Raw genomic sequence first — 576,716 nt, 5'->3', positions numbered from 1 at the left:
GGCATTTTTTCGATTTTTTTTTAGTTTTTTTTTTTTTTTGGTAATTATTTTGTTTATTTGTTGGTGTTTCACCATCTTTAATACGTAGGAAGATATAAAAACCACAAAAACACTCATATTTTGATGAAAAATAGTTAAAAAACTCAAAAGTTTAACTTTGACCTTGAATTTCTCTGCAACTACCAGACCGAACTTGCCGCTCATAATTCGTCTGAAAGCTGATTGTGTTATCTGTCTAACAAAAAAAAAAAGAATTGTGAATATATCTCTATCCGCTCAAAAGTTACAGAATTTTAACCAGGAAAAAACGATTCTGAACCACTGTGCGGCGTGTCTTAAGACACCACTTGTGGAGAAGTTTTCCATGTCTGAAATACTCAGGATATACTACAATAATGTACAATAACCTCCAATTCGGTCGATATTCACACATAATTAGGGTATAAGTGGCAATTAGTCCGGGCAATCAATGGTAATATGCGAATTGAGGATTAACTTTAATTAACTCATATTTTTGTCATAATAACAAGTTAGAAAGTATTATTCAACTGTGCTGACGGAGATATACCCTCAGCCACTGACAAAAAAACAAACACAAGATTGCTTTAAAATCATTGACATACACGCAGTATTTTTCGCTTTTGTTGGAACAAAAATATCTGTTTTGGTTCCAAAAATGTATTTGTTTTGTTCCATCCATCTTTCCATCTTTTGTTCCAAAAATAGAAAACAAAAACAACTTTCGAATTTCCGCAATATTGTAAAAATCGTTAACAATACCGATTGTAGGAACTATCATAATCTAATTTTGTTTACAAAACGTATTGTCAACCCAGAAAACCAGCCCAGAAATTTTTGATTTGAGTGTATATACTTCTCATATACGCTTTTCACATAACTTGGATATAAATGTCGCGTATAATATTGCAATCATTGAAGAACACAATACATGGTTTGCTGCATTGGCTGACAACAAAGACAAACAAAAAGCCACAAGCACCCACCACAACATAGGGAATAATTAAACACCATAACAAACTCCGGTATAAAACCAAACCTCAAAGCACAATGAAGATAGAAGAATGAAACAAAACAGGAACAAATAAAAACAAGAGTCTCATTGTTGATATACATACACACAAAAACAAAGATAAAGGCATCATGTCATACAAACAAAACTCACCATAATTGTTTTTTTTCAAAACGGCATCGAATAGCTAGAGAAGAGAAAAAATTGTCGAAGAAAAGAGAGAATTATTATTTAGTTGACAAAAACTATTTTTGGATTTAACAAAACCCAATTGTTGGAATCACAATACTACATTTGGAATTTAACAATATCTTTACAATACATATTTTGCTCTTCGAATATTGTTGGATCAATCATATTTTTTTCTCTGCGTGTATACCAAACATTCTTATTAAGGGGTAGTTTACACTATATGTAAATGTCATATGACATGAAATTATATAGTCGCTAATATGTACAATATTGGGGATTTTCCTTACGCCATTTACTTTGTGCGTCCACACCAGCAAAAATTTTATAAAATTACGTCTCCACATTGCCTGCGTGGGTAGATATGGAATGTTTTTATTTCGTGTCATATGACATTTACATATAGTGTTAACTACCCCTAACCAAACTTTTTCAAAAAGGACTCGAAATATTAATTTACGTTAAACTATGTTTGAAAAAAAAAAATAAAAAGTTTTATAGTTATATTGCACAATAGCCATTTTAGTATGTGCCGGGAGGGTTTTGGTGCTTCGGCAATTATCTCAGGAAGTATTGACTTACTCCGGAGAAAGATTGCACCGTTGAAAATGAGGCCGCTAGAACAACCTATTGAAAAAAATCAAAACGATGCGCAAGGAGCTCTTAGACTAAAATTTTTGTTTGTTTTTTATTTTTGTGGCAGGTACACGATATAGCCCAGACTCCAGCCTGATACATGACTGGATAAAATAATATGATGTGCAAAGTCTGCACCAATCAGAAACTCCCGCGAGAATTATCTTGCGGACTTGCCATTTTGGTTGGTGCCGTCAGGGTTTCTTTGAACATTACGGCCAATATCTCAGGAAGTATGGACTTGCGCAAGAAAAAAAATTGTACCGTCATAAAGGGAGTCGCAAGGACAACCTGCTGAAAAAAATTCAAGACGACCCGAGAGGAGCTCTTAAACTTCACTTTTTTCGAATTTTGCGTGGAAGGTACCCGAAGAAGTGGTCCGATATAGCCCATATTCCAACCTGATACATGACTAGATGAATATAATGTGCAGAGTCTGCACCAATCAGAAACTCCCTGCGAGAATTACTTGCGGATTTTCCATTTTGGTTGTTGCCGTCAGGGTTTTTTAGAACTTTTAAGCCAATATCTCAGGAAGTATGGACTTGCGCAAGAAAAAAATGTACCGTCGTAAAGGGAGCCGCAAGGACAACTTACTGAAACAAATTTCAAATCAATCCGAGAGGAGCTGTTAAACATCACTTTAACAGAATTTTGTGTGGGATGTACCCGAAGGAGTGGACCAATATACTATCTATATCTAGAAGGATTAATATAGCCAATATTACAACCTGATACATGATTGGATGAAATAATATGATGTGCAGAGTCTGCACCAATCAGAACCTCCCTGCGAGAATTACTTGCGGATTTGCCATTTTGGTTGGTGCCGTCAGGGTTTCTTAGAAGTTTTAAGTCAATATCTCAGGAAATATGGACTTGCGCAAGAAAAAAAGTACCGTCGTAAAGGGAGCCGCAAGGACTACTTACTGAAACAAATTTCAAATCAATCAAAGAGGAGCTCTTAAACTTCACTATAACCGAATTTTGTGTGGGAGGTACCCGACGTAGTAGACCAATATACTCCATATTCGAACCCGATCTATATCTAGAAGGAATAATACGATGTGCAAAGTTTGGACCGAATCGATTGCTCCATTCGAGAGTTATCGTTCACAACATTTTAAAGACCAATTTTGAACTTTTGTGAAGAAGGTACCCGAAGGAGTGGACCGACATTGCCCATCTTAACTAAGTATGGACAAAATTTTACTATATCCAAAATTTGGTTCGAATCAGTTGATCCGTTCAAGAGTTATCGTGCGCACCAGCCAGACAGACAGACGGAAATTGCTAAATCGACTCCAAATGGTCTGAAACGAATTTCGTCCAAACATTTTTGGTCGTATCAAAGTGGATATACCCTTTCTAGCCTAAAGGCTGAGGGTATAAAAATTGTTCCACATACATCACAGAAGGGACAAGGGAGACTTCTCTCATATCAATTAATGCACTAGAGTTGTGTAATTCCGGAACGAACTAGTACCAAGGCTGGAGCGCACCATAACTCTCGAACGGATCAACCGATTATGTCCAAAATTTGGCTTTCGTCCAAACTTAGTTTAAGTTCGAAGATGGTTTATATCGATCCACTCCTTCCGGTACCTCCCACACAAAACTTATGAAATGTTCGGAAAATTTGTGCGCACGATAACTCTTGAAGAGATTTGGTCCATACTTTGCACATCGTGAAATTTCTAACAGACTTAGGTGAGGTTTCAATATGGACTCAATCGGTCCACTGCTACGGGTACCTCACACACAAAATTTCGGAAAAGTTCAGTATAGGACCTGCTCTCGAATCGCTTTGATTTTTGTTGTAACAACTTGTATTCACTCTCCCCATACGACGGTACAAATTTAATCAGGGGCAAATCCATACTTCTTGAAAAAATAGCCCTAAAGGTGCAAAAAACCCCTATGACATCGTGTGTACTGGTTGGAGCGCGAGATAATTCCCGAACGGATCTGCCGATTCGCTCCAAAATATGGCCTTCGTAATATTTTGTTCAAACTTAGCTTAAGTTGGAAGAAAAGTCACATCGGTCCACTCCTTAAGGTACCTCCCCCACAAAAGTTCAAAAATGTTCGGGAAAACTGTGCGAACGATAACTCTTGAAGGGAGTGACCGATATAGATCAGGTTTAAATATGGACTATATTAGTCCACTCCTTCGGGTACCTCCCACACAAAATTTCGGTTAAATTCACTTTAAGACCTGCTCTCGAATCAATTTGATTTTTGTTGAAGCACCTTGCATTCGCTGCCTTAATTACGACAGTAAAAGTTTTTTCAGGGGCAAGTCCATACTTCTTGGGAAAACAGCCTGAAACGTGTAAAAATCCCTACACCACCGTATGCAGTGCCTGGAGAGCTCGAACCGAATACTGCGTTCGTCCTCACTTTGGATATCGTAACATTTCTTCGAATATTCGAAGGTGGTGCTTATAGGTCCACTCCTTCCGGTACCTCCCCCACAAAAGGAAAATATTCCCTAAAATGGTAAGCGCGATACATACGTTTTTTTTTTTTTTTTGGGAAAAATTGTTTCACTTCACACAGGCTGTGAGGGTATATATCAGGAACTATATTGCCCAACTCTAGAGTGTGCCCCGATTTATATTAGCTCAATGACATAGTATCTACTGTTTATCGCCGAAATCAAAAGACGTGTCTTACGACACCACTTGTAGAGAAGTTTTACATAGCTGAAATACTCATGAAATATCGCCAATATTACTGAGGAGTATTTTGCCACCGTGTGTTTTTCAAATTTGTTTTCTGTTTTGAAACAAAAGCAAGGGTAAAAATATTTCGAAAACTAAAGTTTGGGCGTGTTTCGCACACATTTTCTTGTCGACCCTTAGCGAAGACTAAATACCAAATTTCAGTTATTCCAGTTGAATAATGTGGCTAAAACGTTCAAAATAACAAACCGTTCTATGGAGGCTGTAGAAAACGTTGACCTGTACCGAATTATTCCTGGAGGAAAAGTTTGCAACTCCAAAGAAGACCAGCGTACGTAAAAATACTTTAAATAACATTTCCAATCGTTTCATATTTTCCATAGGAACAATACAAAACGAAACATAGCCCACGCTGGCGGAGTTCGCAGTTTAGTTTAGTTTGGTTTTGTTTACATTCGTGAGTGCGAACAAAACGAAAAGCGAAAAGTACTCAACTCCACAAGAGTATATAGAAAACTAAATAGTACTAAACACATGCGAATAAATCAAAAACGTTTGGTGGTTGATAAAATTCACTGTGGTATGTTGATGTTAGTTTATAGGGTTGTTTAGCAATCACATGTGGCTAAAACTTTAAAAATACCGAAAATCGGGAGGTACCATCCTATGGGGGCTATATGAAGACGTGGACTATTGTAGTAATTCTCTTTTGAAATATTTTATACCCCATGGAAGACCTCATACCAAACTTCAGCCATTTCGGTGTGGTATTGAGATCACAACCTTCAAAATATCGAAAATCGGAAGGTACCCTTCTGTGGGGGCTACATATATGAGAACATTGATCTATTATGAGTATTTCTTTCAATATAGGTTTTGCAGAATACGATTTTTTCAAGGCGCTATATCTCTGAAACCTTTGGTCAAAAAAATCTGAAAATATACTTAAAAATGTTTTGCTGATGAACAGTTTCACCACAGCAAAAAATAAAGGAAATCAAAGAACTCATTTTGAAAAGGTGTCCGGTATCACTCAGAAATCCCCATATGTATGTTGTATATAAGAGCAGGCAATGCCGGGAATTACCGGGAAAAGAAAACCCCTAATCTGGTAGCACTCACCTATGCTCCCCCAAAGTATTAAAGCTTAAACAGAATATATAGAAACATGTATAATTTGTACGGATTCCCTACTCACATTGAGCTTAAATTGTGCTACCGATAATACGAAAATAATGTTTAGCTTGGAAATCTTTAATACAGCCTAAAGGAAATATAAATGTTGTTCTAGGAAGGAATAAACTGTGTTTATAGTATGGTCTTTACCGCCATTAATATACGAGTATACCGGTTGAATGTCTGCCTGCCTTACAACCTCGTTAAAATAAAGTTGTCCACATATACACACATACATACATACATACATACATTGCATTAGTTTGGGACATGTGAAACAATCGATTGTATAATGTTTGTGTTTTTAAGAGTTTTCTTTAACATGGGTGGTTTAAAGTTTGCAATATGTTGTAATAAAGTCATAATGAGAAGCCAAATGGAATAAGTGACTTACATGTATAAATGTTACAGCTACAATACACAACTTGTTTCATTAAAGTTGGAAACATATAGTTGCTAAATAAAATTCTCATATTCTTCCAGAAATCCTACTCTTAATGCCTTTTGCATTTGATTCACAACAAATGTATTCACAGTTAACGCCTTTGTGGTTCATTGCCACCGTTGGTCGGTAGCTTTGGATGTGTAGCAAAATACCTTTCATTGAATTGATGATGCTTTCATCTTGCAACCAGCCAGAGGAAATAGGAAAGCAGTATGTAGTGAAGAATTTTTATTTCAGGTTCATTGGAACATTGGAAAAAACATCCAAAATAGAAACACATAAAAAATATATTATGAAAGTTCATTTCCCTTTAATGTTTGTTTGCTTTATGTTTAGTTTAACATACATAGTTTAAAATCGTTCACATGAATCACCAAAAAGTTAAACAATCGTCATCTAAATTGGGTAAAAAAATTTAACAAAAATTTGTATTGATTTAAATCTTAGAATTATTTAAATTTAAATCAATGTCAAATATAAAATATTTTGAGGAGAAAGAAAATGACACGAGACCAATTGACAACGCAATAAAAATTGAATTATGCCAATATATATTAAATTAGTAAATAAAGTACTAAATTCGAAAAAAGGCAAATAGTATTTAATATAACTTTAACTCTGTTGTTTCTTAGACCGAACTCAAAATGTTTGTTTTATACTTTTTTTGTTAAAAAAATAACATTTTTATTGGGCATCACCACTTTAGTTTAAACACGTAACATACGAATGTTTATAATTTTGATAATGTTGATGTGTTGCCTTTGTTTTGTGGAAGTTATATTTATTTATACGTTTCAGCACAATTTCTTTATGCTCACATATAGTTTGGGGATTATGTACGTGCCAGCATTCACCGAAAAATTAGCTGAACAGAACAAAAGAACGCAGCATTAAGCAATCGTTCTTAAATGTCTATTATTCAACAAAATATACTCCATACTTGTTTTTATTTTGCTCTTCACGTTGAAAGAAATAACTAAGAAAACTCTTCTTCTTTCAGCAGCTTTGTAAACATTGTCTTACATTAAGTTGTTGTCAATGCTTAAAAATTCATAGCGAAAGAAAATGCTCACGTTCTGCAATACCCATATTTTTTATTTTAGTTTTTTTTTTTTTTTTTATTTTCTCTTTATTTATGTATTTGACTCTTTTTACATAATATTGCAAGTTACACCACGTGCTTTGTTTTCTTTTTGCAGAGTTGTTGGTGAATATTGAGTTAAAAATGTGGTCCGCAATTAAGGTAAATATATTACTTTTTTATTTAGTATATTAAAATTTTATTTATTTAAAAAATCTTTATTGAAGCCTCTCAGTTTTTTAATATTTGGCCTACAAATTAGAATGTTGCTTTTATCATTAAATAATGCTAATAACAAAATTAATAAATACATTATTCAAAATTTTGTCATGACATCTATGCAAATGCATCGGTTTATATTCTATTCAAGAATTTTAATTGGGATCCCAGCAAAAATTTGGTAAGCACATGTCATTACTTCTTGCATTACCGGGTAATGAGTGCTCATTATACTCCACATTATCAGGCAGTATATATAACAGTTTACACATAACTAGTTACTTCCTTACTTACTACTTACGTACTAAGTAATGAGTATGGTGGCACAGAGCTAGTGTGTCCGACTACAAATTCCAGAATTGTGTGTTCAAAGCTCAGCGTCGGCATGGGTGTTTTTTGTTTACAAAATTACAAAAACATGTTGATGTACATGGATGAGTTAAACCAACCCTTGTTGTTCGTGCCAGTGGCCTAGTGTGTAGTGTGCTTGGCTACAAATCAGAAGTTCGTGTGTTCAAAATTAGCAGGTATCGAATGAAGAAGAAAAAAACAAAAAAATGTGTAGTGTTGAATTTGAATATAATTTCACCTCAATTTTTTCCTAAAATAGGACTATGCTTTTTAGCTTCTTTTCGACTGCCGGTTTGTGGTTATGTATGTACTTAAAAACATATTTAAGGAAGTACTTCCTTCCTATGGCATCCCCATGTAAAAATAATGACTTTTAGGTATATTTGTAAGTAGTTACTACTGCCAAATTTTACTGAATAAATTACTTAGTAATGACGTTTTTGCTGGGATGTTACGGTAGATATTCGGCATGTAGATTTGAGCCTCTTTCTTTCATGGTGAAATTCATTTCAAACGCCCCTGTGTGATCGTTGGATCAAAAAACGGATTCTTTCTGATTCGAAGAACAATGTACTAAAGTTTGAAGTTTTGGAAGTTTCTAGCGTACACTTTAGGCGTTTGAGAGGTACGTATCATGCATATACAGTGGGCCTAATCATTCCACTGACAGAGCTAATCAACGGAGTGTACAAAAAAACCTTTACATTTATTAATGTCTTCTAAAATACTTTATGGTCAATATTAAACTATCCAAAGCTGTATTAAAGATATCGAAGTCCAACACCAAACTTATGGATTAGGTGCCATTCCTTTCGGTAGTTATCATGTCAATCTACCATTTACTTAGTGCTCTTGTTTCATTACGCCTGGAAGAATGGATCTGCATATAAAACTAGCAGGTCTTCTCATAGAGAATGAGTAAATCTTTTCACAGAGGACTAGAAGGTCTTTTGAAAGAGGACCAGTATATCTTCTCATAAAGAAATAATTCGCCTTGTGATAGGGGAAGATCAAGCGTTCTCATAAAGGACCAATAGGTTTTCTCATAGATAACCAATAGGTCGCCTTATTGAGGGTATTATATATTTCTTAATGACGACCGATAGGTCTTATCGTAATAGTCAGTAGACCTTCTCCTAGTGGATCAGTAGGTCTCCTATAGGTCTTCTAAAAACGTATTCTCATTGATAACCAAGAAGTCTTCTTTTTGAGGGTCGGCCTGTTTTCTCATAGAGGACCAGTAGCTCTTCTTTAAGAAAATAATTTGGTTCTCCTATTCCTTTCGATGTATTCATAGAGGAAAAAGTAAAAAAGTATCGGTCGGCTTTGACGACAGAGATATACCCTTAGCCTATGTGAATTGGAACTTTCATCTACGGACAGATCGAATGTATTTAAGGTCTCTTCAGAATTTTGTGGCCCTTTTTGGACATTTGAACGAAGATAGGACCTCAGTCACGTTTGGTGACGTTACGTTGGAGTATCTCACTAAAGTTCTTAACCTGTCGCTAGCCCCCTTCATTGTTTGTACCCGAAGTCTGGAAATTGGGCTGGGTGGTCCCAACTACAAAAGCCAGGCAAGGATGCCAACAAAAGTGAATCATACAGGCCGATTTCGTTTTTGTCGCCCGTAGCAAAGACTCTTGAGGCCTTAGTCCTCCCCATCGCCAGAAATAGCTATCCAGTTGCCGATCATTAGCATTGGTTTCATAAACAACACAGCACCACTACAGCGCTGTACCCCATCTCCATACATATAAGTCGAGGACTCAACCAGAGCAAGCCATTTGATTGAGTAGTGATGGTAGTGATGGCCTTTTATACCGTCGAGCACCCCGCTCTGTTTGAGGACATTGAGCAAACAACCCTCCGGCCAAGTCTGAAACGTTGGATAATCAATGATGTGTGTGGAAGCCAGTCGTATGTGGAATTCAGTAACAACAAGTCCAAACTCCGTAGAATGAAACAGGGAGTTCTCCAATTTTTAATCTCTACCTCTCCTGTATTTCGTACTCTCCAGACGCCATCGAGATCGTAACGTAGGCGGATGATTTTACGATCCTGGCGTCAGGTACCTTCCCTGGTGACATTTGTGAAAGACTGAACTCCTATTTGTCCGATCTTACCGCCTTTTTCGACGCGATGAATATGTTCACCAGATGGACGGCGCTGGTGAGAGGAGAGTTGACCACGACCACGACTATGGTATCCGAATTCCGACCACAAACTACCCCAAAGATCTAGGGGTCACTTTCGACAGCACGTTTTCGTCCTCCGCGCATGCCGCAGCTATCTGCGACAAACTGAAATGTAGGAACAAGCCGGCAGAACTTGAAGGACAGATACAGACACCTTTTTGACCACATTAAGCGAGATAAATCGGTCTGTGGTAGGCTATGCGACGCCAGGTTGATCCGTGAGTGTAAGTGGAACGCAATGGAAAAAGATTCAAACTTGTCATAATGCCGCCCTGAGAACAGCAACAGGGTGCCAACTCATGTCTTCAGTCGACCATATACATAAGGAGACAAAAATTCTTCCAGTACAGCAACAAGAAGACATGCTTTCGTTGCTGTACTTGCTGGGGTGTTACCGTGAGACCCATTCTCAATCACCATCTGGTGGGTAGTCCCGACACACTCAGGCACATCAAGAAGAATCATCACAATCTAGAGAGAGAGAGAGTTCCAACGATACAGGAGAGAACCACTAGATCAACTAGCGTATCAAGCCGGTTTGAATAGCATTCATATGGACGCAGTTGCTAAGGCCATAAGCAACTATAGCGTGTATAAAGTCCTTGGAGTACACCCCCATCTATCGTAGCTGAGGAGCGTCAGCTGCCGCGACAAACCATAGTAGTTTTGGATCAAATACGCTCGGGTCATAGCAGTAGCCTAAATTCTTATTTGACAAAGATCGATGGCACAGTGCAAAACAACTGCCCAGTAACGGCCTGCACGATACACTGCACCTAATTAACTGACCTGACAAACCTACTCATCTAACTCCTGTGGATATTTGGTTACATCACATCGAAGTAGCCGCTGCCGCGACAAACCAGAGTGTTTTAGATCAAATACGCTCGGGACATTGCAGTCGCCTAAATTCTTATATAAAAAATATCGATGGCACCGTACAAAACATCTGCCCAGCATACGGTCCGCACGGCCCACTGCACCTATTCAACTGCCCTGCCAATCATACTCATCTAACTCCTGTGGATCTGTGGTTACATCACTTTGAATTAGCCGAATTCCTGGAACTGGAGATAGACCAGAGCAGAAGAACGAACACACAAACATACAATAATAACAATAACAACAACTGAACCAGTGATCAGCCCATAAGTAAGAAATGAATGAACAGATTTTAAGCAATCTGTACCGGGTTTCAGGCATCAGAATAAACGCAACAAGATCTACAATGGCACAAGATTTTCACCGTGCATTGCAAATTTTTGGGATCTGCTTAAACTTAAGAAAAGGGGTCTTAATCCTCTCAGTGAAGTGACGGAAGAAAAAATTCATATGGTCTATGCTGTCGCCTCTGGAGATTGCTTGAGCTTTTCCATCTTTTAATTGGAGCGCAGGCAATTTAATTTCTTTTGATTTAATCTGGAGACCAAGACCTGTTATTCAAAGCTCACTCACAGTGAATGCTTCACTTTCCCCAGGATTTCCTTTATCAGCAGCTTCCTTATAGATACCCTTATTGATTCCTGACAGACATGGGGTTGGTATTTCAATGCCCTCGGTGTTAAGCTTTGCTGCTTTGGGCCGATAGCTTTGAACGTATAACAAAGCGTATTGCAATGCCTATTGGGCTATGCCTCCTTTTGCTCGTGGATGCTACAATCTCATCCTACCAAGGACTTTCTGTACTGCTGTCGGATGAAGTCGTGCTATGTTCGGAAAAATCAGGTCTAGCTGTGGTGGTAAGCGTAGACATAGTCGCTTTCGTTGCACTATTTCGCTTGGGTTGGTGGATGGATTGTATTGGCATTCACAGGTTTGCCGCTGGAGTAAACAATGCTTTGCACATCCATTGGCCCTTTATCTTGGCGATGTCAAACAGTTTCTTCAATGAAGGTTTGTTAGATTTGCTCAAATTGGTTAATCAGATATATGCGACAAGTTCAAAGTTTTGTTTCGTTAGCTTCGTTTTTGCTGTTGTTCAGGCACATCGATGTCTTAAAATCCATGAGGACCTTTTTTCTATGTAAACGATTGCTTGTCAATGTCACAAATTGTCTGAAAATGTATTTAAATATTCTGTTAAATTTCTTTGGACTTTAGGGGATGGAATCGGGCACAATTTCTTTAGGAAGGAGATATATTTGTCCTTGACACTTTTTATATCGTGTGATAAACTATAAATTATTATTCCTAATTAATATTTTTTCCAACAAACTTATAGTACAACAAGATTTTGTCCACGAAAATCATTACAGCAAACAAAAGAAAATATGTTGTCTTTTTATTTTCTCAATTGTTTGCAAAACTATTGCGGTATCATATAAAGCGGCCTTATCATAGAGGCGCCAAAGAGACGCGTCTTTGTGGCATCATTTTATGCCCACTTGGCATAAAAGAATGGAAGAGGCATAGAGAAAAAAGAAACATTTGGCAACAAAAAAAAATCAAATAGTCATACCCATGGTAGGCGCAAGCCATACACAGAGCTATGCTGTGTACAACAAAGAGGAGAGAGAACAAATAATAAGGACTCAACTTAAAAAGCCCACTCTGATACTGCAGCTATAAAGCAATGATAAATCTATTCTTGCCATAATTTTTTCTCGCTTGGCTTTCTCATATTACCAGTGGTCCGGTATTAGAATTAAATAAAGCAAATCACCATAAATTTATTATGAAACATTATATATTAATACAACAACTACAACAAGAAGAATAAAACTATTTAATTTTATTACCCAAAGCAAGCATTAGCCAGCCATTCATTTTTGTTCAGCCATTTTTGGCACAACTTATGGGAAATTATGGTCCGGCCGGAGAGATTTGGTTGGAGGTCATCAGCCTTGTTAATTGGCAATAAGAATTCATTGCAGCATTTCGGCAATATTGAATACAAAAACCAATTGAAAATGGTCATTTTTATGATTGTGTTGTAGAAGGATAATTATGGCTAAAACTAAAACAGAGATACAAGTTTATGTATCGATAGAAAATTAGTCGGGCTAATTAGGGCATGTTAATAAATGAAATTGTGTAGAAAAAAATCTGTAAGGATTTGGAGTTGTTTAAGGACGTGTACAGGACAAGAACAACCAAAGTCCAAAAAGGTTACAGTGTTAGAAAGTTTGTTGTGGACGAAAGCCTATTCTGTTATGAAATATATACCAAAAACAAAGAACTTCTAACACATTTTGTTCCCAACCATACAGAATAAACATAAATTTTTAATTGACAGACAGAACACTCGGATTTCTATCGTATTTCAAAAGAGCGTTATATCTGGTTATAAAGGGGGAAACATGGTGTTAAACACAAAAACCATTACTAATTTAAGCTTATTACCAAATCGCCCAGAAATCATTCCACCCAAATCGCTTAGCAAATTGTACGTCTGATTGAAGTGAATGTGAAATTCTCTTCTGGCCATTTACGAAATTCATAGAGGGTTATATCGAATCGAATGCGGTGGGGGTGGAAGAGTAATTAAAAGCAATACAAAGTTCTCTAACCAGGGGGTTGCTGGTTTAATGTGTTGTAAATATTGAATCATACAGTCTAATGATGATAATGTTGATGAAGTGTAGAGAGTTAATGGGTATGAATAAAGTACTTAAGTAGTGAAACTTGTTGCCGTTATTTTGAAACTTTTCAATTTGCCAATTGGAAATTGTGAAAGCATAAGTTGTGCTGAGAACATAGTAATAAATAAACACTAAAGATGCGGAAAGTTGCGGAACATTTCGAAAAAACGATTTGTCGAATGAAGAAGTTATAAGAATAATTCCTTTGTGAAACAATTGAAGTAAATATGCAGCGCATATTGTCTTGATCGCCGAGATGTGGATTCACGTTGAAGACGGATTGTAGAAATGTTGTCGGACAGATTTGTCAGGAGGTTGTTGCTACCAGGTTTCAAAAATGATTAATCATAAACCGTGGCACGTACATATTCCGTTGTTGTTGTAACAGTGTTTAGTATTGCATGTTTGTGTTTTCGTTCTTATGCTCAATTTGGATCTGTGTCTATGTCCAGTTTTAGGAAAGGAGTTTGGCAGGGCAGTTGAAAAGGTGCAGTATGTTGTGCGGTCAATGCCGCATGCTGGACAAATGTTTTGCGCGGTGCGATCGATCTTTGCCCTATAAGAATTTAGGCGCTGCAATATCCCGAGAGTATTTGAGCAAAAACTACTCTGGTTTGTAGTGGCAGCTGACGCTTCTCCGAGGACTTTATGCACTCTATATTTGGTTGGGGCCTTAGCAACTGTATTCGTGTGTATGCTATTCAAATCTGCTTGATATGACTGTTGATTTAGGGAGTCTCTCCGGTAATGTTGGACATCTTCCTCTAGAACGTTGTTATCCTCCTTGCTGTGTCTGGGTGTTTCGGGCCTATCAGATGGTAATGGTCATGGTAACACCCGATCAGATCAAGTACTGCATCGAAACCATCTAAGTGCGTTGCTATACTGGAAGAATCTTTGCCCCCTTACGTAGATGGTCCACTGAAGACATGAGGAGGCTCCCTCTTGCTGGTCTCGGGCGGCATTCTGACAAGTTTGAATCTTAATCCATTGGCTATCACATAAAGTCGGGGACCAAACTGGCGCCGCATAGATTACCACAGACCGACCTATTGCTGCCGTCTAGGGACTTGAAGACATTTTCTCACATTTCAGTTTTCCGCAGATAGCTGCGGCATGCGTGGATGACGTGAACGTAGTGTCGAATGTAACCTCTAGATTGTTTGGGCAGTTTGAGGTCGGAATTCTGATACCGACGACCAAGACATTCTTCCAAACTTCGCCGTCCATGTAGTGAACAGGTTGTCCATAGATTCAGTGGGGATATCTGCATATTCCTCGCGTGGAAAAAGGTGATAAAATCGGTTCAATATGAGTTCAGTCTTTCACAGGTGTCATAGGAGATGGTACCTGATCCCAGGATCATGCATTCATCCGCAGTCTGGAAGGAATACAGGAGACGTAGAATTTAAACAGTTCCTGAGATATCACCCCACCTTGGGGAACTCCCTGTTCCACTCTACGGGGTTTGGGCTTCTTGTTCCTGAATTCCACGTAGGACTGGCCACTGGTCCACACATATAATTGATTATCCCACGTTTTAAGCTTGGCCGGAGGGTTGTCTGTTTAATGTCCTTAAAAAGTGTGGAGTGCCTGACAGTATCAAAGGCTTTTGATAAATCAAGTTATCATCGCTGTTCTATTACACGGCGGTCTCTGGTTGAGTCCTTGACAAATATGTGTGGAGATGGCGTCCGGCGCTGTTGTCGTGATGTGCTGCTTATTTCTGACGCTAGGGAGGACTAACGCCTTAAGCGTCTTTGCTACGGGCGATTCACTTTTGTTGGCATTTGTTGGCCATTCTGCCCATTTACCAGACTTCGTGAACAATGAGGGTGGCTAGCAACATGTTGAGAATTTTAGTGAGATACACCATTCGCGGCTTATCGAACTTTTTCAGCATTACCATGGAGATTCCATCAGGGCCCAACGCGTTGGATGATTTAGCGTTCCAGATGGCAACATCATCCATTGTAAACTGTGGTGGTTCATTCTGGGCAGGAAGAGATCTAATGCGACGTAATACTCTCATCTTCGCCGTGTCACCTCAGGGGTGCTCGAAAAACTGTCGATTAAAATAACTTGCCCACCTCTTTGGGTTAGTCAACGTAACGTCGGCAAACGTGACTGAGGCCCTATCTTCATTCTTTCCAGGGTTCGATGTTGCAACTCTTCAGATGATTTAGCCATTTGTTCCGCTTATGCTCCCCGACCAACTTCCAGTGTAAGGTCCCTGACCCTGGGGTCACTGGTTTGGCACGACGAAGCTCATCGCGCTAACTTGCTAATCCCGTCGTCTTTGCTGGGAAGTTTGGTTTCACTTCGGGTATTCAACCACCAGCTATATGGCGAGCGGCTGCAGCCGTGATGATGTCTCGAAACGTCCTTTCCGCTAACCGAACATCAGAAGGATTGGACAGATCTCTGAAGCAGTGATTGGTGAACTCTCTGAAACTCGGCCAATCAGCTTTCCAATGTTTGACGAAAGTGCAGCGTTCAGAGGTTATGAAATCGGATAGTCTGCTAGTGGAGACAATTATGGAGAGATGGTCTGATCCAAGAGAAATGACAGGTTGCCAGGTGACGCCATTTGTCAGACCAGGTGACACGACTGCACATGTTATGTCTGCACAACTGGTAAGGCGTTCTTATTGACCGAGTAGAACGTAGAGCTATCAATCTGCTCAGCCAGCGCTGTACCCCTCTGGTCGTTTCCGAGGACAGAATGTCATATCTCTTGATGCGCATTAAAGTCTCCCCAAGACCTGACAGTTTTGACCTTCCAAAAGCGGGCCAATGTCAGACTCGTAACCTGAGATACAGCTATTTTTCGGCGGGATACATACGTTCAGCAACTCTACCTCGGCAGTTCCACACCTGACTGCTACCCCCATAGCAGTAGGGTCAATAGAGTCAGTCTCAAGCGGGATATGTCTGTATTGATCAGACTGGTGTAACATGAAAGCAAATCCTCTACCTCCACTTCTGGTGCGATCCTTCTTCAGTACGTTGTAACTATCACAACGCTGTAAGCTGCAGTTGTTGTTGAGCATGCCGCCGCGAACTTCATATTCTTTCGTCTCATGAAGTCTATTATTTTCTTTATCCAACGTCAACGAGTGCATTGCATTAAAATTGCAAAAATTATTCATTTTCAGAGGGTTGGAACACCTCATCAAATATTTTAGGTGTGTGTGTGTGTCAAAATTTTTTGTTTTGTTGTTGGCGTTTTTTTATTGTTGGACTGCAGAATTTTACATCTTTGTGTTTATTTCAGCTCTAGTCCATATTTTGTTGTATTCAAGTATTTGAATAACAACAAAATGTTTTACAGTGGATATGAAATTGATTAGTTGCGGGCGGAGGGTGGGGAATACTATAGTTTCAGTTGTCACCAAACAACTTCATCAGTTCCCTTTTCCGCCGACTCTGTATCGATAAACAGGTCAATAAGCCCATCCAGCATATTAAACAAAATGAGAAAATTGCTGTATGGCCCTAAAGCTGATTACCCTACAATTTGAGTCGAACTAAAGAATTTCATATCCACCACTGTTTTTATGTCGTCTTTGCTTTGCAAAGAATGCGAACATATGAGTGTTGCTTCAATAAGCGGGGGTAAAACAACGAGAAAGTTGTTGTTTTTGCATTACGCATTGATCAACAAGGCCGTGCTGATGCCTATTATTGTTGTTGGCGTTTTTTTATTGTTGGACTGCAGAATTTTACATCTTTGTGTTTATTTCAGCTCTAGTCCATATTTTGTTGTATTCAAGTATTTGAATAACAACAAAATGTTTTACAGTGGATATGAAATTGATTAGTTGCGGGCGGAGGGTGGGGAATACTATAGTTTCAGTTGTCACCAAACAACTTCATCAGTTCCCTTTTCCGCCGACTCTGTATCGATAAACAGGTCAATAAGCCCATCCAGCAAATTAAACAAAATGAGAAAATTGCTGTATGGCCCTAAAGCTGATTACCCTACAATTTGTTTTGTCTAAACGTATCGACCTGTTTGCCACTATTGTATGGGACAGTGATAACTTGAGTATGGGAATGAGGTTGCAGTGCGTTTCGATTGCAGCTATTCAACGTTTGTTTTCAAATATGTTTGTACTGTATTGATTCCAGTTATATTTTTGCTACTCTGATAGGCAACACGTTAGATTTAAAGAATTATAAAATTATTTAAACTAAATGATAGGATTAGCAAATGAAATACATGCCTTAACTTGTTATGACACAACAAAATATTTGAGCTATGAGCTTTAAAAATGAAAGCGGCCAAACATCGCGTAAATGCATAAAACACATTTGCATTTGAAAAACGAAAAGTTCTAGGACAGAGAAGCCATTACATAGTCGATACGTCTGAAGATCTGCTTTACCACAAGTGAAACCAGGTAACGTAATTTGGTTACTATATGGGTTCGATTCCTTGGCTTTCCTTTTTCACTTGCAATTAATTTCCGATCATCAAGCTTAACTCTAAACGAGAAAATTAATACAAGAAAATTTAATATTTATTTTAGACTACTGTGTCAAGGATATGAATTATACTGGAATTAGTGTCATTTCCACTTTATCGTCCACTAAGTGGTGGAAACACTTAAAGTAAGTTCCGACCTCATATTTTAGTACAAAATATAAAAGTTCCACATTCCTCTCATTTCATTCACTATCTCTTTTTTTAAGTTAACTAAAAACATAACTCATAATTCATTAACATTTTTTGTTTGTTTGCAAAACCTCAAAAAACCTTTGTTTTCATTATTGATTCAGCCATCCATTGATTTTCAAAAACCTCTCTCTCTGGTGGGTGCGTGAACTAATGAACTTATAAATTATTATACAAAAATTTATTGACTGTGGTTTTTCTTCCGTTTGCGTTCGTTCAACACTAGTCACTAGCAGTAGAAGCATTCCACAATTTGTCTCCCACAAACACACACATACATAAATACATTTGTTTTGGGGTCAGCATAGCGTATGATTGATATTTGTTCATATTCGGTTTGGATTGGTTACCTCGTTTGGTATGCCAGTGGAAACCAACCACTCTTTTTCCGATTGTCCTAGTTATAGCGGCGGAATGTGTATGTAAGGATGAGTGAGTGTGTGTGTTTGAGTTAAAATACTCCTGAAATGTGGTTGATTTTTGTTGTTCTGTTCGTTTGTTTGTTTTGTACAAATGCAAAACATTTTTCATTGTTTTTATTGGATTGTTCGTTCGTTCTTCAAATAAAAAGCGAATAGCAAAAATTGTCAAGCCATAATCACAAAAATGTTATTTATATTCCCCAGGGTTATTTTTGCATTTATTACTGTAATAATTTATCAGTAAACACAATAAAGTACGATGTTGTTTTTTAAGTTCTCTTTGGTCGTAGTTGTTGTTAGAAAGGATATGAATTACAAAACAATCTGCATGAATGATATTAAAGTTTTAAAGTAGGATTGGAAAATTAAATTTGGTTGCAAATCGACCTAGATAAAAGGTCTACCCGATATTAAAATTTCAACACGATACAAGAAGTGTCCTTAATGGAGGTAACTGGAGAAATTTGAAATTTTTGAGTATACGACGAACAACATTCTCCGAACGTAATATACAATTTGTGATAGTCAAAACGTGTTATGTTTTTACATCAATTATTCCAATGCAAATGTATTCAATAATATTCCAAAACTGTATTCAACATCAAAATGAGTAAAAAATCTTCCAGAATATTTCCAATAACAGCCACAAGTACCAGAATAACGATATCGACGACATTATTCTTATTTCTAAGACCGTATTGAATGGCGGCAATAATCCTACCACGAGACATATAAGCGAAAAATTTCAAACATGAGCAAACACACACTCACCAATATACAATGTGACACTCTGATGTCTTGTGATGTACTATGTGTATGTATGCGAATGTTTGTGATATTTGAGTAGTTGCCAAATATAATGAAAATAAGACAGTACCCTGTCGTCGTTGTCAACGTCGCCATGTAGTGCAGAGAATCGGAGAAAAAGAGAAACAACGAACAAATACAACAAGAAAGAAAGAAAAAAAACAGAACAGAGTAAATGGCTAGAATGCAGCATTTTTGTCAAAAGTTTTTATTTGATATTTCTATAATTTTTCCCCACAAGGCATGTAGGGTAGGAAGGAGGGTGTGGGAGTTTTGAGTAATTGGGAATACAGTACTTTGTATTGTTTCTGTAATCGAATTTAGAACTATACTGCTCCACTCCAATTTACACCATGTTTCGAGATGTGCTCATCATAATCTACATTTTGTCAACCACAACAATAAACGTGGATTTATTGAAGAATATTTTTTAACAATCTTCCTAACAATAAAAATTGTGTAATCAATATTTTGTCACAAAAATAAACGTGGATTTTTTAAACAATTTTTCCACCTATCATCATACCAATAAATGTGAATTTTCTGTACAATATTTTTTCACCTATCATCAGACCAATAAATGTGGATTTTCTGTACAATATTTTTTACCCTTCATCAGACTAATAAACGTGGATTTTTTAAACAACATTTTTTTCACCTATCATCAGACCAATAAATGTGGATTTTTTAAACAATTTTTTTTCGCCCATCATCATACTTATAAACGTGGATTGTTTTAAAAAATTTTTTCACCCTTCGTCAGATCAATAATCGTGGATTTTTTAAACAATTTTTTCACACAACATCAGACCAATAAACGTGGATTTTTTAAACAATTTTTTTCACCCATCATCATCAGACCAATAAACGTGGATTTTTTAAAAAAAAAATTTCACCCATCATCATCAGACTAATAAACGTGGATTTTTTAAACAATTTTTTCACCCATCATCATCAGACCAATAAACGTGGATTTTTTAAACAATTTTTTTCACCCATCATCATCAGACCAATAAACGTGGATTTTTTAAACAATTTTTTCACCCATCATCAGACCAATAAATGTGGATATTTTAAGCAATTTTTGTTACCCATCATCAGACCAATAAACGTGGATTTTTTAAACAATTTTTGTAACCCATCATCAGACCAATAAACGTGGATTTTTTAAACAATATTTTTTCACCTATCATCAGACCAATAAACGTGGATTTTTTAAACAATTTTTTTCACCCATCATCATCAGACCAATAAACGTAGATTTTTTAAACAATTTTTGTCACCCATCATCAGACCAATAAACGTGGATTTTTTAAATAATATTTTTTCACCTATCATCAGACTTATAAACGTGGATTTTTAAACAATTTTTTTCACCCATCATCAGACTTATAAACGTGGATTTTTTAAACAATTTTTTTCACCCATCATCAGACTTATAAACGTGGATTTTTTAAACAATTTTTGTAACCCATCATCAGACCAATAAACGTGGATTTTTTAAACAATATTTTTTCACCTATCATCAGACCAATAAACGTGGATTTTTTAAACAATTTTTTTCATCCATCATCAGACTTATAAACCTGGATTTTTTAAACAATTTTTTTCACCCATCATCAGACTTATAAACGTGGATTTTTTAAACAATTTTTTTCACCCATCATCAGACTTATAAACGTGGATTTTTTAAACAATTTTTTCACCCATCATCAGACTTATAAACGTGGATTTTTTAAACAATTTTTTTCACCCATCATCAGACTTATAAACGTGGATTTTTTAAACAATTTTTTTCACCCATCATCAGACTTATAAACGTGGATTTTTTAAACAAATTTTTTCACCCATCATCAGACTTATAAACGTGGATTTTTTAAACAAATTTTTTCACCCATCATCAGACTTATAAACGTGGATTTTTTAAACAATTTTTTTCACCCATCATCAGACTTATAAACGTGGATTTTTTAAACAAATTTTTTCACCCATCATCAGACTTATAAACGTGGATTTTTTAAACAATTTTTTTCACCCATCATCAGACTTATAAACGTGGATTTTTTAAACAATTTTTTTCACCCATCATCAGACTTATAAACGTGGATTTTTTAAACAATTTTTTTCACCCATCATCAGACTTATAAACGTGGATTTTTTAAACAATTTTTTTCACCCATCATCAGACTTATAAACGTGGATTTTTTAAACAATTTTTTTCACCCATCATCAGACTTATAAACGTGGATTTTTTAAACAATTTTTTTCACCCATCATCAGACTTATAAACGTGGATTTTTTAAACAATTTTTTTCACCCATCATCAGACTTATAAACGTGGATTTTTTAAACAATTTTTTTCACCCATCATCAGACTTATAAACGTGGATTTTTTAAACAATTTTTTTCACCCATCATCAGACTTATAAACGTGGATTTTTTAAACAATTTTTTTCACCCATCATCAGACTTATAAACGTGGATTTTTTAAACATTTTTTTTCACCCATCATCAGACTTATAAACGTGGATTTTTTAAACAATTTTTTTCACCCATCATCAGACTTATAAACGTGGATTTTTTAAACAATTTTTTTCACCCATCATCAGACTTATAAACGTGGATTTTTTAAACATTTTTTTTCACCCATCATCAGACTTATAAACGTGGATTTTTTAAACAATTTTTTTCACCCATCATCAGACTTATAAACGTGGATTTTTTAAACAATTTTTTTCACCCATCATCAGACTTATAAACGTGGATTTTTTAAACATTTTTTTTCACCCATCATCAGACTTATAAACGTGGATTTTTTAAACAATTTTTTTCACCCATCATCAGACTTATAAACGTGGATTTTTTAAACATTTTTTTTCACCCATCATCAGACTTATAAACGTGGATTTTTTAAACAATTTTTTTCACCCATCATCAGACTTATAAACGTGGATTTTTTAAAAAAAATTTTTGCCCATTATAAATAATATTTTTTCACCTATCATCAGACCAATAAACGTGGATTTTTTAAATAATATTTTTTCACCTATCATCAGACCAATAAACGTGGATTTTTTAAATAATATTTTTTCACCTATCATGAGACCAATAAACGTGAATTTTTTAAATAATATTTTTCACCTATCATCAGACCAATAAACGTGGATTTTTTAAATAATATTTTTTCACCTATCATCGGACCAATAAACGTGGATTTTTTAAACAATTTTTTTCACCCATCATCAGACTTATAAACGTGGATTTTTTAAACAATTTTTTTCACCCATCATCAGACTTATAAACGTGGATTTTTTAAACAATTTTTTTCACCCATCATCAGACTTATAAACGTGGATTTTTTAAACAATTTTTTTCACCCATCATCAGACTTATAAACGTGGATTTTTTAAACAATTTTTTTTCACCCATCATCAGACTTATAAACGTGGATTTTTTAAACAATTTTTTTCACCCATCATCAGACTTATAAACGTGGATTTTTTAAACAATTTTTTTCACCCATCATCAGACTTATAAACGTGGATTTTTTAAACAATTTTTTTCACCCATCATCAGACTTATAAACGTGGATTTTTTAAACAATTTTTTTCACCCATCATCAGACTTATAAACGTGGATTTTTTAAACAATTTTTTTCACCCATCATCAGACTTATAAACGTGGATTTTTTAAACAATTTTTTTCACCCATCATCAGACTTATAAACGTGGATTTTTTAAACAATTTTTTTCACCCATCATCAGACTTATAAACGTGGATTTTTTAAACAATTTTTTTCACCCATCATCAGACTTATAAACGTGGATTTTTTAAACAATTTTTTTCACCCATCATCAGACTTATAAACGTGGATTTTTTAAACAATTTTTTTCACCCATCATCAGACTTATAAACGTGGATTTTTTAAACAATTTTTTTCACCCATCATCAGACTTATAAACGTGGATTTTTTAAACAATTTTTTTCACCCATCATCAGACTTATAAACGTGGATTTTTTAAACAATTTTTTTCACCCATCATCAGACTTATAAACGTGGATTTTTTAAACAATTTTTTTCACCCATCATCAGACTTATAAACGTGGATCTTTTAAACAATTTTTTTCACCCATCATCAGACTTATAAACGTGGATTTTTTAAACAATTTTTTTCACCCATCATCAGACTTATAAACGTGGATTTTTTAAACAATTTTTTTCACCCATCATCAGACTTATAAACGTGGATTTTTTAAACAATTTTTTTCACCCATCATCAGACTTATAAACGTGGATTTTTTAAACAATTTTTTTCACCCATCATCAGACTTATAAACGTTGATTTTTTAAACAATTTTTTTCACCCATCATCAGACTTATAAACGTGGATTTTTTAAACAATTTTTTTCACCCATCATCAGACTTATAAACGTGGATTTTTTAAACAATTTTTTTCACCCATCATCAGACTTATAAACGTGGATTTTTTAAACAATTTTTTTCACCCATCATCAGACTTATAAACGTTGATTTTTTAAACAATTTTTTTCACCCATCATCAGACTTATAAACGTTGATTTTTTAAACAATTTTTTTCACCCATCATCAGACTTATAAACGTGGATTTTTTAAACAATTTTTTTCACCCATCATCAGACTTATAAACGTGGATTTTTTAAATAATTTTTTTCACCCATCATCAGACTTATAAACGTGGATTTTTTAAACAATTTTTTTCACCCATCATCAGACTTATAAACGTGGATTTTTTAAACAATTTTTTTCACCCATCATCAGACTTATAAACGTGGATTTTTTAAACAATTTTTTTCACCCATCATCAGACTTATAAACGTGGATTTTTTAAACAATTTTTTTCACCCATCATCAGACTTATAAACGTGGATTTTTTAAACAATTTTTTTCACCCATCAGCAGACTTATAAACGTGGATTTTTTAAACAATTTTTTTCACCCATCATCAGACTTATAAACGCGGATTTTTTAAACAATTTTTTTCACCCATCATCAGACTTATAAACGTGGATTTTTTAAACAATTTTTTTCACCCATCATCAGACTTATAAACGTGGATTTTTTAAACAATTTTTTTCACCCATCATCAGACTTATAAACGTGGATTTTTTAAACAATTTTTTTCACCCATCATCAGACTTATAAACGTGGATTTTTTAAACAATTTTTTTCACCCATCATCAGACTTATAAACGTGGATTTTTTAAACAATTTTTTTCACCCATCATCAGACTTATAAACGTGGATTTTTTAAACAATTTTTTTCACCCATCATCAGACTTATAAACGTGGATTTTTTAAACAATTTTTTTCACCCATCATCAGACTTATAAACGTGGATTTTTTAAACAATTTTTTTCACCCATCATCAGACTTATAAACGTGGATTTTTTAAACAATTTTTTCACCCATCATCAGACTTATAAACGTGGATTTTTTAAACAATTTTTTTCACCCATCATCAGACTTATAAACGTGGATTTTTTAAAAAAATTTTTTGCCCATTATAAATAATATTTTTTCACCTATCATCAGACCAATAAACGTGGATTTTTTAAATAATATTTTTTCACCTATCATCAGACCAATAAACGTGGATTTTTTAAATAATATTTTTTCACCTATCATCAGACCAATAAACGTGGATTTTTTAAATAATATTTTTTCACCTATCATGAGACCAATAAACGTGGATTTTTTAAATAATATTTTTTCACCTATCATCAGACCAATAAACGTGGATTTTTTAAATAATATTTTTTCACCTATCATCAGACCAATAAACGTGGATTTTTTAAATAATATTTTTTCACCTATCATCAGACCAATAAACGTGGATTTTTTAAATAATATTTTTTCACCTATCATGAGACCAATAAACGTGGATTTTTTAAATAATATTTTTTCACCTATCATCAGACCAATAAACGTGGATTTTTTAAATAATATTTTTTCACCTATCATCAGACCAATAAACGTGGATTTTTTAAACAATTTTTTTCACCCATCATCAGACTTATAAACGTGGATTTTTTAAACAATTTTTTTCACCCATCATCAGACTTATAAACGTGGATTTTTTAAACAATTTTTTTCACCCATCATCAGACTTATAAACGTGGATTTTTTAAACAATTTTTTTCACCCATCATCAGACTTATAAACGTGGATTTTTTAAACAATTTTTTTCACCCATCATCAGACTTATAAACGTGGATTTTTTAAACAATTTTTTTCACCCATCATCAGACTTATAAACGTGGATTTTTTAAACAATTTTTTTCACCCATCATCAGACTTATAAACGTGGATTTTTTAAACAATTTTTTTCACCCATCATCAGACTTATAAACGTGGATTTTTTAAACAATTTTTTTCACCCATCATCAGACTTATAAACGTGGATTTTTTAAACAATTTTTTTCACCCATCATCAGACTTATAAACGTGGATTTTTTAAACAATTTTTTTCACCCATCATCAGACTTATAAACGTGGATTTTTTAAACAATTTTTTTCACCCATCATCAGACTTATAAACGTGGATTTTTTAAACAATTTTTTTCACCCATCATCAGACTTATAAACGTGGATTTTTTAAACAATTTTTTTCACCCATCATCAGACTTATAAACGTGGATTTTTTAAACAATTTTTTTCACCCATCATCAGACTTATAAACGTGGATTTTTTAAACAATTTTTTTCACCCATCATCAGACTTATAAACGTGGATTTTTTAAACAATTTTTTTCACCCATCATCAGACTTATAAACGTGGATTTTTTAAACAATTTTTTTCACCCATCATCAGACTTATAAACGTGGATTTTTTAAACAATTTTTTTCACCCATCATCAGACTTATAAACGTGGATTTTTTAAACAATTTTTTTCACCCATCATCAGACTTATAAACGTGGATTTTTTAAACAATTTTTTTCACCCATCATCAGACTTATAAACGTGGATTTTTTAAACAATTTTTTTCACCCATCATCAGACTTATAAACGTGGATTTTTTAAACAAATTTTTTCACCCATCATCAGACTTATAAACGTGGATTTTTTAAACAATTTTTTTCACCCATCATCAGACTTATAAACGTGGATTTTTTAAACAATTTTTTTCACCCATCATCAGACTTATAAACGTGGATTTTTTAAACAAATTTTTTCACCCATCATCAGACTTATAAACGTGGATTTTTTAAACAATTTTTTTCACCCATCATCAGACTTATAAACGTGGATTTTTTAAACAATTTTTTTCACCCATCATCAGACTTATAAACGTGGATTTTTTAAACAATTTTTTTCACCCATCATCAGACTTATAAACGTGGATTTTTTAAACAATTTTTTTCACCCATCATCAGACTTATAAACGTGGATTTTTTAAACAATTTTTTTCACCCATCATCAGACTTATAAACGTGGATTTTTTAAACAATTTTTTTCACCCATCATCAGACTTATAAACGTGGATTTTTTAAACAATTTTTTTCACCCATCATCAGACTTATAAACGTGGATTTTTTAAACAGTTTTTTTCACCCATCATCAGACTTATAAACGTGGATTTTTTAAACAATTTTTTTCACCCATCATCAGACTTATAAACGTGGATTTTTTAAACAATTTTTTTCACCCATCATCAGACTTATAAACGTGGATTTTTTAAACAATTTTTTTCACCCATCATCAGACTTATAAACGTGGATTTTTTAAACAATTTTTTTCACCCATCATCAGACTTATAAACGTGGATTTTTTAAACAATTTTTTTCACCCATCATCAGACTTATAAACGTGGATTTTTTAAACAATTTTTTTCACCCATCATCAGACTTATAAACGTGGATTTTTTAAACAATTTTTTTCACCCATCATCAGACTTATAAACGTGGATTTTTTAAACAATTTTTTTCACCCATCATCAGACTTATAAACGTGGATTTTTTAAACAATTTTTTTCACCCATCATCAGACTTATAAACGTGGATTTTTTAAACAATTTTTTTCACCCATCATCAGACTTATAAACGTGGATTTTTTAAACAATTTTTTTCACCCATCATCAGACTTATAAACGTGGATTTTTTAAACAATTTTTTTCACCCATCATCAGACTTATAAACGTGGATTTTTTAAACAATTTTTTTCACCCATCATCAGACTTATAAACGTGGATTTTTTAAACAATTTTTTTCACCCATCATCAGACTTATAAACGTGGATTTTTTAAACAATTTTTTTCACCCATCATCAGACTTATAAACGTGGATTTTTTAAACAATTTTTTTCACCCATCATCAGACTTATAAACGTGGATTTTTTAAACAATTTTTTTCACCCATCATCAGACTTATAAACGTGGATTTTTTAAACAATTTTTTTCACCCATCATCAGACTTATAAACGTGGATTTTTTAAACAATTCTTTTCACCCATCATCAGACTTATAAACGTGGATTTTTTAAACAATTTTTTTCACCCATCATCAGACTTATAAACGTGGATTTTTTAAACAATTTTTTTCACCCATCATCAGACTTATAAACGTGGATTTTTTAAACAATTTTTTTCACCCATCATCAGACTTATAAACGTGGATTTTTTAAACAATTTTTTTCACCCATCATCAGACTTATAAACGTGGATTTTTTAAACAATTTTTTTCACCCATCATCAGACTTATAAACGTGGATTTTTTAAACAATTTTTTTCACCCATCATCAGACTTATAAACGTGGATTTTTTAAACAATTTTTTTCACCCATCATCAGACTTATAAACGTGGATTTTTTAAACAATTTTTTTCACCCATCATCAGACTTATAAACGTGGATTTTTTAAACAATTTTTTTCACCCATCATCAGACTTATAAACGTGGATTTTTTAAACAATTTTTTTCACCCATCATCAGACTTATAAACGTGGATTTTTTAAACAATTTTTTTCACCCATCATCAGACTTATAAACGTGGATTTTTTAAACAATTTTTTTCACCCATCATCAGACTTATAAACGTGGATTTTTTAAACAATTTTTTTCACCCATCATCAGACTTATAAACGTGGATTTTTTAAACAATTTTTTTCACCCATCATCAGACTTATAAACGTGGATTTTTTAAACAATTTTTTTCACCCATCATCAGACTTATAAACGTGGATTTTTTAAACAATTTTTTTCACCCATCATCAGACTTATAAACGTGGATTTTTTAAACAATTTTTTTCACCCATCATCAGAGTTATAAACGTGGATTTTTTAAACAATTTTTTTCACCCATCATCAGACTTATAAACGTGGATTTTTTAAACAATTTTTTTCACCCATCATCAGACTTATAAACGTGGATTTTTTAAACAATTTTTTTCACCCATCATCAGACTTATAAACGTGGATTTTTTAAACAATTTTTTTCACCCATCATCAGACTTATAAACGTGGATTTTTTAAACAATTTTTTTCACCCATCATCAGACTTATAAACGTGGATTTTTTAAACAATTTTTTTCACCCATCATCAGACTTATAAACGTGGATTTTTTAAACAATTTTTTTCACCCATCATCAGACTTATAAACGTGGATTTTTTAAACAATTTTTTTCACCCATCATCAGACTTATAAACGTGGATTTTTTAAACAATTTTTTTCACCCATCATCAGACTTATAAACGTGGATTTTTTAAACAATTTTTTTCACCCATCATCAGACTTATAAACGTGGATTTTTTAAACAATTTTTTTCACCCATCATCAGACTTATAAACGTGGATTTTTTAAACAATTTTTTTCACCCATCATCAGACTTATAAACGTGGATTTTTTAAAAAAAATTTTTCCCCATTATAAATAATATTTTTTCACCATTATATTTTTGCCCATTATAAATAATATTTTTTCACCTATCATCACACCAATAAACGTGGATTTTTTAAATAATATTTTTTCACCTATCATCAGACCAATAAACGTGGATTTTTTAAATAATATTTTTTCACCTATCATCAGACCAATAAACATGGATTTTTTAAACAATATTTTTTCACCTATCATCAGACCAATAAACGTGGATTTTTTAAATAATATTTTTTCACCTATCATCAGACCAATAAACGTGGATTTTTTAAATAATATTTTTTCACCTATCATCACACCAATAAACGTGGATTTTTTAAATAATATTTTTTCACCTATCATCAGACCAATAAACGTGGATTTTTTAAATAATATTTTTTCACCTATCATCAGACCAATAAACGTGGATTTTTTAAATAATATTTTTTCACCTATCATCAGACCAATAAACGTGGATTTTTTAAATAATATTTTTTCACCTATCATCAGACCAATAAACGTGGATTTTTTAAATAATATTTTTTCACCTATCATCAGACCAATAAACGTGGATTTTTTAAATAATATTTTTTCACCTATCATCAGACCAATAAACGTGGATTTTTTAAATAATATTTTTTCACCTATCATCAGACCAATAAACGTGGATTTTTTAAATAATATTTTTTCACCTATCATCAGACCAATAAACGTGGATTTTTTAAATAATATTTTTTCACCTATCATCAGACCAATAAACGTGGATTTTTTAAATAATATTTTTTCACCTATCATCAGACCAATAAACGTGGATTTTTTAAATAATATTTTTTCACCTATCATCAGACCAATAAACGTGGATTTTTTAAATAATATTTTTTCACCTATCATCAGACCAATAAACGTGGATTTTTTAAATAATATTTTTTCACCTATCATCAGACCAATAAACGTGGATTTTTTAAATAATATTTTTTCACCTATCATCAGACCAATAAACGTGGATTTTTTAAATAATATTTTTTCACCTATCATCAGACCAATAAACGTGGATTTTTTAAATAATATTTTTTCACCTATCATCAGACCAATAAACGTGGATTTTTTAAATAATATTTTTTCACCTATCATCAGACCAATAAACGTGGATTTTTTAAATAATATTTTTTCACCTATCATCAGACCAATAAACGTGGATTTTTTAAACAATATTTTTTCACCTATCATCAGACCAATAAACGTGGATTTTTTTAAACAATATTTTTTCACCTATCATCAGACCAATAAACGTGGATTTTTTAAACAATATTTTTTCACCTATCATCAGACCAATAAACGTGGATTTTTTAAACAATATTTTTTCACCTATCATCAGACCAATAAACGTGGATTTTTTAAACAATATTTTTTCACCTATCATCAGACCAATAAACGTGGATTTTTTAAACAATATTTTTCACCTATCATCAGACTTATAAACCTGGATTTTTTAAACAATATTTTTCACCTATCATGAGACCAATAAACGTGGATTTTTTAAACAATATTTTTTTACCCATCATCAGACTTATAAACGTGGATTTTTTAAACAATATTTTTTTACCCATCATCAGACTTATAAACGTGGATTTTTTAAACAATTTTTTTCACCCATCATCAGACCAATAAACGTGGATTTTTTAAACAATATTTTTTTACCCATCATCAGACTTATAAACGTGGATTTTTTAAACAATTTTTTTCATCCATCATCAGACTTATAAACGTGGATTTTTTAAACAATTTTTTTCACCCATCATCAGACTTATAAACGTAGATTTTTTAAACAATTTTTTCACCCATCATCAGACTTATAAACGTGGACTTTTTAAACAATTTTTTTCACCCATCATCAGACGTATAAACGTGGATTTTTTAAACAGTTTTTTTAACAAATCTTCAGACTTATAAACGTGGATTTTTTAACAATTTTTTTCATCCATCATCAGACTTATAAACGTGGATCTTTTAAACAAATTTTTTCACCCATCATCAGACTTATAAACGTGGATTTTTTAAACAATTTTTTCACCCATCATCAGAATTATAAACGTGGATCTTTTAAACAATTTTTTTCACCCATCATCAGACTTATAAACGTGGATTTTTTAACAATTTTTTTCATCCATCATCAGACTTATAAACGTGGATCTTTTAAACAAATTTTTTCACCCATCATCAGACTTATAAACGTGGATTTTTTAAACAATTTTTTCACCCATCATCAGAATTATAAACGTGGATCTTTTAAACAATTTTTTTCACCCATCATCAGACTTATAAACGTGGATTTTTTAACAATTTTTTTCATCCATCATCAGACTTATAAACGTGGATCTTTTAAACAATTTTTTTCACCCATCATCAGACTTATAAACGTGGATTTTTTAAACAATTTTTTCACCCATCATCAGACCAATAAACAAGGATTTTTAAACAATTTTTTTTTCGCCCATCATCAGATCAATAAACAAGGATTTTTAAACAATTTTTTTCGCCCATCATCAGACCAATAAACAAGGATTTTTAAACATTTTTTTTTTTCGCCCAATAAAAGTGGATTTTTAAACAATTTTTTCACCTATCATCGACAACAAATGTTGATTTTTTAAAGAATATTTTTCAACCGCCTTTACAACAATAAAGCTGATTATACCCTCCACCATATGGAGGGTATAATTAAATTTGTCATTCCGTTTGTAACACATCGAAATACTCGTCGGAGTATATATATTATTGATCAGCATAAAATTCTATGTCGATTTAACCATGTCCGTCCGTCCGTCTGTCTGTTGAGATCAAGGTACAGCTCGCAATTGTAAAGATAGAGAGTCAACATTTGGTGCAGAAGTTTTTATTACTTGCAGGATGGTTGGTATTGAAAATGGGATATATCGGTCCACGTTTTGATATAGCCCCCATAGAACGGTACCTCCCGATTTACGGTATTTTAAGATTTTAGCTTCATTATCCTACCAAAATGGCTGAAATTTGGTATTTAGTTATCGTTGGATGTATAACACTTTCCACCTGAAATTTGTTGGTATAAGTTCATGCGTTCATATAGCCCCCATAGAACGGTACCTCCCGATATTCGGTATTTTGGAGGTTTTAGCTTCATTATCCCACCAAAATGGCTGTAATTTGGCACTTAGTTATCGTTGGGTGTATAGAACTTTCCACCTGAAATTTTTTGCCATAGGTTCACGCCTTCATATAGCCCCCATAGAACGGTACCTCCCGATATTCGGTATTTTTTTTTTTTTGGTTTTAGTTTCATTATCCCACCAAAATGGTTGAAATTTTGTAATTAGGCGGAGCTAAGTACTTTCGTAGATGAAAGGAAACTAATTACTCCATTCTCTTTCAATTTAATTTTGGTGGAGGGTAAAAAAAGTTCGGTCCGGCCGAACTTAACGTTTTCTTACTTGTTTAAAGAATATTTTTCCAACCGCCTTCACAGCAATAAAGGTGATTTTTTAAACAATATTATTTTACCCATCATCAGACCAATAAACGTTGATTTTTTAAACAATATTTTTTAACCTATCATCAGACCAATAAATGTGAATAAATGTGAATTTTTTAAGCAATATTTGTCCACCCATCATCACCAATAAACGTGGTTTTTTAAACAGTTTTTTTTTAACCGCCTTCCCAACAATAAATGTGAATTTTTAAGCAATTTTTTTCAACGCCTTCACAACAATAAATGTGAGTTTTTTAAAGAGTATTTTTCCAACCGCCTTCACAACAATAAAGGTGAATTTTTTAAACAATCTTTTTCACCCATCATCTGACCAATAAACGAGGATTTTTTAATCAATATTTTTTAACCAATAACGTATATTTTTTAAAAATATTTTTTCATAGAGTGACCGATACTTTACCTTTAACTACGATGAAAAGATTACAAATTTAAAGTCCCTTGTGATTGTAGTCTCCTCATGTCCAAATTCCTTGAATTTTCCCTACCAAAAGCTCTGTTCCTTTACGTGCAAAAATCGTCAAGTTTTAACACTTTTTACTCGAAAAGCGTTCCTTTTTTACTTCAGGCACCATACAATGCATATGGGAGCAGTTTACAACTGTTACTACTTTTGCCGGTTTTGCCATTTTCAAAAGTAAAGGAACATACCCAAATACTTTGAGAGCAGCCCTCCATTCTTGAGAAGTATGCCAATTTATAGTTATATTTTATTTTTTCTTTATTTTAAATTAATGGATGTATGTTGGAATGCGTTTGTGTGTAAATAAACGAACGTACGAGTGAACGATCCCTGTGACAGCATGTGTGTCGCTTTGTGTGTGTGTTTGTGTGGTGGTATAAATGCAACATTTTCACATGATGATGATTTTTAACATGGTAAATTACAGACATGAAACCAAAGAGGCGAGAAACGACTCCATTTTGGCTGAGTTATAGAATGTTTAAAGCCAAGCTAAACATGTGAGAATCAACAACAACAAACACACATACAAACTACTGATATATTGTTGTCTTTAAGTCAAATAATCAAAATCCCAACAAAAAACAGTAGCAACAACAAAATTGCTTCAAAATATTTATGAACAACAAAAAAGGAAGACAAAGGAAGAAATATACGACACACATACACACATAACAGCAGCAGCAAATAACACCCAGCAACAGAGAATTAGAGAATTATAATGTAAAGAAGGAATGAGTAGAGGAATTATTTATACTCATCGCAAAGCTTTAACTACCAACATAAACCCCACAGACTTAGAGGCGCCTAATGCGAAATAATTTGTATTAAAAGATATGAAATTCTGTTTTTTTTCTTCTTTTTTTTGGTTTGGTGAGCCTATTTTATTTGTTAAAGGGGTACTCGCCATTATTTATTATCGTAGATTAAATTTAATTCCCACAAATAAATTGACTTGATGCCAAGGGCTATGTTTTACCAAAAGCTATTTGTACAAATATTGAAAAAAAGAACTGCAAGATTTTATGGACTCCAATGAAGTGCAAATTTTAATTGATAGTGGCTTTATGACGCCATGACTATTTAAATACGCCCTTGGGAGAAGCATACCTTATTGCTACCACACTCGTCTACTGGATGCGTGTACTGGTATACCCAGTGAATTAAGTAGATGCATATCAAAAAAACAGTGGCATGCATTTCAGCGGTACAACGAGACTAAAGTTTTGCCTTTCCCTATCAAAAGAAAAAAAAATACAATAGTGTAGTCAGGGTCACAACGACTTCCCCCTGTTAAAATTTCAACGAGATCAAAAATATGGACTTGAATTAAACTGATCGCAAAATGTTGCACTTTTGAATAGGAGGTACCTTAAGGAATGGGTCGATATTCATCTTGGAACTGGATCTAATTTTGGGAGTCAAAACTTTTTTGTGGACTTCCTCAAGACAGATCCGACGTAGTAGTCTTGAAGACCTTCGCATGTCCAAACTGTGAAACCCGCCACGATTCAGACTCTCGAAGCCAAAAAGACATCATCCCAGTTTGAAACTAGACCAGGATGAACCTACGGATCCAGGATCATTTCAAAGCAGTCAGAGGAGGGGTTTTGATTGCTCCCGTGACGCAGCCCTTTGTACACTCGATAGTTTGGACAGTAGCGCCTTATTAACGAGTGCTTGTCACTAGACAAGGCCACCATAGGTTAAGAAGAACAACGATTTCATACAGTAAGTGTATGACTTGTGGTATGAGTTTCCAAATTTTCCCAATGTAGTTCTTGGAGGGGGTAGGGTGATGATTTTTCCTTTCCATGTCAAGCGACGGTCTAGGAATGTACCAAGGTATTTAGCTATCTCCAGTGTAACATTGTTGTTGTTGCATAAGTTCGGACAGGATTGTTAATTATTTGTCACTTCTTCGTACTACTACATCATCAGCATAAACCACCACCTTATTACCTCAACACCTCACCAATTATGTGTTTGTGTTCGTGTATTTTTTTCACCATGGGAGCGGCAATTTGTCCCGGAATGCCTACTCCGAGCTCTTCTAGTCCGTGCCGGGATAGAAATGAACCCCGGGCCAGTATGGATCTGTTCCGTTTGCCAGATCCGCAACCACCACATTTCAACAATGGTGAGATGTAATGGATGTATGGAATGGGTGCATTTTCGTGGGTGCTCTGGCCTTAGTAGCACCCGGGATTACAGCGACAGGTATGTTGCTGCTTGCTGCGTCAGCACATCACCCAGTGCCAGTGCCCTTCTACGTCGTCGTCTGACTCTTCGTCGTCATCGGAATACGAGACGCCCCCGCAGTCTCCCCAACAACAAAAACAAATGTAGCATCTAACACCACATGTTGTTGTTCAACGGCCCGGAAATGCATCATTCCTGCAATTCAAATGCAACGGTCTCCGCAATAAGGTAGGTGAAATTTTATACTTTATGAGTCGCAAACACATCATGGTTGCCGCGATCCAGGAAACAAAGCTCACTGCCACCTGTAGCTTTCGTTGTGATGGTTACAACGTTTTGCGGAAGGATCGCACAAGAAGCGAAGGAGGAGGATTTGCTTTATAATACACCAGTCTGTCCAGTACAGACCTATCTCGCTTAAGCTTGGCTCTAGTGACCCATACATGGAGTGTATGGTGGTAGCAGTAAAGTGTGGTACTACCGAGGTAGAGCTGCTTAATGTGTACATACCGCCGATGAATAGCTGTGCCCGGCGTTATATGCCCAATATTAGTTTGCTTTTAGAGGGCGATAACCGTCTGGTGCTAGGGGACTTCAATGCTCATCATGTGCTTTGACATTCCATCCTAGGTAATGACCAGAGGGGTACAGCGCTGGCAGAGCAAATCGATAGCTCCACGTTTTGCGCGGTGAATGAAGACGCTCCTACGAGGATTAGAGGAAACTGCCACAGCTCGCCATATATCACAATTGTGGCACCAGGTCTGATAAATGACGTATCCTGGCAATCCGTCATTTCCCTTAGTTCGGACCACCTCCCTATCATCGTCTCCGTAAACAGACCACCCGACTTCATAACCTCTGGACGCAGTACTTTCCTGAACAATGGGAAAGCTGATTGGCAAGGTTTTAGAGAATTTACCAATCACCGCTTTAGACAATTGCCCACCCCCTGAGATCCTCGGGTAGCTGTGAGAACTTTCCGAGATATCATCACTAAAGCAGCCGCTCGCTACATACCTGCTGGTCGAATACCCGAAATAAGACCAAATTTCCCAGCAGAGGCGAAGCAAATGAACGTGATGAGCTTCGTCGTACGAACCCCGAAGACCCAAGAGTTAGAGAACTTACTCTTGAAGTCAACAGGCTAGTAGGCGAACATAAGCGGAAAAAGTGGCTAGACCATCTGAAGCAATGCAACATTGGTGCAGGAATAAGTAAATTGTGGGCACCGGTTAAATCACTCTCGAGTCCGGAAAAGAAGGATGACAGAACGGCTGTTACTTTTAACGGCGTGACAGTAACTGACCCAAAGAGGTGCGCGTGATATTTTAACCGGCAGTTCATAGAGCACCCCTAGAGTGATAGGGCGAAGAGAAGTGTGCTACGCCCTATAAGAAGAGCCCTTCCAGCCGCGGAGGTACCACCACGATGTTGCAGGTGCCATCCGAAACGCGAAATCATCCAAAGCGTTGGGTCCACACAGAATATCGATGGTAATGCTTAAGCAACTGGATGAACCTGGAGTTGAGTATTTAACAAGTGTTCTCAACCTATCGTTAGCCACCCACGTTGTACCAGATGCCTGGAAAGTTGGCAGGGTGGTCCCGCTACTGAAGCCTGGCAAGGATGCCAGCAGAGGTGAATCGTACAGGCCGATTTCACTCCTGTCGCCAGTAGCAAAGATCCTAGAGGCGCTACTCCTCCCCACGATGAGAAAGTGTTTTACAGTTACCCAACATCAACATGGATTTCGGAAAATGCATAGTACAACAACAGCATTAGATGCCATATCCACACATATCAGTAGAGGACTGAACCAGAAAAGGCCGTGCGACCGAACAGTCATGGTGTCTCTTGACCTATCGAAGGCTTTCGATACCGTCAACCATGCTAAGCTGTTCGAGGATATAGAGAAAACTAATCTCCAGCCATGTTTGAAACTTTGGGTAATCAACTATATGTGTGGACGCCAGTCGTTTGTAGAATTCAGAAACAAGAAGTCCAAAACCCGTAGATTGAAACAGGAATTTCCCCAAGGAAGTGTAATATCTTCGTAAGTGTTTAACCTCTACCTTTCTGAAATTCCAAACCCTCCAGACGGCATAGAGATCGCGATGTATGCGGATGATTGTACGATTTTGGCGTCGCGTCCTATCGTCGATGACATATATGATAGCTTAAATGTCTACATAGCTGACCTAGTGCAGTTCTTCCATTTGAGGAATATGAAAATATCCGCCGCTAAATCCACAGCCACGCTGTTCACCACATGGACTGCTGAGATGAGGCTCCCACTGAACATATTGGTTGATGGTGCACTGATTCCGACCACTAACTACCCTAAAATACTGGGTGTAACGTTCGATAGCATGTTCAAGTCGTCCGCGCATGCCACAACTATTTGCAATAAGATCAGAAGTAGGAACAAGGTTCTCAAGTCGCTGGCCGGCAGCACATGGGGTGCTGATAAAGAAACCTTGTTGACCACCTACAATGCAATAGGCCGGTCTGTGCTAAGCTATGCGGCGCCAGCGTGGTCTGCAAAGGTTAGCGCATCGCAGTGGAAGAAGATTCAAACCTGCCAGAATGCCACCCTGTGCGTCAGCACAATAAGATGTTGTCGATGCTGTAGCTTCTTGGGTGTTACCGCAGTGAGCATCCCTGTCACGATTTAATGGACAGGCACCCCCACCCAGGCACGTCAGGTGAGACCTTCATGATCTAGAGAGAGAGAGGTCCAAAGGTATAAAAGAGAACCGCTAGATCAACGAGCCTATCAGGCAGGCTTGAATCTCATTCGAAGATACAGTATGAATGCCGTACTTGGAGACCATCCCCCATCCATCGCAGCAGAAGAACGACAGCTGCCAAGGCAAACACGAGTGGTTGTAGCTCAGTTAAGATCCGGACGATGCAGCCGCCTCAATTCGTATTGGGCCAGAATTGACGCCACGATACCCAACATATGCCCAGCATGTCGATTGGGACCACACGATACTCTGCATTTATTCAACTGCCCAGCTAACCCCACTCACCTGTCTCCTCATTCTTTATGGACGCAACCCGTCCAGGTTGCAGAATTCTTGAGTCTGGATACAGAGGAACTTGATAACTGAAATAATACACGAACGAACATATATGCGTTGCTACAACAACAACAACCACCTTATTATTCAGCTTGAAATACGCAAGTATTCCGGTTATTACCAGAAGCCAGAATATTTGTGAGAGAACTTCACCTTGCGGTTTACATCTCTTAACAGTATCTTATGCACGAATTGATCGCCTGCTATTCAAGATCTTTTCAAACCAATTCACTAGAGTGGAGGAAATTTTTGTGTTGATGAATTTTCCATATTCTTCGCAACGTGCCGAAACAACTTATGTAAGGCTCGTAACAAACATGAGTTGGTTCGGCACGTTGACCTTGAAGTTAGTATGCTGAGATTTACTGATATTTGTGGAATCTTCTTGTGTCTTAATTTCAAAATTCAGTAAAAGTTTCAACCTTTTCGTTTTCAAAGAAGAACCAATAATTGTTTAATGCAGGGGTGCCAAGTTGGTGGTTTTCCCGCTACTTGTGGTGATTTTTGACGTAAAAAAACCACTGTTTCAGCAGGAATGTCAACTGTTTTAAGGTAAAAATCGCTACAGACCTATGGTGCATATGTGGCTGTAGCGATTTTTACCTGGGAACAAATGGCATCCCTGGTTTAATGTGTGACTTGGCTTCCCTGATTTGGGAATGTACAATTTGGAAGTCGTCAACGCTCTGAATTTACCCCATTCGCTTCTGGGATTTCAATGTGGGTTATACTTGACTCCATGTATAGAGATTTGAAAATGGATCACCCTGTGATTCTTGTGAATATACTTAGGGTCTAAAACCATTATTTCAATGAGGCACATTTTCATCGCATCGTATCATTAGCTTAAAGGCTTTGGGTATGAAATTATACAGAGAACAAGTAAAAAAAGTATCAGTCGGCTTGGCCGACAGAGATATACCCTCAGCATGTGTATATTGAAACTATAATTGTTCCACAAACACAAACATCCCATACGGGACAAGGGGAGACTTCTCTCATATCAATGAGTGCACCCCGATTCATATTAGCTCAATGATATATTGAAACTATTTTTTCCCAAAAAACGTATGTATTTAGAAGGTTTTAAAAATTGTGGACGTATAAACCGACAAAAATGATTATTAGATTAAAGTGCAGAGGAAATACTTAAAGGAATGGATCAACATTGACCATTATGGAAGTTGATCTCCAGCCACTACATATGGTACCATAGGGGGGTTTTACTCCCTTCGGGCTGTTTGCTTAAGAAGTGTGGATTTGCCCCTGAAAAAACTTTTACCATCGTAAGTGAGGCATCGAATGCAATGCAGTAGCAAGTCTTAAAGTGAACTTATCCGAAATTTTGTTTGGGTGGTACTGCATGAAGTGGACTAATATAGTCAATATTTGAACCTGATGTATATCTGGTAGATATATTAGGATGTGTAAGGTATGGACCAATTCGGCCACTCCCTTCAAAAGTTACCGTACGAACAATTTTTCCGAATATTTTTGAAATGTTGTGGGGGAGGTACCTGAAGGAGTGGACCGAGTGGCTTATCTTCGAACACAAACTATGTTTGGACAAAATATTACTAAGGCTGAATTTTGGACCGAATCGGCAGATCCGTTCGAGAGTTATCTTGCGCTCCAACCACTTCACACCGTGTCATAGGGTTTTTTTGCAACTTTCAGGCTATTATCTCAGGAAGTATGGACGTGCCCCTGATGAAACTTTTACCGTCGTGTAGGGGGTGGTGAATACAAGTTGCTAAAACAAAAATCAAAGCGATTCGAGAGATGGTCCTAAACTAAACTTATCCGAAATTTCGTGTGGAAGGTACCAGAAGGAGTGGACCGATTGAGTCCATATTGGAACCACATCTAAGTCTGGTACATATTTCACGATGGGCAAAGTATGAACCACATCGGTTACCCCCTTTAAGAGATATCGTGCGCACAAATTTTCCGAACATTTTCGAACTTTTGTGGGGGAGGTACCGGAAGGACTCGACCGATATTGCCCATCTTCGAACTTAATCTAAGTTTGGGCAACATATTACGAAAGCCAAAATTTGAACCGAATCGGTTCATCCGTTCGAGAGTTATCGTGCGCTCCAGCCAGCAGGACAGACAGACAGACCGACAGACAGACGTACGGACATGGCTAGATCGACTCCAAATTGTCTGAAACACATTTCGTCAAAACATACTTGGGGTCTAAAACCATTATTTCGATGAGGCACATTTTCATCGTATCAAAGTGTATATACCCTCCATAGCCTAAAGGCTGAGGGTATAAAAAGTGCACCGCAGCAGAGTAAACGATGTTTATTAGGGAGTTCATATTGGGTTTGCATCTTTTCTTTATGTCTCTGTCGGTAAACCGATTTTTATGCTACTAAACAAATTATATTGAAATGCCAAATGTTAGGCTGTCAGCATAGAAGACACCCCATTAAAATTAAACTATGTATTCTGATAAAACCGTAATTGAATTATTGACACTTTACGGGGAATTCTATTTGTAAATGTCATAGAATTTTCTTAACGAATAATATTTGTGTGCCAAAATGCATATTGTTAAGAAATATTTACTCTGTTGACATTATATTTTACTAATTTGTCAACGTATTATGGAATCAATGTGGCTCATCAACAAAAATAAATGAATCTGGCAAAGCTTAATAAATATAATTTACACAGAAAAAATTGGAATAAAGGTGATTGATTACACATGATAAGTACAGAATGAACAGACATCAAAAAATGAATATGTATACACCAATATCTGAAAAAAAGTATTTAATGGACCCCGAAGAAATATCTTCCTTTACTCGAAAATAAATAAATTTTGTACACTGAACGATTTTCAGAAATTACAATCTGACTGTTATTTTCGACTCTCTTAAACGTTGTCTTAAACGTCATAACCTGGCTCTTGTGAGAGCTTGAATATCAACACTGAAGTTATAGAAAGTGTTACCTCAAATCAGGGTATTGCTTTTGAACCTTAGTAGAAGATGCACCCATTTCAAACATTTCAGCCTATTAGAATAAAAATAAAATGTTATGTAAGGAAGATAACTTTCTGACAATTTTTGGGTTGCGACTATTCTACAAAATTTCTTCCGCTGTATCTTAATTTTTGAATTATTTAATTAAAGTCTTTTCACAACATCAACATCATCAGATGCCTGTAATGCAATTAACATTTGGTACATTTGCATATAAGAAAGCAACAAGATGATGGAGCAGAAGAAGAAGTTCATTAAATATATTTTATGGTTGACAAAGACACACTGCATTTTGTACAGAGAAATAATTTTCTATGAATGATGCATTTGAAAGGCTAAAATTTACATTTTCTCTAGAATATATCCTGTTGGAGTAATGACGTCGGTATTAGGGTAGATAAAAAATCTAATTAGAACCAATACCCCTAAAGTATACAAAATACCATGAATGGACAGGGGAGAGGTCATCTCAGAAACATCATTACAATGAGAGTACCTTTTTTTTTATAGAACATTGTTCGACACCAATTTTGGAGAAGTTCTACATGTCTGAAATATTCTCAGGAAATACATATAGTCCAACATTATGCTGAGTGTCAATCAAAGTTTAAAAAAGGTGTGAAGCCTAGGCGGGTATGCTAAACATACATAGCAATATGGTGACACCGGTATGGGGTAACGCAGACTAACTATACAAAGTGGTCTAAATGGTCCATTCACAAACAATTTGTGATGAGACAGGGATTCGAGAGTTCAATTACATGATTTTTACTAATAAATTTCCGGACTGAGGATAATAAATACTACCATTTTATACTCAAATGTCAAGTACTTTTGCTGTTCTTTCCTGCTGATTATTAAAAAAGTAACCGGATAAAAAGTCTCAAGTTCTTTCCGATGACTTCAACAATATGTTGGCGTCTCAGAGGTATGTAGATGAATCCATCTTACATTTTGCTCAGTTCTAAGATTTTAATTAATTTTCATACTTTAGTGCACCAATCTAAGAAATAACTCAATAACTTATCATCAATTCGATCCACCCCATTAAGATTATATAAAACAAACTTTCCATGTACGGCTAATAAATGAACAATCGTCAATTGTCCCTTGATATTTGTTGTCATTCATCATCTATGCATGCATTTCTCATCCATGTACATATGCACTCGCACTACTACTTCTTCTTCTTCTTCAGCATATTCTCTAGTATCTCTGACTTTAGGCAACTTGCAAAACGGATGATGGATGTCATTGTTGGTTACTTACATTTGTACAATAATGACAGTATTTTGTATACGACGAATACACACAGTTTGGCTATGGCAGTTAACATACTTACAATCATATGAATGTATGTATGTATGTACATTGTTTCACATCCAAGTATGAATAGCTTTCTTTCCGATTTTGTTAAAAATCTTTGGAGAACTTCTGGGTCATTGTTCTTTTCGTCTGACGTTTGACAGCAAAAGTATGACAGGCCTACTAAATGAAATTTAATAAGGAAATCAAATCGGCCTCATTCCGGTATATATGTATGTATGTACGCCTAACTGACAATCTGCATGTCTCTTTGTCTGACTGACTGCCTGGCTGCCTGCCTATCTATTGTCCCATCATTAGTAGACCACAAAGTTGGGAATTAAATTAAAATTCATTCTTCTTAGAAGAAGCACCCAATACAGGCACGTAGAAATTAAATTGAATAAAAATGAATTACTCCCTGTTCTAAATTAGACGGATGGTCTAGATAACAGATGTATCCAGAAATATTTGAGAAACAATTGAATTAGAAACCTAAAAAACGATTGATAGATTGTGTGTGAAGTTATAATTAGACAAAAAATCAAAATATGTTCAAGAAATCCTCACTGTCTTCTTTTCTTCCGACTAACTTCTTTCCCATTTCTATTCCTATTAAGCAACTTCTATCAATATGATCAATTAGGATTCTGAGTTGATCGGTTATAACTTTAAGTATGTCGGCGTGTTTCGATCTGGTGCTATCTGCCATATTCCGTTTTTGCATGTTTCACATTGGCGTCTAAATTTTAAATTTAAGCAATTGTTGCTGAAAAACAATCCTTATTCCAGCACGATATTACATACATAAATATGTATGTTCGCACAACATCACGGAAAGGTAGTCTTTTCTCATATCAATAAGTGCACGGCGATTCATATTGGATCCATGATATGGCTAGTCTACAGCAGACGGCTCAAAGGACCATCTACACTACGGTAGTCCACCCAAAGGGTCATCCACTCTACAGAAGACGAACCAAAGGGTCACCCACTCTACAGTAGACAACTCAATGGACCATCTTCTCGCACCAAGCGGTCATCTACTCCACAGTAGACAACTAAATGCACAATCTACTCTACAGTAGACGACCCAACGGGCCATCTACTTGACAGACAGCCCAAAGGGTCATCTACCCTACAGTAGACGCCTCAAAGGGCCATCTACTCTACAGTAGACGACCCAACGGGCCATCTACTCTCTAGTAGACGACCCAAAGGCCCAACTACTCTCTAGTGGACGACCAACGGGCCATCTACTCTCTAGTAGACGACCCAAAGGGCAATCTACTCACTAGTAGACGACCCAAAGGGCCTTATACTCTCTAGTAGACGACCCAAAGTGCCATATACTCTCTAGTAGACGACCCAAAGGGCCATCTACTCTCTAGTAGACGACCCAAAGGGCCATATACTCTCTAGTAGACGACTCAAAGTGCCATCTACTCTCTAGTAGACGCCTCAAAGGGCCATCTACTCTCTAGTAGACGACCCAAAGGACAATCTACTCTACAGTAGACAATTCAATGCACCATCTACTCTACAGTATACGACCCAACGGGCCATCTACTCTACAGTAGACAACTTAATGCACCATCTACTCGACAGTAGACGACCCAACGGGCCATCTACTTGACAGACAGCCCAAAGGGTCATCTACTCTCTAGTAGACGCCACAAAGGGCTATCTACTCTCTAGTAGACGCCTCAAAGGGCCATCTACTCTCTAGTAGACGACACAAAGGGTCTAGTGGACGACCCAAAGGGCCATATACTCTCTAGTAGACGACCCAAAGGGCCATCTACTCTCTAGTGGACGACCAACGGGCCATCTTTTCTCTAGTAGACGACCCAAAGGGCCTTATACTCTCTAGTAGACGACCCAAAGGGCCATATACTCTCTAGTAGACGACCCAAAGGGCCATCTACTCTCTAGTAGACGACCCAAAGGGCCATCTACTCTCTAGTCGACGAGCCAATGGCAATCTACTCTACAGTAGACAATTCAATGCACCATCTACTCTACAGAAGACGACCCAACGGGCCATCTACTCTACAGTAGACAACTTAATGCACCATCTACAGAAGACAACCTAACTGGCCATCTACTCGAAAGCAGACGACCCATCGGGCCATCTACTCGACAGTAGACGACCCAAAGGGCCAACTACTCTGCAGTAGACAACTCAATGGACCATCTTCTCGCCCCAAGCGGTCATCTACTCTACAGTAGACGACCCAACGGGCCATCTACTTGACAGAAAGTCCAAAGGGTCACCTACCCTACAGTAGACGAACCATAGTCCATCTATCCAAAGTATACGACTCAAAGGGCCATCTACTCAATTGTAGACGACCCAACGGACCATCTACTCGACGGTAGACGACCCAACAGGCCATGTAATCTACAGCAGAGGACCCAAAGAGCCATCTACTCTCTAGTAGACCACCCAAAGGCCCATCAACTCTCTAGTAGAAGACCCAAAGGGCCATCTATTCTCTATTAGACAACCCAAAGGACCATCTACTACACAGTTGACGGCCCAACAGGCCATCTACACCATAGAAGACAACCCAACTGGCCATCTACTCGACAGTAGACGACCCAAAGGGCCAACTACTCAGCAGTAGACTACTCAAGAGACCATCTTCGCGCCCCAAGCGGTCATCTACTCTGCAGTATACATCTCAATGCACCATCTACTCGGCAGTAGTCTACCCACAGGACCATCTACTCTAAAGTAGACGACCCAACGGACCGTCTACACGACAGTAGACGACCCAACGGGCCATCTACTCGACAGTAGACGACCCAACGTGTCATCTACTCGACAGTAGACAACCCAACGTGTCATCTACTCGATAGTAGACGACCCAACGGGCCATCTACTCTACAGTAGACGACCCAAAGGGCCATCTACTCTCTAGTATACCATCCAAAGGACCATCTACTCGACAGTAGACGACCCAACGGGCCATCTACTCGGCAGTAGAAGGCCCAACGTGCCGTCTACTCGACAGTACAAGACCCAACGTCAACCCAAAGGGCCATCTACTCTCTAGTAGACCATCCAAAGGGCCATCTACTCGGCAGTAGACGACTCAACGGGCCATCTACTCTACAGTAGACGACTCAACGGGCCATATACTCTACAGTAGACGACCCAACGGGCCATCTACTCTACAGTAGACGACCCAAAGGGCCATCTATTCTAAAGTGGACGACTCAAGGGCCATCTACTCGGCAGTAGACGACTCAAGGGCCATCTACTCTACAGTAGACGACTCAACGGGCCATCTACTCTACAGTAGACGACCCAACGGGCCATCTACTCTACAGTATACGACCCAAAGGGCCATCTATTTTAAAGTGGACGACCCAAAGGGTCATCTACTCGATAGTAGACGATCCAACGGGCCATCTACTCGATAGTAGACGACACAACGGGCCATCTACTCGATAGTGGACGACCCAACGGGCCATCTACTCGACAGTAGACGACCCAACGTGCCGTCTACTCGACAGTACAAGACCCAACGTCAACCCAAAGGGCCATCTACTCTCTAGTAGACCATCCAAAGGGCCATCTACTCGGCAGTAGACGACTCAACGGGCCATCTACTCTACAGTAGACGACTCAACGGGCCATCTACTCTACAGTAGACGACCAAACGGGCCACCTACTCTACAGTAGACGACCCAAAGGGCCATCTATTCTAAAGTGGACGACCCAAAGGGCCATCTACTCGATAGTAGACGACCCAACGGGCCATCTACTCGATAGTAGACGACACAAAGGGCCATCTACCCTCTATTAGACCATCCAAAGGGCCATCTACTCGGCAGTAGACGACCCAACGGGCCATCTACTCTACAGTAGACGACCCAAAGGGCCATCTACTCTACAGTGGACGACCCAAATGGCAATCTACTCGACAGAAAACGACACAGGTGTCATTTACTATTTAGTAGACGACTTAAGTGTAAATGCTGCGAACTGTATGGATGAAGGTGCTGAATGCGAACTCCTTAACGGGTCCTTGGAAAAGCCGCCATTTGGATAGAAAACTAAAGGGAAGGAATTGTAGTTACGCAGAATACCGTGAGTTTAAAAGTATATTGTGCATTCTGCTTGGAAAAACGAAAGGAAGAAATATTTTGGTATAATCCAAATTCTTCACAAAAATGTAAAAGCCAAATGATATTAAAAACTATTTGCTTAAACATGTTCATACCAATAACTGCAGCTTGGTTTTAGTTTTAAGCTGGCTAAAATTCTCAGAAAATGCCAGGCAACATTACGCTGACGTTTTTATACTATGGGTGAAAAATGGCAATTTTGTCTTGCCTCGATGTAATAGTCTTGGATTTGAACTATGGCTTCCAGTGTGCAAGGCGAACTTGCAAGCCATGGAACTGCAGTTTTTTTACATTTTAAATGGTTTCGAAAAAAAATGTTTTAGTTATAAAGACTACTTTTTAAGTTCAAGTCATGTTATTATTTAAAAGCCCATATTACGATGTAGGGTATTGAATGGACCACCTTGCCAAATCCATAGCTTGTTTTGTTTGTTATTTTTATTTACATTTTTTTATAATTCAAAATGTGATTGAATGGCCGCCATTATAGGCAGATTTTAACAGCTTAACACAACACGAAACGAAACCAAATACAATTGCATTAATCCATTTGAAATGCAACTTAGCTGAGTGAATTTATTAACGATAAATAAATACAAATATTGAAATCATCCATGCCACAATAGATTTGAGGGAACACGTGGATTTGTCTCGTTTTTTAATCCCAAATAGATTGGTAAATATCATCACAGTTATCCACCAAATAAACGAAAATCCAATAAAATATTTCATATTGTCTGGTCAACAATATTGTCGTGGTTTGCCTTGTCTAACAACAACAGCAACAGCAGACTCGTTCTGTCCCTTTTTTAATCCATTTTGGGTCATTACATTACAAAGAAATCTCCTCCATTCACAAGACGGCGCGTCGGTGGTTATGTCTGCAAGTGTTGGTGGTGGTTTTGGTGATGTTGATGGTGATGATGAAACAAGAACAAGATGTGCATCTAATCCTCTTACATTTATGGGATTATATTCTTCTTCTGCTCCAACGAATAAAATACCAGCCATGAAGATAAGGTGAATTGTGAAAGCCGTTTGCCAACACCAAAGATTATCACAGTACCGAGCAAATGAAGTGAATTGCAGGCGAAGAGGGGGAAAAAGAATGAAACGCTGAATATTTTTCTTTATTCCAAAGAACATCTTGGCGAATATTCCACAGAGGCCCGAAGAAAAGAAAAATACACAAAGAAATGTGTCACAATTCGCAAACATTGTGCCGACTTTAATAAATTTAATCATAAAAAGCTTTTTGTAAAATGGAATGTGCTACGGACAAAAGATATAACAATTATTACAACCATTTTTTATGGAGGAACAAATATTGTTTGTCATAATAAACAACACCTCAAAGGTGTTTCCCCTTTGAAAGGGGTGTGTTTATCACCTTTTCTAGTGACATAACAGTGATAAATGTATCTTTAACAAAGTCATGTCATTTTGTTTCATTTCAGTTGTAAAGATAAATCTCTTAAATTTCGACTCCTGGCACGGAAAGGGAAATTTCTTTTATTCCGGAAATATCAAGATTTTTTGACACTTCACAAATCATCATCACTTTGATTTATATCCCCAAGTGTTTCACCGCTTAGGTTAATTATTTATAATCAAATGTGTGTATATTCATTTATCATTTTATTAAATTAAATTACAATATCCTTTATTAACATTAAAATATACTTATATATGTACATACGTATGTATAAAGATAATATACAACAAATTTATAACAGTTATTAATTATGAAATTAAGCATTGAAAGAAAATGTCACAGGTAATAATGGGTTTTTTACATAACTAATTCCCGGGGAATTATGAAGGAAGAGACAACATTTCTTTGTTCGCCCATTTTGGGGTGTTTGGAATTGATAACATTGTAATTTATAATAAAACTATAACACTTGCGAATCGGCTGGAGTAATGAATAGATTATTTGACAACTATAATTGCTTAGAACATTTGTAATCTCACAAAGCTAAATTACACTGGCACTCTGTATCACAGTTGCTATCATTGGCCAAAAATAGCAAGATTAATGATAAATCTGTCGAGCAATTTCTGTGGGATCATTCTTTCATAACAATCTGTGACTTAAAGGAAATGGGTGTATTCCGATTTCAATTCTTTTAGTCCCAACGTTTAAAAATGTATTAAAAACAATTAAAATCAAGGGGTTTCCGCTCTTGCATAATTTCATTCAATTATGTATTTTATTTTAACCCTGACCATAGAACATGAGTCTTTCATCAGTGGGCAGATCGAATACCTCCTACCCAACCGAAGTCCTTTTTTCCAAAAACAATTTATTAAGGATAGTTCCCTTTTTTCTTGCGTATGAACTTGCGACAAAAAACTTCCGAATAAATATAGATCTTTGTCAACATTTCCTGTCCACAGAAACTTCGAATGGTCTAATTACAGCTTACTTACTTTGCTGGCCCATTACAGAACAGTTGTTCCATAAGCCGAACTAAGAAAAGATCTTCAATTCTCTGTGTTTGCTGCTTCGCTTTCTGGAATACCGCGCCTTTACATCTCTTCATCCACGTGTTTGCTCCATCTAAGCTTAGGCCTGCTAATTTAGCGGATTCATCATCGCTCATTCTTATAATATGGCTTAGCCAACGCAATCGTTGCATCTAGATACGTTTATCTATACGGATGTCGTTGTATAGCAGATACAGCTCGTGTACGACGTCAATATTTACCGTCAACGCAGATTGGTCCATAGATCTTTCGAATAATTTTTCTCTCAAACACACCAAGCACTGCCTTGTCTGCTTGCGCAAGTACCCAGGCTACTGAACCATACATCAGCACGGGTAGTACCAGTGTTTTGTAAAGCGTTGTTTTTGTTTGACGAGATGTGGCTTTGTTTTTAAACTGGCCAATATAATTCTTCTTCCTATTTCACAACTGATGTTGTTTGTTGTGTTTACGGCAGTGCCGAGGTAGGCGAAGTCTTTTACTACCTCAAAATTATAGGAACCTACGTCAACAGTTGGTCCTATCTCTATGGACGCATTGCGGGTCGACACCATAAACTTGGTCTTCTCGCCGTTTACCGCCATACCCACTTTAGCAGATTTCCTTTAGACTTTTGCAAAGGTGTCAGTTACTTCGTTTACCGACCGACCCATAATGTCATATCGTTCCACTTATTTTGACCTTCGCGTCTCGAATAACCTTTTCCAGCTGAATGTTAAATAAGTCACACGAGAGACCATCTCCTTGTCTGAAACCTCTTTTGGTACTAAACTCTTCGAAGAGGTTCTTTTCTATTTCAACTGAGGACCGAGTATCATTTAATGTCATTCAACAAAAACCTTTGAACGTAGGGGGCTGTCGAAGGCTGCTTTGTAATCACATAAAGATGGCCGGTGTCGATCTGCATCTCTTGGGTCTTCTCCATGATTTGCCGCAGGGTAAATATCTGGTCAATGGTGAATTTGTCATGTCTAAAGCCGCATTAGTATGGTCCAATTATTTCATTGACCATAGGCTTTAGTCGTTCGCATAATATCCCTGACAGATTGGTTACCAATGTTAGCTAATATCCAACCCCCCTCATTAAGAAGAAGATAATCCCTGCTCCAAGAGTATAAAAAAATCGTGGCAAACCCCAGTATCCCTCTTAATCAAGACTTATTGATAAACTACGCTTCGAGACTCAAATCAAGAAAACCACCATTGCTGTTAGCTAAGCAACTCCATATCGAGAATTATAATATCCCAGCAAAAAAAAATGGAAGTGGTGCAAGTTGGAGTGAGGATTTCATTACATGCATGGATGCGCTTCCAGTGGACTAATGAAAAAGGCAATCCTTTTCCTCACATTTGGATTACATCCAACAAGCACTTTTATGTATAAACGATAAAAAATTCAATTTTCATTCAACAAATGAAATTAAAGTAATACGGCGTTTATATTATAGTTTTTTTTTTTTGCAGGGTTAACCTTCTTTATGAGGATTTGTTTGAAGTATATACAATGGAAATGACATTTGAAACCCAGACCCACTGGGTTAACCTTGTTATATATAAACGGCCTATAAGAATAAAATTAAAATGTCTTATTAATGGCCTGTTCCCGTACTTTACAAAGTGGTAAAAGTCGTAAACGATTTTCATACAAATTTTGTGTACGGGAACGCAAAACTCGTAAAAGTGGTAAAAATTGTAAAAATGGAGTGCTTCCTAGCTGCGTGCTGCGGAAGCAAAATGGATTGCTTCCTAACTGCGTGCTGCTGAAGCAAAATGGAGTGCTTCCTTTCTGCGCGCTCCCTTGTAAAATTCACTGAGGAATTCATAGAAAAAGAAGCACTTCGTGACACTTGCACCAGTGATTTAACTGCTTCCGTGGATGCAAACTTTTTGCTGGGATACAACAAGAATGGTTGATGCGGTGGAATGATTGCGGCCGCAGCAGTCCTCTATTTAATCCTGATAACCGGACAACAGAATTCAACCTTCCCAGAAAAACATGGTGCAACCTAAACCGTTTACGTACTTCCACAGCCAGAACATCAGAGTCTCTAACAAGGTGGGGCCTTTCCGATGACGCTAGATGCGTATGTGGTGCCCCTTCCCAGACTATAGAACACATTATCCACACCTGCCCTATCCTTTCATTCCCAGGACGCATTGAGGAAATCCAATCCCTTATACCAGAAGCAATATCGTGGCACAATTCATTAAATCTTTAAAAACTATATACCTGTGGTCTTATCTCCCTTCTTGTGAACAGGGCACAGGATGCTCAGGTTCCAATCGTCGGGTACTCGTTCTTCCTGCCAGATGGTGCTAACTAGCTGATGAATGCACCTTATCAGCGTGTCGCCTCCGGCTCGTGAACAGCTCGGCTGGTAAGCTCCTGCTGCCTTATTATTCTTCAGCCGGTTTATTGTTATCATTACCTTATCTTGGCTTGGCGGTATACATTCAATACCATCTTCTGGGATTGGGATCTGTACACTATCTGTATCACACTATCTGTATCATCTGTATCAGTTACCAAATTACCTTGATGGTCTCTACAGGGGGAATTACAGCTTATTCGGTTAAAATTTTGGCTAATGGGGGCTGCAATAAAATATTGTCCAGCTATTTCGGTTGGAAAAAACCTTCAAAATATGTAAAATCGGCTGGTATCGTAAAAGGTCAATAATTTTGACAACTAATTTAGATCAAAATGTGGTTTAAGTGAGGCTATACCTAAACGTTGACACATGTAAGCAATTTTATGTAAGGAGATTTTTGGCTCATAGAGAACTCGCTCGAGTGTTGTCATGCGCACCAGCCAGTCACAAAGAAGTAAGGACATGGGTAACTCATTTCCCAATTGTCTGAAACGAATTTGGTCTTAACATATCGTCGGTGTCATGCTTAAGTGTTTCATACGCCATTTTTGACTTTTTGAGATATATGTGGTTTCTAGGGTTTTCCGGTATGCTCTTTCTGAATTTCTAGTCGGCTTTCTCCTATCTGCTCTAGTTTCCGAGATATCCACGCCTCGACGGGAAAGCATAAACTTTTTTCAGTTATGAAATTAATATTTTAAAAACTTACAAGTTTAAAAACACATTTCAAAAATCTGAATTTTAATTTTCGATTTAGAAGTATTTAATTTATTGAGGCAAAGATGGAAAATTTTTTTGTCACTTTGTTCCATGTGATTTACAATATTTTACATTTGTGTCATAAGTGCGGATATGGAACAAATCGACAAAAATTCTTTTTGTTGGCGTTTTTTATTGTTGGACTGCAGAATTTTACATCTTTGTGTTTATTTCAGCTTTAGTCCATATTTTGTTGTATTTAAGTATTTGAATAACAACAAAATGTTTTACAGTGGATATGAAATTGATTAGTTGCGGGCGGAGGGTAGGGAATACTATAGTTTCAGTTGTCACCAAACAACTTCATCAGTTCCCTTTGCCGCCGACTCTGTATCGATAAACAGGTCAATAAGCCCATCCAGCAAATTAAACAAAATGAGAAATTTGCTATATGGCCCTAAAACTGATTACCCTACAATTTGAGTCGAACTATATCCACCACTGTTTTTATGTCGTCTTTGCTTTGCAAAGAATACGAACATAGGAGTGTTGCTTCAATAAGCGGGGGGATTATCTCAAAACAGGCAAATGGCGTATGGAACACTTAAGCATGACACCGACGATATTTGGGAATCAAAACCATTAATTTTGATCGTATCAAAGTGTACTCGTATATACATACCCCCGATAAAGTCATAAAGTGTGAAACAAACACAACGTCATTTTCTCCATTAGTCATTCTATTAAAATTAAAACAAGTTTTAAACTTACGTGTCGAAACAGGCTGTAACGCGACGACTCCAAACGCTCACTTTATCATTGACTCTAATGGAAATAATTCTCATTCATCCTGTGTCACTGCTCACATCACACAATGTCGCGAGTTCATATTAACTGTGGCCAAAAATAGAAGGAGTTGTCGTAGGTGCATCAATTTTGGTACACGTACCTATTATTAACTTACAATCTTCAGGACAATAAATTGGGTTGGTCGGTCCAAGTTTTGATATAGCCCCCATAGAACCGTACCTCCCGATTTTCGGTATTTTGAATGTTTTAGACACAATGACCAACCGAAAGTATTCAAATTTTGTGGTTAGTCTTCGGCAGATGTATTAAACATTCCAACAGAGAATTGTGGGCTTAGGTCTACGTATAGCCCCCATAGAACCGTACCTCCCGATTATAGGTATTTTGAAGATTTTAGCCTCATTATTACACCGAAATTGCTGAAATTTGGTATTTAGTCTTCGTAGGTGGCATTATACCTTCACCTTGAAATTTGTCTGCATAGGTCCACGCCTTCATATAGCCCTCATAGGACGGTACCTCCCGATTTTCGGTATTTTGGAGGTTTTAGCCTGATTATCACACCGAAATGGCTGAAAATTGGTATTAAGTCTCGGTTGGGGGACTTATAACCTTCCACCAGAAATATGTCGGTATAGGTCTTCGTCTTCCTATAGTTCCCATAGAACCGTGCCTCCTCATTTTCGGTATTTTAAGTGTTGTGGCCTCAATATCCAGCCGATATGACTGAAATTTGGCGTTTAGTCTTCATATTGTTTGTGAGCATATTGAATATATCAAACTCTTGTCGTTATATATGAGAAATTTCCTTAAAATTTTTTTTGACCGATTAGTGGTCAAAAAACGGTTAATTTTTTGTAAAAAATCGAATTTTGATTTTCGCTGTTCACATTTTTTTTTAAAAATTAATATTTTTGAAATTCTCTCGTTTTAAAGCAAGATTATTAGTTACGTAATAAGCCCACAAAAAAATATGATGATCGGTTCATTCGTTTTCGCGCTATAGCCAACACTGCAAAACGATTTGTTAAAAAGGGGGTATCCTCTCAGTGAGGTGGTCGCTGAAAAAGAGAAATGACACATTCGTCTGCAAACCTCTGCAGCTGGCACCTTTATATGTTTGAAGTACTCACTTTTTACTACTCATACAGCAAAAAATATCGATATACACTTTTATACAATTTTTTTCCCACTCCACTCAATTTAAAATTTGCTTCAGAAAATTAATAAACTTAAGGTAAGGTCACATTAGGCAAATATTTGCTCCAACGACCGGCATTGTGCGCTTACTGAGATCAAGTGAGTGTTAATAACACATAGAATTTATGCAAACTTGCTCTCAGTAAGCGCACACTGCCGGTCGCTGGAGCAAATATTTGCCTAATGTAACTCTACCCTTAGTAATACATGTTTGGGTAAATGTAAACACCATTTGATTAATATTTACATGCAAACAAAAGTGTAGCCAAGTTTATTACATCCCAAGAGAACTTAGGAACCATTTTTACTGCGACCGCTACTTTTAAATTTTAAAAATTAACGCATAATATAATTTATTAATTTTAGAAAAAAAAAAACACAAAAATACGTATTAACTAAAATTGTCGGATTTAAATCCTCATATAGTAAAAACTACTTCACGTATCAGTACCAAAATTCAGATTCTTCTTAAATAATATGTTTTCTATCACTCCCCATCAATAAATTTGCTCAACGAAGTATTTAGTTTTTACCATTTTTGGCCACGGTCGTAACACTGTGCATCAGTATTTTAGTTGTTGATAACGACGCACGTTGGGGCAAGATTGCAAAAAACGGGTCTTGATTGAAAAATTGAAACACAAATTTTTGATAATCTGTCTTGACAGGGTTAACGAGTACAAAATTCTACCTCACTAGCCAAAATAGCAAAGTCGTATGTTGTTTACTTTTCGTGTAGGACAGTGTTAAAGTTTAACATATTTTTAAAATTTAAGAAACAGGTGAAAAGTATTAAATTTTGCTGCTTTTAAGTCGCCATAACGTAGTTTTTGCTACATAAACTTGGCATTTTCAAAATAGATATTTCAAGCAGAGGTAATTCTTAATATTTTAGGAAAAATTGTACTGAAAAAGTCTTGTAGAAATGTGTTTAAAAAATTCCTCAAAATGTGTCCAGATTTTGCATAATTTTGAAATGTATTGGAGTATAACAAAAAAGAGTGTCGAGAAGGTCGTGAGAATTTTTTTTGTATTTTTCTCTTGATTGTTTTCTTTGATATTGCGCAAACAAAACTTGCTCCCTGCTTGCACATTTTGAGTTATGTCAAAAATGATGGAAATAGGTGTGGATCAAATGTTTGCATTTTGAGGTTTTTGTCTTCATTTTCCCTGTTACTGTTGTACAGTATGTCGTGTTTTGGTTTAATGTCTGTGGTCACCCTACATAACACAACTTGTGCAGGTCTACCATTATGTTATAGTTACTATATATAATGATTTATATAAAATGATGGCGATGCACAAGGGGTGAAATAGCAAAAAATGGAGATTAATTAAAATAAAATAAATTCGGTTTTTGGTATAACTGTCGTTACATGGTAATATGGTACAAAATTGTAAGTCTTTAACCAAAATGTCAAGATCATATATTGTTTTCTTCTACAGTTACACTGTCATAAAGCTAAAGAATTTTTAATAATTTAAAGAGCACCATAAAAAATTAAATTAAATTTTGGTATATAAAGACTCTTTATTAAAGAGTAATATTTTTTACGCATCAAATGTGCCCCTTTTAGAATGGAATCGTAAACTTCAGTTAGGAATCTAAGTCTTAGAAAAACATATTTATAGCAAAAGAAGTTTAGAAGCATATTAAAAATTAATTTAAAATGTAGCCATTTTCCCTATTTTTGAAAAGTATTTAGAGTTAAAAAAGTAGCGGAATATTGTATATGGAGCTTATTCCAAAACGAGAATATATAGAGATGATGTTTGATAGAAATATTTTCAATCCCTTCAAAATGTACAATTCACAATTTGAACAATTTAGTTGCAATGTATGCATATAATATTCGAAAACTCCCAAATTTGACTGCACCCCTATATGGGGCCTATACCAAAACATTGACCTATATTGACAAATTTTCACATTATGAATTCTTAGGCATTCAGAACTATAAATCCTAATTTACAGATAAATGTACTAAAAAATGTGGTCAAGACCCTCGAAATACATAAAATCGGGAGATACCGTTGTATGGGAGCTACACTAAAATATTGACCTAACTTAATAATTTTTTGCCAAATATTAGCTTAACCAATAATTTATCATATTAGAAGATTTTGGATTCATCAAATAAGAAATGAAGGCAAAACCGTAAAAACACTTCATAGTTTTTATGGTACCCATTTATGAGGGCTTCGAATATATCTCTCCAATCCCTCAATTTGCACCAAAACTGTGTTCCGTTATATTGATTGAAGTGTAAGCATTCGAAAAATATTAACATTAGTTCACTCAAATGCTTCCCTGAATTAATCTCCGTTTTTTGGAATCTTGCCCCAATGTGCGACGGTGGGGACCTTAATACCGCATGGAGTTTTCGGGTTACAATACTTCCTTGGAACAAAAGTATATAACGAGTGATTTTGTCTAGAGCTGCGATAAGCTCAGTAGCTGCCAAGTTTCAATATCTATTATAGTACTCTGGTGTTTCTAATACGAATAATATGTGAGGAATATGGATGAGTTATTAATATCGGACTATAGGATTGTTAATGTCAACTCATAGACAGTTGGGTGGTTGCTGTCGGCTCGATGGTGATCGGGTTGATATAGTCGGTTTAATGGTAATACACACAAAGCATGTAAAAAAGTATCAGTGGGCTTTGGCGACAGAGATATACCCTCAGCCTTTGTGGCGTGAATCATTTTTTTCCTAAAAAACTTATGTATTTATTGGAGTTTCAAAAATTTGCGAGGGATGATAGGGCTTTTGTACCATACTTAAGGGGGTTTTACACGCTTTGGGCTGTTTTCTCAAGAAGTGTGGACTTGACCCTGAAAAAACGTTTAATGCCGTAATTGAGACAGCGAATGCAAGTTGCTTCAACAAAAATCAAGTTGATTCGAGAGCAGGTCTTAAAGTGAATTTATCCGAAATTATGTGTGGGAGGTACCTAAAGGAGAGGACAAATATAGTACACATTCGAACCTGATCTATATCTGGTAGATATATTAGGATGTACAAAGCATGGACCAGATCGGTCACTCCTTTCAGTAGTTACCGTGCGCACAATTTTTCCGAACATTTTTGAACTTTTGTGGGAGAGGTACGTGGAGGAGTGGACCGATGTGGCTTTTCTTCGAACTTAAACTAAATTTGAACAAAATACTAATAAAGCCAAATTTTGTAGTGAATTGGCAGATCCGTTTGAGAATTTTCTCTGGAAGTATGGACTTGCCCCTGATGAAACTAGTACCGTTGTATGGGGGGAGTGAATACAAGTTGCTTCAACAAAAATCGAAGCTATTCGAGAACAGGTCCTAAACTGAAGGAAGGAGTGGACCGATTGAGTACATATTGGAACCTCATCTAGGGTTGGTGGAAAATTCACGATATGCAAAGTATGGACCAAATCGTTTACTCCTTTCAATAGTTATCGTGCGCACAAATTTTTCTAACAATTTCGAACTTTTGTGGGGAGGTACCCGAAGGAGTGAACTGATATAACCCATCTTCGAACTTAAACTAAGTTTGGACAAAATATTACGGAAGCCAAATGTTGGACCTAACAGGTTGATCCTTTCGAAAGTTATCGTGCCCTCCAGCCAGCCAGACAGACGGACGAACATGGCTAAATCAACTCCAATTTGTCTGAAACACATTTCGTCCAAATATACTTGGGGTCTAAAACCATTATTTCGATGAGGCACATTATCCCCGTATAAAAGTGTACATATATACCCTCGTTAGCATAAATGCTGAGGGTGTAAAAATCATTACTAAATAATGTGTTTTACAGTACTTGTAGTCGTAACTACTTATAAAACATCCTACTAACCCATTATTTTAACAAGGACATGTCGCACTGAGTAACTAGTTATTCTATAGGCACTAGAAGTTGAAAAATAAGCTAAAAACATACATACATATGTTCTATTTTTGGAACTGTTGAAGTATTTTTATTTTATTGAGCTCTCTGCTAGATTGGATCATGCTAACTACTGTTTTGTAGCCAAACACAGTACACACTGTGCACCACCACCTGTTCGTTGTTTTTGAACAAAAAACACGCGTGCCGACGGTGAGCGTTGAATACACAACCCTTGGATTTGTAGTGGGATACTCGCGCTTGATACCACCGTACTCATTACATAATAAGGAGTAAACTACTTGTGACAGTAGTTTTTGATTCGATAATAATCGAATATGTTAGTGTTATTCGACAACTTCGGTGAGGAAAACCAGAATATATATTCGGGTAGTAAGACAATGAGAATTATTTTCCCAACACATACATTGAACCTAAATATGTTCTACGACGGTTGCATAATGTTAAGTATTGAGAAGATTGATGACATTTAAATAGAGACCTTAAGGATCGCTCACGTTACAAGCAGTTTCAGATCCACCAACTACCCAGAGTCTTTACGTTGCGAATTCTTGTTTGAATGCTTGAAAGTTGTGCTGACCAATACATTCACACTGGAACTTGGAGTCGCTGTTATAATGGGCCTTCAGGTGGACTTCTAGCCACTTTTCCCTGGGCTCTTCGTGTTACCGCTGCACACAGTAATTCGTTTTGCTGAGTGGACAGGGACGTTGCTTCGCTGTTTCACATGACCGTAGTGCTTTCGCCGTAGAGCATGGTAGAGATTGGACTATAGCCATAGTACTAACAGTTTGCGATTGTCTACATTGTCTACATGCACCCGAACGTCAAATACATCATGTTACCGACCATATATACCCGGACTCCTAAAACATCTTGCTCCCGACCAGCCGACAGAATACTTAATCGTGATCCTGATCACCTACATCCGAAAGACGAATACATTGTGTTCTTATCTATATCCGAACGCCAAATACATCGAGTTCACGATCGTCATCAACGCATCAGGTTCCCGAGCATATACAAACCGTCAACCACCACTCAATTTCCCGAATCATTAGCTCAAGCATCGCCACTACCAAATCGTCTAATAATATGGGTAATATTTTGCCAAAAATTATTTTAAGTTCGATGATTTGTATGTGAGTAGCCCGGCCGACTCCTTCCGGTACCTCCCCCACAATAGTTAAACAATTTTCGCTAAAATGATGCGCACGACAACTCTCGAAGGGAGCTACCGAATGGATCACAAATTTGCATATGGTAATATTACTTCCAGCCACTGATCAGGTTTTATAGGCTAATCCGTTAATTTCTTTTGTACCTCACACACAAAATTTGGAAAAAGTACTCGGATCGTTTTTAGAATTTTGTCACAAGTTCTTCTTGCAGGCCTTGTTACGACGGCTCAAATTTTTTTGGGAAAAGCCTGCCGGCAGTTAGCTAACATGGGTAGTACATAAGATAATCCTCGAATGGAGAAACCGATTTGTTCCAAACGTTGTAGATCGTATTATTTTTTACAGACCCGGATTGTGTCCGAAAAGTTTGGAAAGAGTGTAGTTTAAGTACTCATCTGGGATCGTTTTTAAATTGTTGGCAACATGTTTTGTATGCGGTCCCAAAAACGAGGTACAATTTTTTTCGCGGCTAGTCATTACTTCCTGTGAAATTGACCCAAAAACTCAGAAAAACCATAAAGACGTCAGCAGTATTGAGTTTACTTCATTTCTTTAGGTCCGAAGCAGAGGATATATCTCTGTAGGCACAGCAGGGTGATTCTTTCTTACTTATTAAGTTCCGTATTTATAGGTGGTGAGAAAAAAAAACGATTTTTATTAGTACAATTAAACTCTGAATGAACCTCTATCCTCTAAAATTCGTATATCTTTAATTCTAAAATTTCAATAATTCGTAACAAACCTTCGGTTCTAAAACCATTTTCGCTTAGCCTATTTAAAGCTATAAGACCTAAGTAGTACGTTTGGATATAAACGGATTTAAAAAGTCCACCGGATTTCTAATATCAAGCCCATTGTGTATACGTCAAATAAACCCTCATAAAGAAGGTCAACCCGGCTAAAAGCTATAATCCAAGCGGTATTTTAAGTCACAAAAAATGTTGTCCCACCCGCAATTTAAGTTTAAGTCTAAATTCTACTTGGTTCTATAACCTCTATGCCGAAAACAATGACACAAAGAATGGAATTAAAAAATATATTTTAAGCTTTCATTAAACCAATAAATCAGATTGTGCATTTCATGGCATTGCAGCATCCAACATCGCTCAAGAAAATTATCCTGGGTTTAACATATTAAATCCGTTTTTACTTTATCATACCGCCTTTCGAAAAGGAAACACATCCCATTTTCGCATATTATATTTCCTTCTTTCTTTTACATTTTCAACATCGGCATAAACAATTACAACATCATCATGAAATGACCCGAATTAATGTTAATTGACGCTGAGATGACATTTAAATGGGAATGGAATTGAATGAAGAATGCAATAAACGAATGAAGGGGGGAGAACTACAAAAAAGGGCAAACAAATGCAATAATATATTCTGGTATATTTATATGGCCAAGTTTTGATCTCGGAACAATGAACCAAATTTTAACATTTTATTTAAAGGTAGAGAAATGTAAATTGCGGACAATAAAACTTTGTCGATATACTATTTACTATTTAAAACTTGACACACATGCATAAATAAAATCATTGTTTTTTCATAAATGTTGAAGTTCATAGTTAATTCAAGGCTAGTAATTTTAATTAGGTCAACGTGATTGTTGTGAAAACCACCTGCCAGCAAAATGCTCACTAACAACAAGAATATGTTTTATTTTCTTTATAAGATATATATGTTTTGTACGTGACGAAGTTCACCACCCACTTCGAATCGATTCCTGAGCTGAGTTGTAAAACTAGAACTAATTTACATAGAATTACTCATCAAAATTTTATGGGAAATATCACTGTTCCACATATTCTTAAGCTGTGATTTAAATTTTCGAGTTCTAAATATTTTTTACGACAATAAATAAAGTCATTAGTCCCATTAACACTTAACTTTCAGGTCAGCCGAACAGCGTGACGCTTAATGACTTTTTCCAAATTCCTTCGATTTTTAACTTTTCCCTAACCAATTTTTTAGAGCAGCGTGACCAACAACTCTTTTAGTACTTAAAGCTGTTTTATTGTCAATTAAGATCGAATGTCTTTTTAGTAACGGTACCCTACTAATAGATTAACTGTGGCGGCAGATACTTAGCCCGCTGACACTTATGATTCACGGTGGTAATTTTTCGTTAATACCTTTAATCGTGTTTTAGATCTTTTTTCTAAGAAAAAGGGGAAACAAGTCATAAAATCGAAGAATTTCTTTCTTTCATTATGAAAAATTACTTATTTTCCAAAGCAAAGAAGTAAACGTAGGGATGGGACCTCTCTCACAAAGCAATACCCTTCTTTGAATGAAAAAAAAAACTAATATTTAATTTGCATAAAAATCACATTTAAAAATGAAAAAGAATTAATGTTTGTAGATCACAGCCATGTCAACAACTAAACCACAGCCATCGTCGCCTCAACATCATCCAATAACGCCACTGATACAGAAGTTTGGAACGCTGACTCATTTGTGGCGGTAAACCAATTATTTGAAGAGCTTAGAAAGTTAACACATAAATATTGGTATCAGAAGCCATTAGGTTTAGCAACAGTGACCCAAACCAAATTGTCATACCCATGTGTATCTGTGTGTATGTTCGTGTGTATTTGTTTCCGATTTGTGCCTCTTTACCCAGCAAAGGTAGTTATGGCTCAATATTACCATCAAACTGCCTGTTGGGCAAACAACAATAGACACTTTAATGCCACTTTATTTGGCCAAAGCAAATCCATTGTTTATGAGCACGTTTTAGACTAGATAAACTCTTTGGTAATCTTTTCACAAATAGTGGAAATGGCGGTAAAGCGGGGAGCAAATAAATCCGCTATTGTAGTTATTTGTTTGTGTTCGTAGATTTATATAAATATTGTATTGTCAATACATATTGTATCACGTAAACATATGGCATATCTAGAAAACTCATTGGAGCATTCTTCTACAATTTTATAAAATTCCCTTTAAAGATATGTTGGAGATAGAAAAAATATATCATCGGTCGGGGCTTGGGCGCAGATAAGACGGATGTTGAATAGTTTAGTTTTATTCGAATTACGTTTAACATCCAACCCTTTGATCTATATCATGACAACTGTAGTAGAGTTCATCACCCTTAGGTGCTATTGTGACATATCGTCGGTGTCATGCTTAAGTGTTCCATACGCCATTTGCCCGTTTTGAGATAATCGCATTTTAATGTTTTGCGTCACAACTGCGAGGAGCTGACTAAAGAAAATATTTATATTTTTGACTTGAAATAATAATAATAATAGTATATAGAACATATTTGCAAAAAATATATAGGAATATGTATTGGAATATAAAAGTTATAGAGATTTAAAAAAAAAGAATTTTTGTCGATTTGTTCCATATCCGCACTTATGATACAAATGTGAAATTTTGTAAATCACATAGAACAAAGTGAAAAAAAAAAATTTTCCATCTTTGCCTCAATAAATTAAATACTTCTAAATCCAAAGTTAAAGTTCTGATTTTTGAAATGTGTTTTTTAACATGTAAATTTTTAATAATAATAATAATAATAATAATAATAATAATAATAATAATAATAATAATAATAATAGTAATAATAATAATAATAATAATAATAATAATAATAATAATAATAATAATAATAATAATAATAATAATAATAATAATAATAATAATAATAATAATAATAATAATAATAATAATAATAATAATAATAATAATAATAATAATAATAATAATAATAATAATAATAATAATAATAATAATAATAATAATAATAATAATAATAATAATAATAATAATAATAATAATAATAATAATAATAATAATAATAATAATAATAATAATAATAATAATAATAATAATAATAATAATAATAATAATAATAATAATAATAATAATAATAATAATAATAATAATAATAATAATAATAATAATAATAATAATAATAATAATAATAATAATAATAATAATAATAATAATAATAATAATAATAATAATAATAATAATAATAATAATAATAATAATAATAATAATAATAATAATAATAATAATAATAATAATAATAATAATAATAATAATAATAATAATAATAATAATAATAATAATAATAATAATAATAATAATAATAATAATAATAATAATAATAATAATAATAATAATAATAATAATAATAATAATAATAATAATAATAATAATAATAATAATAATAATAATAATAATAATAATAATAATAATAATAATAATAATAATAATAATAATAATAATAATAATAATAATAATAATAATAATAATAATAATAATAATAATAATAATAATAATAATAATAATAATAATAATAATAATAATAATAATAATAATAATAATAATAATAATAATAATAATAATAATAATAATAATAATAATAATAATAATAATAATAATAATAATAATAATAATAATAATAATAATAATAATAATAATAATAATAATAATAATAATAATAATAATAATAATAATAATAATAATAATAATAATAATAATAATAATAATAATAATAATAATAATAATAATAATAATAATAATAATAATAATAATAATAATAATAATAATAATAATAATAATAATAATAATAATAATAATAATAATAATAATAATAATAATAATAATAATAATAATAATAATAATAATAATAATAATAATAATAATAATAATAATAATAATAATAATAATAATAATAATAATAATAATAATAATAATAATAATAATAATAATAATAATAATAATAATAATAATAATAATAATAATAATAATAATAATAATAATAATAATAATAATAATAATAATAATAATAATAATAATAATAATAATAATAATAATAATAATAATAATAATAATAATAATAATAATAATAATAATAATAATAATAATAATAATAATAATAATAATAATAATAATAATAATAATAATAATAATAATAATAATAATAATAATAATAATAATAATAATAATAATAATAATAATAATAATAATAATAATAATAATAATAATAATAATAATAATAATAATAATAATAATAATAATAATAATAATAATAATAATAATAATAATAATAATAATAATAATAATAATAATAATAATAATAATAATAATAATAATAATAATAATAATAATAATAATAATAATAATAATAATAATAATAATAATAATAATAATAATAATAATAATAATAATAATAATAATAATAATAATAATAATAATAATAATAATAATAATAATAATAATAATAATAATAATAATAATAATAATAATAATAATAATAATAATAATAATAATAATAATAATAATAATAATAATAATAATAATAATAATAATAATAATAATAATAATAATAATGATAATAATAATAATAATTGTTCCACAAACATCCCAGATGGGACAAGGGAGACTTCTTTCATATCAATGAGTGCACCCCGATTCATATTAGCTCGATGATATGGGACCTACTGTTTATCGCCGAGTCCGAACGGCGTGTCCTAAGACACCACTTGTAGAGAAGTAAATTTTTAAGATATTAATTTCATAACTGAAAAAAGTTTAAGCTTTCGTGTCGATGCATTGATATCTCGGAAACTTGAGCAGATAGGAGAAAGCCGACTAGAAATTCAGAAAGAACATACCGAAAACCCTAGGTTTTTGGAAGAAGGCCAAAGTCGAATATTTTCTTAGACCTGCCAAGTTGTCCTCCCCCAATTATTTGATTTGCAGCTGTCCAATTTAAGTACTGGAATTTCTACCATCAGAAACATGTGGAGGCGTCCCATAGCAAAAGTTGTACTCCCCTAAGGATGATATTATTTTAGATAAAGTGTCATAGACTTTTATATTAAACTAGCAAAGTGCACGCTACTTCGTACGCGGAAAAAATATAAAAAAAAAAACAAATAAAAAAAAATCAGCCGTATCTCCCTCTTACACATTAACAGCTAGCTATATTTTTAAGGCACTTTTATTAAGGAGTATCTGTCTTAAGAAGGTAAAACATTTTTGTGTACCAAATTTAGTACCATTTTGTACTCTTCGTACCCATTAGTACGAATTTCCAAAACTACCTCAATCAAACACGTCAACAGCAATCTTATTTCCAAATTTCAGGACTCCTGCTCTATCCGTTAACCAAATTGTACCAATTTTAGTACCATTTATTTATTTTTATTTATTTATTTTTCATTACTCATTTCGTACCCATAAATACGAATTTTCAAACCTACCTCAATCCTCCACTCCAACAGTAATTCTAATTCCACATTTCAAGATTCCAACTCTATCCGTTCGCCCAAATACAAATTGAACCAAATTTAGTACAAATGGTACCAAATTTAGTACATTTTAGTAATTTTCGTAGACTTATTTTTTTAAAAACCATTCAGTACGTCTATCCTATATTCCATCAGTGACTCTCATTCCAAATTTCAGAATTCTAGTTCGAATTTCCAAAAACCCAGCCTTATCTGACACCTTAAGACCAAGAGTCATTCTCATACAAAATTTCAAGATTCTAGCTTCAGCCGTTTAGCCTGGGCGTTGATTATCAGCTAGTCAGTGAGTCAGTGAATAAGTCATCATTACTCAACTCTTTTATAAGCATAGATAAATTATATCACGATGCCTGTGTTGGCATAAGGACCCACAATTATCAAGTTATTTCAATCGACATTTTGTCGAGCATCCCGGGAGTGAAAGGGCGAAGAGAAGAGTAATACATCACATCAGACCTCTTCCTGCCGAGGATGAACCACCACAGTTTACAATGGATGATGAGCCGGGAGTGGAGTATCTCACTAAAGTTCTCAACCTGTCGCTAGTCACCCTCATTGTCCCCGAAGTCTGGAAAATGGTCAGGGTGGTCCCGCTGATGAAGCCAGGCAAGAATGTCAGCAAAAGTGATTTGTACAGGCCGCTTTCGCTTTTGTCGCCCATAGCAGGGAACCTTGAGGCATTAGACCTCCCAAGCGTCAGAAACAGCTATCCAGTTGCCGATCACCAGAACGGATTCCGTAAGCAGCACATCACGACAACAGAGCTGCACGCTATATCCCCACATATATTTTTCGAGGACTAAACCAGAATAAGCCGTACGATAGAACAGTGATGGTGGCGTTTGACTTATCAAAGCCTTTGATACTGTCAAGCACTCCACGCTGTTTGAGGACATTGAACACTCCGAGCAAGTCGTACGTGGAATTCAGGAACAAGAAGTCCAAACCTCGTGTAGTGAAACAGGGAGTTCCCCAAAATGGGGTGATATCTCTGGAACTGGGCCCTCAAGTCACTAGCTGGTAGCACTTGGGGTCAATCCAACGGCAGCGGGTTCTTTCGTACCGAAACCAACCAACAACAACTTGGGGTCCTGATAAAGCAACGCGAAACCATATATAACGGTCTGCAGTAAGCTATGCAGCGCTAGTTTGTTCCGCGAGTGTAAGTGGGACGCAATGGAAAAATATTCAAACTTGTTAGAATGCCGCCCTGAAGTACCTCCTCATGACTTCAATCTACCATATACATGGGGAGCAAAGATTCTTCTAGTACAGCAACACAATCAGATGCTTTCTCGGGTGTTACCGTGAGAGCCATCCCAATCACCATCTGGTGGATAGGCCCGGCACACTCAGGCACATAAAGAAGAATCTTCACGTTCTAGGGAGGGGGGTCCAACGATACAGGAGAGAAGCCCTAGATAAAAAAGCAAAAGCAACTATAGTGTGAATAAATTCCTCTATCGCAGCTGAGGAGCGTCAGTTGCCAAGTCAAAACCATAATAGTTTTGGCTCAACTACGCTCGGAATATTGCAGTCGCCTAAACTCTGATAGGACAAAGGTCGATTGCACCGTGCAAAACACCTGGCTACCAGGTCGCACAACATACCTTTTCAACTGCCCCGCCAAACCTACTCATGTAACTCCAGTGGATCTGTGGTTACATCCCATCGAAGCAGCCACATTCCTGGATCTGGAGATAGACCCGGAGCCAGATTGAGCAGAAGAACGAACACACAAACATACAATAATAAACACTGTTACAACAACATGTTGTCAAATCTCATGATAATACGGCCATTGAATTTGTCGTGCAAAAGGTTATTGCAAAGTGGTACCACTTGTATGGGAAGGTGTGCAAAAAATTTGTAATCGTCGGATAGATCTAATTTGTTCAGTAAACGCTTAAAATAAGTAAAAAAAAAGTAAAAAAGTATCAGTCGGCTTCGCCGACAGAGATATACCCTCAGCCTGTATATATTGAAACAAATTTTTCCCAAAAACGTATGTATTTAGGGGGTTTTAGAAATGTTGGGCGTTTGAACCGACAAAAATGTTGATTAGGATTAAAGATCAAAGGTTTTGTGGAGGAGATACTAAAAAGAATGGATCTCCAGTCACTACATTTGATGCCATAGGGGGTTTTTACACCCTTAGGGCTGTTTGCTCAAGAAGTATGGACTTGCCCCTGAAAAAACTTTTACCATCGCAATTGAGGTAGCGAATGCAAGTTGCTTCAAAAAAAAAAATCAAAGTGATTCAATATCAGGTCTTAAAGTGAACTTATCCTAAATTTTGTCTTGGAGGTACCGGATGGAGTGGACAAATATAGTCCATATTTGAAAATGATCAATATCTAGTAGATATATTAAGATGTGTAAAGTATTGACCAATTCGGACACTCCCTTCGAGATTTACCGTACGAACAATTTCTCAGAACATTTTGGAACTGTTGTGGGGGAGGTACCGGAAGGTGTGGACCGATATAACCCATCTTCGAACTTAAACTAAGTTTGGACAAAATATTACGAAAGCCAAATTTTGGACCGAATCGGTTGATCCGTTCGAGAGTTATCGTGCGCTCCAGCCAGCCAGACAGACTGACAGACAGACGGGCGGACATTGCTCAATCTACTCCAAATTGTCTGAAACACATTTCGTCCAAACATACTTGGGGTCTAAAACCATTATTTCGATGGGGCACATTTTGCCCGTATGAAAGTGTATATACCCTCGTTAGCATAAATGCTGAGGGTATAATAATTTAGCAAAAAAAAAAATCATCAATATGGGTCTAGTTTTTCCTATAGCCCCCATATAGCGGTACCGCCCAATTTTAGGTATTTTCAAACTTTCATATACATTTTCGGCCTGAATTAAATTTAATTTGGTATTTGTGATTCCCAGTAGTCAGAAATCTTAGCACTAAAAATTGTGGACAGGTTTAGGTAAAGCTCCCATATAACGGTACCTCCCATATTTCAGGTATTTTGAACTTTTTATTTACATTTTCGGTCCGTAATATGATATTTGGATTTGATCTTGATCATTGAGCGTTGTTCAATTGTGTATCTTTCCATGGTTCAAATTGATTTAGTCTAAAATTGAGAAATCTAAAATGACATTCAGCTGAAAAATAATGGGTTATTTCTTGAAAAGTTTAGAAGGCAAAACTACTTACTTCACTCCTTAATAAGTAATGGGTACGATGACACAGAGCGTGTGTGTCCGATGCGAGGGTGGTGTGTTCAACACTCCCTGTCGGCACGCGAGATTTTTGTTAACAAAATAAAGAACAGTTGGTGGTGCACATTTAAGCGTTTAAACAACCCTTAATGTGTGGGCACAGTATGTAGTGTCTGCGGCTACAAATCTGAAGTTCGCATGATCAAATCCAGCAGAGAGCAAAAATAAATAAAAATATGAAATGTGTTGAAATTGAAAACAAATTCCACCTCAACTGTTCTAAAAATAGAACATATGTTTTTGGCTTATTTTTAAACTTATAGTGTCCATAGAATAACTAGTTATTCAGTTCGACATGCTCTTGTTAAAATAATGGGTTAGTAGGGTGTTTTGTAAGTAGTTACGACTACCAAAAAACACTACAAAATCCATTATTTGGTAATGAATTTTATGCTGAGTGAACTATGAGGATATGTCAGTTCAAAACTTGAAATCTGAAGTCCTGAGGGCTTCGTCTATACAATTTCTTTAAATGTTTACTTTTGTCGAAAGCATTTGTGGTTTCCCCCATATATGAACGACAATTCGAATGTTTTTCAATGTAAAACTAATTATTATTTTACCGCTAAAAATCGTATACGTAAAGTTTCGTCCAATTTGAAGCGCATTAAAATGTTTGTTTGTGTAAATATCATCTTGTGTGATATATAAGTTTGCGCGGAGGATTTTTATTCCAAATATTATTCATTTAAAATATTTTTTGTTTTCAAAAAATTTACTGAATCTTATAACTTTAAATGTCATTAACAATACTCATTGTAAAAATTCCGCACGCACTTCATTGGGGGTGCTGTTTAGAAGCCAAAACATTTTCAAAGTGCAGCATTAAGTTCTTGTTGTTGTCCTTTGTTTAAAAACAAATGCCCTTATTTTTTGTTTTGAAAATATTCTAAAGTCATAAAAAGTTTCTCTATTTCAAGTTGAGCACGTTTTGCACCTGATTTGTTTTATGGATTCATGAACCCAATTATATGACAAAAGGTATTTCAAACACAATCTTTGGACCGCCATAAAATACTAAATCATGGCTGCAAAATTTTTTAGTTTGACAATAGCTTTTAAAAATGTTTACAATGAATGGCTTTAAAAAGGATTTTTCATTGTGGTGATGAAAGGTGGGATGAACACTTTGTATACAACATCCTTCTGAGAGAAGTTTGTCACAAACAGTAATCTATTCCATGCAATTAAAGCTTTCCAATTCCCACTTACAATATATGCCAACCACATTATTAAAGGTTTCATCTTCACCTATGCCACTTGTTGTCATTGTGAACTATTAATAAATAGAGTTTCCCCCATTAACCGGAAAATCTGAGTTGTTAACATATCAAAATGACCACTTAACCACTTTATTAATGTTATTAACATGGTTAACATGGGCATAAGTGACCCTTATCTTTCGCCATAAAACTTGACCACAAGTGTCAACTGTCATCAGCAAATGTCTGCAAAAAGATAATTCAATAATTAATAGAGGATAATTAAAGCGTCATACAATGGCGTTAAAACTCTTTTGCAAGTTATTGAAGTTGAAAGGATATGCATGACAATTGAAGATGAAGAAGAAGACAGCATTATTAATGAAAGGTACACAATATCCCATTGAGTACGTAAGAGGATAAGGCGAAAGAAATATTTAACGAAAATTTTAAAAAGTCGAACTTCTCTATAATGTGGCACTTGGTGACCAGCGAATTACTACGTTACGAGTATAGTGAGAAATTTTTTTGTGTAAGAATTTCCACTTATGCCTTAAAAACAACTTCGTTATAGAGAAGCATTCGGTGCAGGAAAGTTCTTTATAGAAAAGTTCGACTGTATATAGAATTATTTCGGATTACACATAAGTTGAAACCCTTCCAAAGTACCAAAAATTCCATAATCCATCCACATAATACAATCTTTAAAATTTCATGTTTATTTCAATATAGGCAGGTCGATTCACACTTTATTTCTCCTAACAGTCTTCTAACTATTTTTTTCACCAAATATAAAGGTGTTGAAACAAAAAATACTGACTGTTCGTAAGCAAAAGTTTGTGCTTTTGCTTGCTGCTACGTTTATTATGATGTTCCATTGGAAGACTTCATACTCAATGGCAATAACATGAACTTTACCAAATGTTTTAAAAGACAAATGAATTGATATAATGAAATATTTTAAATTCTTCAATTCTCAATGGCGTCAAAGGAATGCATGTAGTATGTTGTATGTCTGAATTAGGGTTATGACTTTTTTACAACCTCATATCCCTGTATCATAGCGTGATGAGTTTTGCCATAAGATTACATAAAATCTTAATTATAAGGTAATTCGAAGAAAAACCCTCACGCACAAAATGATTTCAAAATTTGAATTTATCAAAATTATGGGCAATTTTTTGAAGTCACTGTAAGCAGATATATATTTGAAAATAAACTTTAGAGCCACATGAGATAATAAAACTGACATCACATTTATTTCTCACTAATGTTCTTCAATTCTGAGAAAATGTCGTAAACGCTTTTATTCAAAGATAAAAACAAAAAAACAAAAATTTTTAAATTTTTTCAAGATAGTTGCTGCATGACCTTTTTCAATATTTGAATGGAATAAGCGTCATTTTAGTTATTAGTAGGCTTATATTTATTCATACGTGCAACAAAAACCAATTTTTGAATTTTTTTTTTCATTTCATGCATTTTTTTTAAAAATTATTTTTTTAAAATCGATTTGTGCGTGAACTTTTTTTATATTTCAATGGTATAAACGATAGCGTAGTGATTAATAGGCAAAAGTTCATTCATCCCTGCTACAGGAAATCATTTTTGAGAAAAAATGTCAAAAAGTCATAACCCTAGTCTGAATACCGCATTAGCAATAACGTGTAAATAGACATCATGGTACATTCATAGACGGAACAAAGTGTAAAATTTTCTTCTCCATGTTGTATTGATGAGGGAGTTGTACTGCTATAGTTATGATTGTTTTTTTATTTTTTGGAATACATTATTACATTTACAATCATACTCTTCCGATAGAGACACAAAATACCTTTACATTTTGATTAAATAAACAACGAAATGGTTTGGCCCGACAACATTTTTTGAGCTACCTTTACAAATTATTACGTTTTTTCTCTAAAATAATTTTTGTTTTTGAAAATTGGAAATGAAAACTTATATTGTTCTGAAGGTTCTGTACTGAAAATGTACTTTATTAGCAAGTTGTCTAAGAAATATTTAAATTTTTTTTGTTTGAATACTCTTTTTAGCAGGAATTTCTGAATTACTTCAGTGTTTCGGAATTATGAATATAAAGGTCTTCAGGCTTTAAACTCATTCTGTATTCAAAAAGGGTACAAGTTTATTAATGTGCGGATTAGAAGTACATGGAATTAAATGTTGGACAAAATGTTCGACATATCAAGGGTTTACCGTGGAGTATATCTCGAAAACCAACTAGAAAATTGTTTTACAGCCTTAATAAAAATTTCGTATTCCTATTTTATATCAACTTGTCGCTATATAGTAGGAGAAAATAATGAAGAAAAATTTATTGTTGTGCATCATAAAGTGATAAAATTTGCAAAAAACTTTGCGCATTATAACTCTCGAACAGATCAACATATTTGGTCCAAATTTTGGATCTCGCAATATTTTGTCCAAACTTTAAGTCATATCGGTCCACTCCTTTGTGCACTTCCCCCACAATACTTCAAAATGTTTCCCAAAGTCATGCGCACAATAACTCTCGAAAGCCCAATCGACTTTTTCGAGACACATATTTGGTGCGAATATGGATTAAATCTATTCACTCCTTCAGGTACTTCCAACACAAAATTTCAATTATCCGATTTCACCGGAACTTTGAATACCCTACTTGAATTACTTCCAGACGTACATATATCATATATCAAGTACCGGGATCTATTTGGGACAACATCATCCGGTAGATCCCTCACAAAAGTTCAACGTAATTGTAGTTTAAGGGATGTTCCATTGCACATTTTGATCAATGGTACTCCTTGCGGTCTTGTTTACAGCGATATTCTATTTTCCATGGGCAAGTCCTTGTTTTTGTCAGGAATGATCCAAAATGATCTTACGGTGATCAACTAAAATTACGGTTTGACACCATAACTATTAAAAGAAATGCTTCCTTTTGGAATTATGTCCACATACAAAATGGACTATATCGATCGCGTCTTTCAGGTATCTTCTGTACAAAAGTGCAAAACTTTTGCGCTTTTATCGAAGTCAAAATTATGAGCACAACATAAGCATTTATTCGCAACAATCGTGAAGTTGTATACCCTAATTTTTTCGATATTTTGGTCGGAAACTCCCTGACTACGCAATTTTTAGGAGAAAGATTTTGTTTGAATTATTGTTGACCTATGGGCTATATTAACTTCTTGATTCGTTTGGCTTTAGGTCAGAAAATAAAAACAATAGGATTTTGCTTTTTATTTTAGTTTTATTTTTCCAATATTTCGACCCTCTCCGAAGGTCATCATCGGGGAATTTGACTTTAAAAGAACAATTAACAATTATTATATAAGTATTAAACAAAAATATGTTTAGCAATAATTACATTTTCTTATTCTTTTCTTAACGACTGTCAAATATGCACATCTTATTTTTTACACGAGTATTTTACAACTAAAATAAAGTCTTTTTATGTTTCTCTCTTGCATTTCAAATTTGGTTGTGTCCCGTGTTCGATCTCTCTACAGGCTCACCCAGGCTGAGGGTATATCTTCGTCGGCAAACTCGGCTGATACTTTTTACTTGTTTTTCAAAAACAAAAGTGATTGGTTTTTGGGCATAGTCCTTGAAAAATTTTTATGCCATCGAGTAAATAAATACAATTAAGATAGAAATAAGTGGGTAAACAAAAACAAGTGAGCCAAGGCTATAGTCGGGTTGGGGCCGACTATGTGATACCCTACACAACTTCCCCTAGGCATAAGCATTTGACTGGTAAAATTCAAAATATTAAAATTGGGATAGCTTAGCGCCTTTGCTCTGAATGTCTTCATTAATACAGGCCAATTTTATTGAAACGCGTTTAAGTGCATCGTCAGAATAACTCAAATAAAAAATGGAAAAGTGGGATGTATGCAACCATCAACCATCACATTCCGACCCCTGAACAATATACGACCATTACCAAAATCAATAGGTTTATTCCTCTGTGGGACCCCCATTAACACCCAAAATTTCGTGACGATCCAATCAAAATTACGACGTGTAGCGTGATTACAAAAAATTAAAAAATAACACGTATTACCGACTATTGATATATCTCCGTTATTTGGCCACATACGCCAACATGTTTTACATCATTGTAAAGATGGGATTTTTTGCTTTCATAGTCGGATTTTGCTTTTGGAAGGTCCCCAACCAATGCTGTGCTATTCGTCATTAGTATTGAAATCGCAAAAATGAGAAGTTGTGTTTTAATAGCGGTTATTGCGATATCTTCATTGTTTTACCACCTACGACAATCTACATTACATCGTTGCAAAGGTGATATTTTCTACTTTTGATATACCCCTTATAGAAGCGGAGATATTCGCTTTGAAGTAAAACGTTGACTTTTTCTCCAAATAAGTTGTTTGCCCATTCCGACCCCTGAATATTATCCGACCATCACCAAAATCAATAGGCTTCTTCCTCTGTAGGACTCCCATTAACCCCCAAAATTTCGTGAAGATCCGATCAAAATTGCGACCTGTAGCGTAATTAAAAGAAATGGAAAAATGGAATGTATTAATGACTATTGCGATATCTCCGTTATTTGGCCACATACGCCAACGTACTTTGCACCATTGTAAAGATGGGATTTTCTACTTTCATCGTCAGACTTTGTTTTTGGAAGGTCCCCAACCAAAGCTGTCACATTCGTCATTATTATTAAAATCGCAAAAATGAAAAGTTGTGTTCTATTAGCGGCTATTGCGATATATTCGTTGTTTGACCACCTACAACAACCTACTTTACATCGTTGCAAATGCGATATTTTCTATTTTCATTAGCAGGTTTTGCTTTTGGGATACCCCCTATAGAAGCTGAGATATTCGGTTTGGAAAAAAATTGTCTTTTTCTCCAAAAAAGTTTTTTGCCCATTCCGACCTCTAAATATTATCCGACCATCACCAAAATAAATAGGCTTCTTCCCCTGCGGGACCCCCATCAACACCCAAAATTTGGTGACGATCCGATCAAAATTACGACCTGTAGCGTGATTTCTTTAAAAGTGGAAAAATGGGATGTATTACCAACTATTGTGATATCTCCGTTATTTGGCCACCTACGCTAACCTACTTTGCATCATTGTAAAGACAGGATTTTCTACTTTCATATCCAGGTTTTGTTTTTATAAAGCATCCAACAAAAGCTGTGTTATTCGTCATTAGAATTAAAACCGAATAAATGAAAAGTTGGGTTCTATAAGCGACTATTGCGATATCTTCGTTGTTTGACCACCTATGACGACCCATACATCGCTGTAAAGGTGATATTTTCTGCTTTCCTTAGCAGGCTTTGCCTTTAATATACCCCTTATAGATACGGAGATATTTGCTTTGAAATAAAACGTTGACTTTTTCCGCAAATAAGTTTTTTGCCCATTCCGACCCCTGAATATTATCCGACCATGACCAAAATCAATAGGCTTCTTCCCCTCCGGGACCCTCATCAACATCCAAAATTTGGTGACGATCCGATCAAAATTGCGACCTGTAGCGTGATTACAAGGTTTAGATGGACAGACGGACAGACGGACGGACGGACGGACTGACGGACTGACGGACGGACACACATTATTTCGATGCGTTACAAACTTTTTGGCCAAAACCAACTTATAATACCCTCCCCACATAGTGGTGTAGGGTATAAAAATAGCAAAACAAAGTGGAAAATAAGGCATATAGAAATAAGGCCCCATGAGATATCAACCGAAAAGAAACTTAAAATGGACTTAAATTTTTCGGAAGTTTTTTTCAGTTTGAAAAATGGTCCCAATATAAAAACTCTAAAGTGGGAAGTTTGGCCCTCAAAAATATTGAATTTATGCCCCAAAATTTCATTGGAGCCAAAATGTATTTTTGAATTTGGGGTGCATTTTCAATACACACTATCGTCTAAATACAAAAAGGACCCAAATTATACATTTAAGACAAAAAATATTTTTTCATTATAATTTCTCTTTAAAGAAAATGTTTTTAAAGATATTCGTTCTATAGTTGCTAATGGTACCAGGACATAACTCCCACGCTCAATGCATTTGGGACTTATGTCCTTTAATAAATTCGCACAAAACTAACAAAAATGCGGACATAACATCCAAAACATTTCAAAGAACATTTAGAACCCGATGCCGGTGTTGACATCTATCCAAGGTATGTCTGAAGTCTCAAATTCAAAAGAGCAGTGGCAGGCCTTCTGCCAGAGCTTAAAATTTTCACCTCTGGAGTAAGTTCAAAAACGGGCTACTAGATGCAATATTACTATTAATTCATGTCTTTCCCACACTTTGAAGTTTTTCTGCACAGCCGGCCTTTGGCTGGGGCTGAAGATTTCCGCTTCTGGGTACGTCCAGAAACTGGTTACGCCACACAGTGTCGTCCTAAAGTTTTTACTACACTATTAAGAATTTCCAAAGAGATTGCGCGATCATTTGTAATATATCGCTCATTTACTCAAAGAGTGGCATAACACAAAAAATGCGTTTTCTGAGTTAGCAATTTCTGTTTTTTCTAAAACTTCTACATTACCTTGTTCTAAATTTTCATGCTGATATCTCTTAAAATCATCGAATTACAGCTCATTTACTAAGGGTTTGTCATATTTCAACGAAAAAGTTTTTTGAGTTTATGAAGCACTAAAAGACTTCAAATCATGTTTGATCTTGCACAGAAATTTAGCACTGATATCTAACTAGCTGTTTGCAAAATACGGTCCAAGTAGTTATTTTATTTTTTGTGTAATAATCTTTTTAAGTTGGAAGGTCAAATTTCAATCGCCAACTTAAAACGCGTTTTTATACCCTCAGCCTTTAGGCTAAAGAGGGTATTTACACTTTGATACGACCAAAAATGTGCCCCATCGAAATAATGGTTTTAAACCCCAAGTATGTTTGTACGATATCCGATTCAGACAATTTTGAGTAGATCTAGCAATGTCCGTCCGTCTGTCTGTCTGGCAGGCTGGTGCGCACAATAACTCTCGAACGGATCAATCGATTCGGTTCAAATTTTGGGTATCGAAATATTTTCTCCAGATTCGATTTAAGTTCGAAGATGGGCCATATAGGTCCACTCCTTCAGGTACCTCCCCCACAAATGTTCAAAAATTGTCGCAAAACTTGTGCGACAGGTAATAACCGATTTGGTCCATACTTTGCACATCGTGTAATTTCTACCAAACTAAGATGAGGTTCCAATATGGACTCAATTGGTCCACTGCTTCGGGTACCTCCCACACAAAATTTCGGAAAAGTTCACTTTAGGACCTGGTCTAGAATCGCTTTGATTTTTGTTTACGCAAGTTGTATTCGCTGTCCTCTATACGACGCTGTAAGTTTCATTAGGGGCAAGTCCATACTTCCTGAGAAAATGGCCTGAAAGTTACAAAAAGCCTATGACACCGTGTGTAGTGGTTGGAGCGCAAGATAACTCTCGAACGGATCTGCCGATTCGGTCCAAAATTTGGCTTTCGTAATATTTTGTCCAAACTTAGTTCAAGTTCAAAGATGGATTATATCGGTCCACTCCTTCCGGTATCTCCCCCACAAAAGTTCGAAAACGTTCGGAAGATTTGTGCGTACGATAACTCTTGAAGGGAGCAACCGATTTGGTTCATACTTTGCACATTATGAAATTTCTACCAGACTTAGATGAGGTTCCAATATAGACTCAATCAGTAAACTCCTTCGAGTACCTCCCACACAAAATTTCGGAAAAGTTCAGTTTAAGACCTGCTTTCGAATCGCCTTGGTTTTTGTTGTAGCATCTTGTATTCACTGTCCCCTATACGAAGGTACAAGTTTCCTCACGGGCAAGTCCATACTTCCTAAAAAAAAATAGTCTGAAAGTTGAAAACCAAACCCTATGACACCATGTTTATGGGTGGAAGCGCAAGATAATTCTCGAACTTTAAGTTCGTAGATAAGCCATATCGGTCCACTCCTTCAGGTACCTACCCCACAAAAGTTCAAAAATATTTATAAAAATTGTGCGCAGGATAACTCTTGATGGGAGTGACCGATTTGGTCCATACTTTACACATTCTCATAATATCTACCAGATATAGATCAGATTCGAATATGGACTATATTTGTGCACTCCTTTGGGTACCTCCCACACAAAATTTCGGATAAGTTCACTTTGAGACCTGCTCTCGAATCACTTTGATTTTTTTTAAGCGATTTGCATTTGCTACATCTATTACGACGGTAGAAGTTTTTTCAGGAGCAGGTCCATATTTCTTGGGAAAACATCCCGAAAGGTGTAAAAAGCCCTATGTCACCATATGTGGCTCTCGAATTGTTCTACCGATTTGGTGCAACATTTGGTCTTCGTCATATTTTATCCAAACTGAGTTTCATGGGGCAATACCGGTCCCCAACTTCCGGTACTTCTCCCCAATATTAAAAAAATGCCACTTAAATTTTAGGACGATATCAGTTGAATGGTGCAACCAATTTGGTCCAAACTTTGGATCTCCTAATATTTTGTCAAAATTTAGTTTAACTTCTAAAATGGTCCATATCGGTCCTCCCTAAGGGTACCTCCCCCACAAAAGTTCAACATTTGTGTTAATTCCTAATCCACATTTTTGTCGGCAAGTTCAAATTTTGAAAAAGGGCCACTCTAAATACATTCTATTTGTCCTTAGATGAAAGTTTCAACTCACATTGGCTGAGGGTATACCTCTGTCGGCAAAGCCGACTGACATTTTTTTATTTCTTATTTAAAAATTTACGAATTTTAGTTTGTTCGTTAATAATAACTCACAAAAGTGCGTTGAGACCACAAACATGTGCAAAAAGGCCCTAATAGAAAATGCAATAACACCCCAATTTGATTTTCACATTTTCGATTTACTTCTTGTGATGACAAATTAGCACAAACCGCTGAATAAAAAAATGTCTCAAAAAGACGAAAAAAGGCCCCAAAAGTTTTGTTGATGGTTTCCATATACCTATTTGGACATATTTTCATTTTCAATTTGGGGTGTTATTTCATGGGGCCATTTTTCTGTGCGCCGAAAATACTAAAAATGATTTGGGATAAACTAATTCAGCATAAAGTGAATGCACAATAAGAATTTGCATTTCAGTTAAACTAGAGGAGGATGTTTCATATAAATCGACTGAAGTTCAACGACCATTATGGAATTTATTCTTTATGCAATTAATATATGTACGTAGATTTCATTTTTAGTTTTGATGTATTGGCGTTGAAGCATTACAACATATCAATTTGACGCAGAATCATCTACTTGGGAAATATATATTTACAATTTAACTTTGTAAGATAAGAATTAACAAACCAATAAAATGCATTTCGAATTTAAATAAAAGAATTTGAAACAACACAATGGATATCAATTTCAAACTAATAACTTGAATCTTACAAAAGCGTAGATGAATGAATGCAAGTGGAGCATCGGAATAAGACAGAGTGGAAAAGTGGTTGAAAATTGATGGAATAGCAAAGTTTTGCATTTCACAACTTTTGTTGCATCAAAGCTATTCAATGGATAAAGAGAAGTGATGGGTGGATATGGCGGGTGGCAGAAGACTACCATATTGAAATGTATAACCCTTTTCACAATGGATTTGGGTTCCCTTGTAACTCCCTCTTCCACGCCCACTTACTTTAGCCACCAAATATTTATGTTGAATGCGGAAATTGTGGTTTGCTATTGTAGTTGTAGTAATTGTAATTTTTGTTATTGTTATTGGCATAGCATCCGTCGTTCATTGTACTTTGTAAGGATAATAAAGCTAAAGTTTTCCCAGGAAGTTTCTACTCGTCTCACACATATTCGTCAGTCAGAATAAATGTTGAATTTGGAACACACAGCCACCCGCCACCCGTCGCCACACTTGCACACAAAGAATCGAATGCAAGAGCGAAATAAATGTGATTCGAAAGTTGCATTTAAATTGAAATAAATACACTTTGCTGAAGCGTAACAGTGTAACAACGGAATTGACGTGATCCGCTTGGTTGGCCGTGTAGCGGCCCTTCAACGTTTCGCATTGCTGCTGCCTTGTGTTACGTCGCAGGAGATGTTTGCTGCTAAAAGTTAGTTCCCTATGTGACCTGTGAAGCGTAACTGTGTGCAGGCATACTTTTGCCTCCTCGCGCATACAACTCAAGAAATGCAATGCAATACGATGCACATGTAAACTGTCAAAGTTCACACTCCACTGCAGATGTGAGATGTAGAGTTGAAACTTTGCATGAGCATGCCTGCCAGGCAGCCTACCTTTCTGGAAAACATGCCTTCCTTCCTTGCCTTGACGTAGCTTGTATGCAGCTGCTGCCTTGTGTTTTCACAGTTGTACAAATATTCCAGTTAAATATTTATTCTTATGGCCGATGAAATATTTTCTTTGGGCAAAGTTTTATTATTGAGTGCATTTAAATTAACAAAATTTAAAAACAATTGGTTTTAGTAATTTTCTTCGATAAGACGTTGGTCGGGGTTAAGTAAAACTTTTTTTTAATGAATTTTCCCAAATCCGTGGTTTGCTTGTTGAGATTTCCGCATCTTTAGTAATATGCATTAATAAATAATGCACAAACTTATCCTGTGATGTTGGCAATAATGTTAACGATTGGCATTAACTTTCCTCCTCCTGTGAATACACGACATCCAAAGGGTCTCCTTTAAAAATAATATAAACTTAGATTAGTATTGCCCTCTTGTGCCAGTTCTCAGCATCTTAAGGACTATGATCTGCGTATTACCTTCATTGCCTTCCAGGAAGTTCGATGCAACTGGAAAGGCTTGCCATTTAACATCTAAAGTTGACATGCTTTTTCTTAACCCCTAAAACTTCTTAACAATACTCATAAAATCAAGTGTTATATGCGCCAATACCACTACCATTAGAAAAAGGGCGTGGGCACTGTCCTGCCCATGACATTCAATTTGTTCTAGGAAAATAATTTGGTCAAACTACAGGAAACTTATGCCTCACATTTATACATTCGATAACAGAATTAGGATTAGATTTAGACTTGGCATTGACCATTTACCAGAATTTTACTTTACGCACATTATGGAGAACACTCTTGAAAAACAGATCAATATTTTCATGGGCAATACTTTTTTAAAACTAAAACATTTTTTTAATTCTAAAACATTTTTTTAATTCCACATTGCAATTTTTTTTTAAATCCCTGTGTCCAATACATATTTTTTTTTAAATCATGTTCAAAAATGTTTTACAACCCGACCTACAAAAAATTTTTTTCTAATATTTGTTAAAAATTCACGTCTTCAAAAATATTTATTTTATATATTTTAAATTAGTATTTAAAATTTTTTTATAACCCAGTTTTTCAAAATATATTTTTTGAAAATCAAGGCATATTTTTATTTAAAATTCATTTCCTCCAAAAATATCTTGAAATGCTCCAAGACCTCAAACTTTTTATTAAAAAAAATTCCAAAATTAAAAAAAAAATATTCTTTACGAATTCCCGTATTCAAAAAATGTATTGTAAATATTTTTCTAAATCCACACATGTCTTCAACACCCACCATACCATTGCTATCGAAAACGATATCGTTTTTGAATGTTTCTCGTTAGTTTTGCGGATAGTTTGTTTAAGAACGGCACACGAGAATGAATTGGAATCGATTCATTCGTCGTTCAGTTTGTGTCAGGAAAACCTTCGATTTCGAATATCGTTAATAATATTATTAGCGAATGAATTGACAATAGTTTTAGGATAGTGGCGAAAAATATTTTTGGGGGAGTTTCTTGGAGTGTCTGATATGTATCTTTTTCGTCTTTATCTTTATTTTTCGATTCGATATGTAACTGTTGATAAACATTGTTGTCTTGTATTTGGTAACGTACTCATATGTTGCGTTTGTCGACATTTATTGCTTATGTCATACGTAGCATTTATATCGAAATTATTTGAAAAAAGCAGATGGGAATTTTATACAAAGAATATAAAATTATTTTTTGAAACAAAAAAATTGCCAATATAAAAAATGTTTCTCGAAACAGATTTCCTTGTGAAGAAAAAAACATTTGCCAAATGTTCGAAAATTATATCGTTTTCAAATTTTTGGCGAACAAAAGAAAAACACAAGAAAAAACATGTGCCAAACGTTCGAAAATGATATCAGAAACTGGTATGGTGGGGTATCCTACCCGTAGCATTTATATCGAAATTATATCAAAAAAGCAAATGGGAATTTTATACAAACAACATAATATTATTTTTTGATACAAAAAATGTTCAACGTAAATAATGTTTTTTAATTAATTAATTGAATTAATCGAGCTAACATGGCCTAAGGAATTTGTATTGAAAAATGAATTCTAGCGAAGTACCACATACCCAACCACTATGCTACGATCGTTTCGCTGGTGGTGTAAGCCAGCTCATCAGGCATATTTTGAATGTAAATGGCTAGAAGACAAAGGCTGATTTTGATTACTTCTATTTATACAACCATTTTTACAAATTTGTAGATATGAAGTATTTTTTGAAGTCTTTATACCCTACACCACTATGTGGTAAGGGGTATTATGTGTAAGTGCATTTGTATGTAACATACAAAAGGAAGCGAGATAGACCCATAGTTCCTTCTAGGGATATACATAGAATCACTTTCTGAGTCGATTTATGCATGTCCGTCCGTCCGTCCGTTCGCAACATACAGGTCGCATTTGTTGACCGATTTCGCTGAAAATTGGGGAATACCATTTTTTTAGCCGTCGGAAGATCAAGTTCGAAGATGGGATATATCGGTCCACGTTTTGGTATAGCCCCCATATAACGGTACCCCCCGATTTACGGTATTTTGACGTTTTGAACTACATTTTCAGACCGATTTGGCTATAATTTGACATTTAGGGTTCTTAAGTGTCAATAAACTTATATAACAAAAGTTGTGGACATAGGTCCCCGTTTCGGTATAGCCACCATATAACGGTGCCCCCCGATTTACGGTGTTTTGATGTTTTTAGCTACATTTGCAGACCGATATAGCTATAATTTGACATTTAGGGTTCTTAAGTGTCAATAAACTTATATAACAAAAGTTGTGGACATAGGTCCACGTTTTGGTATAGCCCCCATATAACGGTACCCTCCGATTTGCGGTATTTTGACGTTTTTAGCTACATTTTCAGATCGATGTAGCTATAATTTAACATTTAGGGTTCTTAAGTGTCAATAAACTTTTATAACAAAAGTTGTTGACATAGGTCCCCGTTTTGGTATAGCCCCCATATAACGGTGCCCCCCGATTTACGGTGTTTTGATGTTTTTAGCTACATTTGCAGACCGATATATCTATAATTTGACATTTAGGGTTCTTAAGTGTCAATAAACTTATATAACAAAAGTTGTGGACATAGGTCCACGTTTTGGTATAGCCCCCATATAACGGTACCCTCCGATTTGCGGTATTTTGACGTTTTTAGCTACATTTTCAGATCGATGTAGCTATAATTTAACATTTAGGGTTCTTAAGTGTCAATAAACTTTTATAACAAAAGTTGTGGACATAGGTCCCCGTTTTGGTATAGCCCCCATATAACGGTGCCCCCCGATTTACGGTGTTTTGATGTTTTTAGCTACATTTGCAGACCGATATAGCTATAATTTGACATTTAGGGTTCTTAAGTGTCAATAAACTTATATAACAAAAGTTGTGGACATAGGTCCACGTTTTGGTATAGCCCCCATATAACGGTACCCTCCGATTTGCGGTATTTTGACGTTTTTAGCTACATTTTCAGATCGATGTAGCTATAATTTAACATTTAGGGTTCTTAAGTGTCAATAAACTTTTATAACAAAAGTTGTGGACATAGGTCCCCGTTTTGGTATAGCCCCCATATAACGGTGCCCCCCGATTTACGGTGTTGTTTACGGATGTTTTTAGCTACATTTTCAGACCGATATAGCTATGATTTGACATTTGGGGTTCTTAAGTGTCAATAAACCTATATAACAAAAGTTGTGGACATAGGTCCACGTTTTGGTATAGCCCCCATATAACGGTACCCCCCGATTTGCGGTATTTTGACGTTTTTAGCTACATTTGCAGACCGATGTAGCTATAATTTGACATTTCGAGTTCTTAAGTGTCAATAAACTTATAAAACAAAACTTGTGGACATAGGTCCTCGTTTTGGTATAGCCCCCATATAACGGTACCCCCCGATTTACGGTATTTTGACGTTTTTAGCTACATTTTCAGACCGATGTAGCTATAATTTGACATTTAGGGTTCTTAAGTGCAAGTAAACTTATATAAAAAAAGTTGTGGACCTAGGTCCACGTTTTGGTATAGCCCCCATATAACGGTACACCCGATTTACGCCATTTCGACGTTTTTATCTACATTTTCAGACCGATTTAGCTATCAATTGACATTTAGGGTTCTTAAATGTCAATAAACTTATATAACTAGTGGACATAGGTCCATGTTTTGGAATAGCTCCCATATAACGTTACCGCCCGATTTCAGGTATTTTGAGAATTTTACCAACAAGTTTTAACCGAATTATCTGTAATTTGAACATTTGACATTTGAAATTCTTAGTGGTCACCACACCTCTCCACCAAAAATTGTCAAGATAGCCCCCATATAACGGTACCTCCCGATTTTCAGTAATTTGATGATTTTAAAAAGAACTATCAGTAATTTGACATTTGAAGTTCTTAGTGGTCACAACACCTCTCCATCAAAAATTGTCAACATAAGTCCATGTTCGGATATAGCTCCCATGTAACGGTACCTCCCAATTTTCAGTAATTTGGCAATTTTAGCTACAATTTTTAACAGAACTAACTGTAATTTGACATTTGAAGGTTGTAGTGGTCACCACACATCTGCATCAACAATTTTCAACATAGCCCCAATATAACGATACTTCCCGATTTTCGGTACTTTGAAGATTTTACTTAAAATGTTAACCGAACGTAGGTCCATGTTTTTGTATAGCCCCAAAACAAACCGCCCGATTTTCCGTACCTTAGCTTTATTTTTTGTAATTTGAAATTTAAAAGTCAACAAAAATTGTTCATTTAAGTTCATATTTTCGTATAGCCCAGATACCTCCGATCTAGCTGTTAATGACATTTGAAGTTCCCACGTTATGTACCGATTTTTGATATTTTGAGGATTCTAGCTAAATTTTTTAACCGAATTAGGAGTTATTTGACATTAAAGGCTCCCATCAAAAGCTGTCAACATAGGCCCATGTTTTATTATAATCCCTATATAACAGTACCTCCCAATTTCTAGCCCACCAAAAATTGTCAACAGTTAGATATAGGCACCATAAAAAGGGCCTCCCGAATGAAGCATTTTATGTACATTTTCTGACATTTTAACGTACTCACTTAAAGTTGGGGAGAGGAATGAATATTTTATGGTGGAGGGTATGAAAAGTTCGGCCCGGCCGAACTTAACGCTTTTTTACTTGTTTTCTATATCAAGTCAACCTAGTGTCTTGTCTAGGAATCATCTTCTCAATACATACACATATACATACAATCGAAGGGGGTTTCCTTCATGAATTGTAATGCCCTCCATTTCGGAAGTTTTCGTTGATATCATATTAAGAAGTTTGGATATAATAGGTTGGCAGTGGCATAGAGCGCTAAGACCTAGGCAACATTGTCTGTTTGTTGGAGAGCACCCAGGTTCAAACCTCAGCCGGGGCAGCCGGGCTCTGCTGTGAGTTTTTATTTATTATTGTCTTTTAGGACGAAGGCCATTATTTATGAAAGCCTTTGTCTTCTAGCCATTTGCATTCAAAATATGCCTGATGAGCTGGCTTAAACCACCAGCGAATCGATCGTAGCATAGTGGCTGGGTGTGTGCTACTTCGCTAGAATTCAATTTTCAATACAAATTCCTTAGGCCATGTTAGCTCGATTAATTCAATTAATTAATTAAAAAACTTTCATAAATAATGGCCTTCGTCCTAAAAAGACAATAATAAATAATGTTTCTCGAAACAATTTTTCTTGTGAAGAAAAAACATTCACCAACCGCGGTGCTCTTGAAACAATTTTAAATGGAAGGTGCTTACACCTTGGAAGTTTTTGCGGATTCTGAAACTACAATGTTCATAGATCAGAAAAATCAAAAAACAAAAAAAAATCGCCGGAGCGCTTTTTAAATAAATCGCGATTTAAGTTGACATTTTTAGGGGTTGTTTAGGTTTTCACGATTTTGCTTAGAACCCGCAAGTCCTATCAAAAATGGACTAAAGAAAATGTTGTAGCTATGAAAATTCTCTACAAGATCGACCTTTATGGTATTTTCTTTGTTTTCACCATTTTTGAGATATAGGAGTTCAAATTGGGACAATGCACTGACTGTATCGCCCCCTCATGAAGGGTGCGCCCTAACTAACTTTTGATGAAAACCGCTTACACAGGGAAAGTTTTTGTGAATTCTGAAACAGCAGTATACATAGATGAGAAAAATCCAAAAACAAGAAAAAATCGCTGTAGGGATTTTTAAATAAATCGCGGTCAAAATTCACATTTTTAGGTGTTTTTTAGGTTTTTACGATTTTACTTGGAAACCGCAAGTCCAATCTAAAGAGAGCTAAAGAAAATGTTGTAGCTGTGAAAATTCTCTAGAGGATTGACGTTTATCATTTGTCCCCAGCCTGTACCATTTTTGAGATAAAGAAGCTCAGTTTACATTTTTAGATTTTTTGTTAGGGTTTCGCGATTTTGCTTGAATACGGTAAGTCTTATTGATATGGGACCTGAGAAAATCTTAAAGCTGTGAAAATTCTCTACAAGACTGGGTTAAGTAACTTATCCTAAGTTGTAACATTTTTTTAGATATATAAGTTTACGTTGGGAATTTGCAGTCATGACATTGTTTTATAACGAGGCTATACAGAAGTGAATTGAATTTGAATTGTCCCAATTTAAACTTCTATATCTCAAAAACGGTAAAACCGACAAGAATACAATAAATGCCAATCTTGTAGAGAATTTTCATAGCTACAACATTTTCGTTAGTCCCATTTTGATAGGTCTTGCGGTTTCTAAGCAAAATCGTGAAAACCTAAACCACCCCTAAAAATGTCAACTTAAATCGCGATTTATTTAAAAAGCGCTCCGGCGATTTTTTGTTTTTTGATTTTTCTCATCTATAAACATTGTAGTTTCAGAATCCGCAAAAAAAAAAAATATATATATATATATATATATATATATATATATATATATATATATATATATATATATATTTTTTTTTTTTAAATCCACGTCTTCAAAAAATGTTTTTTATTACGTATACCTTTCTAGATCCACGTCTTCAAAAATTTACGTCTTAAAAGTAGTTTTAAAAATTCCACGAATTCAAAATTATTTTTTAAAAATCCAATCCTTCAAGGAATATTTTTTTAATGGTCCCAGTTAAAAAAAATATTAACAATGCTGGACAATGTTTGTTATATATTTTTAGATACACGTTTTCAAACCATGTTTTTTAATATCTTTAAATCCACCTCTGCAAGCAATGTTTCTTAATATTTTTTAAACCCACATCTTAAAAAATGTTTTTTACTACGTACATCTTTTTTCATTCACTTCTTAAAAGTAGTTTTACAAATTCCACGACTTCAAAATTATTTTTTAAAATTCAATCCTTGAAGAAATATTTTTTTTAAATCCTAACACTAGGAATTAAAAATTAATTAATTAAAAATGCAGGAAATGTTTTTAAATATTTTTATATCCTCGTCTGCAAACAACGTTTTTTTTAATATTTTGTTTTTTAAATCCATGTCTTCAAACAATGTTTTTTATTAAAAATCCAAGACTTTAAATACATTTTTTAAAAGTATAGGCCTACTTAATACGATGTACAACGTTTGAACCAAATCGGTTTCCTCTCCGAGGATTATTTTGTGGATTTGCCACCAACTTAAAGGTGCCGTCAAGGCATCTTAGAGTTTTTAGGCCATTATGCCCTAGAAAAAATTGTACCGTCGTAAAGGGGGCCGCAATGACAATCTGCTGAAAAAATTTTCAAAACGATTCGAGAGGAGCTCTTAAAGTTCACTTTTTCTGAATTTTGTGTGGGACCGATATAGACGATATTCGAACCATGTCTATGCCTGGAAGTAATATTACCATATGCAAAGTTATGACCAATTCGGTTACTCCCTACGAGATTTCTCGTGCGTACCATTTGGCATATTTTTTTACTTTCGTGGCGAAGGTGCCGGATGGTTTGGACCGATATGGCTCGTCTTCGAACTTAAACCTAGTTTGCACAAAAAAATATTACGAATGCCAAATTTTGAACCCAATCAGTTGTTTCTTTCCAGCCAGCCAGACAGACGGACGCACGGACATTGCTCAATCAACTCCAAATTGTCTGAAACCGATTTAGTCCAAAACTATTTTTTCGAAGAGGCACATTAGCCTAAAGGCTGAGCGTGTAAAATCTATCATAAAAATGTATATATACAATTTTCGAATGCGAAAGCAAATAAGATAAATACGTAGTGTGTTTAAGGTACAGCACTTTTCGAAAAATTATGCTTATAACCCTTATATGGTGACAAAGAAAACTTCTCAATACGCTTGTTTATTTGGTCACTCTTGCATTTCGAGGAGACAATTGATGTTTTTTGTCGAAGAAGTTATTGAAAGATAACTTCGGCAAAGCATATCAGCAAACAAAAAACAAGGAACTGATGAGGACCTGTGGTGAAGTCTGAAACTATAGCCTTCCCTGCTTTACCCCTTGGTGACCACCAATAAATGTACTCCACTAATAAATTAGTTCTTTTAATATTTTATTAACAACAATAGGATTAAGCCAGAATGCAAAATCATATCTTATTTTCCTACTAAAAAATGTTATTCATTTTCATTTTCTTAATGCAGCTTCTTTCTCACTTAAATCTGCATGCTTAGTATTTGCGCCCAAAGAGTTTCATTCAATCTTTCTTCAAACAAAATTTCTGTGACACATTATATATGAATTAATTAACACTTGTAAGGTGCTGAAAGAAGTCCTTATAAATTTTTGGCAAAGATAAGCAAAGAGAGAGAACGTGTGATCTTCATAAGAATGTGTATGTATGTTTGATATCTGTTTATAAGAAAATTTGCCTTGATTTCAAACGAAAAATCCTAATTATAATTATATGGGCATATGTGAATGGGTGTGTTCACGTCTACGTAAGTGATGAATATACATATCTTTAAAAGTTAGAAAGCCTTGCGGGTGTGTATATTGTTGTTGTTATTTTCTTGCCTAAATGAATTGTGGTATTTGCTTTCAGAACTTTAACGACAGTGGTCTGTCGTTTTCTGTTCACTGTTCACCTTCACTCATTGCTGTTCCTTTTAACGTGGCAAAGATTTTCAAAAATGTCTACTTTTTTGTTGTCGTTTTGCTGATTTATATAACTTTGTTCTAAAAGTCAAAAAGGCATGACTGTTGTTGCTACTCTTTAATTACCGAGGTTATAACAGCCTTTTAATTATGCATATCAATATCATTTTTATGGTGTGCGGAGCGCATATGTTCACGAAGTGTTGACATTAATAAAATGTTTGTGTTAAAACAAAAAAATAAAATACCGTAAAATTGCTGCCTTGGCAACAATTAGCTAATGCAAGGAGAAGAAAAAGAAGGTGAAGGTTTTATGATTTATTAAATTATTTAATTTAATTTTATAATTTGTTGACTTCATTGAAGAGGTAACTAGGAAAGGTGTAAAATAAAATCGAAACATTTGTCTTCCATTTCTAAGATGTTTGAAGAAAGATTCGATTTTATATGGATTACCAAACACAATTATTATGAGAAGAATGGGAAAGTATTTCTAGGGCTTTATCTCAAAAAATACACCAACAAGTCTGTTTTGATTGGAAGTCCTTTAAGTTGTCAACATTTTTGTTGACTTTTTCATACGAGTAAATCACAATAGCAATGAGTTTGACAGATTGGTTGAAATTAGCAGAATCATGCCTCTGCCCTATAATTTTAAAATCACCATATCGCAACAGCGTTTGTATGGTCGAATACTGAAATGCTATCTTCCTTTTTCCATTTTTCATCGCCAAACTTTGAACTTTAACTTCAACTCTTTTTATGTTCTCCACCACAATCCTTCTTAGGCCTTGAACGTTGATTCGCTGTAATTTACGTGCCTTTATCTTGCAAAATTGTTGACCAAAATTAAAACTGACATTTTCAGAATTTCTATCATTACGTTGAAAATTTACAGTGAATTGCGAACTTCATACACACGGATACGAACCATAACACTGTACAACACAAACCATAACACTGTACAACACAAAAAATAATTACAATATAATTCGGCCAGATTATGAAAGAGTACCGAAAAAAAGAAGACACATGCACCTGCGTTTTGAAAGTTTACGTCGGGAAGTAACCTAAATATTAACACTTTATTTCTAAAATGCAAGAATTCCAAGGAATCTGATGTCGAATATTTCAAAACATGTAGAAATGGGCGGAACTTGCGACGCCTATTTAGGTTTCTTCCCGAAGTAAACTATCAAAACACCGATACATGTATCTTCTTTTTTTCGGTCCACTTTCATAATCTGTGCGGTGCGGGGTTTCTTGTAATTTAAAAAAGTTAAATTTTGTTGTACCGTGTAATCATTGTTACATACTCTTCGTTACAAACAATGAAATATTGACTTGTAATTGATGTCGATGCTGTTGTTGTTGTGGTTATTTTTGTCTTTATTATTTTTGAGTTATGTGTCCAAATGTGACCTTTAACTGTCGTGGTGCAGTAGGTGGGGTATTGTGATATTTCCCCAGAGTCTCATCTTCTTTGCACTGTTGTTTATCTCATCAGCAACACATTTATTTTCTGTTTGTTAACAACATTTCGTACATAATTACAACTTTGTTAAATCAACCAACAAATCACTTAAAGGCCTCAGGCCAGCGACGACAGCAACAACAAAAGTCAATAATAATTGCTAGTTGTGGACATGATTTTGGGCTCCATCTTCATCTTCCTTTGGCCACATCATCGTCAATGCTTTCTGCAGCCTAAAATCATGATTTTAAGTTAACAAATGTGTTGCCATCCCATATTTCAATACATCGATGGTTGAGTAAACGCCTTCAACCGACAATGATTTTAAATTGTACGATGCCTCCTTCCTTTTCATGCCCCCATAACGTTGTTACTTCCACAGGGAGTTTTCTACCAGCAAATGAACGCCTATTTACAAGTAAAGAATCATAATATTTATATAAACAAACGGAAGAGTTTCCAATCAGGCCAAAAGAAAATCAATAACCCAAACTGAGGATTTAAAATGAGGAAGGGGTAAAGCGTCATCACCAACTCCAATATCGTACTCGGCTATGTGTGAGGCCCATCTTTGTGTAAAGTAATTATTGTTGGGAGGTCACTTGGTAATGAGCTCTTCTTCCGTGAAATTCATATCAGCTATTCTTCGGTTCGATTTCATGTTACATTAACAAGAACGCCCTCAAAGGAGCTAAAAAGGCGGCTGTTTGGTTGTGTAAATTTATTTGGGAATATTACACTGTGAAACACTTTAAATGCTAACAACTTCTAATGGGCATTTTCTAAAAGTACATATTGGGGCTACAAAAACCATAATTGGGTTTCTCGTTGTTAGATCGGAGTTGGATTTTATAACCTCATATAAATCGGTCTAAAACGACCCTTTTTCCACTGATCGGGGCTTTATCTCAGAAACTAATAAGAATTTAGCTTCACGGTATTCAGCAGTATTGTACCCCTAAAGTAGTAGAGCTTACCTGTCAAACCTGTCAAGGCGCATCAAAATCGATAAAATTTACGAAAGTTTACCTAATTTCTGGAGTAAGCGACAGTAGCAGCTAAACTATTGGGAGTTAAACCAAGTAACCTTACGCAAAAATTTTCCAAATAATGTGTTCAGCAATTCTTGATATATTTATGATATTGTCTTTCAAAAATGTGCTGAGATAGCGTGAAAGAGGCATTTTACAAGAATGGGATGTTCTGAGGAGTTGTGAATTACATTCCAGCGAATATATTTTCCAAAGAAAAATCAACGAAAAATGTAAAGTTTTGGAGATGTGGTGCCACATATACAAAATAATGGAGATTTTAGATATACTACGCATCTTGAAGTAATATATGCAATTTTACTTTTATTATTTTTCTAAATATTTTCTCCATGCAGTTATTTACAAGTTTGCTTCAGAGGTTTAAACAACATTTGAATTGGTTTCAGAGATATTGCCTCGATGTGCTCTAAAAAGTCAATATTTAGCCATGTTTATATGAGGCCATAAAATCTAAACCCGATCTAACAGCATAAAACCCAAATATGGTTTTTGTCGATTGGATCTGAACTTTTATAAAATTCGCAGTAGAAGTTGTTTGCATACAATTACCTTGAAAATGTTGCACAGTGTTATTATGGATGGGATTTGGGGTTAACTGTATTATTATTACCATCTGTTATTACATACATATGATTGTCTTATTGGTTGAATGAAGATTGTTAATAATTAGACCATAAATAATTTAAAATTCTACGAATAAATGGTAAATTTCGAAATATTATTTAATTTGCAGATAATGCGTATTATAATGACTAAGCTACTGAAATAACCTGAAGAGTATACTATATTAATATTTGTATATATATGTATGTCCAAATTCTTTAGGAACTTTTAGGGAAGCTTTAGATAGCTGAAACACTCACGAAATGTCATATACATTACCCTGATGCATATGTTTGCCATACTTGATAATGCGATGTTGCTTGGCCCGGCGGGTGTGCTCACCATTGCACCAAGATGGCATCCTTAAAATCGAAAAATAAAAAAACTATTCGTGGAGCAAATATTTGGCGCCTGTTTAAAATAAAATGTCCCGTTCACCTATGAGAACATTATACTGCTATCAAACAACACCAATACGTAAAGATGGTGTATTATACCATTGCTACCAAGAAACCAGACGCGGATTAGACTGTAGATTTTTAGTTACGCATCCCTACATACACATCGGCTCAGATCACTACCTTATTAAAGCTAAAGCACGCTTTCGAGTGTAAGCAAAAAAAAATACGTCCCAAAAAACGGGAAAACTGGATATTTGTAGTGCGATTCCCTAACTCATTTTGTGTGTTACCGACAAAAATCAGCCAAATTAAAACCCAAATTTATGAGTGAACATTTAACAACACTCTTGCTGTCGGTACAACTTTACGACCACTTTTTACTCGTAGCAAGCTTATGGGAACAAGCATGGGAACCTGTTAATAGATACAGAAAGTGTCCTCAAGATATGTAAAGAACATTTCTCAGAACTATTGGTAACAAACGGCACCGATTACGACGAGGCCACAGCACTAATCCCAGATGACGGAATCGAGAGTATACCGTCCAACCATTGTGAGGTTCTAACAGCCATAAGTCGACTAAAAAATAACAATGCGGCAGGAGCTGACGGGCTACCAGCCGAACTGTTCAAGACTGGAGGCGACGAGAAAGAACGCATGTCTGACGATTGGAACTTGAGTATCCTATGCCCCGTACCTGAAAAAGGAGATATGACAGCATGTTACAATGAGGCATAACTTTGCTCCCCATCCCTTATAAACTAATATCAAGCCTTTAGTTGTTCGCATAACTAAAGCCAAAGGTCAATAAACATTGACCAAATTTTCACCCTACGGCAAATTCTGGAGAAAACCCAATAGAAACTGATCGACACCTTCTATATTTTTGTCCACTATAAGGCTGCTTTCGACAGTCCTTTGCACAAAGGTATTTCAAGCCATGTCTGAGTTTGGTATTCCCGCAAAGCTGATACGATTTTGCAAGACGACGTTAACTGATACGCGATAAAGAACCTATCCGAACAGTTCACTACTAAACGAGGTTTCAAACAAGAAGATAGTCTGTGGTCTGATCTCTTCAACATACTGCTGGAGAATATCATATGAAATGCTGAGGCGAACAGAAATTGGACAATATACAACAAGAACCACATGCTACTTGTGCCGACGACATCGACATCATACCTCTATCGGAATAAGTAGTAATGAACACATTTGTAAGAGAATAATATTGGCAAATATATGGTACTTTGGACTAAGTAAGCAGTTTAGAAAACATCACACTCTACAAAACTGTGCTAATACTGATACCAACTGTGCTAATGTATGGCTCCAAAGCATGGGTACTTGCGCAAGCAGATAAGGCAGTACTTGGTGTTTTGAGAGAAAAATTCTTCGAAAGATATACGGCCCGATCTCCGTCTTCGGTGAATATCGGCGTCAAATGAACCAAGAGCCATGATGTTCCAATTAAAGAGGTGTATAAACATGAGCCAGTGCGGTAAACGAAAAGCTGGCAGACCACGACTTCGATGGAAAAACAGATGAAAGATGACATCGATGACCGTGGTATAGTCTCAAACTGGGAAGTGTTTGCTATTCTGCGCAAGCAGAGCCACCTATGTTAGTAAGTCTTTCAACTTGGCCTTGAATGTAGACAGTGGACCTATTTTTAATTCTGGCATTCGATCGTTTGTATCACACAAAGATATTCGCTTTTTACCGGGATACCTTTAGATATCTATCTATCACGGGATTGGGATTCTTGTTACTAAAATCATTCAAATAATTATTCGTGTTCTTCAAAAATGTTTTTAAACTCAGCAGGAAGGACGATACTACTGACAAAAAAATTATCTGGAAGATTATGGTGTATATATATTCTCTCTAAGGCAACAGGAGCCGATGGTATTCGGCTAACTGTTAAAGTATTTACACAAACTCATAACACCATCTGCCTAGAAATAAACATATCGTATGACAGATTGTAGCTTCGTTACTCCAAGCAGGAAGAGGAGAGACTACAATGAGTCCAACTAAGGGAATCGGATATTCTTCCCATCGCAAACAAAATTGGGAGAAAAAATAAACAGATGAAAAATGTTATCACGACGTGTTAGCTTTCAAAGCCAAACTCATAACTTCCGTGAAAGCTATGCAGGTTGAATGGAAAAAAGCTCATCACTGCAAAAATCACATTGTGACTGGAAAATCAAAGTTCGATGGCACGCTTAGTGTCTTACTTACCCTATTCTCAGTTATAATATTACAATAACTTCGGTATGTGTATAAGAATCGAAGCATCGCAAGAGAAGCCACTTATCAGCCAATACGCTAGATGAGCTGTGTAACTAACAGCGAAACTGGTAGCATAATTTGGTGGCTCTGTGGGAAACTCTTCGGTTTTCCTTTTTCATATGCAAAAATGCCTCGGCTAATCAACCCAACTCCAACGAGAAATTTATTAAAACAAGTAAAAAAGTATCAGTCGGCTTTGCCGACAGAGATATACCCTCAGCCTGTGTGGATGAAATACTTAAAAAAGAACTTATGTATTTAGGGGGTTTTTAAAATTTTAGGCGTATGAACCGACAAAAATATGGATAGGATTAAAGCTCAAAAATTTGCGGGGATATCGATAGATAGGGATTTTTTACCATACTAGCGTACAAAAAATATAGCATCTCTGTAAACAGGACCACTAGGAAAACCTTTCTGTGGGTGGTATACCAAGGATTGGATAGATAGGGCCCAAATTTGAACAAAAACTTAGTTCCGACAATATTTAGAGATCCAAAGCTTGAACCAAATCGGTTGCTACGTCTATGAGATATCGCGCGTACCATTTTAGCGAATATTTTCGAACTTTTGTAGGGGAGGTACCGGAAGCACCACCTTCGAATTTCATCTAATATTCGAAGAAATATTACGATATCCAAAGTGTGGACGAACACAGTATTCGGTTCGAGCTCTCCAGCCACTACATATGGTGCCGTAGCGTTTTTTACAACTTTCGGGCTGTTTTCTCAAGAAGTATGGACTTGCCCTTGAAAAAACTGTTATTATCGCAATTGAGGCAACGAATGCAAGTTGCTTCAACAAAAATCAAAATGATTCGAGGACATGTCTTAAAGTGAATTTATCCAAAATTTTGTGTGGGAGGTACCCGAATCAGTGGACAAATATAGTCCATATTCGAACCTGATCTATATCTGGTAGATGTATTAGGATGTGTAAAGTATGGACCATATCGGTCACTCCCATCAAGAGTTATCGTGCGCACAATTTTTCCGAACATTTTTCAACTTTTGTTGGGGAATTACCTGAAGGAGTGGACCGATATGGCTTATGTTCTAACATTGTGAATGCCACATTTTGGACCGAATTGGCAGATCCGTTCGAGAGTTATCTTGGGCTCCAACCACTACACACGGTGTCACAGGGTTTTTTTTGCAACTTTCGGGCCATTTTCTCAGGAAGTATGGACTTGCCCCTGATGAAACTTGTACCGTCGAATGGGGCGCAGTGAATATAAGTTGCTACAACAAAAATCAACGCGATTCGAGAGCAGGTCCTAAACTGAACTTTTCCGAAATTTGTTGTGAGAGGTACCCGAAGGAGTAGCCCTATTGAGTCCATATTGGAACCTCATCTAAGTCTGCTAGAAATTTTACGAAGTACAAAGATGGACAAAATCGAATACTCCCTTCAAGAGTTAAGGTGGGGGAGGTACCGGAAGGAGTGGACCGATATAACCCATATTCGAACTTAAACTAAGTTTGGACAAAATATTACGAAAGCCAAATCTTGGACCAAATCGGTTGATTCGATCGGAAGTTATCGTGCGCTCCAGCCAGCCAGACAGACAGACGGACATGGCTAAATCAACTCCAAATTGTCTGAAACACATTTCGTCCAAACATACTTGGGGTCTAAAACCATTATTTCGATGAGGCACATTTTGCCCGTATGAAAGTTAGCATAAATGCTGAGGGTATAAAAACAGTTTATTGCTAAAGAAAAATGCAAATTATTAATGAAATTATCGAACGGGACAACTCAACCATAGGCGAGATATGAACACATTTTGTTACAGAAGCAGATCATCTCTTGTCCATTGCTTTCGAAAACGTCAAAGGGTCAAAGGGGGATAAACTGTTTTAGTGACGATATAAATATAGTTATAAATTTATTTTTTTAAATTAAATTAATATTTAATTTTATTTATTTTAAGTGATGGAAGATACGTCATTTCTTTTGACTCATTTTACAGAGATAAAGATTATTTCGCATTTCACGACAAAATGGGCGCATACTGCTGCTGATTTTAAAATTGCTCTCACACAATGTTACAACATTAATAACTTAAATGTGGTAAATTAAATATTTAGAAATTTTAATATTTTCTTATGAAATGAAATACAGTTCCACATTTTTCGTAAATTTACAAGCACAACTTCCTGTGTCACAGCATCAGCCTACGGCACATTGTGAGGCTATCATCCTGCCTCAAAATACAGACATTCATATGAGACCATTTGCGTTGAAATTTCCTGATGTTTTGCATTAACGTCAACAACAGTCGAGACATAACAGCATTATTTATAAAATTTACGCTATGACGGGTAACACCTAAACAAAATTACAACATCGAAATCAGGAATACCAACAAAAATGATGTTGTTTACTTTAACTTTGGCATAATGCTTGCCTGTAGTGACTTCTCGTTACCTCGCTTCTTGTTCTGTCTGATTGCAAATGAAGGAGTTGAGCCTCCAACTCTGAATGGTTGACACAAAAAAAAACTGCATGAATCTTAAGCCAGGCTACACAGGTGTGTATTTTGTTTACTTTTTATTTCTAAATGACGTTGTTGGTAGTAGGTTTTGTGCTACACATAGTTAACTGTCTGTCTTGTCGCACAATACTTAGTCTTTGCCCGCCAATATGTCTGTTTCTGCTCCAGTGAAATGGAATTTTGCCCCAACACCACCACACATGGTTATCACGATTGTGTTGCCTTTCCTTAAATTACATATTCTATGTGGAGGCATTTATGTCGAAAATTTATAGTATGAAAATATGTAGATATGTACGAGCGTATATGAACCGTAAAGTATTACGAGCTGATTATGAGATCAGTTGGCACACACCAAAAATATGTATTTATATATCGTCTGTTTTACTAGCAAAACAACAACGTGGATATAAAAAACCCCAACATTCTGTTCCGTCTTAGATTAGCTTGGCAAAATGAGCTATGTAATGACTTCATTAAGGCTCCAAAAAAGAAGAGTTAGAGACATGTTTATGAAAATTTAGAATTTTATTAAAAAATAAATAAATAAAAAATAAACGTCTTAGCATGAGCTGATACTAAAGCGGGGGCAACTTCCCTAATGAAGGTTTAGATATGAATATCGTATTAATGGGACCATCTTTTATTTCCTCAATTGTTTAGATATTTATTGGAATCTGGGGAATGAACAACAATAATGGGATATTGGAAGAATTATCCTGTTCCGTGGCGGAGGGCAATACTAGCCGTTCGCTTAAAACAGCTTGATGGGGTAGTCGTTTGTTAGAGAACACTTTATTAGTGACTGGAACAATGGTACTGTAAAATTTGCCTTTAAAAACATATTCTTGTGGGAGTAACAACACTTTATTTTAAGAATGACCTCCAAAAACACACTTTACGTGATATAAATTCTCGGGTTTCCACGTCCGCAATAAGCTTCTCGGGGTCAAAAAATACGCGGGACAATATAAGCGACTCAAGGAAGGAGTAACTCAGAACACTTTACACGTTATTTTTTTGGCACGTTATTGACACGTACAGATACCCCACATTATTGAGCTACCGCCTATATTCGTTTGCAGATTTAGCTATCACTCGCTTCTTTTTAGAAAGTGTGAAAATTTTTTCATCTACACAGAAAAGAAAACTCATCTTCCTTTCATTCACGCTACGGTCATTGGTGCCATATTAAATGACCCTTTGGACCTTTCATTTATCCATTTGCTCATCTCCCCCTAAATAAATACATTATCTTGTAATCCGTTGTCCATTGAGTATTCTGCACTGTCCTCCTTTTTTATTCATTCACACATTACTTTGAGATTTAAATCTATCTCCATTTCCCGAACATTTTATTGTTTAAAGCTCAAATTAATTAGCCTAATTGATGGTGACGATGTCATGACGTTGATGATGTCGATGATGATGTTATTGATAATAATTAAGCCTGCAGTTACTATATAATGACTGACCAACAAACACGTACTCATGCATATCTGACAGCAAAACCCCACCCCATTTTGACACCTGTAATTTGGGGGGACTTTCATGCGAAATTAAAAATAAAATAATTTCACATTTAAAATAATGTTCTGATTTTGATAGTGTCAATTAAAATGTAACTGTGATATTATATCAGTTTTAAATCAATTATTTGTAGAAATGCATATTTGCGTTGGTTTAAGGGCTTTTAAAGAAATTAAAGATGCAATTTTTTTAAGTAGTGAAAACAAAAATTGAACTTATCTGAATATAGGTGAAATGTGAAATACAAAACTGTTTCAATGACTTTTAAGTTTCCTCATTTCAATATCTATATTGTTCACTCAATATATTTGCCAAGACATTAAAACTCAAAATCACGTTCATCTATTATTCATAAATATTTATGTATGTAAAACCGAATTTTGCGCTGGCATAGCTCTGCTAACCATTGCTTGCTGGCTAGTTAACCTTCTAATCACAATGCATATACATTTTAGCATACCAACAAAGCAAATCATTTCATCGTGAGATATCTATCACGTCAGCTTCATTTCCCAATAATCAATGGTTGGCTGTGATGAATTACTGGATGGCTGGCTGTACTTAAAAGACCACTGAAATGGAAATCATCTGAAGTGATAGTCCAAAGACATTGGTGAGCCGTTTCAAGTAGTTCATCCATTTAGAGCTGTCTTTGTCAAATTATACTACGAATGTGCTTCAAGGAAAGAAAATTAATAGGCTGTATCGTCATTAGCAAACGAAATAGCGTATCTTCTTTAACTCTCTTTTCTCCACGAAGACTGTTCATAACAGAACAAGAGTCATAAAATATCAGTAAGGCTTCATAGAGAGAACCAGATGGTCTTCTTAGAACAGACCTTTAAGTCTTCTTAAGAAAGACGAGAAGGTATTCCTGCATATAAGACCAGTAGATCTTCTTAGAGAAGACCAGTAGGTCTTCTTATGACAGACGGTTTAGTTTTTAAAGAAGAGTAGAGTAGTAGGTAAGTATTTTTAAATAAGACCAGTAGAGTTCTAAAGAAGACCAGAAATACTTCTTTAAGAAGACCAGAAAGTTTTCTTTAGAAGTTCAGTAGGTCTTCTTAAAGAAGACCAGAAGATTTTCAAATAAAAGGACAGAAGTTTTTCCAAAAGAAGACCATTTAGTCTATTTAAGTCTTCATAAAGAAGACCAGAAGGTCTTCTTAAAGAACCCCGGTAGATCTTCTTAGATAAAAGATCTTCTTAAAAAAATCCAATTAGTCTTCCTAGAAATAAACCAAAAGATCTTCTCAGAGAAGACCTATAGGTCTTCTTATAGAACATCTCTAGGTCTTATATTAAATAAGACCGCTAGGTCTTCTTGGAGAAGAACCCTAGGTCTTCTTATAGAAGACATCTAGGCCTTCTTATAGAAGCCCTCTAGGTCTGCTTATAGAAGACCTCTAGGTTTGCAGGAGGTCTTCTTAGAAAAAACGGTAAGTCTTTTTAAATAACACCAGTAGAGTTCTAAAGAAGACCAGAAAGTTTTCTTTAGAAGTTCAGTAGGTCTTCTTAAAGAAGACCAGAAAGTTTTTTCTAAAGAAGTCCAGTAGATCTTCTTAGAGAAGACCAGAAGATCTTCCCATAAAATATCTTCTAAAAAAAGTCCAATTAGTCCTCCTAGAAAAAAACCAAAACGTCTTTTCAGAGAGGACCTATAGGTCAATTCATAAAAGCCCTGCAGGTCTTCTTATAAAACATCTATAGGTCTTATAATAAATAAGACCTCAAGGTCTTCTTGTATAAGACCTCAAGGTCTTCTTATATAAGACCTCAAGGTCTTCTTATATACGACCTCTAGGTCTTTTTACATACAACCTCTAGATCTTCTTATAGAGGACTTCCAGGTCTTCTTATATACGACCTCTAGGTCTTTTTATATACGATCTCTATAGAAGACCTCTAGGTCTTCTTATAGAATACCTCTGGGTCTTCTTATAGAAGACCTCTGGGTCTTCTTATAGAAGACCTCTAGGTCTTCTTATAGAAGCCTTTGGTCTTCTTATAGAAGACCTCTATGTCTTGTTATAGAAGACCTCTATGTCTTCTTATAGAAGACCTCTAGGTCTTCTTATACAAGACCTCTTATAGAAGACCTCTGTGTCTTCTTGTAGAAGACCTCTAGGTCTTCTTATAGAAGCCTTAAGGTCTTCTTATAGATAACCTCTAGGTCTTCCTATAGAAGACCTTTAGCTCTTCTTATAGAAGACCTTTTTTTCGTGGGGAAAAAACCATCGAAAAACTTTGGCAACCCGGCATGCAAGGTGTGCGAGACTTTAACACGCTAAAATAACCCCATATCGCTGTTCCACAATCCCTACGGTACCGCCTTAAGAAAGCATTTCTTCGTAGGGTGGGAATGGTACTAGTGACCCCAGCTAGTATTTACATCGTTTTCCGAATCTCATCTTGACGCTTCAATTCCAAAATTATGGATTTAATGCATTCACATACATGATTCCAGTTTTGTGGGGACTCCAACATTAACTGGCTTATGTTTTCTACACTTATTGTACTTCCAATTTGCCACTGCAGGTTCATCCTTTCCTCATTAAACCTAGGACACACAAATAAGATTTGGCTGGGATCCTCTACATCTTCTGCGCAGTTCGGGCAGAAGGGCGAGTTATCGAGTCCAAAGCGGAATAGATACGACCTAAAACATCCGTGCCAACTTAGAAATTGGGTTAGATAGAAATTTAAATCGCCGTGTTGTCTGTTACACCAAGTGTCAACGTTGGGTATTAGTTTTTGCGTCCACCTGCCTTTTGTTGACGTTGTCCATCTGCTCTGCCACTCTTCCATGGTTTGACTTGTGACTGCCTCCACGCCACTAGCATTTGTCGTTGAGCGACGAAGCTCAAACGTGCGTTCCGCTTGCTTTGCCAACATATCAATAGGCGTCATTCTGCAATAACAAACGCAGCATCATCGGATACAGTTATGTATGCACAACACACACGAAGTGCTACAAGCCTATACACAGAATTTATCTTCTCACAGTACGATTTAAATCTTAACGATTTTGCCCATATTGGTGCTGCATAAAGGATTATATTTTTGATTACTCCTGCTAACATCTTTCTGGCCAGATACTTAGGACCCCTCGTATTTGGCATGATTCGACATAGCGCTGCACATTTTTTACCCGACTTCAGCTTTATGTAGTCGAGATGTTGTTTGAAGGATAGACGATTATCTATCATAACTCCCAGATATTTTGAACTTTATAGAGGCCTTCTATAAGAATACCTAGAGCTCTTCTATATACGACCTCTAGGTCTTCTTATATACGACCTCTAGGTCTTCTTATATACGACCTCTAGGTCTTCTTATATACGACCTCTAGGTCTTCTCTTAGAAGACCTCTAGCTCTTCTTATAGAAGACCTCTAGCTCTTCTTATAGAAGATCTCTAGCTCTTCTTATAGAAGACCTCTAGCTCTTCTTATAGAAGAACTCTAGCTCTTCTTATAGAAGACCTCTAGATCATCTTATAGAAGACCTCTAGATCATCTTATAGAAGACCTCTAAGTCTTCTTATAGAAGACCTCTATGTCTTCTTATAGAAGACCTCTAGGTCTTCTTATAGAAGACTTCTATGTCTTCTTATAGAAGACCTCAAAGAGAAGACCTAGATGTCGTATATAAGAAGGCCTAGAGGTCGTATATAGAAGAGCTCTAGGTCTTCTTATAGAAGGTCTCTAGATCTTCTTATGGAAGGCCTCTAGTTTTGTCCGTTTCCAAGTTTTGTCCGGTCAAAAAGGTGCTGGTTTGAATCGATGTGTGAGAGCTCTCATTGTCGTGGCGCACAACGATTCGTCTTCTCTTGTTCGTTTTTCGAATTTCACAGAAGACTTCAGGCAAACAAATTGTATTGTACCACTCAGAATTTCAAGCTGTTTAGTAGCCACGGCTAGATAGATACAGACGACCATTTGTTTCGAAGTGCTTCTTCCATGAGCAACTTTCGTTGGATTTGGCTCGCCTTCGAAAACCCCCACGGGTCTTTTTGTTTCGGACTCATCCAATATTCATCGTCTGTGACGATCATATAAACGTCGCTTGAAGCGCCGTGATCGTTTTTATTCACAACAGCGGTGCCAAGTTGGTGGTTTTCCCGCTACTTGTGGTGATTGTTGACGTACAAAAACCACTGTTTAAGCAGGAATGTCAACTATTTTAAGGTAAAAATCGCTACAGACCTATGGTGCGTATGGGGCTGTAGCGATTTTTACTTCGGAACAGTTGGCATCCCTGATTCACAATTTCTTTGCACAAATCGACAAGAGCCTTTTTTGGAGCGATTGTCTAACTGTGCTGGATCATTTCTACGGCCAGGTGTTCAGCAATATCCCAAGAAAGCCTCTATTTCATGGTGGTGATCTTGCACTGTCAGTTCTCACATGGCTCATTTTTTGCTGGCACAATGACCGTTTTTGGACGACCCTCACGAACTTCGTATTTTTTATCGAGTGTCGGCCACGATGGAATTCATTAAACCATTTTTTTCATAGTGCTATAGGATGGTCCTTTATCGACATACAAAGATTTAATTTTATCTATGCACTCTTTCCGTGGTTATCCACGTTGAAATTTGTGAATAATAATCGGGCGAAAATGTTCACAAGTAAATTCCGTTTTTGTCAAGTGATTTTTTCAAATCACTGTAAACAACACAACACATGGTCGAATAACAAACTGTACTCAGACAAACTTTCCAACAGAAATCAAATGGCGGCTGACAACACACAGTTTTGCCTAGGCCAGGAAGTTTTCGTGCAGAAGGACATCTTACGGAAAGCTAGAGCCTAAAGTACCTGATGTTCTTCTTATGGATGACCATTAGGTCCTATATAACACCAGTAGTTCCTCCTACAGAGGAGCAGTAGTTTTCTCAGAGAAGACCACTAAGTTTCTGATGAAAAAAATATCAGAAGTTATTCTTAAGGGACAGATGGTCTTTCTCTAGAAGACGATTTTGAAATTCTGAATAATTTTTTATATGATATAGAAGTTTAATGAAAACCATTGCAACATCTTTTAACTAAGTGCTTTCCTATGGAATACCAGAAAGTTTCCCTATGGAAGAACAGAAACCAGATGATAAATAAGTCCTTCTATAGAAGATCTGAAGGTTTACCTACAGAAACCAATAGAAGCCTAGAAGATAATAAGCAAATCTTAAGGTTTTCCTACAAAAACCAATATTTGTTCTTATAAGAGACCAGTAGTTCTTATATAAGAATACGAATTTCTCTTATCACGAAGACAAATAAGTCATTTTATAAAAGGGAAAGTACTATACTCATACAAGACCATAATAGACTAGTGTCGAAAAGGGCTACTCATTGAAAAGCTTTGTCCATATTTTTCAAACACACAAGTTCTAAAAAATTAGTACTTTTATTTTTTTTCTTATTTCTTACCTATACATCCTTTTATTTGCACTTGGCAAAGATGTTGAATCAAAAGAAAAAAGAAATAAGCATTGTCGGCATATTATCCAAGAAAATGCCACAAACTCAGTTAAAAAAAAAACCTTGCAGATATGTCACGTAAGCCATTGATCAGTTTTACGCGACACAAATTTCAATTCGAAATACAATCGTGACAGCAGAGATAGACCTCTTTTAAGCTTACCTAAAGGATTCAGTTTCTTTCCAAGGAAATAACTCTAGACAAGTTGGCAAAACAAAGCACACACCACCAGGAATGTGTTTGTTAAGATTCTATTTCACCACAATCAATAATATAATTCTTTTACAAATTTAAAAACCATTTTAAAGGATAGGAAAATCTTTGAGATATATTTTTTATTATGGATTTGTTTCTAATTATTCTTTGATTGCAATTTCTCTCCTTTGTGCATAAATGTTCATCTAATAATTGCAAATAAAATGATTTCCTCCATTGGTATTTAAATATGCAATGAAATGCAACAGTAATTTGATGTAAAAGATATGAAACCCCCAGCAGTTGTAATACGCAAAGAAGAATCTCGCAAAACAACATCGGTTACAAGATAAGTTGAGGGTGACTATGGTCAAGAGAAAATATAAAAATTGTTGCTCCAAAATTATAATCATTTTTACAGCGAATAAAAGCTACTAAGACAAATGGAAATGTTGCCATAAACTGTAAGTTTTCATGTTTCAAACAGTAGCAACAACAACGTAGTTGCCTAAATACTGGCGATAAAAGCAATGTTATTTAGTGTCCTTGCAGGATAATCTAATGCAAAGGGTTATATATTAGGGTGTGCAAGTACAACATAAATAACATTTTAAAAGAAAAAAAACAGAAAGAAGAAAACAGTTTATACTCGGATGTTCAAAAATATTCCAACGAAAGAGCAACAACATCCATTACTATTCGGCAAAAATACCTCTTACAAAACACCTTACTAACCCATTATTTTAATAAAGCCATGTCGTGCGAACTAAATGGTTATGTTTTGGCCACTAAAAAAGTTGTAGTAGTTCCTTGTCACACAATCAATCAATATAGTTAAAATACGGACGAATGAATCTTCTCCTTTCATTACCCATCCGTTGTTCAGATATTAGCGATCATACATTAAATTGTTTCAAAATAATAATTTTATTATTTTTCATTTCAATTTACATAATTTTTTATTTATATTGTCGCAGTTTTCTATTTTTGGCCGCCCTGAAGAAGTTCTTTTCATCTTCGTAGCCAGTCCAGTCTTGAATATTTTTAACCAGGAATGTTCACTTTTCCTCTGCTGGGTCTTCTTTCAATTTTCCCTTTGATAATTGTTTGGATAAGAGTTGTGTCGTTCATGAACGAACCGGCTCAAATGAACGACTCAGTGAAAAGAACGAATGGATCCGTATCCAGCTCATTCGTTTATATCGTTCATCGTTCAGCAGAATCAAAACCACCATCATTAGTTTTGAACACACACAAGCAAGCAACACAAATGCATAGGAATGCACACATAGGAAATAATTTGGTGAAAATAATGAACGGAGCAATATGCACCACATTCGTTTATATCGTTCGTTTGAATTATCGGCTCATCTCGTTCAGTTGGCTCCTCTCGTTCTTTTGCATCTCTCGTTCTTATAGCTCTTGTTTATTAAATTGAGCTAGTGTTATCTTTCGCTCTAACTCCCTCTTACGATGAAAACATTATTTTTTCTTGTTAACATCATTAGGCGTAGGTAAATTAAAAAAAAAAACAATTTTTTTTAATTTATAGGTATAAATTAAAAATATAAGTATATTATTTTCAAATAAAAATTAATTTGTCTATATTGAATGAAAAGAGGATATATAAAACATTTATTTTGTTTGTCTTTAAGACTGATAAAACGACTGATACAGATAACGAACGATATTCACAAGAAAATTATAGACTGAAATGTTTTTTTGAACGAAAAAGAGCCAACGAACGAAGTGATCGATCCGCTCAACGAACGACATTGCCCAACACTACCAAAAATATGAGATTTTTCGTTTTTTTATTTTTTCTAATCAATAGTCGATCCACGTTCATTCTTTTAAAGACTTCATTGTTCGTTACTCGAGCGGTACTCTTTCAATTTCTGCACCATGAATTGTCAGCAATGATCTATTATACGAGGGCTGCACGAATAACTATCAATATATCAAACATAGGTTTATTGTTTTCTTAAGTAGTCTCCAGTATGATTTATACACTTTTTCATGAGTTCAAACCAATTGTTGAAACACTTTTTTCCACTCCGATTGAGACACCTCCAAAACATAGTTTTTCAACGCTTCAACAGCATCTTCTGGCTACGAAAATCGACCACGTCTATTATTCTTGATATGCTGGAACCAAATGAAGTCATTGCATCCCCATTCAAGCCTGTATGGCGGATGACCCATCAATTATACGTTTTGCCCGGTCGAAGAGGCGCTGGTTTGAATCGATGTGTGAGAGATCGCATTGTCACGATGCAGAATTATTCGTCTTCTCTTGTTGGTTTTTCGAATTACTCAGGAGACTACAGGCAAACAAATTGTAGTGTACCACTCAGAATTAACCGTCCTACATTTCTCAAGCCGTGTAGTCGCCACGGTCAGTTTTGCCGAGGAAACAGGCGACCATTTGCTTCGAAGTACTTCTTACATGAACAACTTTCGTAGAAATTGGCTCGCTTTCGAAGATCTAAACGGTCGATTCCTGTTTTGTTTCGGGCTCCTGCACATAGATCCAAAATTCGTCGTATGTGATGATCTTATAAACGTCGCTTGAAGCACCGCGATCGTTTTTATTCACAATTTCTTTGCACCAATCAAGACCCTTTTTTAAACGATTGTCCATTTTACAAGAAAAATTTAAATGGCGCCTGGCAGAACGAGGTGTTGTCTAGGCCAGATAGTTTTCGTGCAGCCCTCGTAAGTGTTCTTTCTGCATTTTGTTTTAGTGATGCTAATTTTAAGCCCATATAATTCGCTTACGGTTGTAATTTTGTCTATTGCTAGGATTGTCGTGTCGTATATTAATTGTTAGAACCCCATTTATTCGTATCACCATTTTCTCATTTTGCAAGGCCTCCGCGAATATTTTTGTCTTACATCCTTTAATATGGTGATTTCGTCGATGAGTTCACCGTTAACATCAATGCATGTAGTTTGGTTCCAGTATAAATTTTTTATACATTGCATTTCGTTCCCATCTTTACCATTTCATACAAGTATATCGATGAGCTTGTGGTGCTGGACTGTGTCAAAAACTTTACCATGATCTATGAAACATATAAAAACATCTTTTTGCACATCACGACAGTTTTGGATCAGCGAGTGTATGCTAAGTAGATCTTCTCTGGCACCTCTATTCCTTCTTTGAAACCAAATTGCGACTTGCCCATATATGTTTCCCATTTTGCATAAATTCTTCTATGAATAATTCTCATGAAAGTTTTTAAGGCGTGGTTCATTACACTTATAAGTCTGAATTCATCGCACTTCTTTACACTTTTCTGCTTTGTGGTGGTCGATTTTAACCAATCTTGTGGGTACTGACCGGTGCCATATATAGTTAAAAGTGTAACTAATATGCCTATGTTTTCTCCATCTATTATCTTTAAAATTTCTGAAGGAATTTCGTCGGAACCAACTGTTTTTCTATCCTTAAGTGAAGCAATTGCATATTCGACTTCACACTTGTTTATTTACGTTCCTGTTAGAGCGGATTGATTAAAATCATAAGTTGACCTCTCGTCATCTGTAAACATCCAAGTGACGTAATCATTCCAAATTCTTTTTCTCTCTCGGATATTTCAAATGAAGCAACATTATTTTCGTCTAACAATACTTCTGTTCGCTTTTTAAATAAATCGCGATTAAAGTTCACATTTTTAGGAGATTTCCGGGTTTTCACGATTTTGTTTGTAAACCGCATGTCCTATCGAAATTGGATTAGATAAAATGTTGTAGCAGTGAAAATTCTCTTCAAGATTGACCTTTATGACTTTTTCCTAGGTTTTACCACTTTTGAGATATAGAAGTTCAAATAGGGGCAATGCACTGACTGTATCGCTTCCTTATAAAACAATGTCAAGTACGGTGCACCTTAACTTACTTTAAAGTTTTTGCGGATTTTGAAACAGCAATGGTCATAGATGAGAAAAATTCAAAACCAAGGTCAAATCGCTAAAGGGATTTTTAAATTAATCGCTGTAAAAATTCACATTTTTCGTTTTTTTTTGTTTTTCACGATTTTGCTTGTAAACATCATATCCTATGGAAATCAGATTAAAAATAATGTTGTAGAGAATTTTTACTGCTACAATATTTTCTTTATTCCTATTTCGATAGGACTTGCCGTTTCCAAGCAAAATTGTCAGATATGGAAAGAAACACGAAAATAGTGAGTAAACAAGAGTGGAATGGTTGAAGAAAACTTTATAAAGTGTTTTTATTGTGTTTTTACAATTCAAAGTTTCAAGGGCCATATTAAAATACCTTTAATTTTTTTGTTTCAGGCAAAAGTGGTCATATAGTTGTGGCTGATTTTGGTGCTACCAGGTAAGTTCCCCATTCTATTTATAGTTAATTTTGAATAATCTCTCTCCTTAGAATTATATAAGTTCATTAGTGTTTACATTGTCTATATAACGAGTCCGTCGCATGAATTTCTGTTAATTATACCCTCCACCATCTTTAGATTACACTGACGGTTTTAAGTAGCGGTCTTAATTATTACTCAATCGCCCACCAACTACGCCCCGCATTTATACTCGCTTGCGTATGCACAGACTGTGCTATCATCCTTCATCTGGGAGGTTCTCCAATGATCAAACAAGATCCAGATACACAAACATACTCGAATTCAAATAGACGAATGCATATAAGCAGCTAATGGGCAGATGTAATAACTACGAGGGAGTAGGAGGGGTCACAATGAACGAAGCATAACTGAATAGTCAAAATAAAATGAGAGAGAGAGAGTACAATTAGCTAAGTAAACAGTGTAAATAAAGACTAGTCCAGCATCCAGCAAAAAGGGGCACACGTGCCCTTGATGAGAACAATAACAGAACAACCACCATTCAGTCTTCGTTCAGAAGTCAATGAAGAAGGTTCTGCTCTCGCTTATTTCAATGATTTTTAATTTTAGCAATGCATTAATGCACACGCTGTTTGTGGGGAGAGCAAGAGTGAGTCGTATGCGTGAGGCCGCAAACAATGCGTTTGTATTAGTGCCGATAGCTGAACTAGGCGATAATTTTATGATTGCAGTAAGCTCCATACAGTAGTTGTTGTTGCAAAACTGATACAAATAAACTAAATATTTAATAAAAATTTATTTTACAATTTAAATAACTAAATTAAAAGAAATTCATCTAAATTTACTTCAATCTACCAGTTATATTCATTCGTAACAATATTCTTGATCAACATAAAATTCTAAATCGATATAATCAAGGTACAGCTCGCAATTTTTAAAATAGATGTTTTTAATTTGCTGTAGAAATTTATATCTCTCCAAGGATGCTTGGTATTAAAATGGTTGAAAATTGGTATTCGGTCTTCTTTAGAGCTACAAAACATTCCAAATGAAATTTTTCAGTACAGGTCCATAGGGACGGTTGTAGCCACAATGTCCTAACGAAATATCTAAAATTTGGTCTACGTTGGGGGTATACAACTTTCCACCTGAAATTTGTCGGTAGAGGTCCACGTTTTCATATAGCCCCATAGAACGTTGTCTCTTGATTTTCGGTATCTTGAAGTTTGTGCTTTCAATATCGCACTGTAATGCAGAAATTTGCTATTTAGTCTTCGCTGGGGGGTATACAATTTTCCACCTGAAATTTGTCGATATAGGTCCACGTCCACCATAGAGCGGTACTTCCGGATTTTCGGAATTTTGAAGGCTAAAGCATCATTATCGAACCACTGGGGCTATTAAACTTTTCACCTGAAATTTGTAGGTTTACGTCCACGTCTTCGTATAGCCCCCATATAACGGTACAACCGATTTTCGCTATTTTGAAAGTTTTAGTCCCATTATTCCGCCGACATGATTTAAATTTAATTTAGTCATAGGGGTACAAAACATTATAACATCCCTTGCAACAAATATACACTGGTCCACTCTTTGGTATAGCTAATACCTAAGGGTACCACCCGATTAAAGCTTTTTATACCCTCAACCTTTAAGCTGAAGAGGGTATATACACTTTGATACGACTAAAAATGTGCCTCATCGAAATCATGGTTTTAGACCTCGATTTAGCAATGTCCGTCCGTCTGGCTGGCTGGCTGGTGCGCACGATAACTCTCGACGAATCAACCGATTCGAACCCAATTTTGCGCTTCGTAATATTTTGCCCAAACATAGTTTATATTCGAAAATCGGCCATATCGGTCCACCCCTTCGGGTACCTCCCCCACAAAAGATCATAATTTTTTAGTAAAATGGTGCACACGATAACTCTAGAAGACAGTAACCGAATTGGTCCAAAGTTTGCACATCGTGAAATTTCTACAAACGTAAATGAGCTTCCAATATGGACTTTATGGGTCCACTCCTTTCGGATACCTCCCACAGAAAATATTGGCCTTTCATTTTTGTTGTAAGTACTTGTATTCGCTTTCCCCATTACGAAGGTACAAGTTTTTTAGGGGCTAGTCCATATTTCCTTGGAAATTACTCGAAAGCTGTACAAAACACCTATGACACCATATGTAGTGGGTGGAACGCACTATAGCCCCTGAACGGATCAGTCGTTTCAGTCCAAAATTTGGCCTTCGTAATATTTTGTCCAAATTAAGTTTATCTTCTAAAATGGGCCATATCGGTCTACTCCTTAGAGTAACACCCCCACAAAAGTTCAACATTTTGGTATAAGTTCTGTTGCCTTGGAAATTTATACCGAAGCTACTCCATATGGTCCTATTTACAGCGATCTTATGTATCTTGATGTAGTGGTCCAAAAACTCTAAATTATACGGTGACCACCTAAAATGACTGCAAGGCGCGATATCTATCGAAAAGAAATAACTCCCAGAAATATGATCCACTTCAAAAATGGGTTATGCCGATGCATTCCTTCAAGAACCTCCTCTGCAACACTTATGCACTTTAATTCAAACCCATACTTTTGTCGGCAAGTTCATATGTCCAAAAAATTTCACAAAAAATCAGATAACACTCTAAATACATAATTTGTAGGGATAGGGATCCGCTTTGCGATCAGTCCTTAGATGAATGTTTCAAATGATACTGGCTGAGGGTATATCTCTGTCGGCAAAGCCGACTATTACTTTTATAACTGTTTTTGTTTGTTAATTGGAATTTTGTGGTCCCAGAATGTAGAAAACTTACTCGCCAAAAACTATATGTGTTTTCTTTCTTCTTTTCGGAAAGATTTCCCTCTTATATATTTGCTTTTTAAGCGGAACACACAAACATATTCAATTTTATACAAAATTTATTTAGGAATAAGAAAATAATTAGCAAATTGAAATTGAGAACAAGGCTTCAAGACTGGAAAAACTATAATGAATAGAATGAAAAATATTTGACATTTTCAAAATACAACACACAATGTTTTTCAAAGAAGACTATGTTTGTTGAAACAATTTAAAGCAAAGTATTTTGATACCAAGTTCTTACCCAACAATTGGTCTGTTCCTTTACTTTTGCAAACAGTAAAACCGGCAAAAGTAGTAAAAGTTGTAAACTGCTCCCATATGAATTGTACGGTGTCTAAAGTAAAGGAACGCTTTTCGAGTAAAAAGTGGTAAAACTTGAAGATTCTTGCACGTAAAGAAACAGAGCTAATATGTACACATACTACATTGCCTAATTTTCTGTATTTCGAAAGAGTTTTTGTCAAATCTTCGAACCGAATTCGGTATTACGTGTTGTCAGAGGACACAGAAGCTCAATTCGGAAAATTGTAAATATTGGTCCATGTTTTGGAAAGAACAACGATGTGAGATCTTTGAAAGTTTTTTGCTTCATTTTCCCTGAAGTGGATATTAATTGGTACTTTAAATTTCTCTGTGTAGAAAACCTCCACGCAGAAACTTATCAATATAAAGTGATTTTCATCAGTTAAGCTATTCTGTTTCTCCAAGGGAAAATCCTTAACATATATGAAGAGCTTATTACTTTCATAAACGAAAGGAAACTTATTGTTTCTACTTCAACACAGTTTGTGGTGGAGGGTACAAAAAGATTGGGTCGATCGAACATAAAGCCGTTCTTATTTGTTTTTCATATAGTTACGTCCATGGTTTAGAAGCTGGGCATTAATACAGTTCTAATCTCCTACACGAAGTCGTCTTCTCCCTCCTTCTCTGACTCCACTGGACACAAATTCATTTCCACCAACCTTTACTGTTTTGTAACGAATTCTAAAATATTTTTCGTAAATTCCCCAAGCTCAACCTATTATCGCTTATTTAGCGAACAAAAACATTTTCTAAATGGCCTGTATTTTGAAAATTAAGTCTCTGTGTTTAGTGTTCATAAAACAGAGAGGAGATTCATCATCTTGCCATTTATATTTCAGGGCAACAAAATAAACTTCTGAAAATAACACAATAGCAACAACAACAACAACATCGCAAGCAATGATAAACAAGCAAACTGAGGGGCTAACTACTGATGCTGCTGTTCCACCATAAACATCAGACAAAGCTATCAAAATCTGCAGTTGTAGTATGACAAACAGCCCTACGGATATTAGAGTATCTCTCGCTCTTTTTCTATTCGTTTGTGTGTGGCGTGTAGATGGATGAGGGTGCTGCTGAGCTATTAGTTTGTTTATTTTACTGCGTCCTTGTTTGTTGGAGATAATTTTTAAGTGGGGCTGTATTTTGTGTGAGGGGCCATCAGGGGCATTGTAGCTATTTGTGCTCATTTGAGTCAATTACAGGAACTGTTAATTGTTTTAGTCCTTGTTTTGTTTGTCAGTGATGTTGTAGCAGTCACAGTGGTAGCAGTAGTGACAGCAGTAGTCCACATAAGTTGTGTCCACAGTTCTAGTTTTTTGTGTGTGTGGGTGTCCACATAACTACGCAGACAACAAGACAAGGCCTGTGTCTGTCAGAATATTTCGGTATTTATTTTACTCTTCTTTGGCGTAGTCATTCCCTTTCCTTCTGTTGGCTTTTATTGTTGTGATTGTCTAACCTCCTTCCTCCCTCCATTCATCCATTCACCCATCGTTTGATGACTACAGAAATTCCGCAATGTTGGAATTTTTAGTTGTCCACTTTGCTTAGAGCCAATAAACAAACAATTGTCAGCCACTTTTGTTCGCTATTCGCCAAATGTTGGCCAAATTTATCCGGCCATTTAATTTTTTTGTGTTGTTTGTGCTCATTTGTGTGTCAATTGGGTTGTTGTGGGAGGATTGAGGATGTACAAGGCGCCCCTTTGGAAATTTTGGGAAGAACGATTTGTGGATAGACGTCATTATCTTGTTAATAAGAAATAAACTATGGTATTTTACTTTACAGACGTGAACGGACTCTTTTCGTGCTAGATCTTGCAATTTTACCGGGGAAGCTTCCCCCTCTCATAAGTGGTCATATTTTCGTATTCATATAAAAAAGTATGATTCAATATCAGATTTTCAACGTTGTTTAAACCCTCATCGTTCAATTTTCGTAGCAGGTAATACGTTTTTCTACTATAGGCGTTGTAGTCCCACCGTTGGATCTGGGCTCTTAAAAGGAAGTCCCATACCTTTGGGCTAGAATCGGGCTATACTCTTCGATATGAGGAGAAATCACATCAAATCCCCTCTGGGATGATCGCGGAACGATAATAGTGTTGCCATTCATACATACGACACGTCGTTTTAACGCGGTGATAAGAAAAATGTCCAATATAACTTGACTAGAAATAGAATTAGGAACATTTTTGAATTTGGGCAAGATCTCCGTCCTTATACCTATTCTTTGAAGTTTTCATGACTAGTTTTGAAAACTCAAGTCACAAAAATATCCAAACCTCTATTCTTCTACTTCACCTTCATGATATCGAAATAAAAACATTTCCCTTCCACCAATTTTCTTCAATAGCCAAATAAGCAGTTAAATAAACAAATAAAATAAAAATGATTAAAGTGTACTTTGTGGTAGCTCTTCATCCTCCTTCACCGCTAAAGTCAATAATTTGTCTATCAAATTTGCTCGTTTCCACTTTTTTCTTTATTACCATCGTCGACATAAAGCAATTTGTGTCATTTATCCTTGTGTCCATTCCATTCATTCATCTATCCATACAAGGATTTATGGTTGTTGTATACGAAAAAATGTTGTTTCCCCAAAACAGCTGACCTTGCATGAAATCAGTTTACAATAAGTGCACATGTGACGGACATTGTGATGGCAGTTTATCATTCATGGCTATTTTAGACGAAGTGCCAATGATGACAACGAGAAAATGACGGTAAATAGTGTTAGATTCGCGGCCAAAATAGGTGACCTTAAATAAAAGAAGAAAAAACGAGAAGTATTTCGAAATTATAAACTGAAGTGTAGTCCTTGAAGAACATCGTTGAAAACCCATGGAATTCATGTGTTTAATATACTCTTTATTAGTACTGGACGATCTCGTTCATTGCACCGTGGTTCAATGGTATGCACACCCGCATTGCACGCTGAAGGTCGTGGGTTCGATTACCCGGCCAGACAACATCAAAAGTTTCAACGTTGGCAAAATACCCCTCAGTAATGTTGGCGACTGACAATTGCCGCAAGGAAAATTGCCTAATATAGATATGGACTTTATGAGACGAAGAAACATCGTGGTTGCCGCGATCTAAGAAACAAGGCTCGTAGTCACTTGTAATTTTCAAAGTTGCGATGGTTACAACAATTTGTTGAAGGATCGGAGAAGTAATGTAGTACAAGGACTTGCCCGTCTGTCTAGTACAGACCTATCTCGTTTGGGCTTGACTCTAGTGACCCATACATAGAATGTGTGGGACTGCCGAGGTCCTTAATATTTGCACTAGGGATTATGTCAGATTTTTTTATGCAGCACCCCCATAAGTTTTTAGTGCTTTAGTGTTCGGAATATGTTAACACGTGCCACTGGGGCCTAAAAGTTTCCATAGTAATTTTTGTATGGGGCCAAAGGTGAATTTTCACGAAATTGCCCTAAAGGCCACATTTATTGTCCAATCGAGACAGAGAGAAACAAATGTTATGTCAGTGTGGTTATATCATGAGGCTCGGAAGCTTGTTTTCAATTATATATCTGCATACAGCGACTTCAACAAATTACGCATAATTCTGATAAATTCAAATTTTAAAATCATTTTGTACCTGAGGTTTTTCCACCGTAATCTTACGTAGAAACTCATCACACTATGAGACAGGGATATGAGGTTGTAAAAAAGTCATAACACTAATGTAAACATCGCCATTTATAAAATTAGGATGGGATGGGTGGGTTTAACATGGCAAAGCCCAGGATTTATCTTGGTCCCTCTTTCATCTCAAGTGGACACTGACCTCCCCGTGGTGTCACCTGGGGAACTGCCTTTAAAACCCGTTAAAGGTAGTGAGCGAACATGTGCCGCGCGTTCACCCATAAGAACGTTAAACACTTGGGTTTGGGCGTCGGGTTAGTAACCCTCCCCTAGAAAAAAACAGCCTACTATGAAAAAACGAAAGAAAAGAATAACAAACCCCTCTAAAGTTGACGAACCCCGCAAACGTTTTAAGGACCATAATCTGCGAATCTGCACCTGGAATGTTCGCACTCTTTATAGAGACGGTTCAGTCTTCGCATTGGCAGACGTACTTGAAAAGTACAAGGCCGATATTACTGCCATACAGGAAATACGATAGATTGGGAAAGGCGTCACAACAACACCCAAAGGTGACGCACTGTATTATAGCTGCCATGACGTAAAGCATGAGTTTGGTTGCGGATTCGTAGTTTGTCGGAAGCTAAAACATCTGGTATCAAGCTTCACCCCAGTGAATGAAAGACTTGCTGCAATTCGAATAAAAGCTAAATTCTTCAACATCAGCTTTATTTGCGCTCATGCTCCCTCTGAAGAAAAGGGCGAACAGACCAAAGATATATTTTACGAGGGCTTAGAAGAAACATATGACCGTTGCCCTGTTCATGACATTAAAATCATTCTAGGCGATTTTAATGCCAAAATTGGAAAGGAGAATATCTTTGGCCCAACAGTCGGGAAATTCAGTCTCCACAGTGAAACATCTGACAATGGTATGAGGCTGATAGACTTTTCAGCTGCAAAAAACATGGTAGTTAGCAGTACCAGATTTAATCATCTCGATATTCATAAGGGCACCTGGCTGTCTCCAGATCAGAAAACAAGACATCAAATTGATCATGCTGTGATAGATGGAAGACATTCATCGAGCGTGTTGGATGTACGATCGTTCCGAGGCGCAAACATTGATTCGGACCACTACCTTGTTGCAGCAAAGGTACGCACCCGCTTAAACGTTGCAAACAAAGTACGAACAGACACAACACGAAAGTTAGACATCGGTAAGCTGCAATCACAACAGATAGCCACAGCATATTCCACTCAACTAGCCCAATTGCTTAATCAAAGCACTCCTCATCCCGATAACATATCAGCGCAATGGCAAAGCATTGCCCACTCCATGCAAACAGCCGCAAAATCCATACTTGGATACCAGAGGCCTCCACCAAAGAATCCATGGTATGATCAGGAGTGTCGTGCTGCCACCGTAGAGAAAAATGCGGCATATAGGGCTACTTTACAATCCGTAGCAACGCGTAGCGCACGAGAGAGATACAGGGAGAAAAGGAGAGAGGAGAAACGTCTTTTTCGCAGGAAAAAGAGAGAGATGGAAAAGCGGGAGTGTGAACAAATCGAGATGTACAGGAGCCAGAATGAAGTCCGAAAATTGTACCAAAGAGTCAAGCATCAAACTGATGGCTTTGTACAGGCACATCCTCCTGTAGATACCAGCAAGGTAATTTGGTAACTGATACAGATAGTGTACTCAGGATATGGAAAGAACATTTTTCAAAACTGTTGATATCCAATAGCAGCGAAGACGACGAAGATACCACAGTCGCAATCCCAGAAGATGGTAATGATTGTATACCGCCCACCCAAAATGAGGTAAAGACAGCAATAAATCGGCTGAAAAATAATAAGGCAGCAGGAGCCGATGGCTTACCAGCCGAGCTGTTGAAAACCGGAGGCGACACGCTGATAAGGTGTATTCACCAGCTAGTTAGCACCATCTGGCAGGAAGAACAAGTACCCGACGATTGGAACCTGAGTATCCTGTGCCCCGTCCACAAGAAGGGAGATAAGACTGTATGCTCTAACTATAGGGGCATAAGTCTACTCCCTATTGCCTACAAGATCGTGTCAGGATATTGGGCGAACGACTAAAGCCTATGGTCAACGAGATAATTGGACCATACCAATGCGGCTTTAGACCTGGCAAATCCACCATTGACCAGATATTTACCCTGCGGCAAATCCTGGAGAAGACCCAAGAGATGCAGATCGACACCTACCACCTTTTTGTCGATTATAAAGCAGCCTTCGACAGCCCGCTGCGTTCAAAGGTATTCAAAGCCATGTCTGAATTTGGTATCCCCGCAAAGCTCATCCGGCTTTGTAAAATGACTTTAACTGACACGAGGTCCTCAGTTAAAATAGGAAAGAACCTCTCCGAAGAGTTTGGTACCAAAAGAGTTTCAGACATAGAGACAGCCTTTCGTGTGATCTCTTTAACATCCTGCTGGAAAAGGTTATACGAGAGGCAAACGTCAAAAGAAGTGGCACAATCTATACCAATAGCCAGATGTTACATGCTTATGCTGATGATATAGACATCATGGGCCGATCAGTAAAATAAGTAACTGATACCTTTATGAAGGTCGAAGGAGATTCTGCTAAAGTGGGTCTGGCGGTAAACGGTGAGAAGACCAAGTTGATAGTGTCGACGCGCAATGCGTCCATTGAGCTCGGACCGACTGTGGAAGTTGGTTCCTATAATATTGAGGTAGTAAAAGACTTCGTCCACCTCGGCACCTCCGTAAACACAACAAACGACCTCAGTTGTGAAATAAAAAGAAGAATTGTATTGGCCAACAGATGTTACTTTGGTTTAAGTAAGCAGTTTAAAAACAAAGCCAAGTGGATGATGAGATGAAAAGGCGCGGTATTCCAGAGTGCGAAGCAACAAATAGAGAGAAATGGAGATCTTTTCTTAGTTCGGCCTATGGAACAAATGTTCTGTAATGGGCCAGCTAAGTAAGTAAGTAAGCCTACAAGATGATTGAAATACCAGAAGAACGTCAGCAGCCAAAGCAAACACGAGTGATTTTAGCCCAATTAAGATTCAGACAATGCAGCCGTCTTAATTCGTATTGGGCCAGAACTGGTAGCACATACCCAACATGTACCGTGCATGTGGGTGCAGACTGCACCATACGCTGAATTTTTTACTGCCTTTCTAAACCCACTCACCTGTGTACTGATTTTTTATGGACGCAGCCAGTTCATTTTTCAAAATTTTGAAATTTGGATACAGAACAACTTGAACCAGATATCTGAAACCCCTATTCGAATGAATATATTTGCATTCCTACAACAACTATGTGCAAGTTCTCCGTCATGGAATGTGCTGCTATTCAAAAAGAAATATTGACCCTACCAAGTCTCATACATTGTCCAGAATTAAAATACTTAAATTACTACTCTGCCTACAGTGAAATCTGAACGTAGATTCTGACATTATAGAAGAATACGTTTGATTGGTCTATGGCTTCCCCAAATCATTTATTAATTATGGTCTTCCGGTCTCATACACACAGAAAAAAATTCAGCAAACATATAATGTGTTTGGATGCAAACATAAAATATGTTTGGATCCAAACATATTATATGTTTGCAGCAGTCCCTAACATAATATATGCCTAAGATCTTCTAGTCTCATCTGCAAACATATAATGTGATTGGATGCAAACATAAAATATGTTTGGATCCAAACATATTATTTGTTTGCAACAGTTCCTAACACAACATGTCTGTATCCAACATGTTAGAACATATATATGTTTGCTGCAAAATATGTAAGAGAGTCCGTTTTTTTCCTCCGTGTATTACCAAATGCCATTTAAGCTACGCTGTTGCCATTATCGTCTCTTCATCATACCAGGTGATAAATAATTTCCTGACTTTAGATTTGCAAATCCAAATGAGTTGTCGAGTGTGGTCAAGTTTTAACTGATTTTTCAAAATCAAAAGTAGACTTTTCAGTTGAGGACAAAAATCCAAAAGTCTAAAGGCCTGTTTCACTAAAACGATTCGAACGTAATTGGTTTCGAATAGTCCTAAAGAAACAGGCCATATAAATCGACTTTTACTTCGATTAAGAAGCACAACGCCACAACATGCCAAAAGGGACAAGAGGAGACTTCAAGGCTGTAGCCCCCCTTCTCAGTACTTAGAAAATAGAAACCAACAATACGCTGAGGAATTCAACAACATATATTCAAAGATTGTGATGGATCTCCCAACTTATTCTTTAAAAATCCCACATCTAAAGTCCCGATTTCTCTGTGAACATCTTTGATAGTCCGTTATGTTAAAGTTTAGCTTGGACACAATTCCATTACCCCAATTCTGTTCAACATTCAAAAAATGGCTTAATCCACTATGAATATCAAAAATGGAAGCATTATGCCAACACTGCAAATGTCATTTGTCAGACATTACAAAATGATTTGAAAACGTTTTGCAGGCAATCGAAAATGCATGCTTAACATTTGCAAATGTACAAATGACACAATGGCAGCTAGGATTTTTGAACAAGGCTTTACACACAGCAAACGGCAGCATACACACTCACATTTTGAGCTAATATCCAGCAGTTGCCAAAGTACTCACAGGCAGGCAGCAGGGCTTAAATTTAAAATTCTCCAACTAGCTGGCCATTAAATCACTATCCAAGCAGTTTTCCATTCCTCTCGTTTTTTTCTTCGTTGCCATTTTCACAACTTAAGACTTTAGATTGATACAAGAACAACAACAACGACATCGACAACAGAAATGGAAGTAAAAAAAAAACAATTTTGCAACAATATCAAACAGAGTAAAAATGCATAAATGTAACAAATTTGTATATTTTTTTGGAAATCTTTCCAATTTTTTCCCGTTTCTTTAGATCTCTTGGCAAGGAACTTTTGTGCGGAGAATAGAGAATAAGGGGTGATAAATGTTTCAATGCTGTTCGTTGCTGCTCTAAAGGATATTTGAAGTCACCGGGGGGATTTCCAAGGCTGTAAAAGTCAAACAACTGCAGTTGTTAACTTTTCGATTTGTCATTCTGTCAAATGGAAATGGCAACAAGCAATGAACAGCAGCAGCAGCAAAAACAACAAAGACGATAATAACTGCTACAATAATGGCTAGTAGAGCATTATGTTGTCATTTGTTGTAACAAATGTCCTGGCGTCAGAAACCACAGCAGAGCCAGCAGCAGCAGGACACTGAGCATTGATGTTCGTTCAAGTATCGATTCTATTGAGAATGTTGACTCGCACGAGCCAAGCACAAATGTCAGCACATTACATATGATTGCCTGTCCGGCCACAAACAAAAAGCCAATGAAGATGAATTTATGGTCCATGTCCATATCCATGACCAAATTATGGGGTTTGTGCCCTCAAAGCTAAATTGTCGTACAGACACGAGCACAAAAAACACACACATACTAGGTTTTATCATCTCTGCTATATCATCGTCATCACCATAATCATAAAAGGAAATCGTATAAAACCAACAACAGCACCAACAACGACAACAATAATAATTACAACAACATATCAACAAGAAAATCAAAAATGAAGAGCTGTCCATGAATTTGTTGGAGTGATTGTAATTGGGATTTTAGTAGCGGGTTAGAGTGAACAGAGCAAAACATTTATTGAACGATGGCTCTATAAAAAATCACCACCACTCACCCATCAATTGCCACAGATATAAATTTGGATTTGGGTTTAACCTTCATGAATATCTATTTTTGTGGTTGTTGTTGTTTTTTGTTTTTTCTATGTTATAAAACAAAAATCAAAATTCATTTTTGATGGTTATAAACATTTTACACCATTCCCATAACTTAAGTTGGTTGCCTTTAACCTAAATAACAAACACATATGAATCTGTGTGTTCGGAAATGGCCACGGGGCGACGGACACGAGGGCAGGACAATGCCTCTCGGCGAACATACCACAGTCTGTGACTGTTTGGCGACAGATGAAATGTGGTTATTCATTTATTTGGCTCGTATTCAAAATTTAGTATTGGAAAAATGGTTTTATTACCCGCACGAGGAATGGTAGTATCCTCATCATCGCAGGGGTATCTTCTTCTTCATTGGCATTTATAATTTATTTATCACCAACCATTTGTATGTGAATATAAACATATATTTTATTATTTTTTTGTTTGTTTTTGCTATTAAATATTTAAATCGAAAATATTTATTTGGATTTGCCATCAACTCAATGATATAGATTAATACAATAGTGCTATATTCAATTTAACAAAAATCACGTTTAATTCCCTTTTTGTTCTCAAAATCACAATGTGGAGAGGACGTTCTTTTTTCTTTCCCAAAAAAGTCATCGAAATATTAGTGCCAGACCCACAATTTGGTATACCGATATCAATATCTTGATGAGATAAAATGACCAAGCTACTCGTATGTATGTCCGACCCTCTATCCATTGAGAATTATAACCTACTCCAATCGTCAAGAACAGGTACATCTCCCCTGAGGCTAATCTACCCTATAAAGAAATTTGATATTTGGGTTCTTTGTTACTTCCCCTGAGGCTACCCGTCTTATTTTTTCGCGACTTCATATATTGCTATAAGATTGTTTCTTACCGAGGTTGATATTTTTCAAACATAAAGTTATGGGGTACCTTCCCCATGCCCCTACTCTTTTACCTTATTATTAGTGACAGTATAAACTATAACGTTGTGATGACTGTTGACATTTGACAATACTCTATAATAAGGCAGAAATATGAATTTTTGTAGTTTGGTTCTATGGGTTGACTTCCCCCGCCAATTCCTAAAATCATTTTTTTTTTGCTCGTGACACATTAGATTTTTTTGACCATAACTTGTTATGAGTTTAAAGCTTTTCAATCTTATAGTGATTCATATTGATGATATCAGATATTAGCAGTACAAAGGGGAGGGCTGCTCCTCTTGACACCACTCCGCTTATTTTGTAACAGATGATGTACACTTACTTTCCGCTTATGTTGACAAAATCGGAAGACCTTATCCGTAACCGTTCTATAAAAAAAACATTGTTCCACAACATCCCATACGGGACAAGGGAGACTTCTCTCTTATCAATGAGTGCACCCCGATTCATATTTAGCTCAATGATATGGGACCTACTGTTTATCGCCGAGTCCGAACGGCGTGTCTTAAGACACCACTTTTAGAGAAGTTTTTCAAGGCTGAAATACTCAGGTAATGTCGCCAACATTACTGAGGGGTATTTTGCCACCGTTGAAAAAATGTTTGATGTTGGCTGGCCGGGGAATCGAACCCCCGACCTTCTGCGTGCAAGGCGGGCGTGCATACCATTGCACCACGGTAGCACCCACCGTTCTATAGATATTCGAATTTTAAATAAAAATTTTTTGGAGGTACCTCCGATTCTGATACTATATCACCAGATTCCCGCCGAATTTCAAAAATGTTGTAGACTATGTTAATTTCAGGCAAAGCTGGAATTTACTCTCAAAATTTCAGGAAAATCTGTTCAGAGGTTTTTGAGTTATTAAAGCACAAACAAACAAACGTACAAACATTTTTCTATTTTATATATAGATGGGCCAAAAACATAATTATGCCGTCATACTTTAGGCTTACGAGATTATATGCACTTAAATGCCATCAAAAATGTACCTTATCCAAATAATGGCTTTGGACCCCAAATATGTTTGGACAAAATCAGTTTCACACAATTTCGTGTCTTCAGCCATTTGAAGGAACGCGATAGAATTTTAGTAGCGAGTAGTTGTTGTGGTCATGACCGCAACATTATAATTTGTGGTTTGTTAAGGGTAAGCCAATACTTTCTGATATGGGCTCCGAAGTTTTCCAATGTTTGGAAACATTTTTGAGAACCTTGTTTCCACTTCTGCTCTTGTCGCAAATAGCTGTGGCTTGCGCGGACGATTTAAATATGCGTTACACCCAATATCTTGGGGTAGTTACACTGTGCAACATTTTTAAGGTGATCTTGTGCAAACAATTCGAACTGAGGATTTTTAGAAAGTACAAACCCAAACGACAAGAAACCCTAGTTGCGTTTTGTTGTGTCAGATCCAGCTCGGAATTTATGGCCCCATCTAAATATGGTTAAATATTGAGTTTTTAAAGAAATTCGGGGCTATATCTCTGATACCAATGCGAATCTTCTTCTGACCTCTGAAGCAAGTTTGTAGATAAGGACAAGAATAGAATATTTGGAGAAATAATGAACTCGAAAAACTACATTTATTGCCTCAAATTTCAAAATATATGCAAAAATACCACAATTTTTATAAATTTCGCACCGTATTTCCAAAACCGTTAATTTTTTCTGAATATTTTCTTTTGGAAAAATATTCCCTGTAATGTAATACACAACTCTTCAGAACATGTCATTTTTGTAAAATGCCTCTATCCCGTTGTTTTCAGCACATTTTTCAACAACGATTTAATAAAACTGTCAATAATGTAGTGAAATCCGAAATGCGAGAATAAACTGTTGGGGTGAACTGTGTTTGAAATACGTGTTATAAAAGATATGATGCAAAATACCGCTGAAACAACATGAAGTAAACATTTTAGAGTTTCAGAATATTCTAAAGAATTGATGAGAACTTTATTTGGAAGATTTTTGCAAAAGGTTACTTGGTTCAACTCCCAATAGTTTAGCCGATACTGACCAGAATTTCAGCAATTATGTAAAATTTTCTATATTTTATTGATTTTGATGCCCTAGATGTAGTTTTTCTTATGTGGTTTCTTCAAAAGATAAGTTCTACTGGTTTAGGTCTACAATATTGCTAAAGACAGTAAGGCCAAATTCCTATTCGTTTCTGAGATAAAGGTCTGATAAATGCAAAAAAGTGTAGATTTAGCCCGGTTTAGATGAGGCCATAAAATCCGAATTGGATCTGACAGGACAAAACCCAACTAGGGTTTTTGTAGTCTAAATATGTACTTTCAAAAAATCCATACTAGAAGTTGTTTGCATTTTCAGTGTTGCATAGTGTTATTGGTCGGGATCTGGACAACATCGACCAATTTGTTCAGGGACAGCCTCATTTCAGCTGTGCAGGTGGTGAGCAGATATAAAAACTGCACTAAGTAAGCTATGTAGACATTAAACTTCATTGACGATAGGACCCGACGCCAAGATCATACAATCATCCGCGTACATTACGATCTCTTTGCCGTTTGACGGGTGTGGAATTTCAGAAAGGCAAAGTATGGGAAACCTCCCTTTTCACCTCACGGGACTTCGCACAGTGTCCAATTTTACGAAAACTTGGCCTTTTGACCTTACCTTGGGTTTTTATGTTTTTTCCGGTCGCTGGTTTAATTTTTCATATTTTTAACAGTCAAACGGTCATTAAAAGGGTCTTTTTGGTTCCTTCACCTATAAAATGTGACCGTATCAGATCAAAATATTCTACAAATTTGTTCGCCATAAATTTTTACTATATGTCTTAGAACACACCAAACCTCTATATCTTAACTAAACTCCAGAAATATGCAAAATTAAAAACACATTTTAGGGTTAAGGTCCCACTACATGTGAGTTTTGGCAAAATTGTTATGCAAAACATTTTGGAAGAATGACGTCAAAGACAAAAATGTTCTCCGCTAAATTTCACTATAAGTCACCGAAGAAATGAAATCTAGATTTGTATTATATACCAAGGAAATATCGGTATCAATTTTACAAAAATAAAAAAAAAAAATAAAATACAATACTACAATTTCTACAGTTTTGGAAATATTTGAGTTATGAGTACTTGGAATCCTTGCACTTTAGATATGTGGTGTCTTTGGCAACTTTACTGACAAGAATGTGAGGAATATTTTTTAACAGAAATTAACCCTCGTGCTAGTCTTATAAGGTGTCTTTTAGGCCCCTTCTTCCACAAGTCTCTAAAATGTCCTATAAATTGCGATCGTATCAGATCAAAATATTCTAGAAATTTGTTCGCCATAAAATTCTACTATTGGTCCTAGAATACATCAAAACTCTAATTTTTACCTAAACGCCAGGAAATTACCCTGTGCTATATTCTGACATTCTGATTCTTGTATATAATCTGCAATACAAAAAACCAAAAGTGCAAAAATGTGTGGGATGTTTCGCTGGAAATTGGTAAAAACTGGACACTGCTTCGGCTTCTAATTTCTGAATTCCACAAACGATCAACACATCTAATTGAATATCCAACTTTTCAAACACGGTTAGATTGAAGTCTTCTCTATGTCCTCGAACAGCTTGGCATAGTTGATGGTATGCAGGAAGTCCTTGGATATGTCAAGACCCACTATGAATGTTCGGTCACAAGGATGGTTCTGCTTCAGCCCTCGACTGATACCATTCGTCTCTGCTAGTATGCATGTCTGGCTTTAGTTGCGGGACCACCCTGGCAACTTTCGATAAATTCAGTTGCTTAAGCATTACCATTGAGATGCCGTGTGGGCCCAACGCACAGTGCGAAATATGGGGAGTTTAGTGGAACTTTAAAGAATTTTGAAAGTACATAAAATTAATTAAATTTTAATTGAATTCGTTAGCTAAGTACTCCACTCCAAATGACCCATACTCAGTTTGGAGATTTACTTCGCGAAACGACTTAAAAATGCACTTTAAGTTGCACTTTTGTTTCATAATTTTTTATCTAAAAAATATAATTTGGATTCATTAAAAAAATAGCGTGGCGCGGACAAATGGTAATTTAGGAATCTACGCCCTTTACTTTAAAAGTTATTAGTAAAGTTCCGCTAAAGTGCTCATATTTCGCACTGGGCAACGCTTTGAATGATATCGCGTTTTGGATGACGTTTGCAACATTGCTCATCATAAATTGTGGTGGTAGTTGCTTGGATGAGAATGCTCTTATATGTCGTAGCATACACCCCTTTGCTCTATCGATCTCAGGGTGCTCTATTTATTATAGGTTAAAATAACACGAGCACCTTTTCGAATCTGCCACAGTCACCATAAGCTTTTTTATTCCCTCAGCGTTTATGCTAACGAGGGTATGTACACTTTCATACGGGCAAAATGTGCCTCATCGAAATAATGGTTTTAGACCCTAAGTATTTTTGGACGAAATCCGTTTCAGACAATTTGGAGTTGATTTTTGCCATGTCCGATCGGTTCATCCGTTCTAGAGTTATGGTGCGATCTAGCCAGTCAGACAGACAGAGGAGCGCACCATAACTCTCGAACGGATCAACCGATCCGGTCAGAAATTTGCCTTTCGCTTTTTTTCCAAACTTAGTTTAAGTTCGTAGATGGATTATATCGGTCCACTGCTTCCGGTACCTTTCATACAAATCTTCGAAATTGTTCGGAAAATTTGTGCGCACAATTTGCCGATTCGGTCCAAAATTTGGCCTTGTAGAGCACGATAATTCCCGAACCCAGACATAGGCTGAGGATATATCTCTGTGGGTAAAGCCGACTGATACTTTTTTTACTTGTTTCTGTATGCGATTGTGATTTAACCCTTGCCCACAATTTACTTAATTCTATGCCAATGTTGACATTAGCTACTTTTCCGCTTATGCTCGCCTTCTTACCAGTTGACTTCAAGAATAAGTTCACTAACTTTTGGGTTTTTAGGGTTCGTGTGAAGTAGCTCATCACGCTTATTTTCTACTCCCTTCGCCTCTGCTAGAAAATTTGGTCTAATTTCAGGCACTCAACCAGCAGATAAGGAAAAGTATCTCAGCTGTGCGAGACTAATGGACAGTTCTCTGAAGCGGTGATTAGTAAATTCTCTGAAACCTTGTCAATCAGCTTTGCCATGATCCACTAAATAACGAAGATCAGAGCTGGCGAAATCTGTTGGTCTGTTAACACAGATGCAAATATGAGGGTGGTCTGAGCCAATGAAAATTATGCCAGAATTCATTTATCGGACCAAGTGGCAGAATGGTGACGTCTAATCATGGTGACGTTACTAATCACCGAGCAGTGGCGATCTCTTCTTATCTTCGTAGGAGCGTATACGTTAACCGTCTGGTCATTGCCTAGGATAGAATGCCAAAGCTCATGATGCTTCTTCTAGCACCAAACGGTTATTGTCCTCCAAAATCGAATCAATTATGTAACGCAGATCACAAGTATTCATCTGCGGTATGTACACATTAAGGACCTCTACCTCGGCAGTCCCACGTTTTATTGCCACCGCCGTACATTCCATGTATGGGTCACTAGAGTTAAGTGTTAAGTGAGATACGTCTGTACTGGACTGGTGTATTTTTTGCTTGTACAGAAATTTAGCACTGATGCCAGGCTCTTTGCAAAAGGTGGTCCACTTAGTTATTTAATTTTTTGTGTTGTTAAGTTGGGAAGTAAAATTTCAATGGGCAACTCAAAACAAGTTTTTCTCGAAACTGAATTGTTCTTTTTCTATTTATTTGGCTTGAGGTCAGTAAAATTGAAAAGTCATTTATAGAATTTGCATTTTTCAATGTTGTTATCTTCGAAGAATCTTCGTCAACAGGAGAGGATTACACTACCGGTTACATTTAAGAAAGATCAGTAATCCAATTGAAACAAATCCCTGACAATGAATATCGAATATTGGAAAATAAAATACAAAAATTCTATAAATGATTTTTCAATTTTACTGATCAAGACAATTATATAAAAAAAGGCAAAATACAATCAAAGGTCAACTAAAATCGAAGCTGAATTTTTTGAGATGTGACACTTTTTGATTAAATAAGCGATATGTAATTCAATTTGAATAATGCTGAGGTACGATGCACCACATTATTTAATTCTTCAGCTTTCCCCTGACCAATCACAAAGCTTCTCTTAATTGTTGTTATCGTATTCAATTCTGTGCACTTTACCATAACTACTAATTTTGCATAATTATTGCTCCGCACAAACATAAAATATAGAAACAAAAAAAAAAAAAATAAGAAGGAACAAAAAAACTTATAACTGATTTAAGAAAAATAAAACTATGCATCCCTTCACCATTTTCTTTGGAAATGCCAATAAAGTCTATAGCAATATCAATGAATGTTAAGAAGATTTCAATTCGAGGTGCTTAAATTCAACTTAATCTTATCAGAGGCAAGAAAAGTAAAAGGAATCCCGAAAAGGATATCAATATGGAAGATAAGTTCGTCTTTGTCGTCTTCTTTGGCACATATTACTGCTGCTGTTGCTCCCGCTGCTGCTACCAAACATGTCCAAACACATTTGGATTTTTCAACACTGTTAAACCCGCTTTAAGTGGCAATGGGTCATGGAATATTATGGGGGGAGGTGGTGGTGGCGGGCAAGAAAAGTAGTAATTGACATCTTGACATGTATAACCATACTCGAAAGTTGTGTCATGGTGCGCTTGAAGGGTCCTCAATGGCGAATAGAGGGAGGCTTAAGTAGTCCCACTACACACTTACACTACTTGCTCTTATCGTTGCAAAGTGGCATTGCAGCCACACAAACATACGAGATTTTGTAATATTTGTGTATGTGTGTGATATACTTCAACTAAGCTTCCTTGGTGATATCCTTGTGGCATCTGGTTATCGTGAAAGGGACATTGTGTTAAATATAATCGAAATGGAGGTAAATTCGTTTCTTAAAACAATGTAAATGAAACAAGAAATTGTAGCACATCTTTTTCAATTTTCATTGAATTGAATTGGTGTGACTTGGAAAACAAAGAACAAAAAACGCCAAACTGAAGGACATTTTGTTTAAAATGATTTTGGTTTTTATTCTTTCTTTTTTTTTTGCATTCATGGGTGCCAAACAACCAATCGAATTTCATGTCCACTATACAAATGTTGCTGACATAAAAACAAAGAATGTATAACAAACAACTTGACATGGGTCAAGGGTCAATTATCCTTTGAAATGTTGTCAAAAATTTTTCAAAATACATGATGATGTATTTTTGCATAGCAATACAATTTTTAGCTGATATTATCCGAGTACGTGAGAAAGTACATTGGATATTTTGTATGAAAAGCAATGATGAAATGGAAAGCAAGTTAGAAATGTGAATTAAAAGAACGTGTATTTGTGAAAAAGATGGGTTCTGTGTTATTTAATGATGGAATTTCTGATGAAAAGTCAGGGGAAAATCAACAGATATTCGTGGACATACTTCTTCTCCAAGGACAATTGGCAATCGATCATCTTGTAGAAGACTAACTAACCAACATCAATCAATAAAATTTGGCCAGTAGTGTAACGTGACAAATTGATTACGTACATAAAACCAACAACAGCGACGCCCACTACCACAACAACAATACAACCGGCCAATAGAGAACAGCAAGGCCTACTACCCAACAGCGTTACAGCCTGTCAATCCATACACTGGTGGGGTCACTTGCATTTCTGTGGGATATGTGTGTTACAGTACAGTTTCAGGTAAGCGACAGCATAACAACCGCAGAGTAATTCTCAATTGCTCTGTGCGACTGTACACACTAATACTCCACTTTCGTTGGGGAAAGACAGGCTTGCTACTGCAGGGAGCCAGCCATACGGGCTTGAGTACAGTTGTTGTGTTCGTAGTCCGCCAACCGACACGAGAGTGTTAAGAGGTTGGGAAGTAATTTTGAGAGCTACCCCTTTGCGCGGTGGCTAATACATTCACTCCACCCTCGGGTGTTGTTCCACTCCACCTTCGGGTGTTGTTCCACTCCACCTTCGGGTGTTGTTCCACTCCACCTTCGGGTGTTGTTCCACTCCACCTTCGGTTGTTGTTCCACTCCACCCTCGGGTGTTGTTCCACTCCACCTTCGGGTGTTGTTCCACTCCAACTTCGGTTGTTGTTCCACTCCACCCTCGGGTGTTGTTCCACTCCACCTTCGGGTGTTGTTCCACTCCACCTTCGGGTGTTGTTCCACTCCACCTTCGGGTGTTGTTCCACTCCACCTTCGGGTGTTGTTCCACTCCACCTTCGGGTGTTGTTCCACTAGTCAGTACTCGTAGAATACCGTAGAGACTAACTCAGAACTAACACTAACGAACAACAACCCGAACAGCCGAGCCGAGTGCAGAATCACCGAGTGGCCGAACACTAACAATACGAATCCCCGAGTAGCCGAGCACCGAATCCCCGAGTGGCCGAACAGCTACAACACGAATCACCGAGTGGCCGAACACTTACAATACGAATCCCCGAGTAGCCGAACACCGAATCCCCGAGTGGCCGAACAGCTACAACACGAATCACCGAGTGGCCGAACACTTACAACACGAATCCCCGAGTAGCCGAACACCGAATCACCGAGTGGCCGAACACCTACATAACGAATCCCTGAGTAGCCGAACACCGAATCACCGAGAGGCCGAACACCTACAACACGAATCCCCGAGTAGCCGAAGACCGAATCACCGAGTGGCCGAACACCCACAACACGAATCACCGAGTGGACGAATACCAACAAGACCGAGCCGCCGAGTGGCCGAACATACCTGACGCGAATCACCGCCAATACGAAAACCGGATCTCAGAGAGATCGGATCACCGCGACACTAGCGCCGAAGCACCGGACCATTTCAACACATCCCGAATTGCCGACGGCCCGAACAACCCACGGCGGGGGCATCTTGTATACAATAAACCGAATAACGAGCCTAGCACTACCGATCATATCAAATAACGAATCCTTGAGTTCCCGATCATCTTCAAATCGTCTTCTACGAAACAACGAATAACCCAGTTCCCGATCATCGTGAAATCATCTACTATCCAGCAACGACCCGTAGCGCCGATCATTCTTAAATCGGCTACCATTGAACAACGAATCATCCACTTCCAGAACATCTACCAAGTCATCGAGCTGCCGGCCGTCGACAAAGCGCCTACATCCGAACCGAACAACGGACGTTGAGCACCGATCATCTCATCGCCAGCCACTTCTCAAGTACGAAGCTTTCAACTCCCAACACCCAACCCAAGTTGCCGATTCCCCCAGCGCCAACGATCTGTCCTACTTCTGCTAATTAAACCCTTCTTACCGAATACACCATCAGTAGATTGTAAATTAGTTTTAAATAAATAAAATTTCCTATTCTTACCCCCAGGAAAGGGAGATTGTTCGTCTTTCATTCCCTAAGGTTAAGTGGGTCCTTATGGCGACCCTGGACACGACTGAGTCTACCCCAGCCTACGACAAAACCCCGTTACAGTAGTTCTATTAATAGAAGGACAGTTATTCTCCTAAAGAAGACCAACTATTGTCCTTCTATAAGGTCTTTTCATAAAGTACCCGACCATTTTTGGCGACTGGTAGCTCTTCTTATAGATGACTTGTTGATCTTCTCACATAATACTCAAAACATTGAAAGCAAGTAGGCCTTCTCACAGAAAACACACATTATCTCTCATAAAATAAAAATAAGTCTTCTTCTAAAGTAGATCAACAAGACCTACCACAGTTCAGTTAGTCTTATCCTTAAAGAAGAGTTATAATTCTTATTTTAAAGGATATTTACACGTAACATAGAAAATTATAATCATCCTATAAAAGACCTGAAGGTCTTTTTTACACCAATAGGGCTTTTTTTCAGAAAATCAATGTCTAGCTCCTAGGAGACCTACAGAACTTGTTTTCATTATTTTCTCAGTCCGTGACAAGAGAAGTTTTGAAAGTTTTCAGCGTAAAATTTTAGGCGGTATTATAAACATTGGGCCTAATTATTCTACTGCCAGACCTAATCAACGTAGTCTTTTGTCCACAGTCGACTAAAAACTTTAGTGCAAAAGATGTATAAATTCGTGGCCCTGAATTTTGGGTCATGAATCTCAGAAAGTAACAAAAAATTGTTGCAGCCATGATTACGGTAACCACACTCTATTAAAATCTCCACACGCCACAGCCCATCTTAGAAATGGACCTAATTTTGGGAGCCATTCCTTTCGATTGTTATGGTGTCAAACAACCACTTCAGTTGCTCACCTAAAATGTCAAGACAAAGCCCATCCTGGTTCATACTAAATTACTTAGGGTTAACTGTAACAAAATAATTAATAAATTTATATTTGATTGATGTCGACAATAAACTTGATACTAATTGAAAACTTTGCCCAAGAGACAAGAAAGAGAAGTAGATCTTAAAATTGGGATTGCTTAGCGCATTTTCCAATAACTCTGACAATTTACCATGAATGCCAAAACATTTGATACTAATTTCAAGCACAGTGTCATTTATCGATATTTTACGAAAAATTTGCACTTTTACAAGGCAATATGGTCTAGTCGACTTTTTTGCTCAGAGCAATCCCCGCCCTAATAAGTACAGGTCTACGACAATTATTTCGATGCGTTGCAAACTTTTCGGCCAAAACCAACTTATAATACCCTCCCCACATAGCGGTGTATTGTAGAATTATGTAGTTTTAATCTGAATCTCCTGGACTACCTTCGATGAAAATATCTAAACAATCCTCGAACAACCCTTAAACTGGACTTAAGTAAATTTTTGAACATTTGTGAGGGGGTTTCGTTGTTCGATACGGATAGACCTTCTTGGAGCTTGATGTCCATTCGAGAGAAATATTACGATGTGTAATGATTGGAACAATGTCAGTCACTCATTATGATTATCGTGACCATCTGCCATTTTAGTTGGTTACCGAATGATTTTTAGAGCCGAAAACAGTAAAGCATCGATCCTCGAAGAGCCCTTAAAAAGAATGTAATTAATTTCATAACGATCTTCCTGCAGCCCTAGACAGCTCTTCAGCGAAAATGTTGAACTTTTGTGAAGAATGTACCCAAGGGTGTTGTCCGATATACCTATACCTTCTTGTTACTTGATGTACATTTGGAAGAAAGTTTACGATGTGTAGAGTTTCGAAAATCAGACACTCAATTCGTAAGCAATCCTGCACACCAGTCATCTTAGTAGGTGCGGTATGGTGTTTTAGAGCTTTTAGGCCATTATATTAAAAAGTATGAAGTTGTCCCCGATTGCACCCTTACAATAGGGACCGCGATGACAACCTGCGTCTATAAATTTCAGAACGATCCGTGACTGCCCTTAAACTGCACTTGTGGGAAAAATTTTTAAATTTTGTGTGAAGATACTCTAAGGTGTTGACATCGGTCAATATTCGAAACTAATCTATGGAGAATAGTAGGCTTTCTTCTCGTGAAGAGCAATTTGTATTCCCTTCATAGAAAGCCAACAGCTCTGCTCTTCATGGAAGGCCAATGTATTTCCTTTCTATTTAAGACCAACAGCCTTTTTTCTCATGAAAGGCCAACAAGTCTTAATTCATAAACCAATAGGTAGGGCCGGGGAATCGAGCCCACGACCTTCAGTGTGCAAAGCGGGTATGCATACAATTGCACCACGGTGGCACCCAAATCTTCAATATCTTCTCATAAAACTTTGACAAAAAGTCTTCCCAGAGAAGGTCAGGGGTTCCTCTTCCCATGGTAAGTACAATACGTCTTGTAGAAAACCAATAGTTCTTTTTCTTGCAATCCCATCTTATAATACCATCCTAAACGTTCTAATGATTTCTCCTATAAAGAATAGGTTTTCTCGTGAAAGTTTCTACCTAAAGTTTTAGTTTCCAACTGTGGATACGACGACAACATGTTTTAATCGTTTTGTGGATTGCACTCAGCTTCGGTGTTCACCTTCAACCTTACCGGTAAGGGTGGCCCTACCAGTAGCTTTGCATCGCTATCAGGATATTCACGCTTACTGGACCTCCCCATCGCATTTGAGATGACAATCGAGGAGGGAGTATGAGTGTTTTTTAAAGTTTGATTATTGTTTGACGAGATATGGTTTTGCTTTTAAACTGTTTCTGGTACAAACTGTTTCCAATACAATTCTACTTATTATTTCACAAATGATGCAATTTGTTGATATATCACGTTTTTTAAATCTATTTCAGAAATGAAAATTAATGCCACATACAAATTATCACACTCTTCCACATCCAGCAAACAAAGCAAGAAAAATATGTGTGTGGGTTGAGGTCAACTTTGATTTGCCCCCCTAGCTAGCCAGCCAGCATGATTGGTGGATGGATGGTGTTAACAAAACTATAATGAAGATGATAATGATGATATTGTTTGTCCTCACCTGATAACTATTTTCATGATGTGAGATATCGTATCGGTTGCGACAACAGCAGCAACTGCAAACAGCAGAAAACAAAAAAAAAAAACCTTTGACAAATTTGTCTATCCATTTACGTAAATTTGACCTCGTAAATAAAAATAAATTTCGGAATTGTAAAAAAGTACTCCTTCACTAGCTGAAGACTGCAGAGCTGAATGACAACTAGCTTGCAGTGGCTGCTAATGCACATTTCTTGTAAAAATTAAATATTTAAAAAAGACATTCATTCCCCAACGATCAGTTGCTGTCAGTTAAGGCCCAAACTGCATGTGAAAGTCCAGTTAATAAAGTAACTAACTGTGGTCAGAAGATGTAAACGATGGCCCATCGCCGCCGTCATCTTGTTAGGCGTATGTTTGGAGGGGGTAGAAGTAAAACGACACTGTAACACATGCATGTTGGACCTTAATTGTTAACGAACTCTGAATTACTATTCGTTGGCTTCATTTCATTCATACCAGTTTTTCTCTTTATGATACGGTTTGTCGGCATCCCTTCTTGTGGGCCATAAATTTCCACACTAACATGCAGTGGCAGAGAATTGAATGTATAAAATAAAGAAATTAGTAAAAGTATTTAATGTTGGAAGGTAATTTAATTATTTTATTCAGCAGTAGCAGAATACTTCATTTGACGGTTTGGAAGGGCTCCAATCACATAAAAATATTTCATGTGAGAAACAACAATGAAGATGGTTCAATTAGTTTTCATACGTAATTACATCACCATGTTCAGTGTTCTATTAGACAAGTTGGATAATGTTATCCCAGCCAGATTAAATTGAAAAACAAGTGCATTTAATTCGTGTACTCAAATTAGTTCATGCTAACATAAAGTTATCTTTGTAGCCAAAATATATTCTAATAACATCCATTCCAGAAAAAAAACAATAAAAATTAGAACGTTATAGATTTCTTTATAAAGTCTTTTCCTATTGAGGCCCTTTATACAATGAGCCCTCTTTAATGCTCTGCTGTTCATATTAGCTTATTTTCTTTCATTATGTCCAGCTGTGTCTTTGTCTGGCCTGGACTTGCTTAATTGTTGTTACAATAGTTTTACTGTTGTAGAATTTACAAAGTTCGTTAATGAATTCTATTCGGATCTTAATGGCATTCATAAATAAGACATAATTACATCGTTTGACCACACTCACAAATGAAAGCAACATAAAACGGTAGGCCCACAAGACATACCTGTTTGGTTTTTGAGGGTCTCTATAAATTATATTTAAAATAGTTTGTAACAGGATGATCATCAGATAATCTTGTTCACACAAAATAATATATGATTTTATCTAAATTTGTTTTAATGTTTTGCTGGTCGTTATTTATTGACAAGTGCAAATGAAATTTTGCCATTCTCTTTTGGCGTGGTATATCCCCACATATGTACCCAGCAAACCAAATGTCGGATGTCCGACATATCGGAACAATTTCGGAAACAAAATCGTTCAGATTTCGTATCGATTTCTATACGATTTTTCGTAGGGGAATTCGTTCAGATTTCGTTCCGATATGTCGGAAACAAATTTCCCTTCGCACAACAACCACCTTTTGTATATATCTAACAAGCAACATTTTAGTTTGTTGTCGAAAAACAAAATTGTTGGTTATAAAATTCGCATATACATTTTTTAAATATTTTAAATATAAATGCAACATATAATAATTCAAGCTAGTGCTGATAGACTCAACATATTCGTACACAAAGTTTGCATTGTTCTACTATAAGTACAAAATGATAACAACAGTGAAAATCATTACATATCTTTGAAATTATAATCTTCCAATAAAAAACATAACAAAGCAAATTTATCAATAAAAAAGAGGCATTAGAGTAAAATTTTTTCCTTCAATAATCATACGAAATTATACCAAAATCGTTCAGAAGTCTTTACGAAAGTTCGGAAGTTACCTCAGATTTTCATACGACATTATTCCGAAATCGTTCAGAAATCTGTACGAAAATTCGGAGGAAAAAATTCGAATTCCGAATTTCCCAAGGATTTTCTTCCGATTTCGTAGCGAATTCTGATCGAAATCGATCCGATTTCGCTCCGACATTTCGTTCCGAAATTATGTCAACCACTTCATACAACTTTCGTTAAGATATCGTTACGATTTCGGATCAGATATCGGACGTAACGTCCGAATTTTGTTCCGATTTCGTTACGATATCGGTACGATTGGTTTGCTGGGTATATTAGGGTTATGACTCTTTGATCTTTTTTCTCAAAAAAAGATTTCCTGTAGCAGGAATGAATGAACTTTTGCCTATTAATGCCAATGGCGACGTTCATTCCATTTGATTATTAAAAAAGATCACGCACAAACCACTTTGAAAGTATATTTTTGTAAAAAAAATTAAATTTTTTCTTTTTTTGTTAGTTTTATAAACCCAAAACGGAAATATTTGAACATTTTTATTACTCTCACGAAAAGACACATAACCTATGAACAAAATGAGATATTGATCATAAAAACCGATGAACATCTCACGTTTTTATTTACAATTAAGTGAAGGTATCACATGTTGAATCAAATATATCTCTCGGGAAAAAACTTTGACGATTTTTTAGGATTCACACAATTTGAAAATTAGTGAAAAATGGATAACTCATTTTTATGATTGCGGTAGGGAGCTAATAAACTCTCATAGATTTGTGACTAATTGCTCTACTGGTTCATTTATGGGAGTTACTCCTTTACATTCAATGTATGAAGGAAAGGATTTGCATTTTTTATTGATGTGTGTTTTTCCGTTGACTACAGGAACCACATTTATTAGCCTTATTTTTTAGAATTTTTTTAAAATTTTCAACGCACACGTGCTGAATCGGGTATAATGTAACCATAAATAAGCCCATTTATAAGTAAACCTGTCAAAAAAATACTGAAAATTTCTTTTATAAATAGGTGTTCATTGATCGTTTTGTGTCATTCAACAAGTGTCGAAAACCCCGAAAAGAACAAATATAAAAAGTGAATAGTGAAAGTGAAGTGAAGTGAAGAAGAGTGCTTCCAACGAGAAAAGAACACAGAAACCTGGACAAAGAACCTAGTCCAGTTTCAAGCGCCATTAAGAAGAGGCATAGTGGCAATTGTGGAAACAGCACTGAGTGAACGGAGTCGCATGCCCCTGAAGATACACGTCATTGGTTGCATCAAATTTCTTCAGTCTACAGCATAAGGACGGACAGAGAGGTTCTATGGAGTAAAATATTGAACTTCCCGCATATATCGGACCAAGCCATTCCGGCAAAACTAATAACACTTCTAAAAGACTACGAGCGCTGCAGAAGAAAACGAAACTTTTATCTAATGAGGGAACTGCTTGACATCACCAATGTAAAGGGCGAGTGGATGTGCAAAGAAGACGAAAAACTCTACAAACTGCAAATTGAGAACAAAGGCCGCGTTGATTATTCAAGCGGCAAACCTGCTGGTGTCAATACCCTTCACCCGTCCAAGCGAAAGAAGACAACAGAAGAGAGTGCGCCCACATTTACTAGTTCCGCGAAACCTGATTGTTCCGAAAGTGGCTCGGATTTTTACGACAGTAGTACAGATAGTCCCTGGGAGCATCAACGAGCAAAAGGAAGCATAACCAAACAGGTATTGCAAGACGCCTTGTTACAAGTTCAAAGATTTCGTCCAATAAAGCAGCTACGATATTCCAGCAGCTTTCCGCTGAAGGCATTGAAATCCCAACCCCATGTCAGTCAGGAATCCACAGGGCTATCTACAAGGAAGCTGCTCGGTTGAAGAACCACTTGGAAAACACACTTTATCTGGAGAAGAACATGCATGGAACATGCATTTTGACGGCAAACACCTTGAGAGCTATGAATATCAGGCAGTGGTCCTCAAGAACGAATTTAAAGAAATTACATTGACTGCGCTCAAATTGAAAGACGGGAAAGCTAAAACAATCATAGAAGGTCTCCAGAATGTATTAGAGGAGTTTAACCTCTGGGGATCAATTGTGATGATGATGCCGATACAACAAGTGTGAATACCGGCAAAAAGACAGACGTTGTAGTTCGACCGCAGCAAATGTTTGAAGCGAAAGGTTACACCGCACCCAAGTTCATCAGTTGCGCTGGATCGGATTGTCATGGACGATGAACTCCATGCGTCTACAACATCACCAAACATCGAATACTTTTTTGTGATGGATTTGAAGAAAAACTATGCTCAATTGAAAGCAGCCTTCAGTAATGGTAGAACTTTCATTAAGGGAACAGGTGGCTGGAAAGACGACATGAAGTTTCTCTTCCACCTTACTCGTGTTTTTCGCCATTTCACTGAGAAGAGTGAGATTCCTTTTGTAGATTTTAAGCAGATCTCAAACATTTGCAATGCTCGCTGGAACTCTCGTGCCATTCTAGCTCTTCTTGATTTTATACTGATGCCTAAAAACCCGGAGCAGGTTGCGTAAAATCTGTTTATTCATTTCTTATTCATTCTGCTCTGAATGACTACCCAAAAGCTCTCAAATGCGTGAATACTCATTGGAAAAAAGATGAATCTTCAATCAACATTGCCCGAAGCAATCAGTGTTGTGAGCGCGCGATCAAAGATATGCAAGACTTATACAACTCCTGCCGTAACAAGGACAACCTCCCACTGAGATTCATCCTCTCCAATGACAATGTGAATATTTAACTTTCTTTTGTGTTTTATGATCCCTGTTATGTTAATATCTACTTATAGTGACTCCAAAAAATGTCAAAAATGCATAAATAAAAATTTTCAAATGATTTTGTGCGTGAGGATTTTTTATTCAATCACGTTAAAATTAAGATTTTATGTAATCTTATGTAAAAGTTCATCCCAATATGATAAAGGGATATGAGGTTGTAAAAAAGTCATAACCTTTATGTATATAGTCTTTACTTACGACTATGCTTCATAAAATATGTAATTAAAATGTGCAGGACATTTTGAAAATATATTATTTGGCAGAACGCTTAATTAGTATGGCCATAAAAATGTTCCAATCGTATATTAATCTTTGCAGGATTCGGTAATTTCAATTCATTCATAGGGAGACCAAATAACGTATGAAGACACCGTCGCAGTCAGAGGGTCGGGTGATTGCTATCATTTTTCTAAAACACCCAATCTATTATTTTTGATTTTTCGACCTTTTTGTTTTTAATTGATTTTCTATATCTCAAAATGGTACAACATACGAATGCAGTTTTATATCATACGTAGCTCATCAGGCATATCGGTTGTGGTAGGCAGTGTGTGGATTCTCTTGGCAATGCTTCAAATCTAAAGCTGAAAACACATCCAACGTTTGAGTAAAGTTTTGCGTTGGGCGTTGAAAAAAACAACAACAGGGCGACGCCGACACCAAAGTCCAGCGTTGATCTATTTGCCGGCATATATTTCAAATGAATTTGAATTTTTCACCATCATGCCGAACAGTGTAAAAACGGCCAAAACTACACAAAACTTTACCCAAACGTTGGATGTGTTTTCAGCTTTATAATTATGCCGAAGTTACTGTAATATTTCATACTAAGGTAGACAGGGTAAATGTTGCGGTCAGGTAACAATGTATGAGAGAAATTGTATTGATATGAAAATGTTGGAAAATAATTGAGAGATATTGCATTGAAAACTTCATAAAATCTGTAGCATCTACAGGCATCAATAGCTGGATATCGTCTTTTTTGAAATTTTACTGCTAACATTCTATTCGCTAGGTATCGGGGCCGTCGTTCGTGCTAAATATTAATACAAAAATATTAATACATTGGTACACTTTTCACCTTCTTCTGTATCAATAATTCCAGGCCTATTCGATAATGCCCGGGTGCTACCGTAGTGCAATGGTATGCACACCCGCCTTGCACGCAGAAGGTCGTGGGTTCGATTCCCCGGCCAGGCAACATCAAATTTTCAACGGTGGCAAAGTACCCCTCAGTAATGTTGGCGACATTTCCTGAGTATATCAGCCATGTAAAACTTCTCTACAAGTGGCGTCTCATTGAGCGGGGTGCACTCATTGATATGAGAGAAGTCTCCCTTGTCTCGCCTGGTATGCTTGTGGAACAATTATATTACATATATATTATTCGATAATGCCCTACTGTTTACGCCATTTTGAGTTTTCGTTAATCCTGGATGAGATTCCCATCCGATTCTTTTAAGTATCTTTACATCCGTTTACGTCTGACGATGTCAGCAGGACAATGAATAGATCACACGAAAGGCTGTCTCCTTGTCAGAAACTTCGTTTGATACTTAACTCTTTAACATAATAGAAACCAGGGTTTCGGAGTCGACTCAGACTCATGACCAATTTTTTCACGACTCCGGCTCCGACTCCGGGTCGACTCCGAGTGTAATTCAATAATGTAATAATTTTAACTTTTTTCTATATTTGGGCCCATATAGGCTAATCTGTTGGGTTTTCATAACATATTCCTTAGAAAGGGCATTAACTCGGATATAATACACTGTGCGACACGAAAATTATTAACCATATTCTGACACCGCAGCGGGATAGAATACCGGGCGTTTTTCCCTATCACTTCAACTTTCGCGATTATGGGCCCCCAAAGACCTGAGGCTTTCATGTCAAAAGGGATCATTTTTCCAGGCACATATCTTCTAAATCGTTAGGAGTTTGGGTTTACTTGTGAAAGCGAAGTTGTAGCTCTCGTCCTAAAAAATAATAATTGTGAACAAATCAAATCCATTAAACTTCATCTTCATCTTCAAGGTCAAAATCGTCAAGGTGAAATTTACATTATAATTTTTTCTCGGATTTTAGTCAAACCGATCAAAATTGAAGCAAACAGCCAACTAGAAAAATGTTCCCTAGATCTCAATAAACAACTTTCTAGAACATACAATCTCTGTAGAAACGGTTCTTAATGGCCAAAATAGCAAATCAAATGCGGTTTTTATCCTCCTTTCTCGGTTCCTGCTCCATAAATACTAAACCGTTCAAAATTCAATAAAACAATGGACCACAATAATGTGCCAAAGATAACAGCAAGCAACTTTCTGGAACATACGAAATGTCTATGACCGGTTCTTAAATGTGAAAATAGGCAAAAACTTTTTGAAAATATTAGATTTTTTTCTCCGATTCCGGTCCACAGATACCAAACCGCCCAAAAATTAGGTCTACGTTTTGGTATAGCCCCCATATACATTTATAGCCCCCATTTCTGTTTTTCTTGAAATTTTAAGTCACAAGTGACTATCGAATTGGTTGTTAATTTGAATTTCCCAGAAGATAGAAAACTTACTCACAAAAACTATCCATATATATATCTATGCTTAGGCCTAGCCTCCACCAACCGGTATTTCCCAATCTTATGTTTTTCAAGGGTTTTTTATTAAAGTTTCGAACCGAATTCCGTTAACGGCCGTTCTTACTTGTTATTAAAGCGTTTTGCGGCGCCAATTCAAGATCGACAACTAATAAACATCAAAACCTAGTCCTTTATCGATTATTTTACGGAAATGGTAGTCGATTATTTTACGGAAATGGTAGTCAGAAAAAGGCAAAAATTAAATTGTTGACTTGTTTTTGGTCATACATAAAACGGACAAACCAAATTTGAAAAATAAAATCAATCGATTAATTATTAGATTTTAATGTCCTTATTAATTTTTTTATAACTAGGATTTTATATAATCTTTTGTAAAAGCTCATCACAATATCATATAATAATATCATATATAAATATATCATATCATGTAAGGATATGAGGTTGTAAAAAATTCATAACCCTAGCAAGCATCCGAAATTCATACATAGTTGAGCCGCTCAGTGCACACATTGATTAACTCTACTTTTAAAAATCTTAAATTCAAGTGTCAAAGCTTATATAAAAGACGTTAAATCTCCAATTATAATTCGATTGTCATAGATCTTTTTTTGGTTTCAAAAAATTAAAGGATCAATTGGACAAATTGAAAAGACTAGACTTCAAAGGATAGTAAATATGCTGTAAATCTTGCTCTAACTTAGTATAATATACCGTTTGCTTGTATGTTTTCTTATAGTTTTTTTTAATAAATGTTTTTTGAAAAAAAATTGGTGTCCCGAATTTAATGTTTTATTTCTATAATGTAAAAGAAAATTTGAAAATTTTTTCGACTCAGACTCCGACTCCAGCAAAATTGCTCGACTCCGACTCGTACACTCCGACTCCAACTCCGAAACCCTGATAGAAACTTTGAGGAAATTCAGACATGCCTTGAAATTCCTTTTACCGTATCAGGCTTTCGATGCCTCCAATAGTAAGTGTTGATCTACAGCACTGGACCTTCAACAGGAGCAGCTTCACTCATGTGACCTTATTAGTTCACATCCGCCTTATTGTTGTATTTACCTCATAATGGATGGATGGTTTACATAAATTCAATACCACCGTCTGTGATTTGCTCTGTTACAATTTTATTTTCATTACCTGAGCACTTTCTTCATTATCCAATTCACACTTTTTCCTGCGGAAAGGACGTCCTCCTGTTCCTTTCCTTAAGATATTTCTCTAGTGTTCTCTAGATTGTGGCAATAGATGGTTAGGCCGCTGGTAACCACGTACAGATTATGCGCCTGTTAACATGGAGTGGTAGCTAATACTTCTAATTGTGGTAATCCTTCCTGAGATAATGGTCCAAAAGATCTAAAATGATTTTCATCGTGTATCCGATATTTGATCTGTCCATACGAAAGATTCAATTCACACAAACTGAGAGTATCTCCGTCAACAAAGCCGACTGGTACTTTTTACCTTGTGCTATTCTCCATACTTCTCTCGATAATGGCGTATGACAAACTGTCCTGAGTACGTTTAGGCTAACAACTCTCAAAGGTTAAAAAAAATCAAATGGCGCCTGGCAACACGCGGTGTTTCCAAGGTCAGAAAGTTTTCGTGCAGCCTTCGTAAAGTAGAAGATCAGTGCATTTGGAAACCTATTCTCAGTTCGGCTTATAGAACAAAACGTTATGTTTAGTATAAAAGCCATCTAAATTAAATACGTTTTTTATACCTACTCCACCACACACCCAAACCTGTTGTGTGCTACTTATGCTTCCATTATTAATCAACTTCCAACATTAATCAACTTTCAACTGCTTAATGTTGGCTTGCATTTTCTGGCATTTTTAGTGATGTAAAACATCGATATTGACCAATTATATAATTTGTCATGGACATTAGCCGTTTACGCAGTAGACTCGATAGTACATGTGCGAAAATAAGGCTTTTTGTTTATGGATAATTTTTGAGTTCATGGGTAAGAATGGGGAAAGAAAGCTTCAACACCTTCTGCTCAAAAAAAAAAAAAAAAAAATAATAATAAATAAATAAATAATTTCATATGAAATGTTCATCGTCTAGCTTCGGACATATATACATATTATATTCATGATAGTCCTATAACTGATTTACACAGAACTGTTCCTTTGTCTTCTATGAGAATACATATTTATGTTTTATTTTTCTCTAAATTTTTCTTAAGAATTCTCACATAAATCTACTTTAAATAAATCCTTAAATTTTTATTTATAACTAGCGGACCCGGCGAACTTCGTCTCGCTATTAAGGAATAAAATTTCATACAAAAACTCATTTTTCGATTTTTCCAATTTTCCGACTTTTCCAGAGAGATTTTCCAAAATTTTCTTCCGTAAAGACGTTCTCCTCGAAAATACGAATAACTGACAAAAAATTTTACAGAAATCGGCCAAGCCGTTCTCATTTTATGAATTACTATACATTTTTTACACCATTTTTATATATATAGATATTCATTAAAGTAATCGAATCAATTCCCCACACCACAATTCGGAATAGTTCCTCTCCCCTGCAGTCATTTATTCACAGTGTCTACTAACTTATGCTTGTGACCGCAGAGATATGTTGAGGTTTCTCGCTTCGTTGTTTTTGGGGTTATGGCATTTTTCTCCCTTTTCACAAAAATGAACACTGAATGAATTTTTGGAAAAAATATTTTTTGAGTAGGTTGCGGTGGGACTGGGTGCAGTTGAATGGAATTTAATTCGTTAATATTTTGAACAGTGTTGGCATTTGTGTAGCTTTGTTTGTTATGGTTGTGGGCGTTTGTTTGTATGTCTGCTGCTGGCCCTTTGCACTAATGTGTATTTAATTAATTATTGCCACAATAAATAATTTAAAATAATTTCATAAATAGTCGCTTGCCATTGTTTTGTGTGTGTGTGGTATTTAATTAAATGCTAAAATTGTGATCACCCGTTGTTATAATAATACAGTTGTACATGAAATGAGACTGCGGAGGATGCCGGACTGTTGGTTATGATGTAAATATTTAAATCTGTTTTCAATACTACTATTGTATGCTGACTTTGGTTTCTAAGGTAACGCCACATATCGTCATAAGAGATATTAAAAGGGATTGTATAGATTCTTCTGTTTGAAGGAGGATATGTTTTGTTACGCCTTATGACTTATTTTCTTTTCCAAATTCGATAAAATCAACCCCTGATGTGAATAACTACCCCAGAATAAGTAGCTTGGCAGCCATCATCGTCGGCCAGACTCAGCTGGTTACAATCAATTTAGGGGTCAAATATTTTGTTTTTTCATTAAATATTAAACCTATGTTCCCAGGGCAGTTAAATACATAAACGGCAAGTTTTAATGCTCCATTAAAATTAAAAATGTAATAAACTATTCCGATATAATCACTCCCCCCAAAATTCTCAGTCATCATAAATTGTTGTTGATTATATCAACAAAAATCAACATTAGTAACGCCTAGCAATATTTGTCTATTTTGACAAAGACATCACTTTAATCTCCAGCATAATATCAATATTGCATGTCATTGATAGCCATGATGCCATGGCAAACAATAGCCCTCATCAACGTCACCATGGGCGTCAAGTGTTTCTTGTGAATAAATAAAATGTTAAAGTAAAACATGATGAGAAGATATCCTTTTTTGGTCCTTCCTACATGTGGCCTGTTGTTGCAGATGCAGCCCCTTTTGAAAAACAATGCATACCTTACATGCTCCCCTTCTTAATACATTTTGAACATGTCCAAAAAATAAAAGCTGTTACTGAAAAATATTTTCAAAACAATGGATGGATGCAACATCATTCGTGACTCATTGAATGAATTAACATTTGACACAAACATACACCGACAGACCATTGCTGGTATCTGCTGTCAACACCCATAAAGTAAGCCAAACCACACCACTTGAGCCTTTTGTGAGAGGGTACTCTTAATGAAACAAGTTTTTATTGTCCTTCTCACCTTGTCATATCCTAGCAATGGAAAGTAACAATGGTATGTTGTTTTTGTTTTCTGTTTGGGGGTTAAGTTCGTAACAGATTTTCTTCTACTCAATACAACAATGAACATCCATCCGTCCAACCCAATATCCTTTGCTCATCGCTCTCTATCTGCGTGTGTGCCTTGCCTCGACGATGAGTGCCTTTTACAAATGTCTGCGTTACAAATTTGTTGATTAAGAAAGCAAAACTCACATAAAACGCTTCGTTGATTTTTAAGGGTTCTTAATGACTGAGTGATAATTGTCTCTGCTAATGCAAGCTGATGATGCTGACTGGCTGGTTGGCGTTACAGATGACGATGATGATGCTTTGAAGTACGGGTTTATTGCTTTGATAACCTGACGATTGTAATGAAAACAATACCGAAATTGAAACGATTAGTAATGAATTGCTTTCTTTTGTGGTAATTCAAAAGAAAAATTATTATTATTATTAATATCCAGGTTCCTAGGTGGAACATAGGGCCACAAAAAAAATTACCCATGCTATTAATGGGCTGACCATAATCGGATAAAGTAACCAACAAGACCACTACAGTTAAGATGATTTGAGTTGATATTGAGTGTTATTTCCCATTAGTCATAGGCACTTCCAGAAATCCTTTAAATTTGTGCGGGGGGTAATATTTTGTTATACCCCCAAGATGTAGGCTTTTGAGGTTATATGTTCTTTAGTCATGTCTGGCTAGTACTCATGTCCCATCTCTACTCGTACATCTTTCTTACAAACATGGACCATACTCGAAGAAGGACTTGATCGGCCCACTTCACTTCAACATAAGTTACTTTTTGCCAAACACAGATGAAGTTGGAAGAAGATGGACTTTATCGGACCAATTCTTAAAAGTTCAAAGCTTTTCCCTCAAATTGCAGAGAAAGACAACTTTGCGGATATTTTGTGTTGTTTCTTTTGCAAAAAAAAAAAATGGAAATTGGAGTTTGTTCGAATACGCTGTTGGATTTGTTAATTATATCCGCTGGTACCTCCCAAACTAATATAACAGTTTTGTCCTTAATTCCAGTTTAGAAACACTTTTCGAATCGTTTTAAAACTATAGCATGTAGTCTTTTGTGGTCCTAATTAATAACAAGTCGGGAATTATGAATACATTCGCATGTACAAGGTGGAGCAAAAGTAATCCTCCTATCAGGAAATGCTATAAATTTTGCGATAGGCCCCTAATGCCATGCGAAATACACGTTAATAAACAATGTTACGCTACACTGCTCCAGAACGCGGATTATTGGTGACTATTTGTTTGACCAATAATCGGTCGGTGACTTTGGCACAACGTGAATTTCGTCGCAGATTTCCTGGCCGTCCAACGCCTACTGGTGAAACACTGCGACGTTTAGCCGCTCGCCTCGAAGAGACTGGCACAACACGAGATGCTGACAGGCGTGGCAGACCCCGGAGTATCCGTTCTGCAGAGAATATTGCTGGAGGAGTCATCGGACCTTTTTACTTCGAAGACGTCGCGGGCCAAACGGTTACTGTGAATGGTGAGCGCTACAGAGCAATGATCAACGAGTTCTTTTTGCAGCAACTTGATGAATTGGGTTTGGAAAACATGTGGTTCCAACAGGACGGTGCAACGGCACACACTGCACGTGCCACAACCGATATGCTCAAGGATGCATTTCCCGGGCGCCTAATCAAACGTTTTAAGAACAATGATTTGCGGATCTCCACCTGAAATGTGCGAACTCTTTATAGAAAAGGCGCAGCTTGTTTACGCACCGACAGATGTACAAAGCATTAGGCCGACATAACTGTCATACAGGAAATACGATTAATTGGGAAAGGCGTCACAACAACACCTAAAGCTGAATTACGTTATCTTAGCTATCATGACGTATATCATTGGTACTGGATACCAAGGGTTTGGAAATATCTTCTTTCCATATCCTTATCATTCTATCTGTATCTGTTATCAGATTTCAGTGCTCGTCTCTGAAGGTGGATGTGCCTGCACCAAAGCCATCAGTTTTATATTTCACTGTTTGGTAGAATTTTCAGACTTCATTCTGGCTCCTATACATCTCGAATTTTTCACAATCCCTCTTTTCCATTTCTCTTTTTTTCGATGTTACTGATTTTAAAGTAGCCCTATATACCGCATTTTTTTCTTCGGTAGAAGCTCGACTCTCTTGGTCATACCATCGGTTCCTTGGCGGATATCTCTGGTATCCATCCAACACGTATAAATTCAACACGTTCGATGAATGTCTCCCATCTATCGCAACGTGATCAATTTGGTTTCTTGTTTCTTCTCTGGTACTGCTAACTACCATGCTTTTACTGCTGCGAAGTCTATCAGCCTCATTCCATCGTCAAGAGTTACACTGTGCAGATTCAATTTCCCGATTGTTGGGCCAAATTTATTTTCCTTTTCAGTTGTGGCATAAAAATCGACTACAATAATTTTAATGTCATAGACAGGACAACGGTCATGTGTTTCTTCTAATAATAAAATATATCTTTGGTCTCCTCGTCCTTATCTGCGGTGGGGACATTGGTGCAAATAAGACTGATTTTGAACAAATAAGAACGTATATGTCAGCTGTACTAACGGAGATATACCATTAGCCTCTGACCAAAAAAAGAAGCTTACATACAGTTATCTCAGGAAAAATTGTGCCGTTGTAAAGAGGACCGGTAGGGCAATTTACTGAATAATATTTCAAATCGATCCGAGAGGAGCTCCTAAACGTCACTTTTTCCGAACTTTGTGTGTGAGGTACCCCAAGGAGTGGACCGATATAGTCCACATTCTATCCTGATACATGGCTGGATGAAATACTATGTTGTGCAAAGTTTGGACCAATCACAAACTCTCGGCCAGAGTTATTTTGCGGAATTGCCGTTTTAGTTGGTGCCCTCAGGGTTTCTTAGAGTTTTTATGGCAACCTGCCGAAAAAATTCAAAACGATCCGAAAGGAGCTCTTAAACTTCACTTATTCTGAATTTTGTGTGGAAGGTACCCAAAGTAATATAATAATAATTGCTCCACAAACATCCCAGGCGGGACAAGGGAGACTTCTCTCATATCAATGGGTGCACCCCGATTCATATTAGCTCAATAATATGGGACCTACAGTTTATCGAGTCCGAACGGCGTGTCCTAAGACACCACTTGTAGAGAAGATTTACATGGCTGAAATACTCAGGAAATGTAGCCAACATTACTGAGGGGTATTTTGCCACCGTTGAAAATTTTATGTTGCCTACTCGGGGAATCGAACCCATGACCTTTTGCGTGCAAAGCCGGTGTGCATACCATTGCACCACAGTGGCATCCCAAGTAGTAGTATCTATATCTGGAAAAAATAATACTATGTGCAAAGTTTGGACCATCTTTGTCTCGATTATAAAGTATCTTTCCACAGCCGTATGCGTATCGGCGTCGCACAGTGGTTCTGAATCGTTTTTTCCTGGTCAAAACTATAAATTATGTTTGTCTCGATTATCTTGTTATTTGAAAATATAATAAACAAGTAAGAAAGTATCAGTCAGCTGAGCCGACAGAGATATACCCTCAGCTACGTACCCGAAGAAAAAAAGTTAACACAATACTTCTGTGGGTTTTTTAGCTGTTGGGAAAATTTTCCAGGACGGAAAGGGCCGCAAAAAAGTACATGTTGCAACAAAATTCAGAATGATCCAAGACGAGTGCATTTTTTTCCAAACTTTGGGTAGGGTGTACCCATAGGAGTGATCCGATGTAGTACATATTCGGACCTAATACAAATCTGTAGGAAATATTTTTTTCTTTATTAGTCTATGGATATTTTCCTTACAGACTATATAATTAAATATGTTGTACTTAATTTTCGGAATTTAAATATATTACAATTTTACTTTTCAATGTACAAAGTTTGAGCTAAATCGATTTCTCTCTTAAAGGGTTATTTTACACATTAGCCAGTTAAGGTGGTGCCGGTAGGATTTTCTGGACCTTTTTGGGTCATTATCTCAGGAAGTATGGACTTTCCCACGAAAAAAATTACAACGTCGTAACAGAGGCCGCAAGTGCAACCTGCTGTGTCACAAATTAATAAAATCAGAGAAGAGTTGTTAAACTATACTTTTTCCAAATTTTGTGTGGGAGGTACTCAAATGAGTGGACCGATATAGTCCATATTAGAACTCGATCTATGCCTGAAAGTAATATTACCAATAGCAAAGTTTGGCTCAATTCGGTTATTCCTTCCTAGAGTTATCATGCCCATAATTTTGGCGAAAAATTTTGAACCTTTGTGGGGGAGGTACCGGAAGGAGTGGACCGATATGGTCTATCTTCGAATTTAAACTAAGTTTGGACAAATATTGAAAGACCCAAAATTTTAACCAAATATGTTGATCCGTTCGAGAGTTATCGTGCACTCCAACTACGACACATGGTATTATATGGGTTGTTTGCAGTTTTCGTGCTGATTTCTGAGGATATATGGACTTGCTCCTGAAAAAAAATTATATCGTCGTAATGGATGTAGTGAATACAAGTGGCTGCAACAAAAATCAAAGCGATTCGAGAGCAGGCCTTAAACAGCACTTAAGCAAAATTTTGTGTGGGAGGTACCCGAAAGAGTGAACCAATAGGGTCCATATTGGAACCTCATCTATGTCTGGTAGAAATGTCACGATGTGCAAAGTATGGACTAATTCGGTTACTCCCTTCAAGAGTTATCGTGCGGACAATTTTTCCGACCATTTTTGAACTTTTGTGGGGGAGGTACCTGAAGGAGTGGACCGATATGGCCCATCTTCGAACTTAAATCAAATCTGGACAAAATATTTCGATACCCAAAATTTGAACCGAATCGATTGATCCGTTCGAGAGTTATCGTGCGCACCAGCCAGCCAGACAGACGGACAGACAGACAGACAGACGGACGGACATTGCTAAATCGACTCAAAATTGTCTAAAACGGATATCGTACAAACATACTTGGGGTCTAAAACCATTATTTCGATGAGGCACATTTTTGGCCGTATAAGTGTAAGTGTAAATACCCTCTTTAGCCTAAAGGCTGAGGGTATAAAAAGGATCTTTCCACAGCCGTATGCGTATCGGCGTCGCACAGTGGTTCTGAATCGTTTTTTCCTGGTCAAAACTCTAACTTATTTTTTTTTTTTTTTTTTTGTTCCACAGAAAGGTACTTACTTCTGGCATGTTTTTGTGGATTCTGAAATCCACATGTGATAGATAGATAAAAAAATCAAAAAACAAAAAAAAAATAGCCAGAGGGATTTTAAATAAATAGCGGTCAAAGTTCCCATTTTTAGGGTTTGTAGGTATTTAAGATTTTCCTTGGAAATCGCATGTCTTATGGAAATGGGACTAAAGGAAATATTGTAGCAGTGAAAATTGATATAGAAGTTCAAGTTTGAGACATAGAAAACAATTTCATGCACGCACGGCACGACTTAAGTAACTTTAAAAGAAACCCGCTTACACTTGGGAAGTTTTTGCGGATTCTGAAACAGCAATGTTCATAGATGAATAAAAATTCAAAAACAAGAAAAAATCGCTAGAGGGATTTTAAGATTCACTTTGGCAGTTTTGTTGTGATGTGTGTTTACTTTTTATTTTTAAAGTAAGCCCGCTTAATCACATATTTGTTGTTTTCAAATTTTAAAAACAACAAGTTTTTAAAGTGGTTGTAGTTAAAAAAAAGAAAAATCAAAAAACAAAAATAAATCGCCGTCAAATTTCACAGTTTTACGTTTCTGTTTTTGGGTTTTCAGGATCTTACTTCGACGGCAAAACGTAAAAATGTGAACATTGACCGCGATTTTTTTTTTGTTTTTTGATTTTTCTCATCTATGAACATTGTAGTTTCATAATCCGTAAAAAGTTTCCAGGTATAAGCACCCTTCATTTGAAGGTAGTTCAGCGCCCCATGATCTATTAAAAAAGTTAAAACATCACCAAAATTTGGTGCGTGAGGAAAAATAAAATAGCTCACTTCGTGTAAACGCTACGGTAATTTATTAAAACGGTTCTTAAATGCAACAATCCTACCTACTTAACAAACAATGAACACAATATCTGTTATAGTTTCGGGGAAATGGATATTTCTTTCTCCAGGAATTTGCATGAATTATCTATTTTCCAAAATTTGGAAGAATTGTCGTCTTTAGGATCACGCACGCAATGCATGTGAGTCCTTCCAATATTCAATCTTTTGAACGATTTTGTTTTGTTTCCTTAGTTTTAATATGTTTACTATCGAATCCTGTATAGAAGGATGTAAATACGTGCCGCATAGTGGTACTCGTAGAACTGGGAGGCGAATGCTTCGATGAAGTAAACAGGTGGAACACGAGATCAACCAAGTCCGTAGAGCGTATTCATGCAAGGTCTCAGTTTGAAATCCATTAAGAAGAATCCTGCCCTTATCCCACTCTATGTATGTGCCGGTGCTGGAGCAGTGGCTTCTGTTTGTACACCCTTCGTTTGGCCACCCGTAATCCCGATCATCCAATCACGAACTCTGGGAAGAATACAAAGAAAACCAATACAAATTCTATTATTCCATCGCAGATTACAGCAAGATCAAGTCTCCAGCTCCAAAATATGATGACGAATAAAATGTAAATTAAACTTAAATGTTAAATATGTTTGTGATTAATTAACTACTATTTAAAAGAGTGAATAAACGAATGTCATAACACATTCCGAACGAAAAAAGGCATGAAATTCTTAATTAAAAAAAACAAGAAATAGACAGGAGTAGAAATCTATTCTTAGTTCAGCTTATGGGACAAATATTCTGTCGACCGGGTATTAAAGCCGACTGACTTTTTTTTTCGTCGTTGTATGTCGTTGTTTTGTATTTTGTCATGTATGATTTTTTTAGGTTATCAGGTTATGTTTGTCGCCAGGTCTTTACTGTTCAACCTCGATTCTGGGATCTAGGTTTTGTTGTGGAATTGTTTTTATTAAACCTTTTCGCCTTAGTTTTCCTAATATGTGCCAGGACTTCAACATCGCCAGTCAGTCTGTCTAGATGTTATATTTCAACTGTATGTTGTATATGTAGTGCTGCAGTATATAGCTATTATGCCTTTTTAACTCAACAGACTTCCGTCATTATGTTAGTCAGCATATATGCGAAGTATGGACTAACAGAGAAAATCCGTGCGTGCTTTACTCTTGTGTTTTTCAGACACATTTTTACTCACTTTCTGCCTTTAGAAAAGATATAGATCGTCACCATAAATGCCCGAAGACGTAACCGACATGAAAATCGAAATTCGTTTTTTGACGTAATCTGATACATAAAGCTAAAACACATGCTCTGGCAAAATGTTAAGCTTCTATGTTCAAAAACAACGATGCTATTCAAGAAATGGTATTTCGGAAAATGGGATAATATTGCAGATTTTCTTGTAATGGAAGATCTCAAAACTAAGCTCTTCAGCGGTTTTGGTTTCACTACTAATTCCCCTTCGTATATTATCGATAATATCACATATACTCGCCTTCAAAAGATTAATATTCCATAAAACAGTTTTTAATTTTATACCGATTTTTTGCTTCTCCTGTAAAGTTTTGGTTTTGTGGGTTAGGTCTTTGGGCATTTATGGTGACGAGATATATATTTTGCCCGATCCCTAAATATTCGTATATGTATATCAAATCTGAGCATAATATAATCAAACATTTGCAGCTATACAATGATTACATGTAAAATTCCATACAGTAGCATGGTCAATAAAATAATATATTAATCCAGAGTCTTCACTTCGATGTTTAGGAATCACATCCATATGCTATACACTCTGGTGTAAAGCATACAAATATATTTTGCTCAGTAGTGCAAACCATTTACTGCAGGAATATATAACTTAAAATAAATATGTATACGTATAATATATATTTACACTTTATCCAAATTTAATTTCATATTACTTATATTGTTGTTGCACAATATTGCACAAATGCATTGAATGGCAAATAAATGTTTGCAATATTGTTTCAAATTTAAAAGCTATTAAACGGTTGAATGAACATTTGTAAAATATGCAATATGGAACAGCAAAGGGATAATACAAAACAAAATACACGAAAAACAACAACAATAAATACCAACTGCCTACTAGCCATGCAAAGTAGTAGTAACAACAACATTACCATTATCAATAACGAAAGGGGGGTCTGGGACACCTATAGGTGGTAGCTTTCAACTTTCAATAAATTGTTTCATTTAAATGGGCACGAATTTGTGGCAATATTGAATTGATTACAGACATCGATTTCATTGCAATCAACACTGACTTGTTGTTTTTTTGTGTAGTAGTTGTTGTTGTTGCTGCTACTGATGTTATCTGAAATAAAAACATATTTTACCAATCACAACTACTTTGGCATAATACAAAATGATGACATTCATTCATATAAACCAATCTCACTGTCGAGCATTGATTTCCAAACATAAATTTTCATTTGGGCTTCTTTGATTTTGGTTTTTTTTTCTACATTTTTGTCAGATGCCTTTCAACAACATTTCACATTTATGATTTTATTGTCTCGTCATATGCTGTCGCCTTGTATGCAGATTTTTATGATTTTAATGACTTCCCTCTCGTTACTGCAAGTCACGAACGTAATACATAACTGATTTCATTTTTGGGGGAACAGCAACCATTTTTCCATTCAAATATTTGTCGGCTTCTTTTTTTTTTTTTGGTTGGTTATATGGAATAAAATGTTGTTGGGGAAGGCATGGAATATTATCAAGTTTGTTTCTTTGAGCAATTTCTTTTGTTGAAAACCAAGAAAATTCGTGATTATCATTTTCTTTTATTCTGATTTGTCAGTCGGGTGGTTAGACATCAGTTTATAATCATTTATAGATTGTTAGTAATTTTATAATTGCCTTTATCTAAATGGAAATAAATTTACAAGCGTATTAAACTGTTTGATTTATTGCCGTGATTTATGACAGCAAAAAGGGAACAATTTTAAATCAAATCAATTATATGCCATAAAATAGGAGAAATCGTCACGCTTTCATTATTACTAATTAAGAGAATCGTCTTCAGTGATTTTTCTGGGTTTTTTTAGCCTAGATATGAATAATCAGGATTCTTAAAAAAAAATAAAAATAGACCTCAAACTAGATCAAATGTTTTATTCAGCAATAAAATCGATCGGAAATAAAGTCGATAAAATCAAGAAATAATTACAAAAAGTAGAGTTAGGAAAAATGCCCATTTAACTCATGTGAAATCGAGTTTCCTATATCTGCGAGATTACAAGAAGGATTTCAGGCATTTGTCTCTCTTTTAAAACTTCATAAATCTTATTATAATGTATGCTGGCAGGATACCTTATATAAAAACGTTAGCAACAGCACCAATATGTGAACTGCCTTCACCTACTCATTCAATTATAAGTTGTGACCTAAATTCTTTAAATAATTTAATACCAATTTCCCATGGCAACCATTTCATTATCTCTACGACTATTCATTTTCTATGTATATCAAATCAATTTGTTAAGACTTTGACCAAAAAAGCCCACAAATATCAACATTATTTAAAGCTTCTTAAACGCTTTAAAAGGACAACCACACATATTATTGTGGCCAAACACAACATTGGCTTAAAATTCAATTAAACCCTGAAACAACAACAATTGGAAAAAATAATATTTTAAATAAGACTGCACTGAAGAAACAGAACAATGACACGAAGAATAATAGAAAATCTGCTTACAAATGACAGAAGAAGAAAAACGGAAATAAAGCTATTTATTTTCTTAGAGTTTTGTATAGGCAGATGCATATAATTTTGTTGTGGGCTTTAAGCCAAACAGGTGGTATTAAGATGTTTGACAAGTGTAAATGGCTAATTTCCCACATAGCTTATGAATGTTTGAGGTTTGTTCAGGTTTAAAAAGGTCTTTATTTAGGTTAGGTTTAAAAAAGGGCCTAGAAATAGAGTGGGCCTATTGTGCGCTCTATACTTTTTTAGGGAAGAAAGAGGGTAAATCTAATTTCTCATTTTAGGAATTCTATGCCCTTTACAAAAATCCCTTAATGTCATAAATTGAGATAGTGTAGATTCCCATGAACTGGTATTTTGGATTATTGTAGAAATAGCAAGTTATATAGCTGCAAATTTAAGCTTTAAACGTTTTAAAACCACGATTTACGAATAAATATTCAGCAAGCTGATGGACCTTGGGTTTATAACCCACCCCTATAAAAAAATATCCTCCTATGAAAAAACAATGAGTTAGGAAAATAAACCCATCTAGAGTTCACAACCACCGCAAATGTTTATGGATCATAATCTGAGAATTCGCACATGGTATGCTCGGACTATTTATCGAGAAAGTGCAGCTTGCGCACTGGCAGATATAATTGCAAAGTACAAGACGAGATTACTGTCATACAGGAAACACAATGGATTGGGAAAGGCGTCACAACAACACTTTATTATAGCTGTCATGATATAAAGCACGAGTTAATCTGCAGATTTGTAGTTAATAAAAGGTTTAAACATCTGGTCTCCAGTTACACCGGGGCTGAAAGTCTTATTTGCGCCCATTACACCGCCGAAGACACCGCCGAAGACGAGCGCTTATTCTGACCCAATACCATAAGTAACATAGAACTGTGGAACTTAACGAAGCATGAACTCATAAAAATACAGATTAAGCGTAAAAGAAACAAGTAAAAAAGTATCAGTCGGCTTTGCCGACATAGATACACCCTCAGCCTGTGTGAAATAAAATACTTTTTTCTCGAAAAAACGTATGTATTTAGGGGGTTTCAACATTTTGGGGGTATGATCTTCCCGACAAAATAATGGACTAGGATAAAAGTTCAAAGCTTCGAGAGTTGCCATGCGCTCCAGCCACTACATATGGTGCCATAGGGATTTTTTACACTTTCGGGCTGTTTTCTCAAGAAGTATGGACTTGTCCCTGAAAAGATTTTACCGCCGTAATGGAGACAGGGAATGCAAGTTGCAACAACAAAAATCAAAGTGATTCAAGAGCAGGTATTAAAGTGAATTTATCCGAAATTTTGTGTTGGAGGTACCCGAAGGAGTGAACAAATATAGTCCATATTCGATATCCATATTCTATATCTGGTAGATATATTACGATGTGTAAAGTATGGAAAAATCAGTTTCCGAACATTTTCAAACTTTGGTGGGGGAGGCACCGAAAGGAGTGGACCGATATAACCCATCTTCGAACTTAAACTAAGTTTGGACGAATTATTGCGAAAGCCAAATTTTGGACCGAATCGGTTGATCCGTTCGAGAGTTATCGTGCGCTCCAACCAGCCAGACAGCAGACAGACGGACGGACATTGCTCAATCGACTCCAAATTGTCTAAAACACATTTCGTCAAAACATACTTGGGGTCTAAAACCATTATTTCGATGAGGCACATTTTGCCCGTATGAAAGTGTATATACCCTCGTTAGCATAAATGCTGAGGGTATAAAAATGTTACTAGCTTAACAATGATGCCAATTGAATGCATTCCGCAAAGATCACGAAATCGAGGTCGACCAACAAACACACCCTTACATGAGAAGATACAAAAACAACCGCAACTAATTGTGTTAGGTAGAGTTGTGCCAAAGGAACAATATGGAACTACCTAGTTCACTTCGCAGTTCCAATGGCCCACACTTTTTCTTTGAACAAACTGCGTATACTTAACAGCACACGTTATATTTCATGATGTTACTCATACGTTTTGGAACTAGTACAAGGAACTAGGAACTAGATTACCCAACTCTAGTGTTAGGTGGTGATGCTTTGTGGAACAGGAGTAAAAGAAAAAGATACAAATGATATGTGTCCTGCCCATGACATTTAAATTATTCTAGGCGATTTTAATACCAAAATTGGAAAGGAAAATATGTTTGCACTAACAGCCGCAAAATTCATTCCCCACAATGAAATGTCTCACAGTAGAATGAGGCTTATAGACTTCGCAGAGCACAAAAAACATAGTAGTCAGCAGCACGAGATTTAAGCATATCGACATTCAAAAAGGCGTCCGGATATCACCAGATCAAAAAAAAAAAATTACCCTCACTTTAATAAGGCTTGTCTCCGACAACCATGTTACAATGTTATCGGCGTTTTAGCGTTCTAAGCCGCCATCACTTGTCAATCAACTTCCGAAATATGGAAGATGATGACAAATAAAAACATTATAGATCAATCTTCTTATAAAATAAGATATATAGAATATATAGGAAAGACACTTTCCACAGCCTTTGAGTTGAACATTGAAAAATAAGGTTACCAAGTCGGACTATAGGAAAAATTCGGATATAAAAAAAATATCATAAAAATATGCATATATGATTTTTTGTGGCTTGTATGGCCTTCGTTGTACCCACTAAAAATAATATCTAATATGCCTGATGATCGGACTCAACCACCCGTGAAACGCTTAGCATAATGTAGACCTCTTAGGTCATAATTAGACAGCGGAAAACTATGCACATATGGTTAGGATGATCGTAGAGAAAATCTGATTAGACAGAAACTCGTTTTATGACAAAAAAAAAAAAACCAATTAGGCCCAGAAATTTGTGTATATTTTGCATATCGTGTATATTTTGACATATTTGCATAAAATGAGCATATGCAAAAACATATGCAAGGATTTGTGGCCTGAGTATCCCACCGAAAAGACTGAAATTTCGTATTTTGTCTTCGTTGTGGGTATAAAATTTTCCACCTGAAATTTGTCGGCATAGGTTCACGTCTTCATACAGCTCCCATAGAACGGAACCTCCGGATTTCCGATATTTTGAAGGTAGTGGCCTCAACATCACACTGAAATGGCTGAAATTTTTTATTAAGTATTCGTTGAGGATATAAAACTTTCCACCTGAAATTTGTCGGTATAGGTCCACGTCTTCATACATCCCCCATAGAACGGTATCTCCCGATTTCCGATATTTTGAAAGTTGTGGCCTCAACATCACACTGAAATGGCTGAAATTTTGTATTAAGTCTTTGTTGGGGGTATAAATTTCCACCTGAAATTTGTCGTTATAGGTCCACATCTTCATATAGCCCACATAGAACGGAACCTCCGGATTTCTGGTATTTTGAAGGTTGTGGCCTCAATATCCTTCCGAAATGGCTGAAATTTGGTATTAAGTCTTCCTTGGTGGTAAACAACTGTACCTGTTATTGATTGTTATTTTTGCATAAAATATTTTGCATATGCACATATTATTTTTTGCAAAGTGCATAAATTTTGCATATGTCATATGTTTCAGAAGCCAAAAATATGTCCAGTCCCAAAATTTGACATGAATCAGACCAAAAATAGGGGTTGCATAATAGCTCGACCCGAAAGAGAAACAATTAAAATATCATTCAAAAATGTCCTTCGCCTTAATAATGCAAACATTTATCTCGCTTTGATAGATGATCGCTTTGAATACGATCGTTCCCAGGAGCAAACATCGGATCACTACCTTATTGTAGCAAAGGTACGTACCCGATTACTAGTATTAGCAGACACAACACAGAAGTAAGACATCGATAAACTGCAATCACAAGAGATAGCCATAGCATATTTCACTCAACTGGCCAAACGATTAACGGAAGCTCTCCTTGTTCCATATAAACAGTCGCAAAATCCATCCATCCATAAAATCCATACTATAGGCTACCTTCAAGAAACCCATGTTATGACCAGAAATTTCGTGCTACTACAGAAGAAAAAAAGGGCTATACAGGGCTATTATACAACCAGCGGTTAGTCATAGCGAGAAAAGGGAAATGTCTCAGGAAAAAGTTGAAGTGGAAAAGCGGGAATTAAAGCATAACTCTCGAAAGGAGTTACAGATTTTGTCAAAACAAGTTCCAAGAAGGTAAACATCGGATATCTCTGTCAGAAAGGTTGAAAATTTTATTCTACGTGCAGTTAAAGGCTACTGTATCATTTTGAAATTTACACTGAAGGTAGGATGTTGGTAAAGTTATGGTAGTCGGCTCTGTGATGCCCAGGTGGCAGGTGTTTGCTCGATGGTACGTTGATACTCGGTTGTAGTATTCGTTTAGAGTAGATGTGCCGATTATACTCGGCTTAGTCGTGTAGTCGTGTTGAAACGACTCGGCTTGTTGTATTATGGTGGCTGATTCTCGGCTTGGTGTAGTCGTGTTGAAGCGATTTGACTTGTTGTGTTCGGGTTGATGATACTCGGCTTGGTGATGTGATCGTCCATCGGCTTGGATTGATGATAATCGTCTAGGCCATACGTGACCAAGAAGAGAACGGCTAAAAAGAGAATGTACTGTAGAAAAAGTATTTATTGCAAATGTATTTGTAAATTGGTAGGTCAAACAAGTTGTTGAACAACAACAAATCAAAACATTTGTTCTCTTTGTTACGCTTTTTCTTGGCATTCGTGTCGTATGTGTGCAAATTGCCGAAAAATTTCGGCACCGCCATGCCAAGCGTGAACACAATTGGTCTAGGCTTCGTCGGCTTGGTGTTGAAGACTGACTGTTGTATTCGGGTGAAGTAGTCGGGTTTGTGATTCTCGTTGGGACCCTTTAATTTATTCAGTCTGAAACGAGAAGACATCGTATGAAGAAAGAAGCGAACCAATCGCAGAGGCGAACGAGTCGCGGAAGCGAACGAATCGCAGTGTACACACTAGGTGGACCAGGTGCTACCGGATGGACTATGGACCCTGCCACACGTCATCTTCGTGTATCCTCGGTATAACCCGAGAACTTGACGACTTTCGGCGTCGAAACCCGAAATACTCATACGGGGAACAAAAAGAACTGAATGAGAATTACTTTCCCACACTTTGAAAATAATTATCATTCAAATACACTGAAGTAAAATAATTCCATTATAATGAGTGTAATGAACTGAGGGTATTTTATGTAGATTGCAGGGTATATAATGACCAAATGGTAAATTCATAAATAGCGGGACTCATAGAAATGTGCACATTAAGGTGGGAAATATAATGATGTGGGTTTACCACAAAATAAAATGTAATGATCACGTTACAAAGTTCCATGGAGAAGAAGTTCATATTACTCCTAGAATGTTTGGTATTGAAAATGGGATATATTAATCCACGTTCTGATATAGCCCCCATAGAACTATACCTACGGATTTAATGTATTTTGAAGGTTTTAGCCACATTCTTTTATCGAAATGTCTGAAATATGGTAATTCCCATAATTTGTTGTTGTAGGCCCACATATTGAAGTACCTCCCATATAATTGGGCATCCCGATTTTCGCTATTTTAAAGGTTTTAGCCACATTATCTTACCGAAATGACTGAAATTTGGCATTTAGCATTATTCGGACTACGAACCTTGTCTCTGTAATTGGTACCTCCTGATTTTCATTTTCAAAATTTTATCCACAGAATTGGGTTAAATTTGGTATATAGTCTTCATTGGATTCCTGTAGAGAATTGTCACGTTTTAATGTAGCCCCTATATAACTGTACCTCTCTATTTTCAGTATTAACCATTATTTTAATCACATTAACCTATCGAAATGACTGATATGGGTATAAAACAAGCCTACGGAGAAGTGTGGATATAGATGCACGTTTTAATATAGACCCCATGGAAAGGTATTCAGGATTCTCAGATACAGCTCGATCTGAAATATTTTAAAGGATTAGTATACAGGAACATGGTATTTCGGATTCTCAATGGGTCAAAATGCTCATGTAGAAAATGATCAATATTCATATTTTGGTACATTCCCAATATGAAGGTACATCCAGATTTTACGTATTTTGAAGGTAGTAAACGTCTAAGTGGAATGACGGTATAATGGTATTTCGGATACCGAATGGGTAAAAAACATCGATGTCTCATTGGTATTAAATCTTGTTTAAAAGAAAGTGATATGTTTTAGTTAGTGTGGCGGAAGAACTTTGTAATTATAATAAAGGAATTATTCCAATCTATGTAATTAGTATAAAAAGTTTGGCAAGAACGAACTTAACGCCGTTCTTATTTGTTTTTACAGTGTTTTATTTAACTTGCTTTGATGTATATTTATTTATATGAAACCAAAACAAATATGGGTCAACTTCTTCCTATATCCCTCATATAGCGGAACCACCCGATTTCAGGTATTTTGAGTATTTTATCTTCATATTTAGCCCGAAATGGCTATAACTTGGCATTTGGAATTCCCAATGGCACAGAAACGTCTCCACCAAAAATTGTGAACATAGGTCCCGCCCCAAATAATGGTACCACCCGATTTCAGGTACATATTTTGAAGTTTTTTCTACATTTTCATCCTAAATTGGCTGTAATTTGGTTATGAGGTTTCTTTGAAGTTGAAAAGGGCAAGTTGAGAGAGGAAAGTTCGGAGGAGGCTGTTTAAAAGTTCGTTGGAGGTTGTTCGGAAGTTCAGACGGGGTTGTTCGGGAACATAAAATCTGTTTATTTATTTATTCAATTCATTTTTTATAATAAAGCCTCTAAGGCCAATAATTAGTATTAACAAAAATTAACAAAATAGTATAACCAAAAATTCCAAAAATAAAAAAATTATTTAAAAAATTAAGTTAGAGAGTTTTATTTATTAATGCGCTAAAAACTAGAAAATAAGTTTTCACTTAGCCTCAATAAGTATATTCTTCTTCATGATGGAATCTCTCAAATAAAAAGCTTGCATTTAAATTAAAAATGGCAATAAACGACAAGCGTTTTATTTGAGAGATCCCATCATGAAGAAGAATATACTTATTGAGGCTAAGAGAAAAATAATTTCCTGGATTTTAGTGCATTTATAAATAAAACATTGTAGCTTTTTATACCCTCAGCATTTATATTAACGAGTATATATACACTTTCAAACGGGCAAAATGTGCCTCATCGAAATAATGGTTTTAGACTTCAAGCATGGGCGAAATACGTTTCAGACAATTTGGAGTTGATTTATCCATGTCCGTCCGTCTGTCTGTCTTGGTGGCTGGAGAGCACGATAACTCGAACGGATCAACCGATTCGGTCCAAAATTTTGCTTTCGTAATATTTTGTCTAAACTTATTATACTTATTATGTCGGTTCACTCCTTCCGGTACCTCACCCACAAAAGTTCGAAAATGTTCGGAAAATTTGTGCGCACGATAACTCTTGCAGGGAGTAACCGATTTGGTCCATACTTTGCACATCATAAAATCTCTACAAGACTTAGATGAGGTTCCAATATGGACTCAATCTGTCCACTCGGCTACCTCCCACACAAAATTTCGGAAGAGTTCAGTTTAGGACCCGCTCTCGAAAAAAACGCTATGATTGATCAGGTTCCAATATGGACTATATCTGTCCACTCCTTCTGGTATCTTTCACACAAAATTTCGGATATGTTCACTTTAAGATCTGTTCTCGAATCACTTTAATTTTTGTTGAAGCAAGTTGCATTCGCTGTCTCAATTACAACGGAAAAAGTTTTTTCGGGGGCATACTTCTTGACAAAACAGCCCGAAAGGTGTAACAAACCCTTATAGCACCATATAAAGTGGTTAAAGAGCACGATAACTCTCGAACTGATCAACCGATATGGTCCAAAATTTAGCCTTCGTCATATTGTGTCCAAACTATGTTTCAGTTCGAAAATGGGCAAAATACACAATTTCCGGTACTTCCTCCCAAAATTAAAAAAAAATCACTTAAAAATCACGATATGTCTTGAACCAAAAAATTTTGTTTCAAACTTTGGATATCCAAATATTTTGTCCATATCTGTCCTCTCCTTAGGGTAGCTCCCCCACAAAAGTTCAACATTTGTGTCTAAGCTGTTCGTTGTGGTCCTGTTTACAGCGATATTATGTTTTCCGTGGACAAGTCCATGCTCCCTGGCATACTGGTCCTAAATTTATACAGTGACTCACTGAAACTACTAGTGGGCGCGATATCTATCGAAAAGATATGACTCCCAAAATAAGATCCACCTTCATGGGCTATGTCGGTCCATTCCTTTAAGTACCTCCTCCGCCACACTTTTGAACTTTTATCCTAATACACATTTTGTTGTGTCACCCTGTCAGCCATGCGTCGTATTACACGAATCACCACGCCTGTGCAACACTGTTAGTGATCATATGTTTTGCTGACGTGGCGGCAACACATTGGTCGATGCATTTTTCGCATTGGTGATCCCTATACGGCCAGCATATGTTTTTTGCATCATTTGCAAAAGTAGCAGCCGGCGAAACAACATCACAAAGAACAATAAGGAATTTTGCAGAAATCGTGTTGGTGGTATACATACTAAATAAGCTAGAGAATTGTACATCCAATTGGATGTACATAAACGTTTTATTGATTTTGGTGGGAACAATTGTTAGACACAATTGTAATTAAACCTGGTGCAGCAAACTAAAAAGGTGAGTTAATGCACGTTAAAAGGATTACACCGAAACAATATTTTTAAGCATTTTATTGCTTTTTTTTGTCCCTACAGGATTGTCACATGGGTGATACTGTACCCAGTGCTAAACCACGTTTTTGGAAAAAGCATTGTGGCGTAACGGTACTATGGTACCACACCATCATTATATCTGGCTGAGAACAAATTGTTATACTACAATGCCTGCTACTAAAACGCGATCAAACACCGGTTTATAATAAAACAATTGTTGAAATTGTTACCCCAAAAAGAAATAAATACATTTATTGCCACTCAACACAGATTTATGCCGTTTTCGAGCATGTTCCACGGCAGCTAATTGGAAGATTTCCAATTGGCTAATGCAAGTACAGTCATAGACTTGGATAGTAACCAAAAATCCACAACTGCCCGGTTACCAAACGACATTCAAGTGAAGCTTTCAATTTGTGATGCATGCGGAAACACTTCAGTGTGTTTCGCCAGCTGCTAAACGAAAATTTTTGGGAAATTTCCACCAGACCCAACAATAAACTTTTGCACCCCAATCAGCCATAACGCTGAGGCGTCATTCATATAAACATTTCGAGCTTTCATGCCGGCCCCTTTATGGCGCAAAACACCTCAAGTTTTCCAAAAGGATTTGAATTTTGATGCCCGCAATATCGGAGACAGATGTTCAGAACAATTAGTGACCGTTTTTCCAGAAAATTTAACCACCACGTGGACCATACACTGCAGTGCACAATTGAATTTAGATGAGAATCCAATTCATATCAACTTTAGTCGCGGCCATCATTCATCACATCATGCCAATAGCCCATTTAACAGCAATAGCACAGATCATCATCACCAATAGACTGGACATTAAGTATTTTTCATCATCATACCCATCATTATCACAATCATAGTTCATCATCACCATCATAACATAGCCTAAATTCTCTGGATGTACTGTAAGTAGAACCGTGATTGAACTGAAGACCTAAGTGAAGCCGCAGTGCATCAATCGAATTATTGAATGTTTTATGTGATTTTTTTTAGTTTGGTTATAATTTTCTTCACGGAATTATAATCAAACACATTTATACATAAACAGTTTGGCTTTGATTGAGCATATTGAATCTTTCATGTGATTTTACTAAGAACTGAGATAAGCTTGGTTATAATTTGGTTCACGGAATTATAATCAAACGCATTTACGTATAACAAATTTTGTATGTTTAAATTAAACACGTATGGATTTTAAAGTGTGTTATATTAGAATCAACATTCAATAATTGCGGTCACATACTATCCATCTGTATGAATATAATTATCTAGTATTTTATATTGGATCTCATCGTAATTATTAAGTACAATTATTGCCCAATATCATAACCTATAGATCAGTCACACCTTCTTTCTGAATATATGTATACATATTTATATATATGTATATCGATCGAGTAACAGATTTGAATATAGAGAAAAATTGATGAATAATTTCATTTATACACCCGAGTGTAATTATTAACATACTTATAATTGTGCATGTGTTTAATTATACCGTTAATTGTTGATTATACCCTCATGGATGCATTTATATACGGATTTTTTTATATATGTTCAGAAAGGTGTTAATTGTCGATCAGATATATTGTTAAATTTTTTTTATTGTTGATAATACCAAAATATTGAATCTTTCCATCGATACGAAATTATATTTTTTCTTTAATCTTGTGCGATGCACCTCAGCGATACCCCTATTTAATTGATTTTTCCAAATTCATATATAAATCCATGGCTTCCCATGGACAAACCCCAATACCCATTCGAGCTCGATAGGTTGAGGTATTTATTTTGGCTTTAAAGTAAAGTCTATATTGTGCGTGGAGACGCATAATAATAGGGAGATCACCAGAGTGTATCCTTAACCTTTTTTAGAACCTCATAGTTTATCATTATTACATTGGTAATATTATTTCATAATATTACTTCTTCAATTCACTTAAACAGAAAAAAATGGAATTAAAGTATTACTAGACTTAAGCATAATAGCCTTAAGTAATCATAAGCCTTAACCTGAATTGTTTTATACGTACATGAATAAATGTAGTGATGAATCTTGTATATAAGGAAAACGATCAAAATATGAATTAATTTGGAGAAAATAATAATAAGGTAATGTAACGGTAACTGGGCAGTCATAATCTACGTTTGGGGGTCTTCATAGTCATGAGGCCCATTAGGGGGTTTATGTTAGAAACCCACAGGGAGGGCAAAAGGGTACCCACACTTCACCTAGGGGTACCCACAACAACAACAACATCCAAATTCGATACAACAACAAGTCCGTTTATGATTTTATTTTTTTTTAAATTGATATGACATTTATTTTTTTTGTATGTGGCCAAGTGCGACTCCTCGCCGCTAGAGCTTAGCCGGAGCCAACGTAGTTGAGTACCACGTCCACCTTGGTAACCAATAGAGGTCATACTTGCCTGCCACATTACAAAATGCGACATAGTTACATAACAATTTTCTCGACAAGTTCAAATGTCCAAAAAGGGCCACCAAATTCTGAAAATGAATACATTCGATCTGTCCGTAGATGAAAGTTTCACTTCACATAGGCTGAGGGTATATCTCTGTCGGCAAAGCAGACTGATTCTTTTTTACTTGTTTTAATTATTTTTTATATTATACATAGTTCCCTCGTAAGAGGCTCAAACGTTCCAAAAACCCCGCACAGTTTATGGATTTTTTTCGTGTATACTGTCTTGATTGCATCTGTCAGTGGTATAATTGGGCCAGAATTTATGATACCTACCCACAAAAGCCCTAGAATTTACGCTGGAAACTTCCAACATTTCATTCGCCAGCCACGAAAATGTTTTTGCTTTTAAAAGTTACGGATTTATCTGTTCACAGGACACTGTTATTGTTTTTGTACAATTTAGTTATCAGTCATTTAGCTATCGGCAAAGCCGACTGATATTTTTTTCTATGGTTTCTAATGTACGTCGGAAATGTAATTTAGAATGACAAAACATTATCCGGTTGAATATTCTTTTTTTTTTTTTTTGAGCTCGAGCGCCCCTTCAGATATGTCAAGAAGAGACAACAGTTAAAATTGGCAATCCTTAGATGCAATAGCCAGGTTATTTTCCAATAAACAGTTGTATTCCAAATAGAATATTCTCTAAATAAATGTTTTTTCCATCAACATCCCCAATTATGGCAACAAAAGTATTTAAACATTACACTTTTAACGACATCAACATGTTGGGGCTTTTGTTCAACATGCTCCACCATTATCTCAACATGTTGCCTAACAAGTAGCTGCAACATTTCGTTTCCCCCCAACAAATAATAACAATTCACCACAAATGCATTTACCTTTTCGGTTTTGGTGTTTTTGTATTTTTTGGGGGTCTCTCACGTACTGCTGCTGTGTTTGTTAAGTCAGTCGTTGTGGTGTTGATGCAACAAGAAGGTTGTGTGGACCGGTCGTTAAACGAGAATAGAAACGAGTAGAAAATAACGACAAAAGTGTGTGATACAAGAAATGCGTGAGTAAAACGATTTCATGATGTGTTACAACTAGAAAAAAAGAAACAAATACGGAGAGAAACTGTGTTGAAGTTAATGCTCACTCGAATCAGTGGTGAATTTTGAAACAACTTCCTTCCGTTTTAATAGTTTTCCCCTTTGTGTAAGGGTATGTGTGAGAGAGTACGCGCATTGTAACTAACGGCATTTCAATTATTTATGCACTAAGAGAGCTCTCTGTCTCTGGATCTCTCTCTCAGTGGTTGTAGAAATTTGGATTGCCAGACAGGTTAATCGTAAATTAGCCTGTCGTGTGTGTTGTAACCAACCAACGTAACTTCGTGTATCGGAGAGCTTTGTACGAAAGTGCGTGAGTAAGAAACGTTAGTTTTCAAGTGATGTTAAACGAGTTAACATGTGTTTTGCGTAAAAACCGGTCACCCAGTGATGATAATTTTCACATCATTGTTTGTAATTTTTAATTAAGGAGAAGAAACAAAAATGCAAATTGAAAAATAAATTAATTAAAGAGAGAATTAAACAAAATTTAAACGCAAATTCTAAAGTGTGAAGAAAAAATTTTAAATTTGGCAAATTTGTTTGTGTAACAACAACAATAACACATACGAATATTACTCATACTCTACACTGCGTTCCGGTTTTGTTTGTCACATTCAAGGATATCGGTAATCGTCGGTAACGGGTGTGTAGTCGTGTTTGTGCAACTATCAGCATTCGGTCATTCCTATTAAACCAAAGAAAATAAAAACACATTCCTGTGAGCCAGTAAACACTGTTTAGAAAATAAAGTTTATTACCCTTCTCAATAATAATAATAACAATAATTGGGCACCACCTTGTCCATGTATTTTATTTGGCAATAACCTGCAGCATTTAGAGGTGTATAAAATCCGACCTGGTGTCTGTGCCATAAAGCACTTAACAAATAAAAGTGAATGCATTCATTAAAGAAAGTATTACTAAAACAAAAGAGAAAGAGTTAAACGAAGTAAATCCCCTTTTTAGTGCGGGGTTTAAAAGCTCCAACAAAAAAGCAGTGTTTAAATTATAGTGCAGTGATGATCTAAGACAGTCAACAGCGAAGAAAACATTTTGCAAGTATTCAATTTGGTCCATTGTTGAATTCATTGCTAACATTTATTCACTCACTCCCCCCGTTTGTTGAGTACATATTACAAAGGATTATCTCATGTTTATTTAAGGATATAACAACAACAGCAGCAATTGCTAAAAATTCATGCTGATGTCCAAGTAAGTTGTAAAAGTTTCCCTTTCTCTTTTTTTGGTATTTATTATTGTGTTTCTTTTACTCGCACAGAATATCAATAAAGTTATTTAATAATTTATGACATTTATTTCATTGTCTGTAAGTGATTTCTATTTGATTGTAAACCCAAATCCCTAGTGGAAAAATATTGAGAAAATATTAACTTTGTTCTATACACTTTTTCATTCCCAATGAGATTTTGTGGAATATCTCAAGTTTGTAAAATTGTATGCATAAATGTATTGAATATTATTTTATAGCAAGAGGTTTTGTTTCCAAATAATAATGTAGCCAAATCTGATTCCATGAACAAGATTTTCCGTCTGTTTATGTAAAATTTGTAATTATTTACCAAAGATTGTGATGAATGAAAAACTTGTGTTCAAATTGGATTTGGTTCCAAAAAATGTAGCCAAACTTTTTTAGGAAAACATACTTGACACTTTTTGGCAAATATTTTCCCAATATGACCGTACCTTTATATACCGAAGGTTGAGATGTTTCTAGAAATAGGAAGATTGCTCTTTGGTAAATTGGACCGAAATTCAGAATTCGTAAGTATTTTGGATAACAGAAAAGGGCTATTTATATTCCTGGTACTTCCCATTAGGACCGGTATTTAGAGGTGTTGCATTACAATGTGATGTAGGGTCAGTAAAGATTATGTTCGAATACCCATCAACCGTATTCAAAATATTTTGACATTTTCGCGTTGTGGATTTTTGTGAGAACTAGCAAAACTGAAAAATTGATTATTTTTTCAAAAACATTTATATAATTTAAAAAAAAAAATATAGTTTTCAACATTTTACACAATAGCTGTCAAACAGTTGGGAGTTGAGTAAATGTTTGGTTTGCCAAAATCTCTAAAAACCCTTCTGTATGTATGTATGTATGTATGTAGGTATGTACTTCAAGACAACCAAAGACCAGACAATCGACTTTGCACCAAAAAATACAAGGGAGCAATCGATTTGGTCCAAACTTTGCACATCGTATTATTCTTTCGAGATATAGATCGTGTTTGAATATGGACTATATAGGTTCACTCCACACAAAATTCGAATAAAGTGAAGTTTAAGAGCATCTCTCTGATCATTTTATTTTTTTCAGCAGGTTGCGACTCCCTTTACGACGCTTCAATTTTTTTCGGGCGCACGTCATTACTTCCTAAGATATTGGCATAAAAACCAAAAGAAACCTTGATGGCACCAACTAAAATGGCAAATCCGCAAGATTACTCTCGGATGGTCCAAACTTTGCACATCGTATTATTTCATTTAGTCATGTATCAGGTCGGAATATGGACTGTATTGGACCCGTCTTATGGGTGCCTACCATACAAAAAAAGCCTGCCGGCACCAACTAATATGTTTAATATGTAAGATGACTCTCGAAGGGACAAAACGATATCGGCCAAACGTTGTACATCGTATTATTTCCTAAAGCCTCGAATTATGTCTGACTATTGACTGCATAGGACCACTTTTCGGGTACCTCCCACAAAAAAGTTTGGAAAGAGTGCAGTCTAAGGACTCGTCTGGTCGTCTTAAGATTTTTGGTAACATGTTCTGTATGCGGCCGTAGTTATGATGGTACAATTTTTTTCTGGAGCAAATCCATACTTCTTGAGAAATTGGTCCAAAAGCTCAAAAAATCCCTATATATGTCAGAAGTATTACGTTTGATTATTTTCTTTAGGTCCGTGGCTGAGGTTATATCTCAGTCGGCACATCTAACTGATACTTTCTTTCTTGTGTTTCACGGATGTTGTTCCCTATGATCTCCCTACCATAATAAAAAAATCTACTCTGAGCAAAAACAAAACGGACACTAGCTACCGGAATGAGTTACCCCTTAAGTTAGATCAAGTTTCAAGATGGACTATATCGGTTAAATCATTTCGGCGCGATATCTAATCAAAAAAATAGCCGTTACTTTCATGATGCACAGCGCCATTGCAGTCGAAGAAAAGAGTGAGCAAAATCTTCACATTTGACCAAACTTGACGTGCTTTTTTCGGTATTGAATCTGCTGGACGTTTCCGTTGGTATGATTGGGCTTCGCGATGCGCCTGAACTAACTTTAAATGAAAAGTGCTTACACCTGAAAAGTTTTTGCGGATTCTGAAACTATAAGGTTCATAGATGAGAAAAAAATCAAAAAACAAAAAAATTGCCGGAGGGATTTTTAAATAAATCGCTGTGAAAGGTCATATTTTTAAATTTTTTATGTTTTTTGTTTTTGGGACTAAAGAAAATGTTGTAGAGAGGTTTCACTGCTACATTTTCTTTAGTCTCACTTTGATAGGGCTTACGGTTTCCAAGCAAAATCCTAAAAACTTAAAAACCCCTAAAATGTGACCTTTGACCGCGATTTATTTAAAAAATTCTGCGGCAATTTTTTCGTTTTTTCATTTTTCTCATCTATGAATATTGTAGTTTCAGAATCCACAAAATCTTCCGTGGTGTAAGCTCCTTTCATTTAAGAGGTTATGGCCACTTACAAATTTTATAAAATCTAAAATTTTTTATTGGCTCATTTTAAAGTACATGTAGAATAGCTGAGCTATGAGCGCTAGAAAGAGAAAATTCATTGTGATTTGTATGTAACATCGAAGTTCGAAGCGCGATTTTCTCAAAATGGAATTTTGGAATGCGGTGCCCACTGTAGCTCGAGAACGGATGATCCGATCTTCATGTGCTTGTACTTAATCCAGAAATTTTTATGTCTAAAAAACTATAAATTTTTTATTTGAAAATTTTGCTTTTTTAAGGCGAAGATCATTTTTTTAATATTAATTTAATTAATTTCTCGTTGAAAGAAGAAAAGTTCGATGACAGAGAAGCCGCTCCACAGCCGATATGTCTGAAGAGCCTATGTCAAAGGCGAAACTTGCATGTACATGGTGGTGGTTGTGTGGGTTCGAATCTTCGGGTTTCCTTTGGTGCTTGGTGACCAGATTAAAAACCCCGAAGGACAGATTAGCCGGAAATCGAATTTTCGAGTTATGGCGTGATGACGTTTTTGCTGGAGACCCCATATGGCTTCATCAATTAGCGTTATATATTTGATCACTGTTGTTTTAGTTAATGAGGATTTTTTCTGGGAATATTTCGACCTTCTAACTCGCTTCCTTACATGTCCTTCCAGTAAGATTCTTCACCTTCGAACTGTTCTGTAAACATGTCACTCAGGTGTGGTTCCTAAAGACATGAAGTCGATGTAATCTTGTTTTAGCAGTCATTTTTTGTTTCTATGCCCTACACCAGCATCCGGCAAAAAGGGGCACACGTGCCCTTGATGAGAATAACAGCAGAACAACTACTATTCAGTCTTCGTTCAGAAGTCAAAGAAGAAGGTTCTGCTGTCGCTTGTTTCAATGATTTTTAATTTTAGCAATGCATTAACGCACACGCTGTTTGTGGAGAGAGCGAGAGAGAGTCGTATGCGTGAGACCGCAAACAATGCGTTTGTGTTAGTGCCGATACCTGCCCTACACCATAATGTGGGGAGGGCATTATAAATTGGTTTTGACCAAAAAGTTCATAACGCGTCGAAATAATGGTCGTAGACCCATACATATACATATTTACCAAAATGAATGTCTCGACGAGCTGAGTAGATCTGGCTATGTGTGTCCGTCCGTCGGTCCGTCCGTCCGTTTGTCTAAACCTTGTAATCACGCATCAGCTTGCAATTTTAATCCGATCATTTTGATGAAGGTCCCGGAGGGGAAGAAGCCTATTGCTTTTGCTGATAGTCGGATAATATTCAGGGGTAGTAATGGGCAATTTATTTAAAAGCAAATATCTCCGCTTGTCTAAGGGGCATAACAAAAGCATAACCTGCTGATGAAAGTAGAAAATATCACCTTTGCAACGATGTAACGTAGATTGTCGTAGGTTGTCAAAAAACGGAGATATCGCAATAGCCGCTAATAAAACACAACTTTTCATTTTTGCGATTTTAATAATAATGACGAATATCGCAGCTTTGGTTGGTGACTTTCCAAAAGCAAAGTATGACTATAAAAGCAGGTTGGCGTAGGTGGCCAAATAACGGAGATATCGCAATAGTCGGTAATAATTTATTTTTTATTTTTTTGGATTGGATAGTCACGAAAATTTGGGTGTTAACGGGGTCTCACAGAGGAAAAAACCTATTGAATTTTGGTAATGGTCGGATATTATTAAGGGGTCGGAATGAGAAAAAAAACTTATTTGGAGAAAAGGCCAACGTTTTATTTCAAAGCAAATATCTCTCTTCTGTAAGAGGTATAAAGCAAAACCTGGCAAGGAAAGTAGAAAGTATCGCCTTTACAACGATGTGAAGTATGTTGTCATAGGTGGTCAAACAACAGAGATATCGCAATAGTCGGTAATGCATCCCTTTTTCAATTTTTTGTGCAATCACACTACTGGGTGTCTCACAGAGAAGAGGAGAAGCCTATTGATGACTGGCGTACATTTCACTTTTCGATTTTTAATATTTCGAATTTTACCAATCAAAAACTTCTGTACAGTGGTAGTGGTGTAGGATATCACATAGTCGCCTCCGACCCGACTATAGCCTTGGCTCACTTGTTTTTTTTTTTTTTTTTTTTTTTTTTTGAAGAGAATCTGCTTATTCACATTTTGGAACCGGATATTCAGATATTAAACCCGAACTTTTAACTGGTTTTTATGAACCGATTCACTGATGTGAGATAAAACTAATTTGCATTATACATTTTAAGCGGTTATGCTTTAAAATCCCGGTTTTTAACCGTGAATTATCAAAGTGTGTGGAAAATTCCCTTTGGGGATAAGACGCCTTCTTGGGTATATTGAGAACCCGGATGAACATGTTCACCGTAAGTCTAACTTCTGAATTGATGTATTCTGGGTTGGTGACCCTTTGTTGCTAGATTAAAAAGTTATAGAACTCAATTTCCTAAGTCAAATCCGAAATTTACGTTGTATCAATAAAATTTCTCATTGATTTTGATCCAACCTAAGACGTAATTGTATTAATGAAGAAGTTTCATTGAGTTTCATAAAATAACTTTATTGTTTCATAGTAATAATGTAAAAGTTTCATAGCAATAATAGAATTGTAACATTGCATAATTGAGGAAATTTCATTGGAATGATTTTTTCAATGAAACTTTACGTTGGTTCAAAATCAATGAAACATTTTTCTTTCAGAGTATTTCAGTTCCGAAATTGCATCCTTCATTGTCAATTTTTCGTTCATTTTTCCAAAAATGGACAAAGGACGATAAGAGTTAGAGACATGAAATGTTCTACGAAAATAAAACTCAACGAATTTACAACGAAAACAAGTAAGAAAAGTCTATAGTCGGACGGAGCCGACCATGGGATACCCTATACCACTATCCCTGGACAATCGCTCTCCACGGAACTTCTTTTCAATGATTGTGAAAATTTAATTATCAAATATCAGAGCTGTAATGTATAATACTTATGACCAAAACCAAAAAGTTATCTAGCATGACAAAGACATTTTTGTAGCAGGAAAGGAAAATTTAGTTCACACAAACTAAAATGTAATGAAACCCACTTATGTAGTACTACTACTTCCGTTGTTTAACCGCTACGTTATTGAAATTTTTACCAATTTCACACAAAAGTTTTAGTCCATTTAACCCGCTAAGTATTATCTGATCTTCATGTTGGTTTGTACGCTTCTTCTTCATCATAAACTCAAACTTTGTTTACAATTTTGCGGGTTATTATTTTGACCTACAGAGCCGCTACAAAATTGGTTAAAATTTTGTTTTTGGTCCATTTCATTCCCTGAACATTTCACGATCATCACCAAAAACTTATCATTTCTATTCTGGGCCGAACCCAACCTCCTTAAAAAATTCGTTATAATCGGTCCATAATTGCGGCCTTAAGCTTGTTTACAATCGCACAAACATTACAACATAAAATCTTGTTTACAATTTTTAATGGACGGACACACATCGCTAAATCGCTTTACCTCGTCGCGATACGAATTTTGGCATACCAAATAAGGGGTCTAGGACGAATATTTCGTGGTGTTACATAAACTTTTCGAGAGACAATAAGTAGCATGGGATAAAAATGTGGTTCTCTACACAGAACCCATTATATATTAGACAGTAGGCCCGTTATCTAGCAAACACTTTATTGCAATTTACATCAGAGGAAAGGTCAGTAGTTTTTTTCATATGTAGGCTACTTTGAGGCATATATATTGTCCTGAAGGAATTAAAATATCGACCAAAAATAAAATTTTTATATTTTCATACAAAAGTAATGGTCCATTTCACCCGCTAAAGAATATCAGATCATCATTCAAAATTGTAGGCATCTTTTTCGACCTATACTCTTACCCGGTGCAAAATTTCGTGACTATTAATGTATAATTGCGACTTCTAGCGAGTTTATTATTACACTACAAACAAATAACGGAATATATTAGGCTGTAACTCTGTTATCTGATCATGCACACCAACATAATTGGCATCAATTGAAAGGTCAAGCGTTCCACTTTCAAGTATATCTCACTTGTCCGGAATGTCTCTTCCAGGAATAAAGATATAAGCTGTATACTTAAAATTTTCACAATTTTCACACAAAAGTGTTGGTCCATTTAACCCTCTAAATATTATCTGATCACCATCTCAAATTGCAAGCTTCTTCTTCGTCATATACTCTTACCTTATTTAAAATTTCGCGTTGATCGGACTATTATTGAGACCTACAGAGCCGCTAGAAAATTGGATAAATATTATGTTTTTGGTCCATTTCACCCGCTAAATATTTCATGATCATCACCAATAAGAATAGGGATCTATTCTGATCTGAACCCGACCTCCATACAAAATTTCGTGACGATCGGTCCATAATTGCGGCCTGGCGTGTTTACAATTTGTAATGGACAGACGGACGGACGGACAGACACACATCCCAAAATCGCTTTATCTCGTCGAGATATGAAGATTGGTATACCACATTGGGGGTCTCCGACGAATATTTCGCGGTGTTACATGAATTTTTACCAAAACAAACTTATAATACCCTTTTCCACATTGTGGTATAGGGTATAACAATATAAATTCAAAAACTCAAGTAAAGAATTGTGTCATTTGAATAGCATCCGAATAAAAATGTGAGATCATATATTAGGGTTATAACTTTTTTGCATTTTTTGCAAATGTCAAAAATACTACAAACCAGCCAATCCCATATATTTTCAATAATGATTATGATATTAGGGTTCGTGTCTGGAATCAGGTATAATAGAAAGCAACATTAAACATATGTATGTGAAATAGTCCTTGTTTCCGTTTAACAAAATTTCAATTGTTGTGTATGGTTGTAGTGAAATCTAGTTATATTTTCATTTGTGTATGTCGTATTATGTTGATGTGTTGGTATTTTTCTTTGCATTTCCCTCAAGTGCAAGTTGATTTTCACAAAAATTTAATTGAAAAACTTTTCTTTAACCAAAACAACAAACTATGCAGGTAGGTAGGTAGGTGGTGTACAAGTACACCTACGCAGTTAGTTTTGTTTTGTTGCTAATTGAAATGTTGTTGCTGTTGATGTTAATGTTTATGACAAAGTTTGAAGTTTTTGTATTTAAAAGTTCATAATGTGATATATGAGAGGTGAGAGGTCATGTTTGTTAATTATAAATTCAAATAAATAGATCAAAAAGCTTGACAAATAAGAAATGGGAAATTTCTGCAATAAATTAAGTGTTTTTTCTGCAAAATTTTTCAATTGTTAAAAAGTACTAATTTCAAGTTTTCAAACTTTTCAATTATAAAATTGTGAAAATTGTAGAAAAACTCCTATTCTACGATTAACGGTAAGAATAGAACTTCCCGAAACTGGTCTCCCTTTAACCACTAAACAGCACCTAATATACCTGAAGATCTGCTTAACTTATAGTGAATCGTTCCTAGCATGCTCGTTTGATATGTGGGACATCGCTAGTCACTTTGGAACGACAGACTATTGTCCTTTAGATATAACTTCCTCTTTACTTCCCCACTCCGTTAGCATTTTTGTAATTTTTGTTAAATGTCTATCCTTCCATATGTCCTTTTTAAGATAACTACCATTTAAGTTGTTTTTATAAGATTTATGTAAATCATGATGTCAGAGAGAAAAATGTAGACAATGTGACTTTTTCTACTCTACAAATCAACGTCATCGATAAGTTTTGTGACCTTGTGAACCATTAATATACATGTGTATGGTGCCCCTTCAACCCTACCCAACTGCATGCAAAATACAGAAAACAAAAACAACAAAGATTTGTGAACCCTCTAAAAAATAGTAAAGTTCATTGATTTTATCTTTGAACCATTTTTTTTTTTTTTTTTTTTTTTTGTTCCAAACATTTCAGCTTCCAAAAAGTTGTCTGTGGCTTATGTCTTGTTATCAGGATGTAAAATAGCTAACATAGTGTTAAGATGAGGGGGCATCAACAACATTTACAACTACAACAATAACAATAACACCAACAAGTAAGATTCAACGGTTCAACCTACAAGATTAAGTTTCATTTTCCTTGTTTTTGTGGGTTAGAGAGAAAATGTTTTTTGTTGTTTCTATTTTTGCATGATTTCTATTTTCTTCTTCTTCTGCTGCTGTTTCTCTTGTAATTCTTAGTAACATTTCATTCTGTTTTTTTTTTGTTTTTCCTGTAGAATAAAAGTAATGCCAAATGGATAGGAAATCTGCCAACTTTATCCATTGTCGGTAATCGTTTCAGTTCACACAACTTTTTCTTGAGTTAAAATGTTCAGATTTCATTTGAAGATTAAAACAATTCTAAGGCAAACCAACGAGACACATACATGGACATACTACATTTGAGACACGCACACACACACACTCATTTGTATATCCTTGTGTGGTCCTCCGCCGTCTTCATTGTTGGAGCATAGGAGACTAGGAAACAAACTTTGGCGGTTTAGTAAAGAATTCAAAGAAAAGTAGAAGGAGAAGCAGAAAATAATCATCCAATAGCTTTGTTTAAAAACGTCCTTCTTTTCATTTGCTTCCTATGTTGAGATTTTCTTGTTCCACATTTTTTGTTATTTTTTTCTTTTCGTCGACTTTTCTCTCTCTGTCGAATTCTTTGTTGGCTTATAAAAATTTAATTTTTTCAATTTATTGCCGCCCTTGTGTCGCCAAGCTTAACAATGAAAAATGTGTGTTTTTAGCGGGAAATTCCAACGGATGTACGTTTGACATTTTAAGGAAATAGTAGGAAATGAGAGAAAATGTATGATATTTGGGGATCGGCAACAATGACTTTTAAGTGCTTTAATTGTGATATTCCTTTTAAGTTATTTTTCAAAAAAAAAAAATAAATAAATAAACGCTTGATGGCTCAGATAGTCCTTGGAAAATATATAAAAATCGTAAAGTCGAACAAATTTAAAAAAATCCATAACTATTCTTGAATTCTTGAAATCTACGCCAACGGCTGTGACTGTCACCAATTATGCTTATTTTTCAGGTTTTTTCGACATAAAATAGGTAAATAGTTTAATACCAGAAACTAAAAGAAACTGAGGAGGAATTGTGGCGAAATCCGAAACTATGGTCTGCTCTGCCTTGAAAATATTATTTAAAAATCTCCACCTGATGACTCAGAAGACCTTACAGTTATTATTTAAAAATTTTGACTTAATGGCTCAAAAATCCTTACAAATATTATTTAAACATCTTAAATCCTACTATTTTTAAATATAGCTCAGATAGTCCTTAAAAATACTATTTAAAGATAGTCCTTAAAAATATGATATAAAAAACCTTAAAATATTATTTAAAAATCCTTAAAAATTGGCTCAGATGGTCTTTAAATTTTTTTTTTTTTTGAAATCCTTAAAAATATCTAAAAATCCTTACAAATATTATTTAGTAATCCTTAAAAATATTGTTTAAAATCCTTTAAAAATATAATTTAAAAATCTTCTCTCCTCTCTCCGTCTTCAAAATATTACTTAAAAATCCTTAAATATATTGTTTAAATATCCTTAAAAATATTGTTTAAAAATCATTGAAAATGTTATTAAAAGAGTACGCCTGATGGCTTAGATAGTTCTTACAAATATCCTTAAACATATTGTTTAAATTCCTTTAAAATATTATTTAAAAATTTATATGGCAAATAACAAAATTCCTTTGCAATTCCATTTGAAAAAAATTAAAAATTTTTTTCGCGAGCACATCTACGATTTTTGGTATAGAGTTAAAGGAAAAAAATCTGGTTTCAAATCTGCTCGCGTTCACGAAATTGGCCGATGCGCGCATCAGTTATAGCGGTTTTTATCCTCTTATAAAGAAAAAATATTTTAAAATTTCTTATTTTTTGTATTGAGAAAATGTAAGCATATATCAGTAACAGCATTTGATATTCATCCGTAGATGCACCAAAATTTCCAAAATGTGTTTTTATTTTCGCGGAAAATCAAAAAAATTAAAAAAATCTGGCAATAAATTTAAATTATACTAACTCAGATTCCGTATAAATCTCTAAAAACTAAATTAAAAATACGTACAGAAACTAGACAACGCGTAAAAAAATGTAAAACCAAAATTATAAACATTGGCTTTATAAATTGCATATTATAACAACAACAAAAGAGAAACAACTCATTGTTGGAAAATATTGTTACAAATATATTTTTTGGTTTGTTTCGAAAAATTAGAAAAAAATATTTGAGAGTTATACAACTATTTCGCTAAAATCTACTACATAAATTAAAGTATTCTGCTAAAACTTTATCAAAATATATGGTTTACCATCGTGAAAATTTAACTGCTTACTGTGATAACTTATAAGGATAGGAAATTAAGAGTAATATTGAAATTACTATCATTTAAAAGATATGAAAATTAAAAAGCCTGTAATTCGCGAACTAGTTAAAATCACTTGATGCGCATCCGATTTTGGATAAAGCGAATCAATCTCTTTCAATATTTATGCATATTTCGATGTTTTACTCAGCGGCCATTGTGTGCCGCCAGTTGCATCATGCACTGCAAAAAACCTTAAAGTAGGTAAAAGTCGCGCAATGTGCATACGATTTTGATGCGCATCCGGTTTCATCAGCGCCCATCAAAAATACGTCAATATACACCTATTTCAAATAGATTCTTCAAAAACCGCGGATGTGCCTCCACATTCAATTTTTGGCGAAATACCCACATTACTCGCGTATCTCTGTTTTTTTATGACACGAGTTTTCGCAAATATTATAATCGCGAGTAAAGGATTCCATTTATGTAAACAATTTTAAAGAAAATCGCGGTTTAGTATGCGGATTTGTCAAAATATATTTTTGCTGATTTTCCGATTTTCAAGGTATCTATATCCGCGGTTTTAGTAGATGAATTCGATCGCGGAAGGCTTCATTAGAACCGTCGCGTAAAAAAACTAAATTCACGCGGGATTCAAAGGAAATTGAATGACAGTTTCAAAATTTGCACGCAAAAAATATGTTTTGTAAGAAAATTCACGTATGAAATTTTGGCCTTTCGACTCCAATTACTAGGATGCTGTAAGGAGCACACTCATGAGATATGCACCAAACGACGTAAAATCACGAGTTCTATAATCGTGTTATCAGTTTGGAATATTATCTTCTTGCGCGTCCGGATTATTAAAAAAATTCAAAAAACCCCGAAATTCCGGCTTCAAAATGTCAGCATCAATTTTAGGTGGATGCAGTGAATATATGACAAATCATACACTGCTATCTTATTGTCCATGGAGTATTCTGTGATTCATTCTTTGGGAATAGGTCTATAAAATGTAAGATTAAGTCAGAAATCGCATGGGAACATAAAAAAACTTGTTGGCTTCAACCCATTTTTACCCATTTTTCTACATTGATGCCAACACAGCTTCCACGAAAATTAATTTTAATGGTCGACATTATGGGATCCCTCCTAAAACACTTCATTTTAGATAATTGTAGTCATACTTTATAGAATATGTTAACAGTTCGCGAATTCTGAAAGGGTAAAACTCGGATTCATCGATTGCAAAACATTTTTGTTTTTCGCCATATAAAAATCCTTATTATATAAAAATTCTTAATAATATTATTTAAAAGTCATTAAAAATATGATTAACTCCCCAAAAAATATTATTTAAAAATCCTTAAAAATATTCATAAAAAAAGCCTTAAAAATATTATTTAAAAATCTACACCTGAAGGTAGTCCTTGAAAAATAGTTATAAAAATCCCTAAAAATATTATTAAAAAATCTACGCCTGAAGGATTTGATAGTCCTTGAAAAATGTTTATAAAAAAGCTTTACTGCAGGATTTGATAGTCCTTGAAAAATTTTTACAAAAAATCCTTCAAAATTTAATTTAAAAATCTACGACTGAAGGATTTGATAGTCCTTGAAAAATATTTCTAAAAAATCTTTAAAAATTTAATTTAAAAATCTACGCCCGAATGCTTTGATAGTCTTTGAAAAATATTTATAAAAAAATCCTTAAAAATATTATTAAAAAATTAAGGCTTTAATAGTCCTTGAAAAAATATTTATGAAGAATCTTTCAAAATATTATTTAATCATCCACACATGATGGCTTTGAAAGTCCTTTAAAAAACTTTATTAAAAATCTAGGCCTGATGGCTTTGAAAGTCCTTTAAAAAATGTATTACAAATCCACGCCTGATGGCTTTGATAGTCCTTAAAAATATTTATTAAAATCCACGCCTGATGGCTTTGATAGTCCTTAAAAATGTTTATTAAAAATCCACGCCTGATGGCTTTGATAGTCCTTAAAAATGTTTATTAAAAATCCACGCCTGATGGCTTTGATAGTCCTTGAAAAATATTTATTAAAAATCCACGCCTGATGGCTTTGATAGTCCTTGAAAAATATTTATTAAAATCCACGCCTGATGGCTTTGATAGTCCTTAAAAATATTTATTAAAAATCCACGCCTGAAGGCTTTGATAGTCCTTAAAAATATTTATTAAAAATCCACGCCTGATGGCTTTGATAGTCCTTAAAAATATTTATTAAAATCCACGCCTGATGGCTTTGATAGTCCTTAAAAATGTTTATTAAAAATCCACGCCTGATGGCTTTGATAGTCCTTGAAAAATATTTATTTAAAATCCACGCCTGATGGCTTTGATAGTCCTTAAAAATATTTATTAAAATCCACGCCTGAAGGCTTTGATAGTCCTTAAAAATATTTATTAAAAATCCACGCCTGATGGCTTTGATAGTCCTTGAAAAATATTTATTAAAAATCCACGCCTGAAGGCTTTGATAGTCCTTAAAAATATTTATTAAAAATCCACGCCTGATGGCTTTGATAGTCTTAAAAATATTTATTAAAAATCCACGCCTGGTGGTTTTGATAGTCCTTAAAAATATTTATTAAAAATCCACGCCTGGTGGCTTTGATAGTCCTTAAAAATATTTATTAAAAATCCACGCCTGATGGCTTTGATAGTCTTAAAAATATTTATTAAAAATCCACGCCTGGTGGTTTTGATAGTCCTTAAAAATATTTATTAAAAATCCACGCCTGGTGGCTTTGATAGTCCTTAAAAATATTTATTAAAAATCCACGCCTGGTGGCTTTGATAGTCCTTAAAAATATTTATTAAAAATCCAGAACTGATGGCTTTGACAGTCCTTGAAAAATATTTATTAAAAATCCACGCCTGATGGCTTTGATAGTCCTTGAAAAATATTTATTAAAAATCCACGCCTGATGGCTTTGATAGTCCTTGAAAAATATTTATTAAAAATCCACGCCTGATGGCTTTGATAGTCCTTGAAAAATATTTATTAAAAATCCACGCCTGATGGCTTTGATAGTCCTTGAAAAATATTTATTAAAAATCCACGCCTGATGGCTTTGATAGTCCTTGAAAAATATTTATTAAAAATCCACGCCTGATGGCTTTGATAGTCCTTGAAAAATATTTATTAAAAATCCACGCCTGAAGGCTTTGATAGTCCTTGAAAAATATTTATTAAAAATCCACGCCTGATGGCTTTGATAGTCCTTGAAAAATATTTATTAAAAATCCACGCCTGATGGCTTTGATAGTCCTTGAAAAATATTTATTAAAAATCCACGCCTGATGGCTTTGATAGTCCTTGAAAAATATTTATTAAAAATCCACGCCTGATGGCTTTGATAGTCCTTGAAAAATATTTATTAAAAATCCACGCCTGATGGCTTTGATAGTCCTTGAAAAATATTTATTAAAAATCCACGCCTGATGGCTTTGATAGTCCTTGAAAAATATTTATTAAAAATCCACGCCTGATGGCTTTGATAGTCCTTGAAAAATATTTATTAAAAATCCACGCCTGATGGCTTTGATAGTCCTTGAAAAATATTTATTAAAAATCCACGCCTGATGGCTTTGATAGTCCTTGAAAAATATTTATTAAAAATCCACGCCTGATGGCTTTGATAGTCCTTGAAAAATATTTATTAAAAATCCACGCCTGATGGCTTTGATAGTCCTTGAAAAATATTTATTAAAAATCCACGCCTGATGGCTTTGATAGTCCTTGAAAAATATTTATTAAAAATCCACGCCTGATGGCTTTGATAGTCCTTGAAAAATATTTATTAAAAATCCACGCCTGATGGCTTTGATAGTCCTTGAAAAATATTTATTAAAAATCCACGCCTGATGGCTTTGATAGTCCTTGAAAAATATTTATTAAAAATCCACGCCTGATGGCTTTGATAGTCCTTGAAAAATATTTATTAAAAATCCACGCCTGATGGCTTTGATAGTCCTTGAAAAATATTTATTAAAAATCCACGCCTGATGGCTTTGATAGTCCTTGAAAAATATTTATTAAAAATCCACGCCTGATGGCTTTGATAGTCCTTGAAAAATATTTATTAAAAATCCACGCCTGATGGCTTTGATAGTCCTTGAAAAATATTTATTAAAAATCCACGCCTGATGGCTTTGATAGTCCTTGAAAAATATTTATTAAAAATCCACGCCTGATGGCTTTGATAGTCCTTGAAAAATATTTATTAAAAATCCACGCCTGATGGCTTTGATAGTCCTTGAAAAATATTTATTAAAAATCCACGCCTGATGGCTTTGATAGTCCTTGAAAAATATTTATTAAAAATCCACGCCTGATGGCTTTGATAGTCCTTGAAAAATATTTATTAAAAATCCACGCCTGATGGCTTTGATAGTCCTTGAAAAATATTTATTAAAAATCCACGCCTGATGGCTTTGATAGTCCTTGAAAAATATTTATTAAAAATCCACGCCTGATGGCTTTGATAGTCCTTGAAAAATATTTATTAAAAATCCACGCCTGATGGCTTTGATAGTCCTTGAAAAATATTTATTAAAAATCCACGCCTGATGGCTTTGATAGTCCTTGAAAAATATTTATTAAAAATCCACGCCTGATGGCTTTGATAGTCCTTGAAAAATATTTATTAAAAATCCACGCCTGATGGCTTTGATAGTCCTTGAAAAATATTTATTAAAAATCCACGCCTGATGGCTTTGATAGTCCTTGAAAAATATTTATTAAAAATCCACGCCTGATGGCTTTGATAGTCCTTGAAAAATATTTATTAAAAATCCACGCCTGATGGCTTTGATAGTCCTTGAAAAATATTTATTAAAAATCCACGCCTGATGGCTTTGATAGTCCTTGAAAAATATTTATTAAAAATCCACGCCTGATGGCTTTTAAAGTCCTTGAAAAATATTTATTAAAAATCCACGCCTGATGGCTTTGATAGTCCTTGAAAAATATTTATTAAAAATCCACGCCTGATGGCTTTGATAGTCCTTGAAAAATATTTATTAAAAATCCACGCCTGATGGCTTTGATAGTCCTTGAAAAATATTTATTAAAAATCCACGCCTGATGGCTTTGATAGTCCTTGAAAAATATTTATTAAAAATCCACGCCTGATGGCTTTGATAGTCCTTGAAAAATATTTATTAAAAATCCACGCCTGATGGCTTTGATAGTCCTTGAAAAATATTTATTAAAAATCCACGCCTGATGGCTTTGATAGTCCTTGAAAAATATTTATTAAAAATCCACGCCTGATGGCTTTGATAGTCCTTAAAAATATTTATTAAAAATCCACGCCTGATGGCTTTGATAGTCCTTAAAAATATTTATTAAAAATCCACGCCTGATGGCTTTGATAGTCCTTAAAAATATTTATTAAAAATCCACGCCTGATGGCTTTGATAGTCCTTAAAAATATTTATTAAAAATCCACGCCTGATGGCTTTGATAGTCCTTGAAAAATATTTATTAAAAATCCACGCCTGATGGCTTTGATAGTCCTTGAAAAATATTTATTAAAAATCCACGCCTGATGGCTTTGATAGTCCTTGAAAAATATTTATTAAAAATCCACGCCTGATGGCTTTGATAGTCCTTGAAAAATATTTATTAAAAATCCACGCCTGATGGCTTTGATAGTCCTTGAAAAATATTTATTAAAAATCCACGCCTGATGGCTTTGATAGTCCTTAAAAATATTTATTAAAAATCCACGCCTGATGGCTTTGATAGTCCTTAAAAATATTTATTAAAAATCCACGCCTGATGGCTTTGATAGTCCTTAAAAATATTTATTAAAAATCCACGCCTGATGGCTTTGATAGTCCTTAAAAATATTTATTAAAAATCCACGCCTGATGGCTTTGATAGTCCTTAAAAATATTTATTAAAAATCCACGCCTGATGGCTTTGATAGTCCTTAAAAATATTTATTAAAAATCCACGCCTGATGGCTTTGATAGTCCTTAAAAATATTTATTAAAAATCCACGCCTGATGACTTTGATAGTCCTTAAAAATATTTATTAAAAATCCACGCCTGATGGCTTTGATAGTCCTTAAAAATATTTATTAAAAATCCACGCCTGATGGCTTTGATAGTCCTTAAAAATATTTATTAAAAATCCACGCCTGATGGCTTTGATAGTCCTTAAAAATATTTATTAAAAATCCACGCCTGATGGCTTTGATAGTCCTTAAAAATATTTATTAAAAATCCACGCCTGATGGCTTTGATAGTCCTTAAAAATATTTATTAAAAATCCACGCCTGATGGCTTTGATAGTCCTTAAAAATATTTATTAAAATCCACGCCTGATGGCTTTGATAGTCCTTAAAAATATTTATTAAAAATCCACGCCTGATGGCTTTGATAGTCCTTAAAAATATTTATTAAAAATCCACGCCTGATGGCTTTGATAGTCCTTAAAAATATTTATTAAAAATCCACGCCTGATGGCTTTGATAGTCCTTAAAAATATTTATTAAAAATCCACGCCTGATGGCTTTGATAGTCCTTAAAAATATTTATTAAAAATCCACGCCTGATGGCTTTGATAGTCCTTAAAAATATTTATTAAAAATCCACGACATGCCTGCTCAGTAGTCCTAGAAAAAAATTAAACCAAATCTACGCCTGATGGCTCAAATTGTCGTTGAAAAATATGTAAACAAAATTCACGTCTGATGGCTCAGGAAGTCGTTGAAAAATGTTACTAAAATCCCATGATTGTGGGCTAAGATTGCCCTTGAAAATTTTATTTATAAATCCACGTTTGATGGCTCCGATAGTCCTTGATAATATTGTCTATAAATCCACGATTGATGGCTCCGATAGTACTTAGAAAAAATATTTTAAAAAATATACGCTTGATGGCTCAGATAGTCCTTGAAAAATATTCGTCAAAAATTCACGCTTGCAAAAATATTCTTGCAAAATCCATGGCTGATGGCTCTGAAAAAATATTCTTGATGGTTCGGATAGTACATGCTGTTACCTGCATATTCTCTAACCGACTTCTTACTACCTTGTCTTCATTCTGGCTAGAAGAGACTTTCATGCAATATCATTTTCTAAAATAGATTCTTTGGCTATATAGTCATATATTTCCTTAAGTCAGTGAACAGTTCCTGCCCGTGTAACAAACGCAAGACCAAACGAAGTAGACTTACCCTTTCACCATGTAGTTTAGTAATAGATCCAAGTGTTGAAATGAAATTTTAAGAAAACATGCAATTCCAGGAAGAAGAAGAAAATGTTCCCAGCAAAGCTTATTTTCTATTAATAATTAAAAAATTGAAAAGAAAGGTCTTGTTGTCCTAACAAAATAAAAGCAAATGTCAAGGAATTCTTTATTTCTTGCTTGAACTCTCCCACACATTGAAAATCATTGTTAAAACGGCAATACAATGGAAATTGAGGGAATAAAGAATAGGCAAGCACATGCTAGACGGCAACAATAAACAGATGGAATCCACGCACACCCACGAACACACATTGCAAAAAAGGGACATGTTTCATACTTTGTTTACATTTAGACGCCATAAAACACAGTGGCGGGAGACGATGGGAACAGCTTACAAGACATGACAGCATTGGCGGTTATTTTTGTTGTATTCCATTTTTTTATTATTATAGCGTTGGCTGTTGAATAAACTTAGCCAACCCAACCCAAAGCTGTAAGGCTTTTGTCGAGAGAGTACTACATGAGATTGAGAGGGGGAGAGCACCCCCTCAAACAATGGCATCATACAATTGCCAGGACCACGACCCCTCAAAGGAATGCACCATGGCTGCAAGTGAATGCCACTTTGCAGCTCTTAAAATGTTGTTGCACACACTCTGGCGCGCTTTTCAAAACACTTAACACACATTTACTGGCTGCTAGACAGTTACAGTTGCAGTTACAACCATCACCCGGCATTTTCTTTACTACATCATTCAAAAACTTCATTTTATCACTTAGACATCCAGATTCCTCCAGCGAGTCGCTTTCTAAAAATAAACATTTTTTCCTTTTGGATTATTTTACAGCTTTGCTGCAGCAAACAAAGAAACAAAAAAATGGAACTTCCTTTTAAAGATATGTCAGCTGTTAAAGACATTATAAGGTGTTCTTTTTATTGGTGTTCAACATTGCATTACTGCTGCTGCATTGCATTGAACGTAAATCGATTTTATTGCTGCTGCTACTTTTATAGATGCTGAATTTTTTGTTCGACATTTTCCCAAGATTTATGCATTCTAAACAGAAGGATCAAATGCTAATCAATATATCAATGTATGTGGTTGTAACTTTATCATTGTTTGTTACATCCTTTAAGTATTTTCGAGGAATATGGAGGACGTTTTAAATAATAAATAATTCCGTTTCGATTTACATGTGTAGATGCTTACTAGAGCACCCATGTCTTAGGGATAAATCACATATGTATATATATTTTTGATTGAAATTCTAAACCCTTGTTAAAGACTCCAGCACCATTGTACAACTTTAACATATTTTGGATAATTTTTGCATTAAGTTGACAGCCATTACACTGTAACTTTTTAAGGAAATGTATCTCAGTTTTTTTTATTTTATCTCTCAATAAGCTCATATACCTCCTACTCTATATATAATACAGAAATAAAATAACATATATTACCATCTCTTATATAACTTCATCAAAAATATATGTCATATTTCCTCTCACAATTGTGTAGCTATTTTATGAGACTAGGAAGTGCCAGGAAAGTCATAGGAAACTCCTGAAGTAATAATAAACATTGTAATGCATTAAAATTTTATTGCTGTTCGTCGTATCTATGCCATTGTTAGAATAGCGTGAAAGGGGAGTTTCGTAGAATTGAAATATGGTGTTACATTCACACAGCATAGCATACAAATTCGCATTATAAGTACTTGTATACAAGTATGTGTTACAAGTTTCTATGAATGTATGTTACTAGTGGTGCAATTTCCGAGCTTTTTGGGTTGACAATGGAATACAATTTACCATAGTTGTATGCTCTTTAAATAGGAAGGACAAAATTATTTGATATTGCTTTAAAACATCATATTATTCTTATGAGTTTTAAATAGCGTTTTTGTACCCTACACCACTATGTGGGGAGGGTATTATAAGTTGGTTTTGGCCAAAAAGTTTGTAACGCATCGAAATAATGGTCGTAGACCCATACATATATATACCAAAATGAATGTCTCGACGTGCTGAGTCGATCTGGCTATGTCCATCTAAACCTTGTAATCACGCTACAGGTCGCAATTTTGATCGGATCGTCACCAAATTTTGGGTGTTGATGTGGGTCCCGGACGGGAAGAAGCCTATTGAACTAGTTCGTTCATGGTCGGATAATATTCAGGGGTCGGAATGGACAAAAAAACTTATTTGGAGAAAAAGCCAACGTTTTATTTCAAAGCGAACATCTCCGCATCTATAAGGGGTATATCAAAAGCAAATCCTGCTAATGAAAGTAGAAAATATCACCTTTACAACGATGTATAGTTTGTTGATATCTTGTAGATATCGCAATAGTCGCAAATACAACCCAACTTTTCTTTTTTGCGGTATTAATTATAATGACGAATATCACAGCTTTGGTTGGGCAGCTTCCAAAAGCAAAGCCTGACTATGAAAGAAAAATATCTCACCTTTACAATAATGCAAAGTAGGTTGACGTAGGTGGCCAAATAACGGAGATATCGAAATAGTCGGTAATGCATCCCATTTTCCGATTTTTCTGTAATCATACTACAGGTCGCAATTTTGATCGGATCGTCACGAATTTGTTGGGAGTTGATGCGGGTCACTCAGAAGAAGAATCCTATTAAGTTTGGTGATGGTCGGATATTATTCAGGAGTCGGAATAAGCAAAAAGATTATTATATCTTCGCTTCTGGTAGGAGTATTCCAAAAGCCAATGGAAGAAGAAAATATCACCTTTATATTGGTGCAAAGTATGTTGGCGTAAGTGGGCAAAAAACCGAGATATCGCAAAAGTCAGTAATATATCCAATTTTTCCATTTTTTGTAATCACGATACAGGTTGAAATGTTGATCGGATAGTCACGAAATTTTGGGGGTTGATGGAAAAAGCGTATTGATTTTGGTGAGAGTCGGATAATATTTAAAGGTCTAAATGGGGAAAAAACTCATGTGGAGACAAATTCAAAGTTTTATTCTTTGTGAATATATCGGCTTCTAGTAGGGGTATTCCAACGGCAAAGCCTGTCAATGGAAGAAGAAAATATTACCTTTACACTGGTGTAAAGTAGGTTGGCGAAGGTGGTCAAACAAGGGAGATACCACAATAGTTGGTAATGCATTCAATTCTTGTTTTTTTGCAATCACGCAACAGGTCGCAATTTTGATCGGATGGTCACGAAATTTGGTTGCTTATGGGGGTCCCAGAGAGAAAGAGGCATATTATGTTTGGCGTTAGTCGGATTATATCCCTAAAAGAAATGTTTAACAGTGAAAAGCCTATGCACAGGGGTAGTGGTGTATGGTATCACATGGTCGGCCCCATCCCGACGATAGCCTTTGCTTAATTGTTTCCATTACTTTACATTACTTGGGGAGCCATAAATATGTAGTTTATAGTTACCCTACAGTTCAATTAAAGCACTTTCAATGTCTAGTTATATAGTTTACTCTAGAGTTGTGTTGTTTATGAACGAAGTAGTTCAAAAAACGATTCAGTGAACGAACGGAACCATATCTAGCTCATGCATTTATATCGTCCATGTAGATTATCTCGTTCATTTACACTCACTTATATAGCTCGTTAGTTTATTAAGTATTTAATCTCTCTCTCGCTCTCTCTCTTACTTTAAAAGAATAAGAGATGCGTGTTAGCTTTCAAAGCCATAACTAACTCATAACTTCAAAGGCAGCGCAAAGCGTTTGTCATGAAGAAATACAATTCAACGGCCAAATATCCGTGGTTGAATAAAAACATATTTGCATTTGAAAACCCAAAAAGTTCTAGGGCAGAGAAGCCATCCCACAGTCGAAACGTCTGAAGAGCTACTCAACTAACAGCGAAACCAGGTCACGTAATTTGGTGACTCTGTGGGTTCGAGTCCCTGGCTTTCTTTTTACTTGCAAAAAATTTTCGATCATCAAGCTTAACTCAAAAAGAGAATATTTTTAATTATATGTCTGTTCCAGAACCTGCAAGAATCTTGTACTACGATAACAGTTTTTATCATTATGATATCAAAGAAAATAGTGAACATGAGTAGATTCTTGCAGTTCTGGAACAGAGCATATTTGACTAAATATGATGAGAGAGAAGAGGGGGCATGAAAGATATTCCCATGAAAATGATAGAGTAAAAAGTATTTATTTATTTATTTTATTTAAATATATTTATTATAATTATAAATTATAATAAAGAAAAATTACAAAAAGCACTAGCAATAAAAGCTATCGGCTAGTAAAAAGTAATATTGAATGAAAATGGGCCAACGAACGAAAAGAACGAGCTGGTTCACTTTTATGAACGGAATGAAAAAGCTAGAAAATATCAAACACAAAATATTTCACTATGATAAATTTTCATATAAAACTTATTAACAATTGAACTTATTCTAAGCGACTCCCTGATCGTTATGTGACGATGCTCACATAAGTTTTTATGACGTTCATTTTTCTCTTGATTTAGAACAGCTTTGTTTGCAGACACATTTATTTAATATTTTTAGTTAATACGATACTGTATATTGCCACGTTTTTCTGAGATCAGGATAAACTTGAAGGTTCCACTATTATATACTTCAAAATATGCTGTTTCAACTTTTTTCGATTTTAGGGACAATGTTCACTTCCGCCATTTTTAGATTCTAGTACCCCGTTTGCACTTAACGGGATTTAAAAAACCCACTGGGTTTCTACTGACAATTCCATTAAGAAGGTTAATACGGCAAGAAGCTCTAAACGTCTTTTATGATCAATTCCAAAAATCTGAACTTAAAATTGATTTTGCCAAAAATTACCGCAATTGTGGCGGGACATTCAACTTGGCCTCGAAATGTTACTAAATATAAAAAAATATTTTATTTTCCACACCAATTTATCGTAAATCAACAGTAACAGTAACATTCACATTTACTTTTATTTTATGCGACCCCAGCACAATGCTAGCTACAATTAAATGCATTATCACCGGATTCAAGTCGATCAATAACCTTTCGCAAAGATTATAACTTTAATCAAACTTGCATTTTAAGCTACTGTATAAAGCACAAAAACTCAGGGTCATATCAATAACACTTTATATGAATGTTGCAAAAAAATTATTTGGGTGACATTAACCTCAGTCGACTGTCGCATTTTTAGAACGATAAAATGATTCATAGCACCACACAAGTAGGTGATAACCCAAACTCGCATTTAAGGCGAGTTCAGCAACTTCAAGGTCAATGATTTTAAATTGAAATATCTGAAATTTTGTGATATTTTTCAATTTAATTATTTTTTGTATAGTAATTCAGCTAAATATCGATTTTGTTGTTGTAAATTTAAAATAACTAGTCAAATTGATTTGGTTTCAGCAAAGGAAGAAAATATCTCATCTGTGATATTCCTTTTTTTGTTTTTTATCACACCAAAAAATTCCTTCCCAATTTTAAATTTCTTAAGGCCTGCGTACATAAGCTGCTTTGCCTGATTGCCTTGCTTTGCTGCTTCAATAAAAAATAAAAGAACAAAGAAGGCCGACCCAATTCCCATTGATGGCAACCCAGTTCAAAATTTCGTCTTTATTCTATTATTTTTATTACGTCAGAAATGAAGCAGGAAAGCAAGGCAATCAGGCAGAGCGGCTTATGTACGCAGGCCTTTAGCAATTTGTTGTAGCAAATGTAACCACACTAATATTCACAAAATATATAATTACATATACATATGTATGTACCATCATGTAATTTTGCTTCATTCTCTTGCTCCAATTTGGCTGACAGCAAACGAAATATGTTTGTAATATAAAAATGGAAACGTGCTATAACATATTATTAGTTACAGATGAATATGCATATCTTATTCCTCAGGAAATATTTGCATATTTTCATATCAGTAGTCACTAATGGCTATATCACACCATATGCTTTTTCACATGTATGTTGTCACTTTGGGTATACTAATATACAGACCAGCTGATGTCATACATGTGCAAAAGCACATTTTTCTTATACATATGTACATCACACCTTCCTCCAATAAAATGTATAGAATATTGAATTGTTACTAGAGTTGTGTCGTTTATGATCGAAATAGTTCAAAGGAACGATTCCATGAAATTACCAAACCGAACCATGTACAGCTCATTCGTTTATACTGTTCATTTAGATCAGCTCGTGCATTTAGTTCTAGTGTATTACATTGAACAAGCGAATATAGTTACGTTAATGTCATAGTTAAGTTAATGTCATTCTTCATTGTTGGATTCCAAAGAATTCCTTCTGAAACAAAAAAAGCAAGACCATAAAATCATATACTCCTTTTTGGCCATACACATTAACGAAATTCACATGTAAGTGATAGACTGAAATGCAATATTGAACGAAAATGAACCAACGAACAATTGGTTCATTTTGATGAACGAAATGTGCTATCTCCTAATTTTGAATTAATTTGCAACAACAATTGTATTCTATAATCGAATTTATTAATTTTCATAGCCGATACCCTTAGATGCTAGTGCTATTTTTTATATAATTTTATTGTAATTTTTTATTATAATAAATATTTGAAATAAATAAATAAAAATTAATTTTCAATATGTTTTGCTATTGTTATTGTTGTACTTTACCACATTTGTTTTGATGTTTGTGTATCATTTTATCCTTATGAGCGCCAATGTGTAATTGCTAATGGACCTGGTCGTCATTTCTTTGGAATATTTTAGAAAATGCTGGACTAGGTTTCTTGAAATATCGATATACATAAAGACGGCGACCTATAAATACGATAGGAAAGCAAGCAGTCATTTGCTTTAGGCTGTGAATTGTAAACAGGAGTTAGACAAGTAAAAAAGTATCAGTCGGCTTTGCCGACAGAGATATACCTTCAGTCTGTGTGGATTGAAATCTTTTTTTTTCCAAAAAAAGCTTATGTATTTTGGGGGATTTTGAAAATGTTTGGCGTATGAACCAACAAAAATATGAATTGGTATAAAGCTCAAAAATTTGAGGGGGATATCGATAGATAGAGCTTTTGTACCATACTAGCCTACAAAAAACATAATATCGCTGTAAAGAGGGTTCCTAGTAACCCCCGGTAAAATATTCAAAGGATTCTCGATACCAAACAAAAATGTTGAATATTTGTGTGGTTGGTACCCCAAGGATTGGACCGATAAGGCCCAAATTAGAACATGAACTAAGTTTGGACAAAATATTTCGATATTCAAAGTTTGGACCAAACCGGTTGCTCCGTTTGTGAGATATTGCGAATATTTTCGAACTTTTGTGGGGGAGATACGGGTAGGAGTGGACCTATAAGCACCGCCTTCGAATTTCATCTAATATTCGAAGAAATATTACGATATCCAATGTGTGGACGAACGCAGTATTCGGTACAAGCTAGAGATGGGCGCGTGCCTAAAAAAATAGGCACAAACATGCACAAACACGAACCAAAATTTTTATGCACATTCACGCACAAACACGGCGTTTTTCGAAAAGGCACGAACACGCACACTCACGCACGAAATTACAAAACCAGTAAGGAAAGGATCAAAGTCGGGCGGGGCCGACTATATAATACCCTACACCACTGTGAATATGTAAAATATGAATGGGAGCTAAATCCAAATCAGAACAGATTTCGATATAATTTTTCACATTTATTTTTAGACCAAATTCCGTCACATAGTCCAAATTTCATCAAAATATATTCAAATCTGAACCGATTTCGATATAATTTGGCACACTTGACACACTAGGCCAAATCCCGGCAAACATTCCAAATTTAATTGAAATCGGACATATATAGCTCGTTTGGTGCATCAAATACCTAAAATCGTACGAGAATATATATGGGAGGTATATCCAAATCTGAACCGATATCTATATAATTTAGCACACTTATTTCTAGGCCAAATCCCGGAACACATCCCAAATTTTATTGAAATCGTACATATATAGCGAGTTTCGTGCATCAAATGACTTAAATCGGGCAAATATATATATGGGGTCTATATCCAAATCTGAACCGATTTTTACCAAAATAAATAGCGTTCGTCCTTTTGCCAAAAAAACTATCTTGCCCAATTTTCATGCGAATCGGACAATGCAGACGGACATGCGTAAATCGACTCAGAAAGTGATTCTATGTATAATATACATTGTATATCCCTAAAAGGAACTATGGGTCTATCTCGTTTCCTTTTGCATGTTACAAACTAATGCACAAAGACATAATACCCCTTACCACAAGGTGGTGTAGGGTATAAAATAAATCGATATAGGTGTACATTTGTTTTTAAAAAATATTCATATGTACTTCTAATTTTTCTATTCTTATTTCAAAACCATTATTTTGTCCAAGTTAGAACTCAAAAGTCTAGTACGCCTTTCGTTGAGAATATTTCCAGATGTGGAAAAAATCTCTCGCTCGTTGCTAAGCTGACGGGTATAGGCAAAAATTTCCTGCCTAATTGTTCTAAATATTTTAGATTAGGCTGTTTCCAAAAGTTTAAAACATCTGTCGGGCTAGATTCGGCACTCGATAATATGTATCAATTTCTGTATCAACTTTTTCATTTTTCGTCATTTTGCCATTTTGATCCAAAAACTCTGATAATTAGTGTAAATGTGGCATTGTAATTTCCTGCTCATCATATGTTCTCACTTTGTATATCAAGTAACATTGCTTTTACATTAGCTAATAAAAAATCATCTTCTTATAGGTCATTTAGATATGACTTCATTAGCCGGATTTAGTGCATTATCAGGTTTCATTTGCTAAATCCGGTCAAAATCTACCAGATTTCCCACACAAAAATAAATCCTCTTATTGGGTGGATTTATTTTAAATCCGGCATAAATCCTCGTATACAACTCTATTTTTTGCAACATGTTGCTAGAAAATACAAAAAGTTGCAACCTGGGACAAGAAACAAGGTAGATTCATCGGTGAATTGCCATTACAAAAATAATTTAAAATGTCAAAATTTGTAAACGATACGAAAAAAATTAATTTGATTTAATATACAAATTTGATTTGATACCAAGACAAATATTTGCAATGTTTAAACGATAAAATAATTCTTTATTTGCTCATTAGCTAGCATTAGTATCATAATAAGCTAACATTTTCAATATTTAACAATAAATTTGTAATTTGCCGTATGTTTTTTGAGACGAGTTCAATTTACAACAGCTTCTTCTGACGTTTCAAATTCGATCGGATGGGCTGATGCATCTACCTTGGTAATTGTGCTATGAACAAAAATCGGCTGATTGAAATTTAAATCCTCGAAAAGGTATATCTAAATGCAATGAGATTTGTACTGGATTTATTAAATCCAGATGAGGATTTATGGCTAGTCTTAATGAGCTGTTAAACGGCGGAAATAAAAACGCCCCTATAAAATGTGTCATTGTTGGTACAAAGCATTTAAGCAATGATTGTTTATTTTTAGCTTTCAAATCTTTCAATTGAGCAGACTTTCAAAAGTTTTTTAGACCAAAGGGCAAATATGTGCATAGTAGGGTACTTTTCCGAGAATATTTTATGAAAACCCAATAGAAGTTCTAGCAATGAAAACTTTAAGTCAGATATACGACCCAACTCATGCTTTTGTAGCAAAATACTCTTACAGCCTGTTTCTGTATGTGGAAAGAAGAATGTGTGCGAATGAAACACGTCCAAACTCTTGTGTGTTTTTAACTTTTTTTGTTTTGAAGCAAAAGCAAAGGTAAAATTATTTCAAAAACTAAAGTTTGGGCGTGTTTCATTCGCACACATTCTTCTTTCCACATACAGAAACAGGCTGTTAATCTGACTCTGGACTTGGTATATGCTCTCAAGTATATATGTTGAATTCCAACGTGTTCTTATATTTTGTTTTAACATTTTCGACAATTTGTTATTTAGCTCCGAGTGTTTAAAATATTTCACAACGTTTTTTGGGCAGTCAATCAGTTTTCTCAATTCAGGAAGAGGATGGTTTTCAATAACATCATCCATAACAAATAATACAGTCAGATAAACATGTGATTTGCAAAGAGAGTATATTGCGTTAACCCTCATAGTAGTTTTTGTATTTGCTTCTCAAATGAACAAAACAAATGGCAAACAAACATCATCTTTTTTCATTCATACTCTGGCCTCTCCATAACAAAACGGCAATAAGTACCAGACTGCAAAAACGAAGCAAATAATTTTAGGAATATTTTGGTCGGTTTCTTGTTCGATGTTCGTGTTTAGTAAGGTATCTTGCACGACTTCTAAAGGGAGACCAAAAATTTAGCACGATCGTGTCACATAGTGTAGATCGTGTTTAGTCGTGTCGTGCAAGACCGTGTCGAACAAAAAAACACGAGCACGCACGGCCGAAAATGCATTCCGGCACGACACGCACAAACACGGCGTTTTTCGAGAAGGCACGAACACGCACTACTCACGGCACGACACGCGCCCACCTCTAGTACAAGCCACAACATATGGTGCATAGTGGTTTTTTACACCTTTCGGACTGTTTTCCTAAGAAGTATGAACTTGCACTAGAAAAAACTTTTAATTTCGTAATTGAGGCGGGGAATTCAAGTTGCTTAAACAGAAATCAAAGGGATTCAAGAGCAGGTCCTAAAGTGAATTTATCCAAAATTTTCTGTGAGGGGCACCCGAAGGAGTGGACAAATACAGTCCATATTCGAACCTGATCTATATCTTGTAGATATATTAGGATGTGTAAAGCATGGACCAAATCGGTCCCTTCCATTCAAGAGTTAAAGTTTGCACAAAATATTACGAAGGCCATATTTTGGACCGAATCGGTAGATCCGTTCGAGTGTAATATTGCGTTCCAACCACTACACACTGTGTCATAGAGGTTTTTTTTTGAAACTTTCAGGTTTATTTCTCAGGAAGTATGGACTTGCCCCTGATGAAACTTGTACCGCCATATGGGGGGCGTGAATACAAGTTGTTACAACAAAAATCAAAACGATTCGAGAGCAGGTACTAAACTGAACTTTTCCAAAATTTTATGTGGGAGGTACCCGAAGGCGTGGACCGATTGAGTCCATATTGAAACCTCTTCTAAGTTTGGTGGAAATTTTACGATGTGCAAAGTATGGACCAAATCGGTTACTCCCTTCAAGAGTTATCGTGCGCACACAGTTTCCGAACATTTTCGAACTTTTGTGGGGGAGGTACCGGAAGGAGTGGACCGATATAACCTATCTTCAAACTTAAACTAAGTTTCGACAAAATATTACGAAAGCCACATTTTGAACCAAATCGGTTCATCCGTTCGAGAGTTATCGTCCGCACCAGCCAGACAGACAGACGGACGGACATTGCTAAATCGACTCCAAATTGTCTGAAACACATTTCGTCCAAACATACTTAGGGTCTAAAAACAATTATTTCGATAAGGCACACTTTGCCCATATGAAAGTGTATATACCCTCGTTAGCATAAATGCAGAGGGTAGAAAAACTCGTTTCCTTCAACGATTTTTTCCGATTTTTTACGCTAGTACGACCAATGCTTCCGCTTAAATTGTTATTTTTAAAAATCCATCGGTGAATCGAGCTAAAACAAGTAAAAAAGCATTAAGTTCGGCCGGGCCGAACTTTTCATACCCTCCACCATAAAATATTCATTCATATCCCCAACTTTAAGTGAGTACGTTAAAATGTCAGATAATGTACATAAAATGCTTCATTCGGGAGGCCCTTTTTTATGGTGCCTATATCTAACTGTTGACAATTTTTGGTGTGCTAGAAATTGGGAGGTACTGTTATATAGGAGTTATAATAAAACATGGGCCTATGTTGACAGTTTTTGATGGGAGCCTTTAATGTCAAATAACTCCTAATTCGGTTAAAAGTCCTCAAAATATCGAAAATCGGTACATAACGTGGGAACTTCAAATGTCATTAACAGCTAGTTCGGAGGTATCTGGGCTATACGAAAATATGAACTTAAATAAACAATTTTTGTTGCAGAATTTTTGTTGACTTTTAAATTTCACATTACTGAAAGTTCGTCCAAAAAATAAAGCTAAGGTACGGATAATCGGGAGGTTTCTTTTGGGGCTATACAAAAACATGGACCTACGTTCGGTTAAACATTGATTAACTGCCACGAACTTTATAAACAGGATTTTAAACATAAGTGACCCACAATTTCATCCAGAGAACGAGTTAAAAATACAAAACATCTTAACCATGAATGATTTCCCTCAAAAAACGATTGATGATTTAATAAAACGCACAAAAAGAATTAAGCAGCAACAAAACAGAGACGATACGCAAAAATTATACAAGGCAGTTACATACATTCCCGGTTTTTCTGAGAGGTTCTGTAAATCGAATATTTATGATAAAGATAAATATAACATAGCTTTAAATACCAAAAATAATGTCAACATTATGTTTAGTAAAACTAAATCAAAAATTAAAAAAGAGGACAAAAGCAATGTAGTATATAAGATCACATGTAACGGGGACGACACCAACGTATGCCAGAAGGTATATGTTGGTACGACAAAAACCAAACTGAAAACTAGACTATCCGGACACAAGTCGGATCAAAAAACAGACAAATCATTGGAACAGAAAACAGCGTTGGCGGCCCATTGTGCACTTACTGGGCATAAACCGAACTTTAAGAATGTAGACATATTATCACAGGAAACTAATTATAAACGACGATTCACTTTGGAGATGCTTCATATAATAGACGTACCTAATGAAAAAAGAATTAATTATAAGACCGATACAGACCACTGTGCACATATGTATAGGAATTTAGTACAAAAACATAGACGTAAAAAAGTTTAGTTTGATGGTGACATTAAACCAGCACAGGTGATCTTCGCTAAGAAAATGTAATAATTTGTGTTATATTTAGTTGTTTATCAATTTGTAATATGTGTTTTATTATTTGTGAAATAGATCCCTGAAGATGATTGTCGATGACAATCGAAATATTGGAGAAATAAAAGAATAATAAAAAACAAAAACCAAACATCTTTTTATTTTCTATGACCTAAAGCCGAACCAACAATCAAAATAAACATTTTAAGTAAAATCCTCAAAGTACCGAAAACCGAGAAGTATCGTTATATTGGAGCTATGTTGGTGACCACTACAACCTTCAAATGTCAAATTGCAGTTAGTTCTGTTAAAAATTGTAGCTAAAATTGACAAATTACTGAAAATTGGGAGGTACCGTTACATAGGAGCTATATCCGAACATGGACCTATGTTGACAATTTTTGATGGAGAGATGTTGTGACCACTAAGAACTTCAAATGTCAAATTACTGCTACTTCGGTTTAATATTGTAGTTAAAATCATCAAATTACTGAAAATCGGAAGGTACCGTTATATGGGGGCTTTCTTGACAATTTTTTGTGGAGAGGTGCGGTGACCTCTAAGAATTTCAAATGCCAAATGTTCAAATTACGGATAATTCGGTTAAAACTTGTTGGTAAAATTCCCAAAATACCTGAAATCGGGCGGTAACTTTATATGGGGGCTATTTCAAAACATGGACCTATGTCCACTAGTTATATAAGTTTATTGACATTTAAGAACCCTAAATGTCAATTGATAGCTAAATCGGTCTGAAAATGTAGATAAAAACGTCAAAATGCCGTAAATCGGGGGTACCGTTATATGGGGGCTATACCAAAAAGTGGACCTAGTTATATAAGTTTAGTTACACTTAAGAACCCTAAATGTCAAATTATAGGTATATCGGTCTGAAAATGTAGCTAAAAACGTCAAAATACCGTAAATCTCGGGGTACCGTTATATGGGGGCTATACCAAAACGTGGACCTATGTCCACAAGTTTTGTCACATAAGTTCATTGACATTTACGAACTTCAAATGTCAAATTATAGCTTCATCGGTCTGAAAATGTAGCTAAAAACGTCAAAATACCGTAAATCGGGGGGTACCGTTATATGGGGGCTATACCAAACCGTGGACCTATGTCCACAACTTTTGTTATATATGTTTATTGACACTTAAGAACCCTAAATGTCAAATTATAGCCAAATCGGTCTGAAAATGTAGCTAAAACCGTAAATCGGGGGGTACCGTTATATGGGGGCTATACCAAAACGTGGACCTATGTCCACAACTTTTGTTATATAAGTTTATTGACTTTTAAGAACCCTAAATGTCAAATTATAGCTACATCGGTCTGAAAATGTAGCTAAAAACGTCAAAATACCGTATATCGGGGGGTACCGTTATATGGGGGCTATACCAAAACGTGGACCTATGTCCACAACTTTTGTTATAAATGTTTATTGATACTGAGGAACCCTAAATGTCAAATTATAGCTAAATCGGTCTGAAAATGTAGCTAAAAACGTGAAAATACCGTAAATCGGGGGGTACCGTTATATGGGGCTATACCAAAACGTGGACCTATGTCCACAAGTTTTGTTATATATGTTTATTGACACTTAGGAACCCTAAATGTCAAATTATAGCTACATCGATCTGATAATGTAGCTAAAAACGTCAAAATACCGTATATCGGGGGGTACCGTTATATGGGGGCTATATCACAGCGTGGACCTATGTCCACAACTTTTGTTATATAAGTTTATTGATACTTAAGAACCCTAAATATCAAATTATAGCTAAATCGGTCTAAAAATTTAGCTAAAAACGTCAAAGTACCGCAAATCGGGGGGTACCGTTATATGGGGGCTATACCAAAACGTGGACCGATATAGCCCATCATCGAACTTGACCTGCCTGCAAACAAAAGACGCATTTTCCCAAAATTTCAGCGTCCTATCTCAATTTTTGTGGATGCTAGAGTGATTACCACAGACGGACGGACGGACGGACGTGCTCAGATCGACTTAGAATTTTACCCTGATCAAGAATATATATACTTTGTAGGGTCGCAAATGAGTATTTCAATGCGTTACAAACGGAAAAACAAACTTAATATACCCTCCATACTATGGTGGAGGGTATAAAAACTTTAGTTTACCCAAGTATGTTCAAAGGTCATGGCATATTACAACTGTTCGCAAGTTATAATACCCCATAGCTCAGTTTCAACATAAGTTAATTTTCTACAAAAAGCTTGATATGCATTTTCCAAATTACTTGGTTTTTTATGCTACATGTTAAATACACACACATATTTCTGTCTCCCCATCAAGATTTTTAATAAAAATTCTTTTCCTATATTCTGTTATAAAACTTGATTCTGATCGCAAAATAAAAATATTAATAGGCGTGAAACCCCGCTAGGTGATACGTTATTACGTAGAATATAAAATTGAAATGAAAACCATTAACACCACGCACAATAAACCTTCTTCCTTATATTGCCTGCTACTAAGTATTTCCTTCTATATGACCATACAAAATGTATTTTTTCGACATAAACAGATATCATAATTTCTCTACGATGTGTATATTACTTCAATGTCATATTCATCATTATACATCATCCTACTTCCTGTTATGTTTGTTATGTCTTTATGACATGAAATTGGAAAACAAATCAAAAATTTTAATACCCAGAGATTGATGGACACATGTAGAGGCTGACATAAATATGCATGTACATATGTACGAATGTTGTAACTCCATGTGTTAAGGTGCTTATTAACACATCATTAACAATGAAATGTGATGGTTGTTGTTGTTATAATTGTTGTCGTTGCTCTTGTTATGGGTGGAATTATCTGTTGTGCCCTAATGCATTCAATGTTGAGACTGTTGCATGCCTCCTCCATTGTTCTTCATTCAACGTTTACTTTATGCGTTTGTTTGTCTGCTTAGCTAGCTAGCTGCCCGATGTAACGTAGGTGGTGGCATCATTATCTAGTTTGGGGTCATATTTGTTGTCATCGCTGGCTTGTTTATGTTTTTCCATGTGTGGTACTCGCCCTCTAGATGTTGTTTGTTGTTGATGTTGGGCACACCTCTTTTGTTATCGGTTCTGTTTCTGTTGGGAGGCTCAACAGCATTGTTGGCCTTCAATTTCCATAATACTTAACCTAACCGACCAGGCAGTAAACTAAGCTAACCAACCATTTCTAATGGTAACTAAACATTTGTAATTATTTGTCATGCCTTGTTGGCATTTGACATGTTAAGGTTGTAAATTTCTTTCTAAATATATGTACGTAACGCAGCAATGATCTGCTGGGTGGGCCAGGAATCACATAAAGCTACTGAAATTTATTACGATTTTCGCTTTTTGATAGAAAATTCAAATAAATTTGTTATGCTTCCGTGTGGCGGCGTTTTATGCGTTAAGGTGTGGAAAATTTGAAGTGTGAAATAATATTACAAGATATTGGGTATTTTGGAGACACATTAATTGAACATGTAATAGTCGGTTCTGGCGACAGACTGAGAGACAACAGAGGGATGGCTATGGCTAAATCGGTTGGAAATTGTCTGAAACGTATTTGGTCTTAATTTATGTGAGGTCGAAAACCATTATAATAATTGTTCCACAAACATCCCAGACGGGACAAGGGAGACTTCTCCCATATAAAGGAGTGCACCCCTGTTCATATTAGCTCAATTATATGGGACCTACTGTTTGTTGCCGAGTCCGAAGGAAGTGTCTTAAGACACCACTTGTAGAGAAGTTTTAAATGGCTGAAATACAGCAACATTTTAAGCTCCTTCTGGGTTTCCTCATGGACCGTAATTCTAATCCTTTATATATAAAAATTCTTCAGAATTTTGAATTAAAAACAAATTCAACTTTAAATATACAATTTAAATATTTTTTTTTATATCCTCCACCATAGTATGGAGGGTATATTAAGTTTGTGTATACCCTCAGCCTTTAGGCTATGAAGGGTATATACACTTTCATACGGGCAAAATGTGCCTCATCGAAATAATGGTTTTAGACCCCAAGTATGTTTGGACGAAATGTGTTTCAGACAATTTGGAGTCGATTGAGCAATGTCCGTCCGTCTGTCTGTCTGCCTGTCTGGATGGAGCGCACGATAACTCTCGAACGGATGAACCGATTTGGTTCAAATTTTGGCTTTCGTAATATTTTGCCCAAACTTAGTTTAAGTTCGAAGATGGGCACAAAAGTTCGAAAATGTTCGGAAAATTTGTGCGCACGATAACTCTTGAAGGGAGTAATCGATTTGGTCCACACTTTGTACATCGTGAAAGTTCTACCAGACGTAGATGAAGTTTAAATATGGACTCGATCGGTATACTCCTTCGGGTACCTCCCACACAAAATTTCGGAAAAGTTCAGTTTTGGACCTGCTCTTGAATCGCTTTGATTTTTGTTGTAACAACTTGTATTCACTGTCCCCCATACGACGGTACAAGTTTCATAAGGGGCAAGTCTATACTTCCTGAGAAAATAGCCTGAAAGGTGCAAAAAACCCCTATGACACCGTGTGTAGTGGTTGGAGTGCAAGGTAAATCTCGGTTGGAGCGCAAGGTAAATCTGCAAATTCGGTCCAAAATTTGCCCTTCGTAATATTTTGTCCAAACATAGTTTAAGTTCGAAGATAAACCATGTCGGTCCACCCCTTCATGTACCTCCCTCACAAAAATTCAAAAATCTTCGAAAAAATATGCGTACGATAACTTTTGAAGGGAGTGACTGATGTAATCCATACTCTGCACATCCTAATATATCTACCAGATATAGATCAGGTTCGAATATGAACTATATTTGTGCACTCCTTTGGGTACCTCCCACACAAAATTTCGGATAAGTTCACTTTAAGACCTGCTCTCGAATCACTTTGATTTTTGTTGAAGCGATAGGCATTCGCTACCTCCATTACAACGGTAAAAGTTTTTTCAGGGGCAGGTCCATATTTCTTGGGAAAACATTCCGAAAGGTGTAAAAAGCCCTATGTCACCATATGTGGCTCTCGATTTGGTGCAACATATGGTCTTCGTCATATTTTATCCAAACTTAGTTTCATGGGGCAATACCGGTCCCCAACTTCCGGTACTTCTCCCCAATATTTAAAAAATGCCGCTAAAATGTTAGGACGATATCACTTGAATGGGACAACCAGTTTGGTCCAAACTTTGGATCTCCTAATATTTTGTCAAAATTTAGTTTAACTTCTAAAATGGCCCATATCGGTCCTACCTAAGGGTACCTCCCCCACAAAAGTTCAACATTTGTGTTAATTCCTAATCCACATTTTGTCGGCAGTTCAAATGTTGAAAAAGGACCACAAAATTCTGAAGAGTCGCTTAATATATTTTATCTGTCCGTAGATGAAAATTTCAATTCACATTGGCTGAGGGTATACCTCTGTCGGCACAGCCGACTGACACTTTTTTACTTGTTTTTTTTTTTCATTTGTAACGCATTGAAATAATCATTTGCGACCCTATAAAGTATATATATATTCTTGATCTGGATACAATTCTAAGGCGATCTAGCCATGTCCGTCCGTCCTTCTGTTGTAATCACTCTAGCGTCCGCAATAATTGAGATAGGACGCTGACATTTTGGGAAGATGCGTCTTTTGTTTGCAAGCAGGTCAAGTTCGATGATGGGCTATATCGGTCCACGTTTTGGTATAGCCCCCATATAACGGTACCATCCGATTTCAGGTATTTTGGCGTTATTAGTCACATTTTCAAGCCAAATTAGCTATAGTTTAACATTTAGGGTTCCTAGTGATCAACAAACTTATATTCCAAAAATTATGGGCATAGGTCCATGTTTCGGTATAACCCCAATTCAACGGTATCACCCGATTTTCGGTGTTTTGAAAATTCAAGCTACAATTTAGCTGTAATTTGACATTTGATCAGTGGTCACGAAACTTCTCCACCAAAAATCGTCAACATAGGTCTATGTTTTGGTTTAGCCCCCCCTATAACGGTACCTCCCGATTTTCGGTATTTTGAGGATTTTAGCTACAATTTTCAACCGAACTAGCTGTAATTTGACATTTGAGGTTATTAGTGGTCAAAAAGGTTTTCCATCAAAAATCGTCAACATAGGTCCATGTTTTGATTGTTAGCCCCCATATAACGTATCTCCCGATTTTCGGTATTTTGAGGATTTTAGCTACAATTTTTAACCGAACTAGCTGTAATTGGACATTTGAGGTTCCCAGTGGTCACAAAATATCTCCACTAAAAACCGTCAACATAGGTCCATATTTTGGTATATATATAACGGTACCTCAGGATTTTCGGTATTTTGAGGGTTTCAGCTATAATTTTTAACCGTACTTACTGTAATTTGACATTTGAGGTTCTTAGAGGTCACAACACATCTTCACCAAAAATTTTCAACATAGGTCCATGTTAAAGTCTAGCACCATATAAAACCAGTAACGAAAGGGTCATAGTCGGGCGGGGCCGACTAGATGATACCCTACACCACTGTGAATATGTAAACTATAGGAGATATATATCAATTTGAACTAATTTCTATATAATATGGTACACTTATTACTAGACAAAATTCCGCAACACATTCCAAATTTCATCAAAATTGGATAGATCGGGCGAAAATATATATGGGAGCTATATCCAAATCTGAACCGATTTCGATATAATTTGGCACACTTATTTCTAGACCGAATTCAGCCACACATTCCAAATTTCATAAAAATCGGACGTATATAGCGTGTTTCGTGCAGCAAATACGTCAAATCGGCCGAAAATATATATGGGAGCTATATCCAAATCTGAACCGATTTCCATGTAGTTTGGCACATTTGTTTTTAGACCAAATTCAGTCACCCATTCCAAATTTCATCAAAATCGGACGTATATAGCGTGTTTGGTGCATCAAATACGCCAAATCGGCCGAAAATATATTTGGGAGCTATATCCAAATCTAAACCGATTTCTATGTAGTTTGGCACATTTATTTTTAGACCGAATTCAGTCACACATTCCAAATGTCATCAAAATCGGGCAGATATGGCGTGTTTGCATGCAGCAAATACGTCAAATCGGCCGAAAATATATATGGGAGCTATTTGGCACATTTATTTTTAGACCGAATTCAGTCACACATTCCAAATGTCATCAAAATCGGGCAGATATGGCGTGTTTGCATGCAGCAAATACGTCAAATCGGCCGAAAATATATATGGGAGCTATATCAATCTGAACCGATTTCGATATAATTTGGCACACTTATTTCTAGACCGAATTCAGTCACACATTCCAAATTTCATTAAAATCGGACGTATATAGCGTGTTTGGTGCAGCAAATACGTCAAATCGGCCGAAAATATATATGGGACCTATATCCAAATCTGAACCGATTTTCACCAAAAGCAATAGCGTTCTTTCTATGGCTAAAAAAATTATATTACAAATTTTCAGCTGAATCGGACCAGAAATGCGACCTGTACGTTGCGAACAAAAATACATGGACAGACGGACGGACGGACATGCATAAATCGACTCAGAAAGTGATTATATGTATATCCCCAAAAGGAACTATGGGTCTATTTCGTTTCCTTTTGTATGTTACATACAAATGCACAAAGACATAACACCCCTTACTAGAGTTGTGTCGTTCATGAACGAATCGGTTCCAATGAACGATTCCGTGAAAAGAACGAACGGATCCGTATCCAGCACATTGATTTATGTCGTTCATTTAGATCCCTGATGGCCAAGACATTGCTACTTACAAAATTAGCAGCAGAACCACCATAATTAGTTTTACACACAAAATCTACTTACACAAGTTGCGTTAGCGCAAGCATCACAAATTTGCACATACAAAACAATCAATGATTCAGTTAGCTCATATCGTTCATCTCGTTCTTTTAGCTTCCTTCGTTCATATTCAAAACCACCACCACGTTCAGAAAACCAACTCCATTTTTAAGCACACAAACTCACACACGCTGCGTTAGCGAAAGCATCACAAATTATCACACACAACACAATCAATGGTTCAGTTAGCTGATATCGTTCAATAGGTCATATCGTTCAGTAGCTCATGTCGTTCAGTAGATCATATCGTTCATCTCGTTATTTTAGCTTCTCTGGTTCTTTTTGCTTCTTTCGTTCATATTCAAAATCACCACCACCACGCTGAGAACCACTAAAATTTTTTGCACACAAACTCACACAAGCTGCGTTAACGCAAGCATCACAAACTGACACACACAAAACAATCAATGTAGAGAAGAGGAACCATGAACGATTTTTGAAAGAGAATTATGGACTAAATATTTTATTGAATAAAAAAGAGCCAACGAACGAAGTGAAAGACCCGGATCTTTTTGGTGAACGGAATGAAAAAGATCGATCCGCTCTATGAACGAGATTGCCCAACACTACCCCTTACCACAGTGTGGTGTAGGGTATAAAAATCACATAAAATTGTCAATATAGTTCTACTTTTATATACAGGCCCCATTTAAACATACCTCCCGGTTTTCGGTATTTTGAGCATTTAAGCTATTTTAGCCCCACCAAAAGTTATCAATATAGGTCCATGTTTTGGTATTGGCCCCATAAAACGGTTTTGGCAACATGAGTTTTCAGGATTTTGGCAACCTTTTTTGAGGGAACTACCAGAAATGTGACCTTTGAGGTTCTCTGCGAAACTTCCCAACAAAAAATTGTAACCATAGGTCCATGTTTTGGTGGTATAGTGCCCATATTACAGTATCTCCCAGTTTTCGGTATCTTGAGTTTTCGGTATCTTTTAGGCACATTGTTTGACGAAACTACCCGTAATTTGACATTTTAGGTTCCCTGCAGTCACAGAACTTGTTTACCACAAATTGTCAATATAGGTCCACACTTCGATATAGCCCCCATCATCGGGGGGATTGAATACCTCTTTTAGATTAGACAAATTTAGGCATTTGGGTTATCCGTGGTTGAAAATTGTTTGCGCCTAAAATTGTAGACAGGAAAAAAAACTATTCCATTTTAGTTCAGAATATTTTATGGTAGAGGGTATAAACTTAACGACCTTTTACTTGTTTTTTATATATTGGCGCCATAAATGCCCGAAGATGTAACCCACAAAACCAAAATTTTACTGGAGAAGCAAAAAACGTTATAAAACAAAAAAAACTGTTTTATAGAATGGGATCCGTCATTACAATAACATCTGCAATGTAATGCATGTAGAAGCTTGAAATTTTGCCAGAGATTTATGTATCAGATTTCATCAAAAAACGAATTTCACGAATTTTCATGTGGTTTACGTCTTTGGGCATTTATGGTGGCGATATATTTTCAATGAAATACTTTTCGCAATCCATTAACGTACTCGAAACATAAACATCAACAAATATTATGAGTTGTTGGCGTTTAATTAAATGCAATAACTTAAACTGTAACCAATCAATCTAAATTAAAAAGTTGCAAGTTTCTGCAGATTTTTGTGTTCGTTTTTTTTTTTAACCAAAAATTGGCAAGCGAAAAAATCTTCAAACAACAAATTGAAATTCCTGGTACACTTCAGTTTCAATAACTTTGAGTCTGAAATTGTTGTTTGTAAATTAATGGATGTTGAAGTTGTAGCAGTTGCTACTGTGCTATATGGAAGACCGGAATGAATTGCTTGAACCATTCGTTTCCTTCCGTATCCAACGACAACAACAATATTGCAAAAATGACTTTTCCCAAAATCACACTTATTGAGCTGAGAGCTGCCAAGTGCAAGGAGGTAAAACTGCAAGTAACTAATGGACATTAAAATCACATCCCATACTCTTTCCTCCAAGCAAACAATCATTGGTAGCTACTGGTTATGTGGCAATTTCAAACCAATTCGTTTTTAAATGGAAACTGTCATACCATTTTATGGCATCCCTGTATAAATTGCTTAGTGTGTATGTGTTCACAACTGTTGTCATCAGCAAGAAATTTCATTTGGAAAATTATCCAAAAATCAATGGCATTGTTAACTATTATGGCTGGCAGATAATGAATGATACACATAATGTTAAAGCGGCAAATGGCAAACGAAATTAAAGTTGAAACAATATTGAACATTTAAAAAGCTACAGCCCCACACCCATCCGATCGTAGCTTATAGTTCTATGTGAAACTATAATCACGGGTTATGGAAATCCAAATTTGCCCTATTAAATTGTTTTGTTTAATTAAAACAATTTCATGTCTTTCCATAAAACCCAACAAATTATTTTGCCTTAATTTTCCCGACACAAAAGTGAAACTATAAAAAGCCGCAAAATGCAAATGTCACACACGCAAAAAAAACAACGACAAATTTTGGCTCTTCATTAAAACTAAACATATTGTGTGGTGGTACTGTTGACCCATATTAGCATCCCTTTTTTAGTTAATTTTCTAAATAAAAAGTTGTAAATGTTGTTGCTATTTAGTCGTGTGTGTATGGAAACAGCCCGAAAAAAAAAACAGAAAACATTTGCTCTCATTTCCTGGCTTCATGTGTTTCTGTATCGTTGTGTTCTTGTTTTCGGAGCATTTGGTCCAGTGTGTCATAAAATCACAACTTAATTAATTAATTAAGTGCCAGTCATGGTGTAACACAACAGCAGCAGTAATGGGTTATAATAAAACTATAACAATATGAATGTAAACAAACAAACAAGACACACACAAACACCACATATGCAAATGGACGCCCAACTGCTTACCTCCCCAATGGGGTCTAGGGGCGGCAAAATGCATGTGCCGGGGTGGTATGTGTGCAAATTAATTCCGCTTGTGTACATTTAATATGGTGGTATTGTTGTATAACAAAATCTAAGGGGTCCAATGGGGAGGGAAGGGAGGGTGCTATACATCCACCAAAAAACAACAAGAAACACATATACACATTCATATTTACCATTCGACAACATCGGGCAAAACAAACGAAAATTTTTCAAAATTACCAGCAAACAAAAAAAAACATAACCGCCAAACGAAATCAGCAAGCAACCAACCAACACAAATGAAGGCAGCAACAAACAAGGAGAAGTAAAAAACAGCAACATTGCGCCAAAAAACTAACAACAGCAACAATAATAGCAACTATGGGAAATGTTGTTGGCAGCATATGGGCTAAAAACAATTTCAAAGTTATACAAACATTGCTGCCATATAACAATATATCGGTACACATACATACTCGTTCGTACATGTCCAGCAAACCAAATGTCAGATGTCCGACACATCTGAACAATTTCGAAAGCAAAATCTCTTCAGATTTCTATACGATTTTTCGTAAAGGAATTCGTTTAGATGTTGTTGCGATTTCAGAGAGAATGTCTGAAGTAAATTTCCCTTCGAATATATCAATGTTTTTTTTTCGATTTCAGTACAAATTCGGTGCGAAATGTCGGAAACAAATTTTCCTTCGCATAGCAACCACCTTTTGTATGTCTCTAACAGCAAGGGGTAGGTTTCATTTTAGTTTGTTGTCGAAAAAACAAAGTGGTTGGTTATAAAATTCGCATATATAATTTTTAAATATAATAACACCGTGTGTAATATTTTGAGTCATGGAAAATTAACCATATTCTGACACTGCAGCATGATAGAAGACCAAAAATAAGAAGACACGTGTCTCGGCGTTTTTCCCTATCACTTCGAGTTTCGCGGTTATGGGCCCTCAAAGACCTGAGGCCATGATGCCAAAAGGACTCATTTTACCAGGCTCATATCTTCTAAACCGCTAAGAATTTTGGTTTACACGTCGAAGCAAAGTTGTAGCTCTAGTCTTAAAGAATAATAATTGTGAACACATCAAATCCATTTAACCTCATCTTCTAGGTCAAAATCGTCAAGGTCAAGTTTCCGTCATAATTTGTTCTCGGATTTTGGTCTTCAGATATCAAACCGATCAAAATTGAAGCAAACAACCAACTTCAGAAATGTACCTTATATATCAATAAACAACTTTCTAGGATATGTGAACTCTGTAGAAACGGTTCTTAATATCCAAAATAGCAAAACAAATGCTATTTTTATCCTCTTTTCTCCGATTCCGGTTCATAGCTACCAAACCGTTCAAAATTCAAGAACACAATCAACTACAATAATGTAACAAAGATATCAGTAAACAACTTTTTGGAACATACGAACTGTCTATGATCGATCCTTAAAGGTGAAATTAGCAAAAAAAATTGAAAATATTACATTTGTATACTATTTTCTCCGACTTTGGTCCACAGATACCGAACCGCTCACAAATTACGTATACTTCCAACTACTAAAATCTACCTAAGATTTCAATAAACAACTTTCTAGAACATATAAACATTCTAGGAATGATATCAAGGCGTCAGAGAAAAAATTTTTTCCTTCGCTATTTATACGACATTATTCCGAAATTGTTCAGAAATCTTCAGAAAATCTGTTCGAAAATTCGAAGAAAAAATTCGCTTTCCGAATTTCCCAAGGATTTTTCTTCGGAATTCGTGCGGAATTTTGACCGAATTCCATCCAATTTCGCCCCAACCGTTTCGTTCCGAACTTATGTCAACCACTTCATACAACGTTACGATTGCGGATCCGACATCGGACGAAGCGCCCGAATTTTGTTCCGATGTCGGTACGATTGGTTTGCTGGGTGTGTTGCTGCGTGTGTGCGTGTGCATGTTGCTGTATTGTAACATTTGTGTTAGTAAGCCGGATTCTATTATCGCACAGTGATTCTCATAATGTAATCTTGGTTTCTCTTCCGTTTCCTCTTCCTTTAATTTCGGTAAGATTTCAACGTGTTGCAAACAAAACTTTATAATAGTTTGTTTTTTAATTGTGTTAAACAAATACGTTTTTTTTATAATTATAAAAATTAAATGGGAATTTAATTGGCATTTTCCTTCTCAGATTTGAAATAATATTTTGTGTTACCTAAACATTTGTCATATTCCCTACAATCAGGGGAAATTCTTAAAAGTCAACACAAAAGGCTATACGGGGGAATATTGATTGGCCTATATTTAAAAGGTTGGTACAACAAAGTCTATGGAAAAAGTGGCTAAAAAACATTCAAAAGAGTTATCATTAGATGCACTGGTTCATTGTATTGCAATGCCCGGACGTCATTGCTCAACTTTGCGGTGTTAACATTCACTCACAAAGACCCCAGGAAGATCTGGTTATAACACTGTGTGTAATTTTTTGAGTCTTTTTTTTAACCATATTCTGACTCCACAGAGTGATAGAACACCAAAAATGAGAAGACTTGCGTCTCGCCGTTTTTCCCTATCTCATCAACTTTTGCGATTATAGGCCTCCAAAGGTTTGAGGCTTTGATGTAAAAAGGGACATTTAGCCAGGACTATATCTTCCAAACCGTTAGGAAATTTGAATTTATCTAAAAGGCAAAGTTGTAGCACTTGTCGTATAGAACAAATATTGTGAACACATATAACCCATCAAACTTCATCTGCAAGGTAAAAATCGCCATGGTCAAATTTCTTTTAAAATTTTTCTCAAGTTTTGTTATACAGCTATTAAACCGGTCAAATTTGAAGCAAACAACCAACCACAAAAATTTACCTCAGATCTCAATAAACATCTTTCTAGAATATATGAACCCTGAAGGAACAGGTCTTAATGGTCAAAATATCAAAACAATTGCGATTTGTATCCTCTTTTGTCGGCTTCTGCTCCATAGATATTAAACAGTTCAAAATTCAAGAAAATAATCAACCACAATAGTGTAGCAAAGGCTTCAATAAACAACTTTCTGGAGTATGCGAAATATCTATTAACGGATCTTAATGGTAAAAATAGCAAAAATCTTTTAAAAATATCTAATTTTTATACTTTTTTCTCCGACTCTGGTCCAAAGATACACAACCGCCCAAAAATTAAGGATACAGTCAACTAAAAAATGTACCTTAGGTTTCAACAAACAAGTTTCTAGAACAACTGAAGATTCTAGGAATGATTCTTCAAGTTCGAAAGTCGATTAGTTTAGATCGTTCTTTCCTGTTCAGGTCGTAAATAACAAACCTTTCAAATTTCCTTGAGTTTTTAACAGTTTATTTCCAAACCTGAGCAGGGGGAATGTTAAAAAATGTAATTGTTCGAGAATTTCAGCCCTAAGAATCATTCCTAGAATCTTCGTATGTTCTAAAAAGTTGTTTATTGAAATCTTAGGTACATTTTTGTGGTTGACGGTATCCTTAATTTTTGGGCGGTTGCCGTGTCAGAATATGGTTAATAATTTTCACACACACAGTGTAATAGTCCCCATATATATGCTGAACGAATATTTTTCCAGGAGCGAATATTTTTCTATTGCTTCCAATCAGTATATCGTCTTATAATAGGTCAACAAAGTTTTATCTAAACTGCTGTAAACAATTGGTGTCACTGTGATACAATTGGTAGCATAATCGATTTACACGCTAAATTCCTTAGATCGATCATAGGCATCAACGATATTCAATAGCTACTAGAAACCCTCAGGGTTATCAACCATCACAGTTGGTCCGAATTCAATGAACACATTACCCTGGTCTTGTCTTCGTTTACTGCCGGAACCAACTCTTGGGAGTAGACTGTAATTAAAACATACAGTCATATCTCATTTGTGTGGGCAGGACCGAGGATTGTTAAGTTTCAAACATCGGGTATGCATTTCTACTCGTATTGCCTGATGGTGATAACTAGCTGGTAAATATGTCTTATCAGTAAGACTCGTCCGGCTACCCATCGGTTCATGCTGCCTAACTTTTTCATATTTTTCACAGTGTTCTAAAATATTTTCCCACGAACAACATCAAAAGTGACAAGGGCACCTGCCACCTGTTTGGTTGAAAAATGTCGTACACGATGTACATATCGCTCATTTACTCAAAGAGTGTCATATATTTTCTACGACTTCTATTTTAGCTTGTGTCAAATTTTCATGTTTATATCTCTAAAACTCAACGAGTTACAGCTTGTTTTCTAGGAGTTTGGCATAAATCAACAAAAAAGTTTTTTGCAGGTTTGAAGCACTAAAACATTTCGAATCATGCTTGATCTTGCACAGAAATTTAGCATGGAGATCTGAGGTGCCCGGACATAACTCCCACGGACATAACTCCCAAAATGATTTTGGGCGTTATGTCCGCTGCCCTTTGCGGACATAACTCCCAAAATTCGTTGGGAGTTATGTCCCTGAACCAAAGCGGACATAACACCCAAAAAAATCGCGGACATAACTCCCAACTATTTTTTCTTAATTTATAAATTATTTCTTTGGTTAATTTTGAAATTTATAGTTATAAATTTTTTTTAATTTAGAGTAGAAGTTAGAATGTAAGCGGAATTATACATTTGCGAAGGCCTAAGTGCCAACCAATACCGAAGTATCCACAAAATCCTCCTGATTTCATAAAATTAGTTAAAAACGAAATTATGCTCGAAATGATGTAAGTAGCAGTTAGGAGAAGTTATTTATTCAAAAATATTTTCGTTTTTCAGAAAGTATTTGAATATTTGTACAAACACTTTTTATCTTCTTAAATTACTTTTACAAAAACTTTTTATTTTCTTAAATTGTGAAAAATTTTTGTAAAAAATCGCGAATATTTTTACAAAAACTTTTTATCTTCTTTAATTGTGAAAATATTTTTGTAAAAAATCGCGCGATTTTTTTTAAATTTTTGCCTGCGGCGCTTTTCGTTTTTCAGAAAGTATTTGAATATTTTTTACAAAAAATTTTTATCTTCTTAAATTGTGAAAATATTTTTGTAAAAATCGCGCGATTTTTTCAAAAATATTTTCGCCTGCGGCGCTTTTCGTTTTTCAGAAAGTATTTGAATATTTTTTACAAAAAATTTTTATCTTCTTAAATTTTGAAAATATTTTTGAAAAAATCGCGCGATTTTCTCAAAAATATTTTCGCCTGCGACGCTTTTCGTTTTTCAGAAAGTATTTCAATATTTTTACAAAAACTTTTTATTTTCTTAAATTGTGAAAATATTTTTGTAAAAAATCGCGCGATTTTTTTCAAAAATATTTTCGCCTGCGGCGCTTTTCGTTTTTCAGAAAGTATTTGAACATTTTTTACAAACAATTTTTATCTTCTTAAATTGTGAAAATATTTTTGTAAAAATCGCGCGATTTTTTCAAAAATATTTTCGCCTGCGGCGCTTTTCGTTTTTCAGAAAGTATTTCAATATTTTTACAAAAACTTTTTATTTTCTTAAATTGTGAAAATATTTTTCTAAAAAATTGCGAATATTTTTACAAAAACTTTTTATCTTCTTTAATTGTGAAAATATTTTTGTAAAAAATCGCGCTTTTCGTTTTACAGAAAGTATTTGAATATATCTACAAAAACTTTTTATCTTCTTCAATTGTGAAATTATGTAAAAACTCGCCCGATTTTTTAAAAATATTTTCGCCAGCGGCGCTTACCTTCTTTCAGAAAGTATATGCGAATTTTAACAAAACCTTTTTATCTTCCTGTAGTGAGCATTTTTCGTTTAAGTTGGAAGGCAAATTTTGAATATAGTTAGATTTGAGATGGCCACTACTTATTTTGTACTTAATTTTCTTAAAAATTTTAAATCAATTATAAATTATTTTATGAAATGAAAAATGCATATGAACTTAAAGTTAATTTTTAATTTTTTTCTTATACATTTGAAATAAAATTTGTATTTAAATAAAAATCACTTAAATTTTAAAAACGGACATAACTTCCATTGGGACTTATGTCCGCTAAGGGGGGTCGGACATAGCTCCCAAAAAATTTGGGAATTATGTCCACAAACCAAGGCGGACATAACTCCCAAAATCGTTTTGGGAGTTATGTCCGTTGGGAGTTATGTCACGGCACCGAGATCTGACAAGATATTTACAAAAGATGATCCCAATAGTTGTTTTATTTTTTGTGTAATAACCTTTTTAAGTTGGGAAGTCTAATTTCATTGCTCAACTTAAAACGCGTTGTTCTCGAAACTCGATTTTTTGAAATGTGTCACTCTTTGAGTAAATGAGCGATATATAGTAGTAACCTCTTCGTCCAACCCCTCTCGAAGTGTGGTATAAAATATGTAGCTCAGTCTTTTGGATTTTTAACATCCACACCATAAACTAAAACAGGAGTCCAACTATTTCGTACAAGGATACAGGATTGACTTAACAGTTACCCACAAATTCCATGATACACTGTTTTTTTAAAGAGTTCAAAAGAACTCATTCCAAGGATTGAAAGTGATTGCCACTTTTGTGTCATAAGTACTTCTTTTGGAATCAGTTTAGATAAACTCATGAAAATGTGATTCCAACGAATAGATAGAATGTCAATTCAAGAATCTGATATAACAGTTTTTTTCAAGAATTCAAAACGCTTACGTCACGTAGATGTAGCTTTCGAGACCTGGGACGGTCCTCGTGTTGACTGATGCTATTCTCTGTCACGACGGATTTTATCGTGGTAGCTCGATTTGTCCGTCCGTTGACCAGTGGCGTTGGACAACTCACTGGCCGTATGAACACACGGGCGGCTTTCCAATCTCGCTCTGCGGCGTCGTGCTCCTGGACAATGATTCCCTGGTGGCGTGTGACAAATCACCAGGCTTATCGCTCGTAAGGAAAGCCTCAAGGGTATTTTTTTAAAGAAGGGTTATCCCGCTTTATTTAGGGTATTTTATTCCGTCACATCGAAATAGTTTTCGAGACCTGGGACGGTCCTCGTGTTGACTGATGCTATTCTCAGTCACGGCGGAGTTTATAGTGGTAGCTCGATTTGTCCGTCCGTCGTTAGAGCTACGCAGAATCTGGACGGACTTGTATACCAGTGGCATTGGACAACTCACTGGCCGTATGAACACACTGGCGGCTTCCCAATCTCGCTCTGCTGCGTCGTGCTCCTGGACAATGATTCCCTGGTGGCGTGTGACAACTCACCAGGCTTATCGCTCGTTGCTTTTGTGTGTTACGAGGATTTCCATGTGGACAATGATTTCCCGGTGGCGTGTGACAACTCACCAGGCTTCCTGAACCCAGAATCGGGACGGGTATGTGTATCAGTGGCGTGGGACAACTCACTGGGCTTGCAACCGGCTATTCGATGTGGTTGTAGGTGGCGTTTCAACTCACACTTCGATCCTAGTGGCCTAACCAAACTCACTTGGATGTACTAATTTGTGGTGTCCCGTGCAGCGGGAATGCACAAAGGTTCTCCGTGCATGCATCGTGTTGTTGGTTGTTTACAACCAAGTGGAGTCGTTAAGCACCATCCGCAGGCGCATTGTTGGTACATGTTTACGCGCATAAACCGAGTTTTTTACTTGCAGGTGCATTCGTTTTCAATGCAGTCGCCACTTTTGTTGCTAGTTGTTTACTTAGTAGCCACCGCATTGCGAATTCAGAGTCCTGCATTTTGTTGTTGCATCTTTACAACGATCAACTCATTTGAATATCGTTGGACGTTGTTTTTGAAAACCTACGCAACGGTAAGTTGCTTGATCCTTAGAGGACGAAAACATATTCGAGGGCCATTTGAACAATTAGAGAAACATAGCATTTCGTTAATTCAATATATGTGCACTTGTATTCTAAAATATTCATTTGAAATTCAACATTTAAGTCTCCTACAATATTAAGAAAGTACCACCCCGTAGTACCAGTTTGTGTGGGCGGAAACGCCAGCGACTTCCGGCGTCACAGCATTTAACGTCTTATGTACAAGTTCTACAAGTCTTCTGTCAGAAGACCTACTGGTCTTCTCACATAGGTCTATTTTGAAGAGATTTTACAAAAAATTAGATCAATTATTAGATGATTCTATAAAAATCTAGAGAGAACAAGTGAATCTAAAAATTCATCGATCGATTTTATTTGTCATATTTCGTTGGCCCGTTTTATGACAAAAACGTCAGTGTTTTGAGCCAAACATTAAGATTTTGACTTTTTCTGTGCACCATTTGCGACTCCGAAACCCTGATTTAAATACTAAGATGGGCTATATTGGTTCACGTTTTTGTATAGCTTCCACATGAATGTAATTTGTAATTTTAACTTCTCTATGAACTAGAAGAAGGTTGCCATCGTGGTGCAATGGTATGCACACCCGCCTTGCACGATGAAGGTCGTGGGTTCGATGCCCCGGCATGGCAACATCAAAACACTTTTCAACAGTGGCAAAATACCCCTCAGTAATGTTGGCGACAGCCGTTCGGACTCTGCGATAAACCATATCATTGTGCTAATATGAATCGGGGTGCACTCATTGATATGAGAGAAGTCTCCCTAGTCCCGTATGGGATGTTTGTGGAACAATTATTATTAATATGAATTAGAAGTCTCATCAACAAAAACTGCTGACATATGTCAGTTTTTTGCTATAGCATATAACGGTACATAACGAAGTTACGTATTCTGGGTTTTAGACATATTTTCACTCTGAACTTTGTAATTTGGAAAATACCTGTCAAATTTAGACATTTGTTCGCAAGGTTTACAATTGTCAAGATAAGGAAAAAACAAGTTTCAAACTGGCGTATATGTTTTTTTGCAAGTTCATACTTTCTGAAAAAAGCCACAAAATTCCATAAATAAGTTATTTTTCAAGAAAAGTTTTTCATTGTCTGGCTTATACGAAAGCTGTGATTTCAGGATCAAATTTCGAAAAATGTGTAATGGTGAATAACTCATGAATCTTCTCGGACAATGTCTATAAAAATATGAAAATTGGTACTTTTTTAAATGAAATTATGGATAAGAAATTACATAGCAGAAAGAACAAGAAAATAAATAGCAGAAAGGATTAAAAACTTGTTTAGGAAAACAACCGGAACTAGGTTTGCTTAATTTATTGAAGTCACATACATATGACATATCTCTGTCAGCAAAACTACTAATGATTGTTCTTCTATTGTTTTATACAATTTTTATTCATCCAATAATTCGGTTGTCATCAACATTTCATTGTTTGACATCAAATCTATACTAGATACGAGTAAACTTTAAATTCCAATAGGAGTTTTCCTTCTAAAATACATTTCATTTAATCACAGTGTTTAACAACTAAACAACACATTAACGTTCAGTCTCAATTATTTTAAGGCTTTTCTGTAGTATTTGTCTTTAAACTATCCCCAAATCTATTTTATGGCATTCACCTAATTTATATGTAATTCAAACATTGAAGAACAAGCAAACTAATTTAAATGTTCCCTAATTTTACCGTACGGATACAAGAAAATTTTCATTTTTAATTTGATGCACTCGCTCATTACTGTGTGAAAGCTGATTTCCATGTGGCTTTGTTGAGTGTTCCAGACCATTCAATAAAGACATAATTTATTTGTTCTTTCCATCAACTGTCGTGTTAAACAATTAAAAAAATGTTTGGAGGTGATCCCCGCGACGGACGGACATGCAGCAACCTTGAATAATGTTTACACTTCCTGCAAACATTTACAAAGAACATTATCGTCTATGTTTTTTTTCATCGCTCTCTCTCCCTCTGTTTGGTTTGGTTACGAAACACCACGGCACATTTATTTATTTTCACTCATTAGCACATATACCAGAAAAATATATTAGTGTGTGGTTTAAAAAAGTGATATCTTCTACAAAGAAGAACTTTTCTGCAGGTCTGCATGTTGTTTTTTGAACCAATATATGGTCATCTGCCCAGCTTCTACTAATCCATTAAATTGTTGTTTATTTTTTTGTTACAGTCATTGCGCTTGTAATTGCTTTTTGTTCTTGCTATGGGTGACCACCCAACCTGCTGGCACCCCATATGTCACAATAATAGTTTTTTTTTCATTTTGTTGTTGTTATTGTCCATTGTGTTGGTGTATTTAATGCATCGTATTTACATATACTCGTACTCGTCTCTCATCAAGTGGGATTGTCAACTTAATAAATCACTTAATACCTTTTTGTTCAACGTAGCACTCAATAAATAAAGGAGGCTTTATGCGATCTGTTTGAGCTTTTGCGGAATTGAATTGGTTTGATTGTATCAATTAATGTATGTGGTCGCTGCATGGTCCACCGTCATGGCGGCGGCGATGGTGATGGCAGCGGCAGCATTGGCAACCATCACCACCTCATGTTGAGTGGTATTATTATGGGGCTTTTGTTGAATATTTCAATGGCTTGATTAACATTCCACACATATGGACACTTTTTACAAAAAGCGACATTTCCATAATAAAAACAGAATAAAACAAATGCATGAGAGATTATAGTTAAATGAACTTGGAGCTGTGAAAAAATTGCTGTAGAAATGTCACAAGTGAAATGGCAAATATTTGTTTGTAAATAAAATAATTCAAAGATGTTTGTTGCCCCTTTTTTGTAACCGACATAAATAGTATTGATTAGACTGACCAAAAAAAAAATTTTTTTGGAACTCCTACCCCTAAATTTTTGCCATTTGATTCAAAAACTTTATAAATGAAATTTTTGGGCGATCGGTCTTTGTTTCAGTAATGTGTATGGGACCAGACAGGATTTTCGTGAATATGCACCTTTGGCGGCATACAAATTACTATGGAAACAAAGACCACTAGGTTGGCACGAGTTAATGTTAACCGATCGCCAAAAATTTACATGTATAAAGTTTTTGGATTGTAGCGACAAGTTCCCTCCGGTTGCTGGGATAGCTCGCGGGAGTCCAGAGTCTGCCACAGAAATTTGTAAGTGGAAGGACCGAGAGAGTGATAACACGGATTTCTTGTTGGTTTTTAATCAACGCTGTGTTTTATTATTTCGTTTTTCTTTTAAGGAGTAGACAAGTATAAATTACACTGTGCAGCAGCATTTTTGGGGGGTGGAAAATTTCTTTTGAATATGAAAGCACTTGATGAGTATACTAAGAACCCAAAAGAAAATTTTCGCCATAGGTCAAGTTTCTGAGATATCGCGCGATGAAGTTTTTGTTTTTTTCCCTATAATACTTGGTAAAATAGCTCCATATCTCTATTTGGCGTTGTTGTAGCTTCATTTTGAGCTGACATGTCTTCAGTCAAATTGATTGGCGAATCTTTTTGTAGAACATTTCATTCTTCTAACTCAATGCCTTTCATGTCCTTTTCGTCCTTTATTTCTTGAACCGTAGTGAAAGTACCACAAGATGAAATTTTTCAGCATCCAAATATTCTACAAAAATGTTGCTCAGAAGATTTTAGCTACGGTTCTCTTTGACAGCTAATCGATTTTGTCACATTTTCATTGTCCTTTTTGACATTTAATCGGTTTGGGTTCAGAAATAAACTATGTTTTGTTTTTCTGTATATTCGGCATTGGTTATTTTTTGGTATGTAGACATAACAATTGGTTATTGCTTATGTAGACATCTGGGGTGCTTCTGAAATTTTTACCTCAAATAGCTCTTGAAATGACGAACACGTTAATAACAAATTTTCTTGGGGGATAGATGTGGTTATCTCAATTTTTGAACCGGATATTCCGACATTAAAACCGATTTTTGAACCGGTTTTAATTAACCGATTAAACTTATATGTATACCATTAAAAAGCTTATAGAGTTGTCAATCAGAATAAATTAATTCGCTTATGAAAACTTTGTTAGTTGCAGTTCTACAACAAAAAAACCGTTTTCTTAAACCGTTTTTAAGGAAAAATATCAGTACGCGGAAATATGGAGATCAAAGGCTGGAGGGCGAACAATTCTTTTTGGCGATGAAAGTCGATGAAGATAATATAACGAACCCGGGAGGACAGTTTTGCCATAGGTCAAACTTCTGAGTTATAGCGAAATGAATTCTTTCTTGACAAACTATACATACCTACATGACAAAAACCCCAACGAAATTTGATCACGCCATAACTCAGAAGTTTGACCTATGGCAAAACTGTCCTCCCGGGTTCGTTATATTATCTTCATCTACTTTCATCGCCAAAAAGAATTGTTCGCCCCCCAGCCTTTGATCTCCATATTTCCGCGTACTGATATTTTTCCTTAAAAACGGTTTAAGAAAACGGTTTTTTGTTGTAGAACTGCAACTAACAAAGTTTTCATAAGCGAATTAATTTATTCTGATTGACAACTCTATAAGCTTTTTAATTGTATACATATAAGTTTAATCGGTTAATTAAAACCGGTTCAAAAATCGGTTTTAATGTCGGAATATCCGGTTCAAAAATTGAGATAACCGGATCTATCCTCCAAGAAAATTTGTTATTAACGTGTTCGTCATTTCAAGAGCTATTTGAGGTAAAAATTTCAGAAGCACCCCACATGTCTACATAGGCAATAATCAATTGTTATGTCTACATACCTATACATAACCAAAAACGAATATACAGAAAAACAAAACATAGTTTAATTCTGAACCAAGTCCGAATAAATGTCGAAAATGACAATGAAAACGGGACAAAATCGATTAGTTGTCAAAGAGAACCGCACCTGAAATCTTCTGAGCAACAAGTTTGTAGAATACTTGGATGCTGAAAAATCTCATCTTGTGGTACTTTCACTACGGTTCAAGAAATAACGGACGAAAAGGACATGAAAGGCATTGAGTTAGAAGAATGAAATGTTCTACAAAAAGATCCGCCAATCGATTTGACTGAAGACATGTCACCTCAAAACGAAGCTACAACAACGCCAAACAGAGACATAGAGCTATATTCCCAGGTATTATAGGGAAAAAATCAAAAACTTCAACGCACGATATCTCAGAAACTTGACCTATGGCGAAAATTTCCTTTTGGGTTCTTAGTATACTCATCAAGGGCTTTCATCTCCAAAAGAAATTTTCCACCCCCCAGACTTTGAGTTCCATTTTGTGTCACAGTGTTATTAAGCATATACAAAGGTAGAGTTCCGGCCGCTCTTTCGGGGTGACCTGGATAAGTTCACCTCTCTGCTCGTCGTCGACAGTCCAGTCTCGACGGGAGACCCGAGTAGATTCTGGATATGGGCTGTGTGGGAGACCTGGATAAGTTCTCCGTCTATTCCGGCCTGTTGGGTGACCAGGATAAGTTCGCCCTCCGTCCGGGTTCACATAAGTTACCGTGGAAAGGTCGGCTAAACGGTAGACCTGAACAAGATTTCCGTAGGTGTCGCGAGAGATCTGGATAAGTTTCCCGAACTGATTGGCTAACTGGACGAGTGTACGCGGAAGGGAGGACTCAGGAGTTGCAGCTACCTCAAGGAATTCGGACAATGATACGCGAAGGGGTGTTCCAAGATTTACGAACACGTCAAGGAATCTGGGTAAGAGTACACGAAGGAGTTCCAAGAGTTGCGAACACTTCAAGGAATCTGGGCAAGAGTACGCGAAGGAGTTGCAAGAGTTGCGAACACTTCAAGGAATCTGTGCATGAGTACCCGAAGGAGTTCCAAGAGTTGCGAACACTTCAAGGAATCTGGGCAAGAACACGCGAGGGAGTTGCAAGAGTTGCGAACACTTCAAGGAATCTGGGCAAGAGTACGCGAGGGAGTTCCAAGAGTTGCAAACACTTCAAGGAATCTGGGCAAGAACACGCGAGGGAGTTCCAAGAGTTGCGAACACTTCAAGGAATCTGGGCAAGAGTACGAGAGGGAGTTCACAGAGTTGCGAACACTTCAAGGAATCTGGACAAGAATACGCGAGGTAGTTCCAAGAACGCTTCAAGGAATCTGGGCAAGAGTACGCGAAGGAGTTCCAAGAGTTACGAACACTTCAAGGAATCCGGACAAGAAATTGAATATCACCACTCTGACTCACCTGGTTATGTGCGATTGTTTAATCCACTCGATTAAATTCGCGCACTAGTTGACTTGACTTCCTTTGAACACTGACTGACCCCCTTTCAATTTCCTCTGGTTCTTTTATAGGAAAACAATTGGTACATATTACCCATTAAACAAATGTAATTCAGACATTTCTTGGTAGGACCAGTGTGTCCCTGCAGCCGACTATAGTAAGGGTTTCAAAGAGTTGTAGCATATCTAAAAGACTATTATGCCTTTAGGTATTTTATTACCTTTTCTAAAAGGCTCCTATATGGTATTTTCACATCCCAATATTTGATCCTGAAACCTGTCCGGTTAGATAACACCCTATATCGGTCCTACAAAATCATAACCAACTTTTCGCTATTTTTCAATTTTCGCTGGCGATTCTCTTCATTGTACAATGCATAGCGGAGGTATCCATATGCTTTTATCGAGTGAACTTTGTTTTTAAATATCCACACCAAGCCAATTTAATCTCACTTTTAATGTAAATGAAGCACCGGCTTTACTATGATTCCCTTGATATTCATATACTAAAATCCATGTAATATACACATATTTATTTTTAAATCACACACACCCACATATACATACTAAAATTTATACATGAAATCGTTTCATACATACAATACTTCATTAATTTATATTGGGGTGATTTCTGATACAATCTATTTTCAATTGAATGGCTGAACAATTGCCCTTTTTCTTTTCAAAATATGAGGAACCTTAAGTTCAGGTAGGCTTTACTTGGAATCCTAGGGATATTTTCGTCCTATGACCCTCTTTTATACATCATTTAACCTTTGAGTATATTTTTTTATTTCTTCTTATTTTTTTGCAATCTTTTCCAAATGCCTACTAAAACCGTCCATTCAATTTCAATTTGTATTCCACGTGACAATATCTCTTGTTCATTTTTAAATAATAAATCTGCATCTCTATAGAGACTTGTATTGTATCGATAACGCTGCTCCACTAATTAAACAATTGTGGTTTAGTTACAAAATATTCGTTAGTTTATGAATATACATAAGGGAAATTCAAAACGCCAGGCTCTTCTAATATAAACCATTATTTTTTGTCGATTTATTTTTAAACAATAAACTGTTATATAACCTAATTACAAGCTGTTGTTAGATAATGTTACATAACAAAATCTATATCTACTTTATGAATATAAGCTGAATTATGCAAAAATAATAATGTTGGATATGGGAATTGTTAACAAGCATCGATGTGATAATAGCCTGTAATTATTTACATTGTCATCAATTTCACTACGAATATTTGCATTGCCAACAATCAATTGGGAAGGATATGGGGAATATTTGATGGCATATTTATCCCCTTTTAGAAAATTATGTTTTGGTGTTTTATATAAACAACAATTTTAAATATTAAAACTTAAAGCCATGTATGATTGTTTTGTAGTTAAGAAATAAAATTAAAGAAAAGTGGTTTTAAATTACCCATTGGTATTATGTCAAAGAAGAAAAGCCTCTGTTCTTAGTGCCAGAATATGAACATTTTTATTCCAACCTGAAATCACTCATTTTAATGCTTTACCTAAATCATCCTTCAAGGTCCACCTTCTTTGACAAATCTCATTGCCTTTAAAGTAACGGAAATCTTTAATTACTATTTTCAATAAAATCCTTATCCACTTAATTCCCATTAGTCAATGCAGTTATTTTAAAAATTAATTCAACACTATTTTTTATTTTCTCCCCCAAAAAAGTATTAAATTCCCTAATGAATGAAATGAAATACCATATACATAATTGATTTAGCTATCACATTTATTATTTGGTTTTATTTATAATTTTTTCAATGTATATAATGGCTTATACTACTAGCTCACAATGTTTCAATTATCAATAGATGGCAATGCAATTTACATAAATGTTAAATTAGTGAAAAAATAAAACAACAGTTTTGCAATTGGGATTTGAAATTTATTAAAAAATAAATAACAAAATATTACACCATATTCTGATACCGCAATGTGATAAAAGATCCCCAAAGATTTGAGAACTTGATAATAAAAAGGAATCATTTTATCAGCTTCACATCTTCCAAACCGTTAAGAACGAATGTTGCGAAAACATAAGATCCGATAAAGTTCACAAAATCCGATAAAGTTCAGCGCCAAAACGGCCTAACCCACATACCTAAAAAAATCAAACTGACTATAAAGATTTAACTGGAACCTTTTGAAATAAATTCTAAAAAATTCCATATTGCATTATTTTAGAAGGTATATAGTGTTGCATAATGCAATAGGTAGTTGTTTTAGTATTTATTTCAAAAGGTTCTGGTTAGATCTTTATAGTCTATTTGATTTTTTTGGGCATGTGGGTTAGGCCGTTTTGACCCTGAGCGCCTCATATGTAAATTCAAGGACACAATCAACCAAAAAATCGACCTACAATCTCAGTTAACAATTTTAGGGAACATATGAACTTTCTAACGGTTTTCCAAGGTCAAAACTCGATTATTATTATTTTTTGTTTGTTCAGGTCGTAAATACCAATACATTAAAAATTCTTGACGATGTTTTGAAAGTGAGCAGGAGACGACCCCACTATTTTAAGTATGTAATTAGGCTGTTCCAGAACTGCAAGAATCTAAAAATTTTTACACGATAACAATTTTCCTTTATGATAACGAAAATATAAAATTAGTAGACTCTTGCAGTACTGGAACAGACCAAATATGTATAGCATAGAATTTTCAAGTCAAATGGACCAATATTGCCTGAGATATAATCGTTGGAAGGGAAAAAATATTGTGTTTTGTATGTAGATTAGAAACTACAAGCGTGTTGTTTGAGAGTTGATTTGTAATTCAGACCGCTAATAAAAACCATCACTAAGTACAGAAGTAAAGAGTAAACTTAGAAGAGTAAAGCTGTGTGCAAAGTAGAGCTAAGTTGTGTGCTTAGTAAAGTCTTATGTGAATAAGTGAATAACGTTAATAAAGCATTGTAGAGCACGGTGCGCCTTAACTAAATTTAAATGAAAGGTGCTTATACCTGGGAAGTTTTTGCGGTTTCTGAAACTACAATGTCCATAGATGAGAAAAATTAAAAAAAAAAACAAAAGAAATCGCCGGAGGGATTTTCAAATAAATCGCTGTCAAAGTTCACATTTTAGGGCTTTTTTAGATTTTCACGATTTTGCTTGGAAACCACAAGCCCTATCGAAATGAAATGAAAAAAAAAATTTGTAGCAATGAAAATTCTCAGCAAGATTGGCCTCAATGGTATTTTTTAGGTTTTACCATTTTTGAGATATAGAAGTTCAAATTGCGACAATGTACTGACGGTATGGCCCCTATAAAACAATGTCATGAAGGGCGCACCTTAACTAACTTTGAATGAAAACCGCTTACACCTGGGAAGTTTTCGCGGATTCGCAATGTTCATAGATGAGAAAAATCCAAAAATAAGTAAAAATAGCTGGAGGGATTTTTAAATAAAGTTCAAATTTTTAGGTTTATTTTATGTTTTCACGATTTTGTTTGGAAACCGTAAGTTCCATCGAAATGGAGCTAAAAAATGTTTGTAGCTTTGAAAATTCTGCAGAGAATTACGATTTGTTCCTAGGTTTTACCATTTTTGAGATATAGAAGTTCTGGTCACATTTTTAGGTTTTGTTTGTTAGGTTTTCACGATTTGCTTGAAAATGGTAAGCCTTATCGAAATGCGACTAGGGAAAATCTTATAGCTGTACAAATGACAAAACCGCACGAAATAACCATAATACAAGGTGATTTCAATGCAAAAGTCGGAAATGATGAAATACGTGGCATTACAGGAAGATATGGACTGGGAACAAGAAACGATAGAGGGGACAGACTAGTTGAATTCTGCCAAGCACACAAAATGACAGTAACAAATACCCTTTTTCACCTACATCCAAGAAGGCTATATACTTGGAAATCTCCAAGAGACAATAAGGACAACATTATACGGAATCAAATCGATTATATAATAATAAACAGCCGATATTGCACAAGTGTAACAAAATGCTCGACGTTCCCAGGAGCAGACGTTCCGTCTGACCATAACCTATTGTTGGCCAATTTAAAAATTAAAATCTCTGCCGTCCGAAAGACGAGAAAAAATCGAAGGCCAAAAATTAACGTAGAAAAACTTAAAGACCCCTTAGTAAAAAGAGATATAAAAGAGCGGGTAAATTCCACACTGGAGAACATCGATAGAGGCGACCTTGAAAATATTTGGAATAATATAAAATGCAAAATTAATTCAATTACAAGAAATAATTTAGGAAATCAACCCCAACAAAAACAAGAAGAATGGATTACTGACGAAATTAGGGAGCTTCGTCTAGAACGTAGTAAATATCGAAACACTAATTTTGAAAGATACTGGGAAATTAATAAGGAAATTCGCAATGCAACCAGAACAGCAAAAAATGCAATCTTACAACAGAAATGCCAAGAGATTGAAATGCTACAAAACATGCACGCTGACTTTAACTTACACAAAAAGTTAAAAGAAGCTGCTGGAATACACAGGAATTCATCATCAGGAGTATTATTAGATGAAAATAATGAAGCTGTATTTGAAATATCCGACAGAAAACGAATTTGGAAAGATTACGTCACTAGGATGTTTACAGATGACGAGAGGTCAACATATGATTTTAATCAACCCGCTCTGAACGGAACTCATATAGAAAAGAACGAGGTCGAATACGCAATTGCTTCACTTAAAGATAGAAAAGCAGTTGGTCCCGACGAAATTCCCTCAGAAATTTTAAAGTTAATAGATGGAGAAAACATAGACATGTTAGTCACACTTTTTAACCACATATATGACAGTGGTCAATATCCACAAGACTGGCTAAAATCGATTTTCATAACCATACCAAAGAAAAAGAATGCAAAGAAATGCGATGAATATAGGCTTATAAGTCTAATGAACCACGCCCTAAAAATTTTCCTGAGAATTATCCATAGAAGAATTTATGCAAAATGCGAACTTCATATGGGCAAGTCACAATTTGGTTTCAAAGAAGGAATGGGTACCAGAGAAGCGCTACTAAGCATACATTCGCTGATCCAAAACTGTCGTGAAGTGCAAAAAGACGTTTTTATATGTTTCATAGATTATGCGAAAGCTTTCGATACTGTCCAGCACCACAAGTTAATCGATATACTACTATCAATTGGGATAGATGGGAAAGAAATTCAATGTATAAAAAATCTATACTGGAACCAAAATGCATGCATTGATGTTAACGGCGAACTCACCGACGAAATCGCAATATCAATGGGCGTCAGGCAGGGCTGTATATTATCGCCTCTTTTATTCAATATTTACTCCCAAAAAATATTCACGGAGGCCTTGCAAAATGAGAAAATGGGAATACGAACCAATGGTGTTCTTATAAATAACATACGATATGCAGACGATACGACAATTCTAGCAAGCAGTCTAAATGGCCTACAAAAAGCAATAGACAAACTTACAACGGTAAGCGAATTATATGGGCTTAAAATTAACATCACAAAAACAAAATACATGATTATCAGTAGAAAGAACACATATAACAACACATCGCTGATAATCCATAACACAGAAATTGAAAAAGTAACTACATTCAAATATTTGGGAGTATTGATAAATGACAAATGGGACATATCACATGAAATTCGATGTCGAATAGAGATGGCCAGAGGAGCATTTTATAAATACAATAAATTACTAACAAGTCATGATATCGGTCTTCAAACAAAAGTTAGATTTGTGAAATGTTACGTATGGTCTGTACTACTATATGCAGCAGAGACATGGACAATTAAAGCCAAAGATGAAAAAAAACTAGAGGCATTTGAACTATGGATCTATAGAAGAATCTTAAAAATACCCTGGACCGATCGAGTAACTAACAATGAAGTTTTAAGAAGAATGAACGTGGATCGACAATTGATTAAAACGATAAAAAATAGGAAAATCTCATATTTCGGCCACATAATGAGAAATGATAAATACCAACTCATCCAAACAATTCTCAAAGGGAAAATTGAAGGAAGACCCAGTAGAGGAAGAAGAGAACTCTCCTGGCTTAAAAATATTCAAGATTGGACTGGCTACGATGACGAAAGGAACTTGTTTAGAGCGGCCAAAAATAGAGAACTGCCGACAATATAAATAACAAAAATATATACAAGAAAATATTTATATATTCTGAAATGTAATATAATTATTGTAAAACGATTTAATGTATGATCGCTTATATCCGAACAACGGATGGGCAAATAAAAGAAGAAGAAGAAGTACAAATTTTCTATAAGGTTGTTTTTCGTAATTTTTTCCTAGGTTGTACCATTTTGGACATATATAAGTTTAAGTTGGGAAATTGCAGTCATGACTTTGTTTTATAAGGAGGCGATACAGTCAGTAAATTGTCAAAATTTGAACTTCTTTCTCTAAAAAATGGTAATACCTACGAAAACATCATAGAGGACAATCTTATAGAGAATTTCCACTACTACAAAATTTTCTTTAATCCCATTTCGATAGGGCCTGCGGTTTCCAAGCCTAACAAAGCCCTAAAAATGTGAAATTTGACCGCGAATTATTTAAATATCCCTCCGTCGATTTTTTTATTTTTCTCATCTTTGAACACTGTATTTTCAGAAACCGCAAAAACTTCCCAGGTGTAAGCACATTTCATTTAAATTTAGTTAAGGCGCACCGTGAGAATCGTAATCCAAACTCACCCTTGCTTAAATTAAAAACTCTTCCACTTAAATATGTGCGAAAATTTTCCAAAAGTGCCATGATTTTTGAAATCCCTCATTGAATGTAAAGCCTTTGACTGAATTGATATTATATGACCATACGATACTTAATTTAATTGCTGGAAAGGCAACTCTTTTTTTGTGGTACTTGTTAAAATTTGACGTAAAAAGGTCGAAATTTGTTTAGACCTTTCGTTAGACGTCAATTGAAATTATTTTGTAAAGAATTCAAAAGTAAATTAATGTTTAGAAATTTTAATATTAAGAAATTTATTAAACCACAAACACTTAAGGACGACCCCACTCGTAAATTTCAGAAAATCGAATAATTTTTTATTGGCTCATTTTAAAGTATAGAATAAGTGGTAAAATGTTCAAGTCGATCGGAACAATATTGCCTGAGATATGAGTGTTGGAAGGATACAATTCATTGTGTTTTCTCATATATATTGTTGGCTTATCAAGAACATCGATCGATTTCTTAGAAAATAATAAAAAATTACCTTTATTAGGCTTTACAACTAGTGGTCACGCCTTAAAGGATGCTTCTAAAAATGGAACACTATCATCAAATTCGCCAATGTCAATAGAGCGGAATTCTTTTAGGTGGACGAGCGTGGTATAATTGATTTTTAAACGTGGAACGGGGTTTCAGAATTTAATCTTATCTGAACTCTAATAAAAAATGTAAAGTTTTGTAAAATTCAGTATGATTTAAAAATTACCAATAAACAATTAGACAACAGCAATATTCAACACCTCAATAAAATTTACTAAAATTAAAACAATTACCCATATTTCGTATTTTAGGTGTACTATAATATTATGCCTTTTTAAGAGCTACATATGTTGACTTGTCCCTTATACATTCATTAATGTTCTGTGAGAAATTCCAAAGAATTTCCAACTCATCGTCAACCAATTAAGTTCTAAGAAATAATTGTTTTAAAACGTGTCCTGCCAAATCCAAAAATCCTTTGGGAATTGCTATTTAAATTCGTGAAAACATAATTTACTAAAACATAAACAAATAATTTATCAACTGACAAGTCATGAAAACGTGCGCATAGTTTTGAGAAATAAGCGATGAAAATATATTAATTGTTCCCTCACTCTTTCAACAAACACAACAAACATTTAAAGCAATAATAACAAGCGGAGTATGCTTTTGGTGTTCCTAGAGCAACAACAACAACATAGACTTGGGGAGAAAAATATTCGACTAAAAACCCCAAATAATATTTGTGTTGCTTATTTGTGGAAAATTATTCCAAAGCGTTATGTCTGTGCTTAGAGGCAAGCAACGTTTTTCCTCGTGTGGCCTGATTCCATTGGGAGAGACACTCAAACCAATCTTTTGGGATGTTTTATCACTGAAGATTTACATTTTGTATTATGTTGTTGTTCTTGTTTTCGGTTGTTGTTGTTGTTGGAAATTTGTATGAGTTATGTTGCCAAGAATAAGTTCTGAAATTAGAATAACATTTACTTAACTAGAAATTCGTGCATAATAATTCAAGATTTAAAGAAATGTTTTATATTAACTTCACAAATATTATAATGACGTTTCCACTTTTCAATAAATTTTCATAGAAATTAAAACATAATGAACATTATAATGAATTTATCACTAATGAATATGTTTCAAAGAATTGTTTGCTGAGAGATGATTGTTGAAAATTTTAAATAACAAATAGAAATGCCGAAGAAACAAAATTCATCATTAGAAAGAAGAGAAGAACTTTTGGGTAGGAAAGGGGAGTCAGCGGTATTTGATAAATGGGTTGGAACTTATGCAACATGGATATCTTTTTACAAGATTAAAACTCGATCCCAGTATCTGAAATCTGCGGATTTAGATGCTGATGATGATCCTGATGTCATCAGATTTAGGATAGCTTTTACAAATTATAATAGAAAAATTGATGAATTGAAATTGAAGAATTGAATACCGTGTATAAATACCGTTGTATAAATATAATTTACCATGTCCTCAATATTCCTTCATTTGATCAGTGACATTTTACTTATTTAATTATGACTTTAAATGAATAGTAGATAATCATACTAACCCTATGTTAACTAAGATGTTTTTTCATGGACACCAGACAAAGTTGTTATTCCTCCCTCTCTTATTACCCCAGTTATCTCTCCACTTTCGCCTGTCAGAATAATTGCATTATAAATTATTGAAAAGCCATTGTTTTGCTATTTAAACTTTATGCAGACCTGCCTGCCACATAAACTAGCTGAACTAAAAAGGGGAAAAAATATATCCCTTTCCGGTGCAATCAGACAGAGAGAAATGTTTAAATGAAATACAATAGCATTATTAAAGCTATCCAATAACAAAAGAAATAAAAAAGGGGAAAAAGAAAAAAAATAAGCAAATGAAAACTGTTGAATTATCTTTCACCAAGTTCTCTCGTTCACCCTTACATCCTTCGAATGGCATTCTCTTGCTTAAAATGTCGAATCCAGTGCTACTTTTATTCTATAATGACATCTTGAATGATGTGAAGCAACAAAAGGATATTTTTTTTGCAAAAGTTTGTCTAGAAAGACTAAGAAGGAGAAACAGAAGCCTAGCATGACAGACAACAAATTTAATAAAATAAACAATGAAATTCTTTAAATGAAACCAGAACAAACAAGCGAACCAAAATTAAACAGAGAGAGATACAGAGAAAAAAAGGCAAAACAATGTCTTCTTTTTGTGTAATTCCATCACATTGAATTCATTGTCAGCCTAGGGTTGTAAACAAATTAGAAACTACCAATACATAAATAAAGGAGCCCTAAAATCCTTTTAAAAACAAAAGAAAGACAAGCACAAGTTCAACAAACAATTATTAAAAAATAAATACAAACAAAACGTCTGTAATGTTGTGTTATTTTAGTTAAGAATAATAATCAATTAGTGGGACTTGTTAAAATTTGGCATAAAAAAGGCCAAAACTTGTTTAGACCTTTCTTTAGACGTCAATTGAAATTATTTTGTAAAAAAAATCAAAAGGACAATCGATGATGACCTTTTCAATGAATGTTTAGAAAAAATTTTATATTAAGAAATTTATGGAGGCAGAAGGTTAAACAAACACTAAAAGGTTTTTTTCTAAAAAAAAGGAAACACGGTCATCAAACTAGTCAAATTTGTCTGTCACGCTTTTTCGAGGTTAATATGTATGTATAATGGAATCTTTCTTTTCTGTAGGCGAGCATGTAATACATTTGTAAACGTTGCACAGTGATTCAAAATATGATTTATGTTCTTACTTTTTCTTAACCGAATTATTAAAACATATTTGAAATTTAATTTAGTATAAAACAAGTAACAAAGTTTCAGTCGGCTTTGCCGAAAGATATAGGGTATATCTATGCCTATGTGAATTAAAACTTTCATATATGGACAGATCGACACAATTGTTGAACTTTTGTGGGGGAGGTAACATTAAGAGAAGATCGATATCGGCAATTTTAGAAGTTAAACTAAATTTGGACAAAATATTAGGAGATCCAACGTTTGGATAAATTTTGTCGCCACGTTCAAGGGATATCGTGCATACCATTTTAGTGACATTTTTTAAATATTGGAGGGAAGTACAGGAAGTTGTTGTCAATATTCGAACTGAAACTAAGTTTGTTTTTGTTTTCTCAAGAAGTGTGGACTTGCCCCTGAAAAAGCATTTACCGTCGTAATTGAGGCAGCGAATACAAGTTGCTTCAACATAAATCAAAGTGATTGGAGAGCAGGTCTTAAGGTAAATTTATCCAAAATTTGTGTAGGAGGTTCCCGAGTGAGCGGAAAAATATAGTCCATATTCAAACCTGATATACATATGGCAGATGTTTTAGGATGTGTAAAATATTGACCAAATCGGTCACTCCCTTCAAGAGTTATCGTGCGCACAATTTTTCCAAAAATTGTTTAACTTTTGTGGGGGAGGTACCTGAAGGTGTGGACCGATCTGGTTTATCCTCGAACTTATACTAAGTTTGGACAAAATATTACTTACTTACTTAACTGGTCCAATATAGAATATTTGTTCCATAGACCGAACTAAGAAAAGATCTCCAATTCTCTTTGTTTAGTGCTTCGCTTTCTGGAATACCTCGCCTTGACATCTCTTCATCCAGTTGTTTGTGCCATCTATTCTTTGGCCTGCCAATTCTGCGTGCACCGCCATGTGGCTCGAATTTATACGCCTTTTTAGCGGGTTCATCATCGCTCATTCGTATAATATGGCCTAGCCAACGCAATCGTTGCATCTCGATACATTTATATATATTGATGTCGTTGTATAGCAGATACAGCTCGTGGTTCATGCGACGTCGATATTCACCGTCAACTCAGATTGGTCCGTAGATCTTTCGAAGAATTTTTCTCTCAAACACACCAAGCACTGCCTTATCTGTTTGCGCAAGTATCCAGGCTTCGGAACCATACATCAGCACGGGTAGTATCAGTGTTTTGTAGAGCGTTATTTTTGTTTGACGAGATGTGGATTTGTTTTTAAAGTGCTTACTTAAGCCAAAGTAGCATCTGTTGGCCAATACAATTCTTCTTTTTATTTCACATTTTATTTCACAATTTCGTTTGTTGTGTTTACGGCGGTGCCGAGGTATACGAAGTCTTTTAACCAACTTCAACAGTTGATCCTATCTGAATGGACTCATTGCGCTTCGACACCATCAACATGGTCTTCTCGCCGTTTACCGCCTTCATAAAGGTATCGGCTACTTCCTTTACTGATCGTCCCATGATGTCTATATCATCAGCATAAGCAAGTAACATGTGGCTATTGGTGTAGATTGTGCTACTTCTTTTGACGTTTGCCTCTCGTATAACCTTTTCTAGCAGGATGTTGAAAAAATCACACCAAAGGTTGTCTCCTTGCCTGAAACCTCTTTTGGTACAAAACTCTTCGGAGAGGTTCTTTCCTATTTTAACTGAAGATCTTGTGTCAGTTACAGTCATTTTACAAAGCCGAATGAACGTTGCGGGGATACCAAATTCAGACATGGCATGGAATACCTTCGAAAGAAGCGGGCTGTTGAAGGCTGTTTTATAATCGACAAAAAGGTGGTACGTGTCGATCTGCATCTCTTGGGCCTTGGTGGACTTGCCAGGTCTAAAGCCGCATTGGTATAGTCAAATTATTTCGTTGAACATGGGCTTTAGTCGTTGGCACAATACCCCTGACACTATCTTGTAGGCGGGAGAAGACTTATGCCCCTATAGTTGAAGCATAAAGTCTTATCTCCTTTCTTATGGACGGGACACAGGATGCTCAGGTGCCAATCGTGGGGTACGCGTTCTTCCTGCGAGATGGAGCTAACTAGCTGATGCTCGGCTGGTAGGCCATCAGCTCCTGCTGCCTTATTATTCTTCAGCCGGTTTATTGCTGTCTATAACTCATCTTGGCTGGGTGGTATACATTCAATACCATCTTCTGGGATTGGATCTGTGGTATCTTCGTCGACTTCGCTACTATTGGATACCAACATTTTGGAAAAATGCTCTTTCCATATCCTTAGCACACTATCTGTATCAGTTACCAGATTATCTTGGTGGTCTCTACAGGAGGATGTGCCATTTCCAAAGCCATCTGTTTGATGTTTCACTCTTTGGTAGAATTTTCGGACTTCATTCTGGCTCCTGTACATCTCGATTTTTTCACACTCCTGCTTTTCCATCTCTCTCTTTTTCCTGCGGAAAAGACGTTTCTCCTCTCTCCTTTTCTCCCGATACCACTCTCGTGCGCTACGCGTTGCTACTGATTGTAAAGTAGCCCTATTATGCCGCATTTTTCTCTTCGGTAGCAGCACCACACTCCTGGTCATACAATGGATTCCTTGGTGGAAGTCTCTGGTATCCAAGTACTGATTTTGCTGCTGTTTGCATGGAGTGGGAAATGTTTTACCATTTTCCTGATATGTTATCGGGGCGAGAAGTGCTTTGATTAATCAGTTGAGCCAATTGAGTGGAATATGCTGTGGCTAACTGTTCTGATTGCAGCTTACCGACAGCTTCCGTGCTGTGTCTGTTCGCACTTTGTTTGCTACGTTTAATCTGGTATGTACCTATGCTGCAACAAGGTAGTGGTCCGAGTCTATGTTTGCATCTCGGAACGATCGCACATCCAACACGCTTGATGCATCTTCCATCTATCACAACGTGATCAATTTGATTTCTTGTTCGTTGATCTGGCGACAGCCAGGTGCCCTTATGAGATGCTTAAATCTGGTACTGCTAACTACCATGTTTCTTGCAGCTGCAAAGTCTATCAGCCTCATACCACTACCTCAGATGTTTCCCTGTGGAGACTGAATTTCCCGACTGTTGGGCCAAAGACATTCTCTTTCCAATTTTGGCATTAAAATCGCCTAGTATAATTTTAATGTCATGGGCAGGACAACGGTCATAAGTTTCTTCTAAGCGCTCGCAAAATATATTTTTGGTCTGTTCGTCATTGTCTTCAGTGGGAGCATGAGCGCAAATAAAGCTGATGTTGAAGAATTTTGCTTTTAATCGAATTGCAGCGAGTCTTTCATTCACTGGAGTGAAGCTAGATACCAGATGTTTTAGTCTCCGACTAACTACAAATCCACAAACAAACTCATGCTTTACATCATGGCATCTATAATACAGTGCGTCACCTTTAGGTGTTGTTGTGACGCCTTTCCCAATCCATCGTATTTCCTGTATGGCAGTAATATCGGCCTTGTACTTTTCAAGTACGTCTGCCAATGCGAAGACTGCACCTTTTCTATAAAGAGTGCGAACATTCCAGGTGCAGATTCGCAGATCATGGTCCGTAAAACGTTTGCGGGGTTCGTCAACTTTAGAGGGGTTTGTTTTTCTTTTCTTTCGCTTTTTCATAGTATACTGTTTTTTCTAGGGGAGGTTACTAACCCAACGCCCAAACCCACTACCTTTAACGGGTGTTAAAGGCAGTTCCCCAGGTGAACCCACGGGAGGTCAGTGTCCACTTGAGATAAAAGAGGGACCAAGATAAATCCTGAGCTTTGCCATGTTAAAGCCGGTCAGGACCGTTCCTTGGTATCTTCCATCCCCTACGTCACCCAAATATTACGAAGGCCAAATTTTGAACCGAGTCTGCAGAGTTATCTTGCTCTCCAACCACTTAACACGGCGTCATAGGGGGTTTTTGCACTTTTCAGGCTGTTTGCTCAGGAAGTATGGACCTGTCCCAGATGAAACTTGTACCGTCGTATGGGGGGCAGTTAATACAAGTTGTTACAACAAAAATCAAAACGATTCGAGAGCAGGCCCTAAACTGAACTTTTCCGAACTTTTGTGTACCTGCAGAAGTGGTCCGATTGATTCCATATTGGAACCTCATCTAGGTCTGGTAGAAATTTCACGATGTGCAAAGTATGGGCCAAATCGGTAACTCCCTTCAAGAGTTTTCGTGCCCACAAATTTTCCGAACATTTTCGAACTTTTGTGGGGGGAGGTACCGGAAGGAGTGGACCGATATAACTCATCTTCGAACTTAAACTAAGTTTGGACAAAATATTATGAAAGCCAAATTTTGAACCGAATCGGTTGATTCGTTCGAGTGTTATACCAACCAGACAGACGGACGGACATGGCTAAATCAACTCCAAATTGTCTGAAATTGATTTCGTACAAACATACTTGGGGTCTAAACCCCACACACATTTTGCCCGTATGAAAGTCTATATTCCCTCGTTAGCATAAATGCTGAGGGTATAAAAACGTTCTGATCTGCAATGGGAAACAACACACATGCACACACACTTTCCTATGATCATGAGCATCATGTGCCTTCGTTCGATTGAAGGGTTTTGTTGTTGTTTAACACAATACAAGCGCAATTGGTAGCCTTTAATTGTGATGGTATCCGATGCTGCTTCTTAGGGAAAAACACAAAATTAAACAGGTAAACATAAAACAAATTGAATTATGTTTTTTTATTCAAGTTGTCTTATTTTTATTATTTTCTAGCAAAGAACTCATCAAATTTCAGAAATGTTGTGCATTTGATCTCATCTTGTAGAGTTAATTCCTTTACAGATTTTCTACAATGTGTTATGTGAACTTTCATAATCAAGATATTTCTCATAGCTTCTGGTTTTATGAATAAAATATTTAAAAAAATCTCCTTAAATCCCTTCTGACAGATATTCTGATAAACTCAAAATACACTCCCACCTTCCAAAAATAAAAATTCTTTTTCAACTCGCAAGTTAATTTGCATTTGACGTTGCCCACAGTCAAAGAGTTATTTATTCCAGAATTTCCAATTCCACTTTTAGATGCAACATTTTCTGTTTTTATTCTTCGACATATTTTTATCAATCAGCGTGACATAACACCTTCCTTTTCAGTTCATGACGGCACGAGAGAGGCACACTTCTTCAGTTCAGTGTTATACACGAAAACATTGATTCTTGTTTTATGGCTCATAAATTTACAAGGTCTTGCAGTACTCAAGAATGATGTTGCAGACTTCAATGATCCATATATTTGTTGTTGTTGTGGTTGCCCCGAACACTCCATGTTCTTAAGGGAATTGTTTTAAAGGGCTAATATACGATGATTGTGTCACTTTAGTGGTTTTTGATGGGTGGCGGCGTAGAATTTTATTACATGGCATTTGAGTGAGTGTCGCATTGTCAGCCAGTGTCAGCGTGTGTGCGGTTGTGTGTGTTTTTTGTTTATTTACATGTTGTGGTCGTTGTGGCCTGCTACTTGTTCCCTTTTTCCTCTCCTTATTGCCTGCCTTCTCTTTGGTTTTCCATTTAGCTCCCTTTTTTACGATTCGATAATGCTTGTTTAGAATTTCAAATTATTTCATTGGGATAAATAAGGGAACAATCACAAGAAAATTAAAAAACCGAACAACAATATTATCTCAAATTACTCGAGATTTAAAATTGAAAATGTTTTTCCAATAACAATAAAATTAAAGTTAAAGGCTTTTATGATAGCTGCGATTGACAGAGTGTGGCAAGACATTGAGTGAAGCTGTTATGGCGCCCACAGCAGATTAAAAGAAAAAGTTCTTAGGAGGAAATGTATTAAAACGATTATTTTTTGTATTTAACTTGCTTGCACTTGTTTTTGTAATATTAGAACATTAAAAGCACTTACATTTTGCATTTCTTTTTGGGTTTTGTTATTGAAATTGATTTTTGAAAGATCTATAATTTAATTTTTATAGATACAGATTAACTGCGGTGGTTGTGCTATACAACCCATAAAGTATGAATTTCTAAAAATATAAATCATGGCTTTTAATCCTTTATAGAATAATCCTTCAAATTTAACGATTCCTGCCTAAATTCGGCTTCTAATAGCATTTTCTGGCTGTCAAAAATATCAGGGTCATCAAACTTCTTCAAAGACTTGCATGCTTAGGTGCTTGAAACTGAATATCTGTTCTTAAAGTCGAACGTAGAAGAGATTTGTTTTGAGATGGTCTACTCCATAGAAATTGTTGGCCTTCTCTTAATGTTTGCATATTTTCAGCTTAAGTACATTCACATACTCTCACAGCATGACCTAGCCATGGTAACATTTGTAATATGATACGTATTAATATAAAATTGTCAACGTTCAGTTCGGGCTTCATATAACGAAGATATTCTCCGTCTACACAAATTGGTCCATTAATTTTGGAGAAAACTATAAAACCGTAAGCGTGGAGAGCTGAGCACCTTTTGATATGAGATAATGGGACATAAAGTGGTCCTCCTTACAATAATTCGATGACCATGACCCCTACGTCTTAGATACGTTGTTATTTAATATACGTTTGTTTTTCTTCCCACTGACATTTATAATTATCATCTGATACCCGATCTCTCCCCCGCAATGTCATTAAACTATAAATTACACAAAAATAACTTACTAAACAGCAATTACAACATTTTATTACTTTGTTGTTTTGTTTATCTTTAGAAGAACAAAGTTACATATGTCAACTAACGTCCTTCACATTAAATATTTAACAGTCACGAGACTTGAAGACATTTTATTAGCTTTTGGCATCCAATCAAATGTCGTCTGGTATCCTGCATAAAACATTGTATCCAATTTCAATTGGTCGTTCGGTATCATTGAACTTGCTCCGAGGAAGGCACGTACATCCATATACACATTCCAATGCTAAATAATATTATACAAACACATGTGTATTATTGTTCGCCAATGTTTCTATTATAGATTTCATTCATGATGTTATAAAATCGTGAATTCCATTTACTACGTGACACATGATTATTGACGCAACACAACGCACACATTTTTATCACTAATTACATTCATTAACACCAGTCACCAGACAAGGACTATCAAACACCACAAGCAGCATTGGCGCACGCATACACACTTACACATACGACACAAAAGGTGAGGAAGCCACTCAGCCAGTCACTGAAAGTCCTGTTATGATATCCAAAAAAAAGCAAAGAACTTTTGTGACGATAACATTGTTGTTGTAATGACATGTGATCAACGTGAAACGAAAAGGAACTATGCTTATGTTAAAGTTTAAATGTGTGCTCCCCAGGGAGGTCAATGATTTTGCTTCGGGAAATATACAAAAATAAAGATACATTTTTATTTTGCCATTTGATTTGCATATAAATTTGAATACCGTTCTAAACTTTTTTCCAATTGATGTATTTATTAAAGTTTTCTATTGTATTTTTTTTTTCATTCCAGCTCAAGACATGTTACGAGGACTACAATGCTTCAAAACAATATGGCCCAGGAACATCAAATATCAACAACATTTTTTCAGCACAATCCAATGTCAGTGACAACAGAAAAACATTGGAAAAATCGCTGCAGAATTAATAGAATCAATCGAGTTTCAATCGCATCCATATGGACGATAGTCTTTGTGGTAAGTATTATAACTATTTATACCCTACACCACTATGTGGTAAGGGGTATTATGTGTTAGTGCATTTGTATGTAACATACAAAAGGAAGCGAGATAGACCCATAGTTCCTTCTAGAGATATACATAGAATCACTTTCTGAGTCGATTTATGCATGTCCGTCCGTCCGTCCGTCCGTCCGTTCGCAACATACAGGTCGCATTTGTTGACCGATTTCGCTGAAAATTGGGGAATACCATTTTTTTAGCCGTCGGAAGATCAAGTTCGAAGATGGGCTATATCGGTCCAAGTTTTGGTATAGCCCCCATATATATTTTCGGCCGATTTCACGTATTTTCTGTCACACACACGCTATATATGTCCGATTTCGATGAAATTTGGAATGTGTGACTGAATTTGGTCTAAAAATAAGTGTGCCAAATTATATCGAAATTGGTTCAGATTTGGATATAGCTCCCATATATATGTTCGCCCGATTTCACGTATGCGATGTACCAATCACGCTATATACGTCCGATTTTAATGAAATTTGGTATGTTTGACTGAATTTGGTATAGAAATAAGTGTGCCAAATTATATAGAAATCGGTTCAGATTTGGATATAGCTCCCATATATATTTTCGGCCGATTTCACGTATTTTCTGTACCAAACACGCTATATATTTCCGATTTCGATGAAATTTGGAATGTGTGACTGAATTCAGTCTAGAAATAAATGTGCCAAATTATATCGAAATCGGTTCAGATTTGGATATAGCACCCATATATATTTTCGGCCGATTTCGCGTATTTGCTGCTCCAAACACGCTATATAAGTCGGATTTCAATGATATTTGGAATGTGTGACTGAATTCGGTCTGGAAATAAATGTGCCAAATTATATCAAAATAGGTTTAGATCTGGATATAGCTCCGATTTATATTTTACATATTCACAGTGGTGTAGGGTATCATATAGTCGGCCCCGCCCGACTTTGATCCTTTCCTTACTGGTTTTCAAATAGAGTCATGAGTCACGCTTCGTTGGGAACAAATGTATTATGGGTCAGATTTGCCAATAAAAATATTAACTCTTTTTCGCGAACAATATACTCTTTTAACGCATTTTTTCACACCATCTTTCCGAAAATATAGCCAGTTTCTCAGAATTCAAATTCGAAAATTTTTTTTGTTTGAATACAAAAATTAATCAAATATTTTTCAGAAAACGGAAGTTTGGTAGCAATGTTTGAATTCGAATCGTCTTAGTGAAACAGGTCAATAGTAAAACAATACTCAAATAAGTATACTCAATATAATTATGTACTCAATAATATACTTAATACTCAAATGTAGCCTTTAGAATATAATACTCGTTCTTATTTGGCACTATTCCTGCTAAAATGTCTTTAGGAGACGCATAGGGACTTATTTTACGGGTTTATTTCGTTCTCTCCTTGGATATGTCCAACAGAAGCAGACATATCCAACAGGAAATAAAATTCCACAAATTGCAAATTAGGATACCTGAGAGTCTTCTTTATGACTCTAGTAATTGACTACTTTAAAACTCAGAATGCCTTCCCTAATATTGGCCACTGTTGTTTAAATACCACCAACAAAAGCTGGGATATTCGTCATTCAATTTAACCCACTAAAAGCCACTGGTCGTTTAAACGCCACAAAAATGGTTGCACAAAATTACGTAAAACTCAGGTATTTTCGCATATTTTAGTGTTTTTTTTGCATTTTGTTATAGTATTATCGGTTATCAATCATTCCCAGCTTATAAAGTTTCATTTGGTCTATATATTTTCCCGCATTTGGCCTAGAACGGAAGCATTTCAAAAAATCGACTTTTCATATAAAATTTTAAGTCCGTGGAATAACCGCAATAAAAGCGGAGGTATTCGCATAAGAATGATACGTCGACTTTTTCTCCACATAGGTTTTTTATCCACTCCGACAGCTTCATATTATCCAAAAGGCTTCTTCCTGGAGGTCTCAATCCAGATGATTTAATCAAAATTGCGATCTATAGCGTGATTACAAGGATTAGATGGACGATTGACTATCTGTGTGTAGCCAAATCGACTCAGTTCGTCGAGACAGTCATTTTGGTATCCACCACCACTTATAATATCCTCCCCACATAGTGGTGTAGGGTGTAACAAGTTGGAATATGGAGATGCATACTCAATTGGGTATCGGAGCCGTTTTAAATGAGCTCCGCTCCAAACCAAGGTATGCGACCACGTCCAAGCGGAAAGATAAAAACAATAAATAGTATTTTTTCACGATATAGAAAAAGCATTTCTTAATATTTTTTATGGTTTATATTACTGCTCAGTGGTATTTTTAATATTTGCAAAACTTTCATCAAAAAAATATAACTGCTTTTCAAAATAGTCAGGCTTAATCCCATAGTCGTTGTTTTAGTATTTTAATAAAACAACTTTAATTTATTAGGGGGAACATTTGGGAATGTTTACCAAGGAGTACGGCAGGGAAGACTTAGTTTCGGATCTCGTCAGAGATCCTCATCAGTTCCCTTGTGTCTTGTTTTTCAACAAGAAACTTTTTATACCCTCAGCATTTATGGTTTAAGACCCCAAGTATGTTTGGACGAAATGTGTTCGATAATTTGGAGTCGATTGAGAATGTCCGTCCGTCTGTCTGTCTGGCTGGCTGGAGCGCACGATAACTCTCGAACGGATCAACCGATTCGGTCCAAAATTTGGCTTTTGTAATATTTTGTCCAAATTTAGTTTAAGTTCGAAGATGGGTTAATCGGTCCACTCCTTCCGGTACCTCCCCCACAAAAGTTCAAAAATGTTGGGAAAATTTGTACGTACGATAACTCTTGAAGGAAGTAACCGATTTCGTCCATAATTTGCAACTCGTGAAATGTCTACCAGACTTAGATGAGGTTCTAATATGGACTTAATCGGTCCACTCCTTCGGGTAACTCCCACACAAAATTTCGGATAAGTTCAGTTTAGGACCTGCTCTCGAATCGCTTTGATTTTTGTTTTAGCAACTTGTATTCACTGCCCCCCATACGACGGTACAAGTTTGATCAGGTGCAAGTCCATACTTCCTGAGAAAATAGCCTGAAAGTTGCACAAAACCCGTAAGGTGGTTGGAGTGCAAGATAACTATCGAACGGATCTGCCGAGTGGGTCCAAAATTTGGCCTTGGTAATATGTTGTCCAAACATAGTTTAAGTTCAAAGATAAGCCATATCGGTCCACTCCTTCAGGTACCTCCCCCACAAAATGTCAAAAATGTTCGGAAAAATTGTTCGTACGGTAACTTTTGAAGGGAGTGGCCGAATTGGTCCATACTTTACACATCCTAATATATCTACCAGATATAGATCAGGTTCAAATATGGACTATATTTGTCCACTTCATCCAGTATCTCCCAAACAAAATTTCGGATAAGTTCACTGTAAGACCTGCTATCGAATCACTTTGATTTTTGTTGAAGCAACTTGCATTCGCTGACTCAATTACGATGGTAAAAGTTTTCTCAGGGGCAAATCTACACTTCTTGACAAACAGCCCAAGGGTGTAAAAACCCACTATGGCACCATAGTAGTGGCTGGAGATCCACTTCCGTTATGGTCAATGTCGATCAATTCCTTTAAGTATTTCCTCCGCAAAACTTTTGCTCTTTAATCCTAATCAACATTTTTGTCGGTTCATATGCCCAAAATTTTTAAAACCCTCTAAATACATACATTTTTTGGGAAAAAATTGTTTCAATATACACAGGCTGAGGGTATATCTCTGTCGGTCAAGCCGACTGATACTTTTTTACTTGTTATACTATAACTATATGTACAATAAGTTCGAAAATATAAAATTAAACAAATGTTCAGAAAATTGCACCTGTCGGCACCACCTAAAATTATTGATGAGCACGATAATTTTCGAACGTTTCAGATCTTAAAATTCCTTCCAAATATCAAGTTTCAATCGGACAAAATTTTTGGTTACCTCTGTTACAAAAGTTCAACTATATTACTTAATTGCATTCTTTTGGAATTTTTCTATGAAAGTACTTCTTGTGATCCTGTTTACAGCGATATTATGTTTTTTCGTGAGATAGTCCATATTTCCTGATATAATGGTCTAAAATAGAGCTGCTCATACAAATACTAAGACATTTTGTGATTGTGTTGATTTTGAAACACAAACATTTTGATAGTTTCCCAACATACCATTCAGTCTGATTTTATAAAATTTACGAAAAATAATTCATATAAATACATTCTACAATTACATGGATAAGCTAATAATTAGCATACACATTCATTATTTTCAAGAGAATCAAGGTTCGTTTATTCTCCAGTGCACGATGGGGCCAATGACAGGTTTTCGAGGCAACAAATCACTGTGGCAAGCTAGACCTTCCAAATTTTGTACAGATGTTTATAATGGGCTTAGAAACTAATATGCCAAATTTGGTTCATATCGGTTCATATATACATATAGCTCCCGTATATATGTTCGCCCGATTTCAAGCAATTGATGAACCAAACACGGAAATTCTGCCCAATTTTTATGCGATTTGGAAAATACCACGGAATTAGGACTACAAATAAGTTTGCCAAGTTATATTGAAATCGGTTCAGATTTTGATATTGCTCCCATATATATTTTCGCCCGATTTTAGGTATTTGGTGCACCCATCCCGCTATGTATGTCCAATCTTGATGAAATTTGAAATGTGTGACGGATTTTGGTCTAGAAACATTTTTGGCAAATCATACTGAAATCGGTTCAGAATTGGATATAGCTCCCATTATATGTTCGCCCGATTTCAGGCAAATGATGGACCAATCATGCAAATTCCATCAAATTACAATAAAATTTGAAAAATATTACAGAATTCGGACTACAAATCTACAAATAACTTTGTCAAGTTATATTGAAATCGGTTCAGATATAGCTCCCCTATATACATATGTTCAAATTTCGTGGTTTTGCCTGTGGTTTGTTATAAGTTAATAAAAAGAGGTTCCAAATTTAGTAAAAATCGGCTAAGATTCCACCACAAAAGCCAACTATTATTATATATATTATTATTATATACGTCTATTAAATTTGTCCGAAATCCAAATGATAATATTAATGGGTTTCCGATTATTCTCCAACCAAAACATAAAAATGTCCATATTTTTAAGTATTACGACATCTGAAATCAGATTTTTATGAAAAGGCGCAGATAGGCGCAGCTAATTTTTTCACAAAATGATAGTACACATTAATACCTTTCACCACATATATATAATATCCTAGATCTACCTAGATCTCAAAAGTTATACTCCAGAGAACACATGGATAACAAAGCAAAATACTCCAAAAAAGACATAACATCTTAACCCAAAAATACATTTACCACACATAACATTTTTATTATTTGTTAACACTATCTTATTTTACATAACCATTGAAGAGCTTTCCATGTTTAAAAAATATAAAAATGTTGAAATGTTCTTTTTGGCGCCCAAAATGCATTCACTACTTATTTATAATGAATGTCGGAAAATTATGCATAAGAAAATATGTCACCATTGCCAGATCAGTATGTCGCTATGTGGTGTTACCAGATTGATTTATTTTCTTATTTTTAGTGATTCAGACTGTTGGCAATCGAAATGCGTTATTATTTTTTTCAAATTGTTCACTTCAAAAATTGATTTTTTGCCTCAAAAACCTGCTATTGGCCCCATCGTGCAGTGGCTACACAACAATATATGATTTAAATATGATGTTTTTTTTTTTGAGTAATGCTGGTTTGTTGGGTTGTCTTGTGTAATGGAAAAAATTGTGTATTGAAAATTGTCATTTCAAAAACAAAAGATCTCTTTTTTTAATTGTGTGAATGAGCAAATTGACACACACCGACAGCAGAAGGGCGCCCTAGTCTAAAACATTACTTGAGAGAAAATGAGACATTCAATTCTATGCACGCGAGTCTAGGCTGCTAATTGCGTTAGCAGCAATGTCTTGGACATCAGTCAGGGGTTTAAAATCTCTAAATGAAATCACTGGTGGGTGCAATATCTATCAAAATTAACTATGTCGATCCATTCCTTCAGGTTCCTCCTCCGCAACACCTTTGTACTTTAATCCAAATCAAACAGACCTTAAGAATTTATTTGGAACGTCCACAATCGTTAATACACGAAAAGTTTCGGTTTCTTTTTTTGTCGACAAGTTCATGCTTCTAAAAAGGGCCACAAAAATCTGAATGCCCCTAAAAACAGAAATCTCGCGAAAAACACTTTTGATTCTGTAGCTGAGAATCGATCTATTCATAGATGAAAGTTGCAATTCAAACAGGCTAAGAGTATATCTCTGTCGGGAAAGCTTGCTGTTACTTTTTACTTATTCTGAATTTATATGTTGTTTATATGTTTTTCTATGTCACGGTCGTATAGCTTCATATTGCAGAGTAGATCTCCTGATCGTACCATGGATTTTCTAGTGAGGACCTCTGGTATAGAAGTTCGGATTTAGTGCCTGTTTGCATGGACTTGCAATATTTTGCCTTTGGAATGATTTTTAACGGCACAAGGTGTGTTTACATGAAATAATTGTGTAAATTTCAGTGCAGTGAGGTTTCCGTGATGTGTCAATTCAGTTACTACAGCCCAACGTTAAATCTGGTCGACATTATGGGGTTTGTTCATCTTATTCTACGGGATTTCATAATAATGTTTGTTTTTGTAGGGTGGGTTCTCAACCAGCGCACAGTGGTGCAAAATGGACTTTACTCGGCAAAATCTGAATAAACCATTACATAGTAATGTAACCCTGAAAAATAATGGGTTATTTCTTCAAAACTTCACAGGAAAACCCCAATTATTTCAAACATTGCTGGGTAGTAAATAATGGTGTCACAGAGTACTTTCACACAAAAGTTTCGATCCATTTATATTATCTGATAATCATCATGATAATTTCGAGCTATTTTTCTAAACCTATTCTTTATTTAAAATTTCACGCCGATCGGACTATTATCACGACCTACATTGCATTTACGAAATCGGGTAAATATTTAGTTTTTATTAAATTTCACCCCTAAATATTTTATGATCATAACCAATAATTAATGAGGTCTATTCTGGTAGGAGCCCGTCCTCCATACAAAATTTCATAAAGATAACTCCACAATTGCGACATAGGTTTGAAAAAAATTCTGTTGACGGACAGAAAATATATTCTACTAAAATAAGGATCCAAGTACAGAGGAATCACATTGTACAATTAATTCTAATTCTTCTAAAAAATAAATATGACTTTCTTAAAAAAATTTACAAAAATTGCATTCTTTTTGGATAAACATTAATTATTTTCTTTCGAGAGCCTACTCGACCGCAATTTCAAATAGATGATCTTATTTTTGTCTAACTTAGTACAATATTGTTACGGAATTAGGTTTAACATAATCCCGTATAGACGATGTTTTATTCTCCGATACGATTTTTATCATATAAAATGCGAGTTCTTTTAGATTACGATTCTACACTTGACTTTACTTTAACTATTCGTTAACAACATTAAATTACTAAGCACACAGCTTAACTCTAGTGAGCACACAGCTTTCCTTTATTTTTTTTTTTTTTTTGTAAAAAAGTCGATTTCAGTTCGCGGTCTGAATTACAACTGACCCACCGCCTCACAGTTCTCTGGTATTTATGCACAATCTCTTTATCGCTACCGATGTTTCTAGAAGGACGACCTGGTAACATCTCGAATATCAACAATTCAACACTGCAACCGACACACAACTCGCACTAAGCTAACAATAACACATGCATATATCAGCGAAAGGGTGACAAATGCGAGAGAATTGAAAGAGCAACAATGTTGTTACTGAATAATAAAAACGAAAATAAACATGAAAAGTAAGAACCTGAAGGATTGAGAAAATTCTATACAGTTGTTGTAAACCTTTATTTGGGTTAGGTTAACTGCTTAATAAAAATTTACATTACAATTAAAATAATCAAATTAACGGAAATTAACTTAAACGTGTCAACTCGTAACAATTTTTTGCTGTTAAATTCCATATATTTTAGAACTCAGTGATGACAAGGATCTCAAACACTTGGATTTAGTTTGTGCCCTTATGTAAAGTGGGCGTTCCATTTTCAGTAGATTTCAGTAGCACTCAGTGGCACCCTTAGACCGCTATAGTTTTGCAGCCAAAGCGTACCCTCGTGAAGACTTAAATTTTGCCCATGAGGACAAAGATATTCTCTCTTCCTGTAGATTTTGAATATCTTTATATAACAAGGCCACAAATATATAATTCAGTACATGCTTAAGTTTTTCATTTTTTGAAGTTGTTAAATAAAAAAAAGTTCCTTGATACTGCAATATTTACATAGATTCTGAATTGAACCAATTCCCACATACAAGTACATACATATGTATGTAGTATATGACGCGTTCACACAATCAAAAACTTTAACTCTTGTTTTAAGCTTCAATTTGTTTTTCTTTGAAACACCTCAAATTTTCTGGTGCTTTCATTTCTTTCCAACCTCCACCACACTTTGTAGTATGACAATTGTATAGTTTTTTTTTCTGGGTATACCACCACACTATTGGGGTATTTGGTCAACATTATTTCCGCTCTAATTCATAAAGACTGCATCAATGGCATGACATGGCTGTAGGATGTCAACTTTTTGCTGTGCTCTACTGGTCCTTTTGTCCATTTTGTCAGAAACAATGTTCCCCTTTTTATTGAACGAAACGAGGCAATTCTTCTTCCATTTGCAGCAGTCGGAACAATAATTGGAAAGTGCGTTTCGTAGTTGGTGTTTTTTTCGACTTCTTCTGCATTGTGAGTGAGTGAACAAACGAACGAGTGAGTGTGGTCAGGGTTTTTTTCTTTACAACAATACCGTAGCATGAAAAGGTTTCTGCTGTCAGTTGTTATTGCCATTGTTATTGTTATTTTGGATGGAAAGTGATATTAAAAATGGAACGGGCCATTTTTTTGAAGGCCGGAAAATCGGTTTGACAAAAATATATGGAACACTGAAATATAACCATCAGCCATCACAATGGATTGGAGTGAGATGGTAGAAAATGTTGCATAAAATGGATCACGTACTTGTTGATGCGTTCGAAATAAGATTTTTCAGGTCGAAGGGGAAAATATGGTGGTTTTATTTTGACAGTTTCGTATTCCTATGAATTAACTATGGCTGTTTGGGAGAGATGACTTGCCTTAAAAAAGGACGCATCAATTTACCATTTGAAATGACAGTCTATGGCAAGTACAATCTTGAACCTGTAGATTACACAATTTGACTTAAATAACTTTTAATATATCACATGAACTACAACCTAAAAAATTGATGCAAAATTTTTGAACCACAGAAAAAATTGAATAAACAAAAATTCCCATCCACCACAATACTTTGTTTTAGCGGGTTATTACAACAATAGCTTCCAATACATCAGTGTGACCCAGTTGGGGCAACAAATTTCATTACCATTCCCCATTGTCCATATTTCCCCCAACCATTTGCACACCAGTAAAAGGGTTTAAAAACCACTTCACTCATGCATCAGCTACAAGAAAACTTACTGAAATAAAAAATTCAAAATTTCTACCAAACTTCCTAATACCAACAATATACAAATACAGCAGTATACAGAATACAAATTAAAATTTCAAACCTTTTTTATTTCCTTGTTCTGAGTCTTAAAAACTTTTTTATTCCTGCTCATCTTTCTGCTTATCCCATCTTCTTGTTGGTGTTTTTGTTGTTTTCGGTTTCTTGGTTTTATGCTTCTTATTCATGTTAACATTCAGATTTCTTTAGAAATGCGTGTGTAAAGATTGATGGGTCGAGGTTAGACAATACCGAGTTGTGAAGGTCTGGGACTCTTGGGTGGGTGTGTGTGTGCGTGTGACACTCGACACTCATTTTTATTAAGAGCAACACTTGCACAAATTGATTTTCAGATTAAATCTTGACAAAGCAAAGGCATAACTTTGTTTTCCAGTTGTCGTTGTTGCTGCTGTTGTTTTTTCTTCTTCTTTTTCTCTTGTTTGGCATGCGTAAATAATAAATGTGTGCTAAGGGAGATTTGCCTTGCATTAACTTGAGTACTTTTGGGGTTTCGGGCCAAACCAAACCTTTCACCATTACAGCTTCATCAGCCAAATAATTTCTTTATAAAGCATAACTTTTAAGAGGTCGTAAGCCCTTTGGCAAACACAGAAACCAAAAACATCAACAAGATTATGCCATTCTCGTTTTTGTTGTTTTTGTCATGAACAGGTATTAGATTTATTGATTTGCTTAAAAGTTTTGCCTACCAAAAAAGGATGTTAAAATACAAATCATGGTGTTGGGTTTATTGTCCCAGGAGTTTGTGACACAAAAGGTAACAACTGTATTTGACCCTTTTTGCCTTGGTCATTGCCACGAAAAAGGTGCCAACGAAAATAATCATAAATAATTATTGAACAAATTACTTTTGAAAGTTCAATCAAAATAATTAATGGTGTTGCCTTTCTGAATGGCAAAGGACTGCAACAACAATAACAAAAACGTAAAACATAAAGAAAAAGGCATATTTCATGAGGATTTTTCAAAATGGCACTTTGGACAGTTGTTGAAAAATATAAAATGAAACAAATTGTAATTTTCTTTAATGGACTTTTCTCAGGATTTTTAGCTCTAATTGTTGCCGCGAAAGAAGAAATGAACAATTATTCAAATCAGCAGGCTCAATGATACTCGAATTGTAAGATGAAGCAGGACATCATTCATCAAGTCATTCGACAAACATTAATTTTTTTACAATAAGTTTGTGTTCATAAAATATCAAAAAAAGTTGAGGTCCTCTAGCACTTGAGAGGTTTATGAAGATATTCTGACGGTGGTGATGCTGAATACAAATCAGGAGTCAATTATAAAAATATTACCTTTCAGTTTCTGTAAAACGGAATAAGGAACAGATTTAGTGCGGAAAGACGCTTATTTGTGTATTAATCTCCCATAGCCTTAATATTTGTCATTGTCCTTTTTCACATTTATATCGATTGTGTGTGTGTTTTGTTCAGTATTTTGTATACCCTCAGCCTTTAGGCTAAGATGTGTCTCATGGAAATAATTGTTTGGACTCAATCTGTTTCAGGCTATTTGGAGTCGATTTAGCCTTGTCCGGCTGGCTGGAGCGCACGATAACTCTCAAAAGGTTTAACCCATTTGCTCAAAGTTTTTAATGTCGTAATATTTCAAGTTCACAGATCGTTAACATAGGTTCACAAAAGTTCAAAATTTATCGCTAAAATGGTGCCCCCAATAACTCTGGAGGAGGGTAACCGATTTGGTCTAAACAATGAACATCGTAATATTTCTACTAGGCATAGTTTCGAATATGGACTATATCCACTCTCTCGTGTAGCTCCCATACAAAACTTCATCATTTTTCTCTCAAAGTGCAGTCTAAGACCATTTATTTCCCACGGCCCCTTTTACAACAGTAAATTTTTTTTGGGGGTAAGCCAATAATTGCCTAGTCTCTAAAAAACGCTGCCGGCACCATCTAAATGGCCAATGAGCACGTTCACTTTCATGTTGAGTACCAGACGAACTATATCGGATAACACCTTCGGAATATACAGAATAAGTCCAGCCTTCGGTTCATTTTGATTTTTTTTTTTGCAACAGGTTGTTCCTGTGGTCCCTATTACGAATTGAGTATCTGATGGTATATATCGGATAACACCTTCGGGTATCTCCCTCACAAACTTCAACACTATCCTGATATAATGCCCCAATATCACAAAAAATCTACGGAACCAAGGGAAATTACTGTTTGACATTTCCTGAGTATATTTTAACCATGTAATACTTCTCTACACACCGTTTAGACTCGACGGTAATATTCGAGCTGCATTATTTTGCATGAATAGAAGTCTCTGCTTGACAGATATTTTTTACCACCAGAAGATGATCTCATTGTTCTGTGTTCCGATGTTTTAATATCCGTTTCTTCTTATCCCCTGTGTGGGATCCTCTGACTTCTACACTTCCTAACTAAATATCAATAAAAAATTGTGCTGGTGTCCAAATTTGTTAGAGGTCATTGATGACAGTGGATACATCAGTTAAGAGTACTGGGAAGAACGCATTTTCTGTACGAGTTGAGACTCCGAAGTAATTACTCTGAAAATTTCGACTGCTACTATATACTACTCTTCATTTTATCGCCGTTTTATTTTAAAGTAAAAAAGTATCCGTCGGCTTTGCCGACAGAGATATACCCTCAGCCTATGTCTGGGGTCTTTTCAGAATTTTGTGGCCCTTTTTGGACATTTGAATTTGTCGAGAAAAATGCTGATTAGGACTAAAGTTAAAAAGTGCTGCGGAGGGGGTACTTGAAGAAATGGGCCGACATAGTCCATTATGGAAGTGGTACTTATTTAGAGAGTCATATCTTTTCGATAGTTATCGCGCCCACTAGTCCTTTCAGTGGGTCATCGTATAATTTTTGGACCAGAAAGCCAGGAAGCATGGACTTGTCCACGGAACACATAATATCGTTCTAAACAGGACCATTACGTTCGTATTTTACGAAGAGAGCCTTAACTGCACATTGGCACAAACGTTGAACCTTTGGGGGAGAGGTACCCTAAGAAAAGAACCTATATGGGCCATTTTAGAAGTTAAACTAAATTTGGAGAAAATATTTGGAGATCCAAAGTTTGGACCAAATTGGTTGATCGGTTGGGAAGTTATCGTGCTCTCCAGCCACTACATATGGTGCCACAGGGGTTTTTACCCCTTTCGGGCTGTTTTCTAAAGAAGTATGGACTTGACTCTGAAAAAAAACCTTTTACCGTCGTAATTAAGGCAGCAAATTCAAGTTGCTTCAAAAGAAATCCAAGTTATTCAAGAGTAGGTCTTAAAGTGAACTTATCCGAAATTTTGTGTGGGAGGTATCCGAAGGAGTGGACAAATATAGTCCATATTCAAACCTGATCTATATCTGTTAAATATATATTAGGATGTGTAAAGTATGGACCAAATACGTCACTCCCTTTAAGAGATATGGTGACCACAATTTTCCGAACATTTTTGAACTTTTGTGGGGGAGGAACCTGAAGGAGTGGACCGATAAGGCTCATCTTCGAACTTAAACTTAGTTTGAACAAACTATTACAAAGGTCACATTTTGCACCGAATCGGCAAATCCATTGGAGAGTTATCTTGTGCTCCAACCACTGTACACGGTGTCACAGGGCCTTTTTGCACCTTTCAGGCTATTTTCTCAGGAAGTATGGACTTGCCCCTGATGAAACTTATACCGTCGTATGGGGGACAGTGAATACAAGTTGTTGCAACAAAAACCAAGGCGATTGGACCGATTGAGTCCATATTTGAACCTCATCTACGCCTTGTAGAGATTTCATAATGTCCACAGTTTGGACCAAATCGGTTACTCCTTGCAAGAGCTATCGTGCGCACAAATTTTCCGAACATTTTCTAACTTAAACTAAGTTTTGACAAAATATTGCGAAAGCCAAATTTTGGACCGAATCGGTGGATCCGTTCGAGAGTTATCGTGCGCTTCAGCCAGCCAGACAGATGGGCGGACATGACTAAATCAACTCCAAATTTCGTCCAAACATAGTTGGGGTCTAAAACCATTATTTCGATGAGGCACATTTTGCCCGTATGAAAGCGTATACACCCCCGTTAGCATAAATGCTGGGGTATAAAAATTCGTTAAGTTCCGGTAAAAGGCGTTAAGTTCCTGGACCTATGTCTAAACATTTTGGTGGAGACGTTTTTTGACCGCTGGGAAACCTAAATGCCAAAATACTGCTAAGTCGAAGACAAGAACTGTAAAATACCTAAAATCGGATAGTACCTATATATGGGGGTACACCAAAACGTGGATTTACGTCCTATTTTTTTTTTTTTTATACCCTCCGCCATAGTATGGAGGGTATATGAAGTTTGTCATTCCGTTTGTAACACATCGAACTAATCATTTGCGACCCCATAAGATATATATATTCTTGATCAGGATAAAATTCTAAGACGATCTAGCCATGTCCGTCTGTCTGTCCGTCTGTTGTAATCACTCTAGCGTCCGCAATAATTGAGATAGAGTGCTGAAGTTTTGCACCCGAGGGTATTTTTTCCATAGGCAGGTCAAGTTCGAAGATGGGCTATATCGGTCCATGTTTTGGTATAGCCCCCATATATCGGTACCTCCCGATTTTCGGTATTTTGAGAATTTTAGATACAAATTTTAACCGAACTAGCTGTTATTTGCCATTTGAGGTTCTCAGTGGTCATGAAACATCTCCACCAAACATCGTGAACATAGGTCCATGTTTTGGTATAGCCCCCATATAACGGTACCTCCCGATTTTCGGTATTTTGAGCATTTTAGCTACAAATATTAACCGAACTAGCTGTAATTTGCCATCTGAGGTTCTCAGTGGTCAGAAAACATCCTTGCCAAACATCGTCAACATAGGTCCATGTTTTGGTATAGCCCCCATATAACGGTACCTCCCGATTTTCGGTATTTTGAGCATTTTAGCTACAAATTTTAACCGAACTAGCTGTAATTTGTCATCTGAGGTTCTCAGTGGTCAGAAAACATCCCCACCAAACATCGTCAACATAGGTCCATGTTTTGGTATAGCCCCCATATAAGTGTACCTCCCAATTTTCGGTATTTTGAGAACATTAGCTAAAGTTTTTAACCGAAATAGCTGTAATTTGACATTTGAAGTTCTTAGTGGTCATAAAACGTCTCCAGCGAAACATCGTCAACATAGGACCATGTTTTGGTATAGCCCCCATATAACGGTATCTCCTGATTTTCGGTATTTTGAGAATTTTAGCTGCAATTTTTAACCGAACTAGCTGTAATGATCGGTATTTTGAGAATTTTAGCTACAATTTTGTCTATTCAAAAATAATCGTCAATATAGGTCCATGTTTTGGTATATCCCCCCATATAACTGTACCTCCCGATTTTCGGGAATTTTCAGTGATCACGAAATTTCTTAACTAAAATTCGTAAACATGGGTCCATTTTTGAGGGTCTCAATTTGACTCTTGAAGTTCCCTGCAGCTATAAAACTTTTCCGCCAAAAAATTTAAAGATAGGTTGACTCTTTGAGTCAAGGTACCGTACGTGGTACCTTTCACCTCCCTGAACACATTTTTTTAGATTAGATAACACTGTGCAACAACACGGAGGTGAAAGTCTGGGGCACGGAAAATTCCTCTTGGGGAAGAAAGGCCTTGGTGAGTATATTATGAATCCCGAAAGACAGATCCGCCGTGAGTCGAACTTCCGCGTTATGGTGTGATGAAATTTTTGTTAGAGACCCTGTGGGCCATCAGGAATTAGCGTTATATCTTTGTTCACTGTTGCTTAAGTGCTCTACAAAAACAACAAACAAAGATATAATGCTAATTCAGGATGACTTACACGGTCTCTTGCAAAAACTTCATCACACCATAACGCTGAAGTTCGACGGCGCATCTGTCCTTCGGGGTTTTTAATATACACGCACTCTGCCCCAACATTTGTGTTCACAGTGTAATTTAAGCAATAGTGGGAAGCAGTAGGAGTCTATCATTTGTCGAAAAGTTGTTCCGCCTAAAATTGTAAAAGGACACTAATTATTCCATTTTAATTAAGACTATTTTATGGTGGAGGGTATAAAAAGTTCGACCCGGCCGAACTTAACGACTTTTTACTTGTTTTTTTTTTTTTTTTTTTTTTTGTAGAGCCTATATGAATCGGGATATCGAATATAGGGGGCCATATACCTGGCCACGCCCTTGAACCTACTGCTCCCAATTTGTTTAGCACTATCATATATATGCCTTCAGCATCAAGTGCTTTGTTCCGACTTGTAGATAATTCGCTCAACTTTACTTAATGTGAAGGATAGGGCTTACGATAAATTAGCGGTGTTGCACATTTTTTTGCATCTGAATGGTGAATGTCATTTAAGGCAATATTTAGGAGATTTTTTCCCCTATTGGAACCAAATTGACTTTTTATTGCGGATCAAAGTTGATCAGGGTTCGAGATATTGTAGCCACTTGGAACGCCTGTACGAGAAAACAATTCTCTATTTCTGCGATGAGTTTAGAATTCTTTCGTCGGTACGTATTTGGTAGCGCTGTTGTGCCAAATTTTATTATCGGAATAAATATTAAGGTCTCTTGCTTTGCGGCTTTGAATATTATTTCCCTGAATATCTGTCCATTCCTCCGCCATATAAAGCGGTCGTGCTTTGCTTTGTTTCTCCACCGTGAACGTGGTCAAAATTTAATGTGACCTTTGTTTGCCATGATGTGGATGGAAGGAGTGGGGGAGTGGCGATGAAAATGTGCGATTCGTTTATCTGGTTTACGATAAGAATCATTTAGTAGTTGAGAGTGCAATACCTCGTGGTAAGCATTGAAATCGCCAAGAACAATTCTTGCAACTGAAAGCTTATGCCTTGGTGATGACTTGCCCCAATGCTGTTGACGGCCAATTCACTTCAGGAAACTCTTCGATCTTTACACCGCTTCTCCAATTTTAAACCCCATTTTGTGAGATATTTTTACTCCGATGGAAATATATGCGATTCTCAAATATTGCTTCGCATATATTGCTTCCAATAGCGTTACCAAGCCAGATCGTAATAATTACAAATGTCGATACCGCTGGTACAACTTACGCTTCCCTCAAACCATCATGTTTTGCTCAATTCAGAAAAAAATCTAGAAGCAAATTCGTTCCGAATTCAGTTCGACTGAATTAATTAAAACTGAATTTTGGAACAATGTGTCAGCAGCAACATTTCTCTTTCACAGCTTTTTTCTTTCAAGTACCCTACTTTGCATTGCATTAGCATATTTTTTTATGTGAGAACCTTTCCATAGCTTGGGCACGACGTTAGTTCGTCTTTACGTTGTCCCCAAGCTATGATGTGACAATATTTTGTTCGCAAACGGTGGTCAAAGATGCATCTATAATATATCTTATTTCCCAAAATATTTCCTGAAGCCTCGGTAACCATAAAAAATACCCTTCCTCTCTACAGTTTTAACACAAACCTCACTTTGAGACGTATAGAATTTCTGTCACCGTTATTGTTTTACAACACTGGTATTGATGTTGCTTGCATTCGTGGGTGATGGTGTTTGAGATTTGTTTATTTTATCCGTGTTGCGACTGTGAAGTTTGAATATTGAAATCAAAACAAAACACCAACAACACTAAAAGAAACAGAAACACGAAATCCATGCAATGAATTCTTGTCGTTTCTCATTTCGATTTTGAACTTAATGACACTCCAACATGCAAAGGTCCTTAAAGCCAAGCACTCCAACTTCAACACCCAGTCAGTCAGCAGCAATTGCAATCTTGCCGCGTTAGCAAAGCAAATAGTTTTCTACAATGCTGGGATTCAGCGCTTTTTGTTTTGTTTTAAGTAGAACCAGGGTAGGTTTTCACAAAAAATTTTCCACCTCCAAGTGCAGAAGTGGCATTACTGGAAAAAAGACGAAAAAGGAAAATAATATAACAAACGATTTGGGAATCTTATTTCGTTATAACTATCGCTTGGTTTTTCTTACAACCAAAAATAATTTGATGTTGTTAAGGTATCTTTTATTTTTTTTTAAGAGGGGAAGTGAGGGACAACTTAAATTCTCGAGACAAGAAAAGAAATATATGGAAAACAAAAAGATTTTTGCTCTTTGTATGTCATCCACTTACAATACTCTTCCTCCCCAAAATCTCATTTGTTGTTCTTTTGCTTTGCTTTCTTGATGACATTTTGAAAATAAATGAGATCTAATTGAATCCTTTTTTTAATTTCCACATTCGTTTTGTGTTCATATTTCTTTAGCAATTTTATAATTGCTTTTTAGTTAAATTTTAAATTTATCAATTTTCTATTTGAAGAGATCAAATAGGGTAAATATATATTAACAAATATATTTAGTATATTTTATTTAATAAAATTGATAAATGTACAAAAATTTTATTTTATCACATTATCAGTAATACGCTATTTTTATATACAGAACTTTTGTTTCCGTTGCAAACAGTTTAATAGAATCCTCAATCAAGATGGTCTAACTAATGTCTTTTTCCTATCCCTATATTTAAGTGATAGGCAAGAATAGCAATCATAATTTTACCACTCGCTTATACACTTATGTATATACATATACGAATAAACATACAAAGAACTTTCCGCGAACCTGAAACAGCGTAACATAATAAAGTCAAATGCCTATGTCCGCAAACATTGAAACACTGCGTCGTTTGTTGTCCTCCATGTACCCCATAATCCATTATCAACAAATTTTCATATAATTTTTCCATGTTTCTGCCATCTCCATATGTTCTGCGACATTTTTCATTTCACTTAGTACTAACACATTAACACAAAACAGAAGACGTACGCTATAAGTGATTTGGAATTGTTTTAAATAGGCTAACTATGACCCAAAAATCTCCATTGTGTGTGTGTTTGTGTGCTACACTCTCATTGCTCAATTAAATATTCTAAACTATGCAGTGACATGTCGCCTTCCTTGCATTCGCTTTTCTTACCAAATGTGGCGACTTCTGCTTACTTACCTGTCTGGTAGGCGTCGAATGTACAAGTCAAGGCAATTAAATTAAATATTCATGAAAATGTCCTGAATTTCATTAACTACCTAAAGCCGGGTGGAATGGACGTCTGATTGCTGGCTGCTATTTTAATTTGTAAGCTTACGGACGGGAGCACAATTTGCTAGAGAAAGTTTTGTGAGTGAAAGCCAAATACTTATGGAATACACCAGGCATTTTGGAGGAAAATAATATTGCTGCTCGGAAAAGTCCAAGTAAATAATCAATAAAAATATTGTTAATTAATAACACCATTAGCGTATCAATAACGCTTTCTTATGGGGGACTTGCAATATTGATGAGTTTAACTCGCAACATTTATTGTTGACCAGTTTTATTAAAAAAATTACTCATACAGCAGACACAGTGTTGAGACCCTTGAACGGCGTTAAGTTCTGCCGGGCTGATCTTTTTATACCCTCCACCACGAATGTATTGAAGTAAACAGGAACAATTATTTTAATATCGTTTATGAGAGTACAAAACTCTTCATTTTATTGCAGGAGTAGGCAATATCGGCTAGACCCATACCTGGAATTTTTGGATTTGAATAGTTGACGAACATCGTGAGCAGTGTTCTATACAGGCTTTATAAAATGTTGACCTCTACCGATAAATTTCTGGAGGAAAGTTTTGTAACTCCGATCTCAGGGGGCTATATAAAAGCCTTGACATATACCGATAAATTTCAGGTAGAATCTTTATACCGATATCAAAGACTTAATTCCAAATATCAGACATTTCGGTTTGAAATTGGGCACAACCTTCAAAATACGGAAACTCGGGAGGTATCGTTCTATGGCGGTTATATGAAGGCATAGACCTATACCGACAAATTTCAGGTGGAAAGTTGTATACCCTCAACGAAGACTATGTACCAAATTTAAGCCATTTCGGTGGGATATTGAGGCCACAACCTTAAAAATACTGAAAATCAGGAGGTACTGTTCTATGGGGTGTACCTATACTTTAAAGTGAAAAGTTCTATACCCCCAACGAATACTAGCAACAAAATGTCCGTAATTTTGGAGAGATATTGAGGACACGACCTTCAAAATACCGAAAATCTATAAGTAACGTTCTATGGGGGATATATGAAGACATGGACCTATACCGACAAATTCCCTTGTACCCCCAACGAAGACCATATACCACATTTCAACCATTTCTGTCTAAAACCCTCAAAATATCGAAAATCGGGAGGTACTATGGGGGCTATATCCAAACGTGGATCGATACCGACAAATTTCTGGAAGAAAGTTTTGTAGTCCCCCACAAGAATACCAAACTTCAGCGATTTCGGTGCGATAATGAGGTTAAACCTTCAAAATACCGAACATTGGGATGTACCGTTCTTAAGGGGGCACATCAAAACTTGGACCGATAACGATAAATTTCCGGGGGAAAGTTTTTTAGCCCCACACGAGAATACCAAATTTCAGTCATTTCGGTGTGATAATGCGGCTAAAACCTTCGAAATACCGTAAATCGGGATGTACCGTTTTCTTCGGGGTATATTGAAAAGTGCACCTATACCAAATTACAACCGATTCTGTGGTCAAATGGGACTAATAGATGCAAAATATCTTAAACTGACGCGTACTATAAGGTGGCTATGGGACATGGCGTTATAAGGTGGCTATGGGACATGGACATATCGCTCATTTACTCAAAAAGTGACACATCTCGAAAAATCCAATTCCGAGAAAAACGCGTTTTAAGTTGCCGACTAAAATTTGACTTCCCAACTTAAAAAGATTATTATATTAAAACTAAAAAAACCTACTTGGACCATCATTTGTAAAGAGCTAGCCAGATATCAGTGCTAAATTTCTGTGCAAGTTCAAGCTTGATTTGAAGTGCTTTAGTGCTTCATAACCTCAAAAAACATTCTAGATGATTTATGCCAAATTCCTAGAAAATAATCTGTAACTCGTTGAGTTTTAGAGATATCAACTTGAAAATGTGACACAATATAAAGTAAAAGTCGTAGAAAAAATAGAAATTGCTAACTCAGAAAAGGCATTTTTTTAGATATGTCACTCTTTGAGTAAATGAGCGATATATAAACTTATTTCGTTCGACATGCCCTTGTAAAAATAATGGGTTAGTAGGGGATTTTGTAATGAGTATTTTCGCTGGGAATATTCCGCACATGGTACTGGCGTGGTATTTTTTGGTTATAGCCTTACTTACTTACTTACTTAGCTGGCCCATTACAGAACATTTGTTCTATAGGCCGAACTAAGAAGAGATCTCCATTCCTCTCTATTTGTTGCTTTGCACTCTGGAATACCGCGCCTTTTCATCTCATCATCCACTTGTTTGCGCCATCTATTCCTTGGCCTGCCAATTCTGCGTGCACCGCCATGTGGCATGTATTCATACGCCTTTTTAGCGGGTTCATCATCGCTCATTCTTATGATATGGCCTAGCCAACGCAATCGCTGCATCTCGATACGTTTAACAATATTGATGTCGTTGTATAGCAGATACAGCTCGTGGTTCATGCGACGTCGATATTCACCGTCAACGCAGATTGGTCCGTAGATCTTTCGAAGAATTTTTTTCTCAAACACACCAAGCACTGCCATGTCTGCTTGCTCAAGTACCCAGGCTTCGGAGCCATACATCAGCACGGGTAGTATCAGTGTTTTGTAGAGCGTTATTTTTGTTTGACGAGATGTGGCTTTGTTTTTAAACTGCTTACTTAATCCAAAGTAGCATCTGTTGGCCAATACAATTCTTCTTTTTATTTTACAACTGATGTCGTTTGTTGTGTTGACGGAGGTGCCGAGGTAGACGAAGTCTTTTACTACCTCAATATTATAGGAACCAACTTCCACAGTCGGTCCGAGCTCAATGGACGCATTGCGCGTCGACACCATCAACTTGGTCTTCTCACCGTTTACCGCCAGACCCACTTTAGCAGATTCTCCTTCGACCTTTATAAAGGTATCAGTTACTTCTTTTACTGATCGACCCATGATGTCTATATCATCAGCATAAGCAAGTAACATGTGACTATTGGTGTAGATTGTGCCACTTCTTTTGACGTTTGCCTCTCGTATAACCTTTTCTAGCAGGATGTTGAAGAGGTCACACGAAAGGCTGTCTCCTTGTCTGAAACCTCTTTTGGTACCAAACTCTTCGGAGAGGTTCTTTCCTATTTTAACTGAGGACCTCGTGTCAGTTAAAGTCATTTTACAAAGCCGGATGAGCTTTGCGGGAATACCAAATTCAGACATGGCTTGGAATACCTTTGAGCGCAGCGGGCTGTCGAAGGCTGCTTTATAATCGACAAAAAGGTGGTAGGTGTCGATCTGCATCTCTTGGGTCTTCTCCAGGATTTGCCGCAGGGTAAATATCTGGTCAATGGTGGACTTGCCAGGTCTAAAGCCGCATTGGTATGGTCCAATAATCTCGTTGACCATTGGCTTTAGTCGTTCGCACAATATCCCTGACACGATCTTGTAGGCAATAGGGAGTAGACTTATGCCCCTATAGTTAGAGCATACAGTCTTATCTCCCTTCTTGTGGACGGGGCACAGGATACTCAGGTTCCAATCGTCGGGTACTCGTTCTTCCTGCCAGATGGTGCTAACTAGCTGATGAATACACCTTATCAGCGTGTCGCCTCCGGTTTTGAACAGCTCGGCTGGTAAGCCATCGGCCCCTGCTGCCTTATTATTCTTCAGCCGATTTATTGCTGTCTTTACCTCATCTTGGCTGGGCGGTATACATTCAATACCATCTTCTGGGATTGGGACTGTGGTATCTTCGTCGTCTTCGCTGCTATTGGATACCAACAGATTTGAAAAATGTTCTTTCCATATCCTGAGTACACTATCTGTATCAGTTACCAAATTACCTTGCTGGTCTCTACAGGAGGATGTGCCTGTACCAAAGCCATCAGTTTGATGCTTGACTCTTTGGTAGAATTTTCGGACTTCATTCTGGCTCCTGTACATCTCGATTTTTTCACACTCCCGCTTTTCCATCTCTCTCTTTTTCCTGCGGAAAAGACGTTTCTCCTCTCTCCTTTTCTCCCTGTATCTCTCTCGTGCGCTACGCGTTGCTACGGATTGTAAAGTAGCCTTATATGCCGCATTTTTCTCTTCGGTGGCAGCACGACACTCCTCATCATACCATGGATTCCTTGGTGGAGGTCTCTGGTATCCAAGTATGGATTTTGCGGCTGTTTGCATGGAGTGGGCAATGCTTTGCCATTGCGCTGATATGTTATCGGGATGAGGAGGGCTTTGATTAAGCAATTGGGCTAGTTGAGTGGAATATGCTGTGGCTATCTGTTGTGATTGCAGCTTACCGATGTCTAACTTTCGTGTTGTGTCTGTTCGTACTTTGTTTGCTACGTTTAAGCGGGTGCGTACCTTTGCTGCAACAAGGTAGTGGTCCGAATCAATGTTTGCGCCTCGGAACGATCGTACATCCAACACGCTCGATGAATGTCTTCCATCTATCACAACATGATCAATTTGGTTTCTTGTTTTCTGATCTGGAGACAGCCAGGTGCCCTTATGAATATCGAGATGATTAAATCTGGTACTGCTAACTACCATGTTTTTTGCAGCTGCAAAGTCTATCAGTCTCATACCATTGTCAGATGTTTCACTGTGGAGACTGAATTTCCCGACTGTTGGGCCAAAGATATTCTCCTTTCCAATTTTGGCATTAAAATCGCCTAGAATGATTTTAATGTCATGGGCAGGGCAACGGTCATATGTTTCTTCTAAGCGCTCGTAAAATATATCTTTGGTCTGTTCGTCCTTTTCTTCAGTGGGAGCATGAGCGCAAATAAAGCTGATGTTGAAGAATTTAGCTTTTATTCGAATTGCAGCAAGTTTTTCATTCACTGGGGTGAAGCTGGATACAAGATGTTTTAGTCTCCGACTAACTACGAATCCACAACCAAACTCATGCTTTACGTCATGGCAGCTATAATACAGTGCGTCACCTTTAGGTGTTGTTGTGACGCCTTTTCCAATCCATCGTATTTCCTGTATGGCAGTAATATCGGTCTTGTACTTTTCAAGTACGTCCGCCAATGCGAAGACTGCACCTTCTCTATAAAGAGTGCGAACATTCCAGGTGCATATTCGCAGATCATGGTCCTTAAAACGTTTGCGGGGTTCGTCAACTTTAGAGGGGTTTGTTTTTCTTTTCTTTCGTTTTTTCATAGTAGGATGTTTTTTCTAGGGGAGGGTTACTAACCCGACGCCCAAACCCAAGTTTTTAACGTTCTTATGGGTGAACGCGCGGCACATGTTAGCTCACTACCTTTAACGGGTGTTAAAGGCAGTTCCCCAGGTGACACCACGGGGAGGTCAGTGTCCACTTGGTATGAAAGAGGGACCAAGATAAATCCTGGGCTTTGCCATGTTAAAACCGGTCAGGACCGTTCCTTGGTATCTTCCATCCCCTAAGGCTACGTATAGCCTTAGTGTACATATATTTGTAGTTGTATCGTTTTTCTTAGTTGGGAGCAGCATATCCCAGAATGCCTGCTCGGGATTCTCATAGAGATGGATCTCGGTATGTTGGAGGATGTCCAGTACCAATTTCATTTGCTCGGTTTGTCTCATTGCATCCACCACACTCAAACTTCGGTTAGATACAATAGATGCCGGTATTGGGTGCATCTCAGAGGGTTGATCTGGACTATTCCATTTGAGAGACTACGTCCCTGTCGTGTGTTGCGGTATGATGATGAACATTGTCCCCAGTGTGTCCCCGTTTTCATCATCATCAGTTCCCTCAACAGGTAGCACCTAACACCAGTCGTTGCTGTTCCCGTCCCTGCAAATGCATCATTTTTGCAATTTAATAGCAATGGACTAAAGGGAAGATCGAGAATATAGTGGATTTTATGAGTCGGAAGAATATCAGGATCGCGGAGGTGTAGGAAACTAAACTCAACAATATCAGCACACATATTAGTCGAGCTCCTTATTGGTTTTAGTTTTTTATTGGTTTTGTGTAATTATCTCAAGTATTATGGACTTGCCTTCGAAAAAAATGTACCATCGTAATAGGCACCGTAATGCACTTTTAGGAAAAAAGTGGATCTATGCCTGGAAGAAATATGACGATGTACATAGTTTGGGTGAAAAATGTTGGGATTTTGTAGAAGAGATACCCCGAGGAGTGGGCCAAGATGGCCCATCATTGAATTTAAGCTAAGTTTGCATACACAAATACAAGATCCAAAGACAGTTGTTAAGTAGGGTTTGATTCATGACATTGTCCACCGTGCCAAACATATGGCGTAATATTTTAGTCAAATAGTCTCTTATTATCAATGTAATTTGGAAAACTTAACCCGATCTCTTTTTAAAGATAACCTATTTGTAGTCAAATTTCTAACTTTGTCAATGAAGAAAATCACTTTTCCTCTATCGTTTCGAAGAATTCAATTATTTTGACTTGAACAGCTTTATTAAAGTCATGGCATTTTCTAGGAAACTACTTCTTAAATAAATATTGAATAACACTTCACCATAAATTCTCACACATGCATGATACATGTATTAAATTTATGTATACATGTCAAAAAATGACATTCGACCTTTGCTCGTGTGTATTATTATTTAACCAACATACACTCCGCCTTCCCACCGATATTTTCCACGCCTCTCAAATTATATGTTATTCAAAAACAAAAGTCTACCTTCTACTACACCTATCCGCTCATATCAACAAATTAATCCTGCAATATGTCAGAAAATCGTTGTCAATCAAGACAATTACCAAAGTATTGATTTTTTGTTGTTCTCTGCTTTTTTGTTTTCTTCTTCTTTTTTCGGCACAAAAAGAATGAATGATGTGTTGTTGTTCTGTGAGTTAGTTTAGTTCTTGCACTACAGATAATGGAAATAGGTACAAGAAATATTTTTTTGTTCAAAAATTGCAACTTTGGAATTAACTTAAATAATAAAGAAGTATTGGAATTAAAATAATTAACTTTCACTAGTATCAATAGACCACCCATTTCTAGTGCTAATTATACCTTTGCAATGTAAAGGTCCTAATTAAAGTCGCAGTTGATAACCTTTATTGACTACATAAATAAGAAATGAAAATTGAAGAATTACCAATTCAATTGTAGCTATGTATTATTTTTCAATTACATGTCTGTTCATGTACGTCACGTATAATTGTATAGTAACTTAAAACGTGTGTGTAATAGCCACAGAAAAAGCCACTATAACAACAAATATTAATAGCAAAATAATGTTTTCCATTAGAAATGTGTGTATTCAAGTTGTAACCACAATTTATAAAATATTATTTGAAAGGAATACCCTTATAATTTTACTTCATTATAGTATTTTGATCTGATATTGGGGTGGCACGACTACTATAAAAACGTGTATACGGGTCAATTGTTTAGAAGACCTGATTGATGTCGTCGTAAAGTATACTAAGACGTCCAAGGGAAAGATGCGCCACAAGCCCCCTTTAGGACTTCTAGTATAATTTACAGCATATTAGGATATACTGAAAAACAAAAAATGGACAATGCAAATATAAAGATATTGTTCTCCTTCCTTTGATGATGTACTGAGCTATATTTTTGTAGAATAAGAGAACGTCAATATTTCGAACATTGTTGTAATTCTCTTCGGTTCAAGGACATTGATGAAACTTCATGTTTAGTAGGAGTTTTCCGCTATCCTCCACCTTTAAAAATCCAGTCCATAAAAAAATATTCTTCCAAAATTCAAGCCTAAGAAGTTCCGAGAGTCCATGAAAAATATTCTGTAAAAACCAACGCCTAAGAAGGTCTGAGTGTTCATGAAAAAATATTCTTTAAAAATCTACGCTTAAGAAGGTCTGATTGTCCTTGAACAACATATTCTTTAATTAAAAAGGTCTGATTGTCCATGAACAAAATATTTTTTAAAAATCCACGCCTAAGATGGTCTGAGTGTCCATGAAAGAAAAATATTCTTTAAAAATCCACGGTTACGAAAGATTGATTGTCCATTTCCACGAAAAAAGTATTCTTTAAAAATCCACGCCTAAGAAGGCCTGAGTGTCCATGAAAAAAAATATTCTTCCAAAATTCACGCCTAAGAAGGTCCGAGTGTCCATGAAAAAATATTCTGTAAAAATCAACGCCTAACAAGGTCTGATTGTCCATGAGAAAAATGTTCTTTAAAAATCCACTACTAAGAAACTCTGATTGTCCACGAAAAATATTTTTAACAAATCCATGCCTAAAAAGGTCTGAGTGGCCATGAAAAAATATTCTTAAAAAATCCACTAAGGTGTGATTGTCAATGAACAAAATATTCTTTAAAAATCCACGCTTAAGAAGGTCTGATTGTCCTTGAACAAAATATTCTTTAAAACGGTCTGATTGTTCATGAAAAAATATTCTTTAAAAATCCACGGTTACGAAGAAGTGATTGTTCATGAAAAAATATTCATTAAAAATCCACCCTTAAGAGGGTCTCATTTTATATGAAAAAAATATTTTTAAAAATTCCAAGCCTATGAAGGTCTAATTGTCCTTGAACAAAATATTCTTTAAAAAGGTCTGATTGTCAATGAACAAAATATTCTTAACAAATCCACGTCTAAAAAGGTCTGAGTGTCCATGAAAGAAAAATATTCTTTAAAAATCCACACTTAAGAAGGTTTGATTATTCATGAAAAAATATTTTTTAAAAATCCACGGTTACGAAGGTCTGATTGTCCTTGAACAAAATATTCTTTAAAAAGGTCTGATTGATTGTCCATGAACAAAATATTTTTTTTTTTTTAAATCCACGCCTAAGAATGTCTGAGTGTCCACGAAAGAAAAATATTCTTTAAAAATCCACGCTTAAGAAGGTCTGATTGTATATGAAAAAAATATTTTTAACAAATCCATGCCTGAGTGTCCATGAAAAAATATTCTTTAAAAATTCTTGCCTTAGAAGGTCTAAGTGTCCATCCTGATATCCATGAAAAAAACATATTCTTTATTCTGATGGTCCAAGAAAACAATATTCTTAAAAAATCCACTCATAAGAAGACCTGATTTGATTGTCCGTGAAAAAATTATTCCCTAAAAATCGACGCCTAAGAAGGTCTGATTGTCCATGAAAAAATATTCCTTGAAAATCCACATCTAAGATCTGATTATCCATGGAAAAAATATTCTTTAAAAATCCACGCCTAAAAAGTCTGATTGTCCATGGAAAATAATATTCTTTAAAAATCCACGGCTAAGTGTCTGATATCCATGGAAAAATATTCTTTATTCTGATCGTCCAAGAAAAAAATATTCTTTAAAAATCAATGGCTAAGAAGGTCTGATTGCCCATGAAAAAACATTCTTTAAAAATCCACGGCTAAGAGTCTGATTGTCCATGAAAAAAATATTCTTTAAAAATTCACTGCTAATAAGGTCTGATTGTCCAAGAAAAAATATTCTTTAAAAATCCACGCCTAAGATGGTCTGATTGTCCATGAAAAAAAATCTTATTGCACTATGTATTCCATGTCCACACATAGGTTTAGATAATGTCAGACTTTTTTAGGCGTGGATATTTAAAGAATATTTTTTCTCATATATAGTTGTTCCATAACCGACGAGGATTGCTTCTGAATCACAAGAAAATATTTATTAGCCTTGTGGCTAACGATAATTTATACACATCGATACAGTAAAGAAACGTGATCATAAAAAATTGTATCTTTAGACAAATCTGGTTAAGGCTGAGTTCTTACCTTAAACAGCCTACTGAGGACTTTAGCCAGTGAAGAGCTTAAACCAGTCTGCTATAGTTAGCATGTCAGCCTTGTACACTGCATTGCTAAATTCGAGCCCCTCAGCGTTTTTTTTCATGAGTATTTCGGTCAGGTTAAATTTCTTTCTGTTAAATATGAGACCCCTATATAATAGAAGTCTACCATTGTCTCTTCGTTATCTTCATGGAAATATTTTTCTATCGTTCTTATTACACCCTATTATTTTCTTTACTTCCCCTTTGCCACATAACAATGTCATTACTTTGCCTAGTTCCTTGATCTCCTGTCAAGGCTGTACATTAAATCCTGTCAAATTGATAGAGATGATGTACGATTTGTTTTATGTCTAATGGAAGGTAGAGTACAAAAGGTAAGCTGCTATTGCAAAACAAAAGCATAGCTGTGTGAGTCTGTCTGCCTAGCTCTCTATTTGTGCTTTGTTATGCATGTATGTCTGCGCCATACCTTACCTTTTGTTTTCACATGCTAAAGTGTTCGAAAGCGCTCTCTCACCTAACCGAAAATGTGGAACAAGCAAGGCTTTGAGTATTTCAAAGGCATTGCTTGCTAATGGTTGTGGAAGAGGAGGCAAAACAAAAAATGCCGGATATTTTCCTCATCTTTTCCTTATTAAAAGTTATGGCGGCAAAAATAAGAAATGAAAATAAGTTGGACAAGGTTTCCATTTCCACAACAACAACAAGGCAGCAGCGATATTTGTAGACCGGTGTATGAGTGTATAAGTGAATTGACGTTTTTGCTGTCATTTTTAATAGACAACTGACAAGCAGCTACACGAAAAAGACACATTGTAGTCGTTTTTCGTTCATCTTTTCTTCCTCTTTTTGCTCTGCATTCATCCCCATATGTAGTTATAAAGAAAATAAGGTTGAATGTATTTTTAAACTTTGTTTTAACAAGTAAAGGAAATAGTCGGATGTCACAACGGTATTGCAGCTTCAGGGGCAGCTCGACAGGATACCGTGTTGCTATGCCGCACATTTTCGTCTCTTTTTTCTTGTTGTTGTTTACAACAGTTAAGAGTAGGTTTTATTTTATTTCTATTGTGTCGGCTTGCTAGTATATAATTGGTTTACATGTACATATGCGTATATGGCTGGTATGTACGAGTATGTCTAGGTATTTTTATATCACATAATCAAAATGTCTATTGCCATGGAAGTGTTATGTAAATATAACCATGAAATTATAACAAGCATTGTGCCTTCTTTAATATTTTCTCTACACCTCTCCGCCATCCAAATATTAAAATTCAATTTATATGCATAATTTTTTCCACAAAATAAAGAGTGGGTTTTCATGACATGTTGAAAATGTTTGAATTTGTTAACCATAAATAGGGACTAAGAGGAAAAATAATAATGGGAAATTTTTTAATCGATGTAATAGATACACATTTCTCGATATCATGTCAGAAGGGTCACGGAGGGTATTTGTGACATCTAAAAGTGCAGTAAGGTATGGAATCGACCACTAATAATTATAACAGATATTGTGTTCATAGTTTTCTACTAGGTAGGTAGGATTGTTGCTTTATGAAACGATTTGATAAATTACCGTAGCGTTTACACGAAATGACTACTTTATTTTTCCTAAGGTACTAAATTTTAAAGAAATTCCGACTTTAGTGGAGTAGAACTTTTATGGAACAAAATGGAACAATGTGTGGTATCTGCAGAAAAATGGCCCAAAGTGTCTTCTTTCATCCAATATATACTTTTGCACCAGGAACAAGGTGTAGTATCCGCAGCAAAATGGCCCAAAGTGTCTTCTTTCATCCAATATATACTTTTGTACCCGTCCCGTTCCGTCCGTTTAACGCTTTTTCAAATTTATTGGAATTACATGGCTCCCATATTAATTACAGCTTTTTACATTTTTATATGAGTTCTATGAAACCCCAGGGTATATTTAATTTTAATTTTTAAAACAATTTACATTTTGGATAAATTATTTAAAAAGTTTTTGAAACCTTTTTTGTTTGAATTTTTTATTAGTTTTTTTTGTATATTTATTAGGCCGGGGCGATTTGAAACCCTTAATGGGCCCTTCGCGTTTCTTATTCCTGGGATTGAACTGAGCAAAAAAGTCCACTAGAGCATAGGTCTACGGTGAAAATCGAGCCTCCCGATTTTGACTTTAAGTTTTTTATCCATGTTTTTTAGACATTTTGGCATATAACAGCCAAACCATTGAGATTTTCGTCTGTGTCTGTGTGTTGGGTATTCTGAATTTTGGGCGTGTGAACTTGTAGGTACCTAACGGAATGACCGACATAGTCCATTTTGGACGTGTGTCTTATTTTGGGAGTAATTTTTTTGTTTGTAGGAATATCATATCAGGAAACATGGACTTTCTCATATCGCTGTAAACAGGGCTACGAAGAGTACCTTCGGTAAAAATTTCCAAAGGATTCTCGCACAGACCCTTAACCGCACTTAAACAAAAATGTTGATCATTTGTGTGGTTGGTACCCTAAGGAATGGACCAATAGGGGCCACTTTTGAACATAAACTAAGTTTGAGATCCAAAGATTGCACCAAAACGGTTGTTCCGTTTATGAGATAATGCGCTTACTATTTTAGCGAATATTTTCGAACTGTTGTGGGGGAGGTACCGGAAGGAGTGGACCTATAAGCACCATCTTCGAATTTCATATTATATTCGAAGAAATAATACGATATGCAAAGTGTGGACCATCGCAGTATTCGGTTCGGGAGTCGTCGTGCGCACCAACCAATAAACATGCTGGTCGTAGGGGATTTTACAGTTTTCGGGGCATTTTCTCAGGAAGTATGGACTTTAGGGTGACACAAAAAACAAAATTTATTTTTTTCTCAGATGGACCTTATCAAAATCTGATTTCCAAATTTTTCGTTTAAATCGTTTTTTTAGGCACAAAAATGAACTTGTAAAGTTTTTTCATCGATCGGACCGTAATTGTGCCATTTAGAGAATTTTGGTGAAACTGTGCCTTTAGCACCATACAAATTACTATGGAAACAAAGATTGTTTAGGTTGACACGGGTTAACGTTAACCGATTTCCATAAAATTTCATATATAAGGTTTTTTGGGCCCATCCTAACAGGGGCTTTGAGTACAACCTGTTGCAAGAAAAATCAAAACGATTTGAGGTCCTATCCTGCTCTTTTCTACAATTTTGTGTAGGAGGTATCCGAAGGTGCTGACATATATAGTCCATATTCTAACCTGATCTATGTCTCGTAGAAATATTACGATGTCCAAAGTATGGATCAAATCGGTTACTGCCTTCGAGTTATCGTTCGCACCATTCCAGCGAAAAGTTTTCAACTCATGTGGGGGAGGTACCCAAAGGAGCGGACCGATAAGGTCCATCTTGAAACATGATTTAACTTTGGGCAAAATATTATATAATATAATAATTTATTTTGATATTATAGTTGACCTTTGGAGTTTATCTTCTTTGATTATTAGTTTGGCTTGAGGTCATCGGAAAATATAATAATAATTGTTCCGCGAACATCCCGATTCATATAAGCTCAGTCATATGGGACCTACTGTTTATCGCTGAGTCCGAACGGCGTGTCATAAGACACCGCTTGTTGAGAAGTTTTACATGGCTGAAATACTCAGGAAATATCGCCAACAATACTGAGGGGTATTTGGCCACCGTTGAAAATTCTTGATGTTGCCTGGCCGGGGAATCGAACCTACGATCTTCAGCGTGCAAGGCGGTTGTGCATACCATTGCACACGGTAGCACCCATGAAATATTAAGATTTCCAAATCGAATCGGTTTTCCGTTCAAGAGTTACCGCTCGCTTTTACAGCTTTCAGGCCATTTTCTCAGAAAGTGTGGACTTGACCCTGAGAAAACTTTCACCGCCTTAATGGGGACAGCGAATACAAGTTGCTACAACAAAAATCAAAGCGATTGGAGAGTAGGTCATAAACTAAACTTTCCCGAAATTTTGTGACCGATAGAGTCCATATTGTAACCTCGCCTATGTCTGGAAGAATTTTTACAATGTGCATATTACAAATCGGTTACTCCATTCAAGAGTTAACGTGCGCACAATTTTTCCGATCATTTTCGAACTTTTGTGGTGGAGGTACCTGAAGGAGTTATCCGATATGGCACATATTCGACCTTAAACTAAGTTTGGAGAAAATATTACGAAGGACAGATTCTGGACAAAATTGGTTCATCCCTTCTAGAGTTATTGTGCGATCAAGCTACACAGACAGGCGGACACTGCTAAATCGACTCCAAATTGTCTGACACAGATTTCGCCAAACATATTCTGGTCTAAAACCATTATTTCAATGAGGCACATTTTGGGAAATTTAAATTAAAATAATCGGTGCATACACATATTTCTCTGGAACATATCAGAAGTGCAGGGAGGACATTTCTTATATATAACAATGCAGTAAGATGTTCTTTAGAAGTCTGAACGGCGTACAGAATAGATCCTGCTAACAGAGAAGTTTAATGGTCTCTTTCCAACCACACACTTCCTTGAGTCTTATGGTTGCAATGTCTGCTTCATACATTACCTGAAGTTCTACGGAGTGCTCAAACATAATAGTTTCTATTAATTTTCTCGTTTGGAGTTAAGCTTGATGATCGGATTTGAACCCACGTCCTTGAAAACATATCAAAAATGTTGTCACGGCGTGTTAGCTTTCAAAGCCAAAACTCAAAGGCAGCGCAAAATAGCGGTTGTCATGATGAAATACATTTCAACGGCCGAATAACCGTTTATTTATAAAAACACATTTTAAAAACGAAAAGTTCTAGGACAGAGAAGCTATTCCACCGTCGATACGTCTGAAGAGCTGCTCAACTAACAGCGAAACCAGGTCACGTAATTTGGTGACTGTGTGGGTTCGAGTACTAGACTTTCCTTTTGCTCTTCCAAAAAAAATTAATAAATAAATAAAGAAATAAATAAAAAATTCCGATCATCAAGCTTAACTCTAAACGAGAAAATTAATAAAAATCATTAAAAATGATCTTCCCCTTAACAGGCAAAATTTCAAAAATAGTTTCTAATGTCCTGGAAGGTTTAAACCTTTTTGACCCACATAAGTTCTTTGTACATGTTGTAGTATTTTATTACACGTCAGCTATTGAATAGCCAGTGTATCATTATGGGATTAACATCCTATGTTGAACCTGTAACCCTATTACACGTTTCCTAAAATCTGTGAGCCTTATTTGCCCTTTACTGTCTACGATCGTTTAGTTTCCCATATAGACAGTAATCCACAAGATATGTGGCCCTGTGGCTTATTTAACCAACTTTGTCCCCTTTTGGTTACGTCATGTAGCAGCAGCCTATCCTCCCATTCCTTGGTATCAAAGAAGTATCGAATGAATTTTCATAAAAACGAATTTCGATCAAACAGATTTTTTTCTGAAATATGCAAAATCCGAACGATGTCTTGTCGTCACTAACATATATGGTTTCCTAATTTATCCTTAGAACTAACAAAGAAACGCGAAGCAACGGAAACCCAAATTTTCCTCACATTGATGCTGTCTTTAATAATATCAGTTAATTTATATTGCTGCCGCTTTGATTGCTAACCAAATTAAGGGTAAATTGATGGCAATAGAATAACAAATCACCTAAAGGGAAGACGATTATAAAAACAATACGAAAGCAAATTATGGTAATTGAAGGAAGAAACACAAGCAAACACGCACACACTTACTTACTAACGGCATACACACACCCAATCAATTTGTCAATCCTTGCATAAGTGATTGCTTCCTCAAGTGGTCTCATTAAAATACATGACTCTCATTTAGCTAGAATAATTGATTAAAACGCCAATGAAAGATAATCATAATTAAGATGGTAATGAAACGCATCTCTTTCTCCTTTCCTTTTCGCTTCTTTTTAGTTAATTGTCTGCCTTTCGAAGACAGTGCAGTCAGCAAAAATACTCAATGCCAGTGAAGCCTTTGATAATACCTGGAGTACAGCCACCGATTTAGAAAATGAACTGGAAGTTAGTATAAAAAAAATCACATCAAATATAACTGTAGATTTGTATTTTCCATACTTATCCCTTAGTGTGTTTCATCACAGCAAAAGCGTTCGGTAAAAGGTAGCAGCAGCAGCTCGTCGAGTAGCAGCAGTAACTCTGGTGCTGGCGGTTGGACCGCCTGGTCTGAGTGGTCAACATGTTCGCGCACCTGTGATGGTGGTGTTATGCAACAAATACGTCGCTGTCAAAGTGCCAATGTCTGCAAGGGCGACAGCGTCCGCTATCGTATTTGCAACATGCAACCTTGTCCAGAGAAAATTGATTTTCGAGCACAACAGTGTGCCGCCAACAATGATGTGCCCTACGATGGAACTTTGTATAAATGGACACCACACTACGATTATGTGGAACCTTGTGCTCTGACGTGCAGGTAAGTGTGTTTTTTCTTGTCAACTGTTTTAATGAATAAAAACAATAGCATGTTATTGTTTTATCATAAAATTATTGTGGTAAAATTCAATTAGTGTTTGTGAAATATTGAGTATACGTTATATTCTGTATACTTAGTACTTATACGCCAACATATGCAGCATAATGAACAGATTTTAACGAAGAATAACTGCTTAAAGGTACTGTCACATTGACAAATATAAACACACAAATGTCAAATATTTCTTTGCCACAATATGGTCACCAAGTATTATTCAAAGAAAAAAAAGAAACTGATTTTAAGAAATCAAAAATATATGCCGGCAAATATTTGACCAATGCACATTCGCAATCAGGGTTCACACTTGTTTGGGCAAATATGGGAAAACAATTTTGGATCAAATATTTGCCTTATGTGATCTTACATTAGCAAGAGTAAACATTTTAATTAATAAAAGAAATTTAAATAAGAGTGAACAAGTAGTTTGATACTGTATACCCCGTATAACTTTTTGACAATAGCGTGATTATTGATATCCACCACTTTTATCCAAAGCGAAACATTAAAATTGTTTTACTGCTCATAGTCATATGGCTGTGTTCAGCAATTATTATTATTTTGTAGTGTAATTTTTTATCAACTGTCAACATTAAATGATAAATCTTCTGATAGGTCATAAGTCCGTTATTGTCATACCACGAAAACATATTTCATAACCATATTTAAAAAAGTGTCACATCCGTGATTTTTTTCGCACAGAAAATTAATCCTTATTTATGCATTAAATATCATTGAAAGAAATTGAAAATTTTCAATTACTGCATTTAAAAAAATAAAATGCGTGTATTAAAATCTGTGACAAACCAATGAACTTTAAGTAAAAATGTCATAAAAGGTTGTAATTGGCTAAACAATGTGACTTAACATATTCCAGGAATGTCGATGGGAGAAATGAAACTATAACCTTAAATCTCGTCAATGGGTAATACTTATATTTTTCGTGAAAATATTGATAATTTACTAAAAGAGCGTTCCAATGATTTTGCTATATACATCAGTGTTCCTAAATATTGTCTTGGCTACAATTTTTGTCTAACTATTGGATCGAAAATCCTAATGGTTTGGCTGTTATAGGTTAAAATATTAAAACAAAAAACGTTAAAAAAAATTGTCCATTTTCGACTTTGACTTTGAAAATGATGAAATGGTGAAAACAACCCAGACGAGTCCTCCAACTGCACTTTTGTCAAATTTTGTGTGGGAGGTACCCGAAGGACGGGACCGATATTAACCATATTCCAACGTGATATATGGCTGCATACTTTGGACCTATCAGAAACTTCCTGCGATTGTTATCTTTCGTATTTGCCATTTTAGTTGTTTCCGATAGAGCTTCTTGCAACTTTGAGACCATATCTCAGCAAGTCTGGACTTGCCCCAGAAAAAAGTTGTATGTTGTAAAGGGGCCACAAGGACTAGATGCTGAAACAAAATTCAAAAGAATCCGGGAGGTGCTCTCAATCTTTACTTTGTTCGAACTTTGTGTGGGAGTTTCCCGAAGGCGTGGCCTAATATAGTACATATTCAAACCCGATTTTTATCTGGAAAAAATACGATGTGTAAAGTTTGGACCAAATCGTTAGCTCCCTTCTTGAGTTATCGTTCACAGCATTTTACAGAAACATTTTGAAGTGCAAAATTTAGTTTGAATCGGTTGATCCGTTCGAGAGTTATCGGGCGCACCAGCCAGACAGACAGGCGGACGGACATGGCTAAATTGGCTCGAAATTTTCCAAAACGAATTTCATCCAAACTTATTTTGGGTCTAAAACCATTATTTCGACGAGGCTCATTATTGATCGTATCAAAGTCAAAAACTGGAAGCTCGATTTTCACCGTAGACCTATAGTTTAGTGTACTTTTTTGCTAAGTACAATCCCCAGAATAAGAAACGCGAACCGCCTCTTAAGGTGTTCAAATCGCCCCAGCATAATTTAGGGGCGTTTTTAGAATGTTTTGGCCTTTTGGACGTATGCACTTGTCGATGAAAATATAGAAACCTTTGTGGTATCGACCTCCGAATACATGCGGGCATTTTGCAAATGAATTTGATCTGGAGTAAAACGCAAAAGTGTTGGACTTTTTAGGAAGAAGTAAATTAACGAATGATCCGATATAATTTTGGGTGTCATTTAATTCCATTCAGTAGTTAGCATGCCTGTCACTTTATTTGGACACCGTAGGGTTTTCTGAACTTTTCATCATTATGTTCTGAAGTATGGATTTCTTTGTAATCAAAACCGCAGAGCTACTTTCGATGAACATTTCAAAACCTCTAATATTTCTTAAACTTCCCTTAAGCAAAAATATTGAGCTTTTGTGAGGAAGGTACCCGCAGATGTTGTCCGATACAGTGCTTATTGGAACCTGATGTACGCCTGGAAGAAATTTTACGATGTGCAAAGTTTCGACCAAATCGGATACTCAATTCGTTATCGTGCGCATCAGTTATTTAGTTGGTATCGACAGGGGTTTTTATGCTCATGAGTAGACTGCGGAATTCTATACAAATGCATATATGGTTAGGATGGTCGTAGAAAAAATCTGATTAGACAGAAACTCGTTTTATTACAAAATAAAACGAATTAGAATTAGAAATTTTTGCATATTTTGCATATCGCGCAAATTTTGAAATATTTTGACATATCTGCATAAAATGAGCATATGCAAAACCATATGCAAAAATATATTCAAGGATTTGTGGTCTACATATCCCACCGAAATGGTTGAAATTTGGTATTAAGTCTTCATTAGGGGTATGCAAATTTGCAACTGAAATTTGTCCGCATAGGTAGAGATGGACAGTGGGTAAATACCCAATGGGTAAATACCCGGTAAATTGGGTAAATTGGGTAAATACCGGGTAAATACCCATTTATGGATATTTATTTGGGTATTTACTATATTGAATCGCTAATACAACATCTTAGACCCTATTTCTGGGTTTAGGTTATGAAATCGATTCAAAATGGATAGTTTTACAATACTTTAAACAAGTGGGTAAATACTTGGGTAAATACCCGAGTATTTACCCAAGTGTTGGGTAAAAACTCATTAACTGCCGAACCACTTGAAGTAGGCTGACAAAATTTGGCTCAAATCTTACTTATGTCAAGAGAATATAGAGCATTGAAAATGGGGTCTCTGGGTCCATGTTTTGATATAGCCCCCATATAACCGTACCTCCCGATTTAAGGTTTTTTTTGTCTATTTGCCTTATTGTACAATCATAGTGGCTGAAATTTGGCATAGTGAGTTCTCAATATGTAGAAAATACCCTTGCAAAAACTTGTCAACATAGGTCCACGTTTTCTAATAGCCCCCATATAAGTGTACCCCGATTTCGAGTATTTACCCACATTTTGGGTAAAATCTCTTTAACTGCCGAACCACTTGACGTAGGCTGACAAAACTTGGCATAAATCTTTCTTATGTCAAAAGAACTTCTGGTACTGGAAGGTCCATGTTTTAATATAGCCCCCATATAGCCGTACCTCCCGATTTAAGGTAGTTTTCATCTATTAGCCACATTTTACAGCCAAATTGGCTGTAAAATAGCACAGTGAGTCCTCAAGGAGTAGAAAATATCCTTGCAAAAATTTGTCAATATAGGTCCACGTTTTCTAATAGCCCCCATATAAGGGTACCCCGATTTCGAGTATTTACGCAAATTTTGGGTAAAAACGCCTTAACTGCCGAACCACTTGACGTAGGCTGACAAAATTTGGCTCAAATCTTACTTATATCAAGAGAACGTGTAGTATTGAAAATGGGGTCTCTAGGTCCATGTTTTAATATAGACCCCATATAGCCGTACCTCCCGATTTAAGGTATTTTTTACCTATTAGCCTCATTGTACAATCATAGTGGCTGAAATTTGGCATAGTGAGTTCTCAATATGTAGAAAATACCCTCGCAAAAAGTTGTCAACATAGGTCCACGTTTTCTAATAGCCCCCATATAAGGGTACCCCGACTTCGAGTATTTACCTAAATTTTGGGTAAAAACTCATTAACTGCCGAACCACTTGACGTAGGCTGACAAAATTTTGCTCAAATCTTACTTATGTCAAAAAAACTTCTGGTACTGAACATGGGGTCTCTGGGTCCACTTTTTGATATAGCCGTACCTCCCGATGTCAGAAACCCATATTGGGGCCACAAGAAAACGTGGACCTACGTCGACAATTTTTGCAAGGATATTTTATACATATTGGGAACCCACTGTACCAAATTACAGTCAGTATGATTGTAAAATGTGGCTAATAGTTAAAAATATCTTAAATCGGGAGGTACGGCTATATGGGGCCTATATCAAAACATGGACCCAGGGACTCCATTTTCAATACCCTTATTACTATTGATATAAGAAAGTTTTTAGCCAAATTTTGTCAGCCAACGTCAACTGGTTCGACAGTTAATGAGTTTTTACCCAATTTTGGGTAAATACTCGAAATCGGGGTACCCTTATATGGGGGCTATTAGAAAACGTGGACCTATGTTGACAAGTTTTTGCAAGGGTATTTTCTACATATTGAGAACTCACTATGCCAAATTTCAGCCACTATGATTGTACAATGAGGCTAATAGGTAAAAAATACCTTAAATCGGGAGGTACGGCTATATGGGGTCTATATTAAAACATGGACCTAGAGACCCCATTTTCAATACTACACATTCTCTTGATATAAGTAAGATTTGAGCCAAATTTTGTCAGCCTACGTCAAGTGGTTCGGCAGTTAAGGCGTTTTTACCCAAAATTTGCGTAAATACTCGAAATCGGGGTACCCTTATATGGGGGCTATTAGAAAACGTGGACCTATATTGACAAATTTTTGCAAGGATATTTGAGGACTCACTGTGCCAAATTTCAGCCAATTTGGTTGTAAAATGTGGCTAATAGATGAAAAATACCTTAAATCGGGAGGTACGGCTATATGGGGGCTATATCAAAACATGGACCCAGAGACCCCATGTTCAGTACCAGAAGTTCTGTTGACATAAGAAAGATGTAAGCCAAATTTTGTCAGCCTACGTCAAGTTGTTCGGCAGTTAATGAGTTTTTACCCAACACTTGGGTAAATACTCGGGTATTTACCCAAGTATTTACCCACTAGTCTAAAGTATTGTAAAACTATCCATTTCAAACGAATTTACAACCTAAACCCAGGAATAGGGTGTAAAATGTTGTATTTGCCATTCAATATAGTAAATACCCAAATAAATACCCGGTAAAAACCATCTCTACGCATAGGTCCACGTCTTCATATAGCCCCCATAGAACGGTACCTACCGATATTAGGTATTTTGAAAGTTGTAGCCTCAATATCCCACGGAAATGACTGAAAATTGGTATTTAGTCTTCGTTGGGGGTATAAAACATTACACCTGAAATTTGTCGGCATAGGTCCACGTCTTCATATAGCCCCCCTAGAACGGTACCTCACGATTTTCGGTATGTTGAAGGTTGTGGCCTCAGTATCCCACCGAAATGTCTGCAATTTGGCATGTTGTCTTCGTTGTGGGTATTAAACTTTCAACCTGAAATTTGTCGGTATAGGTCCACGTCTTCATATAGCCCCCATAGAACGGTACCTCCCGATTTTCGGTATTTTGAAGGTTGTGGCCTCAATATCCCACCGAAATGACTGTAATTTGGCATTTTGTTTTCGTTGTGGGTATTAAACTTTAAACCTAAAATTTGTCGGTATAGATCCACGTCTTTATATAGCCCCCATACATACATATAGCCTCCAAAGAATGGTACCTCCCGATTTTCGGTATTTTGAAGGCTGTGGCCTCAATATCCCACCGAAATGACTGAAATTTGGCATTTTGTCTTCGTTGTGGGTATAATACTTTCCACCTAAAATTTGTTGGTTTATACCCTAGACAGACGGCAGAGTTAATTTGCATTAAAAATGTCCTAATTTGAATTAATTTTTCACCCTGACAGACGATAGTTTCTGCATTTATGAAGCAGCTGTTTGTGTTGTTTGTTTGTACCCAGCAGACCATTTCATAAAGTTTTACAAAAGTTCGACAAAATATGCGGATCAAATACACTATCTACCATTGACCCTTTCACCACGGTAATGCAAAAATAAATTTAATTTATTCGCGATATTTTTGAGTCCTTTTAATATTAAAAAATGTTGCAAAACTCTAAAGGGACATTTGAGGAAGATATTATTTTCGATAGAATTGGTATGGTGGGTAATGAAAATTTTTGTGAAAATAAAAATTTTAAAAACAGATTTGTTAGAAGGCTTTAAAAACGATTAGCTGCTTTCTACTCGCGAAAGACCACTACTTATTTTGAAGACAATTGATTTTCAACAGCATTGCCATATTGAAATTGCTAAATTCAGTTTAAATTTCCTTTGATTTTGTGCATTAAGAATGTGGATAATGCTCGAATTAATTTAAGGCAGTTAATGCAAATTAACGCTGCCATCTGTCTAGGGTATTAGGTTCAGGCCTTTATATAGCCCCCATAGAGCGATGCCTCCCGATTTTCGGTATTTTGAAGGTTGTGGCTGTGGTTATACATTTCTCTATTTTATTGACATGTCTGAAGAGAATTTTAAACAGAAAAATTGTACACACAAACATTTTTGTCCCTATTATTGAAATATTTGTTGCATAATTTTGCATATGTCATATGTTTCGATTGCAATGTAATCAGAAGCCAAAAATATGCCTAGTCCCAAAATTTGACATGAATCGGACCAAAAATTCCCTCCGTGAGTTGTCATGCGCATCATTCTAGTTAACCCAGATATGCCCATTGCTTGATCGTGATCATTTTAAAAGTATTTTTATATTATTTTAGAAGCAAATGTGAAATAATAACAGTATGTTTATATGTTTTTAAAAAATTTTTTTGAAAAAAGTGGTTTTTGAGGCCACTTTTGGACACAGGGTTTTATCTTATAACTGGGAGTTATGGGACACAAAACATTTGACATATAGTCCAAAGACACCTTTTCGGCATCTAGTTAACGTTTTTTCGTAGTAGGCTCCACATCGTGTATGTTTTCGTTATAAAACTACCCAATAATTAATCGGTCATAACGCAAATTATTGTAAAAACTAAGCGATAGGTGGCAACTTCGATGAACTAGACCTCAAAACTCAAAAATAGTAGCTCAAAATAATGGAATCACATAATATCCCAAGAGCTACAGATGTGTACTGAATATATCACCGAAATAAACGGTACTTTGATAAACATTACATATCAAATTAGCAAGAATTTTGTGTGTCCTATATATAGGACGTTGGGCATATCTGGGTTAAAATGTTTACACTTTTGTGGAAAGGAGGACACCGATATGGCCTACCTGTGAACATAAACTAAGTTTGAACGGTGTATATGCCCTCATTAGACTAAAGGCTGCTACAATATTTCTTTAATCTCATTTCGATAGGACTTGCGGTTTCCAAGCAAAATCGTGAAAATCTAAACAAAACCCTAAACATGTGAACTTTGAACGCGATTTATTTAAAAGCGCTCCGGTTTTTTTGTTTTTTTTTCTCATCTATGAACATTGTAGTTTCAGAATTCGCCGAAACTTCCCAACTTTCATTTAAAGTTGGTTCAAGAGCACCGTGATTCTCTAGGCGCATCAACAACAGTCTATAAAAATTGTATTTTACTACATAATTTACATTATTTGCAATAATCTGAAATGTTTGAGTTGATAATTTTTGTACGCTATTCTTTTTACTTAGTTCACTTTGTATCAGCTTTATAATTACACAGTCAAATTTCGTAGAAATCGGTATACATACATAATGTTTTACCTTCGTCATGTTGTCTGATGTGATTCACCTTTTAGATTTTCATCTCTCATTTTGGGGTCATTAGTATAACAATGTGGAATTGTGATCCTAATTCTACTGCAGCCTTTTTGATATTTTACCGTTTAAATAATAAGTTCATTGTTTTCCCACATTTGTTTTGTTTCTTTCTCACAGAGGCCGTCCAGCCCATTTAGCTGATGATGAATCGCCAGAACCCACCGCCGATGATAGTGAACATTACGATGAATTAAGTGTGGTGGTGCAATTAAGTCCACGTGTATTGGATGGAACACGTTGTCGTTCGGGTAGCCTAGACATGTGTATACAGGGTAAATGTCAGGTAAGTAGTGTTGCAAACTGGCAAATAAATTTAGCATAAGCATGAGCCCCGGTAATTTATGTCACTATGAGGCATTTGCTGTTCGTGACATTTTAGACAAATCACCAATGGCAAACAATTTGCATTTTTCATTTGATAAATAATGGAGGGGAACAGCAAAATAGCAAAATGGATAGTCTTACAAAACTGTTTGGTTCAAAATACCCCAAATTATAACGAGTTTGGTAAAGTTTTATTTCAACATGTCATTTTTCATTTTATGTCTATTTTGCTGTGATTTTACTTTTTTTTTTAAATATATTCTATGGTTTTGTTTTGTCTTTTTGTGTGGCTTAAGGATCCTTGTCTGCCCCTCTACTTTTTTACGGAGCCATTTGTTTATTGCCTTATTTGTTTTATTACAAATCACTTCCTTTTACGAGTGTGTGTGTGAGTATCAGTGTGTTCCATTTCAAAGTAATAAATGCCAATATGCCGTTTTGTGGTTTTACTGAAACACTTATGTCTGGCAATGAGTTGCCATGTTCGCTGGTATCCTAGTTAACATTTGTTTTTATGATATTTCAAAGCGTTCGGTAATGTGGTGACGAGAGTTAAAAAGTCTCCCCCCATAGGTTTTATGCTCAATTGTTTTTCGCCCCTAGGCAAAAACGAAACACAACAACAACAGTAGACAGACAACTCAGAGGGGTGCTCTTGGAATGATTATCATCGCTGTTGTTTGAGCTTAGTGGCAATGACATAACGTGCGCTTCATCACAGATATTTGTAGTTGTGTGCACATAAAACGACACGTAACATTTTATACAAATATCGTAAATAAATAATTTTAAAAAAGCATAATTTTCAAAAAAGACATAATTTTCAAAGCAGATTCTCATTTGAGGAATAATATTATTTACCCTTTAGGTTAAAAGGAACATTTGTATTTCTATTTTCTGTCATGTCTAAACAATTTCGGTAGCAACTTCTGAAAATTTGTACCGATTTCTGTTTGATATTTCGTTCTGATTTGGGACCTAATTCCGACCGAAATGTCGGAAATAAATGTTCCCTTTAATATCCCAATGTTTTTCTTCTGATTCCTATACTAATTCGGAACGAAATCGATCCCATTTCTCTCCCTATTCTTCTCTCGTTCCGAAATTATGTTAATATGTCCCAGGCTTTTCAGTCCTACTGTTTGTAGTATGTTGCTAAGATGTCAGCGGAGACTTTAGTCTTTGGGTTACCAATCCCGGAGTCCTGTATCCAACTGGTAGTAATCTTTGGCTACTGTAAGCCGCCAGTCCCGGACTCCTGAGTCGAACTGGTAGTAGTCTTGGGTACGAAGACGGCAGCGGTTTTTCTCTGTGGTTTGCCAGTCCCGAACTATTTGGAGTTCAACTGGTAGTAATTTTTATGCTACGGAGCTTGACCGGAGGCTATATTCAGGAGCCCCTAGATCTGTGCGATCTAGCCTGGTTGTGGTTTAAATCTAAATCTTAAGTTGAGTTTTGGTTCGAATGTGGAGTTACATTATCAACCGGGTTTCTGATCCACAGAAAGGCAGGAATGTGAATGCGACCAAATGCGTAGGAACAAATTGGTACTTATATTTCGGTGTTAGGGAAGCTGATGGACGCATTGTTTCCGTCCGGTGATGAGAGCACCGTGGGGTTAGACCGGAAGTTAGGTACGTTAATCCCGACAGGTCTGTACTTTTTGTTTAATGGTTTCAGTAGTTGCATCCTTGTGAATACTTTCCAATTGATGGCCTGAAATTCGTTCAAAGTTACAATGGCGCTGAATATGAGCTTTTGGGAGCAAATATACAACAACTACTGGCTTGAAAGACTTCGATGGTAACGTCCAAGCAGAAGCCGTGCAATGGGAAAGTGTTGGGGCGATCAACTTATCAAAAGCCTGTGAAACAGTCTCACTGTTTGAGCACATCGAACTGGGAACTAGAAGTCTACGTCCCCTTGAGTAAAATAGGGTGTTCTCTACGCTTGGATGATATCTCCGGAACTGTTCAACCTCTACCTTTCGTGTATTTCTTAACCCCCTGCTGACGGGATTGAGAACGTAACGTATGTGGATGATTGTACGATCTTGGAATCGGGTACCCTAATGTCGTTTGCGGAAGACTTAATCCCTATTTGATCGAACTTACCACCATTTTCAACTCTATGAATATGCGAATATCGACCTCAAAATTAACGGCCATTCTGTTCCCCGCATGTACCGCGGAGATGAGCACTGAGCTGAATATCCTGGTCGAAGTTAGGTGTAGCAAGATTCTAGGTGTAGAATTCGACAGTATGTTCACATCGTCCGGGCATGCATCAACTATCTGCGACAATCTGAGATGTAGGAGCTAGGTCTCTAGACGGCAGCACTTGGGATGCAGATAAAGAAATCTTGTTAACCGCATGTAACGCGTTAGCCCGATATGTGATAAACTATGCGCCAACCGTATGGTCCACGAATATAAGCACAAAGAAAGGAAAAATTAAAATTACTAGAACGCCGCACTGAGAATTGCAACAAGTTGCCTCCTTATGTCATAAAGGGGACCATCTGCATGAGGAGGCTAACATTCTTCCAATACAGCAACCCAATTGCATGTACTTGCTCAGTTTCTAACGTGAGGGTCATCCTAATCACCATATGGTAGACTTGGGTCTGTGGTAAACTATTCAGCGCCAGTGTGGTCAGGGAATAAAGGCGCAACACGATGGAAAAATATTCAATCCTGGTAGAACGCCGGCCTGAGATTGCCTCCTCATGTCATGAGTAGACCATCTACATGAATGACGAATATGTTTCCAGTAGTTTTTAGCGTGGGAGTCATCCTAGTCACCATATGGTGGATAGGACCCCCCACAAATATGTCAGGAGGATATTAATGATCTAGAGAGAGAGTTCTAAAGTGGCAAGAGAGAACTCCTAGATCAGCAAAACTATCAAGCAGGTTTGAATAGCATTCACACAGATGCAGTGACAGCTGTCATAAACAAACACGTGTGACTGTGGTCCTCTGTCTACATTTCCCATTTATCGCAGCAGAAGAACGTCAGCTGCCACGACAAACCAGAGTAGTATTGGCTCTACAACGTTACGGTAAGGATTGATGATACCGTGCAAAACATCGGCCTAGAATGCGATACAGGCCCGCACGACACACTGCCCCTTTTTCAACTGCCCTGTCAAACCTACTCAACTGACTCAAACAGCTTTGATGTTACAACCCATTGCATCAGCCTCATTCTTAGACCTGGAAATGGGTCCAGAGCCAGATTAAGCAGGAATACGAGTAAACAAACCAGAGATAATAAGTAAAAAAGTATCAGTCGGATTTGCCGACAGAGATATACCCTCAACCAGGGATGTCAACTGTTCCGAGGTAAAACTCGCTACAGGCCATAGATTTGTATAGTTCTGTAGCAATTTTTACCTCGGAACAATTGAGTGGAGCTATAAGCATAAGCTTTCAATTTCTTCTAATATTCTAAGAAATATTATGGACCAACGCAATATTCCGTTCCGGAGTTGTCGTGTGCACCAGCCACTACACATACTGGCCGTAGGGGATTTTTAAGATAAGAAAAATCAAAACGATTCAAGAGGAAGTTCTAACCTGCAATTTTCCGAAATTTGGTGAGGGAGGTACCAGAAGGAGTTGACATATATAGCCCATATTCTCACCGGATATATGTTTCGTAGAAATATTACGATGTCCAAAGTATGGACCAAATCGGTTACTGCCTTCGAGAGTTATCGTGCGCACAATTTTAGCGAAACGTTTTGAACTATTGTTGGCAAGGTACTCCAAGGAGTGGACCGATAAGGCCCATCTTCGAACTTAAAATAAGTTCGTACAAAATATTACGAGGGCCAAATTTTCGACCGACTCAGCAGATCCGTTGGAGAGCTATCGTGCGCTCCAACCACAAGACATGGTACCATATGGGGTATTTTACACCTTTCGGCCTATTTTCTCAGGAAGTATGAACTTGCCCCTGATAAAACGTGTATCGTCGCAGTACCGTCAGTGAATACAAGTTGTTACAACAAAACAAAGGGATTCAAGTGCAGGTCCTAAACTGAACTTTTTCGAAATTTTGTGTGAGAGGTACCCGAAGGAGTGGACCGATAGAGTCCATATTGGAACCTCAGCTATGCCTGGAACAAATTTCACGATGTTCAAAATATAGACCAAATCGTTTACTTCCTGCAAAAGTTATCGTACGCACAATTTTTCCGAACATTTTCGAACTTTTGTAGGGAAGGTATCTGAAGGAGTGGACCTATGGCTCATCTTCGAACATAAACTAAGTTTGGATTTCTAAGTTCGAGGGTTGTAGTGCGCTCCAGCCAGACGGACGGACGGACATTGCTGAATCGACTCCAAAGTTTGTTTTTTTTTTTTAATTTGTTGCTGAAGTGGACCGATATGGCTCATCTTAGAAACTGTTTTAATTTAAATTAAATATTACGACTGTCACATTTTTGGTCGAAAAGGTTTATCCATTCGAGAGTTATCGTGCTCCTCATCCACAACACATGGTGCCACAGCGTTTTTGTACAGCTTTCGGGCCACTTTCGCAGGAAGTATGGACTTTCCCCTGAACAAACTTGTATCGTCATAAATAGACAGCGGAATCCTATGCAAATGGTCGTAGAGAAAATCTGATTAGACAGAAACTGGTTTTATCACAAAATACAACGAATTAGGCCCAAAATTTGCATATTTTAACATATTTGCATAAAATGAGCATATGCAAAAATATATACAAGTATTTGTGGTCAAAAGTCCCACTGAAATGGATGAAATGTGGTATTAAGTCTTCTAAGGTAAACTTTACACCTGAAATTTGTCCGCATGGCTCCACGACTTCATTTTGAAGGTTGTGGCCTTAACATCCCACTTAAATGGCTGACATTTTGTATAAAGTCTTCGTTGGGAGTATAAAACTTTCCACCTGAAGTTTGTCAGTATAGGTCCACGTCTTCATAGCCCCCATAGAACGATTTTCGGTATTTTAAAAGTTGTAGCCTCAATATCCCACCGATATGACTGAAATTTGGTATTTAGTCTTCGTGGGGTGTATAAAACTTTCCAACTAAAATTTCTCGGTATAGGTCCACTTCTTCATATAGCCTCCATACCTCCCGATTTCCGGTATTTTGAAGGTTGTGGCCTCAATATCCCGCCAAAATGGCTGAAATTTGGTATTAAGTCTTCCTTGGTGGTAAACAACTTTCCACCTAAACTTTGTATAGGTTCAGACCTTCATATAGCCCTCATAGAACGAAACCTCCCGATTTTCGGTATTTTTAAGGTTGAGGCTGTGGTAATACATTTCTCTATTTTATTGACTTCTCTGAAAACAATTTTAAACAGAAAAATTTTACACACAAACATGTTTGAACCTATTATTGAAATATTTATGCATTTTGCATAATTTTGCATATATCATATGTTTCGATTGCAATTTAATCAGAAGCCAAAAATATGCCCAGTCCCAAATTTTGACATAAATCGGACCAAAAATAGGGGTTGCATAAAATTCCGCTGTGTAGTCATAAAGGAAGCGGGGGAAAAAGTTGTTACAAGAAAAATAAAAACTATTTGAGAGTAGGTCTTAAACTGCACTTTTCCGAAGTATTATGTGGGTGTATCCGAAGGAGTGGATAGATATAGTCCATATTGGAAATTGATCTATGTCTGGTAGAAATATTATGATGTGCATTTTGCAAACAATTTTGAACTTTTGTGGGGAAGGTATTAGAGGGAATGGACAGATATGGCCCATCTTTACACTCAAACTAAGTTTGCGCAAAGCCAAAATTTTTACCAAATCGTTTCATCCGTTCGAGAGTTGTCGTGCGCTCCAGCCAGATAGATAGAAAGACGGACATTGTTAAATCGACTCCAAATTGTCTGAAACGGCTTTCGTCCAAACATATTTGGGGTCTAGAACCATTGATTCGATGAGGCACATTTTGGCCGTATAAAAGTATATATACCCTCGTTAGCATAAATGCTGAGGGCTTAAAAATGGAGAGCACGAGCCTTTGATGCGATTCTCAATACAAATTCTCCCCCCTGTTTATCTGAGATATAAACCATTCATATGCTACTGTTACAACAACAACGCCGACAAACAGTTGTTTTTGGCCCCCCTTCTCCAGGGTTTCTACATACACCACTGCCCTACGTATTGAAACCATCCTTCTCTATGTGAGTCTAAATTGAAGCTTGTTATTTGTCTAATCATTCGAAATCTTGTAAGGTCAATCGGGATTTGTATTATGATCGGTTTTATGAAAAAAAAGCTTAGAAGGCTTTAAATCAGCAAGCGCACGCTGCCTATCGCTGTTCTAAATATGTACGTGTTCATTACAGCATGAATTCGTTTACATTACCTACATACATATAGGGGCTCAGTAACATTTCCTATTGAAATGTGGCACATATTCCTTTTCTTCCCATTGGTTCGAATACTTAAACTGTAGCATACTTTTTGGCTGTTTTTATCGTGTCACTAATACTGTGATTATCATTTTAGATTTATTGCATCAAAGATGTCACCATTTGCTAAGGAAATCGTTTTTATGGTTGTTTGTTTATTTTTCTTGTTGTTGTTCTTATTCTTCTTCTTCTTTGCATTGTGTCTGCTTCTGTTGGTTAGGCCGATTTTTTTTTTTTTTTTTGGCAGTAACAGTACGGATTATTTGTTTATTTGAGGTTTTTTGTTATCACAAGACGGAAACCAAGAACAACAACAACAAAACCACACAATACAAACAAGTCAAGCTGTCAGTTTTGTGGGTTCGCGTTCGCGTGAGGGGTTAGTCGCCACATTGTTTGACTTTGATTATAAGAAGACATAAATAAATTGTTTGCCTACCTGTTTTGTTGTAATACTTGAAGCCAATTTACATATTTATGTTTTTATTTGGCTTATTTGTTATTTTGCATATGTCCCCTCACTCGATTCCCTTCTTCACCTTTCCGCGCTAAATTACATCAAGGTTGTTTCTGTAATTCGCATTTTTTTATTCTTTCATTTCAGCGCGTTGGCTGTGATTTAAAAATTGGCTCAGCCAAGAAGGTTGACATTTGTGGCGTTTGCGGTGGCAATGGCAGCTCCTGTTCCCAATCCCTCTATCAATGGGAAACGGTACCGATGTCCCTGTGTTCCGTATCATGCGGCGGAGGTAAGTGGCTTATGTGTGTAAATCATTTATATTGACTTGGGCCTGACTGATTTGATTTGTTTCTCGTTGAAATTGAGAAATGTAAATGAAACGGAATTTCTTTTTTTTGCTCCTCTCCTAATTTGAAGCAAGGTGTGCAAGATTACATTGTCTTAGAGTTTCCTTGAATAAATAAAATTTAAAGCGATAAGGCTTTAAGAAAATTTTTTAACATAAATTCTTTCCAGCAACTTCCTTCATCAACATTGTCGTCCCGAGACTTAACCAACACCAATATCCTTCTTTGCTCATCTCTTTAGTATTTGCACTTGTCTTTTTCTTGAGTTTCCTTTTCAAGTTTCTTTGAACAAACACATCCTCAAAGGAACTTTAACACGCATTCAGACACACAATCGCACAATATTTATTTAGTAATTGAGTGGAAGAAATAAAAGGAAAAGAAAATGCAGCTTGTAAAAAAAAATACATAAATTGCTCACATACTCTTAGTTTATCTCACTGCCAAGCCAAGCATGTTGTTTGAGGGACGGACATTTTTGCACGGTAGCAGGTATAAATGAATGTGTTCATGTGCGGTGAACAGGTGATTGATTTTGTTGGAATGATGACATATTCAGTAAAGAGGATATGTTGGGCAAATAAAGACACTCGTCGTATACAAATAAATATTTGCAGAATACGTGCGGAAATAATTTTCTCACTGATTATGTGAATACGATTGGGTTGTGGAAGATGCCGAAGGGCAGGGAGTCTTTTAAAGAGTTGTGATTATGCTTACTTTAAAAGCAAAAGTGAATACATTTTTGCGGTATTGCAGGTGTCTAATCAGAATTTGACATGTTATAAAATGAAATTTCTTAGTATTCTATAAAAATTTCCACCTATTTTGTTTATCAAAATAGTCAGGCTTAATCCCATAGTCCTTTTTTTAAATATTTTATTAAGACAACTTTAATTTAATAGTGGGAAAAAATTGGCGATGTTTACCAAGGGGTAAGGCAGGGAAGACTACAGTTTCAGATCTCACCACAGATCTTCATCAGTTCCCTTGTTTCTTGCATTTCAAAAAGAAACTTTTTATACCCAAATGCCAATTGCTCGCTCAAATAGATACGTATTTAAAAAACAGTCTGATCTAGAATTTATTTGGCATGACCTAAACTCGAACAACTGCACTTGTAAACAACCCTCCTAATTCTGAGACCAGGCACCGTCGAAAGTTTGGTTTATTGCTGTTGTTAGCAATACCTACAAATTACTTATGTTTTTTTTCGTTGAGACTCAATGAACGCATTAGTGAATTCTGATTTTAATATAATTTTCTGTGTATTATATAAAAATTCGGGCCCGACCGAACTTAACAACTTTTTTACATTTGTATAGACCCTCAGAGATTTTGTCTGAGACAGAGAGATTTCGGGCCAGAAATTGAGACTTTTTGGAAATTTGGGACCTTTATTTTGGCAAATGAGGACGTTTTGAGTAAATATGGACCGTTGCCAATAATTTCAGGAACCTTGTCTTTCCACACAGACCCGATATATGGAAATTTTGGCTAATGGTAATGCTACTTCCATTACATCGACAGTTTGAAATGGCGAGTTAAAGAAAAATCGGCTGGAAAATGTTACTAGAACCTTCAAGATACTTCAAATCGTAGGGAACTTTATATGGGGTCTATATTAACACAATGTCCTACGTCAGCAAGTTTCGGTAAGGACACTCTTGGTTCATAAGGAACTAGAAATGTCTACTTACAGCTTATTTGGATCTAAAATATGGTTCAAATCTGAAGTTACTGGTAGGTGCGAGCTATTCTCCAGGATGTATAGACTTGGTGCCGCGAAACAAAAATCGAGACAATCCGATACCGGGCCCTAAAATGCACTTGCGCAAGGTGTGGATAAAAGCCATTGATTTGTCCGAGAGTTATTGTGCGCATTCTGGTCTTAAACTGATTTTGTGAAAACCTGTTTGGGGTTTAAAACCATTATTTCGAGGAGACACATATTTGTTCGTAACCGTAAGGCTGAGAGGATAAATAATATTTTAGGTAACTATAACAAAACATTGTTATTGTTGTAACAGTATGTCTCTGGAGTCAGTTTAGTAGGTGTGGCAGTGCAGCTGAAAATGTGGAGCGTGTCGTGCGGTCCAGTACTTTATGCTGGGCATATATTTTGTGTTGTTTCATCAATTCTTGCCCTATAGGAGCTTGAGCCAAAACTACTCTGGTCTGTCGTGGCAGCTGATATTCTTTAGCTGCGATTGGTGGGGGAATATACTCTGAGGACCGCATTCATACGATAGTTGTTTATGACATCTGCGACAGCATCTATGTGATTGCTATCCAAACATTCTTATTAGACTTTCTGCTATGAAGATCCCTACTGGCATGCCTGTGTGAGGGAATCCTATCCACCATACTAACTTTAACACCCGAGCAAATACAGCAACGAGAGCATGCCACATACAGATGACCCACTGATGACATGAGGAGGCACCATGTTGCAGTTCTCAGGATGCCGCTCTGACAGGTTTGAATTAGTTCGATGACTTTTCTCTTATGTTCGCTGACCACACAGACCGACCTGAGACGTTATATGGGGCCAACAAAGTTTCTATGACTGCACCCCAACTGAGGGCCTAGTTCCTACACATCAGCTTGCGGACGACGTCAGCATACTGTGAATGCTACCCCAAGAATCTTGCGTTAGTTTGTTGCTTGACCAACACTGTCCTATCGTAAAACTTGTTTTGGTTGAATCCCCTACTAATATGTGTGGAGATGGCGTGTTGCCCTGTGTTAGTGCTGTGTTGCTTAAGGAACCCATGCTGATGATCGGCAAATGGAGAACGATTTTTGGTGCCTCAAGAGTCTTGTTACGGGAGACAAAAGCGAAATAGGTTTGTACAATTCTCACAGGTTTAGAACTTTCGTAAGATGTAGTGCTCATCGTTTCGCCCTGTCCCTCAGGGGTTGTTCGACAAACTGTCGATTAAAATAATTTGCGTACCTCTTCGGATTAATCAACGTAACGTTGATTGCCTTCTTACCAGGCTTCGAGAGTGACTTAACCATTACCTCAATTCACTAATTCCGCCTCTTATGTTGCAACTCCTCTGATTATCGCAATTAGCTTGTGCTCACCGATCAACCTATTAACTCTAGTTTCAGCTGTAGGTTAACTAGGCTTGGATCGGCCCCACTGTTGGGAAATTTGGTGTCACTTTGGGTATTCGCCCAGCAGGTATGTAGCGATAGGATGCAGTTGTTGTCGATGTCACGGAAAAAACTTTCTGCTACCTCAACATCAGAAGGGCTAGGAAGTGATGATTGGTAAACTCTCTGTAACCTGTCCAATTAGCTTCCCTTTTATTAAGGAAAGGGTGATAAAGTCGTACGGTCTGCTGATGGATAGAATTATAGGGAGAAGATCTGACCCAAGATAAACGACGGGTTAACAGGTAACGTCATTTGTCAGACCAGTTGACATAACCATGGGTTATGTCTGGCGAACTATGGCACTCTCCGCTATTTCTGGTTGAGACATTGTACGTTCAAAATATAAAGCTGATCAGATTGATATCCAGCGCAACACAATGGTTCAGGAATCGATTTTCCTGGCCAAAAATAAAAATTTTGTTTTGTCAAAGATATTTAATTTCTATATGGGATTCGATAGTAAACATATTGAAACTAAGGAAACCAAAAAATTAGGTCAAAATAATGAAAGGTGTGAGCGTGGTGTGCCCTTAAAGACGAACATTTTCCCCATTTTTGGGAAATAACTAATTTTTGCAAATTTCTGGAGAAAGACGTAGCTATTTCTCGGAAATTATAACAGATACTGGTGTTCACTGTTTGTTTGTATGGTAGGTAGGATTGTGGCCTTTAAAAATAGTTTTAGTAAGTTTATACAACATGAGCTATTTTATTTTCCCTCAGGTACTAAATTGTATGAAATTCCAAATTTAGTGGACTATAACTTTTGTGGAACAACATGGAACAAAGTTCCGTTTCAACAGAAAGATCCTCGAGAGTCTCCTCTTTCAGTCCATATATACTTTTGTATCCGTCCCGTTCCGCCCGTTTAACACTTTTTTCAATTTATTGAAATTACGTGGGTAAAAATGTGTGTTTTTCTATACTGTTTCCATATGAATTACAGCTTTTTGACACAAATTCACATTTTTTTGAGTTATTATTGTTATTATTTCAAAATTTTTTTTGAGTATATGAGTTTTTATACGAGTTATATAAGTTTTATGAAAATCCAAAAAGTAATTTTTTTAATTTTTGAAAAAAATTAAATTTTTGTGTACATTCTTTTTTAAATTTTTGAAAAAAAAATCGACATTTTTTTCGATTTTTTTTTTTTAGTTTTTTGGTAATTTTATTGTTTATTTGTTGGTGTTTGACCACACTCATATCTTGATGAAAAATATTTAAAAAACTCACAAGTTTAACTTTGATCTGAAAGCTGATTGTGTTATCTGTCTAACAAAAAAAATATGAAAATATCTCTATCCGTTCAAAAGTTACAGAATTTTTACCGGGAAAAAACTATTCTGAACCACTGTGCCTAGGGCCGAATACAACAACATTTATACGTTAAGCAACTCTTCTTTGGCAGTTCCACATTTGAATGCAACCCCCACACATGTATGGACTCAAGCGAGATAAACAGACTCGTGAATGCAGGAAAGCTGCAGTTTTTTATTTTTGAGCTCGATTTCCTGAGACGCCGCCATCATGATGTTTTGTCTCTTTGACTTTTTAACTTAATTTACTTTCCCCGTTCAGAATAATCCCTCCAGAGTCAGTCCACTATTTCTTCGATCTTACCTCGGAGACTATTGCACTTAAATTGCAAAAATGTTTCATTTTTATTGATCGGAAGAGCAACGATGATGTTAAGTGCTGCGTGTGAGGTTTGTGTTGAGGGACTGCGGAGGAGTCTCTTATTCTGATAACGATGACTCACTGGAACGAGTCCAGATCATTTCCGACATCTATTGCATACCACCAAGTTTGATTGTGGTGGATGCGGATGTGACAAACCGAGCACATCCAAATTGATCCTGGGGTTTCCTCCGCCCAGGCACGGACCAAAAGAATCCGTAGCAAGCATTCCATTATATGCTGCTGCCAACACAGAAAAACGATACAAATACCAACATATGACGAAATATTCGCTTCTACAGTCGAATTATAGACAAAATTCCAGATGTATTCATCTTCGTCACTAATCTAAGTAACACAAAGTTTTTAAAGCTCTCATTTAAAAGTTTAAGGTTTTCTCAGGGTGATCGAAACTAACAGTTACACCGAGCCGACTACATCTGTTTTTCTTTAATTGTAAAACGTCGGTGTCGTCCCTGGGATTTGTAAGTATATACGCCAGTGTTTAAACTACTCCATTTCTGTTTTCGGGTATTCCAAGTTTCGCTCATAACCATTGCAATGTTTGTAGTGGTAATCAACAATATGTTATTGATACACCAAGTGACATCGCGGGTATGTGTTTTCAAATATTTTCCAACTTCCCTTATCCAATTGGCACCACCTATGACTGAGGCAGGATATAAAATAACCATTTTCCTCCATAACATGGCTAGATTTCGTAATTTCAATACCACATGGTGGTGAAAGTGACCATTTGCTGTTGTTAATTTGAGCTTTGGGGCATTGTAACATCCAGTCGTCGTTAATGCATTGTTATTAAAGAGACCCAATTGGCATTTGACCTTAATGAGAAATAAATTGATTTAAATAAGTTAATAGCATTTATGCCGCCCTGACCAATGTCGACAAATAAAAACCTATGAAATTGTTACTATCAATATGACAGACGTCCGTCCGTCCAATCGAAGCAAGTGGTAATTTAGTTATAATTCCAAAATAATTTTACATTTACAAAGTTTGGTTTGGGGTCACGGGGACAATTGATGTTGGCTGTTAAAGGTTAACACAGGTAATTACGACTTAAATCGTTTCAGGAGAGAGAGAGAGAGAGCAAAATAGGTCATCTTAGGTTAGGGTGGTGGAGTTGAGGAAGAAGAAGGTGGTAATAACTCGATAAGTAAATCGTTGACAGTAATTGTCACGCTATGGTGTTCAGCCATATTATTTTGGGATAACTGCGCCGTGGTACGTCTTGGTCATTAGGAGGTTTACGAAAACTGAAAGTATATCGTCTATCAAAAATGAAATATTTGTTTATTGAACATTTGCGTCTCTTCTCTTTCATACTCTCTCCGTTATCTTCATTTTGTTATTTTTTGTCAATCATTGATTGTTTAATGTATAAATTTTTATTATTTATTAACCAACTATCCTCTATCTCTGCTGTTATTTCCAAGTACTACTTAACTCGGAATTTGTGGCCATGCTACTGTTGTTGTTTCTTCGTTTTGTTTATTTTTATTTTATGTTGCGTGCCAAACGAATATTTTTTCCATATTCAAAGAATGCAAGAACATGGCAACAACAACGCCAACGTCAAGATTATCGAATGTTCGTTCTATAAATTGCCATTAAATGCAAAAATATTTGAATGTCACTCGAAATCGATTTGAGTCACAACAGCCAGAGTCAACATTACTACATCAAATGACAGATAGTGTGAGTGTCACAGACAGTTTAGTTACGTTCCTTGTTTATTATTCTCGATCATTAAACACTTTATTGTTTGCTTCGTTCTTGTTGTTGTTGTTTTTGCAAAAGTTACTATTTCGTGTCATTGTATTATTATTTGAAGTGTCTATTTTGAAAGGGGATTAGTCAACTCTTCAAAAAAATAAACAACAACAAAGAAAGTCAATAAACGACGTTAATGAAATGGTTGCAACCTTCAACTAACATTCGAATGGAAAATAGTATTTGAAGCATGTTTGGATTTCGAATAGTAGTAATGCTTAAGGGATGTAGCAATATTTAATAAATCTAAATCCAAAGGTCTTTTGGGTCACTGTGGTTCAGGAATCGCTTTTCCTGGCCAAAACCCCAATATTTTGTCGTCACCGATTGTTAATTTCTATATGGGATTCGATAGTAAACATATTGAAACTAAGGAAACCCAAAAATTAGGTCAAAATTTTGGAAGGTGTGGGCGTGGCGTGCTCCTAAAATGACAACTTTTTTGCAATTTTGGAAAATATGTCATTGTTGCAAAATTCTGAAGACAAAAAAAGATATTTCTCTGAGACTATAGATATTGTGTTTTTTTTTTTTGTTAGGTACATAGAATTATTGTCTTTAAGAACTGTTTCAATATATTAACGTATCGTTTACAGGAAGTGAGCTATTCTATTTTTCCTCAGGTACTAAATGTTAGTGAAATTCAAATTTTAATGGACAATTACTTTTAGGGAACAGCTTGGAACAAAGTTCAGTTTACTCAGAATGATACTCAAGAGTTTCCTTTTTCAGACCATATACTTTTGCACCCATTCCGACCAGACCTTTTAACACTTTTTTTAATTTTTTTAAATTACATGGGTAAAATTGTGTGTCATACCGTTCCCATATCAATTATAGGTTTTTTACACAAATAGATTTTGTATTATAATATATCAGTTTTTATAAGAGTTTTACGAAAACCCAAGGAGCTTATTTTTTTTTAATATAGGAAAAAAATTTGAAAATATTTTTAAAAAAATTTTCCAGATTTTTTTTTTGTGTTTTTTATTGGTGTTTGACCTTTTCTAAATAGTTATAAAATATGAAAAACGCAAAATAATAAAAACTTAAATTTTTAACTTTGACCTAGAATTCCTCTGCAACTACTAGACCGAATTCGAATATTTTAAAGCATTAGAAAGCAGATATCAGCTGAACAAAAAGAAAAAATAATTAAATATCTCTATTCGTTCAAAGATTACAGAGTTTTGACCAAGAAATGACGATTCTGAACCACTGTGTGGCTATAAGGACGTTTAAAAAATTCCATGGAACCTAAGAAAAAATAGTTTAAGGTCACACTTTGAACTACTACCGTTTTTTTAAATATATTGCACAGTTTTCTGACAAATGGCCTACTACGAAACACTGATTTTACGAAGGTCAATAAACCGATCAGCATATGTGTTTGTGAGATCATTAAGAACCTAAATAAAATATCTTTACCCGTTCAAAGATTGCAGAGTTTTGACCAAAAATAACGATTCACTGTGCGGTTATAAGGACGCTTAAAAAATTCCATGGAACCTAAGAAAAAAATAGCTTAAGGTCACACTTTGTACTACTACCGGATTATTACTATATATATATATTTTTTTTTTTGAAAAATATTGCGCAGTTTTCTGACAAATAGCCGACTACGAAACACTGTTTTTACTAAGGTCAGTAAACCGATCAGCATATGTGTTTGTGAGATCATTAAGAATCTAATAATATTGTCCTTAAGCGAAACGAAATTTCGAAAATTTCGATTTTAACAAAAAAATTTATAGTTTTTTCGCCATAAATCAAAAGTCAAAACATTTTTTGTTCGATCGACTCCAAATTTTTTGCAACATGTTTTGTTCTACGTGTACTTTAAAATGAACCAATAAAAAATAGTATTTTCGACAGTAAATCGTATCGAACGCAAGGACAACGTGCTGAAAAAATTGTAAACGATCCAAGAGGAGCTCCTAAACTTCACTTTTTCCGAATTTTGTGTGGGTGGTAACCGAAGCAGTGGACCGATATAGTCAATATTCGAACCCGATCCATATCTGGAAGGAACAATACGATGTGCAAATTTTGGACCAAATAGAATTCTCCCTTCGAGAGTAATCGTTCACACCATTTTACAGAAAAATGTTTAACTTTTGTGGGGGAGGTAACAGGGGTGGACATATCGGTCCACCCATATTCGAACTTTTTTAGGTTTTCACGATTTTGCTTGGAAATCGCAAGTCCTATCTAAATGGAACTAAAGATTCTGTTGTGGAGAATTTTCAGTGCTACAGTTTCTTTAGTCCTATTTCGATAGGAGTTGCGGTTTCCAAGTAAAATTGTGAAAACCTAAAAAAACCCTACAAATTTAAACTTTGACCGCGATTTATTTAAAAAGCGCTCCGGAGATTTTTTTATTTTTCTCATCTTTGAACGCCGTAGTTTCAGAGTCCGCCAAAACTTCCTAGGTGTAAGCACCATGTACTTCTATGGTCGTATCAAAGTGTATATGGCAAATTTCAAATTTCCTTTACAATTCCATCAAAAAAAAATTAAAAATTTTTTTTGCTAGCACATTCACGATTTTTTGTACATGGGTTAAGAAAAAAATCGTGGTTTCAAATCTGGTCGCGTTCACAAAATTAGATGCTGCACCCAAAAGTTATGGGGCGTTTTGTTCCCTTATAAAGAAAAAATATTTAAAAATACCCTTTGTGTTGTAATACCAAAATGTACATATAAATCGGTAACAGCATTTAATATCTATCCGTAGACGTCTAAATATTTGCTAAATTTATTTTTGTTTTCGCGGAAAATTAGCTAATAATGAAGGAATCTTTGAGTATTTTTTTACTCTAACTCAGAGTCAATAAAAATCTCTAAAAAAAATAAATTAAAAATACGTACAGAATCTAGACAACGCCCAGAAAAATGTGAAACCAACATTTTAAAGATTGGGTTTATAACTTGCAAATTACAGCAACAACAAAAGACAAAAGCTTATTGTTGGAATATTATTTCAAAAATATATTTTTTGGTTTAATATGAAAAATTGGAGACACATTTTTAGGAGTTCTTCTACTATTTCGCTAAATTTCCATACAAAGCCTGAAGTATTTTTCTAAAACTTCTTCAAAGAAAGTAGTTTGTCATCGTGAAAGTATATTTGTGTGATTAGCAATAGAATTAAGAAGTAGAGAGTAATATTGAAATTACAATCAAAGAAAAAACAATAGAAGTTAAAAACCGTATAATTCGCGAATCCGTTTAAATCAGTTGAGGTGCGTGTGCTTTTCGGATGCAGGGAGTCCATGTCTATCAATATGCATGGATTTTCCGATGTTTCATTCAGCGGCCAAAGTGTGCCATCAGTTGCATCTTACTATTCAAAAAACCTTCAAGTGGGCAAAAATTACCCGATGTGCTTATAAGGTGCATCCGATTTCAATGGCTGCCTATTAGAAATACGTCAATAATTTGTGACACACCTTTTGGCAAATATTATAATCGCGTATAAAGGATTACATTTATGTAAAGATAATCAAAGAAAATCGCGGTTCAATTCGCGGAATTGTCAAAATATATTTTTGCAGATTTTCCTACTTTCAAGGTATCTACATCCGACGTTTTGGATTCGAACGCGGAATGGCTTATTAGATCCGGCACGTAAAAAAACTAAAATCACGTGGGGTTCAGGGGTACCAGTACGACAATTGTAAATTTTAAAGCCAAAAAATAGGTTTTTTCAGAAAGTGTACGCACCAAATACGCACACTCATGAGATATAAATCGAACGACGTGGAATCGCGAGTTCTAAACTCCTATAACTAGTTTGGATTATTATCTAGTTGCACACTCTAATTATAAGAAAAATTCGAAAAACCCTGAAATCAAAACTTCAAAATGTCAGCATCGATTTTAGGGGGATGCAGTGTATATATCGAAAAGTCATACACTAGACCCATGTTGCCCAAGGGGTATTCTTTAGTTCTTTCTTTGAGCACAGGTTTGAGTTTTGCGTGGTTTGGCCAGAAATCAAGAGAGAACACAAAAAAACTTGTTTACTTCAACACATTTTTCCCATTTTTTTATATTACCACCAACGCAGCTTCCACGAAAATTATTTGTTATGGTCCATATAATGAGATCGTGGCTAAAACACTTCAATTAATATAAATATATTCATATTTTATAAAATATATTAACAGTTTGCGACTTATTAACTGGTGAACCTCAACTTCAACGACTTTAAAACTTTTTTGAATATTACCATATACCCTCTTTAGCCTAAAAGTTAAGGGTATAAAAAGTCCTTGGATAAACCAGAACTTAAGCTATATTCTTTTACCAAAAGGACTTTTCTCTGTCAATATTGACGCCCACCCATAGGCAATTGTATCTTACTCAAGAAAAATTGTCGCACTTCGCTTATTCTCTGAGATGTCATTATAGGAAATAGTTGCTACTACTTTCTCGTTTAGTATGTATCGGCATGGAAATATAACAATATAAATACATATTGTTATATTCTACTTTAAGCCACTCTCCACTTAGCCTTAATTGGTAAAATTTTAAATCGTTAGATTTACAGTAGCAAACTAACAACATTAGTCGTACAAATGATTCATAACAAATTATCCCGTTCTCCCAGTATCTTGACAAATACCCAAGCCTCATTTTTCTGTCAATGGTACTAATCAAATCAAACACAATTTGCCTTAGCCATTCAACTCCATCCATTATTTGATAAATAAGTTTCTATTCTGCCTTTAGACTCCCTTTCATATTTTCTCCAGAAATCGTTGAATGCCTTTCAAATTTTTGGAAATATTGTAAACTTTTCAACAAATTTCCTCAGGACATCAAACATTTTACTTTTTATGGCTAAAAGCGAAAACATTTCATAATTTGCAAGTAAACTAGATATGGTAATTTTACAACAAAAACACGGCGAAGAGGATAGGAAAAAATGCTGGTCAAAGTTTATTGACATTGTCAGTGTACTCGTACAACTTGTTGGTTGGTATGTTGGTTGGTTCTTTGGACAAAACTTTGCCAAAAAGTTGGACAGATGTTTATGCAGGCTTTCTTGTAAAACTTCATGACAACACAGAAAGTAGCCAACAGCTAGAGGGTCCAACAAAATCATTTTCCTGCGAAGTCGTATTTAAATGTTTATTTGCTTTTTAAAACATTTAAACAAATAATGACAACGTTTAGTAAATCCATCATCCAATTACGCCATAGATTCTCCTTGCCGTGAGTATTGAAGTTAACTTTACAGTTTATGGCTAAGTGGGATATATGTAATATACTGCAAACATTATTAAAGATTAAACCTTAATGCAACACTAGCTAGACCATAAGGTTTCAAGTCTTCCTATGTCAAATATCAAAAGTTCTTCTAACAAGTATAAAAATATCAGTCGGCTTTGCCGATGGATATATACCCTCAGCCCATGTGAATTGAAACACTTTTTGCACATTTGAACTTGCCGACAAAAGTGTGGTTTATGATTAAAGTTCAAAAGTGTTGCGGAGGAGGTACTTAAAGGAATGGACCGACATCGTCCATTATCGAAGTAGATCTTATTTTGGGAGTCATATCTTTTCGATAGATATCGCGGCCAGTTGTCATTTCAGTGGGTCATCGTATAAATTTTGGACCAGTATGCCAGGAAGCATGGACTTGTCCACGGAAAACTTAATATCGCTGTAAACAGGACCATATCGAACAGAATGATTTTCTAAAAGACCCTATACTGTACTTGGACACAAATGTTGAACTTTAGTGGGGGAGGTATCCTAAGGAGAGGACCGATATGGGCCATTTTAGAAGTTTAACTAAATTTGGACAAAATGTTAGGAGATCCAAAGTTTGTACCAAATTGGTTGACCCCTTCAAGAGACATAGTGCATACCATTTTAGTGACATTCTTTAAATATTGGGGGAAGTAACTGCGGAAGCTGTGGACCGGTATTGCCCATCTTCGAACTGAAACTGAAGTTTGGACAAAGGCCTAATTTGGACCAAATCGGTTGATCAGTTCGAGAGTTATCGTGGGCTCCAGCTGGTGTTCTTTTGTACTTTCCTTTGCACTGCCTGTGCAATTCCATCAGTGTAAATGCTATTCAGTCCTGCCTGATAGGCTCGTTGATCTGCAGGTTCTCGCTTGTACTTTTGGACACCTCTATCTAGATCATGAAGATCTCTTCTGACGTACCTGAGTGCGGGAAACCTGTCCACTAGATATCAGGGATGCTCACGGTCATGACACACAAGCAGGTACTGCATCGACTACATCTTTTTGTACTGATTCACCGGTAAAATATTCGTCTCATGAAGATGGTCCACTGGTGTCATAAGAAAGCACCCTGTTGCAGTCCTGTGCTTCCAGCCAGCGACTTGAGGACGAACTTAAACATGATATTGAATTTTTCACCCAATATTTTGGAAGGTAGTTTATGAGAAGCTTCATTTCAGGCTTTCTTGAGGTTAACAATGTGGCAGTGGATTTAGCGACGGATATTTTCATCTTCCTCAGATGGAAGACCTGTACTAAGTCAGCTATGTGGTTATTTAACATAGGTCATGTCCCGATGCCAAGATCGTATAATCTCGCAGGGAAAACTACTCAATATCGTCGAACAGCTTGGAATTGTTTGCGATATCGAAGGACTTCGATAAGTCAAAATCCACCATGACTGTTCGGTCGCACGGCCTGTTCTGGTTCAGTCCTCGACTGATATGTGTAAATATGACGTATAATGCTGTTGTTGGTAATGAATAGCAAATTTCTCGGAAAACATGCAGATTGGAAACTGTTTTTCATTTTGGGGAGGAGTAATGTCCCTAAAATCTTGGCTACTAGCGACAGTTGGGAGACCGGCCTGTACGATTCGCCTCTGCTGGCATCCTTGTCAGGATTAAGTAGCAGGACCACCTGCCAACTTTCCAGACTTTGATACAATATTTGGTGGCTAACGATAGATTGAGGATATTTGTCAAATACTCAACTCCGGGGTGACACGTTTCGGATGACATCTGCAACACTGTTCATCGTAAGTTATGGTGGTGCCTCATCGGATAAGAGAGCTCTTGTACGGCGTAGCACGTCCCATTCATTACTCTCGCCGGTTAAAATAACACGCGGATCTGTCACGCCCAGAGAGTAAAAACCGTTGCCACAATTTACTCGATCTTGTATCAACGATGCATTGCTTCAGGTGGTCTAGCAACTTAATCCGCTTATGCTCGTCCACTAACCAGTTAACTTCGAGAGCAAGTTCCAAAACTTGTGGAACTAGTGGCTACAGCTGTGATTATGTTGCGGAGAACTATCTTAGCTGCCCGAAAATCTGAGGGAATGGGCAGCTCTCTGAAGCGTTAATTGTTAAATTATCTGAACTCTTGGCAATCAGTTTGTCCATGGTTCAGAAAAGTACGGTGGTCAGAGGTTCTGAAGTCAAGTGGTCTGTTAACAGAGACGATGATCGGAAGATGGTATGAGCCAAAGGAAATAACCGATTGTCAGGGCACGTCATTTATCAGACCGAGTGCCATAATGTGATGTCTGGCGAGCTGTTGCTTGGCTATTCGTCGTTTCTTTTGGTTTAGAATCGTTTCCATCAGCAGAACTGTCGATATCAACACCTCTGAGCGCCGCACTTTCATGAATCATGAGAACAAACAAGAAGTCTGTCTTCCTTTAGAATCTCAAAGGCTTTCTCAGAAAATACGACGGACATCTCGTAGGAAACCAACAAATCTTTACACAGAGCACCAGAAGGACTTCTCTCAAAAGGCGAAGAGCTTTTTTTCCACAAAAACAATTTCTCGTATAGAACAAATAGTAAAAAAGCATTCCCACAGGAAGCCATCCAACTATTTTGTATTCCCCCTCTGCTCTAAAATTCACCAGAATCTTCTTTATCTCTCCCATTCAAACAAATTTAAATATTTGTAACTACCAATTTTTTAAATTTCCTCTAATGAAATCTGCTACGTTACTTTTTTTCCTCGTTTTTCCTGTAACAAATAAAATTTGAAGATTTACAGTTTCCTTATGTCACTAACTTATTTGCTTTCTTTTGTGAACACATTCTTTTCATGTTTCACTTCTTCTTTTGGTGTGCTTTCAGGCTATAAAATGTCTCGTGTTGTGTGTCGCAGTCGTGTCTCTGGCACCGAGGTGGAGGATGCCTTGTGCAATGCAGCTAATCGCCCTGAACCATCTGTGGAGCTGTGTAACACCCATACCTGTCCGCCCAGGTAAGTGAAGTAAAACTTTTGTTCCACTTGTTATGCTGTGGTCTGTGGTGTGGTGGGTAGTGGTAGCTGTCGTAGAAACGAAAGATTTAGTAGAATTTGTTTTTTTTTATTTTTTGGTGGGGAAGCAGTAGGAGGCAAACATGTCAAGATATGGTAGTGAAGGTTTCACTGGAACGTATTTCATGGAGACATTTTTTTCTTCTCCCTGATTGAGCTTGCTGAGCTGTTCCATGGAAAGGGGTAGAGACTTGTCATTACTCCTCCAAACCTATATTCATTGCATTTCACTTTTTCCACTTGCAATTGCTTGTTTGCTCGTTCTATGCTACCATTGTAAATGTGGTAGTTTTGTTACTGATCTTGTTGTTGTTGTTGTTTAGCTACCGCAAAATGTAATTTAACGTTTCGCAGGAGGTTTAAACTGTAATTGAAGTTTTAACATTTCGTTCGTTTGCAACATGCAAACCCAAATGTTTAGCATAGGAAAATTAAATATTTCATGGCAAAACAACTAATTGGAAATTGGGCCACGAATGAAAACTTAAACAGGACGAAATTTCAAGTTAAACATCTTCCGGAAATGCAATATAATTGCAAAACAGGAAATCAATTGTAAGTAAATAATTAAGGGGCAAAAGGAAGAAGGAACATATATAAAATAGATCATTAGAGAAGCCTTGTCCCTTTGGGGATGTTGTGGGAACAGGGGGAACCTTCGAGGACCATAAAAAAAATTCTTCGAAAATATAGATTTAACGCCTTGGCTTCCTCAACTAACTCTCTTAAAACTGTAAGTAAATAATTATAGAGCAAAAGGAAGAATTACATATAAAATAGATATTTAGAGAAGCCCTGTCCCTTTGGGGATATGGTGGGAACATAGGTATGTATATATGTATGCAGAGAAGCCTAACGTCAGGTGGAACTTTCGAGGACCATAAAACAAACACTTATATATACTTATATACATATTTGCAGCGTTGGCTTTAGTTTTGGTGACTTATCCTCAACTAATTTCAAATCTGATAGTTCTGTAACATTTCCTTAAACATTTTATTTTAATTTCAAAAATTGCACTAACCACTTGAAAATTTAAATTAACTTTAATTTTAGCCAAATTAACTTCCAGTTAACCCTTTTTAATTTGTTTCGCAAAAATATTAACTTGTGACTAATGGAACCGTATTTGTTGTTGTTTCGTTTTTCGAAAAACTTTGTCTTTTCCAGATGGATAGCGGACGATTGGAGTCCTTGTCATCGTCCCTGTGGTCCAGGAATACGCACCCGTATGGTTGTGTGTGCCGAGGAAAACAATGGCCTAAAGACAAGAGTAAGTTTAGAATGCAGTTCGTTTTTTTAGTTTTATTACGACCAGCAAGTCTTTTGTGCTACAACATCCAAAAAAACAAAGGGAGAACAATAAAAAAGTTAAAATTAGACATTGTCCTGAATTTACCAAGATGTCGAGCCAACTAGAGAACACCACTGCAAAGCCAGGCAAGCAATATTAATGTTTTTGGAAGTTTCCTTAAGGGCATTTAGCGCCCTAACTAGTTTTGGGTTTATTTTTTGTTTCGCCAAACTCTTTGCTGTAACCGGTGGCGACTTTGGGGACAAAATAAAAATTAGAAACTCTTTGCTGTCTGTGCTCATGTGCCTGTGTGTGTCCTGTTGGCCTAAAACTAAAAACAGGATACTTTGCCATAAAGAAGATGATGATGATGACATTTTCTAAATGTCTTGTAAATGCTGCTGTAAAACAACCACTAAAATTAGCCAGCTAATTTTGCAGCAAATCCTTGTGTTTTTTGTTCTTCCTTTCGTTTTTTGTGCTATTTAAGCCTAACACTTGATGTTGGTCATCAACAGATCCTTTAACTGAGGGGAAAGAAAAAATTTCTAAATATATTTTTACTTACACTTTACTTTTTCCAGGTTGCCGACTCTCTATGCCCTTTACCGAAACCACCAACTCAAGAGCAGTGCATAATAGCGGAATGTCCAAAGTGGGAAGTTGAAAAGTGGTCTAGTGTAAGTACTTTTTTTATATTTTTTATCCATCATCATAGTCGTCATGGTGCTTATAATCTCCTGCAAGAAGTATTCATGCGGGCATTTAAATTTAAAATATTTTGGATTTTATTTTTTGCTCTCTGGTCTTGTGGGGCTTGTCTAGTCAAGAGACCGACCGTCCATAAGGTAAAGCTAATATGAAAGTGAGGTTTTATGGTAAAAAGTAATTTTTTAGTTCTTTTTATTCCTTGAGTGTTTCTGAGAAGCGTTATTGGTTTGTGGCAGACTGCTTGCTTAGTTGATGTAAGCTAAGTACTGCTGCAGTATTTAAACATAAATTTAGTAAAAGGTTAACCAAAAATCTACTATAATATCTTACTTGCCTGACGTACTACGCCATCCAACATAGGCATGTCGAACAACATAATTTGTATTATAAGGGCAATAAGTTTTGCCTGGTTGTGAAGATTGTGGCACTTTAAAAGGGAGTTTCAGGAAAGAAGATAAAACCCCAGGGCTAATTTCGGTTATAGAGGGTCTCACATACAGGTGAGGAAGATGTACTTAAAATCAATTGGGACTTTTAACAAGATTCATATTGACATATTTTCCAGGCCGATAATCTGAAAACCAAAAATTTTGTAATAATTTATAATGGACTTAAAATTTTATTTCACAATGTTAAAATGAAAAAAAAATTGTTTTTAAATGTTTTACATTTTTAAATTACATGCACGCACCCACACACACCAAAATGAACAACAACAATAATTTTCTGCAATTGTATTCACTCAACACCAGCCGACAAACAAAAAACACACAACAATAACTGGAATAACAATAACAATAAATGCCTGCCTGCCCGGCTACTGCATCGATGAACATCAACCACGAACCACAAACCGAGGAAAATTTACATTAAGATCAACATTAACATTATTTTTTCAACACATTTCTTTTCCAATTTTCTCTGAAATCATAATAAAGTTGTCCTGCCACAACATCATCGCATATTCACATGAGGTTGTATAAACATCCATATATTGTGTATGTGAATGTCTCAACGTACGTGAGAGTGTGTAATAAAATATCAACTGACATGTTCAAGTTCTGTAATGTGGCAAAAAATTGAGGTAAAGAAATGCTTAAAAATCGAAATCGGTTCTTCTTTATTCCCCTATCAATCGTTAAACTGCACTTAAGCAAAAATTTTTAAGATTTGTGGAGAAGGAACCAAGACCTTCTTGGAACTTAAAGGACGTTTGGGAATACATATTGCATCCTCTGCTGCAATGGACACATCTCCGAGAGCGGCTTTCTCATATTATCTTTGTACTGTCCTCGCAATGCTATTCAAGCCTTCCTAATAGCCTCCTTGATCTAGAGGTTCTCGTTTGTACCTTTGGACTTCTTTCTCCAGATCATGAAGATCGCTCCTGATGTGCCTATGTGGGGAATTTTATCCATTAGGTTGTGACAGGAATGCTCACCACGATAAAACCAAAGAAGGTACTGCATCGACAACATCATGGTGTGCTGATGCACCCCTAAAAATGCGTCTCTTCATGAAGATGGGCCACTAGTGTCATGTGGAATTACCATGATACATTCCTAAGGTCTACATTGCGATATATTTGAATAATTTTCAACTTCGTAGCTCTAACATTATTTGTCTGGATCCCAAGAGCTGAAGGGCAGAGACCTGAGGATCATGGTAGTACCTCCAATTTTGACGCAGAATTAGAGTGACTGACTACTTAAACATGCTGTCAAATGTCACACCCAATTGGGTAGTTAGTGGTCGGAATCAGGTTAATATGTTCAAGGGTTGCCTCATTTGTGGCGTCCATCTTGTTGGCAGGGTGGCACTGGATTTTGGAAATTCGTTACATAGAATAACTGTACTAAATCTGCTATGTAGACATTTAACCTATCACATATGTTATCAGCGATGGTACCCAACGCCAAAAACGTACAATCGTCCGCATATATTACTATTTCTTTGCGGTGTGGAAGATGTGAAATTTCAGAAAGGTAGAGATTAAACATTTCCGGAGATATGACTCGCTATGGGGAACTCAATGATTCACTCAATGGGTATTCTGAATTCCACCAACGACTGGTGTCCACATATATTTTTGATTATCAATATTCTAAACCTTCCTGCCTATGTCCACGAACAGATCGACATTCGATAGGTCAAGAAACACAATGATTGATTCAGTCCTCGACTGATATATGTGGATATGGCGTACATTTTCCGGAATCCATGCTAATGTTGGGCGACTTGGAAACTGCTTCTCGTCATGTGAAGACTAGTGCCTTCAGGATGAGGAAGGAAATCTGCCTAAACGCTTCCGCGGGCATTCTTTCCTGTCTTAAGTATCATTCTTTCCACTCTGCGAACTTGGCTCCTGGTGCAATATGGGTGGCTATGGACAAATTGAGGACACTTGAAAAATACTCAACCCCGGATTCATCCAGCAGCTTAAGCATTCCCATTGAGATTCCGTGTGGGCTTTCCATAATTTCGCGTGTCGGATGGAATCTGCAACATCGCACCTTCTAAGCTTAGAGGGCTCCTTTATGGTGTAGCACGCTGCTCTTCACCCTATCACTCTCGGACTACTCTATAAATTGCCGGTTAAAATATAACGGGCACCTGTCTGGATTTGTCACTGTCACGGTGTTGAAAGCCGTTCTACTATCCTTCTTTCCCGGATTCGAGAGCAGATAATTTCGTGTTTCGGATGATATCTGCAACACCGCTCATCGTAGAACAGAGAGGGCTCTTATATGGCGTGGAACACTGCTCTTCGCCTTATCACTCTCGGGGTTCTCTATAATTTGTCGGTTAATATAACACTCGCATCACTTCGGATTTGTTGCTGTTAAAAACTGTCCTTCTTTCCCGGATTGGAGAGTAATTGAACAAGAGATGCGCGTGTGCTGCCCATAATTTTGTTAAGGTAATAACAATGTTACATTGCTTCAAGTGGTCTAACAACTTATTCCGCTTATCCTCGCCGTTTGGTATCTTCAGGGTTCGTTTGACGAAGCTGATCACGTTCATTTTCTAATCCCGTCGATTTGCTGGGAAAATTCGTAAAATTTTGGGTATTCGACCACCAGGTATGTAGCGAGCGGCTGCAGCTCTGATGATGCCCCGGAAAATTCTCTCACCTACCCGGGAATCTGAGGGAATGGGCAGCTTTTTATACCCTCAGCATTTATGCTAACGAGGGTATATACACTTTCATACGGGCAAACTGTGCCTCATCGAAATAATGGTTTTAGACCCCATGTATGTTTGGACGAAATGTGTTTCAGAAAAGTTGGAGTCGATTGAGCAATGTCCGTCCGTCTGTCTGGCTGGAGCGCACGATAACTCTCGAACGGATCAATCGATTCAATCCAAATTTTGGCTTTCATAATATTTTCTCCAAACTTAGTTTAAGTTCGAAGATGGGTTATATCGGCCCACTCCTTCCGGTACCTCCCCCACAAAAGTTCGAAAATGTTCGGAAAATTTGTACGTACGATAACTCTTGAAGGGAGTAACCGATTTGGTCCATACTTTGCAAATCGTGAAATGTCTACCACACTTAGACGAGTTTCCAATATGGACTCAATCGGTCCACTCCTTCGGGTACCTCACACACAAAATTTGGAATAAGTTCAGTTTAGGACCTGCTCTCGAATCGCTTTGATTTTTATTTTAGCAACTTGTATTCGCTGCCCCCTATACGACGGTAAAAGTTTCATTAGGGGCAAGTCCACACTTCCTGGAAAATAGCCCCAAAGTTGCAAAAAAAACACCCCTATGACACCGTGTGAGGTGGTTGGAGCGCAGGGTAACTCTTGAATGGATCTGCCGATTCGGTCCAAAATTTGGCCTTAGTAATATTTTGTCCAAACATAGTTTAAGTTCGAAGATAAGCCATATCGGTTCCCTCCTTCAGGTACCTCCCCCACAAAAGTTGAAAATGGTCGGAAAAATTTTTCGTACGGTAACTCTTGAAGGGAGCGGCCGAATTGGCCTACTTTACACATCCTAATATATCTACCAGATATAGATCAGGTTCAAATATGGACTATATTTGTCCACTCCATCCGGTACCTCCCACACAAAATTTCGGATAAGTTCACTTTAAGACCTGCAATCGAATCACATTTGATTTTTGTTCCATTCGCTGCCTCAATTACGATGGTAAAATTTTTTTCAGGGGCAAGTCCACACTTCTTGAGCGAACAGCCCGAAGGGTGTAAAAACCCTCTATGGCATCATATGTAGTGGCTGGTGATCCACTTCCATAATGGTCAATGTCGATCCATAATTTTTTACTTGGTAAATTCTCAGAACCTTGAAAACCATGCCCATGGTTCAAAAAAATACGACTGTCGGATGACGGAAAGACGGGTGGGTGTTAACGGAGACAATGATAGGGATATGGTCTGCCAAAAACGTCATTTAATAGACCAAGTGCCCCAATAGTTGTCTGGCGAGCTGTGGCAATCTCCTCTTATCCTTGCAGGTCATGCAAAATGTGCTCGGCCAGCGATGTACAACTCTAGTCGTTGCCTAGGACGGAATGCCAAAGGTCATGATGATCATTGAACTCACTTAGCACTTTCCACAAGGGGACTAATATCAGGCATATAACGCACGGCGCAACTATACACCGGCGCACTGTGGCCGAAATCTAAATCTAGCGGGGAAAAATTAATAACTTCTAAACTAATTGAGGTAAACGGCTATAATTTGGTACAGATATGGTTATGTTTTGGTACAGGTATGGTTACACTGAGTATGGCGAATATAGCTCACAGTTAAAGCATATCGTCCTCGTAACGGTATCTCCGCATATAAGGTATTTTGGGTATGTGGACCACATTTCACTGTTAATTTTGCTGTATTTTGGTATTTAGGGTCTTCAGGGGGTATATAATATTATTTCCAATTATAGGGTTCATAGGTCCACGTTTTGGCCTAACACCGAGATTTTAGTTATTTTGAAGATATTCTTCACATTCTCCAATCAAATTGGCTGTACTGTGGTATTTCGGGTTCTAAGTACACACAAAACCTTCGTACCAAAAATGTTCGACTTTTTGATATAGTGCCCGATTTCCAGAATTAAGAAGGTTTTAGCAATATTTTCAACAGAAATGGCTGTGAATTTGGCTTTCGGGTTTTTAATTGAGAAACATTATTCACTGAAGTTCACGTTTTGATATATCCCCCATACAAATGTCCTCCTTTAAATTACGTATTTTCATGTAAAAATGATTTATAAAATTGTTGATAACATGAAAAAATGAGTATGTAGCAAAATACCTCGGGGTATGTAATTTAATATTAAAAAAGTCCGACAGTATTTCCGTATGTTTCCCATAAGTTGCAATTTACTCAAAATGCTCTAAGCAAAAAAAAATTATATAAATGTTCAAATATTTTCTCAGAATATTTACAACAGAATATTTATCAAAAAAGTCAACTTTATCACTTGCAAAAACCTCCTAATAAATGTACCGTTATAACGGCCAATAACCATTAAATGCAATTATCTAATTTCGGACAAGATATTGCAATGTGCAGAGTTATGACCAGTTGATCAACTCGAAAGTTATCGTGCGTCCCACAACCACACAAACAGGGATAAATCGACTACGAACTACATAAAATAAAGGCAATTGAAGGAAGCGAATTGGAAGGTCGAGCAAAAACTTAATGATAATTCCGGATGCCTTAAGAGTCAATAAATTATCACGTCAACAATTCTACTATTCTTCTAGTCACCATTATTTTATAGTAACCATGTTTCGGTTCTCAGATTATTATTTCTCGGACCAATACACTGATTATACTGATTATATGTACTGGCAGGTCTAAAGCTTTGAATAATTTACTAAAAAACGCTTAGAACGTTAATTTTAATTTCAGTTTCAATTTTTCAAACACGCCACTTCAGGCCGCTTTACCTTGATATCTTTATGATAAAGCAAACAAGAAAATTACGCAAAATTTTTTTAATGTTGTTCATGGCAGGCAGGACGTAACATTAATATGTAATTTTTCAGACTTCCTTGCCACTCTACGACGTCGTCCTATGCTTACCAAGTCTTCGTCTGTTTTACAATTTACATATGTATCTCTTTATGCAGATTATCTCACAAGACTGGGCGCGCATAGCAATTCCGTGTACGTGAACAACTATGAAGTCGTACAATGTAAATTTGCCACAAGTATTACAAGCCATCTAAAGCAGGAAACCACGGGAAAAAACAACAACAACCTCACAGTTAAATGCCTAACTTGATGACTGGCACCCTTCAGGCATAACCACACAACTAAATGTGGCTGCAATGAAAAGAAAAAACGAAATATCAAAATTGATGCCGACAATGAATAAAAGCAAATGAAGATTGTTGGTTATCTGACTGGCGGTGGGTCTCTTGTCTGTGTGTATGTCAGTCAGCCTTACACACATTTATGGTGTAAACGTCAGCGCCATAAACTAAGTCACTTACTCGTGGTTTTTAGTTAATATTGCTAACATGTACCTCCCTCCCACTCTATATCGCAGACAAAGTGCTCCTCACGTAAAATATGTTTGGGTGTTTACTTGATATCTCGTTTTTCTTTTCTTTTCTTTTTTACATTTCGTTCTCTCCCTCTTTTCATATTTCATGCAAACACCATACGAATTGTAACAAAAGTGTTCAGAGTCCTGCGGCCAAGGAATACAGATGCGTAATGTCGAATGTAAATCAGCCGATGGCGGTTTAAGCGCCAAATGTGATCCTCTGACAAAACCCTCCAGCGTGCAGCAGTGTACCACGGGTATACCATGTGAAACCTCCTCAGTGAATGTGGGTGGCGGTGGCGGCGGCACAATTATTGTGGGTAGCAGTGGTCCTCGGGTGAGTATTAAAATCCTAAGAGACTTGCACATACATAAATAACAAAAACAACAACACTCCCTCAAAAAACAAGAAACTGATTGAAAATGAAAATATTTCAGATGAAAATATTAAAGTGGACATATAAATACATTTGTACAAGAATTTCAATGTGGCTTATCTGTATGTCTTCTCTATCACTTTCATTTAGGATCCATTAAACGTGGATGAAGAAGATGAAGACTTGGTCGATGAAGATGAGGATGATGACGATGATACCTCAGAAATGGAAGATGACACAGATGATGCCTCGTACAATGATCAACCTGTCTATTCTCATCACACCATGAGTCGTTTGCATCAGGAAGAGCCAGATGGACCGCGCATGATGCGTTTGCAGTCTTCATCACGTTATCGCTCAGCTGAGGCGAGACCATCGGAGCCAACGTAAGTACTAGATACTTTATGAGATTATATAATTTTTATAAAAATATTGACAGAAACCTATATAAATATGCACATTAGGGTGGGGCGAGTAGTATGGAAGAAAAAACCTTAAAAGACACTTCGCGTTTCTGATTTTTGGGATTGTACTGAGCAACAAGTAAACAAATATCAGTCTACTTTGTCGACATACATATACCTTCATCCTGTGTGAATTGAAGCGCTTTTTATGTAAAAAATATCATTCGACTTTGTCAACATACATATACCCTCATCCTGTGTGAACTGAAACACTTTTTTATGTATTTAGGGGGTTTTCAGAATTACGGGCGTAGAACTATATATTTAGATTAAAGCTAAAAAGTTTTGCGGGGCAGGTACCTAAAGGAATGGACCGGCATAGTCCATTTTGGAAGTGGGTCTTATTTTAAGAGTCATTTCTATCGCCCCCACCAGTCATTTCAATTGGTCACCATATAATTTAGAAAATTTGGACTATCATATCAGGAAACATGAACCTGCCCACGAAAAACATAATATCGGTGTAAACAGGGCCACTTCGGTACAAATTTCTAAAGGATCCCCGAACAGACCCTTAACCGCCCTTAAACAAAAATGTGTAACATTTGTGTGGGTGGTACCCTAAGGAGTGGACCGACAGGACCCACTTTTAAACATTAACTAAGTTTAAACAAAATATTTCGAAATCCAAAGTTTGGACCAAATCGACTGCTCTGTTTATGAGATATCACGCGCCCAATTTTAGCGAATGTTTTAGAACTTTTGTGGGGGAGGTACAGAAATGAGCACCACCTTCGAATTTTATCTAATATTCAAAGAAATATTACGACATGCAAAGTGTGGACCAACCCAGCAAACCAAATGTCTGATGTCCGACACGTCTGAACAATTTCGAAAGCAAAGTCGTTCAGATTTCGTTCCGATTTCTAAACAATTTTTCGGTGAGGAAATAGTTCAGATTTTGTACCGATTTCGTTCCGATTTCGGAAAGAAATTTCCTTTTCGAATTTCCCAAGGATTTTCTTCAGATTTCGTTACGAAATCGGATCGAAATCGATCCGATGTCGCTCCGACATTTCGTTCCGAAATTATGTCAACCTCTTCATACAACTTTCGTTAAGATATCGTTACGATTTCGGATCAGATATCGGACGTATCGTCCGAATTTTGTTCGGATTTCGTTACGATGTCGGTACGATTGGTTTTTTATTGAGTACCTCTATCAATCTTACATTTAAAAATTTTTATAAATATATCAATTTTTTTGAGATTTTAATTATAAATATTGCAGCAAATAAAAGTATTTTATGTTTCAATTTACAAACTATTTCAAATAATGATTTTCAACAATTTAAGGTAAAAGATAGGAGAAAAGCCATTTTGAAAAACAAAACAAAAATTTAGTATATTTTTTTATACTGATAGACAACAGTTTAATATTATGATAATATTACTGAAGAGTTCGAAGCAATCTGAACGTAGAAGTTCTATTTCGTGACTCAAATCTTTCATTTATGTTTTCCATGAATGTCGAAATCATTTTCTCATTGAACCGTTGGGAGTTGAGATGTCGGATACCGCATGTTTAGACCAAATATATTTTTAAGATTTTTATTTTGAATAACTTGAAGTTTTTTCAGATGTGTTTTAGCACAAATATTCGACCAAATTTGACAGCCATATGTCATTATTGGCCTTAAACACATTTTGTATATGAGCAGCTTATTTTTAATGTTTAACATTGATTTCCTGTTCAATAAAGGAAATAGAGCTCGGCCACATTTTGCTGCTTTGTCAGCTGTATTTAGTACGTGTTCTTTAAAGTTCAGAGACTTGTCGAGTGTAATTCCAAGATATTTTATGGAAGTTTGTATAGGGATATTACATCCCGACACTATTAAATTAACACTGGGAATTCTTTTTGGGGATTTGTTAAATGGGAAAATAATGGCTTGCGTTTTGCCTTCATTTATTTTTATTTTCCATTTCTCGAAGTATTTACCCAGATGTACTAAGGAGTTCTTCATCCTTCTTATGATGGCGGCTGGGAACGCAGCCTTCGGTTCAAATGTTATGGTGCGCACCAGCCACTACATATGCTGGGGTTTTATACAGCTTTCGGGTAATTTTCTCAAGAATTATACGGGTATGTTCTGAGACACACTTCACCTCTCACCTAAAGCATTTTGTTCATCCCATTTGGGGCTAAGATTCATTAGTGTATTTAAAAAGAAGAAGAAGTCCGTTCATAAAATACACGAAAAATAAGTGCAAATGGTGTGAGCAAAATGTTTGAGGCGTGAAGTGAGAGGAGAAGTGTGTCTCAGAACATACCCGATAGACTTGCCACTCAAAAAACTTGTGCCATCGTAATAGGCGTCTTGAGTGCAACCTGTTGCAAGAAAAATCAAAACGCTGCGAGAGGACGTCCTAAACTGCATTTTTCCGAAATTTTGTGTTGAAGGTACCGGAAGGAGTTGACATATATTGTCCATATTCGAACTTGATCTATGTCTCGTAAAAATATTACGATGTGCGAAGTATGAACCAAATCGGTTACTGCCTTCGAGAGTTATCGTTCGCACCATTTTAGCGAAAAGTTTTGAACTTATGTTGAGGAGGTATCCAAAGAAGTTGAACGATATGGCCCATCTTAGAACTCAATTGAGGTTACCCAAAATATTACGACTGCCAAATTTTGTACCGAAGCGGTTTGTTCGTTCGAGAGATATCGTGCGCTCCATCTACTACACATGGTACCATAGCGGGCTTTTACAGCTTTCAGGCCATTTTCTCAGGAAGCATGGACTTGCCGCTGAAAAAAAAAACTTTACCGCCGTAATGGGGCGGCGAATACAATTTGCTACAACAAAAATCAAAACGATTCGAGAGGAGGTCTTTAACTGCACTTTTCCGAAATTTTGTGTGGGGGGATACCCAAAGGAATGGACCGATATAGTCCATATTCGAATTTTATGTATGTTTGGTAGAAATATAACGATGTGCAAAGTATGGACCAATTGGGTAAGGCCCTTCGAAAGTTATCATGCGCATAATCTTTGCGATACAATTTGAACTTTTGTGGGGGAGGTACCCGATTGAGTGGACCGATATGGTCCATCTTCGAACTTAAACTAAGTTTGGACAAAATATTAAATCAACGTATTTCGTCTACGTATTTCGTCTAAAGATACTTGGGGTATAAAACCATTATTTCGATGACACACATTTTACCCGTATGAAAGTGTATATACCCTCGTTAGCATAAATGCTGAGGGTATAAAAACGTCCACTAGACAATACGACTATGGTGAAAATCGAGCTTCCACATTTTGACTTGCAGTTTGTTTCTTTTTTGGAAAATTTGCAAATTTTCTTGGGCTCATATTCCGTACATTTTTAAAATTTTGGCACCAAAGTAAAGTGGTAGCTGTTGCCTCGGGCTACAATTTCTGTAAACATTTTTCTAAGAAAAACTTCGTTTTATGGTCAGAATGTCGAAAATGTAGAAAATTCACAAAAATTTTTGGTATTTCGGCCTATATCAGCCAAACCATTGAGATTTTCGATCGAATATAAGAACAAAAGTTATAGCCAATACCCATTTTTTCCCGAATTATTTTTGAATACGGACAGAATTTCTAAAAAAAATACCGATTCTGATTCGGTATGAAAGTTGTATGAAAGTTGTATGAACGTGGTCACCGAGTTCGTAAAGAATTTTCTAAAAAATTCTAAAAAAATATTAGAGTTTCGCGACGAATTCGAAATAAATTCTTGGAAAATTCGGATAAAAATTTAGATTTCCTGGAAAATTGGGTAGAAAATTTTGATTTTGTGAAGAAATTCGGTTCGAATTCGGAAAGAAATTCTGGAAAAAATCGAAGAAAAGTTTAGATTTTCCGAAAAAAATCGGAAAAAATCTTTGGAGCTGATAACTTTGATATTGACACAACACAGAACACACCCCACTCATAGACAAATTTCTTTCAATGCGCTATTTATGGATGATTCTAATTTCAAACTTTCTAATGATTTTCCTTGTTATTATCATTTGTGATTAATAGTAGAACAATAAGCACAAGTATGTTGAAGCTATCAACACTAGCTTGAATTTTTATATGTTGCGTTTTTATTAAAAACATTTAAAAATTGTATATGCGAATTTTATAACCAGTAACTTTGTTTTTCGAGAACAACAAAACAAAAAAATCTTCCGAAAATGTGCAGAGATTCCTAAAAAAACTTTTAGAAAATCGGCACAATTTCTAGGAAAATATTAGAAAAATCGGCAAATTTCTAAAGAATATTCAGAAAATCTCGGAAAAAAATCGGAAACCAGAGCCCTCGGAAAAAATTGTTAGCTTGGTAGTTAAGATCTCTCTTGTACATCGCAAAAGCAAAAATCCTCATTACAAACCTCCTTTCCCACCCATTATTTTAACAAGGGCATGTCGCGCGAAATATCTGGCTATTTTGTAACCACTGAAATAGGTAGATTGCAACCACTGAAATAAGTAGGTACTGAGTAGCATCTGACTACTTATTTCAGTGGTTACAAAATAACCAGATATTTCGCGCGACATGCCCTTGTTAAAATAATGGGTGGGAAAGAAGGTTTGTAATGAGGATTTTTAGCTGGGAACGCTTCTTCAGGCATTTTTGGCCTTGTAAAAGTGCAAACGTTTCACAAAGAAAAAACCTTCCTGACGGGATAATATTTTATAAGTAATACCCTCCCCGAACCATACTCTTAATATTTATACCCTCAGCATTTATGCTAACGAGAGTATATACACTTTCATACGGGCAAAATGTGCCTCATCGAAATAATGGTTTTAGACCCCAAGTATGTTTGGACGAAATCCCTTTCGGACAATTTGGAGTCGATTTAGCAATGTCCGTCTGTCTGTCTGGCTGGCTGGAGCGCACAATAACTCTCGAATGGATCAACTGATTCGGTCCAAATCCGGCTTTCGTAATATTTTGTCCAAACATCGTTTAAGTTCTAAGATGGGCCATATCGGTCCACTCTTTCCGGTACCTCCCCCACAAAAGTTTGAAAATGTTCGGAAAATATGTGCGCACGATAACTCTTGAAGGAGATTTTCTACCAGACTTGCATTCACTGCCCCCATACGTCGGTACAAGTTTCATCAGGGGCATGTCCATACTTCCTGAGAAAATAGCCTGAAAGATGCAAAAAGCCCCTATGACACCATGTGTAGTGGTTGGAGCGCAAGATAACTCTTGGACGTATCTGCCGATTCAGTCCAACATTTGGCATTCGTAATATTTTGTCCAAACATAGTTTAAATTCGAAGGTATGTCTTATCGATCCACTCCTTCAACTACTTCCCCCACAAAAGTTCAAAAATGTTCTGAAACATTGTGCGCACGATAACTCTTGAAGGGAGTGACCGATGTAATCCATACTTTGCACTCCCTAATCTATCTACCAGATATAGATCAGGTTCGAATATGCACTATATTTGTCTACTCCTTCTGGTACCTCTCACACAACATTTCGGATAAGTTCACTTTAAGGCCTGCTCTCGACTCAATTTGAATTTTGTTGAAGCTACCTCCATTACGACGGTAAACGTTTTTTCAGGGGCAAGTGCATATTTCTTGGGAAAATAGCCCGAAAGGTGAAAAAACCCCTATTATACCATATATGGCGGTCGGAGAAAACGATAACTCTCGAACTGTTCAACCGATTCTGTCCAACATTTGGTCTTCTTCATATTATATCCAAACTTAGTTTCATGGGACAATACCGGTACAAAACTTCCGGTACTTCTCCCCAATATTTAAAAAATGTCTTAAAATGATAAGATTTTAAAATGATAAGATTTTTTGAGCTTGAGGTCTGTATTGTTGTTTTTATTTTATTTTTTCCCAATATTTCGCAATTGTTAAAATTGCATCTTCAGGGGTATCTACAAATATATAAAAATATCACAGCGCAAGTTATTTTTAAATATAAACATTTTTCCAAAATGTCACTAAAATGTTAGAACGATATCACTTGAATGGGGCAACCAATTTGGTCCAAACTTTGGATCTCCTAATATTTTGTCAAAATTTAGTTTAACTTCTAAAATGGCCCATATCGGTCCTCCCTAGGGTTACCTCCCCCACAATAGTTCAACACTTGTGTCTTAGTGCAGTAATTCCTAATCCACATTTTTGTCGGCAAGTTTAAATGTCCAAAAAGGGTCACAAAATTCTGAAGAGACCTTAAATACATTCGATCTGTCCGTAGGTGAAATTTTCATTTCACATTGGCTGAGGGTATACATATATTTGTCGGCAACGCTGACTGACACTTTTTTAATTGTCTCAATTCAATTTCAAAAATGCTTTAAATTCTTAAATATGCCTTCCCAATAAAGTTATTAAAGCCGAGTAATTAAATGAGAAATTAATTTTTTGAGGTTTATTTACATTGTCCATAAATTCCCAGCTGTTGATTGATAATGTCGGTGTTATAATTAAAAAAACCACAAAACTGCTTTTGTGGTTTCCAACAAATGAAAGAGAGAGTATAGTGACAAAGACAAATATGAAATGATAGTTAATAAAAATTAAACAAATTTATTTAAAATAATGAGTTGGGAAAAAAGTTGATAAATTGTAAAGTAAAATATAAATTTACAACTCAAACCCACACATACAACTCAACACATCTTGCAGGATAAAATAAAATGTTCATGGTGTGCGCGACTTCACCCATAGGGAGTAAAATCAGCATATGAGAATGTTTGGAAGACATCAGTCAAAGTCCGGATGTCAGATCTAGTAGGAAAGGCATTGCCTAGATTAGCCTACAAAAACTAAATGTTTATAGCCTTAACAATGGCTGTTCTTTCAATTGAATATATTTCTTCTATCTTATTAAAAGCGTCTCCTCTATCACCCCCTAAAAAAACATATTAATATGTAAATATCTACGAACACAATGAAAGGCAAAACCAATGCCATCCATTTTTTATACTCCTTACTTTCCATATATTCCTTAAGAACATAATCCTAGTATACATGTAATATATGTAAAAGAGAGAAAAAACTCCAAAAAACAAAAATTAATTTCCAGACTGTATGCTAAACTAATTAAAAGATCCAAATAAAAATACATTACAAACAACCAAAATTAGGCTTATTGGGAGCAAAACCACAGGGGTAAACATAAAATAAGTAAAAAGAAGAAGAAAAAACACAACATGAAACAAATTCATGGAAAGTTATAAACATTTGCCACTTAACTTACGACTACTGCTTAAATCCATTAAAAGTACTTGGTTCGGGTGTTTTTTTTTTTTTTTTTTTTTTGAAAGACTTTCAATGATTTGTTGTTTTGGTGTTGCTACTACAGCTACTTCTGATACTCATTAAAGCCTTATGAAGTCATCAAGGACTGCTGTCATTTGGACTCCTGTAAGGAATAATTTGTAGTCAGCCAACTACAGCAACAACATCAAACATTAGGCAAACCTCAAGTGGTCATTAACAGCAGCAACAACAGCGGAGTGAAGTAAAGTGAGCGGTTTGGAAGGAAATTGAAATCATACTAAAGTTGAGTCATTAAGACTGTCATTTGCCTTGAACAAGGTGACATTTAATTTGTCGTAGTCTCTTTTTTTTTTGATAAATACCAAAAAACATTTCATTTTATTTTCATGTGGTTTTTGTTGTTGTTGCTCTGTTTGATATTAATGATATCAATTTGTTTGTCAAATGTTTCCTTTTTTATTGGTGACAGAAATAATCATAAAACCTACCGACCACATACACACACACACCATTTCTATGGAGTTGCTTTGAATAATATAAATGTATAGATTTCGAAGAGAATGAGATAGATGGCTAATTACTATAACTTAACTATCCTGGACATTGGGAACTTAATTACAATATTCAGGGTGTGCGTATGATTGTTATACAAAACCAAAATACGTATACGCATAAATTACCACAAAACTGAAGCTTTATTTGGCATGGGGATCAATTCATTGCAAATATTACCAGACGAACTTCCTTCTTCGAACTTAACGCAGTAGTTAATATTACAGCTTTATATAGAGTATATGTGATTTATAAAAATATTGCAAAACAAGTTTTACTTCCAAAAGACAAAACAAAAACACATTTATAAGTTTAAAGGTGCCTCAATGCTGTGGTTTGAAAGTGCGATATGTATAAAGTAGCTCCTGAACTCGAGTATTCAGCACCACAACGATAATTAATCCCACTCATCGTAGTATTGGCTTATATTTGCTGAGTATTTTTGAGCCCAAAAAAACGTCTCTAAAAGTGCCAGTAGTCTGTAATTCTTGAACTGATAGAAATTTAATTTGATTTGTTCGACAGATCAAACTTTAAGCGGTTATCCATAGTTGCAGAGTCCAATAAAAACCATTTTCATGATTTTTCTTAAAAAAAATACCAAACTTTTTTTGTAATTTGTATTCCTCTGAAAGAGCACAGTATTAATATTACGTAGTTTTGTGCCAAATGACCGTCTACAAAACATTTTATTAAAGCGGGTTTCGGTGACCATTCCGTCTAAAAACCGAATAAACGCATCCTTCTATACTTTTGTGGGATTATTTGGATAAAAATCTAGTCATTCATTGATGGATTTTTATAGCCTACACCACTATGTGGGGAGATTATTATATGTTGCTTTTGGCCAAAAGGTTGATAACGCATCGAAATAATGGTCTTGGACTTATTCTTACATCTTCTTCTTCTTCTTTATTGCATATTCGATATTCGAATGTTAGCGACCATATTACATTTCATGTATAATATTTTATATATCATTGACAAAATAAGAAAATAATTCTCTATTTCTTGCGACACTTATTAAATTTTCTGCTTTTCGGAATTCTGTCCATTGTTGAATATTTTGGAGCCAGGACATCTTTTGTCTTCCTCTGGTACGTTTTCCTTCTATACTGGCTTGTAGAATTGATTGTAGAATGCGGTATTTTGAGTTTCGCATTATATGCCAAAGATATGCAATCCATTTTATATGAATAAAGAGTTCTCTTGTTCTGTTTAATCTTCGTAGAACCTCGTCAATTGACACGTGAGCTATCCATGGGATTTTAAGAATTCTCCGATATATCCACTTTTCGAATGCTTCTAATCGCTTGACATCTAATGCTTTTAGAGTCCATACTTCCGTTGCGTATAACAGTACTGGCCATATGTAGGCTTTTATGAACCTTGTCTTTGTTGTGATGTTAATATCATGACTTGTCAAAATTTTTCTATATTTGTGAAAGGAGTCTCTTGCCATTTCTATCCGGCATTTAATTTCGTTGGAATTATCCCACTGATAATTTATTGAGAACCCGAGATATTTGAAGCTCGACACTCTCTAGAGTGAAGTGTTGTGAATTATTATATTCATGTTTTAATAATTGTTTTTTCTGCTTATTATCATATTTTTAGTTTTCTTTATGTTTAATCTTAATCCATAGATAATCTTAATCCTTAGATTTTGTAGAACTGATAGGCTGTCTGCTATTAGTGTAGTATCGTCAGCGTATCTGATATTGTTTATATAAGCATTATTTATGAGCACTCCTTCTTTAACCTTATTTAGTACTTCTTTGAAATATTGAGCAAAACAAAAAAACATTATATTTTTGAAAATTATGAGAAATTCCTTTATAGGTTTTTTGTGGGGTTTTTCAGACATAAACCACTATAACTTAGCCATTTGTTAACCGATTTAAAACAATAATAGCTTATTCAAAAGACATTATTCACCCCTTTAAAAGGAAGAAGGATCAAAAGAAATCCGTTGTGGAAAAAATAAGATATGCCCGTTTAAATTTGAAAATGTAAGAAATCCAGATTTTCACTACTTTTACCGTTATAAAAAAATAAAACGAAGTGACCCAACCGAAATAAAGGCATTGTCGTTGTCCATGGATCCCAACACGATATAATTTTGCATCAGAACACTTGAATATTTTTCGGGTCAAATTTTGTAGCACAATGTCATTTATCGACATTTTCCGAAAAGTTTGCACATTCTTAAGGCCAAAACTGCCTGAAGGAGCGTTCCAATGCTTTTGCGATGTATTAGAGAGTTTTCAATTACTGTCTTGGCTACAATGTTTGTCTTTGTGTTGGATCGAAAATCTCAATGGTTTGGTTGTTATATGCCAAAATATCCAAAAAACGTCAATAAAAAACTTAAAGTCAAAATCGGGAGGCTCGATTTTCACGGTAGATATATGGTCCAGTAGACTTTTTTGCTCAGTTCAACCCCAGGAATCAGAAACGCGAAGGGCCCATTAAGGTTTTCAAATCGCCCCGGCCTACCCCATATAGCGGTACCACCCGATTTCAGGTATTTTAAGGATTTTGTCTTCATTTTTAGCCTGAATTGGCATAACTTGCCATTTGGAGTTCTCAATGGTACAGAAACTTCCCCACCAAAAATTGTGACCTTAGGTAAACATTCGATTTGAAGTATCTTGAGGATTTTATCTTAATTTTTACACCGAATTGGTTGTAACTTGGCATATGAAGTTCCTAATGGTACAGGAACATGCCCACCAAAAATTTTGGACATGGGTCAAGGTTTTGGTATAGCCTTCACATAGCGGTATAACCCGATTTCGAGTATTTTGAGGTTTTTATCAACCTTTTCGGCCTAGATTGGCTGTAATTTGGTTATGGGATTCTGTTGAAGGTGGAAATGGCAAGTTGAAAGGGAGGTTCAGAGAAAGAAAGAGAAAGGAATAGTAAAATATATTTACTACACCTTTTTCACATGTAATTCGAAATATTCCAGTTGTAATTCGTAACATTTCATTTGTAATTCGATTCTTCTATTTGTAATTCATAACATTTTATTTGTAATGCCAGAATTCCAATTGTAATTCGAATTATTCCATTTATAAATCGAATTATTCCATTTGTAATTCGAATTATTTTATTTGTAATTCGAATTGTTTTATTTGTAATTCGAATTATTCCATTTGTAATTCGAATTATTCCATTCGACATTCGAATGATTCAATTTGTAATTCGAATTATTTTATTTGAAATTACAAATGAAATCTTTCGAATTACAAATGAGACCATATTAAACTGTATTGAAAAATTGAAAAATTAAATAAATGTGTATTTTGATATGTCGATTTTATTACTCGGTAAAATTGATACTCATATTATAGCAATATTTTATGACGAACAATTTTGAATTTTAACGAGTTTTGAAAAAAGAACCAAAGAGACCCCAGATATGGGTGGGTTAATTGTTTTAACAATAATATTCGCCCACATTCTTCTCAGTAAAGTTGCCAAAAATACTATATTAGGCCGAGGAGATTTGACAACCTTAATGGGCGTGTCGCGTTTCTGATTCCTGGGATTTTACTGAGCCAAAAAGTCTTCTATATCATATGTCTACGGTGAAAATCGAATTTTAGACATGTTTGCATAGCTCCAATAGTAGATTTCCCAATTTTTATACCCTCACCCTTTAGGCTAAAGAGAGTACATATATATATTTTCATACGAGCAAAATGTGTCTCATTGGAATAATAATTTTAGACTAAAGTATGTTTGGACGAAATCTATGTTGACTATATCAGTCCACTACTTCGGTACCTCCCACACAAAATTTCCGAAAAGTACAGCTTATGACTTGCGTAGTTTTTTTTTTTTGCAAAAAACTTGTATTCGCTCCCCCTATTATGACGGTGTAAGTTTATGTGGTAAGTCCATACTTTATAATAAAATGATGAAAAGCTTTAAAAGGCCCATACGGCCACCATATGTAGTGACTGGTGCACACGACAACATTCGCAAACATGGTACGCGCCATGTCTCATAAACAATTTGGTCCAAACTTTGGATCTCGTAACATTTTGTCCAAAATGGGCCATATCTGGCCACTCTTTAGGATACCTCCCTAAAAAAAAGTTCAAAATGTTTGTTTAAGTGCAGTTTAAGGTCCTTTCGAAGATCCTTTGGAAATGTTAAGTGATATTATATTTTTCGTGGACAAGTACATGTTTCCTGATATAATGGTCCAAACGCCGTAAATTACACGGTGACAATGACTCCTAAAATCCAAAAGAATGACTCCTAAAATGAGTCTCACTTCCAAAATTGACTATTTCTGTTCATTCCTTCAGGTACCTCCTCCGCAACCTTTTTGAGCTTTAATCCACGTTCATAATCCATCTTTTCGCCCAGAATCTATGTCCACAATTCTCAAAAGTTTACATAATTTTTAGGAAAAAAAGAGTTCAATTCACACCGACTGAGGGTATATATATTTCTGTTCGATAGTTTTTTACTTGTTTATGTATAATTGGCTGCAATTTAGTGTTTATTGTGTCCATTCAAACTTCGTGCAACGATTTCCATTATTTTCAAAGATATTTGGGTTGGTACAATATTTTATTCAAAGATATTTTAATTTTTCCTTCGGTTTCAATTGTCTCTATCCTCAATTTTAGTTTTCTATTGTTTTTTAATTTTCATCGACAATTTCTAATATAAAACAGCTTTAAGGAAAGAACATGTAAAATCGAAGAGACACATTTACATTTTCCATTTCAATCTTTTTTTAATTGAGAAAATAGAAAATTACCCTAAAAACGGAAAATGTTATTAAACCCTATCCGTTTCATAAAAGTCTTTCGTGTCCTTGTGACTTTTTTACATGTGCAAATGCACCAAGAAAATTGTATTTAAAAGAACATGAAATTGCACATCAACAACTATTGCAGGCAATAATAGTTTATTGTTTTCATTCTCCCTCACACACACAAACTAAGTACAATGTCCTTGACAATAACTGACCCAAAATGTCCATCACAAGCTATTTAAGGCTCATACCCCCTCTCAAAATTACCAATCCACTTTTCTTTATTGTTCTGACAATTTTTGCTTTGCCTTGAAGCAATTCTTTTGGTTTGTTCTAGATTTTTGTAGGATTTACAAATTGTCCTTTCTCCGTTCGAGTGGGTATCCTTGTATTGTCTTGTTTTTTATTTCATTTTTTCTTTTCTGTTTATTGATTGTCGATAAGTGAGTTGGCATTGTCGTAGAGAGTGTGGCAAAATAATATTCTTTCTGCCCTAAGCTGCCCCACTCAATTTGTTTTGGACCAAAAATCACTAGTTTGATTTTTGGAATTTCCTTCACCTCTCTCACCCCAACTCTGGTGATAAAACCAAAGTTTTATGTACAAATCATTTTTCATAATAACTTTATGTTATTCTGCTTTTGGTGTTTTCTTTTATGACCCAGGCAAAGAAGATTGGAAATGGTTTGAATAGATTTATTTTGATTTTATTAGAGAAACGCGTTGCTGTGGAGGCCAATGGCTCAGCCATCTCAGTAGAGGCTGATGCCAACTATTGTAACACCACCCTCTTGCCTAGTTTGCCCCTAAGCCCTTTGGCTGAGAGGGAGTTTTTCCGACTTTTTTTCGACTAGCAAAAATTTTTTATAGCCTTGTGCCAAGCGGCGGACATAAAATGCTGCCATGGAGACGCGTCTGCTTGGCGTCTCCATAAGATAAGGCCTTTTATTTGATGCCAGCATTCATTGTTTGTAAGCAGCCAAAAAGACACGAGACATTTAAACAAATAAATTGTAATTGTGTGAATGAGTGTGTGTGCGAGCTGTTTGTCCACAGCAGAAAAATAATGACAATAACCTCCACAACTCACCAAGAAACTAAGAATTTAAGAACTTGCAAATTGGCTCAAACATTGTAAAACAAATATTGATTTTTATGGATAGTTTCCAGAATTCTTTGTCTACTTCTTCTTCTCCAATATTTTATTAATTTTATTTGCAACTCTCCTCTTTTTTCACCAATACACAGTTACATCAAGGACACCGAATGGTCGCCATGCAGTGTCACATGTGGTGAGGGCATCAGGCGTCGCTCTTATAGATGTAAAATTTTCTTGGAATTTTCCCGTACATTGGCAACCATAAACGACACCATGTGTGAGGGTGTCAAACCACACGATGAGGTCGAACGTTGTGTAGAGGAGCCCTGCATGTTGCCATCACATGGCTATGACGATCAATATCCTCGTGATTCAATAAAAGTTGGCGTCTCTGAACCAGGCAAAACATATGTGTGGCGTGAACAGGGCTACACTTCATGTAGTGCCAGTTGTTTGGGTGGTGTGGAGGAGCTCATCATCAATTGTGTAAGAGAAGATAATGGTCGAGTGGTTTCACCCTTCTTGTGTGCACCTGAGACAAAACCTGAGGCGCGAGTTAGAACTTGCAATGATAGACCATGTCCGCCCAGATGGAATTACTCAGACTACACACCCTGCTCCAAATCCTGTGGTATTGGTATTAAAACACGAGAGGTACAGTGTATCCACGAAGTCACTAGGGGTGGTGAAAATACCATGGTGGTGCCGAATAGTATGTGTCCCCAACCACCACCCGCCGATCGGCAATATTGTAATGTCCTCGACTGTCCAGTACGTTGGGAGGTGGGAGAATGGTCAAAATGTTCTCATACCTGCGGTTATGGCTATAAGGAACGTAAAGTGGAATGCAAGCAGATTATGGCCCAGGAGCATAAAATCGAAAGACCCGAATCAATGTGTCCCAGTGCCAAGCCACCAGATAAGAAGCCATGTAATATAAAACCATGCCCACCGGAAGACCCCAAACCGATTATACAAATAAGTAATACCACGCACATACAACATGATCCCAAGAAATCAAAAATCACCCTAAAAGTTGGAGGGGCGGGTGTTGTGTTCTTTGGTACCCAGGTTAAAATTAAGTGTCCCGTCAAGAGATATAATCGTACGAAAATAAAGTGGAATAAAGACCACAAGCCGTTGGTAAAGTCAAGGAAATTCAAAGTTTCGAAAAAGGGTGCGCTGCGGATTTTGGATATAACATTCCGTGATGCGGGAGTATATTCCTGCCATGCGGGCCTTAGTAGTGCAGAAATAACAATTGATGTCAAGGCCAAGCCGGGTCAAAGGCCAGAGGATTTGGAGAGACATGACCTAGGTGAGAGTTGTAAAGAAACAATCTCTAACATATTGGGATACAAATAGAGCTAATTACCTTTTATTTCAGATCGTCTGGTACGCGAGAAGAGTGGCACAGAACCTTTGACGGCCGCCGATATGACAGCAGCGGAAAATAAGTAAGTATAAATATATGTATTAGTCTTAGATCACGAAGTTCAGTTGGTAGGTCACGAAGTTCACTAAAAGGAATGACTTAAGCAGACATTTAGATCATGAAGATAACGTAGGAAGTTAATGCAACGCAAGCGAATGAACTTAAATAGCAAAAACTCCAGGAAACTGAAACGATAAGAGAGCTCTTCGACTTGAACTTCATTTCTCAAGTCCGACATTAACTTGAACATTGTAGCTTTTCCCACCCATACTTCGTTAACTGAGTACTTGTCAAAATTCTTACTTTAGCTTGACAGCATGGGTGTCTCCTATTCCTTTCTCTTGGGTACTTTTAATATTTTAATCTTCTTGGCAATCTTATAAATAGGTCATTCCATTTACCAACATTAAATACAAAATAAAACAAGAACTTTAATAACTTTTTTAAAGCCAATAAAGCAATGAGTTAATAGCTAACCACTTGACCATATGTACCTCATCCTCATTGTTGGTCAGTTGTTGTAGATGTGTGTGCATTCACTGCAGACATGATTTAAATCCTGCAGAACTAGATGTTGTTGGTAAACACAAGCAGACTAAAATTTCATCATACATCATTTATTAGTTCTTGTTTTCTGTCCTTTCAATGTGTGTGAGGACGAAGATCTACTCAAGCTTTTCATTTAATTGCAAACACACACATAGATGTGTACATGTATCTATGTTAGTTTATATTTATACTTCCCATCTGTATTGGTGTAAACTACATTTTTCACATTACATTTCATTTGATTTGATATTTTCATACGGTTTGTGATTTTCATTGCATTTCTCTATTTTTTCCATTTCCAGCACACAAACAACACGTCGCAAACAGCAACAGAATGCCAGAGAACGTAATCGTCGTCCAAAGTCTGATGGCATACAACAGCATGCGGATAGCAGTATTATGGGGGATGAGGTAAGTCCTTTAATTCTTTCAATTTTTTTATTTCTATTTTAAATCTATTGTTCTCAGCAAGAAAACTTAAGTCCGGAGTAAATATTATCCACGTGGATAAGCAACAAAAAGATTTTTCACGAGAAGCGTGAAAGATTATGTGTCGGTATACACATATGACTTATTCTCAAACTTATTTTAACAACAAGCGTGGAAATTATATGAAAAAGTGGATATTTTTATCAACAAGCGTGAATATTAATATCCACAAGCGTGGATAGTATTATCCACATGGGTGGATATTATTATCTACAAGCGTAGATAGAAATATCCACAAGCGTGGATATTATTATCCACCAACGTAAATATTATTATCCACCAACATATATATTATTATCCACAATCGTGGATATTATTATCCACCAACGAGGATATTATTATCCACTAACGTGGATATTATTATCCACCAACGTGAATATAATTATCCAACAACGTGGATATTACTATCTACCAGTGTAGATATTATTATCCACCAACGTGGATATTATTATCCACCAACGTGGATATTATTATCCACCAACGTGGATATTATTATCCACCAACGTGGATATTATTATCCACCAACGTGGATATTATTATCCACAAGCGTGGATATTATTATCCACCAACGTGGATATTATTATCCACCAACGTGGATATTATTATCCAACAACGTGGATATTTTTATCCACCAACGTGTATAAAATTATCCACCAACGTGGATATTATTATCCACAATCGTGGATTTTATTATCCACCAACGTGAATATAATTATCCACCAACGTGGATTTTATTATCCACCAACGTGAATATAATTATCCACCAACGTGGATATTATTATCCACAATCGTGGATTTTATTATCCACCAACGTGAATATAATTATCCACCAACGTGGATATTATTATCCACCAACGTGGATATTACCCACCAACGTGGATATTATTATCCACCAACGTGGACATTATTATCCACCAACGTGGATATTATTATCCACCAACGAGGATATCCACCAGCGTGGATAATATTATCCACCAGCGTGGATATTATTATTACCAACGTGGATATTATTATCCACAAGCGTGGATATTATTATCCACCAACGTGGATATTATTATCCACCAACGTGGATATTATTATCCACCAACGTGGATATTTTTATCCACCAACGTGTATAAAATTATCCAACAACGTGGATATTATTATCCACCAACGTGGATATTATTATCCACCAACGTTGATATTATTATCCACCAACGTGGATATTATTATCCACCAACGTGGATATTTTTATCCACCAACGTGTATAAAATTATCCACCAACGTGCATATTATTATCCACAATCGTGGATTTTATTATCCACCAACGTGAATATAATTATCCACCAACGTGGATATTATTATCCACCAACGTGGATATTATTATCCACCAACGTGGATATTATCCACCACCAACGTGGATAGTATTATCCACCAACATGGATATTATAATCCACCAACGTGGATATTACACTATGCAGCACTGAAAATGCAAACAACTTCTAGTATGGATTTTTTGAAAGTACATATTTAGACTACAAAAACCCTAGTAGGGTTTTGTCCTGTCAGATCCAGTTCGGATTTTATGGCCTCTAAACCGGGCTAAAACTGCAGATTTTTGCATTTATCGGGCCTTTATCTCAGAAACGATTAGGAATTTCGCCTTGCTGTCTTTGGCAATATTGTAACCCTTAACTAGTTTAATTTATCTTTTGAACACACCATATAAGAAAACCTCCATCTAGGGTATCAAAATATATAAAATATAGCAAATTTTACATAATTGCTGAAATTCTGGTCAGTATCGGCTAAACTATTGGGTGTTGAACCAAGTAACCTTTACCAAAAATCTTCCAAATAAAGTTCTCAACAATTCTTTAGAACATTCTGAAACTCTAAAATGCTTACTTCATGTTGTTTCAGCGGTATTTTGCATCACATCTTTTACAACACGTATTTCAAACACAGTTCACACCAACAGTTTATTCTCACATTTCGGATTTCACTACATTATTGACATTTTGATTAAATCGTCGTTGAAAAATTTACTGAAAACAACGGCATAGAGGCATTTTACAACAATGACATGTTCTGAAGAGTTGTGTGTTACATTCCAGGGAATATTTTTCCAAAAGAAAATATTCAGAAAAAATTAACGGTTTTGGAGATACGGTGCGAAATGTATAAAAATTGTGGAATTTTTGCAAATATTTTGAAATTTGAGGCAATAAATGTAGTTTTTCGAGTTCATTATTTCTACAAATATTTTATTCTTGTCCTTATCTACAAATTTGCTTCAGAGGTCGGAAGAAGATTCGCATTGGTTTCAGAGATATAGCCCCGAATTTCTTTAAAAACTCAATATTTAACCATGTTTAGATGGGGCCATAATATCCGAGCTGGATCTGACACAACAAAACCTAACTAGGGTTTCTTATCGTTTGGGTCTGTACTTTCAAAAAATCCTCAGTTCGAATTGTTTGCACAAGATCACCATAAAAATGTTGCACAGTGTTATTATCCACCAACGTAGATATTATCCACCAACGTGGATGTTATTTTCCACCAAAGTGAATATTATTATCCACCAAAGTGGATATTATTATCCACCAACGTGTGATATCCATCAACATTGATATCTTTTTCACAATTTTCAACGTTGTCACTACTCTGTCATTTGTTTGTATCCTTTCCAATAATAATTTTTATGACATATTCCGCTATAACCTTCTGATATAGAAAAGTAATTTCAAGTATATATGCAACAAAAACAACAACATTTTGGTACAATTCCTTTATAGACCAATAAAAACAAGACTATCAATTTATTTTATACCATTTTAGGCATGAGTCAACGAAATATTGAGCATTGGAATGTGATCCCTTATAAAATATCCCAATGTCATTCTGTCTATCTATGTGTACTAGAGTGGCATAATTTTGTGTGAAAAGAAATTCCCTCAAGTCCTGTTTAGGTTTCCAGTTTTATTGCAATTGAAAAACAACACATATGGACTATCAAATCCTCTTTTAGCATTGCAACTGACCAGAGATATTTTTCTCCTATACTTATGTTATGTTATTACTTGTTGTTGTTTCTCAACTGTTGTTTTCGTTTCACTCTTTACTTCTCCCATTTCATTGTATGTGATATCGTGTTGTTTTTTTTTCACTCATTTCAACAACTATCAACAAATATGAAATAAGGCAATATTACTCCACCATACATACACCAACATGAAGTTCTGGCATTTTCTTAGAATTGCATTTTATGCCCTCAAAAAGTAACCATTTTTGGGTTGCACGTAAAAAGTTCCTTTTATCGCACACAACAAGCAAGCGTCGTATATGACAACAATATTTTTCCTGTTTCTCTTTAGTCACCATAGTGGTGGTGGTAGTAATCCTCTTAGTCTTCCATATAAATATAATGTGGATATGCTTGAAGGTTTTGCTTTTTTACTTATAAATGTTTAAAATAGGGATGCCGTTTTCTTTGGATCCAGACCAATGAACCACTCAAAAAATGATTTTCTTATTTTGTTTGTTAATTCACATTGCAATCTGCAATATTCTCTTTGTGCCATTTTAAGGCTTAAACACATACATACGTACGTACGAATGTGTATAAATGAAAAACTCATTTTTATTAGAATTTTCCACAAAATTAACATGGTTATCTCGATTATATATTTCCCACAAAACAAACTTCGTCACATCCCCATTTTTCGTTTCAAAAATTTCTAGTTTTTTTTTCTGCTGACAAAGCGAATTTGACCAAACATACTATCTGTCCTAATATGGCTTGTTAAATATAATTGTATTAAACGAGTTTGAACGAGAAAGAGTAAAAAATGATGGTAATTTTGTTATGTTTAAAGTTTTAAACAAAAAATTTAAAACCAACATTCGTTGAACTCTCAAAAAAGATAATTTTCTTGAATTAGTATTGAAATCATAACTGTCAGTATTTATGATTTTAATTGTCAAATTCAATTAAGTTAAATATAATTAAATTCTAAAATTATTAAAATTAGTCGACGCCACTGTCAATCCCATCTAAAAAAGATCAGATTGCTTTGGATATCCTGCTTTCAGGTTCAGTAAGCCACGCTTTTTAATTCTGCCCACCGGAATAATCAAAAGCACGCCTCAGGCTGCTTTGAAGGTGATTCTGGGTCTCCAACCTATGGATATCCAAGCGGCGAGGGCGGTTTTTAGATTTCACAAACAGATTCATCAATTGGAAAATCGATCGACTTAGAATAACCTATTATTATGTCCTGGAACCCAAAAAAAGCTTAACGATATTTTATTTATTCTGAAGAAGCTTTTTGCAAGACAGGATAGCTCGCAAGTTTATGGTTCATGAGAGTTTGGCGCCTGTGAGACGGGTTTCAAGTCCTCTAGTCAATTCTGTTGCGTTCTTGATAGCAAGAATATCTACTTGAAAAACGCTACAGCTATCGTTAAGTCCAAGTATCCCTCATTGGAATAATAACTGAGGGTGAATAATAACTTCTGATTGCCACAGTGATCAGAATTAAGGCAGCCCTTTGCACACTTCATATTTCGGACAGTAGGGAGCCAAGTGCTTGTCGCCAGAAACGTCCACCATAGGTTAAGATGGGCAGAAGTACGTTTACATAAAGCCAGTATATGACTGGTCCTTTCGAACTGCCTCACGAAATTGAGGTTCATTCTAATGAGCTGAAGTTACCCTACGCTGATGATGGTTTTCAGATCGTTATTGATGTACCGACTGCAGTATGTAACTGCCCTTCGAAACGATTTTTTCCTTTTTAGTTTCGGCATTCTCGTAGGTCAAAGGTACCGGCAAACCACTTGTTTTTTGGAGGACTATTCTTCTTTGCCAATTTTCTCCACCAATGCTCCTGTCTAAGAAGTAATGGTTTGTCGGATTTGTCCGACGCTAACAAGTCTGGTCCAATGAAATAGGTTGGTTCAGCATCGTTTTCAACGGATTGGGGTGAAATATCTTAACTAATTGTGGAGACCTCGATCTTACTTACTTACTTAGCTGGCCCATTACAGAACATTTGTTCCATAGAGCGAACTAAGAAAAGATCTAGCATTCTCTCTGTTTTTCGCTTGACTTTTTTGAATACCGCGCCTTTTCATTTCTTCATCCACTTATATGCTCCATCGAAGCTTAGGCCTGCCGATTCTGCCACCACCGTCATGTGGCATGTATTCATACGCCCTTTAGCGGGTTCATCATCGCTCATTCTTATGATATGGCCTAGCCAACGCAATCGTTGCATCTCGATACGTTTAACTATATTCATGTATTTGTATAGCTTATATAGCTCGTGGTTCATACGACGTCGATATTCACCGTCAACGCAAATCGGTCCGTAGATCATTCAAAGAATTTTCCTCTCAAACACACCAAGCACTGCCTTATCTGCTTGCGCAAGTACCCATGCTTCGGAGCCATACATTAGCACGGGTAGTATCAGCGTTTTGTATAGTGTTATTTTTGTTTGACGAGATGTGGCTTTGTTTTTAAATTGCTTACTTAAACCATAATAGCATCTGTTGACCAATACAATTCTTCTTCTTATTTTACAACTGATGTTGTTTGCTGTGTTATGGCAGTGCCAAGGTAGACGAAGTCTTTAACTACCTCAAAATTGTAGGTACCAACTTCCACAGTTGGTTCGAGCTCTATGGACGCTTTGCGCGTCGACAGCATCAATTTGGTCTTTTCGCCGTTTACCGCCAGACCCACTTTCGCAGATTCTGCTTCGACCTTCCTAAAGGTATCAGTTACTTCCTTTACTGATCATCCCATGATGTCTATGTCGTGAGCATAAGCAAGTAACATGAGGCTATTGGTGTAAATTGTGCCATTTCTTTTGACATTTGCATCTCGTATTACCTTTTCCAGCAAAATGTTGAATAGGTCACACGAAAGGCTGTCTCCTTGTCTGAAAATTTTTTTGGTAAAATTCTTCGGAGAGGTTCTTTCCAATTTCAACTGAGGACCTAGTATCAGTTAAAGCCATCTTACAAAGCCGGATGAGCTTTGCGGGGATACCAAATTCAGACATTGCATGGAATAACTTTGATCGGAGGGGACTGTCGAATGCTGCTTTATAATCGACAAAAAGGTGATATGTGTCGATCTGCATCTCTTGGGTCTTCTCTAGGATTTGCCGCAGGGTAAATATCTGATCAATGGTGGACTTCTCAGGTCTAAAGCCACATTGGTATGGTCTAATTATTTCCTTGACCATTGGCTTTAGTCGTTCGCACAATATCCCTGAGACTATCTTATAGGCAATAGGGAGAAGACCTATGCCCCTATAGTTGGAGCATACAGTCTTATCTCCTTTCTTGTGGACGGGGCATAGGATGCTCAGGTTCACATGGCGCTGACTAGCTGATGCATACACCTTATAAGCGCGTCGCCTCCGGTTTTAAACAGCTCGGCTAGTAAGCCATCGGCTCCTGCTGCTTTATTATTCTTTAGCCGGTTGATTGCTGTTTTTACCTCATCTTGGCCGGGCGGTATACATTCTATACCATCTTCTGGGATTGGATCTGTGTTATCATCGTCTTCGCTACTATTGGATACCAACAGATTGGAGAAATGTTCCTTCCATATCCTGAGCACGCTATCTGTATCTGTTACCAGATTACCTTGCTGGTCTCTACAGGAGGATGTGCCTGTACCAAAACCATCTATTTGATGTTTCACTCTTTGGTAGAATTTTCGGACTTCATTCTAGCTCCTGTACATCTCGATTTTTTCACACTTTCTTGCGGAAAAGACGTTTCTCTTCTCTCCTTTTCTCCCGATATCTCCCTCGTGCGCTACGCGTTGCTACTGATTGTAAAGTAGCCCTATATGCCGCATTTTTCTCTTCGGTAGCCGCACGACACTCCTGTCATACCATGAGTTCCTTTGTGAAGGTCTCTGGAATCCAAGTATGGATTTTGCGGCTGTTTACATGGAGTAGGCAATATTTTGCCATTGTGTTGTTATGTTATCGGGACAAGGAGTGCTCGCGTTAAGCAATTGGGCTAGTTTAGTGGAATATGCTGTGGCTATCTGTTGTGTTTGCAGCCTATCGCTGTCCAACTTCCGCGTTGTGTCTGTTCGTGCTTTATTTGCAACGTTTAGACGGGTACGTACATTTGCTGCAACAAGGTAGTGGTCCGAATCAATGTTTGCGCCTCGGAATGATCGTGCATCCAACACGCTGGATGAATGTCTTCCATCTATCACAACATGATCAATTCGATTTCTTTTTTTCTGATCTGGAGACAGCCAGGTGCCCTTATGAATATCGAGATGATTAAATCTGGTACTGCTAACTACCATGTTTTCTGCAGCTGCAAAGTCTATCAGCCTCATACCATTGTCAGATGTTTCACTGTGGAGACTGCATTTCCCGACTGTTGGGCCAAAGATATTCTCCTATCCAATTTTGGTATTAAAATCGCCTAGAATAATTTTAATGTCATGGGCAGGGCAACGGTCATATGTTTCTTCTAAGCGCTCGTAAAATATATCTTTGGTCTGTTCGTCCTTTTCTTCAGTGGGAGCGTGAGCGCAAATAAAGCTGATGTTGAAGAATTTAGCTTTTATTCGAATTACAGCAAGTCTTTCATTCACTGGGGTGAAGCTGGATACCAGATGTTTTAGTCTCTGACTAACTTCGAATCCGCAACCAAACTCATGCTTTACGTCATGGCAGCTATAATACAGTGCGTCACCTTTAGGTGTTGTTGTGACGCTTTTCCCAATCCATCGTATTTCCTGTATGGCAGTAATATCGGCCTTGTACTTTTCAAGTACGTTTGCCAATGCGAAGACTGCACCTTCTCTATAAAGAGTGCGAAAATTCCAGGTGCAGATTCGCAGATCATGGTCTTTAAAACTTTTGCGGGGTTCGTCAACTTTAGAGGGGTTTGTTTTTCCTTTCTTTCATTTTTTTCATAGTAGGCTGTTTTTTCTAGGGGAAGGTTACTAACCCGACGCCCAAACCCAAGTTTTTAACGTTCTTATGGGTGAACGCGCGGCACATGTTAGCTCACTACCTTTAACGGGTGTTAAAGGCAGTTCCCCAGGTGACCCCACGAGGAGGTCAGTGTCCACTTGAGATGAAAGAGGGACCAAGATAAATCCTGGGCTTTGCCATGATAAAACCGGTCAGGACCGTTCCTTGGTATCTTCCACCCCCTACGTCACCCTCGATCACTGTCGTGTTCATAGATTCCTCCTCTTCCGTCAATCAAAAATTATTCCAAATATCGGCTGGCATACTATCTGCTCTGGGGGACATTCTCCTCGATGAAGTTGAGTAGAAGCTAGCTCTGTCTGTTAAAGCTGTAATTTATGTCGTCGGGTTCCGACATGATCTCCTATCTATAGACCGTTTTTGTCAAGCAGGTTCTTAAGCTGCTGGCGATATTAGTGAGGGAATCGCTGTTATTGTCCATGTTTGTAATAGTCAGTGAGGTTGATGTGATTAAGGAAGTGAAGACGGGAGTTAGATACCTTATTGACCTCTTATAAAGCAAGAGTCTATGGTAGGATATGTGGTGCATGAGTGGTATGAGGACTGCAACAGTGGTCCATCTTCATGAGGAGACGAAGATTTTACCGGCACAACAACATGTTGTTGATGCAGTACCTGCTTCGATGTTAGTGCCGTGAGCATCCCTGTCACGATAGGGGACAGGCATGCCATGCATGCTACATCTTCAGGATCTCATAAGAGTGAGGCCCAAACTTACAAGGGAGAACCTCTAGGTCAGTTAGCCTATCAGGCATACTTGAATAGCATTTACACTGATGCAGTTGTGCAGGCAGTTCACAGGTACAGTGTACTAGGAGAACACCTCCATCCATTTAAGCAGAAAAAAATATTGAACGAATTGATGGCACGATACCCAACAAATGCCCTGTATATAGATTGAGACTACACGGCACTCTGCAAGTGCTAAATTGCTCAGCTAAAACGACTCACCTGTCTCCTGATTTTTTGTTGACGCTGCCAGTCTATGTTGCAGAATTTTTGAACCTGGACACCGAGGAAGCAGAACCAAATAACTAAAAAAATATACGAACGAACATATTTGCACTGCTACAGCAACGACAAGATTGAGGGTTCCAAGGCATCAACATCTACATCAGTCAAAGTTTATTTACTTTCTTACCAGGACAGGTTCAAATAGAATTGGTACCCTACAGCAAATCTTGAAGGACACCGTTAGGCAAGTAGTCGCTTGACATTCCAGCGGGTCCTTCACAATTTTCTAAATCCAAGACAAGCAAAAGTACACAATTTTAAATGAACAAACTTGTGAGCTTAAGTCCTCACATCGACGTCAAGATTTTGCCCCTGTTGAGGGGAATGAAGGTACCGTTTTATTGCATTTCTAGTGTTGGGGAAGCTCTCATAGTGTAAAGGTTACCAAAACCACTTGCACACTAAGTCATTTGGTTCAAACGAACAATTCGAGGAGCAAGGGGAGACATATCAATCAATGCAGCTCAATTCAAGGTCAATCACAATGGACCTCTTTTTTCTCGCATTATAGTATACTGATTGAAAGTGTGTGAGAATTCACTGGTATTCATTTTTCGTAGCCCTCCTTAGAGAGAAATTAATTTCAACTTTCCATATATTTCCATATATATTTGTAGTCGAATCCCAGTGTACTTCTAATTAAAATTAAAACGCATGCACCTACTTATAATTAATTTATTTATATAACTCTGCAATTGAGTATCCTTTTGACCACCAAGAATGGCAACAAGTGCCGCTTTTGGCTAACAAAAACAACACATTTAGTCAATTAACATTTTAAGTGGTTAGCTAAACTGTTTTTGGTGGCTATTAGTGGTTGACTTGGACCTTAATGGTTAGAGCATAACAAGTGCGATTACAAGGGTCCTACAAAAATCAAGTTGTTTAACAACAACAACGACAAAAAAACCAACAAGGTGTAAAAATCGCCAACATGGCATTTTAATTTATATTCTTGGCGGCGTATTAAAACAAAAAAGCAAAAAACAACAAGAATTGTATACTACCTAGGCTAAGCTAATAGCTAACAGTTGGCAAACAATTACAATATAAATATTCAAAAGATACTTATGTTTGTTTTGTTCTCTTTTTTCTTCTTCTTCTTATGCTTCTATTTTTTCTTCTTATTCTCCGCTACCACTTTTTGGCGGCATTTGACAATCAACCTTACCAACACGCTCGCTCGCCAATCTCGTTTTTTAGCATTCACATTTAGTCCAACAGGCCCAGGATGGTTTGCCTCAACCGAGTGCCAGCAGTGGTAGCAGTCGTCGCACCAATGCCTTGTTGGCCATGCCATATTTCCAGGCTTTACTCAGTAATCTACAGGTGAGGTATTCCGCAATGCTGTAATACAAAATACACAAACATACCAGACAGGCCGTGTCGTGAGCCAGGGCACAGGACATGCTGCCTGTGTTAAATAGTCATGTGGTTTTTTGTGTTTTCAGCGTTGTTTCCTTTTGTTTGTTTATTTAGAACATTCATCGTGTTGTTGGTTTTATTTTTCCTGGTTTGTTTTTTTTTTTTTTTTGTAAACTATCAGCCTTTTTACCTACCGGCCTCTTCTGGATTTTTTTCTGTTCGAGTTCCTTAATCCTGTGGCTGATGATAATGTTAATGTTATATTATGGCAGCTTTTGTTAGTTTGTAACTTATTCATTTGTGTGTTGTTGCTGTTACATCCTTTCATCCTTGTTTTGCTTTATTTGAATATGAATGGCGTAAAATAGTGATTCCTTTACAACAGAGTGGATGTGTTTTTGTTTGTTTGCGCCTCTTTGTCTTGTGGGTGTAAAATTTCAGTTTCCTTTTCTTTTTTAAGCTGTTACTGTGTGCTGTCTTTTGTTGTATGTGTGACTGCTAGTGTGCTTACTTTTTTGTCATATTCGTTGCACTTTTGTTCTGTTATTGTTCCTTGTTCCTTTATTCGGCAACTGAAGTATCATTCTTTGTGTCCTGGTGCAAAAAAAAAAAAACACCCCGCCATGCAAACGTTTGTTTTAGTCTCCTTTGTCATTCATATCATTTGTCATTCATGTTTTTTGTTTTTGATTTCATTCGTGTATTGTTGTAAACGATAACAACACATCATTATCGTTTTGTTGGTTGTCTTCACTTTAGATTAGTTGTTTCCTATGATCCTACATCATCTAACCATCTAAATCGTGGAGGAAGAAGTCATTCGTCGGGTCGTCGGAAATAAAGTAAATGGTCATATCGAATTTTGTGTACTCTTTTCCAAGGAAATTGGAGCGATGAAGATATGATAAATTGAAGAGTTATATGGAAGTACATAAATAAAGTGTCTTCTACAAATAGAATACCCAATTATGTCTAATTACACTGTGAACCGAAATTTTGGGGGGTGGAAAATTCCTTTTGGGGATGAAAGCTCTTGGTGAGTATATACAGAACCCAGAAGGACAGATCCGCCGTGAGTCGAACTTTTGAGATATGGCGTGATGAATATTTTGCTGGATACCCTATAAGCCCTCAGATATTAGCGTTATATCTTTGTCCGCTGTTGTTTTAGCTTATTTTTGAGATCACATTTCTTCAGCCAAATCAAATGAGGATTATTTTCGTAGAGCATTTTGACCTTCTATCTCGCTTCCTTCAATGTCCTTTTCGTCCTTTATTTTAAGAGCCGCTATAAAAGTACCACAAGATGACGTTTTTTAGCTTCGATATGTTCTGCAAAAATGTCGGCCAAAAATTTTTAGGTACGGCTCTCATCGACAACAAATCGATTTTATCGCGTTTTGGGGTCGTTTTGTGTATTTACCCTGTTTTTGTTCAGAAAAAGACAATATTTTGTTTTTTGTATATTCGTTACAGAACATACAAAAACACAAACACAGTTTTTTTTAGCAAACAGGAGTAAATGTAAAAAATGACTATTAAACGCGACAAAATCGATTTGTTGTCAATGAGAGCCGTACCTAAAATTTTCTGAGCGACATTTTTGCAGAACATTTCGAAGCTGAATAACGGCATCTTGTGGTACTTTTATAGCGGCTCTTAAAATAAAGGACGAAAAGGACATTGAAGGAAGCGAGATAGAAGGTCAAAATGCTCTACGAAAATAATCCTCGTTTGATTTGGCTGAAGAAATGTGATCTCAAAAATAAGCTAAAACAACAGCGGACAATGATATAACGCAAATATCTGAGGGCTTATAGGGTATCCAGCAAAATATTCATCACGCCATATCTCAAAAGTTCGACTCACGGCGGATCTGTCCTTCTAGGTTCTGTATATACTCACCAAGAGCTTTCATCCCCAAAAGGAATTTTCCACCCCCCAGACTTCGAGCTCCATTTTGTTGCACAGTGTTATAGACAGTTTACTATTGAAAAATAAAACCTTCGGATTTTTACAAAGCTATAATAGGGATTTCTGAGTGAAATCGGACACCTTTTTAAAATTAGGTTTTTGATTTCCTTTATTTTTGCTGTGGTGATGCTGCTCATCAGCAAAACATTTGAGTATACGGTTCCAGAGTTACCGCTCCTTGAAAAAGACGAATTCTGTAAAAACAATATGTAAAGAAACACTCACTCAAAAAACAAACCCCTCTAAAGTTGACGAACCCCGCAAACGTTTTAAGGACCATAATATGCGAATCTGCACCTGGAATGTTCGCACTCTTTATAGAGAATGTGCAGTCTTCGCATTGGAAGACGTATTTGAAAAGTACAAGGCCGATATTACTGCCATACAGGAAATACGATGAATTGGGAAAGGCGTCACAACAACACCTAAAGGTGACGCACTGCATTATAGCTGTTATGACGTAAAGCATGAGTTTGGCTGCGGATTCGTAGTTAGTCGGAGGCTAAAACATCTAGTATCAACCTTCACCCCAGTGAATGAAAGACTTGCTGCAATCAAAACACCCCTCATCCCGATAACATATCAGCGCAATGGTAAAGCATTGCCAACTCCATGCAAACAGCCGCAAAATCCATACTTGGATACCAGAGACCTCCACCAAGGAATCCATGGTATGATCAGGAGAGTCGTGCTGCCACCGAAGAGAAAAATGCGGCATATAGGGGTACTTTACAATCCCTAGCAACGCGTAGCGCACGAGAGAGATACAGGGAGAAAAGAAGAGAGAAGAAACGTCTTTCCGCAGGAAAAAGAGAGTGATGGAAAAGCGGGAGTGTGAAAAAATCGAGATGTACAGGAGCCAGAATGAAGTCCGAAAATTCTACCAAAGAATTAAGGATCAAACTGATGGCTTTGGTACAGGCACATCCTCCTGTAGAGACCAGCAAGGTAATTTGGTAACCGATACTGATAGTGTACTCAGGATATGGAAAGAACATTTTTCAAAACTGTTGGTATCCAATAGCAGCGAAGACGACGAAGATACCACAGTCCCAATCCCAGAAGATGGTATTGAATGTATACCGCCCAACCAAGATGAGGTAATGACAGCAATAAATCGGCTGAAAAATAATAAGGCAGCAGGAGCCGATGGCTTACCAGTCGAGCTGTTCAAAACCGGAGGCGACACGCTGAGAGGGTGTATTCATCAGCTAGTTAGCACCATCTGGCAGGAAGAACGAGTACCCGACGATTGGAACCTGAGTTTCCTGTGCCCCGTCCACAAGAAGGGAGATAAGACTGTATGCTCTAACTATAGGGGCATAAGTCTACTCCCTATTGCCTACAAGATCGTGTCAGGAATATTGTGCGAACGACTAAAGCCTATGGTCAACGAGATAATTGGACCATACCAATGAGGCTTTAGACCTGGCAAGTCCACCATTGACCAGATATTTACCCTGCGGCAACTCCTGGAGAAGACCCAAGAAATGCAGATCGACACCTACCACTTTTTGTCGATTATAAAGCAGCCTTCGACAGTCCGCTGCGTTCAAAGGTATTCCAAGCCATGTCTGAATTTGGTATCCCCGCAAAGCTCATCCGGCTTTGTAAAATGACTTTAACTGACACGAAGTCCTCAGTTAAAATAGGAAATAACCTCTCCGAAGAGTTTGGTACCAAAAGAGGTTTCAGACAAGGAGACAGCCTTTCGTGTGACCTCTTCAACATCCTGCTAGAAAAGGTTATACGAGAGGCAAACGTCAAAAGAAGTGGCACAATCTACACCAATAGCCACATGTTACTTGCTTATGCTGATGATATAGACATCATGGGCCGATCAGTAAAAGAAATAACTGATACCTTTATGAAGGTCGAAGGAGAATCTGTTAAAGTGGGTCTGGCGGTAAACGGTGAGAAGACCAAGTTGATGGTGTCGACGCGCAATGCGCCCATTGAGCTCGCACCGACTGTGGAAGTTGGTTCCTATAATATTGAGGTAGTAAAAGACTTCGTCTACCTCGGCACCTCCGTAAACACAACAAACGACATCAGTTGTGAAATAAAAAGAAGAATTGTATTGGCCAACAGATGCTACTTTGGTTTAAGTAAGCAGTTTAAAAACAAAGCCACATCTAGTCAAACAAAAATAACGCTCTACAAAACACTGATACTACCCGTATCAGTATAAATACGGACCGCTTGGCGGTGCACGCAGAATTGGCAGGCCAAGGAATAGATGGCGCAAACAAGTGGATGATGAGATGAAAAAGCGCGGTATTCCAGAGTGCGAAGCAACAAATAGGGAGAAATAGAGATATTTTCTTAGTTCGGCCTATGGAACAAATGTCCTGTAATGGGCCAGCTGAGTAAGTAAAGAAAAACTCATAAATTCTTTAATATTGGTCCAATTTGAAAAACAAAATCGTTGTTTGTATATTTTGTTGTTTTATCAGCTATATAACAAAAAAAAAAAAAAAAATAAAAAATGCACAGTGGGCTTGGACGCAATTTTCACCAATTTATATTTAAAATCAATTTTTAACAAAGATTCTACTCTTCGATTTTCTTCAATTTTTTTGTGTTAAACTACCACCAATTACAAAAATGGTAAGTCTTATTTGGTAGTGGTTCAAATCCCACTACAAATTAAGATTACTATTTTTCTTAATTTTTTAAAATTGTTCTATACAATTTACCTATATAATTGCTAATCCATGTTCAAAATCGAAAAATGTTTAAGATAAGTTCATAAATAAAACAACAAAACAAATGTTAAAAAAAATAATTTTTTTTTTTTTTTTTTTTTTTGGTAAAATAACAAATGCTTCACACTGGTGTAAAGAAAAAATTGTACTGACAAATTAAAAAAAATAAGAAAAAATAGTAATTATTCGAATCCCACTACCAAATAGGACTTAAAATTTTTGTAATTGATCGTAGTTTAATACAAAAAAATCTGGAAAATCGAAGAGTACAATCATTGATAAAAACTGGTTTTTTGTTAGATAACTAAAAAAATACAACAATTTTTTTCCACTTGGACCAATATTACAGAAGTTATGAGTATTTCTTTGCATGTAGTTTTTACAGATTTCAGTAATTTGCTGAGGAGCAGCATCAACACAGCAAAAAATAAAGGAAATCAAGAATCACTTGTTTTAAAAGTATCCGATTTCAATCAAAATTCCCCATATACATTAATGTCATAAATATGACGAGATCGCAATGGGTATACAGTTCATTACCTATGAACCTTAAGAATATATTCATCACTTCTTCTTCACATAACGGCGTAGGGTAAAATAACTCTACCTTGAAACTCCTAGCAAAAAACCTCCATGCCATTCATTGTTTGGTTTACAATCATTTCTCATTTATTATCATTATCGAGTGAACAATGACGTCGTCTGCCGTCGGTCTTAGTTTTACACTTTCTTATTTAGTATCCTTTGTTATGATTGTTTTGTTCCCTCTTTTTTATAGAATATTTTCAGTTTTTAAACACTCATGCCACACTGTTTTTGTTTTGTTCCCTTTCACATAGGTTGGCTTATAAAAATGTAACAATACCATCACCCCCTCTTTATGACTTATTTTTGTCTCCCTCCATTTTTTGCAAAACCCCAAACCTTTTTATGCTATTTGGCACTAATAACACAATGCAGCACTTTATGACACCCGCACTTCCGTACTTTGTTCTTGTTGTTGTTGTTGTCACTATGCCTTTTGTTCGAGGTGAGAGCTTTTTTCATAGTTTTTGATTTAGCTAATTTTAAAGCATTTTTTCTAGTGTTTGTATGAATTATTTATCATCATTCAGTTTTTTAATCATTTTAAAGTTTTTTTAAATCATTTAAAAAGTCATTAATTACTTGACTTAGAATAATTACAAGCATTTATTTTATTATAACAGTTTGGTTGTAATTTTTTAGATTTATAAAATTGCAACAATATGTTTTTTTACAAAACCATAATGAATGACTCATGTTGTTTTAATTTGTTTTCATATTTTATTTAAAAATTGCAACACACATACACATTCAAACTCCAATACAATCATCATCATTCAATTATTTAAATATCCATTGTTTTGTTATTGTAGTCCATTTTTATCCATGGAATTATTTCAATAACCATTTTTCATTGAATTCATTTATTATTACAAAAACAAAATAAAACTCGCGAAAATTCAACTCTAAATATTATTGGTAAAACGCTGTATGCGGCATTATCCTGGATTTACAGTGTGTTTCATAAATCGTACAAATAGGGATTATGTATTTAAAATATTAAAACATTATAGGGTGTTACAACATTAAGGTACATACATATTTTTACATAAGTTTTTCTATGAACGTTGAAGTGGCAAATAGTCGGCGAAATTTATGTGTGTCATTCTTACAATTCTGGGAAAACAATGGGGATCAAAATGAGGTATATAGACATGTTGAGTAATAATTAAATTTCCTCACTTTTTTCCCTTAGTTCTAAAAGTCACCACAACAAAATTATTAAATTAAAAAAATAATAATATATAAAATGTAATGAAACCATTGGTCATACGTCCAACCCTATAATGAAACTTTTTAGATCTATCAAATAATTATATGTACATACTAATATTAATTAAGTTAATATGAATATTAGGGTGATGATTTTTTATTTTTTTATTTACACCACCTGTCCGAAAGTTATGGCCCTACATTAGGAGGACCAAAAAAAAATATATTTTTTAACTCCTATCCCCTACACTTGTTCCATTTTATCCAAAGACCTTATACATCTACGAAATTTCATGGCGAGCGGTTAACATTATCCCGTGCCACCTGAGCGATCTTTGTTTCCATAGTAATTTGTATGGGGCTAAAGGTGAATTTTAACGAAAGTTCTCTAAAGGCCGAAATTATGATTCAATCCAAGAAAAGAATTACCAGTTCATTGTTGTGGCTAAAACACGAATCCTACAAAAATTTGTGAAAATCGGATCGGATTTTTTTATAGAGAGCCCAAAAGCGGCCAAAAATGCATATTAGAGCTATATCAAAATCCGATCGGATTTTCACAAAGTTTTGTAGGCTTCGTTTTTTAACCACAACAATGAACTGAAGTTTTTTCCATCGATTGGATCCTATTTACGCCTTTAACTTCGTGAAAATGCAGCTGTGGCCCAATACAAATTATTGTGGAAGCAAAGATCGTACACGGGGTAGAGTTTGCAGTGGTAGTCGTGTAGTAAAAACGTATTAATGTAACCATGTTACAAAGATCTAAATCGTTAGATGGAAGAGTCAAAGATCTACCAATATCACTACTTTGTTACACCAAGAGTTCTCACCAATTAAACGTAGCAAGAACGAACCAACACAAAAATTAGCACTAATAGTTTAAACAACAAGCTTCAGTACGAAACTTCCTCTAAATAGTGAAATATCAAACCGGTGACTTCATTGCATGCTAGTGGTATTCAGTGGAATGAACTCCAACTCTGTTACTCTGGCAACTGCAACAGAGTTGTTGTTTTGACAGCATATAATATGTTGCTACGGGCGACAACAGCGAAATCGGTCTGTTCAATTCACCCTTCCTAGTATCCTTGTCTGCAGTAGCGAACCACACTGTAAATACCATGGAGTTTCCTTGTGGTATTTGCAACATCATCCATTGTAAATTGTGGTGGCTCTTCCTCGGCAGTAAGATATCTAATGCGACGCAGTACTCTTCTCTTCGCCCTGTCACTCTAGGGTGCTCGACAAATTGCCGATTAAAATAACTTGAACCCCTCTTCGGGGCAGTCAGTCAGCGTACCATCGGCAAACGTGACTATCTTCACAATTCACTTATGTCGGCTGCAATGTTTCAACTCTTCGGATGATCTAGCTACATGTTCCGCTTATGCTCATCGTCCAACCTGTTAAGGGCAAGTGTCAGTTCCCCGATTCTGTGGTCAATGGGGTTTGCTCGACGAAGCTCATTACGCTCATTTGGCATCCCCAGCAGGTATATAACGAGCGACTGCATCAGTAATGATGTCTCGGGTCGTCCTTTATGCTATCTGAACATCAGAAGCGTTGAGCAGATATCTGAAGCCGTTATTAGTGAAATCTCAGAAACTAGACCAATTAGCTTTCCCATGTTTGATTAAAGTGTGGCATTCAGAGGTGATGAAATCATAGGCAATAAGGGGGGGGGGGGGGGGATAATCCGAACCAAGGAAAGCGTCTGGTTGCCAGGTGATGTCATTTCTCAGACCAGATGACACAATAGTTATAACTGCCGCACTGTAAAACTCTCCGCTATTTTTGGTAGGGGTGTCCTTATTGAGCGTGCAAAACGCAGACCTGTCAATCTGTCACCGCGTTGCAATGATATGGACATCCGCTATTGCACGTTGAAGGTTGTGGGTTCGATTCCCCGTTTCGATTCCAACGGTGGCAAAATACTCCTACATTTCCTGAGTATTTTAGCCATGTAAAACGTATCTGGTGGTGGTAACGCGGTGTCTTTAGACACGCCGTTCGGACTCGGTGATAAACAGTAGGTCCCATATAATTGAGCTAATATGAATCTGGGTGCACTCTTTGATATGCGAGAAGTCTTCCTTTTCCCGTCTGGGATGTTTGTGGAAAAATTATCAATCTGCTCTGCCAGCGCTATATCCCTGTTATCATTGCCGAGGACCGAATGCCATAACTCATTATGAGCATTAAAATTCTCTAAAACTTATGACAAAAACGGGCTAATGCTTTATTTCGGAAGTTCCACACCTAACTTGTAGCTATATACAGTTCATGTACTCAGGGACGTACGCAAGGAGGGGGGATAGGCCATGGGCTAGGTGACCTTCTATCATCCATTCCATCCGAGGATAAAATAATGGATTTGGATTAAAGCTCAAAAATCAATATCCTGGCCGTAGGGGTTTTTTACAGCTTTCCGGTCATTTTCTCAAGAAGTATGGACTTGCCACAAAAAAAAACTTGCTCCATCGCAATAGGGGCTTTGAGCGCCGTATGTTGCAAGAACAATAAAAACGATTCGAGAGGAGGTCTTAAACTGCACTTTTGTAAAATTTTGTGTGAGAGGGACCGAAGGAGTTGACATATATAGTCCCGGATCTATGTCTCGTAGAAATATTACGATGTACAAAGTATGGATCAAATCGGTAAGTCCCTGCGGAGTTATCGTGCGCATAATTTTTGCGAACAATTTTGAATTTTTTTGGGGATGGTACCCTAGGGAGTGGACCGACATGGCCCATCTTCGAAATTAAACTAAGTTTGGACAAAATATTACGAAATTCAAATTTTTCGGTTAATCCGCTCAAGGGAAAACAAACTTGTATTGTCGTAATGGGGGCGGTGAATACAAGTTACTATAATAAAAACCAAACGATTCGAGAGGCGGTCTTAAACTGCACTTTTCCAAAATTTTATGTGGAGTGTACCCGAAGTAGTGGACCAATATAGTCCATATTCGAACTTGACCTATGTCTGGTAGAAATATTGCGATGTGCAAAGTATGGATGAAATTTGTAAGTCCTTTCGAGAGTTATTGTGTGCATAATTTTTGCGAACAATTTTGAATTTTTACGCGGGAGGTACCCGAGGGAGTGGACCGAGGTACTTCGAACTTAAACTATGTTTGGACAAAATATTACGAAAGTCAAATGTTGGACCAATTCGGTTGATCCGTTCGATATGTACCGTGCGCTCCAGGCTCAGGCAGACAGACGAACGGACGGACATTTTTAAATCGACTCCAAATTGTCTGAAACTGATTTCGTCCAAACATATTTGGGGTCTAAAACCATTATTTCGATGAGGCACATTTTGCCCGTATAAAAGTGTACATACCCTCGTTAGCATAAATGCTGAGGGTATAAAAATTCTGAATGAGATGTTCAAATAAACGCTGACAACACTGTTGCTTTCGGTAGAACTTTACGACTACTTTCTATTTGTCGCTAATTTATCGAATAAAATCGTTAACCGAAATTATAAACATTTTAATTTTACCGATTTTTTCGGTAACTCAAAAAATGAGTTGAGAATCGCACTACATAGAGATACCGGTTGCGTATACACCATATTCATATAATTCATACGCCCCAATGCAATGTGGATTTCTAGAAACAACGTATGTGAAGCCACCAATTAATTATATTTCCGATAATTCCTCTGCACATTTAATATAATACTTGAGACAAACGTCGGCCGTTAAACGGAAGCACACTGTACTTTTTAGAGCATTTAACCGAAATTTCAAATAAATCAACTAAATTAAGTTTATTTCATTTGTACACACAGCTTGTTGTTTTTTTTTAATTATTAGCATTAATATATTCATATGCATATGTAAATGTCAAGTGAAATCGAATAGAATAATGTGCGTCATTTATGCAATGATTAATTTTTTCATTGAAACAGAATTTTATACTCTATTCTGTCTGCAATTGAATTTATTGCAACATACGGTTTGTTAACACATACACACGCACGTACACTACTACATACCTACCTCAACAAACATATTTTGTGAAATTATTGCAAACAATTATTCATAGCATATTTTTATTGATATTATTTGTTTACTTGCAATTTTTTGGTTTGAATGTGGTTGATGTTGAAAATTTGTGATTGCACCAATAACAACAGCAGCAGTAAGAGTGAGCGGGTGTGGTCGGCCAGTCCGTGGAATTTTTTGCTTATGTGAATTTTTTATTTGATTTGACAATTGTTGGGAATATTTTTTCCTTTTTTCTACAAATTTCGCTTGAGGTCAACCACACGCCCACCAATATGCCATGTCGAATGATTAATGTTTGCATATGTTTTAAAGCGGAAATAAGTTTTTGCTTTAGTTTTTATTTTTGGTTGCTGCCGGCTGCTAGAATTGTTAAATAAAGAAGAAGTGAAAAGAAAATTTCTTTAGTGAGTGGTTGCGGACTTGTGGAACCTTCTATGCCTCTAGATGGGTACTATGATAACATATGTTATTACTCTAAGTCAAGGAGATGATTTTTTTATTCTAATCTGTACGACAAAATTCAGTAAATTTTGCCCAAGGATAAAAATATGAGATATTTGTAGTACATTACTTTTTGTAGAAGTTTTCATTTAAATATGTATAGAATCTGTGAAATTGTTTCACGCCAATAACAGAACGTTTGTTTCAGTATACAAATCAAACAATATTCAAAATAATACATTTTCAATCCACTACTTTGTGCGACAGTTTAGAAATTTGTTCACCTGGGTATGGTCAAATATTTATAGTCTCCCGTAGAAACACACTGTCTTCCATTTCAAAACTATTCCTTCCCTGGCTACAGGGTCTTAAAACAACTGCTTTTATCGCTTACATTCTTTGCTAACTTGCTTTATATTGAACATAATATTTATGGTTACCATATTTTCCTTCTTTTAAGTAAATTTTTCATTAAGTATTTATTTAGTAGTATTTAATCAGTGACCCTTTTTAATCTCTCTGCTTGTTACATTCATATTTTTCTCCCATTAAGCGCTATATGAAATATGTAGTTCACCCAGACTAAAATTGCATTACTTTTTTTTACATTTTCACTTGGCCTTATACAATTTTTAATATAGATTTTAATATTACAATTTCATGTTGCTGTAGTTGTTGTTATCACAACAACAATTACTGGTATTACTTTATTCTTCTTCTACTATTACTTCATCTTCTTTTTATTCATTCCAATGCAATTGTTGTTCATTTTTTCTTTCTTTCTATCTTTTTTTATTTATTTTTATTTTCTTTTTTTTCTTTTTGGTATTTTAATGGAATCAACCAACCAACCAACAACTCTACTCAACCAACACAAATACATTACAACACAAACAAATCAACTACAACCAACCAACGAAACAAAAAAAAAACAAAACTCTATCAACAATCCCTACCAAAAAACTGCAATCAATGGAACATTCTGCAAAATGTTTATATTTCTTCTTTTTTGTGTTTTTTGTTGCTGGTTTCCTTCCTACAACTACAAATTTCTTGTTAATTCGTTTGTTCGTTCCATCGTTTTGCTCCTGCCAAACATACTATATATACAAATAAAACCGGACAAATCGTGTACAACACCAACATCACATGTATAAAATAAAATCCACTTTAAAACAAACTCCCCGCAATACCCACACCACAATTTAAACCAAAAAATATACAACATTTCAACAACAATTTTCACTAGGTAACAATCAAACCAAGTATTATTTTTTAAAACAAATTCCTCTTTTCATGTATGAACTGTTTCCTTACTTGCTCTCTGGCATTAGTTCATGGAAATGTGGCTAGCTCCAACCTTTAGCTGGGTTTTGTTCACGAAATTTATAAAAGGAACTAAAACTAATGCAGATGGGTTTCTTGGTCACATTGGCTATGGCAGGAACAAAGCTACAACTAAAGTCAATCTATGCTTAAATGTGCAAATGTCTCCCTCCTCATTAAAAACACACAATTGGCAAATGCATGTCAGTGAAAAAAAAACCAAAAAAATATTAAATTAAAAGTAAACAGCTTTAAATATCCATTAAGCTTTAAATTTAAGTTTTCGTTTTTTTTTTCTCCACTTTTTTTCGTTATAGATTATCATTATAAAATGGCTCTCACATTTTTAATCACCTACTTGTAATAACCACAACAAAGAAAACCCTTCCTTCTGTAACAATCTTCCTCTTTATCGCCTCTATCTGTGAATAGCCTTAACTCCTTCCATGCGGTTGCCATCAATATTATATGGAAACACCACAGTAGTTGGCTATGAATAGAAAACTGTCTATAAAAACTATACACATGACGCTGATGATGTTGACAAGTTTCCTCATTATTAACAAACCAGTCTCTAGAGGCACTTAAGTGCGACCTCCTTTTCCTTGTTGTTATTTTTTATCCATTTTTTTCTTCTTGCTGTTCAAGATGTAGTACACGCCAGTTGATATGCAACACGATAAAAAAAAACGGTGTGTACCATAACAAACAAGTGACATTTGAACAACAAGAACAACTAGAATGAATATATCAACTGCTAAATGGGGTTAAGGGATAAGAGGGCCTTTTATTTGGATAACACTTGAATATTTATTTTTGTTTGCAATTATTTTATTTAAAACGAGGGATTCAAATCTAAGAATATTTAAAAAGTCTTGTATGGATTAAAGCTCGTCTATAAATATAAATTCTAAATTATTGTCTGTAAATAAAATGCTTTTATATATGTTTTTCCACACATAAAAGAACTTTAATGCTCTTCTATACATAGAAAAGCTTTAATGTTTATATAGGCCTAGGAGAGATTTAATGCACTTCCATACATTAAAAAAGCTGTTATGTTTCTCTATACATAGAAGAGCTTTGATGTTTTTCATGCAGGGAACAGATTATAGATCTTAAATGTCCTTCTATACAAAGCGGATCAATAATTAAAAAAACTTCTTAAATTATATTCTATACATAGAAGAACTTTAATGCTTTAATGTTATTCTATACATAGAAGAGCTTTAATGCTCTTGCAGACGTAGAAAAACTTTAATGCTCTTCTATACATAACAGAGCTTTAACGCTCTTATATACCATTGGTGCTCGCTTCCTTACTGTAGCGTAAAAACAAAGCACACGTATTCTCTCTTTATTTCTGATTTGCCATTGCTTAGTAATGGGGAGAGTCTCGTACCACTACTAATACACCAACTATTCTGAGCCCCCCTATTCTATACATAGTAGAGCTTTAACTCTCTTCTTTGCATAGAAGAGACTTAACGCTCTTCTATACATATAAGAGCTTTAACGCTCTTCTATACATATAAGAGCTTTAACGCTCTTCTATACATATAAGAGCTTTAACGCTCTTCTATACATATAAGAGCTTTAACGCTCTTCTATACATAGAAGAGCTTTAACGCTCTTCTATACATAGAAGAGCTTTAACGCTCTTCTATACATAGAAGAGCTTTAACGCTCTTCTATACATAGAAGAGCTTTAACGCTCTTCTATACATAGAAGAGCTTTAACGCTCTTATATACATATAAGAGCTTTAACGCTCTTATATACATATAAGAGCTTTAACGCTCTTCTATACATAGAAGAGCTTTATTGTTATTCTATACATAGAATAGTTTTTATGTTTTTACAGACATAAAAGAGCTTTAGTGCTTTTCTATACATAGAAAAGCTATAACGATTTTCTATACATAGAATAGCTTTAACGCTATTCTACACATAGGAAAGCTTTAACGCTGTTCTACACATAGAAGAGCTTTAACGCTCTTCTACACATAGAAGAGCTTTAACGCTCTTCTACACATAGAAGAGCTTTAACGCTCTTCTACACATAGAAGAGCTTTAACGCTCTTCTATACATAGAAGAGCTCTTCTATACATAGAAGAGCTTTATTGTTATTCTATACATAGAATAGTTTTTATGTTTTTACAGACATAAAAGAGCTTTAGCGCTTTTCTATACATAGAAAAGCTATAACGATCTTCTATACATAGAATAGCTTTAACGCTATTCTACACATAGGAAAGCTTTAACGCTGTTCTACACATAGAAGAGCTTTAACGCTCTTCTACACACAGAAGAGCTTTAACGCTCTTCTACACATAGAAGAGCTTTAACGCTCTTCTATACATAGAAGAGCTTTAACGCTCTTATATACATAGAAGAGCTTTAATGTTCTTCTATACATAGAAGGACTTTAATGCTCCTCTATACCTAAAACAGATTCAATGATCTTCTATATTTAATAGAGGTTTATGCTCTTCTACATACAAGAGCTTTAATGATTTTTGCTTTAGAACTCTTTTTATACAAAGGAGAGGTCACGTGTTTTCAGAAAAACGTTTTAAAAACATTTTCTCTTCTACGTATAGAAAAGGTTGAATGCCCTTTAACACATCGAAGAACTTTATACATAGAAGAGCTTTAACGCTCTTCTATACATAGAAGAGCTTTAATGTTCTTCTATACATAGAAGGACTTTAATGCTCCTCTATACCTAAAACAGATTCAATGATCTTCTATATTTAATAGAGGTTTATGCTCTTCTACATACAAGAGCTTTAATGATTTTCGCTTTAGAACTCTTTTTATACAAAGGAGAGGTTACGTGTTTTCAGAAAAACGTTTTAAAAACATTTTCTCTTCTACGTATAGAAAAGGTTGAATGCCCTTTAACACATCGAAGAACTTTATATTATTATCCATTTTCTTTAAAGAAAAAATCACAGAAAAATCAATTTGACATTTATTTTTTCAGATTACTTCTAACAAATATTAGCCGAGGCTACGTCTTAGACGGTCCATCAGTTGAGTACAATTTTCAATGACTCGTTCAAGCATTTCGACTGGTAACTGGCGAATGGCACGATGTTTTCCCCCAAGACCGGAATCGAAGCGACTTTATCCGCATACAATTGTGACTTTACATATTCTCACAGGAAAAAGTCTAACGGAGTGATACGAGACGATATTGGTGGCAAATCGACTGGTCAAAAACGTGCTCACCGAAGTGTTCATTCAATAAGTCCATTGATTGATGCGATGTGTGAGAAGTGGCGCCGTTTTATTGAAACCAAATGTCGCCGAGATTACGAGCTTCAATTTCAGACATCAAATAGTCGGTTATTACGGCACAAGAACGGTCGTCATTCACCGGCATCATTTTGAAGAAATAGGCTCCGACGATTGCACCGACCCACAAACCGTTACTTTTTCTGGATGAAGTGGCAGCTCTTGACTCTCTTTAAGTTGCTCTTCTTCCCAAATGTGGCAATTTTTACATACCTATAAAGCCAGAAATGTGCCTCATCACTGAACAAAATTAGGCTAGAAACACACTCCCCACATAATGCAAATTTTCGTAATAAAGTTGAACGATTTGTAAACGTTGTAAAGGCTTAAGCTTTTCAATGATAAAATGTCAAACAGTACTACACAAAAACAACATAAACACGTGACACGAATCACGCGTGATCTGCCAAAAAAGGCTGTTGAAAAAAGAAAATGTTTTTAAAAGATTTTCTGAAAGTAAGTGATCTCTTGAAGTTCAGCTATTTATAGAAAATCCATCATATCTCTTCTATAATGGTGGACTTTAAAGCTATTTATAGAAGAAGACTTGGCCTGCAATAGGGTACCTTCCACCACCTTCCCAAAAATTAAAAACCGTGCAGTTTAAGACCTCCTCTCGAATAGTTTTGTTTTTTTTTGCAACAGGTTGTCCTCGGACCCCATTTACGATGGTACAAAATTTTTCAGGGACAAGTCCGTGGTTCCTTAAAAAATGGCCCGAACGCTGTAAACAACCTCCACCATATTTTGTGACTGGTGCGCACTACAACTTTCGAACCAGATACTGGGTTGGTCGAAACTTTACATATAGTAATATTTCTGTGAATCTTAGGTAATGTTCGAAAATGGTGCTTATCAGACCACTTCTTCCGGTACATTCCTCACAAAAGTACAAAATATTCCCTAAAATAGTATGAGCGATTGGACCTCGTAATATTTTATCGAACCCCAGATAGAAAATGAGCCATATCGGTCCACTCTTTAGCGTACCTCCCTAGCAAAAAGATTAACATTTTTGTTCTAGCGCAGTTAAAGGCCTTTTCGAGGATCCTTTAGAAAATTTTCCTTCTGTATGTTATGTGTTTCGTGGGCAAGTTCATGCTTCTTGATATAATGGTCCAATAGCATTAAATTATACGGGGAACAACTGAAAATACTGGTTGTTGCGATATTTATTGAAAGAAATGACTCCCAAAATATGATCGATTCCCAAAATTCGGAAGTGTTGCAAAAGAGCTCCACGTACCTCTTCTGCAACACTTTTGAACTTCAGTCCAAATCCATATTTTTGTTAGCAAGTTCATACGTTCAAAGAAGGCCATAGAATTCTGAAAACCCTTTAATACATATAATTTGGGGGAAAAATGATTTTGGTCGTGTATCCGTTATTTGATCTGTAAGTGGATGACATTTTCAATTCACCCAGGTTGAGGGTATAACTCCGTTGGCAAAGTCGACTGATACTTATTCTGAAATTTTGCTTCGAAATAAAATAATGTTATATTTCTCTTAAAAATATATTTCCTTTGGAACGTTTCCTGACTTATATAAATTTCCATTATTGAGGATTCTACCTTATAGAGGACTTTCAAGTTCGATCTACCATAGAACGGACTCCTTAATAGGTAAATCGAAAGAGTTAGGGATCTTCTTGTCTTGAGAGTTCTTCCTTTATAGTTAAGTAGATAATTTCTAAGGGCCCTCCCGTTAGGCCCTTTTATCCATTTGGAAGAAACGTAAACATTTACACTCTTTAACACTTTGCACTAGTTTTCGTGTGCAATGCACTTTTAGGCTGCACCTGGAAAAAATGCCCAATGTGTGTGTGTGTGAGTGTACGAGTAATCGCACGCATTGGTGAAATTGCAGGAAAATTATGATGTACTTGCTTTCACCAAGCGGACATTATGTTCTTCTGTATTACTGTGTCACACAAGAAAATGCAATCATTATTTTGAATTTTAGTAGATAATGAAACAGAAGATTGCACAGATTTTGCTATTCACGATAATGGATGGGGGGATAATGGCAATGAAAGAAAAAGTAAAATATTAATCCAACTAAAATGTGTTGCATTTAAGGATTCTTTAAAAAAAATGTGCTTATTAGGATAGTGATGGTAGTTCTGCAAAATACCACTTTATAAAGAGAACACATTTTTACTTTAGCTATTTCTTTATATATAAACAAGCTATATATTTTTCATTTAATAAACAAAATCCGAAAGTGATATGTAAATTGACTTCATATTCTGCTAAATGGAGATACACCATAACAATTTATATACTCCCTTCATTTTTATGCATACAGCAGTAATAGTAACCCCATTTTAAGTATATATGACTGTAAAATATGAATCATAAAAAAGCGAAACACTGAACTGCTGCACTTGGACAACCTGCAGATTAGTTGCAAAATTTATTGATGCTGCTGCATCAGTGCCCGTTCGCAAAGGAACGGCAACAACAGCGGCAGTAGCATGTTATTCATAGTGTTGATGCCACATTAGTTCACACACCACCAAACAGAGACCTCCTAAAATAGAGGGAAAACTGGCAACTGGAAAACATATGAAAATGGTTATGCAAATTCTCAAATGGTTGTAAACAATTGCTATTTTTGTTTTTCTGGGTAAAGCTTTTACAAACGAAACGAAAAAAAAAACACCGAAATATACATAGCTCTTTACTAACACTCATAAAGCCATAAATTTATTACCCACACCACATGAGATACAAAGCTACATGCAAATTCTAGGAACTTTATAAAAAATATGGTTAATAAGAATGCCAAGGCCGAGTTGAAGGCCTTTATGGAAGGCAGAGGATTTTTAATTGCAACTAATAGCAAGTAACAAGTAAAAAGATATGGGAAACAAGAATATTGGAACTGTTTAGGAAAATTTATTATTTTGGACCTGACATTTTATAAAACGTCCCTTTAAAAAAACACATGCATTTCCTGCCATGTCTTCATTTAGTGCTAAGTCTGACATTTTCAAATGAATTGTGATTTAAGTCTATCTCTAATGTCCGAACATTCCTACCGTTGTTTTTCGCAGTGCATTTACTGTAGGTACAATTTTAGTTTAAATTCCTGCAACTGACTCTAACTGCGGTTATCTACGTTTCGTTTAAATGGCGTCACAGGTGAAATTATTATGTTGCTTCTAGGTAACAGTGATAGTGGTTGGATTCATGTATGTGTAACACTTTTAACTATGTTTACAATCAGATCTTTCATAAACAAACACACATATTTCTACATAAAAATTGTACACATATCTATGTGAAATAATAATACCGGCAATGTGGGTGTGCAAAAAAAACTTCACTTCTATGAATATGTCTACATTGTTGTCGGTATATAAATAGCTATACACCCACACTCCTATATGCAGGCATATAAATATATTTATTAAGCGCGCATTGTTTGCAAACATTCCTACATATATCATATGTATTTTTGGTGTATAATTTACTGTCTGCATTTTTATTTCTTCGTGTTGTGGTCACAAATTTATGCATTTATGGAGGTTGTTTAAATAAAGAATGTTCGTCCTTTATTTCAAGAACCGCATTGAAAGTCCCACAAGATGACATTTTTCAGCTTCGGAATATTCTGCAAAAATGTCGCTCAGAAAATTTTAGGTACGGCTCTCATTGACAACTAATCAATTTTGCCGCGTTTTCATAGTCATGTGTTTTGTGTTTTTGTATGTTCTGTAACGAATATACAAAAAAAAAAAAAAAACAAAATATAGTCTTTTTCTGAGCAAAAACAGGGTAAATGCACAAAACGACCGTGAAAACGCGACAAAATCGATTAGTTGTCAATGAGAGCCGTACCTAAAATTTTCTGAGCGACATTTTTGCAGAACATTTCGAAGCTGAAAAATGTCATCTTGTGGGACTTTCAATGCGGTTCTTGAAATAAAGGACGAAAAGGACATTGAAAGAACCAAGTTAGAAGATCGAAGTGCTATACGAAAGTAATCCTCATTCGATTTGACTGAAGAAATGTCATCTCATAAATAAGCTAAAACAACAGTTAACAAAGATATAACGCTAAATTCTGATGCCTTACAGGGCCTCTAGCAAAAACTTCATCACGCCATAACGCGGAAGTTCGACTCACGTCGGATCTGTCCTTCGGAGTTCTTAATATACTCACCAAGGACATCCATCCCCAAAAGGAATTATCTCTTCCCCAGACTTCAACCCACATTCTGCTGCATAGTGTAATATATTAATAAAATAATTAATAAATGACGGAATCGCAATATTTTTAGGGTTTTTCGACAAAAAATCGAACAAACTTTGACCAACTGACCATCAACAGATGATTGAAAAACAACTGATCGAACTTGCTAAATTTTGCTGGGAAAAATTCTTCTAGCAACCTTTAGCAAGTTCGCAGCAAACCGCTGTAAAAATTGTTTTGTTATTTCGGTCTCTTTTACTGAACTTTTGTGTAAAAAGACAACATTTCGTCAACAGGATAATAAGCGATCACGAACCACCTGAAGCAAAGACAATTTGGTACAGAATTAAGTTAATTGTGAGCAACAGTTAAATCTGTCTCGCTGATGGAACACCTGACAGTGACAGACAGGTACTAGAGTTGGGCAATCTCGTTCAATTGAACGATCCGGATCACTATCTCGTTCAATGGATACCGGTAATTTCTTTGACAAAACTGCGTATACTTAATGTCACACGTTGGTTTTTATGATCTTACTCATTCGTTTTTAAACGAAGACAGTGATCCGGATCATTCAATTGAACGGGATTGCCCAACTCTAACAGGTGCGCGTGGTTATTTTAACTGGCAATTTTTAGAGTACCCCAAGATTGATAGGAAAAAGAGGAGTGTACTACGCCGTATAAGGGCCCTCTCAATCGAGGAGCTAGCATCACAATTTACAATAGGCGATGTTGCAGGTTTCAACCGAAATGTCCTTTAACGGAATGCTTAAACAACATGATAACCTGGAATTGAGTATTTGCGAAGTGCCCTCAATGTATCGCTGGCTACCAATATTGTAGCAGAAGGCTGGAAAATTGGCCGCTACTGAAGCCAGACAAGGTTGCCATCAGAGTAGATACAGGCGATTTTCGATTTTCCTCCTGGCGCCAGTAACGAAGATTTTAGAGACACAACTCCCCCCATGATGACAAGCAGATTCCCAGTTGTTGGGCAACATAGCAGCACAGATTCTGGAAAATGCACAGTATAACAACAGCACGCCATATCCACACAGGTGAACCAGAACAGGCCGTGCGATAGTACAGTCATGGCGCCTTGATACCGTCAACCAAGCCAAGCTGATCGAGGACATAGATAAGACTTTCCTCGAGCTGTGTTTGAAACGGTGGATAATCAGCTACATGTGTGGGCCCCAGTCATTTGTGGAATTGATAAATAAGAAGTCTAAGACCTGAAGAGTGAAAAGAGAGTTCCCCAAAGCAGTGTGATACCTTCAGAACTGTTTAACCCTTACCTTTCTGAATTTCCACACACTCTAGACGGCATAGAGATAGTAATGTATGCGGTTGAATGCACGATCTTGGCGTCTGGTCCTATCGTCTACCTTTCTGAATTTCCACACCCTTTAGACGGCATAGAGATAGTAATGTATGCGGTTGAATGCAAGATCTTGGCCTTGGTCGGGCCCTATCGTCGATGACATATGGTAAAATTCAAATTTCCTTTACAATTCCATCGAGAAAAAAATTAAAAAATTTTTGACAAGCACATTCACGATTTTTGTTACATGGGTTAAGAAAAAAATCGTGGTTTCAAATATGTTCGCGTTCACAAAATTGGATGCTGCGCCCAAAAGTTATGGGGGGTTTTATTCCCTTATAAAGAAAAAATATTTAAAAATTCCCTTTGTGTTGCAATACCAAAATGTATATATAAATCGGTAACAACATTTAATATCTATCCGTAGACGCCTAAATATTAGCTAAATTTATTTTCATTTTCGCGGAAAATCAAAAAATAATGAAGGAATCTTGGAGTAAATTTTATTTATTCTTACTCAGAGTCCATAAAAATCTCTAAAAAAAACTAAAAATACGTACAGAATCTTGACAATGTCCAGAAAAATGTGAGACCAAAATTTTATTGATTAGGATTTTAAATTGCATATTGCAGCTACAACAAAAGACAAAAGTTTATTGTTGGAACATTATTTCAAGAATATATTTTTTGGTTTAATTCGAAAAATTTGAGAAAATTTTTTGGAGTTATTCTACTATTTCGCTAAATTTCCTAACAAAACCTGAATTATTTTGCTAAAACCTCTTCAAGGAAAATAGTTTATCATCGTGAAAGTATATTTGCATAGTGTGATAAGCAATAGAATTAGGAAATAAAGAGTGATATTGATATAACAATCAAAGAAAAAACATAAAAGTTAAAAACCGTATAACGCGCGAAATAGTTAAAATCAGTTGAGGCGCATGTGCTTTTCGCATAGAGCGAGTGCATCTCTGTCAATATGTTTGCATTTTTCCATGTTTCATTTAACCGCAAAAGTGTGCCATCAGTTGCATCTTACTACACCAAAATGCTTCATGTGGGTAAAAATAACGCGATGTTCATATGATTATAAGGCGCATCCGATTTCAGTGACCCCCTGTTAAAAATACGTCAATAAGACAAATTTTATACAGATTCGTCAAGAACCGCGGATGTGCTACCTGATTCTATTTTTGGTTAAATACGAATACTACTCCCGAATCTCTGAAATTCATGACACACCTTTTTGACAAATATTATAACCGTGTATAAAGGCTTCCATTTATGTAAAAAAATTTAAGGACAATCGCGGTTAAGTATGCGGATTAGTCAAAATACAATTTTGCTTATTTTCCTATTTTCAGGGTATCTATATCAGCGGTTTTAGTGGATGGATTCGATCGCGGTAGGGCTCAGTGAATCCGGCGCGGAAAAAAACTAAAATCACGCGGGGTTCAAGGGTACATGAGTCATACTTGTAAATTTTGAAGCCAAAAAATAGGTTTTTAAAGAAAAATTACGCACCAAAAATTCGACTTTGGACTCCTATTACTAGGGAGCTGTGGGGAGCACACTCATGAGATATACATCAAACGACGTGGAATCACGAGTTCTACAATCCAATAAATAGATTAGGTCATTATCTGGTTGCGCCCTCCAATTATAAGAAAAATTCAAAAAACCCCGATTTCAAAACTTCAAAATGTCAGCATCGATTTAAGAGGGATGCACTGTATATATCGAGAAGTCACACATTAGCATCATGTTGCCCAAGGGGTATTCTTCAATCCTTTCTTTGAGCTCAGGTCTGAATTTTCCCTCGTTTGACCAGAAATCAAGAAAAAACACAAAAAAGCTTGCTAACTTCAACACATTTTACCCATTTTTTTATATTACCACCAACGCAGCTTCCACGAAAATTATTTGCTATGGTCCATATTATAAGATCGTGGCTAAAACACTTCAGTTCATGTAAATATATTCATATTTTATAAAATATATTAACAGTTCGCGACTTATTAAATGGTGAACCTCAACTTCAACGATTGTAAAACATTTTTGAATATTACCATATGTATGTATGTAATAGGTCTAATGTCGACATAGCTGAGTTGGTGCAGTTCTTCCATCTGAAGAATATGAAAATATCCGCAGCTAAATCCACTGCCACACTGATCACCACATGGAAGGCTGAAATGAGGCTCGCCCTGAAGATATTGGTCGATGGTGTCCTGACTCCGACCACTTACTACCCCTAGATATTACGTGTTATTTTCGACAGCAGGCAAGCCACTGCTAGTTGCGACAATGTGAGAGGTACCAACAAGGTCCTCAAGTTGCAAACCGGCAGCACTTGCGGTTCTGACAAAGAAACCATGTTGAATTCTTACAAAGCAATAGACCGTTGTGTATAGGCAATGCGGCCCATTATTGTATGTATGTGGTACGTAGTGGAAAAATATTCAAACTTGCAAGAATGCCGCTCTAAAGACTGCTGTTCTCTAGACACCAGTGGACCATCTTCATGAGAAGACGTAGATTTTACCGATGCCTCAGCACAACAAGATGTTGTCGATGAAGTACCTGCTTGGTGTGGTATCGTCATAAGCACGTCTGCCACAATCCAGAGGACAGACTTCCCCACCCAGGAACGTCAGGGGAGATCTTCATGATCTAGAGAGAGATCTAAAGGTACAAACCAAAATCCCTTGATCAGATAAACCCCCTGACTAAAGCTTTTCTGTACTCCTTAAGATGACGTTGGAGATCCTGAGAATTTTTGAATAATGGATACAGCTTTTTTGGGAAGATTATCTTTCAAAACCTTTTTGAATTTTTCCCAGTTCGTTGTTTTTCCAGATATGTTGAATAGTATATATCCAATTATCATCTGAGAAAGACTTCTTATCGGATACAATCCAGTTATTATATTTCGCTTTTGTCGTATGTCAGAGAAAAGTGTGACGTCAGAGACCTCCTGCCACCCCCTATAGTTTTCCGAGATTGGAAATACAAAATAAGGGTTATTACTCCTGTTGCATATTGTGAGGATGTTAGTATTTATGAAATCTAATTGCCTGTTTCACTAAGACGATTCGAATTCAAATTCGTTCGAAGTATTACCAAAGTTCCGTTGTTTGTAAAAATATTTGATTAATTTTTGTTTTCAATCAAATAAAAATTCTACCATGACAGGAGTTTGGTAGTAATTCGAACGGCATTGAATTTGAATCGTCTTAGAGAAACTGGCCATAAATGAGAGTCACCTCTGTCGTTTATTAAAGTGCTGTCCCACAGGTCATATCTTGTGTTAATGTTGCAGCCAATAATGATGGTGTCGTGTGGTTGAATGGCCCTCGTGATGCTCGAGAACTCGCATAGTGGAACTTCTCTTAAGTAAGCCATCTAGGAAGAGGCAATAAGAAAGTGCTTAATGTTTTCCACTTCAACTCATGCCCTATACTTCGTATTCGTAAACGTATTGCATCTGTGTGATGAGTATGTTTAGATCTTCCTCAACCAGAAGGATCAGCGACCCTAGAGTGCTTTAAATTGATCTGCGCAATCATAAGCTGAAGATTTGGATGACCCTTCTAACTGCATTGTTAGGCCAGGCGGGCGTAGGATCTCGACTTTGCTTTCCCTCATACCAATGTTCTCCAATATTTCAAGTTGCCCCATTCCGGCCTGAATTATTGAGAGAACTAAGCATATACTGTTATAGTTAGGTTGCTCAGTGGCCAATTTGTCTATTGGAAACTTCTTTGTTCATTTTCTCCAGACATTTCAGAAATTTTGGACCGACACACTCTATTTTGGGCAATCAAACTTTGGCACGGAGTCTCATTGTGATTTCTTGGTTCGGATTCGGTTTCAAGCAGCTGTTCTAAGCTTAGTTATGCTCTTTTGCAGGAACCCCTTTGAGCACTCATCCCTATATATGGAACCACTGTGCAACTCGCTAGAGACGAAATGGGGTACCGGAGAATCGTCGTTTGTAAAACGTGTTCCATAACAAGTTCAGACTATTCGGTTCCTACTTTTTAGCAACAGCAACCATCAGGTTATTATCCACACGGCAGCGGGTTCATTGTACCCTAAGATATTCGTTTTAAAGTTACGAGACCGGTAAAAACTTTTTTTAAATTTAGAAGTCCTATAGCAGATCTTATATCTTTAGGGGATCATTAAAATATATGTATAGAAGTACCTATAGAAAGTCCTCTAACCACAAAACATCCAGTAGTCAAAAAAATTTCCATAAAATTCTAACATTTGTTTGGAATTCGCTGTTGTACAGGATAATCTGTATTATTTTATATGCTACAATAATTTGCCAATATTTATGTCAATAGAAGTATTGTTGTGTACTTCCGTTTCCTCTACAATGTTCACACAGTGAATGAAACATTATGACCGTTATAACAACACTCTCATCATGTAATTCAAATCTTTAGCAACAACATTCATTCAATCATGAAGCATATGTCGCCTTTTGTCCGGTATTCAATTTATTATCAACACCATTATCAACGAATTTTGCACTAATGGTGACTCTGATATTGACCGACTATCTGTCTGGCGGCATGACTTTTGGGTTGTTATCTCTCATTGTCAATGGCGTTTTTCATTTCATTTTTATGTGCAGACTGTTGCACACAAATTCTTTAACCAAGTACCCTAGCGCCTAGCACTCTCGCATCACTCCAAACATTCATTCATCTCTATTTGTGAGGGGATTCACATTATGGATGGATAAGTTGATATATGTACATATGTATGTATATATTATTAAATAAAATGGACAACAGGATACTACAAGTAGATGTATAACGATTATCACACGAATACACATACATGATCTGTTTGAGAGTACATATGTATGTGTTTCTGTGTGTTTCCCATGATATGTGATTGTTTGTCAATGATTTTTTACATTTAAAACGCATCAATGATTTAAATGATGCATTCTCCTGATTCAATGTAGTTGCCCGGTTGGTGCCTGGCATCCAGAATGGGGAAAAATATTCAATTTATGCATCGCTGATTTTTATGTTACAAAACAGCTCTCCAGCTTCGGACATGAACATATTTAATTAGTTCGATTTCCATGCAACTACAGACTGACCAAAGTAAAATACAGTCTGTGTGCAATGGGAATACCATCCGGATTCGAACAGCTGCCACAGCCGCAATAAATTCATGAAGAATTGCTGGTGTTGTTAAATTTATTGGAAATCTGCTGTCATTGCTTATAAATGAGCGTAATTTAATTAGTAACAAATGATTTCTGTTTATTCTCACAAGTGTGAAACCCTCGTATTGAATATGGAATGGAGGTTTTCTGGAAAGAAAAAAATATATTTTTACAGGCACCAAAATAAAAAAAAATAGTTTAAGAATTTAAAAGAAAAATTGATAGACTTTTTGTTGACATTTTACACCAATCAGGAAATAATAATAGAATAGATAATAACATTAAATTCCATTTTATCAGTTGACAAAATAATGTCCCTTTGAATTGTGAACATGTTAATGTAATTTCGATTTGCAATTACAAATGGCCGGACTGCCATAAGCTGCGAGTTGATCTAAGCAGAAGAAGAGGAGAGTAGTGAATGTCTGAGTATTGTGTGATAAAAGTCATTTGGCAATACAAGCAAAAACTTTGACACATCACACAGCAACCATAACGACATACAAATGCAGCGACATGCATTTGTATTTAAAGTCCTCTCCATAACCAGTCCTTTTTTGAAAGTGGCCGTGGCAACGCTACATTGGCAATGCAATGACGGTGACATGCTACGCCGAAAAAAAACCAAGTGACTCTACTAATGTTTATCTACCCACAGATTTCAATCAGTAAAGGCTAAAAGCAATACAAATGCAAATGGTTATAAGCATGTTAATGTGTGTGTGTGTTCAATGTGATTTTTCTATCGTGGCTTCCAATGCAAATATAGATTTGTCTGTATTGGAAAAAATGACAAATACCAATGCCCCCGACCAACATGTGTATCAAATGACTAGGCTTTTAAGAGAGATACACACATGCATACATCGAAAATGGTCATTCATGGTCTTAAAAAATCCGTTAAGTTCAGTCAGCCAGAATCTCACACACTGCACACCATAAAGGGGTCAAATTTGATTCTGGCCAGAAAAAAATTACATTGGCATGTTCACATCGATGTATTATCTCCACCCAAAGAGAAAATATCGATTTGAATCATCATTAGGATCAATTTCAACATTCCTTAAAATCCACGCCTATATCCATGAAAGTCTCTCAAGAACTATCCACGAAAATCCACGCCTATATCCGCGATAGTCTCTCAAGAGATATTCCTTAAAAAAATCCAAGCCTATATAAGTGATAGTCTCTCAAAAAATATTCCTAAAAAATCCACGCCTATAACTGAAAAAGTCTCTGAAAAAATATTCCTTAAAAATCCACGCATATATCCGTGATAGTCTTTGAAAAAATATTCCTTAAAAATCCACGCCTATATCCATGATAGTCTCTGAAGAAATATTACTTAAAAACCCACGCCAATGTCGGTGATAGTCTCTCAATAAATATTTCTAAAAATTCCTAAAAATATTCCGGATAGTCTCTCAAGAAATATTCCTTAAAAATCCACGCATATATCCGTGATAGTCTTTGAAAAAATATTCCTTAAAAATCCACGCCTATATCCATGATAGTCTCTGAAGAAATATTACTTAAAAACCCACGCCAATGTCGGTGATAGTCTCTCAATAAATATTTCTAAAAATTCCTAAAAATATTCCGGATAGTCTCTCAAGAAATATTCCTTTAAAATCCACGCCTATATCCGTAATAGTCTCTCAAGAAATATTCGTTAAAAATCCACCCCTATATTGGTGATGATTTCTCAATAAATATTCCTTAAAAATCCACGCCTACATTGATAAACTGTCGTTGTCCAGGCGACAAATGGTGAGTATTTAAGGGAACTAAAAATTCTATTATCTTTTTCATTACCTTCGAAAATCGTCTATACCCAAACATTTGCTCCCGAAAAAGCAACCCAAAGACCCATGGCAAACATTAGAGTGATGCAAATTTGTGCTTAAATACAAACCATAGTGGGTCATACATTATTCAATATTGACGAAGCAAATAGCAGTCGAACACCGTCATTCTAAGGCTAGCAGAATCCATCTATCGCCTTACACTAAACATGAGGATGGTGGTGGGTACAACATCCACAGAAAACTGATACCCAGTAGTAACATGCAGTTCCTTATTGTTATTGTTACTATTGCACTCACTGAGTCTGCACACACATTCACATGTGCTTGCGATGCAATACTCATGAATATGGAACATATTCAAGGGACACTTACACTCCAACACTCTAGCAGCATTGTGCTAGCTAGTGCCATACACTTAAATTCATCTGCTGTGAATGTTTCATTTTTTTTCGAGAAACAATACAACAACAGAATGAACGAAATACAAGACAAACGGAAACGGATATAAAGGCTGGGAATGGTCATGTATTTTTACATAGACACAAATACATATGAATGTACCTATGTGGAGATTCCACATAGCCGTTTTTTTGTTTCTCATAGGTAGGGAATTTTAAGTGGCACTTGGGAAATCAATGTTCCACTGTTCTCCGCTCTGTTTTGTTTTGTAGCTCATACACAGCGATCGGCTTTTCTAGGCAAATTGACTGAAATTTTAGGGTTCTGTTAAATTTTGGGCACTTTCCATGGTCGCCAACAATGTTTGTTCATATACAGTTCTTAAATTGCACCGTGTTTCCTATGTTTGTATGTGTATGTCAATGTTATATATGGTATGTACGATAGATATGTATGTATGTACGACGTGGCAATTGCAAGTTTTGTGTGTCTGTTGTAGTAGCTGTGCTGCATTAGCATAAAATGAAAGCGAAATGTGTTAAGCATTGCCACAACAACGTTGAGGCTTTTATGCAAAGTATCCTCAGACATGGTGGTGGCTACATTTGAACTCGACTCTCACACACTTTTCTTGGCCATTCACATTCACATTGCACTGCACAAACTGCATTTTTCATTGCCGTACCATTTGATGGCGAGACTGTTAAATGTCCTTTTAAAAAAATCTCTTTGAGTGCGGGGGGCTGGGGGAGCACTTTTGTGTATTTGACGGTCTAGATGTTAATGTTTAGAATGAGTTAAATTCTTGTTTGCCTGAAATTTTTTACTATTTAAATTTTGCAAGTTTTAATGTTGTGAAAAACCGAGTTGAAATAAATTCTTTGCAGAAATCATGAAGTTCAAATAGTTAAACAACAGACAAAGTTGAAGTAATCAACGTCCTTCTATGTTTAGAGGAGTAAGGGGTTAAGCCTTAAGTTAATTCCCTTAAACTGGCTTTAAAAGGGTCATACCTAAGTTAACGAAGGGCAACTTGATTGTTTCAGCCATGTAAACTTCTCTACAAGTGCTATCTTAAGGCACGCCGCACAGTGTTGCCGCGTGGACAAAAATCAAAAAATGTGATATTAACTTTTACATATGTTTATGTTTTTTTCTTACAGTAAACACATCTGATACATCGAATCTGAAAGAATTTTGTCGATATGTGCATCCATAATGAAGTTATAGCTCTTTAAATATGAAAAATATTTCCCAGATAATCTAAAGCGATAATCGTATGAAAATTGGACGACATTTAAAATAACATTTTCTGAAAAGTTTGTTGATAATATTAAAAGTTTTGGATGGGGATTTGATGGGAGGGCAATAAATAAAAAATTATAGTACAAAAAGTTGACATCAACTGCACATAAGCAAAGTACTGTTATCAAGAAGTAAAAATTTATATTTGATAAAAAAGTATAAATTCTTAATATTTCGTAGAGTATATCTTTTGAATGCCACCTATTGCCACCTTGGCTCTTGGTTTCCGTTAATTGGACATCTCTTCCGAAGCGAAATGTGTAAAAACATTCTGCCCATCCCTGCAACCTTCTGAGATATATCGGTACAGATTTTATATAGCCCCTATATATATCTTTTCCCGATTTTGCTACAGCTTGTTCAATTTTGATCGAATAGCCTTGAAATTTAATATTTTCTTATTTTCTTAAGCCCCTAAATAGCCACACCGATTTTCACAAAAATCGGTTCAGATTTGGGTATAGCCCTCATATATATCTTTCCCCGATTTTGCTATAACTCAGTTAAGTTTGATCGAATAGCCTTCAAATTTAATATGTAATATTTGCTTAAGCCCCTGAGTACCTCTACCGATTTTCACAAAAATAGGTTCAGATTTTTATATATTTAATATGTAATATTTTCTTAGGTCCCTGAATAGGTTACATATTAAATATTACATATTAAATTCGAAGGCTATTCGATCAAAATTGACAGAGTTATAGCAAAATCGGGGAAGATATATATGGGGGCTATATCCAAATCTGAACCGATATGGACCAAAGTTGAAATTTTTCATTCCTATGCCCTTACAAGTACTTGTGCAAAAATTTGTCAACCTAGGTCAACTCCTTCTATTTTTGTCCACTTTTGTATGGAAGCGGCAACACTGTGCGCCGTTCGGACTCGGCGATAAACAGTAGGTCCCATATCATTGAGCTAATATGAATCGGGGTGCACTCATTGATATGAGAGAAGTCTCCCTTGTCCCGCCTGGGATGTTTGTGGAACAATTATTATTATGTATGGTTATTTTCATGTGAAGATCCGTACTTCCTGAGATATCTATCCTAATTTGGTTAATTCCATTAGCTATTGAGTTAATATCCGATTAAACTATTTCCCACGAATATCCTTGAGGAGAAAAAAGGAGACTTATTTCCTCGCCTTTTATTGAACTCAATGATTTGGGACATCTTTTTATCACCGGGTCCGAAGATTATTACACTGAGGGGTTTCTGCCACCGTCGAAAAAGTGACGCAATTTATTCCAGAAAAAAATTTGCCAAATTATATAGGCCCCGCCCAACTTTGATAATTTTCTTACTGGTTTATTCATCAATATTTAGTAATAGAAATTTAAGGTTACTTTATCATCGCAGGTAATTTCCATACACCATGTAAATTGCATGGAGAGCCATTGTATTTTGTAAAAAGCATGGATTTTAATATTTTTAATTTCAAAATTATGATTTGGCAAATCACACATCAGCATGTCGAAACTCCTTAGAACAATTGGACACTAATTTCATTTAGTTTCATATATGTAGTTAAAAAACACTGTAAAAACAACATTTTTGTAAAAACTTCTTGTCAACCATTTATGATTTGTTATCAAAAAAGAAAAATTACATCGCGCCAAAACATTTAGTAACTGTCATTGCATTTTACGTTCTCTTCATATGTCATATGTTATGCAAAATTACAAAGACCTTTTCATACCGGCCTTTTACTAATTGTGTTTACTCTATTTCCAATGTTTTTTTTTTTTTATTCTTCGACTGCTGTATCTGCTGTCTGTTTTGTCCGTGCAGTATTTTTGGTCATCATTCCAGAAATTTGGCAATTCACGTGGCCATCACATGCTATCAGATAGAGGACTACAATATGGCTTGGATGTTGATCAAGAGGATGAACCATTGAAAATAGTATCGCATATAACGACCAAAGACTTGCAAACTTCGCTAAACGCTAACAAGGCTTACACAAAACCAGGCAACCGAAACAATGGCAACGAAGTTGGAGCCCATAATCATGATGACGAGGATGAGGATGGCGGTGATGATGTTGATGGTGTTGACAATGTTGATGATATGGCTGGCCAAACGACTACAGCGACAAATGCCACCGATAACGAGAGACAATCAACTTTACATTTACCCCATGCCAGATGGCCGAATCATTGGTCAGATATACCACCGTCACACATGACTTCCACCAATACAGTCACGTATAAATGGCTAACAAGCCCATGGACGCCATGTTCACAGAAATGTGGGGCAGCTGGCTCGGGTTTAAGGGTAAGTACAGTAATCCTAGCAACCAAGCACTAAAGGGAGGGAGATGCTTTGAAAGAAGAAAAAAAATATACAATTTATTTAATGTAATTGTCTTTTTCGCTTTATTTAAAACATTTTATTTATCCATTCATTAGAGACGCACCATTACCTGTATTCGCATCCATTTAACGACTAGTATCCCCACCATCCCCAATGGTGATTACAATAGCAACAATGACGATGAAAATGCTCTTAATATGGAACAAACCACTGAAGTAACCAACCAACAACAACAACTACCGCTGGAACAGGAACAGGAGGAAGTTGTGGACAATGCATTTTGTGAAGATTATGGCCTGGACATACCCGATACCTTTGAGACATGCGGCAGTGAAGAATGCCCCCGCTGGATCAAGGGTGAATGGTCATTGTGTCATCAGTCACGTTGTTTTGGTCGCAACACAGCCATACAAAGACGTGAAGTCTCCTGCCGTTTTGCTAATGATACCATATCTCGTCTATGCCCAGAATATGAAAAGCCCATCAGTCGCCAGGAATGCTACAATGAACGTTGCAAAGGTGTATGGAGGGTAGAGCCCTGGTCAGAGGTAAATAAAACAACTTTTGGTTATGCATGTCTGTTTGTTTTTTTTTTTTTTTGTACACCCTCCACCATGAGATGGATGGTACATTATTTTGTCTTTTCGTTTGCAACTTCTCTTTAGATATCATAATATTTTGTCCAAACTTAATTTAAGTTCAAAAATGGTCATATCGGTTCAATCCTTCGGGTTCGTCCCTCACAAAAGTTCAAAATTTTTCTCTAAAATGGTGCTGACGAATTGAATTGAGTAACCGATTTCATCCAAACTTTACACCAGACATACACAGATCAGTTTCGGATATGATCTGTCTACTCTTTCAGGTGTCTACCATACAAAATTTCACAATTTTTCGAAAAATGCAGGTTAAGAAGATGTTTTTTTTATATTTTTTTATTTCAATACTCATGTCTCGGATCATTTTGAATTTATTCGTGGTATGTTGTTGTCAATTTCCATACAATTTTTCCATCAGGTTCCAAGAGGGTCTATATCGTACAACACCTTTGGGTATTTCCCTATGTTCAGTTTGTGGTACTTTTTGTGGTCCTGTTTATCATGGACAGCTTTTAGGCTCAGATCGTGGATTTATTTTAAGTCAATTCTAGGACTAATGTAGGTTCAGATCGTGGACTATATTTAGTCTCAAATCATGGACTACTGGGGGACTATTGTGAGGCTCATGATTGTGTTCATTTATTTAATGGCAATTGGAGGGCTTTTTTCGAGGCTCATGATCGTTCACTTATTTTATGACAATTTAATGACTATTTTTAGGCTCATATTGTCGATATATTTTACGACAATTTGAGGACTATTTTAGGCTCAAATCGTGTATTTATTTTACGGCAATCTGAGGACGGTATTTAGGCTTAAATCGTAGATTTATTTTACTACAATTTGAGGACTATCTTTAGGCTCAAATCGTGGATTTATTTTACGACATTTTGAGGACTATTTTAGAATCAAATTGTGTATTTATTTTACGACATTTTGAGGACTATTTTTAGGCTCAAATCGTGGGCTTATTTTGCGACAATTTGAGGACTATTTTAGGCTCAAATCGTGGATCTATTTTACGATAATGTGAGGAATATATTTAGGCTCAAATCGTATATTTATTTTACTACAATTTAAGGACTATTTTTAGGCTCATATCGTGGATTTATTTTACGACAATTTGAGAACTATTTTAGAATCAAATTGTGTATTTATTTTACGACAATTTGAGGACTATTTTTAGGCTCAAATCATGGATTTATTTTACGACAATTTGAGGAATATACTTAGGCTCAAATCGTATATTTATTTTACTACAATTTAAGGACTATTTTTAGGCTCATATCGTGGATTTATTTAAAGACAATTTGAGGACTATTTTAAGGCTCAAATCTTGGATTTATTTTAAGACAATTTGAGGACTATTTTTAGGCTCATATCGTGGATTTATTTTACGACAATTTGAGAACTATTTTAGAGTCAAATTGTGTATTTATTTTACGACAATTTGAGGACTATTTTTAGGCTCAAATCATGGATTTATTTTACGACAATTTGAGGAATATATTTAGGCTCAAATCTTATATTTATTTTACTACAATTTAAGGACTATTTTTAGGCTCATATCGTGGATTTATTTAAAGACAATTTGAGGACTATTTTAAGGCTCAAATCATGGATTTATTTTAAGACAATTTGAGGACTATTTTTAGGCTCAAATCGTTGATTTATTTTACGACAATTTGAGGACTATTTTTAGGCTCAAAACGTGGATTTATTTAACGACATTTTGAGAAATATTTGTAGTCTCTAAACGTGGATTTATTTTACGACATTTTGAGAACTATTTGTAGGCTCAATACGTGGATTTATTTACGACAATTTAAGGACTATTTTAGCATCAAATTGTGGATTTATTTTACGATAATTTGAGAACTATCTGTAGGCTCAAATCGTGGATTTATTTTACGACAATTTAAGGACTATTTTTAGGCTTAAATCGTGGATTTATTTTAAGACAATTTGAGGACTATTTTTAGGCTTAAATCGTGGATTTATTTTAAGACAATTTGAGGACTATTTTTAGGCTCAAATCGTGGATTTATTTTAAGACAATTTGAGGACTATTTTTAGGCTCAAATCGTGGATTTATTTTAAGACAATTTGAGGACTATTTTTAGGCTCAAATCGTGGATTTATGTTAAAACAATTTGAGGACTATTTTTAGGCTCAAATCGTGGATTTATGTTAAAACAATTTGAGGACTATTTTTAGGCTCAAAACGTGGATTTATTTTACTACCATTTGAGGACCATTTGTAGGCTCAAATCGTCGATTTATTTTACTACCATTTGAGGACTATTTTTAGGCTCAAATCGTGGATTTATTTTAAGACAATTTGAGGACTATTTTTAGGCTCAAATCGTGGAATTATTGTACAACATTTCGAGGACAATCGTGAAAAAATGCTGACTAGCCTAAGCCTATGCTGACGATTTAGTACATTTTAAAGTCGACTTTGCACAATACCAACCATCCTATTAATCTATATATATAAAAGAGTAGTGAGGTGAGTGACTGACTGACTGATTGACTGACTGATTCATCAGCGCCCAGACGAAACCGCTGAAGCTAGAAAGTTGAAATTTTGGGTGTAGGTTGCTGTTGGTGTGTAGGGGTGAGATAAGGTTGGGTTTTTGGAAATTCGACCTAGAAGTGTACGAAAAGTACTAAAAGGTACTAAATATGGTACCCTTTGTGTTAGGCAAACGGTAAGAGCTAGAATTCTGAAATTTGGAATGAGGGTAACTGATGGAGAGCTAGAAAGATGTACCAAAGGGTTTTTGGAAATTCGAACTACAAGGATACGGAAAATACTAAATGGTACTAAATTTAGTACAATTTAGATTTGTGTGAACGGATAGAGCTGGAATCCTGAAATTTGAAATTAGGGTAACTTGTGGAGAGTAACAAAGAAAGGTTTTTGGAAATTTGAACTATAAGTGCACGAATAGTACTAAATGGTACTAAATTTAGTACAATTTTGATTTGGGTGAACGGATAGAGCTGGAATACATGCATTTGGAATGAGGGTCACTGATGAAGAGAAAGTATGAAAGGTTTTTGGAAATTCGAACTGTAGGGGTACGAAAAGTACTAAATGGTACTAAATTTAGTACAATTTTGATTTGGGCGAACGGATTGAGCTGGAATACAGACATTTGGAATGAGGGTCACTGATGAAGAGTAACATTGAAAGGTTTTTGTAAATTCGAACTATAAAGGTACGAAAAGTACTAAATGGTACTAAATTTAGTACAATTTGGGTTTGGGTGAATGAATAGAGCTGGAATCCTGAAATTTGGAATGAAGGTCACTGATGGAGAGTAAAAAAGAAAGGTTTTTGGAAATTCTAACCATAAGTGCACGCAAAGTATTAAATGGTACTAAATTTAGTACAATTCGGATTTGGGTGAACGGATAGAGCTGGAATCCTGAAATTTGGAATGAGGATCACTGATGAAGAGTAAAAATGAAAGGTTTTTGGAATTCGAACTATAAGTATACGAAAAGTAATAAATGGTACTAAATTTAGTACAATTTGGGTTTGGGTGAACGAATAGAGCTGGAATCCTGAAATTTGGAATGAATGTCACTGATGAAGAGTAAAAAAGAAAGGTTTTTGGAAATTCGAATTACAGGGGTACGAAAAGTACTAAATGGTACTAAATTTAGTACAATTTTGATTTGGGTGAACGGATTGAGCAGGAATACAGATATTTGGAATGAGGGTCACTGATTAAGAGTAACAATGAAAGGTTTTTGGAAATTCGAACTATAAGGGTACGAAAAGTACTAAATGGTACTAAATTTAGTACAAATTGGATTTGGGTGAACGGATGGAGCTAGAATCCTGAAATTTGAAATTAGGGTCACTGGTGGAGAGTAACAAAGAAAGGTTTTTGGAAATTCGAATTATAAGTGCACGAAAAGTTCTAAATGGAACTAAATTTAGTACAATTTGGATTTGGGTGAACGGATTGAGCTGGAATCCTAAAATTTGTAATGAGGGTCACTGATGGAGAGTAACAAAGAAAGGTTTTTAGAAATTAGAACTAAAAGTGCACGAAAAGTACTAAATGGTACTAAATTTAGTACAATTTGGATTTGGGTGAACGGATAGAGCTGGAATCCTGAAATTTGGAATGAGGATCACTGATGAAGAGTAAAAATGAAAGGTTTTTGGAATTCGAACTATAAGTGTACGAAAAGTAATAAATGGTAGTAAATTTAGTACAATTTGGGTTTGGGTGAACGGATAGAGCTGGAATCTTAAAATTTGGAATGAAGGTCACTGATGGAGAGTAAAAAAGAAAGGTTTTTGGAAATTCGAATTAAAATTATACGAAAAATACTAAATGGTACTAAATATAGCACAATTTGGGTATAGGTTAACGAAAAGCGCCGGAATCCTGAAATTTGGAATGGGGGTCACTGATGAAGAGTAAGACAGATGTACCAAAGGTCGAAAAGTCCTAAATGGTAGTGAGTTTAGTATGATTTGGATTTGAAGAGCTGGAATCCTGAAATTTGGAATTAAGATTACTGTTGGAATATAGAATTGAGATATGGAGGTAGCTTTGGAAAATCGTACTAATGTGCACGAAGTAGTACTAAATGGTACGAAATTCGCTATAATTTGTATTTGAGTGAACAGATTATTGTTGGAGTGTAGGATTGAGGTAGTTTTGGAAATTCGTACTTATGGAAAAGTGCTAAATGGAACTACATTGGCTATAATTTGGGTTTAGGTGAACGGATAGAGCTGAGATATGAAAGTACATTTTGGAAAATCGTGTACGAAAAGTGCTAAATGGTACAAAATTTGGTATTTGCTATATGGTATAGAATTTTGTACAATTTGTGATTTTGTAAAGGGTAGAACTGGAATTTTGAAATTTGGTACTAGATTAGCAATTGGTGTTTAGAGTGGAGGTAGGGAGGAGGTTTTGAATATTCGTACTTATTTATAAAAAAAACTACTAAATAGTCCTCAAATGGGTTTCAGAGGAACTGGTAAAACTGGAAAACTGAATTGTTGAATATAAGGAAGTAATTTTGGAAATTTTAAATAGTTAAGGTTGGGTGTAGGAACAAAGCTGGGATTATATAATTTAAAAATACGCTATTTGTACAAAAAATACGAAATGAAAAAATATTTGTTATGAAGATCGCTCTAAAGTTTGAGACAAAGTTCTAAGTTTGAAAAATTGTACTGCATATTGTCCCATTGATTTGATGTTAACGCCAAGGAGTTTCTAAATAATGTACTGAAATTAAATAGTCAAACGTGAAATATCTTTTCAAAAAATGTTTTTGTTCTGACCGCTTTGGTATGTAAATTTGAAAACGTGGTCCAATGCGACAATTTTGTTAACTAGAAGGTATTTACCCCCTGATATTAAAAAATCCTAAATTGAAATGTCTTCACAACATTTCCACATTAAGTACAATTTTTTGTAAAGAAGTTTTCTAACCTTTCATGCCACAAATTCTGAATTTCGGTTGGAAAATGTGCAGAAGATCTTCAAAATACTCTAAATCTTCAAACTATCTCTTCTAATAAACGTGGATTGAAGTGGAGATTTTTTAAATTAAATTTCTATATCCTCTGAGTATTCAAGGTCCAAATTTAAAGAAAATTGGACAATATACATTTGTTCTTCTTTAAAAATACACTAAGTCGAGAGGTACCGTTATATGGGGATATACGAAAACGTGGCCGAAAATTTAAGGGACCTATTCGGGTTCTGGGCGAAACTGCTAAAGCAAGAACCTTGAATTGTGAATGTGCGTGATTGTTGTTGTGAAGGGGTGAGATAAAGTTTAGTGGTTGGAAATTCGTACTGGAAGAGAATGCTGTGTTAGTGAAGAGGTAAAACCAGGAGTCAAATCTGAAATTTGCAATATGATACGTAGTTTTGGAAATTCGAAATAAAAAATATGGTAGCTGTGTAGGGATGCGATACGGCAAATTGATTTCCTTTCCGCATACGAAGTAGCGGGCATTTGCTAGTTTCATGTATTTCTTCTCGGATGACACATTTTTGTCGGTTTTGTCAATATTTTTTCTCCACTTGTAAAAAATTGCTGAGATCCGTTTTCATTTTTTATTTATTTTCTTTGTTGATGATATTTACAGTGCAATGCTCCTTGTGGCCGCCAGGGCATCAAATATCGCATACTGCAGTGTGTTTGGTACGGTACACGAAGACCAGCGGGTAATGCTTGCAAACATCAGAACCGACCTGCAGTAATGAAAGTCTGCAAAAGTCCACCCTGTTATGCAAAAGGTAAATAAAGCAATGCTCAATGACCATCCCCCAAATGGGACGGAAAAAATGAAAGGCACATCTAATTGCTATTGTTTTTCTCTTCTTCTCGCTTTCTTCCTCCGCAGCCATTGAGCGTTGCAAAGATACTTCACGCTATTGTCGCAATGTACGCTCCATGGGATTGTGTCGTTTACAACGTTATCAGGAGAAATGCTGCAAGTCCTGCAAATACAATAGCATTCCAAATTAGCATTTACTATTTAATAATAATCTACACCTGCCATATAATTCGTATTACCATCATCATTATCTGCAGCAGCTAGAGCAGCAGCATCGGCATCAGCTTCCTATACTTCGTTATCATGGTCATCAATCTCCTCCACCTTCAGATCTCACAGACGCCGGCACATTTTATGGTAAACCAAGGTATGTAGCAACGTTATGGCCAGAAGACCAAGTCATCACATAACCAATATTCATTCTTGGCTAAAACACCGGAAGGCATGTGAGACAATGCAAGACAAAATGTCACATACACACACACACAAAGAAGCAATTATAGTTAATGAAATAATATTACAAAAAGAAAAAAGAAAAACAAAAAAAAAACAAATGTTTAAATTATACAACAGTTTATTATAATTTTTGATAATATTTTTAAAGCAAAACAAAAAAGAAACAATTGCAAAAACCTAATTACGAAAAACAAAGGAAAATCCCCAAAAACTCTTCAATGGAAAGTAAATAGTAAATAAACGGAACAAATTTCCTATAAAAGAGAAAAAAACTAAACATTTAAGATAACAACAACAATTATTGTTACAAATTAAGGCTTATTATACATATATACGACGAGACATGCATAAAACAATAGCAACAACAACAAAATAATATAATTAACCTCTATCATTATACTAAGATTTCAAAAATCGCCGCCCTTTCATTTCAAAAAACACACAAAAATTAAATTATGTGTCTCCTTACTGTCTAAAAAGAAAGCCCAACAACAAAGATTGCCTTTGGCTTCAGCAAAAACGAAAAACATTCAAATGAAGACAAAATACGAAAATCATAATGTCAAATTATTAAGCTTTATGTTGATATACACAAATATTGTCCTAATATGTATTAATTTTATACAACATACTCTATTATTATTTTGAATTTGTAAGTTATTTTTTAAGATTTTGTGAAATGTTGTTTATTGGGTGATATTTATGTGATGTATGTTGTATGTTTGCTAAGAAACGGCAAGACCTATCGAAATGGGAATAAAGAAGATGTTGTAGATGATTTTCACTGTTACAATATTTTCTTTAGTTCCATTTCGTTACGACTTGCCGGTTCCAAGTAAAATCCTGAAAACCTAAAAAGATCGATCCAGCGATTTTTTCTTGTTTTTGAATTTTTCTCATCTATAAACATAGCTGTTTCAAAATCCGCAAAAACTTTCCTGGTGTAAGCGGGTTTTATTTAAAGTTAGTTAAGGTGCACTGTGTATAACATTGTTTTATAAGGAGGCGATAAAGTCAATCCATTGTCCTAATTTTAACTTCTATATCTCAAACATGGTAAAACCTAGGAACAGCTACAAAATTTTCTTTAGTCCCATTAAGATAGGACTTGCCGCTTCCAAGTAAAATCCTGAAAACCTAAGAAAATCCTTTGACCGCGATTTATTTGAAAATCCCTCCGGCCTTTTTTGTTTTTTTTTTTTTTTATTTTTCTCATCTACGAACATTGTAGTTTCAGAATCCGCCAGAACTTCCCAGGTGTAGGCACCTTTCATTTAAAGTTAGCTAAGGCGCAACGTGAAAAAGCTGCGCTATGTTTTTCATCATACATATAACTAAAGAAATAAGTTCACATTCAGTTTGAAGATTTTATCAAAGGTATTTTGTTTTTAATGACACTGAGCAATAAGCAAATTCTATACGAAGTTGAAGAAGTTCAAGGTTTGTAACATTGTTGAACACTTGGACAGAAATATGTGAAATGGTAGTCCAAAATCACTGATTTGAATAGTGATTGTGTGGTCATTCAACAGCGATCTAAAGCGATTAAGGGCAGAAAGTTTAAGTTTCTGATAAGTGTGCCGTTTTATATTACCGAGTACCCAGCAAATAGAAGTGGTTCGACGTGTAGTGAGACTTTTGGTGAAAATATAATTTAATTTAAATGCCATTCGAAAATATTTGGAGGATCTTCTAGTGTTATAAATTCTGCTTTCACGTTTTTTTGGAGTGTCGGAGCCGATAGAACCAGCGTTCCGAGCAGGACACTGTTAAGGACTATCTCAATTAGTGTCTTAAATTGGTTTCCTAAGCAGACAAGCGTATCCGTAGGTCCATGCATTATCTTAGGGAACACTCGTCCATCTCGATGATATAGCGCAGGTTGATGGAGATCAATCTCAAAATGGTGAGCAGATTCACATATCCAAAGAAAATCTGATAATAAAAATTTAATTTAAATATCATTCGAAAATAATTGGAGAATCTTCTAGTGTTATAAATTCTGCTTTCACCTTTTTTTGGAGTGTCGGAGCCGATAGAACCAGTGTTCCGAGGCACGACACTATTAAGGACTATTTCTATTAACGTCTTAAATTGGTTTCCTAAGGAGAAGAGCGCATACCGTAGGTCCATGCATTATCCTAGGAAATTAGTCGGCAGAGAACACGCGTCCGTCTTGATGATATAGTGCAGGTTGATTGAGATCAATCTCAAGATGGTTGTTGTTATTGTAGCAGCATAAAAACCTACATAGAACCGTAGGTTTGATGCTGGGTTGGCAGCCGCTGGCCGAAATACTATGGTTTCGGGTCAATCTGGTACGAAAGAACCCGCTGCCGTAGGATTGTCTCAAGATGGTGAGCAGATTCACCTATCGAAAGAAAATCAGATAATAAAAATCGGTCTTTCTCTCTTACATACCGATGTCCATTGAGGACAAGTTGAGTTCAACGGTAAACATCGATCCCAAACACACCTAAAGTCCACATCGTGCGCAATATTAACTTGAGTTAATCTCCCTCCCATATGTATTACCTCGAAACCTACTTCTAAAAGAGGCTCTGTCATCACACCGGCAGGGCAACCCTCGAAGTTAAAGGGTGTGAAGTCAAAGAAGATAAATTAATTTTAAAAAAATCCATGATGCTGAAGGCTGGACCGGACTCAATACATGGGCATATGGTTGCAACCAAAACCAGCAAATAGAAGTGATTCGAAGACCAAAGGTAAAAATATGATTTAAAAAAAATTTTAAAATTTCATTCGAAAATATTTGGAGTAGCTTCCATTGTTATAAATCATGTTTTCACCTCCTATTTTGAATGTAGGAGACGATAGAACTGTCTTTCCGGGGCAGTAAACTATTAAGGAAGGAATCTTGAACAAGGAATTGGCCGAGAATTTTCCCACTACCTCAGTTAGTGCCGTAAATCGATTGCCTAAGAAAAAGAGGACATACCGTATGTCGATTACGCTAGGAAATTCATTAAGAGGGAACGGTGGTTAATTTCGATGAGAAAAAGTGCAGGTTGATCAAGATCAATCTCGGGCATTGTGACACCCTTAAGGTGTTGAGCAAATTCGAAAGATTCAAGTACCCAAGAGAAACTTCAATCTCCCATATGTATGTTGACCATCTTCTTCAAAGGGAGGCTCTGACACGACGCCGGCAGGACAATCCTCGAATTTAAAGGATGTGGGGTCAACGGATATAGATTAACCCTAAAACATATGAAGGATGCAGAAGGCAGGGAAGACTAACTCAGAACTACAAGAGCTTGTGGTTTCAACCAAAACCAACCCTTCTACACCAAATAACAAGGTGAAGAGAGGTAGATCAACGGATAAACCACAGCCGAAGTCTAAGAAACCCAAAGCGAGACAAGACTCCAAGCCCTCTACATCCTCTACTCGCCACCACTTTGAAGGTTGGTAGCCTAATCAAAGCCACAAGATATCTTCCGGATCTCTTCTCACGGGTGGCAGTGCTGGAAAGAAAACCAGACGAACAATGAGTTGCGGCCATCGATAAAGTTTACCCTGTATGTGAAATCAATGACTATCGATGGCTGCTTACCTGCGAAACATTGTGTTCTCGGACAGTTGGGATTCCCCCAAGTATACTCAATTGGGAAATACCACCCACTATAGAGGAATAAAGGTTATCTGCTGGAGTACTTGGATTTTATTTGTAGTACATTAGATTGTCTAGGCAAACTCTGAGAATGGCCTTGACAAACTCTGCCTGTAGTGGAATTCTGTAACTCATTTTTCGAGTTACCGACAAATATCGGTAAAATTAAAATGATTATAATTTCGGCAATTAACGAACTTTTTCGGTAAGTTAACAACCAAAATAAAGCTGTTGCTAAATTCTACCGATATCACAGTGCTGCCAACTTTTACTGATACTTTTCATTCATAATTTTGCGTTTTAAAGTTAACGATTTTTGTCGGCAACTCAAAAAATGAGTTAGAGAATCGCACTACTGATTTCATGATTCCATGTTCCCCTGTAGAAGGGTCAGCGTGGGTGTGGGATGACTGAAGACTGGCGGCATATACTGACGGAATGTCGGTACTATATTAGACATTAGAGATTTAGTCAATATGGGTATCACGTATGGAGGGGCGGGGTGGGATTTCAGTAGGGCACTTGGAGACAGTCGGACTTTTAGTTTAAGTAGGTTTGCACGTGAAGTGTTTGTTAGGAGAAGGACTAGACTTAGTGGAGGTAATTCGTCCACATAGTCACCTCTACAATTTGGGCGTGTTGGTGTTGGAGGAGAGTTGGTGTTGGTGCGGCGTCGTTTTTCCTGGTGCGGATGTCGTGCCAACGATCCGTGAGGGTGGTCTCGTACATTGTTTGTGTTGTGTTTTCCGTTGCCGAGGTCCCAGTGGGCCCATTGTGCAGTCCGTGAGGACAACATGTTAATTGTTTGTGGTCCTGTCTTGTATGTTTGTTCCGGTGGCTTATATGGAGGAGGTCACCAGTCCGGGACTGTTTGGAATCCAACTGGTAGTGGTCATTGGCCACGAAGCCTGACCGGAGGCTATATTCTGGTACCGCTGGTGCCAGGTGCCCCCTGATCCTCGGATCTGGCCTGGCAGTTGGTGTTGGCCCCCTTGTGGGAGCATTGCGGTGGCTGTAGTTTGGACCCAAATCGCGGGTAGAGTTTCGGCTCAAATGTGGAGTTGCATAGCAACCGGGTGCCTGACCCATAGAAAGGCAGGAGTTTAGATAGGCTCCGCTCCTAACCAAGGTGACGCTCACGTCCAAATACGTGTTAGCGAATTGGTACTCGTTTTTCTGTGCAGGGGCGTTGGTAGACGCATTATATTCACCCGGTGTTAAGAGCACTGTGAGGTAGACCGCAAGGTAGGTACTCACATAAAGCACCACGACGTAGCCCCCTGTGGACCATGCGCATATACTGACAATATTCGACATTCAGAATCCCAACCTTCATATACATAGTAGTTCGAACAAATTTGAATTCCAATCGTCTTAGTGAAACAGGCCATTATTTTTCAACAAGCATAACTTTCGAGCGCTGCCACATAAAACAAAAGAGTAGAGATTTAACATCTCTCGAAAAACTCGTACTCTTCAAGTCTGCCACTCGAGAGTAAAATCTAGCAAATCTTAACTGTGGTCAATAGACACTCAGGGACAAGATGCGTAAGGGTAAGCTGCTATTTGGACTTGGTTGGAAAAGACTTTAGAAGATACCAGGACGTTAGGTAGTTTACTTTGTGAGGCCCTTATTTTGCTATAGCTAATGATGTAGATGTTGGGAAGTACGTAGTTTGTGTTCCTGCCTGTCTTTGAGTCGACAACTCTTTTAGGTTTTTGGTATGCATATGCCATCGACAACACATTCCAAAGCACCCACGTCTGCATGCGATTGCTTTTCCTTCCAACGAAATCATCAAGGCAGTTCACCACAGGTATTGGGTTATTTAGGGCCTCTAACGCAAGTTGTTTTAATTTTCCTTAAATTCTCCAGGAACTTTGTCATCGTTTTTAGAAAACACATCTATGATAAATTTTCAGCCAGTGAGGAAAATATGATTTCCGATTTCCAATCGACAGAAAATATATCTGCTGTGTATGGATGAGCTCGGTGGAAGTCTAATCACAGACGTGAACTAAGTCAATGCTGTTACACATAGGCTTTTCAAACGGACTATTGATACTTTGACGTTTCAAATTTTATGTTTCTATGCCTACCTAAATTATACATTTGTTTACATCATTCAGTGGACAACACTTCCAACATCACAACGTATTATAAAATAATAGATAAATTAAACATTAATAAAAAATAAAAGTAAATATTATTAATAATGTTATATAAATAATTTTGTAGTTAAATGCCTATAAGCACTGTTAACATAATAACAAACAAACAAAAGCAAAATTGTAAATACAATTAATTTATACGTACATAAGTTAAACAAATAACTCATAAACGATATAAGAAGAAAAAAACAGAATTAATATAAAATAAACAAAATGAAACGATTAAAGTAAATGCAATGCCAAAAACAGTTCATACCAAATGAATAAACTACAAAACAAACAAACAAAAAACAAACGATTACCGAATACTCGTATATTAATGCCACCAAAAGCAGCTAAACAAAAAAAGAAAAAAACACACATTATAAATATTCAACCAAACACAACAACAAGAAGAAAGACTACAAATTTTTCAATTATTCAAACGCCATTTTTGAAAATTACAAAAGAAAAATCCAAAACGAACTTGCTTTGACTTACAAATTATAACCACTTCCCTCTGCTCTTCTTTTAGTTTGAAATATGTACCTGTTTAAGAATTGATATGAAAAAAGAGAAATTTAACAAGAAAACACAACAAAAAAAGCGTTTAAAAATTATTTGTACTTTATTCGTTTCATGCATTAAAACTAACCAAACAATGGCTTATTGTTAATTTATCCTTAAGTGAAAATTCTCTCCGTTTTCTAGAACTCTATTTCTACAAATCTTTGCTTTCCCAAATAACAGAATTAATTTTTCCCCCAAAAAAATTAATTTCTTTGTAAATATACCTACCCCCTATAAATCTCTCTAACCCTTAACCTCTCATTTTTCCTAAAATAAACAATATTTACCCTAATGTTAGTTAAAAACGAAACAAAGCTATACTTTAAATATACACAAAAACAAAACTAAAACAAAGATAATTTAAAATAATATAAATTAATTAATTTAAAATATATATAACTAAGTGTTTTATAAGGAAACAAAATATTTTTTAGTTAAATGAATAAAATAATAATAATAAAAACAATAAGACATTAAGGAAACATAAATTAAGTCATGAATAAAATTGGAAATAGACCTAAAGAAAATATATAAACAAGTCTAAGAAATTTTCAAAAACAAAAATTAAAATCATCTAATTTACAAATTTATTTATGGTTTAAATTATGTTTTCATAAAGAATTTGTAAAAAATTAATACATTACGTTTTATTATTATTATTTTCACGTAATAAAATTGCTCATAGTATTGTAAAGATAATTACATGACCATACAAAGACAATTCTTTTTTATTTTAAATTACTTGATTTTATATAGGCGTCCTTATTATTTCTATTAAAATATTTCATAATGAATTATGTTTTGACAAAAGTTATTAAAAAATAAAGGAAAAATAATACAAAACAGAAAAGAAGTTGTAACACCACAATTAACAACTGCTTTGTTTTTTTATTTTCTCGGGGGAGATGAATATTAATAAAGAAGAGGTCAATTATTTGCAAAATGATTGACTTTAAATACTTATATTTTTTTGTAATTATGTCTGATATAAGGACAATAATGAAATCGGAGCCATCCCTTTTGCTAATAAATAACCAAAGTATTAAATACTGTTTTCTTTATTCAAGATTTTTCTGTGCAATGTATAATTGTTTTTTTTTTTTTTTTTAATTTAAATTAATAGGGACTGCACAAAATTTACTGGTGGAAATAATTACCCTTTAAATTTGTTATTTGAATTATCCCTTTATCAATAATAAAGTAGTAAAAAATTCCCTTTTTGTGACACCATGTGTCTATTTTCTCTATGTTGTGTTGTGATTACAGGGTGTGCATGGAATATAGGATTAAGTCTTTGCTAAACAGTATTTGTGGCTAACTAGGTTTGAGTCAAGTCTTTACAAATATTTTGGGAGTATTGGCACCATTGTTGGCAGTGACAAATACTGTTCCCGTACTTTATAAAGTGGTAAAACTCGTAAAAGTTGTAAAAGTGGTAAAAATTTTAAAAACTTTTTAGTTCTGGAACATAGCTATAATGGAAAGAAAATTCATGTTGTTTTTGTACCATCAGCCTTTAGGCTAAAGAGGGTGTATACACTTTGATACGATGAAAATGTGCCTAATCGAAATACTGGTTTTAGACCCCAAGTATGTTTGTACGAAATGTGTTTCAGACAATTTGGAGTCCATCTAGTCATGTCCGTCCGTCTGTCTGTCTGTCCTGCTGGCTGGAGCGCACGATAACTCTCGAACGGATGAACCGATTCGGTTCAAATTTTGGCTTTCGTAATATTTTGCCCAAATTTAGTTTAAGTTCGAAGATGAGCTACATCGATCCACTCCTTCCGGTACCTCCCCCACAAAAGATCGAAAATGTTCGTAAAGTTTGTGTGCAGGATAACTCTTGAAGGAAGTAACCGATTTGGTCCATACTTAGAACATTGTGAAATTTCTACCAGACTTAGATAAGGTTCCAATATGGACTCAATCGGTCCACTCCTTCGGGTACCTCCCACACAAAATTTCGGATAAGTTCAGTTTAGGGCCTGCTCTCGAATCGCTTTTATTAATTTTTTTTTTTTTGTAACAATTTGTATTCACTGCCCCCCATACGACGGTACAAGTTTCATCACGGACAAGTCCACACTTCCTGAGAAAATATCCTGAAAGTTGCAAAAAAAACCCCTATGACACCGTGTGAGGTGTTTGGAGCACAAGATAACTCTCGAACGGATCTGCCGATTCGGTCCAAAATTTGGCCTTAGTAATATTTTGTCCAAACATAGTTTAAGTTCGAAGATAAGCCATATCGGTCCACTCCCCACAAAAATTCAAAAATGTTTGTCTTGAGGGGAGTGGCCGAATTAGTCCATACTTTACACATCCTAATATATGTACCAGATATAGATCAGGTTCAAATATGGACTATATTTGTCCACTCCATCCGGTGCCTCCCACACAAAATTTCGGATAAGTTCACTTTAAGGCCTACAATCGAATGACTTTGATTTTTGTTGAAGCAACTTGCATTCGCTGCCTCAATTACGATGGTAACATTTTTTCAGGGGCAAGTCAATACTTTTTGAGCAAACAGCCCGAAGGGTGTAAAAACCCCCTATGGCACCATATGTAGTGCTTGGACATCCACTTCCATAATGGTCAATGTCGATCCATTCCTTTAAGAGTCTCCTCCGCAAAACTTTTGATCATTAATCCTATTCAACATTTTTGTCGGTTCATACATCCTAAATTTTTAAAACCCCCTAAATACATACGTTTTTGGGTGTATATCTCTGTCGGCAAAGCTGACTGATACTTTTTTACTTGTTTGTGACACCATGTGTTTATTTTCTCCTCTATCTTATGTTGTGATTACAGGGTGTGCATGCAATATATAATTGTGTCTTCGCTAATAAAGTATTTATGGCAACTTGGTTTGAGTCAAGTCTTTACTGTTTACAATATTTTGTGAGTATTGGCACCATTGTTAGCAGTGAAAATTATAATGGGAAGAAAATACATGTTGTTTTTTCCATTATGTTTTAAATGGGATATGAATAAGAATAAATTACTACGTGTCTTAAGACACCACTTGTATAGAAATTGTTCATGACTGAAATACTTAGGAAATATAATCCATCATTACGCTGAGGGGTTTGGCAACAGCGAAAATTTTGAGGGATTGAAATGTGTATATCGTCAAAGTAATCTATATCTGTTTACTTATTGTGACGAATGAAGCATTTTTATACCCTCAGCCCTTAGGCTAACGAATGTATATACACAACAGTAAAATTTTTTCGAGGGCAAGTCCATCCTTCCGTAGTTAATGTCCCAAAAAGGTCTAAATAAAACATATTATTTTGAATTAATTTCTCGTTTGAGGCGAACTTAATGACATATTATGTTTGCTTTTTTCCTTTATGTCACAGATTGAGGGTATATCTCTGTCTAAAACTACTTCATTGTTAGATATAGAGATTGAACCACAGCCCGATAAAACAGAAACCAACACACAAACGCATCGCATACTGCCTCAACGACAAAAAATACATTAAAGGGCGTACTAGTGTGCTCGAATCTTTTAGGTTGACAGTAAAACAGTTTGGAGCCCTTTAATATCCCCGAAAACGTTCATTAAGGTTACTAGTCTAAACGGGAATGTTTAAGCTACATAAATCCATTAGAATTTTTCAAATATCTTTACGCGTTCCAAAGTTATGAACGATCCAACAAACACTTGATTTTTTAAAACATGGCAACACTGCCAATTACCCTACGCGAACGCCATCTATTGCTTGGGTAGATTCAAAAATCGCATTTGAAAAATTTAAGGCAGTTTTCTTTAGGCCATAACTTCTAAACTAGTAAAGATATTTAAATGAATTTGGTGTCATTCAAAAGGTGAGAGGTTGTAGTTTCTTCCAATATAAATGGAATTCTAAGAAAAGTTACGGACATATGTTTTTAAATTTGTTTTATATTTTTTTTGCTACTTTATTTTATTTTAATAGAGCTTTTAACTATTTCCTAATAAAGAAGAACTTCTAGCATTTCATATGGCCTCTTGTTTCGGTTGGTAGGCCCAGTCGTTCAAAAGTTATAAGCTTTTAAAAATGGGTCTGAAAAAATAAATGGCGAATTTCAATCATGTGTGTCACTATATGGTGTTCAGGTAAATACCTAACCAGTGTTGTAAAGTGATAAATTTTTCGTATGTTATTTTCCTCATGCCTTAAGATATGCTTTGGATTTTATACTAACCAGCATTCTGTTTGGATTTTTTGAAAGAAGATTATGAAAAATCTCAATAGATTTTTAATTTAATTACCATAAAATATCAGTCAACATTGAAATAAAGAAATTAACAAACACGTTTTTAGTTGAGTTTTATTTGATTATCCAACCAAATGAAAACATTTGCCATGCAAACAAATTCACCGTATATTCAAAAATTCAAATTCTGTGGATACAGACGATCTGCTGCCGAAAAGTCGGGATTTCGGGATTTTAATGCGGCAGGGCGTGTATAAATAAACTCTAGAGTGCAGCGTGTGTTTCTTGTCTCTCAAACAGTCGGAAGACGACTAACTGGGAAAAAGCAAATGTTTTCATTTTAAGTGGATAATAAAATAAAACTCAAATAAAAACTTGTTTGTTCATTTCTTTATTTCAATATCGATTGACATTTTATGGCAATTAAAAATCAGTGAAATGATTTTTATACCCTCAGCCTTAGGCTTATTTACACTTTGATACGACCAAAAATGTGCCTCATCGAAATAATGGTTTTAGACCCCAAGTATGTTTGTAAGATATCCGTTTTAGACAATTTTGAGTAGATCTAGCAATGTCCGTCCGTCTGTCTGTCTGTCTGTCTGTCTGTCTGGCAGGCTGGTGCGCACGATAACTCTCGAACGGATCAATCGATTCGGTCCAGGTTCGATTTAAGTTCAAAGATGGGCCATATAGGTCCACTCCTTAAGGTACCTCCCCCACAAATGTTCAGAAATTGTCGCAAAACTTGTGCGCACGATAACTCTTGTAGGGAATAACCGATTTGGTCCATACTTTGCACATCATGTAATTTCTACCAAACTTAGATTAGGTTTCAATATGGACTCAATCGGTCCACTCCTTCGGGTACCTCCCACACAAAATTTCGGAAAAGTTCAGATTAGGACCTGGTCTCGAATCGCTTTGATTTTTGTTTACGCAAGTTGTATTCTCTGTCCTCTATACGACGCTGTAAGTTTCATTAGGGGCAAGTCCACAATTCCTGAGAAAATAGCCTGAAAGTTACAAAAAACCCTGTGACACCGTGTCTAGTGGTTGGAGCGCAAGATAATTCTCGAACGGAAATGCCGATTCCGGCCAAAATTTGGCCTTCGTAATATTGTTTCCAAACTTAGTTTAAGTTCGTAGATAAGCCATATCGGTCCACTCATTCAGGTACCTAGCCACAAAAGTTCAAAAATATTCGGAAAAATTGTGCGCACGATAACTCTTGATGGGAGTGACCGATTTGGTCCATACTTTACACATTCTCATAATATCCACCAGATATAGATCAGGTTCGAATATGGACTATATTTGTCCACTCCATCCCGTACCACCCACACAAAATTTTGGATAAGTTCACTTTAAGACCTCCTATTGAATCACTTTGATTTTTGTTGAAGCAACTTACATTCGCTGCCTCAATTACGATTGCAAAAGTTGTTTCAGGGGCAAGTCCATACTTCTTGAGAAAACATCCCGAAGGGTGTAAAAACCCCCTATGGCACCCCCATGGTCTATGTCGGTCCATTCCTTTATGTTTCCTTAAAATTTTGCAACCCTCTAAATGCATACGTTTTTTGTGAAAAAAGTGTTTCAATTTGCACAGGCTGAGGGTATATCTCTGTCGGCAAAGCCGACTGATACTTTTTACTTGTTTTTTTTTTTTTTTTTGCAAAAACTCCAAGCAGAACGCATGTTAATAAATTCAATTCATATCATATCTTAAGACATAAAAAATAATCGCATAAATTAAATTCTGTTTCTGTTTTATCTGGCTGTGGTTCAATCTTTAAAGAATTTTTAGACAGAGATATACCCTCAATCTGTGACATAAAGGAGAAAAGCAAACATAATATGTCATTAAGTTCTACTCAAACGACAAATTAATTCAAAATAATATGTTTTATTTAGACCTTTTTGGGACATTAACTACGGAAGGATGGACTTGCCCTCAAAAAAATTGTACTGTCGTGTATATACCTTCATTAACCTAAGGGCTGAGGGTATAAAAATGCTTCACTAGTCACAATAAGTAAACAGATATAGATTATACGCTCAGTCTTCAGGCTAACGAGGGTATACACATTTTGATACGACGAAAATGTGATTCATCTAAAAAATTGTTTTAGACACAAAGTATGTTTGGACCAAGTCGGTTTCAGGCAATTTGAAGTCGATTTATCGATGTCCGTCCGTCTATCTGTCTGGCTGGAACGCACGTTAACCCTCGAACGGATTAACCGTTTTGATCCAAATGATGTCCAATATAATATTTTGCCCACTCTTATATTAAGTTTTCGTGTACCTCCCCAACAAAAGCTCCAAGAAATGTCAATAAAATTATGAGCATGATATCTCCTGAAGGAAGTATAGGATTAGGTCCATCAATTGGTGCAGTGGGAAGCACGTCCCCCTTGAACTTAATCGGCCGTGGCCAACCCCCTTTGCGAAATGGTGGGTTACATTACCTGAGTATTTCAGCCATGAACAATTTGTATATAGGTGGTGTCGTAAGACACACTGTTAGGACTCGGCAATAAAAAATAGGTCCCATATCATTGAACTAATATTAACCTGTTTGCACACATTGATATGAGAGAAGTATCCTTTGTTTCTTCGGGGATGTGTATATTTCTACCGGTACATTTCTTCCGGTACCTTCCACTCAAAATTTTAAAAGAAGGCAGTTAAAGGACTTGCATCGGATTGTTTCGAAAATTTTCACAGCATGTTTTGCTCGTGGCCCCTAATAAAACGGTATATTTTTTTGGGGAGCAAGTCCATACTGCTTGAGATAACGACCCAAAGTATCTAAGATACGCTGTCGGCATTAACTCAAATGACTGAAGAGCACGAAAAATATACGAATTGAGTATCCGACTTGGCTTAACACGTCGTAAAATTTCTTTTAAATGTACAAGTTCTAAAAAGGGGTATATTGGAAAATATCTTCGGGTATCTCCTTCACAAAAGGTCAAAATGTTCGCATAAGTTCAGTTTAAGGGCGGTTCGGGGACACTTAGACATTTTTAACGAAAGTCTTGTGGTCTTTGTGCTTCTGTTTACAGCGATATAACGGTTTTTGTGGGTAAGTCCACGCTTTCTTAAATAATGGCATAAAAACGCTCTAAATAACCCACGTTCACCAACTGAAATGCGTGTGAAATTTTTCAGCAGGTAGTCATTTACAACCTCGTATCCCTGTATGATATTTTGATGAGTTTTTACCTAAGATTACATACAATCTTAATTATAAAGTGATTCGATTAAAAAAAGCTCCGCACAAAATGCTTTTAAAGTTTTTATTTTTCAGAACTTTTGAAGATTTTTTGAAGTCACTGTAAACAGATATTTGACTGAAAACAAGGTATAGGGGCACACGACATAACCGTTTGTTTCCCACAAATGTTATCGTCATATTATTACATAATTGATAATTGTTCCACAAACATCCCAGGCGGGAGAAGGGAGACTTCTATAATATCAATGAGTACACCCCGATTGATATTAGCTCAATGATATGGGAACAACAGTTTATCGCCGAGTCCGAACGGCGTGTCCTAAGACACCACTTGTAGAGAAGTTTTATATGGCTGAAATACTCAGGAAATGTCGCCAACATTACTAAGGGGTATTTTGCCGCCGTTGAAAATTTGATGTTGCCTGGCCTGGTAATAGAACCATCGACCTTCTGCGTGCAAGGCGGGTGTGCATACCATTGCACCACGGTGGCACCCAATATTACATATAAATGACTTTATATTATTTTATATTAATTTTCTCGTTTATAGTTAAGCTTGATGATCGGAAATTATTTGCAAGTGAAAAAGGAAAGCCAAGGACTCGAACCCACATAGTCACCAAATTACGTTACCTGTTTTCACTGGTGGTAAAGCAGATTTTCGGACGTATCGACTATGTAGTGGCTTCTCTGTCCTATTATATATCTATATATATAAAAGAGCTTAGTGATGAGTGAGTGAGTGAGCGAGTGACTGACTGACTGACATATCATCGCCCAGACGAGACCGCTGAAGCTAGAATCTTGAAATTTTGGGTGTGGGTTGCTGTTGGTGTGTAGGGGTGAGATAAGGCTGGGTTTTTGGAAATTCGACCTAGAAGGGTACGAAAAGTACTAAAAGGTACTAAATATGGTACCCTTTGTATTAGGCAAACGGGAAGAGCTAGAATTCTGAAATTTGGAATGAAGGTAACTGATTGAGATTTAGAAAGATGTACCAAAGGGTTTTTGGAAATTCGATCTCTAAGTGTACGAAAATTACTAAAATTTAGTACCAATTGTATATTTTGAACGGATATTGCTAGAATCATGGAATTTGGTAGGGAAATCAAGGTTGGAAAGTGGTGCTTCTAAAAGGAGATGGTTTGGAAAATTCATACTTATGTGTACGAAAAGTACTAAATTTGGTACAATGGGATTTGGGTGAACGGATAGAGCTGGAATCTCGAAATTTGGAATTGAGATTACTGGTGGAGTGCAGGATTGAGGTAGTTTCGTACTTATGGGAACGAGAAGTACTAAATGGTACTAAATTTAGTACAATATGGATTTGGGTGAACGGATAGAGCTGGAAACCTGAAATTTGGAATAAAAATTACTGTTAAAGTGTAGGATTGAGATATGAGGGTAGTTTTGTAAATTCCTACTTATGTGTAAGAAAAGTACTAAATGGTACTAAATTTGGTACAATAGGGATTTGGGTGAACGGATAGAGCTGGAATACTGAAATTTGGAATTGAGATTACTGTCGGAGTGTACGATTGGGGAAGTTTGGAAATTCGTACATATGTGTATGAAAAGTACTAAATGGTACTAAATTTAGTACAATGGGGATTTGGGTGAACGGATAGAGCTGGAATCTCGAAATTTGGAATTGGGATTACTGGTGGAATTTAGGATTGTGGAAGTTTTGGAAATTCGTACTTATGGGTACGAAAAGTACTAAATGGTACTAAATTTAGTACAATGGGGATTTGGGTGAATGCATAGAACTCGATTCCTCAAATTTGGACTGAGAGTCACTGATGAAGAGTAAGAGAGATGTACTAAAAGGTTTTTGGAAACTATGAGTGTACGAAAAGTACTACATGTTACTAAATTTGGTACAATGGTGATTTGGGTGAACGGATAAAGCTGGAATCCTGAAATGTGGAATTGAGATTTATGTTGGAGTGTGTGATTGAAGTAGTTGTGGAAAATCGTACTTCTGGGAACGGAAAGTTATAAATGGTACTAAATTTGGTACAATGGAGATTTGGGTGAACGGATAGAGCTGGAATCTCGAAATATGGAATTGAGATTGCGGTTGGAGTGTAGGATTAAGGTATTTTTGGAAATTACTTATGGATATGAAAAGTACTAAATGGAATTACGATTACAGTCGAAGAGTAGGATTCAGATAGTTATGAAAAATCGTACTTATGGGTACGAAAAGTACTACATTTGGTACAATTTGGATTTAGGTGAACAGATAGCGGTGGAACCCTGCAATTTGAAATTATGATTATTGTAGCCGTGTTTCATTGAGGAAGTTTTAAAAATTCGTACTTATGGGTACGAAAGTTCTAAATTGTTCTAAATTTGGTACAATTTGGATTTGGTTTAACGGATAGAGCTGGAATCCTGAAATTTGAAATTAAGATTACTGTTAAAGTAAACAATTGAGGTAGTTTTTTTTTTTTTTTGAAGTAGTTAGTTTTTGAAAATCGAACTAAAGGGGTACGTACAGTACTAAAGTAAAAATAAATATTGATTAAAATTGGTATTAGTGCAACAAAATTTTCAGTGTTTGCAATTTCCATATTATATATTGGTTTTTTTATACCCTTTTCGCATACGTAGTTGCGGGCACTTTGCTAGTAACTTTATATAACTTTATTTCATGTGATATATGAAAAATTAAAAGTGGTTTGTGCGGGACCATTTTTAATATTTAAATGGAATACAAGTTATTTTAGCCATTAAGGGGTTATCCCCAGTTGTGGACCAAAAAAAAACTAATTTTTCATAATTTTTTCAAAGAAACTACCAATACTTTTTAGTCGTTCTTTCTTTCATCTGAAAGAGAACATGTTGTACTACTTTTGGATTTTTTCTTGTTGAAAAATATTGCATTTTTATTGTGCGAAACCTGCGAAACCATTTTCTGTAAAAGCGTTTTGCGATGCCAACGATAGAAAACGGATGAGCCGATCTTGGTATATTTTTGTGGGCGTTTTAAGAGCCTAATAATCGTGTCTTTAAGCGAAACAGAATTCTAAAAAATCGATTTTAAAAGAAATTGTGGGCTGTCAAAGTAAAAATTTCGATTTTAAGGTAAAACAAATTTACCCTTTTTTGTCCAAAAATCGGGCAATTAAAGCAATTTTATGTACACATATGGCCAAAATAATAAGTACATCATAGTTTATGTTTGATTGTGTGCTCCACAATCAGTTTTTTCTCAAAAAAGATGTGAACTGCTTTACATTTCGAAACTTCTATTCGTAATCAATGATGCAACAAGCATAAAAACGCAAAAAATTGGTAATATTTTGTTTTTGTGCCACTTTTTTCTAAAAGTTCAAAATTTTGTTGGCCAAAAAAATAAGTACATTTTGGATTTTTTATTATTTACCAATAACCGAGTAAATTTTAATAAAGGTTGGTTAGTAATTTAGCTGTGCTAATAATATTAGACAAAAATAAAATAAAAATTAATTAGTGGATGGGATGAAATGAGCACTATTACACTGGAGAGTGGAGATTGGCGTCAAAATTAAGAAATGAGGGAAAAAATTTTCGATAATAGCCAAATCCCTGGAAAAGCCGGTGGGTTTTTTCTAAAACACATTGAAACCAAAATGAAACTGAAGAAACACGGTGTAGGCCTAAAAAGGCAACAATAAACAGTTGATAGACCCATTGCTGCTCTCGCTATAGAGACCTATTAAACTCATCTTGGGTAATTACTGTTGGCATAGGTAATGTTATATTCACCCGAATAGCTCGGAGAATACTAGGGGCTACCAAATTACCAGAATAATTAACAAAAGGCGTTCAAATGTTTCGGAAAAAAATTTTGTTGACGAGGTCTTCCTTAGCTAACAATGATATGGGTTGGTCGGGAAAAACTTACATGGACAAAATTGGCGAAATTTTCTCTAGAGCATTGAAATAAATTTGAATAAAATAAATTTATTCGGTAACAATTACGGCAAGATGAATTTCAATCTCAAGGGACAGGAATTTCATACAATAGTTACAAAAATCCAATTAAACACGGAGATAGCCACCTAATGGTGTGAGACTGATTATTTTTTCCTGGTTTGGTCTTTATCCAATATATCACATTACAGATGCTGGGACCCATTTCCAATACAAAAACATATTGGTCAACACATTGTTGCTACTAACAGAAAAAAATTTGTTTTTTATATGGATTTTTCAACAGAACTACGGTCCAAAAAATGCATCCCTATATGTCAAGGATGGGTTCCAGGACAATATAATGAAGTAACTTGACTCGCCTATGCAGTAATCGGACATGAATGCAATAGTAAACCTTTGCGGACACTGAAAATAGCGCATTGGTACACAATCGTTCCAAAATAAACATCAAATTTGGAATTTTATTCAAAAAGTTTGGTATTAAATAACTTTTGAAAATTACAGCAAACTTCTAAGCAATATGCCAAAAAGAATACAAAAAGTAGGTCAAAATAAAGGTGGAAGCAACAAATATTAATAATATAAACATCCCTAATTACAATCTATCCTCAATTGTTCACTTTAACAGTAATCTTAATTTCAAATTTCAGGATTCCAGCTCTATCCGTTAAACCAAATCCAAATTGTACCAAATTTAGAACAATTTAGAACTTTCGTACCCATAAGTACGAATTTTTAAAACTTCCTCAATGAAACACGGCTACAATAATCATAATTTCAAATTGCAGGGTTCCACCGCTATCTGTTCACCTAAATCCAAATTGTACCAAATTTAGTACTTTTCGTACCCATAAGTACGATTTTTCATAACTATCTGAATCCTACTCTTCGACTGTAATCGTAATTCCATTTAGTACTTTTCATATCCATAAGTAATTTCCAAAAATACCTTAATCCTACACTCCAACCGCAATCTCAATTCCATATTTCGAGATTCCAGCTCTATCCGTTCACCCAAATCTCCATTGTACCAAATTTAGTACCATTTATAACTTTCCGTTCCCAGAAGTACGATTTTCCACAACTACTTCAATCACACACTCCAACATAAATCTCAATTCCACATTTCAGGATTCCAGCTTTATCCGTTCACCCAAATCACCATTGTACCAAATTTAGTAACATGTAGTACTTTTCGTACACTCATAGTTTCCAAAAACCTTTTAGTACATCTCTCTTACTCTTCATCAGTGACTCTCAGTCCAAATTTGAGGAATCGAGTTCTATGCATTCACCCAAATCCAAATTGTACTAAATTTAGTACCATTTAGTACTTTTCGTACCCATAAGTACGAATTTCCAAAACTTCCACAATCCTAAATTCCACCAGTAATCCCAATTCCAAATTTCGAGATTCCAGCTCTATCCGTTCACCCAAATCCCCATTGTACTAAATTTAGTACCATTTAGTACTTTTCATACACATATGTACGAATTTCCAAACTTCCCAATCGTACACTCCAACAGTAATCTCAATTCCAAATTTCAGGATTCCAGCTCTATCCGTTCACCCAAATCCCTATTGTACCAAATTTAGTACCATTTAGTACTTTTCTTACACATAAGTAGGAATTTACAAAACTACCCTCATATCTCAATCCTACACTTTAACAGTAATTTTTATTCCAAATTTCAGGTTTCCAGCTCTATCCGTTCACCCAAATCCACATTGTACTAAATTTAGTACCATTTAGTACTTCTCGTTCCCATAAGTACGAAACTACCTCAATCCTGCACTCCACCAGTAATCTCAATTCCAAATTTCGAGATTCCAGCTCTATCCGTTCACCCAAATCCCATTGTACCAAATTTAGTACTTTTCGTACACATAAGTATGAATTTTCCAAACCATCTCCTTTTAGAAGCACCACTTTCCAACCTTGATTTCCCTACCAAATTCCATGATTCTAGCAATATCCGTTCAAAATATACAATTGGTACTAAATTTTAGTAATTTTCGTACACTTAGAGATCGAATTTCCAAAAACCCTTTGGTACATCTTTCTAAATCTCAATCAGTTACCTTCATTCCAAATTTCAGAATTCTAGCTCTTCCCGTTTGCCTAATACAAAGGGTACCATATTTAGTACCTTTTAGTACTTTTCGTACCCTTCTAGGTCGAATTTCCAAAAACCCAGCCTTATCTCACCCCTACACACCAACAGCAACCCACACCCAAAATTTCAAGATTCTAGCTTCAGCGGTCTCGTCTGGGCGATGATATGTCAGTCAGTCACTCACTCACTCACTCTAGAGTTGAGTCGTTCATGAACGAACCGGCTCAAAGGAACGATTCCGTGAAAAGAACGAACGGATCCGTATCCAGCCCATTCTTTTATATCGTTCATTTAGATCCCCGATGGACGAGTCATTGCTGCTTACAAAATTAGCAGCATTGGTTTTGCAGTCAAACTCTAAACAAACGCTGCGTTAGCGCAAACAGCACAATTTCCACACAAAACAAACAATGATTCAGAGAGCTACTCTCGCTCAGTAACTCACCTCGTTCAGTAGCACATATCGGTCATATCTTTCTTTTGCATCATTCGTTCATCTGCTTCTTTCATGTCAAAACCAGCACCACTACGTTCAGAAACAAAACCACCCCCATTAGCACACAATGTGTCATTCGTGAACGAACATTTTCAAAAGAACGATTCGGTGAAAAGAACGACAGAGTCATATGCAGCAGAGAACGAACGACTTCAAAAGAAAATAATAAAGTCAAATGTATTGTTGAACGAAAAAGAGCCAACGAACGAAGTAAACGACCCGGATCTTTTTGGTGAACGGAATGAAAAAGATCGATCCCCTCAATGAACGAGATTGCCCAACACTAACTCACTCATCACTAAGCTCTTTTATATATATAGAGAAGCTCACAAAACCGTATGAACATCGGTCAATTCGTTTTCGAGCTATCGTTGGCACCGCTATTATGCTATTTCGAGAAACACGCGTCTACAGTTTCCATGCTACATAGAAATCACAATAAATTGTTCCCTTCCAATGCTCATATCTCAGGCAATTTTGCTCCGATCGAGTACTTCAAATAAGCCAATAAAATATTTTTCGATTTTTTGAAAGTGACAAGTAGAGGTTACCCCTTAGTAGGCAAAAGGTCATTCATTCCTGCAACAGGAAATAATTTTTTGATTTTTTTTTTTCATTTCATAGTATTTTTTCAAAAAAAATTTCAAAGTGTTTTGTGCGGAACCGTTTTTTTATGATAAAACAGATTGAATGTTATTTTAGACATTAATAGGCAAAAGTTCATTCCTTCTCACTACAGGAAATCGTTTTTATAAGAAAATGCCAAAAAGTCATAACCCTTGTAGTCATCCCGGTTCATATACAGTATACGGCAGTATACTTTTTTCGGGGCTGTATCCATACTTACCTTATATAAACATCCTACGGCCACCAAATAAAATAAAGTAACAAACAGCTTAGTATTTCTTTCAAGCATAGCTTAAGTTCGAAGAGGGCCATATTAAGCTATATACAAATATTTTGGTATAACCTCCATATAACGTTTACTTGGTTTAAATTCAGATTTAATAGAAACACATCACATACTGTTTCAACAACAAAAACGTCATTAATCGTGTATAAGAAACCCTTATGTTGACAATAAAGCCAGCAGTTCACCAAGGTTACTGGTGTAAACGGGAATGTTTAAGCTACAGAAATCCGTTGGAATTTTCCAAATATCTTTACGCGTTCCAAAGTTATGAACAATCCAGTAAACACTTGATTTGCTGAAGCATAGCAACACTGCCAATTACCCTACGCGAACGCCATCTATTGCTTGGGTAGATTCAAAAATCGCATTTGAAAAATTTAAGGCATTTTTCTTTCGACCATAACTTTTAAACAACGAAAGCTATTTTGATGAAATTGGTGCCATTCGAAAGGTAAGAGGTTTTAGTTTCTTAAAATATAAATGAAATTCTAAGAAAAGTTACGGACATACGTTTTAAAAGTTATTTTACATTCTATTCTTATCTTAATTAATTTTTATAGAGTTTTAAACTGTTTCCTAAAAAAGAAGAACTTCTAACCTTCCACATGAGCTCTTGTTTCGGTTGATAGGCCAAGTCGTTCAAAAGTTATAAGCTTTTAAAAATGGATCTGAAAAAAATAAATGGCGAATTTCAATCCTGTGTGTCACTAGATGGTGTTCGGGTCGATGCTTAACCAGTGTTGTAAAGCGATAAATTTTAAGTATCCCAGCAAAATTTGACGGAAGGGGTTCTTTGCGATGACGTGATTTCATGTCATCTTTTGCATTGGTTCAAAGGAAGTCGTGAAAGATCCGATCTTTTCATTAGGATTTGAACCAATGCCAAGGAAGTCGTGAAAGATCCGATCATTTCATCAGCATTTGTACCCATTCCATCGATCCAATAGAGATGATGTTTGTGTTTTTATTTACACACCTGTTTATTTTCATTTTGGTATGTTTCAGTACTGCAAAAATCTACTAATTTTTACTATTTTTTCCGATAACATAAAGGAAAAATTGTTATCGTAGTAAAAATAAGTAGATTCTTGCAGTTTCTGGAACAGACCAATGTTGTTAGAACTGTCGTCGTGATGTTGTCTTACATTTCCTGCATATCAAACAACTAAAATTTCTAAACAATTGGTATTATATGAAGTCCCAACCATCGAGCTAAAAATAGAATCGGACTGCACACATTGCTATTTTAAAAGTTCCCTTGGTGTGTTCTAAATCTGACATAGAATGAAATCAATCAAATCTCGCTTCTTGGAATTTGAAAAAAAAAGTCCGAAACGAAAAGGAACAAGACTCTGAAAATAAAGAAGAAACTACTTTTGGAAAGAAACAATTAAAAATAATTTAATTAAGCATAAATGGTATTTTCCATAAAAAGTCTCTCCTCCCCGTTCGTTACATTTTGTTCATAGAGATCCCTAAAGCAAGCCGGGTTGTAGATCCCTACATATTTCCGTCACTAAACAAAAGAATATAAATTACCAAAATGTTGTTATAAAATAACAAAATTATAAAATAAAAGTAATTTACGAAATAAAAATACTTAAAGGAGTACATTTGGAGTCCATGTTGAAATCTGAACTGGTGATGGGAAGATAATTGAAAAAACCTTTTGTAAGATGAAAGAATATCAGTTGCGGAGAACGGAGGAAGTAATCTTTTGCGTTGCAGCGGTGGTGATTACATTGCAATTTTGGATGTAAACTTTTGAAAAACTAAACTGATAAATTAATTGTAGCTATTTCATGAATTCGTTTGAATTAATAAAGAGTTTTGTTTTTCATGAAAACCATATTTCAATACAGCATTTCCATTTTCCAAACAAGACATGAAAATTTCATGCCAAGGGGTTGGTGAAAATGACATGTCAACGCATTGGTTAAAATGACATGCTTAAGATCCAGAAAAGAACGTCATTCTTTGGGGTCCACGCTCATATAAAATTCATCGATGAAGATGCTAAAAAGATGACATGCTAGATCACTTGCACCCATGATTGAATGTCATCTTTGGCATCGAACATTTTGCTGGGTATGCAATTATTCTTTATGGAAAATCTCGGGGATTTCTATTCGAATTACCACAAAATATCAATCAAATTGAAATAAAGAAATTAAAAAACACGTTTTTAGTTGAGTTTTATTTTATTAACCACTCAAAATTAAAACATTTGCTTAACAAATAAATACTTTATCGATGTTGGCATGCATACTATTTAAGCATACTTTCCAAAACTGTGTGGATCAATGGATGCTGTCGAGATGTCGGCATTTATTGTAGACTGTAGCTTATTTGTATTGCACTGTGTTACAGGGTAATTTCACAATTAATAACTACAGCAATGCTGCCAAATCGCAATGTGGTGCAATAGTTAGCATGTCGCCTTGCAAACAGAAGATCGTCAGTTTGATACCCTCCAAGACAACATTACATTTTCTTAATACTGCGGCTATGAAGATTTTATATAGATGGAGTAGTATTAACGGACTGAATTCATTGATAAGAAAGTAGTTTTCCCAAATCATTGCTGGAATGTTGGCTGGATAGTATGTATGAAAAGCTGCTGCTGTATCATCAATGTTCTTTCTTCTTTCTTTCAACTAAAGGAAGCTCGCCGATTTAAATCTGTAAAAAAGAGGAACAAGAAAAAATAAATTTTAATGGTAGACTATTTAAAGTTTTAAGGACTAGATAACTCTAAACTAATGAATACTAATAACTAGACATCGGATTTTAGCATGTTTTTTATTTCTTATCCGATTGGACTCAAATTTTGGATCTAGGCGTTTTGAGGGTCAATTTTTCGATATTTGGGGTCATATCAAAAATATGCAAAAAATATGCAAAAAATATGCAAAATATATGCAAAAAATATGCAAAATATATGCAAAATATGCAAAAAAATATGCTAAATATGCAAGTGTTTTTTCGACGAAAATCGTCAATTAATTTTGGAGAATCATCAAAAAGCATTCTAAATTCAGTTTTTTGCCGTTTAACATAATTTTTTTTGCAGATTATTATGTTATTGAGACTCTCCAGATATTCCGCCACAGCAAAAAATCTAGACTAACAAATAACCCAGCATTCCTATTACAACATAAGTTGCTTCCTGTACAAATGTAGATAGACAATGGAAAATTTGAAAACCCAATCAGAAATGTCAAAATCAACGTGTCCAAATATGGTGATAGTTTCTAATCGGCCAAAATTGTCTAGCAGAAAAACAAAGGAGCTAGAGTTAGTTATCGCTATTTTTGGTATTAAAGTACCATTTACGACTCCAGGTTCTGGAATATAACTATAATTAGAAGTATACATTTCTAATATCCACATATTAGATTTGAATATATTTTATAGTGTTTAGTCTTTTATTCAGTATATACAGACATAAATTGGCAATTTTTGTTCTTTGTGGTCAAAAAGCTTCTTTGGAAAAATGCTCTAACTGCCGCTTTAATTGTGATGACATGGTTTTAGTTTAATGCACTAAAACTACATAATTTATAATATCGATATATATTGTACGCATATAACCGCTTAATGCAGAATTGGAAAATGTTCACTCCTCGGCGAAAAGTAATGCATTATTGTTATACCCATTCACGATTAATAATAAGCAAAATTAAGTACACCCAATGATTAGTGCAAACATCACTTAAAAAACCACACAATAGAGTAGTAGTGGTAAAATAAGTCAAAAACCTTGGAATTGTCTTTAAAATGGCAAAACCACTCACATATTTCTGCTAGAAAAGTATTTAAAATGTTGATAACATAGTCGAAAAGTCATAACCCTTTTGTATACACAATTGTTTAATTTATACCTATCCGTGTACTCGATAATTTGTACTAATTATTACCAATGCTTCGAATTTTGATAGTTGTTTAATGGAGAAGTTGGTGCAAAAATTGCAAGGACAAACCTTTCATGACACATTAGTTTTGTTGTATAGGATATACATAAATATATTAGGAAAATATTCGCCGCCATACTGTCATTAAAATTGCCAAATGCACTATACACCTAAAAGGCAAAGATTTCAAGGAATATTAATTTACAAAACGATGAAATTCCAGATCTGTCTCTTGGTTTTCTTACATCCTGATGTAAATTTTAAAAACGTCATATTTCTAGCACTACTTTTACAATCTGATTGGCTTTTTCTGGAACAAATACGGGCAATGTCAATAAAAATGTCCGGATTGTCGAGTAGAAAAATCTCACTATTTTTTACACGTACAGCACTTTCATTTAGGTGTTCGGTATTAGTAATTACAATTTAAAAAATATTATTATATAACTTCCACGAGTGATTTAATCATATACAATAATTTATTTTCCTTACAATTCGTTAATCCGAACAATTTGATAATTCGGATACCGCCGAAACCTGTGGTGTAGGGATTATCGTACTGTACTGTATATATGGGGTTAATATCCAAATCTGAATCGATTCTTACCAAAATAGGTATCGCCCTGGGGCCAAATAATCCCCAATTTTTATGCGAATTTGTCTATAAATGTGACCTGTGCTTTGTTTTCAAAAACACATGTCCAGATGGATAATTGCGAATCTATGCAGATCATCAAAAGGAACTGTGGGTCTATTTCGTTTCATTTTGCATGTTGCAAACTCATTCACTAAGACATAATACGGTTAGGGTATTAAATATAGTTAAGAGTGCAATCATGAATAAAAATTCCGTGCAGAATTTGTTTCCTTTCCCCAATTTCACAATTTTTATTTCCATATTTATGCCCCAAAAGGGAATATTTTTGTCGATTCGACTAGAAAACGCCATAATGAAGCGAATCAAGTAGTTTTCAACTTTTAACAAAAATTGATTTTAAAAGAATATCACTTTTTAAAATTATTTTCCGTGTGGAAAGTTCAGAGGGAAATATTCATGATGGCACCGTGTATATTTTTATATGTTATATGTTTTTAGTAAAATATGAAAAATTTTTGTAATATTCAATATTTTCCTAGACTTAATAGTGTTTGTTATTCTGTCAGACAATTTTGGCCGAGCAGAAACTATCAACAAATTTGGATACGTACATTTTGACATTTCTGATTGAGTTTTTGAACAAATTTGTATTAGAAAGCAACTTATGTTGTAATAAGAAGGCTGGGTTATAGGAAATTTTCTAAGTCTTTTAGTCCAAATTTATTGCTGTGGCGGAATAATAATTAATAACATGATAATCTGCTAAGAAATCGACGTTTTACAGCAATAAACTTAATTTAGAACACTTTCTGATGACTTTCCAAATTTGATGATATTGGTCAAAAAAATAACTTGCATATTTTGCATATTTTTTGCATATTTTGCATATTTTTTGCATATTTTGTGCATATGCAAAATATGCAAATATGCAAAAAAAATAAAAAATATGAGGCTGTCAGTGCATTCAGTTTTCTTCAAAACGAATTTTGGTCCAATCAGAATTTTCGTATCTTTATTAATAAAAAATATGCAAATATGCAAAATCCGATGTCTACTAATAACAAAGAAATGGAGGTTATTGGAGCATTTACTGCAGTTCTCTGTGGCACATGGTTACAGTATCGGGACCATCTACATGAGGAGGCGAAGATTCTTCCAGTAAAGCAATACAATAAGATGCTTTCGTTGCAGTACTTGCTTGGGTATTACCGTGAAAGCCATCCCAATCAGCATTTACTGGCTGGCACATCAGGAAGGCTATCCACGCTCTAGAGGAAGAGGTCCAACGATACAGAAGAGAACCCCTAGATCAACAAGTATATCAATCAGGTTTGAATAGCATTTACACGGACGCAGTTGCCAAGGCCTTAAGCAAATATAGTGTGAATAAAGTCCTCGGAGTATATCCCCCATATATCGCAGCTGAGGAGCGTCAGTTGCCACGATAAAGCAGAGTCGTTTTGGGCGGAAATCGACCGCGCCGTGCAAGACATCTGCCCAGTATGCAGCATGGACCCGAACGATACAAAACATCCCATCGAATCAGCCACTTTACAGGAACTGGAGATAGACCCAGAGCCAGATTGAACAGAAGAACGAACAAACAAAATAATAAACACTGTTACAACAACAACAGTTTCGAGGAAAATATGTTCTAGGATTTAAGAATGCCATTGTGACCGGATCTTGGTTGTGCCAACATAGAACGAGCTTGTCCGAAATTGCAGTAGGGTTTTGGTTTATGACTTTATTATATCTGTAGCCATTTGTGTAGCCACCGTGGTGCAGAGAAAAGCACATCCGCCTTGCACTCAAATGGTGCGATGACAAATCCTCTCAATGTAATGTTGGATTACATTTCCTTAGTATTTCAGTCATGAAAAACTTCTATACAAGTGGTGTCGTGAGACATGCATATATTTGAGCTAATATGAATCGGCGTGAACGTATTGATATGATAGAATTCTCCTTTGTCCCTTCGGGGATGTTGTGGGAACATATGTATGTAGCCATTTATGGCTTAAAATACCGCCTGTTGATGATGCATGGTGTTGAAGGAGTTCGCTGTAAACAGTTGCTTGATGTTTGATGGAATGATGTCTTGGCAATTAAAGGCCTTAAGAATCCATCTGGATGGTGAATCTTCCATCACGCCAGCAGGAAATGTCCGAGGTTCTTGTTTGTACCTTGGTCCTCTCTCTCTCTCTCGAGATCATGAAAGTCTCTCTTGAGGTGGCTAGTTTGGTGATACCTGTTTAGGTTGTGGCAGGGATGCTCATTGTGTTGTTGACTTTTTTTATAATTTTATGATTCGTTTTTTTAAGACCCTGCAGGACAATCCTGAAAGAATTTGGTCGATATATGGTGTTACTATAGCTCCTTACTCCTTACTGTTATAGCTCCTTAAATTTATATAAAGAGGACGATAAACGTTTCATAGTCAAATGTTCACACATCGATTAACTCCCTTGCCTAAAACGAAAAATTGAGGAACGCGATGATGAAATGTAGGTTTGCCATTGCATATTTGTATATTTGCCATTTAACTGTGCAAAACTTTATTATTCAGGAAAGTTATTATAAATATAAAAGTTACGACTATATCATAGATTGATTTTACAAAAAATGGAGTTAATCGATGTGTGCACTGGGCGGATCAACTATCTGTTATACCATTCCGAGGATTCCAACATGTGAATTAGATATAATGTATCATTATTACCTGTATTTGAGGGCCATGGTATCTTGAAGTTTACCTACAATAATTGTAAACGGCAATCCTATTCCATCAAACACATTGCAAAAAATCATATCACATTTCATAACAATTGTTCAATTTGAATAAAATAAATTCAATATATGTAACTACTCGTAAGTCTACTAAAGTCCACCCTTAAACAGATAGGACAATAGAACAAATAATTGAAACGATGACGCCATATAATGGGAATTTTGAATTTGTTTCAAAGCGAATTCGACCAGGAAACAAGTAAATCACCTCCATTGTTGTTGTTACTAGGCATATCACTTCTCGTGCATACATCCAAATTATAATGAAAATCATCTTCTTTCGCCATACAAATGAATTTTATTATTACAAAAACACTTAAATGTCTAAAACTAAATTTGCTTCATTCAAACGATGCAATAAAATAAAATGGAATAAAATATGAAATGAAAATCGCCAACCTTAGGCAGCAGCAGCTGTTAGTGTTCGGTAAGTGTGATGATGATGGTGATGAATAAATTTGGTTACTGGGTCGCAACGATGTCGGTGCTACTTTCAACGAACAGCAGAGGCGCGGCGGCGGCAGAGCGTTTAACGGAGAACAATCCAATCAAATTCATCATTGGTGGGATGGATGGATGGATGGATGGATGACTGGATGCATTATCACTGTGGTTTTGCTGTTGTGTGGCAAATTTCCATGGGGGAGGGATGGCAGATATTGCCGCTCGTGAATGTCGTGGACATTCATGGGGTTGGGGTTGGTTTCAAATGGACATTAAATATAAATTCAGTGTCAACGGAAGTAATATTTCTTACAAACAATTACCGCTAAAGATGTGAAAAGACGACATGCAAACTGCTTGTTAGATCAGCCAGTAAGAAGCAGCAGCAACAGCCTCTGTCTTAGGAAAGTCTAAATGTAGGATGCTGATGAGGTCTAGTTCAGATGCATATGAATTAAATGGAGATAACAACAACAAAAAATACAACAAAGAATATAAAACTAAATTTCTCCGACAATGCCAACTAACTAATTAATGTATGTGTAAAGAAGTAGAAAAAGTCGAGACTAAGTCTAAATGAAGAACGCGTGCGGGGATATGTCTAGTCATATCCAGCATAAACTTGAATCAATTTGAATTTGAAACTTAGATAGCTGGAGGTAGCAGCATAATACACATATTTGTTCATTTACTGTCTGCCCTCTACATAATATGCCCATCCTCCTACGCACTCAGCCCCAAAGAAAACTACTTTCAATTTGTGAAGGAAATTAATGGAAGATTACTTGAGCCAAATGCCAAACAAACAACAACAACAACACCATATGAAGTTCATCCAAATCATAATCATCATTGAAAAACCTCCAAAAATTACACAACAATTTGTGTTTGTTGTTTGTTTCGATATCAGTACCAGTGCAAAATCTAATGTATATTACAGGGTTTAATGAGAGGGTTCAAAATCATATGTTGTGAAGGCCTTAAATATATTGCAGCTTATGGACAATAAAAATTTGATTTATGGTGCAAATTTATAGGCCTATAGATGTTCAAGTTATGAAAGACGTGTGGAAAATCTTCTTTCTATATAATACATGAGAGGATTATAGAAGTAGTAAGAGATCATTTGTCATGACCGGCCACATGACCGGAATACTTGGCAACCCTATGGCTGAGTAAACGTTTGTTTATATCGCAGCTGATCGTGTGCTGATTTATTTACTTTTTCGCTGTTGTCTTGTGAAAATTTTTGCTGTAGTACATTCGGAAGTAAAATTTATGCTGTATAAAATTGGAGATTTGCTGAAACCTAGTTTATTTCTCGGATAAATCGGAAAAAACTTTTTGGCGTGGTGTTGCATCATCTTTTGCATTCTTTTTTTGACATTTGGTAAAGAATACCGTTGATATGAATATTTTGTTGGTGCCGCCTGTAAATTGCTGTTGTTGTTGTTGTTGTTGAAAATGCCGGCTTCTAAAGCTAATAAAACGAATGATAAATGTGGATTGTGCTCAAATCCTATAACCAAACAAGGGAGCATAGAATGTAGAATATGCGCCAAGTGGATCCATGTATCTTGCGCGAAACTTACAGAAAAAGATCTGTCATACTTTAAATCATCTAGTGCAGCCTCTTTTATCTGTTCAGCTTGCGAATGTAATCTCGGGAATATACATACGTGATAACAATGCAGTTGCCCGGGATATTCGAGATGTTAAAAAGCAAATAGAATCATTTGTTGGAGTCCATCAATCTGAACTCAATACTATTACCAGTGCAATTCAGTGTATGAAAGCAGATTTGAGTTCTTGTTTGGCGATCGACCGTGTTCATGATGTTGAAGAGATGGCGAATTCCAAGATATCAAAATTGGAAGTTGAAAATAATATCCTGCATAGACGTATTAATCGTGGTGATTTTGTTATTGGTGGTTTACCGGATGGTCTTCAGGATCTTATTTTGCCTGTTCTTTCGCTGGCTACATTCTACAAGGTCAGCTTAAATAGAAGTGATGTAAACCATGTTTGTTATATCCATGGAAGGAAGCAAATTCTGGTCAAACTAAATAATGTAGCACTGCGAGATGAATTAATGAAACAATATTTCAAAACCCGTTCCTTGCGTGTGTGTGATATCATTACTGATGGTCCTGGCAGTGACGTTATAAGCCGCGTGTATCTTAATGACCATTACACTCCAGCTGCTGCTAATCTGAGTGTGATATGCAGTAAACTTCGCAAGTTAAATATTATATCAAAGTTTAAAATTTTGAATAGAGACAATGTACTGGTTGAGATAACGGATCCTAGTGGTGTAAAGTCTAAGAGAGATACGAACTACTGTAATTCATTGTTGCAGCAATCCGAAATTTCACCTGCTCAGTAGCATTTGCCATCACGTTAATTTCTTTATGAATATAATTACTTTTATGATCTCAATAATCTCATGATCAGCTGTAAAGCAGTAAACAGTATTATAGATTGATTATATGTTTTTGTATACATTTTTATTGAATTTCTTACTAATAATACGTTTTCTTTGGTTCCCCATCAAATATTTTTTTAAACATTTTGATGTCTTTTAATGACAACTTAGGTCCTATAGTTAGCAGCAGCACATATCTGAAATCGGCTTTAATGCCTTTCCAGAACCAATTAAAAATAGGGCACTGGAACTGCAGGAGTGTTAAACCATCCATGAAAATGGATGAGATAAGGTCTATTATAAATGACAATGTTTTAGATTTTTTTGCTGTATCTGAAACCTGGCTTACGGATGATATTCCTGACTCTGCTGTATCAATTCCAGGCTACAGACTAATTCGTAATGATCGTTCTACCTCTAGGAGAGGAGGCGGTGTGGCCATTTATGTTTCGAATGGACTTCGATTTGAGCGTAGTTTTGCCGTCTCTGTTGCAAGTTGTGAGTCTCTTTTTGTGAAATTAGATCTGAATAATACTAAGATTATATTCGGTGTTGTCTACCTGCCTTTCGGCAGTATAGGTGATTTTGAGTCTTATCACCGGAATTATTTTTCACTTGAACCAAACATAATTACTGTGGGCGACTTCAATTACAATTTGTTTAACGTAGCAAGATCTGACACGTTTCGTTCTCTTTGCTCTCGATTCAATCTATCTGTTGTGCATAATTCCAAACCAACGCATTTTAACTTCACTGAACTGAAGAACTAAACAACTACTTTCATAAATCAGTTACTGACTTAAAATCATTAATATGTTCCTTTCCTGGAGAAAGTTGGAATGATTTTAGATCCCTATGTCGTAATCGCGATGTCTTTCGATTCGAACGAGTAAATGATATTGATGTAACGCAGATTATAAAAACCATGGAACCGAACAAGGCTCCAGGTTCTGATCAAATAACCGTTAAGGTAATAATGGAATGTTGTAATTTGCTGGTTCCAAGGATTGTTAGCATTGTTAACAATGCATTAAATACAGGTGTTTATCCTGATTTATTGAAAATACAAAAGATCGTACCAATTCCAAAAGAAAAACATGCTACTGTAGCTTCAAAGTATCGGCCGATAGCTCTGTTATCTGTATTGGATAAGATTTTTGAAAAATTGTTATATAAACAGTTGGATTCATTCTTAGAGCGGAAGCAGCTTTTATCAGCGAACCAATATGGTTTTAGAAAGGGGAGTGGAACTGAAGAAGCAGTGGCCAATGTTGTGAACTATGTCTGCAAAAGTCTAGATAGTGGTTACTCTGGAGTTGGTGCAATGTTTTATGACTTCAGTAAAGCATTTGATTTAGTTGACCATACAGTTTTAATTGAAAAATTATGGTTCTACGGAGTTGTGGACAAAAGTCTAGCCTTAATTAGAAGCTACCTTAGTAACAGAAAGCAATTTGTCGAAGTAAGTGGAAGCAGAAGCTCAATGAAGAATGTAATGTATGGAGTGCCACAGGGTAGTATACTCGGTCCCCTACTGTTTAAGCTATATCTGAATGACATAAACAATATTGGTCTTATTGGTAAAATATTTATGTATGCCGATTATTTGGCAATGTTTTATCCATACAATCAAGATTACACCATCAAGTCAGACATTGAATACGATTCCGACCTGCTTTGTAAATATGTACGAACTAGCAAATGCCCGCTACTTCGTATGCGGAAAGGGCATAAAATATATATGAACAATATTTAATGTGGATGTGGTGAACACTGACGATTCTGTTGTATTAAAACCTATTTTTAATACCAACATTTAATCGATTACATTCCTTTAATTCCAAAAAACATATCTGCCGTATCGCACTCCTACACAGCTACCATATTTTTTATTTCGGATTTCCAAAACTACGACCTCATATCACAGACATACACCAACATCGACTCATATTGCAAATTTCAGACTTGACTTCTGGTTTTACTCCTTCACTTACACAGCATTCCCTCCCAATACGGATTTCCAAACACTGAACTTTATCTCACCCCTTCACAACAACAATAACGCACATTCACAATTCAAGGTTCTAGCTTCAGCGGTTTTGCCAAGAACCCGAATAGGTTCGTAAAATTTTCGGAATATATCCCCATATAACGGTACCCCACGACTTAGAGTTTTTTAAAAATAGAACAAATCTATACTGTCCAATTTTCTTTACATTTGGACCTTGAATACTCAGAGGATATAAAAGCTTAATTTAAGAAATGTCTACTTTAATCCACTTTTATTGGAAGAGGTATTTTGAAGACTTAGAGTATTATGAAGATTTTATGCACATTTTCCAACCGAACTCCGAACTTTATCTCAAAGTTCAGAGTGATCTTCATAACAAATATTTTTCCATTTCGTATTTTTTGTCCAAATTATATAATCCAAGCTTTGTTCCTACACCCAACACCAAATTTAGTACCATTTAGTACTTATCGTTCACCTATAGTATGTATTTCTCACTTTAACCGTTTACACAATACCAAAATGGTTTTGGTACTAATTTCTTACCAAATTTTTCGTACCCATAATTAAACGATTCAAAGCTTACTTCCATATACTCAACATATATCCCGACCGCAATTCACTTTTCCAGCTTTATATGTTCCGCTGAAAGCAATTATATTACTATTTAGTACTTTTTGTGTAAATAAGTGCGAATTTTCAAAACTTCATCCCTACCTCCACTCTAAACAACAATTGCTAATCTAATACCGAATTTCAAATCTAAAAATTCCAGTTCTACCCCTTTACAAAATGACAAATTGTACAAAATTCTGTACCATATAGCAAATACAAAAAGGTATCAAATTTTGTACCATTTACCACTTATCGTACACGACTTTCCAAAAACTACTTGCATAATTCAGTTCTTTCGTTCACATTAATCCAAATTATAGCCAATGTACTTTCATTTAGCACTTTTTCATAAGTACGAATTTCCAAAGTAACCGCAATCCTACACTCCAACAGTAATTTAGTACCATTTAGTACTGCTTAGTGCACATTAGTATGATTTTCAATTCTACATTCTAACAGTAATCTTAATTCCAAGTTTCACGATTCCAGCTCTATCTTCACCCAAATACAAATCATACTAAAGTCACTACCATTTAGGACTTTTCGACCTTTCTTACTCTTTATCTGTGACCCTTATTCCAAATTTTAGCACTATTCGTTAATTAAAATCCAAAGAGTACTATATTTAGTACTTTTCGTACACTTTTAGTTCAAATTTCCAAAAACCTTTCTTTGTTACTCTCCGTCAGTGACCCCTCATTCCAAATTTCAGGATTCCAGCTCTATCCGTTCACCCGAATCCAAATTGTACTAAATTTAGTACCATTTAGTACTTTTGTTAATCCCCATCAGTGACCCCTCATTCCAAATTTCAGGATTCCAGCTCAATACGTTCACCCAAATCCAAATTGTACTAAATGTAGTACTTTTCGTGCACTTACAGTTCGAATTTCCAAAAACTTTTCTTTGTTACTCTCCACCAGTGACCCTCATTCCAAATTTCAGGATTCCAGCTCTATCCGTTCACCCGAATCCAAATTGTACTAAATTTAGTACCATTTAGTACTTTTGTTAATCCCGAATCCAAATTGTACTAAATTTAGTACCATTTAGTACTTTTGTTAATCTCCATCAGTGACCCCCCATTCCAAATTTCAGGATTCCAGCTCAATCCGTTCACCCAAATCCAAATTGTACTAAATTTAGTACTTTTCGTACACTAATAGATCGACTTTCCAAAAACCTTTCATTGTTACTTTTCATCAGTGACCTTCATTCCAAATTTTAGGATTCCAGCTCAATCCGTTCACCCAAATCCAAATTGTACTAAATTTAGTACTTTTCGTGAACTTACAGTTCGAATTTCCAAAAACTTTTCTTTGTTACTCTCCACCAGTGACCCTCATTCCAAATTTTAGGATTCCAGCTCAGTCCGATCACCCAAATCCAAATTGTACTAAATTTATTACCATTTAGTACTTTTCGTACACTAATAGGTAGACTTTCCAAAAACCTTTGATTGTTACTTTTCATCAGTGACCTTCATTCCAAATTTCAATATTCCATCTCTATCCGTTTACCGAAATCCAAATTGTACTAAATTTAGTACCATTTAATACTTTTCGTACCCTTATAGTTCGAATTTCCAAAAACCTTTCATCGTTATTCTTCATCAGCGACTCTCATTTCGAATTTCAGGATTCCACCTCTATCCATTAACCCAAATCCAAATTGTACTATATTTAGTACTTTTCGTGCACATACAGTTCGAATTTCCAAAAACTTTTCTTTGTTACTCTCCATCAGTGGTCCTCATTCAAAATTTCAGGATTCCAGCTCAATCCGTTCACCGAAATCCAAATTGTACTAAATTTAGTACCATTTAGTACTTTTCGTACCCTTATAGTTTGAATTTCCAAAAACCTTTCATCGATTCTCTCCATCAGTGACCCGCATTCCAAATTTCAAGATTCTAGCTCTATCCGTTCACCTAAATCCAAATAGTACTAAATTGAGTACAATTTAGTACTTTTCGTACACTAATAGGTAGAATTTCCAAAAACCTTTCTTTGTTACTCTCCATTAGTAACTCCATTTCAAATTTCAGGATTCCAGCTCTATCCGTTCACCCAAGTACAAATTGTACTAAATTTAGTACCATTTAGTACTTTTCGTACCCTTATAGTTCGAATTTTCAAAAACCTTTCATCGTTATTCTTCATCAGCGACTCTCATATCAAATTTCAGGATTCCATCTCTATCCGTTTACCGAAATCCAAATTGTACTAAATTTAGTACCATTTAGTACTTTTCGTACCCTTATAGTTCGAATTTCCAAAAACCTTTCATCATTACTCTTCATCAGTGACCTTCATTCCAAATTTCAGGATTCCTGCTCTATCTGTTCACCCAAATCTCAATTGTACTAAATTTAGTACCCCTTTGTACTTTTCGTACACTTATAGTTCGAATTCCCAAAAACCCTTTGGTACATCTTTCTAGCTCTCCATCAGTTACCCTCATTCCAAATTTCAGAATTCTAGCTCTTACCGTTTGCCTAATACAAAGGGTACCATATTTAGTACCTTTTAGTACTTTTCGTACACTTCTAGGTCGAATTTCCAAAAACCCAGCCTTATCTCACCCCTACACCCCAACAGCAATCTACACCCAAAATTTCAACTTTCTAGCTTCAGCGGTTTCGTCTGGGCGCTGATGAATCAGTAAGTCAGGCAGTCAGTCAGTCACTCACCTCACTACCCTTTTATATATATAGATTAATAAATTGGTTCTAAACGGTGACAAAACGAGGTTTATAAAATTTGCACCACGTCACAACACGACTAATGATTCAGTTACTCTTTCTAATGGTACATTGGTGAATGAAGTAACAGTAGTGAAGTACTTGGGGATATTCATGCAGAATAATCTTCAATGGAAAACACAAATTGATTGTCTGAAATCTAAAATATCTCCTGTTGTTGGAATTTTGTACAAGGTGCGGAATAAATTTGACTCAAAAACAAAACTAATGATCTTTGAATCGTTAATTCAGAATAATTTGAACTACTTATCATTTATTTATGGAAACAGAAAAAATGCAGATTTAAAATCTTTACAAATATTGCAGAATAAGGCGCTTAAAAATGTATACAGGCTACCTAACATGTATCCCACTTTAACATTATATCGTGATATCGCAAAAACTGTCCTTCCAATATATGGTCTATATAAAAATCAGCTCCTGTTATATGTGTACAAAATCTTGAATAATATTGGATATCATACGATTAATATTGAAAGAATGGTAACTAATACTCGGCAAAATTCTGATCTATCAGTTGTCAGGTGTAGACTGGAACTGACAAAACAACGTGTTGAATATAGCGGCAGTTTGGAGTTTAATAATCTACCTTCTTATTTAAAAGAATCGCAATCAATTTCGATATTTAAAACAAAATTAAAAGAATATTTATTGCAGAATTTAGAAATGCTCTTAATATAAAATAATATATATATATATAAATTTTTTTTTAATATATATTGTAAATATGTTTGGTAATGTAAATCGAGTATTATGTACGTTGCCAGATCGCCTCTATAATGCCATTTGGTGCAGAGGCATTTTGTAAATTGAAATACTACAAATTTGAATAAAGATATAAATACAAAAAAAAAAAACTTGAGAAGAAGGAGTACATCATTAATTGACTTTATACTCTGTAGTGATTTGTTATTTGTTAAATTTTCCGATCAAGTCCAAAGTCCTACAATTTCGGATCATTCTTTGATATTTGCTTCTCTTTCTTTTAACTATGAATCGCAAGAAAAATTCGTTGAGTATCGAAATTATGCTGAGATAGATTGGATGGGCATATTTTCCCTCTTAAATGAGTATGACTTTGGCAATGTGTTTAACTCCACTACTATTGATTCAAAGTGTTTTCACATTTCTAGTTTGTTAGGCAGACTATATGCACATGTTCCCATTGTTAGGGAAACAGTTAGACCTTGTGCTGAAAATTGGATGAAAGCGCAGGAGATTCGTTTTGCTAGGTCGATAAGGGATTTGTCATGCTCAGCATTTTTGAATAACAGGTCTGACCAGAATTGGAAAACATACTGTCGTTATCGCAACAAGGCTAAGAGCGTAATGAGAAGGGTGCGTAGGAAACATTTTTCAAAAATATTTAATGGTGTTGACCCATCTGACATGTGGAGAATTCTAAGGAGCTCTGGGTGTATTGGTAGTGTTTCTAGTGATTTTGAAATTGACCCGAATGAGTTAAATGAATCGTTTGCAGGTGTTTATGGTTCTTCTGATGAGATGAGTAGTCTTGAAAACTTTTTGGTATCTGAAAATCAGTTCTCCTTTTCTTGTGTTAATGAGGTTGATGTTTTTGCGGCATTGCAAAAAGTGAAGTCAAAATCTTTGGGAGTAGACTGTATTCCGATTACCTTCATCAAAATAATTTTTCCTTATTTGTCAAATGTTATAACAGATTTGGTTAATGGTATTCTAATGACGTCATCTTTTCCTCAGGCTTGGAAGATAGGTCGGGTTGTTCCCATTCCAAAAACCAAGAACGTAAGTGGACCTGATGATTTTCGGCCGATTTCGATTCTTCCGGCTATCTCTAAAATTATTGAGCACGTTATGAGAAATCAAATAGTTCAACACTGTTCTAGTTTGATTTGTCATTCACAATATGCTTTTAGAGCTGGGCACAGCACAACACATTTGCTACTGAGTCTTACTGACAAAATTCGGGAAAATGCCAATGTTGGAAAACTAAGCATGCTGATTTCTCTGGACTTATCCAAAGCGTTTAATTCAATTAACTATAATCGATTGATTGCTAAGTTGAACCAACAGTTTGGGTTTTGCTATACTGCTTGTAAACTTATATATTCTTACCTGTCTGGAAGGACTCAATATGTGACTTATAATGGACTTCAATCGGATTTTGTATCCATTTTCTCGGGAGTTCCCCAAGGATCAGTTTTGGGGCCCTTATTGTTTATATTATATGTAAATGGCTTGCCAATTCACACAAGTTCTAATGATTGTGATACCTTTATGTTCGCAGATGACATGTTTCTGCTCTTTAGTGGTTGTCCGGATTTACCTGATGTATGTCAAACCAACATTAATGACTGCCTGAGGAATGTTGTTAGTTGGACCAGCTGCAACTCATTGTCTATTAATTCTGCTAAGAGCAAAGCCATTTTGTTTCCTGCATCAAATCGCGTTATTCCACAGTTTGATATTTTTATACAGCATGACAGGGTGCAGGTTCAAGACCGACACAAATGTCTAGGTATAATAATCGACAGTGAACTTTCTTTCAAACATCACATTGATGCGTTATCAGGTAAAGTTGTTTCTTCGTTGCGTAGGATTTATGGTTGCAACATGCACTTACCTTTCCATATAAAGTATAAGATTGGCCATGCTTTACTTATGTCACACATTAACTATGGATTTGAAGTTTTTACTGGTACTGTGGGTATCCACCTGAATAGAATAAAGCGGCTAGTAAATGCAATAACCCGGTTCGTCTACAACATTCCTAGAAGAAATCATGTGTCAAGTTACGTCATAAGATTTCTTGGATGTACGTTCAACAGATACATATGTGCATTTTAGGAATTTGATTTCATTCCATAAAATAATAAAGGCTGCTGAACCAGTCTTTTTATATAGTGGTTTTAGCTTTGGTCGCTCGTTCAGAAACCCGCAAATTCCTATCCCAAGAATATGGAAAAACGTATTTAGAAGATCATTTTTAGTACGAATAGCTCGAAGCTGGAATCGTTTACCGTCAGAGTTACGGATTTTCTCTCATTCTAACAATCTTTTTAAGTTAAAACTTCTCCAGTTCTTTTGTGGCCAAACTAGCCGGGCTAGGCACTTTGATTTTTATGGCTACTGCTGACTAGGACTTATTATTTGATTAATAAATTCTTTCTCAAATTTTATGGTTGGGGAACCATATTTACTTATATTCTTTGATGTTTAATTTTATTATCTTACTCTTTTATTTTATTATCTTACTCAGTTGAATTATACTTTGTAATGTTTTTGGCCTTGATGGCTTGTATTACAAAATGAATTGAATAAATAAAATAAAATAAATAAGGTCCATTCGTTCTAGTCAGCACTAAAAACTTTAAAAAAGATATATCCCACAAACATCCTGAATAACCCACAGCATTTATGCTAACGAGGGTATATACACATACGGGCAAAATGTGCCTCATCGAAATAATGGTTTTAGACCCCAAGTATGTTTGGACGAAATGTGTCTAGACAATTTGGAGTCGATTGAGTAATGTCCGTCCGTCTGTCTGTCTGGCTGGAGCGCACGATAACTCTCGAACGGATGAACCAATTCGGTTCAAATTTTGGCTTTCGTAATATTTTGCCCAAGCTTAGTTTAAGTTCGAAGATGGGCTATATCGGTCCACTCCTTCCGGTACCTCCCCCACAAAAGTTTGAAAATATTCGGAAAATTTGTGCGCACGATAAATCTTGAAGGGAGTAACCGATTTGGTCCGTACTTTGCCCATCATAAAATGTGTACCAGACTTAGATAATGATTCAATATAGACTCAATCGGCCCACTCCTTCGGGTACCTCCCACACAAAATTTCGGAAAAGTTCAGTTTAGGGCCATCTCTCGAATCGCTCTGATTTATTCTTATTTTAGCAACTTGTATTCACTGCCCTCCATACGACGGTACAAGTTTCATTAGGAGGAAGTCCATACTTCCTGAGAAAATAGCCTGAAAGTTGCAAAAAAAACCCCTATGACACCATGTGTGATGGTTGGACCGCAAAATAACTCTAGAACGGATCTGCCGATTCGGTCCAAAATTTGGCCTTAGTAATATTTTGTCCAAACATAGTTTAAGTTTGAAGATAAGCCATATCGGTACACTCCTTCAGGTACCTTCCCCACAAAAGTTCAAAAATATTCGGACAATTTGTTAATACGGTAACTCTTGAAGGGAGTGGCCGAATTGGTCCATACTTTACACATCCTAATATATCTACTAGATATAGATCAGGTTCAAATATGGACTATATTTGTCCACACCATTCGGTACCTCCCACACAAAATTTCGGATAAGTTCACTTTAAGACCTGCTATCGAATCACTTTGATTTTTGTTGAAGCAACTTCCATTCGCTGCCTCAATTACGATGGTAAACGTTTTTTCAGGGGCAAGTCCATACTTCTTGAGCAAACATCCCGAAGGGTGTAATAACCCCCTATGACACAATATTTAGTGGCTGGAGATCCACTTCCATAATGGTCGATGTAGATCCATTCCTTTTAGTATCTCCTCCGCAAAACTTTTGATCTTTGATCCTAATCAACATTTTTGTCGGTTCAAACGCACAAAATTTTTAAAAACCCCTAAATACATACGTATTTTGGGAAAAAATTGTTTCAATATACACAGGCTGAGGGTATATCTCTGTCGGCAAAGCCGACTGATACTTTTTTACTTGTATATCGCCTACATTACACTGAGGAATTTTGGTTAACGTTGTAAATTGTGATGTACAGCCTGGAAGTCAAACTCTGACATTGAGTGTGCAAAATTACGGATTTAGATATTATTTTCAAAAATTTCCTTCATAATTTCGAGAATATGGATGGCGCCAAACCTGGAATTTGTGATCGATAGACAATGAATAGAGCTGTCAATGTGTCTCCTATTGTGTCTCCCTATTTTCAGGAGAGGGAGAGAAGAGGACTCAAGGTTAAATTATTCCATTCTAGAAGTATAATCTAGAAGTATAAGTTAAACAAACCACTCTTACTTACTTACTTAGCTGGCCCATTACAGAACATTTGTTCTATAGGCCGAACTAAGAAGAGATCTCCATTCCTCTCTATTTGTTGCTTTGCACACTGGAATACCGCGCCTTGTCATCTCATCATCCACTTGTTTGCGCCATCTATTCCTTGGCCTGCCAATTCTGCGTGCACCGCCATGTGGCATGTATTCATACGCCTTTTTAGCGGGTTCATCATCGCTCATTCTTATGATATGGCCTAGCCAACGCAATCGCTGCATCTCGATACGTTTAACAATATTCATGTCGTTGTATAGCAGATACAGCTCGTGGTTCATGCGACGTCGATATTCACCGTCAACGCAGATTGGTCCATAGATCTTTCGAAGAATTTTTCTCTCAAACACACCAAGCACTGCCATGTCTGCTTGCGCAAGTACCCAGGCTTCGGAGCCATACATCAGCACGGGTAGTATCAGTGTTTTGTAGAGCGTTATTTTTGTTTGACGAGATGTGGCTTTGTTTTTAAACTGCTTACTTAATCCAAAGTAGCATCTGTTGGCCAATACAATTCTTCTTTTTATTTCACAACTGATGTCGTTTGTTGTGTTGACGGAGGTGCCGAGGTAGACGAAGTCTTTTACTACCTCAATATTATAGGAACCAACTTCCACAGTCGGTCCGAGCTCAATGGACGCATTGCGCGTCGACACCATCAACTTGGTCTTCTCACCGTTTACCGCCAGACCCACTTTAGCAGATTCTCCTTCGACCTTTATAAAGGTATCAGTTACTTCTTTTACTGATCGACCCATGATGTCTATATCATCAGCATAAGCAAGTAACATGTGACTGTTGGTGTAGATTGTGCCACTTCTTTTGACGTTTGCCTCTCGTATAACCTTTTCTAGCAGGATGTTGAAGAGGTCACACGAAAGGCTGTCTCCTTGTCTGAAACCTCTTTTGGTACCAAACTCTTCGGAGAGGTTCTTTCCTATTTTAACTGAGGACCTCGTGTCAGTTAAAGTCATTTTACAAAGCCGGATGAGCTTTGCGGGAATACCAAATTCAGACATGGCTTGGAATACCTTTGAGCGCAGCGGACTGTCGAAGGCTGCTTTATAATCGACAAAAAGGTGGTAGGTGTCGATCTGCATCTCTTGGGTCTTCTCCAGGATTTGCCGCAGGGTAAATATCTGGTCAATGGTGGACTTGCCAGGTCTAAAGCCGCATTGGTATGGTCCAATAATCTCGTTGACCATTGGCTTTAGTCGTTCGCACAATATCCCTGACACGATCTTGTAGGCAATAGGGAGTAGACTTATGCCCCTATAGTTAGAGCATACAGTCTTATCTCCCTTCTTGTGGACGGGGCACAGGATACTCAGGTTCCAATCGTCGGGTACTCGTTCTTCCTGCCAGATGGTGCTAACTAGCTGATGAATACACCTTATCAGCGTGTCGCCTCCGGTTTTGAACAGCTCGGCTGGTAAGCCATCGGCCCCTGCTGCCTTATTATTCTTCAGCCGATTTATTGCTGTCTTTACCTCATCTTGGCTGGGCGGTATACATTCAATACCATCTTCTGGGATTGGGACTGTTGTATCTTCGTCGTCTTCGCTGCTATTGGATACCAACAGATTTGAAAAATGTTCTTTCCATATCCTGAGTACACTATCTGTATCAGTTACCAAATTACCTTGCTGGTCTCTACAGGAGGATGTGCCTGTACCAAAGCCATCAGTTTGATGCTTGACTCTTTGGTAGAATTTTCGGACTTCATTCTGGCTCCTGTACATCTCACATTATGAAATTGTGCAAATAAAATTAATAGAAATTCCTCTTTTCCTTAAAACAAACAATTGTTAAAGATTTTCACAGTACAATGGCGCCCAACGTGGGGCCCTCAATTTAACCTCAACCCTGGTTTATCCTAAAATGGATAGGGACGACGATGTTTATGATGTTGGTGTGATAATAGAAATTTACACTTGCACATACAAAGTAACAGACATGCGGACGGACAAACAGACAGACATACATATACTGGCAAACAAGTAACACAAAATATCATTGCGACAATTGAACGATATTTGAGCGTTGACGCCATCTAAACAATCACCACACCACACCGTAGCTTAAACAGGAGGAATTATCTTTGATTAAGAACGACGCATGGTTACAGTTCAGCGGCTAAAAATTCTGTGGCAGCGATGCGAACGAAGCGTTAGCTTTTGCTATGGTCATTCAGATTTGTGTTATTCAAAATTCATTTATTTAAAAGAATATTAAATTTGTGTGTGTGTGTGCACGAATCTCCTAAGCAGGGATTAGAAGCTTGGCTGTGTCGTCAACTGATGCAAATGCTTACATGCTACGGTGTATTAGGCTAACTTTCAGCTTAGCTGCCGCTGATTAGCGTCAAGCGATCTGAAAAGTAGCAGCAGCAAAATCTTGAATTAGAAGCTCACAGACAACGAACAGCATTCATAGATTTGAAATCGGGAAGTGTTGGTCATTCGTTTGTGTGTGGAGTCCTGAGTAGCACGCGGGTCTCGGTTTCATCTCTTGATACTAAAAAGACGGATATCTTGGATTAAATAAAGAAAAATTCATCTTTAAATTAGTTACTTAAAGACGCTGTAGAAAGAAAGCCACCAAAAAAACGAACGAAAATTCTAAAAAAATATTTATAAATTTATAATAATTACTACATAATCGTTAAGCACTGAATTAAATTCATTGTGTCTATCCTTTTCGAATCTAAACACGCGTCATAAATCCACGAAACTTTTTACGTTTGACGGATTATCGTCCTCAACGGGGTAGTCACCACAATCGTTTACGTGTAAAGGATTTATTCCTAAATTTCGTCATGCCGACCGTTGCCGAAGAGTCCATTGACGCCTTCCAGAATTACTATGCCCGTCCACCAGAGAGGCCAAAGAAGAAGTCGATCAAGCAGATGATCTATGATAATGAGACGCAGCAATATTTTGGTAGAACTGTTGAAAGTTGGGGTAAGTAAAGGACAAAAACTGAAAGAAAAGACAACCGCCAAGGATTTTAGTGGAAGGGGAAACTCCCTCACACACACAAGGGATATCAGTTATTGAGAATGATGCTGGGGTTTTTTCTAAATTTACGAATTTTGATTACTATCAATTCAATATGCTAAAATTTTAAGTAGCTTTCAACTGAAATTTTCATTCAAAGAGGTTTCCGCCGATCATCCATTCAAATTTAAATTCGCGCTGACATTTTTATTTGCCATAAAGAAACAACAACAAAACTATAGAAACCACACACAACGAGATCATCGAAAACAACAAAGATTTACAATCTTTCTGCCTTTGGCTGCTGCTGCGGCTGATGGATGATTCCTAAAACCTGACAGCTGTTAGACTGACTACTAGTGTGTGTGTGTAAATGTGTGTATAGGAGTACATTTAGATTTGTAGAACGATATCAATTAGATAATTGCCTCTAGCTGAGATTTAAGTGTGATTTTCCATTATGTCTGTGACACTGTGACCTCTGTATTCGAAATTTCTATGTGTGTTTTTGATGGCATGTGTGAGTGACTGTATGGGGCTTTCAGCTATGATTTTCAATTTTAGTAGTTCCACAGAATTGTCCATAGATCCTAAGGAATGGTTACGTAATATTTTGATTGAAATACATATTTTAAACAGACCCAGAATGTTGAATCAAATATTTTGAAGTTTCTTATTGAGATATAGAAACACCGTCATTAGTATGATTTGAATAGTTGATTCATCGTATGTAGTCAGAGTAATTAGTTTTTTTACAGAGCCAATATACTATTACAGTCTATAACGTAGCACCTGCGGATTGGCGAATTACTACGTTGTATAGAGATTATTTTGTATAAGAATTTGATCTTGTGCCTAAAAAACACAAAAATATAAAGAATTGATGTTAACAGCATTGTAGTGATGATTGTATAAGTGGGCAGTAACCGAAATTTTCGGCCCTTGAAACAGCAAATATGCTTTCAGAAATGTTTCAAATAAACCAGAGATTCTTCGCTTTTCAATATTTTGTTCATTTTTTAAACACCTTTGACAAATCTGGCTAACATTTGTACATTTGGATTAGTCATCTAATAATCTTGAATGTATGATCAAATAGTATGTGGTTAGACTATAGATTTAATATGAGTTAACGTTTATTTGTATTCATTTTTAAATTTAACCCATTTCGTACTTGGTGTTCGATTTTTCAAAAAAAAAATATTTATGGATGAAAAGGTTAAATTTTTAACAAAAATTGTTCCCTTGAAAACCCCCCCTCCCCCTCGATGTTAAGCGTAGATTTTTGAAACCTATATTTTTGGATACTTTTTAAATTAATTTTAAAAAATTATAAAAAAAATTAAATTAAAAAAGTAATCTGGGGAATTATTGCCAATATATGTAGCCATTTCACAAAATATAGAGAACATGATTTTCATGCGCGACATTACATATGTGCAAAGTTGACTGTTCGAAATTTCGAACGCTGGTACTTTACCTACATATCAGTGGGTATATCAAAACGTGGAAATTTACTGACAAATTGCGGGGAAAAGTTATTATAGCACCATATAAAACTTAATACAAAATTTCAGCCATTTCTAAAGGATAGTGCGGCTAAAATCCTGAAATACCCTAGAATCGTTAGGTACCATTCAACGGAGGCTATATAAAACGTGGACCTATGCTGACAAATTTCTGGAGGAAAGTGAAGTAGCCTCAAAAACGACTAAATATGTATTAAGTTATAGCCATTTCTGTAGGTTAATGCAGCTAAATCCTTGAAATCTCCCGAAAATCGGGCTGTACCGTTCTATGGGGGGCAACGTGGACCAGTGCTGACACATTTCGGGAAAAAGTTTTGTAGGTCCAAAGAAGTCTCAATACCAATCTTCAACCATTTTTTCATACAAAAATGGTGAAATAAATCAATAAAACGGCAAATAAATCAATTTTATGTTACTTCTATACATATAGCTAAGCGCCAGTGTTCGAAATTTCGAACACCACTTTCCGGGAAAATGAAAAATCGGAAAATATTTTTGAGTTGATTTTTGACATCAGTGGGTCCTAATTACCCTAAAAAGTGATTTGTTTAAAAAATAAATAAATAATTTGTCTCGGTACGATATGGGTTAATGCCAACAACAGCGTCTCAAAAAATATGTATTTAAAATTTGTATTATTGTGTACACAAACTTCTTACAACTAGTGTAAATTGTTTGCTACGCAAATATCTATGCTACATGACTTGTGCTAACACTCGCATAACGCCTTATTTGCCTTTTTCTATTTCCATTACCTGTGTGTTTGTGTCACATTTGGAGGGAAAATACCAACCATCAGCTACCTGTTTTCTTAATGAAGGGCGAATTCATTGGTTTCAACCCCTATTTTGCAGATCGACTAATCTGTGAGTAACATTGTGTTGTACAATTTTGGCATACACACATATACGCATACTAAAATTGGTTGATAAAAACTAGTTTGAGTGATTTAAACAGTATTGACATTTTAGCGTTTTATTAGCTGTTGCTAAAATGTCTTTTTATCCGAATAAAACCCCGCATCTTGGATTTATGAAATTATTACAAGAAACAGAAATCCATCACTAACAAATTTAATAACAAGTTGTAAAAAACTATGAAACGAGGGACCAGATGTACAAAGACCATAAGATTCATTTTTATACACTCCAAATAAAATTGAATGTTATTTAAATTTGTCATTTCGTTTTTAGTACCTCGAAATATTCTCCTAAGTCCGTTTGTTGACGTCAAAATACAGCTCATAATATTCCTAGATTATTTGGTATAAAAATTGGATATATCGGCACGAGGTTTAAAATACCCCCACAAAACGGTACCACCAGATTTTTGATATATATTTTACATTAAATCGAATTTGTTGAAAGTTTGAAATTTGCGGAAAAGAATGGACATTTTTGTATTTTTTACTGTTCAACTATTTTTTTTTCCTATGGACAATTGCCACAAATCTCTGAAATCTCCAGTATGTGGCCGGTCCTTGGCTGGGACTTCAAACTTTCGACTATGGACAGATACTACTTTTTTAAGGCCTTCTTAAAAATAAATTATGAAAACTTGATACATTTTTAAAAACAAATATCTCAAAAACATAGAATCCAACAAACACACCGCTGCACTTAAGTCAGCATAAATCAAGAACTTTTAGCAGCCATCACACTGAAAAAATAAAAGTTTCCATTAAAATCGGAATAACAACCCAGCAAAATGTTCGATGCCACAGATGCGATTCAATCATGGGTGCAAGTGATCTGGCATGTCATCTTTTTAGCATCTTCATCCATGAATTTTATATGAGCGTGGACTCCAAAAGATGCTAAAAAATCGGATCTTTCACGACTTCCTTTGCATTGATTCAAATGCTAATGAAAATATCGGATCTTTCAAGACTTCGTTTGAACCAATGCAAAAGATGCCATGAAATCAGGTCATCGCATGGAACCCCTTCCTTCAAATTTTGCTGGGAACGGTCTACCTGTTGCAAAAATATCGATTTCTCCAAACTATTTTACATTAGGTTTTTTCCCAATACACCGTTTCTTTTTTTTTGCTTTTTTAAGGAGTTTTGGTTTTGGAAAATGTTGTTCACTCTGTTCCCCTACAGTTTATAGCTTTTCTTTTTAAAATTTGTAGCAACTAATATAATATTTTAAGTCAAGACGTTGACACTTTTCACGATAAAGTTCACGAATATTCCAAAAAGCCCTTTATTTTTCCATAAGTTTATACTTTCCGAAAGAAGGATTACAAAATTCCGAAATCCACTTAAATAAAAAATTTCTTAGAAATATGAATTCGGTTGTGTATCCGGCATTTTCTCTGACCATAGAGAAATATCTCTATTTCTGTCCTCAATATATATACCTCATAGGAATACTGTGATTACAGGTGAATGAAATATACATATTGAAGTGGTTTAAACTCAAAGGGAAAATCGATGTCGGATTTTAAGATTGTCAATGTAAGAGCATTGTCTCAAAGTTTCCATAGTAATTTGTATGGGGCCAAAGGCGAATTTTCACGAAATCGCTCTACAGACCACATATATTATCCAATCGATGAACAAATTTTACCAGTTCTTTTCTGTGGCTATAAAACTAATCCTAAAAAAAATTTTGAAAATCGGCTCGGATTTTAATATTAGCTATATATAGGGCCCATAGAAACTTTGAGGCCCCAGTGACACATGTTAACATATTCCAATTGTGCTCAAATTTTGGCAATCTTAAAATCTAACAAATTCCGACAACGATTTTTTAAAACCACCCTAATAGATAGATTCATTCACTCCATCTGACAAAGTTCGTTCTGAGTTTGATATTATTAAAAGATCAAGAAAAAACCCAGCAAATTTTGGACCAAATTTTTAGAACAACCGTAATTTTAAATTTTTAATTTGTGTTGAAGAAAACTGTCAATATCGGGTTTGGTTATTTTCCTCATATCAAATGCTCAAGGAATATCTCTGTTGGCAAAGTGCAAAAATCTCCGATCATAAAGCTCAATTCGAACGAGTAATTAATTAAAAGAAGATTGATAGTTGTGATGCCCTCCGCATTTAGGCTATACATTTTGATACCATAAAATGTACCTCATCGAAAATATACTTTTAGACTCAACTGTCTGGCTAAGGCACACGTTAACTCTCAAACGGATCAAGCATCTTGGTCCAAAATTTGGTCTTCGTAATACTTGGTCTAAACTTTAATCATGTTCGAATAAATCATAATATGGTCGGGTGCCACCGTGGTGCAATGGTATGCACACCCGCCTTGCATAGAAATAGTCGTGGGTTCGATTCCCCGGTCAGGCAACATCAAAACACTTTTCAACGGTGGCAAAATACCCCTCAGTAATGTTGGCGACATTTCCTGAGTATTTCAGCCATGTAAAACTTCTCTACAAAAGTGGTGTCTTAGACACACCGTTCGGACTCGGCGATAAACTGTAGGTCATTGAGCTAATATTAATCGGGGTGCACTGATTGATATGAGAGAAGTCTCCCTTGTCTTTTATGGGATGTTTGTGGAACAATTATTATAATATGTTTTACAGACGTAGATCTGATTAAGGTCGGTCGACTCCTTCCGGGTACATTAAATATAATATTTCAAAATATTTCTCGCAAGTTCAGTTTAAGAACGCTTCTCGAATCACTTTCAAAAAAAATTGTAGCAAGTTTTCCTCGCTGTTCCTATTGCAACGGTACATGTTTTCAGAGGCAAGTCCATACTTCTTGAGATAGTGGCCAAAAAGCTCAAATAAACCCTGCCGGAACCAACTAAAATGACTGATGAGCACGATTAATTAAGAATTGAATATCCGATTTGGGCGAAAGTTTACACAAAAAGTTCCAAAACCAAAAATCTTCGGGTGTCTCCCTCACAAATTTTTAAAACTTTTCTTATGTGCAGTTTAAGAACGGTTCGAGGATTGTTTTGAAATCCTTGTGATCTTGTTTACAACAATATAATTTTATTCGTGGGCAAGTCCATGCTTCCTGAAATTATGACCCAAAAAGTTAAAAAAATCGTACGGTAAGTAACTAAAATTACTGTTTCCAAGTGTATGCAATGCATTCTATGAAATGGGCTCCGAATTCACCCAATATTTAGGGCCACTCCTTCGTCTGTCGTATCAAAGTTTTTAGCAGTGTTTGTTAGAATGCTATAATTATATTCTGTGTAAACTATGTTGATTAGGTCTGTCATTGGGGAAGATAGGTCCACTATGATAGCTGCCTCACAAATGCCAAAAAATTATTCTGAAAACTTTTAAAAGAATTGATCTGATCCTGATATTGTTTTATGTTCAGTCACATGCTGTGAGTATATCTCTGTCGGTAAAGCTGACTGTTCATTTTGACTTGTAACTAATCCGTACGGCTCTTCAGCTGCATTCTTTTTCAAGACATGATTCAGTCATCAAAATCTTGGTAAACAAAATTATTTCAAACGTTTCCTTCAACGCAGATAGATGCTTGTGTAAGTATATAAAATTCATGATATGTAGTGTCACTTATAGTATAACATGCAATTAAAATTGAAGACTTGCTCGGAATGTTGGACATAAGATAACACTGTGCGACAAAAAAATTAGAAGGAAAACTGAGTAGAATATGAAAGTAGAGCTAAAAATATGAGATACATGTATCGGCGTTTTTAAAGTTTACATCGAAAAGTAACCAAAGTCGGCGGGACAAGGTCCGTCCATTTCTAGTTTTTTTTCGAAATATTCGAGTTAAGATATCTTGGAATTCTTGAATTTTAGGTATATAGTGTCTTTGGCAACTTTACAGAGGAGGATGTGCGGAATATTTTTGTTAAAAATTTTAACCATCATGAGGGTCATCAAAGTGGTCTTTTTGGTCCTGTTTTCGAAAATCTTTCAAAAACTCCTTTAAAATGTGGTCATATCAAATTCAAATATTCTGTATCATGAATGACCATAACGAACCCAGTTATGATATATGTCACTTTCTAGATTTATTCCGTAAATGCCACCAAAGTAGGAGTGAGTCCCATCATTGTAGTTTTTTGGACCACACCAAATTGTGCATGTGAGAGCCCATATTACTCCTATATTTTCACTGGACTATAGCCGTAGACCTCTAATGTATTTTTGCATGCAATATAAGTAACCAATGGCTTATCCTAACTACGGAATTTAAGTTGAAAGTATTAAAAATACGCAATTTTGGCAGGTCCGATCTGGGTTTTTTTATATTTTTCAAATATATATTAACCACAAATGTTTTTAAAGCTGTTTAAATTAAAGCTGTTAAAATATGGCCCTAAAACCTATATATCAAAAACAAGTGCTGCTAAGAATGTTATATGTTATGGCTACAGATTTCTTTTATTCAGAGACTCAAAATGAAATTTCATTTGGAACATTTCTCTCTTTAACAATATTCCCAAAAAGTAGAGGATTTTGCTAGATTTTGATCCAGTATGGAATTGTGTAAAATTAACAGCCCAAAATAAAAACATATAATTTCATCCTAATATATATAAATTTGAAATCTAATTTTTTTAAGGAAATAGTGTACAGGGATTTATGGTTTATTTTGAATCTCATAGTGAAATTTTGTGTAGAATTTTTATCCTTTGACACTTTTCACCCATAACCAAGTTTTATTTTACTTCCATGTATCAACTAGAAAAAAGAAGGAACATTTCTTCATCAAAAAATTGGGAAATATTTGTATGTTTCTTTCAGCAAAATTGATACTGATATTTTCATGCTATAGAATGTAAATAGACATTTCATTTCTTTAGTGACCTATGGTGAAATTTTACGGAGAATATTTTCGTCTCCGACATCATCTCTCTCCGACTTTAACCCTAAAACGTGTTTTTCATTTTTAGAGATTCCTGGCGACTAGACAAGAGTTACAGATTTGGTGTATTCTAAGACCTATAGTAAAATTTTATGGCGAACAATTTTGTAGAATACTCGGATTTGATACAAATACATTTTTAATGAGTTTTTGAAAGATTTTCGAAAAAAGGACAAAAAAGACCCCTTAAATGAACCGCATGAGGGTTCAAATTTTTAACAAAAATATTTCCCACACCCTCCTAAGTAAAGTTGCCAAAGACACTATATACCTGAAATGTAAGGATTCCAAGATATCGAAACTCGAATATTTCAAAAAATTTTAAAATGGTCGGAAATTGCCCCGCCTATTTTGGTTACTTTCCGACGTAAACTTTAAAAACGCCGACATACGTGTCTCATATTTTTAGCTCTACTTTCAGAATGCACTCGGTTTTTCCTATCATTTTGAAAAAAATTGAATTTTTTTGCACAGTGTAATCACAAGCAAATTCTTCAGGATTGTATGAAGGATATTTTGTCCCAACACCATAAGCAGCATAGATCAGATTAAATAAAGGAAATGGAATGGCCAGGAGGCATTTGAGTGAAATGTCCAAATATCACGGAACCGAGGTAAACCGAAGAAACATATAGCGTCGAACCAAGTACTAAATAAATACAACAAATCAAAGCCACTTGGGAAGATCCACAAAATAACGACAATCAATCAACCAACCGTCCGTTATTATTATATTATTATATACAAATTCCATCAATATTTTAAATATTTCTATGATAAATATTATCAGTGGTTAATACTGTCTATGGGTACAATTCTCTCCTTTTGTAAGTATAGTTAAAGAGTTTTATTGAAAATACTTGGTACTTTTTTTAGCCGATAACGCATTTAACCTTATCGAGTTATTCTCCAGCTAATGTTTATAATTATTGATCTAAAAACCTCATAAAATCTTACTTTTTGAGATATTTCCAGTTTGAGGCATACTGGACCTTGTTCACCTCTAATGTGGTCCAAATGGGTGACCGTTTTCATTAAAAGTAATTATTGGTTTTGGTTTTTATTCTTGTACTACATGGGTTAATCATTTATTGGCTCATCCAAAATTGTTTTCAAAAAAATCTTGATTGGAAAACATTACCTTCCCTTATCTAAGTACACTTACCTGTATCTAAGTACACTTCTAAAAGATTTCGAAAAAAGTACAACAGCAGATAGTTTTCCATCCCTGCCTAAACTGGAATAATAAGCGGTGAGTAGTTTTTAGAAGAAAAGTGTTATAACACAACGTGGTTAAAAACAATAACAACTACAAACATTTTACAAATGTATCTTATGGATGAATGAATGGTGGATGAATGTATACAAAGAAAACGGGGATAAATGCGATCTCAGCGTTTAACAAGAGCGTTGAGTGAAGATACTTTGCCATGAGACGAAACTAAAGGGTGCGGCGAGACATTGCCTATTAATCAATACCAGCTTGAAAACAGTTGAGTTGTTTAACATTTTTCCAAGCAAAAAATGAGTTAATTTTTTTTTGTTTATAATCTAAACATTACTCGACTCTCTCACATGGTGAGTTCTCTTGTGCCCAATTAACCCGTCGTCTTTGTTAAAATTGACAAACTGTCGATCATGGCTTTGAATGGGTTTTGTTTACGAGCGCACCCAAACTAACCAGCAGCAGATACATTTTTTGGGATTCGCCTCTCTCGCTTTAACTCTTCTTCTTTGAGTCATTTGAGTTGGTTCGAATGAATGTTGCTGTTGCTGGTTTAATGGTGGCGGTTTTTTGAGACTATTTGGCCGTTATCCAAGCCATGTCTCAGCAACTTAGATACTGGTTTTCAGTATGGTACGAGTGTTTGTTTTGCAATGCGCTAACTAAGCAGTCCGAAAACGAATAACAGAAGAAGAAGAAAAAACCGTAGTCTCCTGATTGAGTCAGCAGAAAAAAAATTGTGTTGTGGAGTGTCATCTTTTCATAGAAAAGCCTTGTGAATTAAATAAAATTGTAAACACAGATTTCTTAATTTACAAAAATAACAAATTAAGCAAATATTTAAAGAAAAAATTAACCCGAAAAAATTCCAAATTAGTTTAAACAACAAAATTATCAACTATTGAATACACGTTGTGTGCTTGAAATATACTTGAGTCTATCTTAAACTCACCTTAGAAGAGTTATTGTTAAAAAAACTCTCTTCGAACAAGGTGTGGCTGAATTCTCAAATTTAATGAATTAACAATTTCTTTAACTTATTTTATAAAACAACAAAAAAAAACGTGTGCATTGCTTCTAAAAACGAACATAAATAATCGGACTTCTATGGCCTTTGAGAAGCGAAAAACTGAATGAAATAAAACCAAAATAAAGAAAAAATTGATATTGCCAATGACGCTATACGCTGCTTTTATGCGTGCTCAAAATGTTTTCAGACACCAACAGCAAAATAAAATAATGTGCGGTTAATGAAGATTTTCCTCATGACGACGTCCGACCATCATCATTATTAGCATTTTATGATGATCCACATTTGCAAAATGTATTTATTTGTTTAGTGCATTGACTTGATTCTGGCTGTGTATTGGCCAAAATATTGCCATAGAGGAGATAAAAAAGAAGATAAACAAAATGCCCAAAAAGAAATGAAATCACAGCCAGCCTTCTTTACATTTATTTGGCCATGACTGCAATACAATTTTTCCGTGTAAAATTTTTCAAAGAAAATTATGGCTAAGAGTAGTTGCAGCTGCACGGGCGATCGTGTGTGATCGTAGATTTTTCGTATTATCGGAAAACGGTTTTGAAATTTTCACAACTTTTTTTCGTTTGGTTTCATTTTGGGCATTTTGTTTAATTAGTTTAATACTTCTTTATACGGTGATTTAAGCTAAGCCTAACGTAAACAAAGAGCGTAACTTGAACAAAACTCCCTTAGTCTCTCTCGCAATAAAAGTACAGTGTCTACCAAGTAAAAAAATAATAACTGTGTCTTTGAATTGTATTGTGAAGGAGAACCGAATAAGTGATTACATAATATCTTATTTTATTATTTTTTTTTTTTTAATTTAATAGAGAGAAATCCTAAAATAAAAAGAGCAAGACAAAACCAAATATTAAGTAATAAATAAATTATTTATCTCATATTGCCACAAAGGACTAATTAAGTCCTGAAGTTTGTATTATTTAATAAAGTGAAATAACAACAAAAAACACAAAATGTCGAAACCGCGACCTATGCAGCATCCGTCTCACCATTCTAGCCTTGAGCCTCAAGAATTCCAAATACGTCGCAAGGAATCCTTTCACTGGGGCACATTTCTCTACAATACCGAAAAGGGTACTGTTATGGGCAGAGACAAAGTCTCCTGGGGTAAGTTTCACAACAAAAATAAGACAAATTTTTAAAGCAGTCGTGGGTAAGGAGGCGATAACTTTAAAACAGAGATTAATAAGGATAATTCGCGACTTTGAATTACGATTATGCATACAAATGATCTCACCGTGTTCATCTCTGGATTAAAAATACAAATGACATAGAAAATCCTGTGTCTCATGGGTTCCAGAAATTTATATGATAAAGTTAAAAAATATCTTTTTTCAGAAGTCTTAACATGTGTTGGCTGATGTTAATTGGCAGTTCATTGGAAAGAAATTCAGACCTGTTGTAGGACGGAAACTGAATTGCGTGACGAGAATGAAGGGACTAAAGGACACTGTCATTTTGTTGAGACTGAAAAGGTTTAAGAGTACAAGTCGTTTTATTAGTCATGTGTGGTAAAAATGTATATTTTCCCCTTGTAGCATTGAGGATTAGGGATATATTTTTGCCCCCTACACCACTGTGAATATGTAAAATATATGTATATAGGATCTATATCTAAATCTAAATTTCGATTTCGTATGGCACACTTATTTCCAGACCAAATTCCGTCACACATTGCAAATTTCGTCAAAATTGGACAGATATAGATAGTTGTTTTGTACATCAAATACCTCAAATCGGCCGAACATATATATTGGAGCTATATCTATATTTGAAACATTTATTTCTAGACCTAATTCAGTCACACTTTCCAAATTTCATCAAAATCGGACATATATAGCGGGTTTGGTGAGGCATATACGTGAAATCTGCCGAAAATATATATGGGAGCGAAGTCCAAATCTGAACCGATTTTCACCAAAAGCAATAGCGTTCTTCCTATGGCTAAACAAATGATTTTGTCCAATTTTAAGCTCAATCGGACAATAAATGGGACCTGTACGTTGCGAACGGAGGGACGGACATGCATAGATCGACTCAGAAAGTGATTCTATGTACATTCGCAAAATGAACTATGGGTCTATCTCGTTTCCTTATGCATGTTACATACAAATGCACAAAGACATAATACCCTTTACCACAGTGTGGTGTAGGGTATAAAAAACAACAAATATTTATTTTAAGCTACATGACCTAAACTTTTGACAAATTGTGTTGTCGTCTTAGAAAACCGGTTGCTGAAGTTTTTGGTTTTGATTGTTATAATTCTCATATACATTTTACAAACAACTTTTCAACAAGTGCTGATGGAAAACAATAACAGGACCGGTGAATCAAATCCAAGATCCAGTATATAAGGCAGATCTAAATCCAGATCTAGAATCCAAAACAGATCCCTAGTTTTAAATATAACGGAAAATTTCGGAGGTTACTAAATAATTATTAAACGATTTCCAGGTAAATATTTATGAAATTATGGGGTTGCACAGTGTAATATTTTGCGAAAAATCTGGCCAAACCCCAAAAATGAATGGATTTTGACCTAACCTTTGGTTCTTATGTTTTTCGGGCCGCTGATTACATTTTTGACATTATTTAACCCTCAGGCGGTCATTTAAGGGGTCTTTTTGGTCCCTCCTCCTATAAAATGTGATCTTATCGGATCAAAATATTCTACAAATTTGTTCGCCATCAATTTTTACTATGGGTCCTAGAATAAACCAAAACCCTATACCTTACCTAAACTCCAGAAATATGCAAAATTATAAACACATTTTAGGGTTAAGGGCGTACTTCATGCAAGTTTTGGCAAAATTGTCATACAAAGCATCATTTTAGAAGAATGCCGTCAAAGACAAAACTGTTCTCTGCTAAATTTCACTATAAATTGCCAAAGAAAAGAAATCTCTATTTGCATTACATACCAAGAAAATATCGGTATCAATTTTGCCAAAAAACCAAGAAACTAAAATAGGGTTGCAAGCTTCCACCATTTCTACAGTTTTGGAAATATTTGAGTTAAGATCACTTGGAATCCTTGCACTTTAGGTGTATAATGTCTTTGGTAACTATACTGACAAGAATGCGAGGAATATTTTTCTTAAAAAAATTAACCCTCGTGCGAGTCATACAAGGGGCCTTTTGTTCCCTTTTTCCACAAATCTTTAAAATCTCCTATAAAATGTGATCGGATCAGACCAAAATATTCTAGAAATTTGTTCGCCATAAAATTTTACTATAGGTCTTAGAATATACCAAAACTCCAAATTATACCCAAACGCCAGAAAGTGACCCTATACTATATTCTGACATTCTGAATGAAAGAAAATCTGTACATACCTGCAAGACAAAATATCACATAAAAACAAAAAGTGCAAATATGTGCAGGATGTTTCGATGGAAATTGGTAAAAAAACCCTTCCTTTTTTATGAAATGATAAATTACACGGCCCAACTCGATCTTACTCACAACTATTTTCATAATTTATTGTGAAAATTGATCTTGAAAAAAATTAACAAGTACGGACATCAATTATTAAAGGACGCACAATTCATTGGCGACACTGAACATCTTAAATACGTTTCACATACCTTTCATTACAATTACAAAAAGAAAATATTTTATAACCGTTGTTTATTTTGCATATTATCATAGATTTATAAACAACTTAAATATTGAAAAAAAAAATCCAAATAGGGTCACTTCGACCTGCATTTATACCCACTTATTAAACAAGAAATGTATATATTTTTTTCATAACTACACGCACTGGGATCCTATAAGCAATATCTGACCCTTTTTAGTGTCAATTGATAATTTTTTTTCGATTTTTGGCCAGGTTTTTTGGAAAATCGGACACTGTGGGTTGGTATGATATACATGGGATTGGTATCATACAATTGTTCCCCTGACAGAGCTAATCCAAACAGTCTACACAAAATAAACAGTCTCAGGAATCATGACCCTTCACTAGGAACAAAAGGTTCCAACATCATTTCAATAACTCCACGCTATTTATGTTTACACACCCTATAATCTATCTAGGAACTAAAACTAATTTTCGAAGTCATTCTACAAAAAATGATATCGTTGTAATCAGAATCACATAGACTACCTACAATGAAAATTTCAAAATAACCCTCGATCTGTTCTTAAACTGCACTTAAACAAAGTTTAGTCCGATATAGACCTTCTTGGAATATAATGTACTTTTGAGAGAAATATTACGATGTTCAAAGATGACATTGGTCTATCAGCCACTCCTTTCGATTATTGTAAGCACCAGCAATGTAAGTTGGTCACCTTAGGATTTTTTAGAGTGTTGGTCCATAATGTCTGGAAGAATGGACTGATGGCTGAACAAGGACCATAGGGTGTACCTTCGGTAAAAAATTTAAAACGATCCTCAAACAGCCCTTAAACTGATCTTAAGCTATAATGTTGAACTCTTGAGACGGAGGTACCCGAAAGAGCTGTTAGATATAGATCATCAAAGAACTTGATGTAAGTTTAAAAGAAATTTTACAATGTATAAAGTTTGGACTAAGTCCGACCCTCATTTCGTAATTTATCGTGCTCATCAGTAACTTTAGTTTGTACTGACATGGCTTTTTTAAAGCTTTTGGGCCATTATCGGGAAATCCAATACAACTTGACACAAAAATTTTCAAAACGACCCGATGCATGTACCTGAACTGCACTTTTGCTAAAACTTTTAAATTTTTTGTGGGTGATACCAGAAAGAGCCATGTCCCATATTCGAACCTGAACTATGTCTAGAAGAAATTTTACAAGAAATGAATTTTTTGACCAAACCAGTTAATTCGTTTGAGAATTGCCATGCGCACCATTTTAGCGGAAAATGTTGATTTGTTGTATCGAAAAGAATTGACAGATATTGCCCATCTTTGAACTTGATCTATGTTTGGACAATTATGAGAACCAGTTGTCCGGCTGAGGAAGGGCACAAATTGAAAATATGTATATTGATTTTGTATCATGAGTTTGCTTTAAAATCTGTAGGTACCGTAATGTGAGGCTATACCAAATCATTGACACATACCAAACATTTTAGTAACTAAACATCTTCATAAAGGACTCGAAATATTAAACAAAGTTTGGCAGAAATTTTTGAAAATTTTTTAGAGTTATCCTGCACAATAGCCATTTTAGTATGTGCGGGCAGGGTTTTGGAGCTTTTGGGCGATTATCTCAGGAAGTATTGACTTACTCCGGAAAAAATTTTACCGTTGTAAATGAGGCCGCTAGAAAAAACAACTGAAAAAACTTACTCCGGAAAAAATTGTACCGTTGTAAATGAGGCCGCTAGAAAAACCAACTGAAAAAAGAACCAGGCTGAGGTTATAATTAGTGACAGTCTGTGTCTGATATTGGCGATCCTACTAACGATGACTGCTGTTTTCTTCACCTTCAAACTAATATGGTGATCTTTACTACATGTTACTGTCCAAACATAACCCATTTTGGTTAGAAGAGACTGTTTTCATTTTACACCAATTATACTTAGGTAAACCTCCCATATCCTTTTTTGGAGATTTTCAACAATGTTTTTCTTCTTTTAATTTTGTTGCAAAAAGAAAGAAAAATCACAATATATTTTCTTCGATTACGAAAGCATCATCACCTTTCGGCATTTACACAAAATTTTTGCATAACACAGATGTCGAGTACTGAGCGAAAATAAATAATGATTTTTTTTCTTATTCTCCTTGTTGTTGTTTTTGCTGTTTCTATTTCATGAACAGAAAACATATTTAGAATAAATTTATGTGCAAATTCGTACACATAGGCACACACGTAAATAGGTACATTAATGTCTGAACTTTAAAATATGTATTGATGTATTAGGGTGGAGCGAGCTGTATTTTAGTTTTTGTTTAAAGATTAATATTTAAAATATTCGTTATTCTCACGCGTGGAAATAATAGGAATAAATGATCAAATGGCTTAAATACATTGCAGATATCTCAAAAATGACACGACCGAAAACTGTGTTCTTCTGGCCAGGGATGGAATCACAGAACTTCTGAGTGCCAGTCTTGCAAATAATGGTAAACTTTAAAACTTTTCTAATGTGAAATCTTGAAAAAAAATATATATTTACTTTCTTCTTTTTTACTGTTTTTTCCTAGTAGCGTCGGCTACGTGTTGTTTTTTTTAGAGATGGGCACGTGTCACAATCGTGACACTAACAAAAACAACTAAGGTGTTTAGTACTTAATCGTCACAAAAGTTGTTGGTTCTTTATGCGCTTAGTTGTGTTGTTTAGTGTCACGATCGTGACACGGACCTATCCAAGCAGGTGCTGTATGTCACGATCGTGACACGGGCCCAGCTCTAGTTTTTGTTTACTCAATCGAGTTGTGTTCCCAGGGGTGCAATCTCAACTGCTTGCGTTCAGAGAGACCTGACAATTGCTGGGCTATTGAAAATGTGAAGCGTGACATGTATGACTAGGTCGTTAACATATAAGCAGGTACTGCATGCATAACATTTTGTTGTGCAGAGGCATGTTAATGATCCTGACCTCATGTAGATGATTAATCCAGTTCCAGCAGGTTCTATGTACCGGAGATGTTTTGGCCAGTGGCTGCCGACATTCGTATTCGTGTTTGGATGCGAAACAGGTCCACGCTTTTTGCAAAGACACTACTACTACTACACTACTACAACACTTACTGTGCTGTTGTTTTTTCTCTCTCACTTACTTTGTACGTGAACAAAAAATATTGATAAACATAATTTGGTAGTTGTTTTATTCCACCCACACATACACACATGGTATTATTCTAGTAGGCATATTTCCCACGAACATACCCGAAGGGACTAGGGCGACTTCCCTGATATCAATGAGTGCACCCTATTCATATTGATTGAATGATAGGATATCGCCGAGTCCGAACGGCGTGCCTAACGACACTATTTGAAGAAAAGTTGTACATGGCTGAAATATTCAGGTCGCCTGAATTAGGTTTTTGTTCTATATCATAATTTTCTTTATACATAATATGCCACATAGAGGAATTTTTGAATTAAAATTTTACCCTGAAATAATTAGGAGAGTCTCCAGAATGGAATGAATGCATGGAATTAACCCTGACTAAACGTATTTATTTCGGCGAATGATTTGATTTAACACCCTTGGGGCATCTTAAGGTATGGGTTTCCTTAAGCATAATGGTTTACTAGACCCCCATCAAACCATTTAAAAATGTTCCCTACTTAATAAAAATATAAAGAATTTCAACATTCTCCTCCTCATTGACACACGTCCACAAGATGTTATGTCATTGGTCACTAATAAATCTGCACAAAATATTTGACAAACTTTTGACATTTAATTAGTGTAACGCCGCCATTGGCATTTGAAACGCCCACGCCATGGAAATGTGGAATTCATAATACCCTAATATCCCCATAATAAATTGTGGTTCCTTCCCATTTAAGAGGGAGGAAATTGTTAATGCATCAATGTGCAGCTAAAAAGCTTAACCTTGCTCGGTGACTACTACTGTGATCAGCAAAAGCAACAGAACAGCGGCAACAGCATCACTTCGTTGCACATATGAAAATGTCAAATAATTGGTCATAAATTGGGACATTTTTTTTGCATTCAAAATATATGCACACACACATAAAACCATGTTTGTTACATTATGACTTTTTGGTGCATTGTGCCTCCTGTCCCCTTTTCTTTTGCATACAACAACCACAACACCCCATAGACGACATTGGGCGTTTGAGGCAAAAAATAAAATCAAATAGAATTTTTTGTCAAATGGCGACGATGGTTGGTTGGTTGCTTTCTCACAGCTAATGCTAATTGTGGCAATTATAGCAAATATCCATCCATCCCCATTAAAATGACGTTCAGTTTTTCCTCTTTTTTGATACATACATATTTATGTACACACACATTTACTTGGGCATTATGGAGTGCTCTGATCCGCCAAAATAACAGACCAAATGAATTCTATCAAAACGTCATTAGATTCATTTGAATTCATGATATTGAAAATGTTTAAACATACAAGGTACATGTGTATATTAATCAAAAACAACAGCAAAAACACCAGCTTTTGGATGAACATCTTTTTTTCCAAATCTCACCCTGCTATAAAGTTTGTTTTTATGCATAATGTAATTAACAATCGATTTTATTGTTTATTTAATTGTCAATTGAAAGTAGGTATTTCCTTTACGAGTTCCTTAAATTACAATTTATTTGTTTATAATACAATTCAATATAATTGACATTGAAATTCCTATTAAAAATGTTGGAATTGCAAAAAAACCACTACCATACAGCGCACATTGGGGCAAGATTCCAAAAAACTGAGATTAATTCAAGGAAGCATTTGGGCGATAAATGTTAATATTTTTCGAATGTTTACACCTCAATCAATATAACGGAACACAGTTTTGGGATTGGAGATGTATATTCGAAGCCCTCATAAATGGGTACCATAAAAACTATGAAGTGTTTTTACGGTTTTGTCTACATTTCACATTAATCCAAAATTTTCCAATATGATTAAGCTAATATGTGGCAAAAAGTTATAAAGTTAGGTCAATATTTTCGTGTAGCCCCCATATAAGAGTATCTACCGATTTTATTTATTTCGAGGGTCTTGACCACATTTTTAGTATATTTATCTGTAAATTAGGATTTATAGTTCTGAATGCCTATGAAAATTGTCAATATAGGTCAAAGTTTTGGTATGTCCCCCATATAGAGGTACAGTCAAATCTGGGGTTTTTCGAACATTTTGCAACTGGCTCAAACTGTGAATTGTGCTTTTAGAAGGTATTGAAAATATTTTTATCACACATCATCTCAATATATTCTCGTTTTGGAATAACCTCCATATATTCCCCTACGTTTTCAACTGTAAATACTTTTCAAAAATAAGGAAAAATGGATACATTTTAAATTAATTTTTAATATGTTTCTAAACATCTTTTGCCGTAAATATATTTTCTAAGATTCTGATATCTACCTGAAGTTGACGATTCCATTCTAAAATGGCCACTTTTGATGGTTAAAAAAATATTACACCTTATACACCAAAAATTTGATATGATTCATGATACACATGTATGTCGGTTTCTAGGGTTAATTCCGTCAATTTTATCAGAGCAGGAGTAGCTGCCATCATTAGGGTATTTAGGACTATGCCAAAACCATGGATGTTAGAACTTGTATGTCAGATATATATTCACTGGACAATAGCCGTAGACTATCCCCGAATTTTCACATACAATATCAGGAACCTATGACTTATCCTGATGGCGTTATTTAAGTTTATAGTACTAAAATACATAATTTTACAAAGTCCGATCTGGGTTATCTATATTTTCCCTATAAATATTCACCATAGATATTTCAAAAACAGTTTGGATCGAGCACACATAATCTTCTGAAAGAATTTATTATGAAAAAAACATCAATAAAACATATTTTGTGACCGCAGATAACGAAAATGTGAATAAAAACGGTAGAATATGGTCCTAAATCATATATAAAAGCGAAAGCTTCTGGAGATGTTAAATGTTATAGCTACAAATTTCTTTTGTTCAGAGACTTATAATGAAATTTGATTTGGAACATTTCTTTTTTGGCACAACCCCCAAAAAGTGCAGTATTTTAAGAGATTTTGACTCAGTATGGAATAAATTTTTATTAAGAGTCTAAAAGTTTAACAAATAATTTCTACCTATAGCTATACCTATACCTACCTATACCTATGTATCTAGTTTGTTCTGTGGCTTACAGTGAAATTTTCTGTAGAATATTTCTTCTGTTAACACCTTTCGTCTAAAATTAAATTTCATGTTACTTTCATGCATGCATCAACTCGAAAAAAGAAAAAAAAAACAAATTTATTAAAAAAAATATTTGGGCGTTTTGTTGGCAAATTTTATGTATATATTTTCTTGATATATATTGCAAATACATATTTCATTTATTCGGCGACTTATATTGAAATTTGATGGAGATTATTTTTGTCTTTGACGTCTTCTATCTAGAATGAAGTTTTCTTTGACAAAACTTAATAAACTCAGATAAAGTACAACTTTAACCCTAAAACGTGATTTTACTTTTGGCAGATTCCTGGCGTTTAGCTACGATTTAGAGTTTTGGTGTATTCGGGGACCTATAGTAAAATTTTATGACAAATAATTTTGTAGAATATTTTGAGTTGATACGATCACATTTAAAATGAGTTTTTTAACGTTTTTGAAAAAAGGGGACAAATAGACCCCTTTGGTGACTCGCATGAGGGTTAATTTATTTCATAAAAAAGATACCCCGCATTGTTGTCAGTAACATTGCCAAAGACACTTTATACCAGCGACGACCACAGAAATACAACCAAAGCGAAGACATGTATGAACGTATGAGTGAAAAAAGCAACAACCACATTATGTTTTTGTTTGTTTTCATTAATTTACACTGTACGTGAGAGAGAGAAGCAAATGCAAAAACAACTCAGTGGGCGCCCTCACTATACGATCTAAGCAAAGAAGCTCGACCCTGCTTTATACCCAAAATGCAAAGATTCCAAGGAATCGGATGTCCAATATTTCAAAACATGTAGAAATGGGCGGAACTTGCCACGCCTATTTAGGTTACTTCCCGACGAAAACTTTCAAAACGCCGATACATGTGTCTTCTTTTTTTCGGTCCCGTTTCATAATCTGGCCGAATTATCTTGTAATTATTTTTTGTGTTGTACAGTGTTATGAAAAAAGTGTGCTTTGATTTTTCAATTAAGCGTCGTTTTTTTTAATTTGGCCCCTTTGTGCAGCGGTTTTGACGTTTTTACAGTCTTGAAAGTACTCCTGCTGGCTCTCCACATCTATGAATAGGAATATTAATGCCAGTATAAATATACATATCTAGACACAGAATATGTTCTGAAGGCCTTTAAAATATGACCAAAAATATTTGTCCCATGCAAATTGCAGATACACGATTTTTAATATTTTCAACATCTCGTAAAGAATATCCCATGCGTAATTTAAACATGTGTTAATTTCAGGTTTCTGTAAATGATTTTTTTAACAATTCAATTTACGTCAAAAAATATTTTGTTAATTATTTTTATTTATTTCACTTAGCCCTGTACAAGTAAATCACCTGCTTAAAGAATTTCCCACTCAGCATTTGTTTACAATTCCAAGAAAAATATGCTAAACAAAAAAATCTTGCAAGAGAGATAGAGAGAACAATTTGTCAGTTATAAAGTTTATAATATAAGCAAACTTCACTCTCAACAAAATTTACTCATTCCCTGATCTGGCAACACAGCCGCTTAATACTTTTTAAATCTGACTCAAACTCACTCACAATGAGATTCATTGAGGAACGTACATACAATGCACAACACCACTTCTTAAAATGTCAACTCAGCACATTTCTTATTTGTTATTCTCTGAGAGTTGAGAACATTCAGTCAGACATGCGCTTCTCCAATTACTAGAAGCGATTTTTTGTAATTAATTTATCTTTAACCTCCATAAATTAAACTGGCACAAGAAGTCAGACAAACAACAAGAACTTCTCACATTGTCCAGTCAGTCCTTCAATCTGTCTAGTTTTTTTTCTGCTTATCGCATGGCATGCCTCCACGATTCATCATGGTTTAAATGATGTCAATTAAATTACGCATCACTAACGGCCCCAACCTCCCTGCTATCCCATCCCACCAACCATCATCAGAAAGAAGCACATTTTTCCTGGAGAAGTCAACAACATGACAATGTTAATGTTGTGTTATTGTTTTTTAAAAGACTTTATTTAATTTGTGGCTGTAATTAAATAATTTCATTGTTTTCAATTTTGTTGTGGTTATTGACGATTGCGTTGAAAATGATCATTAGTTAATATGATTTATTGGATGAAATGGGATTGTAAGAGAAGCTTTATTCTGACACAACAAGATACATTTAATCCGAGTCTGGAATATAGTAATATGTAGTTCGAAAATGAGCTTAATAGAAACTGCCAAGTATTTAAAAAAAATACTCAAATAATGTAGTGCAAAGTATGGATTATTTTATAACGGCTTCAACTCGAAAGGATGATCGAATTTGTTATACCCCAGCAAAAATCCTCATTACAAACCTCCTTTCCCACCCATTCTTTTAACAAGTGCATGTCGCGCGAAATATCTGGTTATTTTGTAATCACTGAAATAAGTAGTCAGAATCTACTCAGTATCTACTTATTTCAGTGGTTACAAAATAACCAGATATTTCGCGCGACATGCCCTTGTTAAAATAATGGGTGGGAAAGGAGGTTTGTAATGAGGATTTTTGCTGGGACTATTTGCTAAAACAGAATCTTTTGATTGGAAACGGTGATCTTAAGGCGAATATATATTACCACAATTGAACTACGAGCTTATGCACTATCGAGATGGACACACAACTCATTCAACACAGAATTGGCTCTGTTCACGAAGAACAAAATTCAAACCATTCACCTTGCGAATTCTGGAGCCACCAAACAACCTGGAAAAGAAATGTCGGGAACGCTCAAGAGAGGTCTAATAGTTCCGTAATCCTGCAAGACTTTCATTGACAAGTGCTGGGGACTGAGAACTCAGGTCATCAATTGGATTTTCACGACCGTCTTGCATATGGGGCTCTGTTGTGGTGCAATGATTTGAGCGAGAAATTCGTAAATTTAACAAAATCCAAGGAACGGTGACACAAACAGAAGTCCTCAAGCGGCCCTCAATGTGTTAATTGATCTCCATCCACTAAATGTTGTAGTGCAGGAATTTCCACTTCGGCTGAAGAATCTAAATTCATGGAGCAGCTCCGAATACAAACATGCAATCGGCTCGGCGGAAATCAGTGACTATATACAGTCGAACCTCGATTATCCGTGATAGTCGGGACCGGAGGCATTACGGATAATCGATTTTCACGGATAATGGAGTCAATATTTTTTATACTGTTTTTAAACATATTTTATTACCAAAAATGACTTCGAGCCAAAAAATGCGCACATACCTCACATGGAAGCCTGGGACCACAACTCCCCGTCTCTAGATGGTATAAAAGTTTATACCGATGGGTCAAAGATGGAAAGTGGTATGAGAGCAGACGCTGAACGAGAATTGTAGTGCCTTCCAAGCCGAAATCTTTGCAATCAAAAAGGCTGCAGAACTGATAAGCAATGTGAAGAGGGACATAGTTGGACAGGTGGTTATCTACGTCGATAGCTCAGCGTCCCTTAAATCACTCAGTTCCAACACTATCAAGTCTGCGGCTGTTTTAGATTGCAAGAACGACTGGAGACGCTTAAATCAATTTTATCTTTCTTTTGGTTCATTGCAACATCGAAGAAAATGAAACAGCGGGAGAACTGGATCAAGCCACGTCTGTGTTACTCCATTCGGCAGATAGAAAAAAGGTATCAGGGTAAGACTATCCAGATTTGGCACAACGGACCCAACTGCAAGGTTTCCAAGGCAATCTGGCCATCCTCTCCAAACGAAGAACTACATCCGTACTTTCGCTAAATAAATCCGACATGAAACTAACGGTAGGAATAATTATGAGTCACTGCATAATTGAATTATATCTTGTAAATGGGAGAGAGAAGAAATTATTGTGTTGCCACGGTGGTCAATGGTAAGAATGTGCGAGTTCGATTCCCAAGATGGCCAGACAACATCACGTTTTGAACGGTGGCAAAATTCCTTTCAGCGTAATGTTGGTGTCATTTCCTGCATATTTCAGCCATGTAAAACTTCTCTGCAAGTGGTGTCTTAAAACATGATATGAGAGAAGTCACCCTAGTCCCATCTGGGATGTTTGTGGGAATATATATACATATGTATGATTATATTGCTGTCTGTTTCAGCTATTCGAAGATGAAGAAGAACCAGAGACAATCGATAACTTATTATGTCGTGAACACATGATCCAATCTCTGCCAGTCTTCCGCCAAATCGAGCCAATAAGTCTACTTCTCCGTGCCAAGGCTCTGAGATAGCTGCAGCGAGAAGAAAGTACCGCACCACAATACACGGCAAATACTACCTCTTCTTAAAACCAATCAATATTTTATTTAGAATTCTTTAATATCTTCTCTCTGTCTCTAGGATGAAAACAATATATTATAAGGTCTCCAAGTGAATTACGACCTATACTCCTTTAACCTAACCCAAGCTAAAGCATTGGGTGTCACCGTGGAGCAATGGTATGCACACCCGTCTTGCACGCTGAAGTTCGTGGCAACATCAAATATTTCCCCTTAGCAATATTGAATGCTAATATGAATCGGGGTCCACTCATTGATATGAGGGAAGTCTCCTTGTCCCTTCCGGGATCTTTGTGGAACAATTATTATAACCTAAGGCATTCTTCTTCTATAAAAGCCCTTCTAAATGTCCTTATTCAGATTATGGTGAATGGACCCTTTCTGCATACAAGTACTAAGGGTACTACACAGAAAAAAATGTTAGCCATTTGATAAGCAAATTCAAAGATTCAATCAAAAATTTATCGATTTTCCGGCGATAAAAAATTGTCATATTGACAAAATTCGATAAAATTATTTGATCACAAAGTAAAAATACAAGTGATAAAATAATTCACACATTGACAAAAATTATTATCAAAATATTTCACATTGTGCTTGATAAAACAAAATATTTTCTTGATGTAAAAAATTGTTGAATAAATTTTTTTCAATCGATAAAAAATGTTCATATTTACAATTATTTTGTTGTTTTTTTTTATTAAATACAACCCCAAAAGCCAAATAGGTCGAGAATGGTTCGATATTGATTTTAAATTAGATTAGAACTATTAATAAGTTATTACGTAAAGCGTATATGTCATTTAAACAAATAAAATTAAATAATGCATTACTGAACTTCAATGCATTTGGTGCGCAGAGAAAGAATTACACCGTATTTCATAGTAATGTTTATTGGTAGCTATTCTAACGACATTTTTGATACATATTTTTGTCAATATGTGAAATATTTTATCAGTTCAATATAAAAAATCGATAAATATTTTAGTCAATATGTAAAATATTTTATCAGTTGTATTTTAACTTTGTGATCAAATAATTTTATCGAATTTCGTCAATATGACAATTTTTTATCGCCGGATTTTTTTTCTGTGTAGAGTTCCCTGATGTATGCCATCAGGTGGTTCTTTGTTGAGGTAAAATCTGTAGCATTTCCTACATGCCTCTCTACGAGACACATGGAGTTTTCTGTATATAATATTTCTTTTCTTTCTACGAGAAGACTTCTGACCTGTAGTGGAATTCTGTAGATTTCTTGGTAACAGATAAAAATCCGTAAAATCAAAACGAAGATTTATGAATGAAAAGTACAAATGAAGGTTGATTTTATTTTGGTCGCCAACTTATCGACAAATTTTGTTATTTACCGAAATTATGACTTTAATTTTACATATTTTTGTCGGAAACGGGAAAATGAGTTAGAGAGCCCCTGGTCTCTACATCTTTCCAACTGAATAAAACCTTTCCAAATATATTTCAATGTCTCCATCGAAGTATAAATCAGAAAATATTCAATTCTATCTATGCTTTATCATATTATCTGCAATCTTGTTACCACATTTCACATTTGGAATACCTCAGTTTGACGGTACGTCTAATAAAGCCTCCACAATAAATATATATTTTAAACTATCAGTGAACCTTATCAATATTTTTATATTTCGGGAGGTTTAAAAATGAAATGACGTAGATATGGTTGCTAATGACGTCGTAATTATTTGAACGGGATAGATACGTCACTCTTCACGAAAATAAAAATTATTATTTTTTTTTTTGAAATCTTGCAATTTGTAATGATATTAATTTCATGCCTTTCTCTTTTTGTTTTTAGCAAAAATTGGCGTATTTTACACAGCATTTTATGGAGTCTTAGCGGCGCTGGTAGCCATTTGTATGTGGGCATTTTTCCAAACATTGGATCCACGCATACCAAAATGGACTCTAGATGGCTCGTTGATAGGAACAAATCCAGGTATGTTGTGAACTTAGTAATTAATATTTCCTCATTTATGAACTTTTATTTTCTATTTAATAGGTCTCGGCTTCCGACCACTACCAGAATCGGAAAATGTTGAAAGCACCTTGATTTGGTACAAGGGTACCCATCACGAAAACTACAAACAATGGACAGACTCATTAGATGAATTTTTAGCTGGTAAGTTATTTCAGATATGAACTAGCTAGCGGTAGTTGGTTTTGGTTATCGTGTCCCATGTCAAAGTAGACACTTTAATCGTCTAATAAAACGAAAACTATTAGGAATTGATTTTACTTTTTTTTCTGTAATTAAAATCTTATCACTCGAATGAATGGTAAGGGAAAAACTGTGATTCCTATCACGAACTACATGGTCAAGTGGTCTTGATAATTTTCTTGTTTATTCAAGTTGCTTAGATTCCCACTTATTGGTTGTCATTGGATTTCCTGGGTATTTCGTAACATAAAAAACAAAACAAAAATTGCGAAACATAAAAAATGAACCATTTTTATCTATATATATAAAAATGGTGTAAAAAATGTATAGTAATTCATAAAATGAGAACGGCTAGACCGATTTCTGTAAAATTTTTTGTCAGTTATTCGTATTTTCGAGGAGAAGGTCTTTACGGAAGAAAATTTTGGAAAATCTCTCTCGAAAAGTCGGAAAATTGGAAAAATCAAAAATTGAGTTTTTGTATGAAATTTTATTCCTTAATAGCGAGACGAAGTTCGCCGGGTCCGCTAGTTAACTATATTTTTTCAAAGCATGTTTGTGGGTTCATATTTAAACAAAGCTGAATAAAACACTGTGCAACACGAAAGATATTAACCATATTCTGACACCGCAGTGTGATAGAACACCAAAAATGAGAAGACAAGTGTCTCGCCGTTTTTTCCTATCTCATCAACTTTCGCGGTTATAGGCCTCCAAAGGTTTGAGGCTTTGATATAGAAAGGGTCATTTTATCAGGACTATATCTTACAAACCGTTAGGAAACTTGAATTTATCTCGGAGGAAAAATTGTAGCTCTTGTCTTAAAGAACAAAAATTGTGAACACATATAATCAATCAAGCTTCATCTGCAAGATCAAAGTCGCCAGGGTCAAATTTCTTTTAAAATGTTTTCTCAAGTTTTGTTTTATAGCTTTCAAACGGATCAAATTTGAAGCAAACAACCAACTAAAAAAATGTACCTCAGATTTCAATAAACATCTTTCTAGAATATACGAACTCTGTAGAAACGGATCTTAATGGTCAAAATAGCAAAACTATTGCGATTTTTATCCTCTTTTCCAGGATTCTGCTCCATAGATATTAAACCGTTCGAAATTCAAGAAGACAATCAACCACAATAGCGTAGCATAGGCATCAATAAACAACTTTCTGGAATATGCGAAATGTCTATGAACGGTTCTTAATGGTAAAAATAGCAAAAATCTTAATGATCGAAGAATTTTTGCATGTGAAAAAGGAAAGCGAAGACTCGAACCCACACAACCACCATTATGTGACCTGGTTTCGCTGTTGGTAGCAGTTGATCAGACATATCGCCTGTGGAGTGGCTTCTATGTTATCGAACTTTTTATTTCTCACATGCAATGTATTTTTTACAGTGGTAAAAAATGGATTCCACGAAAAACGCTTTTTAGCGCCGCCCTTCGGAAGTTATGAGTTTGGCTCTGAACTCTTACATGCCGTTATAACACTTTTCATATGTTTTTCAAGGACGTGGCTCAAGCTGATTTTTATTTATTAGAATATTTTGCCTATTAGGGCGAAGATCATTTTAATATTAATTTTTAATTAATTTCTCGTTGGAGACGAGCTTAAATTCTACAAAAAAGTACAAGTCAAAGATCATAGGTCCACGTTTTGGCAGCAAATCAAATTCAAAAATCTTTAAAATATCTCTAAATATGGTAGGAAAAATAGGATACAGATTTTAGCTGCTTTGGCAAAATTATATTTTCGATGTTCCGAAAAGATATCTTAATATATCCCCTTTATTTTAATAATTCTTTATTATCATAATTTATTAAATTCCTCTCTTTTTTGGTCATTTCAGTTTACAAAGTACCTGGTTTAACACCCGGCCGTGGTCAAAACATCTACAATTGTGATTACAATCAACCACCACCAAAGGGTCAGGTTTGTGATGTTGACATTAAAGCCTGGTCACCCTGTACCAAGGAAAACAATTACAGTTATCACAAGAGCTCACCATGTGTATTCTTGAAATTGAATAAAATCTATGGTTGGATACCCGAGTTCTATAACAGCTCAGGCGATTTACCCGAAAATATGCCAAAAAGTTTAAAAACCTATATTGCAGAAATTGAAAAGACACAGGCCCATAAGGTGAGTGGGGGGGGATTGGTGAAATTCTAAGCTCCCAAAATTTAACAAATATTTTTTTTCAGATGAACACTGTTTGGGTATCCTGTGAGGGTGAAAATCCTGCCGATCAAGAAAACATTGGTCCAGTGGATTATTTGCCCATACGAGGTTTCCCAGGATATTTCTATCCCTATCAAAATTCGGAGGGTTATTTAAGTCCTTTGGTAGCTGTACATTTCCAAAGACCAAAACGTAAGTATTGTGGAAAGCACTTAAGTGTGGTGTTTAGGGATACGTGATAGGATACTCAAGACACATGATGAAAAAAGTTTGGGAATTACGAAATACGTTTCTCTACATTAGTATGGAGGCGCTGTTAAGGTATTTAAAATTGGTTCGTACAGTACAGTAGTAGTTTATTTAAATGATTTACTGAAATTAGCATGGGAACAGTTGTAGTCCATGAAAAATGTCCTCACAGAAATCCACGGTTACGGGAATTTTGTTCCATTCAATTTAAAGTTTTGTGAACGAACTAGTACTAGAAAAAATTATATAAATCGGGCAATTTTTGAAGAGCCTACGCATTAGTATCTCTCTTGGTCCAAAATGTTTGACGAACTAGTAGTTCATTTAAAGGATTCACTGAAATAAGCATGGGAACCAGGAGAGTCAACGATTTTTTTTGTTGTTCATAACACGAAAGAACTAATTCCTTAACTGAGATATTCTGAAAGTCCCCGAATATACATCTACTAGTTCATGAAAAATATTCTTAAACATATCCAAAGTTGTGGGACTGTTAGCCAGGGTTTAAAAGCCAGCATCTAAAAACATTAGCATTAGTTGTACACTTCAACTGCTACACAATATTGACACACACGGCTAAATAAGCAACCGAACGCATATTTATTATTGTACATTTTTGCTTACTTCGTTTTTACTCCTAATCTTTTTTCGCTAGGCATAATCGACAACCACGCTACATATTTAGCAGTCGGCTGACCATTCGTCGCAGCGAATTAGCAACCGAGTGTGTTTTTGTGATTAGAGTTGCCAACGCAGTAATAAAAAAGATGTCATTTAATGTCAAAATGCCTCCATCATATGGTAGAACCTAAAGAATACTAATTATTATTGTTTAAAAATAAAAAAAATATATATTCACCAACAATTCACATGTCCTTTAAACGAAAAATTGGAATTAATTGCATCGTGATTTTTAATGAATTATACCCTAGACAGACGGCAACGGCAACCCTGACAGACGACAATTTCTGCATTTATGAAACAGCTGATTGCTGGTAGACAACTTGTTGGTTGCCCTGCAATTTGTTGTTTTCCCTGTGTCACAGAGCATGAATATGCTCTCTCTCCTACATATAATATGGGTTCTCTTTTACGGTATTGCCATATTGAAATACTTAAATGTACATTAAATCCAGTTCGATTTTGTGCTTTAAAAATGTGGATAATGCAGGAATTGATTTGAATTAAGGGAGTTAATGCAAATTAAAGCTGCCGTCTGTCTAGGGTAGGGGTGAGCACGCCTGTGTGCTAGCACAAATTGTGAAAACGTACTCTTAGTTTTTTGTGAACCATAAACAATTAAAAGTTTATGCAATTTTTTATTTATATTTTTTAATAATTTGGATTGTGGACGATTTCAGACAACATTAATGTTTAAAAAATGTTGATATAAGTAATGAAACATCAAGAAAAATTAAATATTAATTCTCTCTTAAATTTGCCTCTCTCTCTTTGCTCAGCTTTGGTCTAGGGTATTACTCTGGTAACAAACAATTGTTTGCTGAAAACCTGGCTAAGCCGTTGAAACTTTGTTGCTTATTCTCTTTTCTGATATGTTTTGATCATGTGTGCTACAAAATATCAGTTTGCGTGTACGATGCTATTTTATTATAGCGACAATATCTAATAGCATCAGCATCGCTAGCAATATTTTTGTGAAGTTTGGTGCTACATGTTGCCGTTGTTCATTGTTGCTAAACTTATTTCGAAGAAATTTTAGCAGACAAAGCTGCAAATATTCGTTGCTTTTGCTAAAATGGCGTTAGCATTTTAAACCCTGCTGTTAGCTCATGCAATATTATACTTTGAGGTATCTACGCTCATGTAGGGATGCCTGAACAATATTGTTTGATAAATTCTTAATAAAGCCTCTGCTAATCCATATATTTGTACGTACCATCGTTGATACGAACTAGTAGTTCATTTAAACGGTTCACTGAAAAATGAGAGTGAACTAGGAGAGTCAAAAACAGTTGTGTTTTTAGCAATTGACATATTTATTTGACAGATGTTCAAAGGAATTGATAAAATAAATGACGCGATTTGTTAAAACCCGTTTAATATCTAAAAAGATAAGGATATCCGTATGATGATATATTCTAATTCTCTGACCCCTTGCATTCCCATTTTCAAAATAATAAACAATTTATTTTCTTTATCTTTCAGGTGGCATCATCATCAATATTGAATGTAAAGCCTGGGCCCGAAACATCTTCCACGATCGCAAGGAGAGATTAGGCTCTGTACACTTTGAACTTTTAATAGATTAAAGCAAACTGCGTTTTTCGTCAACTACAACAACACCAAGAACAACAAAACAATTTCCCAAATCACACACACAAACAAATATTTAGTTAAAATTCAATTTTCAATCAACGACAAAAAACGTTTGCTTTTTTAATAATTTTCTCAAACAAAAACACAAAACAAGGGAAATATCATTTTTAAAATATTTCCACAGCATCTTCTCTAACTTCTCTATGTATTATTTGTGCTTTAATTAAGATTTTATTTTGTTTTGAAGTAAACTGCCATTTAACCAAAAAGAAAAAAATATTTCAAAGAAACAAAATCGAATACCACAACAGCAGGAGAAAAGGGAATATCCCTTGTCTCACATTTTTTTCTATTTCTTTGGGCATCAATTATATTTTTGTATTAGCATTAAAAAAGAACAACAACCAACTAAATGCATAGAAATGTTTATTGTAAAGTATAGTAAGTGTATATTTAACTACAAAATCAAATCACTAAGGAAGAAGAAGAAAACATTGCCGAGTTTCCCACAGTTTCCAACATCGACAAAGAAACCACCACGGCTGAAGGATGGAAAGAAAAAGAAGAATCTCTTCTAGAGAAAAAGTATTTTGTGAGTGTCATTTTTTTAGTTTCTAGCAATTGTACAAGTTAGTTTAATAACTCCGAAACCAAAATGATCCTGACCACTAACCCCAATCAAGCCCCCCCCGCAAAAAACCCACCATACCTTTAGCCTACGCCCATACTTTATATAGAAATGTATTTTATTGTAACGATTGAATTAATTTGCAAAAACAAAGCAGACAAACAAAAAAAGTTTTACTTTTAAATTGACATAAATTAATAATGTTTTTTAAGTTTTAAATTAATAAAAATTTACCAAAAACAACCAAAATGAAAAAAGTATAGTTTTTTATGCCCTACACCACTTAACATGGAAGGGTACTTGTTGACGAATGATTTTATAAGCAAATATTTATTTTATTTTTAAACTCACCTTTAAGCTTCATAATAACATTAATGTTGCACAGAACCATCAGCCATTGGTTAAAATATTTACTTGGCTCGAATTTAGGGCATATAGTAAAGATGACATTTAGAAACGCCTGAGATCGAAATTTGAGTTTTATTTCAGAAATTTTCCTTCCGTCGAGGCAAAGTTCGCACAATATTTAGCCATTAGTAATATATGAAAAAGCGCTGAAAAAGAAGAGGATATATCCTTAAATTCGAAATAAACTTTTGCAATATTAACGGGAAAAAAACTGTATTTATACAAATATAATATCAAACTTTTGAAGTAATTAATACACACAAATTCCTTTATGGTCTGTGTAACCTTTTCCACATCCATTAATTCCTTCTAACCCCAGTGATTAATCAGTATTTGACTTTCCTGCTATTCTACCTTTTTGTTTAAAGTTCCCTGTAGCTTGCAGCCTATGGACTAAGCTTTCTAGAAATGTAGTTCATTTTGAAGAACGTGCAGCTTGTTCTGTTATTCTGGGAACTTGCTGTTTCAAAATGTCTCATTCGTACCATTCGTTTGATCCTAGTAAAGTACGTCTCAATGTCAAATTGATACCCACTCAAAAGCTACGAATCATTACCTCGGTTTACCATTGATTCTTCCAGACCCTTTTAAACTGAAAGAACGACTTATTAGATTTGTTGAAATCTAGTTCGTTTGAACGACCTAGCTCAATACTAGTTCAATGGACCTGATAGTTTGTATGAAAAAATCATACCTACGTTCGATTGTATGAAATCACTCATACGCAAACGAAGTGTGTATTAAACTAGTTCAATAGATTTAACAACTCTACGGCTTAGATTGAACTAGTTCATTCGCTCCTTTCCGTGAATCAATTAATCCACTAAAGGTAGAATTAGACGTTACATAACCATAAAGCCATAAGGCCATATCAATCAGCTGATTGAATCAAACCAATGGAAATCAATGTATTCCATTAGTAGTAACATAACATAATGCCATAGCCATAACCATAAGAAACCAATTGGGTTTTGGTACTCTATGATTATGGCGTTATGTCTATGTTACGTCTAATTCCACCTTTAGCGAGAAAACTTAAAATTGTATATGAAAATGATATTTCTGACACTTTTTGAGCATTTATTAATAAGTAATCGAGCATTCTTTTAAAAATGCCGAAAACTTTTAAGGGTAATATGGTGCATTCTTACATGACAATCCCATGGTTTTTGAATGAGAAAATACTTTAGATTAACTTTGACAGTTTTGTTGAGATGTGTGTTTACTTATTATTTGCAAAGTAAGCCAGCTTATTAATTTAATTTCGGGAAAGACAAGACCTCATATGCGTCTTACTTACTTAGCTGGCCCCTTACAGAACATTTGTTCCATAGACCGAACTAAGAAAAGATCTGCAATTCTCTGTGTTTCGTGCTTCGCTTTTTGGAATACCGCGCCTTGTCATCTCTTCATCCACTTGTTTGCGCCATCTATTCTTTGGCCTGCCAATTCTGCGTGCACCGCCATGTGGCTCGAATTTATATGCCTTTTTAGCGGGTTCATCATCGCTCATTTTTATTATATGGCCTAGCCAACGCAATCGCTGCATCTCGATACGTTTAACAATATTGATGTCGTTGTATATCAGATACAGCTCGTGGTTCATACGACGTCGATATTCACCGTCAACGCAGATTGGTCTGTAGATCTTGCGAAGAATTTTTCTCTCAAACACGACAAGCACTGCCTTATCTGCTTGCGCAAGTACCCAGGCTTCGGAACCATACATCAGCACGGGTAGTATCAGTGTTTTGTAAAGCGTTATTTTTGTTTGAGGAGTTGTGGCTTTGTTTTTAAAGTGCTTACTTAAGCCAAAGTAGCATCTGTTGGCCAATACAATTCTTCTTTTTATTTCACAACTGATGTCGTTTGTTGTGCTTACGACGGTGCCGAGGTATACGAAGTCTTTTACTACCTCAAAATTATAGGAACCAACTTCGACTGTTGGTCCGAGCTCTATGGACGCATTGCGCGTCGACACCATCAACTTGGTCTTCTCACCGTTTACCGCCAGACCCACTTTAGCAGATTCTCCTTCGATCTTCATAAAAGTATCGGTTACTTATTTTACTGATCGTCCCATGATGTCTATATCATCAGCATAAGCAAGTAATATGTGGCTATTGGTGTAGATTGTGCCGCTTCTTTTGACGTCTGCCTCTCGTATAACCTTTTCTAGCAGGATGTTGAAGAGATCACACGAAAGGCTGACTCCTTGCTTGAAACCTCTTTTGGTACAAAACTCTTCGGAGAGGTTCTTTCCTATTTTAACTGAAGATCTTGTGTCAGTTAGAGTCATTTTACAAAGCCGAATGAGCTTTGCGCGGATACCAAATTCAGACATGGCTTGGAATACCTTTGAACGTAGCGGCCTGTTGAAGGGTGCTTTATAATCGAAAAAATGGTGGTAGGTGTCGATCTGCATCTCTTAGGTCTTCTCCAGGATTTGCCGCAGGGTAAATATCTGGTGAATGGTGGACTTGCCAGGTCTAAAGCCGCATTGGTATGGTCCAATTATTTCGTTGACCATGGGCTTTAGTCGTTCACACATTATCCCTGACACTATCTTGTAGGCGATAGGGAGAAGACTTATGCCCCTATAGTTGGAGCATAAAATTGTATCTCTTCAGGTTCCAATCGTCGGGTAAGCGTTCTTCCTGCCAGATCAGTTTGATGTTTCACTCTTTGGTAGACTTTTCGGACTTTATTCTGTCTCCTGTACATCTCGATTTGTTCACACTCCCGCTTTTCCATCTCTCTCATTTTCCTGTGGAAAAGACGTTTCTCCTCTCTCCTTTTCTCCCGATACATATCTCGTGCGCTACGCGTTGCTACTGATTGTAAAGTAGAACTATATGCCGCATTTTTCTCTTCGGTAGCAGCACGACTTTCCAAGTATCCAAGTACTGGTTTTGCAGCTGTTTGCATGGAGTGGGTAATGTTTTGCCATTGCCCTGATATGTTATCGGGACGAGGAGTGCTTTGATTAAGCAGTTGGGCCAGTTGAGTGGAATATGCTGTGGTTATCTGTTGTGATTGCAGCTTACCGATGTCCAACTTCCGTGTTGTGTCTGTTCGCACTTTGTTTGCTACGTTTAATCTGTTACGTATCTTTGCTGCAACAAGGTAGTGGTATGTGTATGTTTGCACCTCGGAATGATCGTTCATCCAACACGCTTGATGCATACTCATACCATTGTCAGATGTTTCACTGTGGAGACTGAATTTCCCGACTGCTGGGCCAAAGATATTCTCCTTTCCAATTTTGGCATTAAAATCGCCTAGTATAATTTTAATGTCATGGGCAGGGCAATGGTCATAAGTTTCTTCTAAGCGCTCATAAAATTTACCTTTGGTCTGTTCGTCCTTGTCTTCAGTGGGAGCATGAGCGCAAATAAAGCTGATGTTGAAGACTTTTGCTTTTAATCTGGGGTGAAGCTGGAGACCAGATGTTTTAACCTCCGACCAAATACAAATCCGCACCCAAACTCATAAATACATATCGACACCATAATTGCCCGAAGTCGTATCTACAAAAATGTCAAAATTAGTTTTTTTGATTGAATCTACAAAATTTCAAGCTTTTACGTTAAAAAATAACGATCCTATTCAAGAAAAGGCATTTCGGAAAATGGGATAACATTGCAGATTTTGTTGTAATGACGGATCCCAAAACCAAGCGTTTCCGCGGTTTTGGTTTCATAACTTACTCCCATTCGTATATGATTGATATGGGATATTATCGCATTCATAAGATTAATATTCCATAAAACAGTTTTTCATTTTATAACGTTTTTTGTTTCTCCTGTAAAATTATTATTTTGTTAGTTAGGACCTTTGGCATTTATGGTGACGATATATTGACAAATTATAAATTTCAATTTCATATAAAGTTTTATCTATCTTGTTTTTAAAAGATCAGTATCCTTTCTCTCTAATAGTCCTCCAAAAGGTATTCTCTTTCTTTAAGGCTATATCTTCAAAAAAATATACAGGAAGATCATCTTATAGGAAACCCTTGTTTTCCTCATTGCAATTCAGCAAGGAATCTAAAGTCTTTCACAAAAGTCCAATGGGCATTTCGTAGAAGACAAAAATTACTTCTTATATAATACAAAATAAGAAGACCACTGGACCTTCTATGAGATGACCAGTACATCTTCTGGCTGATCTCCGTTGAGAATATGTGGGGTCGGAAACCATTATGCCAAGGTGTATTCTAAACTTTTAATTGGACAAAACATGTTTTCAATATGTATTTCGAAGACCTTGTAGTCCAGGTTACAACCTTATAAATTCACTGCTGGTGAAGCCTTTACATCCCCAAATAAAGACTTCCGACAAACAAAGTTTAAAATGTTGAAATTAAATTCAGTTTATGGTCTACTTCGAAACCAAAAGGCACCAAAAAGCCCCACTATTTTATCTCCAACATCATGAGAAAAGTATTGAAACTAAAATAAAGATTTTTCAAAATAGTATGGCTTAATCCCATTGTTGTTGTTTTAATATTTAAAACAACTAATTAATATTTAAAACAACTAATTTACAGCTATCCCAATAAAAACGCCACCAATGTTCGAAAACAAATTACTTTTAAGAAGAAATTAGAAAATAAATGTTTTTATAACACCCAACAAACCACTTCAACTGAGGATTTTATGAAAGTAAAGACCCAATCGACAAAACCCATATTTGTGTTTTGTGGTATTAGTTCGGGTTTAGATTTTATGACCTCTTTTAAACATGGCTTTTTAGAGCAAATCGCGGCAATATCTCTGAAACCAATTCGAATTTTGCTTAAACCTCGGAAGCAAACTTATAGATAAGAGGATGGAGAATATATTTGGAGATACCAACAATTCGAAAAACTGCATTTATTTCCTCAAGATGAATAATATATGTAAACATTCCATTGTTTTGTATATTTCGCACGATATCACACTGGTTCCGCCCGCGGACAAAAATCGAAAAATTGATGGCGACAAATTTGATTGCGATTGAAATAAATATTCTCTAAACATATCAAATTTTTAACATCCAGCATTATTTTCGTAAATTTACAGCGGTTATATGCCAAGTTAAGCCGACGATGTTGTGATTTGTATGTGAGGCCTTAAAAACGAAAAATACATCCGCAAAGCATTCGTAGGTTATGAGTAGTGTAGGTTATGAGTGCAATTTTCAAAATGAAACTTATAGGTGATGGAATGACAATGTTTTAACGAAAAAACAAATACATAATTCGTTTTCTAACTTCATTAAAATAATTTCTTTATAAATGCATTTTTCTGCTATTTTTAATATAATTCCTATTAATTTATGTTGAGTTTTACTAATGTTGTGAGTATTTGTGAGTCTCGATTTTTTTTTAAATGCAGGGGATAGTCTCTAGTTTACGATTAAAAAAAGTCCAGCTGCCTCTTATACCACTCCTAAAAATCGTCAAAATTCCGAAAATCGGGAGGTACGTTTATATGGGAGCTATACCTAAACATGGGCCTATACTGAACATTTTCTTGCAAGGAGGTATTTTGCTCACTCAGAACTCAAAATGCAAAATTACAGCCAAATTTGTTGGAAAATGTGGGTAAAATCGTCAAAATTTCGAAAATCGGGAGGTACGTTTATATGGGGGCTATACCTAAACGTAGACCGATATTGACCATTTTTTGCATGGAGGTATTTGGTTCACTCAGAACTCAAAATACCAAATTACAGACACATCAGTTGGAAAATTACGCTAAAAGTGTCAAACTACCGAAAATCTGCGGGTACATTTATATGGGGGCTACACCTAAACCTGGACCTATATTGAATATTTTTTGGAAGGAGGTAGTTTATTCACTCAGAACTAAAAATGCAAAATAACATCCAAATCTGTTGGCAAATTTGGCCAAAATCGTAAAAATACCAAAAATCGGACGGTACCCTTCTATGGGAGCTATACCCAAATATGGACCTACATCCACTAAAAATGGTTTTCTATATTTTTTGCTTTTTATAATCCTACGTTTAATATTTGGAGGCGGTAGCTCGATTAGAACTATTTTTGGCAATCTTTTCCATACAAGTGGGACCACTGTGCATTAGGGCTATAACCAAAAAAATACCACCACATAGCCGTGTAGAGCATGGAAAACTATTATGAAATACGACGTCAATTTTTCTCTATCGCGAAAAAAGTTTCCGCACCAAATGCATTGAAGTTCAGTAATGCATTTTTTAATTTTAGCTGTTATGACAACATATTAGCTTTTAATTAAAATTTTTTATTTTTTTGTAATCTAATTTAAAATCATTACCAAAGCGTTCTGGACCAATTTGTTCTCAATTCGCGCCATTTCGGAGCATTTTAGGAATTTTTGACACTATTGCAATTTTTGGTTTTTCTTTATAAACTCGTGAATTTTATGTTTATATTTATTGTATCTATCGGACAAAAGAATATGGGGTCATTTGCAACGAAGTCGCGAAAGTTATAGGCTGTTTTTGTTGACTTTGCCTGTGAGAATCGTATATGTTTTTTACAAAAATACAACACCAGTACCACGTGGGGAATTTTGTCCTAATAACGAAAACGCGTTTCTAAGATCGATTCGGTGAAAAAAGGTTCCGCACCGACCGTGATTACTAAAACCCTTTTGATATTTTTTCTACTTAAAATTTTAAATTTGCTTTGTTTGAATAAATATTTATAGAAAATAAATACAATTCTCACAGGCAAAGTCATTAAAACGGTCTGTAACTTTCGCGAATTTGTTGCAAATGGCACCATATTCTCTTGTCCGATAGGTACAATAAATATAAACATAAAATTCACGAGTTTATAAAGAAAAACCAAAAATTTCAATAGTGTCAAAAATTCCTAAAATGCTCCGAAATGGCGCGATTTGAGAACAAATTGGTCCAGAACGCTTTGGTAATGATTTTAAATTAGATTACAAAAAAATAAAAAATGTAATTAAAAGCAAATATGTTGTCATAACAGCTAAAATTAAAAAATGCATTACTGAACTTCAATGCATTTGGTGCGGAAACTTTTTTCGCGATAGAGAAAAAATTACACTTTTTTCATAATAGTTTTTCATGCTCTACACGGCTATGTGGTGGTATTTTTGATATTTGCAAAAAAGTGCAAAAAGTTATATCCCTACTGTGCATATGTCGAAAACTTTTCCATTTTTCGTTGACTTTTCTTTAAAAAAAATATCCGTTGGAATGTAATTCACAACTCTTCAGGACATTTCATTCCTGTAAAACGTCTCTATCACGCTGTTTCTGACACATTTTTCACTGGCACGACGTGGGTTGTTTTTGCTGTAAAGCAGACCAACCAAATTTTGGTGTGTGCATTTGTCGAAATTCGACAACACACACAAGTGGAAGCGGTTTGAATTGTTTCGCAGACACTTTCGTCGGAGTTGTATGAGGTTGCCAAGGAAAAACTTCTCATTGAACTTTTTTCTTTGCTTACCTTTATACTTCGAGCTGACGATTGATGTTTGGGTATAAAACGTTTCTTGTTGAAGAAGTTATTGAAAAATAACTTCGGTGGAGAATATCCACAAACAAGAAACAAGGGAACTGATGAGATCCAGTGGCGTGGATCGAAACTATAGTATTCCCTGCCTTACCCCTTGGCGAACAATGCCAAATCTTTTCCACTAATAAAATAGTTGTTTTAAAATATTAAAACAACAACAATGGGATTAAGCCAGACTATTTTGAAAAAACAAAATTGCAAACGCTATCCCAATAAAAAAACGCCACAATGCTTCATATTTTAACAATGTATTGAAATCTCAAATATGAAAATAAACAGCCTGTGTGAACATTGTTTGAAATATGTTTTGTAGAAAGTGTGAAATGAAATACAGCCTAAACAACATGAAGTCAGTATTTTAGAGTTTCAGAATTTTTTGAAGTTTTGCTGAGCACATTATTTGGAAAGGTTATTTGGTTCAACTCCCAATAGTTTAGGTGCTAGTGAACATAATTCCAGAAATTAGGTAAACTTTCGTACATATATTTTCTTAAATTTGATGCGCTAAATGTAGTTTTTAAATTTTTGACACTTAAGTTATACTACTATAGGACAGAAGACCGCGAAGCAAAATTCTTTTTGGTTTCTTAGATAATGTCCCGACCAGTGGAAAAAGGGTCGTTTTAGCCCGGTTTAGTTGAGGCTATAAAATCCAAAACCGATCTAACAACACGAAACCCAACTAGGGTTTTTTAGTCTCAATATGTATTTTCAGAAAGTGTCCATTGTTTGCCCATTGTTGTTTTGCATTTTCGGTGTTGTACAGTGTAATTTTTACATGGTTCAGTTTTGTGAGATTCTACTGAATATTGTCCAAATGGCACATTTCTTACCAAAGTGCGCTATTGGTGGCGCCGGATTTAATATTGACAATTCCGCACAAATATTCCAGTTCATTTTTTCCACTTAATGTTGGTTGGTTGAAACAAAATTACGCAACACCCGCCGTAATCAGTTAACACCAACACCAACAAGTAATTTGCACTGATTCCAACTCCTATATGAAATAGTTTAAGAATAATGATAAGATATTGAAGCGACAAACAACAGAAGAGATACGATTCTGTGTTCTACAAAGTTAACAAAAAATCAGCTACAGGAAAAACACCTGCTACGTATGAACGGCGAAACAGATAAAAATCTATGGAATAAAATTTACGTAAATCTAGAAGTTCCACCTTTTTTTTACTGCCTTATCTTTTTCCATACCAGTGGTGATATTCTGACGACTTCTTGGGTTCGTACTATTATTTTGATGATGGTCACTTGTTTAGATTTCGTTTCTGTTGTTTTTTTATTTTTCTTGTGTTAAAAACACTTGTTATTGGCCTTTTGCAGTTTAATTTTCTTATAATAAATAACAAATACTTTATTGGCCTTAAGTTTGACTGATTTGACGTTGATGTGACGTCACTGACGATATGTCGAAATAAATTTCTTGTGCCGACATTTGTGTATCAAATCAAAGAAAAAAGATAAGCGCGAAAAACAATTTGTTTTTGCAATGACATCAGCATGAACACAAACCGATTACGTAGCCATGAAACGCAAATGCAAATTATTTTTAAATTTTAACAGGTCTCCTGAGATTGAGCAAGGGATATTAGAAAATGCAAAACTTAGGCCCAAAACATTAGAATGTTTATACATCCTTGGGTACAGCGAAGCTATCCCTTGACCATCATTAAGAAAAAGCAATGGCCTATTTTGTTGGCCATTCCACCCACCACAGCTCATCTCATATGCATTGTTTGTGAACTCACATGCCAGCTATTTACATAGTCATTTACATGCACTCACTTCCCACCTGTCATATTCAACGCAATTAAAGCGATATGACTAACAACAAAGCAAAACCAGAGCACCCTCCTTGCAACACCTTGACTTATTTTTTCGTCTGTTTATCCTAATTATTTATACCATTTGCCCGCCACACAAATACAAAATAGCAATTGCGATGATTTTAAGTGAGGGAATGTTGCATAAATATTATTCAAATATAAATATTTCAAAATTTAAATTGCATTCTTAAGTTTACCGATACGCGCCAAGCAACAGAGATATGCTTCCGATGAATGATATTCTTGTACAGTGGGTTAATATGAACACAAAAAAGATAATATTTTTTTTTTTTTTTTTTTTGAAATTTTATTTTGATCGTGTGTACCAATCAAATGGGTTGAGGCAATTTATTTTAAATGAGTAGAAATACATATGTACTCATATTTCATCAAAGAATCTTCATTTGGAGAGCGTTTCTCAATATAGACTTCACTATCTGAAGCTACATATTAAATTTAAATTTTTTCCGTTTTTCTTCCTTCGCTGAAAACTCCAGATACCAATAATCTGATTTTATTACTTCGTTTTTCCTCACAAAGTTTCCTAAAAGTAGATTTTACCGCTGCCAATGTTGGAACCAGGTTTATCTGATTGAATATGACCTGAACAATTCTGTTTTCAATCCATTTGGGAAGTAAAACTTATATAAGGGCTACAAAATTCAGACCGATCGAACTTAGCTTTTCTTACTTATTGAGGCACAATGCTAATATTTGCTATTCTTCACACTTTCATTGATGAAATGCAGAGATGGTGAAAGTTCGAAGAATACCATCTCAGAAAATATCAAAAATATCGCTTATGTGTAGTTTAATGGGAATTCTAGCATAGTTTGGAATTTTTGCGCGAACAGTTGGGTTATGTGCAGTTTAAGAGCTACCCAAATATTTATTTATATGGTTCCTCTGTCCTCCTCCAGATTCAAAAATGGTGCAGCCTGGACTGGCTGCGTCCATAAAGAATCGTAGGCAGGTGAGTGGTTTTAGCTGTGCAGTTAAACAAATGCAGCGAGTCTTGGGACAGCATTCGGGGCGTGTTTTGGATAACGTGCTGCGTCCATAAAGAATCGTGAGGCAGGTGAGTGGGTTTAGCTGTGCAGTTAAACAAATGCAGCGAGTCTTGGGACCACATTCGGGGCATGTGTTGGATAACGTGCTGCCAATTCGGGCCCAATACAAATTGAGTTGGCCGCATCGTTTGGATCCTAAAACCTAACTGAACTAAAACCATTGGTGTTTGCCTTGGGGTGGGTCTCCGAGTACGGCATTCATTCTGTATGTTTGTATTGCCTGCGCAACTCCATAAGTACGAATGATATCCAAGCCTTCCTGATAGGTTTGGTTGGGAAAAGCATGTCTACTAGAATGTGACAGCGATGCTAATAGGGATTAAATCCAAGCAGTTGATGCATCGACAGCATCTTATAGTGCTGATGCTCCGTTGAAATCTTCTTCTCCTCATAAAAACGGTTAAATGGTGTCACGGGGAGCCACAATATTGCAGCCCTCAGGTGGATATGTGTCGATATGGCGTGTAATGTTGTTGTGGTACTGTGCATTTTCCGTAATCTATGATGACGTTGGGCAACTGGTAACAGTCATTCTCCTCTGCTGGTATCCTTGCTGGCTTCAGTAGCCGGACCACCGTGCCTTCTTTAAAGACTTCTGTTACAATTGGGTGCCTGGCGATAAATTGAGGATACTCTAATACTCAACTCCGCCTTAATCCAGTTACTTAAGCATGACCACTGAGATTCCGTGACAACGCTTTGAATAATTTCGGATGACATTTGCAACATCGCCCATCGTAAATAGTGGTTGTACCTCTTCGGCGGAGATCGCACTTATACGTCTCAGCGCACTCCTCTTCGCCGTTTTACTCTTGAGATGCTCTATGAATAGCCGGTCAAAATAGCACACACACCGCTTCGGATCTGTCACTGTCACGCCGTTGAAAGTAACAGCCGTTTTATCATTCTTCATTCCGAATTCGAGACTAATTTAACCCTTGCCACAAGTTACTTAATCTTGTAGCAACGTTGCATTACGTTTTCCGCTGCATTAGGGCGAAGAAAAGATTGTTACGCCACATTAGATCTCTTCCTGCCGAGGATGAACCACCACAGTTTACAATGGATGATGTTGCGAATGCCATCAGTATCATGCAAAGCGTTGAGCCCTGACGGAATTTCCACGGTAATGTTGAAACAGCTAGATGAGCCGGGAGTGGAGTGTCTCACTAAAGTTCTCCACCTATCGCTAGCCACCCTTATTGTTCCCGAAGTGAATCGTACATGCCGATTAGGCTTTTGTCACCTGTAGCGAAGACCCTTGAGGCCTTAGTCCTCCCCCGCATTAGAAATATCTATCAAGTTGCCGATCATCAGCATGCATTCCGTAAGCAGCACATCACAACAACAGCGCTGCACGCCATCTCCACACATATTTGTCGAGGACTCAACCAGGAGCGACCGTGTGATAGAACAGTGATGGTGGCGCTTGACTTATCAAAAGCCTTTGATACTGTCAAGCACTCCACGCTATTCGAGGACATCGAGCAGACAACCCTCCGGCCAAGTCTGAAACGTTGGGTAATCAACAATATGTGTGGTCGCCAGTCGTATGTGGAATTCAGGAACAAGAAATCCAAGCCCCGCAGATATTCCGCCCCCTCTACTAAAGCCAAGCAAGGATCGTAACGTATGCGGATGATTGCACGATCCTGGCGTCAGGTACCTACCCTGATGACATCTGTGAAAGACTGAACTCCTATTTAACCGATCTTACCACCTTTTTCCACACGAGGAATATGCAGATATCCGCCACTAAATCGACGGTCACTATGTTCATCACATGGACGGCGCAGTATAGAAGAAAGTTGAATATTAGGGTCGATGGTAGCAGAATTCAACCACAAACTGCCCCAAAATTCTAGGGGTCACATTCGACACCACTTTCACGTCGTCCTCGCATGTCACAGCTATCTGCGATAAACTGAAATGTAGGAAGAAGGTCCTCAAGTCCCTAGCCGGCAGCACTTGGGGTGCAGATAAAGAAACCTTGTTGACCACGTGTAAAGCGATAGGTCGGTCTGTGGTAAGCTATGCGGCGCCAGTTTGGTCCCCGAATTTATGTGACACGCAGTGGGATAAGATTCAAATTTGTCAGAACGCCGCCCTCAGAACATCAACATGTTGCCTCCTCAAATCTACAGTGGACCATCTACACGGGAAGGCAAGGATTCTTCCAGTACGGCTCGGGTGTTACCGTGAGAACCATCCCAATCACCATCTGCTGGCCACCGATACACCCAGACATATCAGGAAGGATATTCATGCTCTAGAGACGGAGGTCCAACAATAATGGAGAGAACCTTTAGATCAACAGGCATATCAGGCAGGTTTGAGCAGCATTCACACAGACACAGTTGCCAAGGCCATATATTATTGTGTGAATGCAGTCATCGGAGTACCATCTATCGCAACTGAAGAGCGTCAGCTGCCACGACAAATCAGAGTAGTTTTGGCTCAATTACGCTCGGGATGTTGCAGTCGCCTGAATTCATATTGGGCGGGAATTGATCGCACCGTGCAAGACATCTACCCAGGATGCGGTACTAAGCAACTATTCAACTGCCCCGCCAAACCTACTCATCTAACTCCAGTGGATCTGTGGTTACATCCCATCGAAGTAGCCACTTTCCTGGAACTGGAGATAGACCCAGAGCCAGATTGAACCGGAGAACGAACATACAAACATAATAAAAAAACACTGTTACAACAACAAAGTTTTCCGCTTATGCTCGCCTGTTGACTTCTAGAGCAAGGTCAACGCTCATGTGATAGTCCCATTGCCTCTGCTGGGAAAATTGGTTCAATTTCGGGTATTCGACCAGCAGGAATGTAGCCAGCGGCAGCTGCAGTGATGATACACGACGATCTGAAGGTATGGGTAGATCTCTGAAGCGGTCATTTGTAAATTCTTCGTTCCAAACAACTTTACCATGCTTCATAAAAGTCAGAGGTTGTGAAGTCGGGTGGTCTGTTAAAGGAGATTATAGGAAGGTGTTCCGAGCCAGGGAAGTAACCGGTTGCCAGGACACGTCATTTATCAATTCAGTAGTGCAATTCTCTAACACATATTTGGAGTTACCGCTTATAATGCTTTTAATTTAGGTAATTAACGATATTATTCGGTAGTTTAGCGATAAATAAAAAGTAGTTGCAAAGTTCTACCGATAGCAACGGTATTATTATTTTTTTAACTTTTCATTCATAATTTTGCGTTTTAATGTTACCGATTTTTTGTCGATAAGTGAAAAAAATGTGATAGAGAATCGCACTACAGGTGCCACAATGGTGATATTTGGCGAGCTGAGTCAATCTCCTCTTAAATTCGTAGTATCGTCTTCGTTCAGCGTGCAAAATATGGACCCATCAATTTGCTCTGTACCCCACTGATCATTGCCCAGGAATGAAAAAGCTTATGATGAACATTGAAGTCCTCTAGCACAAGACGGTTATTGCCCTCCAAAAGCGAACTAACTTCAAGCATATAACGCAGGGCACAACCATTCATCGGCCGTATGTACACATAAAGCCATGCTTAGGTCACTAGAGTCAAGCGAGATACGTCTGTACTGGGTTTATACGGAAGGCAAGTGCTTCGGTATAGCTTTCTAAAATTTATTATAAGGGACTTCAACTGTTTTTGAAATAGTTTTGTAATCTTTCAGTTTTTATATGTTTCATTTAATTTTTAACCCACTGTACTTATTTGGAGATTCAATCTAAACAATACCCCACAATTAGATAAAAATATTTCCTACACATTCATACATAGATACAAACCTCCCATGAAAAGAAAGGTAAGTGTAAGATATTCTAAAATAATAAAAAAAACAACAACATTCATGATATACAAACGTAACCGAACTGAATAAATGAAAACTTATTTATTTTATGCAAATTTGAAACGAAAAACTTGAACTGCCAAGGGCATCATCATCTTCGCAAAACAAAACAAAAACTGGGGATGGGAGATAGTGGATAGTGGACACAAAAAAACTATGAACTATTTATTGTACTTAGCATAATTGTGAGGACATACATAGATATGAGCATAGGTATGTCTGACACACAAGAAAACAACAACTTTTTCACACAAATAATAATAAGCTAATGAATTATGAAAACGAAAATCATAAAAGATAAAAATGGCAATAATAGTAATGAAAAGTAATAACAATAAGTAATGCGCGTGCCAATCTTAATAGCGATAGTCGTCTCTGCCTACAAAAGTGATACAAAAATTAGGGAAATTATCATGTGGGTGATGATGCCACACGCCTGTTTTAGATATGAAAAAAATCACAATTGCAAATATGTATGTAGGAAGAACAAGAAAGCAAATGGAAAAATAGTTAAAACATTTAAACTGTGGCCTCTATCTACAGAGACTGGAATCAACAACGCCAGTTATAAGTAACCTTTTGCTTTTGTATGAATTTTAGATGATAAACAAAAACAAATTTTTAAATTTAAAAACATAATTTTTGCATTAAAATTTGAAAATAGAAAGGTCCATATTTTAATTTTATTACTACTTATGACTTTAAGATTATCTAAAGGCTACAAATCTAAAAAAGAAAACACAAAAAGACACTTGTAAAATTCAATAAGTAAAAAACGACGTAAGCTTCGGCCTGACCGAACTTTTTTATACCCTACAACATAAATTATATTGAAACCTGATTTCAGACATTTCTCCTGTATAATAAAATACCGAAAATCGGTACAGCCCCCATTCCATGGGATCTATATAAAAAAGATTGACTTTTAATGACTATTCTTTGCCTGGATATTGTTTACCACCCACGAAGACTAAAAACCTTTCGGAGTAAAACCTTCAAAATGCGGAAAATCATAAGGGTAGCATTCTATGGGGACCTAAACAGACAAATTTCTAGGGTGAATTTGTTGCCCCAAGGAAGACTTAGACCAAATTTCAGCAATTTCGGTGTGATAATGTGGCTAAACCTTGAAAATATCGGGCGGTACTATCCTATGGGGGATATATCAAACCGTGGACCTATACTGACACATTTCTCTGGGAACGTTTTGTAGCCCTAAAGAAGATTAAAAACTAAATTGCAGCCATTTATACAGTATAATCCGGCTAAAGTCTTGAAAATAATGAAAATCTGGCGGCAACATACTATAGGGGCTTTATCAAAACGTGAACCTGTACTGACAAATCGTTGGGGGGAAATGGTTTGCCCCAAAGATGACTACATACCAAATTTCAGTAATTTCGGTGTGATAGTGGAGCTAAAACCTTCAAAATACAGAAAATCGGGAAGTGCCGTTTTATGGGGGCTATATCAAAACGTATACCCACACAGTCCATTTTCAGTACAAAACATTCAAGGAGTAACAGAAATTTCTGTACTATATTGGGAAGGTATATCTTAAATATGGCGAGATGTACCTATTTCAACAGACAGACGGGCATCGTTATATCGACTTCGAAATTTATGCTAATCATGGAACGAATATTTCGATGTGTTACAAACAGAATGCGAAAGTTAATGTACCCTCCATCTTATGCTGGAGGGTAGAAGGTAGTGGTGAAAACAAAATCCAAGAAACATCAATCTGGGATTTTCCATAACAATCGGGAATTTTGGGACACAATATCTTCATAAACACAGGTTGAAATGTCCCGTCTTCAAAGTTCGAACTGAAACATGTGAAATATAATGAGGATCCACTAACAATATTATTCAACGGTAGGTAGAATTTTTTGCTTGTTACTCCTCTTGGGAGCATAGGGCTTCCAAAAAACATCACCAACTTACTCGCTTATTTGCCGTTGTCTTTGTTGTTTCCCATGTAAGGTTATTTTGTCATAGTTCTTGGGTTTTTGTTCGTAGCCAAGTGTTTTTTGGTCGACCTCGATTTCGTGATCCTTGGGGATTCTATTCAATCGCCATTCTTGTTATGATATTCACATTTTTTAAGGTGGCTACATCCATGTCCATTTCTTACGTTTAATATGCTTTGTAAGAGTTCCTGGTTCTTTAGGTTCTACAGCTCAATGTTACTTATGGTGTTGGGCCAGAATGTCCTGCATATGATCCTGAGGCATTCGTTTATCGATTTTATAAATGCTTCGAATATTGTAAGCTGGGATTTCCTGGATATATATATATATATATATATATATATATATATATATATATATATATATATATATAGCCCTAGAAATAATTATATGGTACAAATATAAAGATGTCCAAATTTTTCTTAAAAATGTACATAACCGGGATTTTTATAATTTATATTTTTAGTGTATTAGGTGCTTATTATAACCTATAACTGTTGACCTTGTGGCATTTATACATACACCGTTATATTAATAACAATATATTTTTAAAGACTTTTCTTGAGAAATATTTATGTGGTACAATGTAAAATCTTTATGTTCTTATTTTAATACAAAAAGATTAAGTACAGATATTGACATAAAATTAATTTTGGATTATGTGCAACGCAGTTGCATGAATTTTAAGTACAATCAGAATGCCTTGTATATCATTCCGTCTCTTAATATGTCCCCGGAAACAAGATGACAATTGCATATTGGCATATAGGCCGAAATTTTGGTAAACTGCAAGGTTTGAGGAATATTTTTGTACATTTTCACAAACATTTCAATTGAAACCAAATAACAGAAATAAATATGTTCAATATCAATTGTGTAATACATCCAAATGAGTAGTTTATAACCTGCCTGACGGCTATAATTTGGGTCAGGACCAAATAAGTGACCCCAAAACGTTACGTAATCAAACAATATGCAGATTTTTATATTTTAAATGATAGATAACTAACAGATGATTTAAAAAAATGCAAAAATTGGAAGTTTTCGTACTGTTAGAAAGGCCAAATTTAACACCAAACTTGTCCTTTATTGTGCCGAAGCATAATAAAACACATGTGCTTGTTAGACAGATACATATGCATAATATAACGGTGCAATATCATTTAAAGTGATATAAAACGAGATTTTTAGATTATATATACCCGTTTAGAGAACGTACAATAGGGTACTATATCGAACACCTGAGTAAGCAGCTGTAATGTTTTGTTCATTGATGTTTTCAGGGAATTCTGCTATTATTTTAGTATTTAACATCACTATAACTTGCCACTTTTAATTTTTATTTTATCATTTGTTTATTTTCTAAATTTAAAAGTTGTGAAAAGAGTGCCCCGTTTGATTACATAAGGTTTTGTTGGTCACTAATTTGATCCAGAACCAAATTGTAGTCGTAAGGCAGTTTACAAACACCTTGTGGGGGATGAGTTTCATCATTTGTATTGAAAGTAGTCGGTTCTATTGGATTTAAAATTGTAAGAAAAGTAAAAAATCATGATATAGCTTTTTTAGATTGCATGATTTCTGTCCATAAAGCAGTTTCCACGATTTTATTGTTTCCCAGGGCTGCAGCCAGGGACCGAACCCAATGGGAACCATTCCCTAAATTGTTCCTAAATTGGATGTTTCTTAATTGCACTTAATCCTAAATACATTCTATGTCAATAATTTTGTTCAGGTCCTTTGTAGTGAAATTATAACTTTAAATTTTTTCCCTATACCATATAATTATTTCCAAAGAAAAATTTATTTGAATAATATTACGGATATGTATATAAGACACACAAGGTCGGCAGTCATAGGTATGAACAAGCACACTTACCACTACTATCGTAAATAAATAACATCTGGATAATAGTCCTTAACTATAAGTTTAAAGATAATCATGGCTGTACCATATAATTATTTCTAGGGCTGTATATATATATATATATATATATATATATATATATATATATATATATATATATATATATGTGAGCTTCTCCATACACCTTGCACTCGTCCGAAAGCTGTTCTCGCTTTATTTAGCCTATTGATTACATCAGTTTCTGCACCACACCCGTTGTTACGGTGCTCCCTTGTAATATGATGTTTTCTGGTGTTCTTAATTCGTATGGCCTTAGTTTTCTTGATGTTAATCTCATGTCCAACATTGCGAACCAGTCTCTCCAGGTCTTCCAATTTTGACTGCAAGTCTTCGAGTTGTCGTGTGAAACTCCATGTTATACCTCTTCTCTGTGAGCAGACTTCATTTATTATTTCATCCAGTGGTGATAGAGGGCATCCTTTAATCCGAAAACACATCCAACGTTTCAGTAAAGTTGGACGTTAGTTCTGATAAAAGAACAAAAGAGCAAGGACAGCATAGACCGAATTTTTCTTTATTCTTTTATCTGAAATGACGCCCAACTTTACTGAAACGTTGAATGTGTTTTCGGCTTTAGTCTAGGGCTGCTCATACAACTACAAATATATTTTGTTATTGTGTTGGTTTTGAAACACAAACATTTTGATAGTTTCCCAACATACCATTCTGTCTGATTTTATAAAATTTACGAAAAACAATTCGTATAAATACATTCTACAATTAAACAGATAAGCTAATAATTAGCATACACATTCATTATTTTTAAGAGAATCAAGTTTCGTTTATTCTCCAGTAGCTACACAAGAATTTATAATTCAAATATGATGTTTTGTTGGAGTAATGTTGGTTTGTTGGGTTGTCTTGTGTAATGGAAAAAATGTGTGTATTGAAAATTTTCGTTTCAAAATTTGTAGTTGTATGAGTAGCCCTAGACCAGCACCCGGCAAAAAGGGGCACACGTGCCCTTGATGAGAATAACAACAGAACAACCACCACTCAGTCTTCGTTCAGAAGTCAATGAAGAAGGTTCTGTTGTCGCTTGTTTCAATGATTTTTAATTTTAGCAATGCATTAACGCACAAGCTTTTTGTGGAGAGAGAGAGTGGTATGCGTGAGGCCGCAAACAATGCGTTTGTATTGGTGCCGATACCTGCCCTAGACTAAAGCAAGGCTGCTCAAAGGGCGCACTTCTGGTGTCGGTGTGAGTGAGCAAATTGACACACACCGACAGCAGAAGTGCACCCTTTGAGTAGCCTTGCTTTAGTCCCACGTTGGTGAGAAGCGGTTGGCTTATGTTCCCGATGTGAATAACTAAGAGTCCTGCATCCTCGTGCATCGCTATTCTTATTCGGATTATTCTCTTGGGTTCTCCCTTTTTGTTCAATGCTTCCCATATAGCAATTCGTCTGCTGGTGCCGTAGGCTTTCTAAAAAATCGATGAACAATAGATACAGGAGGGGTGCACCATTCTACATTTTATGACTCGTAGGGTGTTGACCTGGTCTATACAGCTTCTATTTGCTCTGAAGCCAGCTTGGTCATCTTTCAGAATGTTTTCTGCTTGCCTTTAAATTCTTTCTTTTATTATGGCTGCTGTAGGGTAGAATACCGTAACAAAATTTCCACACCATTGAATTTCGTGTTCGAATCAGATTCTTCTTGCATATTTCAAATTACTCGCCATATATTTTTGGAGGGTATAATATGCCAAATTTGATGTTATTTCTACGGAACCAACACAAACTAGACACCGCGTAATAAATTCCATGTGTATGAAAATACGAATATCATCAATGTTTACATTTCTTATCAACTTTTGTTTACAATACTCTGGCGCTTTGTTGTTGTTTTTGGTTTTTAATTTACTCAGAGTGGCTGCTGCTAACTGCCGCCTGCCATCTTTGTCTGGTAAATCGGTTCGGTTGAGAACAGCAGCATTACTTTTGTTTCTGTTTTCTTTCCTTAACAGCCAGCAACAGATGTTTTTGGCACAGCAACACGAGTAACTAAGAGACTTTTGGGGGGGGGGCTATTAGTTCCCCCTCCCCCCAAAATCAGCTAAAATTCTCTTTGCATTTTCTCTACTTTAAAAGAAAAACTAAGAGATTTGTATTGAAATGAAATAAAACACATGATTTAAGGATTAATTTAAGAGTTCAACTTGATTTCTCATAATTGGCCCAGCTGTTTTGTTTTGTTCTCTTCTGAGGGGGAGGGTGTAACGCATGTTTTAAGCCATTGGCTCCAAACTAGTTTCAACTATTCCAAACAAGATTTATCCGAAGTGTTGTTGTATATATTTTATTACTTCTTTTAAGCGATAAATCACGACTTCGACTTCGTTTAGTTGGGGGGAATTTGTTTGTGCTTGGCTGCCTGTCGGTAATATTTATTTACTCCCGCATTTACGACGGCACACCAGACAAATAAACACCCTCCGGCAGAAATCATTTGTTAATAGTTTTTAATTTGCTTTTGTTGTTTATTTTAAATTTCTATTGATTAGTGTTAACTGAAGGAGATGCGATGGAAGAGATGATCACCTCAGGCATTCTGTCTGTTAGTTCTCAATCGAAGCAAATCTAATTTGAATTTTTTATCACACAAATTGGGGCAGAGATCATTACCAAGAAGGGAAGGTGGTAGAACAGGTTTTTTGTTGTAAACTTATTAACATAATTGATAAACATTTACGAGTACGAGGGATTGGAATCTGTGGATGTAATAAACGAAGTTTTATGTACATACATACAATTTGTGTTTCACTAAAGTATGAATATTAGGCACGATATAGCTTGGTCCTAACTGTTAACAATCTTAGCTAATTTTCGGTAAACTACAACAAGTTAAAAAGTATAAATGCTGATAAAGAAACCTTGTTGACCTCTTACAAAGCAATAGGCCGGTCTGTGGTAAGCGACGCCAGCGTGGTATGCAAATGTTAGCGCTACGCAGTGGAAGAATGGTAGGTTTTGAACCTGCCAGGATGCCGCCCTGAGGACTGCTACATGAGGCTCCCCCTCATGACACCAGTGGACCATCTTCATGAGGATATGAATGTTTCACCAGTGCATCAGCACAACAGTATGTTGTCGATACAGTGCCTACTTGGGTGCATCTTTGTCACGATTTAATTGTCATGCTTCCCCCACCCAGACACGTCAGGAGAGATTTTCATGATCTAGAGAGGAATGTCCAAAGGTATAAACCAGAACCTCTAGATCAACAAGCCTACCAGGCAGGCTTGGATATCATTCACACTAATGCGGTGGCGCAGGCAGTGCAGAGATACAGTGTGAATGCCTTACTGGAGACCACCCTCATCCATCGCAGCAGAAGAACGCCAGCTTCCAATGCAATCACGAGTGGTTTTAGCCCATTTAAGATCCGGGCGATCCAGTCGCCTCATTTCTTATTGGGCCCGAATTGATGCCACGATACCCAACACATGCCCGGCACGCTGCATTTGTTTAGCTACCGAGCTAACCCCACTCACCTGTTTGCTGATTCCTTATGGGCGCATCCAGTTCAGGTTGCAGGTTGTTTTTAAGTCTGGATACAGAGGAACCAGAACCTTATAACTAAAATAATACACGAACGAACATATTTACGTTGCTACAACAACAACATCATTACTTTCTACCCTCATTGGAATAACATGTTGAAGATTTTAATGTAATTTTACAACAGCAGTTGCTACTATCTACGACAAATACATATGTAATTCTCATTCACTTTATTCACTCTTTCTACCAACCAAACCGTCATAAACGCACCAGATCGGCCTCGAAATTTTTGATTTCGTTCTCGAGTCGTCAGAGCAAACATAGCCACCGATGAATCATGTAGAACAGAACCCTCTACATGGATTCCCCGGCTGCCGAGTTACCTTCACACCAACGATTGTTCCCAACCCATACTCATTATATCGGTCCACTCCTTCAGGTACCTCCCCCACAAAAGTTGAAAAATGTTCGAAAAAATTGTGCGCACGATAACTTTTGAAGGGAGTGACCGATGTAATCCATACTTTGCACATCGTAATATATCTACCACATATAGATCAGGTTCGAATATGGACTATATTTGTCTCCTCCTTCTAGTACCTCTCACACAAAATTTCGGATAAGTTCACTTTAAGACCTGCTCTCGAATCACTTTGATTTGTGTTGAAGCGATTTGTATTCGCTACCTCTATTAGACGGTAAAACAGCCCGAAAGGTGTAAAAACCCCCTATGTCACCATATGTGGCTGTCGGAGAGCACGATAATTCTCGAACTGTTCAACCGATTTGGTCCAACATTTAGTCTTCGTCTTATTATATCCAAACTTAGTTTCATGGGGCAATTCCGGTCCACAACTTCCGGCACTTCTCCCCAATATTTAAAAAATTTCACTAAAATGCTAGGACGATATCACTTGAATGGGACAACCAATTTGGTTCAAACGTTGGACCTCCTAATATTTTGTCAAAATTTAGTTTAACATCTAAAATGGGCCATATCCGTCCTCCCTAAGGGTACCTCCCCCACAAAAGTTCAACATTTGTGTCTTAGTGCAGTTAATTTCTAATCCATACTTTTGGTGGCAAGTTCAGATGTCCAAAAAGGGCCACAAAATGCACAAGAGACCTTAAATACATTCGATCTGTCCGTAGGTGAAAGTTTCACTTCACATTGGCTGAGGGTATATATCTGTCGGCAAAGCCGACTGACACTTTTTTACTTGTTGCATTTGCTTTTCTCCCTCACGTACACTATGCGTGAACAAAATCAAACAAAAAACATCATTTGGTTGTTGCTTTTTTCAATCATACATTCACACATGCATCCGTTTTGTTTGTATACCTATGGTCGGCGCTGTTTTAGTTAAACATGGCAAAGCCTGGGCATGTGTTTGTCAATACTGTAGAAAGTGTATATAAGACTTATATACAACTAAATCGAAAACGTCAGTATCAGTCATCTATTGGCAAATCTAAGAAAAAAATGTAAACAATCGTCTGCTCCGGTTTCAGAAGATTATTATCCCAACAAAATATTCGATGCCAAAGATGCCATTCAATCATGGGTGCAAGTGATCTGGCATGTAATCTTTTTAGCATCTTCATCGATGAATTTTATATGAGCGTGGACCCCAAAAGATGGTATTAAGTTTTGGATCCAAAACATGTCATTTACACCAATGCTTTGACATGCCATTATACCCTCAGCCTTTAGGCTGAAGAGGGTATATACACTTTGATACGATGAAAATGTCGAAATAATGGTTTTAGACCCCAAGTATGTTTCGACGAAATTTGTTTCAGACAATTTGGAGTCGATCTAGCCATGTCCGTCCGTCTGTCTGTCCTGCTGGCTAGAGCGCACGATAACTCTCGAAAGGATGAACCGATTCGGGTCAAATTTTGGCTTTCGTAATATTTTGCCCAAACCTAGTTTAAGTTCGAAGATGTGCTACATCGGTCCACTCCTTCCAGTACCTCCCCCACAAAAGTTCGAAAATGTTCGGAAAGTTTGTACGCACGATAACTCTTGAAGGGAGTGACCGATTTGGTCCATACTTTGTATAGCGTAAACTTTCTACCAAAGTAATATGAGGTTCCTATATGGTCTCAATAGGTCTACTCCTTCGGGTACCTCCCACACAAAATTTCGGAAAAGTTCGGTTTAGGGCATGGTCTCCAATCGCTTTGATTTTGGTTGTAGCAATTTATATTCACCGCCCTCTATAGGACGGTGCAAGTTTCATCTGGAGGAAGTTCATATTTCCTGAGAAAATAGCCTAAACCCTATGACAGTCAAAATTTTGGCTTTCGTAATATTTTGTCCAAACATAGTTTACGTTCGAAGATAATCCAAATCGGTCCATTCCTTCAGGTTCCTTCGCCACAGAAATTCAAAAATGTTCGGAAAAATTTAAGGGAGTGAACGATTTGGTCCATACTTTACCCTTCTTAATACATCTACCAGATATAGATCAGGTTTAAATATGTACTATATTTGTCCACTCCCTCAGGTACCTCCCACACAAAATTTCGGATAGGTTCTCGAGAAACTTTGATTTCTGTTGAAGCAACTTGCATTCGCTACCTCAATTACGACGATAAATGGTTTTTCAGGGGAAAGTCCGTACTTCTTGAGGAAACAGCCCGAAAGGTGTAAAAACCCCTATATGTAGTCGCTGGAGAGCACGAGAACTTCTTCTTCCCGTTAGGGCACCTCCCCCACAAAACGATATGCAGTTTAGGGTCTCTTCGAAGATGCTTTGGAAATGAATGCCGATGCTGTTCATTGCCGTCCTGCTGTTTACAGTCATATTATGTTTTCCGTGCACAAGTCCATGCTTCCTGCCATACTGGTCCAAAAGTTATAATATGAACCACTGAAATGACTAGTGTGCCCATATATATCAAAAAGATATCACTCTCAAAATCAGATCCACTTCCTATGTCGTCTGTTCTCTTTAAGTAGCCCCTCCGCAAAACTTTAATCCTAATCCACATTATTGTCGGCAAGTTCAAAGGTACAAAATGGCCACAAAATTCTGAAAGACCCGAAATACATTCGATCTGTCCGTAAATAAATATTTCAATTTACATAGGCTGAGGGTATATCTCTGTCGGCAAAGCCGACTGATACTTTTTTACTTGTTTTCACCAATGCTTGGAATGTCATTTCAACCAATGTTGTGGCATGTAATTTTTACCAATGCTTTGGCATGTCATTTCCACCAATGCTGTGGCATGTCATTTTCACCAACCCTTTTGCAATGACATTATCATTACAACGAGAGTTTTAACAATGTTGGTTGTGATTTCGAGTCTCCGAAAACATCAAGTCTATTGTAAATAATTAATCTTATATATTTAGAAAAATTTGTATAAATAAAAACACAAAATTAATCTCTATTGGATCGATGGAATGGGTTCAAATGCTGACGAAAAGATCGGATCTTTCACGGCTTCCTTTGCATGGGTTGAAATGCTGATGAAAAGATCGGATCTTTCACGACTTCGCTTGAACCAATGTAAAAGATGCCATGAAATCACGTCATCGCATGGAACCCATTCCTTCAAATTTTGCTGGGATATTATTCGCTAGGGAGATTGATAAGACAAAATGTAAACAATCGTCAAATTATCGCCTTTGGGAATAACATAAGATTCATACTTTTAAACAATCTTCCAAACATTCAAAAAATGTTGGCAGGGTGGGGGAATATCAAACTTAAACAAATTTTTCCAATAGTCAACTGATTATAATGTGTAAATATATGATTTGTTAAAGAACTGCAAGAATTTACTAATTTTTACTATTTTTTCCGATAACATAAAGGAAAAAATTTTCTCGTAGTAATAAATAGTAGATTCTTGCAGGTTCTGGAACAGAGCAATATTCTTCCGTAAACTTTTTTAAACCTATATTTTGTGAGAAATTTTTGCTTTCATAATCTATTGGCCTCCTTCTCTTCTTACGCGCATACATAACGCTCAGTTACTAAAGAGAGGCACAACTCAAAAAATGCGTTTTCTGAGTTAGCAATTTCTATTTTTTTCTACGGCTTCTATTTTATATTGTCTAAAATTTTCATGATTATATCTCTAAAACTCGACGAGCTACAGATCATTTACTACGAGCATCGCATAATTCAACACAAAAGTTTTTTGAGTTTATTAAGCTTTAAAACACTTCAAATCAAGCTTGATCTTGCACAGAAATTCAGCTCTGATATCTAGTCAAATTTCAATTACGAACTCGAAACTGGATTTTTTCTCGAAACTGGATTTCTTGAGATGTGTCACTCTTTGAGTAAATGAGCGATATGTATTTTTTTCAATAAGAGGGGGGAAATAAAGCGAAATTAATAAATCGGAACGTTCTTTTTTTCTTTGTTCTCGTTAAAATAATCGCTACAGTTTTTCTCTCTGTGTACCTTGATCATTATTACATTCTCAGTTTCGGTTACAAAGTGTTTTCACTAAGTTATACATATGTCATGCCGACCGGCCAGCCAACAAACAAACTTAATTAAAGAAAATTACATGCTCCGACAATGTCTATGAATCCCTGCCTTCAGCGGAGGACACATTTCAGATATAACCGGAATATAATTGAATTATAACACACATAAAAACAGACCAGAACAACAGAGAAATATAACTTCATTATAAAGAAAAAAATATATTACTACGTTATACAGTAAGAAGTAAATCATGGTTATTATATTAAGAAAAGAAATATGATGATGGATTTGTGGAAAGAACTGCAATTCCAATGAAGAATACAAGGCAAAAGAATGCCAAATGATGCACTGCACACAGCAGTCATTCAATTAGCCGGCCATACAATTGTGAAAGCAAAATAATACTTCTTAACTTCTTTGTTATGCAATGCACTTGTCGTGTCAAGTCAAATGTCATTGGCCTGGTTTGTGATGATGGAAATGATCTTTGGAGTGTGACGACAGCGTTTTTCAAAAGGGCAATTGTCAGATTTGATCAAATAAAGGAAAATTTTTGTATATTGTTTTACCTTTGCTGTGTGTTGTTGATCTTAAAAAGTCTTTGAATAACAACAAAACCTCCATAAAAGACCTAGTGTTAATTTAAAGAATTAATTTGCTACAAATTAAACAGTTCCGCCTTTAAAGGCTAACTGTTGAATCAATCTGTCAATGCTGCTGAATTGCCCCACAACGGCAAATGTGTTGGAAATTATTAGTCGTTTTGGTTTCCCCAAGTATTGAAATGACAAAAAAAATAGTCTCAATGAATGCATTTTAATTTATTTTGAAATTTGAGCAATTGCAAATGGAAATTTCAAAACTGGCAATGAATGCCAAACCCAGCCTCCATCTGGTTAGTGGCTTTTGTTGGGATTGTAACAAATCCCACATCTGTTACTTAATGATTGTGGTAATGATGAATGCAGATGATGATGATTCTGCTGGTGATAAAAAAAAAACAAAATTAGCGATAGCGATGATAAAGTGAAAATTACTTTTGTCATTTGTAGTAGCAAAAAGAAGAGACCTTTTTAAGAGTCTTATAGAAAATTTCCATTAATATTTTACAACTATTTCCCTTTGAGCTTTTGTTGTCTATGATTCATTTTATTTATGTTCACTAGACATACAGTCCGGCAATCAAAACTGATATTTCCGGATAGACAATGAACAGACAGTCTGTTTTTTATTGTTATTATTATTATTTTTTTCTTTTTTGACAAAAATTGTAACGTCCGGTCATTAGGTTACCAAACATAATCTGAACAGTTAGAATGCTAAATAATATTCTGGGTATCATCTATGAAAACGAATAATATATCCACGAATGAAAATTTAATAGAGTTGTGACATATACACGTTTTTTAGAGAAACTCTACACAAAATTTTGATATAGGAGCATTACAAGTATACGACAATATAACAACATCTTTATTTATAGGCTACCAGAAAACATTTTTCAAAATGAATACGAAATATTGCGAAGGTTTTTTAAATCAGGTTTTTTAAATCTTGTAATCAGGACCACAAGGACTACCTGCGATAAGTATTTAAAAAATATTCAAGAGAAACTTTCAACTGCAGTTAAGCGATCATTTTTAAAATTTTCTGTGGGTGGTAAATACCGTATTAAGACTATCTACCATAAAATTTTCTAATCTCAAAAATAAATTGTCCATTAAAATTTGCCATTCTATAGGGAAAAGGACCGATATACTTTGTATTTTCCTCAAATATTATGTCCTTTTGCACTAGTGAATGAACTTTCAGCAATTAATTATTAAAATAACGTCTACTCCATATAAATATTAACAAAATATCCACACAAACAACTTTGAAATTATTATTATTTTTTAAATAATTTTGGGCATATAGTTTTTATTGAAGATTTTATCAAAGCTAAAATAAAAATTTATCAAAATATGATAAAACAAAAACGGGTTTGTGTAAAAGTTATCATCCTAATTAGGACTCTAATACAAGTTGAAAATAATATTCAAATATATGTATATTGATGATTATTTATTAGGTATTAGATGCAATTTTACGTATAAGGTGATTTGATAAAAAATTTAAAGAAAAATAATCATTTTAATCAAAGTGGTTTGTGCGGCAGGTTTTTTTATAGAATCACCTTATATGTAAAATTGTATCTAATCCTAAAAAAATACTCATACAAATATGAGGTTAAAAAAGTCCAACATAAACAATATAAAACTACTAATGCGTTTTAACTGATTACACTACGCAACAAGAATATTATTTACCATATTCTGACACCGCAGCGTGAGAGAAGACCAAAAAAAAAAGAGAGCACACGGGTCTCGCCGTTTTTTCTTATCTCATTAACTTTCGCGGTTATAGGCCTCCAAACTTTGAGGCTTTGATGTAAAAAGGGTCATTTGGTCAGGATTATATCTTCCAAACCGTTAGGAAATTTGAATTTATTTCAGAGGCAAAGCTGTAGCTCTTGTCTTAAAGAACAAAAATTGTGAACACATATAATCCATCAAACTTCATCTGCAAGGTCAAAATGGCCAAGGTCAAATTTCTTTTAAATTTTTTCTCGGGTTTTGGTCTACGGCTGTCAAACCGATCAAATTTGAAACAAACAAGTAAAAAAGGATCAGTCGGCTTTGCCGACAGAGATATACCCTCAGCCAATATGAAGCGAAAATTTTACCTCCCGACAGATCGAATGTATTTAAGGTCTCCTCATAATTTTGTGACCCTTTTTGGACCATTGAACTTGCCGACAAAAATGTGGATTAGGAATTAACTGCACTAAGACACAAATGTTGAACTTTTGTGGGGCAGGTACCCTTAGGGAGGACTGATATGGGCCATTTTAGAAGTTCAACAAAATTTTGATAAAATATTAGGAGATCCAAAGTTTGGACCAAATAGGTTGCCCCATTCAAGTAATTCGTCCTAGCATTTTAGTGACATGTTTTAAATATTTGGGAGAAGTACCGAAAGTTGTGGACCGGTGTTGCCCATGAAACTAAGTTTGGATATAGTATGACGAAGACCAAATGTTGAACCAAATAGGTTGAACAGTTCAAGAGTTATCGTGTTCTTCGACCGCCATATATGGTGACACAGGGGTTTTTTTACACCTTTCGGGCTGTTTTTCCAAGAAATATGGACCTGCCCCTGAAAAAACTTTTACAGTCGTAATGGAGGTAGCAAATGCAAATCGCTTCAACAAAGGTCAAAGTGATTCAGGTCTTAAAGTGAACTTATCCGAAATTTTGTGTGAGACAAATATAGTCCATATTCGAACCTGATCTATATCTGGTAGATATATATTAGGATGTGCAAAGTATGGATTACATCGGTCACCCCCTTCAAGAGTTATCGTGCGCAAAATTTTTCCGAAAATTGTTGAAGTTTTGTGGGGAAGGTACCTGAAAGAGTGGACCTATATAGCCCATCTTCGAATTTAAACTATGTTTTGATAAAATATTACGAAAGCCAAATTTTGGACCGAATCGACAGATCCGTTCGAGAGTTATCTTGTGCTCCAACCACTACACAAGGTGTCATAGGGGCTTTTTGCAACTTTCTCATTTTCTCAGGAAGTATGGACTTGCCCCTGAAGAAACCGTCGTATGGGGGAAGTGAATACAAGTTGCTGCAACAAAAATCAAAGCGATTCGAGAGCAGGTCCTAAACTGAACTTATCTGAAATTTTGTGTGGGAGGTAACCGAAGGAACCTTATCCAAGTCTGGTAGAAATTTCACGGCGTGTAAAGTATGGACCAAATCTGTTACTCCCTTCAAGAGTTATCGTGTCTAGCAAAGCAAATGTGATTTGTATCCTGTTTTCTCTGGTTCTGATCCACAGATACTTAACCGTTCAATATTCAAGAAAACAACCAACTACAATAACGTAGCAAAGGCATCAATAAGCAACTTTCTGGAACATGCGAAATGTCTATGAACGGTTCTTATTGGTAAAAATAGCAAAAATCTTTTGAAAATATTCAGTTTTTATACTTTTTTCTCCGACTCTGGTCCAAAGATAACAAACCGCCCAAAAATTAAGAGTACCGTCAACAACAAAAATGTACCTAAGATTTCAATAAACATCTTTCTAGAACATAACATTTTGTTCAGACTTCAGGTTCCTCCGAACGAGTTAGCCGATTCGGTCCATGTATTGTTTTTCTTCATATCTCTTCCAGACATAGATTAGGCTCGAATATGGACTCTCTCTGTACAATCCTTTGAGTAACTCTCAACCAATATTTAAAAAAGGTGCAAAAGTCAAAGTCTAGTTTTGTATTGTTTTCAAATTTGTTTGCAGCAATTTATACTCGTTGTCCCTATAGCAGCATAGTCAAGTCAAATTAGACATTGAAGTAGCAAAACAGTCCCACAAAGCTAGGATTTGCCTATAAAAGCAACGTCCCAAAAGATCCCATCGATAGCATGTGTGCAAAAAAAGTTTTTTGGAACTTTTTTTTGTTTTTTGATCAGACCGAAAACAGTGGGATCGCCTGACACAAAGTCAAACAGAAAGTAGTGGATTACAAAATTTTCTTTAAATTATCGATCGGTTCTTGAGATATGAGTCACACAATTTTGATCCACCTGTGCTCAAGTTTACATGTCGCGATTTTTTACACATATTTCGAAAACCGTGATGTCTCTCTAAATGTTTCTTATCTGTGTGGTACAAGAGATCTACGTACATTCCAGGATTCTCAGAAAGGGTTTACAAATCTAATTTTGTATAATAACGACCAATACCAACTGGCATTTAGGAGCAATAACACCACTAATAAATTTTTCAGTCGAACAAAGGCAAAACTAATAAATGACGATAAATCCAATGTTGTGTATGAAATAGGGTGCAATGGAGATAAGTCCAACTCATGTAAAAAAGTATACGTTGGCACTATCAAAGCAAAACTTAAAACCGGGCTTAGTGGTCACAAGTCGGACCAAAAAGCTAAAAACAAACCAATAGAACAAAAAACAGCTCTCGCCGCACACTGCGCTCTATCGGGTCATACTCCAAACTTCAAAGAAGTAAAGATTCTTGCCCAAAAAAACAATTATAAACGTCGGTATATGCTCGAAATGTTGCACATTATCAATGTTCCTACGGAAAAAAGGATGCATTTCAAAAGTGACACGGAACACTGTGCACAGATTTACAGGAATGTAATACAAAAACATCAAAAGAGAAAAGAAAAATTTAGTTGGAAATCACCTGTCATGAAGGACAGAACATAAAGTTGCAATCCACGTAATGCTTAAAAGTAATTATAAATTGTTAATTTTTGTTTATATTTATGTAAAATGTTTGTTTTTGTTTTACTTAAAGACAAAAAATCCCTGATGATGATCGTCGGAGACGATCGAAATATCGGAAAATAAATAAAGATATAAAACAAAATCACCATTTGTTTTATTGAAATGACCTACAGCCGAACGAAAAACTTAAGAAGAAATTTAAAGATCAAAGGTCAACTAAAAATCATACAAAAGTTATTAAATTTCTTCCAAATGTAAATCGCATTCCAACAATGTCTATATCGCACAACACCTTCGGGAACTTGACTCACTGAAGTTCAAAATTTTCGCTTAAGTAGAGTTTAAGACCTGTTCGAGGAACGTTTCGATATTTTTACCGAAGGTACTTCTTGTGGTCTTGTTTAATGGTCCAAAAGCTTTAACAAATTCTACTGTTACCCACTTAAATGGCTGGTGGTCACGACAATGGAAAGGAGTGACTGATTAGTAGACATCGGAATTTTATGCAACCCCTATTTTTGGTCCGATTCATGTCAAATTTTGGGACTGGGCATATTTTTGGTTTCTGATTAAATTGCAATCGAAACATATGACATACGAAAAATTGTGCAAAATGCATAAATTTTTGCATATGCAAATTTTATGCATTTTACATATTTTCTTATACAACAAATATTTCAATAATAGGTACAAAAATGTGTTTAAAATTCTTTTCAGACAAGTCACTAAAATAGAGAAATGTATAACCACAGCCTCAACCTTCAAAATACCGAAAATAGGGAGGTATCGTTCTATGGGCCTGAACCTAAACCGACAAATTTTAGGTGGAAAGTTGTTTACCCCCAAGGAAGACTTAATACCAAATTTCAGCCATTTTGACGGGATATTGAGGCCACAACCTTCAAAATACCGGAAATGGGGAGGTACCGTACTATGGGGGCTATATGAAGACGTGAACTTATACCAACAAATTTCAGGTGCAATGTTTTATACACCCAAGAAAGACTTAATACCAAATTTCAGCCATTTTTAAGGGATATTGAGACCACAACCTTCAAAATACCAGAAATCCGGAGGTACCGTTCTATGGGGGCTATATGAAGACGTGGACCCATATCAAGAAATTTCAGGTGGAATGTTTTATACCACCAAGGAAGACTTAATACCACATTTCAACCATTTCGGAGGGATGTTGAGGCCACAACCTTCAAAATACCAGAAATACGGAGGTACCGTTCTATGGGAACTATATGAAGACGTGAACCTATACCGAGAAATTTCAGGTGGAAAGTTTTATACCCCCAACGAAGACTAAATACCAAATTTCAGTCATTTTGGAAGGATATTGAGGCTACAACCTTCAAAATACAAAAATCGGGAGGTACCGTTATATGGGGGCTATATGAAGACGTGGACGTATACTGACAAATTTCAGTTGGAACGTTGTATACTCCCAACGAAGACCTTATACAAAATGTCAGCCATTTAAGTGTGATGTTGAGGCCACAACCTTCAAAATATCGGAAATCGGGAGGTATCGTTCTATGGTGGCTATATGAAAACGTGGACCCATACGGACAAATTTCAGGTGTAAAGTGTGATGACCCTAACGAAGACTTAATACCACATTTCAACCATTTCGGTGGGATTTTTAGACCATAAATCATAAAATAAAGTAGACCAATTTCCAAGGTGAACTATGGCATGTGGACATTTTACTAGTGTGTAGTCATTGTAATCTTGACTTCAACATTATACGAGTATATATTTTCTTGGACAATATTTCCTGAGATATGGGCCCCGAAATGACCCATTATTTAGACCCACTCCTTCACACATATCTCTCACTAAAGTTCCCAGCAAAATTTGACGGAAGGGGTTCTTTGCGATGACGTGATTTCATGTCATCTTTTGCATTGGTTCAAAGGAAGTCGTGGAAGATCCGATCTTTTCATTAGGATTTGAACCAATGCAAAGGAAGTCGTGAAAGATCCGATCTTTTCATCAGCATTTGTACCCATTCCATCGATCCAATAGAGATGATGTTTGTGTTTTTATTTACACACCTGTTTATTTTCATTTTGGTATGTTCCAGTACTGCAAAAATCTACTAATTTTTACTATTTTTTCCGATAACATAAAGGAAAAATTGTTTTCGTAGTAAAAATAAGTAGATTCTTGCAGTTTCTGGAACTGACCAAAGTTGTTAGAACTGTCGTCGTGATGTTGTCTTACATTTCCTGCATATCAAACAACTAAAACTTCTAAACAATTGGTATTATATGAAGTCCCAACCATCGAGCTAAAAATAGAATCGGATTGCACACATTGCTATTTTAAAAGTTCCCTTGTCGGTTCTAAATCTTGCATAGAATGAAATCAATCAAATCTCGCTTCTTGGAATTTGAAAAAAAAGTCCGAAACGAAAAGAAACAAGAATCTGAAAATAAAGAAGAAACTACTTTTGGAAAGAAACAATTAAAAATAAATTAATTACGCATAAATGGTATTTTCCATAAAAAGTCTCTCCTCCCCGTTCGTTACATTTTGTTCTTAGAGATCCCTAAAGCAAGCCGGATTGTAGATCCCTACATATTTCCGTCACTAAACAAAAGAGTATAAATTACCAAAATGTTGTTATAAAATAACAAAATTATAAAATAAAAGTAATTTACGAAATAAAAATACTTAAAGGAGTGCATTTGGAGTCCATGTCGAAATCTGAACTGGTGATGGGAAGATAATTGAAAAAACCTTTTGTAAGATGAAAGAATATCAGTTGCGGAGAACGGAGGAAGTAATCTTTTGCGTTGCAGCGGTGGTGATTACATTGCAATTTTGGATGTAAACTTTTGAAAAACTAAACTGATAAATTAATTGTAGTTATTTCATGAATTCGTATGAATTAATAAAGAGTTTTGTTTTTCATGAAAACCATATTTCAATACAGCATTTCCATTTTCCAAACAATATGAAATGACATGCCAAAGCATTGGTTAGAATGACATGTCAAAGCATGGGCGAAAATGACGTGTCAAAGCATTGGTGAAAATGACATGTCAAATCATTGGTGGAAATGACATGCCAAAGCATTGTTGGAAATGACTTGTCAACGCATTCGTTAAAATGACATGCTTAGGATCCAGAAAAGAACTTCATCTTTTGGGGTCCACGCTCATATAAAATTCATCGATGAAGATGCTAAAAAGATGACATGCTAGATCACTTGCACCCATGATTGAATGTCATCTTTGGCATCGAACATTTTGCTGGGTTTATATTAGTCTTTGTTGCATTGTTAGTCCTGTCATTGGAATAATTAGATCCACTGTTTGAGATACCTACCCCAAAAACTCCTAAAATGTACGCTGGAAACTTTCAAAACTTCTTTGGTCACATACAAAAATTATATTTATGGTTTGTTCCTCTAAGACGTTTCGAATTCAATTTCTATCGAATTACTCCAAACCTCCTGTTGTTGTGCAAAATTTTTATTTGATTGAAAACAAAAATGAATCAAATATATATACAGAGGTTTAGTAGTAGTTCGAACTAATTTGTATTTGAATCTTATTAGTGAAACAGGCCATTATTTTTAAAACGATTGATCTGTTCTTGCACATTTAGATTCGCCGCTCCTCTTATTCGTTTTTGTACAATCGCAGGCTGACTAATATGGTTTTTACTTGTTTAAGTAACAATTTATCATACGTTATTATAGAAATATCATTCCACCATACCCTCGCATACTTCTATTTATGCATTTGCAGCAGCTTGTGTTGAAAATATAGCGAGATATTGCCACGTGTAATTATTTGCGTTCGTTCATCTGGAGGTTTCAAATTGGTTTTGCAATACGCTGAAACGCTGGGGAGAAAGGAAAGGGGGATTTTTTTATATACGAGAACCTGAAAACCTGTTTTCTCACGTCTTGCCGTTTTGTGGTTTTGTGTTACTGTGTGTGTGTGTTCCTTTTGTAACGCAAAGAATATTAATTCATTAAAGCATAAAAACGATCAAACAAGAGCCAATTGTTAATTACAAAAATTTATTTAGATTTTTTTTTTTAAATTAATTAATGCTGCTAAACACGAATTGGCCACTAGTTAATATTTTGGTGGGGGAATATTTTACAGTTTACTTGTTTACTGTTGTTGTGAATTTGGCATATATTTGAATTGTAGTGGATGGATGAAGTCTCCAACAAACAGAACTTTTTTAAATGTAGCATGAAATGAATTTTGAAAAAAAAGAACAACAAACATTCGCCATACACTTGAATTCAAAAACAGCCATACATCCATACGTACATACATATTAAAAATACAAACAAATGGCATGGTGTTGCGTATAGTTTGCGTAAAGAGTAGTAACACGTATTCCGTGCATGTCGCTGTTAAAAACTCAAAGAATATCCAGCTATATAACAGACACAACAATAACAACACTAAATAGCTTTTTATTTATACTCCCCCATATATTAAACACAACCCCCCCTTTGTAATACTTGTGTTCGGTGGCCCCAATGTCGTGAATAGTAACAGAATACTGTTAGATTCTAACAGTAAGAAGCAACAGTTCTTGGAGTTCTCTGGTGATTTACATTTGGGGAGGCAATTACTGGGGAGACCGAGAGAGAAAGAGTTTGATTAAATTGCAGAGAATACGCATTACTAACGACTCATACAACAATGCGTTTAATTGTCATGACTCATTTTGTTTTAATCGAAGAGCTTTAATTTCGTTCTCATTGCTATTTATAAACAAAAATATCATTTTTATTTTCTGTTTCAATTTAAAGAGTAACTATTTTAAAGAGAATATCTTATAAATATGTTATAATGGAGCACTTTGTAATGAAGTGTAGTGACAAAAGAATGAAACAATGGGTTCTTTACTTTAAAAAAGAGTTTATTTATAGCTAATAATATTATTCAGATACTTAAAGAAAATAAATTTTGAACTTTTATGAAACAAGGGAGTCAAATCCGTTTCCACACAACGATACGCCCATTTCCAATTCTAAATGGATTACACTGTACAACACAAAAAATAATTACAAGATAATTCGGCCAGATTATGAAAGAGGACCGAAAAAAAGAAGATACTTGTATCGGCGTTTTGAGAGTTTACGTCGGGAAGTAACCTAAATAGGCGTGGCAAGTTCCGCCTATTTCTACATGTTTTGAAATATTCGACATCAGGTTCCTTGGAATCCTTGCATTTTACGTATAAAGTGTCTTTGGCAATATTATTGACAACAATGCGGGGTATCTTCTTATGAAAAAATTAATCCTCATGCGAGTCACTAAACGGGTTTTTTTGGTCCATTTTTTCAAAAACGTTTAAAAACTGCCTTAAAATGTGATCGTATCAGATCAAAATATTCTACAAAATTATTTGTCATAAAATTTTACTATAGGTTCCCGAATACACCAAAACTCTAAATCGTACTTAAAAGCCAGGAATCTGCCAAAAGTAAAATCACGTTTTAGGGTTAATGTTGTACTTTATCTGAGTTTATTAAGTTTTGTCCTACAAAACTTCATTCTAGATAGAAGACGTCGAAGACAAAAATATTCTCCATAAAATTTCAATATAAGTTGCCGAATCAATGAAATATGCATTTGCAACATATATCAAGAAAATATATATCAAATTTGCCAATAAAACACCCAAATATTTTCTGAATAAATTAGTTTTGTTCTTTTTTCGAGTTGGTGCATGAAAGTAAAATGAAATTTAGTTCTAGACGAAAGGTGTTAAAAGAAGAAATATTCTACACAAAATTTCACTGTAAGTCCCAGAACAAGCTAGATATCTAAGTAAAATACTTTGTTTGGAAAATGACGTTACAAAATTAGATATTATATGTAGAAATTATTTGTTAAACTTTTAGGCTCTTATTTAAAATGTATTCCATACTGAGGCAAAATCTCCTAAAATACATAAATTCTTGGGGATTGTGTCAAAAGAAGAAATGTTCCAAATCAAAATTCTTTATGAGTCTCTGAACATAAGAAATTTGTAGCTATAATATTTAACATCTCCAGAAGCTTTCGCTTTTCATATATGATTTAGGACGATATTCTACCGTTTTTATTCATATTTTCGTTATCAGCGGTCACAAAATATATTTTATTGATGTTTTTCATAATAAATGTATCATAATATCATGTATCCCTAATTTATACAGAAGATGAGCAATATATATTTATTGTTTATTTTGCTTATAAAACCTCCAAATATGTGTTTTTTTTTCGTATTCAAAGAGCAAATGAAACAAACCTCAGCCGCTTAAAATTCTTTAGCGATCTAGATAGAACCGTATGTCATTCTGAATATATAAGGGAGACTTCAAATTCAGCACAAAAAGCCGTGAATTATGGGTCTACGATTATTGGGAATGAAAATAACTCAGTTCACGGTTTGGCATAGCCCTCATATGCTGCCTTCAAATTTAAGGTATTTTGAAGAATTTAGTTTAGGATAATTTGGACGACATATCGACGCCTCCAAACAATAGTATGCTAAGTCGACTTAGCATGTTTTCAAGTTCTTTACATTTTTACATTTTACGTCCTTTAACTTAAATTCTGTCAAATTTTGGTAATGATCGGTCAATCCGAACAGAAGTTATAAACAAATGTTTATTCAGAATAGTAGTGAAGGTCAAAGAAAACTGTAAACTTTGAGAGCTTCTCCTGCAAAACTCACTTTTCAGACTTAGCATACTATTATTTGGAGGTGTCGATATGACGGTCTACATTTTGATATAGCCTCCATTCAACGTTTTTGCCAACATTTTTAATATTTTGAATACACTTTCAATCGATTTTATTGTAGTTCTGAATTAGTGGCTCCCTGAGGATACCAAACACCTGCGCCAAATCATCTAGTTCCACATGTACAGAGCCCTTAGATGAATATTGCTACATCTCGCTTTAAACCCGATTGAGAGTTTTGGTCAGGTTTTCAACTTATTTGGCTGAAATATGACATCGTTTTCAGTTAAATGAAAGTTTACGAAAATATATTTCTATGTGAGGCCATTTCAGGCTGAACTTCTACAATAAAAGTTAAGACCTGTGTGAATAAGCTGCCTTGCTTGCTTCTGATAAAATAATAAGGAAGGTCGAACCAATTTCGAACTGGGTTGCGCTTTTATTCTTTTATTTTTATTATGTCAGAAATGTAGCAGGAATGCAGGGAAAGCAGCAGAGGCAGCATATGTACCCAGGCCTTTAGACCTGACTAAAGCTAACGTACTTTTTAATATAGTGTACCCTAGTTTCCGATAATTTTTGTAAAAAATGATCCTTGCATACATAAATGATTCATGCCTTGGGATTCATAACCTTGAATCGCGTCTATGGTTATTTCTTCAATCACCGATTTTCTCCCAATGCGGCCCTTTTACATACTTATTCCTACTATTTTTTACGAAGTATATTGTTTCCTTAGCAAGTTTTCATAAAGTAAACATTAGGGTTATGACTTTTTGACATTTTTCCTCAAAAATGATTTCCTGTAGCAGGGATGAATGAACTTTTGCCTATTAATCACTATGCTATCGTTTATTCCATTGAAATATAAAAAAGTTCACGCACAAATCGATTTTAAAAAAATAATTTTTTGAAAAAATACATGAAATGAAAAAAAAATTTCAAAATATTATTTTTTGTTGCACGTATGAATAAATATAAGCCTACTAATAACTATAATAACGTTTATTTCATTCAAATATTAAAAAATTCGTGAAAAAAGTCACTTTGAAAAAATTTTAAATTTTTTGTTTTTTGTTAAAAAATTATATTTTTGAATAAAAACGTTTACGATATTTTTACGATTCTCAGAATTGAAGAAAAATAGTGAGAAATAAATTTTATGTCATTTTAATTATCTCATGTGGCTCTAAAGTTTATTTTCAATTATATATCTGTTTTCAGTGACTTCAAAAATTTGTCCATAATTTTGATAAATTCAAAGTTTTTTTCACCGAATCACCTTATAATTATGATTTTATGTAATCTTATAGCAAAACTCATCACGCTTTGATACAGGGATATGAGGTTGTAAAAAAAGTCATAACCCTAGTAAACATATCAACAGGATTTGCCAAGTCGCCGTCTCTTCTATACATATAACTTTTTTTCATAAAAACAAATGTAATTTTATGCAAAGAGTAAAGATTGTTATTTTTTAAATTTATATCACATCAAGGACATTGTGGAAAAGTAATCCACAATGTCCTTGGACACTAGCTGTGTGGTCATAATGAACTCTTTTATAACACTGTGACACAAAATGGAGGTGAAAATCTGGGGCAGAGACAATTCCTTTTGGGGATGAAAGCCCTTGGACAGATCCGCCTTGAGTCGAACTTCCGAGTTATGGCGTGATGAAGTTTCTGCTGAAGACCCTGTAAGCCATCTGAAATTAGCGTTATATCTTGAAAATGAGACGAAATCGATTAGTGGTCAATGAGAGTCGTAGCTAAAATTTTCTGAGCTGAAAAACGTCACCTTGTGGTACTTTTATAGCGGTTCTTAAAATAAGGGACGAAAAGGACATTGAAGGAAGCGAGTTATAAGGTCGAAATGCTCTACGAAAATAATCCCCATTCGATTTGACTGAAGACATGCCATCTCATAATAAGCTAAAACAACAGTTAACAAAGATATAACGCTAATTTCAGATGCCTTACAGGGTCTTCAGCAGAAACTTCATCACGCCATGACTCGGAAATTCGACTCACGGCGGATCTGTCCTTCGGGATTCTTAATATACTCACCAAGGGTTTTCATCCCCAAAAGGAATTATCTCTGCCCCAAAATTTCTGTTCACAGTGTAATTCATTCTAAGATCCCGGAAGTTATTATTACATGTAATGGAGAATAACTTTATCACTCGACATAGAGTTGATTCTATCGGAATTTTTATCAAATTATTCACTTCGATTAAAAACCCGTCTAAAGTCGATAAAGTAAATTTGGCCCATAGTGCGGATTATATTCGTTAATTCTTAACCCACTTAGCGCCGAGAATTTTTTTGCGAAAAAACTTAAAATTTTTTATGAAAATTATATTTTTGAGACTTTTACAGCACTTTTTAAAAAATAACTTTTTTCTCTAAAACGTATAGTTTTCCTGCAATCGGGCCTTCTTTTAAAAGTTCCAAAAACTTTGGAGGGTAATATAGGTGTATCCTTACATGCCAATCCCTTGGTTTTTGATTGAGAAAATACTCTTAGTATATTCCTAACAAATCCTTGACTTTATATGACTCTAACATTTTTGATTAAATTTTTATCGCATATTTAAATTTTTCATCAAAAGTCGAAAATTACAAAAAAGTCGATTTTTTGGAATAGCTTGGGTTTTTGACCAATTGCGTGGAAATGCGTAGGTCAAATGAAGCGTTAAATTACAGATAACAGACAATACTATAACAAAATGCAAAAACTCACAAAAATATTCGAAAAAACCAGAGTTTTACGTCAATTTTTGCAACCCTTTCTTTGTGGCTTTTAAACGACCAGTGGCTTTATCTGGGTTAATAATTTTGTGTGTTTTTGGAGCCCATTGTTTTTTTCTAATGACTATTTATGGTCCTTTAAAAATACAGCATTGAATTGACTTCTGAAAACTATTTTTGTAGGACATTTTTCTATTTGAGGATTTGCCCACTGTGCCCACATATTTCAAGCAACGGCATTGGTTGCTTAAACTGCACAACTACTTCGTGTACGAAGGAACATGAAATGTACCTTTTGTTGCATTTTTTATTCGGAATAGTATAATATTTTCATATTTAAAAATTTCTCTGTATAAACGTTTTACTTACCTTACATTTTGTAAACTTATTTGAAATTCTATTGTTACACTTTATAAAAAATCACACAACCGCCACAAATTGTTTAAACAAACTGTCACGTCTTCGCGGTTATTGCATTTTCTAACTCTGATTGTTGGTGATGTTGAGATTCAATATTTTTTCCCATTGAGAATGGCATCATTTCACTACAAAACCACATTTTTAGAACTTTGTGATGATACTTTATTTCCGCTCTCTCTCGGTCTCATTAGCTCTCATTGTTTCAAGTGCCGTTGGCTAACAGAACACGTCGGCGGCACTCTTTGTACTCTGCATTACTAAGAGAATCAATTTCAATATAGAAAATGTTAGTGTCAATGCAGCCACAAGACCAAAGCAGCAGGCAACAAATAATTCTTGGGTTCTTATCACCAACACCACCACCACACCATCAAAGCGGCGAGGCGACAACATGTGTTTCCACTTGCTGTGTAATCTCATATCAAATGTTTCAACTTGAAACGGTGGGGAGATTATCGAAAGAGTATTACTTAACAGAGGCTGGCTAGGCAGGCACGCACACATACAGAAACACCCCCCAATATTTCAATGAATGTTGGGGTTTTGGGAGACGTCGTCTGTCTCCGAGAGTGCTAGAGAGAGTTTGACTCTGGCTACGAGTTAAGTGTTGCTGCTGTTTTGCTGCTACTTCTGGGACGACATACGGACAACGATTTGCGCCCAATAATAGCCCAAGTGACTGCTTCTACAAGAGTTTAGTCAGTGATCTTTAGCCGTGGACGTAACAACGCGTACTTGGGGCCTAACGGAAGTCAGTTAATTTCCCTATTTTTCTTTGTTGTTTTCTTTTTAAGACAATTCATTTTGTACTCTTTGTGAAACCAAAAAGTAAATAAAATACACTTCTATTTTGAGGCGAAAAAAAAAATAAATAAAATATCGAAAGAACACCTTAAAGAATTTACTCAGTTCTCAAGAAATAAAAAAAAAATTATGGTGTTTGTTTCATTTGCTCTTTGAATACGTAAAAAAAAACACAAATTATAAAATAAAGTAAATAACCTCAAAATATTGCAAAATAAAAAAAAAATCGAAATACAAGAACAAGTAAAACAAAACAAACAGCAATTACAAAAAAGAGAATAAAAGAAACGAGAACGGAATTTAATGCTTGAAAACAAAAGAATTAAAAAAATAAAACTCAAAATCGACCAAATGTTATATAGCGGATTCAATCCGTTTTTTGATGTATTTCAAAAGTGTTGAAAATTATATTCAAAATCAATTCAAAACATCAAACATTTGAGCCAAACGAAAAAGACAACAAAATATCAATGGACCAGACAAAAAAAATTATTTCATGCAGCAAATAGTCGACACAAAATATTTTGGCGTATTTTACTTAATAGAAGAAAAAACTAATTTCAACCCGAATTTTATGTTTTCGTATTTTAAAATAAACATTCATTTTGACGGCTAGACTCCCCCAAATTTTAATAGAAACAAAGCGTCACGCTGAAAATATTACATAAAAAAATCTTATAGAGCATAAATTCATTATAATTATACCCTACACCACGTTATTGAAGTAATATGCGAATATATATAAAGCAGTATTCACTTAACTTACTGTATGAACTAATTATATTAGTCCACTTAGTTCATGTGCTCATTTAAGCTTTCAGTTTCAGATATATAATAAAAAAATGTGGGAGGTAGGCAAAATAAATTGCAAACAATGATCCTTGACTAGGAGGGTTCGCGTTTTTTATTTGGGATGATGACTTCTATTTTGTTTTTCAAAATAGGCAAACTTAATCCCATAGTTGTTGTTTTAATATTTTATTAAAACAACTTTAATTTATTAGTGGGAAAAATTGGCGAGGGTAAGGCTTACATTTAAGCCAACATTATGCTGAGGGGATTTGACACCGCGGTAAATTTTGATGTTCTGGTTAAGGATTGAACGAACCGCAATAGACAGAGTGGACGTGCTTACTACCACTGCACCACGGTGGCTCCCATTCGTGTATTTGCCATGTCAGACTCTCGAAGATGGACAATTTTGGTCAACTTCTTCTCGTATATGCACTTTGATACGATCAGATATGTGGCTCATCGAAATAATGACCTTAGATCCCACAAATGTTTGAAAGAAACCCGTTACAGACTATTTAGAGTCGATTCATTCGTGACCGTCAGTTTGGCAGTGGGAACGATGGATAGATAACTCCCGAAATAATCTACCAATTTGGTCCAAAATTAACTCCTCTTGGTACAGTCGAACTTCTGTATTACGAACTTCCCTGTAGCGAACACATCTCTATAACACGAAGTTGTTTTTAAAGCACAAATGGAAATTCTCACACAAAATAATCTCCCAGCAACGAATAACGTGGTAATTCATTGGTCCCCAAGTGCTACGTTATAGAGAAGTTCGACGGTATTTCTCTTCTTCTTAGACATAAATCAAGTTCGAATATGGACTTTATCGGTCCACTCCTTCGGCTACACCCCACAAAAGTTCAAAAATATTCTTCCAAATGTTACGAAGGATGATTCTCAAAGGAAACAAATGATTTGGTCCAAAATTTAAGGATATGTCTCGGATTGTTTTGAATTTGTTTGTATCCGGTTGTGCTCGCGGCCCCTACTACAACGGTACAAGTTTTTTTCGAGGACAAGTCTATACTTTCTACGATATTGGCCCAAAAGTTTGAAAACCCCTGCCAGAAACAACTGAAATAATTGATGAGCACGATTACTTACGAATTGAAAGTTCGAATATGGACTTTATCGAACCTTTACTTCGGCCAACTCCCCTACAAAAGTTCAAAAAATGTTCATTCAAATGTTGCGAAGGAAACAATCGATTTGGTCTAAAATGTCGTTCTTCGCAATAATTCTTCCAGACATATGTAGATCAAGTTCGAATAAGGTATATAATGGTCCAAAACTTCGGGTACCTGCCACATAAAAATTTTCGCTCAAGTGCAATTTAAGGACATTTCTAGGATTGTTTTGATTTTTATTCCATCCGGTTGCCTCGCGTCCCCTTTTACAACGGTACCATTTTTTCCTAACCAACTAAAGTGATTGTTCAGTACTATTACTTACGAATTGAATATCCAATTTGACCAAATTTTGCGCATCGAAAAATGTCTTCTAAACACATGTCAAGTTCCCAAAGGACCATATCGGACAACACCTTTGGGTATACCTTCACAAAAGTTCAAAATTTTGGTTTTTGCACTTTGCAGTTTAAGTGATATTCGAGGATCGTTTTAAAATTGTTAACGAAATTTCATTATGTTCCTACCTACAGCGACATAATGGTTTTTTCTTTGGCAAGTCCATTCTTGCAGACATAATGGTTGGTTGTAACGATAATCGAAAGGAGTGACTGGTCCATCTTTGTACATCGTAATATCCCAGCAATCCAAATGTCGGATGTCCGACACGTCTGAACAATTTCGGAAACAAAATAGTTCAAATTTCGTTCTGATTTCTAGACGATTTTTCGGAGGGGCAATAGTTCAGATTTTGTACCGATTTCGTTCCCATATCGGAGCGAATGTCGGAAATAAATTTCCCTTCCAAATTTTCCAAAGATTTTCTTCAGATTTCGTCCCGAAATCGATCCGATTTCGCTCATAAAACTTTTGTAAGGATATCGTTACGATTTCGGATCCGACATCGAACGTAGCGTCCGAATTTTGCTTCGATTTCGTACGATGTCGGCATGATTGGTTTGCTGGGAATTCTCTCAAAGATAAACCAAAATCCAAGAAGGTCTACAGCAAAGCCTTCGAGTTCCTGCCTCACAAAAGTTCAGGATTTTGCTTAAGAGCAGTTCGAGGATTGCTTTGGAAATTTCATCGAAGGTAGACCCTGTAATTCTGATACTTCCCTTACAAAAGTTCATAATTTTCTTTTGTACAGTTTAAAGGCTGTTCGAGGATTGCTTTGAAATGTTGTCCCTGTGATTTTGATAACAACGAAATAATTATTCTGTCGGCTAGTCCACGCTTCCTGACATAATGACAAGAAAGGGTCAACTAAATTTGTGGTTTGTACGATAACTGTCGAAAGGAATTAGTCCCAAAATTAGATCCACTACCAAGATTGAAATCTTGACTACCGAGCGATAGTCAAGGCTGGAGAAGGCCGTACTTCCTGAGATATAGACCCCGAAGTGACCCACTATGTAGGGCAACTCCTTCATATACATATCGCATTAAAAGTGTTCTTTCTTACAATGCTATACTTATATTTTGTGTAGACGGCGTTATGGCTATGGCATTATGTTATGTTTCTAGTAATCGAATACATTGATTTCCAAGGGTTGGGTTGAATCAGCTGATTGATACGGCCTTATGGCTTTCTGGTTATGTCACGTCTAATTCTACCTTTAGGTCTGCCACTGTTTCCAACACTTACCCTAAGAAAGTGTTTTTATATTTTCTTACCACATTAAGATTTACGACTCCGTTTATGTCTGTCGCCAAAACTGACAGATATTTTTTACAAATAATTCTTTAATTTTGCAAGAGCAGACCTGAAATTTTGTCTTTTAATTTAAAGTATATATATTTTATGTGGTGTAGAGTACCTAAATGTCGGCTGTGACGACTACTAGCCCTTCATTTGGCAAAACAATTTTTTTAAGAGATACTATTATTTATTTAAATAAATTATTGTAATTCATTATGTTATTATTGTTGTTTTTAGTTTCCATCAGTTTTCTAATCTATCTTCTTCTCTTCACTATTCTATTTTTATAGGATCGTGCTCTTCTTCGTCGTCTTCTTTTTCTTATCTAGTCCAATTCTTGCTGTTTTTTTATTAGCAAGGAAACAAAAACAACAATATTACAAAGAAAACAGAAACGTACAACACATAACCCACGCATAAAAATACGCATCTCAGCTCCTTCTTTTTAAAAAAAGAAAGAACCAAACACCACCCACAAAAATCAAGAGAGATAGAGAGCACATCGATCTTTTCATCAAATTCTTCTTGCCTTCACTGAACACACAAAAGAAAAATTAATTTAAATTTTTGTTAAAGACAAAAAACAAACAAAAAGAACCAAGAAAAAAACAACACATTTTCGCAACAAGCAGAAGAAACAAACGAAAGAAAGTACAAACATGTCCAAAAAGAACGGTGAAACCAAATACGTCCCCACAGAATTTCAATTCTATTCGCCCAAGGAAAAGCAGACAATCGGTCAATTTTTACACAACTCAAAAGATGGCACCTATTTGGGTCGTACACCCAAAAGTTGGGGTAAGTTTATCAAAAACAATACTTTAAATTAAACTTTTAACTAATTAAAAAAAAATGGGGTAATGAGAACCAAAGTGAATTAAGTACAAAAAACATTCTTTTTAAGGAAAAAATAAAATAATAATTATTTTTTTCTTTTTCATTCAGAAATTTTGTTTTATATTTCGAATGTATTACGCCTACTTCAATCCGGCAAGTTTTGGGGTTTTGACAATCAATACATGAACTCAACTGTCCTGTCATGTCTAAACGCAGGGTATCCACCACCCCCCCTTAATTTATATTACAATTAAGTGTGGAAACTAACAATTACAAAGCTAATTAAATATGGTTATCTAAGCATCTCATTATCAGATTGTTTTTTGTATACGCGTTATCTTTGGATTTGGAAAATATAAAAAGATTTGCAATAGACGATAATTTATCCATGTTATTGGGGTAGGCATGACTTGCTAGATTGAAAAAGGCAAACTTTTTGTAGTTTTAACGTCTTTTTTTACAATACAACCTAATCTTTATAATAGGTGTGTAGGTAAATATTAGGTGTCTTATCTTAAGAAGCAAGAGGAAATAAAGAATTGGTTTCCGTGTGGAAAGTTTTTTGGCAATCCAAAAAAGTCATTGACCGCATAACAAAATTGCAAAAGGGAATTTCCGCTTTTTTTTGCAACTCCCTGCCGCACCTCCGAACGGACAAATAATATAATCGCCTTCCTTTTATAAGGCAAAAAATAAAATAATTTCAACACGATACCGAATTTGATTCTTAACGGGTGTGTCGAAATCAATAGAATGCAAAGTCAATATATTAGCTCTGTTCCTTTACGTACAAGAATCTTCTTTTCACTCGAAAAGCGTTCCTTTACTTCGGACATCATATAATTCATATGGGAACAGTTTACGACTTTTACTACTTTTGCGGGTTTTACCATTTTAAAACCAACAGACCAATTACTTCCCAGCAAAATTTGAGGGAAGGGGTTCCATGCGATGACGTGATGTCATGGCATCTTTTGCATTGGTTCAAAAGAAGTCGTGAAAGATCCGATCTTTTCATAAGCATTTGAACAAATGCAAAGGAAGTCGTGAAAGGTCCGATCTTTTCATCAGCATTTGAACCCATGCAAAGGAAGTCGTGAAAGATCCGATCTTTTCACCAGCATTTGATTCCATTCCATCCAATAGAGATGAATTTTGTGTTTTTACTTATACACATTTTTCTAAATATATAAGATTAATTATTTAAAATAGGCTTGATGTTGTCGGAGACTCGAAATCACAACCAACGTTGTTAAAACTCCCGTCGTAATGATAATTAATGCAAAGGGTTGGTGAAAATGCCATGCCAAAGCATTGGTGGAAATGACATGCCAAAACATTGGTGAAAATGACATGTCAATGCATTGGTGTAAATGACATGCTTTGGATCCAAAAATGAATAGCATCTTTTGGGGTCCACGCTCATATCAAATTCATCGATGAAGATGCTAAAAAGATGACATGCCAGATCACTTTCACCCATGATTGAATGACATCTTTGGCATCGAACATTTTGCTGGGTTTAATTCCGGTTCAATCCGATACAAAAAAACATATTTTTTCGTTTTGATTTTCGTCTCCATTCGAATACCAATAGAAAAATTAAAGGGCATACTTTTGGGCTTCGAATAATTATATTTTAAATACAGGACTACCGGAATAAAAATAATAATTTGCAACCTGTTTTTAATTTATATATTCAGACGGCTTTAATAAAAAATTTTAAATATTTTGTAGACATTTTCCAGTATTTATAAATTTTACGTTGTTAATGTTTTCTTGAAGGGGTTGGTTATTTGGTCAGATTATTCTTATGACAATAAAACCAAGTTTTATTTCATTTTTCGCTCAACGTTTCGTTGGCTTTTTTCAAACTTTTTCAAGAGCATTTATTTATTGGGAAAATTAAATATTAAAAAATTGGACACCACAACATTAATATAATAAATAATTAAAAGAAAATAAATAAAAGCACAGTTAAACTAAAAAGTTAAATCACAGAACCGTTTTATTATCATTGTGTTGCCGAAAGTTCTCAAATTTCTTTTCCTGAACTTGACATATTTTTCATTAAATTATTATATGCATTGAGATAAAAGTACGTTGCTTGTGAAAAAATCTCCTATATATGTTTTCTGAGGTTAAATAGCATAAATGTTCCCCTTTGCTTTGCAAATGTTGGCTATTTTGTCTACAATGTTTGGTCAAAAACGATTGATATATATTATCATATATTGTTGTGAATTTATATTGTTAAATATTTATCATATATCGTAAATGAATTTTAAATTTTAAAATGCTTGTTTTGGTGACACTTCTCAAATTTATTTTTTCTGAACTTGACATTTCTTCCTTTATCTCATTACATGTATTGTGATAAAAGTACATTGATTCTGAAAAATTCCTTAAACTGTTTTCTGAGCTCAAATATCATAATTTTCCAAATTGTTTGCAAATTTCGATCATCTTGTCTACAATGTTTGGCCAAAAGCGTCTGAAACTCTCCAACAACCCATTTGTTTAATTTTCAACCTTTAACTTGATGAATAATATATTTCTTTGGCAGTTTTGTTGTTTTTTATTTTAAATTGTTTGTTACTCGTAAAAAAGTATTGTAATATAAACAAAAAAAATACACATATTTTTCGCCTTATCAGTTGTTTCATTTGTTTGCATTTCATTAACTGTCTCTATTAAATTCAAAAGGGATGATGATGATGACACTACATATTTGTTCAATATTTGTTCTAGACTTTTTTTGTCGTGTTACTAAATAATCCACAATACACTTGTTAAAATAAAGAGGGGAATATTTTGTTTTTGTTTTAAGAAAATCAAGAAATATTCTTCATAAAGCAATCAGCTGTCAAAATATTTTGGTTTTATTTCTTTAATAACAATGCAATTGTTAATTTATTTATGTGATAGAGAGAGCTTTTTTAACATTTTGATTTTTTTATAAATTTTATTTATAATTTTTGTTTCCATTAGTGTAGGGTTGAGGGGGATGGTTCGCCACATACGCCAACAATAGATTATCTTAAAAAACTTTAACTTCTTTGTCAACATTATTAATAGATAAATTTAATAATTAATAATTAGTCAATAATCTTTCATCTGTCAAACTATGACAGGTCAAAAATCATCATCAATGTTATGTTGGCGACATTTCCTGAGTATTTCAGCCATGTGAAACTTCTCTACAAAAGTGGTGTCTTAGACACGCCGTTCGGACTCGGCGATAAACTGTAGGTCCCATATCATTGAGCTAATATGAATCGGGGTGCACTCATTGATATGAGAGAAGTCTCCCTTGTTCCTTATGGGATGTTTGTGGAACAATTATTATTATTATTTGTTTTAATTGCACAACATAAGAAATACGTCAATATAAATTCAATATACCTACACAATTATTTAAATACATAAAATAAACATTGCATTACTATATACGAGTATGATATATCCATTGCATATACATACATATTTGTAATTATACATTTGCATTATTTCACACTTTAGTACATTATATATGCAACCAAATAAACAGCTGTCTATTAAATCACTTTATTCTGTAATTTAACTAAAATACTTTGTATGCAATATTAATATCTGTAGAGGCAATATAATATACAGGGTGCACCCAAATATACAGTGGGTCGAAAAAGTGAAAAAAAGAAATATTTATGTCTTTGAGGAAAGAGGCATATAGGTTATGGATTGAATATTAATTAATTGATTTGTATTGTCCAATTTATGCTAAATTTTAGAAAAAATTACGTTTTTGCCTGAAATGAGTTCTTGTATATACATTAGGATTATGTTTTTTCCTCCCAATAATTATTTCCAGTTGCACAAAAAAATTCATTTTTGCCACATTTAAATAATTAAAAAGGCCCCGCACAAGCCAAAATAGTTTTCTGCGTGATTTTATTATTAGACAGCGGAATCCTATGCAAGTGCATATATGGTGGGATGGTCGTAGATAAAATCTGATTATGCAGAAACTCGTTTTATCACAAAATAAAACGAATTAGGCCCAGAAATTTTTGCATATTTTGCATATCGTGCATATTTTGACATATTTGCATAAAATGAGCATATGCAAAACAATATGCAAAAATATATAAAAGGATTTTTGATCTAAAAATCCCACCGAAATGGCTGAAATGTGGTATTAAGTCTTCGTTAGGGGTATGAAACTTTACACCTGAAATTTGTCCGCAGTTGTAGCCTCAATATCCCACCGAAATGACTGAAATTTGGTATTTAGTCTTCGTTGGGGGTATAAAACTTTCCACCTGAAATTCCTCGATATAGCTACGCCTTCATATAGCCCCCATAGAACGGTACCTCCCGATTTTTCGTATTTTGAAAGTTGTAGCCTCACCGAAATGGCTGAAATCTGGTATTTGATCTTGATTTAGGGTATTAAACGTTCCATATGTAATTGGTCGGTACAGGACCACGTCTTCATATAGCCCCCATAGGGTATTAAACGTTCCATATGTAATTGGTCGGTACAGGACCACGTCTTCATATAGCCCCCATAGGGTATTAAACGTTCCATATGTAATTGGTCGGTACAGGACCACGTCTTCATATAGCCCCCATAGAACGGTACCTCCGGATTTCTAGTATTTTGAAGGTTGTGGCCTCAATATCCCTCCGAAATGGCTGAAATTTGGTATTAAGTCTTCCTTGGAGGTATACAACTTTCCACCTGAAATTTTTGTCGGTATAGGTCCACGTCTTCATATAGGCCCCATAGAACGGTACCTCCGGATTTCTTGTATTTAAAAGGTTGTGGCCTCAATATCCCTCCGAAATGGGTGCAATTTGGTATTTAGCATTCCTTGAGGTGGGTGCCACAGTGGTGCAATGGTATGCAAAATACCCCTCAGTAATGTTGGCGACATTTCCTGAGTATTCCAGCCTTGAAAAACTTCTCCACAAGTGGTGTCTTATGACACGCCGTTCGGACTCGGCGATAAACAGCCAAAATGGCTGAAATTTGGTATTAAGTCTTCCTTGGGGGTAGACAACTGTCCACCTAAAATTTGTCGGTTTAGGTTCAGGCCTTCGTATAGCCCCCATAGAACGACACCTTCTCGATTTTCGGTATTTTCAAGGTTGAGGCTGTGGTTATTCACAATTTAGGTCATAAGAGCTCAACTCAACTTCATATAAGTTCGAAGGTGGTTTATATTGGTCCATTAATTCAGGTACCTCCCCCACAAAAGTTCAAAACTTTTTACTAAAATGGTACCGAATGGATCAACCGATTTGTTTCAACTTTTGTTTCACGTAATCAGGTGCGAATATGGATTATATCGGTCCTTTTCTACATTATTTCCACACAATTTTTTCGCACAAGTGCAGTTTAAGAACTTGTCTCGGATCGTTTTGAAAATGTTTGCAATAGGTTTTCCTCGCGGCCCCTATTCCCATGGTCAAATCCGTACTTCCTGTGATAACAGCGCAAAAGCTCTAAAACTTAACAGAAACAGAAACTGAACACATCGTACAATGTCTTCCAAACTCAGATCAAGTTCCAATAAGGCCTATATCTGACAACACCTAGGTGTGCCTTCCTTCCTCACAAAAGGTTTAAATCTTTCGCATAAGTGAAGTTTAAGGGCTGTCTGAGGATCATATTTTTACCGAATGAAGGTCCTGTTTATAGCGATGTAAGTCTAAAAACCCCACAAAAAAGCTATAACTGAATTTCTCACAATTTTCAAAATAAATATTGAACAAAACAAAGAAACATTATACGAGTACTTTTGAAAATTATGAGAAATTCAGTTATAGTTTTTTTCTGTGGGGGTTTTCAGACTTAAACCACCATAACCTAGCCATTTGTTAACCAATTTAAAAAATAATAACTTGTTCGAAAGATATAATTCACCCCTTTAAAAGGAAAAAGGATCAATAGAAATCCGTTTTGAAAAAAAGAAGATATGCCCGTTTAAATTTGAAAATGTAAGAAACCCAGATTTCACTACATTTACCGTTATAAAAAAAAATAAGTGACCCAAACGAACTAAAGGCATTTTCGTTGTTCATGGATACCAACACAAAAGAATTTTGCGTCAGAACGCTTGAATATTTTTCTGGTCAACTTTTGTAGCACAGTGCCATTTATCGACATTTTCCGAAAAGTTTGCACCTTCTCAAGGCCAAAACTGTCTGAAGGAGGTTTCCAATACTTTTGCAATGTATTAGAGAGTTCTTTATTATTGCCTTGGCTACAATTTTTGTCTTCATGTTGGATCGAAAATCTCAATGGTTTGGCCGTTATATGCCAAAAATTTCCAAAAAAAAAACCTGGATAAAAAACTTAAAGTCAAATCGGGAGGCTCGTTTTTCACCGTAGACTTTTTTGCTCAGTTCAATCCCAGGAATCAGAAACGCGATGGACCCATTAAGGTTTTTTTTCCTTCCATACAAATCACCCCGGCTTAATTTACATATGTATATGTGAAAATCAAAAAATTCAAAAAAATTCTTTTGGGAATAATGATCGAATGATCGAAAAGTCGACTTTTCAGTTCTGAGTGAAAATCGAAAAATCGATTTTTGATATCTAAAGCGGGGTACACACGATCAATTTTGACTGTCTGTTTTGCTCAAATTATCGGTTGCTTGCCAGTGTGGCCGTTCATTTTTGACAGTCATCAGTCAACCGCAAAATGTTTTGATGTTGCTGGACAGTTTGACAGTAATTGATATTTCCGAAAAATCGACAGTCAAACCTGATCGTGTGTACACCGCTTAGGTAAAAATAAAAAAATCGAAAGGTTGATTTTTGAGTTTTAACTAAAAATCAAAAGATCGAAAGAAGACTTTTGCTTTGTAATACGTATCGCTTCCTGACAATGGTCCAAATGCTTTAAAAAATCGTACGGTGACCAACAAAAACGGCTGGTTGGCACGATAACTTTCGAAAGGAATTACTCCCAAAAAAACTATCTGCTTTGACCTTTTACACCGAACTGAATTTTCAAAAAATTAAAAATAAACAAATTATTGACCTAATTTCCATGAAACAAAATCATGTACCATATGCTAAAAAATGCATGCCATATTTTTGAGCTTGATGGTAAGAAAAGAGTATCTATCCCATCTATCCCAAAAACTCAACAATTTTAACATCAGGCTGGGGCAAAAAAAAAAACACATTTCCAAAAATGTCATTTCATTCCATCCACAAAAATTTGCAGCCGGAAAAATACTGTATTTTCATTTTTAAATTTTGTGTTTTTTATAATATTTTCCTAGACAGTTTTGGTATTTATTGTTTTTGGCTCGTTTTTTTTTTTTTTTTTTGTTAAAGCATTTTTTCATTTGTATCGCCCAAGTTTGAGCTCAACGTTAAACAATTCACAAAGAAGCAAAAAAACAAACCGCTCACACATAAAAATGCTAAAAATATTTTTTATTATTCAATGTCATATTCTATATATTCAGTCACTTATTCGCTCACTCACTTGTTCACATTCAGAGTTAATTTTTTTCCTTGTTGCTGCGGCTTTTGTGTTTCGCTTTCGCTTGCTATACACCAAACAAGGGTAAATGTAAAGTATTTGTTTTATTATTTGCAATTATTCTACAGACTTGAAGATTTATTAACTGTTTTTTTTTTTTTTGTATTGGAAGTTAGTTAATAAATTCAATGAAAAATACACTAGACTGCAGAAATAGATCATTGGGAGATCTAGGAATAAAATTTCACTTAAAAAGATTCAATATAGATTTAAAATAGAAAACCTCTATTGAGAAAAGGCCCATAAAATGTATGAGAGAAAAGGTAGAGAACATTTTAAAATCCTTTTGAAATGTGTTTTCCACATTGAAAACCTCCTAAAACGAACCTACATTAGAAAACCTCCTTGCCGCGTTCTAAATATAGAAGACTTCTTAAAGGTCTTAAATGGGTTCATAGATAACAGACCTTGGGACTCTTTTATGTATTATACACATAGGAGGCAACTCAAGGAGATTTTATACAAAAATTATTTATTGTTTTGTAATGATAGCACTTCTAGGCCTTCAAGATTGTTCTATATATTGAAGTCCTCATAACTAACTCTTTTATTTGTGTAGAACTTGTAAGGTGCATTCCATACACCTGTAAATGATATGCCATATATTGGAGACCAATTAAAAGATCTCCTTTTCATCCTATAAGATTTTGCTAAAATATAATCGGCCTACATTCTTTGATATATAAGAAGTCCCTTCTTGTGCCTTCGGTGTATTCATCTCCAGTATTGTAATCAATCTTTTATATTTTTTCCAATTTTCCAATTCATTGTCAATTATAGTTTATTTTATCGCATTAACCCCTAAACCTATATCTATTCACATAATTTTATGATAACCACTTAGCCGAGAATTACATCAGATTTTTTTATGTTATAGTACACTTTCTAGAACCTTCCAGAACATACATAACTTACATATGTATGTAGTTGTAAACAAGTGCTTCAAAAAATTTACAGTAGTTTTTATTTGATTACGCTTTAATTGAAATCTATGTATGCTCATACTTCCCATATTTAGTTAATGTTGTTGTTTTTGTTGTTTGTTAAATAAATAGTTGTTGCATTTGTTGTTGAGTGATTAGAATTTTTATTATTGAATTTCCGATCGGAATGTTTTATCGACAAACCAAATATGACGTTGACAAACACATCAGTACATACATGCATACATTTGTTGCTACCTCGTACACATGTAATTCATGGAATACCTCTATTGACACACTTGATCTGCTTTTTTAAGACTTATTAACATATTACAAATACACATGTAAATAATTTAGAAATAATTTATTGTGAATTAGTTGGAAGTAAAAAAAAAATCATTCACATTCAACCTACAGAACTACATTGCAGTTGGAAACCGGTTAACTGATCCCCAATTCGAATTACAATTTCTAATTTATTTTCCTTTATGGCCTGTAATGAAATGTCTATAATTTCCAATTGATGTTTAATCTATCAGATGACAGGTGATATTGAAATGTGCGTTTGATGTCATGGGTTGGTCAGCTGGCATTCCATTAAAATGGAATTTTAATCTTTTGTTAAGGCAACAAAAACAATTTTTGGTTGTAAATTAGCTTTTATGCGTTATTTAATGGATTTTGTTTTCCTTTTATGTGTAACTGAAGCAACAGGCTGGACAACAATTGACATTAGGTTGGGATAGGGAAAGATATGTTAACTATATTTAACCCTTCATAATATCCATCAATGTAACTTCAATTTCAAATAGCATACAATCTTTCCCATTAATCAGATAATCATCATCATGTTAAGATTCTAAAACCTCTCATACATGTTTGCTACATGTCAATATCTCCGACCAACAACTACCTGGTTTTTAAACTCTTAAATACAAGTAGACACACAAATGTATAAGGCATTGTTAAACCCTTTTTTCACGGGATGTTCATTCTATTCTCCACAAAATAGGTAACATAGACAGCTAGACATTCCTTTTTTCCTTTTTGTTATAGCTTGTCGTTTTTATACCCTCAGCCTTTAGGCTAAAGAGGGTATTTACACTTTGATAAGACCAAAAATGTGCCTCATCGAAATAATGGTTTTAGACCCCAAGTATGTTTGTACGATATCCGTTTCAGACAATTTTGAGTAGATCTAGCAATGTCCGTCCGTCTGTCTGTCTGTCTGTCTGTCTGTCCGTCTGTCTGGCTGGTGCGCACGATAACTCTCGAACGGATCAATCGATTCGGTTCAAATTTTGGGTATCGAAATATTTTGTCCAGATTCGATTTAAGTTCGAAGATGGGCCATATAGGTCCACTCCTTCAGGTACCTCCCCCACAAATGTACAAAAATTGTCACAAAATTTGTGCGCACGATAACTCTTGTATGGAATAATCGATTTGGTCCATACTTTGCACATCGTGTAATTTCTACCAAACTTAGATGAGGTTCCAATATGGACTCAATCGGTCCACCCCTTCGGGTACCTCCCACACAAAATTTCGGAAAAGTTCAGTTTAGGAACTGGTGTCGAATCGCTTTGATTTTTGTTTACGCAAGTTGTATTCGCTGTCCTCTATACGACGCTGTAAGTTTTATTAGGGGCAAGTCCATACTTCCTGAGAAAATAGCCTGAAAAAATTACAAAAAAACCCTATGACACCGTGTGTAGTGGTTGGAGCGCAAGATAACTCTGGAAGGGATATGCCGATTCGGTCCAAAATTTGGCTTTCGTAATATTTTGTCCAAACTTAGTTCAAGTTCAAAGATGGATTATATCGGTCCACACCTTCCGGTACCTCCCCCACAAAAGTTCAAAAATGTTCGGAAAATTTGTGCGTACGATAACTCTTGAAGGGAGTAACCGATTTGGTCCATGCTTTGCACATTATGAAATTTCTACCAGACTTAGATGAGGTTCCAATATGGACTCAACCGGTAAACTCCTTCTGGTACCTCCCACACAAAATTTCGGAAAAGTTCAGTGTAGGACCTGCTCTCGAATGGCCTTGGTTTTTGTTGTAACATCTTGTATTCACTGTCCCCTATACGAAAGTACAAGTTTCCTCAGGGCCAAGTCCATACTTCCTGAAAAAATAGCCTGAAAGTTGAAAAACAAACCCTATGACACCATGTTTATGGGTGGAACCGCAAGATAATTCTCGAACGGATATGCCGATTCCGGCCAAAATTTGGCCTTCGTAATATTGTTTCCAAACTTAGTTTAAGTTCGTAGATGAGCCATATCGGTCCACTGCTTCAGGTACTTACCCCACAAAAGTTCAAAAATATTCGGAAAAATTGTGCGCACGATAACTATTGATGGGAGTGACCGATTTGGTCCATACACATTCTCATAATATCTACCAGATATAGATCAGGTTCGAATATAGACTATATTTGTCCACTCCATCCCGTACCTCCCACACAAAATTTTGGATAAGTTCACTTTAAGACCTGCTATTGCATCACTTTGATTTTTGTTGAAGCAACTTACATTCGCTGCCTCAATTGCAATGGTAAAAGTTGTTTCAGGGGCAAGTCCATACTTCTTGAGTAAACAGCCGTAAGGGTGTAAAAACCCCATATGGCACCCCCATGGTCTATGTCGGTCCATTCCTTTATGTACCTTTTCCACAAAATTTTTGAACTTTCATCCTAATCAACATTTTTGTCGGTTCAAACGCCCAAAATTTTTAAACCCTCCTAAATACATACGTTTTTTGGGGAAAATTGTTTTCAATATACAAAGGCTGAGGGTATATCTCTGTCGGCAAAGCCGACTGATACTTTTTTACTTGTTTATTGTTATTCTTGTTGTTTTATGTAATTTCGCTCTCTTTTTTTAAATGCCGCATCGAAGGTTAATAACTTTTGTTGTGTGGTGGTGATGGCTGTGATAGGTGTGTTCGTTCTTTCCTTTCCTTCTTTACGTTTCTGTCGACCTGCCTGTCCAATATTGATGATCATTCATTATTTATTTCATTTCAATACAATGAATGAAAACTCAACGAATTGTAATTTAACTAATTGAAATTAAAAAAAAAAACAGAAACAGAAACATACACACAAAATAAAATGAAGGTGAAAATGGGAAAACAAATTATTCAATGGATTTTAGATTAGAAATGAGGTAATTTAAATAGGAAAAATTTGTTTACTAATGAAAGGGAGTGTTGCAAAACAAAATATGTGCTATTTTGATAGTTATCCATAAAATTGTAATTGAAGAAAATTTCGTTAAAATTTTTTCAAACGAATAATAAAATTTTACGAATTTAATTTCTCCATAATTTTGTTTTGGTATGACAAACTATCTCTATACCAGATAAGCCAAAATAACTACACCCTAAAATAAAAGTATATGACATTGATCTAATTTTATTTGTTGACACTAGATAATAATGTTTACTTAATTTAATAGATACAGTTATAATGACAAGGGCGTACATGTCTATCGACATGATTTTGTATATCGACATGATTTTGTTATATAATATTCTCGAAAAGCTCTCATCAAAGTAGAATTGAAGCCTTTTACGAATTTAATACAATATATGGCATGCGTAAAACCAATATTGACAATTCACCTATAACTATGCACCAAAATTGTAAAATTCACAATTCACCTAAAACTATGCATCAAAATTATACAACTTTTCTGCTGTCTACTTTCATCGATCATCATGGATATGTGTGATATTTTCAAATCTTTCAAGGTGAGAAGGGAGACTTTTCTCACATAAATGAGTGCACGCCGATCCATATTAGCTCAGTAAAATGGGTCTTAAGACACCACTTGTAAACAAGTTTTTTTTTCAATTCTAATTTAATTTAATTCTCAGAGTCGAAGTTCTTATAGGGGTCCACCTATCCTGGGGTCGGACACAAACACTAGCAATGTATCAAAAAATTGTCCAAATCTTGCAATATTTTCATCTGACTATCTCACCCGGCCCAATCATACATCGGGTTCATTCATTGATGTGTCCAAGTATGGCCTTTTTTGGAGTACATCAATAGACTTCAAATCATATCACAGAGTTTTGAAACTAGTTATCGACATGGGTTACTTTAGAGAAAGGGTAACAAGTGCCTTCCCCAATTTTGCTAAAATCAATTTAGTTCGCCTTCAGGGCAAAATAAGACTGGGAGTTACAGAAATTTGTCCGGGACAGAAATGTGTTACTTGAAGAGATAGACTTAACTGTTAGTAATTTAGAATCAGTCTTTAGTAATGCTATCGACTCCTTAGTTCCCAAAGAAAGTGCTAAAAACGTGTCCCTAGATGAGCTTCCACCAAAACATGGATTTTTTAATAAATATTTTTTTGTGAGGCCTTCAAACCAACTTCAGTCAAAAAACGTAATTTTTTTTAAAGAATATTTTTTGATCCCCCTTCATTCACAAAACGTGGATATTTTAAAAAATATTTTTTGGCCCAACATCTTCACAAAACGCGAATTTTTTAAAAAAATATTTGTTGACACACCTTTTGTCACAAAACGTGGATTTTTTAACGAATATTGTTTGACCCCCCTTCTGTCACAAAACGTGGATTTTTTAAAGAATATTGTTTGACCCACCTTCACTCACAAAACGTGGATTTTTTAAAGAATATTGTTTGACCCACCTTCACTCACAAAACGTGGATTTTTTAAAGACTATATTTGACCCACTTTCTGTCACAAAACGTAGATTTTTTAAAGAATATTTTTTGATCCGCCTTCTGTCACAAACCGGGGATTTTTTAAAGAATATTTTTTGACCCACCTTCACTCACAAAACGTGGATTTTTTAAAGAATATTTTTTGACCCACCTTCACTTACAAAACGCGGATTTTTTAAAGAATATTTTTTGACCCACCTTCACTTACAAAACGTGGATTTTTTAAAGAATATTTTTTGACCCACCTTCACTTACAAAACGTGGATTTTTTAAAGAATATTTTTTGACCCACCTTCACTTACAAAACGTGGATTTTTTAAAGAATATTTTTTGACCCACCTTCACTTACAAAACGTGGATTTTTTAAAGAATATTTTTTGACCCACCTTCACTTACAAAACGTGGATTTTTTAAAGAATATTTTTTGACCCACCTTCACTTACAAAACGTGGATTTTTTAAAGAATATTTTTTGACCCACCTTCACTTACAAAACGTGGATTTTTTAAAGAATATTTTTTGACCCACCTTCACTTACAAAACGTGGATTTTTTAAAGAATATTTTTTGACCCACCTTCACTTACAAAACGTGGATTTTTTTAAAGAATATTTTTTGACCCACCTTCACTTACAAAACGTGGATTTTTTAAAGAATTTTTTTCAAAAACAGTGGGTTTTTTTAAGAATTTTTTCAAAAACAGTGGGTTTTTTAAAAAATATTTTTTGACCCACCTTCACTTACAAAACCTGAATTTTTAAAGAATATTTTTTGACCCACCTTCAGTTACAACACCTGGATTTTTTAAAGAATATTTTTTGACCCACCTTCACTCACAAAACATGGATTTTTTAAAGAATATTTTTGACCCACATTCAGTTACAAAACGTAGATTTAAAAAAAAAAAAAATTTTGACCAATCTTCACTCACAAAACGTGGGTTTTTTAAAGAATTTTTTTTTTACAAGGGCAAGAACTTAAAAGTTAAAGTTGCATAACGTCTTTCTACAGAAGAACCAGTTCGAGCTGGGTTTTTGTGAGTGATATGCCTGCCCGGAAGCCACTGTGGTGCAGTGATGTACGTCCAGCTTACAGTTAGAAGTTCCGCGGTTCAATCCCTGACCAGTACATCAAAATTTTTGGATGTGACAAATCCCCTCAGTTTAATGCTGGCTTACATTTCCTCAGTATGTCAGCCATGAAATACTTCTCTACAAGTGGTGTTGTAAGACACGCCATTCGGAATCGGCGATAAACAGTAGGTCCCATATAATTGCACAAGATGAATCCGTGTGCACTCATTGATATGAAAGAAGTCTCCCTTGTCCCTTCGGAGATGTTGTGGGAACATATGCCTGAACTTTTTCGAGAAGACCTGCCTCTTCTATACGCCAACGCTGAGATATTGGCGATATCTGGCCCAAGAGCAAACACTATGGCTTCTCGCTTTAACGCTTGGCTTGAGGACTTCCATAGATATTTTACTAGGTTGGGCCTTAAGCAAATGCTCATTTATCGTGTTTAGGGGCAAACTTCAGGTCGTATATCCGACTTTTTTCTCATTCTACCCAATATTAAAAAAGGCGGTGAAATTAACCTAGTCAATGACAAAATCCGGTACTTGGCAGTAGTTTTTCTGCGAAAATTGTGAGTTTATTATTATTTCTTTGCATACCAAGGTGCACTTCGGCACAATGGTGATCTTCCTAATGGAATAAAGCCCCTGATCTACAAACAGGTGATCTTCTACGCCTTCCTGTGGGCATCTTATGATGAAGCAAGTTTGGAACGAATCGAATTTTAGAGCACAAAGTCTAAATAACAATCTGGTTGAAGATTCCTTCCCTGCATTGTCCGTACGGCGTAGTAGATAACCTACGAACCATTTTACAAATAGGTCTAAAGAGGAGATAAAAAACCAACATGGGATAAATAATTTCTGAGGTCGGATATGGGGAATATGTATGTATCCACACATACACATCACAGCAATTTCTATGTTATTTCTATTACAGTCTGTTGACACTTTTACTAATGACATTATTCTTATCAATAGTTTGGCTAAATGCCAATAACGTAATGCCTGGGACGTCAATGTTGATGGTGCTATATTTTATTTATTTCTGACCTCATATGGCATATGGTTAAATTTGTTTTTAGCAAAAAAAAAATATTATTAAAAAGAATGGCAAGTTGCTAAAAGCAATAACCAATATTTGTGGTTCAATCTTTATCACAGTCTTTTTGTTGTCACTCAGTGTAAATGCGTCAATACTAATTTTGTTTTTATTTAAAATAAAAATAAAACGTCACAGTTTCCAGGTATTTTATCTAAAAATTAAATTTTATTCACAAAATACACACATGTCTGAGAATTTTTTGGTGGCATGGCCGTTCAAGACGTCATAAATGTCGTCAAACTACTTGAACAAACTTCAAGTGTGATCAGCTAAGATTAATATTTTGGTTTTTTATTTATTATTAAAATAAAAAAACTGATTTGCCTGGCTGTCATTTACTTCAGCCAGCCAATCAATCAACAACAACGTAACACCTATGATTTTTGAAAAGCATTGACAAAAAAACGGTTGGGTGTGATAAGTTATCTTGCCAAAAACCGAACACTTAACTTAAATTATCAACAACTGATTTTGCTGGGCTAAAATGAAAATAAAAACAAAACCCAACCAAGCGACCAACCTCGTTATTATCACAGCCATGATCGTAAGAGCCCAGTTGTTCTTGATGGTCGAAAATTGATAAGACAAATACTACTTGAGCTGTTATATATGCCCATTTTATTACACTCAAGAGCATTTATGGGGCCCCGGCGGGCTAAAAACTACGTGCGTGTGAAGAATATGGCCTTAAGACAAACAAGCAAGCAACAAAAAGAATATTTTTAAACAACAACAGAAAAATAACAAATCTGAAAAGCAAAAAAATAATAAAAACAATATTCAAAAGCGTGTATCTATGGCCACATGCGGAATTTTTTTTTTTTTTTTTTTTGTAAAACAAAAAAATGCACAAACATTTAATGAACTCTTTCGCCTGCTTTGTTATATTACGCTTTCTAATCAGTTTGCAGCACACTTGAAGAATATTCAAGGCAACACGCTGTAGAATTTCCCATTCCTATATAGATTGTGGTGATTTTGATTTCTCCAATAGCGGTTAGTTGTTGTTGCTGCTGCTGGTGGTATTGACAAGTCATATTTTGAGGTTTTACCCGCGACTTGTGATTAGTAACAAATAATATTGTTCGTTCGCAGGCTATTTATCACGTTACAATAATTAGAACGGCTAATATGTAAATAATTGTGTGTATACCACCACCAACAACCACACTGTTGTGATAAATATAAATAAATAAATAAATTTTATATGATGCTCCGAGTATGTGTTAACACCTCATAATGGTGTATATTTATTTGTGGTCCCTTCTAATTAGTTTGATAAATATTGATTTATATTTTTTCATGTCTACGAACAAATAATAGACAAATTGTCCATAATAATATTTACATACATGAAATATTTTTAATGCTTATTTAGATGTTAATAATCGAACACATACTCATATTTACATACATCCAAATTTTAGGTGGGGATAACAAGGAATATACAATTATTGTTGAGGTTTAGCGTTTTGCTTCTAAGAATAATAATTAAAATTGTGATTAATAATTTTAATACTGACTTATTTGTAATCTAAATATATTCTCTTTTTTTGAGAATTGACGGTCATAAATCACTCAAAATTACAATAAGTACAAATGTGCTAGTTAAATGTTAACTGCGTGTATTCTCAAGACCATGCTAACCAAATAATTCCAATAATCTTTTTCATCAAAACCCACATTGGGCGCCAAAGTTACTTTTATGCAGCAATTGGCACACAACAACAACAATTTGAGCAAATACTGTTGTCAATGCATGGTTTCTTATATTATCTAAATTTCGTGAGTGGAGAGAAGCTCTCTTTGTTTCCTCGCGAGTAAAGAGCTGCCGAATGATGCTTTTATGGCTGTTCTAAGCAAAGTTCGATTACACTATGCAACACTGACAATGCAAACAACTTCTAGTATGCATTTTTTGAAAATACATATTTATACTACAAAAACCCTAGTAGGATTTTGTCCTATCAGATCCAGTTCGGATTTTATGGCCTCATCTAAACCGGGCTTAATCTACACTTTTTGCATTTATCAGACCTTTATCTCTGAACCGAATAGGAATTTGGCCTTGCTGTCTTTAGCAATATTGTAGCTTTAAAATAGTAGAACTTATCTTTTGAAAAAACCACATAAGAAAAACTCCATCTAGGGCATCAAAATCTATAAAATATAGAACATTTTCCATAATTCCTGAAATTCTGGTCAGTATCGGCTAAACTATTGGGAGTTGAACCACGTAACCTCTTGCAAAAATCTTCCTAATAAAGTTCTCAACAATTCTTTAGAACATTCTGAAACTCTAAAATGCTTACTTCATGTTGTTTCAGCGGTATTTTGCATCATATCTTTTACAAAACGTATTTCAAACACAGTTCACACCAACAGTGTATTCTCGCATTTCGGATTTCACTATATTATTGACATTTTTATTAAATCGTCGTTGAAAAATGTACTGAAAACAACGGCATTGAGGCATTTTACAACAATGACATGGTCTGAAGAGTTGTGTATTACGTTCCAGGGAATATTTTTCCAAAAGAAAATATTCAGAAAAAATTAAAGATTTTTTGCATATATTTTGAAATTTGAGGCAATAAATGTAGTTGTTCGAGTTCATTATTTGTCCAAATATTGTATTCTTGTCCTTATCTACAAATTTGCTGCAGAGGTCAGAAGAAGATTCGCATTGGTTTCAGAGATATAGCCCCGAATTTCTTTAAAAAAATCAATATTTAACCATGTTTAGATGGGGCCATAAAATCCGAGCTGGATCTGACACAACAAAACCCAACTAGGGTTTCTTGTCGTTTGGGTCTGTACTTTCAAAAAATCCTCAGTTCGAATTGTTTGCACAAGATCACCTTAAAAATGTTGCACAGTGTTATTACAATATATTAACGAAATTTTTTCAATGTCCTCTTCATTAAAAGAATGAAGGATATTTAGAGATCTAGTCCCTCAAAGTTATGTATTTCCGATACCCACACTGGGCGCTAAGGTCTGAAAAATTCAGCTTTAGATTTGTATTAGAATTATTCAGAATTTGAAGTATACAATAAGAGCTTTTTCGTAAAATTATTTTGAATATAGCAAAAACCAGCTCACATTGGGAGCCAAAATTTTAAAATATGAAGATGGTTAGTATAAAAAATATGACCTGAAATCTTGGCAATGGAGTAAGCGCAACACTTTGGGCGCCAATGTTATTTTTACGTCTGCTTTAAACTATGTTAAGACATTACAACACATTGACCATACTTTTCCATGTGCTCTTCATTGAGTAAAAACTGAAAAAAAAAAACTTAGAGAACTAGTTTCTCAAAGTTAATTTAAAATAGTTTACACACATCCACATTGGGCGCCAACGTTTTTCATTATGAGGCTAAAAAGGAAAATGTTCCGTAAAATTTAAGGAACGCACATTGGGCGTCAATGCCAATAAAATAGATTCTTTGGATAAGTAGTGAAAACCAAGATTTATTTGTGTTTGGTATATAAAAATATGACCTTAAATAATGGCAATGGAATACACAAATATCCTCTTTGGGCGCCAAATATCCTCTTTGGCTGCTCTAACTAATGTTCGTGCATTCATTTGGCAGAAACCGGAAAATACTTTGAACAAAACTAGTTACTCAAAGTATTTTTTTGTTAATAGAGTTTACACATACCCACATTGGGCGCCAACGTTGTTATATTATGAGACTAAAGAACTTAAAATTTCGTAATGAGATGCTTAAAGGCCTCGACACATAAGAAGCATGACATTCTTGCTGAAGTAATACCTCATAAAATACTAAAGACCAAGTTCGACCTAATAAAAAGATTTCAGAATCACATTTGAATTAGGTCGAACTTGGTCTTTAGGAATTTACCAGATATGACTTAAGCAAGAATGCCATGCTTCTTATGGGTCGAGTCCTTAAGAATTTGAACAATAATTTTCAAAAATTTATTTGAATAGAACTTAAACAAGCCCAGATTGGGCGTCATACATAGATGGTCTGTCGGAAATTATGACGTATATGACATACGTCAGAAACGTCGTAAACCTTCCCAAAAAACATGGTTTTTTACAGCATAACCAATAGAATTGTTTAACCTAAAAATCGTTGTATTTCATTACAACAAAACTCATTTTATAATTTCTTTTGTGATTCCGTTTATAAAAAAGGAACAAATGTAAAAAGAGGTCATTGAAAAAATATACATTTTATGTATATTTTTATATTATATGGACATTATTGTTTGTTTATTATTTCAGAAGCAAATACTTTGAATCACACATAGTGTTCAGAATGTATTGTAGATGGCTTGCTAAGTGCCTAATCCAATTTGTTCGTTCAATCATTTCAGTTATTTTATAAAATAAAATATTAAAAAAATGTCTTTAAATTTCCAAAAAAAGGTACGTTTACTCTTCAGAAACAAAGACAGGCTTTTCGAATTAGAATTAATTGAAAAATATGGTGGCAACATAATTTTTTTTGAGGTTTATGACGTTTACTACTTTTTATACGTTTTCTACGGGTATATGACGTTTTCGACGTTTACAACTTTCTGACCGTCGAAAACCTAAAAAATCATCATACAGACCATCTCTGGCGTCATATCAATTTTATTATGTAAATGGATCAAATATACAGTGAAAACGTTGGGCGCCAGATGTAAGATGTGATAATGGTCGATATTTAATCGGCATAACTACCATTATCACATCTTACAACGTAACAAAAAATAGTTATTTTTAATGAAAAGACAATTTAATATATAAAATTAATAGAGAAAAGAAAGGCGATTTCATATATATAAAATTAAATATATAAAAAAGTATTCTTAAAAGACATCAACAAACACTTCTATGATTTTCCGATGACCCTGCCAATAACATACTTCTATATATTGTTATATTTGTTTTCATTTTATCACCTTTTGGACACAAGTTCAATCTTTCCGAGAGTCTCTTATACATAATAATTTATAGTTGGTACTCTATACTCATTGATTTTATTCGGAAGTTAAAATTTTTCACATTTCTGATGGGGTCCTTGAAACATTTTGAGATATCAAATTTATTAATAAATTGATGATACTTTAACTCAAGTGAAATATATTTCAACAGATAGTAAAAGTAAATTAAAAAAAAAATATTGAAAGTATAAAATTAAAAGAAAATAACCTAGAACAATAAGTTCCCACATTGGATGTCAAAGCCGGCATTATGCTATTCTAAATAAGTTATTAATAAATAGAACATTTGTTTTTAATATTTGTTCATATACGCAAACCCACATTGGGCGCCAATGCTAAAAAATGCACTACTCCCACAAACATACCATCACGAATATGGAGAGATTCAATTACCACCAATACCACTTACAGAGAAACTGAAATACTCAGGATATGAAGCTAATTAGTTGAGACTTTCACTTTATATATAACCGGATTTAAAAAACCCACTGGGTTTTAAATGTCAATTCCATTGGGTATACGTCAAATAAATCCTCATAAAGAAGGTTAACCCTCCAAAAATCTATAATATAAACACGCTATTATATTGAAACATTACTTGAGGTTTTCAATGGTGAGGATCTTTGCTAATGAAAGTGTGGATATTTTCCTCGATAGGTGGCGTTTATTGAATTAGCACAGCTCTGTGGATATATAATGCAATATGTGAAATATTTTAGATAGAGTCCTATAGGTTTGATTTAAATACAGTTTCTAAAAATTTCAGAAAAAATCCTGTTTAGATTTATAATTAACTTAACTTTAACGACTAATTAGTTGAGTCTTTCACTGGTGAGGATCTCTGCTAAAGAAAGTGAGATTATTTTCCTCGATAGGTGGCGTTTACCGAATTAACAGAAATGTGGTGACATATTGCGATCTGTGAAATAGTTTAGACTGAGTTCTGCGGGTTATTTGCGGTCCTTGTAACAAGAATTTCAGAAATGTTAGAAAAGTATACCGTGAGTTGAATAAAAACCAAAAGTACTTTCCAAAATTACGTTCTAAACTGATTGGACTTGGGTGGGTTTATAGCCGATTTTATGTGAAATCATTTGCTCGTAAAAATGTTGCAAACTCGAGAAAGAAATCAGTGATATTTTCAATATTTAATTTTTTGTCATAATCAAAATCCAATATTGGTATCAGTAGTGGAATTCTCTAACTCCATTTTTGAGTTACCGACAAAAATCGACAGAATTAAAATGCTTATAATTTCGGCAATTAAGGTTTTTTTTTGGAGATGGCCAAAATGTAGTAGTCGTTAAGTCCTACCGATATCAAGAATTCTGTCAACTTTAGTTAAAACTTTTCATTCATAATTTTGTGTTTTAATTTTACTGATTTTTTCGGTAACTCAAAATTAGTTACAGAATTCCACTACAGAACTGCACATTACCGACATTAAAGTCCATTAACCAAAGGTCGATTTTATATTTCTCTTTAAAAATATTTTGAAGACGTTCACGAACGTGAATGGTATAACATGCTAAAATGACTGAACAGACGTTGAATTTGTTTGAGTCCGCGAACGTGTTAAAATAGAGTTTTATGAGGCCAGAATTTCCTACATTGCTTGAACAATTCAATTCCTCGCGGCAATGTCCTTTCTTTTTAGCCTCTTGCTATTAACTTTCTCGTCCACTCTAATTATATTTCCATAAACCATCCATCAGCAAATCAAGTTTTCAATCTTTTCCTTACGTTGTTTTTTTTTTATATCCTGTAACGCCAAATGAAATCAATACCTAATGTTTGCATTTCCAAATCAAATCATTAATTTTAAAATGCCAAACGCTACTTTAACAACCATTCAAAACAATTAACAAGTCATAACAATACAGTGTAAAGTTCAAGCAAATGTTGTTTATTGTGTGGATACATAGAATTTCCAGTGTCGAATAAAAATAGAAACAACAAAGCACAGGTGTCATCAACAATGTCCCCAAAGACCAAGGAAGTATAATGATGTGTCATAAAACCTGGTCGGTCATGGCAAGCAAACATATCAAAAAACTAAAGGATGACGTTTAAGAAGGCGTTGTCCTGTTTGTTTGTATTTCACGCTAACAGTTAAATAGCCAGCCCTAAGGGATATAAAAACGTTTCAATGTTAGGTTTCGGTGTTGATTTAATGTCCACCATAAGCGCAGCGAAGATAGCATAAAATTACCCATTCCCTTAAATATTTTTGGAATTTAGATAGTTGTTTATGATAGGTCAAACAGGCCAAAGCAATTAAAAAAGCTATGATGTCATAGCTCGACATTAAACAGCATATGCAAGGATACCATACAGAGCCAGGTGGGTTAGGGGCTTGGCTGCCGTCCTAGGTTAGTTAATTCCATCGTGTCTATGACAAAATATAAATGAAATCATCTTCCGTACATTTGTGTCTACATATCTACATATTTAAGTGGCATTGACAGGTTCGTTAGGGGAGAGTGAACCATAATTACTAGACATCGGATTTTGCATATTTTTCAAAAATTCAAATAGAAAAATTCTGATAATTTTGAATGATCTAAAATTTTTTTTGTTATATTTGTTCATAATATTATAAAATAGCTAAAATAATTGCAATTTTTTTATTTGAGTTTTTGAAAAATATGCAAAATCGGATGTCTAATAATTACGTACATGCATATACATAATACGCCAAGGAGATTTAGGTGTTTTACTTTATGTTAAACCTTTGACAAATTCAAATTTTTGGAAAAAAATATTTTTAGATTTGAGAATGTGTATTTCTCAGTATACTTTTGATGTTAGTTATTAAATTTGCCTTTCCAAAAAGGATGACGAATTCTGTTTTGGTTTTCAAAATATTCAGACTTACTCCCAGAGTCGCTTTTTTATTTTATTAATACAACTTTTATTTATTAGTAAGAAAAAATTGGCATTGTTCACCAAGTGGTAATATTAAGGACTTCAGATCCTTATAAATACCCTTGCTTTTTTTATTTGTCTCCTGGGTATAGACAACTGTTCACTCAAATAAGTAAGTGTCCAAAGAAACACTCTCATTGAAAATTGCTTTGGCAATTTCCTCCATTTTTGCTCGTATTATATTAGTCCCTGTTTCACGAACCAAATCTCCTTATTAAACAAAATCGTTCTTTCTACAAAGTCCTGTGATGTTGCTGCTTTGAAATCATTCGCTAACACTCTTTTGACTCTTTTGTTCACTTATTCACATGACTGTTAACTACTACCATTTTGTTATTGACAATTTCTAATTGGAAATTAATTCTAGTCGATATCATTTAGCATATTAAGGCCAAAACAAAAAAAACAGTTAATGATGTTCACACAATATTTTAATCATTCTCCGAAAAATAAAAACACAACAAACAAAAAATAGAACATCCATTATTAATTGTCGCTTAATCATTGAATAAATTAAAGCCCCAAACTAAAATTAAGCCGAAACAAAAAAACAAACATTTAATGCTTAACCAGTAGCAAAGGCCAAAAAATAATAGAGAAATGAGAGACAAACAATTAACCAACAATAATAGCCAGTTCAAGTAAACACCCAGCCAAGCTTGACGATTGCTCAAACTGTGATCGTCAGCAGAGATTAAATGTGGGAATTTGCACAAATTGAATGTGGATTCTATATGGCATGTTATCAGTGAAATCGAACTAGAATGGTTAAATACAAATCTAAGCAAATTGTTTATTTCCTTTGAAACGATTTCAATTAATTTACATATATTTTTTGAGAAATTATTTTTTGTTATTTCTTTAAGCCCTTTCTTCTGCCCGGCAGCAACGGGTTGGTTAGCTGCTTGTCTCATTTAAATTGGAATATTTAATCTTTGTTTTGAAGCTATCAAACCAGTTTTCTTTTGTGAATATGTAAACAAGCCTTTAGCGATTAACGATCAATAATTTCAAGTCAGTTTAATTTGATTTCAAACTAATGATGCTGCTTGGGATTTAGTTTGTTTGTTTTTTTCTGTTTTCTTTGTCACCGTTTCTAATTTGACAATCTCACAAACGACAAATGAAATAAACCTTTAGGGGATTTTTCGAAACAAATTTAAAAAAAAAAACTTTATAAAACATATTCATTTCATTTGGAGTCCACCATACAGCTGTTTTTTGTTTGGTGCAGACAAATTTTTGTTATTGTGGGGATTTTATGTGTTTTGTGTTGTTGTTGCCGCTGCAGCTATTGATATCACATTCAATTTGTTTACCTGATTTTAAGTACACAGTGGCTCCACCAAAGAGAAATGAAACGAAATAACAAGACTTGAATACACTGTACAACAAAATTGAATTTTTTTTTAATTACAAGAAACCCCGCACAGATTATGAAAGAGGACCGAAAAAAAGAAGACACGTGTATCGGCGTTTTGAAAGTTTACGTCGGGAAGTACCCTGAATAGGCATGGCAAGTTCCGCCCATTTCTACAGGTTTTGAAATATTCGACATCATATTCCTTGAAATCCTTGCATTTTAGGTATAAAGTGTCTTTGGCAATATTACTGACAACAATGCGGGTATCTTTTTATGAAAAAATTAACCCTCATGCGAGTCACTAAAGGGGTCTTTTTGGTCTATTTTTTCAAAAAAGTTTAAAAACTCCTTTAAAATGAGATCGTATCAAATCAAAAAATTCTACAAAATTATTTATCATAAAATTTTACTATAGGTGCCTGAATACACCAAAACTCTAAATCGTACCTAAACGCCAGGAATCTGCCAAAAGTAAAATCACGTTTTAGGGTTAATGTTGTACTTAATCTGAGTTTATTACGTTTTGTCCCACAAAACTTCATTCTAGATAGAAGATGCCAAAGACAAAAATATTCTCCATATAATTTCAATATAAGTCACCAAATAAATGAAATATGTATTTACAATATATATCAAGAAAATATATACATCAAATTTGCCAACAAAACACCCAAATATTTTTGAATAAATTTGTTTTGTACTTTTTTCGGGTTGATGCATGAAAGTATCATGAAATTTAGTTTCAGACGAAAGTTGTTAAAAGAAGAAATATTCTACACAAAATTTCACTATAAGTCCCAGAACAAACTATATATCTAAATAAAATACTTTGTTAAGAAAATTACGTTACAAAATTAGATATTATAGGAAGAAATTATTTGTTAAACTTTTAGAATCTTAATTGAAATTTATTCCATACTTAGTCAAAATCTCCTAAAGTAATTCACTGTTTTGGGATTGTGTCAAAAGAAGAAATGTTCCAAATCAAATTTTAATATGAGTGTTTGAACACAAGAAATTAGTAGCTATAATATTTAACATCTCCAGAAGCTTTCGCTTTTCATATATGATTTAGGACCATATTCTACCGTTTTTATTCACATTTTCGTTATCTGCGGTAACAAAATACATTTTATTGATGTTTTTCATAACAAATTCTTTCAGAAGATTATGTGTGCTCGATCCAAACTGTTTTTTAAATATTGTTGGTGAATATATATAGGGAAAATATTGATAACTCAGATCGGACTTTGAAAAATTACGTATTTAAGTACTATAAACTAATATAACGTCATCAGGATAAGTCATAGGTTCCTGATATTGTATGTGATTATATCCTAACATCGATGATTTTGGCATGGTCCTAAATACTATAATGGTGGCAGCTACTCATGTTCTGACAAATTTGAATGATAAAATAAATGTTTGAGATGATGAGGAAAATAATGAAAATTAACGAAATTTTCAGGAATCTTCCATATAGTCAAAATAAATTAATATTATCTTGGTTATAATCATTGATCTACATTTAAACTTCTCTAAAAGACAGCTGACAGCTGTTTTCGTCCATTGGACAATAAATGTGGTCTGAAGAGCGAATTCTTTAAAATTTGTATGGGACCAAAGGCGAATTTTTACAAAATCACTCTACAGACCACATTTATTGTCCAATCGATGAAAACAGTGTACCAGTTCTTTGTAGTGGCTAAACAAGTAATCTTACAAAAAATTTGTAAAATCGGGTCAGATTTTAATATTAGCTATATAAAGGGCCCATGGAAACTTTGAGGCCCCCAGTGGCACGTGTTAACATATTCCGATTGAGCTCAAACTTTGGCAATCTTAATTTTTAACAAAACTAAACATTTTAGGAGGGTGCCCCATAAAAAATCCGACATCGATTTTTTCCCCTTTGAGTTAAAACCAGTCTAATGTGTCACTCTTTGAGCGATATGTTCTCTATTTATATGTTGTCTATTTAATTTCAAGAAATTTTTGCAAAGAAGAGCCTTAAAAATTGTATCACCAGTTATGCCGTGTCTTTCAATTTTTGGATTTCCATTTTTAGCCACTGTCTCCATTAATATCTGTCTGGCTGTCTTGTTGTTTAGTATTCAGTTGAGTTCAATATTTTTTTGATATTCTATAGCTGCGTTGCCTTCAGCTACACACATAAATGCTGCATTAACAAACCTGGAGTAGAGCACACGACTTAAGCAATATAGACTACTGCCTTCAAAACAGACAGACAAACAACTGCTGCCGGTTGACTAGCTGACTGCTTTATATGAAAAAAAAACATTACTAACCTGGTGTGGTTATATCCAGATATGACTAAACCAATGCAGTTTAATACTTGTTTTAAATACAGAAAGATGATAATTGTATTTTCATTTCGTCAAAACGGAATAATGGCAGAGAGGAAGTGGAAGCTTTAACGCCAGACAAAAAACAAACCAACAAACATCTAAACGAAATGGTCAAGATCAAACACCTGTAGTCATTAAGAAGGACCATTTAGCTTTATTCATATTTAAATATCAGCTTTTTCGCATTGTAATGCGAAAAAATATCAAATTAATCAAATTAACAATTAGATTGGGCGGGCGGACGGACACCCACATACTTATTTTTTATTTTACATATTTGTGTTAACTTATTTATACATTACCATGGAACTGTTAATCTTGGTTAGCACCAATGCTAATTAAATAATTTAGATAAATGAAATGAAACAAATAAGAAAAAAAAAACATATACAAAATCCCAGAATCATTGATTTTTTCATAAAATTTTTGTTGTAATTCTCTTTGTTTTTTGGTTTGTTAGTCAAAGATGTTGTTGTTTGTGTTTGAGGTTGTTTCAATCTTTATGTTGTTATTTTTAAAATTAAATATACAGCTACCAAGAAAAATAAAAATATTCATAAATAAAATAGCTATATTTATATTAATGTGGGTAAAATAACAAAAAAAAAAGAAATTGTGGCAATAAATGTCTCAAAAAGAATTGTCAATTTATAATTATAGATATGTATATTTTTGGTAGACTTTGCTGTTTTACACCCCAGACTGTCTCGCCAGAATTAAATCGCTGATATCTGAAACAAATTAATTACTAATTATTTTATTGATAAAAGAATTAATGTTTCATTAAATGCGTCAGAGTTGCCGAAGCAAATAAAAATAGCTTCATTTATATCATTTAATTGTTGTGGTGATTCACAAGAAATATTTCATTGCTAAATGGAATGTTTACTAATATATATTTCCGTGATATGACATCAAAATACCGATATGTCGATCAACAATACATGAAATTAATATAGCAGAAATAAAAAAAAGGATTTTTTTTGTTATCTATTAGTCCTTCTAGGCCGAATTTTGCAAAGCCCCTGCAACAACAATAACAACAACCCCGCAAACAACAGTGACCCACTTCCAAAAATGTTAGATCCTAGCTACATGCGTTTTGCCTGGGCATTATTATATATACAGATAGATTGTGAAATCGACATAGTTGATATATACCACCGAAGTACCCGTATATAAACTGCTTTTATAAAATAACCATTTTATTATAATAATTCAAAAAAAAAAAAATGAATCATTCCTTCACAGAAAAACATTTTAGCCATTTCATAAAAAAATTCAAAGATTCAATAAAAAATTTATCGATTTTTCGGCGATAAAAAAATTGTCATATTGACAAAATTCGATAAAATTATTTGATCACAAAGTAAAAATACAACTGATAAAATATTTCACATATTGACAAAAATATTTATCAAAATATTCCAAATATTCCATTTTAAGTTCAATATAAAAAATCGATAAATATTTTAGTCAATATGTGAAATACTTTATCAGTTGTATTTTTACTTTGTGATCAAATAATTTTATCGAATTTTGTCAATATGATAATTTTCTTTATCGCCGGTTTTTTTTCTGTGTTTATTAGCCTACTGTTAGATTATGTTTAGATTACATATGTTAACGAAGAAAATTAGAGTGATCTGCATTTGAATAATTTTGTGTGACACCTCTTATGTGAAAATAAAATTAAAAAAATCAATTTACTTCAGTACGACATCTTTCGCTTGAGCTTTAAATTAGTCAAAATGTGCGATAAGAGGCGGATGTTTTGCATTCTTGAAAGATACGAACATTGCAAAAAAATGCTAGATATTGTAATATAACTTACAATGCCAATTATTATTTACACATAAACTAATTAAATATAGACAACGGAAGATGTTGTTGTCTTACTCCGCAAGATGCCATATCAGCATATTTTGCGGGTGGTACATACTCAAAGTGTTGGAAATTCGGGAGTCTATGAACTTGAAAAGTTTTAGAAAGCTCATCAGATGATATTTTAACACACAAATTTAGTATATAGACAGTTACGGGAAGAGCAGAGACAAAGACAATTCAAAAAATCAAACCAGTAAGGAAAGGATCACAGTCGGGCGGGCCGACTATATAATACCCTACACCACTGTGAATATGTTAAATATATATGGGAGCTAAATCCAAATCAGAACAGATTTCGATATAGTTTTTCACATTTATTTGTAGACCACATTCCGTCACATAGTCCAAATTTCATCAAAATTTGTGTATCAAATACCTCAAATCGGTCGAAAATATATATGGGAGCAATATCCAAATCTGAACCGATTTCGATATAATTTGGCACACTTATTTCTAGGCCAAATCCCGAAAACATTCAAAATTTGATTGAAATCGGACATATATAGCGCGTTTCGTGCATCAAATCCATAAAATCGGCCGAGAATATATATGGGAGCTATATCCAAATTTGAATCGATTTCTATATAATTTGGCACACTTATTTCTAGACTAAATACCGTCGCACGTTCCAAATTTAATTGAAATCGGACATATATAGCGTGTTTCGTGCACCAAATGCCTTGAATCGGGCGAACATATATATGGGGGCTACACCCAAATCTGAACCGATTTCTATATAATTTGGCACACTAATTTCTAGTCTAAATTCCGTCGCACATTCCAAATTTCATTGAAATCGGACATATATAGCGTGTTTCGTTCACTAATTGCATTAAATCGGGCGAAGATATATATGGGGCTATATCCAAATCTAAACCGATTTTTACCAAAATAAATAGCGTTCGTCCTTGGGCCAAAAAAAACCGTCTTCCCCAATTTTAAATATATTGTAAATATATTTTATACTACTATTTTAAGCAACTGTAAACTAATACCAAAATTTATCAAGCCATACTAGACGAGATCTCGCTTCTCAAAAGTAGTAACTAAGCAAAACTAAATTCAATAAAGTTCGTTCATTCCTGAAGAGTAACTTGAACACTACATACCAACTTCAATACATGAGACCGGTAATAGTGCATCATCCGCAATACAGAGAGTGAATCAAGAACCAATCTCCGAAAACCTTTTTGTTTTAGATGTCAGTAATGTGTGAAGTTAGAATATACACATTTTTCATAAATGTATATTGTGAAAATGTGCGAAAAACATGTTTAATATTACTCCGTCCGGACTCCATCATAAGGAAAGACAAGTTTTGTCTCATCCCTTTCTCTGATGTTCATGAGAATATTTGTTCATTCATTGTATGGCTTTCATGACAAGCGCTTAGCGTAGCCTTTAAAAGTTATGACTTTGGCTTTGAACGCTAACACACCGTGACAACACTTTTTTTCAGGTACTTTTCACTTGCCTCATTGATCAATAAGCTCGACTCGAACGAGAAAATAATTAAAATATAAATATTTTTATTTTTCTTCACCCACTCTATTACATTCATATTAGATATTCCTGCACCTGCTTTGTCTCTATTCGTTTGTATGTGTAAATTGTCTGTCTGCGTATGTCTGTGTGTATATCATTTAAAAGAATATAGAACAAATGGTTTGTGTTCTTTCGACATCTTTCACTCTATGACGTCATACGTTTATACTATTTGTGTGCCCCCTATGTCTGTCTGTCTGGTTAGCTGGCAATGGGATCGTAACCATGTCGATCAACAATACAACAATTTTATTTTTCAATTTAAAATTTGAAATGTGCAGATAGATTAGAAACAAAAAAAAAAACTGAAAAGGAAAATGTTTTTATATGGCCAATGATTTTCATTTATATTGTGAGTTTGTATGAAAAACAAAAAAAAAACAGAAACAAATTAACTGAAATTGTCTGTAATTAAAATTTTGCTACAATTAACGTCAAAATTGACAATAAACATATTCTAATTTCCAAGAATCTGACATAAGAGCAAAGTGGTCAATAGTTCTAAAAATTGTGAATATCATATGGAAATAATAAAACTTACACACAATACAATCCATGCGAAGGAACTTATATCACTCTTCTTGGTCGAAGGTCTGTGCTTGTAATGTTGAAGACAAAAAAAATTAAAAGCGAGCCTCCTTTTTCAAAAGCAAACGTAAAACTCCACCATTACAATTCAAACTTTAAAAATTGAACAATTTTGCTCATCATCCCCAGCAAAAACAATACTTACATAAATTAAAATGTTCAATCATGCCATCACAAAATGTGCCATTATCATTGTGGCCCCCATCCTCCACCCACATTTCATCCTACAAACAATAAATGCATGGAGTAGATAGATGCCAACCCTCTTCATTTTCATTACAACATACTTAGGACGGGGGGGAGTATATTCCCATTTCATGACCTCATATTATATGTAACAACAAGTTCATATAGAACAAATGCAGGAAATGGGTCAACTACTACAAGGAAATAGGTCAACGAACAATTCAAGCAGGCACGCACACATTGGTGCTTCTCACCCATCCCAGACATCTTCTCAAACATATATGAGGGTGGATTATACAAATAGAAATTAGACACAAAAGTTTATAACTCTAGAACAAATGTTGGGGGGCAAACTTGATGGGGCATTTATTTTGTTTTTCTTTTTTATTTATTTATTTAAGTGCAGAAGCAGAGAGTGTACCCCTATGACCAACAGCACAAATTTTGCAAAGCAATAACATTTTTGCTGAATATTCCCTTAGATATTTGTTTTGTTTCTTTTCTGTAAATAAATTGGCAACATAAAAATCCATCCATCCCAAAAAGATAAACATAAAAATAAACCTAATGATGCTTGAAAACAAAAAGAGAAGGGAAGAGATTAAATTAAGTTTGTTTACCAACAACAAAATTTTGAAAGACCTCTAAATCTTTATTTAAATATAAAAGTTTGTCACATCAAATCTTGTTGCTCTAAGACAAGCAAACTTCTAATGTTTACTTATTTATTCAGTTTTCAAAAGTTTTTTTTTCTATTTCGCCTCATATCATAATTTCGAATATCCAATAAAATATTACGTTTCTATGTAAATGCCTACAATTTCCATATAAATTCCTTGTTGGACATTTATGCTGGCAGAATATCTCTTCAACTGCTTAGTTTTCCTTTGCTTTCATTCATTGTTTACATTCGAATGCCAACAAGTCTCTGTATTTATTTGGCGCCAAAGAGGCCATTAACCAGCAACAACCACTCCTTGCATACGTCATATTTTTTTGGTGCCAAAGCAGTAAACCCATTATCACCAAACCTTCTCCGCAACATGGCCTCAATGTTCGCAGGCAAAATAAAAAACAAACCATATATTTAAGGATACTTGCATGATGAGAATGTCGTCATCTAGCCACATCGCATATAGTTATCACAGCTGGTCATTCATTAGATGCTATGAAATGTTGGCAACACACAGACACACACATTTAATCCTACAGGACATGAGGCATACAATCACATTTATATACATAGCATGCATAAAAAATATCTAAATTTAGCAAAAATATGAATGAAAATATTCTGAATAAAATTTAATAATATTCAAATTATAAAGGCATTTTTAGGGAAGGGACTCTTTCCATCACCTTTCCTATAATTATTCCCAATGGAAATTATTTAGTTTTGTGAATGTAATGAAAATAATATTTTAAACAAAGGACTACAGTTTTTCCCCTTCTAGAATATGGCGTTGCTTTACATGAAATCCCACCTACTGTGGAAATAACTTAAACGTCGATTTGACCCGCAAGTCAAACTATGGGAAAAGTTTGGAATTAAATAACTGGTATTAATTCGGTCCAAAAAACGAACTTACCACCAGAGAGATCATTGTTCATAGTAATTTGTATGGGGCCAAAGGTGCATTTTCACGAAAATTCTCTAAAATCCAAATTTATGGACCAATCGATAAATTTTTTACCAGTTCATTGTTGTGGCTAAACAACGAATCCTACGAATTGTGAAAATCAGATCAGATTTCGGTATATCTATACAGGGCCCATAATATCTAAAATTGGTCTATCGGAGCTATACCAAAATCAGATTGAATTTTCAAATTTTTTGTAGGATTCGTTTTTTATTCGTTTGGACCATAAATGCGGATTTTAGAGAGTTTTCGTGAAAATTCACTTTTGGCCCCATACAAGTGTCAACCACCATAAAATTTCATATATAAAGTTTTTGGATCAAATGGAAAAAATAGGGGTTTTAAAAAACTTTGTCGTTTTTTTGCGCCGACCTAATATACAAATTTCGAATGATTTATGTACGTATAAATGCTCGTTTCCAAACTTAGCCTTCGTTCACTCACAAAACTGGCATTCTAATATGCCTGATGATCGTACTTAAGCACCCATGAAACGTAGCATAATGGTTGAATGTGTGGTGAATTCCTAATTTTTTAATGCAGCTCTTAGGTCATAACAACTCAACTCGAAAGAGAATTAAATCAAATAAACTTTACGGTTATAAAATACCCTCTATTGGGGAAATATGATAAGTGAAGACACCAACCATAGTTTTTTATACCCTCAGCATTTATGCTAACGAGGGTATATACACTTTCATACGGGCAAAATGTGCCTCATCGAAATAATGGTTTTAGACCCCAAGTATGTTTGGACGAAATGTGTTTCAGACAATTTGGAGTCGATTGAGCAATGTCCGCCCGTCTGTCTGTCTGGCTGGCTGGAGCAATATTTTGCCCAAACTTAGTTTAAGTTCGAAGATGGGCCACTCCTTCCGGTACCTCCCACACAAAAGTTCGAAAATGTTCGGAAAATTTGTGCGCACGATAACTCTAGAAAGGAGTAACCGATTTGGTCCATACTTTGCACACCGTGAAATGTGTACCACACTTAGATAAGGTTAGATAAGGTTAGATACGACGGTAGAAGTTTCATTAGCGGCAAGTCCATACTTCCTGAGAAAATAGCATGAAAGTTGGAAAATAAACCCTATGACACCGTGTGAGGTGGTTGGAGCGCAAGATAACTCTAGAAAGGATTTGCCGATTCGGTCCAAAACTTGGCCTTAGTAATATTTTGTCCAAACATAGTTTAAGTTCGAAGATAAGCCATATCGGACCACTCCTTCCGGTACCTCCCCCACAAAAGTTCAAAAATGTTCGCAAAATTTTTTCGTACGGTAACTCTTGAAGGGAGTGGCCGAATTGGTCCATATTTTACACATCCTAATATATCTACCAAATATAGATCAGGTTCAAATATGGAGTATATTTGTCCACTCCATCCGGTACCTCCAACACAAAATTTCGGATAAGTTCACATTAAGACCTGATATCGACTCACTTTGATTTTTGTTGAAGCAACTGGCATTCGCTGCCTCAATTACGATGGTAAAAGTTGTTTTCAGGGGCAAGTCCAAACTTCTTGAGCAAACAGCCCGAAGGGTGTAAAAACCCCTTATGACACCATATGTGGCTATAGATTCACTTCCATAATGGTGAATGTCGATCCATTCCTTTTAGTATCTCCTCCGCAAAACTTTTGATCTTTAATCAATATTTTCGTCGGTTCATACGCCCAAGATTTTTAAAACCCTCTAAGTACATACGTTTTTTGGGAAAAAAAATTGTTTCAATATACACAGGCTGAGGGTATATCTCTGTCGGCCAAGCCGACTGATAGTTTTTTACTTGTTGAGACTTGAGATGGCACTGTTCCATGACTGTGCATTGGTTTCCAAATGCTATTGTGATCATTTTAGAAGAGAACAAAGTTTCATAATTGGTAATTATGGTGCCACCGCGGCTCCTGAACAATAATAATGTTCACTCACTGAATGTATATAGGAGTCACCATGCTACATCTTGTTCTCGTGAATTTCACCCTCAATGTGTCACTTTCATTTTACCATTCCAAATACATCCGACGTTTTCGGTAAAGGCTTCGCACAATCCAGATTCGCACAACCCAATGTATTTAAAGGTTACAAAGCACCCTCTATCGGGGAAATCAGATAAGTGAAGACACTAACCATCGTATTTGAGAATGTAGATGGCACTCTTCTATTTTAATAAATTTTATGAGAGCGCAAAGTTTTAAAATCAGTCTTTGTAGTGCCACCACGGCTTTTGAACTCGACACTTCTTTCCATGATTATTAATATTCATTTATATGAGATACACCTCACCAATTAGCTCACAACTTTTATTTGATATAAAAGATAGCTGCCCAGGTGATATTCCCGTGAACTCGAGATTGAACAATAAAATTAACTAACAGCGAAATTAGTCATATAATCTGGTGGCTGTGTGGGTTCAAATCTTGGGCTTTCCTTTTCACCTGCAAAAAATGTCCGGTCATTAAGCTGGACTCCAACGAGAAGTTAATTAAAATATACAAATTTCATTAAAATTACCATTTCGGAACCGGGCTAAATGGCCCCACATCTGTTAATTTAGCTACAAATAGATTCAAATAGCATTCGTTGATAAGAGGTAGGTAGGCCCCCACAATATTATCTGGGATGTTCGTACAAATATTTTTTCCATAAATGACTTATCAAGGGTATTTTTACAATTTTCGAATTTGTAGGATGGATTTCCAAAATTTATTTTTATTTTGTGTAATAAATAGCAACGCTCATGTAACATTTTAAAATCTTAGCTTTGGTGACTTCGCCTTGTCCTTCCTTGTCGGCCCATTTGCCAGTCAATCACCTATCATATAACTTATGCATATACATAAATATAAACAGATTTAATAAATATTGAAACAATATTTCTTCTATAAGATTGTCCAAATAAAAAACATGTGAGGCTTCTTAATATCCCTTTTAAAATTTCAAAGCAATTTAGAACACGCTTCCACCCTCATCTTTTTTTTTTTTTTTGTATTTTAAACATTACATGTGGCATTTGATTTAATGACAATTCAACAACCACCTATACCAATTCAAAGTCTAGAATCTCGCTTACTTACTACGGTTGATGCTGTGTTTGGCATTTCTATTACTACATCATCATTATCATCACCAGCATCCGTAAACTATCACTTGTCACTTAAAACACATGACTATTGTTTTTTATACCCTCCACCATAGGATGGGGGTATATTAAGTTTGTCACTACGTTTGTAACTACTCGAAATAACCATTGTAGACCCCACAAAGTATATATATTCTTGATCAGCGTGCAATTCTACATCGATATAGCCATGTCCGTCCGTCTGTCCGTCTGTCTGTCTGTCCGTCTGTCCGTCTGTGGAAATCACTCTAGCGTCCGAACGGATTGACGTAGGTTGATGCAATTTTGGGAAAATATGTTATATTTACGTAGGACTTTTGGTATTGAAAGCGGGCTATGTAGGTCCACGCTTTCGTATAGCCCCCATACAAAATGACGCGTGACGCGTCGTCGTTTTAAGGAATTTTTAAGATATTTGGCCCATTTTACCACCGAATTGGTTGTAATTTGGTACTTTGTGTCTACAGAGGCCAGAAAATATTCCTACCAAAGTTGGGTTATATAGGTCCACGTTTTGGTATAGCCCCCACATAAGGCCCCTTATAAAGTACGCGTCATTTTAATATATTTTGAATGTATTAGACCCATTTGACCACAGAATTGTTGGTAATTTGGTACTTTGTGTCTCCAGAGGCCAACAAATATTCCTACCAAAGTTGGGTTATATAGGTCCACGTTTTGGTATAGCCCCCATATAAGGACCCATATAAAGTACGCGTCACTTTAATATATTTTGAATGTATTAGACCCATTTGACCACAGAATTGTTTGTAATTTGGTATTTTGTGTCTTCAGAGGCCAGAAAACATTCCTACCAAAGTTGGGTTATATAGGTTCACGTTTTGGTATAGCCCCCACATAAGGCCCCTTATAAAGTACGCGTCATTTTAATATATTTTGAATGTATTAGACCCAGTTGACCAAAGAATCGGTTGTAACTTTGTATTTGTGTTTCCAGAGGCTAAGAAACAGTTCTACCATAAAATGTTTATATAGGCCCACGTGTTGATATAGCCCCCATAATACGATATCTCCCGATTTTCGATATTTTGAACGTTTTAGCCTCATTATCACACCGAGATGGCTGAAATTTGGTATTTAGTCTTCTTTAGGCGTATAAAACTTTCCGCCAGAAATTTGTAGGTATAGGTCCACGCCATCATATAGCCCCCATAGAACGGTACCTTCCGAATTTCGGTATTTTGAAGGTTGTGGCCACATTAATCCACCGAAATGGCTGAAATTTGTGGTGGAGGGTATAAAAAGTTCGGCCCGACCGAACTTAACGCTTTTCTTACTTGTTCTAGTTTTTTTGTGAACAACGACAAAAAAGGAAAAGTGTGCCCAGTTGTAATAGAAGAAAGCTTTAAAAAAGCAACAACAATAACAAAAAATCAAGCAGACGATACGTAACAACTACGTAAATATAAAATAGAAATTTATGTATGTCTGCGAAACTAATTTATACAATATATATTTTTTTATTTATTTTTTGTTGTAACACATACATTTGCAATTACAATGTGAAAAAAAAACCTTGGCATTGGAATTTTTTGTGTGCACAGCAACCGCAACAAAAATATAACACATTACAAATCAACCTAACAGTTTCCACAACTAACTGTTCAGACTGGATTTATTTAAACAAAATTGTTCAATTCAAAAGCCATAAAAACCCTACCTACTACATGCCCAGTCTAACCACAAACAACAAGAAAACATTGACCACTTACATATCTCATACATAAATAAATCAAATGTGTCACATAGCTGATTATAATTCACATTTATAATAAATCTTTTGCATCATTATGGAGAGAGAACAAATAATGTGCTGCTTATATAAATGTAAAACATGTGAATGTAAACGGGTCTACGGAGAACAAGTTAATTTTGTCAATGTTTAAAGAGAAATGTCACCGAAATGTTGTCATTTCCTTATTTGCCGTTACAATTCTCAGTGATCATGGCACATGTGCTAATTTTTTTGATGTTTTTATTACAAAATAATCAAAAGTTTTTTCGCCGTGCACTGTTGTCAAGCTATTTGAAAATTGTAGTTAAAATGCAAAACAAACTAAATAAAGGAAATTGAGGATTATAAAATAAGATGGAAGAGGACAAATATACTGATAATTAGGAAACTGATAGGTATACAGACTTCGCAAGAGATCCATAATTAAAAATATGATTTTTACAGAATTTTAAAAATAAAAAAATATTTTTTTCTAATTAGAATTATTTTTTATGTCTTAAATAAATTCTAATAATTTATTTTCTTTATTTCTATTTACAGCCCAATTGCTGACATTCTATGCAATTTTCTATGTGGTCTTAGCTGGTCTATTCACAATTTGCATGCAAGGCTTGTTCTCTTCATTGGATGAAAATCAACCCACATGGAAATTGGAGAAATCATTGATTGGTACAAATCCGGGTTTGGGCTTCCGTCCCATTAGTGATGACACACAACGCGGCTCCGTCATCCAATTCGATACAAAAATTGCCAAGGAGAAAGAATATTGGATTGATTTATTAAATAAATTTATGCAAAGTGAGTTAGTTCAAATAGTTGTTGTGAATTTCAAAAAATAATACCCTAAACTTTTATTCTAGGCTACAATGAAAGCCAACACACTGGCAAAGTATGTTCCTTCAATCAAACTCACAATCCCCAAGATGTCTGCTCCGTTGATATTGAACAATTTGGCAGCTGCTCACCCAGCAATTCCTATGGCTATAACAACTCCCGCCCCTGTGTATTCTTGAAATTGAACAAAATCTACGATTGGGTCCCAGAATACTATGACAATCCCGCTGAATTGCCAGAAGATATGCCAGCCCAATTGAAAGAACACATTAAATCTGTTCCAGAACATGAGGTAAATATTGGAAACGAGTACATACAGTTGTTTTGTTAGGCCGTGATTTTCATAACCTCCACCGTAGGGGAATCTAAACCTGTCGAACATACATAGATACACTTTAATGAATAAGATTTTCTTCTGTAGGAGGGCACATGTTGAGATATTCGAAAAAATCCATTCGGTTAAAAACGTACCAAAGATCTTCAAAATACCATAAATCCAACGGGAATGTTATACGATGATGGTTTGAGGACATAACTCCCAAAATTTGTAGGGAGTTATGCCCGCGAAGGGTCGATAGACTCTTTCTGAAAGAAAGGGTGCTTAAATAGGGCCTTTCTGATAGAAAGGGTGCTCCGATAAACCTTTTTTGATAGAAAGGGTGCTTCGACATACTCTTTTTGATAGAAAGGGTGCTTCGATCGACCCTTTCTGATAGAAAGGGTGTTTCGATAGACCTTTTCTGATAAAAGGGTGTTTCGATAGACCCTTTCTGATAGAAATGGTGCTCCGATAGACCCTTTCTGATAGAAAGCGTGTTTCGAAAGACCCTTTCTGATAGAAATGGTGCTTCGGTAGACCCTTTCTGATAGAAAGGGTGCTTCGATAGACCCTTACCAATAGAAAGGGTGTTTCGTTAGACCCTTACTGATAGAAAGGGTGCTTCGGTAGACCCTTTCTCATAGAAAGGGTGCTTCGGTAGACCCTTTCTGATAGAAAGGGTGCTTCGATAGACCCTTTCTGATAGAAAGGGAGCTTCGATAGACCCTTTCTGATAGAAAGGGTGCTTCGATAGACCCTTACTGATAGAAAGAGTGTTTAGTTAGACCCTTACTGCTTCGATAGACCCTTACCGATAGAAAAGGTGTTTCGATAGACCCTTTCTGATAAAAAGGGTGCTTCGATAGACCCTTTTTAATAGAAAGTGTGCTTCGATAGACCCTTTCTGATAAAAAAAGGTTGCTTCATTAGACCCTTTCTGATAGAAAAGGTGCTTCGATAGATCCTTTCTGATAGAAAGGGTACTTGGGTAGACCCTTTCTGATAGAAGGGTTGCTTCGATAGACCCCTTCTGATAGAAAGGGTGCTTCGATAGACCTTTTCTGATAAAAGGGTGTTTCGATAGACCCTTTCTGATAGAAATGGTGCTCCGATAGACCCTTTCTGATAGAAAGCGTGTTTCGAAAGACCCTTTCTGATAGAAATGGTGCTTCGGTAGACCCTTTCTGATAGAAAGGGTGCTTCGATAGACCCTTACCAATAGAAAGCGTGTTTCGAAAGACCCTTTCTGATAGAAATGGTGCTTCGGTAGACCCTTTCTGATAGAAAGGGTGCTTCGATAGACCCTTACCAATAGAAAGGGTGTTTCGTTAGACCCTTACTGATAGAAAGGGTGCTTCGGTAGACCCTTTCTCATAGAAAGGGTGCTTCGGTAGACCCTTTCTGATAGAAAGGGTGCTTCGATAGACCCTTTCTGATAGAAAGGGTGCTTCGATAGACCCTTTCTGATAGAAAGGGTACTTCGATAGACACTTTCTGATAAAAAGGGTGCTTCGATAGACCCTTTCTAATAGAAAGTGTGCTTCGATAGACCCTTTCTGATAAAAAAAGGTTGCTTCATTAGAGCCTTTCTGATAGAAAAGGTGCTTCGATAGATCCTTTCTGATAGAAAGGGTACTTGGGTAGACCCTTTCTGATAGAAGGGTTGCTTCGATAGACCCCTTCTGATAGAAAGGGTGCTTCGATAGACCCTTTCTGATAGAAAGGGTACTTCGATAGACCCTTTCTGATAAAAAAGGTTGCTTCGATAGACCCTTTCTGATAGAAAAGGTGCTTCGATAGACCCTTTCTGATAGAAAGTGTACTTGGATAGACCCTTTCTGATAGAAGGGTTGCTTCGATAGACCCTTTCTGATAGAAAGGGTGCTTCGATAGACCCTTTCTGATAGAAAAGGTGCTTCGAAAGACCCTTTCTGATAGAAAGGGTGCTTCGGTAGACCCTTTCTGATAGAAAGGGTGCTTCGATAGACCCTTTCTGATAGAAAGGGTACTTCGATAGACACTTTCTGATAAAAAAGGGTACTTCGATAGACACTTTCTGATAAAAAAGGTTACTTCGATAGACCCTTTCTGATAGAAAAGGTGCTTCGATAGACCCTTTCTGATAGAAAGGGTACTTGGATAAACCCTTTCTGATAGAAAGCGTGCTTCGATAGACCCTTTCTGATAGAAAGGGTGATTCGATAGACGCTTTCTGATAGAAAGCGTGCTTCAATAGACCCTTTCTGATAAAAAGCGTGCATTGATAGACCCTTTCTTATAGAAAGGGTGCTTTGATAGACCCATTCTGATGGAAAGGTTGTTTCGATTGGGTTTTGGATTAAAGCTCAGGTGTTGTGGAGAAGGTACATGGAGGAATGGACCACATTGTCCATTTTGGAAGTGGGTCTTATTTTGAGAATTATTCCTTTCAATAGAAATCGCTCATATTTTGGACCATTATATCAGGATATACAATGTTTGGTCCAATGCAGTATCCGGTTCAAGAGTTGTTACGATCGCCAACCGCTTTACACGGTCGTAATAGTGGCCGTGTAAAATATCTTAAACTGCACTTTTCCAAAATTTTGTGTGGAATGTACCCAAAGAACCGATATAGTCCATATTCGATCCTGATTTATGTCTGGTAGAAAGATTACTTATTGCAAAGTACGGTGAATCCGAAATTCCTATGAAACCCAATCCTAACCTCAAAACAAAACCCGTTAGAGAAAAGGCTAAATTTAGTATTTTTTTCCAAAATAGTCTGGCTTAATCCCATTGTTGTTGTTATAATATTTTAAAACAACTAATTTATTAGTGGTGAAAGTTTGGCATTGTTCGCCAAGGGGTTAGGCAGGGAAGACTAGTTTCGATAATCGCCACAGTATCTCTTCAGTTCCTTTGTTTCTTGTTTGTGGATATTCTCCACCGAAGTTATATGTCAATAAATTCTTCAACAAAAAAACTTTATTAGAGTCACCGAAAAATGAGAGTGGCTAACCAACTAAATTGTATATTAACTATCTTCTGCCACTTCTTCACACCTTAGAAAAGTATTGGAAATACCCTAAATATCATTATTTCCTTTTTACCCAACTTTATTCAAATTATTTATTAACGTTTTTTTTTTAATTTTTGCAGCGTCAACAAGTTTGGGTATCCTGCAATGGCAACAATGCTCAAGATCAAGAACAATTCGGCGCCGTTAAATACTATCCCTCTCAAGGTTTCCCCGCCTACTACTATCCCTATTTGAATCAAAAGAACTATTTGAGTCCTTTGATTGCCGTACAATTCGAACAATTGCCCGTCAATAAAATGATCAACATTGAATGTCGTGCCTGGGCCAAGAACATCATCTACAATGGCAGTCTACGCGATCGTCAAGGTTCAGTTACCTTCCAAATCTTCATCGATTAGAGATTGCGTTAATGGTAGCAATTATTGGTGTTTCCAATAAAAAACAAAAACCTTAAGGTGTTAAAAATGCAACAGCAGTAATAGCAATAACAAAAACAAAACACCGATTAGAAACAAAAACAAATTAAAACAATTTTATAAAAAAAACACTACAACAAATTGCCATTAACACCTCTTAGCTCTGACATTTTATTTCTTCAGCGAATTACATCTTAAAAACAACAACAACAAAAACACACACAAACAATTTAGGCGTCGTTGTATTAAAAAATTCAAGATATTTTTTTCTTCTAATTGAACCGTGTCGGTTCCGGTAGTTATACATTACATAATACATACACACATACATATAAACCACAAGTATGCCAATCTATGTAACAAATTAAATTTTAATGAAAATGTAAATTTTAGTAAAAAAGGAAAGAAAAAGTGTTAACCACCGCCACTAGGAATGTTTTGTCAAAGCGCATTACCACAACAAAAAACAAAACAACAACAACTCGAGCCTAATGTTAAAATGTGATTTATTTCTTATGTAAAAAAACCAATCAGTTTTGTCCTATACCCCTCCACCCTTTACCATTTTACTGTTAATATTTCTTATGTTTACTGGTCCCCCCACCCCTCTTAAATCATTTTAAAAATTCATAGTTTATGAAATGTTATTTGTTATTATTTTATTAATAGATCATGTAAAAGTTTTAAGTGTTGAATGCAAGAAAAAACAAAAACAAAAATCCACTTGTATGTACATTTTAAGAAAACTTGAAAATTTTATTAGAAAGAAAGAAACCATTTTCATTTTACACCTGTTTTATCCCCCAAAACCATTCAACCAACCACCCCCCACCAACTCCCTCTCAAGATAATGAATTGTAGAAAAAGATACCCTTGAGAACTGGCCATGGCAGTCACATCTATGGACAAACAATCTATGCAAAACTAAGTGAGGGTTTATCGTTGAACCCCCCATCAAAACAAGACAACGTTTGTATTTGTGACTACTGCGGTCGGTTCCTTTTCAGGGTGGTCTTGAAATACTGTATTTACTTACTTGCAAGTACTTTTTTGTTCATTGTTTGTTATTATTATGATTGTATAGTCTTTATTATGAAAGAAAACAACAACAAATTATTGTAATATTTCATTTCCCTTTTCTCCTCCTTCTACATCTTGTTCTTCTTCTATCTACCTGAAGTTCTTTAAAGAACTTTAATTTAAAAACAAACAAAAAATACATTTGCTATGAAACGACAGTGAACAAAACTAACTTGTTACTGTTGTTTTCTTCTTCTTTTATTTTAAATATTTAAAACAATTTAATAATACTAAATTAATATGTAATAATAATTTTAATAAAATAAAGAATTCAATTCTATAAAAAAAACAACACAATTAATTTGTTTTAATTTAATTACTAAAATTAAAGACGTTCTGTAAATAAAAAAAATAAAAATGGTAAATAAATATATTTTCGGAGAGTCCGTGAGGTTTGTGATCACAGAATACATTTATATATTATTTAATTTAGTCACGATTAAATTAAAATTGTTCATTACTTTGGGTTTTCGTATATTATGAGAGCAACAATGAGGATTATTTATGATTTTTTTTCTATATAGAATGTTTTTTGTACGGCACTCAAAACTGTTCTCCTGAATTTTGTAACCTTGTTTTTTTATCGTGATTTTTTTATGTTTTAAGATAACTATAATTGTGAATTTTTTGAATATGTTTTTTTTAAGGTTTGCAAATTTGTACTGGTTTTTCTTGGGAGAAACTACATTACCAATATTGATAAAAAAGAAATAATTAACAAAAAATGAACTCTGATGTACCTTCTTAATTCTATATAAGACCTCTTACCATTTAGTGGGGATTGGTATCACCAATGAAAAGAAACCACAACCATGATTTTATTAAATAAAACATTTTGATTTTATTGACTGGTCTTTAAAGAAGAAGTGGGGTATTTTGTTTTATTAGTCATTTTAGGTCATAGGTATTTTATTTGTTCATATTCTTTGGTTTTGTTAAATAGTTTTTTGTGTTTTTATTTTCCATTTTGGGTTTTTATTTTGTTAAGATGGGAATTTAAAAAATAAACAGTGCACATATTTTTTTACTTTATTTGAGGGAGGTGTTTATTTAAATCCTTGTATTTTAGGAATACTTAGGAAATTAGTTAATACTTTTCATTGGAAAAGAAACCTTGGGATTTTGGTTAATAATTATATTTGTGGTTTAGTAAAGTGGCTTCACTGGAAGAAACAAATGTTTTCAAGAAAAACAAATTCTCTTAATTCAAAAGCATATTGCAATTCTGAATTAACAATATAGTTTATTTTAATTGGGTTTAACAAAATATATAGAATGCATACATATATTCCTGAAAACAATATTTCTCTTTATTTATAATTTTTATTTTAAGAATTTGTTTTCTTGAAAACATTATTTTTTCGTATTTTGATTTTATAAGTTCTTTAATAATATTTATATGTAGTTGATTTCAATCTCTTTTACAATATCATGTCATAATATCATTGTTATTTTCGAATTGAATTCTCTGTTGAAGAATTTCACTCGTTCACACTTGCATAAGGTTCATTGCGACACAACCAAAAAGCAATCAAAAAAAAAACAAGTAACAAAGTATTTATTGCTTATGAATGAAGCACGTAGATATGTCCATGGAAAATAAGATTGATTTTGAAATTGTCACGTAAAACACAACAAAAATATAGTTACCGAATGTAATAAAAAAGGTATGTTTCAAATTGTTTGTAATTTCCTCTTGGTATAGATTTGTTTTTAAATATAGCTCTCATCAGTACCCACTCACCCTTCAGCTAAGTTAAAAACTAGTATGTCATTGATAAATTTTATAATGGGGTTCGATTTCGTAAGGGCAAGAAACATCGTCCTCAATTAGATTTTTTTTCAGTTTCAATTTTTTTTCTTATTTATATTTCATTAGCTGAACCGGTGCTCGAATAAGGTAAAATATATTTTGATACATTTATTTGTAGGTCAATTTTCGTCACACATTCCAACTTTCATTAAAATCGGGTCTATATGTAGCGTGCTATATCCAAATCTGAACCGATTTCAATTTGGCAAATTTATTTCTAGACCAAATTCCTTTACATATCCAAAATTTGAGAATAAATACTAGGTTTTGCCTAGCTAAATTCAATCACCTTTCTCCTGATTATTTATGCAAATAGCCAGTCCATAATTTTTATAGCCTCCACAATAATAGGGAGGGTATAATTAAAATTGTCATTCCGTTTGTAAGATATCGAATTATTCATCGTGTACCCTATAAAGTGAAATTCTAAGACGATATAATCATGTACGTCTGTCGAAATCAAGATAAGCCAGCAATTTTTAAGATAGAGTTTTGTAATTTGTTATAGAAGTTTTTATTACTCCTAGGATGTTTGGTATTGCAGATGGGCTATATCGGTTCACGTTTTAATATAGCCCCCGTAGAACGGTACCACCGGATTTTCGGTATTTCGAAGCTTTTAGCTTCATTATCACACCGAATTGGTTGAAATTTGGTACTTAGTCTTTGTTGGGGGTATTAAACTTTGCCCCAGAATTTTGTTGGTATAGGGTCACGCCTTAACACAGCCACCATAGAACGGTACATCCCAGTTTTCGGTATTTTGAAGGTTGTGGCCTTAATATTCCACAGAAATGACTGAAATTTGGTATTTAGTCTTTGGTATTTAGTCCCATAGAACTGACCTCCCGATTTTCGGTATTTTAAAGATTGTGGCTTCAATATCCCACGGAAATGGCTGGTGATATAAAACTTTCCCCCCGAAATTTGTCCGTACAGCTCCACACCTTCATATAGCGCCCATAGAACGGTACCGGGTTTTTTAAAGTTAGCCACACTGTTTTACCGATATTGCTGGAATTTGGTATTTAGTCTTCATAAACGAAAGGAAACTAATTGTTCAGTTTTACTTCAATACAACTCGAGATGGAGGGTATAACAAGTTCGGCCGGGCTGAACTTATCGCCGTTTAATCTGAAATCAGGGGTGCCACTGTGGTGCAATGGTATGCACATCCGCCTTGCACGCTGAAGGTAGTGGGTTCGATTCCCAGGCCAGACAACATCAACAATTTCAACGGTGGCAAAATACCCCTCAGTAATGTTGAGTACTTCAGCCATGTAAAAAACTTATATACAAGTGGTGTCTTAAGACACGCCGCACAGTGTTGCCTCGTGGACAAAAATCAAAAATTGTGATGTTTACTTTTACATATGTTCATGATTTTTTCTTACAGTAAACACATCCCGTACAACGAATCTGAAAGAATTTTGTCAATATGTCCATCCATAATGAAGTTATAGCCCTTGAAATATGAAAAATATTTCCCAAGTAATCTAAAGCGGTAATCATATGAAAATTAGACAATTTTTAAAATAACATTTTCTGAAAAGTTTGTTGATAAAATTAAAAGTTTTGGATGGGGATTTGATGGGTGGCCTATAAATATAAAATTTTAGTACAAAAAGTTGACATCAACTGCACGTGGGCAATGTACCGTTATCAAGAAATCAAAATTTAAATTTGATAAAAAAATCAAATTCTTATTATTTAGTAGAGCAGATCTTTTGATTGCCACCTATTTCCACCTCGGCTCTTGTTTTCCGTTAATTGGACATCTCCTCCAAATAAAAATGTGCAAAAACTTTCTGCCCATCCCTGCCCATCCCCTTCTGAGATACATCGGTTCAGATTTTATATAACCCCCATTATATCTTTTCCCGATTTAGCTACAACTTGTTCAATTTTGATCGGATAGCCTTCAAATTTAGTACGTGTTATTTTCTTAGGCCCCTGAATAGCTACACCGATTTTCACAAAAATCGGTTCAGATTTGGATATAGCCACCATATATATCTATCACCGATTTCACCGATGGACCAAAGTTGAAATTTTTCATTCCTATGCCCTTATAAGTACTTGTGCAAAAATTCATCAACCTAGGTCATTCTTTCTATTTTTGTCCACTTTTGTATGGAAGCGGCAACACTGTGCGCCGTTCGTACTCGGCAATAAACAGTAGATCCCATATCATTGAGCTAATATGAATCGGGGTGCACTCATTGATATGAGTGAAGTCTCCCTTGTCCCGTATGGGATGTTTGTGGAACAATTATTATTAATCTGAAATCAGAGGAACTAGAATCGGGCAACTGAAAAGATATACGGACAACTGATAAGGATATAACTTTTCTGCATTTTTTGTAATTATCAAAAATAGCACCACATAAGAAATGTATTATCCCTTTTTCCCTACCTTTAAAAAAGTTCCGCTCCGATTGCATAAAAGTTTTTCATAGCAGTTTTTTTATTGGTATTAAATAAGCTTTTTATTAGTGAAATCGAATATAATCTTCAATATGGGAAAATTCCACATATGTAAAATACATAAATTTCGTCAAATCGCGATATTTTAAGTGCTTATTTTAACATAAATAAAGCTTATGTATACAAATTCAGTCACATTTATTGTCCGATTCGCATAAAAATTGGGGAAGATAGTTTTTTGGCCAAAGGACGAACGTTATTTATTTTGGTAAAAAGTGGTTCATATGTGGATATAGCCCCCATATATATCTTCGCCCGATTTAAGGCATTTGGTGCACAAAACAACCTATATATGTTCAATTTCCATGAAATTTGGAATTTGCGACGGAATTTAGTCTAGAAACAAGTGTGCCAAATTATATAGAAATCGGTTCAGATTTGGATATAGCCCCCATATATATTTTCGCCCGATTTAAGGCATTTGGTGCACGAAACACGCTATATATGTCCGATTTCAATTAAATTTGAAATGTGCGACGGTATTTAGTCTAGAAATAAGTGTGCCAAGTTATATAGAAATCGGTTCAAATTTGTATATATAGCTCTCATATATATTTTAGGCAGATTTGAGGTATTTGATGCACGAAACAGAGAAATGCAATTTGCCACTCATGAGCCACTTGCTAAAAAACAAGCCTACGTATTGATTACCACCCAAAAAACAAGTTATCTTAAAATACATAGTCATAGACACTCGGGTATACTTTGCCATGTCGTTTTACGAACTCGGCAACATTTTATGGCATTTTATGCACAAAAAGTGACATTTGTCACTCAATCGATTGCCTTATGCTCTCTGAGAGATAGAGTGGCACAATTGGCTCAAGCACTTGTATGATCATGAGTTTACGCAAGTAACAAATAACATCCCCCAATGTACAGTATAAACAAAACCACGCACAATATATCAAACAAAACAAAAGCACGTGCAAAAAAACACAAAATACAAAGGCACACAAAACTCAATCCTCATACTTTTCACCTACATTCTTCGTGAGTATGTTGTGCCACTCATCTACGATCAGGAGAGCACTTGTGAGTTTTGCACACAAGTCAAAATTCGTTTTACACTCATTCCACTCTCTAATGTTCAATGTTGTGCGGTAAAAATACTAGAGTGGAGAACACACTCGCTATTAAAATTCTCGAGAACCAAAAACACTTGGGTGTACCTAAGTGGCTTCAATCCAGTTTAAGACCACTTCTCGGATCGTTTTAGGATATGGCAATATTTAGGACCAATTTTTCACTAAAGTTTTTAATAGCTTTAATAACACTGTGCAACACGAAAATTATTAACCACATATAATCCATCAAACTTCATCTGCATGGTAAAAATCGCCAAAGTCAAATTCCTTTTAAAATTTTTTCTCGGGTTTTGGTCTGCAGCTATCAAACCGATCAAATTTGAAGCAAACAACAAACTAAAAAAATTTACCTCTGTAGTGCGATTCTCTAACACATTTTTTTAGTTAACGACAAATGCCGGTAAAATTAAAACGCAAAATTATGAATAAATAGTCCAAATAAAAGTTAACAACACTGTTGCTATCGGTAGAACTTTACGACTACTCTCTTTTGTTCGCTAACTTACCGAAAAATATGGTTAATTACCGAATTTATAAACATTTTAATTTTAACAATTTTTGTCGGTAACTCAAAAAATGTTTTCGAGAATCGCACTACTGATCCCAATAAACATATTTCTAGAACATACGATCTCTGTATAGACGGTTACAAAGCAAATGGGATTTTTATCCTGTTTTCTCTAGTTAGTATCCACAGATACTAAACCGTTCAATATTCAAGAAAACAACCAACTGCAATAATGTAACCAAGACATCAGTGAACAACTTTCTGGAACATGCGAAATGTCTATGAACGGTTCCTAAAGGTGAAAATAGCAAAAAACTTTTGAAAATATTCAATTTTTACACTTTTTCTCCAATTTTGGTCCAAAGGTACCCAACGGCCCATAAATTAAGGATACCGTCAACTACAAAAATGTACCTAAGATTTCAATAAACAACTTTCTAGAACATATGAAGATTCTAGGAACGATTCTCCAAGCTAAAAATTCGAATATTTTAGATCATTTTTTGCTGTTCAAGTCCGTAAATACCAAACCTTTCAAATTTACTTGAGTTTTTAACAGTTTGTTATTCCCAAACCTGAGCAGGGGGAATGTCAAAAATAATTTAATTGTTCTTGAATTTCAGCCCCGAGAATCATTCCTATAATCCTCATATGTTTTAGAAAGTTGTTTACTGAAATCTTAGGTACACTTTTGTAGTTGACGGTATCCCTAATTTTTGGGCGGTTGGGTTTCTTTGGACCAGAATCGGATTGAAATTGGAAATTTTCAAATGTTTTTTCCTATTTTCACCTTTAAGAACCGTTCATAGACATTTCGCATGTTCCAGAAAGTTGTTCATTGATGTCTTTGCTACATTATTGCAGTTGGTTGTTTTCTTGAATATTGAACGGTTTAGTATCTGTGGTTCAGAACCAGAGAAAACAGGATAAAAATCCCATTTGCTTTGTTATTATGACCTTCAAGAACCGTCTATACAGAGATCGTATGTTGTAGAAAGATGTTTATTGGGATCTGAGGCACATTTTTGTAGTTGGTTGTTTGCTTCAAAATTGTCCGGTTTGATAGCTGCAGACCAAAAGCCGAGAAAAATTTTTAAAAGAAACTTGTCTTTGGCGATTTTGACCTTGCAGATGAAGTTTGATGGATTATATGTGTTCACAATTGTTTGTTCCTTAAGGCAAGATCTACAACTTTGCCTCTGAGATAAATTCAAAACTCCCAACGGTTTGGAAGATATAGTCTTAAAAAATGACCCCTTTTTACATCAAAGCCTCAAACCTTTGGAGGTCTATAACCGCGAAAGTTGATGAGATAGGGAAAAACGGCGGGACACGTGTCTTCTATTTTTTGGTCTTCTATCACGCTGCGGTGTCAGAATATGGTTAATAAACCATGACTCAAAAATGACACACAGTGTAATAATTTAATATATTGTTACGCTATAAAAAGGGATTTGTTGGTGTTGATCTGGATCTGTCAGTGTATTATGATAGGATAGATCATCCGGCTGCTCACGGCTAAAGGTTCATGGTCCTCAACCGTCAAATTTTAGCCCTCTGGGTGAAGACGAGTCTCAAATCTGGATAAAAACATACAAAAATTGTCGAACACAAAAAATGCTTCAATAAGGGAATGTAAATTAAAATTTTGAAAAAAAAATGAGTGCCGCCATTGAGTGTCGAATCGTAATATTAACAAGTTAGAGAAGCGTTAAGTTCGTCGGGCAGAACTTTTTATACCCTCCACCAAGAACTGTATTGGAGTGAATAGGAACAATTAGTTTTATTTCGTTTATGAAAGTACTAAACTCTTCCTTTTATTGCAGGAGTAGTACATACATATATCTCAACTGATAATACTCCCTTCAAAACAGTTAATATGGGGAGACTTTTTTGTTTTTTTTTTCAAAACATGGACCAATATTTACAAATTTCCGAATTGAGCGAAATACATAAAATTGGGCAAAACCGACTAGACCTAAACCTGGATATTCCGGATTTGGATAGTTAACAACATCGGTAGCGCCGTTCTATGGAGGCTGTATAAAACGTTAACCTGTACCAATAAATTTCTGGAGGAAAGTTTCGTAACTCCAGCCAAGACTAAATACCAAATTTCAGTTATTCCCATTGAATATTGTGGCTAAAACATTCAAGATACCGAAAATTGGGAGGGATCTTTCTACGGAGGATATATAAAAACATGGAACAATACCGGAAATTTTCGGGTGGGAAGTTTTATACCACCAACGGTGATTAAATATTAAATTTCACCCGTTTCGATGGGATATTGATGACACAACCTTAAAATACCGCAAATCGGAAAGTACACTTTTATGGGGTTATTTGAAGAAAAGGGCTTATACTGATAATTCTCTTCTGCAATATTTTATACACCCATGACATATTAAATACTAAATTTCAATCATATTGGTGGTATATTGAGGCCACAACTTTCAAAATACCGTAAATCAGAAGGTACGATCCTATGGGGGTATTTGAGGACGTCGACCTATACCGGCACATTTCGGCTGGAATGTTTCATACCTCTATCAAAAACTTAATATCAGCTATTTTTGTGGAGACGAGCTATATGTAGAAAATCGGGAGGTACCGTTCTATGGGGGCTATATGAACCATGAACCTATACCGACAAATTTCAGGTGGAAAGTTTTATACCCTCAACGAAGACTAAGTACCATCTTGCAGCCATTTCCGTGTTATAATGGGGCTAAAACCTTCAATATACCGAAAATTGGGATATACCGTTCTATGGGTACCCCCCCACCCCCCTCAAACATGCACGTATACCGACAAATTTCTGAGAGATATTTTTGTAGCCCAGAAAAAGACTGAATACCAAATTACAGCTACTTCGGTAAAATAATGAGACTACAAAATTCAAAATACCGATAATCGGGAGGTACCGTTCTTTCTGAGAGAAATTTTTGTAGCCCGGAAAAAGACTAAATACCAAATTTTAGCCACTTCGTTGGAATAATGAGGCTAAAACCTTCAAAGTACCGAAAATCGGGCGGTGCCGTTCTATGGGAGCTATATTAAGACGTTGACATATTAAGACTAATTTCAGGTGGAAAGTTTTATACCCACAACGAAGATTATGTACCAAATTTTAGCCATTTCGGTGTTATAATGAGGCTAAACCCTTCAAAACGCCGAAAATTGTAATGTACCGTTCCATGGGGTGTTCATTAAAGCGTGGACCGACACAGATAAATTTCTGGGAGAAAGTTTTGCATCCCAAAAGAGGACGCAATATCAAATTCCAAGCCTTTTGGTAGTATAGTATAGCTAAAACCTTCAAAAATACCGAAAATTGGGAGATATCGCCCTATGGGGACTATATGAGGGCGTAGATCTATACCGACAAATTTCATATGGAAGGTTTTATACCCCAAGTGAAGACTAAGCACCAAATTTCAGCCATTTCGGTGGAATATTGAGGCCACAACCTTCAAAATACCGAAAATCGGGAGGTGCCGTCCTATGGGGGCTATATGAAGTCGTGGACCTATACCTACAAATTTCCGGGGGAAAGTTTTATACGAAGACTAATTAACAAATTTCAAAAAAATACCGAAAACGCGAGATATTGTCCTATGGGGTCTATATCAAAACCTCGTCCTATATAAACCTTTTATGGTAGAAATACTTCTTAGCATGTGGAAAAACAAAATAAAAACTTACAACCGATTCTGTGGTCAAATGGGACTAATACATTCAAAATATCTTAAAATGACGCGTACTATATATGGGACCTTATATGGGGGCTATACCAAAACGTAGACCTAAATAAACAAAATTTAGAAGAAATATTTTTTAGCCTCTGGAGACACAAAATACAAAATTCGTAGGTCAAATGGGACAAATATCCTAAAATTTCCTTAAAACGACGACGCGTCGCGTCACTTTGTGTGGGGGCTATACGAAAACGTGGACCTACATAGCCCGCTTTCATTACCAAAATCCTACATACATCTAATAGAGGTACAGTTACAATGTATAAGATGGTCTACGTATTAGTAGACCTAATATATTGACAATTTTAGGAGTTCAGGTCCATCCATTTGAAATTTTTCTGCGATAATTTTGAGAACCTGGGGTAACCTATTTTGTTGTAGCCTATTTTGTTTGTTTTTATGTGGACAATTAACATAACTTTTTACTCAAAATGTATGAAATGTAAAATGTGACGTCGGTATTTAACAAAGAAACTCACACCATATTTGGAAAAAATTACGATATGTTTAAATATTTTCTTTTCGTGGATAACTTTTAAGGTTCCGATAATAACACATTGAATTTTATGATGAAAAGTTCGTCATTGATAAAAATTATAATACAAAGGACGATTATTAGAATTAAACAGATTCATATTTACATCTTTAAAAAAGGCATTAGTGCTATTTTGGAGGCATTGAAAACTTTAAATGTACTTTCACCTTAAGAAAAAATTTTGAAATTTGATAACTATGAATCTATGCATTAAATCCATCCAATATCAATACCTAACATATAATAATACCAAATTACTTGTTTTTTCGTAATGCTTTTCAGTTGATCCCATTCAACTTACTACCAGGAATATTTTTTAATAAATATAAATTTCCAAAAATAATGCATACCATTGGTGATGTTGTAAACTATTTTGTAGGTTTGTGTGTTTCATTGTTTTTGTTATCAAGAATCTAGTTTTTTTATAGACAGAATGTTATTGTTAACTTTTGTTTGAATATTTTTCTTTGGTTTTAGTTTTCAAAATGTACTTTTATAAAATAATGATAGTAGATTTGTTTGTTACTGTTATTTGTTTTTAATTTATACTATTTTTATTTGATGTTGTTATTCTTTGACGTTGACGGATTGTTAATGAGGCATTCTTTTATAGAGTTTAAACAAAAAAACGAGATGAGACATTATAAATGCCTTTATAGTTTGTGTGTCTTATATGTAAAGTGGAATATTTTAGGATGTTTTGAATAAATTTTGTAATAATTTGATTTTGTTTTTTATGTCTTTTTCTTGTATTGTTTTAAGATAATGAAAGTTCTTAGTTGGAAATAGAACATAGATAAATTGCTGTAGATATATTGTTTTTTATATTTAAACTATTTCATAAGTATTTTTTTCTTATTGTTTCATTAATATACTTTTTTATTATATAAAATTAGCTAAATTTTATTTATATATTTTTAATATTTATTTATTTAATTTAAATTCTAATTATAATATCTTTTAGTATTGTGGTTTTGTTCTTGTTGCTTTTGTTTTTTGGTTTTAGTTTCAATGAAATCACAAAGTAATTTATCACAAGTTTAAAAAACATACATTTAAAATTTTATATTTAAGAATTTTATTTAACTATTCTATGAGTTTTTTTATTGGTTAACCAGATTTTTTTAACTACGAAAATCTTTTTGTAACTTTGATTTAGTAACACTGTGCAACAACCGAATCCAATACAGTCCAAAAATTCAAGACAAATTCAAAACAGGCAACAGGAATATCTTCAAATTTCTAAGTATATTCTTAACAAGTTTCTTAAATTAAAGTATTAGCTTGTTTTTTTTAAGTTCCTGTCAAATATTTAGATTCTATAGAATCTGTTCCATTTTTATTCCTCACACGTGAATTTCGTTAGCAAAGCTCGTATTAATTACGTTCAGCCAAAAACTTGGTATAACCTCACTTATCATTGTCTAAAGTTGCAGACTAGAAATTTTGCATATTTTACCACTTTAAAGCACTCGAAATTCTCTCTTGTAGCACAGTGTAATTTCTCTTTTGTTTTATTTGCTCTTCTTACACTAAACTATAACAAAAAATAATAATAAATAACAACGAGAAAATTGTATCGTTGATACAAAATTTAAATTATCAGTTGCCACTACTACCAAAGGAAACAGTGTCGATATCCTACAGATCAAATAAATATTTCAGGATTGCTTGGAACCCCAGATTTCGGTTTCATAATAAATACGATGTACATTATCACGAATTAGTTTTGATTTCTCTTTATTCAAACCCATGGTGTTTTGGTGCTTTTTGAAAAATTCCAAACACAAATCTTGTGGAGCGCCCAGGGCATGTATGTTGCTGGTGAAGGTCCTGCAAGAAAAACAATTAATTATAAAATTGTTTAAATTAATTTGAATTTTAATTTACGCCAATTGTCGAAAAGCTATATTTTCCATTTCTTTCTCGAAATCCACTGCGGGGTCATTTGGGACTTTTGTTGATTTTTCCTTTTTCTTGCGATTATCTTTGCCATGTGATGAACTAGAGTCAGAGACATCCTGCTGCCTTGCCAAGGGGTGCTCTTCATTATCTTTTGTCTCACTATTGTGCGACTTCAATTTGCCAAATTCTTCCTTGGCCTTTTCCTTGGCTTTACGCCGCTCCTGCTTCTTTTGCCGAGACTTAAGGCGATTGTTTCTTTCCGTTTCCATGCACTCCACAAAGGCAGCGTTCCAAAATTTCAAATTCATCCAAATGGGTTGCTCTCTTATAAAAGTACACAAATACTCTCGATATGGATCACAACCGGGTACCTCAACTAAAATAAAAACAAGAATTACTCATTAAAATCTTCTTCTTTTACACACAACTTCTTCAATATCCTCCTTACTCTCTCTGTAAAACTGAAAACTCAAATTCATTATTATCATGGCCGGTCCAAAATCCGAACATTCACCACACTCAAACAACACAATGGCAAAATGTTGTATCAGCGAATGAAATGTTGCCTCTTCAACAAGTTTCCTTTTATTCTTCTGTTGCAATAGGAAGCGTACAAACCACTGTCGACCAATTTCCAGGCGGGCCATAGCACCAAATTCCGATTTCAGTTCCAAGTCGATAGCATTGGCATTCGTAAATAAAGTATCTGTGAAACGTTTCATAAACTCTTTGATGGGCTCCTCGCCAGTGCGACAGTCCAAGCTTATCGAAGAGGCCCACGAAGGCACAGAATTTTGCGATTCGGAACGTATAAAATGTCGCCAATCGGTGGACTCTCCACTTGGGCTAACCTGATAATCCAAATCATCTCGTAGACTAGTTAAAGTACTGCTGTTGGAATTTTTACGTCGAACCGGAGGCACACGTATGGAATGGCTTGAAACTGTTCCAGCCATATTGGCCATGGAAGTTTTACTAAGATCTCTGTCGTGTGGTGGTTGAACCTCAATATGAGGTGCAGCTGTTGGTGGTAATGTTAAATTCTCTCCTCCAGATCCCGTGACATTACCACCGGCTGCTGATACAGCAGCTGTATTGCCTGTTTTTGACATTTCATTAAGTCTCATTAAATCTCTTTGTACATCTAGTTCACTGCGCCGAGCCCCGGCAATGGCTCGTTTTCTTTCATAACCTCCCGAGTTTCGAGATTCTATTGAATCGGAACGGGTTGTACTGCTGACATGTGAACGATCTTGAGCCGGGGCATTGTTGTAAGACCTTGAAGAGGTTGAGGTCGAAGATGATGAAGAGGAGGAGGATGATGACGATCGGGATTTATCGGGTTTACGGTTACGTAAGGCATCTAAGCGAGGTCCTGCAGAAAACGAATCAATTTTATTCGTTATATTTGCAGTCAAAGCTTTTAACTTACTTGGTGCTAAATTTGGTTGTCTATAACGTCCTGATATGATTTCCTCATGGGCTCTTCTTGCCTTCACCCTTCTTGACTCATAATCGATTTTGGTATAATCAATTGATTCGTCATCTAACACGGGAAAAGGAACAAATTAATTTGTTTCTTAATGAAGTTTACAGCATTGTACTTACATTTGGGCACTTCTTCCTCGTCATCATCACAATAATCCGAATCACTGGAACTTATGTTTAAGGTCAACTGCAAAAAAGTCAAATTACAAACATATATTTATGTGTATGTATTATGTGTATCTACATATATTAGGATAAACTCAGGAAGTAACAAATTTGATAAAGAAGAAATTTTATCGTTAACTCCGTATGTTTTCTCAAAAAGTAATGAACTGCAAAATTTATTTAACTATCAAACTTTAGAATATTACGTCGGCTAAAAAACATTTTTTCAAATGTAATATAGACTGGCCAATATTTTCCCTTTAACATAGTGTGTAAACTTATTAACGTATATTAAAACTCAGCTTAAAAAACCGACAGACATTGGCCCCAAAACGTCAACTAAAAATGGGTCAACACAATGGTTGACTTTAGAGGTGGGCGCGATTCACGATGGTAACATTAAACAACAACAACTAAAGTGTTAAGTACTAAACACTAAACTGCTTAGTTGTTGTTCTTTATTATAACGATCGTGACACGAGCCCCTCTCTAGTTCGTTTGTATATCTTTTTCAGTTATCTGGTGCTGGTTCCTTTGCGTCCAAATTCAAAAATTCTGCTGCCTTGACTGGCTGCGTTCATAATGAACCAGGAGACAGGTAAGTGAGGTTAACTTGCAACTCAATAAATGGAACATGTCATGCGTTCCCAATCTACATGCAGTATATGTGTTGGGTATGGTGTCATCAAGTCAGGACTGCGTGGTAGACTGGTAGATCTAGAGGTATAGGCGATATACCTTTGAACCTCTCTTTCTACATCATAAAGATCTCTGCTGACATGCCTGGGATGGGGAAGCCTCGCACTACACGCAGAGAAGAGATCTTTTAGGAGCAATCGTATTCTAAAAACAAAATAGTGTATTGTAAAAATCTGAAAATATATATTGTTGGCCCAACAATATATTTTGTGTCATTATGGTTCAAGACACAAAATATATGGTTGAAACAATAATATATATTTTCAGATTTTTAAAATACACTATTTTGTTTTTAAAATATTATTGCTCCTACAATATCTCTTCTCTGCGTGTTGATTATGACTGGGATGTGCAAGGCAGAAACACCCAAGTAGGTACTGCACCGACAACATCTAGTTGTGCCGATGTACCGATAAATTGTTCGTCTCCTCATTGTTCACTAGTGTCATGAAGTCCTCAGGACGAAATTCTGGCAGGTTTGAATATTCTTCCCATGCGTAGCGTTAAAATTTCAAACATGCGCCGCATAGCATATCACAGATGTCAAAAAGGCTTCTTTGTCAGCTACCCAAATGCCGCCGTTCAGCGATTTGAAGATCTTGTTCCTAATTCTGATCTTGCCTAAAATAGAAATTGGTTGCATGGACGACTTTAACATGCCATCGAACGTTACACCCTATATCTTAGGGTAGTCAGTCTCAGCCTCCATGTGGTGTACAGTGTGACAATAGATTTAACGGCGGATATTTTCACTGTCGTCAAATGGATGACTTGTACTAAGTCAGTCATATCACCGACTATAGGACCCTACGCCAAGATAGCACAATCATCCTCATACATTACGATCTCTATGACGTCTGTAGGGTGTAGAATTTCAGAAAGCTAGATGTTTCACTCTACTACAGGACTTAGAGACGGCTAGAAGGACATCCTCTCAATGTCCTTAAACTGCTCGTCGGCATCGAAAACCTTCGATACATCAAGAACAACCATACCTGTTCGATCGCTCGTACTGTTCTGGTTCAGCCTTAGATTCATACAGTGTCCGAAATAAAAATAGGCTCACATGCAAATTTCTAATTTCTTCATAACTGGAATGATTTTTACTGGAATTTATAATTTTTTTATGGATTTGGGCACTCCCCATGATCTCAATATATAATATTTTTGGTTTTGATACAAAATAAAAAATAATAGTTCTGTTAAACTTGCATATGTTTTGTTCTTCCTAGGTCGATTTGAGCTTACTAATGTTTGTTTACATCACATTTTCGATTCCAGAAGATTACACTGACTGTTGTATTGAGATGCAAAACAAGCAAAAAAGTATCAGTCGGCATTGCCGACAGATATATACCCTCAGCCTGTGTGGATTGAAATACTTTTTTTCCAAAAAAACTTACGTATTTAGGGTTTTCAAAACATCTTTTAAACTGAGTTTCGACAATATTTAGAGTACCATTTTAGCGATTATTTTCGAACTTTTGTGGGGGAGGTATCGGAAGGTCCACTCCTTCCACCTTAGAATTTCATCTAATATTCGAAGAAATATAACTATATCCAAAGTGTGGACGAACGCAGTATTCGTTTCGAGCTCTCCAGTCACAACATATGGCGTCATAGGGGGTTTTTACAACTTTCGGGCTTTTTTCTCAAGAAGTATGGACTTGTCCTTGAAAAAACTTTTACTGTCGTAATTGAGACAGCGAATGCAAGTGGCTTCAACAAAAACCAAAGTGATATATTAAGATGTGTAAAGTATGGACCAAATCTGTCACTCCCATCAAGAGTTATCGTACGCACAATTTTTCCGACCATTTTTTAACTTTTGTGGGGGAGGTACCTGAAGGAGCGGACCGATATGTCTTATCTTCGAACTTAAACTAAGTTTGCACAAAATATTACGAAGGCCACATTTTGGACCCGAACGGCAGATCCGTTCGAGAGTTATCTTACGCTCACATCACTACACACGGTGTCATAGGGTTGCTACAACAAAAATAAAAGCGTTTCGAGAGCAGGCCCTAAACTGAACTTTTCCGAAATTTTATGTGGGAGGTACCTGAAGGAGGGTGCCGCTCCATATTGGAACCTCATCTATGCCTGGTAGAAATTTTACGATGTGCAAAGCGTGGACCAAATTGGTTGCTCACTTCAAGAGTTATCGTGCGCACAAATTTTCCGAACATTTTCGAACTTTTGTGAGGGAGTAGACCGATATGGCCCATCTTCGAACTTAAACTAAGTTTGAACAAAATATTACGATAGCCAAATTTTGGACCAAATCGGCTCATCCGTTTGAGAGTTATCGTGCGTACCAGCCAGACAGACAGATGACGGACATTGCTAAATCGACTCCAAATTGTCTGAAACACATTTCGTCCAAACATACTTGGGGTCTAAAACCATTATTTTGATGGGCCACATTTTGCCCGTATGAAAGTGTGTATACCCTTTCTAGCCTAAAGACTGAGGGTATAATTATTTTAACGCACATAAATAAGAATAATCAACGGTTTTTGCCGTCAAAGCAGTGTCGGATAACCCCCTAGGCTTTTTTGACACTTTATTGTGCGTCCAATTTATGAAACATTTTAACAAAGTAGATTTATTTTCTTAATTGCTACTCCTTTTGGGCAATTTGCAACGATCCTTGCTTCTAACAACTACAAAATTTACCTCATGTGCCCTGCTAAAAATGAGTTTCTCGAAAAAAGATGTAAAGTGCTGTATTAACCTGCAGTGTGAATATAAGTCGACCACAATTACGGAACTAAATTACTCGTTGGAAATTGACGATCCATGAAATCAACAATTTGTAAAAAGTTTTCCTCAAATTTATAAGTGTAAATCCCCCAAAATTGCACTGAACCTATCATTATTTCGCACCAAAAAGAAGAACACATTTATCCACAAAACAAAACATGGATATTTTATTTATCCACAAAACAAAACATGGATAATTTATTTATCCACAAAACAAAACATGGGTATTTTATTTATCCACATAACGTGGATAATTTGTTTGTCCACAAAGGGTAGATAACTTATTTATCCACAAACCAAAACATAGATCATTTATTTATCCATAAAACAAAACATGGATAATTTATTTATCCACAAAACAAAAAATGGATATTTTATTTATCCATAAAACAAAACATGGATAATTTATTGATCCACAAAACAAAACATGGATATTTTATTTATCCACATAACGTTGATAATATATTTATCCACAAATCGTAGATAACTTATTTACCTCAAAACGTGGATAATTTATTTATCCACAAAACAAAACATGGATAATTTATTTATCCACAAAACAAAACATGGATAATTTATTTATCCACAAAACAAAATATGGATAAGTCATTTATCCACAAAACAAAACATGGATATTTTATTTATCCTCATAACGTGGATAATTTATTTATCCACAAAACGTGGATATTTTATTTATCCACAAAACAAAACATGGATATTTTATTTATCCACATAACGTGGATAATTTATTTATCCACACAACGTAGAAAATTTGTTTATCCACAAAACGTGGATAATTTATTTATCCACAAAACGTGGATAATTTATTTATCCACAAAACGTGGATAATTTATTTATCCACAAAACGTGGATAATTTATTTATCCACCAAACAAAACGTGGATATTTTATTTATCCACAAAACGTGGATACTTTATTTATCCACAAAACGTGGATACTTTATTTATCCTTAAAACAAAACATGGATAATTAATTTATCCACAAAACGTGGATAATTTATTTATCCACAAAATGTGTATAATTTATTTATCCAGAAAACGTACATAATTTATTTATTTCTTCTCAAAACGCGGATAATTTATTTATCAACAAAATAAAACATTGATCATTTTTTTATCTACAAAACATGGATAATTTTTTTATCCACAAAACGTGGATAATTTGTTTATCCACAAAACAAAACATGGATCATTTTTTATCCACAAATTTATTTATCCACAAAACGTGGATAATTTATTTATCCACAAAAAGTGGATAATTTATTTATCCAAAAAAGTGGATAATTTAATTATTCACAAAACAAAACATTGATCATTTATTTATCCACAAAACAAAACACGGATATTTTTTTTATCCACAAATTTATCCATCCACAAAACGTGGATAATTTATTTATCCACAAAACGTGGATAATTTATTTATCCACAAAACGTGGATAATTTATTTATCCACAAAACGGATAATTTATTTATCCACAAAATGTGGATCATTTATTTATCCACAAAAACCCGTGTGGATAAAACAATAGTGACAAGACGTCTATAATTAAGTTAACCACAAAACGTGGATAATTAAGGTATTTAATGGATAGTTTATCCACAAAACTTTGATAATTTATTTATCCACAAAAGTGCATAATTTATTTATCCGCAAAACGTGGATAATTTTTTTATCCACAAACCGCGGATAATTTATCCATAAAACGTGGATAATTTATTTATCCACAAAATGTGGATAATTTATTTATCCCCAAAGCGTGGATAATTTATTTATCCACAAAACGTTGATCATTTATTTACCTACAAAACGTCTATAATTTATTTATCCACAAAGCGTGGCCAATTTATTTATCCACAAAACGTGGATAATTTATTTATCCACAAAACGTGGATAATTTATTTATCTAAAAAACGTCTACTATTTATTTATCTAAAAAACGTCTATAATTTATTTATCCACAAAGCGTGGATAATTTATTTATCTACAAAACGTCTATAATTTTTTTATCCACAAAGCGCGGATAATTCATTTATCCACAAAACGTGGATAATTTATTTATCAACAAAACATGGATAATTTATTTATCCACAAAACGTGGAAAATTTATTTATGCACAGAGGTGCATAATTTATTTATCCGCAAAACGTGGATAATTTATTTATCCACAAAAAAAACCTGGATATTTTATTTATCCACAAAACAAAACATGGATATTTTATTTATCAACAAAACGTGCATAATTTATTTACCTCAAAACGTGGATAATTTATTTATCCACAAAACGTGGATAATTTATTTACCTCAAAACGTGGATAATTTATTTATCCACAAAATGTGGACAATTTATTTAGCAACAAGACGTGGATAATTTATTTATCCACAAAATGTGGACAATTTATTTATCCACAAAATGTGTATAATTTATTTAGCCAGAAAACGTGGATAATTTATTTATCCACAAAATATATCATTTATTTAGCCAGAAAACGTGGATAATATATTTATCCACAAGATATATCATTTATTTATCCACAAAACGTGGGTAATTTATTTATCCACAAAACGTGGATAATTTATTTATCCACAAAACGTGGATAATTTATTTAACCACAAAACGTGGATAATTTATTTATCCACAAAACGTGGATAATTTATTTATCCACAAAACGTGGATCTTTTATTTATCCACAAAAACCCGTGTGTATAAAACAATAGTGACAAGACGTCTATAATTAAGTTAACCACAAACCGTGGATAATTTATTTATCCACAAAACAAAACGTGGATAATTTATTTATCCACAAAACGTGGATAATTTATTTATCCACAAAACGTGGATAATTTATTTATCCACAAAACGTGGATAATTTATTTATGCACAAAACGTGGATAATTTATTTATCTACAAAACGTGGATAATTTATTTATCCACAAAACAAAACGTGGATAATTTATTTATCCACAAAACGTGGATAATTTATTTATCCACAAAGCGTGGATAATTAAGGTAACCACAAAGCGTGGATAAATTATTTATCCACAAAACGTGGATAATTTATTTATCCACAAAACGTGGATAATTTATTTATCGACAAAATGTGGATAATTTATTTATCCACAAACCGCGGATAATTTATCCACAAAACGTGGATAATTTATTTATCCACAAAATGTGGATAATTTATTTATCCCCAAAGCGTGGCTAATTTATTTAACAACAAAACGTAGATAATTTATTTACCTACAAAACGTCTATAATTTATTTATCCACAAAACGTGGATAATTTATTTATTCACAATACGTTGATAATTTATTTATACACAAAACAAGGATAATTTATTTATCCACAAAAGTACATAACTTATTTATCCGCAAAACGTGGATAATTTATTTATCCACAAAACGCGGATAATTTATTTATCCACAAGACGTGGATAATTAAGTTAACCACAAAACGTGGATAATTTATTTTTCCGCAAAACGTGGATTATTAATTTATCCATAAAACGTGGATAATTTATTTATCCACAAAACGTGGATAATTTATTTATCCACAATACGTGAATAATTTATTTATTTATCCACAATACGTGGATAATTTATTTATCCACAAGGCGTGGATAATTTATTTATCCACAGAATGTGGATAATTTATTTATCCACAAAACGTGGATAATTTATTTATCCACAATACGTGAATAATTTATTTATTTATCCACAATACGTGGATAATTTATTTATCCACAAGGCGTGGATAATTTATTTATCCACAGAATGTGGATAATTTATTTATCCACAAAACGTGGATAATTTATTTATCCACAAAAAACATTGATAATTTTTCATCCACAAAACAAAACGTGGATAATTTATTTATCCACAGAACATGGATAATTTATTTATCCACAAAACGTCGATAATTTAATTTTCCACTAAACGTGGATAATTTATTTATCCACAAAGCGTTGATAATTGATTTATCTACAAAACGTCTATAATTTATTTATCCACAAAGCGTGGATAATTTATTTATCCACAAAACGTGGATAATTTATTTATCCGCAAAACGTGGATTATTTATTTATCCGCAAAACTTGGATTATTTATTTATCCATAAAACGTGGATAATTTATTTATCCACAAAACGTGCATAATTTATTTATTTATCCACAAAATGTGTATAATTTATTTATCCACAAAACGTGAATAATTTATTTATCCACAAAAACCGTGTGGATAATACAATAATGAAGTTGGACACAAAGCACTTAGACTTTTCCGTTCCATCGAACTTCCTGCATGACCTTTTCCACATGTTCCATATCGGATTATTATTACAATCGGATCTGTTTGTCTTCAATCTACTCTATGTGTGTTAACATGTTCATGTTAAAAACTAATTATATTGAATACAGAAATACCTGCAGGACCTCATTTGAATTTTCGAAATAATTGAGTGACACTATCTGCAAGTTAATGAATTAATACTTTTCCACCTCAACTGTTGAGTTTCCTGGCACTCACATTGAACAAACATTTTCCCCATTTGTTTTAACACGCAATGTATGGAGGCAGCTGAGATAAACGAGTCAAGATAACGACAAATTAAATAAGAACAACCATCCGGTTAAAATATCCTTCAACTGACAACAACAACAGCAATAACACCCATGTGATTATCCAAGAATGGAAATGTGGAAATATTCTTTGTGAGTTCCTATTTCTTTTTTTCCTTCTGCGAATATAAAGAAATTGCATTTTCAAGGTTCTATGACATGACACGACAGCCAGTCAGCCACAAAAACACATGTTTAGTTACGGAGGCATATTTGCTTTTTTTCCAATTAATTACTACGACTACTGTCGCTGCCATAGCTGCTGCTGGAGGCACACGACCGACTCACATATCCTTGCCATTCGCGCTAACACATATTTTTCCAAGTTTTTTTTTTCGTTGTTTGTTATGATTTGAGGAAAGCGTGTTGGCTAAATAAAAACCTTGAAACATATGCTAACATCGTCGATTCGCTTTGTATTTGATGTTGGTGGGCCTGGCCCTTGGCTATGGCAAAACTCTTCAAGTTTTATTTTGCTGGCTTGGCATTAATGCCAAGTATGAGTATGAGAATTTCAAACAAAATTCAAGGTTAATGACGATAGTAACTCAACCCATCACAAGCAAAAACATGCTCATTCACGTTGCAAATCAAAAAACGCATAAAAAACACTTCCTTCTCTTCTTCGAAATAGGGAAAAGGGAAACGGATATAATAGGAAATACATTGTTAATGCATGGCTGCCCGGATGAAAACTTACCTTTGATGAAATGCCATTTAATAATTCGTTGCTATTCCCAAGTACCGTTAGGAATTTCGATTTCAATATACCAATGGCTGGTGTACGGCCCATAAAGCTTTTGATACGAGATGTTTCACCCGTTGCTGGTGCCTCAGCTGCAGGGGGTGGTGATGAGGGAAACATTTTGTCATTTGTTTACACAGCTACCAAAATATCTATGTTACTGTGTTATCCAAGGAGCGAAGGGAGAAGGGTGCGAATTATCAACAATTATTACAAAAGCCTCTCACAATAAAGTATACGCAGTGATGTTGGTGGCAGCGACACAGCGATAGAGAGAGAGAGGAGAGTAAGTAACTGTTACTTACATTGACTGCAGTGTGGTCAACACTAACCGCAGTATAACCTGATGGATTTCTTTTCACTTGACAAATACCTTCTTACTGGTCCACATTTTAAGTTCAACGTAACTATTGAACCTATTTTTTTTTTGTTGTTCTTGTTTAATTTGGTATACTCAATTATACAACTTGGGCAAGCACATGGCCAGGCACAGCAATGCCAAGAACATATGTCATAATGGCACTTGACTGGTCACATAAGGCAGTCAGTTTTCTTCAGCAGCAGCAGCAGAAGCTAAAGACGCGTATACGCAGCAACACTTTCGTCTGCAGCAACTAACAACAACATTCCCACAATGTTGCAGGCCCATGAAAAAGACGGCGGCGGCGGCGCCGCTGTAAACGCTGCAGACTAGAAAACCCGCAATTTAACCGATTATAGTATATTACACTCTATTGTTTATCACTGATGTTGTTGTTATTTTTCGTTTTTTGTGGTTTTTTGTTGTTGCTGGGGTTTTGTTTTTCGTTCATCAACACACATTTCCTGACATACCCGTCATATGTTTATTTGCCACCACCACCAACCAGCTTGCAACATGGAAAAAGAACCAACAGTCGTTTGCCTGAGGCAACGAATAGTAAGGTATTCGAAGAGAAGGGCCGGGCCAGGTGGTGCTTGAATGATTATTGATTTTTACACATCACCTCCGTCGTTGTTCGTCGCCGTTGCCGACATCGTCTTGTGCAATGGGATTTTGAAAAATAATTCCTTGAACTTCACACTGCCATAAACAAACGGAAAAGCAGTAGCTGCAGCGCTGTCAATATTCTTTGATATTTGTTTTTCTGATTTTACAATTTTTTTCTTCTTCGTTGTTATGCTAACATTTGGTTTTTGCTGTTTTTTTTTTTTTCTTTTTCACTTTTCACTTCAACTCTATTTAGCAAACAACTAAAACTTAAATCTTCTTTAATCAGCTTTTATTTGTTAGGAAAAAGGCACTTTTTATTAGGAGTTTTGCAACATTCCACACACTTCTTCTTATTTTATTTAATTTTCTAAGTTATTGCTTAAATTATTGCATGCTTTTGTTAATACTTTGTTTTTGCTGCATTAAAAATCACAAGTTACAATTTTTCTTCTATTTCCTTGACTCTCTTAAAAATTCACTCCTATTTGTCCGTATATTTTCTAACTACTAAACCTTCATTTTCACCAAACAGCAAAGGAATAAAATACTCAGGCGAAGGGTGGAGCTTTCACTGTTATTTGCCAACAGCAGAGAACAGATGTTTTGTTTACATAGCGGATTTATATTGGTTTCCGTTGTATGTACAGCAAGAAATGAGCTTTATAGTTTACATTATTTTATTATTAACATTGTCTATGTTAAGTCACAGTGGCTGTTTAATAACCGTTACCGAGAAATGTTTTAAATAATAGTATTTTAACAAAGACTTCTAAAAAATTTAGTGAGAGAGTTGTGTGAAAGATTTGCCTTAAATATTGGATCAGAAATGGGGTCTTAAAGCACAAAAGTGTTAGGTTAGGTTATGTTACCCTGTCGGACTTTTATTAACCAGTTGATAAAATGATTGATAACACTGCTCAACAAAATTGAAAAAGTTGAATGTTTCAGACGAAGTTGCAGTTGTTTCTAGATGAAATCGGCGAGTTATTTTCAAATCCGGTCCCGGTTTTTCCCCATCAGCTCTTGTTTTTGAGATCTAGCTCAAAATCGGTTTTTACGAGTTTAACCCAGACTTTCGTTATTTTCGGATGCAAACAAATATTTTTTGTGGGTTTTTCGACATTAATATATTAAGGAGATGTTGTACGCTCGATACAAATCGGTTTTGAAATAGTTATGGTGAGTATATATCAAAAAAATATAGAAAATATACGACGGACCTTGTAAAAATTGCTCATTTTGAGTACTTTAAGCTGTAATTACGTCATCGGGGGAAGTCATAGGATCTTCATATGGCAATGCGGATATGCTTAGGGTGTCTACTATATAGTCCAGTATTCAAATATATAATATAAAGTTCATAGCGCCCATGATTCGGCCATAACCTAAAAATCATCATGAAGACTGCCATTGAAAAGTAAATGGCTTATGTGGTAATGATATCACTGGCAAATGATTTCCCTTTAGCAGTCTTCATGGCGATTTTTAGGTTATGGCCGAATCATGGGGGCTATGAACTTTATATTATACATTTGAATACTGGATTATATTGTAGACACCCTAAGCATATCCGGGGTACCATATGAAGATCCTATGACTTCCCCCGATGACGTAATTACAGCTTAAAGTACTCAAATTATGCAATTTTTACAAGGTCCGTCGTATATTTTCTATATTTTTTTGATATATACTCACCATAACTATGTCAAAAACGATTTGTATCGAGCGTACAACATCTCCTTAATATAATAATGTGGAAAAAACCCACAAAAAATATTTGTTTGTATCCGAAAATAACGAAAGTCTGGGCTAAACTCGTAAAAACCGATTTTGAGCTATATCTCAAAAACAAGAGCTGATGCAGAAAAACCGGGGCCGGATTTGAAAATAACTCGCCGATTTCATCTAGAAACAATTGCAACTTCGGTTGAAACAAAAGTCCTGTTGACCAGTGTAATAGATCGATAATTTTTAAACTGACTAAAAACTGGCTGAAAAGTTATCTAGAGATGAACCACTTTGAACAGAAAAAATGTTCGGCAATTGAGGGAATGGATGCAGGGAACACTTGTAAAAGTACCAAAAAAAGGCGCAACCTCAGATTGCAACAACTGGTGAGGAATCATGTTGTTATCCACACCACTCAAAGTTTTCTGTCAGATTATACTCGACCGAATTTCGAATAAAATCGAACCCACACTTCGCAAGCAACACGCCTGGTTCAGATCACA

The 576,716-nt window shown here is 35.5% G+C and overlaps 4 protein-coding genes, 4 long non-coding RNA genes and 1 pseudogene across 24 annotated transcripts; 6 read left to right on the top strand and 3 right to left on the bottom strand.

Moving 5' to 3' along the window:
- The first annotated feature begins 7,372 nt into the window (after nucleotides 1–7,372).
- Nucleotides 7,373–48,606, top strand: LOC141393569 (uncharacterized). The gene is made up of 3 exons (XR_012410122.1): nucleotides 7,373–7,406; nucleotides 18,129–18,210; nucleotides 48,573–48,606. It is a non-coding gene; the product is annotated as an uncharacterized lncRNA (long non-coding RNA).
- A 104,740-nt stretch (nucleotides 48,607–153,346) lies between these two features.
- Nucleotides 153,347–153,584, top strand: LOC141395289 (cytochrome c oxidase subunit NDUFA4 pseudogene; annotated as a pseudogene).
- An 11,606-nt stretch (nucleotides 153,585–165,190) lies between these two features.
- Nucleotides 165,191–166,886, top strand: LOC141392116 (uncharacterized). The gene is made up of 2 exons (XR_012409782.1): nucleotides 165,191–165,388; nucleotides 165,466–166,886. It is a non-coding gene; the product is annotated as an uncharacterized lncRNA (long non-coding RNA).
- A 1,944-nt stretch (nucleotides 166,887–168,830) lies between these two features.
- nolo (ADAMTS-like no long nerve cord) lies at nucleotides 168,831–384,523 on the top strand. Of its 8 annotated transcripts, XM_073966674.1 has the most exons (20): nucleotides 168,844–168,944; nucleotides 170,148–170,196; nucleotides 243,384–243,567; nucleotides 277,939–278,046; nucleotides 278,112–278,455; nucleotides 286,498–286,663; nucleotides 293,728–293,872; nucleotides 308,682–308,811; nucleotides 310,039–310,141; nucleotides 310,747–310,842; nucleotides 317,545–317,748; nucleotides 317,939–318,174; nucleotides 332,072–333,240; nucleotides 333,310–333,379; nucleotides 334,209–334,317; nucleotides 344,646–344,771; nucleotides 376,412–376,897; nucleotides 377,032–377,484; nucleotides 383,681–383,831; nucleotides 383,939–384,523. In XM_073966674.1, the coding sequence occupies exons 2-20, from the start codon at nucleotides 170,183–170,185 to the stop codon at nucleotides 384,061–384,063; spliced, it is 4,419 nt and encodes a 1,472-aa protein (XP_073822775.1). In that variant the 5' UTR covers nucleotides 168,844–168,944; nucleotides 170,148–170,182; the 3' UTR covers nucleotides 384,064–384,523. The 8 variants fall into 8 exon arrangements, with proteins under 8 accessions (XP_073822778.1, XP_073822776.1, XP_073822777.1 ...); XM_073966677.1 differs by having other exon boundaries at nucleotides 168,831–170,196; nucleotides 278,127–278,455; nucleotides 376,433–376,897; XM_073966675.1 differs by having other exon boundaries at nucleotides 168,831–170,196; nucleotides 278,127–278,455.
- A 23,264-nt stretch (nucleotides 384,524–407,787) lies between these two features.
- On the bottom strand, nucleotides 407,788–502,623 carry LOC141393565 (uncharacterized). The gene is made up of 3 exons (XR_012410120.1): nucleotides 502,201–502,623; nucleotides 460,822–461,024; nucleotides 407,788–408,287 (listed from the first exon to the last, which is right to left on the bottom strand). It is a non-coding gene; the product is annotated as an uncharacterized lncRNA (long non-coding RNA).
- nrv2 (nervana 2) lies at nucleotides 428,224–460,727 on the top strand. 8 transcript variants are annotated; one of them, XM_073966663.1, is made up of 7 exons: nucleotides 438,205–438,598; nucleotides 439,664–439,961; nucleotides 454,770–454,910; nucleotides 454,974–455,093; nucleotides 456,985–457,277; nucleotides 457,340–457,508; nucleotides 459,732–460,727. In XM_073966663.1, the coding sequence occupies exons 2-7, from the start codon at nucleotides 439,808–439,810 to the stop codon at nucleotides 459,833–459,835; spliced, it is 981 nt and encodes a 326-aa protein (XP_073822764.1). In that variant the 5' UTR covers nucleotides 438,205–438,598; nucleotides 439,664–439,807; the 3' UTR covers nucleotides 459,836–460,727. The 8 variants fall into 8 exon arrangements, with proteins under 8 accessions (XP_073822769.1, XP_073822764.1, XP_073822768.1 ...); XM_073966667.1 differs by having other exon boundaries at nucleotides 438,379–439,130; XM_073966666.1 differs by having other exon boundaries at nucleotides 438,424–438,798.
- Nucleotides 502,624–502,818: 195 nt separating the features above from the next.
- nrv1 (nervana 1) lies at nucleotides 502,819–550,307 on the top strand. 3 transcript variants are annotated; one of them, XM_073966669.1, is made up of 5 exons: nucleotides 502,819–503,002; nucleotides 506,976–507,483; nucleotides 545,785–546,042; nucleotides 546,105–546,370; nucleotides 549,539–550,307. In XM_073966669.1, the coding sequence occupies exons 2-5, from the start codon at nucleotides 507,345–507,347 to the stop codon at nucleotides 549,815–549,817; spliced, it is 942 nt and encodes a 313-aa protein (XP_073822770.1). In that variant the 5' UTR covers nucleotides 502,819–503,002; nucleotides 506,976–507,344; the 3' UTR covers nucleotides 549,818–550,307. The 3 variants fall into 3 exon arrangements, with proteins under 3 accessions (XP_073822770.1, XP_073822771.1, XP_073822772.1); XM_073966670.1 differs by having other exon boundaries at nucleotides 502,878–503,079; XM_073966671.1 differs by having other exon boundaries at nucleotides 502,917–503,244.
- LOC141393566 (uncharacterized) lies at nucleotides 519,730–523,662 on the bottom strand. Its single transcript, XR_012410121.1, has 3 exons — nucleotides 521,443–523,662; nucleotides 520,675–521,284; nucleotides 519,730–520,583 (listed from the first exon to the last, which is right to left on the bottom strand). It is a non-coding gene; the product is annotated as an uncharacterized lncRNA (long non-coding RNA).
- An 11,787-nt stretch (nucleotides 550,308–562,094) lies between the features above and the next one.
- Nucleotides 562,095–575,026, bottom strand: LOC141393561 (uncharacterized). Its single transcript, XM_073966660.1, has 6 exons — nucleotides 573,468–575,026; nucleotides 564,621–564,687; nucleotides 564,445–564,558; nucleotides 563,461–564,387; nucleotides 562,998–563,388; nucleotides 562,095–562,940 (listed from the first exon to the last, which is right to left on the bottom strand). Exons 1-6 carry the CDS (start codon nucleotides 573,630–573,632, stop codon nucleotides 562,769–562,771), a joined length of 1,836 nt encoding a protein of 611 aa, XP_073822761.1. The 5' UTR covers nucleotides 573,633–575,026; the 3' UTR covers nucleotides 562,095–562,768.
- Between the last annotated feature and the right edge of the window lie 1,690 nt (nucleotides 575,027–576,716).

This window comes from Musca autumnalis, unplaced genomic scaffold (genome assembly GCF_047663935.1).
Source record: "Musca autumnalis isolate F117 unplaced genomic scaffold, ASM4766393v1 scaffold_2, whole genome shotgun sequence".
NCBI classification, from domain to species: domain Eukaryota; kingdom Metazoa; phylum Arthropoda; class Insecta; order Diptera; family Muscidae; genus Musca; species Musca autumnalis.
The sequence above is the reverse complement of the archived record's forward strand: the minus strand, read 5'-3'. Positions and strand labels throughout refer to the sequence as shown.

What these genes read in the sequence shown, in the direction of transcription:
- nolo (XM_073966673.1), top strand. An exon ending in TGGGTAGCAGTGGTCCTCGG is followed by an intron (nt 317,749 to 317,938) that starts GTGAGTATTAAA and finishes ACTTTCATTTAG; the next exon opens with GATCCATTAAACGTGGATGA. An exon ending in GGGTAGAGCCCTGGTCAGAG is followed by an intron (nt 377,485 to 383,680) that starts GTAAATAAAACA and finishes TGATATTTACAG; the next exon opens with TGCAATGCTCCTTGTGGCCG.
- nrv2 (XM_073966663.1), top strand. Translation starts at nt 439,808, where the DNA reads ATGTCGAAACCGCGACCTATGCAGCATCCGTCTCACCATTCTAGCCTT. An exon ending in ATTAGATGAATTTTTAGCTG is followed by an intron (nt 455,094 to 456,984) that starts GTAAGTTATTTC and finishes TGGTCATTTCAG; the next exon opens with TTTACAAAGTACCTGGTTTA. An exon ending in AAAAGACACAGGCCCATAAG is followed by an intron (nt 457,278 to 457,339) that starts GTGAGTGGGGGG and finishes ATTTTTTTTCAG; the next exon opens with ATGAACACTGTTTGGGTATC.
- nrv1 (XM_073966669.1), top strand. Translation starts at nt 507,345, where the DNA reads ATGTCCAAAAAGAACGGTGAAACCAAATACGTCCCCACAGAATTTCAA. An exon ending in ATTAAATAAATTTATGCAAA is followed by an intron (nt 546,043 to 546,104) that starts GTGAGTTAGTTC and finishes CTTTTATTCTAG; the next exon opens with GCTACAATGAAAGCCAACAC. An exon ending in AATCTGTTCCAGAACATGAG is followed by an intron (nt 546,371 to 549,538) that starts GTAAATATTGGA and finishes TAATTTTTGCAG; the next exon opens with CGTCAACAAGTTTGGGTATC.
- LOC141393561 (XM_073966660.1), bottom strand. Translation starts at nt 573,632, where the DNA reads ATGTTTCCCTCATCACCACCCCCTGCAGCTGAGGCACCAGCAACGGGT. An exon ending in TAAATGGCATTTCATCAAAG is followed by an intron (nt 564,688 to 573,467) that starts GTAAGTTTTCAT and finishes ACTTTTTTGCAG; the next exon opens with TTGACCTTAAACATAAGTTC. An exon ending in TTTTCAGTTTTACAGAGAGA is followed by an intron (nt 563,389 to 563,460) that starts GTAAGGAGGATA and finishes TTTTTATTTTAG; the next exon opens with TTGAGGTACCCGGTTGTGAT.